Raw genomic sequence first — 576,716 nt, forward strand, 5'->3', positions numbered from 1 at the left:
TTGGAAAAAAAAGCGACTGATTACCAGCAATTAATTACAGGGAAAAGTCATTGAATTACCCGTAACGTTACCTTTCGAAATAACAATCGATGAATTACAAAATTTGAAGAAAATGTAATAGATTACAATTAATTGGTTCTTGGTTCTAGTGCTTAGTGTCCCAAAGCGACTCAGGCTATGAGGGACGCCTGTAGTGGAGGGCACCGGATAAATTCGACCACCTGGGTTTGTTTAACGCGCCCTGACGTCGCATGGTACACGGGCGTCCCTACACGTCACGACACGTCCCTACACGGGCGTCACGGTACACGGTACACGGGCCCGAGTCGCTTTGGGATGGTAAATACCCGTAAACAAATATATTATTCCCATTTAACGTGAACGTTTCGTTTATTTGGTACTTTTTCCCTTTTTGAACTTTCAATCCTGTTCTTTCTCTCCCAGGTAAGCGATTTTCTAATTTCTATGCGACATTATTTTAATATCTATGATGGTTCATGGAATTTTTCCATTTTGCTTTTATGCCACCAGTACTCTAGCCATATTGCTTGAATCAACTGTTTGATCTGTCAGTTTTGCTTTCGCTATCCCTAAAACCCAAAGCTAACGGAAGGATCACCCTGCCTTCTTTGATATCTGTATGTGTACTTTGCAGTCTACCAGAATGCGTTTAAAGTTTTCTGCACTGCTCCCGCATGCTGGACAAATATCAGCTCTTCGTTCATACTTGCCTGGTTCTGAGACAACCTGGTCTAGTCTGAAATAGAAGACCACGGCCTCTTGAATTATCCAACAGCTTTCATTTCTCATTTCACTCCTCTGTCGAATGCGTATTCACGCAGTGATTCTTTTGCCCTCATAGTTTGCCTTCAGACAGCAGTCTCGATTTCGCGTACTTCCTTTTTGATGTCAATGATAACTGCATTTTCCCTGTTGTTGCCTGTGCATCCTGGCGTAAGCTCTCTAGTCCTTTCCCTGCATCATGTGTCCTCGTTTTCACTGCACAAGACCTTGAAAACTTAGGCTGTCAACCTATCCTGACCCATTTTTCTTAGTCTCACCTCAAACGATATATTGACATGTTCTTCTTGCGCCTCAAAGGATGACCAACCCGCATTCCCCTGTATACAGCTTCGCTTGTTGTGTTTTTGTGAGCCCAAAACCCAAACACATCATAGCGGCAGTGGTGCAAACGAGCGTGAAAGGGCAAAATAGGCCTTCACTCTTGGGGCCGCACGCTTTGCGCCTACCTCCACTTATCATAGCGGTAGCGGCATCAAATAGCGAAAAAGGAATCAGTGGCGACCACCAGAATAAAAGGTGCCCGAATCCGAAGCCGTAGCATGGATACTGAGAATGCCCAGGAAGCGACAACCGCCCTCCAGTTGGATCGGCTGACAACGTATGCCATAATCGGACGTCTGCACGAGGCTATTGCTCGTGCTTTTAACCAGCAGTGATACACATGAACAATATCCATGTGTTCCGAAGTAGCAGTGCTACAGCCGCTTGATGGATCTGGATGATTCGAGAGCCAGCAATCGCCTTCGGAACCTGGGATTCGACGCGTCTTCAACGCACAAACAGACGAGCTCGACTGCTCCGTCAAGGCAGCATCGTGCGGCCGCACGCCATAACACGCGATGGCGAGAAGCGGACCGAACGCGTCTTTTACCCTTTCAGTCCCATATACCCATATACACACTACCCAGGAAGCTCAAATTTCTTCACGCAGTTATTGCTATCTATCACCAAACACTAGAAAACGAAATTCTTAATTTAGAGAATGAACCAAAACATATGGGTGGGTAGGGTTTTTGCTGACGAAACTGTCACCGCACCAAAGATTAAGGATACATCAATTTGCAGGAAACTTAAACTTTGGTATAAAAAAAAATGAAGACCAATTTCCTTCACATGGTCAAACACAAGTAAGCGCCACACTGCTCGCAGTGTGCAAGGGATCGTGAATCCCATCTGGGAAGTGTTCAAGTCTGCGCCATTTTTATGAATGCATGAGCGGCCCTCTATTGAGTGCTTTCCCGAACTATCTAAACAGGTTTATTTCATTAACCCTCAGAAATAATTGGGTTGGGCCGGAAGACGTGCAGCCCCCGTCAAAAGTACACAGCCCAAGAGGTTTGCTTCTTCAAGCAGTCCAAACCATGGGAGGATTGAGGATGCCAAGCCATTCCGCTTTCGAGAAATTACTGTCGCCGAGGATGCATAATGAGGCATACAGCAGACTTCACAAGCAAACCCCATGGGCCGTTTGCTTCTGACGGAGGGTATACATTTTTTACCTTTGGGTCCAAAACAGACTTTTTGCTACACCCATGCGTTTGTGTGGGCAGGTCCATAAATTATTACGATTAAAGAATAAAAGTGGCCGAACGCCGCGATAACCTGACCAGTTAAGTGAGTGTGGCTGCCAGGATATATGAACTATCTCAGAATGATTGATGGCCGCAATTAGAAGGCTGGGCCATCACAGAAGTTCTCACAGATAGCGCTGTCCAGCATCCTAAGTTTCACTCAGGGAGCAGACATTTTATGCGAAGCATACTACTTTAGCTACCACTTCAGCCCTTCACCGTGGTTATGCGCCTCCAAATCACGTGATACATGACGTCACACCACGTGACACGATGACGTCACGACAGTAGAGAAACGGGGGCCCACCTCGCGCCGTCGCTGTGGTTGTGCGCCTCCAAATCACGTGATACATGACGTCACACCACGTGACACGATGACGTCACGACAGTGGAGAAACGGGGGCCCACCTCGCGCCGTCGCTGTGGTTGTGCGCCTCCAAATCACGTGATACATGACGTCACACCACGTGACACGATGACGTCACGACAGTGGAGAAACTGGGGCCCACCTCGCGCCGTCGCTGTGGTTGTGCGCCTCCAAATTACGCGACACGATGATGCTTCGCATTCTCCAGGCTTAACCAAGTTAAGCCTCAGACTTTTTTTTTTCTTTCCCAGAAGAATTTTCGAAACTGCTGGCAGACCATAAGTAATGAGATGGCTATATCTAATTTTAGTGGTAACGTTTCAACCGCCATAGCCTGAACTGTATTTTTCATTATTCAAAGTTGTCCGTCAGAGAATGCGTGGGATTTTTCAGTTTGGGTTATTTTAATGCCGGCGCGTCAGGAGTCAAACGTTGTGCGCCGATTCCTTGGGTCGCACTTTTTTCCGCTCAAAAGCCTCTTAAAAAAGGAAGGGTTGGTGCATACTGCTGTGAACACCACGAGTAACCAGTTCTCGTGCCAAGTACCATGGAGCCCCTAACGGCTGAGCCACAGCCGATACAGCAACGTCGCTGACAAATCCGAGAATTGTGTGAGAGAGAGAGATGTGCGCCAGGAAAGAAGAGAGGCAAAGCGCGGAGCAAGCGGCCGACAGCGAGTGAGCAATGCCCGTTTTACAAGGAGCGCCGCCCTAGCTCGGCCCACCCGAGAGCTTGCCTTCAAAATAAAGACGCCGGTGCCGAAACCGACGTCACGACCGCGCGCGAAACGCATCGTATACGCGCTGCGAGGTGACAGCAAGGTAGCCCGAAGAAGTGATGGAGGTTAACGGCGCCGGAGGCCCGTGAAAGGAGGGTCGCCTGCTGGGATCCGCTTTGAATGGGAAAGCAGTTTCCATGGCGGCCGCAGCGCGCCACTAGCGGCGCGCTTAAGCGCCGGGCGGCGAAGCCCAACTCGGCCGCTGCTCTTTCAGAAACGGGCCGTCTCCTCTCGGGAGCAGCTGAGCGGAGCCGATTCTCTCCCGGTGCAGCGAGCCCGCTCCCCAGGCCCTGATTGCGTGGGAAGTTTGAAAAGTGCGCCGGTTCGCCCGCCCGACGGAGTCGCTCTGCTCGAACTCCCGCACAAAGGAAGCCTTCTGCCGCGCTGCCTGTCTCGAAAAACAGGTACCTAGAGGGCTGTTTGCTCGACGAGTGAGTTTCTCAGGTTTTGAGACAGGCGCGTAAATATTTTCTTGTTGTTCGCGTCACCCCTAAAGTTAATATATGTAACGCACCGTGTGCTGCCGAACTGCGGGTCGACAGCCCGCCTCGTAGTGACGATGCGGCTACTTTGCTTCAGGCTCGGCTTTGGCGCGTGAACATTCTGGAACTGTGAACACTGCGCGGTGGACCGTACCAGTTTTTGGTGGAATGGCACCGCGCGCTTCGGTGACTCTTGCACAATGGACTTGTTTGCTACTGCTCGCCAATCTGGGAGGCGCCGGCCGTCGCTACGAAGGTAAGCATAGCCTGATTGAATGTCCTCTTCTGCAGCTGCGACAGCTGGCGCGCTCCTTTCTTCGGAAAACTTCTGGACTGTTTCCTTCACGGTCACAGTTTCAAACCAAGTTTTGGAGCTGTGACAGTGTTTTTTTTTTTCTTTTTCAGGAATGGTTTGCACTGAGTGGCGTACGGTCGTTCCACGAACCTTGAAAAAGAAATCAGACTTCCGTTTAAGTCGGAAAACAAAAGAAAAAGAACACTGGGGAGTAACCTTCGAAGGTTTGGTGCCTCCTTTCCAGGTTCACGTGGCTACATTGAACCCATCACGCTTTTCCGGGATAACGCAATGGCTGTGCGAAAAGATAACTTAACTTGGTTTCCACTTACTGTGTTAAACACTCTCGAGTGTGCGTACACTATTGTTGTCAGGAGCATTCCTTTGCTTCCTTGACAGCAGCTCCTAAAATTAAGGAGAGTTATTTGCCGATAGCATAAAGTTCGGCCAGTTGCGCTGGTCATTTAGCTTGACAATGCGCATTTAAGTCATCATTGAAACCGGCTCAACAAGCGTGAAAGCAAACTTCGTCAATCCGACGTTTGCCAACAGCTCGCCATACCAGAAGAAAACGCTAGTCTACTCCTGCACACATACCCAGATAAGTTGATCACGATGTGGTAGTACGCGTGCTTAGAGCATGAGGGAGGCTTTCAGCTTCAGATTTCTTTTATTTCTTCTCCTAGGTAAAGGCTCGAACGTACGCATTGGTAGACTGGCGTGCCAGATTAAATATGAGTGAACGGACCACAACACATGCAGGGCCGCTAAACAAAGGAGTACTAATCACAGACAACGACGGGCGCGGCGGATAGGCCGCTAAGTGGGTTGGAATGTGAGTAATTGGCTCCCAGCTTTGGTATCTCAGTCGTGCAGCGTGTGCTGTAATTGTTACTGGGACAATATTGTCGCTCTGTCGCGCAAGTTAGGTTCAACCATTCACAGTTTTCAGGTGTGTTCTCGCTAATTAACTCCCTGCAAAGAGCGCAGTTTTTGCAAAATGGTTAACCCTTTTACTGTAGCAAAAGGACGAGCCTCTGACGTTTAGCTATCGGTGTATTTGGGCACTAGTGTTCTTCAGTACAAAAAGAAGGTAAACAAAAAATAGTAACGCGACTGCGCTGACGTCGCTTATTTTCCTCAGCTTTAGCAACTCTACCACCAATCTTTTATTGGCGAGAAAAACGGAACGCTGCTTCATGCACAAGTAATGTTTGGCTACTCCTACATTGATTCCGGTCCCGACAGCGGCGCAAGCGGAATGAATAATGTATAAATATAAAACAAATACGAGTTGTCTCAAGTGTCAAAGGTACACAGCATGGTCATAGACAGCAGCAAATGATTTGTGGTAGTTTGAGACCTTCAATGATTAAGGTTACCCGATACGCTGTCTCATAACGAAGATGAAAGATTCGGGCTTGTTCAGAATTTACGGCAGTTATGCGAGTTAAAATGGCAGGCGAAAATCGCCGCGAAAGCAGCTTTTGATGATCGCAACCGCGCGGTGTTGAACACTTCGTACTGAAGCACCAAGAGTAGTTCGACGTAGCAGAGAAAGAAAAAAGGTACCTTTCATACACTGCGCGAGCAGGTGACGAACTAATACTAACCTTGTGAATAATACGGCGCTCTCCAGCGTGAATGATTTCTGGAGAATGGCGAAAGAACCTGAGCGAGTTACGAAACATTTAATACGATACCCCCCAAATGCTAACGACATTTTGTCTCGAACTTGTTTAAGCAAATGGAAGACAAAAACCTTTATGATATCGTAAGCATACCCTTTAAGAAACGAACAGTGAGTAGAAAAGGTGAACGTAGAGACAGTACTGAGTTATAGCTGGTTAGAGTGTCGCTTGGGCATTTGCTGGTTTTTTAATTATTTTTCTTTACATATTAGCAGAACTGGCTCTGGCTATAGAACTACGAAAATTTCGCACGAAAAAAAGGCCTGGATATCCTCCACACCAGCCCTTCTCTTAATGTGTTTCCCAAGAGGTCAGTTAGCCGAAGATTTCGACACTCAAGACGGGACTGTGAAATGAAGCATGGGAATATCCGTCGATGCAAGAAAGATGGCCAACGTGAAGGGCGTGAAAATAGCTCAATTTCTCAAAGGGAAGTATGGGAATAATAACGTTGCTGTAAAGCAGCAGGCTTGGGGCTATTATATTTGCTGGACAGCTGAAAATGAAATTACTTGCATTTGCGTTTGGAACTGGAAACGGTGATGAAGGGAAACAAGTCAAGACTCGAAACAGATGTCTCAGCCCCCACCCCACGAAGCGCGACTTAACTACTTCAAAAAATGGGAGCTTTTATTATAGGTGGTTCCTGGAAAGGGGCGTTTAAGATATTGTTAATAAATTTACAGCGAAGTTATTGTTACTGAAATTGTTCTCATTTTCTTGGAAGAACAATAACAAAGAGTACACTGTGCATCAGAGATGCTAATTTTTGGCTTTCTATGTAAACTTTGCCACAAGAAGTGCTTTACTGTGTTTATGGTCTGTTCTTACCGGGAGCATAGAAATTGCTCAAGCCAACGCAAGTAGAATAATTTGGCAGTAGTTTGTGAAAAGTCATTTTCGTAATGCTACACTTCTTTGGGGCTAAAAATGCGTGGCATCCTTTCATGCTTTGGCTGTTGGTAAAGGGCTCGGTACATAGGTATGTTTTATAGCGATTTCAATTCGACTCATTCTAATTAAGTTCACTTTGTTTCGCATGTTTCCAGCAGCGACCAAAGCATGTCAGCGGGGCGCGCTCTTTTAACGTTTCCACATTGTAAGCAGTAAAAAAAAAAGCGGGGGCCGTCTGCGTATGAGTGCTCCTCGTATGAGTACGTCTCACTCAAGTCGAGTAGCCCGAAAGCCCTTTTCCTCCGCGCATACTTGAATAAAAGGCGACGAGAAAGAAATGACAGCAGTGAAAAAAATGTGGCAGCAGGGTACGCTGTCACCTTTTAATTTTTAAGGCTGGCACATTTCCAGACGACCTTAAGAAAGGCAAGATAATTCCCATCTACAAAAAGGGTGACAGATTACGGCCACGCAACTACCGACCCGTTTGCTTATTACCTTTCTTCAGCAAAATTACTGAAAAATTAATTGAAAAACGTTTAACTAACGACCTCAACAAGTTTAGCATCCTCTCGCCCATCAATTTAGTTTTCGTGAAGGTTTCTCTTCAGAGCTTTCCCTTATTACACTTACTGACTAACTAAAGAAATGCATCGATGAAGGGTTTTACGCGGCGTCCGTTTTTGTTCATCTAACAAAAGTCTTTGTCACAATTAATCCCAATATTATTTTTGCTAAACTAGAGGAAATAGGCATCTGTGGACCAACCGCTATTCTGCTAAAAAGCGACTTACATGATAGAAGCCCAACTATTTTCACCTTAAACACCTTTCTAAGCCACAGATTACTAATATAGGCGTGCCTCAAGGATCTATCCTCGGTCCACTTTTATTTCTCATATATATTAATGTTCTACCCAAGTATCTGTAATCATCAAGGTGCATTTTATATGCTGACGACACTACCATCTTTTGATCCCATACTGGCATTTCATGTCTCATTTCTGAACTTAACTGTGATCTTCAAAATGTCCATCGATAGTGTAACAACAATATGGTTCCTATTAACCCCTCTAAAACAAAATTCATGTTATTCAGCTCACATCAGCGAAAGTTATCCTCTATTCCGTATATACTATTGCAAGACAAAGCATAATACCATCTGACAGTTCTACATTCCTTGGTGTTCATTTATATAATCATTCGAAGTATCATGACCATATTGCTTATGTAAATAAGGAGATGACACCTGGCATACTTATTCTTATCAAAGCACGCCCTATACTTTAGCATTGACACATTGATCGCGCTGTATAATTAATTTAACCACAACCACATAACATACGGCTTAACATGTTGGCGAAATACGTACCGCTCTCGCCTTGCTTCCACACAGGGAACTCAGAAGAAAGCCGCAAGAATTATAACGTTCAGTCCGCGCATTGTTGATGCTATATCTCTACCCTATATGAATAATATCCTAACTGTTTGACAGCTCATTCAATTTCATTTGGGTATTAATTTTCTTCTTCAAGCTCATGAACAACCAATTACCACCTGTTCAGTTCTTGTCATCTAACCTCAACAATTCAAACATTACCCGGTTCACTTCTTAAAACAATTTACTCCTATCCAAAGTTCGTACTAACTATCGTAAGCAGACTGTTCCGTTTTCATCAGTAGCATTATGTAACACCTTACCTCTGAACATTAAAAATTCCCGTACACTACCTAATTTAAAAAAAAAATACACTAAAACAACACCTAAGAGCCATTAGTTAACCATTAGCTTCCTCCATTTTTGAAAGTTCATGTTCAATGTGTCCGATTGTGTGTATTCTGTTCCAAACTCACCTTTCATTCCTAAACAATGCTGCGCATCGTTTTAGTCACCACAAGGTTATTCTGTAGAGGAAGTCCCCTTTCAGTCGTCCACTATGGGACCTCCTTCAGCATATCAATCTGTACTCATAAACTGAATGACTAGTAAAAGAATTCTGATACTGATTCCGAGATGCAAGTTGGGACCCGATTCTGGAACAGTTTTCTGCGACATTCAGCGCAGCGGGTCCCTTGCTTGAACCGTATTTGTCTGCGTTAAAACCGGCACTGAGGCCGGTTTATGAAACAGTGCGGCCGCGGAAAGTGCATACACCCTGATTGCATCTTGGAGGAGAGGACAGCGTATACGCCTCGCCAGATTCCGTCTCGGGTTACGCTCTCGCATGTAATCAGGCGCAGTGGAGCGGTGACTATCGAGTATCTTGCTACCGTCCCTGAGATGAGATCGCGAGCTTGATTGCTTCGCGCGACGATGTCATTACATTGCAAAACAGGGACCGAAGGGGTATTGTGATATCTGTCAGCACATTACAAAACTCTTTGGGGTTATAAACAGTCCGTAGGAGGATTTCCTTAACGGACCCGTGCTTAAAGGGTCAGTCTACTCACCGAGATGAGTGTATAAATAATGGCATATTCTGGTAGTTGGCACCCTATAACATCAATAACGAGGGGTCTGCGCCCGGTTTAGGCAGGAATTTATATTTTATTTCGGCGTTAAAAGTCGCGTAAAAAAGCATGGTGGCGACCCCAAACGTTCATTTTGTTCAAGAAAGTGGTAGTCTTTTTTTGTAGAAGCATAAGTGAATATACTACGTACCATTTGTATGCCCCAATGTCAGAGAAACGCACGTTTTGTTCTAGTAAACTGTAGAGGGCGTACCGCTCGCTTTTTCTGTAAATCACATGAATATTTATAGTTACACGTACGCAAAACGCAGGCACATTCCCACTTTTAGTTCAGCGTATGCTAGCAGAGACGCAAAAATAAACAGCCTATAGTGGCGCCATCTGGTCGTCAGGACGGGAACCATTGCTGTAAACAAACCGACTCTCCACTTAAGCCTAGGAACGGCAGAATCGTCACTCTAATTATTAAAATAAAGCAAATTTATCTCTTATATGTTTTCTTATAGGCGAGATGAGACGAAGCGAAAGACAGGCGCCCCATTTATGGCCAGTGAACGCACTGAAAAAGGCAGCAACAACGAGAATTCAGTCCGAAGCGAGAGGTCCGGCTTCGACGGGCGCCGCCATGTTTGTCGCCGCGCGGCGGAAATCCAGATGGTTGCCAGATGAGACTACCATCTCATACAGATGTGTTCCCACATTAATAAATTCTATTTTAAAATGTTCTACCGCACTTCTTGGCACCACAGCTGGCTAAACGGTAATTTGAGTAAAGAGCTATCGGTTGCCGCAAAGAAAATATGGTCGATAAAATTCAGTAGACTGACCCTTTAAAGCACTGATCAGCTTGACAGGTCCTTGTTGTATAGGCTAGTGAGCTCAAAGTAAGCGGCGGAATTGATTTCTAAGGCAGGACATATTCGTTTTCATGTCGTTCGCGTTTCATTCATTTTCACTTAGCTGTCCTCCCTTGTACTTCTAACACCCGGACTGTTCGGACGCGGAGCGGTGGCTTTACCTAAAACCGATGTGGAATGGACTTCCCGCACAAGTCAACAATGAAGCGCAAATTTCACGCTCGGAGGTGCACCATGCTTTGCAATGGTCACGCACACCGTGAGAATTCGCCAATGTACAGTAACGTCACAGAGACCTGTCACATCGTTCGCCGCGAAATCTTTAACGATGATAACTTAGGCTTAACGATATACGCAACGGGACGCAACGCAACGCATGTTTAGGGAACGAAGGCTGTTCGTGGGTGGGTTCCTACTAGTGAAATCGATAGCCAGTCTTGATATATACGGATCCGGAGGCAAAACATGGTGGCTGCGTCGTACTTGCGAGTCACGCAATTCGTCGATCCACTTGTGTGGTCATCACATAAGCCTACCCGCAAATGTCGAATTTATTTGTTTATTTACGTACCATGAAGGCCCTCGGAGAGCATTACACAAGATGGGGGGGGGGGGGGGGGGGGGGGGGGACCAGCTTACATGAATGTGGCATCACAAGAAAGAACAGTCAACAGTCTACATGTAATAACACTGAGAATCAATATTTTTCACAACGAATACTCAGTTGTTAATATGGGAATGTTTCAATGGCGTTAACGACGGAGGAATGGTCAGAGATCGTAGCTAGCAAGCTGTTCCAGTCTGAAATAGCAAGAAGAAGTAGCGAATATTTAAACGTTGGTGCGTGCAATGATAGAGTTTATCTAGAAAGCATTATCCACATGTGATGATATATGGTATGCCGGGCGCAGAAAAGGTCCACGAAAGGAAGAGGAACCATAATACAGTTTATGCATTACAGAGAGGCGCGCATAGCGCCGTCTGGTATGAAGGGGTAATAAATTTAAACGTTCTGTCATGCTTGTGACGCTAGACAGAAATGAGTAGTTGTGGGCGTGGAATCTAACTGCCTTGTTTTGCTGTGATTTAATGGAATCGGTTAAACAAGTTTGATAGCGATATCAAATGATGGATGTATACTTCAGTTGAGACCTTACAAGCGTAGTGTAAGCGAGAAGTTTAGTTTCGGTGTTAGCTTGGTGGAGAGTTCTTTTAAGGAAATCAACAGTTAAGATGCTTTATTAATAATGTGCTGAAAGTGGGTGTTTTCCCCTCATGGCATTAAATTACCTTAGAGGCTTTCAAATGGCTTGCACCGTTAAAAACCAATCTGCTGGCAGATTTTCTGGAAAAAATGCACGAAATTTATCTTGTGTACATGCTTCATGATTAAATCAGCGCCCGTCTAGTTGCCCGTTACAAGTAACCAGTACTCATGAGCTGGTCAGTCACGAAATGTCTAGGTTATCTTACGCTTTTATGTGATGGCATTTCGAAGAGCACGAACTACTTCATATTTATCATGCTGTCTTTCCTCTTTTTGTAAATTTCTGGGACACCATTCTACTGGGAACTGTGCAAGCACCATGACAACCCCGTCGAAGAATCTCGAAAACGCTAATAGAAAACAACCTGGTGACAACAGGAATGTGAAGCGCATAGTCTAGAAAGCAGTGACTGGCTTGCTGCTCATTCACAAAAAGAAATCCATAGATATGGATAGAATTCTTCATGTATATGACCTCCCTCACCACAAGTGTGACTTTGCAGTCTTTCGGAGGCGTTATTGTGCTGTCACGTTTGAGAGGCAGGAGCTATCTTTCTCACATTTATCGCGTGCTTATTTATCTCATTCCCACTCGCCAGCAAACGTCGTAGCGCTCAAGCAAAAATCACTTCTTTTACATGTTAATCACACGAAACAAGCGGACTGAGAATTTTAGACGCATGCTTCTTACAAGTTGATTAGTTACGCCAAGCCACCAGCACAAATGGGCCACTCCGCCAAATGGTCATATAACGTGCACAGACGCCACCCTAGCAGATGTTTACTGCCTAGGGGAACCTAGAAGTGATACTAAATTTAAGGGGCTTCGTTCTTAGAAGAGCCAAGCACTGTGAATGAGCACGGCCAGCATTATTTTGTTGACTTCTGCTAAAACCCATTCGATTTTTCTACCCCGCGCCGCCGATGTCCGCTTAAGGCGTCTCTTGTCGTGTGCTGCCTTTATTTTCTTGCTGGGCTGCCTTGTTTATTGCCCAAAACGTTCCTGTCTTTGCAGTCACTCGAAAAGAACCGCCATTTAACGCGCAAAGCGTGGTAGCCATTTTCGCTTGCACAACTCACACAGCTTCTTAACCATTGAATGTGAAACTCGCACTCTTTGCATGATACCAAGACTACATTCTGCCATTTACCGGTGATATTTTTACACCACACGGAGACTGCTATTTCTATCTTGCAATATTTTGTGATGGACCAAACGTGTTAGGTACGATAATTTCTGCCAAGCATTTTGCTTAGCCGTTTAATACTACAGAAGTTGCGGAAGTTTCCTAGGTGGTCTACTGTTGTGGCCTCCCCTTGTTGAGGGAGCGTGTGTGACTGGGAATAAAATGAGTCGTGTATAATGACAGCACATAACTGTGACATCTGGGGATATTAAGGCGAGAGCCTTCAATGGCTCATATTGTCGTCCGTTAACAAAGCGTGTCACATGCGTTTAACTCGGGAACTAAAAAAGGTAGAAACCAATGGTTGCTTCAGATAGAGGAGGAAAAAATGAACCTAGAAGCCAAGTTTGATGATTTTAGGTTAATTAGTTAATTAATTATAGGCAAAAATGTCCAAATTGTGTCGAAATAGCGTGAACGTCGATATAGCCACGGGAACGGTGTGAGGTCACATCCAACGAAAGTCGTCACGGCATAGTGAAAATTGTCACAGAATGGTCGGGAAAACGTCGGATTTGTGTCAAATTAGATGTAGAAATGTGTAATTAAACGTAATTAACACTTAAGATTCCCAAAAGATGTACAATTCGAGTATCAATATAGCCACGGGAACAGTGTGACGTCACATCGACCGGAAGTCGTCACGGCATAGTGTCCTCAGCTGTCGACTCTCAACACTTTAGTTGCCAAAGTGTCCGCGATATTTTTGGGGAAATGATTGGCGCTGCGCAGCTGCGACACGCGAACATAGAGTTTCGCGTGTAGTAGGGGTTATCACTAGAGCCTCCATGCCGGAAAAATCTTTCTGAGCGTCTGTCCCTCCGTCCAGTTTCAGAGAAGAGGGGAGGGGGGGGGGGATGGAAGACGAAGAGAGGGTGGGAAGCATAGTTTGGCGGACGGCGGAGAGTGAAGAGCGGGTACCGCATGTCACACTGTGACTGCTGGATTGAATCGGGAGAGTAGAGCGGTGGTGTGGCGTGTCACACGCTGACTGACGTACTGGACCACGTCACCCGCTTGCAAGGTTTGAAGCTGTCACTTGCAGCGGCTGCTGCGTCCTTGTGGAATTTGAATGCTAACGCATACCCTATCGCATCAGTCGTATTGATCGTCTATAATTTTTTAAATGTGCGGTGCCCGATATCTATCTTGATCGATATGTTTCTCAATATCTTGATCAAGCTTGAGGCGCTCGATGTGCTCCCCCTGTGGAAGACAAAACAGTCAAAGTGCTGGATCCTTACGACTCCGATGTCACGTGCTAATAAAGTCTTCGTAAAACTAACTGTTGTGCGATAGACTCCAACACTGTAGCACGTTCTCTGGCTAAAAACTATCAAAGAAACATGCGCTGAATTCGAAATGTACGCACCATATTTGCCGAATCGAAAGCAGCACCAGAGTTTTAAACTGGCACAACAGTATTGTTAAACGGCATTCTGGTTTCAATAACTGCTCGTACATGCATACTTACGTGTGATTAGCGCCGTAGCCCACGCGTGCTATTAGTTCAGTCCAGACCATGTGGCACGAACACCATCAGTGAAATATGCATCCGGAATGCACTTTATAATCCATTTCTTTTGTACGATGATGGCGATGACTTGATTTTTAATGGCGCAAGGGCAACTTTGGCCAAATATCGCCATGTCAAAAGGCGTTTTTGTCGACTCAAGGTTAGGTCAAGATTACTTTTTTTTTTGTAAATAACTCCCCCTAGAGAAGCCCATACAGCATCAGACCAGGGGAAAGCCACAGTGAAAGGCAGGGGAGAGCGGAAAACCGATGAATCCCGGAGGCACTGGGGTTCGAGCCCTCCACCTGCTCCATACGAGGTAGATTTTCACATGACCGAGCTATCTCTGCGCCTTTGTTTTTAAAATACGAATTGTTATGTTGCAATCTTTCCTTCCGTATTGCTGGAGCCCTACAATCGGCAATGTTGCCTATACGCTGTCTTTCCAAAGCTTGGCAGCATTATGAGAGGCACAGCCGACGTCAGCAGATCAGGCGCCGAATTTTCAAAAGTAGTTTTACAGAATAACCGTTCACGCCCATGAGTGAGCAAATGCGGCGGTCACGATAACCGCGGGGTACCACGGTGGAAGTAACGACCAGCCATGGACCATCCTGAAGTGGAATGAGTTCTAAAAATTCGGCCCCTGATGTGCTGACGCCAGCTGTATAGTTTCTACAACATTGACAGAGTAATATAATAAGGTGTGGTGTCCGGAAGGTTAGCACTGTGAATTTCACGGTACGTGCATTACATAAAATGTTTTCGAAGTTGGGCAACGTACAGGGGCCGGTAAGATGAATGCGCTGTCTAATATAACACTATAAAGGCCACATCCGCTCTTCGAGGGCGCGGAGAGGTGGTGCGCGTGAGAAATCTTTTCATTTGGGAGCGAGCCATATGTTCGGTAGGCAGTTTCGTAACAGCGTTTGCTTGTGGTGACAGAGCAGGACATCGCGCACAAGAATGTCCCAACATTGCTGACATCTTGCGTCCCCAGAGCGCGCACACACACGCGTGCGTTGTTTTAGGTTGCGCCAATACGTGACGAGTGCTGCAGCTTGGGTAACCCGTCTATATGCGTCTTATGAAACGGCGTTCTTCAAGCTAAACGTTAGAGCAAAGTATATTCGTATCGATATCCTTTCTTTCGGTTGCTGACCCAGTACTGTCGGGCGTTGCTGGCGCAGATAAACAAACCAGCGTGAGGCTAACCATTTCCAACGCAACAGCAAGAGTGAACTCTCTATAGAGACAAGTTTGTATCCACCTTGACACGAGGAGGCCTTGCTATTGTTGCCAACGACATGTAGTGAGTGAGAGGGAAAGAAAAGCTGCGCTTTTTGTAAAGTCAGACGAGTCCGCACACACCCGCATCGCTTGCACCTCTGCCGCTTTTTTTTTTTTTAAGCCGCCACTTTTTCACCGCGCAGCCGTCCACCCTAGCGCCTACAGCTTCAAGTGATCGGCTGGAGCGCGAAACGTATGTCTCCGCGATTCAAAAAATACACACCAAGAGGAAGCATACAAAGAAAGCGAGCGACGCGTTCTCTTTTCTCGTCGGGGGCGCTTTTTCTTCTGCTGGGCTCAGTGGCGTCATTTATCAGGGTCCTCCCCCTCCAAGTCGGGAGGCGGTGGGGAGGGGCGTTTTGATCAGCGACCGCATGTAGACGCATGGCCAGTGCGCGCCATTAGCTTTCGCCGCGGCGACGTTGGCAAAGATAAGCGGCGCGGCTCGAAAAACTCGATGGGCCTTATGGTCTCTTAAAGCCGTAGACCGTCCCGTTATCTCGCGCGCTCGCTAATTGAGGCCACTTGTCACTGCGGACATTACGGTCAAGATCGCGCGTTAAAGCACGGCGCGGAGGCACCACCGGCGGGGGCTTTGTGTAGTTAAGCAGCACGCCATGGGAAATACTCTCCGCACAAGCGGGACGATTCGAGACGAGCGCAGTTTGCACGAAAGCAGGAAGGAAAGCAAGCTGTCCTTCCGTAATTGAGATGTGGACACTTTCGGGCGAAGAGGGCAAGACATGCAACGCTTGCTGCCACTGTGCGTAGGTATGCGATGCTTTGAGTAGCACGTTGCTGTAAGCCTCTCAAGACGGATCGGACAGCATTTCCCTACTTTATCTCTGGGGCAAAAAATTCGGACGAATTTTGCAATTAATGCGCCTTGTCAGCCGGCTTGACAGGCAATAGGTGTAATATTAAACAAAAAAAAGTGCTCTGCAAATTTACCGTGGCTGGAATTAGAGCGTGCTTTCATATTGCTCGGAAATTTCACGGATTGTAGTTTCGCGCATATGCGACGTAAAGGACCTACTGGGTGCAACTCATGGCCAACAGCTGGTTTAAAGGGATATTGAAGATGAATTAAAGTTGCCCTGTATTGATAGATTAACACGTTCTGATAACAAAGATGCTGTAGTTGTCCCGAAAACGGAGCTTTTATAAGCCAGAAAGGGTAAAAAAATAAATAAATACCGGTATCGTCACCGGGATCACACACAGGGGAAAGCAGAGAGCTGGTGAGAAGGCGAGAAAGGTGGAAGAGAGGTGGCGCGACGGGGAGCGGCTGCAGATGGACAGCAAAAACATCATGGTATCCGGGCCAAACCCATACAACCGCTTACTGCGCTAGCACTTATAATATCATTCCTTAGTGGCTCATCTAAGCCATGACCGCGCTGTACTAAGACAGGGAGCCCTACAACTAACGTTGACTGTGCACTATGGTACAAGGCAGTTATTGTTCACTGATGACAGAGGTTTCGGTTTATAAAACCAGCACTGTCGAGAACAAACGGCCAACATTACAAAGTTCTTCGGCACGAATATGAAAAGGCCCTGTCGTGTGAAAGGCAGAAACCCGACTGCAAACGGGACGTGGAAATTTCTTAGCTGCCGGTACTTTTACAGCGCAGCTGTTATGGACAGTTTTTTAGATGAGTGGCGATCATCGTTGAAGCCTCGAAGCAGATGAGGGGGAAAGCAGAGGCGGAGTTAAGTGGGGAGAGGAGGATCGTTAAATAGTGAGGAGGGGGGGGGGGGGGGGAGTGTGTCTCCGAGTGGATGAGATGGCACCCTGCCAGTGGCGTTCCACCCAGCTGAATTTGGTACTATCGTAATCGTTGCCATTTCCTTTAAATCTAATTTTCTTGGCAGTATATGCGTATTGTACTGCCAGAAAAACATCAGCATAGTCAGAAAGAGGCATAGAATAAATTTTTACGCTGCTGAGAAATTGAATGGGGGTGCCCTCAATGTCCCTACTTAGGCACTTTCTGTTTTTCTAGAGCACAGCTATTGCATATTGAGCGACTTGTTGATAAAATTAATGATAAGATGTTTCAATAAGAACAAAAATAGGCACTGTCGTGTTCTTGTTTCTTTCTGGAGAGTGCGGGGAGGGGTGGGTGGGGAGAAGAGGCGGGGATTGGTTCATTAAAAAATTAACGATGATCCAGTGCTCAGTGCACCGGGTAAAACTTATCATGCTGCGTTTCTGAAAAGAGTGTTATGGCACTTGCAAGAGTGATATCCGTTACCCTATAACTATTAGCGCGCCCTCGTCTGCCCGGGGCAGAGAGAAAAGTCCTAGTTCTTTAAGAGATGTAGTGCAGAAATTATGGTGCACTTTTTTATTTATTCTTCGTGCAACCAATAATAAAGCCTGTACGAAGGCGAAAAGCAAGTGTCCGACGTACGGGATCACTACCGTACAAGTTTAGGCGAGTCGCCATGGCTTATATGGCATGGCATGAAGGTTCCGAGGCGCACCCCATTTGGTCTAAAAAAAAAAAAAGAGAGAGAGCAGCGAAATAAATTAATAACGTTAAAAGGAGCAACCTTCATGAGCGAAATTCAGCAGTGATGTGACAAAATGTACGAAAAAAAATTGTTCCTGCTTCGCATATACTTTTGTAACCACTGTAACGTGCAGCGTAGCTATCACGTGAGCTCAGACTTCTTTTCTTCGCTTCCATGCATCTGAATCTCATGCCTTTTTTTTCTTTTTTTTTTCTCAAGCTGTCGAAACGGGCAGGAAGAAAAGCACTAACAAACGTAATACCCGAAGATGCCGTGTATGCCGCCTTCTGCGGTGCCGAATCGTTCCGCGTGGCCGGCAGGGTTACATTAGCTCCATTACTGGACGCACTGTTGTATCCATCGCGGATGGAGCACTGCGGCTAATGCCTTTCGCTTTCCAGTATATTTAGCCCGAAAGACGAGGGACGGTGCTCTCAGGAGGCGTAATCATTCCGCCTGGCATGTGCAAGCTCGTGAAACGCGGCGTTTGGTTAAGAGGAGGCACGCTCTCTTTAGGCTAGGTTTAATGGCTGATCTAAGGAACCTTTGCGAGCGTCTGTTGCATTGGACCAGCGCTTGAACTCAAGCACCCTATTGTTCACAGCCGCGTTGGAATTTTGCGAGAAATCTTCTCTATTAATACTAATAAAAACTTAACAACACTCTGAGTGCTCCTTTACCTCCAGGTTCAGCCACTTGGTTCACATATCTTATGCGTTGCAGCAAAAGACCACTGGATGCCTTGCCTGAAGGCTAGGGGAATTTACAGCCCACTTGAGTTAAGTTGTTTTGTTCTCCCGCAACCTGTTGCGCTTGTGAAAGGTCATTGTCCCCGTGGTGTTTATAATATTTGCTATAGAACGACGACGACGCTCCTGCAGGTGCACGAAAATAGAATAAGAGTTTAGAAAGCGCCTGAGAATAGAAACCCGGTTTGTCGCAACTATAATGTAGTGGCGTCATTATTTATTTAGCTGCGTGATAAACAAGGATTATTGTGTTTATATAAGTTATGCTGTACTAATGACAGGTATAATATACCCGAAGCCGCCACTGCCGGCTCTGCTTTGCCAGTGCCTTGGCTGCGTTTCATTTACTACCCATAATGCATCGCACTACAAGGACTCGCGATTACGTCTGGATTCACCTGCATCTTTCTATTGAAAAGTGTCTGCGGCATTACCGAGAGCTTTCAAGCTGCAAATAAAGTTTCATCAGAACCATTCCAGGCGCAAATGAACACATGTATGTTGCTTGTCTGCGGAGAGCCTAAATAAATCCCGCGTCTGGCGTTGAAGTGGAGCTTTATTTCTAAGAGTATACTTTCCCAAGTGCTCGCTGCGAAGCCTCCGTTCGCCTACTCAAAATTTTTCGCAGAATTTTTTCGTAGTAGCAGCTGTTTTTATCGGCTTGAGTGTTTATTAAGCTTTTCTTTTCTCGAAGTTTCTTTTTTCTTCCTTCTTTCTTCCTCCTAGCAGCGCTGTCTCTCTTTTCCTGGAGCCGAATCGAAGTCCTCAAAGAAGTTTAATGACTTGGCGCTTGAGGAAGAGCTGTTGATTTCGTTCGCTGTTATTACGCTCGCCCGCCAAGTCTCGAGCGAATCGAGACGGCAGAAGGGACAGTGCTCTTTGAACTCACGGTAGATTTCTCTCTTTTGCAGGTAATTGGGGGACATGGGAATTCGAATGGCTAAGACGACGTGAGAAGCTACTCCGGAAATTCTCGATTTTATTTTCTCGTTCGCCGGATCCGATGTCGCTACCTTTCGATCGCTCCTTGCAAGCACCGTAATGATGGAGAAAGACAAGTGAGCGAAAAAAAAAAGAAATCAGCAGCGAACAGTAAAGGAGCAGCATAAAAATGCGTCCTTCTAAGGTTGCTTAAAATTTGGAGGCTGAGATATGCAGTTTCTTATCTAACGTTCAAAAAGACAAGCGGAGGTGCAATGCATTCTTGAAGAAAGAAGTTATTCGCGTTGGACGTTGCATTAAAACGCGGCAGAAAATTACTGAGTACGTACGGTAACGCAGCTATAGGTTGTGTTTCACAAGTGCCCTCATTAGGCGCCACAGTGAAGCAGGCACAATGTACACGGAAAGTCAACAGTGAGCGTCACTCTGCAGTTAAAACTTGTAACGTGGCAGTGTGGCAGCCGCTGTTGGTGCTTCTAAATTATTAGCAAAAATTTTTAAATAGTGTGGAATGTTGAGGTCCAACATGCTCGTAGCGTGCTCGCGGCATTTCCAGTCATACAACTAAAAACACAGCCAAAAGCCACAGTGTGACGGCCACAACTCAATGAACCAGAAAACCCGATAAACCGACACTGCAACCTCAAGAAGCCTCTACATGGGTAGTAAGGCCGACCACATAATCCTTGTTACAAGCCACAACTTTTCACTTGTATGTTAAAAAAAAGAACTGAAATGGGCTTAGCACTTACAGGCCGTAATGGTGCAACAGTGCACGGCGCAGGAACCTGTTTATAGGGCGCTACTTTAAAGTGCACATGCGATACTGTTGTCGTGAAGTTTTCACTCAAACGTTGCGTGCGTGAAGCCTTCATGGAATCCACTGGGAACGAATACAGTGAGAGATAATGGGGAGATACAAAGGCGGGGATGTTAGCCACCCCCTACGGATGCAGTACGGAAGGCTGCTTGGAGGGAAGCGGACGCTAAGAAGTGATGGATAGAAGGATGAATTTGCGCTCAAAACGCAAAAGGCTTTTTGAAAAGCGTTATGCGCGCTTGCACGCCAGGAAGGGGCCTGCGTTGTCAAAACAGTGTGAACGCACGCTGCGAAGTGAATATTCATTTCCCTTGGTCACTGAGTTCGGCTTCATCGAAAATTTGAGGTGCTGGACTGTGGAACATTGAAATAACATAGTTTCTGAAGAACTTTTTTTTTCTAGTACATACTCTTAAACGTTAGTCTTAACTGTTTGTTGTAAAAGAAAAAAGAGACGCAGAGGGTTACTTGCAGTGTTTTTAGAATCCGACGAGCTTAAGGGTTCGAATGTATGAAGCCGGTAAGGCTTATCCACACAGCTTAGTTCCAAGTCGGAGGACGGCAGTTGCGAACGGCAGGTAGTGATGATGTCGACGACAAGAGCGAAGACCCGCGTTGCGTGTCTGTCGTTAAAAATGTACACTTTGCACTACAAAGGTAACCACATCGACAGCCCAAAGGAAACCGAAGCTAAACGACTCCACCCCCCCCCCCAAAAAAAAAAAAATAATAAAAGATTTAGTATTTGCAGTTTACGGCCCCCTGAACTCGAATAAAACTCTAAACTTGGTCACAAATAACCTTAAACCTCTATTGTAACAAAGAAACGTACTCCAAGGCTATCTGTAGCGGTAGCTCAGTGTTTAAAGCGCTCGGCTACTCAGCCTCATTCCCCGATTTCGAACCCGACCGCGGCGGCCGTGTTTCGATGGAGACAAAACGCAAAAGGCGCCAGTGTGCTGTGCGATGTCAGTGCACATTAAAGATCCCCAGGCGGTCAAAATTTTGCCGGAGCCTTCTACTACAGCACCTCTTTCTCTCTTTCTTCGTTCACTCCCTCCTTCCTCCCTTCCCTTACGGCGTGGTTGAAGTGTCCACCGAGATATGTGAGACAGATAATGCGCCATTTTCCTTCCTGAAAAACCAATTTTCAGCTTTTACTCCAAAGCTGTGCGACGATGTTAAACGAGCCATGCTACGTGTTGCGAAGTGCGATCGCCTTCGTTTTGCTAAATGTTGAATTACAACAGCGGAAAGGCTTGCAGAAAAGCGCTAAGTCTGAATACGAAGAAAGCGAACGCAAGCTAATGTTGGGGCCCACGCTGTGTTGCTTGGCGTCTTTTAGCAAGACACATCAGTGTGCGGACGGAAACAGCGAAGCTCCTGGTGTTGACGTCATCACCGGCGGTGTGCTGTGCAGAGAAGCCGGAACAGCGTTATCGGCGATTATGTCGCTGTTTCCAATGCTCGAGCAAAAAAAGAAAAAAAAGTCTGGCATGATTTACTTGCAAGCTTCGTACGTTTCAACCTCTGAACCTCATAAAATTCTCCAAAATTCGGTCGGCTGTAATTTACATGAAGAGAGAGGCAGCGCTGAATGTATGGAAAGTTCAGAGAAGCTCTAAGGCGGAAGGAACCCGAAGGAACAGGTTGCCAGCTGGCTCAGACACGAGTAGAATGGCCAGAAAAGCTTAGGAAAGCATTCAATTAACTGTTGACCTCTCTTTTTTCTTTAGGACAAAAAACTGCCGTATTTACTCGCGTAAAGAACGCGCTCGCATAATGAACGCACCCGCTACTTTTGTTCTAAAAAAGGCACAGTTTTTTTCCGCTCGTGTAATCAACGCCTCCTTCCTTTTAACATTCCCCTTTGATCATGATAGTGAATGCTAGCATGCACACTTTTCTGAACGCCTAAACAACTGCAATACTAAGCACCATCTGCTGAATGTTAATGCTACAATACCGCACCTTAGGACGAACAGCTAATAAGAATGTTCAGCGAGGAATCCGGAAACCGATAAAAATCACGCCAGGTCACTAAGGGCTTCTCTCTTCGTTGTATCATATTAAGGGTCGTAGTGAACTTGTTGCTGTTAGGCTTCGCGCTGAACACTGAATTGTGCTAGAGTGAATAGTGGTGCTCTCTTTGGATTGCATTATGGTTCGCTATCCGAGTTAGACATGTGAATTTGAGATAAAGGTTGATGACTGTGCTCTCTAGCATGAAAACCGTTTTGAAGAGTGCGTTTTGTTTTATTTAGAACGTTAGCCGTAGCTGATAAAGTACTGTATATGCATACATTCTACCAGCCTACTTTTTGTCCTGTTTTTACCGGTTCAAATTTTTTCTAAATATTTCACCACGCGAAATGAACGCACTCGCAGGTTTTCACGTATATTTTGCGAAAGAAATAAATTTGTCCATTATACGAGTAGATACGCTATCTTGCCATTATTATACACAGAATAAGGCAGCTGTATTAGACAAGAAATGTACATTTTTTGTAATGCATAAAGTTCGGAAAGTTTGAGGAGGAAAGAAACAACACTACAAACGATAAATAAATAAGCAGACACAAAAATTCACTTATAAATTTTACGCTTCTGCGACGGTGGGTGCGGAGTGTAGAAACCGATGTAGAACCGACTTTCAGCACAATGGCAGCACTGTGACGAAGTATGGAGAAAAAATAAAGATAACAAGTTTCATGACGAGACAACTCTATCAGTTTTTAGCAAATCGGAAACATTTTTCTTTTACCAGCTCAGGGAGAGGAGATCAAGATAGCCAAAGTATTTATAAATAACGCGCTTGTGTTTCTCTAAGAAGCGCCTTCAACTTTCCAATGTATACGTTAACAGCGGCCAAGGATACGTCTCTCCTCCCAAGCTCTCTCTCTCTTTATATATGCAAGGTGTTTCCCTTAACACTTTCTGGCGTTTTTAAAAACAACCTTTTTGAGTTTGAAGAGTGCTTTTTTCGGCACAACATTGTCTGCGGTGTAATGCATAAGAATACGGCTAAGATGTGCTGCCTAGCATGCTGGTTAACTAATATTGAATAGTTAACTTCAAATATTACTTTAGAACTCCTTAATCATTGAGAGGTGTGAAGCCCACAGGAAGTAATATCCATGTGAGCTTTGAAAATTTCGAAAACGCGGTTACCCTCTGCGATGTGGCGGCGCAACAAATTTGATCGATATTGATGAGTTACTTGCACTAATAAGATTCCTTTTCCAGCAAGCTTCTCGAAAGCCCATGTATTTTGGCGCGGTGTAGCCAAAATTTGTTGGGCCACAGCGCCGAGGGTAACCGCGTTTTATAAATGCTAAGAACTCATATGTATATTACTTACGCCGAGCTACACGCCTCTCAATAATTGAGGAGGCTAACAGCAATAGTTAAATAGTCGACTAATTAATCAGCCAGCTAATTAACACGTCTTAGCTGTACTTTGATGCATTATACGGCTGACAATGCTATGCCGAAAAAGCGCCCTTCTAACTCAAAAAGCCTATTTTTAAAGATTGCAGAAATTCATAGGTGAAACGCCCTGTATATACGTACAGTATATACACACACGGTTTCATGAAAAAGTATACAGCTGGGTTCTGAATCTGTGTCTCCAAAGCAAAAGAGAAAAAGAAAATAATATGCAGAGTCCTTACATTCGAGAAGAGAAGGATCGAAGTTTACAATTACGCAGAGCTTGTGAGAATTCCCGTCGAGTGCTCACGGAAGACATGAGGCGGCATGAGGTCGCCCGTTTGCGTGCACCGACCCGCGCACGGGGTACAATACTTAACGGGACCGGCTTTAAGTCCGCGTTAACCATGAAGACGTTTACGTCCGTTCACGCAGACGCCTCGTTCTGGTTATTGCTTCGCGTGCTTGCACGCTAGCCTGCAGCCTTATTCGTAAAGTCGTTTCCAAAATTGAAGTTTTTTTTTATAACCAACTTCCAGTCATAATTCCGTCTGCCTCAATACTTTTCTTCTACATAAAGACGGTCTGGAAAGCTTTACGAGCTATATATATAGATTTGGCAGGCGACACTCTTCGGAGACAGGCGTCGATTCCCCCGTTTTTCGGTGCGCTAACCGGCTCTAAACGAACAGTGAATATTTCCTAGTCATTCCATTTCTCAAAGGCGTACCACGAGCTACAACTAGCGAAATCAAACACAATCCGCTCCAGACTATCCACGCCTGCTGCTTCAGTTGCATGCGAATTGCACATGCCGGAACGCTAGCAGCATCTGCATTGGCTGTTTAAGCCTTTCGCGCAGCCAGCAATGTCTTGTTCAGCAGCAGTGCTCTTCGGGAAGAAGCAGGCCATTCCCGAATCTTGTGTCCTTTTCCGCGGAACGCCGCTGTTATCTGAATAGCATTGTTTCTAAAATCAGCCATTGTATCTCCTGTTTATACTGCTGGGGCGCTCGATGGTGCACGCCTGGCTGCAAACCATTCCTGCAGGTAGTTCTATTTTGTGCACTTGTGTTTTTTTCTGAATCCTATTTGAAAATGAAAAAAAAAAAATTTGATGGTGAAGCGCAGGCATTCGAAGACACCATCATTTTAGGGATAATTCTGCCTAATTTCAAGCTTTGAGGAATAATATCGAACAACGTAGTACTCAATGCAACCACGTTACAAAAAAGTACTAAGTCGTACAGGGCCACAAAATAACACGAAATGCATAACCTGGTGACTCGCTCTTCATTCACGCTGCACATATATGCGCATGTTCGTTAACGCATCTTCCTGATGGGGCAGTGCAGCAACAGCCACGTTACTACGTGATGTGATATGACATTGCCTGCGCACATGATGGATGCATCATATGAGTAGCCTGGCACATGATCTTCAGCTAACAGTTCAAACGGAAATGTACGGGGTTGGTCAAATTTTCCAGGCCACAGGGTCTGCTTTTCATTAGTACATTCTGGCAGTTAAGACGCCTATGAAGCTACCATGGTTTTTAGAGGTGAGAATGATCCTTCTCCTACCTCCTACAGAAATTTTGTGGTTCGGGGGTGTCGTCAATGCCCCACTCTATGGCTCAAAACCAGACCCTGTGGCCTGGGAACATTTGACCAACCCTGTGCCGTCTTCACGAGACAAAGGTTACGAACACTGCGCTTATTCGAGATCTTGAGACTCACAAAACACCTGAAAAACTATACTCTACCAGGGGCCGTAATTTGTAGCGATCCATTTTCCCGATTTGCCCTTTTGCATTCGTAGTTGCGGTATGTGACGTCGTGTTTGAGAGAGAGGGAAGAAGGAAAGGCGGGGAGGTTGACCAGAAGGAGGTACTGATTTGCTACCCTGCAGTGGGGGAAAGGGGTAAAGAGGGGAAGATGAGCTTGATATCATGACTGACAGCTAAACGAATGATGTCATTCACCAGGCTATGATATCAAAGGCGGAGCTGACCAATGGCCAGGAAGCGAAGAAATAAATTGAATCAAGAAAAGAACTGTTACGGAATGATCGATGTTTCAGGGTTCGTACCCTTGAAAGCGCCAACGCGCAGGGGAGCTGGAACCGGAATGCAGGCTCTCGGAGGAGTGCATATGATAAATGTAAAGGCAGCACCGTTATAACGCCTTGTCTTGACTCGATATTTATAGCCATAAAGAGGTTTCCAAACTAGATTTCTAAGAAAACGCCTTTCTAGCCGTCATGATTGCAAGGTCTTGCCATGCGTTTGATCGGTAAGCATAGAGGACACCGCGCGGCCTTTGTTACGGCGTGGATGGGGGCATGGGGCGCATAAGTTTTCCTCGTCCTGGTTTTGTTTTCTCGGGGCTCGCTTCGTCCTCCGCCTTTTTCCGCCGCCTCCCTCCTTTTCCTTCGTCTAATTGCCGAGGCAGGGCTCGTCGGGGGTGGCGCTTTTCGTTAGCCGAGCGCGCGTCCCACAGCTAGCGCGATGAAAAACGAGCGGGCGGCGGCGGCGGCGGCGGTGGCGCGTTTGTTTGGCGACAGCGATCACGCCGACGCCGGGTTCTGAGCGGAGGGGAGGTGTGTGCCTGAAAGAGCCGTCTCATCGACAAACTGGATCTCTCCGAAGAAGCTGTCTCAGCGGAACGCCTCCACCTCGTCTGGCGACGGGAGTCATCGGCGGGTCCCTCAGTGTCCCTGCGCCTGTAAGCGGCGCCCAAATATTCTGGTCTCGCCGGGCCCCGCGCACAGACGCCGGCAGCCTAAGCGGGTGCGCGCGGCGTTCCTCCGGCGTGCCGAACGGAGCGATAAGGTGCGGGTCGACTCTCTGAGCGGCCCGGCCGAGGTGACGGGAGGAAATTTGAATAGAACCCAATCGGTGTCCTGGGAAGGATCCATCAGCGCGCCGCGGGTCGTTGGTTGCTGTTTATGCATCGGCTGGCGTCTGCCGATTTGGCCTCCTTGCATCCCGCGAAGCAGGGAGGCCCCGGATGCTCAGCCGGCCGACGTGGCTCACCAGTCGCCAGGAGAGAAGAGCAGGAGGAAGAGCAAAAGAAGCAAAAAGGTTTTTTCCCGCTATCTCTTCTCCTTTTCTCCTCTCTGGGAAGGGGGAGAATGGCGCGCGTCGCAGGTGGCGACCACGCGTTAGGTCACCCCGCCGTGCATATTCTGTCTTTCCTTACGGCGAGGTTCATCTCCCAGCGAACGCGCGCTCTTACCGTGGGGCTCACGACGAGCTCTAGGGTGAGTGAATCCGCCCTCAAGGTTGCTTGCTGTCTACGCGCTTGCAGCGAGCTTTCCACACTCCCAGAAAAATAAAAATAAAACCCGCTTGTTACAGAGAAACGCGGGTACGGAGCTGCAAGAGCGCTTTCATAAAACAGACTTCGAAAAACGTAGGCGTTTTATTGCGGATTCCGGGCCTGCCTTCTTTTTCTTTTCCCTCGAAACAAATCATATGTCCCGTTAGCGGCCGATATTAACCCCACCATGTCAGAGAAAAATGGAAAAAAAGTTAAATGCTCAAGATGCTGCTGTGTGCTTGCAACAAGCTTGCTACCCAGAATAACAGTGAGCCAAGTGCGGTTAAGTGAAGCACGAAGAGGGAAAGAAGATAGTGTAAAACGTAAAAAACAAGCGATTTACGCACACATTTACCGAAAATAATAGGTCAGCGCGATCCGAGAATTCCACGCAGTGCCTGAACTGAGAACTCCAGGACGGCTTCGATCGATTTCAGATGATATGAATCTGTGGTGAGCGCCACACAATATTGTTTTATTGTGGCTGGCTGTGACGTATGACACTACATTCATCGAAATTTCTCCGGATGTGCTCAACGGTGGAGCTTGAAATACTGACTGAGGTCCGTGAATACTGCTCTCTGACGGTCCGCAGCTCATGGTTTCCCGGTCAACAGGTTGATCGATGATTGTCTGCACGCATAAAACGCCCGTGCGTGCTCAAACGTGTTCAGACAATAGTGTTATACGATATATTCGAATGTTAAAAATGAAAGAAAACGCGTCAGTGTTGTCAGTTTCTTGCGTATTCCTGGGTATTCCTGGGACGGCAGTGGGCAACCACAGTGGGGATAGCTTTCTCCAGAGAATGGAAAGAAAAGGGCACTTGAAAGTTTGGGGGAGTGGGAGAAAATACCTTGATTGTGATCGCCTTTAACCGGAAGGTATGTTGCTTGTGAAACCGAGTGGTACTTCATGAAGCCAGTTTTATGATAGCATCGGGTTCCCTGCCGTGTGTAAGGGGATCACCGAAAGGTAACAAGAGCAGTAAACTAAGGCACCAAAGAACAAGGGTTTTTATATTAAAAATTCTCTTTATTCGCAGCTACTCGCACGCTCACCAATGCTGCCGTAAAAAGTAAGAGCCTGCAGTTTTCACCCAGTTTAACGTTCGGGGTTCGAAGTGTTCTTATGATGGCCCATTGTTTGTGTTTTTCTGAACACCTACATCCTTTCTCTGTTCGTATTTTGGGATTTAGAGGGCCTTCGGGCATTTCCAACCCCCCACCAAGGTGAGCGCTTAGTTATTGCTCTGGCTTTGCTGATTACTATGGAGTAAATTAAAAAACAGCGAGCGTGTTACATAGTAGAAACGAAGGCATATGTTGTTTTTTTTTGCGTCGCTAGCTTTAAGGCCTGAATAATAGCAAAATTCATTTCTGCTTCGCGAATCACTTCCGGCCATTAATCAGACCTTTTGCGCCAATTGTTCGAGCTTCATGCATTGATCGAACGCCTTTCACCCAGCCCCAACATTCTGCACCAAGCACCACTTAAAAAACGCGCGCCTTCCCTTTCGGGCATCCAGGACAGAATTCTTAATTGGCGCCAGCTGAAGCGAAAGGCTCGTGAGATACACCGACAGGGACAAAACGAAGGCCATAGGTCGTCCGCTTTCTTCTCCCCCCCCCCCCCCCCCCCCCTATTTGTTTTTTCTTTAAGCGAGTGCGCTGTGCTGTTTCGCACGACGCGAAGGGTAAGGTGGGAGAAAAATCGGCGCAAACGCTAGGAGGCCGAGGACGGGTAGGAAAGGTGTCTCGGAAGCAGCAGGCATCCAAGAATTCCTCTCAATCTCGGCTCACAGCCTAATGACCGGTCGTGCGCCGGTGGGGAAGACGAATAAGGAGTGGTCACGTGCAAAGCTGTTAATTGTGGCTGAAGGAATTGACGGCTGATAAGAGGGACGGCGGCAATTTAGGGACCGCAGGACGCGATTCATGGCCGGTTTGTTCACGTAAAAGAAAATCGCTTTAAGTCAAACATTCCTCGCCGCTTGTGCTGCTGATGGAAGCTTCTGCAGGTTTCGACGAGGAGGCTGAATTCGGCAAGAAAGTTGTCACGTTCTAGATATGAGCGAAAGAAGGGTGAAATAGCCATGTTCTGATCATGAGATTAGCGCTTTTGGTGATCAGGAAGCACTTTGCACCCCGCTTAACAGTTTGTTTACAGTGGCGGAAAGTCCGCTGTCTTAACGGCAAAAAAAGTACACGAGCGTCTGGAGGTGCATATGCTTCGTAGGATGCACCCCTAGCTAGGGGTTCGGAGAATAATCACGTGATTTTGTCATTATGCCATCACCTCAGATGGGGATACATAATAATGTTACTGCCATCATACAGAAGGGTCTTCTTCTTCTTTGATGATGCCTCCGCTTTGCAGTGACATATACAAGCCTATGTTCTCATAAAGCACTCGTTTAACCTTGTCTGCAACGCGTTAAGATTGCACGGCACCTTCCTAGTAAACGCTGCACCAAGCTGAAAAAAATGCGAAAAAAAGGTGCCAGGTTTATCTTTGATATATGCTAGCCTCCTCCCCCTCCTCCTTTCGCCCGCCTAATCATGTTCCAAATTTCTGAATAAAGCAGGAAGGCCAATTTCACAAGACCCGGACCGAGTTTCAGGAATAAAATTCATGCTACTAGCACATCGTCTGAAAGAAACGATGCCCCGAAGTTCATTTTTGCGCAAACCAGAGATGCATGATCACATTGATTCAAACTCATTCATTTTTATTTCCTGCTGCCAATTACAATTGCAATTGCAATTGAAATGTCAATTGCAGTTTTTATCACTATTAATTGTGGCTGATAGTTTTATCACCATTAGCAGACGGAGTCCAAGCTCTGGCGTCGAAAATTCGAATAACATTGGCTTCCGAAGAATGTTAAAATTTAAGTCACCAGTGATGACAAGCGACAAGTTTTCGAACCATACAAGCCCGTCGTTCGTCTGTCTGCATCGCACGTCGCTGCCACTGGTCTCCTTCCGACTTACAGTGCACGAACACGCTTCGCCCGAGGCAGTCCACGAACTGAAATTTTCCCTCGACGCGAGCAGTCGGTTTTTTAGAATTAAGTCTATTTTACTTAGTCAAGTTATTTTACTTTTGCAGCGCATCGACTAGTGTGCCGTGCCTGTGCGCGTGCCCGTGCTGACTTTACCGACCGACTTCTTTCATTCCGGTTAAAATCCGTATAACGCTGTCGCAGAAAAAGAGTTCCGAGCCCCCCCCCCCCCCCTCCCCCCCCCCCCCCCCCCCCCCCCCCTCGCATGCAATCCCTGCCCTTTTTGTATTCCTCTTCACATCCGTGTTTCGTATTGTCAACTGCAGGGTTGGTTTTTCATCACATGAGATATAAGTTTCTACCCGTTATCGTCCACTATAAATCTGAAAAAAAAAGTAGTTGAAGTGCGAAGAAGTTCGACCTCTCCACAAAATGCGCAGCAAAAAAACGCAGAAAGCAGAAACCGTACCCTTGACGAGTGGTTACGCTTTTACTAGTCCATTTTGTCTGTGAAAGCCTGTTTCTTTTTCCCGGGTGAGTGAGTGAGTGAGTGAGTGAGTGAGTGAGTGAGTGAGTGAGTGAGTGAGTGAGTGAATGAGCGAGCGAGAGAGTGAGTGAGTGAGTGAGTGAGTGAGTGAGTGAGTGAGTGAGTGAGTGAGTGAGTGAGTGAGTGAGTGAGTGAGTGAGTGAGTGAGTGAGTGAGTGAGTGAGTGAGTGAGTGAGTGAGCGAGTGAGTGAGTGAGTGAGTGAGTGAGTGAGTGAGTGAGTGAGTGAGCGAGCGAGCGAGCGAGCGATGGAGCGAGGGAGCGCAATCAAGCCAGAGCTCACTGGTGTTAGCCACAGGTTTCTGGTATTCCATTAAGTCCGTGATTTCAAAGTTCAGATGATTTCTGTGAGCCCAACTTAGTACAAGCCCGAGGGAGTGTAAATTTTTTTACCTTGCCATATCACCAGTGGCCGCACACTGCCAGGCGTGCAGACAAGTTGCAACATGTCCGAATGACGCGAGCACGGTAAATAATGCAACGATGCTTTAAGGATGACAGTACATAATCTCTGTGGCCCAGTTGGCAACACCATCGTGCACGCACCGATAGTTGGTTGCGTCGAATTTACGCGAAGTAAAACTATGTCAGCTGGAAACGGCGAAACTACTTAAACACGTAGAGAGTGACAGCAAGCGAGTTTTGTGCAGCCTGAAAGAAACATTACCACTCCACAATAAAGCGCCTCCTATACCTTTCTTTTCATCACCGCCCAACCACCATTGAACTGCCAATTTTGGATTTTCTGCCGGGAAGAGACTCAAGGAGCTTACCCGAAAATGAATTCGCCACTTAAGTATTTGCCCTGCTTGCACCGGTTGTTAGTCGACGGTGGCACAAAAAGGCCAACAGCAGACACGCTAGCTCGTCATGTTGAGCGAGAAATAAATTATATGAGAGTTCTGAAATCTCCAAGAACTATAAGCCACGGAATCGAATTGCATGAAGTACAAACTAAATGTCGCGAACCTCCTTCGGAGACAGTTCGCGTCTTGCTGAGGTGATTGCTTGCGCGTTAAACGAGAAAAATAAAATAAAACGTGTCATAAATGCGCGTGGAGAAACAATAAACAAAAATCCAACAGAAAGCAAATTCCAAAGAAATGTTGGGAAGCGTGGAACAAACAAAAACTGCAAAAAACGCGAGCGAAATACAAAATAAACAACCAAACAGGACGGGGTCCGTCTCGTGGTTATGGCCGAGATGAAGTAACATGCGCGGAGAAGGCCATGGCTGCTGCGGCCATTTTAAGCGGCGAGGCGGACGACGTCGCCGCCGTCGTCTGCCCGACCGGAGTCCGGGCGCTGCTTCTCGTTACCGGCGGCCGCTGAGCCGAGACCGAGTCCTACAGTGTCGACTGACAGACGCTGGGCGTAATCGCGCGCTCGGCTGGATCCCCTTCAACAGTACTCTGATCCGCTTGGGCTGGCGTAATCCATACGTTTCTGTCCGAGTTCCACGCCGCTTTATATAATTGGTTCACTCGTACGTGTTCCGCACAAGGGAAAAGGAGGGGGGGGGGGGGGGGGGGTTGCTCTGGTGCTCCGGCGAAACCAAAAGAGGGGTGTCGTCTGGTCTTCGTTTCTTTTTTTCTATTATTTCACGAGCGGCGGCCGACCGCTATTGTCGTGCGGGGAACGAGGACTCTGCGAAGGACTTAAGCTGGGCTGAACAGGGAAATCGAGGAGCGAAGCAGTGAAAAGAAAGCACAGAAGGCCGCTCGAAAGGCTGGGATTCCTATTCTTATTAGCTGGCTGCGCACTGCTCAACCGCAACAGAACGAAGAGAAAATGCGGCAACGTCGATAGGTGGCGCAAGCAAGATGCGCTACGGCCTGGCTAGCTAGTGTCCTGTCCCGTAAGCTTCTTGGGACGGATACTGTGTATTAACTTGCAAGTTTCGTGGAAAGCAGTCATTATTTTTTACGCGCGTATTTCAACCCGGCCTCGCCTTTTTTTTATTTAAGAGGCAGGTTCTGAAATTCGCACGCGACATCCTTCAACCAGACTGGCTCTCTCTGCAATTTTTTTTTTCGGTATATGTTTGACCCAGCGTCGTGTGATGTGTATCCCCTGAATACCACGTGTGAATGCTGACAAAAGTGCTTCAAGAGTGTTTATATCGGCGCATTTCGAAAAATTTTATACCAACAATTAAAGCCGCAGTCCCGCACCTCGAACAGCACAGTGAGCGTTGAAGAGAATTTGAAGTTAGGTCGTAGGTCTCTGACCCTTCCTGCATCAATGGCCATTATGGAGGCGGCGGCATGTGACGCATTCGTTGACATTCGTAGTGCGCTGAAGGCGGCCCGTCAGCGGTACATGGAATACCGCCTTTCTGGCAACGACTGCATTCATTAAAACTAAATAAAGAAGCCAACCAACCAGTTGAGCTTGCCATGCCTGCTGGTTTTATTCATATGTAAATCTGAATGGCATCAAAATTTCCGACAAACAAATCTCAGATCCATTTCTCTAGCCAGCATTGAATGCGGCTCCATTGAATTCGCCAGAGCAATTTTCCTACCTGGAAAACGCGGGTGCTCCATTGCGTCATCCTCGTCTTTGCAGCACCTGTTGCCGTGGGAGCGCTGCCCGCTGATATATCGAAGCATACAATTTGGAGCGCATATTGAATGACGCGCATATTCGGGGACATTGCTTCCATTTGCGACGTTCACCCGAAACCAAGTTGGCGCAACATTGGCGCTTTCTTTCTTTCTTTCTTTCTTTCTTTCTTTCTTTCTTTCTTTCTTTCTTTCTTTCTTTCTTTCTTTCTTTCTTTCTTTCTTTCTTTCTTTCTTTCTTTCTTTCTTTCTTTCTTTCTTTCTTTCTTTCTTTCTTTCTCTCTTTCTTTCTTTCTTTCCTTCTTTCCTTCTTTCCTTCTTTCTTTCTTTCTTTCCTTCTTTCCTTCTTTCTTTCTTTCTTTCCTTCTTTCCTTCTTTCTTTCATTCTTTCTTTCCTTCTCTCTTTCTTTCTTTCTTTCTTCCTTTCTTCCTTTCTCTCTTTCTTTCTTTCTTTCTTTGTTTGTTTCTTTCTTTGTTTCCTTCTTTCTTTCTGTCTTTCTTTCTTTCTTTCTTTCTTTCTTCTGATGACCACGAAATTTCGATCACTCTTGAGCAGCGTTCTATTCACGTGCGCTTCCATAGTAGGCCCGAAGGGCCATTGTTTCGCCGCCTCTTTGCCTCTGATCACTGGCGCTTTCGCGGAGCGGTGTTACGTTTCCCTTTGTGCATCCAGGTGCGTCGGGGACGCACCTGGTTGTATTGCAGAGTTGCTTAACCTGCTGAGGAACTCTACGCACTAGGTAGGCATGTGTGTACAAAAAGGGCGGGAAAGTGGGTGAGGGTTCGGCTCCTTTTCAGGTGCAGAAGTACAAAGCACCAGTGATGGATGCACATGCTACGAGTCCGACGTGATGGAGGGATTCGTGTAATTGACGGACATTACGTGCAAGATGCTGCGCGCTGTCGCCCGGATGATGACAAAATGGCCAGATTTGTGGAAAAATAGGAGCCAATAATGCCCGTCGGTTTCGATCTGTCAGCAAATGGGCGTCGATAGCGGCCGAGTCGTGTTCTGTCAAACTAAACAGGATAAACGTGAAAAGCCAGACATCGATCGCAAAAAAAAAGGAACACAAAAACAGGACGTTCCGGTTCCCGCAAATGGAACAGGCAGCGATAAGCGTTTACATACTTTTGAACAGAGGGCGCAAGGAGTGCGCGTAGACAAGGGTTAGATTTCAATAGTTGCGATTTAGAGTGTGACTTGTAGCTGGTATGATTAATGACTCGAGGTGAGGGTGAAGAAATAATTTCGTTTAGGTGGCCAGCACGTACGCCCTGCTCCTTTCGATGTCATGGCTTGTCGACACGCAGTGTTCGGCGATAGCATTGGAGTATACTTTTTTTTGTTTCTGACATCGTTAGAATGTTGTTTTAGGCGCCTCTCAAAGTTGCCTGCCTCGCCAATGTGGATACAGTCGCAGCTGGAACATGGGATTCTGTAAACGACGCCACGGTATTTGAAGAGTTTTTTTTTTCTTCGAAATCAGCAGACCCACCTAAACAGGAACGGAGAAAAACGCGAAAGTTTACTATTCGCATAAACAGCTGTGCTATTCAAGCTTTAATGTGATATCCTTTACGAGTAAGTTTGAGCGACTCTACTGAAAATTTTACTGAAAAATTAGGCAAATAATTTGGTCAATGTCAGGATGTCAATTTTGGATTTGGCTCTATTCGATTTGAAACTCTGGATCTGATCCTGTTTTCTTGCGAAAACGTAATTCCTACTGTAATATTTTTGCTCAGTTCATGAAAATAATGTCTAAAAATGATAATAGTCTCAAATCATTCAAAAAACAATGATAACATTGATTGTGCGCAATAGGGGCACTGTTGTGCTTTAGAAACAGAATCAAGTAATTGTGAACAGCAGACTGCCTTCAAAAGCACTGACGTTACAGCCTTCTTTTCTCGTGCTGCCACTTCGGGAACGGCAGATAAACTGACTAGAATTTTTGGGATCAAGAATTAATTCTACTTCACTGTAGCAGCCTAAATTCACGACAAGTAGCGAAATGTTAGACGCAGGCAGGACACAAAACTGCAGGATAACCGCTAGCCCTGTCGTTGCTTGTCTGCGTCTGCAATTTCACCAGTAATAATGAGTTTAGTAAGTCAATACCGACTACCCCACTAAACACATAAAGTTCAATGTTGCAGAGGCTCATCCTTGGGTCCATGGTGGCGGGGCTAATGATCCCTTCGTTGTTGTCGTCTTTTGGGTTCAGATCTTCCGCCAGTCTCTTCAGATCCTGCGCAGTCGATTGTAAAGTAATGCCGGAGAAGGAATAAATGAGACCACGCTCGAAGCAGCCCAAACTGTAGGGTTGAAGCTGACAAAGAAGTTTCTCCCGAGTGGATCAGCTCATTTTGATCCGCACATGCGCAGGATCTGTAGCTCATTGCTTTTTTTAAATTCATATAGGATTTTGTGCTCAGGTTATCTATAGGAGTTGCGGGGCAACTTTCGTTGTCATGGCTTTTCTGAAGAAGACGTGCATGGATTCGCTTGCCATTAAAGTATTTTACTTAGTTTTTGTTTCAGGATGTGGCTCGTTCCGAAAACAAGCTACAAATTTAAAATGAGTCATTTTTCGGGGGAAGGGGGGGGGGGGGGGGGCTTCTTTTGCATTCACCGGCGCATATCATGATCTAATTGCAGGAACATGGACAACATGCACTTTGAATGTGCACAGAATGCGAGACAGGTCCTCGATTACGATATCGCGGCATGTTTTAGGGGAGTAGGACGTGTTGGTCGAGATAACTGTTTCTCTACAGATGCCACAAAAGGTGCGGGGTACGCATTACGTGCCAGCTCTTGCCGCACAGTCTCAAAGTCAGATGCCCGGTCTTCGGGAGAGCTGCAAATCCTTTCTGCTCACTGGACCCAGGTTGTTGCGAAATGTTTCTTTTGTGTAGCTGGATGAATAGATTTGAGATAAAGCAATTTTTAGTGTCTGCTTACTTCATTATTAAGGCTGAACGAAAGGTTTCTGCCATCGCGTTTTACTAGGATGTCCAGAAGGGCAACGCACCATTCGCTTCCTCTTCAGTGATGAAGCCAACTGTTTCTTCTGTGAAGTTCAAATGGACCAGAAAGGCAACTAAAGCCTTTGCGGGTTAGGCAACAGCAGTTGTCCACATATCTGAGAAAAATTAAAGTTCCTGTTACAGAACTTGCAGGAGCAAGGCGTTCGACCGATTCCATAGTAAGGTTCGCGACGGTCACATAGGTGGAGCCACCGATTGAAGTGCCGTGAAGTTGCCTGTTTATGATTGTCCCCCACTAGACAAGGTTTCGTCCGCTGCTATACTAACACTAAGCGAGAGTTCAAACTTCCGATTGTGTACAAAAATTAACAGCCTGTTTACAAGGAATGTGGAGCAAGGCCCATATGTGTGCTCCTGAAGCACAAACGTTGCCGTTTCATTACAATAAGGCATATAAAAGCACAAAATAGGATTAATATTCTGCTTTCATTATGCACTGTCACTTTCATTATGCACAGTCATTATGCCCTGTCAAAGCATTATCACTCTCACATATCAAAGTGAACGTGCAATAATTATCCGGTTATGCACACGGATTGTAGGGGCAGATAGACGGAACCACACTCAAAACAGTGCGGCAGCGGACAAGAACACCTCACGGATCCCATTTGAATGCCAGCAAAGTTTTCAATTCTCCAAAAGAGCGCCGCAAATTTCCGCTTTTGAGGCTTGCAGTTAACGGGCAGCTAAGGTAGGCATTGCCACCTACTGTTAAAAAAAAAATCGTAATAATAGAGGGTTACCTGAAGGGGATCTAATCAAGCAACATTAGCAATACAAACACAGCAGTGGCCGACAGGCAGCTCATCTGCTGTGTTACTGCAATAGAAGGTTATTTTGATGACTGATTTCGTTCAAGAAATAGCACATGGCAGCGAACGACAGCAAAAACGGCGCCACTGCAGGCTACTTACATTTAAGAAGGTTGAAAATGGCAGAGAAATTTCCCCTTTTTTAATGCTATTAAAAACAACCAAGATCAAAATACTGCAAATATTGCACAGTGCTCCTGCGCGCTAAGACACCCGGCCTCGTTTTGTAAGCTCCACGAAGGCCAAGCCCTACACATTAGAGCGTTCAGCCAGGGCCCAAACTGTTTCCCACGCCAAGACAATGAAGTACTAATCTATTAAAATTCCCGCGTAGGACCTGGGCGCGCTTGTTGTCGCACGCTGCTTCGAACGCTCCGACGGCTTAACAGCGCAGTGGCCGGCTTAAGTGCGCCTCTCCAGAGCCGCTTCTTTCGTCAGCGTGATTACAGAGGGCCCTGAGAGGCGACCTATCAAGAAAGACTGCTGCCCGGGCAGACGCTTGACGCCTCTCCCGCTCAACTGCGGGCACGACAAGGGCCGGCCAAGGACCCGAGTTAAATAAATAAAAAAAAAATAGAGAGAGGAAAGTACTCGGCGCTTCTTCTGCTCCAGCGGAGATATGAAAACTTCTGACGTCACTCGCGTCGGCTGGCCAGGCCGCATGCTTCCACTGTAAGCCCCGGTCTAGTCCTCACCGAGCGCACGTAATCTCTCTCTTAAGCGCACGCGCGCGCACGCACCGCTCTCGCCGTAATTACTGCAGTGTGCGCTGCATTTGCTTCTGCGAGCTTGCCACGGCATGGTGACCGTATTAACAGGGCAATTAGCTGCGTAATGAATGTGAACCCGAAGACGCGCTAGCCGCCTTGTTTCGTCCGGCACAGCGGCTGGCCCCGTGAGCACGCAGGCGAAGCCGACTTTCCCTGCCTGGACGCGTAGGCGGCCGCAGGCGTTGCAACATTTTTTTGAAATCAATGGATGGGCCCGCGGCGCAAGATTTACGCCCCCTGTTTTCAGCGGTGATGCGCCTTCTGTTTTAGGGTTTCGCAACGCTCCTGACAAACCGGTCCCCTGCGTCGAACGTTAGCGCGCCGATTAGAATGTATGTTTCCCTTTTCGCTCTTCTTTTGCGCAAGTTCCAGAGATTAACCCTTTCGTTGGAGCGATTTGTCTTGCCCTAAGCGACTCATTACGAATTCTTTCTCGACTTCACGCTTTGCTCGACTTCGATCTGTGATTCCATTTTTTTTTTTTATTTTATGAGCCCGGACAGCGAATCGCGGCAGTGAAGGGAACGAAAAGCGGGTCGCGTGCGAAATACCGGTCACGTTTATTCGCGAAATCGGGAACTTGAAAACGCCAAAACTCGGGCCTTCTTCATCGCCGACACAATTCTTGTTTTTGTCGCCCCTCTATCCTTGGCTGTACTCTCTACTTTCTCCGTTGCATGCATATGTGAGTAGTCTCTCTCGTTGCCTTTTTTTTTTTTTCGCAAGGTGGGGTTGCTTTTTTTTACAGCGAGAATTCCTTCGAATGGCACAGGTTTGCCAATCTCCGTTGAGAATCTTTTTATCCGCTGTTCGCTACGAAATATATGGGCGACAAATGACTACATTATTCAGCGCGCATTAGAACGCTTCAGTTGACGAGAATCAATTAAATTGACCTACATCCTTGTTGTTATTTAAAATATGCAGCTTGCTGTCATGCTGGCGCATGCGTCATCACGCCAGGGGTGGTGATTACTCTGCGATACTCTATAGGGACAACGCTTCTAGCACATGGTTCTAGCAAATCACAGTGCGAATGCACCACTCTCATTACGGACAGCAATACAGCCTTTTCCTAGGTTTGCTAAACCAATGCGAATATTCGCTTCTTCACCTGCGGCCCGTTGTGCGTGCTCGCTATGTTACCACAACTGTATTCCTTCGGTGCGTATACCACCCACGAAGAACAGTTCAGAACCCGGTAAAGAGTTCGGGAGAAAGAAATTACTGACGACTGCGGCTGTTAAAAAGTGGTGACTCGTATAGAGTCATCTTCCCGACAGGGAAACGTGTCAACGTGCTGGCTAAACCAATGCATTTATAGTTCATATCAGCGAAGAAAGACGCGTATAAGTAGTGACTTATGAAACATTTGTTGGCAGTAAGCTTGAATATGCATCCACCCTTTGGAACGCACATCAGTCTTATTTTGAGCGCCTTTGTTTATTCCAAAAGGTTTATTACAATTTCGCCTACCTGCGCTGCTCACTTATAACCCCTTCCATTTGTGCATCACACCGCCTGTTTAATTAGTTGCACTAATAGTTTTAATAGTCTTTTTTCCCAACTGCTATTGAGAAGTGGAATCTGCTGTCTGAATTACTCTCAAATGAGTGTGACGCTTTGAGGTTTAGGGCAGTGTTGATGAGCCATCTCCTAGAATGACACGTTGTCTGCCTCGATTTATATTTATGTTTACGTATTCTTTTTATAATTGACCTCTTGTTGGGTATGAATTTGTAATCACCATGAGATATTCTTTTCTTCATTCGTTTTGTGCTGATATAAAGTCGTTCTTTTAAACTGCCCTTATGTTCTGTATTCATGTTGTAGTCCCCCTCCTCCTTATGTAATACACTGACACGGGCCCTTAATTGTTAATAAACGATGGTGATGATGATGAACTATGCAGCCCATGGTATCACTAGCCTCGCTTTTCACTGGGGCACAGATCTTGCGATTGGCTGCACGGCTTAAACTGCGTCAAATTGCCCAAGGTGCCTATCACAGGCTGGCGTTTCTTGCACCCATTCGAGGCTCTGCAGACCGTACTGAGGACTACTCGACACAGGAACGGCGAAACTGCATGTGGCAAAAATAGAAAAGCGCAACAAGCGGCCCTTGGCACGGAACAAGTTATCCCGCGCTCTTCTTGTCTGGTCTTAGGAAGGGGTTTCCCAAAGCTTACTGATGTTAATGACCCGAGACGTACTCGTTACTGGAGCAGCGCATCCGGAAAAAAAGGAGTAGAAAGTGCAGAAACTCGTTTTATGCCTTGGCTTGCGCAAGGAGGTGGAGAGGGGGGGGCAACTGGTCATGGCTTTCCGTGACCCCTGTTTCTGCCGTTTCTCCTAATCACCAAAATTTAAAAAAGGCGGCAAGGGCAGGGCAGCAATGTTTACTAAGCTTCCGCAGCTCTTTATTGCTGACCCTTAAATGCCTAAGTGCCCAATGAAAACAAGGAACTAAACAAAGAAGGACTGCCCGAAGGGGGGGGGGGGGGGGGGATGCTCTAAACACATTGGATTAACCGCAGTGTAAATTTTGCGCTAAAATTCATGCCGATTTAACTCATGAAACGGTAATCAACGCCAGCGCCAAAAAGTTGATTCCAACAACTGGATTAGCTAGCGCAGTTGGCACAGGACAAGGTTAACTGAAGGGATATGGAAGAGACCTCTGTCCCGCAGTCGACCTAGCTGATGGTGACGATAATTTTTGACCATCCTCCAAGTGACAGCATGACCATGACACCGAGAAGAATTTGAAGATTGATGTGCAGCCTTGTGATTGCGTTTAGTCGAGCTAAAGCTGAAGAGCGCTTATCAATGATCGCGTGCTCACAGACACGCGCAATCGTGTTATGTAGGGTGCTTGCCGACTCACGCGTGTTTATGGGGAATGATCAGCTCGCTCCTTCGCTGCACGTGCAAGACAAAGCCACGCGCCGAGCCGAGCCGTCTTGCTGATGCACTACTTGTCAGCACGCTTTTTACAGGGAGTTTCAACTTCGGCTATCGTCAAAATTTGAGAAAAAGAATTTTCAATTTGAAGAGCGCTTCTTTGCACATAGGATTTCCAGGGGCGTAGTGCATCAGAATACGGCTAACAAGTATATTCAGTGTGGTTAATTAATATTCAATAGTTAACTTTTATTTATTACTGTTAGGCTCCATTTTTTAGATGCTTGTAGCCCACCCTAAGCAATATTCATACCATTTTTGAGAATTGTGGAAATGCTGTTCTTGTCGTCGGTGCAGCGCTATAAATTCTGGGCCGCACAAGTCGGAAACCGCGCGAGCAGAAAGAGCGTTAGCCACGCCTGCGCACATGCGTCACAGAGTGATGCGACGGTCACGTGCTCATTTCGCAGCACATATGGAGCAATGACAGCGCCCGACTAGGGCCCCTAGAAACACTTGCAAGTATTTCTAGGGACCCTACCCCGACTGGGAGCAGCGAGCGGGCGGAGAGCACGTGACAGGCGCATCGATTTGTTACGCACCCTGGTAGGCGCGGTTAGCACTCTTCCTGGCCGCGTGGTTTCGGTTTCGGCCATGTGCAGCCCTAAAATTTATTTCGCTCTGAAATTCTAAAATCTGATATTGATATTATTTATGGTGGGTTACAAGCCCATCAATAGATAAGAAGCCTGACAGTAATAGTTATGGTGGGCTAAAAGCCTGTAAAAAATAAGGAGCCTAACGGTAATAGTTAAAAAGTTAAATGTGCAATGTTAGTAAACCGCCCAGCTAGTGAGCACGTCTCTTAGCTGTATTCTGATGCATTGCACCCCTTACAATGCTAAGCCAAAAATAGCACCCTTGTAATTGAAAAAGCCCGTTTTTAAATACTGACTTCAGTCTTAAGTGAAGCACCCTGTATTTAAGCACGGGGGATACAATGCGCCTCAGGACGCGTGTGGGCGGACGAAGACAGCCTAAATACATTTAAAACAAATTCTATCGAGTAATAAGTGCATACAATCCTGAATAGTTGGTAGTAGGAGAGATTTGCTACAATAAACATAAAAAAATCAGGGGGGCGCTTTGTTGACCTAAAGCGCGGAGAGGCGAAAGCCTTAAGCGCGGTGTTGCTGCTAGTGTCACTGATGTGTGGTTACGATGTTAAGCTTCGCATCTGAGTATGGAACGCGATAGCTTCTTGCAACGCTGTCAGGGAGTCCACAGAACGCCATCGCCCGTTCGGCTCTACATCTTGCTTGTCGGTAAATTAGTTTTTGAGGAAAGGAAATGTATCTCTCTCGCATATCTCGGTGGACACCTGAACCTCGCCTTAAGGGAAGGGAGGAAGATGGGAGTGAACGAAGACGACGTATTCACTAGACGCGCCTTTGTTCATCCCAAACCATCGAGCTGGCATGGCGGAGTGGTTACCGTGCTTGTCAGACACTCCGGATACCGGGGTTCGATTCCCGAACTCGACCGAATTTCATCTTGGTTTTATTTATCTGGTCTGATTAGAAAGGTTAATTAGGCTAATTGGATAATTAAGCGATTAACTAAACTCAGTCCCACTTGAAACATCACTATACGATCCCTTTAATTGGTTGCATGGTTACTAGCCAAAGTACAATTGGCCCATTTGAAATTCGCGCACTGGGACGTCACGACCGTTTCGACCAATTGAAAAGCGTAACATTTCTGTGGGCAACTTCTGCTTACAACGATGAGGAATTAAAGGCTTCCGCCTTAAAAATAAAAAAAAAATATGGGCGCTGACCATAGATATTGCTGCATTTACCTCGAGCACCTTATCCGCGTTCTATAGAAATAAAGGCATTGGTTGAAAGGTAGGTAGTGCTGAAATAGAGATGGAAGGGAAGGCAGAAAGGACAACGGAGAGTAAATATATACAGCTACATGCAACTAGCTCTGAATAGTTTGTTCGGATATGTGTTTGTTAACGGGCAGCACCTGTTATCCACCACGCGCGACATTTCCAGTTACATGTCCTGCAAAAGTTCATACTTATTTTGACTATGCCAGGGCTGAAGCTCACGGCCTGCACAAGCTTGCTTTTATCCCTTTGTTTACGGCACCTCGTGCTGAAAAAAATAACGCCGGGCTTCCTCGGATAAAAATAGTGAGCGGAAAGAAAAAGCCGATATATCGGGCATCCACGAACACGAAGTAATGCGCAGCTCGGGGCAACGGTGCCGTTATTTTTCTCGGCATGCGCTTGCCTTTTCAAAACTTCCCGTGGCCCTAGCGTTGCCGGCTGGGCTCACGCGCCCACGCGAGGGAACCCGCGAACGAGCGAAGCGGGCCCTGGCGCTGAAAGCAGGCAAAGCTGTCCGCCCTTTTTGAGGAAGTGAGAGCAGCGCGCGCAATTCTGCCTGCGCCCCCGCCTGCCGGGCGTGGGAAACCGCATGCGTTCACTGAACTGAGTGACATTTCGTGTTTTCCAACCCAGTATGCGCCGCTACCGCGTCGAAATGCCCAAGGCGTCAGCGCTGACAGGAATGGAGCGTCGCGCTTCACCTCTTGAAAGCTGATGGCTCGGTAACATGCTCTTCATATTTCTTGGATAACTGCGGTGGCGTGCGTCATATCGTCATAAAAGAGTCGCTACAAGAATCACGCTGTCGCAACTCGGATATTAGGTTGTGAAATGTCCTGTTCCACGTTTCGTGAAGCTATTTGCTTGTTTGCTGGTTCACGAATGCGACACTTGGAAGGGCCATTGCAGGAGTGGGCTCGCAATTACGCGAAAATACAAGGGAAAAAAAATACGGGGATTCTCATACACATGACGTTCTCCCGTCATATTAAACAAGAGTTAACAAGACAGAGTACTTTGTGGGTGACCAAGACATTGCAAAAGTATTATGCAGTTAATAGAACAAATACCCTCTTTTTAGGCGCTACGTAGAGCAAGAAAATGTCAGTTATAACACTACATATCACCATAAACAAAACGACCGCCTCGGTGGCTAAGCTGTTATGGCGCTCGGCTGCTGACCCGAAAGACGCGGGTTCGATCCCGGCCGCGGCGGTCGAATTTAGATGGAGTTGAAATTCTAGAGGCCCGTATACTGTGCGATGTCAGTGCACGTTAAAGAACCCCAGGTGGTCGAAATTTCCGGAGCCCTTCACTACGGCGTCCCTGAGAGCCTGAGTTGCTCTGGGGCGTTAAACCCCATAAACCAACCACACCATAAACAAAAAAAAAAGCGATCCTCTAGATCTTTTAGGAAAAGTAATTGACTCAGAAATAAACGATCGCATTCGTCGTTTCTGTTTGCCTCTTTTTCAACTAATGTACTGAATTTATCTATCCGTTTACAGAGCAACCTGCTGCGCCAAAACATCACTTCGGTTAGAGATAAGATTCTACATGGCAGTGAAGTAAGCAGCATGTACGCCAGCTTCGACGAGGCCCTTCCTCAGTATGGAACTACTCCCCTCCGAAAGAAACATTTTGCATCCAATTCAGCCATGGTTAGAGCGGAGGCGCTGGTAGAGCGCAATGTCTGAGAACTTTCGCGCGGCAAAGATTGTACAGAAAGCACAAAGAAACCTGCTTCTGCAGAGACCAATACAAGTTGTTTTCAGAAACAAGCCAGTTGCACTGCTATGCAGCGAAAGGAAATCATACTACAGTCGAATTGTTTTGAATAATCACTAAAACTCAGGAGTGCAATGGCAGATATAATTAACTCGGTCATTATGGGAATAAGGAAAAACTGCACCTACAGAAACTCCCAGATTGTTCCCTGTATGCATATCTAAAGTCAAAGCTGGCAAAGGAATTTAATGACTATTTTATTAATATTGGCAGTAATCTTGCCCCACAAATTTCTCCAATTAGTCATTTTCGACTACCTGTCAGTGCTCTGAAATCATTAATATTTTTTGATACCATTTGCCCTAAATTACTTATTTGGTGCTCTTATTCCCCACTGGTAAAGCAGCCGGTTGTGACGCTGTAACAGCAAAATTTCTAAAATCGAATATAGACATGTTTTGTCCATTTATAGAAAAGATATTTGACACTGCCCATCACTCCAGCACGTACCCTGATTTTCTTTAATAGGCAAGAGTGTCTCCTGTACTTAAGAGTGGAAATCCAGCTCCCTTAGAAAATTACCGGCATATATCAATCCTACTGACAATTAGTGCATTATTTGAGAAACTTCTAGCAAAACTAATGTTAAGTTGCTTTTTAAAACACAAAGTCATAGTACCTAATCGGCACGGATTCCGGCACCACAAATCAACAAGCACAGCTGTTACACCTATTCTAAATAAGATATATAATGCTTAACATCTCCCTGACATCGTGCGTTGGTAAGACCCTTGAGCGAATGGCCTTGACTCGCCTCTCTAATTTTCTCGAGGCGAGGGAGTTCTTCCCCCATTCTCTCATCGGCTTCCGACGCCGCGTCTGTGCACAAGACATGTTTCTGATTCTCCAGCACACCTTTCTGTCACCTACCCCCACTCAAATTCACGCTCTTGTGACCGTCGATGTTCGCAAGGCCTTCGACAGTGTTTGCCACGACCACATCCTTTCCCAACTCGACTCCCTGGACTGTGGCCCCCGCATGTACTCTTATATTCGTTCATTTCTCTCTGAACGTGTGGCTCGCTTTCGAGTAGACACCCATCTGTCCGACCCCCACCACCTCATCCGTGGCACTCCTCAAGGTGCTGTCCTCTCTCCTACCCTTTTCAATCTTACTATGGCCCCTATCGCCTCCCAGCTAGCTGAAATTCCCGACCTGCATCATATATTTTACGCCGATGACATCACTCTGTGGTGTTCGTCGGGCTCTCCCGGTCACGTACAGGACACCCTGCAACGTGGCCTAGATCTCATTGACTCCTTTCTCACCACCGCTGGCCTCTCTCCTGCTCCTGAAAAATCCGAGCTTCTCCTTCTCAACCATTCCGCATACCAGCGCTCACACAACCACTTCGTCTCTCTCCACCTTTCTGGCTCTCCCATTCCTGTCGTCACGCAGTGCAAAGTTCTTGGCTTTCCTTTGCATGCGGCCAAGAACGTGCAAGCCCTCCACCACGCTGTCACCACCTGCCACTCCGTAACTCACCTACTCCGGCGCGTGGTCACTCGGAGCTCAGGTCTCCACGAGGCTCACGCGTGCCGAGTCGCCCACGCGCTGGCCCTCAACAAGGTCTTGTACTTTGCACCTTACATTTCCTTCAATCAGACTCAACTTAACACTCTCGAGACTGCCCTTGTAGGCCTCTACAAGGCAGCTCTCAACCTCCCTATCACTACCTCTACCGCTAAGATCTTTGCCACAGGCATCTTTCATCCTCTCCGTTCTCTTCTCTCTCTCCATCGTGACTCGCAGCTTGCCCGCCTTTCCCTTACCCGTCAGGGTCAGTGGTTACTGACTCAAGCGGGTATCTCGCCCATTCCCATCGCCCCTTTTACCTCTCCTATTCCAACCCCTGCTCCCAATCTTCGTATCCTCCCCCTCCCGACCAACATGTCCCCCGTCCTGCACGCCGGCCGTCGTCATGCGGCCGCGCAGCACCATTGCCCTCTCTTTGATACCCAGGGTGTAGCCTACACGGATGCCTCCTTCGTGGCTCCTCGAGGTTCCTGCGGCTACGCCCTGTACCATCCCCACCTCCCCGCTCCTGAAACCCACACCAGCGGGCCGTATTTACACCCTCCGGATGCACTGTCCCTCGAGGTCCTCGCCATTGCACATGCCCTTCAGACATTTGCTCTCCTTTCCTCTCTTCAAGAGTACACAGTCTATTCAGACTCACAAGCCGCTATACACCACATACAGAAACGCACCCTAACCCCTTCTCTCCAACAGGAGGTCGAACGAGCGGTCTCCGCATTGCAGCCTTCCATCGTTTTCCTCCGCTGGGTCCCTGGGCATTCAGCGATTGACGGCAATGAGCTGGCCCATCAGCTCGCCCGAGACACACTTTTCCGGGCACCCTTGATCCCCTGGCCCAAGCCCTCGGAGGACGGTGGGAGACTCACCCTTCGCCGCACCATAAAGGAGGTCTACCTCGAGCTCCGCCTAGACAAACGCCTTTACCCTCCCCCTCATCCATCGCTCACGGTGCCGGAGGCTCGCCTTCTTCGGCACATCCAAATGAATGCAGTTATCACCCCGTCTCGCCTCTTTCTCTATCGCTATCGATCAGACCCTTCCTGTCCCAACTGCCCCTGTATCTATGCGGACCTGGCCCATAGCCTCTTTTATTGCCCGGCTGCTCAGCAGTCGGGTTCCTACCCCCCACCTTCTTTATCCATCACCACCTGGCTCGACTGGCCTGGCGCTGAAGGGGAGGAAGAACAGCGACTTCTGGTCGCCCAGGCGGTCGACATGCTCGGCCTGTAAATTATGGCCGAATAAAGGTCTCTTACTACTACTACTACCAAAGAAACAGTGTTTGGCATATTTTTAGACTTAAAGAAAGCCTTTGATACAGTTGACCATCAATTATCATTAACGAAGTTAGCTGGCTAACGACTTCGTGACATAAAATTAAACTTTTTCTGAATCTATCGCACAAACAGACAACGAAGAGTACATATAGAAACCGACACTTCTGATTTTTTCCAGTTTCACATGGGGTGCCACAAGGATCGGTGATAGGGCCAATTTTGTTTTCCTAGCACATAAATGATTTCCCGAACTTCATTCAAGAGGTCGACGCCATTTATATGCTTATGATACAGCGGTACTCATTCCCGGTTAAAAATAATGAAGAAATAGAAGCTGCTAAAAAAACTAAATAATATAGCTAAATGGTTTAGAGCCAATGAATTGACGTTAAACTGCACCAAAACAATGACATAATCTTTACACCCTCAGGCAGAAAAAATAAATCAAGTAAAACTTTAAGAATCGGTAACGAAGAAATAGGCTTACACTAGACTCGTCATTACACTTCGAAGAGTAACTCCTGCTAACAACTAAGTCATGCATGTTTTCTACTGTATCAGGCATATGAGCACTTTCCTCCAAAAACACTAAGATTGATATACTTCGCAATTTCTCACTGTCATCTTACATACTCCGTCGACTCGTGGGGCTATACCTATCCTTCATATCTAGAACCATTCATCCTTCTGCAGAAACGCACATTGCGCATTTTAACCTTTTCATACTACGGAGAACATACCGCACATCTTTTCACCAACTTGAGATTATGCCATTCAGAGTCGCATGTGATCACAAAGTAGCACGTGCTGTGCCTACAATTCTGTAAAATAATAACCCACTTCCCTCTACCATCTTCATACACCCCAAAAGGCACACACAAAATGAAGATAACAATTATTTTAACATTTCGTCCGTTCAGATTTATGCACCAGCCGATTCTTAGCATATACAGGCATATAATATGAAACAGTCTCCAGTCGCAGTAAAAAGGAGCCACAATTTTTCTCGCTCAGTAAACGACATTATTAACAAAAATAACTTTTAGTTTTTGCCGAAATGTAGTGCTATGCTAAAACTGTGGTATTTGGTTGTGCATACTAGAATGTTGCGTTAACTTTTATTACTCTTGGCATTATATTTATGTTTTTTTTTGAAACAACGTCCCCTGTTGTTTTTCGTTTGTTTTGTTGGTTGCCTGTCAGGTAATGCTTATTCCACCTGATTACTACTTTTATGTAACATATCTAGAATATATCTTGAATACTTGCCACGGTATTTATGCAAAGCTACGCACACTTTGTAGAAGCTCTATACACCTTACATTACGTTACTTGTAAATTGCTGAGTGATGAAACGTTGCAGAATGACTATGATCATGAGTCACGACTATAAAACTGCAAGTCGTGACTTTCATAGGTCATATTGCGTTACGTTTCGTCATTCATGAATATACATGTTCGCTTACATGTTGTGTCATCACACACCGGCATTCTGACATCATTCGAATTTCGTGCCATAGACGGCGACAGACTGCAGGGGGTGGCTTTTGTGCTAATGAAACATATAATGGTTTCGTAATAATAAGTCACCCGTGAAAACGTTTATGGAACGAGAATGCTATTCGGTAAATCCTTAATACAGATTATAAATACAAGCGGCTCCTTGGCTCTGGAAGGCAGGGAAGAATTTAAAGGGGGCCTTTTGCAGAGGCGTGCACTGCTCGGAGGTGCTGTAGAAAAATTAGCGAGAAGGTACTGTCACTGTAATGAAAATATAGTACACAACTGACCTCTCAATGTTTTGCAAAGTGCATTTAGTGGATTAAAACCGTTTGAACAAAGCAACGGCTGTTAAATAATTTGTTGCAACACTCCAGGCCATAGTCAAGCGTCAAAGCACAATTTTTACCCGGTCGTCTTCGGCTGGTAAGTAACGAAACAAAAATCAACCGTATGAGGAACACTGGACGAATGGGGTAAACAAGGCAGTGATTTCTGAATTTTGTAGCGAAAGCTACACAAGGGTACAATGTCTGGGTACAGTACACCACAGTCCTCAAGTGGTGCGGTTCGAAAACATACCGCCCAAAGCGGGAACCCGCAAATAACTTACCTAGGGAAATTTTTGTGTGCGTTCCAGAACCAGAGAAGACAAATTAATACAAAGCTCTTCCCTACACGGCTCAGGTGCAGCTTCCTGTCGTATAAATTTTTTGTGCTCATAGGTGATAGTCCTAGCTAAATTTATTTCGTTACCTATCCTTCTATCTGTGTTAGGTCTTGGTAGATGCCAACAGGGCAACTACGTCACTTCGAGGTGCCTGCCAAAGGCCACTACTGCGCATGCGCCGTTACCAAGGCAACCATTACCATGGCAACCATGGGGCTGCAAGCCACCGCGCTGCACCGCGCATGCGCAGAGTCGCGCCGCGCAGCTGGGATATAAGCCGGAAGCGATGCGCTCGCTCCTCAGACGCGCACCATGGAAGGAGGAGAGCGGTCGCGCTCGTCACGGCAGCAGTACAGGATGCGTGAAATTCAGTCTTCTAATACAGAAGTCGTCGCGTGGTACATGGACGGCCGATAGCGTGAAAACGAAGCGAGAAAGGCTGTGCGGGTGGCCTAGGCGCCCGAAGAACGAGAGGAACGTCTCACGAAGAGACGCCGCCAAGCTGCTGAAAGACAGCGACGGCGTGTCGCTACCGAAATGACAGTAGACGAAACTGCCTTCGCTACTTATATCCTGGCCTAGCTGAGCTAAGCCACTGCCAATTTTTTAATGTTCCATTACTTTTTAGTCACTGCTTTGAGAGGAAGACTTTATCGAAACTTATTACATGAAATACTGTGCCACAGCTTAAAGGGCCAGTGACCAGGGTCCGGACATTTTTGAAAAACAAGCCCACTGCATAGATGAGGCATCGAAGATAACCTCTGCAAAATACTAGAGCCATGCGCGCCCCGAAAAGCTGCGAAAATTCAAATCAAAGCCCGTTCGTTCTTTCCTTCCTTCAAAAACGGGCCCGGCCCACTACTCTGCACCCCGCTGACGTCAGGGGGGGCTACTTTCGCTAAAGGCACTCCATTGGTGCATCGTTCTGACTGACGGGAGAAGGTTGGGCGTAGCCTTGGCGTCGCGTCGTCTGCACAACGCTTTCCGCAGCGCCTTCTGTTCTGGCTCATGCCTACAAACCCGCATGAAGGAACAAAAAAAAAAAAAAACTGCGGAGGGAGCGTGCGGCGACAGCCTTGAACCCTAGCCATAAAAAGTAAAAAAACAGTAAAACTGAGGGAGTTGGCTCGCCCCCCCCCCCCCCCCCCCCCCCCCCCCCCCCCGCCGTGATCCCGTCACGAGACGCTCTGCGTGCGCGCTCCCTTCTCAGTTTCTTTTCTTCTATGCGAGCCCCCCAAAACAAGGTTTTAATTAGTAGTGCAGCAGAGCCTTTCCCTCGCTCGCCCACTTTACCGCTCCGCACACATACCGCTTATCTTTCGTGCATCTTGCGTACGCCTTGACTCCAATGAATGACATATGCTTTGGAGCGGAGAAAAGACACAAACACACAGAACACAAACACGCATGGAGAAAAGCAAACGGGCGGTTGCCGGGTCCGCGCTTCGCCGTGTGTTTCGAACACAACCGACTTCCGCCCCTCCGCTCGTGAAACGGTGGGGAGGCCTAAAAGAAAATGAAAAGGTGGCTCGTTAACTGGGAATGACAAACAGATGTATGAAAGGATGCGCTCGCTAACAAGTCTAGGTGGTCGAGCCGATCGCGCCTCTCGATCGTTCAGTGTGCGGAGAAAATGCAAAAACCAAGAAAAGAATTCTATTGAAGGCGGGGCCATGACGTCGCCCTGTGACGCACTCCACAGACACCACGCCTCCGGCTTACACCGGAGAAGGAAGGGGTGATTTTGCCTTGCCGAGCCTACTCGACGAGGAGCGGGAGAGAAAAATTTCGAGGAGGGAGTGGAAGGAGAGGAGGCTCGCTGAAAGAGAGGTAGAGAGTGTCTGCTGAGCTGGGGTGGTCCGTGGCCCTTTAGCCTTCCATCTTAGAGAGCCTTCTATACGAAGTGACGTAGTTGCCCTGTTGGCATCTACCAAACCTAACACGGATAGAAGGATAGGTAACGAAATAAATTTAGCTAGGACTAGCACCTATGAGCACAAAAAATTTATACGACAGGAAGCTGCACCTGAGCCGTGTAGGGAAGAGCTTTGTATTAATTTGTCTTCTCTGGTTCTGGAACGCACACAAAAATTTCCCTAGGTAAGTTATTTGCGGGTTGCCGCTTTGGGCGGTATGTTTTCGAACCGCACCACTTGAGGACTGTGGTGCACTGTACCCAGACATTTTACAAAAAGCCACCAAATTTGGCGGTTCTGCACATTAGTGAAACTGAATGAGCCCTTAATGCGACACTTTTCTCTATGAAGGTTTTCTCGTGGCTGTTTAGGTGAATTTAAACAGCGCACGGGCTAAGTGAACTAGTTTAGGGGCCAGAAATTCGGCGCGCGCAATAGCCTGTGTATTCAAACCGAGACGAAAAATCAAGCAGTCTTATTACAGATACCGTGTGTCGGCGCTATGTCCGCGATAGAAATTGTGGCGCTGTGCGTGGTAATCAGATTGAGGTATAACCGCCTCACTGCTTCGTCGGTGATGCCGGATTGCCTGTTTCCTCGGCTCTAGCTAGTCCACGGGATTGCACTGTTAATATAAACCGTGGTTCCGTGTCCCCCGCAAACTAATGAGGAGCGCATACGCAGACAAAACTCTAATATGCGGAGTGTTCCGCAACAAACGCGAAATTTCGGGGAACTGAGAGATTCGCTGAGCGCAAAGCAGCAGCCGGAAGCCGGCAGAAACCGGAAGTTGTCAAGCCGAGCAGGGCATACACCCGCACGAATGCAGTCGAACGAATACAGCCATACAAATACGGGCTATCAGAACGCCGTGGGCGAGAATATAGACCACATTATAGATGAGCTGAACTTATTCGGTGCGTCCACCAGGGGCAGACGATAATTTGCTTACAGCCTGGGTCGTTGCCGGTCGGAGAACCCGACCAGCAGTCCGCCAGGTTTTCATGTGGAATCAATCCGTGGCTTCGTTTTCGTTGACGCGTAGCAATACGAAGAAAACGTTCGTTCGTTATTTTTGAGGTTAACTACTGAAGTTTCTCGCGCAAGTTTTAAATTATGGGGGCCCACAGGACATGCTCGCTCCTCATCTCGAGCACCGAAAACAAGTCACCGCTGAAGTGTTGAGAAACGCTGGTTCAGGCGTCGGCGGCCTCCAACGAGCGAAGGGAAGGCCGCTGAACAGCGGCGACGAAAGCCGCCGGTTGCCGGGCGCCCTCCTGTTGGCGTGCCGGGTCACATCGCGTGGCTGACTTTGGGGCGTTTGTTCTGATGCGTCCGTGTTCACGTTTCGTTGCGTGGCTGGCGCGCCGGCGTCCGGTATGCCCGCAATTCCGGCTACGCAAATTGGAGCTTCTCGCGTTATTGAGCACGGGCTCACGGCCCTATAGTAAAAGCAGGTCAGAAAAATAAGTATTAAAATCAGCTTACTGTTGCTGAAGAAAGGACCGCTTTCAATTAAAAAAAAAAAAGGGCCTTCAAGACAGCATCATAAAGTGCGTAATTCTTGTATTGTTTCTTGTTTATTATACTGATAAAGTAAGGACTGCGAGGATTAGAGGTAAAAATCTTTCATTGTTGGGAAATTCTTTGGCCTGAGTTCAGAAGACGCGACGTAACGCAATCCTGTCAACGTAATGACGATAGGGGGCATGTGCAGTGCTGCATACCTTTGAAAAAGAGAGTTTAAGAATGATCGACACTATAGCGGATTGGTATTACAGCTCACTTTGGAGAGGCTTTATTCAGCCCCCCCCCCCCCCCCCCCCCCCTTCCTTTCTTTTTTTGCCATGCAACGAGAATTAAGTTTTCTTTCGGCGGACAACCAGAAACAAAAAAAGTTAGAGCCGATGTTCTCGGCTCTTCACTGCATCTTTCATGGCTCTTGTAGTGTTCAGTTGTATTGAGCCCGCACTGACAGCGACCCTGGCCGTCATATGCGATTTTCTTTTATTCTCCGAATAAGAATCAAAGAGAATATACAAAGAATGGAGCTGGCTGATGCGTGTTCCAGCTCTCCTATTTAATGAACCGTCTGGAACCTCTGAGACTGTCACTGAAATTCGCGAACGAAGAGAACAAGAAAACGGCCCCCGAAGCTACAAACCGCAGCACGCTCTTTTAAAGAGCACTTCCGAGGAACAATGAATCTGTCACGTGCAGCATATTTTCACGTTCGCGCCGTCTCTTTCGTGACTGTTGATCCGTGCGCGCGGGGAATAATGGCAAAAAGAGAAAGAGACAGAGAGGGAGAGATACAGAAAGGAATAACAGTGGCACTGAAATACAAAACGCTTCCAGCGCTCTTCTCCAGCATTGCGCACACTGCACTGCGGGTCAAAAGCCATTTGTGTGTCGAGAGGGTCGGTCGTCCGGCGCGACAGGGAAAGAGAGTAAAACAAAAGGAGAGCGAGAGGTACAAACGGATGGCATTCCACTCATGTTAATGACGAAGACTGGGACGTCCCAATTATAATGCAGCGGCAGGCGCGCTGTTCCTGGAGATGACAAAGGAGCGGCGGTTCTTTCGGATCGCGTGACTTGGGCGTGAAGGCAGCGAGCGCGATGGGGTAAAAGTGAGTAACTAGGCGTTCGAAGCACCGCTGTACGTCCATGCGTAGCTTTCAAACAGGCTGCCCTCCTAATGGTGAAATTAGAGCGCGGCTTACTATACAACGGCGGAATGAAGTCTAAAATGTACGCCGGGTCTCCGTCCACTCCGGTTTCACAATTCCTGATGTTCTGATTTTACCGATACAGGTGGTAACGGGTGTTTCGCTTTTATTTCTTCTTCACTGTCAGTGAAGAGGGTAAATTGGTATGCTCCAGCCGCACAAGCGGAGCAGAAAAGGGAGTTTGAGAAAGGTAAGGCGTGGTAAGTGTCACACTCAGGGTGAACACGGGAATCGCGCCATGAGGGAAGCAATGAGTCATCGGGAATGAGTCAGCGTGAAATGAAACCCATAATGTACGGATGAAGAACGCGCACGGCCTACGTCCGGTGGGTGATCCTCCCTCATGGGCCCTCGCCCGCCAAAAGCCTTTACACTAAGGCTTTCGTGCCTGTGTAGGAAGCCGCACGTACGTCGAAGTTCAAAGCTGGCTTCGGTCGGGGTTAGCTGAGTGGGATGACGAAAACTACTAGTTGCCGAAAGAACTAACCATCGTATTTCGGTCTGATAATGTCCTCAGTCACACCGGCACAACTTCCTTGCATGCCTCTACAAGTGAGATTATAGGACAGGTAGAAATACAGCTGCCTAAAACATGAAACTTCTAAATGGGCCTAGAGCCATGAAAACGGGTATTTAGACTCTTTAATATCATGTCTGATGTTATGATGAGGAGACATATCGGCTATTTAGCGGGAATATACAGGATGCTGTAGTTTAGCCTTTGTAATTTTTATTTTAAAAACTGTGAGAGATACGTCGGTGCGGTTTGAGCTCGATCGTATAGTAGGGCGGACATTATGTGCCTCATATGAATCAATGATTAGTCGAATAATTAACTGAAATTAACTAATAAACTTTTTTAGTTCTTATTTTGGGGGCTAGGTTATATTGCGAAATTAATATCCGTCAAGAATGCAGCTGAGACCTGTTTTTAAGTTTTCTTAATCGGCAGTGCGGTTCGAAATATCGAACGTCAAAAATACGCGTTTGAAAGCTCGTTCATTTGGCTTTCCTGCATTGCATGTTTATAAAACAGTTCCTCTCGCGTCTCTCGCAGTTCTCATGCGTAAGATACAGGCGCAATCGGTACATATTATGATGTACAGGAAGTGAAATTCATTTCGGAGACGATACCACGCGCAGCGACGCCATTCCGTCCTTGCTGGGAACATTTTCTTAGCGGTTTAAAAACACAGACACTACATCTACGACAAACACAAAACGGACACACAAGGGACACACAAGGGACATCCGCTAGGGTGTCGCTTGTGTGTTTGTCGTTGATGTAGTGTCTGTGTTTTTAAACCGCTAAGAGAACGATTCCAGCGAGCAAATCCCAACTAGCCCAACAGACTGTTTTAGCCATTCCACCCATACTGCGATCGAAGGTATACTCTCTCTCAGTACACGCGTCTCCCCGCTCCTTTAATCTTTTTTTTTTTTTATCTCCTACCACACCCAGCCATCTTTCTTCCCTTGGGCGCGAAAGCAGTGCCCCCCAGCCTCCGAGGGTTAGTAACCGCAAGCCTTTAGGCACACCTGGGACGGACAACAAACATCAAAACAGGGATGTAGGCTCGTCTCCAAGGCACGCAACCCGGGCGGCGTCTCCCGATCGTCCGCGAGTTCAGGAGTGGGGTCACCTAATGACGGCTGAAGATGCTGGCTCCTGACGGATCGCCGTGACGTCCTCTCCCCTCCCCCCTTCCCCTCCCCTCCTGCTGCGCCCACTTAGCGCCCAGCCGTCGACCGGGCAGCCGTTATCTGGGCTCGCTTTTCCCTCGGATGCGAGCGATCATGGGACTCTGGGGGAGCCGACTTCCGACGGCGCAGGGCGCGCATCATTTCGTTTCTTCTTCTTTATCCTTTTGCCATAAGGTAGCTGGTGAGACGTAGGCGCAGTCGGCGGAATTAGTGCGAAAGCACTATTCCGTTGGGTAAACCCCGAGCAAGACCTTGCCATGTTTGGATACTTGCGGTGTTTGTCGGCTTGTGCCAGGTGAAAAAAAAATAATTAAGAATGAATCAAATAAATATCCGCGATTGGGATTCGAACAGCGTGAACAGGTCAGCTTCGCTGGCCACTGCGCGAGAGCACTAGGCTATCGCCGCAGCCGAAGACGCCTCGTGTTAAACTGCAACACACTCGCGCGCTGTGCAAAGCACATTTCATTTCATTTCATTGATTTACGTTAAAGGCCCCTTTCGGGGTATTACATAAGGGGTGGGCGAATAAAAAATTTTGTTACATTTTGTCATGATGATATATGAATTTCAATGTTGGCGTTGAAGGATGATGGGTAGGTGATAGCGACAACACAGTGGGAGAGGCCGTTCCAGTCTGACGCGGCTCGTGGAAAGAAGGTGGAAAAGGTTACGGTACGGGCGCATGGACGAGTAACTTGAAAGGGGTGACCAGTGCGATGGGATATGCGCGGCGGAGGTGCGCAAATGTGCAGTTCTTGGCCCAGTGAGTTGTTTGGTTTGGTTTATGGGGTTTAACGTCCCAAAGCGACTAAGGCTATGAGAGACGCCGTAGTGGAGGGCTCCGGAAATTTCGACCACCTAGGGTTCTTTAACGTGCACTGATATCGCACAGTACACGGGCCTCTAGAATTTCTCCTCCAAAGAAAATCAACCGCCGCGGTCGGGATCGAACCCGCGTCTTTTGGGTCAGCAGCCGAGCACCATAACCACTGAGCCACCGCGGCGGCGCCCAGTGAGTTGTAATAAAATTTATATAAAAAAAATTAGGCAGTGGCTTAGCTCTGGTTAAGCGCGGATATACAAGCGAAAAGCTGCAATTGTGCTTGGTTTGACGTCATGGCTGTCGCAGTGGGCGCACAATGCACTGGGAGCACCCCGATAACGGTGGAGGCGTTCGGCTGTCCACACACTGCATGTACGGAGGCGGAGGAGGAGAAGCGCGTGTAGTGAATACGGTGCTGTCTTAGAAGGTTGCTTTAGAGACATGTATACTGTGGTGTCCATTCCTTTCGGGTGTACACCAAGATATGAGAAACAGGCATTTCCAGTCCTTAAAACCAATTTTCAGTTCATTTCATTTTCTTTAAGGCCCTTACGGCGCGGTTCAGGTATGCACTGAGGTATGAGAGTGACAGGCGTCGTTTCCTTTACTTAAAACCAATTTTCTTTTCATTTCCCTCCCCTTACGGCGTGGTTCGGGTGTCCACCGAGATATGAGAGTTTCCTGGCGCACTGTTTGCCTTTTATTTATTTTTTATTTGTGCCTCATGTGACGTCAGCCGCTTTCACGCATGTGCAGCTGTGGCAAATCTTGGCTCCGACGGCTGACGCGAAGCGCGGCTGTGGTGCGGGTAGTGAAGCTGTTCGCTTCAAAAATTGGCAGTGGCTTAGCTCTGCTATGCCAGGATATACGTAGCGTGAGGTGAGGGCGAGGTGTCCACATCTCGGTGGACACCTGAACCAGAGGGAATGCGCATCACTGCCCTCTTTGGAACAGTGGGCACCTCAACCGTGCTTTAAGCTAAGTGGCGGTAGTGACAGGTGTGCGCTGCATGCGTCGGCAGTGACAACGTTGTGCTAGAAACGCCGCGCTGAAGCCATAGGCCGTCGGCGTTCGTTGTGTTCATTGGCGTTGGCGTTGTCAACGTTTTACACTGCGATCATTTTAAGGAAAAGAAGGCGAGCGCGCGCGGCGAGGCACACCAGCTGTGCGTAGTGACGTCAATTCTCGCGCATGCGCAGCACGGCTCTCCAGGAGACACGCAAAACTGCACAACCTCGGCCAGTGTAGCTCACGCTACAAAAGATATAAGGTTCGATGCGATGACGGCAAGAAAGACTTCGCAAGTTGGGCTGTGATTTCAAAGATGACACACTGAGTTCGAATGACTATTGGGAGTGAATAAAACGGGCGGCGTGATTTTGGACGGCTTCAAGTTCATCGATTAGATAGGCTTGTGGGGGGGGGACTCCAAATGAGGATACATATTCTAATTTTGGCCATACCAACGAGTAATTTCAGCTCTTTTGTTGCGTGACGTAAATGGCGTTTCAGATATTCAAGGGTTTTGTTTGCAGATCAAATAACGTTAGTAATATGTTCACGCCAAGTTTAATCAGGAATTACAGTGATACCTAAGTATCTATATGAAGGCATGTGCCCTACTGGATTGTTAGCAATTCTGCAAGGGAACGACAACGGGGTTGTCTGCGGTGAAACGAAGTAAGCTTGCATTTGTTAGGAATAAGAGTCAATAGCCAATCATCACATTATTTTTCAGTCCGGTTAAGGTGATTATGCAGAGCTTTTTGGTTAGAAATATTAGCTATTGAGCGGTAGATAACGCAGTCGTCGGCAAATAAACAGGTATTGCATGTAAGATGTTCTGGCAAGTCATTTATGTATATTATGAAGAAAAGAGGACCGAGGACCGAGCCCTGAGGTACACCTGAAGTTACGAGGGCAGGATGAGATGACTGGCTGTTAACAGACACAGACTGAAAGAGACACGTTAGAAATTCTTCAATCCATTTTATGATGTTAGGGTGCAAGTTCAGCTGCGAAAGTTTTACATCAAACGTCGATGGGAAACTTTGTCGAATGCCTTAGCAAAGTCTAAAAAACTGGCGTCAGTCTGGATATTCAAGTCGAGGTTGGCATGCAGATCGTGAAGGAAGACTGCTAACTGTGTGTTAAATAGTTCTTGCGAAATCCATGTTGTGCAGGATGAAAAAATTTGTTATCATCCAGGAACTGCATGATTTTAGAGTAGAAGATATGCTCCATGATTTTACAGGGCACACTTGATCTTGCACAACTCATACTAATCTACCAGACTAATATTCACGCTTTCAGCTATGTGGTGGCAGTGACAGAGAGATGTGCGCTCTATGCGTTGGCGCGGACAACGCTGTAGCAGAAACACACCACTAGAGCAATACGCGCTGGCGTTGATAACATTGCTACAGAAACGTGGCACTGGAACAGAGGCCAGCGGAGTGCATTGGGTAAATTGGCATTGACGATGAAAAAGTTGAAGACACGCATTACTGGCTCCTTGGGTTAGTGGACACCTCAACCGCGCTTTCAGGTACGTGGTGGTGGTGGTGTCCTACTGCAAAAAACTGCTTTCGCCAAATATTTCGTGCTTAGCAATTCCAAACCGCCAGACAATTTCCTCTGGCTACAATATCCGCAACAGCTTCCCACGCGATGTTATGAATCCAGACAGAGTCTGCAAGCGCAGTCCTTTTGCTGAAAGGGAATCAAAGGACAGTAAATGCATATGCTGAACTTTAGGCGATCGGAGGATTAGGAATGCGGGCCCTTGCATTTATTATTGACAACGAGTTACTACGGTATCATTTGACATGCGTTTGATTTCTTTTCAAAAGTGTTTGGCTCATGTGAGAGGACACCTCCTTCGCGCTGAAGGCATCGTAAACCAAGATCCTGCAAAACTCACATCCCAGCGTTCCAGCGTCTAAGGCGAACGTGAGGAACCCATCGAACTAATAATAAATGAATGGGGCGTTTTCCATCTATTAGCTCTCGTACCCTTTTATGTAGGCTCTCAGACAGCTCAAGAACCGAGGCCCAATTTTTACGCTTTCCTCAAGAAGCTCCCTAAAGAGCCCTGCAATCGTACGGCTTTGGCTCTCGAAAGTGATTTTGGCGTGCGCTGGTCAGAGGGCTACGCTGAAGAGAAATATGAGAAGCTGATGCGTCGTCTCGCAAACGAAGAAACTGTGCCGTTAGCTAACCCTCTGCAGTGAACCCTCTGCTTCCTGCTGGCTTGAACAGGCTGATAATGGAGCGCCTCCTGAAAGGCAAGCTCCGGTATATGTAGTTCGGTATTTGAGCGTCACGCTGCTTGGGTTCGGGTTCGACTCGCACGAGTCGGTACTGCTTATCACGATGATTGGGCATCGTACGCAAGCGTCGCGTGCTGATTTTTGTGAGAATACAACGCATGACAAGTTGCCTGCGGAGAAGTCCCTGCATAAAAAAAAACAAAAAAACAGTGGTCGCATTAATAGATGGTCGGCGCGCGTTATTTCGAACGTGAGGTGTGCAAAGTGTCGAGCAGTCACTCGCGATCGTGCATCGAGCCGCCATGCAGTACCGTGCGCGCTTTCACACTCGAGAGAGAGCGCCGCTTCCCAGCTGGAGGAATTACCCTGTTCGCCAGGGAACGTGCTCCAAAGCCACCAACGGAAGCTGCTTCTAAGCGAGTAAATTAGAATGAACGTGTTTACGATCTCTTGGGACGCGCTCCATAGTTGCTCTCGGCGCTGCTTTCGACAAGGGTTCGCTTGTCAGACGACGACCACGCGGTGTGCAGCGCGCCCTATACTCCGCCGCGGAAAGCAGCGGCGCGCGTCTAGCGGCCTCGCTTCCAGCCTGGCGGGCCGGAGGTGCGCCGCCGCCTCTTCTCCAAATAAGGCCGATAAGGCAGGGAAGCGCCGGGTGCAAATTAAGGATGAGGCAGCCCGCTCGGAAGAAAACGGCGCTCGCGCGGGCACCCGCTCCTAACGAGCTTCGAGTGACGGATTTGCGCAATTTAATCCGGCCTTCTCCGAGTACCGCTGACCAATCCTCTCTCTGTTGACGGTGCCTGGCGCCCGAATTTCGCGATCGGAGAGGCGCCGCCCACTCTCGCGCGTGCTCTTTTCGCGCCGTCGGGGCCGCTTCGTTGCAGAGGCTTAAAAGACGAACATAAGTCAGGTGAATTGACTCGGCGCGTCTATTTGCCCAGAGTTTTCCAAACATATAAATCCTGCCACGTGAATGGCTAAGCTTGTTTTCCCCGCGCGAACGAGAGCGCCAGAAAAGAGGCGATGGGAAGGAGAGGGAGAGAGAGTCTCGAGCGCAGGAAGTTGGCGCAAGAGCGTTTTTAACGCTTCCAGTTGGGCGCGCGCCCGTTCGAGCAGTTTAGAGCAGGCGAGAAAGACCAGCTAATCTCCATACGAGATAATTAGCCGCTTTAACGTCAATCGTAGCGCTTGGTTTTAGGGGAGGCGACGTTTATGACCGTTTTCCGTGAAGTTCCGGCGGACGCTTAACTGCTAATGGTGTCGTTCGCGGAGACCGTTAAACGCCGGCGCTCTTGTAACTACGCGCCGCTGCGAGAAGGAAGAAAGAGAAACGAAAGAGGCTCGTGGATTACTGCTGCGGGGAAGTATACGAACGTCGACCGCGTCGATCCGTCCGAGACGAAAAAGAGAAAAAGATGAGCACGCTCTCTTCTTCTCAAGACCCCCCTCCTCTCCGCCTCCCTTGCTTTCTTTTCCACCCCAAAATCCACGCGTTCTGTCGTGTCCAAGTTCTGGCCGTGTTTGTCTGCTAGGTATCTCTCTCACCTCACGTGACGACAGCTGCTAATTTTTGTTTATTTTTTTTCCAACCGAGTTTCTTCTTTCACGCGCCCGCAGTCCATTTTTATATGCTCCTGCTCGTGCCAATTAAGTTTATGCCTTTGATTTCTGTTGCAAGAAGATGCACGTACGCCGCAATAATATATTTGAAATTTACTACATAGATCAGCGAAACCTCGTGAGCTCGAGGCAAGCCGCTTCGCGCGGGTGTTTTGGTCTGTTTCGCTCTTTCTCGCACTGTACCAGAAGCTCGCTTCCATTCCCCGTTTACCTCCGAATATATATATATATATATATATATATATATATATATATATATATATATATATATATATATATATATATATATATATATATCACGATGCGTTGCGCGCCGCGTGAGTGCTTTATTTATCTGTCGACGCATGCAGAAAAGCCTGTTTTGTTGACGGAGCGAAGTCCCTGGCAGCCGCCGCAGGGGGCGTGCCTCTGCGCTGCCGTCTCCCGAGAACAGCGCCGAAGAAATATTGAAGTCGGCCGTTGGCAGATGCGCGATATATTTCAATTCCAATTGCCCGCCGAGCATCTCCGGGACGCGTGCAGGGCTCTGCGGCGTAGGTGGTGGTCGAAATTGACGGAAAATCTTGTTCGATGTGGTAATGCTCCCGGCGCTCCCTACGTGCCAGGTGTAGCGATAGGCGCAGCCAACCGAGAGCACTCCCGCAGCCACGGAAGCGTTACTCTCAGCGAGCGCGCATTTCCTGTCTCTGTTTTTCTCCAGTCTAATGTGTGATCACACGCGCGTGCCTGCCCACCGTGGAGAGGTAGGGCGCAAAACGCAGGTATCCACTTTGAAGCTTGAAAGACAAGGAGAGCGAAGTGGAGAAGAGAAGCCGCGCGTCTCTGGAATATATCTCGGAAAGTGCGCCTTCTTCGAACGAATGTCTCGGCACATGTTTTTTTTAGCGGCCTCTCGACAGTTCACTCCGTCGCTGAAAGTGCGTTCACGAAAAGGGCTCTATAGGTTTAGAAGCACCGCCTGGCTAATTTGAGCTGGAGTGGATAGAGGGCGTGCTTTCCGCGGCCGCAGAGTTGGACGCCGAATTTTTTGTCATGTCAGAAGCAAATAAAGTTATGGGTGCTGTATGGGCGAACGATTATCAAGCGAGATATCAGAACGGGGACTCTGCAGCATATCTGGTGTAAGTTGTCACTGTTCACGTGTTCACGTTCTTCACGCGCTTCTCCCATCTGCACATTGAACGCCTTACACTAAGCGGTAAGCCCGTGCACGCGCATCATTTTATACAGAACAAGAAGGCGAATAATCTCACATGCCAAAAAGTAAACACCTCCTGACACCTTGAAAATAATTGTCAATTACGACTGTATATGCCTGCTCGGTAAAAGGGGACAAAAGCAGGGCATAGAGAGGTGTGGGGGTAATTGTTTTTTTTTTTGTGTGTGTGTTGCCTCTAAAGAGAAATCGTTTTAGTTCAAATGACGGTAGCTAAGAAATGCAGTATAAGCCTAATAACGTTAGCCTAATGGTCGCGGTCACCACGATGGTGTGTTTGTATGGAGCCAACTTTCCCCGTTCGCCAACGGAAGGTGAACTGTGTTCGTCTTTCGATAACAGCGCAGTTACCAACAACCGATTATGAAGGGTGCATGACTGCCCATAGCGGATGATGAATTAGCTGACGCCAATTTACCGCTGTCATGGCAACAAGATCGAAAGGGAGATCGCATGTCGGTCGTCTTGCATGCTTTAAAGACATCATTTTTTGTCTCCAATTCATTTCAAGCGGTATGACGGTACGCGTGCTCAGAAGCGCATATGTATTTTCTTACTAGCTCCTCGGCTCGTGCTGGATGGTAGCCACGCTCCAAGTTTTTCCCTGCTGACAAAAATGGGAAATGAGACGAGCACCAAATTCTCCACACCTCTGTTCCTGGCGCGCATCCACAGATCGGGGAAAAAAAATGCTTGTGCTATCCCAAGCAGCGCGAATTACTGACCCAGTATTTTAAATGGTTCGCTTCACTCTCGTCATGTGTAGGACTGGCCTTTGCTTATACATTTCGAATATTGGGCCCGTGAGCTGTGCTGCCGGGGATACGACAGGAAGCGTATGCTGCCAGCACGCTAGAGATTACGCAGTAGTCTGAATTCATAGACGACGGCCGCCTGCTCTTTGGCGCATAGAATATATCGAATACGAAATATGGAAGTCTAGAAAGGTGCATCAACTTTAGCGCTGCGCGTGCTTAGTACTTGCTGCTGTCCTTGGCTCGCAACCTGCTTACTTCAACAGCGCATGGCATCGTTTCTGGCATCGTTTACAACAAAAAAAAAAATAGTTTATGATTCAGTTTTGCACCTTATTTTAGAATATGCCTTTTTTAGCGTAATCCGGGAGTGCTGCAATTTTAACCTACGCATAATTAAAAAATTTACAATAAAAACTCTGAATTATGAATTCCATGCGGTGACGACTGAGAGTTGCCACCGTTGTGTTATGGTCTCGTAATGAACTAAACTGTATGCATGGTTAAGCCTGCTTTGTAGTTTTTTTTTTTTTAAAGATATGTGCTTTACAGGACTTCGTGCGACTATCTACCGGCCGCAATGTTTGCCCTGCATATGAAACCTGCAGGTGGCGGCTGTGGGAATTTTACTTCCTCCTTTAATTAGTCTAAAACATTTCTAGTGCTTGACTGTGCTTCAGTTCTAAGCCACACCAAAGCCAAATAACATCGCTATTTAACTTGTAGGGCTGAGCAGCGTACTAGAAAACGAACAACGAGAAAAAAAGCTGAAAGAGCCTCACGACACCAGTAACTAAATGTGTAAGTTTATTTGGCCAGTACATTTTCGCAATCAATTAATTGTTAATTTCAATTAATAAAAACGTCAGAATTTCTCGCCGCACGGAATTTACTGCGCACTTTGTGTTCACTCAACAGCAGCTGCAGTACATGAAGGCCGTGGCCTCCTTTATGAGTATGAGCACAAGTGACCACGGCGCTTTACTCTACATCCCCACTGAAACGTTCCATATGAACCGCTCTTATGGAATTATGGAGTCTATATAGAGGGAAAAAATATGCGGGAATCCATATTTTGTCTGCACGGAGTCCATAAGCAATCCACATAATTTCTAGACAATTTCCATAGTGTACAGGGTACATGTGGAGCCCGTAAGACTCCATACATGCTTCCATATAGCCCATACCGATTATATATGCTCTAAACTGACTCTGAAAATTTCTTATGGAAACGTATGGAATTATGGAACTCGTCATACAGAAACCTTTAGTAGGAAAGCAAATAAACATACTGGTGTGAACGAACCAATATCTAACTCAAATATTTTCCAAAAACAATATTAGAAGGAAAATTTATATCCGCGGCATTCTAGGACATTAAGCGCCACCCCTACACAAACACACGCACAATGACCTCGAAGCAGGAATAAGAAGCGTGTGGAAGAAGAGCGTTTGTTTAAAATAGCCAATCTTGCTTCCTTTCTTTTTTTGCGGTTACTATGGCGCATTAGGCAGGAAGTAACACCCGCAGGGAACGGAATGCGAAAACGACGTTCCCACCAAGGGGGAAGTCAAGTCAAGCAATTTCAGTCGCGACGAGGGCAGCTACCCGGCCAAGTCTCCTCGAGTAGTGCAGAGGCACGCGCACATACAGGGAAACAGGTGCCGGAGGTGGAGGACCGGTGGAGTATACTGGATATTAGGTGTATAAGAACACTCCAGTAAGAAATCGGCCAAACATGCAAAGAGCTCACGTGGCGAGGACATGAGGAGAGCGCGCGCAAGACGGCGAAATGATATCAGCAGCGCTCTCTGAGCGCAAAAAGAAGAAGAAAAAAAAAGAAGGAAGGAGAGAAAAAAAAGGGGGCAGCCACGATCTGCCGGAGAGACGAACAACGAACGTTGTTAGGCCCCCAAAACAACTTTCTGCTTTTCCAGGCACGTGAATGTTGCCGCCGCCTTCGATGCCGGCCGGGGACGGGGAAGCTGCGGGTGCCGGATGATTCGCGTGGAAACCGTATGCCCCAAACAGACACGACTTAGCGCGTGTTTCACAAACAGCGCGCACACTGGGGAGAGGCAAAAACAAACGCACGGGTAAACAAACAGAGAGTGGCAGGGCGAAAGGGAGCCCTGGGGAGTGGACGGCTGCGCTCCCCGTGGCAATCTGCTTTAGGACCGTGACAGGCGACACAACGAAGCGCGTCGCCAGCATGCAGCCTCTGGCTGCGGCAGTTATTGATGCAGTTCACCCGACGCGGCTTTATTGCCTTTTACGGTCAGCCATTTCTCTAATGGCCTGCTTTCTTGCATTCCCGGCCTCCCCCGACGCTCTTTTTTCCCTTCTTCTTTTCCTCCCTCGTTACAACCTCCGCGCATGTATCCCCGCTGCTGCTGCTGCTGCTTTTATTTCTTTCTTTTCCTTCGGTTCCCTTTCCACTCTTCCCCCGACGCTCTTCTGCCAAATGGTTCTTTGGTTTCAGCACTTGGACGCTGCTCTCCGTTTTCTGCTTCATTGCACGGAGTCCTGAAACATTGCTGATATTTGGCGAGTAGAAGGAAGTCGCGCAGTGATCAAAAATATATTTACGGGGTGTTTGCGGCGCGGCTGAAGGCGCTGAAATGCGCGGATGGCGTCAGTAAGAGCAGTATGCCGCGGGCCTCATTTCTCGCGCTGGTATCTCTTTCCAACTTTTGATATTAGGCCCCCTTTTTTTTCCTGCTTGGTTTGCTTATTTCAGTGCACTTCACCGGCGAAGGCTGTCCTAGACATGCGCGTTCGTACTCGGAACAATTTGTATAGTTTGAGCAGCATCAATTCTGCCGAAGTGAAGTGGGGTATATACAGCGCTGACACTATTCAGCAACCAAAATTTGCTGCCTGTCACCAGTATGCTTGATTGTTTATAAGTGCTCCAGGCAGCTTTGTCGTTGCACTCTGTTTTTGTTAATATATAATGCATTATTTGCATCGTACAGAAAACAAAGCCTCTGCGACGACGTCGACAGGATGCACAATAGAACATTACTTCAGTTCCCTGTTGTTGTTGTTTTGAGACGCAGAGGCTCGAAGTGCGCTTAATGGCCACTCTAGCCTACCATTTGAAAAGTTAAGGAAATAGGTGTATTCGTACACCACAGAAATAATGCCCACTATAGGGCGGGGTGTCCACGGCGTCGATTCAGCAGACCAGTGAAACAGAAAAGCTGCGCAAAGGACGAGGACACACAATGAAGGACAGCACGACACGAGTCTTATGCGATACATCAATATTGAATCTAATCAAACTAGCCCAGCTTTCCACCTCACTGCAGCAAATTGCTTCAATTACCTTGCGCGCAAATTAACCGCACGTGAAATCAAGCATGTGTTCAGCATTGAAGTTGTCATTTGTCTCAAGAATAATTTTTCCTGTGTAGTTGTCACAAAGACAGTGTAAAAATGGCCACGATAGGTTGGCAGGCCGTTGAAGTCTGTCAGGCAGACTTCGCATTACAAAAATGTCACCCGTGGCCCAAAAACAAACAAAAAAATTATCTATGATTATGCTTACCGTCGCGGATGTTCATGCTTTTGCGATCTGTGATTAAAAGAACAGGTTCCGCTAAATATCAAAACGAAACGCGCTCGAAAGGCTCGGTCGTGACGTCATCGGTCATGTGAGCCGCGCTGGTCACGTGATCTGTTGCGCCAAAGCTCAATGCCATCGCCGACGCCGTTCACGCCACGAGTAAGACACAACAGCTTCGCGGTAAAAACTTTGTCTTTAGTACGTGTTCGCAAGTTTTTATGACAAAAAGTAGCTTCCCCGCATTTTTTTTTCTTTGCAGAAATAGATTGAAATAATGGTGGCGCTCCTGTGTCCTGTAATAAGCGGAGCCAATAGCACGGCTGCACTGCTGTTTGAAGAGCTACTCGGCAAAAGGAAGTTCGCAGCCGACACGCGAGATGGTTTGGCGTGACCCAGGGAGAGCCCTGTAGTCAAGCACCAGCTACGTGCTGTTGGTGCTCAAGAGATAAGTTCGGCGTTGGGACCGGTGTAGAGAGCGAGGCGGCCTCCTCTGCCGCGGGCTCCCCACTAGCAACGCTGCGAAGTCATCGAACGGCTGTCAGTTGGCTGAGTACGGCAAGAGCTGAGCCGAGCTCAGCAAGACACTCTCCTTTGGCGCTCGCGATAGGCGGTGAACAAAGGAGCCGGAGGCCGCGTAGGCATAAGCGGAAAGGGTCCAGGAAGTGCGCAGTGCAGATAATCTCCGGAGACCGCATCTTCATTAAAGCGGCGCGGGTTTCGCATCCGGCACTCCCTGCGAGGCACTGCAGCCCAGATTTAAGCGGTGCTGGCGCGATGTTTCCGCCGGGCGGGTTGTATGGCGAGCGATATGAGAAGTGAGACGTTGCTTTGAAAGCTGCGTCAAGTTAGACGTATTCCTCTTGGCCCTCAGGCGTTCGTTTGGAATAAGGCCAGCAGGAAACCGAAACTCACTAGTTTCCATGTAGAGAGTATAGCGGCCATGTCGCTGCCAAAATTCAAGAAATGGACAACACAAGTAAACATCGGGATGTTCAAAATATGTATTTAAAACGATTTCATGAAGCTTCCTCTGGGATCAGAAGCAGCTTAGCATTCTAAATAGGCTCTAGAGACGCGTTCTGTGCTCCATTTGTTAAACACCACACAGATACATACATACTTACACAGGCACGCATGCATACGCACATTCTCAGTAGTGTGAACGACGTAACAAAAGTCCAACATGCCAGAAAAGGAACCACAGCCCATAAGAGGCAAAAAGAGTCGAGCGGCAGCTGCGCGTCGTTTCTCGAACGACGAGCTCAGCGCGCGAAGAAACGCTGCGAATGAAAACAGCGACAAAAGAAATTAAAAGCGCTCGTTCCGGGCTCCCTTTGTCTCTCTCGCTTTCGCCCCAAACGCTACAAAAGGACGTTTTAATGGGCGGCTAAGAAGCCGGATGCGAGTCTCTATTTGTTATGCCGGAGTGACGCTTCGGAGGAGAAAAGCGGCGCGGGAGTCGTACGTCGCAGCTCGCGGGAGACGGGCTCCCGAAAGGGGCCCTTTAAAGGAAGGAGATGAAAAAAAGAGGAAAGGAGGGGGTGGCAGGCAGCGGAGGCTCGTGCCGTGGCTGGCGTCCAGCACTCGTCCTGATTCGTGGCCGCATCTCTCGGCCCTCAGGCTGGCGCCGTGCCAGCGTGTTCGCATCGCCTGTTTGACAAGAAGCGGCCACTTTGGGGCGGTCCCTCCCCGCCTCAGCTGTTGCGGATTTGAAAAGGGCGACTGATAGGGGGGCTCAGCTTCGCCCTCCTTTCGTCTCTCTCTTTTTCTCCAGCACAGACTTCTCCGTTTCGGCGCTCTTATCCAAGGCCCGGTAGACCGGTGTGCTGGGCCGCGGCGGTCTGCCTTTGTACTGCTCTTTCCTTTCTTGCGTTCCCCTCTATCCGCTCTCATCCGTCTCCACGGTCGCCCGCCGCTCAAGTTTGCCGGCCCACGCTGGACTCGGCGTAATGCGTTTAAGGTCCAATCTCTGCTATGGGTCCCGCCTATCGCGGCGCCCGAGTGACTGAACCACGTGAAAAACTATGGTTCCGACGGACGGCCTTCTTTCGTGCCGCTCCTGCAATGCCCGTTATTCGGGCCCACGCTCAAGTGTTGGCTGCGCTCATACGCACCTGTCTTTTTGTTGGTTTGATCCATACAGCATATCACGATAGGGAAGAAATGATAGCAAAAAAACGCCCATAAAAAAAAAGGGGGAGGAGGGTACAGGATTGAGGGGCAGGCCTTTCATGAACTTCACGTGAGGGATAAATTAAGCTCGCTTAGAGCTTCCGTTTAGAGCTTCTGTTTATAGCTACAGCTGTCTTGAGAGTGCTACCGCAAAAGAGGGCGTTCCACAACTATGATAGCCTTCAAGGGATAGTGGCTGCTCGGAGCGGTTCAGTGCCTTTGTTAAGTGTGATGTGCTGTTGCGTCTTTAGTGGATCTGATAAAAATAAATGTCCTCACACTTACATCCCCTGCTGGCGATACAACATGCTTATCGAATCGCGGAAATGAAAGCATATAAAAGGAAACTTAACAATTTTGTTGCGCATCGAATTATGTGGGTATCGTTTGGTTTATGGTTTAGGGGGGTTTAACGTCCCGATGTGACTCAGGCTATGAGGAACGCCATAGTGAAGGGCTCCGGAAATTTCAACCACCTGGGGCTCTTTAATGTGCACTGAAACCTCACAGTACACGGACCTCTAGAATTTCGCCTCCATCGAAATTCGACCGCCGGGGCCGGGATTGAACCCGCGTCCTCCGGTTCTATGTGTGTGCGATTATTTCCGTAACATATGATATTGGCTCCGCACATCTGTACACATCGTTTGCACATTTTTTTTTGTCTTCACACTGCGTGTGTGCCATATGATGCATCATAATGGAGACGTTACGAGAATACTTCAGACGCTTCTCTGTTTTTTCTTGGACGCTCCTAATCGGCTGAGCCTAGGCAGGTGAAAACCCGCACATTGAGCGATTGAAGGGATGAAATAGCACCTTTGCACCTTTTTTTTTTTGTAGTTCGTCAGAACCTGTGGGCTATACCTGCCGGAGAGATTATATTAAGGCGGAAGCCTTTAATGCCTCATCGTTGTAAGCAGGAGTTGTCGACAGAAATGTCACGCTTTTCAATTGGCCGAAATGTTCGTGACGTCAGAGTGCGCGAATTTCAAACGGTGCCAATTGTACTTTGGCTAGTAACCATGCAACCAATTAAAGCGATGGTATAGTGATGCTCCACGTAAGTGGACTGAGTTTAGTTAATTAGTTAATTAACCAATAAGCCTAATTAACCTTTCTAGTCAGACAAGATAAATAAATAAAACTGGGTAGAAAATTGGTGGAGTTGGGGAATTGAACCAGGGTCTCCGGAGCACGCTAACCACTCCGCCATGCCAACTCGATGGTTTGGAATGAACAAAGGCGCGTCTAGCGAATACGGTGTCCTCGTTAACTCCCATCCTCCTCCCTTCTCTTACGGCGAGGTTCAAGTGTCCACCGAGATGTGCGAGACAGATACATTTCCTTTCCTCAAATCCCGAGGCGTACAGCCGAACGGGCGATGGCGTTCTGTGGACTCCCTGGCAGCGTTGCAAGACGCTGTCGCGTTCCACTCTTAGAGGCGAAGCTTAACATCTTAACCACACATCAGTGACACGAGCAGCAACACCGCGCTTGAGGCTTCCGCCTCACCGCAGTTTAGGCCAACAAAGTGCCCCCCTGAATTTTTTGTGCTTTGAGTGACGTCTCGAGGAAGGCTAAAATGATGCAGACAACACGTTTAACGCGACAGCGTTAAGAAGCCCGTGTCGCGGAAAAGGCGGCGTCATCGTCATCTTCGTTGACCGTGAGCGAAAAATACATTAGAAATCCCCAGAGAAGCAACCTAGGCAGGTCACCTAGGTCACGTGACCTGGTGGCCTCATCACAACCTGCCCACCGGATTGTGAGCAAACTATTCATCGTGGCAGCTGGTGGCAGTTAAATTGGTGGCAGGTTGCTGGGGAAGAGCAACATGTGTCGCATAAGCCCCACCAGTGGCAGCGCCTGCCAACGCACGGCAGTGGCGCACCGCTGAACGTGTGTGCGTGTGTGCGCGTGTGTTGCGTGTGTGTGTTTGTGGGGGGGGGGGGGGGTCATGAACCCATTAATGCTACCGCGCCATACCCTTAAGGCGGAGATTGTGTCCCCCCCCCCCCCCAATCTTCTCATGGGTCTGCTTCTTACACTACGCTCTGCATTGTAATTACTTTGCGATCTTTCTAACACCAGATGGTGCAGTACACCGTGCCACCATGCTCGAGACACCAAAGCCGGCACAAAGCCGCCAACAAGAGACGATTATAACGATAAAATCCGAACATAATGTTCTGTGTGCTATGAGGACACACCGCGCAGCACGGATGAGTCTCAGGATTACGATTGTCGTAGAGTGGCTTAACGAACGCAGACAATTGTAGCAAATGTACGGAATGAAAGGACTACCAGGCAACTCGCTGGGGAAGTTGCACCATGCATTCAGTAAATGAGATTTACACGTGTGCAGTTCTTGCGAGATAACATATGGTAACTGCGTTTCACGGACTAAACCGACGGGCTAAACTAACAAAGCACCCTCTGATATGCACTCCCATTGAGTAATACGGTACAAGGGGGGAAGTGGACAAGCAGAACTTGGGCTGAATGTTCTGAGTCCTCCTTCAGCTGCTGAGCTTCTGACTGTTTCCAGATAAGTGATACACGTAGGAACGCTGCAATTATTAAAAATCGCGCCACAAATTTGTTTTCACTGCCTTAAAGAAAGCACATCTAATGGTACAAACACACCACTGGCTTGTCCCTGTGCGACTCCATTGCAGCCAGCCTCCTATCAGTGTTTCGTTATTTCTCCAATTAAAAAAAGGAGGACGGGGGGGGGGGGGGGGGGAGAGCTGCTCCGCGCGCCGTCGTGAGTGTTCAAGTGATAGCGCGGAATCCCGAGTGTTACATCAGCGTTGAGCCCCAGCCTCGCGGGACACAAACAAGCGTGCCTCGCTCATCAGCGGCGCCTGAATTAAAGCTTTTATCGCGCCCTCCTCGGGCGGGCGCTAAGCACCACCAGACACGCGGATGGGTCGTCGCCACGTTGCCAACTCGGAGCCGTGGCGCGAAGGCACTTTAGGAAAATAGAACACGGACGCCGGAGCGCGCGAGGAAAGAGAGCGCGGCCGGAGAAAGTGATAATAATCAGCTCTTTGGAATAAATGGCCGTCTCGTTATTCAAGGGCCTCGCTCCGTGCACCCTCCGCCGCCATCGTCTCTGGCACTCTTCGCGTGCCCGCGCGCGTTTACGCTGTTTCGCGGTAACACGTCATCTTGTGCGCTTGGGGGGCCCCACTAACCCTCCCTCCGCCGCCTCTCGCCACTCTAGCGTCTAGATTAGGGAACGGGCTGTAAATAAGGCTGCCGGAAATGCGTTTAAGGGGGGATGCGGCTCTCGGGCTGCCGTTGTCAATGTTGTTGCCAGCCTGCCGCCGTCTCCCGAAGCATTTTAACGCCCTCTCGCGCATCCTCGACGCGGGCTGCGCGAAAGAGAAAAGTGGCCCGCTCGGGCTTCCGCCGAAAGCGGCGCAAAGTGCGCTCGTGGGGGCCGCCCCGTTGTTTCCCGCGATCTAGTGGATTTTTGAGCGCCCTAATGAATCGAGTCCTCCTCTGGAGGCCCGGTCTTCACAGGGGGGACAGATGCACGGCAAGGGAAGCGAGAGGGTTACTGGGAATCGATGGGGGCGGCGACAGTTCCTGCAGTGCACCGCCCCCTTCAAAGCTCCCCCACCGCCAAACTGCGCTCTCTCCCTTTGCTGCGGGGCTCCTTTTGATTTTAGGCCGGCGCTGATAAACGAAACGCCAGAGTTTTCCCGTCCAGCCGCGCTTCGCTTTTTCTAGGCGCGAAAACAGAGAAGCGGGCGGGCCATCCGTGTGTGGGCGTGCGTGCGCGTGTGTGTTTGCCGTTCAGCAGCCGCAGCCGGCGGCTGTTTGTATTGTCGCTTCCTAAGCTGCAGCTCATCCGTGGGTGCGCATTTTACAGTCCGCGACTCAGATAAATGGACGCCCAGAGCAATATGAGGCGGCGGTGGCTCGGCGCTCCTCGCGTCCCCCTTTTTTGTTTCCCCGCCTCGGCTACGGGCTGCTTCTCTTCCGCGTGTGTAACGTGCCACGTGGGAACCTTAATAGAGAGAAATGCGCGGCTTTAGTTTACCACACTCGCATCCGGTATTGCGTGGCGCTGTGCTGATATCGTACATCTTTTTTTTCTTTCTTAAAACTCGCTGTTGTTTAGTTGTTCGTTTGCTTATTGTTTTTCTTTTTCGACTGGGCATAACATATGCCTTTCACGCTTCCGAAACATAAAACAAAAGACGAATACATTCAACCGCGAAAAGAAGATAAAAGTCGGAATAAGAAGGCGGTTGTAGCCATCTTGTTCGACTCAAGTGCGCGCGTGCTTTATGCCTTTGTCCTACAGGCTGCTTGCGTGCTGTGGTTACGTGCTGTAGGCTAATACAAGGCGCCTTTATTTATTTGTTGTACCCACAAGCATCGTGGATTCACAGCGGGAAGTGCGTTAAAACGAGGTAACAAAAGTTAGATAAAAGCGGCAAAGACAATGCATAAAATTAAGTTCAACGAGAAAAATAATGAAAAAAAAAACATTTAAATAGTGAAATAAACTGTTTGAAGATGGCTGAAACAATCCATGAAAAATCAAGGGCCGTTAGATTTTTAAACACTAAAGTGGCGTTCTCGCAACTAAAGTAACTGAACAAAAGCGAATTGGAAATCTGAGCCGTTTGGTGCATAGCGACGAAGTGAGAACAGAACAGCTCAGGGACGGGTCAGAGAGAGCGGACAGAAACGAAGCGCTTCGTTTGTGTCTGTTCTGTTTGCAGTTTATTACTGAACAAAGGCTGACGAATAAGAGTGTAGTCAGGGGTGCAAGCTACGTCTGTGGGACGGCAATTGCACTGAGTAGACGTGTGGGGGATAAAATTATAGAAGAAGGTGCCATAGCGCGCGCAACACGCTATGGGAGATAGTTAGGTGCGATAATGAAATGACCGCGTAAAGAACAATGATGGTAGATTTTGTGGAACACAGACGGGCAAGTTTTGTCCGCGCTGATAAGGTGGGTAAGGATAAACTCTGATTCACTGACGGAATGCTTGCGAATCGGTTATAATTTAAGAGAAACGGACCGAGTTGTTCTAATTCTATAGTTCGAAAATGTAAGATGATTGGTGTGGGTTCCAAATGGAGAAATTATATTCTAACTTAATGCGAACAGGAGTTTGGCCGCCGCGGTGCCTCTGTGGTTATGGCGCTCGGCTACTAACCTGAAAGACGCGGGTTCGATCCCGGCCGCGGCGGTCGAATTTCGATGGAGACGAAATTCTAGAGGCCCATGTACTGTGCGATGTCAGTGCACGTTAAAGAACCTCAGGTGGTAGAACTTTCCCGAGCCCTTCACTACGGCGCGCCCCTCATAGCCTGAGTCGCTTTGGGGCGTTAAACCCCTATAAAAAAAACAAAAAAAACAAACAAACAGGAGTCTCATAAAGAAGTAGTATTAATGATGACAGGTTTTACTGAAATTACGACGCAAATAACATAATGTGCGACTAGAATGGTTAATTATTGTTTTAATGTACACTGTCCAAGTTAGTGTCGAGGTTATGAACGCGCCTAGGCATCGATATGATGAAACAGTCGTAAGTGAAGCGTGAAAGGAAGAAATGTTAATTAGATGGTACTTATTAGGACTAAGTTCCGATTGCCATTTCCGACACCAGCGAAGAATATTGCTCCAATCAGATCGCAAGGACACTTAGTCACTGTTGGTGTTAATTTCGCGATAAAGTACACAATCATCAGCATATGTATGTGTACGAGGTGATATAAAATTAGGAAAATCATTAATATAAGTTAGAAAAAGTATTGGGCTTAGAACTGAACCTATAGGGGACACTTGATGGTACTTCAGTTAAGAGAGAGTCATAGCCGTTAAGACTGACTAGTTGAGAGCTATTGCTAAGAAAACATTCAACCTTGGTTTTTACTTTAGAATTTAGGTTGGTTGCTGAAAGCTTAAGCAGTAATAGAGCACGATTAACCGTATCAAAGCTTTGGAGAAATCGAGAAAAATGAGGTCAGTGTTTGGGTTTTTATTTGGGGCAGTACTTTATTTAGTGCAACATAGTTTGGCATGAAAATGAGCGTCGAAAGCCATGTTGAGCAGGTGTGAAGAATTAACTATATTCTAAGAAATCAAATATGTGAGAATACAAAGTGTGCTCCATGAGTTTGCAGGGAATGCTTGTTAATAAAATCGGTTGAGAATTCAGTGGGTAACGCTTATTTCCTGATATATGTTATTAAACCGCCTTCTTATTTTACGTTTAAAGGAATCCCGTTCCTCACGATCTGGACAGCGTAAAGAAAATCGATTAGAATTATGTAAAGTTAACGACATTTTGCAACGGCTGCTAGTTACGTACGCAAACTGTTCTTTTCCTTTTTTTGTGTTTGTGATCTCTCCTTGAGATGTCAAGACCGGTCGAAGAAAAAATTACTAAAAAATTCTGAATGCGCTTTTATAAATTATCTTTTGTGACCTGGTTAGTATTCCACACTCAAACTGCGGTGCAGCGCGCTTTAGCCAGCTTGACATTTTATGTGGACCAACGCATTCTGAAGTATTTGTAGCAAATACCTGCGATATACCGTACATATACTGTGTATATATACAGGCCTGAGTAGAAAATGAGACTGAGTAGAAGTTGCAGTCGCTGGAGTAACTAACTTCCGGACTTCAGACAAAACGGGAACAAATAGCATTTAAATTTCATTTCAAAAAGAAGATTTCATAATACTACATGCGTAGTTCCAGCCATGTTCGCGCCGGTCTTATAAATAGGAAACATATCTGTTGTTCTCTTTTGCGAGAAATAAATGGCAGGAAACTTCATCCAGTTGACTGCAGTCCAGAAAACTTTAATGCAACCGCAATCGTTTCAACCTCTCAGTTTTAAACTTGGCAGGATTTTTTTTTTTTTTTTGACGTGGACTAGAGGTCACTGTAAAGGTTATACGATGAAACGTCTAAATTTTCGGCTGTTCATTCATCATTATTGCACTTGACATGATGTTAAATAATAATTCTGGTTTATTTTATAGAACCATAATAACCATAACCAAGCATAACTTATCTAGGAAAAAAAAAACATGAATGAATGACTGTTTATAGGCCAGCCGACAAGGACCGAGCTCGTGATTCCTGGCTTTGAGTACAAAACCACAGAAAAAAAAAATCCACTCTCATTGAAATCCACCGCTCCTCATTTCTACGAGGATGACCTTTGAATTCTATTTTGTGCATATTTAATTAGGCAATTTAGCGATCTCGAAATGTTTTCTGTCACGAGTTGCCGATAATGTTTCCTTTTGCTTGCGTGTATTGAGAACAGAGCCATCGGTTTGCCGCAGTATTTAACCGTTGCAGAAAAATGCAAGTTCCTCTTAACTTGGAACTGCACAACTGTTCGACCGGCGCTGGCGCTTGTAAAACACTTCCCTTTAACTGAATCGCAGCTTCCTGGTGTTTTTCGTGCGGCCGCAGCTGTGCTCGGTGCAGTGCAGCAGTGTCTCCGAAGCCCTGTAGTCGGGGACCGCAGCTGGGCGGACTGCTTGCCTCAAGTGTCAAAGCAGCGGATCGCTAGCGCGCTTGTTTGAACTGGGTCCGCGGCGCGCACCTTGGGCAGAGTTCGACGCGCACGCCGGCCCCGCAGCCAGTCTCGGTGACCGTTAACAAAGTTTAAGCCACTCGCGCGCCCACTTTTAAAAACGACCACCTTCCGCCGCGTCGTCGCCGAGCAGCTCGCGTTCCAGTGTGGATCGTAGCAATTAGAGACGCGCCCGTCGGCTCAGCTCGGAAGTGTCGTGCGCTGTAACGAACGTCCAAATATTTTAATCAAATAACAGCGCGCGTGCACACTCAGCCCCCGCCGCCCTTCACATCTCCCCCTCCTCTTCCTCTTGCAATTTTTTTTTTAACTCGATTAATTGCGCCAACATGCCGAGTGGTTTTCATAATTCTTGCTCCGGGTCGTGGCGCGCGGGCTTCTTGCGCGTAATCGTCTTAAGAAACCATGCGCTAATCAAATAAGCGCTCGCGAGCTGGTCCGCTGGGCGGCCGTTGGCGCTGCTTCCGGGCGCGGCTGGCCCGAAGCCGCCGCTCATGTGTGCTGTCGATAACCTGGTTAACGGGCAAATCTATTTTCGGGCTCGTCGAAGGCCCCGCGGCGCTGCGGGGCTCGGTGCATCCTGCCCGGCATGGGCGTCACGCGCCGGCTGCCTCGGCGGTCAGGACGTCGGGGAGGAGGAGGAGGGGAAGGACCAGGTGACACTGCCAGCCACACCAGCCAAGAGTCCTCTGTGCGCGCGCGATCGCCGTGACGGTGGCCCCGCGGGCAGCGAGCAGCGCACTCGCGTCGACAACTCTTCCCCGGCTCTGGCTTCCGCAGTCGCGCGAGGTGAAGCCGGAAATAAATTTGCCAGGCTCGCTTGCAGTGTCATGGAGGCACAGTGGGCGTATAGATGGCTGGAGCTGCTCGACTGGTACCAAAAAAAAAAAAAAGAAGAACGTAGCACGATTGTAGTATCGAGCCTCTGCGACAATAATTGCGCCTGATCTAGTTCAAGCAAAGAAGGATGGCCTCAAAGACATGAGCAACGTATGCCCCGAAATCCTTTGCAGCGGGTAAGTTTGGCTTTCTTTGTTCCGCAGCACACCACCCTGGTTCTCGAGAGAAGTTCCCTCTGTGCACATCACGGCACCCCTCAGCCATCCACTCCGTCGAGTCTGCTCGCTGCTCCCTAAGACTTTTCATGAAAAGGCTTTGTCAACATTTTCCTTTCCTTTATTTTTTTTGCCTTTGAATTTTGAACCCAGAAGAACAATAGTACCCAGCATGGCAAACAAAACCTTCACATCCTTCTCGATTCTTTACTTTTCGTTCCCGCTCCCGCCACACTGATGCCGACTAAAAGGGGTATGCGTTCCTGGGTGACTCTTAGCTAACTTGCCGAAATTGGAATTCAGCGCGTCGCCTGTTTGTACAACTATCGCATCTGCAGAACCAGCGTGTGTATATATAGTCGTTGGCGGCTCAGTGGTTTGTCTGCAAAAGCATTTTAAAGAACACCGATGACTGAACTCGAAATCACCCGCTCACCCCCTTAAAGGGAAGCTGCATAGGTTTTAGAAATCAACGAGCTTAAGATGGTCGAATGTGTGAAACTTGCAGGTAGAGCATGCGAAGTCTTTTTGGGGTAGCGCTTGAAATAGTGAAGTAATCACCGATTAAAATTCGGACGCCCTTCAAGCTTCTCCGCAGCGTACAGTGCCAAATGGGGGGCGCATGATGACGTCATCGAAGGTATCGGTACATTTCCAACGCACAAACGCCTGCTTTGAAGGGAAAAAAACCAACGCCACTGAAGGCAAACCCTGCCGAGAGCTGTTTGGCAGTGTCGAACGAGTCAGGGCAGGGTATGGCTGACGACAGCGGTAATTTGAAATCATACCTTCCCTGACGTCACGCTGAATTTTCTTGCACTGCTTTGGTGCATTGAGGACAAGCGTAAAATTCAATCGTCGATTACGTCACTATTTTAAATGCTAGTGCAAAAACACTTGGCATGCTTTACCTACAGCCTATATAGATTTGAATCCTTCAATATTGCGAAATTCTCAAAAAAGTGCTGCAGTTGCCCTTTAACGCGTCCACATATCCCGAAATATGGGGCTGTATGACATACGGCATATGGTTTCTGTTTTGCGCAGCTGAGCTTGATCGTGAAATTTAATCACCGAAGAACGAGATAAAAAGTTTAGTAGTCAGACGCGCACGGTACCAGGCAGGGAAGTAAGGATGTAGGGTGAGGGAATGCTGCTTGACAGGCCCAACTCTGAAGTCAGGTGCACGCGTCTGCCGGCTTCTAGAAGATGACTGTGTTCTTGTAAAGTTCTTAATTACAGGACGTTGAAATTTTCGAGAGCTTTCACATTATGTCTGAAACAAACTTCCCAATGGAAACTCGTAGAGAATGATGCCAGGAACACCTTCATTTCTGCAACGCAACAAGGGGCAGGCGCCTTGTGTCCATGGGTGTCAGATGCTGTGCGAGGATGTGATGGTCCAGTCGGAGTAATTTTATGCTGTATCCCTTCAATAGTAACAACGATTATTCTTCTAATGGGGATTTTGAAATCCTATGATGAATATGAAGGGAACAGTTCTTCGCATAATATTCTTTAATCACGGAGAATAATTTTCAGCCACCGATGAGAAGAGCAAAACTGACAACTTAATCAAGCCTCACACAAAGCGCTTTGGCTATTCCTTCTCTTTCAAGTAGGGCTGAACATAGCGTGTTTGTTAGAATATCTAACCTAATCATTTCCCAGTTACGAGAGGCTTGATATGGTAGCGGATTATCTCAGAATTCGTTTTTCTTCCATAACAAAATCCATGCGAATAATTTATTATATTACTATACTAGATTAGCGCGCTGGCCGTGTTCGTGTAACAAGAACAACTGAACGTTTATTCCTCCTTTTTAAGTCCAGGTACACGACAAACAAAACTTATCTGTAATAGCTAGAATCACAGAGTTCCACTGGGCGTTTAGCTCTCGGAAGTTCTCACTTGAGGCACTTTTGCCGAGCTCCTGGATATCAGCGGCAGACGTACGTGGCAGTCAGGTGAAAGTCCGTACCCGTCTCAGCTGATTTGTACCCCGCCGTCGACCATGCTCACCAGGCATGCCACCGGGCTCTTCACAGCGATAACCATGGCTGCCGGCTCGTGGTGTTCGTCTCTCGTCTCTTGTGTCCTCGTCTTTGGCTGCGCTACAGTGTATTGGAAGAATGTACCAACAAGCCCAAAAAGACACGCTACTGCCGGCTCCAGGCACGAAACTTCTATCGTACACGCAATCACCGATCGCGTACCCTTTCGCCAAGGGACGAGGAAAAGCTGGTTCTCGCAGACGGTCCGGGTGTAACTTGTCTAGCGCCGAACTCAGTCTTCGCGCCATTGCGAACTCTACAGGGCTTTTGCCCGTTACCGAATACGGCGTCAAGGGTTGTTTCCACAACAAACGCGATATTTTTCACTGTGTGTATTTCCCTGGTTGTTTCTTGAGCTCTTCCTTTACTTCTCTCACTATGCGCTCGGCTATACCATTACTATGCATACTGAAAAAATTGCGCAGAAACACGAGGACCAAACAGAGACAAGACAAGGACGAGTGCCAACTTTCTAGCCCAACTTTCTGCTCTCCTAAGTATACCATTACCAGCTGGATCATAAGATGCGCTGCACACCGGTCTCACGCCGTTAAGATGCAAGCAATTTTTCAATTATTACGATTATTGCAATTTTTTCTTGCAAGCTCGGCGCACATGATGAGGGCTTAAGTACGCAGTGTTCTCAATGTCCTGAAATAAACTTGTCCTCTGAGAAACAAAAAAAAACAATCGTTAGTGTCATACCTGATATTGCTGCTGTGTTCTTTAAAGAAGGCAGACAAAGTGAGATCGCTAAAGAAACAAGAAATGTCTTGCCCCGCTCCCTAGTATGCAATAAATAGAAATGAGCCCAATTTATGGATCATGTGATATATGCCGCTTTTCTTTTTTATATCATACGTCCTAGTGCATGAGTTTACTTCATTCCGTCGCGAAGATTGACTTCTCCCGGCTCCTGCGCACTCTCGAAATAATTAAAAGTTTCTTGAACTTGTTGAACCGCGTATCCATTCGCAGACGAATTGGATATATCGATAACGAATTTGATATTCTGAGCTTTTGATTCTTCGCCGAATTCCAGTAATAAGTACTTAAACGGGCGCAGGCATTACGTGAGGTCCCTAGCCTAATAAATCTACCGTAAACATCCTAGAGGTACCTACCCATGCATTCTACCGAGCTCTTACTGAGCCAGCGCTTAAACGTTTTCGCCAGACCTTGCATTATTCAACGTGATTCATTAGATGTCAGCGGGAAAAACTTTCGCAGACGCTCACTCATTGAGAAACTGAGAGTACTTTTCCCTGCGCCCTAAATCTGGGATAGGCGGTTAAGAGGATGACGTGTTCCTTAGTTCTCGACAACATCCGAATGTCTATACATGGAGAAACCAGGCAAAACATGAAAAAAAAAAAAAAACCGAGCGCGTCTATAAACCCTTTCGCATCAGGGCGTAGCGGCGCGGCCGTACAGAGCCAGAGCTGCGGGGTTCGCCGTCGGATAGAGCGCAGGAGCCCTCGCCGTGGTCTTTAATGCTTTCCAAGGGGCCCCTTTTCTGCGGCGGCAGCGAAAGTGCGCGCGAACGGCGAGCGCCAGTGTTTCCGCCTAAGGGCATAGCGGCCGCGTCCCCAAACAAATCGCGCGCGTAAGACCGGAAGGGAACCGGATGCCCCTTTTTCTTGTGCCTCTCGACTGGCGTCAGCGGACGACTCGCGTTCGTCCCGTGCCTCTTAATTAGGACTGATTTGCGAGAGGGCTGGGAGCTGCGCGCGGGGGGGACGCCGCTTTAAGACTTTGGGAGAGGGCAGGCGGGAGAGGGAAAGCCGAGCGAGAGCGGCACAAGAGTAGACGCTTTCAAGTCGCATTTGTCTTAGTTAGGGATTCATTAGTTTTGCGGTTTCGCGCCAGACAGGTGCCGCTGTAATGCGTCCTGGCGCGTGTACCGCGTACGCACGAAAACAATCTGCAGCCGGGGGCTTCTTCGGAAGGCGGCGAGATTAATGGAGAAGATGGGAGAAACATATGGCAGGCCCCTCTCCGGTTGGATTTTTTGACACGCGCGCTTAGTTCTCGAACTAAACGAGAGCGCCTGAAAAAACAGTTCCGGTCGGCGTTTATGCGCGAAAGACTACTGGGTTTCTCCGAAGGCGCTCGAATATCGTCGTCGCTAGCACTCTTGGCAGAGCTTGCACTGACGGAAGAGAAGTAGTAGTAACGCAGCAGAGATTGCGCGCTTAGGTTTGAGCTCAATTTTTTTTCGTTCATTAATATGTAACCTAATTATAAAATGCAGCTTTACCGAAGTGTACTATTCGTTTCTTTCGTTCCAGCGTCACTAGAGGTAAAATTAATGGGTCGTTTGATCCGATGTATACCTCACGTTCTCCAGAGAATACACGCGTCCCTGATGCATTTCACTTTCGTTATCACCCGCCGCGTGCAAACATTGTTTTCATTCCTGCGTGACCGTGCACGAGGCACAACTCGCCCATCGTTATTGGTTTCCCGAGGAAAGAGCGAGGGGCGCCAATCAGACACGCGGGCGCTCAGTCGGCTCACGTAGCCAACCGTCCAGGCGTACACCTCGAGCGTTTGGCCCAGAAGGCGGAGACAAGACGCGAGGCGGAGGAGGCGAAGAAGAGAGAGGGCGGCCAAGACGCAGTGGCCGACGTGAGCAGTCCTCGGTGCCGGGAGACGTAGCCGGTGCCATCTCGCGCGCGGCTAAACGGTGCGTACCCCCATTGCGGGGACGCGCGTTCCCAGGAGGGGCTCTCTGGCGCGAGAGGCCACGTGCCGCGGAACCCTTGACCCGCTCCCGCGGCGCTCTTCTTCGGCCCGTGCCGGCGGGTTCCCGGCCGCGATTAGGGACAACTGCTCCGCGGGGGGATGCTCTCGGGCCGGCCCCCCGCGGCCACCGCGCGCAAGACGCCGGTGCGCGAGATACCCCCTCACCTCCGCCGCACGCCCCATTCCCCCCGCGGGCGTCCCGGGCCGCCTGGAGTCGCGGACTTCCCGTCGCGGTCTGCTGGCCGCGATCGATACCGGTTACGCGGCTGATGCCGGCCCCGTGGCTCGCCTCGATTACGCGCCGTCGACAACGCCGCCAGGAACAAAAATTCTGGTCAAACTTGGGTGAAACAACGTTCACGGGGAAAAAAAAAAGAATAAGGGGGAGAGAGAGACAGCAAGCGCTAGCTTTACTGTCCAGCAAATTTAATTTGATTTACATAACCGGTAAGTGAACACGGAGAAGATGAGAGCCTGCGATCGGGGCGCATGTCTTTGGACTCTGCTTGTGGCGTGTCGGTGCGCCTTATGGTGTAAGTCGCGTTTATGCACAATCGTATAGAATAAAATACTTCACCACTATTATACCGTTATATAGTTCTCATGTGCCTGCCTTAGGTCCAAACGTTAGTGTCATATGTGCCATATTGATATGATTATCTTCAAGTTCTCCCGGTTCTTTACTATCCCTGCTGGGAACACCCGTAAAGTATTGGAATAATTACTTGCAGTGTCTCAATAGATAGAGAAGGTCAAGAGAGAAGACCTTCGGAACGCATTTGACAAAAATTCAATTCGTGAAAAAAAAGCAAATTAAAGGAAGCGTGGCGTTCTCAGTCATCCCCCTTCCCAAGCCTTTATCGCTCTGTCTTTAGATTGCTACATCCTCATTCAATGCTGCGTAGTGTTACTAACTATATGTTACTAACGTCTGGATGATTCGCGTAACCAGCCTCTTGTGGGGAGCGAAGAGCGACTAATTAGAGTTGCCAATTTTACCAACGACCGCGAGAGTAGGTCGTGTGCACTCTCTCGGCTTCATTGGCGCCCCTATACTTGAGATCTTTGGCCAATGTTTCTTTTGCCTTGCGTTAGCCAAGTCATCTATTTCCAGCTCAGAAACGCCTGCAAATAGTTACGCAAAGACGAAAAAAAAAACGACTCTCTCTAAGGTTTAGACGGTAGCAGCAATCACTGTTTCGAGGACCCGAGTATCTGATACGCATTACCGGCAGTAGCTTTCCCACACTCATAGACAAAAATGAACCTATATATAGGCACACTATCAATGTTGGGATTAGCTAAAAATGTTTGCTATGGAAATGTGAGTGGTAAATGCTGAACATACTGTACGAAGCGCGTAAAAGACTGCTGTTGCACACTGGCTAATCAAGCCAATTGCTACTGTCCTTGTCCCTGTCACATCTTGCGATCCATCTGCAGTGTATGGGTTGCTTTCTTTGGGTTACCCGGATTTTCATTTGACTGATCGTCCAGCACCCTGTTTCTTGGGGCAGGCAGCCAAAGACGCCATACGAGAACAGATCAGACAGACGGGACAACTGCTGACTGCCAAATGCGCATGTTTTTTCACTACATCGCTGATACGGCCATTCGGCGGCGCTCTCACGTATACCCCCTTTTTTTTTCAGCGACGGAAGCCCTGCAGAGATGCTTATGGGTAGTAAATAAATTGTTTTTAGTTTTAGATATACGACTTCTCAGCTGCGGCGACTAAAAAAAAAAAAAGCTGCGCAACAGGTAACTGAAGAACGACTTTACAAACGCAGAACTAAGGCAGCAAACTGTCGGTGAGAGGGAAATGAGTACTGGCTATACGCAGGGGCCGATTTATGGACCGCTAATGGAGGGTATGTGGAAGGGGAGGCTTATGACTTTAACTACGTGTTTCTCGTCGATAAATTGGGGTGTGCATGGTTTTTATACGTAAAATTTCTCGGTTGCCCATAAATCCGCCCTTGCTATGCCTATGACGGACTATAACAGCAGAAACAGTAACGGCAAGGCGGGGCGTTTTCCTTTGTGTCCCGAAATCGCGCCGCCCATTCTGAAACCCTAGCGGGTTCTGTGGTGCGGGGTAGCTGCTGCGAAAAACGTGCCGTCAGAGTGCGCTACTTTGCTTGAGTTGCTGTCCTAATTTCTTCGCCATTACCGAGGCAATCAAGCTCACTAGGAAAAGGTGAAAAATGATGAAGGCTAGCGCTTCAGCACTGGGGCGTTTTTCTAGACCGACTAGGGCGAACGAGCAGGTCGTCTCTCTGGCGTCTTTAATAACCGAACACCTGTGCACGAAAGCAGTGTGACGAAAAAATTGGTTTTAGCGAAGATTAATAGTGTTTCAAAGGCGCTTAATCATCCCAAGCCGCTTGAACAAGTTGGAGAAAAAAATGCAACTTTATGTAGTTCAAGGTATTTTAAAGATCATAGTAATTGTTTACACTGAGCTTAATTATTCACGATTGAATAATGATCTGAGGGTAGAGCCTGCATGGCGAATAAATGTGATGAAATGCATGTTTCTTGGCCGACATAATTAGCTTTTTTTTTTTTGCTATGCTTACCTTAGGAGGGCTCAATGAATGCCGTAAGATATCATCAAGAAATCTGAGAGAAACTGCTTATGATCTCCCTATTTCCGTTTGAAATTAGCTCAATAAATGTAATGCACATTTTCGAATATTAAAAAGAACATTGTTTTCGGCATCCCTAGACCGTGAGGTCCCGGGCAGTTGAACCTCTTTCTCTTCGTTGAATGCATTTATGAAAGGGGGAAAATTTTGGTAGATGGCAGTTACCCTGTTTATTATTGCGAAAGCAATACTACTTTCGGCACTCGTCGTGTCTTATTCGTTCTCGTGTCGGGTGTCGCGCTGAAGCGTCGCGGCGTTCAGCAGTTCATTTTTCCCGCCAAGCAGCACGTGACGTTGACGTCACGAATATGACGTCACTAAAACACGTGACTTTAACGTCGCGTTTTTGTTTTAATTATGACGTCACTTTTTAGTTGTCCACGCATTTCGAAGACGGCGCTGGCTGCGCACCATGAGCCGCCATGTTTTGAACGTATGGGCTTCTATGCAGCCTACGCTACCATAGTACATCTACCTTGGCTCAGCTCTTCGGCGTGACGTCACAACACCTGTTGCGCTCCTAGCGGAGAGCGCGGGAGTTAGGCGCCGGTAGTGGCCACCGCCGCTTCTTTCGACGGCGCGAGATGGTCGCGCAGCTCTTCGGCGTTTCGTCACGCATGACGTCACACAGGGTTCAGCTAAAGGTCAGTGGTGGTCACCGCCGCGGCACGGCAAAGAAGTGAAATTGTCGGTAGTCGTATCCGTTTTTGGTAGTCCGCCATGGCCTGTATTGCATTGGTTAAAGTCGATTTTCACGGCCTTGAGAGGTCTGTTAGGACTCGTCTTCCATTCCACCGCTGGCCGCCAGAAGTTACAGCTCGCCTTGCTAGTAGCATGCTTCACCAAGCATCGGTTCCAGGCAAACCGCCACTGTGCCGATAGAGGAAGGAACGTGGGCCGGTGACGGGGAGTAGAAGCAAGGGACAAGTGTATTCACATAGTTAAGCGAAAAACCACACAACGACGACTGGTCGTCGTTGTGAGCTATCTATCCTCCTTGTTCCTAGTCTCTTTTTTTTACTGGTTTTTCGCCTATGTACCAACTGGCCCAGACCTCAACTATTCTGCAAAATGTATTAATATATTTCCAACATGAGTTACGTTCATAACCACACAAATTAAAAGCCGAGTAGAGGCTCAGGGAATCAATGCGAGCGTGTAAAGAAGCTTTTAATAGGCTCTCCCGTCATCTTCTCGCCTTCTTTTGTCCAATCACAGGGACTTCGTCTAGTGCGCCGCCTTCGGGTGGAGTCAACGACGCTCATTAGCTGGCTTTTCCCGCTTCCCAAAGCCTGGCATTCATTGACGGCGCTCCACTCTCCATCTTCCTTGGTTGAGTCAAAGGGATAAATCTCCCGAAAGTGTCCTTTCCTCAGGTCACCCCCTCACCGGCAAGCGGGCGCGCAGTTAACCAAACGCAACTGGAATTTACTTAATTAGCAGCAGATTGACCCTACACGAAGCCGGCCAGGGTGGTACGGCAGGGTGGTCCCGTACCTTGGTCCAAGGGCCGCCCGAAGGCGAACATCTTCCCCGGCAGCGCCCGCGCCGCCAACGAAAGAGCGAAGCGCGGATGAATGACAGCAACTCGTCTCCGTGCGTGGCGGCAGACGGTGAGCGATGCCTCTCTGGCGGCGGTACGTTGTTGAAGGGTCGTTTCTGTTGCACTGGGTGCTGCCTAATGGAAACCACTTAGGTGGGGAACACATATGGAGGCAGTTACGCCGGAGCGGAGGCGTGTGGAAGAAAAGGAGTTGGATAGTCTCTATCTGGGCGTTTACATGAGCCCGACAAAAGTCGGGTTAAGCAGGCTGTCGGGCCGAGAACCGGTTGTCGGCGCCTTTTTTCCCCCGGTGGTCTCATGCATGGGAGCGCGTACTCGGAGACACCCCATTGCAGCAGGACCCTGCACTGCCTTGGAGGTAATAAACAGGAGAGGGGTGTTGGGGGGGGGGGGGGGGGGGAGGGTGTAACAGGGCGCCTCAATTGATTCTATGATGGCGTCACGGAGGACTGCTTCCAGTTTAGTAAGCCCCGCCGCGGTGGCTCAGTGGTTACGGCGCTCGGCTGCTGACCCGAAAGACGCGGGTTCGATCCCGGCCGCGGCGGCTGAGGCCCGTGTACTGTGCGATGTCAGTGCACGTTAAAGAACCCCAGGTGGTCGAAATTTTCGGAGCCCTTCACTACGGCGTCCCTCATAGCCTGAGTTGCTTTGGGACGTTAAACACCAATAAATCTAAACCAAACCGCTTCCAGGTTAGCTTATCGGTAATCGCGTCTTCTTTTCAAATTATAACTCATGCGTTTTTGTGGCTGGTTGCATCCTCGTCTGAGCCAACTGGCCTCTTTTCTCGAGTGTGCAAAGAAGTAAACGAGCAACAAGGAAGAAATCGCCGTCGGGAGTTTGAAAATGGCCGACGTGAATGCGTAGTAGACGGTCGATTCACGCTTTGGAACGAATTTAAAATATACGACAACGACGATGAGAATTTCTGTTCAACGCGTGAATGGCAGAAACAAAAATTCAGGGAAGCAAAACCAAGCGATTGTCAGTTTGTCATGCCACTTCACAAAAAAACGAGCTAGAATTTTTTTTTTTCAGATATTATCGGTCGACTTCTAGCTGATAAAGCTACGTTTTTCCCGTTGTTTAGTCATCAACCTAATTTACCATGTGCTAATTTAAATGACTATAGATTGCTGATCGTGTGTCCATGTGGAAATCTAGAACAATGAGGTCGCCTTTTTCCGCGCACTGTCTTCTCGGATAAATTAACTGCGCCTTGTGCTTACAGTTTGCTCGCATGGAAGGGATCTAAGGCACGTAATAAATCTAAGACCGCAGTGATGCAATTCTTTACGTAAGATTCCATTCGACTATTTCTGTCCGCCCGTCTGTCTTTATGATTCCAGCGACAGTGAGTGTATGGGGTGACCGAAGCGCGAAAAGAATCATAGTGGAAATGCATTCGAATGATGTAACTTTATCACCTTTATCACCGGCCCCTTTCTTTCTGTCGGCAACAAAGCAGCATATTGCGATACATGCACGCTATAATAACGCCTGCAATGACAGAGACCATTGCGCAGAGAAACCTTCGCGCTTGAAATCTATCTTTTAGTCATATGCGCTCAGCTGTGTTTCACGCGCCTTTCCAGTCCCGCAAATCATTTTTTTTTTAATATGGACTGGGCGCCTGATAAGAACTGTGCCGTCATGATCTCGCAAGTTTTCCACTAGCGGCGAAACCTCCTGCTAACATGCTCTCTCGGTATTGCAGGCACCGGTGGAATCATGCAGTTGAAAACAGCTGCGTGTAGTGCCAGTTGTAGTGCGTGTAGTGCCAGATGTAACATAACAGGGTGTCGGAACACTGCTGCGTAATCTAAATGCGCATTCCGCACCAGGCCCCTACGGCATTTCTAACCATATGCTGAAGCGTTGTGCAAATCATATGAGTCCTTTCTTGGTAAAGTTTATTTAAGAAGTCACTACAGTCCAAGAAACTGCCTGTAGATCGAAAAATGGCCAATGTCACACCCGTTTACAAACACGATGGTCGTAGCCAGATGTGCAATTACCGACCCATATATTTGACTTCGAGCACATAACCTACTCTGGTATTATAAAGCAGCTTCAAGAAAACAGTTTTTTCACATAAGCGCAGCCCGGTTTCGAGCAGGGCTGACGTGTGCAACGGAACTAACACAGTTCATTCATGACATTGCACTCGGTACTTACAATTATTTCCAAATAGTAACAATTTTTCTAAATTTTAAGGAGGAAGGCTTTTGATGTTGTGCCGCACCACCTACGGCAAAAATTAGCATGCCTTGGTCTTCCAGACTACCTGTATGGTTGGTTAAAAGATTATTTAAGCGCACATCAGCAGCAGGTGGTTATGCATTTTGCGGTATCCTCGCCTGTTTGCGTTTTATCTGAAGTGCCACAGGGTTCTGTGCTCGAACCGTTGTTGTTTCTCATATTCATCAATGATTTACCTGTCGGCTTCAGATCTACTGTCAGAGTATATGCGGACGATTGCGTTTTGTATTCCCTTGTGACGAGTCTTAATGATTTGAGTGCGTTACAACCCGACCTTGACAATGTTTCTGACTGCTTCTTGAAGTGGGGCATGGCAGTGAATGTATCTAAGTGTTACCACGTGTAATTTATTAACAAAATAAAACATTATTAGATCCTACCTGTTAAACCATCACACTGTCCAAACTGTAGAAAGGGATAACTATCTTGGTGTGACAGCCGCAGCAAACCTAGACTAGACAGCCCACAATAGCCTAATAACTGTCAAAGCCTCTCGACTTTTGTATTGTTTCCAATGGAATTTTAAAAGTGCTCCCCAGGTACTGAAGGAAACCCTGTATTTTAAAAATGTCAGGCCAGTGTTGGAATACGCTTGCGTAGCATAAGACCCTTTCAGAGGTAATCTCATAGACAACTAGGAAAGGGTGCAGAAACGCACCGCAAGGTTTGTGAAAGAGAGTTATAACTTCTGTATAAAGAATGCAGAAATTCGCGACAGTACTGGGTGGAATGCTTTGTCTATCCGGAGAAAAATCTGCAGGCTGAAATTCTTACACAACATGTATAATCAACGCACCGGTATTAATAAAAACACTTATAAAAACACATATATGCGGAATTGGTCATTCTCAACTTTATATTCATATGTCCCTGGGAGTCCGCATACCACTCCTCCTTCAAGAGTGCAGCGATTAAGGGATGCGCCACTGTCCCGCGATGGAAATGCTGTCACCGGCGAGTCTTGTGCGACCCAAGTTGCTCTTCCCGAGCACCCTCTCGCGGTCAACCATTAATTTAACTGCCAGTGTGGTTCGTTTTCTCACAATCCGGTGGGTAGGTTGTGATGACCCCACAAGGTCACGTGACCTAGGTTGCTCACCTTGGTTGCTTCTCCGGGGGTGGCTGCTTGTGCCACCCTGCGCCACCCTATTTATCGCTCACAGCACCGACAACGCCAACGCTGGATTTTCTGCATAACGAGGCCTTTAACGCGATAGCGTTAAAAAGGCGGCGCTTAAATTGCATTTAACCGCGGGCCAAGCGTGCCCTCATCAGCTACAGGGTCACTAACTGAGTGACTTTGTGAGGCTCAGAAAAGCGTGCTAAGTGGAATCAGAAGCGTAGTGGGCGTGAGACTAGGGCAGCGTTCAACGCGTAACTACTGCACGTGGTCGGTTATCAACCAATGGCAACGATTTGAGAAGTCTGAATAACAATCAGTTGGTATATATATTGCTGACCAACCCTGTCACGCCGCGTGCTTCACCTGCGCATCGGCTTTCGGCCACTTCATGATTTGCTCCCACGTGCAGACTGCGCGCACAGAGGATACATACTAATCTAGTTTTGCCGCGGAATCTTGACCATTTTGCCGCGCATGGTGATGACGAGACGTCACTGCAGAGAGGGGTGGAGACCACACCGGGTGCGGCACTGACAGGGGATGAAGATCCAGGAGAAGAGTGGTGGGGAGAGACCTGCCGGCCACCGCACTGTGCACCTCTGGCTCTATCACGCCTCTGCGAGGAAGTCGACCTACAACCAGCTACCAACAACGCTTCAACAGAGACAAGTTATTCGCGTCCCTAAAGCACCTCGCAGAGAGCAAGGGCGTCGTTGAGGAGCACATAAACGCGCTGGAGAGCTTGGAAAGCGCCATGATAGGGCTCTCTTTGAAGTAAAAGACATCCATAACGAAATTTAAAAAAAAAATAATCGCCAGTTGTTCTAGCTTGGCATGTTTGGCTTCAACGTGAAAAGTCCACTTGTTGTGAACTTCGGATACAGTGAACTAAATCCGTGCCACCGTCAGGTTCGTTATAAGTGGGCTCGATTGTACGCGTATTTCAGCGCTCGCTGCATTATTTCCAGACTGAAGCCCGAAACCCACTTCTTATTTGACTGCTTCTATTGATCGCACAGCCTGTGTACCTGCTTCTTTGAATCGGATATGGCGTTTCCTTTAACCTATTATAGTTTCCTTCCTCAATTGTTCTTTGTATTTGTTGTCTGCTGCCCTTGGGACTCTGTTTTCGTGTGTCTTTGTATATACTGTCTTATTTTCGTGGTATTCTTGTTTAGTGTGCTTTTTTATATATGGCCACTAACTCTTTGTCGTAATTCCTTTACCCAATATTGTGACCTGCTATTTAATGCGCCTAGTTGTCTGCTGTGACTCTCAGCACTGTATTTCTGCTGTTCATGCTATGTACACTTTAAGCAAGAATACGCCTATATGGCAGTTAAAAGGGAGTAAACCGTCCTCTAACGCACTCGCTTTTATAAAAGGGAGTGCGTTAGAGGACGATTTACACCCTTTTAACTCCTTTCTGCTTAAGAGTGTGTCCTTATGTATATGCATGTACTATGCTTGCGCTGTATTACTAATGCTTTTTTTTCTTCCTTCGAAAGTACGTGCACATAAAGGCTCTCGCTGTTCTTGAGCCCTACAAATATCGATTGATTGATTGACTGATTATTTTTGCTGCTGTTACTGCGCTGTTTGAGAGAAACAAGTGAGAAAAATAAAGAACACGTGTGAAGCGAAAGAGTAAAAGATCGAGCCAGTTCAAGCAGCAAGAGAATTTCAGCCTTGAACATCGCATTATATCGTTGATACCTTTAGAGGTAATATGAGCGTCCTGAAAAGCAATGTAATAAAGGGCAGGCGGCTATGTTAGTGTTAATACAGTCAGCGCTATACTCATTAATGCCTTGCGAAATCGTACACTCTTTCGGTTTAAAGCTTACGGACTCCATTCCCTCTTTTTTTTTTTACTTTCCTTGCATCATCAAGAAAGCAGTAACATTATTCGCTGCTCCCAAATACCTTCAAGAAGTTGCCCTCTTTGAGGTAGAAGCACGTGCAACTCATTAGCGCTACTTCCTGCGCAGAACCGCCACGAACTCATTCGATATCAATTTTTCTGGCAGTCTCTGAAAGGAATCTTGTTTTCGGTACACACGCGCAAAAGTTGTTACTGATTCAAAGTAAAACCAAAGCATCAATTTCATTGCAAGATTGCCTTCCTAAGGCAGTTTTAAAAAAAATTTAATTCATTCGGGCGATCAGCTCCGATATAGCGGAAAATTTTGCCTGTGAAAGAGTGAGCTGCAGAGTATTAATAGTGTACAAAAGCAGAACTGTTTTTGTATCGCCTTTTGCTGTGCCGCGCACGCGCCGCCACGTTGTGAAAACAAGACGTGTTTGCGAAACCCTTATTGTGAAATCCATTAACGAATCATCTCAGGTTACATATAGACTTCCTGCTTATGTGCTAATGAATAGTTGCTAAGTGAAGCTACTGCGTCCGTACGTATCAGTTACTCATTGCTGGCTCAGAAATGTGACATAAATAGCCTTGCCAAACACACTGAAAGGATTCTTTCATAGAACCTTATAAAATTAATTAGCAGCCCCACAACCCACGAATTTCAGGAAAAATTTAATTAACTTTATTAGCCTCCCTCTGTCGTGTGTGGTGGTAAAACTGCTGTTGCAAGTGTGGGTTGCTATAGCTCTCGTCCGGCCTATTCTTTTCTGTTCTGCATCCATGCTAAGAATGAATTTCGGGTGCTCTCAAGCGAAAGCATCAACAGTGATGAAGTTAGCGCCGATGGCTTCTCACCTCAGTTATTCCCACTTACGACTCGGCATTTTCAGCTGCAAGGAAATTTAAGGCATTAAATGCCTAAAATATCGGCGGCGCTCAAAAACGAGCGGCCTGTCACTCGAGGTGTTGCGTCTTAAAGCGCCAGCAGTCGCTTCGCTGGAAGATGGGCTTTAGGTGGCTTGTTTTTTGTAGGTGCGCTTCAGGCGCTTCCTTTACAGGATTCACTTTTTCAAGATTAGTTTCTTCAGTGAAAAACCATTTGCGGGTGCGTGGTTTTGCGGAATGGTTTCAGGAGATACGTGCGAGCTCAACGATGTCGTGCAAGTCGTATCGCTTATGCCACTTTACGTTAAGCTCTCGCCGCTCGTAGTCTTCAGCCCACCGGAGACGCTTTAACTGTGCCTCCGGGTTTCGACATCGTTGGTGCATGCGCGCTCCCTCTGTGTTAAGCAGTCGGGCTCTGCTCCCTTTGTTGTTCTCGTTCCGCTGCAGCCCTTCGGCTGCTCTGATTAGCGTGGCGCACTTAGCGTTCGGCACACCTCAGGAGTGAGTGACTGTGGCGTCCGGTTGCTGAGGCCAAGGACGCAGGATGTAATCCTGGCTGCGGCGACAATTAGATCACCCGTGTGCTGTGTGATGTCACGGCGCATTACATAACCCCAGGTGGTCAAACTTAATTCGGAGCCTTCCGGACTTTCAGTAAGTTGAACCACACTTGCCATGGCTTAACTACGTGTCATTCCTCTCCTCGGACGGAGGGCGACTCTTGCGCTGTCTGGCCGTGTCTGGTAGCGGGTGGTTTAAATGAGCATACGTCGCTCGGGACCACACCTATATACGCGCCGGAGAGCCTTCCAAGGCCCCCAATAGGCGGCAGTGATGTCGGAGCTGATGCTGTTGCGATGGTGACAAGGGGCTGGGGCGAGGAAAACACCGAAAGCGACTTTTGTCATAGATCACGTGGTCGTGCGAACGCCAAGCGGAGAGAGCCGCACCGATCATGCAAATTTGTGCCTCCAAACGCTACTGCATTGCAGGTGTAGAGAGTTGCAGGTGTAGAGAGTTGCAGGTGTAGAGAGTTGCAGGTGTAGAGAGTTGCAGGTGTAGAGAGCCCGTGCTTCGTTAAGATTTTCGACTACAGCCTCGCTAGTTGTACAAACACGTGCTGCTCGACGTACGTTATACACTGACGTCAGTTCCATGGTACAGGAAACGTGCGTGCCAAACCTAAGGCTGACTTTGAAAGCAGCTATAGAGCATGCGCAACCACTGCCTCCGCTTCGCTCTCGATGGAATGTTCCGAGAGAGTAAATAAAGGGTTTGTCGGGATTTAATGCCCCAAAGCGACTCAGGCTATGAGGGACGCCGTAGTGAAGGGCGCCTGAAATTTCCACCACCTGAGGCTTTTTAACGTGCACTGACATCGCACGGTACACGCGTGACTCTAAACTTTCGCCTTCGTCGAAAAAATTCCACCGCCGCGGCCGGGATCGAGCCCGCATCTTTCGGGTCATCAGCCGAGCGCCATAACCACTGAGCCATCACGGCGGCGTAAATAAAAGGAAGAGCGGCACTTTGCATGGATAGAGCAGTCTTACCATTTCATTTTATACAACCAAAGAAGAAAAAAAAGTTTATCAAATAGTTGCGGCGTAATGGAAGACCCTACGTCCATGGTCCGATATTTCGTGGCGTTTTATGTAAATAAACACACATAAGCGGCTAAAGAGCGACGGAAATGGCAGACCACAAGAGTTCAACCGATCTGTGTCGTAGGGCGGAGCGTTCGTGTTCTCAAACGCGTGTTGTGCAAGTGGACGTCGTGCTGAGAAGGCACAGCGTCTTGTCGGTTCGCGCTCGTAGTCAAGTCTTGTCGAGTCGGGCCCAATTAATAAGCTCCGGCACCCGAATGGTCTGAACAAGGGGTGCCCCTCGCAGGCCCGACGACCGGCAGCCGACCCGCTGCAGCTGCCGTCCAGCCGCGGCTGCTGCTACTTTTCTCCTACGACGACCCGGGCGGCGCGGGGGGCGCAACACTGGTTTTAATTATCAGGCGACCTGGGGCGCGTTCCGCCGAAGGCGCCACGTCCTTTTGAAATTGGCCGCCTGGTTGGGCTGGCCTTTCATCTGCCTGGCTGGTTCCCCGGCCGAGCGGCGGGGACCGATGCTCGCTTCACCCCCCCTTCCTGGCGTTAATCGAAGCGCATTCCGTTTTGGTGGGCGCGTGTTTGTCGTTGCCAAGTCCGCAATTAACATTCCTCGTGCTCACTTTCGCGGACGGCTCTGTCCCTCTTCTCTCTCGCGGGCCGGAAAGCCGCGAGGTGTTTCCAGCTGCAGCAAAGCGCTAAACCTCGCCCCCCCCCCCCCCCCACACACACACACACACACACTCTCACTTCCTTCCTCTCTGCCCCCCTTCCGATGCTCTCGCTCGTACCACGAAGTTTTCCGCGTGGTGATTATCAGCTCGATTCCCTTGCGTGTGGGGAGGGCCACCTCGCCAGCTTCCCGAAGCCGCGAACGCCAATGGCGCGACCCTGGGTGCACCGGACTCGGTCCCTGGGTCCGCCGGTCGCTGGGCCATTACGCTGGAACACCGTGGCGGACGCGGTTTTTCCAACGCACGGCGACGTGTTCTTGCCGTGGTGACCGATTCTGGGAAGCGGAAAGCTTTTCTTCACTTCGACGTGCGAAAAATAGATGAAGTGGCAGTCAAAAATAAGAAAACCATTAATAATATGTGCACTTTATGCAGACGGTAATGATGATGACAATGCTTTTTTTAGAAAAGGTTGCCTCTTTGGCGCAAAAAATAGGGTTGGGAACTAGGCGTCTCAGGCATGATCATTCTTTTATGCTAATATACTGACAGGAGCTCATTGCCTGCTTCATGAGTGGATGCTCTATCTTAATACATACGAGGGCTCATAGCTTTCTGAGGGTTTTTTTTACAAATATTCTGCATATATTGTAGCTTTGATACCCACAGCTAACGCCTCGTTTTTATCTGGTTTGTGGTAGCACAGCTTCTTTTGAAGAAGTATTTCCTAGTTAGAAAAAAAAAAGATGAAAACGATCTAAACAAACAGAGCAGTGCGAGCGACGCTTTGGAATGAATGTTAAATAACTCTCGGGGCAGTAAGCGTGAAACGTTTGAATTAAAACTGACTTTTTTGCCACACTCCAGCAACCAAATCCCGGAAAGACTCGAAGTGCCCAAGGTAGCTTCCCTCACTTAAAATGTGATCATAGAAGACTGACTGATCAGTGCAACTTACATAAAAACCGAAAGTAAACGTAGAAAGTGCGGTTTTAAGCATCTTTATGCCCAACAACATCACGGTCATGCAGAAGATCTCTTACATGAGTACTCGATAAAATCAACACGGCTTCCAGCAGTATTTCCCAGGGAAATATGGTGACAAAAGTCATTCAAAGCGGTATACGCTGGCAAAACACGGCGCTGTATCGCGTGTGGATGCGCAGATAACATGTGCCACAACTAGAAGGCAGGGAAGTTTCAGAGAAGTAAAATATTCCACAAGGAAAGCTTTGTCTCCTTGAAGTAGCTGCTCAAAACGAGCGAACATACACGATGACCGCAGGGTAAACAAATGGCGGAAAATAAAAGAAACATGCAGGGGAACTGTCACACGCGGGTATGCCACTACGAACGCCCTCGCCGTACACTTAAAGGTTCTGCGAAATAAAAGAGGTAAGAACTGGCCTACAGACAACAGGAACACTAACGCCGTATTTAACGTGCCCATTATAACCCCTGCCTGCCCGGAAAGCATCGTACGACAGAGGAAGGTAGTCCTTGATATCTGCACTACCCATTGAACCAGGTTTCAGAGATACAGATACCGTCACAGTCACACTCAAATACTTAGGCAAAAAAAAAAAAATAGAAAGGCACCGGAATTTGGGCGAAGTGCCCTAGTATTCTTATAGCACAAACGACATTGACGAATTGTACTGGTTATAAACCAAGTGGGCGTTATAGTACAGAGGCATGGCTTAGGTGGACGAAAGAATATAGGTGGACGAAAGAATATAGGTGGACGAAAGAACTCGTTTTAGGTTAGACAAAAGAAATTAAAAATGTGCAGTAGAATGCGCTTTATTTAATGGTATTGTCCGCCAGATTCCAACGACTATTTAATGAGAGTTGAATATGGTGTTGTTCAGCAGAACGGTTTTGCTTGCAGTGGGGAGGAACCAAATGTTTAGCACAGTTAAGGAGCTTGAATGGCCTACGTCACGCAGTGCAAATAAAAACGAACAATATATGCCGGCCGCGGTGGTGGCATTCCCACTGAAGTAAATTACAACAATTACAACAATTCCAACAATTACAATTTCTAATTTTAATATTCCTTGCTTTCCATCTGTTGGCAGTTGGAAAGCCAAAAGTGGTCTGTGCCAGATATGTACAACGACACAAGCAAGCACTCCGTCAGCGTCCATATTACGCTCAAAAAGAAAAAAGAAAGAAAGGTCGCATTAAAACTTAACGCCTCTCTCAAGCCGAAGTCTATAGCGAAGCTCACACTGACGAGCCTGTGCCAGAAGTGGCTTCCACACGTAGTCGTGTAGGACTCCTTGAACAGCGGTCTTAATTACAGCCCTCCCTGTAGCGCACTCGCCAATCGACACCGAACGCGGGCGCGACTGCTGGCCCTAGCTAGAGATGCAACTGCTCTCCTTTCCGGCCACTGTTGAGCCCGCCCGGGGACTCGCCGTCCTGCCCCGCATGTTCTACCGGCGCATTCGCTGCGGACTTGGCATGCCGGACGCAGGATCCGACAGCACCGGCGCGCTGGTGCCGGCAAGCTCCGCTGTCGCAGCGTTGAGTGCTCATTTGCCTGCTGGTGAGCAGATAAGGGCGCGCGACGGAGATTCCCCGCGGAGAGTGGACCACCGCTGTATCAGGCTACAACCCCTGTCGAGGGCGCGCTTATTAATGGGCAGCGCTCTTTTCCCAACGCGCGTGCAGCGCTGAAATGCGTCGACGAAGTGCGAGGGAGGAGGCCTAAAAGAAGATTGCGGCGGACGAAATGATTAACTTCCTCGGCTCCAGCCGTACCCGGCCCCGAAAGTGGGACGCCGTGGCCTCTCGGTTAAGCGGCTGCGCTCCTTTCTCTTGCTCCCGACAGATTCGTCTCCAGTTTGCACGGCGTTGAAACTAGCCCTCTAAGCCGTCGAGACTGAATAGCCGAGATATGAATTCCGAGTGGGTTTAGACTCGGAAGGAGCTTGTCGGGAAGCAGCCTTTCGGAAAACAAGCGCCCAGGGCATAGCGGTGCTCCCTCGGAGACGCTTTCACCGGCGGCGGTAGGAAAAGGGGGCTGTGGAGATACGACTGCTGGTTGCAGGAGCCTTAGAATAGACGGACATTACTTCCCGGAAATGAATAAGCGCTGTTGAATAAGTGCCAAAACGCAAGAATATAGCTATCATGGTAATTAAGTAAACGTTTAGGGTAGCATAATGTCTAGATATAGTAGTCGAAGTTTAAGTACAGAACATTGCACGACGCCTAAGCTGGTGTGTGTGCGTGTGCGTGTGCGTGCGTGTGTGTGTGTGCGTGCGCGCGCGCGTGTGTGTGTGTGTGTGTGTGCGTGCGTGCGTGCGTGCGTTCGTGCGTGCGTGCGTGCGTGCGTGCGTGCGTGTGTGTGTGTGTGTGTGTGTGTGTGTGTGTGTGTGTGTGTGTGTGTGTGTGTGTGTGTGTACGTGTGTGTGCGTGCGTGTGTGTGTGTGGGGTGAAACTAATGTATGGCTGAGTTACGGCTGAGAAGGAACTCCTGTGAAGCCTGCAAGTGTTGACGCAGTTTTTTTTTGCGTGCGCACTTTTGCTATATACCCAACTTTTCGCATGAACTTTGCTCATTCTCCTCCCTGTATGCTATCTTGCAGCGACCAATGTTCGATGTTTATTGCAGCAATACGTCCATCTGGATTCCTCCTTAACACAAACACCGTAGGATTGTCTAAAAATGCCGCCTGCTTTTCCTACAAAGGCTTAGTTTTATACTTTATTTAACCTGTGAACTTAAAGCATGGTACGTAGTGCTGCCTTACATGTATGTTCAAATGCTAGGGATATTTCCCATAATATTGAGTGCTTGCGACGTTACCCCAGTGGGCTCTACCTCACAATGTGTAGTAATGAGGCAGAGCACGCTTTACAAGAGTCGGGGATATCTTTGCTTTCGTTGCGCGCTCGTCGCTGAACGTGCTGTCAGCGTTCTTCGTGATATTGCGGAGCCAGTAACCGCTCTACAATACATGGCTCCATGCACGCATTGTGCACTTTTTCTTCGTGGGGTGCATATTTGTGTGTGTGTGTGTGTGTGTGCGTGCGTGCGTGCGTGCGTGCGTGCGTGTGTGCGTGTGCGTGTGCGTGCGTGCGTGCGTGTGTGTGTGTGTGTGTGTGTGTGTGTGTGTGTGTGTGTGTGTGTGTGTGTGTGTGTGTGTGTGTGTGTGTGTGTGTGTGTGTGTGTGTGTGTGTGTGTGTTTCGTGGGGGGGGGGGGTAGTTGATTCCTAGAGTCCCCTAAAGTACAGATCTGTTTGTTCATCCGACAGCGGGCTTTCAGTGCACCATTTGACGGAAATGCTAAAAAGTTATTTCCACGTGACTACCTTGCAAGTACAATTCAAGAATTCCAAACTTTTCCCAGAAACAGAGGTGCAATACAAGTGGAGCGCCCTGTAATGGTTTTTTGCGACCCTCTCGACAATTCGACATTCGGTTAATTCGGAAATTTTCTCCAGTCCCTTGAAATCCAAATTAACGGAGTTTAACTGCATTTAAAAGCACTAAGCCGGCTAGCAATGTGTTAAGTAAGTACTATCATTTTATATGCTGTCCACCAGAACTCACTACACGCTGGTAATGGGGCTACTGGAGCTGATGCCAGGGCCCGGAGTTAAAGAAATTGACTCACTCTAGGATTATTCAACTACTGCACGGTTAGGCAGTCGTCCTTACCGGGCCAGACTGTTATTCAAATGCGCCTAATTTGCTAGTTAACAAATATAAACTAACAATGTTTTTCCGGCAACTTTAGCGCAAAATTTTCAATGAAGGTGATGCAGAGTGTGTTTAAGGATCTCCATTAGAACTGTTTTCTTTAAAATGCTGAACTCGATTACATTAAGCCGCACTGAATAAGCAGGCCACAGGTCACGGCGACGATGCCGCGATTAGTGCGAGCACGTTGTTTTGTTAAAATTATAATGCTGCAACAGAGCCACGATACATTGGAGCGCAAGATATAATCTGTGCTGTGCCGTAAAAGGGCGACGGTGTGATCACGCTCTTGCTAAAATGTAAAGAATAAAAATAAAACGAAATAAGGTCCCACATGTACAGGAAATAAATATGCTCCAGCGTATTGAAAGATTCCCAGCAGCAGATGCGTGTCTGCGTTTGAGCGCAAAAGGTGAAAGTTGTGGCAGAAATAGCGCAGAGAATCAGTGAATGAAGCTCGAAATGAGGAAACTCAGAATACAATTGAAAGAAAGGGCCGACTTCAATGTTACAGGGGAATTCCTGACGCTGCTACGCAAATATAACCGCAGAAGCACCCCACCCAGAAGAGCGTGGCGAACCGAAACCTTTCGCATACTCTGCGAGGAATCCGAAACTTATTTATCCGCTCCAAAGGCCCTAATGACAGAACTGAAGTCGCTGCAACCGCGCAATGTCTTTCGAAACGTAAGCACAGGAAACAGCCTTAAGCGTGCTCGGAAGCACGGAAGCATAAAACGCGGCTTTTCGCGAGCGACCATAGAGCGGGTACCGGAAAAGATTAGTGATGTTTTGCTTTCCTTCCCCGACTTCTACAGCGCCATCCGCCAGAATAAACCAACGGCCGGAGATTCGAGAAAGGACTGATCACACACAAGTGCTCTTGTATGTGCCAGGCCGCGGTGGAAATTGAGAAAACGCTCCCCGGGGCGTTAAGTTATTCGGCGTTTATGCCGGCACGCTTCGAGGCAGCGAGGTGCGTAAAGGAAGGAAGGCCAGGCTGCTCCTTCAGCCCGGCTTCAGTCGACATGGCAGGGAAAGCGCGCGGCGTCCACAGCCCAGAAGAGCAGAAGCCCGCAATCCGGGCAGGTGGCGGGCGCGCCAGAACCATTTGTAAGGATTGCGTGGAGGGACGGCAGCGCGTTTGTTTACTTGCGGCCAGGGTGGCGAAGAAAAGGCGGGATTTTGTTGTCGCACCGCACCGAAAGCCGAGTGCGCGCATGTTTGTTCCGCCCTGACAAAGACACATTGCGCGGCGCCGCCTTCCCCGACGTACGGCCGGAAAAACTTCAATGGGGAGACAGATTCCCTGTGGAGCTCGATGCACTCGGCGGGACGGGCCCCGAGATCGGTGCCTCCCGTGCGCGGCCCGGAAGTCGTTCGTCTGCTCTAAGAGACTCGCCGCCTTTTCGGCGATCAGCTCGCCGGGGACGTCCCCACCCCTTCTGCGTGGCCGAAATTGTATTGGTCGATACTTTAGTTAGGCGGCCGGCTTGTCTCCGGTCCCCGTCTCAGTTAGACGCCGCGTCCCAGAGAAGTCGGGAGGGACCCGTCGGTGATTTATCATTTCCCGATATAGGTTGCGGAAGCCCCAAGGGCCCGTGCGGAGAGCGCGCTGCTGTCGGGCGCCGCTGGGGTATTGTCTCCAAACTTCTAATTAATTGCCGTTAAGTGCGCTGCGAATATACTAAACCCGAGCATGACTTCAGTATTGTCATTACAGCCGCTAGTTGGTTGTTAAGTAAAGAGCAAGGATAGATTCATCACTTGCTTCAAGCAGCTCACGACTAAAACGCTTCCAGTTGCGAGAGAGAAGCAGAAAGGGCCCCAAAGGACCACTGCGGTTCTTTATTTGCAAACATCGAAGACTGGTTGTTTTGCGGTGATTATATTACACAGAGCTAACTGCGCAGAGCGAGAAATCGCAACGGCAACGGCGCCGCATGCTCTTTATGGTTTGACTATCTCTTCGTTCTTCATGTGCTTGATTATTTTTTTTCTATTACGTATATTGTTGCCCTAAATGCTTCACTCGGTCCGTCGTTATTGAAGGATCTCGGTTATAAATGATTCAAAAATACAGGTGCAAACAACAAATATTGCATATATACATGCTTAAAAGGATACATAATAGAAGTACTAATAGATAAATCTCGCGTATTGACATGCAACAATAAAATAATAAAACAAATCTCGCTAAACGTAAGTTGCAATACTTCGGGGGCCGTAATTTGTAACGATTCTTCTCGGTTCTCTTTCGTCAGTTCTTCTGTCAGTGGCGTCCGCTACGGTACAGTGAACTAGAATAGACAGCGCAGCTGGCGGGGGACTCCGCGTAACCGCAGTGGCATCGCCTGTAGCGGCCCTCTTTCTAAAGTCTTCGATCGCAGCGCCGCAAGTTACGCGTGGATCACCACGGCGTTCGAGGGTTTTCGAACGGTCGCATTTTTCGCCACAACCGCTCTCGACCCACTGGCTGCGCAACCAAAAAAATACGTATTTCGTCGTTTTTATGCACCAGGCGCGCGGCGCAACTCAAGCTACCTGTTCTGTTTGCAGACGACCTCGGCAACGCCGTAGCAACGCGTCGCGTTCAAGGATGGACTACTACAGCGCCGTCAAAACAGTCGCCAGTGGCGGTGTCAGGCGCCCAAATGCAGTGCCTAGAATATGCGCTATATTCTAGGCACTGTAGCCCAATTCGCAATCCCCGACGCGCGCTACACTGCCTCTTCTATAGTACACTGTAGCCACCGGCTAAGTCACCGGAAAGCCGAGACCAATGAGATACGAACAAAAGAAAATAAATTGAAAAGTTACTAAACATGACCCCGTGTTTACATGATAATATAAATTCTGACTGAGCATAAGTGCGCAGAACACATCTTTAATATCGTACGTTGAAGAAATCAACTACAAAATGAGCTATCACGATAAAAAAGCGAAGGATTTTGTGGGGATCATCTAGGCGCGGTGAAATTAACGTGGAGCAGATGAGAGGCTCTTGGTGAAAGTTGTCGGTGTAGTCAGGTAAATGCTGATTAAGCCTTGAAGTTAAAGGCGGGGTGAATGTTATGTTCAGACGGTAACAACGGATGTGTTTTTAGCAATTGGCCAGAACAACTGTGCGTCAAGAAGAGGGCGCTGCGGAGTACAATAAGCGTTGCGGCTCATTCCCGAGAGACAATACCTGGGTCCGAACTTTGTACCGATTCTTTTCAGATTGACTTTTTTTTATCTCTGTACCACTTGCTGTTACCATTTGTAAAGAAAGCACTAGTAAGTAGCAAGCAATATCATTTACAGACTGCGGTGGCAAAAGCGCGTCTAACCGGAGGTAAAAAACCAATGGAAGGCATCGGGCAAAAATAGTTGCAATGACGGCACCCATTTTTCGTTCTCTTCTTTAAACTTGGAAAAGTGAGAAACACGCCCCCCGTCTATTAATTGAATGGCAGAGTGAACGCCATTCGGACCACACGAGATTGAAGTTTTTCAGCGCTGAAGTACATCAGAAACACCACATCAGCTGGTAGGTACAGCGCAAAGGATAAAACAGAAGAGGAAAATAGCTCTTTATGAGTGGCCCACTGCTACTTCTGAACACACTGAATTGTAACGCTCACGAGAGGCGCTAGAAGCCCCGGGTACGACGCTTTCGCCGTTGCGCCACATATTGAAAAATTCTACCATATAATAATAAAAGAGCAATATTTACAAAAAAAAAAAAACGAAGAACGTAGGGATGAGAAAGACATAATGGTGGTTAGAAATAAACCAACGCCTCCTTCAGTCAGATCAGCCGTCTTCAGCAGATCAAGCCCTCTCCTTCCTTCCTCTGTCCCTTTCGCTAGCCTTCGAGTCTGCGCCGCCCGTGGCTCTAGATAACATCCCATAAAAACAATTCACCAATGCTAATTGGTGAACCAATTTTTGTTGTGTTCTTGTTCGCGATGCGGCGCTTCACAGAGGAGTCATCGCCGGTCATGCCAGCAGCTTGCTTCACCCAACATCGTCACGATACGTGGACTCCAGGCCACGAGGGCCTCGAGGGGAACGAGAGTATTAACGCTCTAGCTCTCGATCTTGCCGACTGAGCGTAGCTCCCTATCCTCCGCGTATTCAATACGCCTTGAGACCCAGCGGCTGGACTACGGAGTTATCCAGCCCCACACATAACCTCATCACCTGAGAGGAAGCCTACCGCTGGCGTAAAATTCAAACGAATACGTTTCCAGACCTTTCAAGACTTGACAAATCCATCCCACCTGCTACCAAAACGCCTTCCCTTGATGCAGCGTTAATCCTACGCTCTTTTATATACCATGGGGGTGCCAAGCTAAATCGCAACATTTACACATACCAGCGAGTTTTCCAGACCAGAGAGCCTTCGAAAGAGATTAAAGAAAGACGTGATATCCCCGTCTCCCTACGCCATGTAACTTGCCTGGTGGAGGACACACGATTCACTCATCGCTGCGTGGTCAGGACGGAGAGCAGCACGAATGACGTCTCGCTCATGGTCAGTGAGATTCGGTGATAACAGCAAGTGCAACACATCAATAACAGCAAGTTCAGCACAAAAACAGTGCAGCGCAGATAGCAGCACACAGAATTTCACAAAATTTCACCGAATAATTTCACAGAAGTGCAGCACAAATAAGAGCAAGTGCAGCACAGAAAGCGAGGCGCGGCGACGCAGCTAGGAATGTTCCCTGTGAAATTATGGTATCCTCAGGTTTCATAATTCCGTGACCAGGCAATAAAGAAGTTCTCCCGTGCTCTGGACGCAGTAACTTTTACCACGAAATGAGCGCGGTGCCGCAGCGGTGGCTCAGCGGTTATGGTGCTCGGCTGCTGACCCAAAAGACGCGGGTTCGATCCCGGCCGCGGCGGCTAGAATTTCTTTGGAGGAGAAATTCTAGAGGCCCGTGTACTGTGCGATGTCAGTGCACGTTAAAGAACCCCAGGTGGTCGAAATTTCCGGAGCCCTCCACTACGGCGTCTCTCATAGCCTTAGTCGCTTTGGGACGTTAAACCCCACAAACCAAACCAAACCAAACCAAACCGAAATGAGCGCGGTGGTTGCAATAGTACGAAGCGCACGTTTTCCTATTTTGTTAAATTTATTTTTAAAACCAGTTTAATGCTTTCTGCGCTTTTGGACTATTATCAGCCTTCAGTACCCCCTGGCAAATGAAAGAATTACAATTTTAGTGGCGCCGTTGGGAATGCTTGTATTCTACAGGCCGTCCGGAGAATGTGTCGTTTTCTTACCAAAGCGGTTGAAACTGCTGGTCGATGGGATAGAGGATATCTGGAAGATCGCAGTGAAGGTTAGCACACTGCGGACCGAGAGCGCACTATGGACTGCTGACAGAGGGCGTCAAGACGTGCGAAGCACAAGCCGCGGGCGTAGCGTTGCCTCAAAGCGAATTATACACATTGCGCAAGGATCCGCCTCAGCGAGGTCTTTTTTCGGCCCGGCAAACCACGGCTGCTGCACAAACGATTGCCTTTTTCGCAGCAGTTGACGCCAGCCGACGTCAACAGCCGTCGCTTGCGCGGTGCTGCGCTGGTTGCGATTCTGCTGTTTCCGAACATCAGCATCAGTCTTCATGAGGGGAGTTTATCGACCTGCATCTTGCGACATATCGAACTCGACCGAAATATCGGTTGTTGAGCAGCGTCCACGCAATCCACACTATTGTTGCCGACAAGAAGCCCCCCTCCCCCCTCCACTCTGTTTCTTTGCCTTAAAGAAAAAAAAAAGAGGTGACGAGCAGACCAGAACACGTCGTGTCTCTCTACCATGAAACTCAGGTATTTTGCAAGCGCAAGCCTCAAAAGCTAGTTCAACCGCGTGGATTACTTTTTGTTGCACTTAATGACAAGGGACAGAAGCCAACAGCCACAGAAACCAAGGGGCACAGGGGAATTTTTTTTAAACTAATTTATTTATTTTGTGGGTTTGATCAATTTAGAATATTACTGAATATGTTATCGCTTAAAGCTAATTCATTAGAAAAGCAGAAGAAAAAACAACCACGTGCCGCCGGTGGGATCCGAACCCACGATCTCCGAATTACACGTCCGGTGCTCTACCTCTGAGCTACGGCGACGGCTGTCAATTGTTCTGCTTTCGGGGGTATTTATATTTACAAGTAACCTAACCTTGAGAGTGTTCATCAGCGCCACCCACGTTCATAAGCGGCGGACGTAGAACGTCCTCAGTTACCGCAGGTGTGACGTAGAACGTCATCGAACGGAGAGGGTGGAAGCTGCGTGAGAACCCTCTTATGCTTCCTATGGCGTCAAGGCTGCCAGAATCGAGTCCCTCGCTAAGCAATTAAGCAAACAAGGGAAGGGGAATGAGGGGCTCGTTATAATTATGACAGAAGCCAACAGCCACAGAAACCAAGGGCCACAGGGGATTTTTTTTTATTATTATTTATTTATTTTGTGGTGTTGATCAATTTAGAATATTACTGAATATGTTATCGCTTAAAGATAATTGTTTAGAAAAGCAGAAGAAAAAACAACCACATGCCGCCGGTGGGATCCGAACCCACGACCTCCGAATTACGCGTCCGGTGCTCTACCTCTGAGCTACGGCGACGGCTGTCAATTGTTCTGCTTTCAGGGGTATTTATATTTACAAGTAACCTAACCTTGAGAGTGTTCATCAGCGCCACCCACGTTCATAAGCGGCGGACGTAGAACGTCCTCAGTTACCGCAGGTGTGACGTAGAACGTCATCGAACGGAGAGGGTGGAAGCTGCGTGAGAACCCTCTTATGCTTCCTAAGGTGTCAAGGCTGCCAGAATCGAGGCCCTCGCTAAGCAATTAAGCAAACAAGGGAAGGGGAATGAGGGGCTCGTTATAATTATGACAGAAGCCAACAGCCACAGAAACCAAGGGCCACAGGGGATTTTTTTTAATTATTATTTATTTATTTTGTGGTGTTGATCAATTGAGAATATTACTGAATATGTTATCGCTTAAAGATAATTGTTTAGAAAAGCAGAAGAAAAAACAACCACATGCCGCCGGTGGGATCCGAACCCACGACCTCCGAATTACGCGTCCGGTGCTCTACCTCTGAGCTACGGCGACGGCTGTCAAACCTTCTTCTTTCGGGGGTATTTATGTTTACAAGTAACCTAACCTTGAGAGTGTTCATCAACGCCACCCACGTTCATAAGCGGCGGACGTAGAACGTCCTGAGTAACCGCAGGTGTGACGTAGAACGTCATCGAACGGAGAGGGTGGAAGCTGCGTGAGAACCCTCTTATGCTTCCTATGGCATCAAGGCTGCCAGAACCGAGGCCCTCGCTAAGCAATTAAGCAAACAAGGGAAGGGGAATGAGGGGCTCGTTATAAATATGACAGAATCCAACAGCCACAGAAACCAAGGGGCACAGGGGAATTTTTTTTAACTAATTTATTTTTTTTGTGGGTTTGATCAATTTAGAATATTACTGAATATGTTATCGCTTAAAGCTAATTGATTAGAAAAGCAGAAGAAAAAACAACCACGTGCCGCCGGTGGGATCCGAACCCACGATCTCCGAATTACGCGTCCGGTGCTCTACCTCTGAGCTACGGCGACGGCTGTGCGAAATTAGAATTTTTGGCCAAAAATTCACCTTTAGGTTTTCTGAATGTGAGCTGTGATCTGTGAACCTTCAAATTAAAAGAACGTTACGAGAAACACAACAACAGAGGTATATAGGCGAGTTGGTTCTTTATTACAAGCGTGGTAGCAGGACGAAAATAATTGTCGTTGTTATTGTGGAGGTACGCCAATTAAGAGTAATCAAAATTGTGTGTTTCTTTTTTTTTGCAGAGCCGGATAGTTAGAACTGTATTGTGGGAATTTAAAACTAAATGCAGCGCCGCCACGTTGGTTCAGTGGTTATGGCGCTCGGCTGCTGACCCGAAAGACACGGGTTCGATCCCGGCCACGGCGGTCGAATTTTGATGGAGGCGAAATTCTAGAGGCCCATGTACTGTGCGATGTCAGTGCACGTTAAATAATCCCACGTGGTAGAAATTTCCGGAGCCCTTCCCTACGGCGTCCCTCAGAGCCGGAGTCGCTTCGGGACATTAAAACCTTATAAACCATGAAACTAACTGTGTGAAGTTTCTCAAAGTCTCTCGCGGCGCAGGGTTCTCATGTTGAGCAAAGGCTGTCTTTCATGTTTAAGAAAAATCCAAACGTTTTCGCAAGCGGTAAGCGCCCTGCTACCAACGCGTCTAATCTCATATCACTCATCATTAAGGAATAAATGAGAGGCGTAGCGTGAAATATTTTTAGTCAGGGTCGTTCTTAACATTCTCTCGAAGAAAGAGCTAGATCATTGATGGGAACGAGCAAACTGCCTTTAATGTGTTGTCGACCAGATTTCTAGGGGTTCCAGGTTTTTAGTAACCACTTTTCACGCCAACGGGCCCATTAAGCAGGGAAGTTAAGAACCTGCAGAATGTCACATGCATGGATTTCTCGCCATCTTGGCAATAGCGTTGCATTTTGTGTGCCCTAATTTTATGGTGTCTTATATGCTGTGTAAATAACTGCAATGCTATGTGCAACTCACCTCAGTTGTTCCGATCCTATCCCGCCTCTCCTAAACAATCACGAACTAATACTGCGCAAGATATATTTTAGCGGTTCGGACTTGCTTTTGTAAGGTGTAATTGTAAGGAGTAGCGATTCGCGCAGGCATAAAAACTTACTCAGTCTGTACAGTCGCCCCAAACATTCCCCATGTAATGCTCTCAGAAAGACGACCAGCCGGAAGTTTTAATCGTGTTTCGGTTATGACGGCACAATCGCTGCATTATGAACAGCTGCGACACTAGTAGTCTGCTATCCTTTCAGCCCTTTCCGCACTTTTCCGGAATTACAGTTGCCAGTTCTGGGGACCGAGCTAGTTGACAGGCCTGGGAGGAAAAAAAAAAAAAAACTTTGTTGCGCTTGAAGGAGAGGGCCTAAACTTAGTTTATTTATTGTTCTTTACGAATGATGTTTTTATTGTCTTTCTACAGAAACAAAACACCTTTATTATCCCCGTCATGTACTCTCGTGCTTTCTTTGTGCCTTCACTGGCAAAGTATGCATGCGGTTACACGCGCAAGCTCTTTGTCAACTTATTTCCGCGTGTCGCGCACGCAGCGTTCAAGCGAGAACTCCGGCCTTGCACGGCGATCGTGCCAGCTCGTTTCAGGCAGCTATTGAAACCACTCGCGTGCAAAATCTCCCGCACGGCCCCTCGGAACGGGACGCTCACGTTCCCTGCAACGAGGCAAGCAGTATAAGCTCTAATATGCACGCGCCCAGCGGAGTTCACGATAGGCGACAAGGCGTCACAAGCTTATGTTTTCAAAGCGGCTTCTGCAACCAGAATGAAAATCCACAGAGCCAAAGGAAGCGAACATGGAGAAATCTCGACAAACTTCAGCTACGTTCCCTTGCGCTTCGAACGGAGGCTGCCGTTGCCGTCCGGCTTCGGAAGAAATAAAACGATACAACAAGAGCCATCTCTTCCTGTCTGGTGACAAACGATTCGTAGGGTAATAAGAGTTTTTTTGCATGCACTGGGAAATAAAAAAAGAAAACTTGAGACTTCAGTGCATGTTTTCGTTTTTCTTCCTGAACGCTGGCGCATAGGAGAACCTTGTTAAAAGCTGGAGGCGAGGGAGAGAAACGTCTGGAACAAAGTATCTCCCGGCCAACTAAAAAGCGCCTATGACGCAACCTTCTGGCCTCGCAACAATAAAAGAACCCATTTTCCGGCTCTAATTGCACCGTTACAAACTTTTGCTATGTGTCTTTCCTCGTTGAGCATTCATAAATAAAACGAGGACCATGTTTCCGGAAAATAAAACGTGGTAAAGCTAGCAGGACCACATTGTAGTTAAAGGGTTAATGTCACCACATGACAGTGGCATCTGGAAGGGCGGCGAAAGCAAAACAAGAAAATATTTGAAGAAAAATAGAAACGTGTCTCGCAGGGAGCCAAGAACGATTCTGTTAATGCCTACTCACATGGCTGACATAGAGACAAGGTCTCCGCTGTTGAAACTAGCCCCGCCAAGCCAGCGAAAAAAAAAAACAGAAAACAAATCCGTAAAGAGTCGGACGAAAAGGGAGACACAAAGAAGAGGCAATCACAAGCGTTACACAACTCTGTGAAACGAATCTTCGGGCATACTTTGAGCGCGACAATTTACGGCGGCGTTTTGTGCCTTGCGATCATCTGTTTTGCTACGGGTGGCACAAATGGATGTGGAAATCTCGTTTGCAGCTTAGTGTTCCGATCCTCTTTCTTGTGCCCCCCCCCCTCCCCCTTCCTCTTTGGAAGGAGCCGGCGGCGCCTTCGCCGTCTCACCTCGGGCAGGCCCAGGCGAGCGGGTGAGGGGAGGCGTGAGACGAGCAGGGGGGATGATCTCACTCGCTCGTAATAGCCTTTCCGTCGCAGCAATCGTTTCGCACCGCGTGCGCCAGGATTGAAGGGACGTGCTTTCAATCCGAGGCTCTTTCAAAAACTTTCGATCTCTGCTCTCCTTTTTATCTTCATTCTTTCATTCTCTCTTCTATTTCACGGCCCCGTGAAAGGCGACGAGTGAAATCCGCGTGGTGTTGTTGTACGTTCCCCTTTGAGATCTCGCGGTTAACAGCTGGCAATGCTTCTTCTACTCGGCTGCATATGCATAATGCTGCTCAATAGACAGACAAAAATAAGAGATAAGCAATACAGAAGGTTTCTTTAGGTTTCAAATCCGAATCTTCAAAACCTCGTCCTACGCTGCTCACGGCGTTCGTATTTACACTGTTCTGTGTGTCAAAATCAGCATTCGGGAAAATTGCCTACCTCTACCTAAACATGAATGAATTGTTTTCGTTTCATTACTAGAAGCTAGACATAACGCTGGCACATAATTGAGAATGGGGCCGCTAGCAACAGTTTCGACGGCTGTTAAAAGCATGGCTGTGCGCATAGATTTCTTCGAGTCCGCTTCTGAAAGAAAAAAAATAAGCAAGTACAGTCGTATTCAATTTTTCTTTTCCGCCGTAGTAACGATGACGAGAATTAGCACAAACAGACGTGCAGAAACATCAAAGCTGCGACAATGGACACCCTTTTATTCAGGCCACATATGCACATAATTGTGTATTGAAAAGAAATGGCTCCATTAAAAAAAAAGTAACAGGTGCACAATCACAGAAAGAGTAAGAATACAGCTTTCGATTGGCTCTGCGGCTATAACAGTTTTGTTTGATGTAGAAAAGGTCTTACATTTCGCAAGCAGCAGCTGCAGAACAGGGGATTTGTGACACGAAAACAATGAAGGACGACACGCAGCCGTCTCCTTTCCTTAGCTGTTGTTGTTTCTTGCATTTTTCCTTGCTAAGGTGTAACAATTATTCGCAGTTTACGAACCAATTTCAAGATGTTTTTGTGCCGCTTTTTTTAGGAAGCTTACAGATTCATGTTTAATCCGTTACATACTTAAATTTTGTGTGCCTTTAACTGAGCTTTTCTCAGGGTGGAAGTTGGGTGCACCGCACCAGCTCTGAGGCGTGCTTACCTTCCAACAGCCTCCATGATCCACACACAGGCGCCCTTGATTTGCACATGGGTCAGACTAGTTTCCAGAGTTTAAATAGGAATGCAACGCGTTGTGAACAAATTGTTAAGACTCTTCCAGCGGAGCCGTAATGACTAAATGACCGCTAGCATTACACCATGCACATTTGGATTTGCTGATTCATTCATTCATCGCCGAAGGCAGCTAAGAAAGACACCTCATAACAATGCCAATAAACAGTTACTTACCCAGAACGCTAATCTGACTGCAGTAATTCTTGCACGAATGCAATCGTAGTGATAATAGCGTAATGTAAACTAGTAGCAACCAGTACGGAACGCAACTGTAGTCTTTGTCAAAAGAATACAGCCCAAGGGGTCTGATTCTGAGTCCTGCAGCGCGGTTCCTCTTGCATGCTCAGGAACCTTAATCTGACGAAGGCGGGAGGAACTTGAGTCTTCAATCCTCCGAAATTTAGGACTGTGAAATACACTTAAGAGCACACAGCTACATGGCTTGGAAGCAAACCCTTTGGGCTGTATATTTTTGTTAAAGACTGTATTGGCTGATGTTAATGCCTTGTGCTCCATACAAATAATTTTGCCAGCTCCGAAAAAGGAAAACCGAAGAGATAAATTTATGAAGTAAGTACATGGAACGGCACGTGCCACGATGAGGGCTCAAGAAACTCATCTCTGCTTGTTACTTTCTCAGCAACAAACGGTATACAAGCAACATGAATAAGAACGCAGCAATGTGATGGTACATGAGTGGTCATTACGTAAGGTTAGGCTTTCAGAAAACAGATCGCCTCAAGAAAGCGCATATATTTTTATCCTTTTACATGAAACCCAGTGCTACCATATATAAGATCCCGAATGAGAGAGGAAAACATGGTGTACAAAAACAATAATTATCGATTGGCGTAATGCTCGCGTAGAAACTTCAGCAATCATATCGCAACTCTCGCTTACAGGTCATATTGCTCTTCCCGTCATCATCTTCCCGTCAGCTTTCCCGTCATCCTGCTTTTTTTTTTTCATGTCTTCTTTCAGTGTACACCGACGTAATAAGGCTTTTACGCCAAATGTTCTTTTTTTTTTTTTTTCAAAAGTGCCAGCACATGATATCCGTTCCCCAGACTCATGCATGGGTTTTTTAAACCTCCCTGCAGACTACTGGACACCGGCACCTATTCTCATGCTATGACCATCTCCACGCATTAATCTTCTCCGCTAAAAATGCATCCTGTCGGACGATGAGAAGCGGCACTGATATGCATGGGAAACACAGAAGGCGCGTTGCTGTCCCCCCGCCATTCCTCGTGGGGGGAAAGATCGAGGGCGTCCCACGTGAGAGTGCCAAGAAATGCCTGCTGGTGAAAGCCTTCCAGAATCCGTTCACACCTCTCTCCTCACGCTCTCCCGGAGCAGCAATGCCGCTCAATTAAGCACGCTAATCGCTCCTTCCCCTTTTAAGGTACCGATACCTTGGAGCGTTAACCCCTCCTGCCACGTGGATGCTCGCTGGACGGCTCATTCCGCGCGGTTGCCGCAAGGGTAAAGCGACGGCTCAGTCGCGGCAGCGCAGGGCGCGCTTGAAGCTTGCGAACTGTCATCGGCCTTCCCTGTGGCGGAGCAGAATCTTTAGCGATTAATTGTCGCTTCTTTCTTCTGCTGTCACTATTCTTTTTTTTTCGTTTGCGCATTTGTGTGTGTGTGCTATGCGCAGCGGCACATTCGTGAGCGTAATTTGGGCCGTTCATTTTATTTATTTTTACTGCACTTGCGTTCTACCCAGCCAGTGCTTTTCGGCGACGAATCTTATGACGTGACAAGATGCCAGCGGCAACACAATGCCAAAACACACCAGAGAAGCCATCTAATTAAAGGGGAGAGGAGCATGATGAAAACGACTCTGCTGTCATGATTTTCACAATGAAGTAACCATTCAACGGGAGGTCAGCGCTCTTGCTATATTCCTCTAATGCTATCGCTATATTTCTTGCGGCATTTTTCTTTGTTAAAGCGCGCGCTCACGCACGCATGCACAGACACACACACACACCCGCGCACGCACGCGCGCACGCAAGCACGCGCACACGCGCACACGCACGCACGCACACACAGGCGTACGACGTTTAGTGCAGGAAAGCTTTATAATTTTCAAGCTGATCTTCCCGGTGCCTATGAGCAGAAATCATTGTCTGAGAAGCAATGACAGCCAATATTGTTCTTTTAGTTCCACCTTACCAACTTGGGTCTACATGCATGAGAGTGTGCATGCCTCGCTGTATTCTGACGGTTCAATTGACAAGAAAGCAAATTCCTGATCCTCTGCCACAGTATCTCTACCTTTAAGGCCATCATGACCAGACAGGCTGGCCTGGAGTTCTCGGTGCGATCCTAACCGAAGTCAAGTATTTCGCAGCGGCGTCCAGAAAATTCAAACGATTTCTTCGGTGTCACCAACAGTCAATCATGGCGTCAACAAAATGCTGATCTCTCTTCTGAAACTCTCTTGTAACCCTCCGTTAGATGTAACCCTGAGGCAGGTTTGCTTGTTATACGCTTTCACGAAGAGGAATTTCAGCTAAGGAAAGACATCACTTCATACCACAGAGAAAGGAAGCGAGTCAGGTGATATCGATTTCTCCTCCGTGTTCGGCTTTACGTTACTACATGCGAAACAACAGAGTTTGCGATTCTTGCTCACCTATCCGGACACTGAGCAGCCAGTCTTTCGTGATAAACATTCCTGCAGAAGACGCCATAGGCCTTAACTGCAAGGCGGTCCGCGTGACGCGGTATATCGATCATGAAATATCGGTGCAGAAACCGGTCCATGGAACTTTTATAAAGGTAGCTAGCAGTCCTTCTTGTTTGAGCAGCGAACCAGAGGGGACTGCAGTTTCCCAATATCATCTAATGAATTTAACGTTCGCGCTCGGCAAATCTTTAATTAAAAGACGTGAAACTACGGGTAAATTTGTGGCTGGACGTAATGCATGCGCGACTACAGAGATCAAAATGAGATGACGCGCTGATAGGTCACTGCGTGAAGAGCAATACGGGATGTCATCTCGCATCTCTAGTTGATATTGTCTGCTTCGAGCAGTCGCGACACGCGTCTGCTTGGTTGCAAGGCGCGCAACGAGCCGAGTTTGTATTATCGGGCATGCTTGCAGCTAACGCGACAGACGTTGTCGTTCGATGCTTGCCACAATGTTAAGCTGAGATCAGTTATGCAATTTATTCGGCTAAGCCTATGAGCGAGTCTGTATGGATCCACCTGAACGTCTGCGGCACAGTCTGGCCTCCTCTATACCCCCCGCCTCCCCAAAGGAACCGAGATATCCGCGCCCTTCTGGTCTCAGCCGGCCCTAACGCAGCACATTTGTCAGGGCAGGGTCTACGGCCGCACGGTACGATGGCCGCGCAGTGAGTCATGAGCGGCGGCAGCAGGAACGGCCCGCGACCAGCGTGGTGCGCGCGAGGTGGCGCCATGTGGGAGCAGGGTCGCCGTTCGGCGCCGACCGCGCATTGATTGAGCGGGACGCCCTTAAAGGAGAGCCTTAATTAGGCGGTTTCCTCAGAGTGACACGCGGCGACGAACCCGAGCGCACGGCACCCGCCAGGCCCCGCTCGGACCCCCGTTCTCCTCCGCAGCCAGCGCCATTGAAACTGCGCCAGCCGCGTCTTTATGATCCTTATCGCGCGCTCCGGCGCACTTAATTTAGCATACACGCTTTTTCGGCTCACAGCGCCCGGCCGTGCCTCCTGAAAGATGGCTTTTCTATGGGGCGCCTCTCTCGCCAGCACCCTCCGCGTGCGCGCGCCTGGACAAAGTGCGAGATCGATGGGGAAGGGGACGCGCAACAAAACGGAAAAGTAGACGGCACCGCCAAGAAAAAGTTACGCGAGCGACCGAATGCTTCTCAGGTCGACGGTCGCTTTTGTTCTGGCGGAGCCGGAGGTGCGATGGCACCCCTCCGCGCGCCGAGCACTTTGACGGGGAGAGAGCCCCAAGGAGATGCGATAAGCGAGGGCCACTCATAAACAAAAGGTTACAGCCTATATGGGCTCGCTGCTGGCGAGATGGCGATAGCGCGCTCCCACGGCTACGCGCGGCAGGCAATGAGAGCCGCGCTAATGTGGCGAAATTTTATGCGCCCAGTCAACGGGAAGCGGGCGGATGCAGAGAGAAAAAGAGGGCGAGCTCACGCACAGCGAGCAGTTTCTGCTTATATTGTCTTATTTTATTTCGCCCGTTTACTTAAATATGCGGCGTCTTTATTAGGTGCAGCGAAGTGTCTGCTCTATGTGCGACTATAGCATCTGCGTGTTTTCACGTTATGACCTTACAAAAGCTTTTGTCTCTCGAGGCGAGGAAATTTTCTTATATTTATTAACTTTGCGCACCTCACTTGCTTCCATTGAAGCATTTAGACCTTCTCATGAATGCTGTTCTATATCCATTTTTTCTTCGCCTTTTCCTCGTGGCCATGCTTAGTTGCTTACCAAATACCCCGATTAAGCAAGCAGGTTAGCAGTTCTTTTTTTTTGTTATGATTTTACTTGAGTTGTAGAAGGCTTGAAGTTTTTAGTATGTGCTCGCACCGAAGACGTAAATGGCGGCTACTCAGAAATAAAGCTCTAGAGAAGCTAATACTGGCGTCATTATTTTGCGTAGTACACTTGCAACGAGAGTTACGCTCCACCAATTATTGTCACCCCCATTAAAATTATTTGTCTGGCGGGCACACAGATGTTAGTACATGGGACATCGCACTTGTTTTTCACTACCGTAGCCGAGATGCAGTCCACTACAGGGGGCTTAGACTCCGAACTCTATAGCCAATAGGCCACCGCGGGGGGTAACCCGGGTAAATATTGCTTCATCGCACAGGATAAAGACTTGCGCATATGGCCCGGGTTGAGACGCAACCGTTTTACCAGCGATTAGTAAACTGTGGCAGTTCTTGAGTATTTTTCTCTCAAAGACGTTCATAAATCCCCACTCTGAGCTAATTATTTCACTGAACACGCATGAGGAGAGCTTTAAGTCATTACTATTGATCCCGGGCTATGCTTATTCTTATCATGTGTGTGCATGTGTGTTATTGAAATTTAAAAACAATAAAGGTTAATAATTTCTGAGCCCGAGATACGGAGAGATCAGGGGCCGGGAGAATGCATACTTAATACGCGCACGCCTAACATACACGATACAGTTCTCAGGATGAGTCCAGGGCACATTGACCAGCATGTCAACAACCATGGGCGACGTCATCAAACTCACGTTGCTGTCCTCTAAGAGGGCTGTGAGTGTGGTATTTTATGTCTATGCCATGTGTACTTGCTGATTAGCATCTCTTTGTTATGTTCTGCCACTTTCTATGCGCAACAGCTAGTTTATCATTTAGCTTTCGTCAACGTGTGGCATGTTGGAAGCAGTCTAAAAGGAAAGGCTAAAAATCCATTCTGCTGATTCTCTGCAGAAGTGTGTTGCAAAGTCTGTTCTAATTTGTAGAGAGAACACGATGTGTAATTAACACCAAGATTGATCTGTGCAATTTACAATGTTTTGTATTCTGCAACAGCAACAACAAAAGGGTATGGAGAGATTAAGGCAGTGTCCACGTTGCCTTGTGTTGAAATGGCAATGTCTTCTTTCGCTAGCTGCGAATGTAACCTAATGCCCCTAAGGAGGAGCTTTAAGTGGTTTCACCATACTATCCAGTCGTCGTCTTTTCTTAAATCGTGTTGGGTAACCTTTATCCATTTTCCCGCTGAATCAAAGCCTACATCGACCTTACAAATGTCGCTTTGGCCTTGGAGAGTCAGGACTCTCCTGAAAATAGCAAAGCAGAACGGACTGACGGCAGCAGCCAAAAGGTACAGTAGCCCCTGTTTGCCATCGGCAAACTAACAAGACGGTTAAAATATACTCGAAAACAGCGCCCTGGACTTACTTCGGTGGATTTATTGCTTTTAAAAGTTCTAAACAAGATAGTCAACTTACTGTCTCGACTTCCAAACAGGCAGAAGCTGTGTTGTTACTCTGTTATATTAGATTTCCGAATGTTTTTTTTTCGTTAATGATGAAAACCAGAGAAAACTAACAGAAAAGAAAGGACTGAGCTCGGTGACCCCCCCTGGTTCTACTGCTCTTGTTGCGCGTAAGTGCAGACCTTCTTAGATAAAGCCCCTTGTCCTTCCTTACTTTCTCTGCAACCCAAGCTAATCTGAACGCCACCGTGCCGTGCTTGATTGTTAAGGGGCTTCGCGTTGCGCAAACCCACGTTGGCCCTCGATCTGTACTGCTTTATTTGTAAAGATTTATGAAAGCGCTCCGAACTGAGCAAAAACTGGAAACACGTGTCTTCTTCCTCACCCCCTCCCCTCTCCTCCCCTCCCTCAACCACTCCCTATCCCACCTCTTTTTTTTCGGGCTGCAAAGTTCAGGTCTATCGATTTATAGAGCGAAAACAAAACAGTCAGTGTGGCACCCTTGTGTCTCGCATAGACGTGAAACGTAGAATGAGCGCGTGTACTTTATAATTGAATCTGCCCTTCTTATATGAATGTGCGATGATTAATATATTACCTAGCTGGAAATCATTACCCAAGTGTTGCAAGGATAATAGCCTCTCAAGAATCACGGAGGCAAATAAACAATGTGGGGCTCACATTTGGCGCTATTTAAGACTGTTTGAATGAATTTGTTGTCTTTTATACATTTCTAAGGTTACTCGATGCGCAACTAACGTTAAAAGAGAAACTTCCCTGCGGAAAACTTTAGGCTAATTCCATCGAGGCATTGATTGTCAGTTTAAATTGTACATTTTGCCAGAAGAGAATAAGGCGATGCTGAAGAAAAAACGTCGTCAGGCCACGCTGGTTTGATGCTTATTGCACAAAGAAAAGCGAGTGAATGTTGGGCTTGAGCGGGAGATCTTTTCTTTCAAAGCTAGCTCTTCATGGTAGCACTTGGCACATCCGTACTTCTAAAGCCATCCACGTCTCTCAGCAGGAGCCTTGTTACTAGCTGTACAAGTCGTTTGGTGACTATGTGCCGGACACAGAAGGTTTTTCGTTTCATCGAAGCATTTCTTTAATCTTTTTTTTTAAAATAGACAATTTCATAAAAGCGAGCGAATCACTTCCTTCAAACCTTACGCGTTGTTGCTGGAATCTGGGAGACCCGTATTATATTTTTCATTACCGCGATCTTCTAAGCTGAAAGTTAGGGGGGAAGAGTAGTTTTTTCTTGCTCTCGCGTAAGAAACCATGAGTGAATAAATCAGTTTTTAAACGAAAGCGTGTTTGAACGACCATTTGGCGAGAGTTTTTTTTTTCTTTTCTTGTGCTGCATCCGGCGCTGCGTTGCGGAGGTAAAATATCCGCCAGGTTTTCAGGATAAAGTAACGATACCTTTTTATCGCACTGGCATGCACCTCCTCGTAGTATTATAAGGGGTCGTATCCCCGTTCTTTTCTCTTCATTTTGGAAAGGGCGTTGACCTGAGCAGTGGCAGTTAAGGCAGGCGTTCGGATGAAATAAAGGTGACCATTCGCATTCTAATGACGGTCATTACGCTGCTGGCAGAGATGATGGATGGAGAGCTTCAAGTTTCTGTCAAGAAAAAGGAAGGACGGATGAGTGAATACTTCAGTTGTTAAGGAGCTCTCAGGCATTCTCTCGCCACTGCAGCCTCGTTATACTGCAGGCTCGCAAATTGCAATTTTTAGAGATCTTGCTGCGTTTGAGGTGTCGGAAATATTCGGCAACACGCATTTCAAGACACCTTAATGCATCTGCCAAACATCAGCTCCAATAAGATTGCTGCGTTTTTTCCCACTGACTTCAGCCGAAATATCTGCGCATTGTATCAGCATCACACGTAACCGTTATGGTCAAGACAGGCGGCAGCAGTCGCAACCAGTTCGCCTATACAGCGAGACAAAATCACTAAACAGAGGATCACAGAACGCCAAAATTTTTACTCGTGATTTGCTGCGCACGGACATTATACTGCTCGGTAAGTTTCATTGAGTAAATGCCACTGGCGCAGTGCTCCTACGTGGTGAGCTTAATACCATGTGTTTCAGGGGAGCCTGCCGCTAATTTTTGAAGTTAGGTTTTTTTGAGGTAAAGAGATGCTTTTAACAGAATAGTAATACGAGTTTTGGTGGACACTAGAAAACAGGCGAACCAAGTTAACTAGTAAAGTGAATAAATATATTCTATAAGAGCTACCTTTCTAACTATCACGGATAGGCGCCTGGTTGCACTTGGAGATTTGTAGCTGGTCGTTACTAATTAGAATTTCAAAAATGTGGTTACCCTCGAGACTCTAGCTCAACAAATTGTGCGAGAAAGGGTTAATATTTGATGATGATGGCAATGGTAATGACGATTTTTTGTGGCCCAAGGGCAGCTGTGTCCAAAGAGCACCATGACACAAGGCATTTTTCTTCAAAGTGGGGCCGAAGGTCCATTTTCCATTTTAATCTCACATAAGCCAGGCACCTTGCCGGGGTCATTTGCAGGTCATTTGCATGACCTGCGGGTACACGGCAGCACTGGGGATCGAAACCCGCATTTCCCGCATGCGAGGCGGATGCTCAAACCACTAGGCCATCGTGCGGTACAAAATTTGTTAAGCCACGGCGTCGAAAGTAATCACGTTTTCAAAATTCTAAAAACTAATATGGCTATTACTGATGACCAGCTACAAATCTCTAATGGCAACCAAGCGCCTATTCATAATAGCTAAAAGGTTAACTTTAGAATTTAATTAATCACATTAGTCGTCGACGTGATTCGCCTTTTCTGGTGCCGGCCAGCGCATGGTATTACTACGCCGCAAAAATCGTCTCCTAACCTCCAAAAACCTATTTTAAAAAATTAGTGGCGGGTTTATTTTAAACACGCGGTATGTCATAAAAAAAAAAAACTGTTCGTATTTCTCGACTGCGACGCAGTGAAGATAATCTACTACAGTTCAATATAACAACACATTCCTCATCGTTTGACTCCACTGTTATCCGCTGCGCCCACTGGGCGGCCCTTACGGCAACGAGGCCGTTCGGCACCTCATCTAGTTACAAAGGGCGAAAAACAATAGTACACGAATAGTAGAAATGCTACATTTTCTAATTCCTGGATGCATTTTATTTCCTTCGTTGCAGTTCTCCCTTGACGCTGTAGCACAGATTAATATACGAATAAACCCATAAGCGACAGCACTTTGTAGCTTTACTTTTCTGATTAAATATTTCTATTTCCAGTATTTACAATATTCCCAGAAAATATGACGACTGAAATTGCTCGCTGTCTATAACTTTGATGTCACAGTAGACAGCTACCAATGAAAAGAGGATAAAATAGTGACTGCAGAAAAACCTTAATCAAATACTGCTCCAGGTCAACTTTTTCACATATACAGAACTCGAGTGACATCGGACAGGTGGACTTCGCATTGGGAATACAGCGAATTTAGTGCCTGGCGGTGCAGAATGAATCTTACTTGTGATTCTAAAGCGTGAGTACGGTGCAAACGATATCATAGCAGCAAGCACATTCACGTGAACAGTGAACCAATCGAATTCAGATTCCTCTGCCCCAAATAAACGAAGACCTCTAATCAATGCGGCTTGACTGCGGCATGCAGGTGATTAACGTGCTCTGAGAGCAGCAGCGATTACAAAAAAAAAGTTAAGCCCCAAGTTTTGATAGGAAATTATAAATAAAACATGCTGCTTCTGAGCACTTTCAAGCGGAGTTCTCGGCGCACCTTTTATCTTAGATCCGCTCGCGTTTTAGTGCGAAGTATACCACCGCATGGAAGAACAACAGCAAGGCGTACGCCGGCTGTCTTGTTGGCTGGGAACAACATTAACTTCGTTATTAGCGGCTGCTAAAAATGCGCAGAATCCTATATCGTAGCATGAACTGAAAAATATTTAGTGACTGCGCAAAGACTTCATTAGCTCTGGCGTTGAAACAATTCGCGTAATTTATGCGCTTTCTTCCAGCGCTTTCTTAAAGGAATTTGCAAGTGTTCCTTGGAGCAGGGCTGGTGAATATTCATAAGCCCGACCTTTCTCCTAGACTTTGCCATTAACGAAAACATAGTGTCCCAAGTATTTGTTGATGCTTTCTTTAATGGGCTTCTCCGGCGTCATTTCTAATACTCTCACAAGAATGGACGATGATGAACAGCTGCGTACGCGCCGCGTGTTTCAACAGACTACGAGCAAGGAACTTGTTCTTCTGCAATTTTTGGCGTTGAACTATAGAAGAACATGGCAGAAAGTTGGTATTCGTCGTCAAATGGAACGTCTGTCTTATTAAGTTAGCGCCTCCGTTTTTCAATAAGTCTTCGTAAGAGGATTGGTTAAACATTAGACACCTTTAGCATACCGTGTAGCGTGTTACTGTTAGCGTTACCGGAACACCAGGAGCCCGCGAACCGCCAGTGCGTATGTGCAGATAACCTCGGGGGCGCCTTGACAACACCAGGTACCCGGCAGCTGCACGCATGCCTCCCGCATCGGGACCAATCAGCTTGAGCTCACTGGCAGTGGGCGGGATCCCGGTACTCCGGTATAGCTAACCGTACCACGCTGCACGGTATTCTAACGGTGTCTACTGATGATTGAAGTTCGCTCTGTCTGGTGCTGCACCCAAATCGAAATGCAAGCACGTTGTATGCCTGCATTGGCACCCCACCAAATACCGTCGCTATGAGGTTTCTGAAGTCAAAACTTGCCAACTGAAGGATGTGCGGTGCTTTCACCAGACTCAGTTCGGTGCAGTGGTAACAGAAGGAGCAACGCAAGATCGTGTGCTTCTAAGAGTTGGTAGGAAATAACACGGCTACAGCTCGTGCGGGAAAAGCCAGGAGCGCACAGACGGCGGAACTTTGCCTCGTCGTCGCGGGCACAATAATCCAGTCCGGGAAGATGAATCGACAAGAGAAAGAGGCGGGTGCACTCCATTGCTCTCCATACAGAAGCTGGAAGCAGCAGACAGACAGGGAGAGAGAGGGAAAAAAAGGGCTAAAAATGACACGAAGAAAAGTTGGCCTGCAGCAATGCAAGCTACGACACAAATGAATCCGAGGGGGTGGACACAAATGAGTCGGGCGTCTGGCGGCCATATGTCAGCGTTTCTCTCCTCCGCCACGCGTGTCAGCATGTCACGAAGTTCTCTGTGCGGAGTCTCGTCGCCAGCGGGGTTAGCGGTGTGTGTTGATGCGTGCCGCTTTCACAGACGTCCCTTTCAACGCCTTTCATCGCGACAATTCGGCGTAACTCTTTAAGTTCCTGGTTTCAGTTATGTACTGGGAAAGATCCGGAATAGCTCATCGCAGCGCCACTGGGGCGACTGTTACAAAGTGCTACAGCATTTGCTGCTGAAAAAAAAAAAAGAAAACTATGTTGTTCTTTTGGTTTGGTTGGCGCGCTTACTTTAGTCTCGGTCGTAATGGGCTCTTCAGCCCAGAAAGGCGACCTAATTAGCAGCATCTGAAGGGTTTGAAAAACAATCGAGTTTTCCAGCTCGTCTTTAAGGAATTTTTCTTCACAGGTAGCCTTCATTCTCTACTGTAGCCTTTAGGACAGGGGTCCTTGAAGGTAAAAGGTGGGTGCTCGCTACTATATGTCAAATATTTTGGAAAATCAGAATTAGAACAAGAGCACCTTGTTATTTTGTTTTACAAAGACTGTACGTATCACACGACTAAAAAACTCCCAATGGTCATCTTCAACCGATCTCATATCAATATAGTTGTTTTATATCAACGACGCTATATAAGAAGTCATTCTGTTGTACAGCACTTTGCAAATGAAAGTTTTTCTCACCATTCCGTTAAGTTGTATCCTCGTTTCCTTAGAAGAAACACTTGAGTTTCATTTTATTTCGGTCCTTATTTGAAGCCATTGTAGAACGAGTCCCCCTTAATAAACTAAACTGAATGCTCAGGAGAAGACGAAGCAGAGAGTTCGATCCTTTAGCCTTCGTACTGAGCACACAAGTAAAGATTTCTTCCATCTGTGCTAGGTATCAGGTATTTTATCCTGCACGCAAGAGAGAAAAACTTGAAAACCATGTAATGCGAAAAAAACTTCCTTATCAAACAATCCACCTATTATGAACGTGTCGACATTGCCTATTTTGATTAAAGCATTATGGCACTGACGACTCTAAAACAAAGCGATGCGTCTTGCCTCTTTTCATTCGGCGTATTTAAAAGTCTAACGTAGCACGCCCGTCAGCAGCCCTCAGATCAAAATGTAAGTTCTATATTCCGAGGAGGGCACATATGGGCGAGTTTCTAAGCGCCCACATCCCGGTCATTGGCAAAGCGAAATACAGGGTCATAACGCAGACTCGCGCTCCAAATGGGCGCCGGCGGTGCGCGGAGCGAGCAGGGCGAGAACAGCGCAGCGGACTGTGATTGGTTGCCGCGAGGCGTTTATTCGAGGATGCATGCGAAGCCGCCCCGTGCCGAGAGGCGCAGCGTCACTGCTCGACACCGGCACCGGTGGCACAGAAATGCGCGCAAATAGGCTATGCCGTGGAAAACTTTGTTAGCGCCGACGACGACGAGTATCACGTCCTCGCCGCCTCTTCAGCCGGCGAGGATCCGCTCCGAATGGAGCCTCGGTCTTATGAATTTTGCTTGGCAGCGCCTCTTCTTGCCAGTGGGCTGCTTTTCGTCGGCGGGAAGTTCCGTAAATATTTCAACAGTGTCTCTCTCCTGCGGGGCCATGCCACAGCGAGTGGCCCATTTCGAGAGCGGTGTAATTTCCGGTCGGCTCGGGGACTCAGATGGAAGCGCAAAGCGCGACACACTCGCCAAGAATGCAAACAAAACATGCGCCTCCGGGCGGCGGCGCGCCACGCAGTCATCCCGTGCGGATTACACGGCGCCGCGACTGTAATCAAGGTAGCGCCAACGGCTCTGATGAAAGGAAAGAGAATCCCGCGTCTTCCGGGTTCGACGACGGGTGGTGCAACGCGAAGGAAGCGCTGCAGCGGAAACTCGGCTGCGCTGCGAGTCTACGCGTCAATGCTGACTTGCCTCCGCAATAGTTGAAATCCAATGCGTTCAGCACTTCTCGGGAGCAGCCCTCCTGGGTCCCATCGATACTCGATAGGCATTCAAGTTAGACACGCGGTGATAGGGTGATTCCTTGGAAGAGCACCCTGGTTTCGGTGGAGAAGCTACGCCATTTTCAAAGCTAAGCAATAGTGTCTAGAACTAAGAGAATGGATACAATTTTAGTAGGCAGGGTAGATGCCGGTATACGTAGATGCTGGTTCGTGCTTTTGACAGTGCTCAGTGCCGACAAGGAAACTGAGAATAGAGAACCTACGAAACACGCTATGTGAATGCGAAGCACTAAGATACAAATGCAATGCTCAAAACAGCAGTGGAATGGAAATCGTTCACTATAAGGCGAATTCACACCTGTGCTAGTCGATATAGGTTTTGTAAAGGCGGTCATTATTAACAGGGCTGACCGAGGACTACGTTATTCGCGAAATGTGAACGAACAGTAGTAAGCCACGAAAGCACTCTGTCCGATAGGAACCACAAAATGGACTCCCTAGTTTCCTCTATTACTCATCATCATCATCATCATCATCAGCCTGACTACACCCACTGCAGGGCAAAGGCCTCTCCCATGTCTCTCCAATTAACCCTGTCCTTTGTCAGTTGCCGCCACTGTATCCCCGCAAACTTCTTAATCTCATCCGCCCACCTAACTTTCTGCCGTCCCCTGCTTCGTTTGCTTTCTCTTGGAATCCACTCCGTTACCCTTAAGGACCAGCGGTTATCTTGCCTTCGCATTACATGCCCTGCCCAAGCCCATTTCTTCCTCTTGATTTCAACTAAGATGTCATTAACCCGCGTTTGTTCCCTCACCCACTCCGCCCGCTTTCGATCTCTTAACGTTACACCTATCATTTTCCTTTCCATAGCTCGCTGCGTTGTTCTTAACTTAAGCTGGACCCTCTTTGTTAGCCTCCACGTTTCTGCCCCATAGGTGAGTACCGTTAGGATACAGCTGTTGTATACTTTTCTCTTCAGGGATATTGGTAAGCTACCATTCATGATCTGAGAGAACCTGCCATATGCGCTCCACCCCATTCTTATTCTTCTAGTTATTTCCGTCTCATGATCCGGATCTGCGGTCACTACCTGCCCTAAGTAGACATATTCTCTCACTACTTCCAGCACCTCGCTACCAATGGCGAACTGCTGTTCCCTTGCTAGGCTGTTGAACATTACTTTGGTTTTCTGCATGTTAATTCTTAGCCCCACCGTTCTGCTCTGCCTGTCTAACTGATTGATCATGCTTTGCAGTTCTTGTCCTGAGTGGCTTAGCAAGGCAATGTCATCAGCGAATCGCAAATTACTCAGGTATTCTCCATTAACTCTTATCCCCAACTGTTCCCATTCCAGTCCCCGGAATACCTCCTGTAAGCAGGCAGTGAAGAGCATTGGCGAGATCGTGTCTCCCTGCCTGACACCTTTCCGTATTGGAATTTTATTGCTGACTTTATGGAGAACTATAGTAGCTGTGCAATCGTTATAAATATCTTCCAATATTTTCACATAGCACTCTTCTACACCCTGATTCCGCAATGCCTGCATGACAGCTGAGGTTTCCACTGAATCAAATGCTTTCTTGTAATCAATGAAGGCTATATATAGGGGTTGGTTATATTCTGCGCATTTCTCTATCACCTGATTGATAGTGTGAATGTGATCTATTGTTGAGTATCCTTTACGAAAGCCTGCCTGATCATTTGGTTGACTAAAGTCCAAGGTTGTCCTGACTCTATTAGCGATTACCTTAGTAAATACCTTGTAGGCAACGGACAATAAGCTGATTGGTCTGTAATTCTTCAAGTCCTTGACGTCACCTTTCTTATGAATTAAGATAATGTTAGCGTTCTTCCAAGCTTCTGGTACTCTCGAGGTCACAAGGCATTGCGTGTACAGGGTGGCTAGTTTTTGTAGCACAATCTCTCCTCCGTCCTTCAACAAATCTGCTGTTACCTGATCCTCACCAGCTGCTTTCCCTCTTTGCATTGCTCCTAAGGCTTTCTTTACTTCCTCCTTCGTTACTGGCAGGATGTCCCATTGCTGTGCTCGGCTGCCTCCCTCAGTAACTTGATGATTAGATTCGCTACTGTATAGATTTTTGTAGAACTCTATTACTGTAATAGCGCAAAGAAAGTTTTATGCTTATGTTTATAGCTCAGCGATCATGTTTCCAGGTGGTAGATGCGCCTGTTCCTGGTATAGCGTGACCATACAGTGCTCAAAACGATGAATATTGCTTTTAAGTTCAAATATTAACGCCTCATATGAACTGAGCCTAAATTAATTTTTAGCCTGAGGCAATAATTTAGCTTATGTTGCCTATTCTGTACTTTATGGGTGGTCTAAGTATGCATGAACCACCTTTTTTTTATCTTTCGTGGCTTTATTATTCGACTGTACTCATCTTCACGTTTCACTGAATTTCACTCTCAGGGCCAAGAACTGTGCAAGTCTAACAAACCAAGAGATCAGACTAAACACAAAAGTTTTGTTTAACGGTTCTGTAGGAATAAGTACACAGTAAACACGCGGGTAATATAGTGCAAAACGTAGTTTTTAGAAAAGCAACTTTGCTTTTTGGGGCAGGATCAGCACGGGGAATTATTGCCTGTCTCGTTTTTGTTTCCAGCTCGCTTCATACGAATGTAGTACGAAAATGACATGTTTTATACACAGAGGACGAAACGCCACTACCAGATGGTTTACGTTAAAAGTTTCACATGACACGAAATGGAAGGGAAGTTGAGAATTAAAAAGAAAGCAAAGAAAAACTTTCAACAGCTGCCGCAGCACTGTGCCATGCATCAACATTTGGAGTGCCGTCTATAGCTGGCCTGTTATGAGGTTTACCTCCACTTTTGCCAATGCTACTGAGGCACGCTGGCTTCCACAGGCTGTTGCGACCGTATTTGATTCTCGTAAGCATATGCCTGCTTTGTTCTTGAACCTCACTACGATATCCGCCCTTTAGAACGTGAAAGCCCATCTCCACAGATAAGGTGCAATGTTCGGTTGTTGCTGCGCTGATATTTCAAGCACACATTCCAGCGTTGCTTCACTTTTCTGGCCTCGCATCTGCTACTGTTGACCGGTTCTCTCGCACGACCACAAAAGTGAGTGATTTCACAAGCGATACCGCAGAAAACAGAGCAGAGAGATGCTAGAGCATGACGGAACCTTACTGGCCGCGTATCGCGTGCGTTGCCGGTAGACTACGCTGGGATTTTGCCATCGTACTTTGCTGGACGCTATCCGTGGCCAGCGATTAAAGGGAAAGAAACGAGGACCTTCTACGAAAGATACTTCAGGGCCACTCCAACGAAAAGACTGGGCGCAGTGGACACGATCAGCAGTGCATGCCCAGAGGTGACGCGTGGGGTGACTAGAAGCGACCGGAGCGTACAGGGTACTGCTGAGAGAGGGGCAGGAGAGCGGCCAGAGGGACACAGTTCCGGAGGAAGAAGGGCACTGAGGCAAGAACAAGATTAACGCTTGTCACCAGAAATGTGCGCCGCCGTGCGCCGCAATTGGATTCGTGCGGCCGCCCCCCACCTGGGCAGTCCGGCAGCCGCCGCTCTCCATCCGCCCTCTCGACGGCGTCGCCGAACAGAAGCGCCACGTCCGGCCCGGGCGTCCGGGGCTCAGTGCGCTCGCAATGTGCCGGAAACGGCTTTGGCTCCAGACGGGAGGGCTTCCTCCGCCCCAGGAAGTCCTTGGCACGCTCTAATGGATCGATGCCGCCAAAGTGAGAGTAATTGTATTGGTTCTTAAGATTTAGTGAACCGTCACTAGGGATTAGGCCGGTCGTTGTGGTCGTCTGTTCCCCGCCGCGGAGGAACAAAGCGTGCGGCCGGCTTCGCCTTGTAGACAACGCCCTAAAGCATATATACGAGCCACGGATGGCCCGCCGGGCTTTGCCCGGGTGCATTGCGCACGCCGCCCGCAGGAGAGATCGCGCGGATTTGGCTTCCTTCCTTTGCGGCTTGGCGGCGCTGGGCGGCGCGGCCGTGCACGCAATTTCTTCGTGCCATGACGAATCGCTTACGCCGTACAAAACTCGATCACAAGCGAACGCATCGCGCGTTCGTGCGCTCCTCGGAGCTGACGGTGAATCATCGCTCGCGTGCGCGCCTTATTTTTTGCCAGTCGATACTGGCCGTTTGTTCCCTTATCTTGCGGCTAGCCTTCGCTCCGAATAAGTCAGGCGTTGCGCGTGGGGCCAGCCTCAACTATAAACTTCCCCGCTGCTGTGTCTGCGCTCTGCTGAAAAAAAAAATCAGTTAAGGCTTTCGCGAGTCATGCTATAAGTGCACGAAGGTGGCGAAAATAATGGGAACATCAACTTGTTAAGAATCTAAATGTTCCTGGGGCATTTCTTAGTCGTAACTGTCCGAACTAGGCTGCTCATGCAGATGGTTAGTTACTAAAGGAAAAGCGTGAAAATAACAGCTTAGTGAAGAGAAAGTAGGAAATAAGAGCAAGACAATGTTCCGGGCCGCTAAATTATTGGTTATGTTTTCTTAAGTGTCCACCTGCGAATCATTGCGTGCCAGGTCTGACTTGCTCTAAATTTCTTTTAACGTTCTCAAATAGAAATGAAAATGATTATTTAGTTGATTGATAGCTTTGCAACTTCTGTGGACTAAACCCTGTAATCTAGGAAACGCTGTAGCAAAGTAGATCATCCGCATTAATTACGCCCACTGCGGTTCTTCGACGCGCGCCCCCATTTCATGATTTCAGTTTGTGTTCTGCGGCCTGATATTTACATACTTAATATTTATATAACTAATATTTATATACAACCAACAAAACGGGTTATGCGTCGGTTCCAGGGAGAGCCAGTGGGAAGGCAGGTTTTTTTAAAAAAGTGGAAAGCGGCTCACCTCAGACGGCGTTTAAAAACTCACTTCCGCGCTCACCTTAACGCTCTGAGCGCATTGCGACATCGCATAATTCGCAGAACTGCACGAAACTTTGTCTTAAGCGCCTAACTCACCACGCCCACATGAACGGGCAACTCGAATTAAAGCAGTAACTCCCGGGATTGGATGTGAAACCGTGTGGCGCGGCGGCTGATGGAATGGCGCCAGAATGCGGCCCAAAACGGCCGGGCCACAGCAAGAGCCCACAGCGGATTCACCGACGGCCGGAGCGTTTCCAGTAGAGTACGGGACGAGAGGAGGCTCCGGGCGAACTGATTGCTTCCGGCCCGAGCCGCCGTGTTTCCGCAGTGATTTCGGTGTTTCCTACAATGGAGGCGCTGGTGGCGCAGCGGACCAAGCAGTCGAAGAGTGGCTGACGCAGCCCCGCGCATTGTTTGTTGTCGTTCCTAAGGGGCCGCGGCGCATTTTGTTTGGCTATAGATCGCAGCCGCGCGGACCACCGAGTCAGGTATACGCTAAACTACACCGGCCTGCGCCGGCTTGTGTGAAAAGAGCTTGTTTCGGGAAGCCCTGCGTCGATATTTGCCTCGACTGTATAGCGGAACGGCGCGGGGAAACTTTTTGAAAGATAAGCCTATGGAAGAAATCGACCCTTCCCGAAACAAAGAAGCCGCCGTTCAAAAGAACGACAAGCAGCATTTAGTGTGCGGGGCGCACGTTCGAGTCTATGCGTGCACAACGATTCGCCTATGTGGGCGCGGATTGTGTGGGGGTATATTACGACAAAACGTATTTAAAATTCACGTCGATTTTAATGAACATTGGTACTTACGGACTTTAATTATCATACTGGTATTGCCACTTGTCAAAAAGTATGAACAGCTGGCGGGCAATGCGCCATCCAGCTTTCTAAAAGAATTCAAACTGTTGACATTTGCCGGCACTGGCACACAACTGTACCCGTCCAGCCGCGGCAGCCGCGAGTATGCAGTATTTGCTGTGGTGACAGTTGTGCTCTTTGCTTTTAAGTGGGAGGAGTAAATTTTTGGGCCAACCATAGCACTTTTGTGATGTCAGGTATAGCCTCGATGGTGCACGATGTTATGCGGGGATACATGGGCTGTTGTGGGAGTTCTGCAAGACATTTCTTTAACGCGTGGTTGTACTGTAAGGTGCCGCTCCGCGTGTGACGGAACTCCTTAAAAATGATAAACAAATAAACGAAGAAACAAAGAAAGCACACTGAACAGTATTCATGGGCTTCTATGTAGAAGCCCAGAAACTGAAAGCGCAGAACCTCAGTAAGAAGCACGTCGCCAAGTGATCACAATTGACTGGTAAGACTTGAGTGGACTTTTACCTCACGCTGGTATGCATTTTTCTCTATTTTTCTCGTGTTCCTCGACACCGTCGTAGGCGGCGGAGAGGAACAGACAGTTACTACTTGCGCTTGGTTGTCTGTACTTCGTCTTTTCCTTTATACAGTTTTGCGAATTACTAATTAGCTCACAAACTCCCTGAGAAATTTTCTATGGGAGTTCCGGCTCTAATTAATTTATGCATCCTCAGGCACGCTCAGAGTACTTTTGTAGGCTAACACCCATTGCACATATTTCTTTCTAGGAATTCACCTGCCGATGGCCCTATAAATACTAGGCTTACAGAACGCCTTTGGAACATTCCAACGCTAGAGCCAGTTTATTTACTCGGTTTTGTAATTGTGCGAAATCGCGAAATCGGTAATTGTGCGAAATCGCTCACCTTGTAAGCCTTCCGCCATTCGAAAATAATTCTTTTGCTTACTGCGTAGTATCTTGTCTTATTGTTATCATTTTGTGCTGTTTTAATAGCAGAACTGCATAGATCAGTGCTCTTCACCATGCGTCTTGAAGGTGCACTAAAGAGGAATCTGAGCTCGTCTTTTTACCGCGGGAACTCGATCTACACGTTACGAGCATTCTTAGAAACTTCGAACTAATGTCCTGTACGGCCGATTTCTCTAACTCAGTTCGGATTAAACGTCCCGGCTCCCGCCTTTTTTAGAACTCACCGCTAACGGTAGAAAGGAGTCAACCAACCTTTCAGCCAGTCCCGTGGCGGCTTGCCACTCTGCCATTGGGAGAGTGATACGTAGCGATCGACGAAAGCAAAGATCCCACGTGTATTTTAGTTCCGTGAGCATAATTTGTGGCTATGTGGTCTTTGACTGGATTTATTTATTCACAGAAGCCTAAAAAACGAAAAAAAGCGAGAGCAAAGCCGCTACGCGATTTCCTGAAAGGCACTCCACGCGTTAGTTGACTCCTCCTGCTTTCAGCGGCAAGTTCAAAAAAAGGCTGGAGCTGGGACGTTTAATCCGATTTAAATTACAGATATCGGCCGCACAGGAAAATAATTTGAAGGTTTTAAGAATGCTCGGAACGTGCAGATCGAGTTCCCGCGGTAGAAAGTCGAATTCAGATTCCGCTTTAGGGCAACTTCAATACCGTGCCTGAGTTTTTGCTTCATAAAACAAAAAAAAAAGCGATAGCATATACACATTAATCGGAGCAGGTTGTTTGGAATGACTGGTGGGCTTCTCATAGACGTATCTGACGACGGTGGTTTAAGCTGAAGCTCATAAAGTCAAGCCTGGCTCACCTTGGTTTCATATAAGATCCGTGAAGCTTGTAAATTAAGACTGAAGGTCTGCGAATCTAGCTGAACGGAAAGTTTTGCGCCTCCTTCCTTGCGTATAGCGATACGATCACCGCGCACGTAATCACAAAGAAGACTGGCGCAGAGACCGCGACCGGAAGTACCAAAGCACCCATGCCGACAACTGTTCTCCTAGCACTCGTGCGATCGCATTTAAAGGAGTCGAGCCAAAGAGCGCGTCTCGGAGGTCGAGCCTGTTTACGCGGCGCTCTTTTTTTCCCCGGGGAGGCAGGCGAAACGGCCCCGAGACGTTTGCCGGCGCTGCCGCCTTGGGATCCCCGTGCCGTGTACACTGCGCGTCTCGGTTGGCCGGACCTTCTTATTGCGCGGCTCGAAGCCCCGGAGCCACTTGGCCGGGACGCGTCCCCGGTCCGGCTCTTCGTAATTGCAGCTTTTAAATGTATCGCTGACAGCTGGAAGCGCTCGGTGGGCGGCCGTCGCCGGCCGTGAGCAAATCTCGGCTTGACACCTCCGTCAACAGCTGGAGGACTCCGGGCGCTTTGATCGCGACCCTGTCACGGTCGTCCTTCCCGTTCTTTCGCCCCGGCGCGCGACCGCCTCTTGCTCTTGTGAGAGGACCCAATTATTACTGACGAGCAGCCGACGGCTGGCAGTCGACCCCTGTACTTCTTCTCGCGAGTTCTTCTGTTTGCGCAGCTCTCGGCCATTCGATTGACGCCATCTATTTAATTTCCCGCCTTCGTATCTGCGCTCTCTCCGCTGGGCAAACTTTGATGCCCACTTCCGCGGCCCACTCTGTAATATATGCGGCCCCGGCGCCTCTCCAGGAGGTGGCCGCGTCAGGACCTGACCGAGCGCACTTAATCAGCGACTCCGGCGGCCGGTCCCGGAGTGGCGCCCCGCTGCTCCCGTCCACAAGGCGCACCACCACCGTTCGGCACGTGAGCTCCCGTGCACCCCAAGAAACGCCTTGTGCACGTTCGTGGACCCGCCGATGTTCGATCCTGTCCTCCTGCTCGCCCACACCAGTGGCTCTGTTTGCTGTCTTTCAGTTGGGCCACCGGGGCACCGGCCCAGGCTGGGCAAGAGTTAGGCAGCAAGGATCGTTGCGATGGAATGGAAAAAGGGCAGGGTGGCTCTAAGGTGAGCGCCTTGGCGGGAAGTTGGAGGCAGGGAGGGAATGATAAATATGACGTTGGAAACATGCGTAATTTCTACACGCACATTCTTGAAAGGAAAATATCGAGTGTGCAGGATTTAACGTTTTGCACTGATCTCGGTTTCCAAGAATAGGAGCTAACCTACCAGGTCCAGGCGAGCTTACGAATTCAGATCAGCCAGCCCGCATTGCAGGTCGTTAGAGTCGAGCAGAACGTACCACTCAGGAAAAGTTATATAAAACTTTGGCAATTTCCAATTGCGAACATTTTTCGGACGTTCTGTGGTGTAATGTCTTTACAAACGCGTTCTTTTTTTTTTTTTCTGTAAGAGAGAATGAGCCCAGCTTGCAACAGTGGACGAACTCTGTGTTGGGAACACCAGAAGAAACAGCTGAAAAGGCACACATGGACTTCCAATGTGACAGCCTTTCTTACCTGACCCCAGATAATACATCTTAGCCCCTGATAGGCAGGTAAAGATTGTGCGCGTTTATTCCCTGCTGGTTCGCCTCGCTGTAGCATGACCGTCTATTTTTCCTCGTAAAAAGCTGTACGGCTGGCAGCCGCACGCACTGCGGTTCCAATGGGCCGAAATCACGGACTAAGAAGAATGCGGTATCTTCGGTGGCAACGCAAAAAAAAAAAAAGAGTGAGACACAGATACGCAGGCTTTTCGTTTCCCAGACATAAGCTAGATGAAGTCAAAATAATTACACTGCAAAGAATTCAATGAATGAATGAATGAATGAATGAATGAATGAATGAATGAATGAATGAATGAATGAATGAATGAATGAATGAATGAATGAATGAATGAATGGTTCGAAAAAGCTCACAATACAAAACACTTCCTTACAGGTGTATTGCACCATGCTGTCGGGTAAATGACAGATGTTAGCTGTTTTTCTTCAGGAATGTTACTTTTATCGCCATTAAACCTGCCGCGAAACTGTTGACAGGCGCCATCTAGTCATTGAATCATTGCAACCAAACTTCACTCGATGACTACGATATGCGTTTTTCCTTCCTCTGTCCTAGTAGTGCAACGAATGAACGTCCGAGTAGTCCACTTTTCCAAGAAGTCATGCATATGGCTCTTCCCAATGTCAATCCTTAGGCCTTTATACCTGAGCTAAAAAAGTTGCGCTCCTGCGGATGCCCCGAAAGTACGATAAATGCGAAACTGCGTTCATGCGCTCTCAACGAACGGCGTTCAAACAGATGTTATAAAACTAAAAACAAAGCAAAAAAACTGATGTCCTTCCGCAGCCCGCCAGTCAATCCAAGCTGGCGTAGTGGGCAACTAAATGGCGACCTCAGGCTCAAGCCACCCAGTCCTAAATTAAGACTTTATTGGCTTATTACGGGCCAACTATTCCACGACGTCAAGCATAAGCCCTTAACGGCGCTTCTGCAGATGCATTGACACTGCAAGCTGAGGGCACGCTATCCAGTGATCCTTTGCTCCCTTTGAGGAGCCATTCGCCTCTCTACATTCGATCGGTCGATGCGGCGATAGCAGGGGCGTGGAGCGGAAAAAGTCAATCTCTGCATGGAGAAGAGCAGTGCTCCCTTGAAGGAACCGACAGATGTCTTGCCAAGCACTACGGTTGCATTCGCGCGAAGCACTGAAAGCAAAGAACGCATAATCACTCAGGTCTGGCCTATGGAAGATAATTTCAACTCAATTTGATTAATTTTCACCCTAGCACTTAATGCACAGCTGAGTACTGACGTCCTTTTGTGAGTATAACCAAAGGACACCACCGAGCCCTTCCTCCATTGTCCCATCAATATAGAGATTTACATGTCATTCAAGCACGCTTATTATGCTGTTTTGTGTTAAACATGTTGTTTGGGAATTGAATTGAAGCCCGAAACAACGAGTATCATTAGCGGCACCGTTAGATGCGCCAAAAATGCATCTTTGAAAGGAAAGCCCCGTTAAATTTGTTCTGGGTGAGTATAATTACTTTCATATGTCCTTAATCTATAATATAAACTGCAATCTTGTGTCATAAGATGGCATAACCGCGCGAACTCCGGCATTTTGTTTTGTTTACGGCTTTTTTTGTGTAGTCAGAAGTGACGTGCAGCAAACTCCAGCCCCTCTGAGAATGTCATGAAACTTACCGCAGGCAACAGCAGGCAGCACTTTCATCGCATGGAGCTGCCGTGGTGGCTCAGTGAGTATGGTGCTCGGCTGCTCACCCGAAAGACGCGGGTTTGATCCCGGCCGCGGTGGTCGCATTTCTATGGGGGTGAAATGCAAGAGGCCCGTGTACTGTGCTGTCAGTGCACTTAAAGAACCCGAGGTGGTCGAAATTGTCCGGAGCCCTACAATAGGGCGTCCCTCATAGCCTGAGTCTCTTTGGGACTTTAAATCCCAATTAACCAGACCAGTTTCGCTGCATGGAGCAAGTAACAGTATATCTGGTTAATGAAATGATTTCGCTCTAGATAGATGGAACATACTGGTGCCGAAATCCTCAAAATTATTACAACGCATAGCTTCATCATTTTACTCCACTAACCTGGTGAAAAAAAGAGCGGCTTTATATTGACACAATTATTGCATCTGGTACATTAGCGACAAAATGTTAGTCCACGCAAGCTGCTCGCTAGCGGCAGGGTTTACTGAAGTTCTGCACAAGTGCTTGAGCAATTCTGGACGTATGAAAGCGTTCATGGCTTTGATTCAAACCATTTTTGGAATTGATTCTACATTTTTGTTATTTTGGCCGCTTTACTTTCATCGATCTGTAATGCTCTCGCGAACGCCTGCTAGCTAAATTCCACTTGTGTCTTTTGGCAGTCTCTTTACACTGGACTAACTTAATTCCAGCTCCCACAAAGATAACTAGCTTAGGAATAACATGCAAGGGTGTCATAAATGGCAAAATTTTGTTTTATTTTCGCAACGTAAGGCTTTTTCGAATAGAGTTTACGTAATTAAAAGCCTTCGGCATAGTCTTCTGTTCTACACAGGACTCGACAGAAGTTGATCGGGCTTTTGCTGCTGCTGCTGATGACGATGACTTGATAAAATTTTACACCCTTATGAACTTGCGCAGAAAAATGTACCGCACTTGAGCTCAGTAATACTAGGGACGTACTTGCGCAAGGAAAACGATGGCAAACGAAGTAGCACGTAATACATGTACAGAACGTGCTACTTCGTTTGTCCCCGTCTTCTTTGCGTAAGCACCTACCCTTGAAGAAATGGGCCAACCCGACCAAACTAAAGCATTAATTAGTAATACTGATGCACTAAGTACGTGGGGCGTATATGGTGGAGCCGACCGATGAGAGTAAATACAGAAAATTACCGGAAATAACCAGCTGAACTAAAGAGTTCATACTGCCACATACCTTACACCAAATAAATCTACAGCTCCTGCTTCGCACAACGCCTGATATTTTTTTATTACTCTTTATTGTAACGAACCATTTTTGATGTGGTGTGTAACAATGGAACCAATCTATTCAGTTTTAGAGTTAGCTGCACCTAACTCAAATAGTTACCAGAAAAAACTGCTTATTATATGTGGAAACAGCGAAAAATGAACGGCTGCGCTAAACTGACACTAATCTATAAAATAAACTACGCGGGAACAGGGCCAAAGGTACTTTGGCACGACAGCATAAGTTAATGAACAGGAAATTATTTTTAAGGTTTTTGTCCTCAGATTCTAGTGCGATAGGTCACGCACTCACCGGACGGAGGGTTGATCTCAAGAACCAAGCCTGCGGGCGGGCGCCAATAATTTTCAAGGAAAACTGTTAGCAGAATTTGAAGAAAATTGAGGAACAGTATGGTTATCATAACTTTCGTGAACACGCAAACAAAATTCGGGACGGAAAACGGAAAATCAAGGGACGTAAAAAAAAAATATATTAGTTTTTGCAGCAACCCCAGCAATGTATCTGAATATTGGAAAGTTAGCCAAAATAAAGTGTCACAGAAAAAAGACTCAAGCCCAGAATAGTAAGGATAAAATTAGCTTATGTTGAGAAAGATAACTAGAGAACGTTCTCACGAACCAATAGATAAAAGAGTTGGCAGTTAAGGTAAACTTGAACGTTTGAGGACCTTGGAATAACGGCATAATCTCTGTAACCTCCAATTTTCTGGCATTGCTGTGTTGGTAAGCAACTCAAGGGATGTACTGAGGGAAATGAGGGGGGATATAGAAGCACAAGCGTATCGGTAAGCCTAAAAAACTAATCCAAATGAAACTAAAGTAATTATGAACAGTCCGGGAAAAGGGCAACACTTCTCCAATACGCAGTAAAATACTGCAGGCAGTGTAGCAGTACAGACCCGATCACACTTGTCTATAGAGCGCTCTAGCGGTGTGCTGCGCAGGAAATGAAGTAAAATCTTTTTTCGCATCGCAGATGCTTTTCAAGAGGGAAGGCGCTTGTTCCAGGGCGGTTCTGATTAGTATTCGGCTACGCTCGAGCGCAAGTATTATCACAGAAAGTCAAGATCTGCTTTACACTTTCGCTTTATTGCCTCCGCACAGCACCGCTCGAACTCTATATCTAGGTAAGTGTGATCGATAACGTAAGAGTAGCGCAAAACCAGGACGACGGACACAAGGGGAGAGAACACACACCAACAACACAGGCGCTAACTTCCGACTGACGAAGAAAACCAAACCCAACTAAGTGAACGGAACCTGAGCAAAAGTAACGCATGCGCTGACCTAAGATAAAAAATCAAAAAAAGGTGCGAAAAATGCGATAAAAAATGTGAGATCACGGATGTTTTGAACCCAAGAAGGCCAGCTCTCGTTTAGACAAGGAAATGGACGGAGTACTAACGCCGTTATCTTGTAAGGCAGCAATCTGTGCAGCTTCCACAATTTCGCGAGTTAGCTTATCTCTACTCTTAGCAACGACTGAGCATTTGTCCAAAAAAGGCACGCACTTGCAATCTTTGCAGTGCAAAGCTAGATTGCTGCCGGTATAAGTCTTCATGTTATTATTGTGCTCTCGAAGCCTATCGTTCAGGCACCTACCGGATTGCCCAATATACTGCTTGCCACAGGAGAGCGGAATGTTGTACACAATGCCCTCAGTACATTTAACAAATCTTTTCCTGTGGCGGATGGTACACTGCTGCTTTTGGGAGCTATGTGCGGAGGGCACGGACCTTTTGCATAACACACTGAGCTTTTGTGGAGCTGAAAACACCACACGAACGTTTGCCTTTTTCCCTATTTTCCCTTTTTCCCTTTTTCCCGCCACAGGAAAAGATTTGTTAAATGTACTGAGGGCATTGTGTACAACATTCCGCTCTCCTGTGGCAAGCAGTATATTGGGCAATCCGGTAGGTGCCTGAACGATAGGCTTCGAGAGCACAATAATAACATGAAGACTTATACCGGCAGCAATCTAGCTTTGCACTGCAAAGATTGCAAGTGCGTGCCTTTTTTGGACAAATGCTCAGTCGTTGCTAAGAGTAGAGATAAGCTAACTCGCGAAATTGTGGAAGCTGCACAGATTGCTGCCTTACAAGATAACTGCGTTAGTACTCCGTTCATTTCCTTGTCTAAACGAGAGCTGGCCTTCTTGGGTTCAAAACATCCGTGATCTCACATTTTTTATCGCATTTTTCGCACCTTTTTTCGATTTTTTATCTTAGGTCAGCGCATGCGCTACTTTTGCTCAGGTTCCGTTCACTTAGTTGGGTTTGGTTTTCTTCGTCAGTCGGAAGTTAGCGCCTGTGTTGTTGGTGTGTGTTCTCTCCCCTTGTGTCCGTCGTCCTGGTTTTGCGCTACTCTTACGTTATGGATCAATACCGACTTGCCCAAATTTCCACCCTGGTGAAGTGTGATCGAGTCTGCACATCCGTCAAATCCCAGTAGTGGGACACGTTTTCGCAGGTATTCGCAGGCGAGTAAGAGGGAGGGAGGGGGGAATGGGGGGGGGGGGGGGGGTAGTGCACATTGTTGTCGATCCCAAATTGGGAACAGTCCCTGAGCAGGTGGGCATATAGCCGATGCATCGTGCCAGTGCTCTCCTATGGGGACGAAACACGAGGTGAACAAGAATCTAGAAACCTTACCAACGGCAGTGCAATGAAAGATTGAGTGAAAAATGGCGGGGATAACGTAAGGAGACAGAGAGAAAGCAGCGTGGATTAGGAAAGAAACGCGAGTTGAGCATATTTCAGGTGAAATAAAGAGAGGAAACGGATATGGGAGGCACGTGTAACCGGTGGCCTATCAGCGTGACAAAGTGGGCACTAAGAGAATAAAAACGCAGTCAAGGGCGCGGCCGAGAGCCAGATGGATTGACAAACTTGGGAAAGTTTGCCGGAATCTCCAGAGAGTGAGCCCGCGCCTGAGCGAAAAAACAGAATAAGCAGAGTGTAGGCCATTGGGCTAAGCTTTAGTCCTGCAGTAGACTTCCCTCGGATGATGATGATGATGATTATGATGGTGATCGTGGCGGTGAGTTCTAAGCCGCACGCGCTAAGAAAACCGTTTAAACCTCAAGAGAAAGACGACAGCACCCCTACGCGCTGCTTGGTTTCTTCGTTCACCTCTACACGCTGAACGCTCTTCTCCGGGAGTTAACATCCGGACACTCCTCGTTTCGTCGTCCCCGGATTGTCCCGGAACACCAGCGATAGGCTCGCTACGAGGGAGCGGCGCCACTGCATGTAAGCCATGTGTAAGCCGTGCATAATTAAACACGAAAACAAACGCGTTAAGTAGCCGCGTGAGCGGCCAACCCGGCCAGAAAGTAGCGCACACGGGGTCTCCAAACAGTGCTAATAACAGCGCGGCCGCTGTACACAGCGCCACTTCGCCCCAGCAAAACCAGCGCAGAGGCTGTGGATTCATGCAAAATTTATTCCGATTGCAAACCAGCGCAGCTTCCGAATCATGCCCGGGAAATCCCAACAATCCTGAGTGATTTTTAACGCCGCTGTTTGCGCGTTTAATTGCAGCGCGGGTCGACTCCGGCGTGTGTTTCGAGACTGTTTGCCCACGGCGTTACGTGCGGCCGCCCTGCGTGGCGAGTGCGCCCGGCGCAGCGGCATAATCTCATTCGCGCCAGCCTCGTGCATCAGGTAAGCGTGCCTCGATTACCGCCTGTCGCGCTCGCTGCCTCCTCCCTCTCATCTCGGCGCGCTTGTTTGGACCAGGCGTACTTGCTCTGCACGCCACCCGAGAGCGCGCGCGGGATCCTTTTATTCCGCTATATATTTTTTCTCGCTCTCTCTCTTTGTCGCGCACTCATCTAGTGGGCTCATTCCACAAGCTGAGTCGTGTATACTCGCCGCGCTTCCCTTGGCAGAGGGTTGCTCCCGGGCGTCTTGCCTCTGGATCCGCAAGCTTTTGGTTTGGGATAAGCAGCCTAAATGGGGTTCTAACACCCAGATGGCATTACAAGAGGACGGAGGCTTCTTTTGGCGACGCTTGATGTGAGCGCTTCTTACTCAAGAACTTTGTTTGGACACATCTACGTAACAACGTGCACGCAATCACGTAGGTCCATATGCACCATAAGTGCACCACTATTTCTTGTGAAAACCTTGTAAATAATGTAATCTTTGGCATTCGTTTTCAGCGAATTATAATAAGTGTCGTACTCTAATGCAATGACAGACATACGCGTATTTCCGAACTGTCAAAGCTTAAATTGCGTAAGACATATAACTGTTATCCTCGTGTTTGTATTAGGGTGATGAAAAGTGTCGCCTAGCCATTAATTCCTAGCGTGCTCAACATCTTCGGAATAACTGCCAAGTTTATTCCCATTTCCAGGCTACTCTCCTGACCTTCTCCACCAATCCTCTATTCGTCTCTTACTTGTTTCTACGTCTTGAAAATTGAGCATGTCCTGGCTATTCCGAAACCCTAGTGCTTCGCATATTCTTACGGCGGCATCGGGAACTGAGGATTGGTGGGTCTTATACAAGGTAAGCATATGTTCGGTCGTTTTCCTCTCTTGTATGCATCAACAACAAACATCATCCGTGGTGTCATATTTTTGCCAGTAACACTGCATCCTCATCCACTCAGCCCTGTCCTCGAAAAGTAAACCACTCGCTTGGGAATTGTCAAAAATTTTTTCCCTTTTGATCTTCGATTTTGACGTCCTATAGAGCTCTAACGTCGGCTTAGCCACATTTTCTTTTGCCAGTGAGTATTTTCTGAGGATCATAGTTCGTGTTCCAAGGTTGTCTTTCAATCTGTTTCTTCTTCTTGACATTTTTATTAATTAGCAAGCCATCTAGTTATTCGCCTTCATGTAGTATAGATACTGCATCGGTATAAGTACCTAAAAAATTTCGCCACCGATCGTTGCTCGTTTATATGCCTCAGTCGTTCTTCATACTGCACCTTACTTTTAGCCTCACGCGTTGCGGTCATTGACCACCACGTATCACCGTTAATTGCTTCATTCGTAGTGTTTCCGTGTGCCCGCAAGGCAAGCCTACCGACTGCCCTCTGCTTTATTTCAAGTGCCGAATTTGTGGCAGATCCCAAGCGCACCACAGCGCTTGCAAACGTCAAGCCTTGCACGATAGCGCCTTTCCAATTCCACGAATAACTTCATATTTGTTATATCCTAAAAGCGCGCGATTCTTCATGACAGCTGCGTTTCTTTTCGTTTCTTTGTAATTTCCTCCATTGGCCTGGCATGTTGACTCTGCAAACATTTATCCATATATAAAAATACTTGTACGATTAAACTACAGGTAACCCTAAATTTAGTAGCGTGATCGTACCAGGCTGATTATTATAAATCGTGACTCCCGATATTTCAGCGATAAATCTTAGACCCAAAGCCACCGCCTCTTTTCCGCAGATCTGTCCGCGGTCTTGAAGGCCACTTGCGACGTCTGCTAGAAGAACGATGTCATCGACATATATCAATCCCGGTATGAGACCAGTCTTCAATTTTACCTCTTTGCCGCCACGGCACAGTTAACCCTAATCCTCTCGTTTCTATCTTCCTTTCAGTCTCCCTGATGTAGAGCATAAATAGGAGTGGCGAAAAGGACATCCTTGCCTAAGCCCGCTTTTAACCACAACTCTTTCTGCACCTTCCATTTCCTGCCAATTCGCAGCTACGTTGTTCTCATTGTAATCCTATTTTAATAAACGCATTGTTGCACAGGCCACATCCTCTTTTTCCAAAATTTATCACAACAATGGCGGTTTACATTGTGGTAAGCCCCTTTTATGTCTAAACACGCCATCCACAGTGGTCGTTCTTCGTTTGCCGCAATTTCGATGCATTCGATGACTGCGAACAACTTGTCGTCTAATTAACGCCCTTGTCTGAATCAGTTCTCCTAGAACCTCCGCCTCTTCAGTCCAACCTTGTAGTTGATCGTTGATGGCTTGAATTGCTATTCGCAGTGACAAGTAGCGGAAAATTGGAGAATATTTTTTGACAATATTTGCTTGATGGAACAGTGCACAGTTAAAAGCCTTCATTCCCGTTGCTTCTGCGGTTCAATAGATTAGCGCTTTGATCTTGAACGCGTATTCTCCCGGTTTGAACTCGTTTTGTACTCGTAGACTTTTGCTCGTTAAAAAAGACAACAGGCATTAATGGTAAGCAAAATAATCTATGATTTTGCCGTTTGGGTATGTTGCCTTTTAGGTTGCATTTTGAGAAGCATTTGAGCCAAAAGCGCTGTTAGAAATCAGTTTTCATCGTCGTTCTCTTTACCAGCTCGCAAATTCTTTTACTATTTCCTGCATGGTGTGCTGCCTTTTAGGAGGCATCATGAGGTACTTTAGGGACAAAACCATATTTTAAAAAGCTTTGAAGTCAGCCGGGCACGGTATTTTTTGCGGAATGGAAATACTCGCCATAATGGGCTGAATAAGCAGTACTTTTTATGAGCGACTCGTTCCTCTACAAGGATCTGGACCCAAAAAGCTTTTGCTAATCTGAGGCGAATCTGAACGGAGTCCGGGGAATCTTCACTGTCTATGTGCAGTTTCTCCAACCTTCCTCAGCGCTTCTTTTCACCGAATCACCTCTGCCTTTTTTTGGCTCTCATTAAGAGCGACGGCGGCTTTGCGATGGACTTTCGCCAGAATAAGCGGCCTGTGTGCTGTAGGGAGTCGTAAACTAGAACGTTCGCGTTCCCGTGCTGGCCAAACAGAAGAGCATCCAGGCAAGGTTGAACCGTGAGGAACAGGTGGCCACTCGTGAGAGTGCGCCATCTGTCGTCTTGTGAGTCACATGGGCCCTGCAGGGGGTGTACAGCTGCGAGACGTAGGGAAGATAACTGCCTGCGCGCACTCAAGAAGTGCTATTAGTTTTACTACCGCGTTGAAATTGAGCAGGCTTTTAATTGATCATGTATCGAGAGGAAAACTGTTTGGAAAGAGAATTTAGGGGCGATCAGTTGGATTGATGCGGATGAAATGTGATACCATTCTTCCTTCACTCGCCTATCTATTCCAATTCTGAGTCTATTGTCTTTCGCTGTCCAATCTATTTCATAAACTGCTTTCTATGAGCCGTATACTGCTTTCAAATGAAAATAATTAGGTGAATGAGTGAAATCTGTAAAATAAAATGTTGGGCCCTGGGTCTCTCAGTACAGAGTACCGAATGTGAGGACGCGCATCATTCCCTGCAGCCTAGGCTCAGAGTTAAGGAGCTGCAGCGCGATAGCCAATACTCTGCCTTGTGGAGAAGGAACGATCGAATAGAGCCCAGTTTTCCAGGTAGCCAACACTGAAAACACTTGGCTACTTCAGCCGCTGAAAAAAAAAGGATCGTGATCTTCATACCCACTGGTCGGCGTATTTTCTTTCGCCCGTTGCAAAACAAGGCTGTCCTACAGCCTCGCGCGATCACAGCGGTCAACGCGAACGCGCGCGTAAAATGGCGCTTCTCGAGTGGTGAGCACCAACTGAGCGCAGCGCCATGTAGCAGCGGCTGTAGCTGAGCGGTTCCTTCAGGAGCAGTCGGCAGCCGACGAGCCTGAAATATAATTTATGTTTTAACAGCGGCCCAAAGCGATCTGGAACTCAAGTGCTCGCAAAGCTCGAAAGAAGCCTGTACAAACACTACGTTCCTCTCGGTTTGTCGTCTAGTGTACCTCGCCGGCCATACCTACACCTTCGTGTTCAACAAAAAAAAAGTGTTTCCGAGACTCGGAGGCGCCATGGCGGTGAATGAGGCCACGTTCGTCGAATCCATGTGTGCGTGCGCGCGTGTGTGTTTGTGTTTATCTACGCGAATCGCAGCCCTGCGGGCTTCGTCGCGTCACAGCTCGCTGCGTCGGCGCCGCCGTGATACCGGGTTGAGAGCGCAGACTGCCGAGTGGTAAGCGTTGCGCTGAACAAACAGCGCAGACCCGGAAGGCAGGGTCGCAAGGGGAGGCGAGTCGGCTCCTATCTGCTCGAAGCTGACGGCGTGAGCGTCGTCTCCGGCAGAATTAGGAGTGCTCCCCAAAGAACCCTGGCGCCATTTTTGTAGGCTGCTCGAGGCGCGGGTTATTCAATGCAGATAGCCGAATAAATATCCCCAGAATGATGCTTAAAGCCCCAAAATCTATCCATCGCGCACCCGTGTTTCGGCACGCGCAACACCGTTCACTTTAACTAGGCTGTTTACGTTGTCGAAATGCAGAAACTATTCATGTCGAAGCGAGTTCGCGCGTGGACAACACGATTCGCAGGTTGCGATTCGCGTGACGTGGCACCCGGACAGCACAATCTAATGCGCTGCTTTCCTTTGCCGCTTTGTTTGTTCCTTCCCTTACTCGAGAGAGGGAGGATGAAGTGGAGAGGGCGAACAAACTAGGGCGCTGAATTAATGAAATATGGGAGAAGAAACAATGTGCCTGGCTGCAGCGGCATACACTTGACAAGTCAGGGGAGTTAGGGAGGAGGAAGCATATGGCGCATCATGGTGCTGCAGATTATTTACACGTACGCTGGCCAACAGTGCCACGAAAACAATAAAGGAGCTGCGGCTGGAAGGCTGTTTGAGCGTAGCCCGATGCTGTGATCGAAGAAAGTTACCATTTGGAAAAGATACTGGCTTTCACATAAACCACGCACCCAAATTTCAGCTCTGTGTCTCATTGTATGCTGCGTCTGACGAGAAATGCAACAGACCGCCCGCTCTCTTCTTCCCTGTCATTGACTGTATTCTCCGGCAGTATTTGCCGTATTTGAATCTAGAACGACGGTTGCATGCAGAGTAAATCAGGCAGCCATCGGCGTAGTTTGTCGTCTCGCTCTGTTCTTGCCCGTCGGGAATGATATTCAGGCGGTCTATTTCATAACCAATCTTTCCTCGGCAGTCCTTTTCACCCGTTCTCATTGTCAGTTGTAGCCTCTCATGTCACGGCTGAAGGCCTGGAAGCAATGTCGTTCGATAGCTCTGGTACAGAATTCAGGACGGACCAATGGCGAGCCGGCAAGAAAACATGGAAGCCTAAAAGAATGCTTACAAAATCAGGCCCCAGGTATCCAAAAGAGCCACAGGCATAAGTGCCATTGAGAACGAGTAGCCCGTTTGTGGTGGTATCACTGATAATACTTCACGTAGGCAGGTTTAGGAGGCCGCGAAGATCTTGTGGGGGAGTGAGGGCGGAAAGGCACGGCATGTTTTTTATCAATATTATTTGCCGCTTCTTATTAATTTTTTTTTCAGCTTCCTTATTCTTCTCCTACGTTTTTTTTTTTTTTTTTTGCTCACCCTTAACGTTCCCTTCTCCATCGTAAGCTACGACTTTATCATTTTGTCGCAAGGACTTTAACCGTTCGACACGCGTTCAATGTTTCCAAGATTGAAAAGCGATACCAAAGGTGCCGACCAAGCGCAAAGCAATAAATTTCGCAGGCCACACCGCGTGTGCAAACCCACTTCCCTGACGCAGCCGTCGTGACAAATAAGTCGTATAGCTTACGGTGCGTGAACACAGCCCTTGATCCCGAGAGAGGATCCAGAGAAAGGAAAGTGAACGCCGTTCGTATAGGGGGCAGCGCATTCCAATTGAGTGCTTCTCCCACATCCTCGAACTTGGCGTGCCGTTCACTTGTACGAAGAAAGAGAAGTTGCAGAGGACGAAGGGTCCGTCCTGCACGCAGAGTGTATCGTTTCAAATGCAAATGAGCCGACCCCAACCCCGCCGCTGGGGCATTCGCTATTCCTTCAAGGGCGCACGTTCTGTGCGGCAGATGAAAGCTGCGATTTCTCCTTTTTTCACTCGTATCATTTCTTTCCCCGCGATGCTTCGTTCTCCGAGGGCCAGCTCGATCCCGCGCGTCAACAATGCGACGGCGGCGCCGGAGTCGCCCGAGGCGGTCCACTTCCGAAGACTTATCTCTCGGCGGCCGCCAAAGTAATGGAGGAGCCGAGGTTAAAAGGCCCGCGCGCGCGATGGGCCGCTGTTCCGGCGGCGAGCGACGCTCGCTGGCGTCGCCCTTTGTCGGCAATTCTGGTGTGGTTTACTGCGAGGAAATCACGTAATGCAGGTAGGAAGGCGGCCGTTTGGCAGCCGGCCGGCCGGCCGGCTCGCTGGCCCTGCGCGGTCCCCGGGGCTCGGTCCAGCGCTGGCATGTGCTGCAGGGCAGGGGGGGTAAGGGGGAGGCCCGCGGGCGAAAATCAATTTCCGGCGCCGCGGTCCGCTGGAGCGCGTCTTTCTACAGCGTGTTAATTATTAACGCGAGTCCTTCTCGCGGGAAACCCGGTCACCGAGTTAGCGACCCATCATAACGCTTCCTAGTGCCTCCGCATCTGATGAAACTGCCGGCTGTGCTTCGCTGGCGCGCGAAGAGCACTCGCCTTCTTCGTCGTCTTTCTCTACGTCTTTGTAATTTGCTGCTTCCTCTTCCTCTGGTCTGTGGCCATAAGGCCAAGGAAGTCATGGGCTATAAGGCTCACGTTCTGGTGGTTAATTATGCATCGTATACGGTGCAATATACTTTCGCTTGTCCCTGGACACGCAGTTTCGATCAAGTTTTGCGTATAGAATTCCGGAACATTTGGGGTCTGCACGGTACGCGGGAACTTTTCGTGTATTGTTGTTAAAGCGGCAAACTGCTTTTTTCGTGTGCGCTGGTAAAACTAGTCAGTCGCCGGCCGTTGGAGTCTGTACGTATGGCACATAATTCATATATAGAGCCCACTTAGGCTTAATGCGTGTCTTTGCCTAACCAGTTCTGGCACTCTGCACAGCTGAGAGGTAGGTCGCTTCGTAAAGAAGAGTTGAAAACAGCAACATCGTGGTTTCCGTTATTATGCTCACAGATATTTTTTCGGGCGTTATTAATAACCAGTCGTGCTATACAATTCTCAAAAAGATATCTCGCTGCTCATTAATTGTCGTACAAAATCGCGCCAGCCGTGTGGAAGCACGGAAAGACAGTATAACGGTGGCAGTCGCAATAGCGCTGCGTACGATAGCCAAGACACTAGCCAATCACCGGCCGCTCTAACCTACTTTCGTCAGGTGCAACTTCCGCAATTGAGAAACATTTTTTACACACATGAAGAGCTGTTTGGAAATGATGGCAGCGATGATGAGAACTGTGGCATACTTGGCAAAAATGCATTCCTTTGAATAATCGAATATTTATTTGCGAGAACTAGTTTTGTTGAGAAACGCATATTAGGCTCATGGTAAAATTTACTGCTGCAGTAGGACAAGTTGTAACGAAAATGCCGCCAAGACCCGAGGAAGAAGGGAAGTCGACACGAGCTCGGAGGAAGACGAACACCGTGATGCATCTCATGAATATGGTAAAGAAATGGCGCCGACACCCGATGCTGAAGAGTAGAAGCGAATTCTCAGCAAAAAAGAAACGAAAAGGATAAAAAGAGGATACACAATTACGGGGACAATCAAGCTCCGCATTAACGGTATGACGCGATGGCGTTAATTGGTCCTTTCAGCGGCTTGCGCTCCTTTTCGCGTATCTTGCACATCACTTCGTAGAGACGAACATCGTTCTTTACGTTATTTTAATTTTATTGTACTTTGTTTTTATTTGTATTTTTAATTTGTACAAACGAAGTCAAATGAATGGTCTTCAGTCGTCGAGGAGTAGCGCGCCCACCTCACGAACCAAGGTGCAGCGGTTCGAGTCCCGGCTCGACCATTTTTCTTTCAGTTGCTGTGGGATGTTTGAATTACCCGCAAGATGTCACGTGGTTGTGACGTCACAACTTTCTGCACCAATACCGACTTTCTCGACAGCCCAACGCCAACTACGGCGTCGCGTTCTCACTCAACGGGGCCTAGCGTAAGGCGCCCCGCTATTCCCCTATCCCCCAATCGATAGGGTCCCCCCATTTAGATCTCCATAACGTCTTTTTTTGTCCCGATGCCACCACGTTTTTCATGCTGAAGTAGAAAAGGGGGCGTAGTAGGCTCGTTGCCGCAAAGCATCTGCTGGCCGTCGGAAGGGAGCGTCGTATAATACTTTTGAGAATAAAGTTAAGTGCTGACACTGTGTCCGGGCGGTTATTTTCGGCATACTGAAATCAGTGTTCACCGAATAAAATTTCTAAATCATTCATTTAGCCGCCACGGTGGCTCAGTGGTTTTGGCGCTGGGCTGCTAACCCGAAGGACGCAGGTTCGATCCCGGCCGCGGCGGTCGAATTTCGATGGAGGCGAACTTCTAGAGGCCCGTGTACTGTGCGATGTCAGTGCATGTTAAAGTACCCCATGTGGTCGAAAGTTCCGGAAACCTTCACTACGGTGTCCCATCGCCTGAGTCGCCTTGGGACGCTATACCCTTGTAAACCGAACTAAACCAAACTAAACCATTCATTTGCAATCGAATTCTATATTTTCGTGTAACGGTTAAGTTTTGCCGCTCAAAATGAATGCGTAATAGCTGTTCAAACGTATTTCATCACGAAGCTAGCTTTCATGATATCGAATACATTTTCCCGCGTTATAGCGAACGCTAAGCGCGTAAGTCATTGATTAGAAATAGGTTTGCCGTTTAACAGGCGCATCTGTATACCTATGGATTGCTATTCACTTCTTCAGAGCTATAAAACCCTTATGGAGTTCCGAACTGTTGTCACAAAGCAGGGCGTCAACTTTTCACTCCTGTCAAGAATTATACTTACAAGTATCTCTGCGTAGACTGGTTTCACCACTCCAGAGTCTTTCAGCCAGATAAAGTATCCTTCAAATGAACTGGCAAGTTATACTTTCCTTCACTTTTTCGTTTGCGCTGAATAACAATTAAGTAGCTAGCAGGCGGTATAGTGACGCTCCAGACACACGAAGGCCGCTGCATTCCCCCCCCCCCCCCCCCCCCTCCCCCGCGCAAGCTTTTGAACGACTACGTACCCTTACTGTTTCGTGCTCGCACCCTCACTCCTGCTACCGGAAGGCGCCTCGGCTCCGGTCTCTCAGCGCTTCCCGGAAGACAAGTGGCGCCCTTTAAAACTCGGGAAGATCGGCATTGTTGAACAGAATTCGTTGCGCTAATGTTTCAGCGCTTGGTTCAGGTTTTTTGTCCTTAGGTGCTTTGGAAGCGGCCGGGTTAGGCGAGTTCCGCCCTTTTCAGCAGCCGTTTGTTCCATCCGTTGTAAGCTGGCGTCCCTTAGTAACAGACGACAGCACACTATACCGCCCTCCTTGGAGGTGGCCGGCGGCTGCAAGGATTCGTCTTCTAAACCATAAGAACCTTGACACCATATGGTTCTTTTCTCGTTTCCTTCTTTCCTTACCGCAGCTTTTGCCTTAGCGAGAATAATCGTGTCCACTTTTCACGAAGTACACAACTGAAGTCTACCTTATTTATTTGAATTTAACCCGAGTGTTTTTTCTTCTTTTTTTTACAGCGAAAGTTGTAATGGCTTCGGTTTAGCCGTATAGCAATGCATTCTGACGTGGAATATACAGCGGCAGCAATAACACCCTAATTACTTAGTTAGTTATTTTAATCTAATGTAATTAATAACAGTTAATTTAATTTAACTGCCACCTGCCAAGCGTGGCGGATAGCCGCCACCTGCCACGGTTGGCAAATGAAAAAGGGGAGAGGGTGAAATCTCTTTCTCCTCGTTTAAAGGAAAAAGGGAGGGAGAGGGCAAGTCAGAGAAAGAAGAGAGAGAGGGCGGGAGGCGGCGGGTGGCCAGATCAGATTACGCTGACTCGTATGAGAACGGCTAGGCTTTCTCTTACGGCTGACGACAAAGAATCCACGGCAAAATACAGGGCTAAATGGTTATAACAGCTTTCGCGCTGATCAATGTGCTGATGCGGTAGGCTTAACTCTACAGTTTTGTTCTACTTATAGAGGAGGGAAAAGTGATCACCGACAATATAAACCAATAAATATCATCGATAAATTTGATACTATTTCACGTTGTACACTAGAACAAGCGACCCTCTAGTTACAACAGTGGTCGCGCTACATTGGGGTAAATACAACAACCAAGCATAACATAAAGGGTTTCGCTTTCATGTCACAGGTGACCAGAGAAGAATCGGAACACAGTGAAAAGCTACTAGACATTCGGCCGTCGCTCTCGATGAACGATGAACGAATGGCAACGAATGTTGCACCGCCGCCTCTACACGCTCACAGGGCTCTTTCTTCAGCAAACTTCGAGATTTTTGAGAAAAGCTGTGCCTATCGCGTGAAGCGGCTTCTCCGCAGCTTAGTTATTAGGAAAGGCGGCATTTGTGTCGAAGAGCATGAGTCATGTTCAAGTGCCTTAGTGGCCAAAGGGCGTTGATTACTCCTATGGGCATGCATCTCAGCGCAACTGTTCGCGTCTCAAAGAGAATAGAATTGTTTTAAAAGGCGTGCTTTTGCTCCTATATCTGCACGAAAAAATCACTTCTTGTTAACTACACACTTCCTAACGGTCTTGTTAACGGCATGCTTGCCCAATATTTTGAGGCCAATTTAAGGCTCATTTGATCAGAGACTGCATGACTTAGCCCATTCGATTACTTTTTTCAGTTTTTTACCCAATATATGGTCCTTTAGCTTAATTAGAATTTTTGTTTTTCGGCAAACATCTACGGTTTTCTCACTTTTTACCGAAAAAGTGATTTATTTTTCTCCTAAAATAAAACTCTCCCAGAACTTGTATTCATACACTTGTATCTCTCCCGCTGTTACAAGTTCTAATTGCATTGCACTGGAGTGTCTGTATGATTGTATTTCATTTCTTGGACCCATGACTAGCCTGCGGCTACGGGTCCAGACAGTATTGGACACATCTTTGTGTACCTTTAAATGTAAATAAAGAATTTGAATTTGAATTTGAAAAAGAGCCACTTCTTAGACGACAACCATTCCAGTTCGGTAGCTTTGCACCTGTATGCTGATTATGCTGTTGTTAGGATGAGCTTCATTTCCTATCTTGTATTTCTAATAATAGGTCAAATAAAACAAATAATTGGCATTTTGGCATATTCTCGGTCCAAGATAAAAAAAACATATTTACTTCAAATCTTTCACAGAAACAAGCTGCACAGGATCTTCTTTTTAGTAGCCAATGGCTCTGTTGAGTACGAGAACCAATTTTAAGCATCTATAATTGTCAGTTCACTTCTGTATCTCCTTTGTGACCTGTTTTGCAGCTCACTCATTAAAGTACTCGCGACACAACGGTCCTCTTCACGCCACGATATCACAATTTAGCACCCCACTGATGTCCCTAAGCCTTGGGTTGCCAGTGGGAATGCCACAGAACGTAAATTGGAGTCATGTCGCGATCACTCGTTGGAACGCTGCGTTGAAGATATGCATTCCAAGGAGTGTTTTTTTTTTTTGTGCGCTACCAGATTAAACGAGTGGCGTACATTTTGTGCTTCAGTGTGAAGAAACTTTTTGAGCAGCTCTGGCTATGCAGTTGCAGGAAAGCAGGCTTTTTGGCGCCAATAATTCATCTGGGCAAGTGTTTATGCACGCATGGCTCATTACTCATCTCGCTCTTGCCAGCGCATCAAGTGTAGAAGCCTTCCGAATAAAGCAGGCTACAGGCTTCGTCGTCGGTATACCAAACATGTGGAAATGCGGGGTCTAGACAGCCTTACACTAGTTTTCTAAGCCTTAACCTCAAGTGAAAGGCAACATTCAAAATAACCACCCGACAGTTAAACAATCGCGCACCTCAAACGAGGTAAGAAATGCACAGAAAAGACGCGATTTCGTTCAATAGAACCTACATTGTACCATTTCTGCTTTGCCTCACAGTTGTTAATGAATCACCTCAACTTAGGAAAATTATAATTTTTGCTTTTCACATCATAATTTATAGCATGAATGAGAATGAGATTAAGTCTAGACGTAATCGGGCACGCCCGCTCACCGCGCCATTTCGAAAACCAGGCTGTTCTGGCTCTACTAAGGGGCGTTTTAAAAGCAGGGAAGTCACTGAATTTTAATTCGGGAAGGTTTCGGCATTCTATATACGTGGAAAACCAAAAACAAAGCTTTTTTCCCATTTCAGTAATTGCGGAGGAGCGGGATAGTTGGTTTGCCATAATTATGGAGCATTTTAATCTTCGCTGTGCCTTTAAACGAAACTTGCGCCTCAGTATGTCTTAATTGAAAAATACAAAAGCTGCCCGCGTTCGCGCGCCGCCCAATGATAGTTTTTCCCAGGTTTCCCTGAGCCATAAGTGTCATATTTCTTTAATCAGTATGCCATCATCATCACCATCAGCCTGACTACGCCCACTGCAGGGCAAAGGCCTCTCCCGTGTCTATCTAATTAATCCTGTCCTTTGCCAGCTGTGGCCGCCGTATCCCTGCAAACTTCTTAATCTCATCCACCCACCTAAGTTTCTGCCACCCCCTTCTACGTTTGCCTTCTCTTGGAATCTACCCCGTTACCCTCAAGGACCAGCGGTTATCTTGGCTTCGCATTACACGCCCTGCCAAGCCCATTTCTTCCTCTTGATTTCGACTAGGATGTCATTAACCAGCGTTTGTTCCCTCACCTACTTTGCCCGCTTGCAGTCTCTTAACATTACACCTATTATTTTTCTTTATATAGCTCGCTGCGTTGTCCTTAACTTAAGCTGAACCCTTTTCGTTAGCCTGCACGTTTCTGCCTCGTATGTGAGCACCGGTAAGATAAATCTGTTGTATACTTTTCTCTTGAGGGATATTGGTAAACTGCCATTCATGATCTGAGAGAACCTGCCATACGCGCTCCACCCCATTCTTATCCTTCTAGTTATTTCTATCTCATGATCAGCGGCCACTACCATTTACCACTTCCAGCACCTCACTACCAGTTGTGAACGGCTGTTTCCTTGCGAGACTGTTGAACATTACTTTCGTTTTCTGCATGTTAATTTTAAAACCTACCGGGCTCCTCTGCCTGTAACTCATTGATCTTACTTTGCAGCTCATATTCTGAGTGACTTAGTAAGGCAATGTCATCAGCGAATTGCGAATTACTTAGGTATTCCCCATTAACTGTTAACCCCAACCGTTCCCAATCCGGGAACCGGAACACCTCCTGCACACAGGCGGCGATTACCATTGGCGAGATCGTGTCTCCCTGCCTGACACCCTTGCTTATTGCCGCCGCGGTGGCTCAGCGGTTATGGTGCTCGGCTGCTGACCCGAAAGACGCGGGTTCGATCCCGGCCGCGGCGGCTGGAATTTCTTTGGAGGAGAAATTCTAGAGGCCCGTGTACTGTGCGATGTCAGTGCACGTTAAAGAACCCCAGGTGGTCGAAATTTCCGGAGCCCTCCACTACGGCGTCTCTCATAGCCTCAGTCGCTTTGGGACGTTAAACCCCATAAACCAAACCAAACCAAACCCTTGCTTATTGTAATTTTATTACTGACTTTATGAAGTACTATGGTATGGTGGTCTTCGAATGGCTCGTTTGTTCATTCCGGCGACCTGCGTGCCGCAGCTTCTAAGAGAAATAGAGGAATAAGAGTGAAAGGCGGGAGGTGAAAGGTGGACAGAGGAAGGCAAAGTTAGAAAGGAGGGTGATAAAGGAGTACCACACATACAGCATGCGCTCATCAATGCACATTACCTTGGTACACACACACGTCGGCTGCAATGGGCCTCGAGGGATGCTTCACAGGGACCGCATTTTGTAAGGATTTTGTTTCCTTTCCATTCTTCCGCTTCCTCGTCATTGGCCAGCCCCGTCTTTGATACCTGAGCTGGCGAACAGCAGTGCACCCTGGGCATCAATTCCGACGTCACAAGTGGTAGCTGTTAATAGTAAAGGGGCAAAGGAATCATTCGGGAGATATTTACAAAATGTGGCACTTAGTTTGTTTCTCGACTGTTTCTGCATGTCCTAAAAATAGTTCGCAGTCCCTGCCTCTGCTTTTCATTTTCTTTACATCGTTAGCGTCTTCCTTGACCGCACACTTTAGCTTCCCACAGCTTCGTCCTCTCCTCAGAAGTGTCCTCCTCTTGTACTCTTGAATGCGACTGGCGTCAAATTTTCAATGTAAAGGTATGCGTGAGTACTTCAAAGTGTTATTCTACTCACGGACAATGTGCCTGTGTTTTGGCAACTCTGTGTTGGCCTACACTTAATCATAATGCAGAGGTGAAATCTCCAAGATATGGGCTAAATTAACGAATGTAAAAAATTCAGGGGGCACTTTGACTGTCTAAAGTGGGTAGAGGCGGAAGCGTTTTCCGCACCACCTTCGCTGTTTCTGTGGCACTGGTGGCGTCACATATAATCGAGTACTAATTACTAAGTGATGACAAATCACTAATTAATGGTTAATTACTGATTAATGCCTGAATACTAATTAACTGCTAATTAATGACGCTTAAGCTTCGCCTTTAGGAGTGGAACACGACAGCGCGTTGTAGCGCTGCCAGGGAGTCCACGGAACGCCAGCACCCGTTCGGCGCGATGCCTTGCCCTTTGAACGCAACGCTTTTTGAGGAAAGGAAATGGCGCAGTAATTCTCTGTCATCTCGGTGGACACCTGAACCGCACCGTAGAGGAAGGGAGGAAGTGGAAGTGAAAGAAGATAGATAAAGAGGAGCCGTAATGAAGAAAATGAAAATTGTATTTGAGGAAAGGAAATTACGCAGTAACTGTCTCACAAAATTCAGGGGGGCACTTTTATGACCTAAAGTGTGGTCACTGATGTGTGGTTAAGATGTTAAGCTTCGCCCCTAAGAGTGGAACGCGACAGTGTATTGCAACGCTGTCAAGGAGTCCATAGAACGCCATCGCCCATTCGGTTCTACGCCTCGCTCGTCGGTAAATTGGTTTTTGAGGAAAGGAAATGTATCTGTCTCTCATTTGTCGGTGGACACCTAAACCTCGCCGGAAGGGAATGGAGGAGGATGAGAGTGAGTGAAGACACCGTATTCACTAGACGCGCCTTCGTTCATTCCAAACCATCGAGCTGGCATGGCGGAGTGGATAGCGTGATCGTCTCTCACGCCGAAGACCGGGGTTCGATTCCTGAGCTCGACCATTTTCTTAATCGGTTTTATTTATTTATATGGCCTGACTAGTAAAGCTAATTAGGCTAATTGGGTAATTAAGGAATTAACTAAGCTCAGTACCACTTGGAGCATCACTATACGATCCCTTCAATTGGTTGCATGGTTACTAGCCAAAGTACAATTGGCCCCGTTTGAAATTCGCGCACTGTGACGTCACGACCGTTTCCACCAATTGAAAAGCGTGACATTTTCTGTCGACAACTGCTGCTTACAACGATGAGACATTAAAGGCTTCCGCCTTAAATATTCCGATGAGTATATTGTTTCAAGCTAATATTTATTCGGTGCATATAAAGTGAATCTAAAGGATCTAGGGACCCCGATCTACACTCATATGTCTTGATGTATTTCTTGCAAAGCGATTTGGGAGAGTTATTAAGAAGTGCAATGAAACCTGGAAAAAAAAGAAATAAAGTGCAGGACGCGTTTGTGGTAAAAAAAAAGAAGAAATTACTGGCCGAAAAAGTTACCAGTATCCTTTCTAATTGTGCACCGGGCGCGCCAAGACCCGGAACGCACCGACGGCCACAAGGCGACCAAACCGTATAATGTGAGTGGAGGCCGAGGAGCGGGCGGATATTAGCGCCACAGCGCGGGCGCCTGCATTGTCATGGTGATTGCCTCCACGCAGCCGCCGGTGAACGGTGGGGAGTTTTCTCAACTGTAAAGCCTCCGCCCAGTAATAAGAAACCGCGCATCTCTTCCCGTTTCTCTGCCTCCTTCTAAATTTCATCCTCAAACAAAAGAATCAACACTGATGCAAAGAAAAAAGAAAGATGTGAAAGAGAAGGTTGAGGTAATACAGCGCTTTGTTTTTCGCTTGTTCTTTCATTTTGTTTTTTTACTTTCTTTGCTGTTGTCGCTGCTCGTAATTCCTGTATGCAAGGATTGTCCGGTCCGCATTCCGATAAGCTGGAGACCAGGCTGGCTGAAGAAAGAAAGCACGATGAAATGCTCGAGCAAATAAATCGTAAAAAGCAGTCGAAGGGGAAGGACGGAAGTGAGGGCGAAAGAGAGAGAGAGAGAGGCAGCGCAGCGCCGGAGGAGGAAGATGCGGCAGCCGTGGCTCATGAAACCGGCAGACATTAATCAGGCGCTCCGTGGAGCGTGCCGAGCGCTTTTTGTTTCTCTCGCCGCGCCGCGCGACTGACTGCGCGCGCGAATCGCACGCGGCTCGGCGGGCGTTTTGTTTTACGAGCGCGCTGGGAAATAAGCGAGGGCAATAAAGCTGGGCGAAGTGGTGCAGGGAGGGGGAGTGGCAGCTTTTATTTCGTCGCCTCTTGATGATGCCTCGTTACGAGTAATTATGGTGTAATGGGCACATGGTCGCGTTGGCGGGGGGGGGGGGGGGGGGGGGGACGCTCCTCGCACTCCCTCTCTTCCTTGACTGATTAGCGGGCGATGCGGCGACTCTTCGAGGGCCCGCGCCTATCGCTCGCTCTATCTCGACGACGCCAACACTCGCGGCGCGCGCCCTGGGCTCGGGCGCGCCCGATAACGACTCGCCGACGCCAGTGTACTCCCGGGGACGGCGAGCGGCGGATTTTTGGGTTTCCGGTCGAGCTCGGCAGCGTCGCGAACTGGGCGACGTTGTGCCGTCTGGTTGTTGGAGTCGTTCGCAGAGAGACGAAGCACATGCTAACGCCTGCGGCAGCGAATAACGTTCCCCGAGCTCGCTTGCCGGCTTTTGAGCGCAAGCAAACCGGAAGCGTGACGATGCAGTCGATTGAGTGAAGTGCCCAGGGAGAAAGGAGTTCACTTCGAAAGAGCAGCCCTCGCGTCAAAATAAGGAAAAGCGGATCGCAACAAAACGAAAACATGGACACGAGATGCAATTTTCTGCAGTTCGTTTAGACCGCCAGGCATGATCTTGCTTAGCGAAAGCCTATCACTATGGATATTTTTGTACCTCGGATAATGTTCTTTGACGCGCATTCCGCGGTAAACTTTTGCGTGTGCCAACCACAAAACTCTAGTCGCTGCAAGGAAGGTCAGGTCGGTTTGCAGCTTCATGTGTTTTCGTACCTACAGTCAGCTATTGGCATGACACACTGACATACCACAGCAACTACAGGCTGCTCAGAGGTGGACCTTTCTAAACTTGCATCACAGCACTAGAGACATAGTTAGTTTTTTTATTTTTCACATTTTTTTTTTTTGCAACTTTCTCCTCTCATCAATCTTCCAAAGTAAGTTTTACGACCTCCAGCGTTCACAAAAAACTCAGAAGAGCATAGAGTGTTGTGCAGTGTCCCGAGATGGCCAGCAACTTTATAGATTTCGACATGTATATAAAAAAAATCTGCTAAAATTTTTACATGAGCCATGACAGCCTTTGGCCAAGCCGACCTTGCGCCCATAATGTCAATTATTGATCATCAATCAAACTGTTCAATTAACACCGCTGCTCGCTGTTATCCACGTGGCTTACGACAATCACAGTGTTCTCCAATGACCTTCAATAATAGCACTTGAAAAACGCTAATGAGTTAGCTATGCAGCTTTTTTTCGTGTCTTAATTTCAAACTCAGAAGAAATTTTCTTGCATGCGCATATATGCCGAGTGAGGCTCTTCTCCGCCACCACATACCCTGAATTGTATTTGCGTGAGATGCACCCCGATGCAATAAAAATCGGCACCGATTTTATGGCGGCGCGCAACAGCCGGCGTGGGCCGCTGCTTTTGTGAGCAAGCGCCGAATTATCCGCCTGGTGGCGCTTAATTAACGCGGCGAAATCAACTGTTCAGGCTTCGCTTCCCAGTGCTTGGTGTATCGCATTTGCGTGGTCCTTGTTTGCTCGGCTCCAAGGTCTTCTCAGGCATGGACTCTCCTGGTGGAAGAGATCTGTTTGTGTCAAAGAGCTCCCAGGCCCATCCACATTTGAATGAACATTCCGGGGAAGCTGTTCGCCTTCGGAACCGTCAGGAGGAAATGAGAAGCAGCTTGAGCTACTTCCCAGCGGCATCGGAAAATTGAGATATAGGGCGTTTGTGTACACCTGTACAAAGGAGAAAACTGAACGCGTTCACACGTAAAAAATTACTCACATGACAAATATGTTTCATTCAGGGCGATGCTACTTGGAAAAAAAAAAATCCTTTCTTCTGTTCGCGCAATCAACCTTTCGTGCGGGCCTTTATCGATACAACTCTCCAATTTTCTTTTGCTAGTGCCGTGCCTTCGTTTAAAACCACGTTTAAAACTATGGATGGCTTCAAACACAAGCTGTGAAGAGTCCGCATTTGGTATCTGTTTTCCTTAATGCTTTTTTCCTCCATGGAAAGTCCAATGAACTAAAAAAAACAAAACAAACTCTGAGGCTGCGAAGTGTAATCTTTAACGCATCTACATTTCTGACCCTAGTTTTGTGAAAAGAAAAAGAAGAAAATTTATTTGGTCATAAATACTGCACTCCGATGAATATACTGAAGGATGTCCCAGAAGCATGATGACTGTATTAGAGCCTCCTATAAGCAGTTATGAGCATTGAAATGCAAAGCTAGTTAGAAGCGCTACTGATTGTGTAGAGAATTTTGGATATACACACGCACACACATGTATATAAATTTTGTATAACTTTAGTGCCCGCCAATGACTAAAAACATTATTCTCCAAATCCAGACGGAGCGTTCTTTCTTTTTTTTTTTTCTACACTTGCGCGCAGGCAATGACGAACAGAGCCCTGCAGTCCTGATCGCGCACTGTCCTCGGAAACCGCAGGCGTCATTGTATACAGTGGAAGGGCAGACAGTCCCACACGGGCGCGTACCTTCCGTAGCAACACGTCAACAGCACCCGTCCCTCGCGGGAAGGTATAGCTTGTACTCGGGTGCCCAAAGCAAAAGCAACCGGGATGCGTCTGGCAACACGCCCCGCACGCGGAGAAGGGGGCCACACGGCGCCACTCGGCATGCTCTGCCCGGCATCCCATTTCCATACCGGCCGCCTCCGCACCAAACACGACAAGACCGGGCTCTCCCCTTCTTCCGAGCAGCGGCGGCGCTTCGATTACAGATCGGAGGAGCCCATGTTGCTGTCACGCGGCCCCCTAATCCGCTCCCTGGCCGTCCAAACAATCCGCCGCAGATGACGGCTGCGCGGGCTTAAAATTCCAGCCGCTTGCCGCATTAGCATCGTCTGCTGCTTGCTGAACTGCTGTCCGCGCCCGCAAAAGCTGTCCTCCTACACGAGGCGCCGCGCCGTCTTCGCCGTGGGAGGCCCGTGTCCCGCGTACAATGCCGCGGCGGTGTTCGCGTCCCTGGGAGCGCTCCCGGAAGCGAAGCCCTCGTGGTGCGGCCCCATTTCCTTCATCTTCGCTGCCCCGCGGCCGTTGTACGTAGGCGCAGGACAGGCAGCAATAGAAATCCGCCCACGTTTATTGGAGGGCCTTTATAAGGTGCGCATCCAGGAACGAGGGTGGTGGCGCGTGACGACCTGGACATTCACGCCATCCCTTAATTTCATAGCGCATATCTCGCTCATTGCAGCCAATTCCGCACTAAAGCACCCGCCCCTGCCACGTCTGCTCGGGTGCTTCTGCCACTGCACTCTGAACAGAAAGGGGTAAAAAAAGGAGTAAGCTCTACTCTAACGCTCTCCTTTTTATAAAAGCGAGTACACTAGAGGACAGCTTATAAACTTTTTACTCCCATATAGGCGTATTTGTGTTTAGAATGCGGTGGCTGATGTCTGTGACGACAGGGTTTATATATGGCAAGCAATGTAGCTCGCTCGCTCTGTCATCTAGGACGCGGCAGACTAATGCCACGGAGGTAAGAGAACGAATACTAAAAACAAAAAATACGGCCCCGGACCTCTCCCTTCACATTTTCTCCCATTCGCATCTCCGATATCTCTATACCCAGCTTCATGAGTCATCGTGTAGTTGTTTTCAACGAAATACTCGGTTGTTACCCTCTCGGCTACGGAGTCGAGGGCAGCCAGGACGCCGAAATCGAAGGGGCCAGACATATAGAGAGCGAGCGTATACTTGCCATCGGGTTCTGGAAACTTCATTTAATGTTCTACTGAGAAGATTGCGACATTACGCACCAGCCAGTTTCACGAAAGGTGCCCCCTTTTTTAGAGTCAGACTTCGCAATGCGGTGCAATGAACGAGACGTTACTGTGGATAAGAGAAGCCCATAATATCCACTCTTATGGATCGCTCTTCTTTTTTTCGGAGGAGGAGGGGGGGGGGGGGGGGGGGGGGGCGAAAGGAATGTCCTTCGGCGAACCTGGCTGCCGCGCGGATTGTGGCTTTGTGGGGGGTCGAAGAGCGCTGAAATCCCGACCCATCAGCCTCATAGGACATCGCGAAGGACGCAGGTGGCGAATTGCTCGATCGGTGCTGCATTCCCAACAGCCGCGGCGCCTAAAACAGACATGTCAACAAGGAAGTAAACAAAAGGTGCCACATCAATAAGAATTTTTAGGCACGAAAAAACTTACGGACAAGGAGTTCTTCCATTCGTTCCATTCGCTTTTTAACAACATCCTGCGGTATGCTAATATTGGTGCCGGGGCTCTTCCGATAGGCCTAATACTTGCACGCGTACGAACTACGATGTTCACACTTCCTCTCCATACTTTAGTTAAATTCTGCAGTTAGTGGAAGCTGACAAGAGGCAAAAAATACAGCCGTGCGCGTGAACAAAGACACTCTAACGCAGTGCAATCACTTGTAATGCAAACTTCGCGCACGTACCATCCTTAATGCGCAATTTTTTTGCATGGAAATTACACTTCTTGAATATGTGTCACATAGTTTTCGCATGCCTGACAAATCAGCAAAACAAGCCACTAGACGGAGGCCGTGGCGCAAGGGAGAAGGAGCTATCGCCCAATTTCGAAACACCTATAGATTGCGCTGGACCCTGGAGCTTTTTCTTTCTCTTTTTTATTGTGATGAATTAAAGGCGATATAACCTTCCGTTTTGCCTTCGTATGCGTCTTCCTCTAAGCCCGCGCACTTTGCTGCCGTCTTTGCCCAGTTCTCTGTGCGGAAAATCTCGTCTCCTTTGTTTTCAGGGAAATAAACAGTCTGCTGACTTTGCTATTCCTATGAGTAGCTTCCTTTATTTTGGCGATGCTGCGTTAACTCTCCGAAGCCTCCTGCATATCAAGAAAACCTTTCTTTTTGTTTCTTTGAAAGCTGCCGAGCTCGAAACGTATTTATTATGCTAGTCAGATTACAGCTCGCTGCTGCTAAAGCTGTCAGCGCGTAGAAGAGTCGAACGAAGAGTATTATGCGACATACACAGCTAATGAAATTCGAAGCCTGGACCAAACCGGGCCAAGGACTATCTAGCGTAAGAACGGCGTACACAAAAGCAGCCGCATTCATGCGACTGTCTTCCAACGTTAACTGAAGCGAGGTTCATCGCATGTGTATTTTTCTAGGGAGTGAGTGAGGGATCGTCGTCGTTGTAGTATAGTTGCACAGTAGTAGTCAGTGTGTCGCAATACAAAACTAAACGACTTCACCAAAATTTAGAGTCGCGTGATTAGTTTTTCCTCGAGGAAAATGCAGCAATGCCAAGTTTACCTGCGTCGGCGTCTGCATTTGTTATGTGCCGTTCTCGTCCTTGTTTGTATGTGTGCAGTATCCTTTGTTGATTATGATGTTGATTTACGTGATGGCCATGAAGAATGTGCTTCTGCCATAGGGAAAGGGGGAAGAGGAAGAGCAGCAGTAAAGTTATCAATCTCGGTTCGCTGGCCCCGGGAGTGGGGTGATAGTCCTAGGTGCTATTTCTTAGAAGTGATTTCGATTTCGTCTACCAACTTCTAGAGACCTTCTCCTCACGGTCCAACTCCCTGCATACCGTATGTCGGGGATTGCACGGTGGCAAAACACAAGCCTGAATCTTTCGCTGTTTATTTTCTATTCCTTCCTGTCTGTCCAGTTAATCTAATCCACTTGCAACTCAAGTAAGAGACAAACGGAGTTCATCTCAAGAACAAATTCGCGTAGCCCAATTTTATGCACGGTTGCTTGAAAGACAAAACGTGAATTTCGCAATGCACACAACGCGACAACACAAGGAACGTACTGTCGTCTGTAACATGTGTAGTCGACTCGTTTGGTTCTGTAATGAAAGTAAAGGTGCCTCTTTTGAGTCCCTTGCTGCAGAATACTCGGGTACCATGCTTTGATTCTCGAACTGCAAACCTTAATATTACAAGTGAATAAAACTGTCTTGTACTGGACGACAAGGGCAAGAAACGAGTAGATATACAGGGTGTGTCAGCTCAGTATAGAACCAAACAATAATAAAATAATAATTAAACCATAGCAGGGTTGCAGGCAGTTGCATTGATCAAATATTTTGCAACTTCGCCTTACTTGTTTATTAGCAAGAATAAATGAACAAACCTTCTTATTCTTAACTACAGTGTAAAGTTTCAATAGAGAAGGCGTTGACAGCGCTGAAAGTGCCATTTCAGCTGTTTTTTTTTTTCAATCAAATTTTGCGTAGTGCCTTTCTTTTTTTAGCTTTAAATAAAGCTTGCTAGACTTAAAAACTACAACACGGTTATGCACTCACCCGCGTCCTGATGTTATTTTCCTCAAACGCACCTTGGTTTGGTTATTCAAAGCGGCACTGATGCGCTCTCACAGATTTCCTGGTTTCTATTGATCGTCAGTCGAAGACCGACGTCACCGGGCTTCTGCTGCATCATCATCATTATTCTAACAAAACCAAGTGCCTGCGCTCATCGAGGAACCATCGCTGTTATCGGTGGCCCGTACACTGCGACCTTCGCAATGGATTCCAATCTCGATCAGTGTTCGTAAATTTTTGCTTCTACGACATTGTTTGCTGCGAAATACTTTTTCTCCTAATCCAAACTTCGGGAAAGACGCATGCGCCAATGTTTAACGCAATGACGTCCGGTTAGAAGCAATGAACGGCCACAAAGGAAGGCTCGACCAGCAATCAACGTTTGTACATGCGCAGTCACACCTCCTCTTCTGCACACAGAGGGTTTAACCTTGGAGCTCAGAGTAAATGCAGCAAAAAGTAAAGCAAATCAAGAAAAGAAGGAAGAGAATGCAGCGGGAAGAAACATTAATGCTTGGCGCACTGAAGTACTTCATGTAGAAAAACTCTGACGGCCAACTGGCCGGCGGACTGACATGTTTGCTCGTATTTTAGAGTAGTAATACGGCCACGTCTTTTCTCGTCTCCTTTAACTCAGGATCACTTCCGCGAACTTATGGGTTAGAAAATGTTTTCATCACTCCGTTCTAAATTTTATCGTCCTGCGTTTAAATGCTCAGAAAATAAAGTCATTGTGTAGCGGCCGAATCAAGCCCCCCCCCCCCCCCCTTGGTTTTCACTGCAGTCTCGACCTCTCCCTCCGCCAGCACCTAACAGGTTCATCCATGGAGCGAGCGTACGCTATTACGCCGCCGTTAGTACCGGCATCTCAATGGTTGATGAGCTCCGCTTAGCGAGCCGGGGTCCATCCGTCTGTGCGGGGAGAATACTAGGAGAACTTCATGACATGGTTCATTTTTCGTTAAAGCCAACAATTCGAATAAGGCAGCAGCTAGATAATGACGCGCCTCGTAGTAGGACAACGTGACCTCGATATGCTCAGGGGCGGCGATACACTCAACGACCAAGAAAACAGCGTATACGCCAAGACCGACCTCCTACCCAAGAGCAACGACAAGGGCATGCCTGCATTTAAGTCTGCACTTTGTCTCGCGTGAGCAAGTCTCTCAGTGCCAGACGATCTCCCAGGCGATGTATAGCCACGCTGCGCTCGTATATAGGCTCCATTTGACGCCTCACGAAAAACGGCTTCCCCGCCCCTCACCTGCAGCGCAGAGCAGCCGACGACGTAGGCTGCACTGCACTATAGGTGTCGCTCTGTGCGGCCCCGTATCTCCACCGGCTCACCAAGGTCCTGCCATGTTCCGGAGCCCGTTACTGTTCTCTTGGGCGTTTCATCTTCGATCCCAAACTATTAATTTGCCTCGCTTTGCTTGTATTCCTTTTACTTTCTTTTCGTGCGAGCCTTCCATTAGGCTAATATGCCTCGGCTGCTTAGTTCCTTTAATGTGGCACCGCCAAGAAAGCGGCGATTCTCCAATATTTCGGGGCTCCGCTTGTGTCTCGTGTAGTGCGCGCCTTCCAGGAGAAGCAAAACCTCGTACAAGGCAAGATTTCGGTGCACTCTAGCGTAATTACCCGTTGAGAACGGCGGGGAGGGGCGGAGGTATTATTTGTTCGAACGATAACTTTTTTTTTTCTTTTTCTTCTCACTTGTTCTCACTCCCTTCTCGTCGACTAGAAAGAGTGCCTTCATTATTGCGTCTTTCGGCATCTATCAAAACCGCCTAGATATTTCCTTCTTTCTTTTTTCGGGGCTTTCTAAATTGGCCTTCTTGCCTGACCGTGGAAAGCTGGAAAAGGAGGGGGCGTTTGAGTAATGAACAGACGCAACGTTATAGTGGCTCTCTAATGTTTTGTATAATTAATGCTTTTCATGCTTCTCATTAGCGCCGGGTAATAAGATAACACAGCAAAAAAAAGCCCCACCATGTTAAGTGCGTTAGGGCCGGGGTTCAAATTGGAGGCTCCTGACTTGATATGCTTCCTTATGCTCGCGCCTCTTGTCTCTCCTCTTAGCGAACCGACCTTCCCGAACCCTTCTTCGAGTTCGCTACGCTCGCTGCGGGGAGAGGGGGGAAGCCCAGGCGAGTGCCACGAGCGCGAGGCCAAAGGCACTGTGGGCGTAATCGACCGCTCTAAATGATCGTTTACTTTGAAGTGTGCGCTCATATTATCCGCCATTGCTTTTGGTATAGCAGCGGACCATGTTCTCCATGCGCCCGCGTGGAATAATCCTATGTGCAAGCGAGGTACATAAAGCAAGTTGTAAAGCAACAAATAAGATTGCAGCCACAGAACTCACTCCTTTGGCGGCAAACGTCTCGGCAGACTCGCCAAGCAACAACGGCACGAGAGACACCGTCTCAGGAAGTTTGCTTGTGCACTAGATCACTCTCGTGCCACGGGCCGCATTCCCTCTCCATTAGATTCCCCGTCGTCTTTCTGATTCTGTTCAGCTAATCATACGTCACTAATAGCAAATAAACGCCGCCATATTGGTAGCAAGTAAACGCTCCCAACAGGCTTTCTTTGATATGCATGCACGTTTCGTGGCGTCCTTGCCCAAATGCAGGAAGCATGACGTAATTCGCAATGCAGGGCTAAGTTTGATTACTGTAGAAGATGCACTCGACAGTAATATCTGAAGGAACTGCCGATGATATCTCGTTTTAATTGTGGCAGCTATCTTCGAAAATTAACGCCATTATCTGACATTCATAACAAAGTCGTTTGAAGAACGATGCCAGTAACCACGGACTAAAAATGTTAACAAAAAGGACAAATACGCTAAATAAACGTATGACGCTAATAAAGCAAGACCGGGAGCTTGTCGGGAGCTTTTGTCTATGAAAGGAGGATGCTTTCGTAACCAAATATCCGAATGAACTGCTCGCAGCGTGTAGTAATGGAACTGTCTATGTCAAAAATAATATTAACGCTAAAAGAAGAGATGGCGCTCAATAAATTACACTGCTCTGCTCGCGTCTGTTGAGGCCAGCATAGTTTATTTAATACTACAAGGAGCCAAAAACGACGGCGTCTGATTGTGCCCAGTGAGGCGCTAACGTCGTTGTGCGGCGCATATTCTGATGCCAGCAGTGATGAAGTGGAACTCGAAGTCACTCGCTCGAAGGTTTTGCGCTGCGAAACAGGCCCGAAAGAAATATAGATACGTCCGTGCCTATTCGTTTTACGCATATTGACACTGGTAGGTCTGCACGAAAATCCAAACCGTCTGGACGAGTAAGTCACTACTCCACACACAAAAATGCCACTCTTACTAAATTCAGGCACCAAAAACTAACGCCTTCCTAAGCTGGAACATCAGGTTTTTTCCATTCAGAGCTGTTCAAAACGCGATTTATTCTTGCGTTACGACATGCAGCTGCCTTTTTTATTGCTCAAGATTACATAGCATACTTTAGAGAAGGCTGAAGAAGAAAGAAAGAAGTGCCCGTCCCACATCTTTACCTTTATATCTTTTTTTTTTCAGCCCCATCTAACGTATGTCACAATGTCGAATAGTGAAAAAAGGATTACATGACAGAAGAAGATTTACTCGGCGGCTGCTTTTCTTGACAGTGCACTTCTTGACACGACAGTAGTCATTCTGGCAAAGGTTTTCTAGTTGGCAGTAATCGCAGAGGACAGTTTACTGGCCTTTGTATTTTACTGGCCCCCTGCAGCTTACTGGCCCTGTATCTACAAATGTTGCAGACTGGAAGACAGTTTCTTTTGTCCTTTACCCCTCTTGCGATTTAACACATGGCTAACCGCAGCTGGTATTAGGTCTAGAACGTCAGTGGTGTCCATTATCGGCGTAAGAATTTCTAGCCGATATGAACAACTTGTCATTCTTACATTCGTAATCAAGGGCAATACCACAACTAGTAGGAGGGATCCGGCTTTCATCCGATATGATTATATTTGGGCCGTGTCTGTTTTTTTTTTCTTTTCCTGCATAGTTTTCGAAATTGCTTCGTATGCATTGCTTCAAGAATACGCTTCAAATCCGCTGCTTGAAACTGTACGATGAAAACTGAATGGAAAACTTACGATGAACTTGATAATAGAATGCCTACCGACGAGCCATCAACTTTTTATAGGGAAGTTCATGCTATAATGCCCCTCAGCGTATATTCGTAGACGTTAAGGGGATGCAGTGCTTTCGTTAGTCCTCTTTTTATTCAACCTCTCGAGTGGCCCTTCTTTCAGTAGGCGAAGTGGGTTAGCTATATTTGTGCTTTTGACTACTGCTTTGGCAGCGGCTGTTCTATAAGATCGGGTGAAGAGTCTTGAAATGAGCTCCAGTGAGTAAATAGTATTACATGGTAAAAGTTGGCGAAAGCAACCGAAGTTCAGTCAAAATAGTAGAAATTCTATAAAAATTGCGTCAGAGTCGAGAGCGTTCACGCAGTGGGCGTCGTGTTCTACTGCATTAGCAGACCAAGCCTTCTGTTGACGCAAGCTCCGTTCGAACGTAGGTCGTGGTCCCACTTTCAGCGCCTTCCGCGAGGCAATCGCTTGACGTCCTAAATGCGGCTCCCGCTGCACTGGTGTGCGCGAGAGGAAGCCCCAGGAAGAATCCTCACGCCACGTTCCCGCCGTTTCACCGCTTCAGCAAGAGGCTGATTCTGAGTGACGCCCCACGGTTTTTTCCTTTGCACTTCCCTGATGCACCGTGCATTTCAGCCACAGCAAAGTCCTTCTTTTCAACAACTGCCGCATAGCACCAGCGCGCTGTTGGCGTCTCTAAGGATGAGCCCCTTTCCCAACCCCCTCCCCGGCGCGTCGCTCGGCGCGCAAAACTGTGCGTTGAATAATTGCTCCGTTGCCGTTTTCTTGTTTCTTTTTTTTTGTGTGTGTATGTGTGTCTCGGCTCTGGCTTTTCCAGCGCATCGTTTCACCGCGAGCAGGGCCGCCTCTAGGCAGCACCCCCCAAAACGAGGACGCCCGCATTTTCCGGCGGTGAACACGAACAAAGGAAAGGGGAAAACTAAAGGACACACAGAGATAACGGAGCTCTGGCTTTGAAGACGTTCTCCGCGCTCGGTCCTCAGGGAGCCGGGACTTCGTTGACTGCACTGAAGCCCCGACCGGAGCTGGGAGGAGCCGCGCAGGAGCGGCGGCGGTGCAATTAAAAGTAAACCGGCCTCCGTGCGACGATGGCAACTCGCGCGCCGGGGTCTCAAGTTTCGAGATTGTCCATTTTCTGGGCCAGCGCCACAAAATTCTGGGATCAGGCGTCGCGGCTGCTCCGCTGGATGATTAGTATTTTCAGCGCCGCAGGCTGTTCGCCGCGTGCTCAATTATTCACGCGGCGGCCATTGTTCGGGAAGTTTCAGCCGAGGCCCCCGCGTAAGTCGCCTGCCAGGTCAGCGAGCGTGAAGCACCCGCATCGGTGCCGTGTCGCGTGGCGGTTTATTTATCCCCGACGATAAAGGATTCACGGCGAGGACAGGTGAGCGCGCTCTGCGACCGCTTCGTCCTCCGGGGGCTTGAACTGGAGGAGGAAAAAAAATGTACCCGCATATATGCTTAATGCCGCTGATTGGCTATGCAAAAGAAATGAGGACAACCTTAGAGTTTCAGCATGGGGCTGCATATTCTTCATCTATTCTCGCTTCGACGCGCAAGTTTCTTAAACTCCCCGACTTGTCCTCGCGGATGTCCAGCCGGCAAGATAATAAATCTTGATTGCACCATTGTGGTCCTACGCGAGCAGTGCAAAATGTTGGAGAGAACTACTTACACCTGAATAATCGAACGCCTTTTCTCGAGTGTGCAAAGCTAAGCGTGTTTATTTTCTATATTACCGTTGAGAAATAAAGTATGGGCATGGCACTGTGAGTCACGTAAGGCCAGTGTGCACACCTGCCAAAATCTAAAGGTGACCTAGTCGCTTATAAGATGTGAGATCCAAAGCAACCAGATCCAATTATCGAAGTCATGATCAAAGTGCTAGTTCTTCTTCCCAATGCACGTTGATAATTACACTTCACCTCGCCAATACTTGAACTGTGTGGCCATTGCGTGGTAACGACACTATCGCGAGCAGTCGGGGGCAATAAATCCGCATGCTGTAGGACCGAGAATGGTGCACCCACAAGAGAAAAACTAGAGCGAACGTCGGCCTTCGGTGAAGAAGACACTGCTCCAAAGGAGAAGATTGAACTTAGAGGCAAAATCTGTGACACTGTTCATAACAAGTTAAAGTTCACTGCACACTTTTTGAAGTTCACTGAAAATTCTCCCAATTGATGCATCTCGCCTCGTCCGACTGCGGTGTCTCGGGGGCACGGCAAAGATTATTTATGGGATGTTATTGAACTGCCCGCACATTCATCCATTCCACTGCAACTTTTCATTTGGCATGAGCCATCTTTGATTCTCAAATCTTTGGGGTGGTTAATAAAAATTGCTGGTCTTAATGTTTTCAGTTTATGGGCCCATAGCTACATAGTCTATCCTTAAGGTTCAACGAAGATTATCATCTGGTAAAAAAAAAAATCAAGCTTCACATTTACTATATATTAACTGTACCGAAAACAGACCTGGATGATGTAAACGGACAACGATCTGCTTTGGAATCGCGACTGGCGAAGAATTGCCTCAGATATCTGTTCGGCTATAGGACACTTCGAAAACACGAGGAAAATGGTAGAGTAGCCTATTGTTTCCTCTGAGCAGCTTTTTTTTTGTTGAATTTTGTTAATTGCGTTGTGCACATTTACTAAAAGAGGGCTTACTAACTACAGCGTTTACCTTTGGGACCACCTCCTGTATAGAATACCCTAGTGCACTGTATTCTTGTCCTTACGAGCAAAGAGAAACTACGAAGTATATGTTCAGCCTGGGATGTACACGGCTATGGCGTCTTTTGAGTGTATAATACCCACTTCTCACTCTACTCTAGACGAGCTCATATAACAGAACGGGCGAAATACCTTTGACAAGAGCTGTATTTTCCTTGTCGAAGCCGATAATCCTTTCTGACGTTTTTGCATGTGAAAGCATTGTACGGTCTGCTCTCTTCGTGATGCGCAAAGCACGAGGGCGGCCTAGAGGAAAAATACGCGCAAGCGGCAAGGCGCTATACCAGGACCTTGACTTCTACGCTTGGAGGTGTGTCAGAAAACTTTAGACTCGATTTGATCCCATGCGAGCACCCGCTGAGGCTGCAGGTTCAATGCGGCTGAGATTAGAAGGACGGCCATATTTTGTAACGGCAGTTTTCCTTCTCGCTGTGGGTCAGCGCCGTCGTCCACATCGGAGCCGGTGGCTGGCAGTGTTCTCAACCCTGAAGTCACAGGGATTAGGAACAGGTGGCACAAGATTAAAGACTTAACAGAGAAGAGAACTAAGAAGAATTATTTTTGCATGTCGCGATTTCTAGAGCTCTTTTTTTTTTTTTTGTCAATGAACACCCCGTTTTTAATTCAGCCATAATGTGTGTTTCCTCGTCTTGTGTCCTTGTGTAGCATGCGCTGTTCAAAAAGTTATTATGAATAACCAACTAGCCCGTGGGCTCACCCTGTTCAGCCATAATCAGTGGACTGTGAAGAGGATATCGCCTTATATTCTGGAGGCAGCAAATACTATTAGTTGGAATTCCACTTTTCAAAAATTTTACATTTCTCAGGTTGCCTTTTGTGTGCTCTTTGTGCTCCAGCACGTTCGTCTGAGCCAATGGGCGATTGCATAGGTTACAGGAATCAAAGTTATTCCAATCATTCGGCTCCTATTTTTAAGGCGAAAGCCTTTAATGTCTCATCGTTGAAAGCAGGAGTTGTCGACAGAAATGTCACGCTTTTCAATTGGTCGAAACGGTCGTGACGTCACTGCAGTGCGCGAATTTCAAACGGGGCCAATTGTACCTTGGATAGTAACCATCCAACCAATTGAAGGGATGTAGTGATGCTCCAACTAAGTAGGTCTGAGCTTAGTTAATCGCTTAATTACCCAATTAGCCTAATTAACTTTTCTAGTCAGGCCATATAAATAAATAAAACCGAGTAGGAAATTGGTCGAGCTCGGGAATCGAACCCCGGTCTTCGGAGTGCAAGACGAGCATGCTATCCACTCCGCCATGCCAGCTTGATGGTTCGGAATGAACAAAGGCGCGTCTAGTGAATACGGTGCCTTCGCTCACTCCCATCCTCCTCCCTTCCCTTCCGGCGAGGTTTAGGTGTCCACCGAGATGTGAGAGACAGATACATTTCCTTTCCTCAAAAACCAATTTACCGACCAGCGAGGCGTAGAACCGAATGGGCGATGGCTTTCTATGGACTCCCTGGCAGCGTTGCAAGTCGCTGTCGCGTTCCACTTAGAGGCGAAGCTTAACATCTTAACCACACATCAGTGACCGCACCTTAGGTAAAAAAAGTGCCCCCCCCCCCCCCCCATGAATTTTGACGGGTGTCCACCGAGATATGTGAGACCGTTACTGCGTAATTTCCTTTCCTCAAATACAATTTCCATTTTCTTCATCACGGCCCCTCTTTCTTCTTTCACTCCCACTTCCTCCCTTCCTCTACGGTGCGGTTCAGGTGTCCACCGAGATGACAGAGTATTACTGTGCCATTTCCTTTCCTCAAAAAGCGTTGCGTTCAAAGGGAAACGCATCGCGCCGAACGGGTGGTCGCGTTCTGTGGACTCCTGGAAGCGCTAGAACACGCTGTCGCGTTCCACTCCTAAAAGCGAAGCTTAAGCGTCAAAAATTAGCAGTTAATTAGTATTCAGGCATTAATCAGTAGTTAACAATTAATTGGTGATTTGACATAACTTAGTAATTAGTACTCAATTACATGTGACGCCACCAGTGCCACAGATGCAGTCAAAGTGGTGCGGAAAACGCTTTCGCCTCTACGCACTTTAGACAGTCAAAGTGCCCCCTCAATTTTTTCCACATGAATGTCGTTTCAGATTATTTCCTCTTCCCGTGCTTACATGGACGCATTGTCTGTACGCGCCTAGCGTCGTTGATCAAGCTTGGGGTTCCTGGACGGTCCGTGCGACAAAGCACTGCGTTTTAGGTGTCACCTTTAAAACTAAGCCCCATTGGGCGAACGATGGGCACGTATAACGCCATGGCAGCATGCGGTCCTGATATATTTCATCAGGATTTTAATTATTTCCGGCGAAACCCGCCATGCACAATGGGACTCTGACGGCTTTTGACTGTTAACTCTTTCTCTCATTCATTGCCATCGTCTCCACCGTTTCCATTGCTCCTTTATTATTCTTTTCTTAATCTCTTCTTTGTTTTTTTTTATCTTCCTCTTCTCTGAGGTCACCACTGTGAAAGGCCTATGACTATCAGTGGGCACCTCCCGATAAATAAATTGGTAAGAAAGAACGCGCTGGCTTCTGTGAGGTTCACATGCCTGTCGAGAACCGGCCCAGGGCAATCGGCGCCGCAGAATACGGACAGGAAATCCCCCAGTGCGTTGCACTCTTTGGCCATGTGTTGAATGCGTAGACTTTTTCCTTTATTGCAGTTCGACTCCGCTTTGCTGTAGCAGCGTTCAGACTAGTCTGTAAAAAGGGGGGGGGGGGGGGGGCGATACAGGTGCGTGCAAACTCATTTCTGAATTCGCTCATCGTTTACAACGAGCAGCTTTTTTTTTCTTGGTACCCCGACTCACCCGTTTTTAATTAGTGCCTCGTAAAAATCGCTGAAAACTCTCCAGCTTAACCGCATTGCTAACTTCGTAACTACTAGCGAACTTTGTCGCCGTATCTCGAAAAGAACTGATTTTCACTGGATCCTATAAAACGAGCGACTGCGCTGGACAAGCTGGTGTTCGAGAACACTCTACATGTATGACGATTAAAGAAGCCAATCTTCGTGGTTAGGCTAGTGCTTAGGCTTGGCAGCGACTGGCCCAACTATGCACGCTTGACACAACCATTTGATGAGCCTCAAAAAGTAAAATAATTGCTTTCATGTTACGATCCTGCGTAGGTAGACCGTACAATACGTCATAAGTAGTATTACTGACTTCGATTTCTCTTTTCTGGCCTCGAACTTGAATGGTATGAATGTTCGAAGGGCATTCAAGGGTAACTGATAACCTGTATGAAACTCTTCTTTAAAGGGCCCCTGCCCACCCCATAATCCCAAACACTCTCTACCTCACTTTGAGCGAGCCTCCTCTCCTTCCATTCCCTCCTCGAAATTTTTCTCTCCCGCTCCTCGTCGAGTAGGCTCGGCAAGGCAAAATCACCCCTTCGTTCTCCGGTGTAAGCCGGAGGCGTGGTGTCTGTGGAGTGCGTCACAGGGTGACGTCATGGCCCCGCCTTCAATAGAATTCTTTTCTTGGTTTTTGCATTTTCTCCGCACACTGAACGATCGAGAGGCGCGATCGGCTCGACCACCTAGACATGTTAGCGAGCGCATCCTTTCATACATCTGCTTGTCATTCCCAGTTAACGAGCCACCTTTTCATTTTCTTTTAGGCCTCCCCACCGTTTCACGAGCGGAGGGGCGGAAGTCGGTTGTGTTCGAAACACACGGCGAAGCGCGGACCCGGCAACCGCCCGTTTGCTTTTCTCCATGCGTGTTTGTGTTCTGTGTGTTGGTGTCTTTTCTCCGCTCCAAAGCATATGTCATTCATTGGAGTCAAGGCGTACGCAAGATGCACGAAAGATAAGCGGTGTGTGTGCGGAGCGGTCAAGTGGGCGAGCGAGGGAAAGGCTCTGCTGCACTAGTAATTAAAACCTTGTTTTGGAGGGCTTGCATAGAAGAAAAAAATCTGAGAAGGGAGCGCTTACGCAGAGCGTCTCGTGAGGTGATCACGGCGGGGGGAGGGGGGGGGGGGCGAACCAACTCCCTCAGTTTTACTATTTTTTACTTTTTATGGCTAGGGTTCAAGGCTGTCGCCGCACGCTCCCTCCGCAGTTTTTTTTTTTGTTCCTTCATGCGGGTTTGTAGGCATGAGCCAGAACAGAAGGCGCTGCGGAAAGCCTTGTGCAGACGACGCGACGCCAAGGCTACGCCCAACCTTCTCCCGTCAGTCAGAACGATGCACCAATGGAGTGCCTTTAGCGAAAGTAGCCCCCCTTGACGTCAGCGGGGTTCAGAGTAGTGGGCCGGGCCCGTTTTTGTTGAAGGAAAGAACGAGCGGGCTTTGATTTGAATTTTCGCAGCTTTTCGGGGCGCGCATGGCTCTAGTATTTTGCAGAGGTTATCTTCGATGCCTCATCTATGCAGTGGGCTTGTTTTTCAAAAATGTCCGGACCCTGGGCAGTAGCCCTTTAAAAAGGCAATAAGTGTATCACTATAAATTGGTAAATATGAAGCACGTTTCCTTGCATTTTATACTGAACTGTACATTCAATGTATAGCATAGTCAAAAACCTTTGTAGTTTCACCGCGCCAGTTCAAAAAGGAAAAAAGCAGATCATGTTGCTCACCCGTGTACCTTGTGATTTTTCTGCACAAGTTCAGACAAATTCAAACGGACTGCGCACTTTTAACTTTACTCATATAAAGACGCCTATTGTGCAGAATTTCATGCCTGAATGGCACGTGTAAAAATAGCTGCTACGAAACGCGCTCAAACTTTGCTACATAAGAGCGTCTATTGTGTAGAATATAATACTGTCAAGGCTTGAATAAAGAATGACTGCTACAAAACGAATGCGGAGTCAGTGAATTTTTATTTTAAAAATTTGTTCTTTTCACCAATGAAACCATGGCAGTTACAAAATTTTTATGATCAGACTTCGATAGCGCGCACTGCTCTGCTTTATTTTTTTTTTTGTTCATTCACAAGGGCGGACAGAGAGACCGCGTTTACCTGTCGCGCCATCTAAGCGTACTGCGTTGAAGCTGCGCCGCAAACGACGTTTCTTCCACATTTGATTCCCAAAGGTAGCGCGACACAGCAAACGAACAAAATTTCTCCCATCAAAACATAAAAAAGAAGTTCACTCTATCCCGAGGCAAATATATTGTTCCGCTAAGCGTATTCTTGCAACGCGATTTTGTTCTGCGCCAACTTTTACTGTCCCCCTTTTTTTTTACTTCTGCTACACTCATCGGCTTACCTAATAGTGCGGTCAGCTTGAGGGCACGCGGTTTGATTTGCAAAGCAGCAGCCTCGCCAAATCCCTTGGGCCAGTAGGATTAATCCTATTTGCATACATTACTTTCTTTTCCCCGAACATGACTGTTCTGAAGGCACGCGGGACAGTGCGCCGTAACCCGCAGCTTCTACACTAAATTGAAGCCGGTGAGGCGCAAAACGGCATCGTTAATTGAATCAAACAGGAGATTGCCGGCGCTTCGTTACTTTCCGTTTTTCTTTTCGCTCCCCCTATGAGCGCCAGCGACGCAAGAGAGCGGAACGCTATGCACGCGTGGTTGCATTACCAAACTTTGCGGCCTGCCATCCCTATTCGTTGCGCTTTTCTTGTTGTTCTCGACGGGCCGCTCATTACGTAATGAGATCACAATAAAAAAGGGGCAGAAAAGAAGGTCAGCGCAAAGGTTGTTTTGCGCTCAGTTTCGGTGTCGCTTCTCTGACCTGAATTATTCCCCGCGGGTAACGTGCCAGTGATCTACTGCGACGCATCCATAAAACAGCGCCGCATTCCTGCTCAAAAGCCAGAGCGTTCCTCTCCCTTCGGTTTTCTTTGTTGAACATTTTTCGCGTACCGCGGATCGCGCTCTCTCCGCTTATGCGCAAACGCTACACAAGCGGCGTGGCTGCAGCGCGGCGCTTACTCGAAAGCAAGCAAGCGGCGCTCTACAATCACTGTTCGGGGAATTCCGCGAATGCGAGCCGCCGCGACAGCGCTTCACGCACGGACAGTAACGAGCTGTCGCGCTCATCCTCCGCACGTCGCGCGGCTGCTTCGCTGTTCGCCATGGAGAGCCTCCAAGTTGTCGCTCCGTCTCACCGGCTCGGGACCAAATGCTGTCAGTTTCTCGTGTATTAACGAGGTTTTATGAAGTCCGTATTCGGAAAGCGGAGAAAGCGGGGGGGCTGGAAGGCAGGGAGGAGTGCGCAATCGTGGGCGCCCACGTAGCGGTGGAGGGGCATGCGTCGTCTCCGGAATGGCTCCCCCGGCGCCTATAGACACGCCGTGTCCCTCTGCGACACGCTGCTTCCTCCGCCGCGAGGCGCGCGCATGAGAGCGGCGCGAGATTTCAGATTTGCGCGGTCGTCAAACTGGCCAGATGACCCTTCGGGGACCCCTGCGGCTCGTAGCGGCTTGTAATGATCCTTCCCTCTTCGTTTAAACTATAGAAAGCGCGCCTTCTCCTCTGGAGGCTCCTCCGAGTGGCGTGCTGCTCCGGGCGCCGCCGCCGCTGGCGTGGGGCGAGGCAGGCCGCGCGATCGCCAACTTTGTTGTCTCGCCGGCCCCCGAACGGCCTCGTAACTTTTCGGTATCTCGGCCACGCAGCGCCGCCCGGCGAGCCCGGTGTCCGCGCTTCGCCGCGGGCGTTTGGGGGCCGCCGCCGTATATAGCACCGCACGCGCGCTCTTCTACGCCCGCCATTGTCTCGCGCCGCGTGACACGGCCAGCTGTCTCTTTTGAGGGGCCCGATCTTGCCTGGCACGCGGCTACCCTGCTGATTTGTTGATCCCGAGGCCGAGAGAACTCTGCGGCGCGCCCACTTTGTGTTCGCGCGGGAACAGTTTGGGCCGAAACGATTGCGCTTTGCTCCGCGCTCTCTTCGGTCGTACCGCCGCCGCGCGAGGCTTCTCCGTCCGGGGCCTTGCGTGCCGCGCAAATTACGCAAGGCGCACTTTCCTCCGTTTTCTGTTCTTTTCGTTGCGTTCCCCGATGTCAAGCGACGAATTTCTAGTAAACATGAAGAAGGGAGTATAGAATTCGTTGGAGCAGTCGCATTTCACTGTGCGAGCAATTGAACAAAATAGGAACGTTTCATTATTTTCTGTGCCGAGTTCTTTCCAGCTGGTCCCTCTTTTTAGAACGCAAATTCCCTTAGACCGACTTATCCCACTGCATTCCGGTCAATCTTCACGGAGATGTGTCTACACGTTTCTGAGTAGCACGCGTAGAGCAGCAATATGCCGCTTCGTGTCAAGAACTACGGGAAACCTGAACCAACTAAGTTTAAGATTAATCCCACGTTTGTGGCTGGAATACCTGGAAAGGTTGATATAAATTGCAAAACGAAACTTAGACTATCGTTTTTAATGGCCAAGACCTACCCATGACCACGGTCACGTCCCACAGACACGATAGGCTCTAATTTCCCCTCTCTGTCATTGCTTTCACTCCTTTTATGCCCTTCCCCATGTGGAGGATACCTACCGGGAATTATGCTTGGTTATCTGTTGAGTCTTTCGGTTCTTTTCTCTCTCTTACTCTGATCATCATTCGTCTTAACTGTTGTGAAAAAAGTTGCAAAACTAATATTTTAAGAACAGCGTTTAAGCACATAATTACACTGCACAGTGCGAGTAACTTAACCTCCAAGACTAATCTTTTACGTCTTCTTTTGCGAAGTAGACCCTACTAGTTGTCATCCTTATTACATGGTAATGCTCACCGCATGCCCCCGAGGCTGTACTGGGCAGCAGATCGACGGACAGGCGTTAATGCAGGAAAAGTGGACAACTGACCGGCTACTCAGCGTATAGGGGAGTGAACATGGTGAACGACAAACACAAACGGATGGCGATGACACTGATATTGGGGCTGCAAACAGAAAGAATAGGACTAATAAATATATTATATGCCCTACAATCTATTCACAGGCTTGGGACACAATTCAAAGGTAAAGACAGTGAAAAACCGAGCGGAAAACAATGGTGTGTGCAAGACATAATAAGCTTAGCATTCGTATTCTAACTGTTATCCAAGTGAACTAACTTGTGACAGTAATAGCTTGGAAGGATGTCGGAATGTTGCAGAAGTTTTAAGGTGCGGACGTGAGAGTCGCACGTTGTTAATTAAAAATAGTACAAAAGGATCGGACAAAGAACATGGAAAATACGAATACAGTAAGCGCTGACCTCCTGCCCTCAGGCCTGCGAATGGTATTTTATATGAAGAACACCTTTATATCAAATCGATCGGCTTCGCCTCGGTTTCGGAAGCAGACGGCGCTTCAGTGAGTTCAGCGGTGGTCACTGGAATAATCAACAACTACCGGAGATATAATGTAATATGTTCATCGCGATTAAACTTTGTTTGATTTAGGCGGAAAATAAGAGCGCATTGCCCATAAACCTGTAATTTTAATAGTAGTTGTACCCTTAACTAGGTATTATAAGCAACGAATGAATCATTCATTACTCATTAGCCGCTGCGATGGCTCACCGATTATGGTGCTCGGCTGCTGGCCCAAAAAGACGCGGCTTCGATCCCGACCGCGGTGGTCCAATTCCGATGGAGGCGAAATGCTAGACGCCCGTGTACTGTGCGATGTCAGTACACGTTAAAGAACTTCAGGCGGTAAAAATTATCTGAAGCCCTCCAGTACGGTCTCAATCATAGCTTGAGTTGCTTTGTGACGTTAAACCTTATGAACAAACAAACAAAATTCGTTACTCAATATTAAGGTTCGTCGCCTCATGGCATTGCGCATTTATCCTTCACCGCTGCTCCAGCGAATTTCTATATTCAGCTATGGTCATCGTCGTAATCGTGCACTACAGGCGACCCTGGTGAAGCGTGCTTGCATCGATATAATACAAGCAAATGAAAACATTAGAGTATTACACGCACCCTCACACGTCTGTCCTTCAAGAGCCGATGGAGTAAAGGCCTGCAGTGCTCCTTCATGCAACCCAGAAAGCTTGTGAGGCTGCGGGCTCTCATTACCGCATTTCATTCGCTGTCGACAGCTAACAAACCACTATGCTGGCTTAGGACGAACGAAAAGCTGTCTAAGGGAGCCTAACAGACTACTGTACAGGACCGGCCGCAGGCTGAGCGCGAATTATGTTGCATAACTTAGCCACAGGTATCCCGGGCCGCTACGAGACCGCGTCTCGGGCTAAAGCACCGCGCAGACCAACCCAGCCAGCTCACGCGAAAACAAACAGAGGAGTGGACGCTGACTCGGGGGCGTGTCCGCCATTAAGAGAACCGCGGCGGCCGCTAATCGCCCATGTCCGCGCTCGTCACGCGCGTGGTTCGAGAATACGCCGTCGCGGTGGGCGCACACGTGCGGGCGGGCTTCGCGGTGTCGTCCACCCCGGCTGCCGTAACCCGACGGCAATTTGGCAGCCGCCGGAGCGAATATTGCCGCCGCACGTTCTTCGACTGTCCCCCCGCGTCGCTCTTTACGTCCGTCCACCGCGGCGGCGCCGGTCAGGTGATTGCCGCCCGGACTCGTGCCAAAATTGCATCATTAATTATTCACTTCCCCATCTCGCGCGCGTTCCGCCCGCACCGACTACCTTAAGTTTATAGTTTCCTTGCTTTATCTTCTGTCTGCAACACTGCGCTATAATTAACTGGCGCCTGCGCCATAGGAAGCCATTTATGCATTTTTTAACCGACACCGGCTGGGCATTCTTTCCGAGCCATCCCCCCTTCCCACTTCTTTCCCGCTGAAGGCCCCGTGCAGTCTCAGATTCTCTCCTGTCGGCGCTGCTTCTTGGTTCCTTTGTTTCGCGCCCGGTTCGGCACTGATTTTCCTTCGGTTCGTTCGTGTCGCGGCTCGGATACGCTCCTCGCTCGCTCGGGGGACGTGTCGTCCTCCGTTAAACGCGCGGTGTGCGGGGCTTCGCGCGGCGCGAGCGAGTGGCGCTCGAGAAAGCGGCTGTAACAGAAATCTTGATTGCAAGCGAGAGGCTAACGAGGACCTGCTTCCATTGTTGCGACACTCGCGCGGCGTCGGGCTTGCTCAACCCGTTACCGCGACTGCAATGAGGTTGTTAGGCGCGGGCTTTGTTTGTTGGCCGGCCGCGCACGGCGGCCCTGAATGGAAGCCGCGCGGGCGCCCAGAAGTGATATTGCAACAGGCTTCGCTGCTGAACAAAATGTCCTTTGTGACGTCCTTTATATTCAGTGGAGTGCCACGGGTGGCGCTTGTTTCTTTTTTGGTTTGTTTTTTGCCCCTCTCGGTTTACTGCAGTGTTTTTGCGCGTTGAGTTAGTTGACGCGAGTCATTCTTCGTCGAGAACAAAAATAACTTTCCCCATAGTAGACGCCGGAAGTCGTTCCTGGTTTCGGAGTATGAGCTGACAGAAAAGCGGCTCCTTAAGCGCGGGTATCCACGCCCCTGCTCCGCTACTATTATTAATGTTTAAAGAGGATAAATTTCAGCTTCCAAGCAACATACTTTCTCAGTGAAAGCAACATACTTTCTCGGCAGTACAATAACATTTGCTGGACGCGTGACGGCGGCATTAAAAGACTGATGATTTTACTTGTGTGTGTTGAAGCTAAGGTACGAGAAAAAGATAATAAAAAAATAGGCAGGAAAGTTAACCGAGTTAGGACCTCGCATGATAACCTAAAGCAGTGCAGAGCTAAGAGATTACGAAAAGTGAGAAAAAAAAGGAGGACATATTGTGCGCAGGACTGTGCAGGAGTGTCTTCACAGAAGCTGTCAGGCAATAATAACAGTCATATTGTAGCATAGCTTGCTAAGCCATTTGCCGGTAGCTCACGTGTGCCAGTCTGTTGCGGCGAGCAGCCGTTTTTCTCAGTAGAAACGGGGGCAGTCGCAAAGAACGTGGCCGACAGTGTCTTCGCAATCGCAGGAGTCATAGGTACGAGCGCTGACAATCCCGATGCAAAAAGAATAAGCTTTGTAGAAGCCACTACGAGCCAGAACATAGAGAGGAAAGTAGCGGTGCGCCGGGACAATCGGTAGGAAGCCCAAGAGGTTCAAGTGATAAATAGAAGAGCGCCGCCACTGAGTACGCTTCAAAGTTGGTGGGTACCAGTCCGATAATAAGAGCATGCCTGCGAGGCTCTGATGCTGTCTGGCAGCGTTTGTCGTGGAGAGAACAATAGACGCACAGTGATAAACTCAGTGCGCTGATCGAACAGCTTTGTCAACGTGGCCATTAGCAGTTATAACCCAGTAGCCTCGTAGCCACTGAAAAGTTACTGCCGATGAACACTGATGGTTCGTGTTCTTCGTGGTGTAAGGCTGATGGCACGTACTGTATGGCCGCCTTTGAATGAAAGAAGCTTACTCGACAGGATGGTCTTGGGCAGAGCACCACTGGTGATCGCAATCTGTGGAACAATAGACGATAATCTCCTCAAGTACTGTATACGTGGCATCGACACCGTAATGACCCCAGTGTCAATACAGGTAGGGGATGTAATCGACCCGTGGCTTATATATCGATGCAGTGCTTCCATTTCCCGTACAATAAAAACTGGGATATCTGCTGGAGAGTAGCCGGTGATGTTAGATTTCAGTGTCGGTAAAACCTGACTTGTCTTCGACAAATTGAGTGAAATTTGAGCGAAACAGCAATAAGGCAGTGCCATTTGAACTTGACTTTATAAGAACTGGTATGTTTTAGTTCGGTGACGTCAATATCATATATGACTCCCGTTGTGCAGTCGCAATCTGTTGCGACGACTGGACGGATCATGATGTTCCCAGTTCCGCAATGCCCAACAGCGACTCCAACGCGCTGCGATAGAGTGCGTCAACCGGCCGCACATTTTTTTCGCGAGACTACAGTGAGAGAAGGAGAACATGCCTTCTTGCCCAGCCTAAGTTGTCGGTAGCTCAGCGCACAGTTTCGGGCGCGTTGCTAGGCCAGTTGCCGGATTTCCACTGGTGCAACTCAGTGCCTCCCTTTTCGTGTCAATTAATCGGCTTCTAAGCATAAAAACTCTGCCCATTTGATGGTGCTTGACCTGGGAAACCTGTGGAGGTCTCCACCTCCATCGCCTTAAGCAAGGCTCGCAGTGTTCCAGGTACCAAGATAAAAATCTTTGTGCATTACAGTAGGAAAGAAACGTTATGTACTTCGTCATCGTTCGATTCCTACGCTACCAAAGGCGTTTGGATGGTGGTTTGTGCTATTAGCAATGTTCTATCAGCGCTACACATCTGTTGATGCCAAGTGAGAGAAAGAGATCGAAACACAAAGTAGCAGTTTAGCACATGGCCCGTCACTCGCAAGCGCTTTCAGTGGAATGTACAATGTGCCAAACTACTCAGTTGCCGCAGTCATGTGTGTAATTAACGTCGGCTTCAACCTCCACTGTGTGGCTGTTTTGAAGGCGGCACCGAATTTTTTCAACAGAGCCGCCCAGAAAATTTAATTATAAGTGCACTTTTGGTTGCTGGTGTCACTCCTTGCTAAGTAGGGGCGTGGTAATTAATGAAACTCTCATTCAGTTTGCTCTTGCCTGACGTGTCAAAAGTTTCACTTGCCTCGTGTCTGTTTTTCTCTACGCTGCAGACGAGCCGGTGTCCCTCGCCGTGCACGTGGGCAGCCAGATCGACCTGCCGTGCAAGTCACTGCTGTCTAACGACCTGCCCCTGCGCATCAACTGGTTCAAGGACGACTCACCGATGCCCGTGTACAGCGTGACGTACGCGAGCAACCAGAGCTTCCACAGGACCAACATCATGCAAGGCCGGCACGCGGCGCGCTCCGACTGGAGCCAGCGGGCCTACTTCAGTGTACTCGGCTCTCCGGCCACCCTGAAGGTGAACGACCTGTCCTTCCAGGACACCGGCACCTACGTCTGCCAGGTGGTCATCAGCCGCGGTACACAGCGAAACGCCACCGTGCACCTGGTCGTGGTCGGTGAGTACAGGCTCGTGCATCATATTTCCGCGCGCATTGTAGTGCTCAGAAAACACTTTTCCGAGTACTACAAGAGAAATGCAAACGTCTTTTAATGCGGATACGAACAGCTGGCCACTCCGATGGTGATGAAGGCAACGGGACGACTCTGCATAAGCGGGATGGGTAAATACGATATGCAGTGAGTTGGTGACGCAGAGTAACTTACATAGGAAGCTGTGCATGAAGTCGGAGCTAGCACGGAGAGCACCCTGGCTAGCAAGGATTGTCTTCCACTGCGTAAAATGAAGCCGCAGGCGTTTTTCGGTAATCTCGGAGTAAAGTTTCACGCTGCTATTGCGACAGAAAGAAATTGGATCGCAGCAGGCGAATTCGATTCCAGATGCAGTCTGTAGTTGGGCTAGTTGGTGGTAGCAGAACATGGTGAAAAACAGCGCCCATTGCGCTATGTCTACGCGCTGTTTTAGTGCGTGATCACTAAGATTCCCAATCTCAGATCTCTTCGATGTTTTTCTGTCCGAAGCCTCTCTCCGTGACCTTGAGGTTGCTCGGGAAGAGCAACCTGGGTCTCAAACGCCCCACCGGCGGCAGCACCTGCCATCGCAGTAGGGCAGTGGCGCACCGCTGAACCACTGCGCCACGAGTGGTATGAGAACTCCGAGCGATCTGTGAATGTGAAGTACAGAATGACCAGTTCCGCATATGTGGGCATTAGCCAATTAACGCTATGGCGTCATGCTCTTAAGGCGGAGCGTAAACCCGATTTCGCCGGACTTCGGTTGAAGCTTGCTTGACATTTAAAACCGAGCCGCGAACCGAAACAGAAGAGAAAATCCAAGTGTTAGCCCGTCTGATTCACATTTGGCTGAACCACGTTAAATCGTCCGCCATATTTCATCATGTCTTTCCAGAGGTCTCAAGCATCCCGAGCTACCCAGACTTGGTTCCCAGCTTCCTATAATCGTGTTTAAAAATTCATCTTCAGCGTTCATCAGACGGATCTGTTCTTCTCAAAACATTTTAGTGAGATGGTACTTTTACTGCGTGGAGAAATTACGAAGTTAGCGTATTCATGTTAGCTCAGGCCATAGAAACCCCTGTGATTTTATCAACGTTGCAAAATATGCTTAGTGAGAAGCGGCAGCGCTTGTGAAATTTCATGACTCGAGATTTTCTCGAAGGCATTGTTTCAACGATCAAAAATTCAACAACGTAGACTGATGGTCGAACTGGTATTACATAATAAGGCTAAAACAGCAGGCGCACTTGCGCAACTACGAAGGAAGTTGACACAAGACACAGCGCAGTGTCTTGTCTTATCTACCCTCGTCCTTGGGCAGGTGCGCTGTTTTAGCCTTATGATCAAAAACTGTTATTTCTGGACATCTGAGGCCTCTTGTCTCTCGCTTTTTACTACGTCGGTAACTACGCATCTGCACAGGCACAGGGAGACGCTCGCGATACGCTAATGACTGCGGTTAAATTTCCTATACTCCTCTTGCCCTGCAACCGATTATTGTTCATTTAAGTGTGCCACTCTCCGTGCCTGTCTTGGCGCTGCTTTTAAGAACATAATTTTTTGCCAACTAGCCCAACTTAAAGCTCAAAACTATTTGTGACAATGAAGGAATTTGGCTGATAGGTGTCTGATCGGCCCACCGCGATGTGACACAAATAGAAATGGTGTGTAAGGTGTACAATAATGGCGGGTATTTGGAGCAGGTAATGGCAAAAATATCAGTTACCACATTGTAGGTCGTCTCTCAAGCGTAGAGCACCTATATTTAAGCTCAGTTGATCATCAACCCGAAATCTAGCTACTTGGTAGGTATGTTTACCACGTTCGAAAGCTTCTCGGGGCTTCCTTAATGGTCACATTCATTAACGCCTTAAAAGAGTACTTGGCTAAACAAAATCAAAACACTTTGTACCCATTTCACATTCTGCTTGTCTAACTGAAGAAAGCGGAGCCTTCAAATTGCACAGACGAAATGCGCTGCCTGAGTACACCTGTGTGTTTTTCTTGATTTTGTTGTTGCAAGTTGGCGTGTTAATTTCCTTCCTCATGCGTTCGCGCTCGTGCTACTGAAATTATGCCCCTAACAGGGCAAAGATTCGTTAAGGTGAAAACAATATGGCTGTCTGCCCTACCCTGGCTGAAGCGGATGAAAGCAGGTAGGCAATGAAGAAGAAGAGGGAGCATTCGCAATCGCACGAAAACAGACTTTCCTTTCTCGGATGGCACCCTAACTTTTTTCACCGTATAGGAAACTTGAGGAGAGCCTTCGGGGCATTGAGCGGCGATGCCGTGTTAGCCCAGCGACTGAGAATAATTTGTTGAGACAACAGGCAGTCGCACTGCGTTCATAGCGTGATGCAGGAAGGTTGTATTTGAGGACTTCAAGAAGGCCCGAGGCAAACATGATGGTCGACTGTTTCATGCTGTTTTTGACGTCGCAAGCAACGCTGTGGTCACGTCGGGGGCAACAAAGGATATGCTTTCTGGAAAGTCACTTCATACCCGCGGGCGCCAGAAAAATGTGATGTTTCGGGTCAAAATGAAAAAAAAAAATGCAGGTGGAAAACGACACGTAAGCTTAGTAAACAGTTGCAGTCCAGTCCTTGAGTCATAGAGAAACAGGCTATCCTCCAGTACAAAACAATGGAAGCCTTTTCTGTCTTACACCATTGCGATGAGTGTGATGAGAACTTGCGCAAGAACATGGCAAAGTTGTTCGCCCTCTAATTTGTTCTCATGATGCCACAAGGGGCCGAAGGAGAGTGAGAAGTTATAAATGGTGTATTCATAGCGCCGCGCCTTTTAGAGTTTTTATCGCCTTCAGCACAAAAAGTTAGAGATATCTGTGAGGAAAGGACGACTGCGGTGTATATTTGTTATCGGAGATTGCCTCCCACCTATGTTATGTTCATCGGCCAGCAAGTGCAAGAGTGCTTCAGAGGCACGCCATGACGATGCTATCGTGAACCTGTCACCGTGAGGAGAAAGACAGTGCAAAGTTCACAGTTAATGCCTTTCCACTGACAGCCATTGATCCGACTAGACCAATGGATGTCACCAAGTTATCTTGGGAAAACATGCCTGTGGTCATAACGTCGATCGAGCGTTCGTACGCAAACAAAGCCATGTTGACGGGGTTGATGCGTATATCTGGTAGAAAGAGCACACGCTTAGAGCAGCTTCACAAGCACTGAGCTTACTTTTAATTTTTCTGCAGGTTAGTAGAGGTACAGGGTCAGTCAAAAGTTCCCAGGCCACAGGGTCTGCTTTCAAGTGGCGTATACTGCCACTTACGATAGCATCACAGACATCAAGGTTCTCAGAGGTGAGAATAGTACTTCTACTATCCTCTACAGAGATTTTTGGCTCCAGGGGTGTCGTAGCTGCCCAACTATAGCGCTCTAAAGCAGACCCTGCGGCCTGGGAACTTTTGGACGACCCTGTACCTTTTGGTTTGATTAGCCCTATTAGCACCTCGTATATCGTGCCATCGTTTCTCTGTTCGGGCACGAGTCTTTCCTTTTCTGCTACGAGCAGCAACGTTGACGAAGGACTAACAATGCGAACAGCTTGGGAAACTTGTCTTCGCCCCGCACTCCCACTCTGCGGATGCAGCGTTTCCCCTCGCTAACCGCGGAGGGGTTCGTGCTCGAGGGAACGAAAGGGGGGGAGGTTTCCCACAGCCTATACTTCGTCAGCCTTCAAGTGCCTTCAGAGCTCCCGTGCGATTTATTGCTACTTCTCATTATATTCACAGAACATATTAAGGCGGAAGCCTTTAATGTCTCATCGTTGTAAGCAGCAGTTGTCGACAGAAAATGTCACGCTTTTCAATTGGTGGAAACGGTCGTGACGTCACAGTGCGCGAATTTCAAACCGGGCCAATTGCACTTTGGCTAGTAACCATGCAACCAATTGAAGGGATCGTATAGTGATGCTCCAAGTAAGTGGGACTGAGCTTAGTTAATTGCTTAATTACCCAATTAGCCTAATTAGCTTTACTAGTCAGGCCATATAAATAAATAAAACCGATTAGGAAATTGGTCGAGCTCAGGAATCGAACGCCGGTCTTCGGCGTGAGAGACGAGCATGCTATCCACTCCGCCATGCCAGCTCAATGGTTTGCAATGAACGAAGGCGCGTCTAGTGAATACGGTGCCTTCATTCACTCTCATCCTCCTCTATTCCCTTCCGGCGAGGTTTAGGTGTCCGCCGACAAATGAGAGACAGGTACATTTCCTTTCCTCAAAAACCAATTTACCGACGAGGGAGGCGTAGAACCGAATGGGCGATGGCGTTCTATGGACTCCTTGGCAGCGTTGCAAGACGCAGTCGCGTTCCACTCTTAGGGGCGAAGCTTAACATCTTAACCACACATCAGTGACCACACTTTAGGTCAAAACAGTGCCCCCCCTGAATTTTGACGGGTGTCCACCGAGATAAGTGAGACAGTTACTGCGTAATTTCCTTTCCTCAAATACAATTTTCATTTTCTTCATTACGGCTCCTCTTTATCTATCTTCTTTCACTCCCACCTCCCTTCCTCTACGGAGCGGTTCAGGTGTCCACCGAGATGACAGAGAATTACTGCGCCATTTCCTTTCCTCAAAAAGCGTTGCGTCCAAAGGGCAAGGCATCGCGCCGAACGGGTGGTGGCGCTCCGTGGACTCCCTGGCAGCGCTACAACGCGCTGTCGCGTTCCACTCCTAAAAGCGAAGCTTAAGCGTCATTAATTAGCAGTTAATTAGTATTCATGCATTAATCAGTAATTAAGCAAAAATTAGTGATTTGCCATCACTTAGTAATTAGTACTCATTTATATGTGACGCCACCAGTGCCACAGAAACAGCGAAGGTGGTGCGGAAAACGCTTCCGCCTCTACCCACTTTAGACAGTCAAAGTGCCCCCTGAATTTTTTGCACAACTACGGGCGTAATCACACACGACATCGCGATTTGAGGCTTGTTATTTGGAAGATATGAGCCATGAAGAAAGTAGCCCACGAATGCCCTGAACCGGAAAAGCCTTAAACCGCTGTTTAAATTTGTGGCTATAGCGTTCGGCCGCTGGGCTCAAGTACGCGGGATCGAGCCCTGGCCTCAGCGGCCGCATTTCAGTGAAGGCGAAATGCAAAATGGCCTTGTGCTGCACGATATGAGTTGCACGTTGAGAACCCCAATTGGTCGAAATTAATCCGGAGATCTCCGCTACAGCGTCTCTCAATAACCCACGTGCAGCATAGGGCCGGCAAATGCCATATACCGTACCGTACCGTACCGTACCGTACCGTACCGTACCGTACCGTACCGTACGAAGTTCCAGCCTCAGTAGGCCTGTACAACAAATATTGTTTGTATTCGCGTCCACAGGTTTAGCCAACTGCTACGAATGTCAGTTCTGTCCGGATGGTACCTAAAAGGTTGGACCTTGTGGGTTTCTACGTTGACACAGGCCACCACCCACCGCGGGTTCGAGCTTCGCGCGAGCCAAGGGCCCCGATCAGCCGTCACCACACACACACTGGGACACCGCGGCGGCGCACTCAACCTCCGCTGGGAGGAGAGCGATTCGCCGCAAAGAAATAGGCCTCCAAGTTCACAAAGGAGACGTTTATTCACGTCGTCCTCCAGCTGATACACACACACTCAATAGTCACCCCGTCCCGGGGGCGCGCGAGGAGCAAGGCTCCGCTGCGCGCACGAAGCGACTCGAGCAATGCGCGCCGCTAGCACGCCGCTGCAGGAGAATGTCCCCGCGGCAGTGCTGTGATCTCTCTCTCGTGTCGACCGTTGGGCCGGTTGCGAGAGATAGTGGGCAATCAACGCAAGGTACGCCTGTCGGAGGTCGCTGGACCCCGCTAGACAGGCTCGAGCCGCTGCAGGTCAGAGGACACGTGCGGGCGAGCTCGAGTATGCACTGGTCCGAACGGCAGAGGCCGGCACGGAAAAACACAGTAACGTACGCACCTTACGCTGTCTCGGAGGGATCTCTCTCTGGGCCCCGCTCGGACGGTCGCGCGGTGCGCGGCCGCCCAAAGCGGGTCCCGAATTCCCGCCAAAAGGCGCCAATGGCAAAGGCCGTTGGGGAGCCGGGGCGGAGCTGTGGCCAAATGACAGTGATTAGTCACCTAGCCGCCTCTCCACCGCCTGAGGCGGGAGCAAGGGAAAGAGGAGAAACAACGCGGGAAGTCGGCAACAGCCGCGCAAAGGCAACGGCGAAAAGCCAGGATTCCCACGACCTAAAGCGACACTAAGGACGAACTAAAGTTCACCTGCATTTAGCAAACGTGCCGGCGGCAGCGCCGGGCCAGAACCAACGCAGGCAAGCAGTCGGGCCAAAAGGACCATGTTTATTCGGTGGCTTGGGATTTAATAGCCAAGACAAAGAAGGAAGGGGAAAGAAAGGGGGGTTGCCGAGAGGCGGGCGTTGCTCTTTGCGAAAAACGATTCGTAGAGCGACAAAGGGCACACGTGATCCTAAAAAATTAGTTCAGAAGCTCGTAGCGATGCATCTACAGATTACCGTTTTGTAACGACAAAGAGGCTGCCTTCACGAAAAACGGAGATTGCGTAAGCCAGAAAATGTCAAAAAGTGAATACAGGGGCTACCACTACCAGTCGTTTTCGCAAGAAATATGCAATGCCAAGAAAGTTTCTTTGCGCGCAGATGCCTGAAGCTTGGCTACATCACCATTAGCTTCCAAACGGTGAACACGGAGGTGTCTTTCTCGGTCCTGACGTCAACAGTTCGAATTGAGTGGCAGGAAGAAACATTACCGTTTTTTTTTTTAATTCAGTTTTCTCATCAATAGTATCCGTCGAAAAAACATAATGTAGACACAAAGAGCCATAAACTCGATTTTCACAAAGAACAGAAACTATATTGAGTTGTTCTGTCTCTCTCACCCCCATTCGCTTTCTGTCGAATAGACACGGACGTTGAACGTCAATAAAAACTAACTAAAAAAATAATGCCAGTGGTTCGTGGCAGTTCAACCGCAAGAAGAACTGTTCGCAAACCTATGAATGCCAGTGCATTCCTTCCCGACATAGCAAGCAGGAACTACCATAATGCACCGTGATTTACGAAACGTGAATAAATTCATTGATCTTTTGTCTAAATCATCATCAAAGACGAGTTATTTAGAATCACTCATAGGCGGACAACGAGCAGCACCAAATCGAGATGTGGACAGATGGTACGATGCCTCGATTCCAGCTGCCCCATTCAGAGTGAAGATGCTCTTTGTTCGGCCGGGATACTTTATTTTAGTGCGGCAGCACTAGTACGCTCACCAACCCAGACCATGAATCTTGTCAACCGAACTTAGTCTTCAGCCGTTGCCTAGCAACAGCGACGCCTCGTTACGCTTCTTGTGTGTGGAATGAATAAATAGATAAATAATAAAATAAATATTGTCGCGGCTAAGATTCGAACCCATGGCGGCGCGAACAGACCAGCTTCGCCGGCCAGTGCACTAGAGCACTATGGTATCACTGCAGAAATTTTTTATTGCATGGAAATAGTGCCGAAAAGGAAAATCTGAGCATGCTTATGCCACAAAATAGCAGGCTGTGTAACACGAGCCCCCCATACTTCTGCACGAGCCCACCTTCCCAAATATCAAAAGTCTGAGAGGCACACACATGCATCTAGATAGGGGGACCAGCTAGGCGGCTCTTCCATGGCAGCATATATACTCCCCGCACCAAAGCGTACTGCTCACGGAACAAAGATTTCGACGACCGCGGTGATTCGGCATGGCGGTCCATCATACAGCTCTTCCAGAGACTAAATAGTCCCATTAACATAAATAGATCACATGGCAAAACGCAGTTTTTCTCCTCAGGCAAAAAATGAAGGGTGTGATTTCATTGTCGTTCTGAAGTGTTCGCTGTAATATGTACCAGAAGAGCACAGCTTCATTGCACAGAATAAAACAATGGTCAATGGTCTCTGGCGCATTGCAGAGGCGGCACTTCACCGTCACTGGCACAAGCATCTCCTAAGCGTGAAGTCATGTATCACAGGCAGCATCGATATGTTCAGTTTAAAGAAGAACGTTTTTGCAGCAGAAAAAATGCACATTCGCTTAACACGTTTTAAAAGACTGGTGCCGAGGAACTCCTGAAAAGGTTGCCGATACAACGGTACAGGAAACAAGTACTCTGTAAGTACCTGAGTCATCTGCCTTCTGGAGGGCTGTACAGGTAGTCTAAAGAAAAGCACATAGTCAGGAAATTGAAGGTGTCAGCAACTCTCTTAAGGCATCCCCATAAAGGCCCCTCACGAGTGTGTCCAGTCGGTGAAAATAGGAAAGGCAAATGAGCACTAAGACGCCTAATAAGCACATCAACTAAAAAGAAATGGTTTGCCTATTTGAAAAAAAAAAACGCGAAACACGCTGATTCACGAATAAGTGAACAAGGCTTATTCCACCAGATTCCAGGAAAAGAAGCAGGTCTCGCATCTGGTCTGCGGTAAAAGAGGTTGCAAAGAAAATTCATGACCCACTACATATCGTGGTAGCCAATTAAAAGCAGTTTTCAGAGGACTCGCTGTAAAGAATATTAAACCCACTGTCAGACACAATGCCGGAGAAGCAATTTCGACAGAGGAGCAGCGCCCGTAGCAAACCTCGCCGCCTCTGCGACTTATCGCACCGGCGTGAAAAAGCGCGCGTCACGGTAGCCGCCATTGCGGTGTATTGCGCCGTCTTGCCTAAACTCGAGCAGCGGTGGACACAGGTGACAGGCACTAATATGCATCATGATACGAACATAAATTGTCCACAAAAAGCAGAACGGGTCCTCGTTCCTTCGCAGCGCCGCGGTTTGATGCCCTGCGGCCGTCCGCTACTGCGCGAGAGCGCCATGTGCTCGATTAACGGCGATGCACGTTTCCCTTCGTTCCGAACGTATGCAGCAGAGAAACCGAACGCTGCTCTGGAAATTCATAAAGTGTAACAAGCACCCGCGCGAGAGTGAGTGCGAAGGTTGGCGTCACTCGGGGCAATCTCGATGTGGGCGCGTGGAGCGAGATAGCAGTCTGACCCGCGGTACGTTTACTTCGTTGGCCCATAGTAGACATGTGGCAAACTTATATCATGTGTGTGTTTTACTGTAGGCGAAGTCTGACCGAGAACACGGGGTCATTTTTTTTTTCCCCAGACCTCGTCAACATTGCACAAAAGCATTTTATTTCATATACTTGTTCGGAATTCTAAAGCATTTAGAAGCTCTTGAATACACGTCATTTGTGATAGGTTTTACCCAGCCAGGTTGTGTGCATTCAACTTGACTCATGAAAACCTACCTCCAGTAACTCAATTTACAAAGCCAACTACGAAAGACGACACTAAAGGGTCTTCACAATACAAGCGCAGCGCTGTCTAGTTTCGAAGTTGGCGCTTTAAGTAAGTCAAGTCTAACCAGCTAGCCCGCAACAGTTCCTTGGCTCTCTTAAGTCGTTTTGCCAAAGGCGTCTCTCTACGGTCGCTTCGTTTTAGTGGGGTACGGCTTTATCTTCTGCTACCCTCAAAAGAACATGTGCCATTCACTCTTTTCCACTCCTGATTGCAACAAAAAAATAAAAAAGTACTTCAGTATAAAACGCGTTCATTTAGCAAATTTAATCACATAGGTGGGAGAGACAACATCCCAAGGGCTATGTCGCCACGCTTGAAAAGCGCTTCATACCCCTCTATCGCATCAGTCGGGAAGACGCGAGTGAAAACTTTCCCTAACTCCCTTTTTATGGACTACCCCTCAGGCACAAGTTGCGCTGATGGAAGTTGCGGGCATTCCGTGACGACACTTTCAGCCTCGCGAAAGCCTCTTGTGCAAGAAGAACGAGATTTTCTTATGACAGCAGCTTCACCGCATTTTCGTTGCGTCACACCATAACGTTTGTGTACGTGCATTTTCTATGTCTGCTACGATAAACTATGTCCATGTCAGATGGCATGCAGCAACGTTTACGGTGCCAGCCCTGACTCGCAAGGTAGCGGCATAGGGAATGAACGAAAGGCTTTGTGGAGTACAGACGACAACGTTCTTCAGCCACAAATGAGTGACTGCGCATGGGGAAAGTCCCCGCCAGTGGGGAATGAAGCGGTGGCGCTGCTATCGCTCACTCTTGAAGGCGTTTCAATGGCGTTCCGAGTTCGTCTGCAAACATAACTGGCGACTTGCGTTGTGTCGCGTGCCTAGTATATAAAACAACGAAATAATTCTTTTTGGTTGCACAGCCAATGCTTCGACAGTCCTTTCGGTGACAAAAATGCGACTACTCGAACGCTGTGGCGACCGATCTGTTTCTGGCCGCGCTGCAATCGGACTTCCTTTAAGCAGGCCGCAACTGGCGACACGGCTGGGGACACGCGGGGACCTCCGCCTATTACTGCCTATTCTTGTTCACTACAGTTGCGTCCAGCATGTTCTGAAAGGCTAAATAGAGATCGGAAGCTATTTAAATCTCCTGGTAAAGCACAGTATACAAAGTGTTGCTATTATTTATGCGAGTGAGGAAAATATTTACATTGGCTATCTCAAACAAAATAAAGCCACAAACCAACTTACAGAAAAGATGAAACATCTAAGGCGCGTGCTGAATCTTGAAATAGAGATAAAATTTTGATTATGACTATATACCGCAGAATAAATTATATAAGATGCTGTTACAACTTTCAGATATTCACAACAGCTCTCGTTTATTCATGAATGCATTGTCGCGTAAGTTGCATAAAACAATATTTCACCCTCTGACTATGCACCAGACCCCTCCTCCGTGTGTTAACGCGCGCATTTAGAGAGAACCCCGAGCTACTCGGCCAGGACTCGTGGGAATTACCGCACGTGAAGTAGTAGTAATCAGGCGCATGCTGTCATGGTTAACTAAGTTTTAGTGTGCTCGTTAAGCCAGTCGCTCATGCCGCTAGCTAACCGCATGACCAAGTCGAGCCAAGCAGATGGTTTGCATCATAAATGTCACCAAAAAAGTGGTAGGGTTTTAAAGTAGTTAAAGTGAGTAGACGTGTGAAAGCTTGTGTTTAACCTGGTTGGCTCATCGATGGGTCGTCGGGTACGTCTGGCGACGATATAGACTCAGGTTAAGCTCTGATCGAGGTTAAGCTGAACTGATCTGTTCGCAGCGCAGATGGAAGTTGACGAAGACAACGATCTGCAATGCACAGCGCGAGAGTGAGAGGCATGATCGGCTTCGGCGACAGCATAGTGCCCTCGTGCAGTGGTCAGCGAAGCTGATCTGTTCGCAACGCCGCGGGTTCGAAGCCCAGTCGTGGCAATATTTATTTTATTTCTGCATAGGCTATTGTTATGCTAGGTTTGGCCAAGGTCATCCTCAAGGGCTCGCCCCCATTGGCTACACATGGCGCGACGTTCCTCTCAACTTACCCGCTCGTCCTCCCAGTGGCTGCAGATTGCGCGACGCTTCTCCGAACTAAATCGAGCTTACCCGAGTTACTCCGAGGCTTCACACAAGCTTCTTGGTTGCGACCGTGTTAAGTAGTGTTTGCGCACTAGAAACTCGGTTATCAGGGCTTTTAAAACGAAGCTGCGGAAAATACCTATCATCAGGTAAGTTGAAACCGCTCGATATATAAATAATTCCAATCAATGCAGTGCTCTCGCCCGAAAATAAACGCATAAAGACTCGCATAAAACGGACTAAATGTGAACAGAAGACGCTTAGTTCCAGCCTACCAATGATGCTAGTAGACGTTGGACAAAATTATCTGGGAATTTCATTATCAAGACGACGAGGTAGTGCCTGTAAAGCGTGGACTGTTCCAATGCTCTACTTTGTTGGGCAGAGCGCACCTACAGGAGAAAATTATATATCTTAGAGCAACGGAAGTTTGGGCAAGTTGGTACTGCTTTATAATTTTGCAACAGCGCAACACAGCGAGGACATGAGCGAGAAGTAACCCAAAGAGGGCACTGAGCTTACAACTAAGTTTTATTAGAAAAACACGCGTGTTTTTTCAATAAAACTTAGTTGTAAGCTCAGTGCCCTCTTTGGGTCTCTTCTCGCTCTTGTCCTCGTTATGTTGCGCAGTTGCAAAATTATGAAAAATATATTAATCAGCAAAATAAGCGCGTGCACCTATACGCACACACAAATGCGCACAAATACCGGGCAGCTCTGCAGAAGTCAAAACTGGCGTCAGTAAATTAGAGTCCAAGTTTTTAAATGTGTTCGCACGCTGGAACTAAACGGCAACTGAGTTCAGTATGTGTATGATATAAACACTAATTTCTGAAAGCAAATGAGTGATTTGTGAAATAACTTTTACTTCAGGGGGAGGAGAAGAAAGCAACAACTTCATTGAAAAAAATAGAGAAGTGGTATCTTCGAAATATCGGACGGAGGTAGTTTCACTCAAGATAAAAACAACTGGCGCTAATGAACGGATTTGCCGACTTTGGACCAATCGCCATGTGCCCGCCGCTTGAAGCAGGCCAGATGTAGAGAGTTAAAACTGTGCTCGCGAGTCTTAAGGCCACGTTTATTGCCAGTCTTGTGACCAGCCTCCGTTGACTCAAAGGGCGCGCCGTGCTGCATTTCGACCGGCGCCTGGGCACACACCGAACAGTGCGGTAGCCTCGTCGCGTCCACTGAAGCTCCGTGCCACAGACTAAAACACTGGCGCTTCAAATCGAAAAAAAATCTCATCCGCGAAAGGCCGCGCGACTTTCTCGGAGAATCTGCCTCTGACTAATGTGACACCCTAACGGCGGACAGCTGACCGGGCCTTCTAACGTCGTCCCGAGTCGCGAGAAACAATTAGGCTTATTGAACGCAGGCGCGTGGGCGACAACGAGGAACGCGCCATTCCATCTTTCGGTCTTGACGCCCGTACGCTCGCAACAAAATTTGGTTGGCAGCAGCCGGGCGGTCCGTGCCGTAATCTCGATAAGGGCGACCGCGCTGCTGCCGTAGCCCACAACGCTATTCGAAAGAAACGTTTCGGGCACCTCTCCTTGGGAGAAGCGCCGTCCTTCACGCGTACACTGCTGGCATTCTCTCTCACCTTCTCTCATTTCCTTTTGAGCCCCGCTCTCAGCCAAAATATCTTCAAGCGTTTGCATGGCGGCGACTGTTTGGGGACGGTCGGCGGCTTTTTAGGCAAATTGTCGGGTTCTCCATGGCGGCGGGTTTTGTCATTAGGGCGAAGTGCTCACGAATGCTCTGGGTGAGCTTGCCGCGTGGCTCCCTGAAGCCAAGGGTAGCGCTTCAATCAATGATTGTCGGTGACGAAAGCACAGGGTGGCGCGAAAATGTATTCAGAGCGCTTCATTCTGCACAATGACGCCCCACGACAAGCAAAGCCTCCTATCTTTATTCGGTGCTGAGGAGATTGCCTTCTGTGTTTATAGACTGCATAGAAGGTTTCTGTCGTGTGCGCTATTTGTCACGAAGGCTTCAAAGCTGCCCTACCCCCTCCTTTTTTTTTCGGTGATTACCCACAATTTCAGTATTTCGGGTTATGCCATGCTGATGCTCTTTTTGCATAAACCATTATATTAGATATACTTCGTGGGGTTCCTTGCTGAAGCTATCATACAGCGTCTGTCTCCACCTGGCCCATCTTTTACAGCTTAAGCTTCTCCGCAAATACTGTGCCAACAATTGTTATAGTCTTCCTTAGTATGGTCCTTCAGCGAGCCCTTACGCTTCAAGTTTTGGGAAAGCCCTTCAGAAAAGTCGCCTTCGCAGAAGTCTGGCTAGGCCGGCAATTTCATTTCGCCGAAAACTCCCTTATTCCTGCAAAGTTCGCCGTTTCCTTCTTTTTTTTTTTTACTTAGTCCGCTTCCGCAGTTGACGCGAAGTAGGTATTCGCACCGAAAGAGCAGCGCAATAGCGCACTCCTTACCGGAACTGCCCGCTCTCGACGTCAGCCTCTCCACTCTCGCAATCTCTCCCCCAGCGCGTATAAAGCTAGAAGCGAATTCATTTCGCGCCGATTGCGACAGGCGAGCGGGGCGTCGTCTTTTTGTACGCGTTTTGGCCATCTGGCCACGTAGCGAGCATTGCGAGAGCTCGGACGACGAGGGAGACAAGAATACGGCAATTTATAATGCCTTTACAAGGTTAGGCGGCGGGCCACGTCGGCGGAAGTTGTTGTTTTCTGTCCACGCCGAGCGTCCGCGGTCTCGCTCTCTCCGAGCCCGTTCCCGACAGCCCCGCCGCCTATAGCTGCGCGCTCCGTTTTCCGGGAGCTCTCTCTCTCGGCTTGTTTTCTCTTCGCTAACGCACGTCGTTGGGGACAGTCGGGGCCGCGATGCTGGGCACGCAAGTCCAAGATTACGAGTTTTCTAAAGCGGACCGCGGCGAAAGCAAGACTGCTCGTCGCAACCGGCTGCTTTGTGCCCCACGCCATGGCGGCGGCTACGCGCGCGCGCGCGCGCGGGTCGCAGTCGTCGCTGGGCGCTGGGCTCCTCCGCCGCAAAACGCCTCGGCAACTTTGCATATTTGATTACGCGCGAAGCGACGCAAGCGTGAACGAGCAAACGGTACGCTGCTGCGGAAAGAAGGAAAGGGGAGGGGGGGGGGGGGGGGGGGGGCGACCCGACGAGACGCCCTCGTTTTCTCGCAAAAAAAGAGCGGCCCCCAAAAGAAGAGTGTGCGGCGAGAATCAAGAAACAAACGTGCAGTGGCGGAGGAGCGCGCTTGCATGTGCACGCCGCCACTCCTGCTGCTGTACGGAACGACCACCCTTGCCTCGCGAAAAGGGACTCGTCGCGAGGACATAACTTGATGAGTCCCTTCGTTCAGAGCAAAAGCCTCGTCGAGACACCCCCGCGCGCGATGGCATAGCGGGAGCAGCAGCAGCAGCGCCAGCAAGCGCAGCGGTGCGTTCCCAGCGCGCCGGATCGCACGCTGGGGCTGGTTTCAGTATATCGAAGGCTACGTGAGGAGGGGAGCGTCTTGCGTGCAGCTGATCCGCTTGCGAATTCAGGGAACTGGTCCACGCTGGCGCGTTTCTCGCGACTGCTCTCCAGTCACAGCGCGCAAACAAGGCCGAGGCCTTCCGGTTTCGTTTCTAAGATGTATGCTCCTCGTCTTTGGTTCGTTTGTTCTTTTGCTCCTCGTCCCATGTGTGGTGGTTCGTTTTGTTCATTTTTTTGGTTTGCACCGACACAGTACGCACGCACACGGCGCACAGACAACCTAGGCGACAGAAAGGGAACCCTGAGCAGGTGTCGGCTTGTTTGTTTCGTGAGTCCCCCTCGCGGACGTGTTTTATGCTTTTGTCGCCTCCGCTGCTTCTTCTCTGCTTAGGATTCAAAAGCGCCTCTGTGTGGGGTTTGTTTTTCCTGAGCAAAAATTTGATTGAGGATTGCGGGGTTGCTCGCGTGCGCTGAATTCATACTTGGATCGCGTGCTGGAATCTCGGGAAGCCCCGTGCTTTTGTTTACCCCCGGCGCCTTTCCTCCACCGTGCGCCTTTCGCCTTTATCTCGGGAACCGGTGTTGAGGAACTTGCGGTTTTTGCGCTACACGGACGTTTGAAAAATGAAATAGTTGCCCGAAAGCGGGGCTTCCAGTGCATACATTTCTCAGCGCACATAGCGACGCGTTTGTTTTCCGCCCCAGTGAAAGGCAAGGGAAGGAAAGAATGGGCAAAGCGCGTGCTTTCGGTCCATAAAAAATACGGTGGCCGCACCTCGCAAATTTTGAAGCGCGGTCAGCATCGTTAGTTAGGACGCCGTCCTCCTTTTTGCTTTTGATTTTCCGCAAAGAGCGACCATTTTGTGGATGACAGGCGGCACACTACATCGCACGAATGCGCGCTGTTTCGTTTTACTTTGTTCAATCCACATCTCACTTAAGCAAAACGCAGTTTGAAAGAAAGCTACGACAATTTTGAAAGATAGCCTTCATATTTGTTCTGCACGTCATTGACGGTCACAAACACAAAATACTCCAGGCTCCTTTTGGAGCAACGTATGTTCATTGTGTTGCCTGTCCCAAAACGGCAGTCACTTTTTTTTTTTTTTTGATTTTCAAGAAAAATAACCTGCCATAGTTTTTCTTATTCGCTCTCAAAAATCCCTTTTAAGTCCGTCGTCTCAATATGCACCTCAGTACTCGCGATAGTTAACAGATAACTAGCCTTACGCTAGCAACCCCCCCCCCCCCCCCCTCCCCCTTGTCTCCCTTCTGTAGCTGCTTCTCTTTCCATCTAAACATGAGCCAAGTCAGCCCCTATATGGTGCTTTCGTTTCATTCTGTCCGTTCCTCATCCAGCTGATTTCTGTGTGCGATGAATTTTCATAAACATTAAATTTTCCTATTAAGACTCGCACAACGCTACCGACAGACAGCCTGCTGTTCACGCAAAAACCAGCGAAAGCAACTTCTTTTTCAGCGAGCGTCTGGCCGCCTGCACAAGAAAAAGAAACGCTTCCTACGCTGTCATTTAGCGTGGAGCCAGGTCGGACGTCCGTGGGGTCACGAATGTTTTCCGCAGGCACGGGAGCATCGAACGGGAAAACAATGCATTAAGAATTATATAAAACCCCTGATGCAGCTATACTGACTTCTTCTCGAAACAAACCTGAGGACAGGCACTTTTTTTTTTTCTTCTATATAGGGTCTCGTTCCTAGTGAACGGTGGACGTGGCTGAAAGGGTGACTGAACCATTTAGACTTGACAAGCCGCAATGCATTTCTGCCCAGGGAACCTTCCGCTGGATGGCAAACGCTTCTTCCTTGGGCACTCGCATCGAGGTCCTTCCTTAGATGAGGGTACCGAAATTGTTTGAAATTGTTTATTTATTCATATGTGCGCTCAGAAACTCAACGATTATGGTGGTAGTTGCAACTGTAAACCCCGACACTGTAGAGAAGTCAGTTGTGTATTAGCGCGCAGTCTTACACAAGTTGAGCTCTCGCCCACAACTTCAGTAGCAAGACTACCGTCCTGCTTGCAAGTGAAGAAGCGCTTTACTTTGGATCATGACAGCTGATCTTCTAGTTATCTGATGCATTTATATCACGCGTGCACTAAAGTACCGCGGCTAAGCTTTCGGGCACATAAAGAATGAATTGCGTCTCGGCTGAAGCACGAAATTTTGAAATTGCTTGAACATTTGCTACCACAATACGGGAGAATTCGCGTAGATGTCACTCAGTTTATTTCTGAGCTGCCCGATATGATTTTGCCAAGTACCTAATCCACTTTAAGATCACCCATTTAAGCAAGCTGGTGCCCGGTATATCTTACATTCTCGACCACAGCTATGTATTTTTCTTACCAAGTAAAAAATAGCTTAAGCTTTACGCGCGCCCCTTCTAGAGACATTGTAATTCAGCCAAGTCTGGTGCCGACCAGTTCGTGTAACGCTCTCTGCAAAGTACTCGTACGCGTTCATACATGCCCACGACTTGACCGGTTGAACCTGTGCCTTGTGAATCTCACACATTTATAGCTGCGTTTTCATGCCGCTAGCTAGAAGCACTACCAGCCTTTCTCGTCAGTATGTCCACGTTTTATATTTTCACCTGACCAGCTTGGCCAAGTAGGGCTTTAGATATGGGATGCTGATAAATATGATCCCAGATGACGAGGTCCGAAGCCACAAGCTTTTATGGCGTAGTATAGAAACCAGGGCTAGTTGGCAAATGCTGGCCAGAATAAAAAAAAAACGCAAAATGATGAAACACGAAAGGCTATAAAGACGCAAACTAAAACTTTTAATATAAACAAATTACAAAAACATTAACTATGTCGCCTGCAGGGAGGATTAAGAACGCACCCCACTACAGTATAGAGATGGACGGACGACTGGCAGACACAGCTGTCACGGCATTTATCAATGATAGGAGTCTTCCGCAATCTCCCTTGTGGTTTTATCCCTGGGCTTATAGATATTCTCCCGCCTCATCAAAAAACGGCTTTTACCCACAACTAGCATAATTAATAGCCATATGTGACGCAGGAGCGTCTTTTATTGAATGACAATGATCGCGTAACCTTTTCTTAACAGCCGCTACTAAAGCCCCTGTGCCGCCACAAGTTTGCGCCGTATACTGTCGGCGGGTTAAAAATAGCACAAGCAGAGACAAAGATTACAAAGCTTCGTGGCATTATACTCTTGGTCGCACGCAAACAGTATCCGGTAAACAACTTTGCGCTAAAGAAGAACGAAATTGTTGACGTGTTCTCTTTGTTCGTCATTCCAAGCTTGCATGTATCTCTGGCGACAGCAGAACAAACAGAAGACAACCTACTCGTCACTGAAAACGATACCTGAAGGTCATACCTAGAGACCACTTTTTTAGCTTTTGAGAGAAACTGTGCACTTAAGTAAACACCATTTTGAGCTTTTTACCTTTTTTTCACTTGTTCAGTTCATGTGCATCTTTTTTATTGCTCATGTTTCGTGCCTTTGCATACCGTCGCCCGAGCCAATGCGATGGCAGTCGTCGGAAAGTCTGCTTCTGAAGGCCGCTTAATCTCCCCGGGAACACTCGAGTTAAGCCTGTGAATGCAAGATTTTGCTAAAGCCATCAGCAAGCAAGACACCTCTATGTCGTCTTCAGTCAGCTTATAATGGCCGGATCGATAGTTAATTTTTGCTTATATGGCGGAGTGGAACTAACAAACGTAATCATTCGGAAACGTGAACTTAAAGTCCAAGAACTGAATTTCACTGGCGTTCGCTAATTCAAAAATTGAATCTAGGCAAATCCCACATTACTTAAGACCCCTTACAGCCGTCATTTTCTAACGCGCCTTTTCTACAAGAACGAGAAATAACCAGCAAAGGGGAAGACCACAGTTATTGTCCCTTCAAGCCATCCAGCAAGAGTTTTATCAACCTTACCACGAAAAATATAACTGAGAGCCAGTGCCACTCTAGGCCCGATGCATACTATTTCCTTTTTTATCTTTTTGTTTTTTGGAATTCGTAAATTGTAATGCGTTCTTTGACGTGTTCGAGCACGCGTTCGTTGCCTCCCTCGCACGTACTCTTGTCAGCGCTCGCACGCGCTTGTATAGTGTCCACGTTCGTTCTCATTGGGTTCGGTGGCTCGTCGCGTACGTAAAATGTCTGTCTAACACCATTAGAAAGTAAATGCAGTTAAATCAAATGCTTCTGCCGAAACGCCGAGAACAGGCGAGGATTCTAGGTAGACATGTCCTACACGCTACGCCATCGCTGCTGGCATGTGGGTACCTACAAGTGGGGTAACTAAAAAAAGGCATAAAGATATCTTTCGTGACCACCTTCCTTGTGTTGTTGCTTGTGCATGCATGAGCTCAAAACAGAATTTGCCCTACTGAGACTAAACGAATATATTTTAACGCATTTTGGGCAAGGTAATTCCTTGCTTAGAACATGTGTAGACTTTTCAAACTCGTTCGACCTTATCAATAATACCTTATCGAAAATTTGAGCGGTATGGTTTTCATGGCAAAGCTGTAAGTTTAATACAATCTTATTTGGAACGTCAAAAACAAATGGTAAGAATAGCGGACTTCGTCTCGAAACAATTGCAGGTGTACAGCGGTGTACCTCAGGGCAGTATTTTAGGACCATTCCTGTTCAACATATGTGTAAATGATATTACAAACATTGCCCCTTCTGCACGATTTATTATATATGACAACGACACGAGCATCGTCTCAACAGGAAAAGATATTGGAGAATTATTTGACTCCACAGAATCCACACTGCTTGCTCTGGAGGAATGGACCAAAAAAAAAAACTGTCTGACAGTCAATGTGTCCAAGAATAGATGCATATTGTTTAGAGCAAAAGGGAGAAATATAAGCATAAACAGAAATATAACTTTACACTCCATCCCGATCGAAATTGTTTCTAGTTTTAAAAGTTTAGGAGGTATTTTTTTTTTAACTTTATCTTGGGATCACCATATCAACCACCTCGCAACAAAACCCTCTCAAGTTATAGGCCTCACATATCTCAATCGCAAAATCCTGCCACGAAAGGTTATGCTGGTGATCTATAACACCCTGCATTCCTCAAGGTTAAGCTGCTGTCAGTTAATCTGGGCGTTTATAACAAAGAAAAATGTACAAAAGCTCCACATACTCCAAAAAATGTTTCTGCGCGCAGTGGAAAATGTACATAGTCGTTTTCACTCACGTGAACTATTTTTAAGATACAACGTGACGCCTATTATGACCGTATATGACTACCGATTAAGTAAGCATTATACACAAGAAATAAAGAATGGCGGTAAATTCTTAAGACAGTTAGCGAATCTTCGAAACGACGCCCCCAGCCATGTCACCCGTTACAACAAACTCTGGAATGTAAAAACATACCGCACAACATACGGTCTACAAACACTGCAAAATCAGTTGCCTAAGAACAGAGAAAACATGCAGCTAGAAATATATACATTTAAAGAACTCGGAAAATATTACATGTCCAAATGAATGTTTTCGGCTTTATCGCTGACAACTTGCAATTAGACTCTTTGTTTTTCTGTCCGTTACTGCTTGATTTTGCCCTCAGCCTACTTCCCTTTCCGTTAAGTACTTTCTCTTTGTGCCCATGTTTGCTTTACCTGTTTTAATTGTTTATGTACTGAAGTCATTCCCACCGGACTAATGAATTTTAATTATGATTATTCTCTCTTGCCTGACTCAACTATAATTGTGTATGCATTTTTGTAACTTGTATTGTTTCAGTGAATTTGTTTTGTGATTTTCTCCTGTCTTATATCATGCTAATTCCATGTTCTATCCACTCTCGAACAGTAGAATTACACTCATCAGGCTGGCTGTATTGTGTACTATTGTATAGTATTTTTTTTAATAAGCTATGCCGCTGTGCCACTGTCTAGTGCTAGGGGGACTGCGGCTCGACCAAGTTGTCATTTATGACAGCATTTACCGCCGGCCTCCAGTGTCATGTACCCTATATGACACGAATAGAGACATTATTACTATTATCACTGAATAGCGCGCATGAATTCCTGCAGTGGGGCAATCTTGGCGCAGCATGAATTAGACCGCAAATTTTAGCATGACTGCATGCGCGGCTTTCTTCGCAGCTTTTGAAGCTTTGTGTGCCGCCGCGTTCAGCTACTTCAGCTTCTCATGATTGGTAGCACGCTCAGCGTCCCTCACTGCTTTCGCTGTTTGACACGCCATAGGGCTCGTCCACTCTTCATCGGCCTTAGTGACATGTTTAACCACCCAGGCTGCTTTCTCACCTTCATGTGCGGCCACACAAAGCTGCCACTGGTGACAGCGGAGGCTTTCTACATCTTCACTCAACCGGCTCCATTACAGAGCTACGGCAGCAGCACTACTGCCACCGAGCATCTGGAAGCGGATCGAACGGATGAAAGATGACGAAGACGACTAGACAAAACACAACGCAAGAAGCTACGAATTAAAACACACAGCCTGGGAGACTGGGACAGTGGCCGAGTAGTCTAAGACACCGGGAAACGAAGGTGCTCTGTTTGCACCGGCACTGGTTCTAATGCTGTGCGAGCCTATTAGGGTGGCGTGGCTATTTATACTGGCTACAATTCTCACAGAAGAGTTAGGTTTCGAGGCGATGCTCCCCAGCATTCGCCGAGAATAAGAACTCAATGCATTTTATGCTTGCAAGTTGATAAGCACCCCGGAATTCCTATCCTCCGAGGTCTTGCATGCCTTCGGACTTCACCAAGCTGTCCACACAGTCTACAATACAGTGTGATCGTTCCTTTTCCAGAACACGTCCCGAAATTACTCTTGAGAGGGCAAAATTCCCCATAGGCTTGAAGGGTCAGAGCAAAACTTGAGGCCTACACTCTTAGAACTGAAGGAGTGCTGGGAAAGCCTTTCGGTGGAGTATACGCTTGTTCCATATTTCCCTCCTTTTTCCAGAATCGCCGCACTCCTGCAGAGCGCACGTCCTCTGAAGTAGTGGATATACTCCTTCTATTAGGAAACTTCTGGAGAAAAGAAAAACTGCAGCCGAGCAAGGATTAGAACCGCAGTACTATGCGTTGTGAGTCGGGCGCGCTACTTCTTCACTAGCGCGGAATTTTTTTTTTTCCTTTGGTGCATAGAAAAACCGCCGAAAAGAAAAATCTGAATATGCTCATGCCGCAAAACACCGGGCTGCATAATACGAGCCCGCTATACCACCGGTCGTCCCCACTTCGCAAACATCAGAATTCTGGGAGGCACACACATGCATCCAGATAGAGGAGCCAGCTAGGCGGCTAGGCGGCTCTTCCAGGGCAGCATACACTGCCCGCACCAAAGCGCACTGCTCACGGAACAAATACTTCGATGACCGCGGTGATTCGGCATGGCGGTCCATTATACGGCCCTTCCAGTGACTGGTTAGTCCCATTAACATAAAGAGATCACAAGGCACAACGTAGTTTTTCTCAACAGGCAAGAAGCGGATACTGTAGGGTGTCATTTGAATGTCTTTCTTAAGCGTTCGTTGCAATATATCCCAAAGAACATTGCATCACTGCACAGAATGAAAAATGGCCAATGGTCTCTGGCGTATAGCACAGGCGCCAATTCACCGTCAATGGCGCACGCATCTCCTTAGCGTGAAGCCATGCCTTGAGAGACAGCGTCGATGCCTGCACTTTAAAAAAGAAAGTTTTTGCAGCAGATAAAAAACCCATTTTAGCACGCTTTAAAACAATAGTGTCATGAAACTCTAGATAAGGCTCCCGATACAAGGGTATAGGAGACAAATACTCAGTAAGTACCTGAGTCATCTGTCTTCTGGAGAGGCTATACAGGTAATCTAAAGAAAAGCGCTCAGTGAGAAAATTGAAGGCGTCAGCAACTTCCTTACGGAATCCCCATAAGGGCCCCTCACGAGTCTTGTCAAGTCGGTGCGAAAAGGAAAGGGAAATGATCACTAAAACGCCAAATAAGCACAGCTACTAAAAAAGAGTGGTTTGCAGATTTGAAAAAGAAAAAAACGAGAAACAGGTGGATCCACGAATAAGTGAATAAGGCCTATTCCACCAGATTCTAGAGAAAGAAACAGGTCCCACATATGGTATGCGGTATCAGAAATTGCAGTATCCAAACCCATATCCATATTGCACGTTCGGTGTTGGAGATCGTATCAGGTGAGACTGGAAAAGTAGGTTTTATTCAGACTGATCTTGTGAAGGAATTTGATAAAGTTCGTCAGGATTTCTTGTTTGCGGTCTTGCAACATCGAAATATTGGTTACGTTTTGCTCACAAGGTATTGTGATCTCGAAAGTATACCAGAAGCTTGGAAGAACGCTAACATTATCTTAATTCATAAGAAAGGAGACGCCAAGGACTTGAAGGATTACAGACCGATCAGCATACTGCACGTTGCCTACAAGATATTTACTAAGGTAATCGCAAATAGAGTCAGGAGAACCTTAGACTTCAATCAACCAAATGATCAGGCAGGCTTTCGTTAAGGATACTCAACAATACACCATGTTCACACTATAAATCAGGTGATAGAGAAATGCGCAGAATATGACCAACCCCTATATATAGCCTTCATTGATTAGGAGAAAGCATTTGACTCAGTGGAAACCTCAGCTGTCACGCAGGCATTGCGGAATCAGGGTGTGGAAGAGTGTTATGTGAAAATATTGTAAGATATTTATAACGATTGCATAGCTACTATAGTCCTTCATAAAGTCAGCAATGAAATTCCAATACGGAAAAGTGCCAGGCAAGGAGACACGATCTAGCCAATGCTATTCACCGCCTGCTTACAGGAGGTATTCCGGGGCCTGGAATGGGAAGAGTTGGGGATAAGAATTAACGGAGAATACCTGAGTAATTTGCGATTCGCCGATGACATTGGCTTGATTAGCCACTCAGAACATGAAATGCAAAGCATGATCAATGAGTTAGACAGGCAGAGCGGAACAGTGTGGCTAAAAATTAACATGCAGGAAACCAAAGCAATGTTCAACAGCCTAGCAAGAGAACGGCAGTTCGCGATTGGTAGCGAGGCGCTGGAAGTAGTAACAGAATACGTCTACTTAGGGCAGGTAGTTACCGCTGATCCAGACCATGAGAGGGAAATAATTAGAAGGATAAAAATGGGGTGGAGCGCATATGGCAGGTTCTTTCAGATCATGAATGGCAGCTTACCAATATCCCTCAGGAGGAAAGTATACAACAGCTGTATCTTACCGGTACTCACTTATGGGGCAGAAACGTGGAGGCTAACAAAGAGGGTTCAGCTTAAGTTAAAGGCCTACTTGACCGAAATTTTTCAAACCGTAAAAAGGTTGTTTTTTCATAGTACACCCCCGTATTATGCTACCCACAAAACATTACGCTCCAGTTTCAAGCAGTTACGGTGAAAAAGGCACGCAAAAATCGGAGTTTTCAATACCGAAACTGGAAAAACGGGCGCCATTGCCGCCCGCCGGAAGTGACGCATGTTTGAGACTGTACTCCGGACGGGTTCGGAGCGTCTGCTCGTTGCGGCTCGAGCAAGGCGCTAGTAGCGGTAGCGCGTGCAGCACTTTGTGCGATAAATACTGGTTATATGTGAAAACACACATCTTGAAACGGATGAAACGCCCTAGAAAAAGTTTTAAACGTGTTTTATTTGCTGTAGTAGACTAGAAAAGTCCTGGCTCAACCTCAGTGAAGATGATCGCGCCGCAATGCTTGTAAGCGCTGTTTGCCTGGCAGTATTCGATTACAGCTTGTGCAAAGTTCGGATATAGCGGAGGAAGGAAGCATATTCAAATGGAGGCCAAGTAGAAGTGCTTGTATTATAAAGTCGGCTTTTTTGAGCGGGCACGCGCGTGCCAACAGCACATGTGCGCTCTGCTGTGCGTGCAATATGGTTGTTGTCTTGATAAAAAAAATGACCTGCCTTCTCCTTTTCCTTCTCATTTTTCTCCCCCGTCGAAAGGTATTCCTGCCTGTGCACAGAAATTTGGAACAGGTGCTGTGAACGCCAGTTAAACCAATAAAAACAGATGGATGTGTAAAAAGAGAGCTGAAGAGAATTAAGTGCTGCGTTAAGCGAAAGAATATGCCAGAAGCAAAATTTGTGTTGCAAAATAAATATATATTTTTCTCTTCGAAGACCGTGGCATCAGTGCGGTGCCGATGGTGGGCTGGTTCATCTTTGCGCGCCTCGGTCGGGCATGCCACGGCGCGTTGCGAAATACATGTCGATTCAAATGAACAAAAACTTATGCGTTGCGTTCATTACAGTATTTACCTAGAACCACTTAAAGCCCGTGTACTGCAGGGACGGGAAGAAGCGCTCTCCCCATTCTTGTTTGTTAGAGCCCGACTCTGACTGCTTCGCTCAGTTCCACCAAGGAGTTGTGGACTCCTATTTACAGGAGCTTGTCCGTTGCTGCATGCAGTGCAAGCCCCAATGCTGTATTTACCGCCGTCCGTATCGCGCCATATAGTTTGCGCGTTTCGGCCTAGGTGAAGTTGTGATGTAAGCCACCGCGGTGGCTCAGTGGTTATGATGCTTGGCTGCTGAGCCGAAAGACGCGAGTTGAATCCCGTCCGCGGCGGTCGCATTTCGATGGAGGCGAAATGCCAGAGGCCCGTGTACTGTGCGATGTCAGTGCACGTTAAAGAAACCCAAGGTGGTCGAAATTTCCGGATCCCTCCACTACGGTGTCCCTTATAGCCTGAGTCGCTTCGGGACGTTCAAACCCATGAACCAACCAACCGAAGTTTTGATATGGGAATGTTGTGTTAAGCATCAGGTGATGAATGCATGTGGTACAATACATCCATCTCTTTCATGCCTCCTCGACGGTTGGTGATCCTCCGGATCATTCCCAAGATTTTAGCTACTTGTGTGAGGTGGATTTTGGTGGTATAGTTGGCTTTTTCATTCTCCTGGAAAGGGATGCCAAGGATCTTGATCCTGTCCACTCTGTCGATATATGTTCTCGTGTTCAATCGATCCATCTCTTCCGTCCGCTTGTTAAGGTCCGTGCTCTCAGCCGGACCCCCAGGAACTCGGATTTTTCTGGCGCGCAGCTGAGCCCGCATTCTCTCGCGTACTTGGCAAAGACATCGACGGCCGGCTGCAAGTGTCTTCTATCTCTCCGCCCTTTCCCCTGGTGGCCCATATATAGTATCATCAGCATATAGCGTGTGTGATATACCCGGGGTGGCATTGGGTCTTGCCGGGAGGCCCGCCATTGCAATCTTGAAGAGTGTGGGGGAGATCACAGAACCCTGCGGCACTGTTGTGTCCGTCAGTGTTATCTTGTCCGATCGTGCGTCTCCTACACCTTTGGCTGCCGTTCGATTATTGACAAATGCATGGGCATAGTTTAGGCCCCTTCACCGCAGCGGGACGCCGCCAAAATTGCCAGGATGTTGTCGTGATTCGCGTTATCGAACGCGTTGTTAAAGGTGCACTAAAGAGGATTCTGAGCTCTTCTTTTTACAGCGAGAGCTCGATCTACACGCTCCGAGCATTCTTAGAAACCTTGGACTATTGTCCTGTGCGGCCGATTTGCCTATTAAATCGGAATCCTCTTTAGTGCACCTTCAAGGTCTGGAGCAAGTATGGTCCTTCTCTGTGCCCTGCTACAGAAGCAGCACCGGTAAACGGCCCGATATTGTAAATGTATTGACAAAGGTCGTTCCTACAAAGGACCAGAGTGAAACCGTTCATTCCCGATACTGTGCCGATTATCTGTGCTGCTTGGGTAGGAGCATCTGCGACCTCCACTTTAAGCTTTTTCAGGATGTCGTGTGTCGATAGCAGGGTGTCGAAACCGAGTCGAACCTGAACTCGAAACCGGAACCAAACCCGTATTTCTGCCCGGAACCGGAACCATACCAAACCCCAATTTTTTCGCCACCTTGGAACTAAACCCGAGCCGGAGCGAGTCAAGGTAACCATTGCGAACAGTTTGGGACTCGGTTCAGCCCCACTTTTCTTGCAACACAGAATACCATTTCTTTTTTTTTTTTTTACAGACAAAATGAGATGTGCTACCACTTAGATTTAGCCACTCGAAGCTGTCTACGCTAGGCAGCGCAACAATGCCTCCCAGTGCGCGAAAACAAAACTATGCAACTCTGGTGTCTAAGAAAGTAACCTAACTGGCACTTCTGTATTGTTCTTTCGGCAATTGTAAAAGATTTTACTCCAGACTCATGCGAAATCTTGCGAGTTTCTTACATTCACATGTTTGAAGGCAGTTTCAATCAAATCGTTAGCACTGCTTTAAGTCATAAAGCACTGAGTGAGAATAGCTTCCCTTTATTTGTGTTACGTAGCATAAAAGTGTGCAACGAAGGTGCAACGGCTCAACTACGCTGTGCAACATATTTACTTTCGGAGGCACTCCTTGTCTCAGACAGCAGATACAAAATTAGACCCGCCTCGATTGCTCGGCTGCTTATTTGAAGGCCGCGGGTATCGACCCCAGCCGCGGCGGCCCCATTTCCGCTGTGGAGAAATACCAGGAACGCCTGTGGGCTGTGCGAGGTCATCGCACCTTCAAGAACCCCAGGTGGTCTAAGTTAATCTATAGTCTTCCAGTGCAGCACCTCTCATAACCCATATGTCGCTTCGACACGTTGAAGCCCAGATAATATTACTTTTATTAGAAAATGAAGGCTGCATAAACTGCTGCAGTTTATTTTATCACAACCCAGATCTTCTTTGTTGCACGCCACGGAAATAAGCAAAGGAAGGTGGGCTTGTGGCTGCGGTAGGCGATTATACAAATGGGTAAGGCGGAAATGTGTGCGTTCACTGGTACTTGCGATAATGATTAAGTACAGAAAGAGGCATTTGCAATTAAGTGTAACTGTGATGAAGTGATTTTGTGTTAAGCCGACACGCTCAAATGGTTCGGCCTATAAAAAGAATAGATTCCAATCGCTTGAGGGCCGCTTCGTCACGCTGTTCTCGAACTGCTGAATATTGAATTCTCTGTCGGGCGGCTTATCTCTGCCTCTCGCTTTCGCACTTCTGGTTCTTGTTATCTGATACGAACGGCTTATGCTTACTGGCGCTCTTTTCTAGAATGGATGGGCGACGGCACACGTGAGGATTCGCAGCCCGCCCCGGCTGCATTGGATGAAATGTTTTTATTCCCAATTCTCGGCAAACAATGGAAGAATTGTCTGGAAACCATGGGGAACTTGAGGCAACATAATGGGAAAAAAAGCTGAACACGAAGCAGATTTTTTTCCCGCAATTTTCTAAAAAACTTTGGAATGGTATCCGCACACACATGCACAAAAAAAAAAACGATGTGACGTGATGCGACAAATCTGCGCTAGCAGTATTGGTTGTACATACAGTTCTATTTTACACTTTATCACCTCCCATTTCGTCTTCGAATTGAATTTTACCGTTGATTCTGTGTAGGAGAAGGCTTCTGGAGGGCGGAGGCCTCCTTGAGGTTTTAGGTGGGTGGAAGAGCGCAGGTTGGACATGTATATTTACCGGTGGGTGCCCGAAAGTGTACCCACAGGGCAGTGCTTCCGGGGGGTTGTGTGTGAAGGCCTTGTAGAGAATGGAGGTGGGTATGCTGTGGGGTCAGGCTCGTTGGTGGGAGATGCATTTTTGCCAGTCGGTGCCTGAATGTGCATCCATCGGGAGGTGTTTCCGAGGAGTGGTGGTTGGTAGTTGGTGTAGACCTTCTGGGGAATGAAGTTTTCTGGAAGGGTGGTTTTGGGTGGCCTTTCTAGAGAGAAGGCCTCCAAAAACCTATGCTGGAGGCGCGTGGGTGACGAGTGGGCTTCTTTAACAGTGGGCGCCCGGAAGGGGACCAATCGGAGGCTGCTTCCGGAAGCTGGAGAGTGATGACGAGTAATTGGTGGCTTTCTAAAGGCTAGAGGAGGTGGCTGTTGAAGGCTAGTGGTGGGTGCAGCTTCTGGAGGGTTGAGGTTTTGGGGGTGGGGATTTGGGTGGACGATGATTGAAAGCTTGTAGTTGGAATATGCATTCTTACCAGTGCGTGCCCGGATATGCGCTCACAGGAACGTGCAGTGTGCTTCAATGGCAGAGGGATAACACACACCCGCGCACACACCACAGATTGTCTTCGGAAAGGAGGCTATACTACTAACGCAGTAAAAGAACAACAGCAGCATACTCTAACCCCATGTGGTATCCGAACCAGTCACGTCGCAAACACAGAAGCTTCGTTTACCGGTGCCGTAGGCTATTCGGCTCATTTTTTTCTTCATTTTTAGCCTAATTCTATCGTTGTTGCGGTAGTTTCCCTAACCATCCCCGTGCCTACCGCTACCGTCACTCCATTACTCCGCCCGCACATAAAAATTTCGCAAGGCGCACACGTCAAGAAAGGGAAACCAGCCAGACGATTGGACTTGCGCAGCGCGTTTATTCATCATGCGGCTTTTCTACCCGCTAAACAGTCCCATGAACACCAAAAGTTCGCGCATAATCGCGAAGTCTTCATTACTGGCAGAAATCTTATAATGTGAGACGTGATCCCAGCGTCCTTTTTAAGAATCTGCTAAACTATGCCCTAAAAGAACACAGCATCAGGACACAACACAAAGCTCGTTGCTCGCACAGGTAGCCGTTCACTGATCACGGCACAAATGTCCCCTTAGCGCGAAAGTACGTCTTAACGCTTAATGTCCACACGTGGAGTCTCAGAAAGGTTTCTGCTACGGATTTAATCTACATCCGCTGAACTCGCTTTAATAAATGGGCGTGAAGAAAGGCTAGGTACGGTAAGGCTGCATATGTTTATGGGCAGCGAAAGTAATGACCGATCAGAACCTTTGCCTTCTGCCATCTGGAGAGGCCGTGCAGGTACTGTGAGGAAGAATGAGAAAACTATGTATCAACACAAAGCTCTCTCATGACCATGTCCAGAAAAGACAGATGAGCACTTAGTCGCCTATTAAGCACAGGTGCCATAAAAGTGGTCGTTTATAGTTTTCAAAAAATAAAAACATCAAAGCGATTTGTTGGACAAAAAGTGCACAACAGATTCACCAGAGTCTATCAAGGAAGCGAGAAATTCTGTTGACGCATATAGGCTGCCTTTGAGAGCGCCCCAGAAAAATCACAAAAATTTTATGCAGCGCATGTATCTTTTCCTTGCAGAATGCAGCACTTGCAGCAGTATCGCAACGAAGATGGTGAAAATTTGTGCCCGCGCAGACTAAGTGTTCCCAACCCATCCAAGCCTGCTTTTTTGTAATCACACATTTTTTTATCAGAAAAAAACAGGTCGGCGTTGTCAGCAAGGCCCAGATCTTAATTTCACAATGAACTGGCGAGAAGCCATTATTTGCTGTGTTTTTAAACATATCAAGCTACAGGAGGTTGAGATACATAAAGCGAATTAGAAAGGCGATGTCGAACAGGTGATTTAAGGGAACTATGTTTAGTAAGCTCTTGGTTGCTAGGGGGAGCCCGTTTTCCCACGAGGCTTTATGGTAGAAGATCGAGGGGAAGGGGGTAGGGAGGTGTGCCGGTGGGGCGACTGGTAAGTTGGTCTTGGGGCGGCGAGGTGCCTGTCGCTAGCTGCCGATAGGGGACAGCTTCCTCTCTCAGTAGTGTGCGGTAAGGTGGAGTACGCGTGCGGCGGTCTTGACGATGCCGGCCTATGTACTCGGCGTAGGAGAAATTCCCGACTGACTCAAGCCTCAGGAATGACCTTCTACTCGCGCGACGGAGTCTCCGAAACTGCTGAAGCTGGACAGTTTTGTAGATGTGAATTCCACCAGCGTTTCATTCGATCTTCGTCATCAGATGGATTCTAGCGTATACATAGCTGATTTCGCCGCCTCGGTGGCTCAGCGGTTATGGTGCTCGGCTGCTGACCCAAAAGACGCGGGTTCGATCCCGGCCGCGGCGGCTAGAATTTCTTTGGAGGAGAAATTCTAGAGGCCCGTGTACTGTGCGATGTCAGTGCACGTTAAAGAACCCCAGGTGGTCGAAATTTCCGGAGCCCTCCACTACGGCGTCTCTCATAGCCTTAGTCGCTTTGGGACGTTAAACCCAATGAACCAAACCAAACCAGACATAGCTGATTTAGATTAGTTTCGAGTTCATTTGATTTTGAGTCTTAAAACAAATTTTTGCATTTTTTATTTTGTCTTCTGTGCCACACAGAAAAGTAAACAGCATAACAAAGCCGACTAAAAACCCATCTACGTTCAGAACATTTTTTATCCTGAACCGTTTGAACCGGAACCAAATGCCACTCCGAGACCGAACCCGGAACTGAGGCCAAAAGACGTGTCCCGAACCTGAACCAAATGCGTAAAAGTTCCGGTTCGACACCCTAGTCTTGTGCACTGCGCGAGCTCGGGCCGGACCGGGACATGATTTATTTTGGCGGGCCTGGGCCTGGGCCCGAGCCCGGGCCGGGCTCGGGCTTAAAGCTGAGGACCCGAGTCGGGCTTGGGTCTTTACAGAAACGGCTGGTGTCCGACTATTCATTCACTATTGCAGAGTTAAGTACACAACTGCGGCATTGGAGCAGCGACACGGATGAGCTACGGGTTATAGTATACGCGCTGAGAAAAAAACTAAGGCATATTCATCGGAGTGTCTAGCGTTCCGTCCAGACGGAACATTTGCTGCTGCTGCAGTTCCGTCCAGACGGAATATTTACTGCAGCTAGAGTTCCGTCCATACAATAGACAGTTTTAGTTTCACGTACGTAGAAGCTTCACGTAAGTAGAGCACTTACGGGTCACCAGTGCACATGCGCAGAACGTAAAGTGTCTGCATGGGTCGCACGGACTTTCGTGAGATTCGGATCTTTGCGTTGCGGCCTTCACGTTGCTTGCTTGCGTACGCGGCGTTGGCAAGATGGCGGCGCCCTGCCCGACCGCTTCACAACGATAACAGCTTCGTCGCTAATTCCTCGACGTGGTATAGTGCTGTAAACTGCTGTATTTGCCTTCAGTTGGTCCATTCTTGCTCTCGCATGAAGTTTTAGGTGAGAACTAGCTTTCTTTTCCCCATAGAAATCCGTTTCAGCAGCTTCTAAGCCTGACAAAGAAGCGTTTGTGGTCGTCATAGCAACGAGTGTGCCGACGGCCTCGCGAGACCACGCGAAGCTCAAAACCTCGCGGGGTATCGCGAGACCCTCGGCACAGTCGGCGGGAAAAGCAAAACGGTGCACGTTTTGACTCCATACGCAGACGTCGTCAAAATGAGTGGGACACCAGCGCGCCTTCGCTTCTCGAAAAGCGACGATTTAAATATGATGCGGGACGTGAAGGAATGCAATCCCTTTGAAGATAACATGCAACATACAGTTTGGTGGAATGAAATCGCTCAACGTTTGTCAGAAGAAAGGGGGAAAGTTTACCGCCCGCACTGTGGGTTGGCCTGGCTCCGCTCCAAGCAGCTCAACTAAGCAAAATTAGTTTTCTTTATCTGTACTAGATGGCACGGCACAACATGCTAGCGCATTTTTTGCGTTCTATTGCAGATCTACACAGTTTGCGTCCCGTACGTGTAGCTAAAACTGTACGAAGGGACATGAGCGTACGCTACGTAGACTGCTCACGTTTACGTGCGTGAAGGTTCTACGTACGTAAAACTAAAACTGTCTAATGTCCTTACGGTCCATACTGTACAAAATAGGTGATTTCTACCCGCACAAAGTATTTCTTTGCCTCTGGAATAACCAGTTGACAAAGCTGTGTCCAGATGTTCTCTCTACGCATGTATACGGCACCAAAATATGGGTCCGCGTACGGCGTTTAGTTACATCCTCGAAGGTATAACTTCCGTGCATGCATGCAGGATCGGGAAAATGACACTGTTAGAAGCAGAGTGCAGAAATTCTTCGCGAGGTGATGTGAAGCCCTGTCGCTATTTGTGCTGCAAGGGGACGTAGCGAGAAAAAGACAGACGTACACAAACGGTCAACAAGCATTATGCAAACGCGCCAACAAACCCAAGCCAAAACTCGATCTATTGCCATTTCTCACTGACTGCTTGGAAAATAAAATGATGCAGCAGAATATCGTGTCACACATTAGGCGGAACAGGATTGCCACTTCTTTAAATGGGCATGCAAAAGTCAGCAAGCAAACTGGTTTCCAAATCCCTAACGCCAGCTTTAATTCCGTCTTGACATAACTCTTGTGGCAGATAATGCTGGACGGAACTGTATGGTGTCAGATACAGTTCCGTCTGGACGGAACCCCATCGCTACATGCAGTTCCGTCTGGACGGAACTCTAGCGCAAATTGTAGTTCCGTCCGGACGGAACTCTAGCGCAAATTGTAGTTCCGTCTGGACGGAACTCTAGCCACAGCCTATATTCATTGACCTATTTATTTACTTATTTCCACGCCGCGGTAGCTTAGTGGTCAAGGCGCTTGATTACTGAGCCGGGGAACCAGGGTTTGCTCCTAGCCTCAGCGGTCGCATTTCTATTTAGGCGGCAAGCACGACAGCCATGTACTTTGTAGTATTGTTGCTCGTTGAAGAAACCCAGGTGGTCGAAATGATCCGGAGCCCTCTGCTTCGGTGTCTGTCACATCCTGACTCCCCTTGGGCCCTTAATCCCCAAAAACATAGCTTTTATTTTATAGCTATAGTTTTCTCATGTCAGAAAATTCACAAACAAAAGCGCGTTTGCTTTTCTTTTTGATCAGCAGACCGGAACGTCTTGTAAAAGAAATAGCCACAAAAGCTCGAGAGAGTTTGTGAATCTCATCTCATAACCACATCTATCCCTCCTCGCTTCTTCAGCTTGGTTGTCATGACAAGTGTTTTGCCCTGTAAGTTATCACGTGGTTCGCGCGTTATCTTCTGCTCCACCAGTAAGAGTAAAATTCAACCGGTCTTAATTAGCCATTGATCGTTCGTCATCCCAAAACATACCTTACACTATTAGAAATGCATTCGGGAAGAACATATTATTTTAGGACGCTTATAGTCTTCAAAACGCACACCGTGAAATACTCAAGCCTTTTAGCCTTTCTGCTGAAAGGCGACCAGTTCGGCTTTGAGTTCAACCTGTGAGATCGCGTTCACTAAAAAAAATGTCATCCCACTGCTTGCTAGGCAGCATTAATGTTTATACTTCGCGGGCGGCAAAATATAAGTGATTAAAATCATGGCGAAATGCAAAGTAGTATATTACGCACGTATGCAGCCCTTTTTACTTGGCTCTCGAAACTTCCGAGTTTATCTTTGCGCACCTACACGAGATCTCTGTCCAAAAGATGGGCCTGGCGAGCACTACTCTTAATCACTTCCTTCTGGGTTAAAAAGAACCAACTTTCTGTAAGCCAAACCGTGGTTTCAGAACCTTTGTCGGCCAGTTTCTTATCGGTCTAGTAGCAGTATACTTGCTCAAAGTGAGCAGCATACCTGAATCGTTACTGTGAAACGGGCCGGGCCGGGCCCGGGCTGGGCTTCACTCCGGGATTCACGGGCCGGGCCGGGCTCGCTAGAGCAATAATTTAGCGGGCCTGGCGCCGGGCCCGGGCTTGAAGCCGCGGGCCCGGGCCGGGTTCGTGCTTCAGGTCTCGGGCTCGGGCCAAGCTTGGGCCTCAGAGTGAGGCCCGTGCAGTGTTTTACCCTAGTCGACAGATGTGCGATGATCCCGACTGGGTATCCGATAGATACCGGGCCCGCTATAGCAGAGGTGTTAGTGGGCGAAGAATCACGTGCTCAAATAACTAGCCTACCCATGGTATCAGGTAGATTGGGCAGATATTTTCTGTCGCTAGTGGCTTGCCCAGTTTAGGGAGCAATGTAATTTCCGCGTGTTTCTATTCCGCCGGTAGTATGCCGGTTTGCCAAGTGCCGTTATATATATTTCTGAAGTCGTCCAGGTTTCTCAGCACTCAGTACTGAATTCAGTCTTCCCCGGTCACAGTGTTCCGGGTCAGATCTTGGAGGACTGCATAGTCTGCATACTGCGGTTTTGGTCCCATACTGTTGCATCTGGTCGGCAACCTTCTGAGAAGTTCGTTGGTGTCCAGATTATAATTAAGGACGAGCTTCGTTATTGACTTGGTAGTCTCCGATTTTGCCTAGGAGGAATCTAGGAGTACTCTAAGCAGCGACCATGTTTTGGCCCTGCCCAGGGTCTCCCCTGTAAGGCATCGCACAATGAGTGCCAGTTGTTCGAGAATTTCATAGCGTAACTCTTGATTTCCGTATTGAGCTGCGCTATGCGTTTCTTTAGCGTCCTGCTGTGTTTTTAACGTTTCCAGCGCTGGCTCCAACTACGACGCGCTTCCCTAGTTGAAGAGGATCGACGTCGGGAGCTTATTCAGTTGTCTCGATCCGTTTAGTCACTTTGAATACGTCTGCCTGAAGCTACTTAATCCAATCTTAGAGGGGTGTCTCCTCTTTCATCTGTTCTATTGATCTGGTCATCCGGTCTCTCCTGAAGGTGTGCCATTTGATTATGCCGACCATGCGTCTCGTGTGCCCAAGCCTTTGCGCCACTATTTCCGTCTTCAGGATATAGTGGTCGCTTCTCAGGTGTTATGCCGTGTTGCGCCATATTGTTTCCCCAGAAATCCGTACCATCGTCAAATCCAAACACGTGCCGCGGATTACGCTGCTACCTTAACGCGTAAGGTAGATAGGGCACTTTTTTTTTCGCTCGGAAGATCACACATCGGGAAAGACCGGACTTGCCCAAGACCACAGTGATACTCTAAAGTTTCCTCTTCGAACCGTCGAAGGATCGCTTACAGTAGAGACAATTGAACCTCTACGTCTGTTGAGATACGCTGGTTGAAGCGTACGAGCTTGGACTCTTCAGTTCTTCGCCCTGAGAACTCCGTGTACAAACACGGTTAGTAGGGCAAGTTGGCGCTGTTCTATGAGATCTATTATTTTCCTGCCTTTGGGAGTGACTCCCAAGCCGTATGTTCTGCATTAGCCTCCCATGATAACAAGAGTAACGCCACTTCTCTTGCAGAGATCCGCAGATTCCTAGAGGAGAACGTGCAGCCTTGACCGAGTCTCTTCGAGATTGCTATATACGTTGAGGACCACAACACATCTGTGTTTTAGTGTTCTTGGGTAGGACCTCTAGCAGGACGTACACGTACGGAAGGTGTTTGGTCTTAGGTTGACTGCTTGTATGGTTGAAAGCCTGCAATATGTTTCTGCACAAACATGGTTAATTTGGGATGTAGGCCCGTGGGCGTTGCTGTATCGGTGTTTTCCGTGAATTCTTCGTAACACGTTAGAATAGGCTTGTAGTGGAGGCTTGCTTGGAGATGATGGGTTTATGGGCTCGCGTTTCTAGGAGCTGCGTCAACACAGCCTTCTTTCTCCAGAATCTCGACAGTTCTTTTGCTATGCTTTGAGGGTCTCCATGCCCTTACGTTGTCAGCTCTGGTTGTCCGCCATGATGATATTGGTGTGTGTGGCCGTTGGGAGATTGGAGTGTAGATGGGAATAGGACTTCGTGCGACTGTCTCGTGTTTTCACCGCCGGGCTTCTTGCTTTATGGGTGTTCTCGTCGGACATCGAGGTGATCCCTCGCGCCGTGCACGCCAGTGGGTGTGCTGCTACTTGGGCGCGGTCGTTGCAGTGCTGGTTCACCTCGGTTCTCTTGTTCAATCAGTTGCTCAACCCTTTCGAGAATCATGTGATAGCTTGATGTTCTTTTGAACGATTATTTGCTCTTCTCTCACTGCTCTGCCAACTATTTAGTGTAATATTTTTCTTAATGCGTTGCTAAAACTCTTGCAGCCTGGCCTCCACCACAGACTGGGGTAGTTTTCTTCCGTGTCAGCAGTCAAAACCTGGCGAAGGCTAGCTGTCGTGACCTCTTGCGGTCTCTGCGCTTGCGATTTATGTAATGGTGCGTTCGAATGTGGTGGGTGGGGGTGAGGGGACGGGATGAGGGCAGGCCGCCCTGCCCAGCTCAGCTCACCGTAAGTGTCACAAGGAAGTCAGCTTTGGGTGTTCCTTGACTCCCACTGTGTCCCCGGCTCCGGTCCTTGTCGACTCCTCGGCTGCTTCTCTTGGTTCGTGCTCAGTCATTGTGCTGTTTCATAGTTTTGCTCCTTGTGGGGCTCCGTGACCACCCGGTGGCGGTAGTTGGTTCCTGATCCTGGTTGAGCCCCGTTCTCCTGTTTTTTTACGGGGTTCAGTGGAGGCCGGCTGGCGGTGGTCATCGGTGGCGGTTTGAGGTGTTGTTATTGTGCGCGTAGCTGTCGCAGCACCTTGCCTTTATTGTATGGCATGCGCTGCCTCGATGGGGTCAGTGCTTGCATGTTCTTCGTTGCGGTTGACACAGGGGGGGGGGGGGGACAGGGTTGGTGTGCAGCGTGCTCTGTCTGGCCGCGCCTTTCGCATATCACCGGGTCTGGGTACGGACATACGTTGGCTCATTAGTCTAGCCCGAGGCACACCGTGCAGACCTCTCTGCGTGCAGCGGGATTCGCAGCCATAGAAGTAGTAAATGTACGGTGGGACCAGAAGTCCTTCGAAGGTGATCCATGCAGTGCGTGACTCGCTCATGATCTCTGCATACAGCACCAATGCTTCTGGGGAATGCAGGTTGGCCGTCAGCTCGGGAACATTGGGAGTGCCGGTGATTCCCGTGATAACTCCCCTGGTCGAGTTATCCGGCGAGGCTTTGTATGCGGTGACTTCGTAGGCGTGATCCCCTAGGCTGAGTGATCCCCTAGACTGCTATCCTTGCTCGCCTGTCTGACATGTTGTTTTCCGGAGTGCTCACCACCGCAATGTTTTGATCCATGCGGTGGCTGAAGACAATGCTGTTTCTGCCCGCCTGCGTGAGCTGGGCCGCTAGCACTGCTGCCATAAATACGTCCTCACCTCCCCACTTTCTCAGGTTAAGCCCGTCTAGCGGCTGTATGAAGCGAACAAGAAAGACAGCGACCATCTCCGCTGCCCGAAATACTTTCACGCACTTTCTTTACGACAGATTCGAGCTCACTTCTTTGCTGCAGAAGCCGAAATCTACCAAATATCATCATGGCAACTATGAAGCCTCACGTTCGCACAGTTGAAAATGGTGAAGAAGCGCAGCGTTAGCGAGCGACGGAAGCTCAAGATTAGCTGCAGTTCAATTCGTTTCTACGCACCGAACAGTGCCACTATAAGCATCGCGCTCTTTCAGTCAAATACAAGGTGCATGTTGAGTACTTGTACAGTGCCTCCTTGACTGAGCAAACAGCAAGATGTGATCACAGTTAGTTTTGCTGCTGTTGATAATAAAAAGGACTGTCCCTCAAAGTGTGCTAAAAATATATTTGTTCTCACTTCCAAATCTCCGGGAAGCAAATTCCTGCAAAAGCTGAAAGACGACCTACATAGTAGTTAGGGCTAATGGACATCAGAAAATGGACTAATGGACACCACAAAAGAGGGCTAATGGACATCACGACGTTAGCACCCCAGAAAAGAAAAAAATACGGAGACATTCATGAGATCAACCACTGCACGGGAAGAGCACTGGTTATAGCTTCATGTTTACTGGTGCAGACAGAAAAACTATGCAAGCAGAGACACCGGTCGCGACGGAGGAGTCGAACAAAACAGAAAAAAAAGTGATTTTAAAAGTAGCATATACAAAAGGCGACACTAGAGGTAACTTGCGAGGTCAGCATGGCGTACGCGTCATGATGCCGTTCAATGCTCGTCTCTTCATTGCTTGCTTCTTTTCCTTCTGTCTCGCGTTTCCTCTCTCTCATGATTGTTTTTTTCTTTTGATGCTTGGACAATGTGTCCATTAGCCCAGGGAAACTACTTTGGTGATCATTCCCCTTAAGTAGACTGAAGGCAACTGTTGCTTCAGTATGTATACAAGCCCTCAACTGTTGCTTTTGTCTGAGAACACCCGCCCACACGAGCATGCAGCACTGCTCTGCATGGCGCTTTCGTGCCGCTCTGTTCTCGCGTCGCGCGCAGACGAGCAAGAACGGGTGCGCGCACCGAGTGCCGCGGCGGGAGCGGCCGCAGACGACACGAGCCAGTGGAGCGCCCTGCGGGCAGCCGTTGCTCCTCTTCAAGCAGCAGCAGCAGCAGCACTGGCGGCTGCACAGTCTGCGGAGCTTCAGGGATGTGCGTGTTTGCCTCGTCGGGAAGGTCGGCAAACACGTGTTCATCCGCCTCCGGAATGAAATTTCGCAGCTTGGCGGTGACTAGCGGAAGGCGGGCCAGCCGCGTGTTCCTCACGCTCCGTCGCCCCGCGGGCTTTGACGGCATCACGCTGTTCCGGAGCCCGACGGCGCCGTGCTTAGCCTGCAACCGCTGCGGGGCGCTCGGAACGGCCATTTTTACGCACTCTTCGCACTTCGTAATGCGCGTGGACACGAGATAGCGAATGGGTAGCTGTCCGCCCCTCCAGCCGGCAGGTTTGTCTCGGTTTCCTCCTAACGAAGAATTCTATTTGCAGCCAACTCTGACCAGGTTATATGAACGCCAACTTCTGATCCTGTTGCGTACACTTGCGAAAGTAAGAAAACTTCGTACAAGGCTTGTCGGTTCATGTTGGCATAGAAGGATCTTTTTTTAGCGCTACATCACAGAAAGACAGCAAGACAGCGCTAACTTTCAACAATGGTCTATTTCAATGATTTGCACAGAATATGTGCTTGTTGGGGGCAAAGCATTCTATTGGCCCGTGCTAGATCCTTTCGTATTGTTTGAGAAAGGCGAACGTGCGGTGCCGGAAGCTGTGTAAGAACCCACGTAACTATCCTCCTAAGGCCAGGGCAGCAAAAGTGGTATGTAATAAGGGAGTAATTACTCATTGACGTCCACCCGAGCGCGGTGGACGCGCTCGGGTTACACTGTTCTCACTTAGAGTTATTGATCAATTCGCTCTCGCCCTACCATAAGCTTGCCGTCCCGGTTAGCTCAATTGGTAGATCGACTGCTCCGGTGAAGCGGTGGTCCCGGGTTCGAACCCCGGACCAGGACGAATTTTTCTTTAACTACGAAGTTTCTGAGAAAGCTGTGTAGCTTTCCTTTGTAGCCGTATGGCTGCGGTCGGGTGGACGTCAATGAGTAATTACTCCCTTATTACAAATCTACTCCACCTTGGGGGATTCCCCTAAACATTTGGTCAAAAGTGTTATGTCTTAATCTGAAAATCACAGAAAAAACCTAACACATAGACACGCGCCTTCTCATTTCTTGCACAGATAATCCGAAATCTTCGGGTTTCATCTGATTAGATAGGCCCGTACAGAATTAATATAGATTAAATGTAAACTTTATTCTAAGATAATGTAAAGAGGTTAACATGTGCATTCGACGGACGCAGGTAAGGGTTGTTCTGTAGAACTCCTGACTGGCTAGACAACGTCTATCACAATTCATAAACTGGTCAGGGAATGGATTTAACAGGCTTATAGTAAGGATGATTCAGCATATTGCCGCGTCACAGAGATTAGTTGGCAGGTGGCACTGTAGGCGGAAAACTAACTTTAGTGTCCATACCTGTGCCCATGAAAGAAATATGCGATGCGGCGACTACGACGTACTCGATTAGGCTCTCTATGGAAAAAGCTATGTCCGCCTATGGCCTTTTATGATCGTCTATACACGCCGAAAGAGGTGCTTATTGCCAGCTGTTCAAAAATCTATGCCACTAGAGCTATAGCTTCAGAAGCATACAAATGTTTTTAGCTGTCTATAGTAAAGTATATCCCCCTGATCTACAGCTATAGACGGCCATAGAAAAGCTTTATAGCTATTTGGGCCAAATAAATATAGCCAGCCATAGGATATTTTTTGTATAGCGTTACTGCCATCAACCTAGAGCTGCCCCCGCTTTCGTCGTTCGGTATTTAAGCAGCACTCGAGCATTTCACACGAGCTACGTGCATGGCCGGGAACATTCGTAAACATTGTAGAATTACGACCGCGCACAGAGATCTTTGACCAACAAGCTCTTTACTCACCTGACATGCATCACGGGAGGTAGTCAGCGTTGGATGAAGGAGCTAGTGATTAACGCAGGATTTTACAGTAAAAATTACAGGAGAAAAAGGTGAACTGTTTAATACACAATACCACGGCAACACGCCGCCGTCTAGACTGTTCTGATTGCTAACAAGCATGACAAAAGAGTAATAAGCCGTGACGGTGTAGAATTATATAGGTGCTTTAAGGTCAAGTGAGATTAGTACTAAAAGTGGAAGACTACTTTTTAGCGAAACACAATAAAACAACATAATGAGATCGCAACTAGATCGCGCAGTTACCAAAGGAAACTTTCTTACAATCAAGAATAAAGCCTTGAGCGTTGCAACTAAATTCATTTCATCCAACCGCCGAACGGTGCCAACACACAGTTAATTTTTTCATTGCTTTAACAGTTTCGAATCACGTTGATCGGGCATCCAGCAGCTCAACTATACGCTTTCTTTCGCTTCTTAAAGACGATCTCTTACTCAGTCAGGGCCCCTCACAAGAACACTTGTAAAACGTCTTCAAAGTGTCCTGTCGTTTAGTTTAAATAAGATGCGAATAGCAGCGACAATGCTGGAGGAAGTAGCAGTAAAACTCACCACGTTCTACGGAAAGGGTTCACGTCCTGCGCTAAAAAAAAAGGGGGGGGGGGGGGGGGGGGTGAATGTGTAGGACAACAAGAACGTCGGCCGCGAAAGCACGGAAAGAAGCGGGAAAAAACCTGTCAGCGCTCCAGCCATTCAAGGATGACTGCACATGTCGGTAGGCCCTGAGGAACACGCCAGAGTTCTCTCGCAGTGCGAGCGATGTCTGAGGCCCCGAGACAACGGTCTCTGACAGTGGACGATTGTCCAACTTTGCTCGGCGGCGGAGAGATCCTGCCTTTGCACACTGAGGCGGCCGAGGAAGCAAAGTAGGCACTCAATCGTCTTCTGTCATCCGCAGACATCGCAGCTGGACACCGGTGCCAGCCATTTTTATGGCGAAAGCGTGGGACTCAGTGAAGCCAATGCCTCGCCTTTGGTGAAAAAGGACATTTTTGTCCAGTAAGTGCCCGCAGTTGCCACACTTTGGGCTAAAGAAGCCGCTAGCGTAACGTGTCTATAATTTGAGAAATGCCGGAGGTTTCTAGTATCGTTTAGTGACATGGCCCGTAGTGAGTTAAAAAAGAAAAAAAAAACATGCAACTCACCTTCTCGCGGCATCTGCTCTCGACAAGCGAATTAGAAATCGTCCCGGCTGTTCGAGGATCGGTTTGAGCAGCTCTGTTTCAGTTTTCGAATAGCTCAGGATCTGCCAGCCTAACGATCCCCGCCGTCTCTTTTCGCAGGCGTATGTGCCCTGAGTCACTAATAAATTATGCTTCAAATATGACTCGTCAGGCTTTACGTTGGAGCCTCCCGTGATTTCGCCTCCAGCTCAAAGCGTGCAGTGAAACTCTGGTTTCACTGCTTGGACGGCTGCGACATCCCGCGAAGATGTGAGTTCGCGTGACCCCAGATGCTTCCTCCCCAGCGAGTGCCGCGCGAAAACGCTGCGGCAGTAGCCGCCAGCAACCATAGTGAGATCTCACGGTTTCACTTCGTTTTTGCGTGGCAACGTTTTGCTCATTTCATCCCGACCATGCCCAAAAAAAGCTACGTAGTACTCTAAAAGGACATATCATTTCTTTGTAAAACTGAATTAAACAAGAATAAATAAAGAGTGAATTCGACGAGAAGAAATCCAGCCAAACTTAGAGAGAAGCTTTCTCGGTATTGACACTTAATCCGACAGAAATAGACAGCAACAAAAAAACTGTGCAGGCAGCATCTTAGCGAAAGTGTTGCGAAAAGTGGCAGGGTTGCTGGTAGGACCGCAGAGTGCGCAGAGTATGTTTTCTATTCCTTAGGTCAGGTGGATTGCCCATGTTGTTGGCTCTGTCTAGCACCTGATCTAAATGTAGTCTTAGCAGTTCGCATGTAAGAGACAATCTTCCGATGCATCTTGTGGATATAGGCTGTTTCGAAGGCAGGAAATCAAAGTGGCTTGTCGAAGATATGTAAAATAATTTGGGTGGACTTGCTTCCTTTCGAGAGAGCATAAAGTTGTCATTTCCTGCCAATTTATGCAACCTATTATAGCCGCCATTGCGAAAACTTGCAACATCGCTCTTTACGTATCATCACAAACACCACAGGATGTCGCAACACCGAGTTCAGGTAACCAACCAGTCAAAAGGACGCTTTGGTCTAGATTTAAATTGATTCGGATATTTTGGTTGTATTACTTTTCCCCGCTCCGACCAGATGATCCAGCAGTGACAGCGGCGTGGCAAGCACTCCGGGCAATGTGGCTAATAGGGACAGAAAATATTATGGCGTTTTAGCATCACGTAAGGGAACCAACCACCTCGCAAGACTGTCCTAGCGTAGCACGGCGTATACCGCTACCGCATACTGCATACTGCTAGCCTCCGATGCGCGTGCGCACATGACCTCGAGAGGCCAGCTAAGTGCGCATGCGGTAGCGGCAGGGGTATACGCCATGCTAAAAACGTGTCCTAGAGAGTTATAGCATAGCCCAATCTATCTACCGACCCCGCTTACCGCAGCCTCCCACCATACAAAAGTTCGTTTAAGCCATTGCGGTGGCTCAGTGGTTATGGCGCTCGGCTGCTGACCCGAAAGACGCGGGTTCGATCCCGGCGCTGGCGGTCGAATTTCGATGGAGGCCAAATTTTAGAGGCCCGTGTACTGTGCGATGAACCCCAGGTGGTCGAATTTTTCGAAGCCCGTCACTACGGCGTCCGTCATAGCCTGAGTCGAGTCACTTTGGGACGTTAAACCTCCATAAACCATAAACCAAAAGTTCATTTAGTGATCAACAAAGAAGCAGTTTAAATACGCAGCATCAGTTTATGCTACAACATCATAGACGCCGTCGACGACTTCCTAAAATTGTTACATATTTTTATGCTGTTACGAAAATGGGTTGCTGGCTCATTCGTCTTCGCTTCTTTTTTTCCCCGCGGGTGAAGATGGTGGTTGTACAAATGCACTGAAATGTCCGCAGAACTGTATCCCAGAAAACGCAAAAAAAAAAACGCTGCAGTCGCGGGTCGGCATGTATAGAATTATAATACTTTTCGTTGATCCATTGATCCTGTCCCATTCTTATCGCTTACCGCGCTAAACTGGCAGATCTTGGCAACAGTGGCCGCGTGGTGTCTCTCCATCCAATCACTTAAGGCGAAAATGAAAAAAAAAAGACTAGTATTGGAGTACAATCATTATATTACCCTTGCCATCCCCTCGGATAATATTAACGTTGCCAGCCTTCCTTCACTGTCATCTCATCGAACTTTCGAAGCCTTTTCCGGCCTCTCTCCTAATTCACGTCCATTTACGTTAATACGCCTGCTCTATGCAGTTCCAGTGCACGGCGTCGCGCAGCAACACCCTATCCATCGTTACCATTTCCCTCCTAACTGAACCATGGCCGTTTTGCTCCGGCGACGTCTTACTATCTCCAACCCTGTTAACGCTATTGTAACCGCGAGTTACTTTCAGCGTACGTTTCCCTTGCGGAACGCAAAAGAAACGTGCGCTGTGTTTGTCCGCTCAGAGAGGGGCGTTCCATCACGGAGCACGCCAATCGAGCTCCACAACAGACACTCGAAGAGAGCGCGCTGATAATAGCGGCGGCTGTGTTGTAGTGATCTCGGCCACGCACCGTTCCCTAAGGACTATGCGGCTGCCATCCGCACCTCCCCCCTCTCTCCCCCCTGCACTCTCCTTGAGGGAGCCCAAATCAGTGCGACACAGGAGCGTACACCTGCTGGCACGCACAACAAATGGGCGTTTCCCGAGGTGATTGGCCTTGCGGGCAGCCAGGACGGCACGTGCGAGCCTAATCAGATTTGCGCCAGGATAAATGGCAGCGTGCGGAAATCCCAAATTGGCTGCCGGGACCTTCTTCGGTCGCTTGGCGAGGCCTTCCTTTCCGCACGCCCTTCACGTATAGTGCTGCGGCCCCAGCTGGCAGGCGACAAGTGATGTGTGCCCGTTACCGAGGTACTTGCCGCGAATGCTCTTCACGACGACATCGATAGTTTTTTTTCTTCGCTCTCTTTTTTTTTCTCCCCTGGTGAAAGGAAGATGAGGCTTACCTAAGAGCGGAAACCATGAATAGTAGTTTAAGATCGATTAAACGGGAATATCATGTTCCAAATGGTGGAATTCATTTCAAGGTCCCGCTCGAATACGAACACTTGGTGCAATAGAAAGAAATCGATAGTCGCCCCCCCCCCCCCCCCCCCCATCTGTTTATACGTGATGGACCCCATAAAACGGCAGTTTCCTCACCACTCCTGTTCCGTTCGTCGACACGAAGGCAAACATTAAGTAAGGCTGCTACGGAATATATAATAGCCCTAGACATTCGGCAAACTGGCATAGCGTACCTGCGGCACCAGTATTGCTCAATAAAATTGTTTTTGGCGTACTTAACTTGCACTGGACTTCTCCGGTCGTTCTGCTGCAAGCGGCCGCACTTTTCAAGATGGTAGCCTCGTGAACGAGTGGGCGCATGTACATAACTTGAAAGACGCCAAGAAAACGACGCCAGACACCATTAGCGCGCTAGTCTTGCGTCTTTCGGCTTCTGTCGTTTTCTTTGCGCCTTTCATGTAACGGTCCACATTTTCGTCTCTGTCAACGTTATCGTTGTATTTCTCAACCCCGATAGCAAATTCATCATTCTCGTACAATTTCTTTTTGGACACGCTTCATCACAGTTCACGTTCTCGTCTTCCGAGGCAGTGACGTCAGAGTTCCACACGTGGGTCTTTCTTGCTCCATCGTTGCCTTCTACGTCTGGCCAGCTGAAAGTACAGGGTGCGTCAAAAATTTCCAGGCCACAGCGTCTGCTTTTCATCGGTGAATGAGGGCACTTAATACGCCTCTGGAGCTATTGAAGTTCCCTGAGATGATAATGATATTTCTCCTACACCCTGCGCCGCCGCAATGTCTCATTGTGTCACTCCGCCTCAAGAAGATTGGTCAGCATAGTGAGGTTAACGTCGTATTTTCGGTCCCTATTAAATTAGGCACTCTGTGCGCACGTGTTAACAAGGGAGATGGCGAGCGTCGGCGGTGCAACGCGGCGCATCAGAACCCCTTCGTCGACTGTGTGGAGGGTGCGGTGTACTCCATTCCCCTTTCATGCGGCAAGGTTTATGTCGGCCAGACGGATCGTTGCCTGAATGAGCGGCTGAAAGAACATCGGTACAGGACATTCGAGACAGGTACAGGCAGTCTGGCGCTGCACCGGCGAAAATGCATCGTCAAAGACCGAACTACAGGGAAAGAAGAGCAGTGCACTCCGGACTTAGTCAGCTGCTCGGTAATCAGCAGGTACTCGGACCAGATTGTGTGGGAGATCAAGGAGGCTGCTGAGATAACCGGGCTGCAAGATAATTGTGTTAGCGCGCCTTCAATCACTCTGTCAGGTGCGGAGTTGCTCCTTTTGAAGAAGTGACAAGCAAAGATATTTTCTTTTTGTTGTTTAGAAATCAGTATTTAAGCACAATTTTCACCCATTAAACGTGAGTTGGAAGTCAGCGTTTGTGGGTCCTCGTTCTTCGTCGTGTGTCTTGCTGGTTTCCGCTGGTATCTATATGTAATGGGTCACCAACTAGCCCGCACTCTTACGCTACTCAGTGGTTATGGCGCTCGGCTGCGGACCCGAAAGACGCGGGTTGGATCCAGGCCGCGGCAGTCGCATTTCGATGGAGGCGAAATGTTAAAGGCCCGTGTAGTGTGCCATGTCAGTGCAGGTTAAAGAACCCCAGGTGGTCGAAATTTCCGGAGCTCTTCACTACGGCGTCCCTCATAGCCTGATCCGCTTTGGGACGTTAAACCCCCATAAACCAAACCAAACCCACCCCTGCAGTGATATTGAACTTCGGTGGTGAAGTAAAATCAACACTACATGGCTAAAAAGCAGACCCTGTGGCCTGGGAACTTTCTATGAGGGTGTACAGCACCTTTCTTTGACTTCTGCCCGGGAACATTACACTAGGGATGATAAGCAATGCTGTCGTTTGTCCGCCTCGCTTGGTGAATTTCGGGAATATTCTGGCTAGAAAAGTGCGGAACGATGCAGAAATGCAGAAATGTAATGCAATATCGAGGTTTCTTCTGCTAAAACGCTGAATATCAACAATGTAAAACACCATTATACCTATTGAGGCAGACATACGTCTGCCTATACCTGTACTGCTTGAAGCGCTTTGCCTGCTCTTAAAGGACTCAAACTTTCATACCCGCCTATTTTTCCCAGCTACATTCTTTTTAAGTTATCGCAACAGAGGTGAGTAGTTAGAACTGGAGCAGGAACAAAGATCGTAGTTTGAAATTGCGCTTTTATGAAGCGGTCCCTTTACACTGACATGACGGAACATACGAAACCAATTTTCGCTGCTCGAGACGCCAGAAGACTGATCCGACCGACGTGTTCGTCGCACGGGTGTGGGAGCATGGTGGGCTGTGTATGCAGCCAAACTTTCTGAACAGATGATAAGACGCAGGGCTCGTATATACTACTTCGATTTTCGCCTTTCAGTTATAGTCATTTAATATCATCGAACGCGTCAACCGGCTGGTATCGGTGGTAGCGGGCGTGCCGTCACTTCAGCCAAAAGATTTTGTTCATTATACTAGCCCGGGCCTGATGTCTGGCATCCTAATTTAAACATTAAGTATGAATAGTAGCAGTCTCATGTTGCGAACTGTCGGAAAAGCGCCACATTCACGGCAATATGGGCCTTGACAATTATTCACCATAAGATTCCAACTTTCGAATCCAAGCCACGTCGCCGGGTGAGGACGTTTCAAGCTCTAAAATAACCAAGAAATAAAGCAGGGGCTTGTTCTTCAAATTATGACAATGCATTACGGTGCGGCTTTGTTGTCTATGTTATGGACAATAGATTGAAAAAGAAGCTGTTAGGAAGAAGAAGGTAGGACATTATCGGCTCAGAAAATTGTTACGCCGTGAAAGAGAGCACAAAAACATGGAAGCCCTAAATTACTAATGCCATTTCCTTTGAGAGGCAGGGCTAAAAAAGATCACGTCATCGTCACGATGGCGCAAATTGTAATAAAGTGCTTAAAATTATTAATGATGACCAAAAAATGTAAAAGCTTGCGCTTAACTTCTCCTGTTTTCGAAAGTACCATAATTATAACTCCTACTGCAACATTTTAGTTTCACTGAAAGAAATTATTTCTGTAGGTCAATTGATTGAAACTTTTTCAGAGTCGAGGCTATGTTAGCATTTGTATTCCAAATATATGTTATTCCTTCTATCCCTCGTTATTGGCTCAGGTAAAAGCCGAACCCTCGCTAACGCCTGGTCCGGTATGTCATCACAGAGAATTATAACCATAAAAAAAAAAAACAGAATAAAAAACCTAATTCTTGTTTTATGCTGGCTCAGCTGTTAATTAGTGCGCCACTGCACACGGTTAGTTTTATGGAGCTCAAGTTAATTAAATTACAATGCCAGGCCCCCACGCTACATCGATTAGTCTTTAAAACCATCCATGCTTTTTTTTTTTGCAGCCTACATTTGTTTGGAACGTACCTTTCAAACGTGCTTTGATAATTCGACTTATATATGGTGACAGTTGCACAGCCAGCCGGGGAAGCGAGGTGCATGTTTCCCGTGCACTGAGATTTCGGTGCATATTATAGAACCCCAGGCGTTTGAAGTTAATCCGTAACCCTCCACTACGGCATGCCTTACTGCACACAGCGTCGGTTTCCCGCGTAAAAGTGCTCTCACCATAACCATAACCGATTGCACCAGACTTCAGCATATTAAACGGGATAATGCGAACTCATTGCCCTCGGTGAGTTGTCGTCGGCCATGATCTGGCGCACATGCTTTCGGAGACGCTTAATAAGATGATCTGAGTGGCTCAAGCGATCCCAAAGTTATTATTTGATGGACTCTTTTCGATAAAAGCGCTCCCGACAAGCATCTCATATTGACAAATATACCTGAGGGCAGGCGCGCGAATACCGTGATTCATTTTTTGACGAAGCTTTAAGCTGAAAGGGAGGCTAATGCTGGTTAAATTAAAAATACGGTTAGCCGCGGCGGTGGCTCAGCGGTTATGGTGCTCGGCTGCTAACCCGAAAGACGCGGGTTCGATCCCGGCCGCGGCGGCTGGAATTTCTTTGGAGGAGAAATTCTAGAGGCCCGTGTACTGTGCGATGTCAGTGCACGTTAAAGAACCCCAGGTGGTCGAAATTTCCGGAGCCCTCCACTACGGCGTCTCTCATAGCCTTAGTCGCTTTGGGACGTTAAACCCCATAAACCAACCAACCAAAAATACGGTTAACGTTGGGCTGCTAGTTCGTTCGTTTGTTACTGTTTTATTGTCCTCTTTTTTTTTTTTTTTGTTCTGACGTTTTTTCACTCCTCATGGCGCATTGTGTAGCTAAGAAGGCTACGGCGCCTTCCATATCCAGTTTGTTATAAGCGAATATTGCTTCGAGGAAAAAAGCCTTGGGCGCTACCCAGACTTAGCGAATTTGTTTTGCTTCACGCGCAGATATATAAGCATTAAAGTATTTTTTTGCATTTGTTTTTTTGTGCTGTCTTCCTAATAATTTTTACGAGGCCGAGAAGCTGCACCACACTCGTTTCCTTGCACTTTCGCGGCAGCGAGATAAACTCCGCAGGGCACGCATCCAGAGCTCGAAATCTTCCCTAACTGCAAGGTCCCAAGAAGTGCGCGTGCTAGCACGTAGTCGAGGCTCGGATTCAGGTTCTCTTTTAATAGGTTTGAATTTGCCGCATAATTCGCGAAAGGTATGAAAACACCCGTATACTGTCACCTCTTTCCTCGCAATACGCGAGACGTCTTCGCGATGTGAAGAAAAGAAGAAAAAAAAGGAGAAAGAAAAGGAGAAAGTTGCAAGTGGCGAGAGGACGGGCAGATTGCGTAAAACGTATTCTGACGCCACCTGGAGATAAAAAATACAGTGTTTCGCGTCAAAATCTCGGCACAGAAAAGCGAACGCCGAACAAAAGCGCGCGAACCGTGCAAACACGAATGGAAGGGGTTTCGTAGAACGATCGCAATCTTTTTCGCCCCTTTTTTTTTTGTCCCTGCGGCAAGAAGAAAGCTACAGAAATAAAGTCGAATACTGAATTTCTTGCGGAGGCCGCGACAAAAAAAAAAAAAATAAAACGAGAGATCTAAGCGGAAAAAGAGAAAGAGAGAGAGAGAGAGAGATCCTTGGCCTCTGTGGCGTGAAACGATTAAATTCTCCGATCGCCTGCGGGCGCCTGTAAGCAGCGTGTCGTGTGCCACGAAGAACCGTAGCGCTGGCATTCGTCGACGCGACGCCGCCTGTATCGAGACGTCGGCGACAACATCGCACTTCTCCGGGGGCGGAGGCGATGCTGCCTCCTGGCAATGCGAGGCAAGCCCTACCTGGGCGCGTTTCACGTTTTTTTTTTCTGTCTCTCGCGACTTTTCCGCATATATCTGTATACATATCGATTCCATCGGTAATAATTTCCACCGCAAGATGACACTCGTGTCTAGCCTGGCTGCTGCGACGCGGGAGGAAAGAGGGAACGTGTGGGTGAGGGTTGTTGTGGAAGAGGGGCGGGGGCACGAGCCCGGAACGAGTAGGCAGCGGCGCGCGTGCTCTTGGTGGTTCAGGCTGCTGCCTACCCCTCCTTCCACGTGAAGCGTCTGTGCTTCTACTTGGGCTCTCTTTCCCGCTTTACTTTAGGAACCGGCGCCCGAGTTGACAAGGTTTCACGGCGCAAAATTGAATTTCCCAATACGTCGGTCATTTTTCATTTCTGGCTTTCAACTCATCCCTTTCCGACTCTAACAGCGAAAAAAAAACAAGCTACAGTAAGCGCGAAAACAGTAGAGAATGGATCGAATAAAAATAGGAGTTAGTAAGCAGTATGCGCGTTAATACACCCGTCTAATATGAAAAAAAAAAAAAAAGGTGCGCCGAACAGAGAGGATTGCTAGTATAGAATCGGAATAAAAAGCCTCCTGAGTCAAGCAAGTGTGAAAAAAGCGAACCTAAACCAACCACCTCAACGAGAAAGAAAGTGCTAGACAGGGGAGGAAAAAAAGTTCCCGCTGGTCGTTCCTCCTTCCGGATTCCTTTCGTTGTCTCATTCACGCCAGTTTACTTTACGCGGAGTATGCGCGACTATTGATCTGGGCCCGGGGAAAGCCCGGAGGAGAAAAGGAGCACGATGAAAAGGATGGAGGTGGCGCGGGAGGTCCAAAGAAAAGCAGGCTTTGTGTGTGTGCATGCAGATTTGTATCCCATTGTGCGGAAAGCCCTGTAAACGTGTCTCCGTGGAAATGTATCTGCGTCCGCTGAAATGAGGGAGGGGCGAGTCGATCTAGGAGCGATTACCGTCTGCCCGGCAGATCAATCACCGAAAGCTGAGACGTTGAAAGGCAAACACTGGCCAGATGAACGCCGGGGCCCCCCGAAATGCACTGGCCGGCAGAAGGAGCCGGGGCCCGGTTAAGAAGCGTCTGCGAGCCCGGGTTTGAGCCCAGGAGTGAGATTCGTCGGCAGCGCTCACTGTTAGCCGTCGCGGGAAAGAGGCGTGTTGAATGTGAGAGAGAAATGTTTGAGAAACAAAAAAAAAGAAAGAGCACCGGTTGCTAAGCGCGTTTCTGGGGGTGCTTTGAGGAGAAATTTTGATTAAGCGGGGCTCAAAGAAACAGCTCAGCGAATCTCTGAGATTATAAGTGCAAACGTCGGTGCCCCAGCTGCGCTGTCGCATTTTCTGGAACGCTGTGTTTCCAGTAACTTTCGCTGAAAAATTTTCATCCCCACCGGGGTATGCATCGGGCTGGGTATACCGTTTCGTTTTCAACAGTTTTTTATTAAACACTCAATGATGGTTCAGATCAAAATCGACGAAATAAGAATCCAGAATAGCAGCACCTATAGTAGAAAGCTTGCAGGTTGATCCGTGCTACGCCTGGCTTGTTCCTTTGTGCAGCTCAGTACTTTTTCGCTGAGTTTCTTTTCATTACGGGAGATCCCAAAGACGCCCATTTATTCTTCGAGGCTATCAGCGCCGTCTACAACTCCATCGCTTTTCCCCCCTCTTCTTCCAAGCGCATAGGGGAAACATGGATAAACGGGCCTCCTACACCCTGGCGCCCACGTGTACATACGCCTCTAAAGACGTAGTTGCAGTTTGTTGCTGTTCAGCTCTGCTCTTCATTGCCATCACGGAAAGGTCAGACGCCGGGAAAACGGGCCCGAAAAAATGAAAATACAGCCGTGTAATCCATTTCGTGCATCAGTATGCAAGTTTTTTCTCTTGCTTGTTGCGGTTTAGTCTAAAACTCGAAGTGGCACGTCATCTTCGGAAGCGCTGCAGTCAACACGGCCGCAGGGAGAGGCAAGACGATGACGAGACCGTCCTTGTCTGTACCTGTCTCTGTTCGTGTCGATTGCAGCGTTTCCGAAAATGACGTATATGCACCAACTAGCCCGATGCGTCACCCTTACGAAGTGGCACAGTTAGGCTTGAGTTGACACCAACGATATTTTGGGTTATTTGGTGTATTCATATAGGAGTCTGTGGCCATGTATAGTGTTGGTTGTGGTCGCCGAGATGGGGCCGCACCACAGACCTGGATGTCCAATTCCATCAACCCGCCTATTTTTTTCTTTATCCGGCAGAAAATTGCGCGGCAACTGAGAGGTTCCAACTCCAGTCCTCTTGCATGCAAGGCGGATGCTTTACCTCTACAATAGTTTACGATTGTTAGCGAGGCGCTGGAAGTGGTAAGGAAATATAGTTTTACCCCGTTACTACTACCCCTGTTAAATAGACAACTCGAATTATGGACAGTTTTTCTGGGGACCAAACTTTTTCATTATATTTATGTCTCCTTGATGTGGAAACTCACTGGCCGGACAACGGATAGGGCGGAAATGTATAGCCCATTGGGGACCATGTATATTTGCTCCGTTAATATGTGCAGCGATAAAAACAAAATCCCCAGTGCCTCTGCCAAATATTCCGCCCTTGGTATTTTGAGTGCAGAACACCAAAGAAAGGCAGTGCGAAAGTGCAGATGCCATAGTAATAGCCTTTTTGTGTGTGTATAGTTTCGTGCTTTACACAATGACACAGTGGCAAGGTGACCAAGTCGACACGCCTCACCATTTACCAGAAGTACTTGTATTTGGGCGTGTTGGTTCATAACTTTTCAGGAGGACACAGGGGCGCAATAAAAGACACGGACGTAGAAGTAGACCATTTACCGCACTGCATGAATGGCTGCAAAAAAAAATTAAAAAATGTGTGTGCTATGTTGAAAACAACATTCAGCAGCTGTCAGCAGAGTGAGAACAGAGTTCTTGGAATGGGAACAGTCATTGTAGGATATGCTTCATCATACCAAAAAGGCACCGTCAAGCATTTCTTGGACCACAAGGCGCTCCAAACGTGCTAAAATTTTCACCGCGTGATTTTAAAGATGATCGCGACACGAATAGCGCACCTGGAGCTTCCAAGATTGCCTAATTTCCACTTCACAGCCCGCCACTAGGCAGAGAAGCAGACCGTAATGACGAAGAGCTTTTACTTTTGTTTTCAGAATATTTCTTTTCGTTTCTACATTTATTTATTTTATTTTTATTTATTTGAACATACTGCTAGCCTCACATTTGAGGCCGTTGCAGGAAAGGCACACATTACACATTGAAAGCAACAAACTTGAAGTAGGCACGGTCATAAGCAATTTGAACTGATGAGGCAGTAGATATACATTCTATCTTGGTTTATACAGACGCTGAAAATTGCAATAAGAGGAGTAAATGATAAGTTAGAATATTTAGCACACGGAAACAGAAACAAAAAGCTAGAAAGTGAGTACATATTCAAGAAGCAAATGATAAGACGCATCATCTTTTGACAAATATCAAACAAACAAACAGACAACGAAATCAAGAAGCAACATAGTGCGCATGCGTCTACTATACAGCATTGCTTGATATGTAAGCGATGAAAGTTTCGAGTGATGCGCAATTGACAGCATCGCTAGCCAAGCTGTTACACTCACGGATCGCTTGTGGGAAAAATGAGTATCGGAATATGTCGTTGTGGAATCTGTGTTCAGTTAAATGTTTAGCATGTTTTGTTCTGGTGCTACGTGTATTTGATTCCAGTAAGTACTTACTTCTATCGATTTTCATGCAGCCATTAAAAAGAAGGAAAAGAAACTTGAGGCGCAGTAGTCTGGCTCGACTTTGTATGGTAGGAAGGTTGGCTTGCCTTAATAGTTCTGTAGGTGAGTCGTGACGGCGATACTTGTTAAAAATGAATCTAACCGCTTTCCTTTGAACACGCTCCAGTTTTATTATGTTCTCTTTGCGGAACGGGAACCAACATATTATTCCATACTCCAGTATAGAGCGGACAAGTGACGTGTATGCTAGGCGCTTAGTATCGACTGATGCAGATCTAAGAGAGCGCTTGAGCGAGTAGAGAGCTGCCATTGCTTTATTAGCGACATATGTTACCTGTTTGTTCCATTTTAAGTCTGATGAAATTATGATACCTAGGTATTTATACTCTTGCACGTTCCTTAGCATCTGTCCTTGTAGATAATATGGGAAGTTCATGGGTACTTTCTTATTCGTCACTGTCATACAAACCGTTTTTTCTACGTTAATTCCCATCTGCCATGTTTGACACCATTGTGTTATATTATCAAGCGCATTGTTTAAAGTTGTCTGGTCGTCACGGCAGGTTATTTCTTTGTAGATGATGCAGTCGTCTGCAAACATTCTTATTGTCACATCAGTGCTATCGTGCAGATCATTGATGAAAAGAAGGAATAGGATTGGTGCTAGAACGGCACCCTGTGGGACGCCAGACAACACATCGCCGCAGTTCGAAGAATGTTCTTTGTAATGTACATATTGCCGTCTACCTGTAAGATAACTTTTCAACCATTTGGTGATCATGTTGTCCCCGAGGTAATGGATAAGTTTCTGGAGGAGCTTAGGATGGGAAACTCGATCGAAGGCTTTGGACAGGTCTAAAAATATGATATCGGTCTGGCCATTTTTATCCATTGTTAGCGCTAGGTCGTGAACTGTCTCAATCAGTTGAGTGATGGTAGACAAACCTTTTCTAAATCCATGCTGGTTAGGAACAATTAAGTTATTTTTTTCAACAAATGATACAATGTGCTTGAGAATTAGATGCTCGAGGATTTTGCAGGCCGTACAAGTAAGGGAGATTGGTCGGTAATTTGATGAACTGTTGGGGTCACCTGCTTTATGTATAGGAATAACTTTAGCAAATTTCCATTTCTCCGGAAATTCGCCTGTTAGCAATGATTTTGCAAAAATCAGAAGCAAGAACTTTGACATCCATTCCGCGTAACCCCTGAAAAACGCATTTGGTATGTTGTCAGGGCCACTAGATTTTTTAGGATCTATTTCAAGTACGAGGGAAAAAATGCCTGATTCTGTTAAGATTAAATCGTCCAGTTTTGGTGAGTTGCTCGGAAAAGATTTCAGGTTCGGTTTTTTTCCGTTGTCGTGTGTAAATACCGAGATAAAGTAATCATTGAATGCTGTAGCCTTAGCGATAGCTTCAGTCGGGGGTGGATTACTGGTTTGACGGGGCTTAGAATTAAGGTATCTCCAGAACTTAGAAGGAGATTCTTTGATAAATTTGCTTAAAGTAACATTCATGTATTCGTCTTTGGCCTTTTTTACAGCTGACTTTAGCGCACGGGAGAGTTCGCGCATTTTAACAATGTAGCCAGCTAGCGACATTTTATTTCTCAGTTTCCTAAGTCTTGCAGTCTTCCGTTTTAAATGTATTATTTTTCTTGTTATCCACGGATTTTTCTTGTGTACTGGTTTGATCTTTGTGGGGATATATCTTGATAAGCAGTGCTTGATGATTCTTTCAAAGGTTGACCATAATCTATCTACTGAAACTGTAGAATCATTGGCGTTACAACTAAATGTGGAATAAGATTCGTCCAGGTAATCGAGAACGCTCACATCGTCGGCATTTTCCCAGTCTAAAATTCGTACACTCTGTTTTTCGGTGGGCGGTGGCGCGCCCAACAGTAATGAACATTTAGTCGCTCTGTGGTCCGATATGCCGTCGACAACTTCCCAGGAAACGCTGCCCTCTGGGATATTATCACTCACAAACACCAAGTCCAGTACATTCCTGCTTTTTGCAGTAACACGTGTTGGCTCCCGAATGAGCTGTCTAAGGCCGAAATTAAAACTTAGGTCAAGTAGCGTATCTGCATGAGCGGTACCAGCAATTTCATTATCAGGGGAGTCCCAAGCTATGCTGGCAAGGTTAAAATCTCCCGTAAGGATTATTTTTGTTGTGTGCGTGAAGTGGTTTTCCATATATTTTGCTATCGCATATAAGGTGTCGTGGGTAGCATTAGGGGGTCGATACATTGTTCCTAAATAGAGGAAGGATTTTCCGGTAATGATTTTGCACCAAAGTGCTTCTGCGCCAACTATTTCCGGCATAGGTGTGACGAAAATGCTTTCCCTGATCAAAATTGCTACGCCACCACCACGAGAGCATCTATCTTTGCGCAGGACAGTATAACCAGGAGGGAAGATATGGCTACTTGAAATGTCAGAGGACAGCCATGTTTCGGTGATTGTTATAATATCAGAAGAATGTTCGAGGAAGAGTGCTTCAAGTTCCGTGCTTTTGTTGACAACACTTCTAGCGTTTATGTTCAGTATGACTATGGCCGGAGGCGTTTCATGGTTACTCAGTTTTTTCCCCTTCGGATGGCAGGTTTCTTTCCTACGGCTACTCTGGCTTCTTTATCATCATCCCAGATGTAAACGGGATCGTTGATCTTGATCTTGTCAAACAGAAGTGCAACTTTTTCACCATTATCTCGATTTACCTTGCTGCTGTCCCAAAGTTTTTTTCTTATGTTCCGTACGCGTAAAAAAAATCTTCGCCGACAGATACTTTGGTATTCGTAAGCTTGGAGCAGTTCTTCATTATATTCGCCTTGTCCCTGAAACTTTGAAGCTTAAGAATAACAGGTCGTGTTTTGTTTTCGGTTTTAGTGCCTAGGCGGTGCATTCTCTCGATTCCCGAGACCGTGACACCTAGGGTACCTTTAATAATTTCTTCTGTGATTTTTGTTTCGAGGTCGTCAGCATTTTCGTTCTCAGCTTCTGGAACGCCGAAAAAAAGTAAGTTTGACCTTCTGCTTCTATTTTCGAGGTCATCAACCTGGAGTGAAAGCCGACTAATGGTGTTTTCAAATGCCGCTATTTTGTCCTCAACGCCTGCAATTCTGTCTTCAAGGTGCGCCAAAGTATCCAGCTTAGCATGAATGGCTTCCAGGGATTCGTTTATAGCCTTGTTGTCATCTTTTAAACTATTCATATCGGCAGCCAACTTGCGAATTTCGTTCAAGACTTCCTGATTGCTAGGGCCAGGGTTGCTCTCCACGTCCCCAGCAAGCATCAGCAAGTACCTCAGGGACGCTACAGTATCACACAGAATTGAATACACTTGGCCTGGGCAAGGCAGCACCACAAGGAAAATGTCGTCACTTTTGTGACATTTGCCAAAACGTTTTCTCACCTGGATCAAAAAGACGAATGGGTTACTTGACGTGCTCATTGTGGTGCCACCATGGCCAATGCCGTTGCTCGGTGAGTCGCGCTCTTTATAGGTGCACGATGTCGATAGCGCTTCGGTGGCGGATGTGCCCCTGAGGGGGGCGTAGGCCAGTCGGTCCAGCTGTCCCAGAAATGCGCCGTAGCCTAGCGTGCCCAGAGAGGCCGTGCAGCCCCCGGAACACAGCGGAGCAGGCAGTACTGTTGCGATGTCGTTGGTCGTTCGGGTGCCGTTCCCAAGATGGTTGCAAGAGAGCAGGAGGCCAAGCGCCTGGATCAAAAAGACGAATGGGTTACTTGACGTGCTCATTGAGGTGCCACCATGCCCAATGATTCGTTGGTACAGACGATTCACTTTATGGGCATTTTCGCTCGGGAACCGAAGTTTCCATGTTGACGAGGCACGAAAGTATGTCTGTTTAGTGCGTAGGTTGTGACCGCAGATACGGTTCACGAGAGTCAAATAAGTATAAGAATGGGGTGGAGCGCATTTGTCAGGTTTTCTGAGATCATGAAGGGCAGTTTACCAGTATTCCTCAGGAGAGAAATATATGACAGCTGTATCTTACCCGTACTCACCCAAAGGGCTGAAACGTGGAGGCTAACGAAAAGCATTGAACTTAAACTGAGGACAACGGAGCGAGCTATATGGAAAAGAGAACGATAGGTGTAACGTATAAAGAAAGAGGGCAGAGGGAGTGAAGGAAAAAACGCGGGTTAATGACATCCTAGTTAAAATTAAGAAAAAGAAATAGACTTCGGCAGGGCATGTAATCTGAAGGCAATATAACTGATGGTCGTTAAGGATAACGGGCTGGATTCCAAGAGAAGGCAAGTGTAGCAGAGTGCGGCAAAAAAATTATGACGGTGGATGTTAGCGCGGACAAGGTGGTCGCAACTAGCACAGGACCGAGTTAATTGGGGAGATATGGGAGAGGTCCTTAACATGCAGTGGGTGTAGTCAGACTGATGATGATAACGAAACTTTGGAGTTTTTTTGAGAGCGTCAGTACCTAGGATCACTAGGCTCACTTAGTCTTTATTTTTTTTTATTTGACCGGTCCTCATAAATTCACCACGAACCCAAGCTTCGTTCTTCGGATCATAAGGTGGCAAATGAGAGCCTTTGATGCCCTACTGCGCGGCTCTAATATTCATAGGGATGCCAACTTCAGTAAAATCAGAATCAGACTAAGGTTTTATTTTCCAGCAATCAACCACTCGATGGATTCTTGGGCTAAAAGCCAGATATGTGGCTTGACAACCGCCCAGGAACCATTTACATGGCCGCAGACGGAACTGGTTGCAGCAAAACAAAAAAAAAAGAGAGAAAAGAAAATGGAGCAAACACTTCATGGTGAAAACAATACACAAAGCACATATGGAATTCCTATGTATATGTGCATATGGAAATCATACGCAATCACATATTGCAAATAGGTTTGGTTTGGTTTATGGGGTTTAACGTCCCAAAGCGACTAAGGCTATGAGAGACGCCGTAGTGAAGGGCTCCGGAAATTTCGACCACCTGGGGTTCTTTAACGTGCACTGACATCGCACAGTACACGGGCCTCTAGAATTTCTCCTCCAAAGAAATTCCAGCCGCCGCGGCCGGGATCGAACCCGCGTCTTTTGGGTCAGCAGCCGAGCACCATAGCCACTGAGCCACCGCGGCGGCACATATTGCAAATAAAAAGCACAAATCAAACATTCGATAATCTCTAATGTGGCAGTTTGAATTTATGCAGACCATAGGAAGGTTATCATATTTTTCCAACATAGTTTCGCCGTATTATAACCGACAATGTTTCTATATTTATTCAAATTGGCGGGGACGTTGTGGGCTAAAGAATGCAGCTTGTATTTTATGCAAAAGTGAGGTACTGCCCATTTATCGGTGTTTCGTGTCTGCACATTGCTGCTGCGCTGTTCCAGTGATGCAAGTGATTTTAAATGTCTACAAATTTCAGGGGATGCAAAATACAATGTGTGCAATAAAAGAAACTCGTACAGATGATCTGCTCTAATAAAGGACACAAATGCATCCCGTGTTGTCGACATGCCTTCAAGATTGGCATTATAAGGAATCATTTTATTCTGTAAGATAAGTGTACTGGTTATGTTACTTTTCGTGGTAGTAGCATAGACTATGTTGCAATATGTTAACTGAGAAATGAAAGGAGTGAAATATATTTGCACTTTTGCTTTCAAGGGTAGGAAGGACCGCCATCGAGAGAATACGCCGGTTACTGATTTAAGTTTTTTACACAGATAATGATCATGAGTGTCCCAGTTTACGTGAAAATAGTAGTACACCCTAAGTATCTTAAGTTCATTCACAATTTGTATCTGGTAGCATCCCAAGTACAGAGTACCAGTCATTTGCACGACTTTATTTCTGGCTCGGAATACGATCGCTATTGTCCTGGCGGAATTTATTTTTATGCCGTTTATTTTTTACCAAGATGACAAACAAAATACAACTATTCCCTCTCCGAATAGCCGCTGGAAAAACGGAGGCTGTACTGTGGACGAAGTAAAGCCTTCACGCGAGTGGCGAGCTCCTCTGCATACGCGAAAATCAGGTGCAGGTGCCGTCGTCGGGATTATTTCAAATTCGGGAGAGGAATGTATTAGAGCACAAATGGGGCAGTGAAACGCCCACATTAAGAAACAGTATATCTTCTAAACTGCACTAGGTCATGCGCCACTGGGCTCCTACGTTATAATTGCGTTCTGTTCACTTCTGGCTCCCTCCCCGGGTAGGGGAACCAGAAGGCATCGCATCGGCTGCATTACCTGGCTTAAAGGGGAACAATGGAACGCACTCAACAGTCGAAAAAAAGTATACGGAGAGCCTGCATACACCCGGCTTAAGCAATCGAAAATGCGGAAACGGTGTTTCCATCCCACGCATCCCGAGGATTTGCATAAGCCATTTCTGTAGCTTGTTTGCATGCAGCGGCTTGATTGTGCAAGCGAATGTATACACTCCGCCTCCTTAAAATGTGGCCCAGTTGCGTAAGCTGTAGCCGGCTTTAGCAAATGGCAAGCCGAATCTTCAAACCTGCTTGGTGGCTCGACCTGCTCCTAATTGGCCACCGCCTTGGTTACTCCACAGTCGGGAATCATGGGTGGCGAAGTTCAGGGCGCGAGCAAGTTAGGTACCGCTCCTGGGCTCGAGAAGCTTTGAAAATCCTGTTCGCTAACATGGTCGGGTCATGTTTGATGGTAACAATCCCCCAAGCTGTCAGCGTGCTGTGCTTTGTGATCGGAAAGCATCCTACGATGGCCCTAATTTAGCATCTTAAGTAACAAAACAAAATTTTCAACAGCGGTCGCGTACAATTATGACTTTTAGTGGTATCACATGCATGACTACACCGCATTGTCATACGCAATGGTAGAGTTTTAGCATAGCTGAGACGTATTACGTGGATGTATGCCGGATTAACATAAGCCTCTTGCACAGGCGCAGTTGAAGGATATGGAGCCAGGGCCCAGGTGGAGAGCGCGCAAGCCTCGGCGCATGCGCCGCAGGCATTCGTTAACTCAGTTTTTTCAACTGTCTAGTATTGACTCACACTGGAACATGTATCACTCTGAATGAGCGTTGTTACATGTTTTTTTTTTTGTGACACGGGGGTCTGATCGGAAAGGTGACTTGCTATGTGCTTGTACTACGGCTGCCTCTATTGATATAGTTGTAGTACAGCGGGTTGGGTTTTATTTAAAGGACTCACACATGTTGTATTTTCTCTCTTCATAACTGACAACGTTATGTTTCAACAACAGAAAGTTCACCATGATCACCGCTAGATCAGCTCTCATTTGCCGGAAAGCTTACCTCAGCTGTAGATGTTCCACGGCTTTGTTTGTTTTGTTTCCCCGCTTTGCTGATTTAAAAAAATAATATGCCTACACTACTAATCATTTTCACAACCTAGACGGGTGCCTCAATTGGTCCAGTATAGCGGCTTTAAGGAGAGCCACTTCCGGGGTTAATATATGTAGAATTGCTCCTTGTTTTAAGCTATCTCAATAACTTTGGCTTGTTTGTTGATGGTGACAACCTCGTGCGATCAAAAGTGTCTTTTCTCGTGGTTGTGAAAGAAATAAACGAGAGAAGGAAATAAAAACACTCTCTCAAACAGTTTGAAAATGGCCTGCCTGAAAGCGGAGCGGTAGGTGATCGAGCGCGCTTTGGAAAGAATTTAGAATCCATGACATCGACAACGAAGCATCTTGTGCAGAGGGTGAATGACAAATCCGGAAGGTTAGGTAAGCAAGACCCAGTGGTTGCCAACTTCTCATGCTGCTTCGCAAAGAAAAAAAAAAGAAAAGTTTTTCAGTAGGTGTCGTTTGAGTATTAACTTAAAAAGCTGCGCCTTTTCGCGTTTTTTCGTTGCCATTAATTTTATTAACCACGTGCAACTTTAAATATAACATAGATTTTTAACCGTGCGTACAATTGGAAAGTGAGGTTGCCTTTTAAACGCGCTTTGTGGTCAGCGTGCTCGTAAGCTGTGGACACTGACTTAAACATAATGCAGCGCTAATATGCTCTGTGGCAACAGTGGGTTAAGAAAAGTACAGCAAATACTTCAGGGTATACCGCACAGCGGTAAGCCCAAATGAACGCTTTTGCAAACAAAAATAAGGAAGAATAAAGAAGAACAGCCATGAAACAATTCTTTTCGCCCAATTCTATTCTATTTTTGCCATCCGCCGTTTGTGACTGATTCCAAAGACAGCGAGTGCAAGCGGCAAATAAAGCGCAAAAAAAAATCGCGATGAAATAAATTCGAAAGAAATTATTATGTCACCCTCCCTCGCTCTCCGTGTTTAACAAACAACCATATCACCGTAACGCATAAAGTAATAAGGCGAGCAATTACTGAGGCAATCAGGCACAAAACTTTTTCATTTGAAGTGATAAGAACTGCGCCATCGTGGTCCTGGAAGCGTTCCACTAGAGCGTATATAAACATACAGTTCCCAAGCTCTCTCTGTGTGCTGCTGGCGCCAGAAAGCTCACGCAATGAATTCAGTGGTTATTTTATCTCGGCGTGCAAACATTCATGTAACAGCGCTCTTGAGGTGCATTTTTGGAAGAAAGCTCTTGTAAACGCGTCTGAATATGCAGGCGTACCCCTCAGGAAACGGAGCGAACGAAGCTCTTCCGCGCGCGCCTATCCTCCTTGAACTGGTTTGGTTTGGTGTATGGGGTTTAACGTCCCAAAGCGACTAAGGCTTTAGTTGCTAGTTACTAGCGTACTAGTTTAGTACGCCACCGCAGCGCAGCGTCGAATTCGTGGAAATCGCCACTGAAGTGGTACGATACGTGACCAAGACATAACCGTACTGAATCAGCTCCACTTCAGTCGAGGGTAAAGAGGGCCACACTTTCTTTGCAATTTTCAGAAGAGACGTACTATCGCGCTCAGATGACTTGCAACACGCATCAGGTGGTACGGGCTGATGCCACGAAGCAATGCGCGGGCGCTTCTGCGAAGTTTTGTATATAGCTGCCGAGCAGCATGCCCGCGTGCCTGGTACTGTGCAGCACAGCCTATCAAACGCAAGCCAGGAGAATGTGGCCGCGAGAGCGTTGCAGGTCATTCTGATTGCGACTGCACGTGGGACGAAATTGATACCTTTGTTACTCGGACATTTTCAACGGCAGTTTAGTTGACCATCAGTTGAACTGAACGGCAGTTAGTGGTGTTACTGTCGTTGTGATCTGATTGGCAGTACAATTCGACTAAGGTTATCGGGCGCAGTTGAACTGGTCAACTGACAAGATGGCAGTCAGCGGACCCGCTGTATCGACCGATTCGGTGGTAGGTATTTCCCACTGTCATATGTTTTCAAATCACTCGAAAGGGTGTTGTCCTGGTCAGTATAAGATATAATCTACAACTTTCACTAATGTGATGAATGTAAACACGCAAACGAGAAAATCAGTGGTGTATGATTCATAGAGCTAGTATGCGGTGAAGGCAGTCGTAGCCGGATGTTCCTCTACTGATTGTTTTTGCTCTGTATGGTGTTCAGTTGCGGCGTTCTCAAAGCACGAAGTTGTGGAGAAGTCAGCGCGAAAAACAGAAGACAAGAAAGGACCAAGAAGACATTCACCGGCGCTGGTGAACACGCAATACCAACTAGCCTGGCAGCGTATGCTCTCTTCAAGGCACAAAACTTGCTCAGAAATTTCAGTTCAATGATATGAATATGAAATCATTGATTAAAGTTGTAAATAAAGAAAAACTTTTGCATTTATAAAAACCAGCCCATGTCGTGATTATGTGATTCTGAATGCGAAGTGATTTTCGCGAAACCTGGCGTGTAACTGCAGCCGACTGCCGTTCAGTTCACCGCCAGCTCGAAAGCTGAACTTCCGTTCAACTGAGCGGCAGTTGAATCTGCCTGCGCAAGAAGGGTATTAAACATGTTGCGATGAGCAGATCGGCCATAAATGTTTGACAGCCGTCAGCATTGCGCGATTGCCATGTCGTACTATGCGAGCATAGAATGAAATAAACGAGCGCAATTTTTTTCCGCTATTCCGCTTTGAAGGGTAAGAAAACCTGCTCAGTGGAGCTCCTCCATAAACAATTAGGTGCGAAGAAAAGGCGCCGTTGCCTGTACAATTGTGCTGTGAAGTGAAGAACGATAAACGTGAAATACATCATGCTTGTCTTGTATCTAACGCCATGTTACGCAGACACTTTTGCGCATTGAACAATCCTCAAATGCTCTGCAATAAATCACAACTCTGAGTCTATACTCTTCGCTTCTTTGGAACTTCACCAGTGACGCGACCTCTGTAACTAACATGAAGTTAAAATTGTTGGTCACACTGGAACAGTCGCATCAAAAGTAACCAACAGAAAATTCCGCGAATGCTTTGGCCGGGCGTCCGAGGCATTACATACACAGGGGCGTAGCATGTTGGCGAACAAATCTGACACTGGAATCGTCTCACATATGGCCGGTATGTCTCGCACATTCCACAGGATCTCGTGTCAGTGCACTTAGACCTCTGGGTTTTATTATGTTTACTTTTGCGGTGCATGTATGCGGTGAGCGTAGCATCTAGACGCAAACTTCTTTGCGGTTACTGAGGTGTCAGTGTCCTGCCCAATTCGGTAGTTACGTCCATGTAAACAAAAATATCCAAACCTCGCTCATTTTCCCAAAAATTCCTAAAATATTGTACTTCGGCGCACGCACTTGGCGTAGTTCTTCCAAGTGTTATTATATTTTTAAGAGTAATCAAGGTATTCATTGGACTTGCAAAGTTGGCTGGTTCTTCCGCCGAGTTATATGCATATAACGTCACATTTTTCATACGCCCTTTATACCAGTACTTCCTCTTTTCTTTCTTCCATTCGTCGAAGAGCACCCACAAGAATAAGTTATTTCCGGTAACAAGGAGGCTTAAGTAAAATGACACTGCAATTACTCATATGACTCATGCTTCCACACCCACCTACATACGCAGCAAAGAACGTTTTTTTAATGAGAAAAGCTGTTTCTGTGCTGTCATGCAGAACTTGTATTCCGTTGAACTTATATGTTCTAACCAAGCTCTGGCCAATCCCCCTCCGTGGGTACGTGCCATCGTTTTTGAGGCAACAACAACAACTTCTTTCTCTTGAAAGACACCACTTTTTCGCGTCATGAATAGCGGTTAAGGCTTTAACAATATAACTGCCGTAGCCGACAATTCTATTTTGCAGTAAGCTTAACGGTTACAAGGATATTTTTTGCTTTTGCATCAACACCGTCGTACGGTCATTAAAATCAGATGTGGCTTTGTGTTTTAGCACGCAGGAAAGTGCGCAAGAGGTAGGTGCTGCTGAGCAGCTCTTCTGATTTTTCGGAGTCTCCTTGAGCCGAGCGGGGAACAAGTGGTAATAAACAAGGTTGGAGATAAACATCACCGATCTGTTCTCCAGCGTCTGGGCAATACTTCACGTTCCGCGCGATCGCTGGACAAGAAATCAATAGTGCCTGGAATTTTAAACATTCGCTCATAAATGCTAAACATGCTGTAGCCCACAATATGGCATTTTCCTGACTTTCCTTGCATTCATATAAAAAAAACACTTCTTCGCTTAACTTCAAACCAAAACGTGCATTTAACATTGAGAAAAGTGTGTTTTTTCGCAAAAGCTTTAGATCATGCTTTGCACCAAAATGCTGACCGTAGGAGGCTACTTTACTGAACCATTTTATGAGAGAAGCCAACAGCCACAGAAACCAAGGAGCACAGGGGATTTTTTTTGTTTAATCAATTTATTATTTATTTATTTATTTTTTGTGGTGTTGATCAAGTAAGAATATTACTGTCGCTTAAAGCTAATTGATTAGAAAAGCAGAAGAAAAAACAACCACATGCCGCCGGTGGGATCCGAACCCACAACCTCCAAATTACGCGTCCGGTGCTCTACCTCTGAGCTACGGCGACGGCTGTCAAACCTTCTGCTTTCGGGGGTATTTATGTTTACATGTAACCTAACCTTGAGAGTGTTCATCAGCGCCACCCACGTTCGTAAGCGGCGGACGTGGAACGTCCTGAGTTACCGCTGGTGTGACGTAGAACGCCATCGAACGGCGAGGGTGGAAGCTGTGTGAGAACCCTCTTATGCTTCCTATGGCATCAAGGCTGCCAGAACCGAGGCCCTCGCTAAGCAATTAAGCACACAAGGGAAGGGGTATGAGGGGCTCGTTATAAATATGAGAGAAGCCAACAGCCACAGAAACCAAGGAGCACAGGGGAATTTTTTTTTGTTTAATCAATTTATTATTTATTTATTTTTTGTGGTGTTGATCAAGTAAGAATATTACTGTCGCTTAAAGCTAATTGATTAGAAAAACAGAAGAAAAAACAACCACATGCCGCCGGTGGGATCCGAACCCACGACCTCCGAATTACGCGTCCGGTGCTCTACCTCTGAGCTACGGCGACGGCTGTCAAACCTTCTGCTTTCGGGGGTATTTATGTTTACATGTAACCTAACCTTGAGAGTGTTCATCAGCGCCACCCACGTTCGTAAGCGGCGGACGTGGAACGTCCTGAGTTACCGCTGGTGTGACGTAGAACGCCATCGAACGGCGAGGGTGGAAGCTGTGTGAGAACCCTCTTATGCTTCCTATGGCATCAAGGCTGCCAGAACCGAGGCCCTCGATAAGCAATTAAGCACACAAGGGAAGGGGAATGAGGGGCTCGTTATAAATATGAGAGAAGCCAACAGCCACAGAAACCAAGGAGCACAGGGGATTTTTTTTTGTTTAATCAATTTATTATTTATTTATTTATTTTTTGTGGTGTTGATCAAGTAAGAATATTACTGTCGCTTAAAGCTAATTGATTAGAAAAGCAGAAGAAAAAACAACCACATGCCGCCGGTGGGAGGTCGTGGGTTCGGATCCCACCGGCGGCATGTGGTTGTCGTTTCTTCTGCTTTTCTAATCAATTAGCTTTAAGCGACAGTAATATTCTTACTTGATCAACACCACAAAAAAATAAATAAATAAATAAATAATTGATTAAAGAAAAAAAAATCCCCTGTGCTCCTTGGTTTCTGTGGCTGTTGGCTTCTCTCATATTTATAACGAGCCCCTCATTCCCCTTCCCTTGTGTGAACCATTTTATATTATTTTAAGTGAATTATTTTGCTTTCACTTGACCTGTGAGCAGTCAGGACAAAACAGAAAGGTCCGTTCATCCTCTTCAGCATGTAGCGGTCTGTAAAAAATGTTCCAAATGTGCACGAAATACTTAATAACATGCTGTCGAATTTGCTTCTTTTATTCTGTCGAGGTCAAAGTAGCTTGCGTAGGCCACATTCTTTCTGGGAAGCTGGTGATTCTATTTCATTTGTGCACACAAACCATTTACTGCGGCCTTTAAAAAAATTCAGCTTCCTCTCAGGAAAACTTTTCGTAAGCAACCTGTTGATATTTTGTAGTATATGTCTCTTCCCTGAAAAGCGTAGTGCTACCAGAAATTGCATTCTAATGTTGTTGTTATTTTTTTTTTATGAGGGCAGGGGGAGGGCGATAGGTCTGCAGACTGACTATGCTAAAAACCAAAGGACACCGTCTTCTCGTTTCTGCTTTCGACGCTGTAAGTTTTTTTTTTTTTTGCTAGTTTAAAGCTGCTCCGTTAAAGGAAGGCGGTCAGAAATCATTACCTTCTCAGCAGCGAGCCAAATTTAAAAATTCCTGGATGGAGACTGCACTGCAGGAGATTAAGGGTGGTCGATATTCCTCGCGAGAGATGCGGATTCCCCTCAGAATTAGCAGTTATAGTAATGTCAGACAAGTTTATTGTTCTTGCTTCGTGATGATTGATGCTAACAACTGTTAATTGCCGCTTGCAAGAAAGCACCCCTACCTCTCAATTTTTCATGGCCAGGGTTCCAAGTTTCTCAAAGGTAAGACGAACGGTCACCCTGACCCCTTCACAGCATAGATATCCCAAGGGGCTAAAGAGCCTATTAAGTGGTCCGGCAGCAGATCAAGTCGTCCACATAATTCTGACATAAGGTGCGCCAGCTTATCATGTAGCTTGTTATTGTACATAAGCTTGTACGGCGCACTGGACTGTAGGTGTGCATATTTTTATTCATGGTGCCTTTGGTGCCAAAATTTCGCCGCTCTATACTCTACATCTATACTATAGAATCTAGACTCTACGTCGAAGCCCACATTTTTAATTTCTGGAATGTATGCGCCGTTTTTGTGATCTTGTGAGTATGTACGCATGTCATTTTTATGAGACACCCTGCATAACAAAAACAGAAATGATTGGTGTATCAAAATTAGTGCAAGCAAACTGCCGGTATGTTAGAGCGTTCGAGGTCAGTCAAACGAGATCAGTGGTCGAGAAACATGTGTCTCCGAACTGCTCTCACATAAATAAACCGTCAGCTACTGAATGAATGCTCAGCCACGTAGCACTCACGAGCCGAAGTCGTCAGCGTGCCGTGTCAGTGCGGCCAGAGGCAGCTATAGCCCGTTCTCGCACTCAAGGTAAGCTAAAAAATCCGAGCACACGGTTGTCAACGTCGCCTGAAAACGTATTGCTTTAAGGAACCAGCAGCTCATTCAGGCTCTTTACTGTCGTTGTAAGACTACCGGCCTTGATCACGATGCGTGACCAAGGCCACCGCGTGCGTATTTCGCGCCGACGACGTGTGCGTTCGCAGCATTCTTCTGAAGGAGGGAAGGTTTCTTTCCACCCGCGTGCACTGTAGAAGCCTCGTCCATTTCCCCAAAAGCAAGAGCGGCTTTCGGAATCCTGCCTCCGGCGGCGACCATTGGCCCCGGCGCCGTTACCCGGGGCGCAGGGTTCAAGCGGTGCCAACAAGAACGCGGCGCCGTCGATCGAGGGCCCTCGAAGACGGCGCAGTGCAGCGGGAAGGGCCCTATCGGTGACGCGCAAGAACCGCGGCCACCTCTCGGCGCGATCGAAGTTTCGCCGGCAGGCACAGATAGCTGAAGAGCCATGGCACCGTGGGGACTTGAAATTCGAGCGCAGCGGCGGAGGGGGACCGCCCCGGGAGGAACCGTGCACGGGTCCGTCCGGGGAACGAAGACGATATTGATGAATACGGGCCACATTTATTCGGGTCTGCAAGGCGAGCGGCGGTGCGCCGCGGCAGCGGCACGCACGCGGAACACCCTAAATAAGAAGCCGGAATTGGCCCCCACGTATGCATCATTCAAGGGCACCCGAGCCCGCCGCCGGCCCCTTTATCTCCGGCCTCGGCCATCACGCACGCTTCCCGGCCGCCGCCGCCGCTCGGGGCCTTATCGGGCGCGCCGACTGCAGCCCTGGGGAACCGGCGCCCGTCGATGAATTTCGCGGCCGGGTGTCAGGGACGCGGTCGGCAGCTTCTTGGCGCTCCGCTCCGGTTCCGCCGTCCGCGCTCGATGTTTGTCATGGGCTTCAAGCACCGGGGTGTCGGAGAGAGAAGGGAAAAAGGGATGGGGGAAGAGGGGGGGGGGGAGTTGGTAGTGCAGAGGAAGGGGGAGTGCCCCGGTGCTGTCTTCTCCAATTCTTGCTGTTTAAGTGAAATTGGAAGTGACCGACCTGGGTGTAGATCAGTGGACTTCTTTGCTGCTGGCTTTAAGTGTTCTTAGCCGATCTCGCGAGTGTTGTACGCAAAACGACGCTCTCATTCCACGTAACTCACTTGAGTGAGCGGGTTTGAACTATATTCCCGCTTCACCACACTGTCGACAGCAGTATGAGAAGGGCGAATTTTTTTGTTGTTGTTGCTTCTTCCTGCTGGAGAAACGAAGATTCATGTTCAGACAAGGTGCATGCGAAACCGGAATTTTATCTTTGTAGCTGCACCATTTGGAAAGGCGGGAAACAGCCGCATAGCGAAATGCTGAGGAGACAATGGAAACTAATCAAAGTGAATAAACCTACCTTCTAACAGCCAACTTTAAGGTATGGCGGTATATCTAGAATCTAAAGGCGTTAATTACGCAAGGCGTAAGTAATTTTATGAAATGCTCGCAACGGGCACTAGTTCTGAAGTATTATTTACCAACGATGTGCCTCAGTACACCGGAACGGTTCGCCACAAACGTCGGTGAAGTGGAGGACGTCGCTTGCGGTCACTATGCGCTCAATATGCCGCAGTAAAGCAAGGCTAAGGGTAAATACCACGATGCGAGCGTGAAATTTGAATTTGCCGCAGGGCTTTCACAATATCGTTCCGTATTTGACCTCTCTCGGCCCAATTTTTCTGTTTAACAATATCAATCCAGTAACTAATGATCAGTAAATTTCAACTTACAGCCAATATCTCCGTAAGAATTATCAGCGCAGTGACTGCCTGCAGTATGACTGCAAAGATAAAATTCTCTTGATAGCTGTACGCTTTCCTAATAAAAAAAACTTCGGACCTCTGATTAACATGATTTGTCAGCCTAACACTTCGCAGCATAGCGCAGATGGAACCTACGCGACAGGACAGGCTTCGAGCTATCCGAAATAAATAATGAGCGCGAGCTGCAGTTACGCCACTCATCCGATGAATGCGGTCCCGACCAGACCCCGCCGTCAGCGCAACCTCAAACGTAATTAAAGAAAACAGCGCCCCGTGCCGGACAGTGGCATGTAGCGCGGACAAGGAAGGCCCTCCCGGCTTACGAAAGAGCTTTGTGCGCGTAATGGGCGCGGCGTCAGGCAAGCTCGGGCTGAATAATTGTGCGCCATGACAATCCGCGCTGGTCGTAAAGCAACGAGTCGGGGAACGTCTCACTAGACGTGGTCAGCGTAGTTTTCGGCCGGCGAAGAGGGAGAGGGGGTGGCGCATTTAGCGCTGAAGTGCTGCCGAGGGGAGGCCAAGGAAGGGGCGGACAATCTGCTCGGGCCGCGCGTCTGTTCCGGGCAGGAGTCGTCATCAGCGCACGTGGCTGGAAACGACAGATAAGACGGAGCACCGTATTATCGGCTCCCTTCACCTCCGCTCCGCTCCGCTGACCGGCAGCCGGCGAGGGAGGGCACCGGGACCCGCCCGTCAGTTTGCCCGAGGGCCGATCCGGCCGGCTGCTATCTGAGCCGCTCCTTTGTGGCCACCTTTCTTGCGCCGTTGAAACCGGGTTTCGCCGGAACGGCCGGCGCTGGACAGGAGCGAGCGAGAGAACGACTACGAAGAGCGAGGGGGAGACCTCCCTCCTGACTCGCGCAATATTCCTTTTGGCTAAACGCGTCCCGCGAAGAAAGCGAAGCGCGGGAACTGTCGGTATCGTTGGCGGTGCCCTCGCGTGACGCGATGGGCACGCGAAGCGCTCGTAAGCGAGCTACTCTGGCCAGCCCGCGGCAACGGCGCGCAAATAAGCCCGCGTTCATGCCGGCGGGCTTATTTGCGCGAACAAAGCGGACGCCCGCGGTCCTCCCCCTTGCACTGTTTGCTGCCATTAATGCGCGCTTCCGCCCGAGCGTTCCACCCTTGTCGCCGCACGCGGGGCGCGAGTGGAGGAGCAATTTTGCCGGCGAGCTCTCAAGAGCGTCCCCGTCCAACATCTCCGCGGCGCGTCTGAATGTTCCGAGCCCATAGAGTTCGCGCAGGTAACAGAGCGCGGCCCTTACGGGAAGCACGCTTGTTTGTGAAAGAGATGAGCTTCGATCCGGTGGTCTCTTGTTAGCAAACACAAGCTAAGCTCGCATGGCTCGCCTCTGAGTGCGGCCTACCAGAATGCACTTTGTCGCTGGGCCTATCTGAGGCCCCGGCCGCACGCGCACGTGCGGCTCTTTCTTCTCCGCCGCAGAGCTTCACGTCGCTTCCTTTTTTTTTTTTTCAGCACGACCGTCGCGTCTTCTTTCTCTGTGCTTGTACGCAAGGCAGCACAGACTGCTACGGCAGTAATGTCCGCACCGCACAAATGCGAGTTACCTGCTCGTCGGACACGTGTGATTTCGCGAGGAAAAATATGGCAACCTCATTAACGAATAACAGGCAGCAATACACGACAGATCGTGCAGAAATGTACTGGGAAGCAAACTCGACATTTCGCAGGGGGCTGGCTGCGCGCTCTGTGTGTGCTTTCATTTACGTAAATTTCTGCAGGCCTCTATAATGAGCATGGGCTCACGCTCAAACGCTGTTAGCAGAGTTGTAAAACAAAAAAAAAAGTAAAAACTGAGCGTCTAGAGAGTCCTCGTTATTGTAATTAGGGCGTTCACCTTGCTGTGTTTAGCAACCGAGAAAGGATTACCTCAGTAGTAGCTCCCATCTGTCCCGCAGGAATCACAATGCTATAAAGATAAAACCACAAAACAGGAAAAATAAGTAGATAGGCAGAGAACTTAAGGGTGATTCGTTGCGCGGCTTCTAGGGCCATAGGAAAGGGACTTAAAGGCCGGTGAACCAAGACTCGATGCACAGCGCCCCGTCTTCCGCTCTGCAAAAAGGTATAATTTGAGCAGGAAAGCAGCAGTCGGTGGGGCCGTGGGAGAGTGAGGGTGGGCACTAAAGATATGCGCCTGGGGAATATCTTGCAAGCCCTCTGCTTCCCCAATCTGTTTCTCTCCTCTTTAAGTTCATCGACGAGCTGACAGCGGCGCAACGTGCGTCCGTTCTCAATCAATCATTTCAAGGAAAGAACACTTTGCACACTGTGTTGAGAAATCACTTGTACCCCTGCGCTAGTCGGGGCGCTAACTTTATCCAAAGAAACTTTATTCACGTACTCAACTTCTCCCTATTTTTTCTCGTATTTTCAAGGCAACTTTTACTTTTTTGCTGACTTTTCGGTTCTTTATTTTTGAATGGCGGTAGTGGAAAGTAATGAGGACTTCATTAGTAAAGTAACCAGTGCTACTAGTAATGTATGCGAGAGGCCTATAGTGCCTCCGGTTCGAAGCGTGGCTTCCAATGTCGTTTCTTATGGCTGGCATCAAACGAGAATTCTCCTTTGTTCGCTGAAAGAACGAACAAACCCGAAGAAGTTTCTACGACACTGGAAGGCGCAATCGCTCAGTAAGAGGAGCTGCTCAATGGTCGGTGCTCTAAAAAAACAACTATTTGAGGCATGTATCAGCCCCGCCGTCCTTTAGGAAATATGTGCGTATAGGAGTGAGCAACAAGCGTTAATAGACATATACGCAAGCTGACTCAAGAACGGTCGTCAGTTTAAATGTTCGCCTACTCAAATGGCTGCGATCAGTTTTTATGACAAGAAGTGGCACCAAACCTACTCTCAAAAAGTGCTTCTATCATAAAGAATAAGAGTGAGTAATTATATTTCATTATTAATTCTTTCGCTCGTTCTCGGATTAATATTTATCAAAGAACTGATTATCTTACGGCAAGATGAATTTGTTTTAATTGACAAGTTTTTATAGACGTTGTAGCTAGAGGTAATGCACAAACAGGCGTGGTAACGACATGTCGCGCTATGAGAAACTGCCCGTGTGCTACGGGAGGCGCCGTATTAGTGGGCTCCGCATTAATATAGACCACGTGGTGTCTTTAACATGCACTGACGTTGCACAGCACATGAGCTTTTTCGCATTGCGCCTCCTCTTGAAATGCGGTCGCTGCCGGGATGCGATCGCGCAAACTTGGGTTAAGCAACCGAAAGACGTATTCACTGAGCAGCCGCGGTGGGTCGCGCAAACAAATAATTTGTTTAATATGGGTATACTACCTATACCTACTTCTATGCAGCCGATATCTCAATATAGAGACATATTCATGGAAATGAGCTATCGCTTAGCGTTCGATATTTCACGCGGGTAGAATTTTTTGGCGGCCACTGTCTCACTGTTTTAGTTATTAGCTGCATTGTGCCAATGCAGCGCCATCGTCAACACACGGCATTGAAATCGTGTTTAGAGTTCCGATTTATTCTGCACGTATTCTACTTGTTTGTTCGCAAAGATTCCTCTACGCGCATGCCTTATACGGACTGCTGACACACCTTCTTTCGGCATTCAGTGGGGTCGAGCCAGTTTTCCGGTCATGTGGAGGAACGGAGATGTCGAAACAAAAAAGTGGTAGGGTTTTAACGTAGTTAAATGGAGTAGACGTGTGAAAGCATGCATTTAGCCTGGTTGGCTCATGGTTTTGCTTTGCTTGGGTCGTCAGCACGTCTGGCGACTATATTAGTTCGATAGTAGTGAAGGGTTTGTTTATTGGGACGTGGGAAGCGCCGGCGACGATGTCTCTTGCACAAATAATCGATGAAACAGCGGGGCGAGAGGCAGGCTCACAGGGAGCAGTTCTCCAGCACGTGCGTCAGTCGGCCGCCTCAAGAGCTTTGTCGTTGTTGGCGATGATCATCTTCTTCATTCCAGGAGTATTAGTTGATGAAGACGACAGTGTGCAATGCACAGCGGCAGAGTGTGTTGCAGTTTAACAAAAGGCCTGATCTGTTGCGGCGATAGCATATATCGTTCTCGTGCAGAAGCCAGCGAAGCTGATCTGTTCGCGCATCCGCGGGTTAGAATCCCAGTCGCGGGAGTGTTTAATTAATTAATTAATTAATTAATTAATTAATAATCTCTTAATTTCTAATCTCTTCTTTCATTCGCCTCTCCTCCTTGCCATTCGTCAATGGAATCTAGTCCCTGGCACCATTGCGTCTGCCAATGATTACGAAGCGTTTGTAACCGCCCTAAAACGCCACTTTGAGCTGTAACCTTCATATTTTTTGCATTCTTGTTCAAGCACTGCTTTTGAAGGAAACCTGAATTTCCTTTGTCATGTGCCTTTATATTTTGAGTGTTTGATGCTCCTCAACAATGTGTTCCCGGCCAACGAATTTTGTACTCATCGAAAATTTTTGTTGCTTTGTTTTTACTGTTGTTCTTCCCTATGTAATGCCCGCTCGGGACTTTAGGGTATTTGAATAAATAAATAAATTTGTGTGTGTGTATGTCGTTCTGTCAAGGTCCCCCTGATCAAGCTAAGGCTTCACACAAACTAGGTGAGCTCTTGTTTGATCGCGTTAAGGGCTTTCGTCCTAAAATTGGGACATAGTAATATAACAACTCTTTTAAATCCTCACTAATAATCGTTCTTTTCGATATTGATCCTTGGCTAACAGGACGCTTCGGCTCAGTGATCAGCGTGATTTGCCATTCGAAGCGTTGGACAATCAGAGTGAAATGGAATACGAGAATAAGAACTGCTGTCTCCTGATCGCTTCTGCGACTTAACTTGGCGGGAAAAGGGGGGCGTTTCATTGAATGAAACAAAAATTACAGGATTTTGTCACTGGTCCCTCTCTCTTTGCGGGAGTAACGGTGACAGTTTCTACCCGCTCACCGTGCATCTTCGCACGCAAGGATGGAAAACCTGCACTCTGAGAGCGTATGTAATGGCGGATCGTTGCGTATTCCTGACACGTTGCCTCCCGAAAAGTTCTGCGGCACCTTCCGCGAAGACCGCCGTAAGGAAACACGCTCCCTTGCGCAGTCGGCGACAAATGTTTGCAGACCACGAGAACCGCGTAGAGGCCGGCATAACATAACAATTCAATTCTGATTTCATCTTAATTTAATTTTTTAACCTCACCGTCATTAGTTCATCAACGCAGCGCTCTGTATTAGCTCTAAATCAGTGGCACGAGCTCACTGGGACCGCGGGCAGGGCGCCGCTTCAACCAGTGACCGAAAATAATAAATATTTACTCGGTCCTGGCCGCGCTTTGTGGGAATGAGAACCACCGTGAAGCCTTCGTGATCGCCTACGTGGTATACGTATTGTATATTTCAATTTTCTGCGGCCTACCTGTGCCGGGAAAATTTTTACTTTCACGCGCTAAACCATGATTTCCCAAAATTTTACAGCTGGAACGCCGTTAAAATTCATGGAACGCTCGTTTAGCCAGCCAGCTGTGCAATTCGTTCTGATGCAAGCCTTTCAGGCATATTTGTGATTTACAATTTTCTGCTTATCTGGCTCACAAGCAATCCCATGAGGACCTTTTCAATAATAACTTTCCTAGTCTGTGCTTAATTCGCGTATGTGGTCGCAAAACTGCATGTCAAAGCACAAGCAATCATTAATCAGCGTATTGCCGATATTATCTGAGCCCATTATAACGCTGTTAATGCTGTTAATATCTTTTTGCCTTCGTATTACGAACAGACAAAACTTCACCCTTTTTTCTGCACCCGAGCAGCTGCACTCCTCACGAGGCGACAAAACTTGTTTTCAGCAATGTTTATTGCAGATAACCGGCCTGGTGTCCATTAGAAGCTGTTTAACTGAATGGAGTTGGCTTTGTTGCTGCACATGCCTCACGTTCAGTTCACCGACTATATAATTGATTACTTTACCTCGTTCTTTGTGTTTTCGAGTGTAAGCCCATGTAACGCATTTAATCAAATAACTCTTATGTCTTTTTGCTAACTCGTTTTTGTTTCACTAACCTTCATGTTATTTTGTTATTTTAGACTTGGATTTACATTGTCCTGGTCTTACTGTATGCCTGCAGTTCTGATATGCGCCCGTGATATATATATATATATTTTTATTGCTGTTAAAAAGCTTGCTTTCCTTGAAAGCGTTTATATTTTTATGAATGTTCTATAATAGTATCGCTGCTACTTTGCTAGCTCTGACGCAAAGTTTTGTAAATGCTAGGAAAATTTAACGATGCAACGAGAGATTGCCGAAGCTAAGCGGATATTTCGATGCGTCTGGTATTCTAGACAGCGTTGCGTTATTCCTAGTCTGGGCTCCACACAGCCCGCAGGTAATGTGCTATCGGTGCATATTCGCGATATATGCGACGCATTCGGGGTGGTGATGTTGACACTCTCATTGGCAGGTGCTTATTTCTACGCTGTCTCGGCTTAAAACTGATGAATTTTCGAAGAAAAAAAAATGCTTTACAACGCTTCTTCTACATCCAGCTTGTAACGACTGGTTAAATCAATCGGTGTGGGTATTTCTATCGGAGCAGGTGCTGGTACGAAGCAATTTCTCTTTTTTTTCTATTTGTGTAGTTCATCGCGTCGCTACTAAAGATCTCCATAAAGTTCACCACAGCCGCTCATCCATGTGTTTCATCCGGACAATTCTAATTAGGAAACACTGTTACTCGTCGTTTTTTTCAAAGTGCCCCGGCCACCAATTTCATCCCGGAAGTGTACGCCTTTCTTTTTACTGCCCACTCGTCACCAATGCCTTCGGGAGCGGGGAACACAAATGCTTTCTTCCTCTTCTTCCTGGAGCGAATCGATGCCGGATTTACTCCGTCCCTTTCCACGGACGGAAACAATTCCAAAAATCCCCCTTCCCCGACCGGAAGAAAAAGATTCCAACGCGGTGCTGCAGCCACAAAACGGCAACCTAATAAAATACACGACGCCCCCTGGCGTATATAAAGCTCCTACGCAGCTCGCCTGCTTATATATATATAAATATATCCAAATAAATAAACACGTATATATTTATTCTTTGCCTCCTTTCTCCGGAGGGTGACTTTAATCCCCTCTCGGCCTCCTCAGCCTCACCTTCTCCGTGCTGCTCCTTCTCCGTTTCCGATTATCCTTTTTTTGCTTCTTTTCTCCCTTTCGCTCCCGTCCAGCGCTGACGCGGTGCGCAGCCGCGGTCTGCGCAGCAAGGGTCGCACTGGTGCCGCCATGGTGTACAGATAAATCGTCAGTCAGGGTCATACTTCAATCTGAGCAATCCGGCTGCATCGATCTGCGTTAGTCTCCAGAGGAAGGATTGTATCTCATTAAAGAAGGTACGCCGGCTCGTCGGGACGGCTGCGGCGTTTTTGTCGAAAGAAAAGAAGAAACGGAAAATAATGACGGGCAAGGATGTCGGACGGGGCCGTCGACCACGGGAAAGAGGAGGACACAAAACGGCTGCTGCTGCGGCCGAGGTCGAAGCCGAGACAAACGACCGGCGCGACGCGGCATCGCTCATCCGGGGCCTGGCCGAGATAGGGAGCTTAGCCCCGCACTTAGGCGCTGCTATGATCGCAATCCCCCGGTGCCTTCCTCGCCCCGCCACTCGAGAGCTGTCGCCGCCGCGGGGCTCGGGGTAAGGGCGCGTCCCTCCCTGCCGCTCCTCCTCATTAATAAGGGGTTACGACGTTTGTGTACGCCGCTTAGCATTAATTGGCGCCCGCACTTGTGGCACTGGCGCGCCGACGCGTGCCGTCGTCCCTTTCGCGCCTCACGTCCGGCGCTGCCCGCTACGTCGCGGTGGCCGCCGGGAACAGTTTCCGTGTGCGCCCAGTGCGGGCCGCATTCCGGAACCGCGCCGCTAGCGCGAAAGAGAGGGGGGGGGGGGGGGGGGGGGATTCCACCCCGACGATCAAAGCGCTATGGTCGTGTTTACTTAGAGAGAGAGAGCTCCTCTGGTTCCCCCCGTTCGCCCGCTGAGAGATGCGGGGACGAATTGCGTGGGGAGCATTTTCGGAGACTAAAATGAAGCTGTTGAAAACTGCAGGTGCGCGTGTGAAGTGTTAAGGAAGCAGTTAATCCCTTCTGGAAAGCCTGAGTGATCTTTCATTGCAAGTATTGGGATACATATTATTTATGCCTGACGCGTGCAGTCGGTAACCTGGAGCGAGGCCTGTGCATTTGCAGCTGTTATAGGTGCACTCTTTTACGCACAACAAATGGCGCTGTGCTTTGTCTCTTCAGTTGTTTCTTTTTTAGTGTACTCCCGCGGTGCGGCTGCCCAACGCAGGTGCGAAAACGAGCGTGCTATGAGGGGGCGTGCGTAAGGTAACTCCCGGACATGTGGCTGAATGCAGTGAAAACCGTATACCGCGCGTGGAGAGATAAGTTTAACAAAATCATTCCAATAAAGCTATATGACAGGAAAACACCGCCTAATGAACTCGACCTTAGCATTGTTTAGTCACTGAGTGCTCTTTTTACTGTTGCGTGTATTTCGTTACTTGACTAACCTGTAGCAATTGAGCTTTAAAAAATTTAATTCAGGCCTTATGTTCGTGCTGAAAAATCAAACCTAGCCATTGTGCAATGTTAGCGAATGGTCGTTACTGATTTCTTTTTTTTACCATCTCGAAGCAAGCACGTGACAAGATGTGTTTTCCGAGAAATCGGCCTAATGCGCAGCGTTACACGCGCAGCTCCGCCTTGGTGTGACAACCGTGCCGCACCGAACAGGGATTCAACAAAGAAATGAACAATATCTAATCATTAGACAGATTCTAAGACAAGCTGAAGCAGAGAACTGAGATATGTGAGCACTGAGCAGCCGCTGCCAGCCACAATGCGTTGCAGCATGTGTCTCTGGTGAAACGCAGTTATTTGCGCGCAACCCGCCAACGCCAAGACCGGTGGGGCAATGAGATGCGCACTTCGAGACTTCAGAGTGAGTAATCCGGTCGAACCTGAGGCTACTTTGCTGAAAAGTGTCCGAATCATGCGACTGTTTTCACAAATTGAAAAACCTTGCTATTGCTAGGCGACAGTGTAAGGAGAGGAAGCTGAAGTGCTCCCGTAGGATTGACAAACGTAAGTGGTCTCCCGAACCACCTGCCTGATTTTCCTTGGTAAACTACGCCTTGTGAAGTATGCTCAAGTACGATGCACTGTTATTTCACTCAAAACGAAAGTTTATAATTTTATATGGAAATGGGTGGCAGCGCTAACTGTGTTATGGAGATTCTTGGGGGGGGGGGGGGGGGGGGTTAATGCTGCTTCCGCGCGTTCAGGCTTAAAGAAGTCGAAGAACAGAAAGTAATCGTTTGTTGTCGGTACTCAGTTTAAATAGATAACTCGAATAAAAGAGAAGCTTATCGGGAAGCACGGCAATTCAGCCAAGACACTCGAAAGGCAACTCTTTCATACTTAGCGCCCACCGCTGCACCTAAGTGCCCGTGGCGGTTGCTGAAGCTGAGTTCGTAGGTTCGATCTCAGTGACTGCGTCCGCATTTGAGGAAAGGAATTTGGGCGTTCTTGTACAAAATAGCAAAAAAAAGAAAACCTTTGTTCAGAGAATTTCATTCACGTTAAAGGGCAACTTCAGCACTTTTTTGAGAATTTCGCGATATTCAAGGATTCAAATCTATATAGGCTGTAGGTAAAGCATGCCAAGTGTTTTTGCACTAGCATATGAAATAGTGTCGTAATCGACGATTAAATATTGCGCTTCTGCTCAATGCACTGGAGGTGTGCAAGAATGTTCAGCGTGACGTCACGGAAGGTATGATTTCCAATTACCGCTGTCGTCAGCCACACCCTGCCCTGACTCGTTAGACGCTGCCAAACAACTCTCGGCAGGGTTTGCCTTCGGTGGCATTGCTTTTTTCCTTCAAAGCAGGCGTTTGCGCGATGGAAATGTATACCGATACCTTCGATGACGTCATCATGCCCCCCCCTACACACACTTGGCGTTGTGCGCGGCAGAGAAGCTTGAAGGGCGTCCGGATTTTAATCAGCGACTACTTCACTATTTAAAGTGCTAGCCCAAAAAGACTTCGCATGCTTTACCGGTAAGTTTCACACATTCGACCCTCTTAAGCTCGTTGATTTCTAAAACCTATGCAGTTTCCCTTTAAGAGCCAGGTAGTCGAAGTTGACCCGAAGTCATCCTCAACTGCTTTCCTCATAGCCCGGTGGGTTCTATGTTTGACCGGTAAATAAATTATGTAATTATTCGTTAACCTATTCCCGAATAAATTTACTAGATCAGCTAATACCTGGTGAAAAGATAATTTGCATGTCCAGAAGTTCATTCTTTCTTTGAGTGCACGCAAGCTTTGGTACCCTCTCTGAAGTATTTATAATCAGCGAGAATATGTATATATTTTTCCACGAAGGTGAAAAACAAGAAAAGAAAAAAGCAGGTTATAATAACAATGTTCCCAAGCTTATCAATAAACATAGCGCGAATAGGCTTCTCTCTGCGCAAATGTCGATCCTTTCACTCGCTTTTTCTCTTATGAAGTACATCTTACTTCGGAAAATCCTTTTTCGGGCAAAATTGAGCCAGCAGAAGAGTATAATCTTTGACCTGATTTTCACCCGCTGTCATTCTTAAACTGGTGTCAGAAGACGTCACACCATGTATTTGCATTCGGCTGTCTTAAGCCGGTGACAGCTCGGCAAGAAAATTCAATTGGTGACGCGAACGAAGAGCCCTTGAAACGTCATTTCTGTGTGCAATGCTTACAAAAAAAAAAAAGCTCTTCCTGTCACATGTGAAACTCGCGTGCCGGCAGCGGTTTGCAGTGACGGTTGCCTACTTTCTTTTAAGCTCCACTTCTTCGGGAAAGCCCTTGACGCGCTAAACCTTTTTATCCTGAAATTGGGACACTCCAGAACCGCTATTGGCAGTTTAAAGAATTCATCTTTCTGCATACTTTATTTCTCCGGCTACTCTAGCCCCTGACGAGCTCTAGCAGAATCACCCACCGCACAACTTGCGCGCGAAATTGATCGTTCGCATGACTTGATCCCTCTCCGCGTTAGTCGTTGACGCTTTTTCATACCGCATCCGCCGTGCTTTTCTGCCTGCCTTGCGCTAGTGAAGGAGTCGGATCCCACGAAAGTCCGAACTCCGTACTTTCATTAGAATCGCTCAAAAAGTAGCTCCAGTTTAATTTTGGATCCTTCTCTTTTGCAAGGATCCCTTCTGCGCTTTCACTCTGTTCCTAAACTTCCTGAAATGAAATACATAAATGCGGACGCGATTACTCTTCGCTGTAATGACTTGTCAAGCGCCACCTGCTTGCAGAGTGCATGCATTGTTGGGATTCAAGTAGCGGGGTCGGGTCGGAGAAGGGACGAGAAACCACAGATACGGGGTTAGGGTGAGGAAACGAGAAAACGTTTAACTATTCACTTGATGGTTAGGTTACAAGTCAAAATGAGAGGAGAGAGATGAGCTAGACAAGAGAGCTCCGAGAAGAACTGTTTAGCACACAAAACATTGCTCTCTTTAAAGCCTACCTCATCCCTAGGTCCCTAGATCGGGACAACAGTTTCTGCACAATTGTCGAATGGGCTGGACTACGTGGTGTCCTGGGGGTTAAGGTGCCTACAGCAGATGCGACACCGGTCCTCTCTCGCCGCGGTCCTCTCTCGCCGCAATGACGATTAGGCCACCATATAGCAGCACTTTTTACGGTGGTGGATATTCGCCACCAGGTTAAGCAGCCCCGCTGGGATCAGCTGATCAACCCGGGTCAGCCTGGAGCCTCCTTTCCGGGAAGGTTGCCTGGCCCTGAGGAGTTCATTGGGTTCTGTATGCAGTGACGCGTGGGAAAGAATTTCTTTCTCTCACTGCCGCCTCCGGTGCTAGCACAGGGAAATGAAGGTCTTTGGCTATCCCCGGCGTTGTCTGGCTGTTGCAGTCGACGGGTGATTGTCGAGCCTCGCCGATGAGGCTTGCTGGCGAGAAGGGGTAAGATTCCCTCCTTCCCGTTACAAAACGCGAGGCGCCGCCGCAGCCGCCGTCCTCTATGTGGCGCTGGCTTCGCACAGTCGCGTTTGTTGACGGCATTGCTGGAAGCTCTCGGATCTCCTGCGTTCCTGCCAGCGCTACTCAGAGGGTGATCACAAAACGCAGTGTTTCCAGGAGCCCTGGCATAACAGTATGCTCTCCAGGTATCCGCGCAATGCGCCCGCAAACTTCAGCGCTGTTGTTTCATGGTGCGTTTGCCATTCTCGGTAATTTTCAGTTTCGTCAGTGCTATTTCTGCCGATACTGTTCGTACTTGGAGCACAGCCGGAGACGCTTCACTTGGGGGCCTTTGTTCGAAAGAGTACACACCATTTGGAGCGGTAAGAGGAATGATACAGATTTTGTCCACGTTGCAGCTTCCCGGAAGGAGCTCTTTTCCTCGTGCCGCAAGAATTGCGGTACGTATACATACACACACGAACGCACAGCCAGGAGACGTGATAAATGCCCGAAACGCAATTTTCCCCGTTAAAAAGGCAAGAAAGAAGCCTCGCAGAATCTCGCCTTGATTAACGGTCGACCGGAATGGTTCCCCCGCACAGCTCCCTTTGAACGAACGCTTGTGCACACACAAAAACCCCTAGACGGCGGAACAAAATTTTGGCTTAGTCGACTGTTAAAAAAAAGGACTCTAGGGGCCGATGCGGCTGAAAACGTCGAAAGAAAAAAAAGGCAAGCTGCAAGGCTAAAACGCCTGCTGGGTACGTTTAGGTGCGTACTTCCGAGTTTTCGTTTATTTCGCTTATATTTTCGCGTATGCAGACGCCGAAGATGTTTCTGACATGAAATAACCTGAGGGTGTTCTGTCTTGCGCTGACCTTCGAGAACGAAAAGAAGGAAAATTTAACTCGGCTCCTCGCGCTTTGTGCAACCACGTGTCGGAGTCATCGAGCAACAGCTGAGTAAAGAGACTCTCGGTTCAATTCTTTCCTGCGAAAGGTCAGTGAAATCAGGAACCGTCCTACTCTGCCGGTTTCACTTGCTCCTTTCTGATGCACGGCAGCTCGCAGAGACATTTCAATGCGCATTTACAATTAGGGACAGGTTGGCCCACAATAAATAAGCCGAATTAAGCACGAAACACACATAGGCACGCTCACACCGGTCCTCGCGGAAAGCTCGGCACTGTGACTCTTCGACAAATTGCGCTGACAGTCACGCGATTAAAAAGACCTCGCCGATACCGGCCTCTTTGGCAGCTTATTCTGGGCTACTGTTCTTTCTACGCGCGACTCCTAGAGGCTCTATGGGACCATCATCATCATCAACAAAACAACAACAAAAATGACAACGATAATCATCACCACCGCATAGATTTTTAGTGTTTGGTCCAAAAATACTTGAAAAGTACTAATCTGCCCACCCTACGATTACGCAGTCAATCCAGCACTAAACGCATCTACGCCAGAACTAAATCCTTTAGCGCATCTGTGCTGCCCCGCGCCATCGTTTATACGGAAGGGTCTTTCTTCTTGCTCACTTCCAATCTTGCTCCGTTCCGTAGAGACTTGTCCAAGCATTTTTCACGCACTATTTTCTTTTAAGTAGCCCTTTACACGACGCCCTGTCTGTAAAGCTTCTAAGGTACTATTAATAAATAACATCTGATTATCACCTCCAAGAAATACTTAGCGTAAATCATGTGGAAGCTGCTAGTCGAATTTCCTCAGCATATTTATGAAAGTGTGCCTAGATCCGCAAATTAGCGCGCAAAACCATTAGCATAGGTAGTCTGAACATGCACCTTTGAGAACTTTGCCAGTGGGTAATACCTAAGTTGTGTGCATATTTCTCTAATTTACTTACAACGTGTGGTCACTTTAAGTAAACGAAAAAAAAAACAGTGAACCTGCTTCAACAAACAACCCATTTCATAAAACGCAGTTATACACAAAAATAGAGCATTCACTTTGAAGGCTATTTAAAACGCTCTTTGCCCTTTTCCATAGTGAGCAAAGCGTTAATGCGTACGATAACATAGGGCTGGCAAGTCTTAATGTTTTTTTTTTTTTATCGCGTTGTAAATGAATAGGATAAGTAATATTTTGAAGCATAACTTAAAGGGCTCTATAATGTTAAATACACAATAATAAGTCATAATACAACAATGCTATCTCAGTTCATCTTGTCCCGTATTCAGTGTTAGCCTACGGTCAATTTATACTATGGTCCTTAACCGTAAAATGCGACTCAATATCTCAGCACTGATTTCCTTGCTGCTTTGTAGATTACTTTCCCTAGGGCCCCGTCACCGCCAATCTCACTTTTTGAATAGTATCATAAGCCCCCCTGAGCAGGCGAGCTAGGTAGAGTACCTCTGTATGACGTATTGTGTATGGTGCATGGCAGGATCTGTGGTCACTGAAGCGGTGCATGAACGCCGCTTTCTGGGCAAACGGTAGCTCGTTGTGATCCTAGTTACAGCGTGTCTAGTGCGCGTTTTTCTCGGACAGCATTAGTATTCGACCTCTACTCTGGCCCAAAAAAGCTTCGTCTTAGAGGATTTGCCATATGCTACCAACGGATGCCCTCTCACGCCTCGAAGTCACCGCTAATACCTCAGCGGATTGCTTTGCGCAAGAAGCCCGGTCACGCCCGCCGTCACTGGACGTTGGGAAAAGCGCTTGCAACTTTCGCAACGCAACTCGTGGCGCACCACGTCTCGTCGCTTCTGCCACCTTCACATCTCCTGTGTACTACAAGAAGTCTCCCGAGGGAAAAAAGCTACTTTCGACAGGCCGGGACCCTGTGGGGCGTAGCTCCACACGCCAGCTTGGTTGCGCAAGATTCAACGCACGCCGTCACCTACGTGCACGAATTGTGACATCGTGGCAAAATGTACAGCGATTTCTTCTAGATTGTACACGCTCTGACGACGAACGCCGAACCTTGCTGTGCAACCTGAAAAGGTGAGATGAGCCACCGGGCAAAGTTTCGGGGGTTGTTTTCCCTGAGGGATCCCGAAGTGGGAGGCGCGCGGTAGATTTTCTACTTCTGAAGTTTTTAAAGTAGTCTGGCCTGGAAGATAGGGCATTCCTGTTTGGATACGGCGAATAGGCGGAGCGACTTCCGAGAATATTCTCGTAAGCCTAGCACCACCAGCATAAATGCTAACGCCATCAGCACTACTGAAGCACCAACCATGAGAACTATGTTTTGATGTTGCGTTTCTGGTGACGCCGATCACAACGGCTCGTCAGAATTAGACAACTGTTTCTGGCGCTATTTATCATATCAGAAAACGAATATTTTTCCGCGCAAATAGCAGAGTCACGCCTTAAGAAAGTCAATTCGTTAGTTTTGCAACAGAACACACCAATAGTTAATTTATAAAACGCGTGTACAAAATTGCCCCAATACTGTCAAAGTAGACGGTGAGCGCAATAACAAAATACCGGGACCTGTGAAATTCACACCCTACGGGTAGTGGAATCATTTCATCTTTCCAAGATGCGCATGACGCTAGAAAGTCCAGGGGAAAGAAAATCATATTAGTACTGGTAACAAAATCTATCTGCAAGAAAATGCCGGAAGAAGAGCTACCACGTTCAGAGTTTCGAGAAATCTTATTTGCTGCGTTATTTGCTGCTAGTTGACATAAAAGAGCATCCTATTGGCAATATGAAGGATGCTGAATTCGTGTGAAAGAAACAAACCACTGTTCGGTACAGAACACACTAAGAAAAAGCTGGGACTTGGCGTATACACAAAAGCGTACAAAGCTCCTGAAAAGGTTAAGCTATCGTGAGCGATGCGATGATTTCTCTCATCTGCAACTGAGATGCAGCGATGCTGAGTCGGATATACAGCAATACTGAGATACTGCTGCATATAAACAGCAGCAAACAACTATATGATAAACTGAATGTTGTGCACGATCGTACACCATCTGTGACTGCGCTTATCAAGACGTAGAACGTAGTTTAATGCTCAGGACAAGACGACTTTCTGACACCCTTGCTAACGGTGAAGTGCTTATTAGTCCCATTGTGAGCGATTTCAAAGTTGGCCATTCACCATCCAGAAGAAGCCATTCTAGCGTTACAGATGTCATTAGAATCCAAGACCTGACGTCATTCCTCCATCACCAAGTCGCATCTCTACGCAGATTGGTTTCCAGCCGCACTTATAAGACTCCCTGTTTCGAAACTTCCCTTGTGGACGTTCTCACACATGACACGCAAATAGTTGTCAAAAATAGTTACCGAAAACAGGCGTCTTTATTTTGTTTATACGGAAGAAAATAACGGAGTGTTTTTCGCAATTCATTCATCTTCAATTGTAGTCTCTTGTCTAGCCATGTCTGTGGTCATTCTCGGGGAAAGTAAGCGGCACAAAGCAAATGAAGGGAAATGTAGAAAAGGAGTAGCTAGAAGCAGAATTCTGTACGAATATGTGAAGAGTGAAAGGCCAGTGTTTTTGACCCCGTCGTCCCACTTTTTGAAGAGTACTTTCATGTAGTGGAACAGTAACTTGAAGACAAAGATGCAAGACACGGGAGGTATTGAGCTCATTCAGTGGCAACGCACAAACAATGATCATGCTGACGACATCGACGCGTGTCGCCTACAAGTAAACGCCGCAAAATACAGTTGACAGAGTAGCGTTCGATGCCTCAACATTTCTTTGCCAGTGCCGCTGCCGGTGTTTAGACAGGACTTATCAAAATCGTAATGCTTTCTATGGCTACCTCGAAGCTCTTCCTGTGAGGAAATTTTCAGTGGTTAGTGAAAGTGTTCAAAAATTCTTCTGGCTCTAGTTCAATTAGGTTAGCAAACCATGGATTGACAGTGTTCCCAAATAGTAAAACTTCTCTGTTCATTTACAATTCTAACCCCTTTCGCGACAAAAGGTTGCTCTGATCGATGGAACTGTCAATTTTGCCTAAGTTAAGAAAACAAAATGGCACGGTGACCTGCAACCAGACGTTATCAAATGTAAGACCCTCCAGCTAGCACGCAGAGTGCTCGCTGAAGGATAACAGCGGTCTGTTGCTCAAGAAGCGAAGGTCCTCGAAATGAACGAATGGATTTATTCAGAAAGGAAAGACCAGGTAACTGGGCGGGAAGGGGAACAGACGCTCGTCGAAGCGCCGCTGGGGAGGCTTGGGGGCGAACACGCCCATAATAAAGTGCGGCTACCGGCTCGTTTGATCGCCTGCTCACGAATAATTCATCTGGAAACGAGTGTGGTGTGCACGATAACTATTTAAATCAGCGCAACAAGTTGACAAGTCTATTAGCAAAGTCATGATGGTCCACGCATCGCAGTCTAGGAACTGCAGCTCGACGGAGATTACATTTCCACGGTTTAATGGTTTAATACGGCACTATAAAGGCGTACTGACACTATATTCTGTCGAGGAAGTTGTATACAGCTATACCTCAAACGTAAAGCATTTCATATTTCGGTCTTTCGAGAGCTGCCTCGTCTGGAAAAGATTCTTTTCTTTTTATTTGTTTCGATCGCTACAGACTTTTGCTATGTACCAACCAAAGAGCCCCAGACAAGAGAACCAGCGAAATAACTGGAATCTCCGGAATGTTGTTATGCGGGGTTGAACGTCCCAAAGCTGCGCATGGGCTGAGAGACGCTGTTGCCGATGTAGTCGTCCACTGACATCGCAAATATCTATAGTCTCCTTACCTGACCGCGCTCTTTGGCGAGCTGGTACATTTTTAAGAACAGCTGAAAGACGGGAACGGGTGCACTTTTTCTTTGTGGGGTGCATATTTGCGTGCGTGCGCGCGCGCGCGTGTGCGTATGTGTGTGTGTTTGTGTGTGTACGTTCGTGCGTTCGTGCGTGTGTGCGTGTGCGTGCGTGTGTGCGTGCGTGTGTGCGTGCGTGTGTGTGTGTGTGTGTGTGTGTGTGTGTGTGTGTGTGTGTGTGTGTGTGTGTGTGTGTGTGTGTGTGTGTGTGTGTGTGTGTGTGTGTGTGTGTGTGCGCGCGTGTGTGTGTGTGTGTGCGTGCGTGTGTGTGTGCGTGCGTGTGTGTGTGCGTGCGTGTGTGTGTGCGTGTGTGTGGGGGGGAGGGGGGTCGTTTTTCAACTGCTGAAAAAAAAGGCATTCTCTGTAGCCCAACACACTTATTACCCATTAAAGAGTTACGCTTAACAGCCGTATCGTAGGTCTTCTGTACAGTGTGTCGGCTTTCAGCCTCAGGGGTTTTTGTTACAACAAGGTAATTGTTTTCAGCGCTCACTCTTAATATTTTTTTTTTTTCATTCATTCACGGCTGGTCGCACAGGCAAGGCTTTCTTTACGCATACATATTGGCAGCGATTTCTCTGGGGAACCAAAACACGTGCTCTTTAGGCTGTCGCCTACACGCGCAGAACGCTCGCGCAACCATTTGCTCCATGCTTGCGGCACACGCACGGGACCGTTTACTGAACAAAAGCGCGCTTTTTAAAATGTCATTATACGTTCTCGTTTTGTTTGTAATACAACAGTGGTGAAACAGCCAGAGATCTCCTTCGTCCAATTATCAATAGATAATTGAACTCATATAATCCGTGTTCGGGGTGTAAAAAGGGTGTTGAATAAAACCGCACAATAGCGTATGGCAAACCTCTTTCTGCCTTTCACATCTGCGCTTGCGAAACAGAGACAACCAACGAGCAAGCCCAGTGGCGAAACAGGCGCTTTTTATCCGATCTCCTTGATGGGTGCCGTGAGAAGCAATGCTTTCAGGTGCAGAAAGGGAGGAATAAAAGCGAAGTAAAAGTAATAAGCGAAAATAAAATCGGCGAGGATAAACTGGCTGCGTACGCAAGAGAGAGGTCTGTATGGGAGAAAAAAAAAGTTTTCATGCCTTCGTGACTCCGGCCACTCAGTAATTCTTTTTCGAACAAAAAGCCTGGCAACCGTCATTGCTAAACAAATATCGCCGTTTGCACAAGCTTCGGGATGAACAAAAAGAGCGTAGCTAAGCGAATCCTGGAAACGCTTTATGCAGAGCCGAAAAGCGGATCGATTGCATCTGACTTTCACGGCTGCCTCTTCGAGGATGTCACAAAAGCGGCCTCGCAGAGAGCGGCAGAAAAGAAGGGGGCCGCGGAAAAGAGATATTGCGCCGGGGGAAAGTGCAGCGCGCACAAACAGACTGCATAAAGAAGATAATAGAGGACGTAACGACGGCGGCCAGAATCGCATCTCTTTCCGTGTGAATAGGCCTGGCGTCTAACTGGACTTGTCAAGGCATAACATTTAGCGCTCTCGATCTGCCTCTCGTGCTTCCTTTCGTTTGACACACGCTGGGGAGGAGAGGCGAATGAAGCAAAAAGAAGACGCCGAAGCGGCCAAGAACTGCAGATGCCGAAGAAATGAAAAAAAAAAAGAACAGGAGAGGAGAGGGGTTGCGATGTGGTGGTCGCCCGTCTCGGAATCGGATACGCGTGACGGGGTTTGAGGCTTCGATTCCAAAGTAGTCGCATATAAAGAAAAGCATAGGGTTGGGGTAGGAAGGACAAAAAAAATATGACAGCCAACGAGTATTCTTTTTCTCTGAGGCCACGCGGCCGGATATATATGCAACGTTTTATGTACGTGAGAGTGTATCACGTCAGGAGCGCTGTTTTATTTTTTTTTTCGACGCTCCCGGAGAAGCAATCTGTCCCTCCCAAGAACGCGGCGTCCATTTGTGCGAGCTGACACGGTGCATCTCTCAGGCAGTCGCTTAAGGGGAGCGGGTGACGTTTGGGAGCGAAATAAGGGGGCGTCGTGTCGCGACTTTGAACAAATAAAAACGTAATGAAACTTTATAGCTTTGACGCAATGAAAGCGTGTTCTTTACGACTTTCTGCCTTGTGAAAATGCAAGGCGGATTCAGAATGCCTGCAGTTTTACTCCCAAGGGTTCTTCCCATTGCTGATGCCACATTAGGCTACTTCCTGCATATATGCGCTGATAAGTTGCAGTTTGTAATGAAAAATGACTTAACCTTGCGAAATAACTGTACTTCTTATTTATTTATTTCTCAAAGGGGACAGAACAGGGGACAGGGGGGATTTATCAAGGTTTCGCCCTCCGTAGACTCTTTTTCTTTCACCTGCTTTTCTCCTAATCACCGATGGGTTGTTCCATCACCTCACCATCCCCAAAACATATGAAAGTGTCTTCACTGATTTCGTACCACAATTACAGTAACCGTCCAAGTATGCTGTACAAATCCCGCTCGTTTGTTCTAATTTGTTTCTGTTCATTTGTTTCGTAGTTCATTCTAACGATAAATACCCCCATGAGATGATTTTATTCCTTGGAAAAGTGAGTAACATAGGGAAGTTTTATTACGAAAAAAAAAAATCGCAGAGTGAAGCACGTGGAGTCGACTTCAGCGACAAAGAGATTTAGTATAACGCGATCTGCTTGCACGGGGAGCTATGTGCGCATGCGCAGATGACCGCAGGGGGCGCATACCTGCCACAGCTCCGGGGCAGCAGGGTCCCCCGCGTAAGCGGACCACTGTAGCGGAACGCCGATCGCGCTATGCCGAATCTCCCTAATGTCTTGCAGCGAAAAAATATAGTGCTAATTTGCTTTTAGGCGCTTGCAGCAAATAAACATTGTAGGCTGGAAATTTCTACGCGCACGACATAACTTTAATCAATGGTGCAGGCTTTCGGCTTGGCTATCAACAAGGGGGAGACTGATTACGGCTCTTGACTTTTGTCGCAAAAGTGGAAGCCTGTTGAAATTTCATTCAGCGCCTCACTTCAGTCCAGACGCCTGCTGTGCTAGTTATTCAACTCGCTGCTCAGGGCTTAGTTTCCGGGTGCAACTTTCAAGATCACCGGGCTCTGCAGCTTTAAGAGGAAAGTTTTCAGCGCGCCTGAGTAATCCCGGGCAGGCTTCAGCACTCGCTAAGGAGAGTTAAATCCTCATGTTGAGCCAACAAACGAGTGTGCGCCGCAGGGCAGCACGGCGCGGTGCCGGTCCGGAGATGCGCCTCACGCATCCCACAAAAGTTGTTACGTGCCCGATTTAAAACGAGACTTAGCCACGCCAACCGAGCGCCGTGGGCGCCTAACCTACACTCGCCGGCAACGTCGCCTTTTCCTTGGCCGTAATTGATATGAATGCGTATTCTTAACTACGTGGCTCTCGGATACCACTTCACTGCGAGCCGGAACGAGCGCGTTACTCGCATTTGTTATTTTTTCCCTCTCTGCGCAAAGGATATATCTTTATTTTGCTGGGAATGGCACTGCTGAGAAAAGAACATAGTTCTAACATGTGCGGATGGAGTTAGTTAGAAAGCTCTTTACCACTTTTATATTTTGACAATCGGGATATGTAAATTTACCGGCTGACGTAACTTTATGAATATAGCCGGATACAAGAACAGCATCGCCTGGCGACTACGGGGCTTCACTGGCAGTAGTTTGGTTTCACCCGGCAGCAAATAATTGAAATCCAAGAAAAATAAAATGTTTTTTGGCAATGTTCTTGTTGAGGTGGTTCTGCTCTTTTCAATCAGTCTAGTAACTTGAGACATCACAAAAGGGACGTTTGTAACTTCTGGTTGCGATGTTCTCGAAGTTAACGCATCAAAAAAGACATTCTTTATTCTTTATTCAAGAGTTACCCCGCATTTGCCCGAAGGCGTTATAGCAGGGGGGTTACAGAGTGGCAAAAAATACATCTTCACTTGCAGAGCACACTTGCATTTCGGAAAGCCGGTTCCACTGTTGCACTGTTTTAACAAAAAATGAATTTGCAAACAAGTTCCTCCTGGTACGGTACTCTCTAATTTTACGGGAATTGTCATGTCGTTGAGAAACGTAAAAGAGCTGTTTTAAGTAACTTTCAAAATCAATCCCCGTTTTTCCGTGAACTATTAATACAGCAATTTTAGCCTCAATTTTCTTCTACGGGAAGCGAGTGATTCCCATTGCAATTCTTTTTTCATTGCTGTACAACTATCCCTTCGCCGTACCTGCCCAAGACGAACCTTGCTGCTCTGTTATGAATTTTTTCAAGTTTTTCAATTAACACCCGATGTGCAGGGTCCCATACAATACAGGCATATTCAATGATAGGTGGAACACAAGAGAGAAAAGCAGTTTTCTTGAGGTTTGGCTGCGAATACCTTAAACTCCGCTGTATGAAATTTAGTGCCCTACCGGCTTCGGTAACCACATGATCCACGTGAGCATTCCAGGAACAGTCATCTGTTAGTATAACACCTAAGTATCTGTAAGTACATTTCTGTGTGATCAATTCATTACTTATGCGATACTGAGCTTGGACTTTGATTTTTTTTCGTGAAAAAAAAATGAGCGCATTTCTCCGTATTCAAAGACATTTTCCATTTCAGACACCAATCGTGGATAAGTGTTAAGTCAGTTTGGAGTTGAACGACATCATTGGCGTTGTTAATTTTCCTGTACAAAACGCAGTCATCTGCAAACAGACGTATACTTGAGGAGATACCGAGTGAAATATCATTTATATAAATTAAGAACAGGAGTGGCCCCAGGACCGACCCCTGTGGGACCCCTGATGTCACATCAACGTAATCTGAACATACACCGTTTAAGACTACACGTTGGCGGCGGCCGAGCAAGTAATTCTGAATCCATATTATAACAGCTGTGTCCAGATTCAACATTTTTAGTTTATAGAGAAGGAGTGGGTGTGACACAGTGTCAAACGCTTTCCGAAAATCCAGAAATATGCAGTCTGTTTGGCCCCGCGGTCAACTTCAGATACAAGTTCGTGATAAAATTAAACAAGTTGAGTAGTACATGATAAACCTTTCCGGAACCCATGTTGTTCCTTCATCAGCAAATCATTCTTTACCAGGTGGTTCATTATTTCTGTGTATAAGATGTGCTCAAAGATTTTGCTTGTTGCTTAGCGTAGGAACGCCCGAGAATAATTATGAGGTAGATAACGGCCGACTTCTTGGTAATGTTCTAGAGTGTTGAATGGTTATAGGGTCGAGTGCTACTTTGCATGTATTCGTTTGCCCCAATCACAATAAAAAAAATCGCATTTGAACGAGGTTGCAGGTGCGGAATACTGCGCGCAACGTCGAGCCTGATCGCTTTCAGCGGGGTAAGCAACGACATTCAACGCTGCTGTGGCCGGAAAGCGTAGTGTGTATTCTGGAAAGCGCCCCTCTTTCGAAATCGAAGATTGTGGTCAGAAAATCGCTTCCAACAGAAGCTTCAAAATATTTTTATAAAGTCACTCCAGCCGCACCCGAGACCACAGCTGCCATCCTGCGCCTCAGGACTTGCCTGAAAACCTGCTCTGTCCTCATGGATTCGCAAGTTGCGCGCCAATAATAAATGCCGGAAAAAAAAAATTCCCGCAAATGGCTCCACTGCACGGTCACAACATGATTCTTGGACAAATAAGTGACGGAAAAATTAAAAGCAGGTCATTTAAAATCTAATTAGGGATCATTTATCTTTCTTTTTTGTGAGTTAGCCCCGGTAATCAGGCTGGTACAGCTTTCAAACGACTTGCGGCAACTTAAGTACTGAATAAATAACTCGTTCGTGGGGCTTAGAGTATGCGTAATTTCCATCAAAATATGGGGCAAGGAAGTGGACTTTTGTTTCAATGCGAGCGTGCAAACTCAGTCTTTCCTCTTTATTTAGCACTCAGAGGTAACGGTTTAATTACCCTTGCGCGGCCGCTGTGCGCCACTAGTGTCATGTTACTATGCAAATGAAATGAGTTGGTGCAAGGTACTGAATGTGCTCGAAAATGAGCCTCTAGGAGCTGTTTCTTTTCGCAACAATAAAATACTCTAACTGCGAACTCGTTATCCGTTGGGCGTTGCAGTGGATTCGGAATATGAAGCAGCGTCAGTCCCGCACACAGCAGTGTGGTGAAGCGACAAAAAATTCGAGATCACTGCAGTAACCCGCATTTGAGTAATGCGAAAGCAGTGACGCCTCCTTATTTCAAGTTGCTTTTTGTTTTTATTCGTTCCTTAATTACCCACTTAATTCGCAATAAATTCATTTTAATTCACCTTCATTTGCAATTACTTTGTAATTAATTCACAGTTAATTCACCCTTAATCCACCTTAATGTACCATTAATTCACATTTAAATCACACTAATTCATAATTAGTCACCTTTATTCAAAATTAATGCACCTTAATTTATTCTGGACATTTTCTATAATTATTAATTATTGATTAGATTTCGATTAACTGTACATCTTCCCCCGTTTCATCTCAGTATTCATTCCAGATTTTCAAATTTGGTGCCACGCGTTGCTCCGCCCACACTTCCGGTCACGTGATCCCACAATTCCGTCATTTTCAAATTTGGCGCCACTTTTGCTCTGGCCCCGCCCACTATTTGAACATTTTCGGCTCTAATTAATTAACCAATCCTCCGATTTCGATTTTTTTTTCGCGCAGCATCCCCGCATCGTCCTCTTTCGATCACAACCACTCGTTTGATGCTACCTCTTCTGAGTTGCCCACGACTGCTGCCGACACATTTTGCGGACACGACCCCGTCAACATAGCCTAGTAATGCTTTCGCATAAATAAAGGCCAAAAGCCGCCGCCACAATCGCTTGGGAAAAATGCTGAGTCCAGTTGAAGGTGCTTGGTGCCTTTCGATGGAAGTCCCATTAGTCAGAAGAGTGTGGACAGTTCAGCAAGCCACATTAGATTGAACGCTAGAACCAAGCGCGCCTTGTATGCAGAATACGATAACCTGTGACTCTTGTAGCGGTTTCTCGAAGCAAAATATTTGGGCGTAGAATATCTGCTTGAAAGCGATGGTGCCTTCAAGAGCATTGATCAATAAGGAACCTAGTGTTCAGCTGTAATGAAAATGGTCGCTACAAAACCCTATATAAATAGATGCTTTTTACTATTTAGCTTTACATGTCTATGTGACAGAGGTAAAGACCACTATGTTATGAATACTTAGAAAAGAGTGCCATTTAACCAACTGTGTCTAAACGACTGCGGGACTTGGCAGAAAATTCGAATTTTAAAAGTACCTGGTAGACAATGACATATAGAAACAAGCTGACGATGTCGGGCATGTTTTTCCTGTGTTGGCTGTCACAAAGAACATCTCTTGTTTTTTGTTGTTTTTTGCACTTGATGTTTCTACCGGTACGTGTTGTGACAATAAATTATTTTTCAGGACAGAAGCAACGGGGCTTTAGTCTAAAGAGCGCAACGGTAAATCGAGACGCTGTTGCATCTTACCGTTGGTTTACGCGACCAAGCCACCAAGCTCCGCTACAAAATACGCTCGCACTTCCAGCTCTATTGTTGCGCTTTCTCACTGACAGCAGCGCCTTGAGTTTTGTAGTGTCCTAGGTTCCGCATTGCTGGAGCTGAATGCATACACTCCACTGCTGCCATCTACAATGAAAAACTATGCTACTTTCTCGAGAGACCTTTTTTTGTGATTAAACCAAATATTAAGGCGAAAGCCTTTAATGTCTCATCGTTGTAAGCAGCAGTCGTCGACAGAGAATGTCACGCTTTTCAGTTGGTGGAAACGGTCGTGACGTCACAGTGCGCCAATTTCAAACGGGGCCAATTGTACTTTGGCTAGTAACCATGCAACCAATTGAAGGGACCATATAGTGATGCTCCAAGTAAGTGGGACTGAGCTTAGTTAATTGCTTAATTACCGAATTAGCCTAATTATCTTCTCTAGTCAGGCCATATAAATAAATAAAACCTAGTAAGAAATTGGTCGAGCTCGGGAATCGAACCCCGGTCTTCGGAGTGCGAGACGAGCTTGCTATCCACTCCGCCATGCCAGCTCAATGGTTTGGAATGAACAAAGGCACGTCTAGTGAATACGGTGTCCTCACTCACTGCCATCCTCCTCCCTTCCCTTCCGGCGAAGTTTAGGTGTCCACCGAGATATGAGAGAGAAATACATTTCCTTTCCTCAAAAACCAATTTACCGACGAGCGAGGCGTAGAACCGAATGGGCGATGGCGTTCTATGGACTCCCTGGCAGCGTTGGAAGACGCTCTCGCGTTCCACTCTTAGAGGCGAAGCTTAACATCTTAACCAGACATCAGTGACCACACTTTAGGTCAAATAAGTGCACCCCCCCCCCCCCCCCCTGAATTTTGACGGGTGTCCACCGAGATATGTGAGACAGTTACTGCGTAATTTTCTTTCCTCAAATACAATTTTCATTTTCTTCATTACGGGCCATCTTCGTCTTTCTTCTTTCACTCCCACTTCCTCCGTTCCTCTACGGTGCGGTTCAGGTGTCCACCGAGATGACAGAGATTTACTGCGCCTTTTCCTTTCCTCAAAAACCGTTGCGTTGAAACGGCAAGGCATCGCGCCGAACGGGTGGTGGCGTTCCGTGGACTCCCTGGCAGCGCTACAACACGCTGTCGCGTTCCACTCCTAAACGCGAAGCTTAAGCTTAAGCTTAAATAGCAGTTAATTAGTATTCAGGCATTAATCAGTAATTAACCATTAATTAGTGATTTGTCATCACTTAGTAATTAGTACTCATTTGCATGTGACGCCACCAGTGCCACAGAAGCACTGAAAGTGGTGCGGAAAACGCTTTCGCCTCTACGCACTTTAGACAGTCAAAGTGCCCCCTGAATTTTTTTTCCAAAGCTTTCAGCCTCTTAGTCGTCAGTATTGCAGGGTGAGAGGGGTTTTGCCGGTTAGTAGCTCAAAACAAAGAGCTCACTGTGATAGGGTCGACAGAAATTATAGAGACTGAAGGAAAAGAGTGAGAAAGATAATTTTCGGTGACGACAAAGCCCGAACGAGGCGGCGTGTGCCCCTGCGAACACCTTCTTCACGGCTATTTTCTAAGAGCTTTCATGTCATCATATATTTCTTCTGCTATGAATATTTACCCCTGAAGAAGCATGGTTTTATACGTGTGGAGTTTGCATTGCGAAAAAATGTGCACATTCGCGTATGTTACTACTATTTCTTTAGGTCATTTGCGTGTTCTATTTCGCGAACATTGACATAGCGGCCAGTTTTCTTATGCACGACTTAACACAGGTTGCAGGGATTTCCACCACGGCTACATCAGCACACTGCAGATAACGATAGTATTGTTTCACCAGGCAATTTGCAGCTTAGTTTTACTCTCTTCCTGAAGCGAAAGACAAAGCTAGTCCTTGTTACTTAGAGAAGAGAAGACTCCACATGTTCTGTAGCTTATCGCCGGTGTCTTGTCGCTTTGACTTAGTTGGGTATAAAAGGCACCACTACAATATTTGTACCCCTCTTCAGCCCTGTACAGGTAGTCAATGTGAGCAATTCCGCTTGCTGCTTCAAGTATCTAAATGCCAAGCGCTCTGTAGAAGCCCCACTGCCCGACCAAGCAACAAACTGTGCATAGTATGCAGTGGACGGCATATACTGACGAAGGCGGCTCGTGTTCCACCCGCCGCCTCTCAAGACGCCAAATTGAGAACACTTAGCTCAAAGAAAAGAGTCTTTGGCGTAAATATTCCGTGTAGCTAAATGTATCCACATTTCATAGCTATCAGTAACCTCCTATACATTTTATATTAAGTGACGCCAAGAGGAAAAATTTCGACTTAAAGTTCCGATAACAAGGTTTGGCCTGGGCGCTGGAAAATTAAGCACAAATTTTTTAGTCAGTTTTACTGCAGTCGCCCGAGAAATAGCGTCATCATCATTGCCTCCGCCCCCATCATCATCATCAGCCTGACTACAACCACTGAATGACAAAGGCATCTCCCATACCTCTCCAATCAACCCTGTCCTGCGCCAGCTGCGGCCACAATATCCCCGAAAACTTGTTAATCTCATTCACGCACAGAACTTTCTACCGCATCTTGCTACACTTGCCTTCTCCTGGAATCCAGCCCGTTACCCTTAACGACCATCAGTTATATTGCCTTCGCATTACACGCCATGCATTCTTAATTTTGACTAAGATGTCATTAACCCGCGTTTTTTCCTTCACTCCCTCTGCCCTCTTTCTTTATACGTTACACCTATCGTTCTCTTTTCCATAGCTCGCTCCGTTGTCCTCAGTTTAAGTTCAATGCTTTTCGTTAGCCTCCACGTTTCAGCCCTTTAGGTGAATACAGGTAAGATACAGCTGTCATATATTTTCTCTTGGGAAATACTGGTAAACTGCCATTCATGATCTGAGATGACCTGCCACTCCACCCCATTATGATTCTTTTAGCTATTTCACTCTCGCGATCCAGATCGGCGGTCATTACCTGTTCTAAGTAGACGTATGCCCTTACCACTTCCAGCGCCTCGCTAGCAGTTGTGAACTGCTCTTCAATAGCAGTAGTCGGTAATGTAAGCGTGCGTCAAAAAAAAATGTGCAGCGCTGAATGAAGCGCGTCCAGCCATTATACCTGGCTGGCCTGTCATATTAAGCACAACACGCTTTTAGCTATTATTCTCGGCAAACTCAGGCGAACATCCTAACGAAACTTCAGCGAAACTCGCGCCGAGAGCGAAAACGGAACTTTTCGCAACGTTACAAAATTTTCCCTCCGGAAGGTTTCGAGCAGAAAAGTACTTTTTCGCCTCAGCTTTCCGAGCGGGACTCTAAAAGACGCCGGCGCAAACAGAGTGGCCTTGTTTCTGTACGCCTCCAGGCACTCGGCCATTGCCGCAAGGCCTCGCGCTATGAGCTGTAATTGGGATGCTGCTCCTGCTAGCGACTAAACCGGCGTGCGCGTAAAAGCTGACGCTACATGGAGTACGGTTGTAGTTTCTGCGTGAAGGAGCAGGTGGTGTGCGCAATCACATTGACACCGGCGTAGATGATCAAAAACATTGTCGTCATCTTTCATCCGTTGGCTCTCCGCTTCTGAATGCTCGGCCTATAGTTTCGCTTCTCTCTCGCTCCGCCGGCGATTCAAAGGAGTGAGAGGACAAACGCGCCACGTGCACTGAACTTTTTTTTAAAGGAATTTTTCACCAGTAACGTGTGGCTCTTTTCAACTTATTGCGAGAACATATTTGTATTCGGTACTTTCTTCGGTGCAATAGAGCTGGATGAATCAATAGACAGGAACGCTCGCCTATATGACAGGAAGGCTCGCCTATAGCCGCACATGAAGCTGAGAAGGCGACCTAGGCTACCTAACTCGTCGCTAAAGGCGGGGAAGAGCGGGAGAGTGCCACAGCGCGTTAAGCTAAAAAAGCAACGATGTACGCTGCGCTTCTCAGCACGGAATAGGTAAGCTGTTGTTTGCGGCTCCTCAAGCCACGATAGCAGCACGGCAGGCCAAGGGCGCTATCCAGCTCGAAGAACAGGAGCAGGCGAAGGCGAAGGGCCACCATCTAATTTTTCTTACTTTTTATTCACTGCGGTTCACTGCATCGCGTCCTGCAAACAACGAACGCCGCAAACCCCGCAAGTGCCACTCATGCGGTTGCCGCTGTGAAAGACAAAACTGGAAATATTTGCCATAGTGGTGGTATTGCGCGAAGGCAAGTGCTTCCAGTTATGATGTCAGCGCCGACGGGACGCAAACGAGACAGTCATTCCCATCGTTTGCCAAAGCGGCTTGTCCCTCTCAGTATTGCATCACTACCACAAACGACCTGCCTTTATCCTTTAAAAGTCCCCCCCCCCCCCCCCCCATTTTCTTTTCTTTTTATTTGCCGCGGAGCTAAGAGCTGTCTCGCGAAGCTCGAGAGCGAACTGCTAAACACGCCTGCGAAGAGTGGCGTGCAATACAGTAAAAGGAATGCGAACGTGTATAGATATTGCAAGCGGGCCGGGAGCAGTCGAGGAGAGTGGTCTTGAAAATCTTTACCAGTGAATCCAATACCGAAAACGGCATAAACAGCTCGTTGGGAAAGACAACAGTGGCGCTCACTGCCTGTGCGTGTGTGCGTAACTCAAGGGCCTACGGTCGTAATACTTAGTCCCTTTCCCTTCTCTCTTTGCATCGCCTTTCTACGATCGCGTTTCTAAAGATGGTGTCACGCAGGCGGAGAAGAGGCGGAGCAATTTCTATCAATTCCTTTTCCTCTTCTTTTTTTCGATCATCAACCTCTGCGCTCCTTCTCGCGCAACGCAGTGCGTTTCTTTATCATTTTGTTCAACCCTGCCGTTGGAATCCCAGGGAATGTAATGACATTCCTGATCGGGATTGTCGTATCGAGAGCAGTGGAAGCAAATCCAGGGAAGAGAGGGGGGCGAGCAGTTTGGCTCCAGGTTTTGTTGTCTCTGCCGAAACAACTTTGGGCCTGCTCTCGACTTCTTTCCTCTCCCTCCGCTCAGGAGCGACAATAAGGAAAAACAAAAATGGGGAAAGGCAGGGTTGAAAAAGAAGTGCAAGTGCGGCAATAGCGATCGCGAGAAAAAGCGGAAAAGAAAAGCGGACACAAAAAAAAAGCGTCGCCCGAGAGCCGCATTCTTCACATGGGGAGCGAGAAAATGAGCGTTTCCACTATAGAAACCCGTTCTACATTACTTCGGCAGGAGCGGCGCCTCGGTGTAATCTTTTGTTTTGAGAGCTCGTGCTTTTAACTCCCGCCCAGTACCTAGGGCCTCCTCCCGCTCCTCGTCTTGCCCTAGCCGCTTCTTTTTCTTCGTGTATAGTGACGCGGTTTTCAGCGCGTGAGTTTCCTGGCCCGGCCGTGTCGACTGCCTTTTCCTTTCTTACTGGCGTCCCGTTGACCATCACTGACTCCTTGCGATTTCATTAAAGCTAACCGAGTCAGAAAACAACCAGTGCGAGATAAACAATATAACTTTATTGTTTTTTTATTGAGTCTCTTTCCATACTCGCTTTCCCTATCTCTAACTTTCCTGCACCCCCCCCCCCCCCCCCCCCCCTAGGATTTTATTTTTTATGTTGTCACTTACGTCTGTAAGCGCGCTCGCGTTTTCAGGGCGCTGCCTGTGTTGCTCGGCGTTCTTGGATGCGACATTTCCTGTCTGTTGTTCCGTCTGCCTCGCTTTTTTGGCTTCCAACCGGACTGAAAAGGAAAATAGAAAGAAGAGGGACAGTAGGCGACAAGGGCCACGGCGGCGGGGTTTCAGACGGAGAAGATGCGATATACACTTCGCCACGCTCGGTCCATCTCTGTTTGCTCGGGGGGCGTCGCGCTGCAATGCTGCCGGCGCGGGAGACAGCGACGTTGTCCTATTCTCCGGGGAAGTTTCGGGGGCCTCCTCCTTGGAGAAGCGCGCGGAATGGAGCGTGCCTTGAATTCCCGCGCCCTTGCGAGCGCGCGCGGGCCGGGCCGCCCGAGGCCTGCGCTCATGCTGCCCGTAGCCGCCGCTTTTCCCTTCTCTGCTCGAATTGTCCTCGCGGGGGGGCGGCCGGGGATCTGAACTCCCGAGAGTTCTCTCATGGCTGGGATGCACTCCTCCCTCAACCGCTGTTTTCCCTTTCTCCTCTCCCTCCCTCTGCGGTATTAATTGGGATATGTTTAGAGCGCAGAACGCAATGTCGGCTTAGCGTGCGCGGTTTATTGCGGCCGGTTTTAAGTCAGCACCGCCTTTTGCCGACAGGAGCAGCCGGCCTTTTTCGGAAATTTATGCTTTTCTTTAGGTACTACAGTTCGTTCCAAAAGGAAAAAGAAAAGTTGCCTGAAACTCTATCTGCGTCCGAACAACGTATTCAACTGAGAGGTGGGCATAAAAATCATAATTGCTGTCAATTTAAATGCGTTTTTTAAGTTCCGGCTGAAGAGGCGCACGCGTGCTGTTGTGATCTACGATATAGCGTATCTTGAGAGATATTGTAGAACATGAACTGGTGGGCGAGTTGGTCAGAGATAGTAACAAGCGAAGCGGCGCAACTACACGAGGCCAAGAGGAGACAAAGGGGCAAACACAGCGCTGAACTGATAACAGCGGATGCATCGCCATGAACACTCCAGCATCGCTAAAAAAAAAAGAGAGAAGAGTGAAAAGTAAGTCTATCTATATCAGTCTGACATTTCGTCAGCACAGCCGTGCGTCAATTATGACAATGCAGGTAGTTATGATATTTCATCATCTAGATGGCGACAGACGGTGTGCTGACTCATTTAGAACCCGGCTTCGTGATTTCTGATGACTCGATTATCTCTCTAGAAAGCTGACCTTTGTGATTGGCGACAACTCGGGTGTTTTTAAACAATGGGAAGCAAGAGCAATCGCGGCAGTGAATACCGATGTTACGAGCAGCATTCTTAACATTTATGCAATGCTTCCTAAGCCTGTCAGTCTGGCATCGACTGGTTTGGATGATGTATGAGCCACCACAGGACAAAGGCATTGAGTACATCAGATTATCTTTGCAAGGCGCATACTTTTTCTCGTGGTTTTTCACGCACTTCGGACCAAGAAAGTAATATAGCACTTATAGCCTATAATTTGAAAACAATATGAACGAGAGCTGGAGTGGATGATGGGGTTCTTGGCTCCTGTGAGATTTAGTGGCTTATACGCGCGTATAAATTGCCCAGAAAAAACTGTGAAAGCTGTTCCCAAGTGCAAGAAAAACCTTGACTGAGAAGGGACAGACAGAGAACCTAGACAGAGAAGGCATTTGTTGCCTTTGTCTCCTCCAACTTCCCCCTTCACCCCTCCGCACCCCAAGCCCGAACAACGAACAACTCACTCCCCTATGCGCACTACGCGCAGTTCAGTCGTTCAGTCACTAGCAAGCATGTGGCTATCGGTTTATGTCGTCACGAACCACGACCACCAACCAGTGTTGCCTGATTGCCACGCGATTCAGGAGAACTTTTCAAAATTCAATTACAAGTTACTCGCTGCACCAAATGAGCTCGTATTTTGTCCAGTTGTTCCGATATACAGGGTGTTTCACCTAAGACTTTCTGCAATTTTTAAAAATAAGCTATTTGAATTAGATGCGCGCTTTTTCTGGCTTAGCATTGTCAGTGGTGTAGTACATCATAATTCAACTAAGACGTGCTAACTATCAGGCTTGTTAACCAATATTTAATAGTTAACTTTTAAACTTTTACCATTGGGCTCCTTAATTATTGAAAGGCATGGAGCCCACCGTAAGTAATGTCCATATCCGTTTTTAGAATTTCGAGAACGCGATTATCCTCGGCGCTTTGGCCCAACAAATTTCGCCTACATCGCGCCAAAATACATGCGGTTTGAGAAGCTTGCAGGCAAAGCAACCTCTTCAGTGAACCTAACTCGTCGAAATAGCCAAAATTTGTTGGGCCACAGCGCCGAGGATAATTCCGTTCTCGAAATTCTAAAAATGGATATGGGCATTGCTTACGGTGGGCTACATGCCTCTCAATAATTAAGGAGCCCAACAGTAATAGTTTAAAAGTTAACTATTAAATATTGGTTAACAATCCTGCTAGTTAGCACGTCTTAGCTGCATTATGATGTACTACACCACTGACAATGCTATGCCAGAAAAAGCGCGCATCTAATTCAAATAGCTTATTTTTAAAAATTGCAGAAAGTCTTAAGTGAAACACCCTGTATACAGCGAACAACAATCAATAAACACCTTGAGCCTGAGAAATGATGTCATGACCCCTCTAATCACTTTACTAGTTGATACGATTCGCCTGTTTTTTGAAGCCCGCCAACAATGGTATTACTATGCCACAGAAAGCTTCTCTTTACCTCAAAAACCCTATTTTTGAACATTTGTGGCGGGCTTTCCTGAAACAACTGGTATAAAGGTTGCATCCGTGAGCAGAGCATCAGTTTAGAGAAAAGGCCGAAGGGTCGTGAATTTCAAAGCAAGGTTCTCGTGCTTTTGCACGGAGCCCCTCACGTAACACCGAAGGAAATCCTTATGTGAGGGCTCTTTATTTAGTAGAAGCACACCTTCACTGCGCCGCAAGCCGCTTGAGTACATATACTTTCGCCAAATTTGTAGTCAAAAGAATTCGCCGGGAAACTTGCGCTAAAGTGCTCTTTATACCCGTGACCTCTTGCCCTCTCGACAAGTTGGCGATGTGAGAAAAACATAACAAAAATGAGGGCATAAAACTTCTGGCACTTGGGAATCTTTTTTTTTTTTTTACTCTTCCCTCTGTTCGGAACCTTTGATTATCTATGACATCAGGTGCAAGGTTTTGACTTTACGTTGAACGGTCTGACAGCTTATCATCCAGGCGCAGAGAGTTATGTTTTGCAGGTTAGTTTAGCAGCGCTTGTTGAATAATGACTAAATCTTAAAAAGTGCGCTGCTCATATGTACGAAACAACAACAGCAGAAGGCGTGCCTTCCCTAGACGTCATGCCCTCTGCAAAATGGCATCATTAAGTGTTAGTGCCCGAGCTTTTATTTCACGACAGTTTTGAGCTGACGATGTGGCAGAGCCTCAAGAGGACACGACAGGAGCTCTGTCAGTTATACTGAAACCGTAATATTTAGACTGATAGCGTGATTTCCTTGAATATAAGAAAAGCAAGCCCGGGGAGAGACACGCACACACACAAAGGAGACGTGCCCATGAACAACTACCTTTCTCCTTTCGGCACGCTTATGTTCAACGGTTTCCTTTTATTGCACTAATGCATCAGCTGACCTCGTTTGCCCATTTCTCGCATCCCGCCGCAGACGTTTCCGCCGTTTTTACATTTCTTCAATTCTCTTCGCGATCATATACATGAAAAACTAACATCCTTCAACGATGCAATTACTTTCAGTAAAATTTCGCTGTCATTTATAATCCCGATAACGTCAAGCTTTTCAAGGGCGTGCTCTTCTGCTAAAAACTCGTTCATGTTCGTACCGTTTCGGAAAATCTACGGAGCTACGTGCCCCTGTGGGTATTGCGATCAAAGTCTAATGGGCACACGATAAAACACGCCTTTTTTATTTATGGCACAGAACAGTCGAGCGGTGATCATTTACAGATGAAACTTCTTTATTCTTGCTTAGAGCTTCTTCAGGTTTACTGAGGAAGTGGCTTGCAACGGATGCAAGCTGTTTTAAGGCAGTGCTCAATTACGCAGTTCATTGTAGCCCACTGCTTGATGCAACGTCTTTTTTCTTCTTTGCTGATTGTCCCTTTTCCTTCGACGGTGAGCAAAGAGACACTGAGAACAAATTGAAGCTGCTCCAGATTGGAGGATTACCGCATTCTAATGAGAAAGAGGCTGCTTTCATTAGCTTCTCCCCCTCCCTCCCCCCCCTCCCCCCCCCCCCCCAAAAAAAAAAACAGAACGAAAAAGGTAAGAAATAAGCCGCCTGCACAGCCTTCTTCTTTAAGTACACTGCAGCGCAGTCAGCTGGGATTTATAGATTTGAAAAACAGAAACAGAACAGCTATGCTCTCGAATATTAAACTCAGCTCCCATCTCTACCACTAGCACACTTTTATAGCGGAAGGAAGGCTAAATCAAAAGTTAAACGGGGGAAATTAGTCCAGTAAGTGTCAGTCTGGGTGACTTCGACACATGACTTCGATAACAGCACAACACCACACAAGAAAATACGCGAGCGCTATTGTTAGTTCTTCTTTGTCGTGTTTGTGTGGTGTTACGTTGTTGTTGAAGTCGGGACAAATTTAACGAGACAAACTCGTGACACTGAAAGTCATCACGAACGTCACAGGTTGACATAGAAGTCACGGAAAATATATTCCTGCTTACTCAACTCCGCATTTCTCAGCAAAAAAAAAAAGTATATTTGCTAAAAAATACGCTAAAAATTGTGCACGAAGAGCCCAGCTGACCGGTTTTGCTGAAAACTAAATCTTAAAAATTTGTCTCCAGTGCTCCTTTAATATTGTGAATATTACTGAAAACTAGGCAGCTCTACAAGCAGAGCCGCTAGCCGAGGGGATAATTTACTCACCAGACCGCCAGCCGCCTGACACGGCAAGCTTGCTTCTCTGTACAAAGAGAGGGCACGGAAGAAAGCGGTGCTGGGAAGTGCAGGCGGAGGATGAGCTAGCTATAGCGAAAGAAAACAAAACAGGACATGGACCGGAATTTCTCGCTTCTGTGCGGCGGGTTTAAATGGGGAAACATTCGAAACCGCGTTGACGGCGTGCTGATTAACTACCTTTTCCTCGCGCGGGAGAGGAGGTGGTAGCAGTTAAATTGTCGTGAAGCCACGGTCAACACCACGACCACGGACGAGGAAAGGAAGGAGGGAGGAGAGCTCGCGGAGATTCCCAAGTTCATCCATCCCAAAGGCAACGTGAAACTACGCGATTGCGCCCGGAACAGACCCGCGCTGGATTTGAGGCCGCGTGGCTCTGACGACTTTGTCGAGTACAATCGACGGCCACGTCGAAGAATCCTGGGCGCATTTCGGGATGAATGGCTGTGAAGACTTTTATTGGTTGTAAGCATGAAATGATTTTAGTTTCTATTCTCTGCAAAATTAATCACACGTCGTCCCGAAACCGTGGTGTTGAAGTCGACGCTGAAACTAACACCCAAACCAGCAACCTCTGAAGCCGAGTTTTCTTTCTAAATGGTATCCCGTAGAAAAGAAACCTTACGTGCAGCCAATGCACACTGCCATTGCAGGCATCAGCTAACAGCTCGCAGTACCAGGAGTGACACCAGACTGGACAGATGCATGGGGCAGTATGTCTTGGAGAAATGTGGAAGCACATGGGTGAAGTATTCCGGCAAGCGGTGCCGCAATCCTCTTCTCGTGCGACGGAATAAAGCCCTACTACCGACAGGTGCTGAAATCATACTCACAGGCTGAGAAAAAAAATTATTTGTATTAGCAACGAGGCTCTGCGAACTGCGCGTTTTGTGGGAAGAGGAGCAGGCGACAATCCTGTGCACCTCAAAATTTCCGCAATGCTTCTAGCCGATGGCATGAGAGTGGGCGTCGTGCTTTAAGTGCGGTTTTTGCTGCTAACAAAAAGCAACAAATTTCTTCGCAACAAAATTATGACTCGCTGTCAATTTCTGGACGTTGAAAGTTCACAGCAGTTGTTCGACGTGTACGCTTCGCATATGCGTGCTTCCGGACGGACTGATATCGGCAGAAAATTTGTAATCTGCAGTTTTAAGTGTCAAATGCGTACGTGTACAGCAGCGCATGTGCCGCAGTATTTTTGCCCGAAATCAGTCACCAGAGGGAAACTTCCTTCTAGCTGCCCATGCCACTAAGGGGTGGGAGGATGAGATTTCTTTTAACGTACTTTTCTATTAACGCAGGGTAGTATGTGTAATACGTGAATAACTGCGAAATATGATCTGATTCTTTTAGATTTTCCTTGCTTTATTGTTTCTTTTTTGATTGATTGGGATCTCGTTCTTCAGGAATAGAATGGATGCCCTAATGTTCGACGAACATTGCCAAGAATTACCGGTAGGAGTGCTAGTGCAAGCTGCAGGGGAAATGTATTCCAAGCCACTGAATTTACACGACCCCCCCCCCCCCCCCCCAAAAAAAAAAAAAAAAAGAACTTCGTTTTGTTAGGGTAATGCCGTGATAAAATTGGCAAATGCAGTAACACAAGACATATGCAAAAACAGTTGGAGCACTTCCTTTCTAGCTCCAAATGCACTTCGTGAGTCCGCGTCTATAGCACTTCCTGCCGCAATAGTATCCTGCCTTTTATTTGTTTGTTTGTTTTCCTCCGGGGAAAAGCCCGCGCCACCGCTTCTTCGTAGGCGCACGCTCACGCCGAAAGCGAAGCACCGAAGAGGCAGCTTGCTCGACAGCCCTCGAGTATACGGGAGACGATTCTGGAAATTTTTGACAGCCGCTGCAGCGATCTCGCGCCTTCCTTTCCCTGCCGTTTGTTCTTTATCGGCATCCGTTGTTTATGTTTTGAGTTTTTTTAGTTTTTTCGTCTGTTGACGGCCCCCCTTCGGAGTCTCGGAAGCTTTTCTCTCTGCCTGCTTTCCGGCGCCATTTAAGTTAAAAAGGAACATTCTAGGAGTAGGTGCTCCCTGAAATTTGCGACAGCGACTCGCACTCGGCTTCCATTGTTTCGACGAGTTTTCTTTATAGTGCGCAGGCGCTGCTCTTAGAGTTTAGCTTTTGGGCGTTAGTGTAGGCGTAAGGTTTTTCCTGAAAGGTCGCTGTGAAAACACTTTTATTTAATCGCTGCTATTTGGTGCACTGTAGAAGAACGCACACTGCGGTGTGTGCGTATTACTCTGATGCGCATGGCCTTTTGTGCCCAAGTGTGAAAAGAAAATAAAACAGCATGAATTTGAGCGCTTGTACGGCTATGTAAACCGTTTGTTTTGAGCCCACCCTCTCAGGCAATTCTTCTGGCACGAAGCGGCTGTGTGTACCGCTGCTTGTGGCCCTGTTTGCTTTCTTGATTAGCGGTACGTTCTAATCCATGACAAGCGCGTTTTAACGAAGCGAGCGTAACTCGCATCGTTAGGACCAGTCACAGTGAAGCTTATTAAAATGACGTTGTTTCCATTCTGCTGGAAGACGAGCTTGCTGCTAGAAAGCTTGATTTTTTTTCTGCCATGCACGAAACAAAATGGAAGTGAGCAACTGTGTTGCGAATTTACCGTTTCTACAGTGCCGGTTAAAGTCTGTAAAGCCGGTCTTCCAGGTCATATTTGTTTCTCTAAGACGGAAAGATAGGAACAAAGTCGTTAAGAGGCTGTCACATACGAGTGTTCATTCCACTCATACTGCCAAGGAACGGCAGCTCGTTTGCAACCGTGCTTGTCGACGTACGTGAAAAAAAAAAAAAAAAAAAAAGAAGGGAGAGGACAGCATGAGTTCCTGTCGCGGCGAGTGTGGGCTGAGGAAATACGCAGCTGGGCTTCGGGCGGTGCGTCGTTCGTTCGCGGGGCACAGCGGTGGGAGACCGCGGAACAAGAGAAAGCCGGCGGAGGACGTTTCGCGGCGTCTTCTTCCCGCCGAGCGAGCAGCGCGTTTCCAGCGGTGGCGCGTGCGCGGAATCCGCGGCATTCCGGCTCGGCGCGACCGACTTGCGTCGAGAGTGACCCGCGCGACCCGGCCGGCTTTTATGCGGCCGCGCGGCGCTCCAGTTCTCCTCGCAAGCGGCGCAGTGTATACGTAGCAGCGGCGGCAAGAAGAGGCGCATGTATTACCGCCGCCGCGGGCCCCGAGAGATGGAGTCCGCTGGGCGTATAATAAAACCCATCTTCTAAGCCAGATATGCAGCACACATAGGTGTACTCCTTCAATTCGTCGAGCTCTCTCTTGCCGCCGAATATTCCGGCTCACGGAGGAGCGCTTCTGTCTGCCGTTATTTTTCTTCTCTCTCTCTCTCTCTCCAGAACAGAGCAGCCTCTCGTGGGAGAGCATCGTCCCCGATGCGCGCGCTTTGCCGCCTTTCCTTTTTGTTTTTCCCTCCTCCTCCCTCCCCGTCTGTGTACCCATGGTCGCCGCCGGTGCGGCCGCCCGCCCGCGCACGCACGCACGCACGCACACTACACTCGGGCGGCGTCCTGAATTGAGAGATGCGCGCGCCTATATTGCGGTGGGGGAGGAAAGCCCGAAGGGCTTCCGAAAGCAGCGGCGATAGATATGTCATCTCCTCGGGCCGCGAGATGGATGGCTCGGGCGAGGGGGACAGCCGCCGGCCGGCCGGACAGCGCGCGTCGCTGCGGCTTCCGCTGCCGCCGGATCCGCGCTGTCCCCTCTTCACCGGGGCAGTCTGGCTCGCGCCTCGGCAGCCGCCGGCTCGCCCTGCTCCCTGATTGGTTTTATTGTCGCTCCTAGCCAAGGTGACCGCGCGAGGCAGCCGGCGCCCGGTGACGCAGGTGAATTATGAGTGCTTCAGCGTGCGCGCGAGTGGGTCCGCGCCGGGCTTCGTGAGAGCGCAGTAAAGCAACCGCACAAGTGCACTGTCAATGTAGAAGCTCTTCCCGTTAACGCAGTCTGCCTACATATGCCTACTTTTACCCACTGATGTCTCATACTGCAGGCTGAGAGGGAAAAAACCGACAGCACGCAGGCAACGACTTTTTATGTACGGCCATGGTATAAATTTGCGATGAACAGGCTCGTTTACCATCTCATCCGATCGTGTTTGCATGAAGTGGGGAAACGGTAGGCTCCATTTGGTTCACAAACTTGGGCGTTCGGGGAAGGTAAAGAACGTTTTATCGCCTGAGAGGGAAATTCATTTCATTTTTTGAAGCTAACAACGTACCGTCGCACAATATGACTTTTCTTTTGTAGTATTTTTTTTTCTCAGAGGAGGCAAATAGGTAGCAAAAAATCTGTTTTGCTTCTTCGTGTTTTTCCTTTTTTTCGTGCGTTCTTACCCGCCAACATCCACGGCTCTGTGTCAATGTGTCTTGTAATAAAAAATAATTTTGATAGCTCACATTTCTTGCGCTGCATGGTGCTTTATGGCTGTCTCGATCTCGTCCTTCAGGTCCTTGTCATTTTCATTAACATATTCATATAAAACGTCCTATCATGCTCGTTCGCTCAAGGTTAGAAAGAGAGAAATGCTTCTTGTTGGAATTATACACTTACGCAGCTGGGAACCATACTGTGCCAAATCGCCGTTACGAGTTATCGCTGAAAAAAATAGCACCTAGCTCACTTCTGAAGCATTCTACACTATATCTTGAATGCCTGATCCGGGCCATAAGAAGCAAAGCTATGTGTCATATAAAATTTGTCTGGGATGCAAGATAAAATAAATAGGTATGTATTTCTGGTGTTGGTTCACAACCCAAAGCTTTTTTTGAATTCGAATATCAGCTGTAAGCGCAAATAAATGCTGTAGTGCGGCCGTGCCGAAAACCACCCCTAATAAATTTGTATTGTTAGAGTCTATACCTTTGCCTCGTTCGTAGACGCGTCCTTCTCCAAGCTTCCCAAGAGAAATACCCATCTGCATTTCAAACTGTAAGTCATCTCTCTCCGGCATGCGGTGCTGCAGAGATGTTGCACGACTCGGACGAAGAAGAAAAAAAAAAAGGCGCTACGCTCACAGATGACCGCAAGACTAAGTACGCGTGTCACGTTTTATTCCACCGTTCATCGTCCGAGTCCCCAAACGTCTTCGCTACTTGGCTTGTCCAAGATGAGCATAAGCCAAGCAGCCGACGACAGAGCTCGGCTGATTCCATCCCCCTTTAGATGCAGCATATCTCCCGGCCCAAAATGTTTCCATTTCTGACTGTTAGCGTCCGGCTCGAGTTCGTACCAGACCCAGCCAGGGGAAAAAGCTAAAATAACAAAACTCTCTGCTAACTACGGCTGGAACAAGACCAACATCTACTGCAAAGGGAAGCAGGCAAATGTGGTAATGAAGTAAAACAAAGAAAAAGAAGGCGTGCGGCCGGTGAAGCAAACAGAGGCGCACATGAACACGCGCACACTTATGGCGAGTCTTGAAACACTGCCGGCAGGTTTCTCGCGGTCTGAGAACCGATGAGAGACTTAGTTTCAGCGCTGGCCAGACTTGCACTTGTGCTCCTCCCGCGTCTCCCGGGTTCCGACAGATGTGTTCTCAAGTTCCCGCAACAGACGGTGGTCCCCGGAGGCGCGAGGCTGCAGCGAGCACAGCTTGCGGACCCCGCACCACGGCGCGGTTCCCGAAGCACGCTCCCCGTTCTCCACCACGGCTCCCATGTTAAGTGTATACACCGGCTTCCTGGTCTCATTGCTGGGAGTTCATAAATCGCCAAGCAGGCTACGCGGCGGCTGCTCTTGTGGGCCAGAGGCAAGACAGACAAGCACGCACAGCCGGGGCGAATAAAGATTAATACCCCCTAAAACGCAATCACGTACAGTCGAGAGAAATTCTCGAGAGTCGGCCCGGAAGATTTGTTCCAGTTGCCTTGGCCGCGTCTCGGGCGGCGCAATTTTCCCCAGTGGCATGATGGACGGCGCCGCCAGTGGGAACGGCCGCGCGATGGGGCGCAATTGCGGCAGGGAGGGGGAGGAAAGGCGCTCTTGCGCTTCGCCGCTGGAGATCATTACGGACCCAAGTGACTCCAAATCGCGCTGCGGCCGCCCACACGCCGCCACGCCTAAGAGATTTTCAGCTATTTGTGATCGAAAACAAATGCCGCGTGATGCATGCGCTGGGCTTCGATGTGCCCCAGCAGCAGAGCGGAGGAAGCCGGCCTTTGAATAATGGCTTCGTGCGTTTCTCTCCCCCCCCCCCCCCCCCCCATCAGCTCCGTGCATTTTCTGCTTGAGCCGGTTACCTTCTGCTCAGGTTCATTCGCCAAAACCATTATTGCCGTTCTTGGGACCAACAAGGCTGCTGCCCGAGTCAGTTTTATTTCCATGCGGTCCTATCCGAGCGGCCAACCAGTTGAGCCTGCGGAGAGCCAGATCACTCTGCCTCTGGCGTCCGCGCTCTGCGATCGAGGGGCAAAGGATTGAAACGTCAGCTGCTCAGATGGAGACGAACCAAGCAAAACGAGGAGCGCTGCAATGCACGGCCGATATTTCGCCTTATCCAGAGCGATTTTATTCTTGCCTCATGTCATATACCGTGGGCGCGCGTCTGTTTCTGAATTCAAAGCCGCCGATTTTCCGCCTTTGTTTGCCTTAAACGCGCGGCCAAAAGCGAGGGTACTATTTCTCATTGATCGATGCGAGTTTAATAGAGCACGATGAAGCAAGGCACCGGAGCCGCGTAGTCCTTCGCGAACTGAGGGCATGTAATGATGCAGACAATACGTTTGAATACGTATGAAATATCGCTTGCTATGGTTCTCCTTTATATAACCCCTAAAGCCAGGTTTAGAGGCTGCTTCAGCATTAAGCTGCAGCAACTTAAGCCGAAGTAATCTTTTGTACCGCGTTTGAAGGATGACACAATCGCAATGTCTGACTTAAATCCAATAGATGTATACAATACCGAACTTACAGCGTTTGAAGGATGACATAATCGCAATGTCTGACTTCAATCCAATAGCTGCATACAATATCGTACTGCCTTCAGAAAAGTTGCCTAGGTTCTCTCATTTTGTAAAGATTTAATAAAGAGTAATGCTACATTTGTCTCCAGAAAAAAACTAAAGGGACTTGCTTTTCAGCAGACAAATAAGAGTGGGCGATCAGCAGGGTGTCTGTCTGTCTGAAGTCGGTGCAGGCTCAACAAAAGATCCTTCTCTTCAGCATTTTTTTTTAATTTCGATTACGAAGGATGAAAATGTGATGTCCCAGGACGTAATACTTTCGGCCTGAGCACTAGCGGCATTCAACCGTCCTATTTCACTTCGTAGCGGACATTCGCGCTTACGTAAACAATCTCCCTCGCCTCCTGGCAGTGCCTCTGACGGAGGCAATTAGAAATGGTCAGTAATCTTAGAACGAATGCGATTTCTGGCTAGAAAAACTGCAAACAAGAGCATAGCCAGAAGCCACACAGCAAAGCGTAACTCATTAATTGTTGGAGATAGAAACGACGAAAAAAAAAAGAGGAAATTGTAAGGAACGCACGAAGCCTTTGTGTAATGAGCCCACACTCTTGCGGCCCCTATACCGGTTCTATGAAAGTTGCACATCCTATTTCATGATAATAAGCACCGTTACGCGATACACCGACCCAGCGCTGCGAAATACGAGCACGGGCCCGCTTCATGCATATTGATGACGCCGGGGCCGAACGGCAAGAGCGACACCGACAGCTGTGTGCGGTGCTCGCCTGTCGGCCGCCTTTCGCGCTGCCACGCCCACGGTTTTCGCTGCTGCCGCTTGGCTCTGTCGGTTGGGAGACAGCCACCCTGCTAAGCATAGCTGCGACAACCATCTCGCCATGTAGAGGAGAACGCTGCATTAGGACGCTACCCCTTCCCGGGGGGGAGCCGGATAAGTTGTCACACTCCCGCCCCTCACAAGAACCTGGCAACAGCAGCCGGGCCCCAGCAGCAGTTGCAGCAGCGACAGCGCTGAAACGTCTCAGCTTCTGACCCGCTGGGCACAGAAGGTGCACAGTGAGCGCTTGTGACCGCAGGGCTCTCGAATGGAGCTAAGCGCGCGAATGAGTCGCTGTTCCGCTTATTAGTCAAGGAGTAAACGAGGTTTGGATAATGGAGGTCCAAACGTAACTGGCAGTAGCGCATTCCGTGGAAATAGCGCCTTCTTGTAGAGCTTTTCCTTGTGTTATTCTTGTCGTAAAAGGCAAATAAGGCCGGTCGAGAATAACGATTGCTTGCTGCGGCGACTGGCAGATCCCGTGGTCAGATACCGAGGCGGGGGAGCGATGGTGGTGGCTGGTGTTGTGGAAAGGACACTGCTATGCTGCTTCGCGCTGGTGGTGGAGTACTGTTGTGCGGTTCCCTCGCCTGTGTGGATATGGGTGGGACGTTTTATATGCCTACAATTGTAGATTGAAGAAAATATGCTGTAGTGTTGCTGACTTCGCGCATTTCGCTCAGTGCCGCATAACCAAATATGTCGCGGGCGCCTTAATACGGATTAGTCGTCCCTTGCGCAGAACACACGCTTCCGCGCGCTCAATTGATGGTTGCTTGATTGTTTTTTTTGCGACGCTTCAACATTTCGTGAAAGGGGTTGGAGGCTACGTTGAAAGGAGGTACTTTTTTCTCGCCGTAGTGCAGGATGCACGGCCGCATTGTGTACTCTTCCACGTGGTTTTTCCGCTTGAGGCATCGTTCTTGTGCTTTCTGGACGCATGTGCGCCTTAAATTTTCGAGCAGTTCCAAAAAGCTAATAGTACGGCAAAACAGCGCTGACGGACGGGACGGAAGAAGAAGAGACAGACACAGCGCATGTGTCTGTGTCTTCTTCCGTCCCGTCCGTCAGCGGTGTTTTGCCGTACTATTCAACATGAACCAACCAGCCCGACTCAGCCCTCTCCTAAGCTAAGAGTATTCGGTTAACCAAGAAGTGAGTAACATGTGGCCTGTCTGGAAGTTAGACCTGTTGTAAAAAAAAAAGCGTTTTTAAGGCTTTCTACATGAGTTGATCCTGGTCCCGGGGGCTACCTAGAAATCGCAGCGAAATGCGAAGAAAGCGAGGAAACGTTCGATGACCGAAACATGTCAGGAACCCCAATGTGCAGACTTATCATCGGTTCTCTGGAGCGCTCGAGTGATGCTGATCAGCGGAGAAAGGAGCGTTAGAAAGTACCTGCTGGGTTCGAGAAAATTAACAGCGCTTTCGCTGCACAGACGCGCAGAGAGAGCGGGAAAGGCGCTTCGAAGCGCTTGTCCTGCCGGATGACAACGATGGTTGCACGATGTGCGAGGCACGGTCTACGTACATTGGGTGGTCCCATTACCACCAATGAGCGCGCGGCCCATGCGATGACGTCACAGGTAACGTGAGGCACGTTCAGGGTGTGGTCACGTGATCGCGCACGAAGTTTCGCGTCAGTTCTGGGAGACGTCGCATATACAGCTCTTGCTGTGAAACTGTATTCGTGTACATGCTTACTGTATGCCCTTATAAGACCACTTACGCCTGCGCGAGCTTTGACCCTAGTATCAAGCTGTTGCTGAAAAATTTGGCTTTAGTTGCTGGAAGGGGCACCACTAAAGAACTCCATGCAAGCCTGGCAATGTCTAAACAATCGTAGCTCATTCGGCGCATAAGCGAGATATGTGAGAGCATATGCTGTAAATGAAAATGGTATGACTTCGGACTTCGAAACACTGTAGGCCACCAAGTAGGTCATAACTTCTTGTTTATTTGTTTCTTTATTTAAATATTTGCCGCTCTGCAAAGTGCAACTGATTTTGGTCTCGCACCCGAGCATTCTCCGTCGGCGATGGCGAAACGATTTACAGGTTACACTGAAAAGGAGAGGCCAAATTCTCCGCTCTTTGGTTTTATCCGGGGTAGTAACAAGAGAATTTAAGCAAGCGGAAGGCTCCAGGCTGATTTGGTGTCCGCTGCAGTTGGGCACATGGCCGCAGTTGTCTTCTGTTTAAAACTGTAAGCGCACGGGCAGGAGGCAACGACATACAGGCCTTTCTCAGGGGGAAAAAAAAAAACACCTTCAAGTATCTCGTTTGCACATCTCTTAGCTGTTTTGATCAAGCGAGCACATAGAAGTTCCTCGTTTCGCCACCAATGCTCGTCATAAGTAGCTTATAAAGAGAAGCGCCCCTCAATTATCGGCAGTGGGTTGCGTCAAAGCTTGGCCAGTGCAAAAAGCGACGCCAGTCATGACGCTAGCGGCGCGCACGCTGTAGAGCAGGAAGGCATGAAGTGGATCCCCGAAGCTTGAGTAAAAAGTCTCTGAGGTATCGCGCATGCTTGCCAATCGCTCTGCACACTGCGTCAATGTATGCCTCTCTCGAGGGCTACGCGTGTGTCGGATGTGTAAACAAGAATATTTAGTGATGCGTGCACACTGTCACGCCAATATTTTTGCTGCAATGTCATTTCCTTTTACTGCCATATTGCTGTCACTTTTTCGAATCGTGGAAGCACAAAGAGCTTAGGAGTTTTTGCGTTTTTTCTTTAATTTTCAAGTTGAAGTGCTGCATATCAATCCAGTATTATGTGGTATCTCAGAGTATACTTACGGATGGACAGCGTGCCTAGCTCTCTGCTCCGAAAAGTGTCATGAATGAGGTGGCGGGTTCGGAACTTCCTTAAAAGCTTAATCTTAAATTTTTTCTCCCTAGAAAGAAATCCGGTAATAACAGAATTTGTTCTCACTAGAAAAGTTTTTCTTTTTAAGTAGCAATTCTTTTTTTTTGTTTTTTTTCTGACTTCATGTCATTTTCTTAAGGAGTTGCGCGCACAAAAAGACGAGCACAGGAAAAAGAAACAATGAAGACGGAGAGAGCGCTCTTCGCGCCTTCGTAGAGAGCGCCTTCGTAGCTTTTTTCTAGTGTTTGTCTTTTTCGTGTGCGCAACTCGTTGTTAACAATATCCATGCACTAACTCGCCGAGCAAGAAGTTCTTCTAAACTGCCACTTTATTTTTGCGCAAAAGAATACGCATTCACTCAAATGACAAGGTGGCGAAAAATGCGAAACAGCTTATGCTGTAACGACTTCCTCAAAAAATAATGCAGCAAAAGTGGTATTTAGATCATTGGTTTTATTGGTTTAATGGGGTTTTCACGTCCCAAAGCGACTCAGGCTATTAGGAACGCCGTAGCGGAGGGCTCCGGAAATTTCAACCACCGGGGGTTCTTTAACGTGCACTGACATCGCACAGTATACGTGCCTCTAGAATTTCGCCTCCATCAAAATTCGGCCGCCGCAGCCAGAATCGAACCCGCGTCTTTCGGGACAGCAGCCGAGCGCCGTAACCACTGAGCCACCGCGACGGGCTGTATTTAGATCAATATGTAAGAGTTTGAGAAAAAAGGGTGTCATACAGTGAGGATAATACTCTTGGCGTGTAGGTAACGACACGCAGCGAGCAGAAACGCAAATCTGTAAACGCACTTTCTGCTTATTGCGAACTGCTTCTCACTGAATTAAGGATGAGCGTGATGCAGGCGCACCTGACTATCACGGTGGACGCTCGTCAAAATGATTCACTCGGCTTTTGGGCGATCACCGCGTGCGCTCGTAAAAAGTCAAGTGGCGCCGAAAGCAAACGAACCGCGGCCACGAACGAGCGCCAAAAGTTTTCACCAACATAGTAAATCCCCGAATTTTCAGCATCCAGGACGCGGCACCAGCTAGATCCGAATCACGGAACCACGCCGCTTTCACTTTTAACATCGCTTGAAAGGTATTTGGCTGGTTGGTTGGTTTATGGGGTTTAACGTCCCAAAGCGACTGAGGCTATGAGAGACGCCGTAGTGGAGGGCTCCGGAAATTGAAAGGTATTTGAGCTCAATATGAGGATATCACAATACATCAAGACAAGGTTGAAAGAGTCTTGCTGCATGAGTAATGTGAGACCGCGACCATGCTCGACGACTAAACAAAGTTTTGCCTTGGGCTGGTTGGTACATGACGGAAAGAGTGAAAGAGAAATACAGAACGGGAGAAAGAAGTGACACGCGTAGGCACTGACTATCAACCAGTTTTATTGCTTTTGGCGAAGCTATATAAAGGGTGAGCAGAGGGGGGCACAAAACGGTAACCGAAACTTCAAGAACACCTCTTCGGAGACGCAAGCCGGTATGAAAGATATGTTACTTCTTTACCGAAGAGCTCGATAGATCTTTGGTTGATGCATGTATTTTATTATTACTATTATATGTTGCGCTTAGCAACACGCGACACCATGGCCGTCGCTCTGCCCTGGGCAAAGCTCGGGGAATTTGAGGCAGAAGGCCCGAGCAACAAGTTTTACGGCAGTCGTCGGTGACCGAATTGCCATCCGCCTCAGCCGCCGGGACAACAGCGATGCCACACGCCAGCACTGATGCCCCTAGCAGCTTGACACGAAGGGCCTTCAATTATGAACGTGTTTTCATCAATCAAACGATCGCAAATTTCGCCAGTGCGCAAGTTTTTGTGGCCTTTGATGATGCGACATCCTTCGAAGCGTGGAGCGCAACCGCAATTTTCGCAGTATATCGCCAAGTTACTATCACGGCTCGTCTTCACAGAATAGGAGTGTTTACTCAAGCGCTCATGGAGGCATCTATAGTCTGGCCTGCATACGAACTGCTACAAGTGAACAAGTGAGAAGTATGTCATAAACAACACTGCTGTGGCATTTCATTCCTGCAGCATACTTTCGAGCATGGATCTTGTTACAGGCAGATATTTCGTCGTTTACTACATTGCAAAGACGGCCGAGCTGGTTAGGGGCAGTGAACACAACAGTGGCTCCTGCCTCTCCCGTCGTTAACTTGAGGTTCTGCGAAAGATAATGAATCTGTGGCGTAGCAGCAAATCTTTATGGATGCGGTCTGAATTCCTGTTTTTCGGCCTTGTGGATGTCAAAAAACAGTGATTCGGCTACAGTGTTAAGTACGTTTGATAGGAAGCCAACATTCATTAGTGTCATTAACTGAGACTACAAGCTCTACTGGACGTCATGTTCACAGGACCTAGTCAAGGCGACCTTAAAGCCTGATTTAGAAATTCCTCTCTTGACGATTTTTGTATGTGATGAGTTGCATGGCACAATGCGTTTGCATGATCTAGAGGGATATCACCAGCAGACATTGGAAGGTCAAAAGCTTATTTCTAGATCAAAAATATTTTGCTTCAAGTCAACAGTGGGGTAGCACACTAAAAAATTGACAACAAATCGAGGAACCTTAGAACTAAGCTTTTCACCCTGCCATGTCAGCTGGCGATAGGCGCCGAGATCATTCAAAAGCAATCTAGCGTTAAACACATGTCATTAAAAGGTCATAAAGAGGGGAACTGCTAAATAAGGCCTCAAGTCTGCCTTGACGAGGTCCTAAGAACTTGAAGTCCTGAAGAACTTGAATTCTAAGTTAATGAGACCAAACGACACTGGCTTTACTATCAAACCTACTCGTCAGTGTAGCCGAGTCGCTGTTGTCTGACATCCAGAAGGTCAAAAAACGGAAACCTCGACCACAGCAATAAAAATTCGCTGCTATGCCGCAGATTCATTGATTTTCGCATAACCCCCCAAAAAACGAAGAGACAGGTAGGAGTGACTGCTGTATTCCCTGCTAGTGAACAACGATTTCTAGGAAAAATCTGTCTGCGACAAGAACCAAGCACGGAAGTATGTTGAACGCCGCAGCAGTGTTATGACATCGCCCTCACTTGTAAAAGTTCGATTCAGGCTGAACTCGTCTGAGCATTCGCATCGCATGCCGGAGGTGCGGGGTTCAATCCCCAGTGCCGCCGGGTATCCGCCGGTGATACAATGGGTACAAGCTTTCCCCTGTCTGGTGTTCTTTAGGGTGAAATACCTGAGAAATGGGTATTTGACCCCACGTGGAGCAGAACCAAAAAACCTTGTGCCATGGCGCTGTTCGGCCACAGATTTCCTTGCGCCATAAAAATTCATCGTTATCATCATCATAGATTCACTCCAAACTGGTAGATGCCTCATTTACCGCTTATGTGAACATGACTATTCTGTGAAAACAAGGCATGACAGTCATTTAGCGATGTATAGCAAAATTGTAGCTGTGCTCCATGTGTCGAGCGATGTCGCATCATTAAACAGTACAAAAACCAGCGAACTTGCTATATTTGGGAAGCATACCTTATAACCAAAATTTTTGGGCAGAGAACTGAGGCGGAGGAGATGCGCAGGCATAATTCTTTTACTCGCCAATGTATTGAAATTCTGATTTCATTCCAATTCTGATTCTGTTCTAGTTATAATTTTGATTCTATTTTAATTCTGATTCTATTCCAATTCTGATATTGCTCTAGTTAAATTTCTATTCGTAACCACTTCTTTTATTCATTTTTGGTGAGTAATTCTTAGCCGTTTTCATTTTTCCCAAGTCAATTTTGGTCCGTCCTCTCGCTGCTCTCCCCTGCAAGTGCAGAGGAAAACATCACCTCTCTAAACATCACCGCTATAAACATCACCTGCCGCCTGCCATGGTTAGCTGGTGGAGGCTTCACATAGACTCCGACGCTGGACTGTTTGCGCCTTCGTAGCCCTCTTAATGGTGTCGCAATTAAAAGGCGAATAGTACATCAGCCATCCTTCAACAAACTCTTGGATAAGAACTGGGATATCTTTCACAGTGTATTGTGTCCGAACACGTGTTCTTGAATTTTCGCGTTCTGCAAAATTATTTTTACCCCCCCCCCCCCCCCCCTTCACTCCTCCATATATGTAGCTTCGCCGAAAGGCAATAAAGTTGGTTGATAGTCAGCGCCTACGGGTGACACTTCCTTCCCTCGTCCTGTATTCGCGCTGTTTCTGTCTTTCCGACAAAACAAATGTCCTTGTAGCGTGGTGCCCCCCGCCGAAGAAAAAAAAAATAAAAAACAGAAATCCTGAAAATGAAACAGTGACGCGACCTTCAGTGCGACTGCCCAAAGTTTGAGCTCTGAAGGCAACCTACATAAGCCGGTAAACTCCGGGTGTCGTGTGAGACAGCGTGCATCTGGAACAACGATACACTCGAACACGCCTCTGTAGAACGTGGTCTGCAATGGAGTGTGCAGAGCCTAAAACGCTGCAAAAGTGCTGCGCAGAATCGTGGCTGTATCTCCTTTTTTTTCTAGTTCATCTGGGTGTATGTTTGATGCCGCAGTTTCCTTGTTGCCGCGTAGTTATCAGCGAAGCTGGCGTGCACAGCTGATGTTTCCATCACTGTTCGCAGTAAAACTACTGCCAGTATTTTTGAGGCGCGAATCATAATTCCTTTTTTTTCTCCGAATGCAGGTCCTCTGAAACCTCCAATCATCCGAGACGCGAGAGGAAGAGTGAAAAAGGACACTGTGGGACCTTACTATGAAGGTGACGAGCTTCGCCTCACCTGTGAGACCCCTGGAGGTGAGAGACGGTTTTTTTTCACTAATATTGTTTGCGCCCGGACAACACTGCGTGGTATCCTTTTCAATCAGGTGCAAACCATCGGCCCAACGAGAACTTGATAGTTATCTCCCTAAGGTATTTGTGCTCGTGCTCATAGTTCGGAGCAGCTGGATGCTACATAATTTCTTACATGCGTGAGAAAAAAAAAACAGATACTGTCGTTTACTTGCTGTGCCACTATAAGGTGGGCTCAGTAGCAACCGCTTAAAATTTTTGAAAACTTTGGGCTCTCGGAGCCCGCATGCGAAGACATTTCAGGTAGGTAGAAAGCGCTGTAAATGACACAAGAAATACAGCCAGCCGCTCGCCGAAATGTGCTGTAATCCATAGCCAGGAATCTAGAGGGTTGGTGAATAATGATGGACAGGCCCTACGAACCACTTAGCAGTGCTCGATCTTCAATTACAAAGGAATGTGACAGGCAGCAAAGGCCATAGCCCCGAGGGGACCGAGCTCACCATCCCGAAGGCCACGTACCAATGCGAGGGGCCTATAGAACGAAAAGGGCCTGTTTTGTACGTCTTATCTTTATTTTGCATCCTCTTGAAAAACGTTAATAAACGCACCGAAACAGATATTAGCAACAGCATGGTCATGTACGAGGGTCATCCCAGAATTAAGGTCTCCAGTTCGAAAGAAATGTTTATTTTAAGCAATCTACAAATCACTTAAAAGGCAGACCATTCTTCTACTTTTCCACATAATCGATGTTGCGGTCTATGCATTTTTGCAGATGCTGGGGCAGTTTTTGTATGGCCATGTCATACCAGCTCACCGCCATGCCATTGAGGAAGCGTTTGACCGGCAGACTGTGTTCGCTTGAATTTTCGCGGCTTGGGCGAAGAGGAGTGCCGCTACTCACGTGATTCTTGTTTGGTCTCAGGTGTGGAGTGGAATGAACAGGTTTCGTCACCCGTAACAATGGAATCTAAAAAGGTCTCCTTTTCATCTCCATAACGCCGAAGAAATTCGCGGGAGGAGTCAACGCGCTGCCGTTGACGGTCGTCTGTGAGCATTCGCGGAGCCCATCTTGCACACGCCTTCTGATATTTCAACTTTACTGCCAAAATCCTATGAATAGTGCTTCTAGAAACGCCAGGAACCAAAATTCAGAGCTCATCGAGTGTGATCCGCCAATCTTGCCGCATCATTTCTTCGATCTCCGCGACTGTCTCTTGAGAAATTGACGTACTCCCGGTTCTTTCTTCCTCGTGAATTTCAGTACCAGCTGCGAACTCCCTGCACCACTTGCGGACGTTTTTAACATGCATGCACGACTCTCCCTACACTTCTGTCAGCTGGCGATGAATTTCGATTGGTGTAACGCCTTTTGCGTTCAAAAATCGAATAACTGCTCGAACTTCGCACCTGGCGGTAGCGACCAACGGGAGCTCCATTTCAAACAGCTGTCGTGCCAAGACTGACAATCCCTTTCGCGCTCAGTCATGGCTTGTTTGGAAGACGGGGAACAATGAACACAGCAGTATGGTGAGCAGCCGCGCAAACAGTTTCCCTGCGGCCGCCGCCCTTTGGAGACCTTGCTTTTGGGATTACCCTCGTAATTATTATGTATATATTCCTCAACTCCAACTATAAATTAGCAGAAGGATAGGGAATTTAGGGGCTCGTGACGACACTGATATGAAGAAAGCCAACAACCGCTGAAACCGAGGAAAGCGTAGGGGAATGTTACCAGTTTTTTATTTGTGCTGTTGATCAATGGGAAATTAGTATCGTAAGATAATTTAAATTAACCGTAATTGATTAGAAAGTAGACATTAAAAACTGAAGGGGACACTTAAGCTCCGCCATAAGGGTATGACGCGAGAGCGTTAATGGTTTAATGCAGATATATGCGCAATTGGTAATTCTGGCCTTTACATTCATAGATCGCTGGAACTCCTTATATGCCACTCCTGGCCCAGCGGTGCAGTGGTTAAGCGATGCGCCACTGCCCTGCGATACTGAGGTAGATTTTCATGCTGTTCCTGCGATGGCTGGTGAGGCCAGCGGTAGTGCTTGTGAGACCCACGTTGCTCTTTCCGAGCAACTTTGCGAGACCAGTCATTAATTTAACAGCCACCTGCCACGGTGATCAGTTTGCCCAAAACCTGGTGCGCAGGCTGTGATGACGCCACAAGGTCACGTGACCAAGGTGGCCCACCTAGGCTGCCGGAGCCGCTCCGGCTTCGAGGTTTCAAACGGTCGCGAACACCGACGGCGGACAATTTTTTTCCGACATGGGGTACTAACGTCCTGCTCTAAAACAACAGCATGCTACCAATGGTATCGGAATCCACGACCTCCGCATGTCGAGTGCGGTGTTCCACCAACTGAGCTACGACAGCCGCTTCCAATCTTCTACTTTCGAGGGTATTTATGTTCCATCGAGCCTAACCTCTAGAGTGTTCACCAGCGCCACCCTCGAACATAGCGGCGCACATAGGACGCCATATTATACCGCAAGTGCCACGTTGAACATGATGCAAAGGTGCGGGAGGCAGCTGTGCTAGAACCCTGCTATGCTCCCTATGGCATCAAGAGTGCCATAAACGAGGCCCTCGTTAAGTAAACTAGCAAAGGGATAAGGAACTGAAGAGCTCCTGACGGCACAAATATGAAGAAAGCCAAGGGTCACTGAAACTAAGGGAAATCAAAGGAAAATGTGGACATTCTGCTATTACCCTCTGCCTCCCTTTGTTTCAGTGGTTGTTGGATGTGCAAATATATGATCATCAATGGTAGTCAATGGTAATTATCTCAAACTTTGGACTAACCATTAATAGTGGATCGTTTTGTCTCTGATCTCACTGAAGAACTGCAGGCTAAACAAAGCAGAGTAAATAATCGAATGCGAACGTTGAACAGCTTTCGAGTTAGGTGGCGATAATGTATGGCAACTACTCTTGCAACGAGCTCAAGCGAAGAGACGAAAAGATGCACAAAATGTGTCAACACCGAACGGTTTGAAAGCGGTCAAAGAAGAAGAGGGGTGATATCATAGCAAGAGCTTCCGAGAGGCCTGCCTGCGCCATTACCATCTTGACGGCTATTCTATGGAAAGAAGAGGAAAATAAATGGGAACAGGACGCAAATGGACGACAGCGTCTACCGGGTGAAGGTGCGAACATATACAACCGCATTACAGTCGGCCTCATCATAGCCGCGAGTCGACATGCGCGTTGAGTGAAAAATGAAGTACAGAACCTTGGAAAGACTTGGAAAAAATTTTCATGCTGTTTTGAAAATGCAGAGCTCAGCACACCACTAAATAGCTGATGCAGCAGCGACGTGATGGTCGTAGGTTTAAGGCCATCATTTTCCACACAATACAGGCACTCAGGGCTCATGCTTCATCGCATTCCATACTGCTCCGACGGCGTCAGTTCTTCCTCCCTGGCACTTTGTTCAACTGCGACAACAAACCAACAAACATTCCTAGGCCCAACATCAATTCATACGGTATCGTTTCTTCGCAACCGAATTATTGAACCAGATGTCCACCTGCCCCATTGTCTCCATCGTGATCTATGTAGATGCAAGCACTGAGGCCTGCGAAACAACATCTGCAATTTGCGGTCCTTGCAAGCTTTCCCTTATTAAGGCGTCCAGATTTGGATTCACGGCGCCTCCTGCCTCATTCTGGGCTAAGCTGGTTGCTGTCCAAGAGGTGTTTTTCTCTGTGGCCGCCATTACCATGCTGCCTACAGCCCGCGTTGTCACCCGTACCGGTACCCTTCAAGTAGCATGGCTGCTCCGACGTGTCGGTCACAGCTCAGACACCTGCCAAAACACCCACCGTCTGGCGGCTCGTATCTCGCAGCCAATTCGTACTGAGTGGGTCTCTAGTGACCTCCTGAGTTCCCAAAGACGCGCACATTCTGCGACCGACCTGGCGGCTCCAACCTCGTCACTGGCTCGGCTCCTCAATCTGTTTGACTCCACCCTCCTTTTAAGAAAAAAGGAGCGCCTCTGGTGTTGCACACGTGCTCTCGTCCCTCCATGTGCCGTATCCCTACCCCACAGCCCTACCCGTGCAGAGGAGGTTGCGCTTCGAAGGGTACGGGTCGGAGTTGCACTCACTCCTATACCGTAACTCGAATGTGACCGCAACTTCGAGACCTGTATCCCTGCCCATGGTGTCCAATTTGCAAGTCCCGGACAAATACTAATGGCGATATCCACCACCTGCCGTGGGTTTGGCCGGCACTTAATCCGACGAGAATCCGGGTCGTGGCCGCAGCGGGTCACTCGACGAACTTTTCTGTTTTCGATTAAGCGGCGCGAAATGCGCACGAGCACCTAGCCAAGCGCCCGGTATCAGGACCTCCTATCAAGATCAGTCGTGGTAGCAGCCAACGCCAGCCGTTCACGCGCATTGTAAACTTTGCAATTCAGACAGCATCAAGGGGACATGCTCAGGCCACTTTCACTAATGTGGTTCTTAGAACTGACACGTGTCCTATAGTGAGCTGAATCCTTATCCTGAATAAAACGATTTTTTTTTGTGCCTAGAGGATTTTTCAAGACGATAAATCAAACTTTTCGCCACTTTTCACAGAAATTTTATCCCGAGTGGTTATTCGCATCATTTGTGCGGCAACTTCATTTTTTTTTTGTCCTGCTTACCGTAGTCACCGCTGTTGCCATAGAAGCACAGGGATCAATAAAAGACAAGACAGACACAGATTTGGTGGAGTGTATTCCTTGCATCCTTCCTTATTAGCTGCACTGGACCAACGACGCCAAGCGCAACGGTAATCGAAAGGGCTTGAAGGTGCCAAGAAAGTCGTGAAATTTGTTGAGAAAGCGCCGCCGGAAAGCGGTGAGCCGATTAATGGGGTGGCAGGTTGGCCCATTCATAGAGAAAAATGAGGCCGAAATGCTGAAGGGAATAAATGACGGGCAGAAAGGGGACAGCGGGCTCTCCGTGTAGCTCTCGAAGAGTTATGGGCAGCGCCACGCCATGTCTTGCACAAAGCGCTCGAGCTCGCGTCTTCCTCATCCCTTTCCGCTTTCGGGACACGCTCTCGTCAGAAGAAAATAATAAATACGTTCGCTTACCCGACACTGAGAAAAATAAAGAGCGCGTCTAACTGTTTTCAAGGCACAAAAAAAAAAAAAGGTGCCAGCTGCGAGAAACACCGTTCACTTCTAAAACAAAAAAAGATAAGCCCCTTTTCGCGGAGACTGCAAAATCTCGGGATCACGGCTCCGGGTTTGAACAAATTAAGCGACTGAAATGGTCGGCAAAAGACGTCGGGCTGTTTTGGCCGGCCCGGGCGGCTTCGGAATGAAAAAGAAGCAAGCCGGCCAGCGGCGGCGGCGGCGGTGGAGTCCCAATACGGAATTAAGCTGACCGAACGCGGCGCCGAAGCTCCAAGGAAAACAGAGGCCGGGATTTATGGCAGTGACGTCGCATGCTTCCCCTCCTCCCTTCCCCCTGGCCGCTCTTCGGCGTGTCCCCCCTCCTTATTCTTCGAAGCCGGTCGTGACCCGCCTACGTGTTGTTGTTCAATTATACTCTAGGCTATCGGGAATAGGGGAAGCACGTGGAAGAAAAATGAACGACTTGTATTATAGCCGCGACAGCTTTTTGGCTCTTGGCTTTTCGCTCCTCTTGTTATCTCTGCTTTGTGTCCGCCGGATGCCCTTTGGTGCGCCTCTAATAGGCGGCCCGATTGTTCATGTACGCATCCATCGATCGCGCCTCCGTGCTTCCTCCCCCTGCTCCCCCTCGCTCTCCGTGCACACTCGAGGAGGCAGGGCCTTTGACTCGCCCGCGAAGCTTCGGAGAGCGTTTTCGAAGCATTTAGCTCACTGGCTTTACGGGATTTAACGAAAAGAGGGCGGGGGCAGATTTTCTTTCGCTCTGCTCTTCGCTCCCAACGTGGAACGCCGCTGCTAATCTACATGCATCGCGGCTGTCTTAGAAGGGCTGCGCCTGCACCCTTCCGTTCGATTCCTTAATCACCGCGCTGTCAATTCAAGCAGGCAGCTTTCTACTGGCTCTTCTTTTATCTTCATCACTCCGCCCCGAGACGAAAGACGCCAAAGTCAAGCGCATGGAGCAGAAGACAAGCTGACGGTTTAAGGTGTCGTTCTCACTTTCCCGTTTTTATTTTTGCTGCCATAAGAATCAATGTTAGAAACATGAGGAATTTTGGTCTGCTTTGTCTCTCTGGATCTGTCAAAAAGGAACAGTTCACGCTCTGAAGTACTATATTTTACTTACCTTCCGCCCGACTTCCTGACTGATATCGTAGGCACAACCGAGGCATAGTGCATGCAAGGATTAGCGCTGAGGGCCGTGACATTATGTAAACAAGTCGGCTGGCTAGCCTAACTTGAAACGATGCAACTCCAGGAGTTTTTATGCACATTCCAGATTCCCAGCTTTTTTTTTTCTTGGTACCCATGTTTTTTGCGGTTCCGTATAGAAAAAGTAAGAAATAAAGCTTTCTAGATCCATTCAGGCCTAAAAGTCTTATTGTCTGCGCACTGGAATTGAAGCCGTGCATAGGCAGTTGGCTTTCTTGGTACAGAGAAGGAAACAGAGAAAGAGAGAGAAACGTTAGATGCAGCACACCCCTCAGGTGCCGATGACGATGTGCTGCAAGAGAAGGCGCATCATGAAACAGCCCGCTTTTGCAGGTACTGTTTCTAGCTCTGCTGAGAAAGCAATGCATGAAGTTTTCAACCAAAGACGACATAAAATTTACACCGGAGATAGTAAAAAAATCATCACCAAATTTAATGTAAATTAGAGTAAAAAACGTGAAACATAAAGAACGAGAAACAGGACACATATACGGCGCTGACTAAGAACTTAAGGCTTTATTTAAAGGCGATGAAATGGATACAAAAAGTGAATAAAAATTCTGCACGTATGCAGGAGGGTGCGGATATGAAGAAGTCATTTACAGATAAAGCTAGCACTTGAAAAATTTACGAAGAAAATTGTGTTTTTTTTTTTTTTGTCTGAAAGCGCCACTAACGTTAGGCTGGCGCACTGGTTCCTTCCTTCAGAGGCGTGGTAGATTTTAAAACCACTCGTTTCCTTTTTTTCGTGGCATTTTGCACCACTTTTGTTGTTATTAAATAGGTTGAAAGTAGGTTCACTTGTCTCTCAGTGGTACACGGTATCACAGGGAGAAAGGGAACGCAGGGAATAAAACTGCCTAAATGCAGCTTTTCAAGGCAGCGAAATCGAATTTTTCTGTTGCAGTGGACGGATATATTAGCGTGTTCATTCTTCACACGCGAAATCCTGTGTTCACCTTATTGGGCATTCGCACATCTTCTAGTCTGTCCTACATATTTAGCACCACATGATAACAGCACATCGTAAACAGCCAAAATGGAAAGTTGCACTTGGTATGCTTGATCGAGAATTCGCTGCTTCTGTACTTGCTTCCCAAAGAAAGGGATACGCGTGGGTTTAGAAGCCTGTTGTATGTGTAAACGAACAAATCAATGTGTAAGCCAACCACCAGTGGCGCTTTAGGACAAAGAAATTCACTTTCCTTATAAATTTATCTCCTATTCGCTTTTGTGAAGGTTTTTTTTCTTCTGTGCCCTCTAGCACATGTCCGACTGATTCGAATTTTATATTCATTTTATCCCCCTTTTAATACAGTTTCAGTTGTTTCAGCCCTGTGCTTATGTCGCTTCTCGCTATCTAAGTTTCGTGTGTTTTGCGCTGCTTTCTAAATCAAAATGAATCCTTACCAACAAGATAAACTTTCCATCCTGTTTCGGCATCAAAGTTGGCCCTGCTTCTCAGCCAGTTCCGGCTTGTACCACGTGTCACCTCTGCACCTCTGCTTTCAGAAATATTTTCGCGCTGCAGAATGCATTCTGATCTTGTTTTTGTTCCGCACGCAGGAAAACCGAGTCCGTCCATCACGTGGTTCAAGAATGGCAAGATGATCACCAACCTGACCCGTGCGTCGACACGTGGCAACATCCGGAGCGACGCCATTATTCCGAGGCTGGAGCGCTCTGATCTCCTCTCCGTCTTCACCTGTCAAGTGTCCAACAACATCTCGGCCCCGGTTGCAACGTCCGTCAAGCTCGAAATGATATGTGAGTTAGAGTGCTCACTGTCTGTTCTCGACTTTTGTCACCTCTCTCAAACAACGCTACTTTTTATGCCAACAAGGCTTGGAATCATTTGGCGCATAGAACCATTTTTTTTTTCTCCTGTGAGTCACGTTCTGTAAAAAAAAAAAAATTCTAGTTGCACTTTGCCACTTTCCTGAGCTGTAACTTTACGTCATAATGCTTACCGATGTATCGAACGACTACGTAGCGAATACTAACGATCTTATGTTCAATAAGCTGTAAATGCATGTTAGTGAGTTTGCTTAGGTCAAAATATTTTGAGAACTTTCACGCACTGTCGTCAAAGTCACATTTTTTACCGGAAAAGTCCTTATGAACTGGAACGAAGAAGGCGGGACAGGTATCATTTTTGCCTTCTCAAAAAATTCGGGGGACACTTGACCTCCGCCCTAAGGGTACGATGCTATAGTTTTAATGGGTCTCTTCAGTGGCCTGTGGTCCTCTTTGCATATCACTCCACAGACACGGACACTATTCTCTATTTTATTTTATGTTATTTTTATTGTATTCTTGATTTTTTGCCTCAAGACACACAAGGCCTCCCTTTAACCCACCCAGCGAACGTTCCTTAGTGGTCGAGAAGTTGTGCTCCCGGCTCATGACCCAAGGGGCAGTGGTTCGAGTCCCGGGTCGAACATTTTGTATTTTTAATGCAATTGCTTGTCTTTCTTCAGATGCACTGGGTAATGGTGGTGGAATGATGTCGCGACCCTCCTGACCAGTGAGGAATTGTGTAGTTGCATTATCACGATTGTACTGCGTGAACGTTGTGGGGCGTTTGAATTACCCGAGCGAGGTCGTGTAGTTATGACGTCATGACCATCTCGACCAATCCAACGGGACCCTTGACGCTATCGCGTTAAATCTTCGAATGCTTAAATACAGGTGCGTCTAAACAAACGGAAAATATACGGTGCACATTCGCTAGGATAACAACAAATAAATGCTCCGTGAGACTCTACCGAGTGGCTACACTCATGCTGTTTGGAAAACAACAACGAGCCTACAGAAACAGGGACATAGAGAGTACACGAGATACCGCAGACGGATTGCAACTGATTGCAACTTTCTAGAAACTATACATTATTCACAGCGTCCCCCGCAGCATGAGCCAAGGGTTTCAGAAAGTTGGTGTATGTTGTCGAAATGAAGCAGATACTATTTGGTTGGTGGTGGCATAAAGCACGCTGGAGCCTGTTCTTTCTCATACGAATCTAGTTCACCAAATGGTAGGAATTTCAGCACAGCACAGACGAAGGCGCAAGAGAGGCGCGAGAAACGGTACAGACGTTTGCTGACTTCTAAATGTTCATTCATGGAAACGCCAAACCAGTTTATGCCAGCCAGATCATAAAAACGAACAGCAGCAGCTAGGTCAAGTCATGGCCTTCGAGGCTTGGCTAACTATACTCATGCCATTTCAATGGAAGGTAATATAGTGCTATTATGCACGACGTTCGCAACACACGCTGTCCTGCCACGTAAATTTAGGTCGTCGCGCGCATTTTCTAAGCGCGAAGAGTACTTTGAGAATAGAGGTGCCGTCACAGAATTCTGGAGTTTATTTCAACATGTTGCAACTTTTGCATATCTCCAGCGGTTATAGTCTTTTATTTTTAATAACTGATTAATCAACTCAACACTGAAGCACACTCCTGAGTATTCTATGCGAACACAAACCATGTCACTTCTCTCTGCCTTCAAACTTGTGACACGAACGAGCTTCCTATTTCTAACATCCGCAAATGGGACAGCTTTTATAAGTACCGTTCTGTAACTCTGCCTCGCTCATAAGTAGAGGCCGGATTTTTAGGCACTAAAAAGCATGTTTTAGGCGCCATAAATAGGCGGCTAAAATTGCATTTTAGGCACCTAATGGAGAAAAATAGGCACTATAAACTTTATCAAAAGTGCACACAGTTCCGAACTTCATCGCGCAATATCTGCCGTAAAATAAAACAAAAACACAGCAGGAATGATTTGGGACCTTAAGCAAGGTGCAAACATTAGAAGCCGTTTTTTTTAAGGCTGCCTTGCAATTTTTCGTACAATACACATGCTTCAGCCGAGCAAAAGGGACGGTTACCAACCTTCAAACACTTTGGTATACCTCGAAACAAACACTTCGCTTGTCGTGTACAAAAGTAGAAACAATGAACTCCTTAACAGGAGGCCATGCATTTAGAAATTGATAGAAACATTGTCAATTCAAAGCATCTGACCAATGAGTTCAGTCTTCGCTCACACAGAAATTGAACTTATTTATTGCAGGCATATACACGATGCTTCAACATTAATAAATATGTTGTCATTTGTGTAAACAGTGTTTTATAGTTTGTGGCTTCACGTGTCTGGAGCCACGCGACTATCAAATGATGCTTGCCATTAGAAGGGTCTGGAAACCATAAATACGAGATGCTAGAAAATGTTACACACAGTGCTGCTTGATGCGCAAAATGCCGAAAAGAATCATAGTTCTGCACGGGCCTACGTACATTCACGAGGATCCATGGTAAAATAAACCTCACCCATCTAGAAATCACTGTTAAAGCTATGGAAGCAGTAGCAGACAAGCACCATCTGGGGCACAAGGAACGAAAATAAGGCAGGTTACCCAGGTGGAAATTTTAATCATTTAAACTGTTTCCAGCAGGTTTGTGGAACATTTTAGAATTGGTTTCAGCTGGAACCAACTGGGAATTATTTGGACGAACCTATAACTTACTCCGTATATTTTCCGAAATGTAGTGTCATCTGGTCAACTACCACTTTAACAGCCAAAGTCATCAACAAGCTGCCACGATAAAATGGCAGAAAATAGAAAAAAGGTTGCTTCGATATTTTCGGCTGACGTGGTTGGTATTGTGTACACAGCCGGCGTAGGTGCAGTGTTCACCACAGCCAACTGACGAGGTCATCTAATGTTGCCACGTGTGTGTTCTACTCAAAACCGAAATGGATTCGAAAGCAAACAGAATCTGAAAGCAATACCACAGCGTATTTCAGGCCCCTTTTCTGTAAAATAGAGCATTTTTAGGCACCGATGTCGGAAATAGCCATTTATAGGCACTGACACCCAAAATAGGCATTTATAGGCACTATAAAAAGAGTATTAAACATATTGTCAACACCTAATTCGTGCTCATATGTAAAAATGGTGCGCCTACGAAGCGTTGAAAAAAATAGGCATTTGCCTAAAATCCGGTCTCTACTCATAAGCATCGAATGTCAACCCTATCAGTCTCGTTCTTCGTTGTCTTTGGGCTGTAACTGTTGCCGCTCAGCCGGGAGTGCTCAACATGGCCCACTATTTCGTACTCAAGTTTCACTCGTTCGAACTGTGACGGCTAATTAGGTAGAGCTGATGCCCCAGAAGCTAGCTGTTTCGGCACTTGTCTCGTAGCCTCAGCGCGGACCCCATCGATTTAGTTTCCCATTCAGGTGGTGCGCCTGTCGTGATGATGAGACAATGTGTTATTCACACAGTGCGCCCCCTGGAGGCTGTGGTGCGGCGCGGCGACACGCCCCTGTCGGCCAAGATTCCGGTGGAGATCGTGTGCGAGGCGATGGGCTCGCGGCCGCCGGCGACCATCAGCTGGTGGCGCAACGGCGTGCAGCTCAACCAGACCTTCAACCACGTGTCGGCGGATGGCAACGTCACCACCTCGGTCGTCAACTTCACGCCCACGAGCGCTGACAATGGCCTCCAGCTCATGTGCCGGGCCCAGAACCCGCTGCTTCCCGGCGCTGTGGCCGAAGATGTCTGGGTCATGCGCATCTACTGTAAGTCTCCGAACGAAAGGGAGCGGTGGCTTGGCTCTCGCGGATTGCAGGAAACCAGCGCAAGAGCTGGTTGAAGAATATTCTGCTCTCGAGCTACCAATGCGACATTTTTTCATTGCATTATATACAAACAGTGTTTTGTGCCCCACATTTAAGCATTGGCCTGTTACACTTTACTGCAAACAGCATTCATACTAGTCATCCACACGTGCATATTTTGATGCATCTATTTACGTTTATTTACCCACGAAAAAAAAAAAACAGGCACCAGGAGCTATTGCCGCACGCAAAACCATACGTCCAAGAAAGCCTTAGGGAATCGTCGTGACTTCAAGCGAAGTCTTCAGTGCTGGTTAAGTCCTTTACTGAGCAGGAAAAATCCAGGCAAGGTAAAAGGGAAGGAAAGGCACTACGTGTGGAGACCGAACCGTTGGCCCTAAACACCCACCACAGCTGAAGGTAAGGCTGCGCTCCCATGGGAGCCATGGCGTGAGGCATATTAACGTGCGGCTTTTTCACGGAAAAAAATAATTACCTGTCAGTTCACCAAAAGCCACTACATTTGTCTACTCCGTTCGCGCCTCCCCGCCGCGGCTACGTCGCCTCTGTGACGTCAGGGAGACGTGGGAAGGAGAAGCGGCTAGGTAGAAGGAGGCTTACCGGCTGCTGACGCCATGTCGCTCTCCACGGAGATAACTCCCTTAAGTGAATACTGCTTAAAGTACCGCATGTGGTGTGCGAAACACAGGAATTTGATCCCTTGGCGTCATACTGTCGTCTTTCTTTTGTTTTTTCTCTTTCTTATAGTTTATTCCTCTAAATTCATTAAAACTTATTTTCATCTTGAGAATGCTATTGTGTGTTTGTGCTTTCTGCAGTGTGGCTAAATGTTTAGCTTCTTTAGGTTATAAATGCGACAAACCAAAATTGTACCATGCCTTTCAGTACGGACTATGGAATAGAACTCCACATGCTGAACATTATTATCTCGTATGTTTGGTGTTATTTTTATTCGAAACGAACAGCTGTTTACAGCACCAGTAATATGAAAATAGTATAGTAAGAGGTAAGAGTGGGTGTTTCCTTTTATACTACCTAATACTGATTAGGGATTCAGCGTTAGCTTGGCCTCACCGAAGCGTCTTTGTCGTCTTGCTTGGCACATTGCAATCCACATGATTTAAACACCTGTCAACTTTCACACAACAGGCACTCTTATCACAGAATTTTAGAGCACGCGCCTTCGCTCTGCATTTATGCAGTCCCGTCACCCGTTGCAATACACAGCACAGACTTATACTGGATGTAATAAATTACAATGTATTTGTAATTTTTTACGTATGCTTCTGGATCTGTAAAAATTCCGCCTACGCCAAAGACAGCATATTCAAGAACTGAGCTAACACATTTCCATTGCCTTCACTAAGCAGTGGACATAACCTAGCCACAATACTCACGAAGCTTGTATATGGCCTTTTGTTGAGAGTACAAAGCGGTGAGCATGCCAGTGTAAGGACGTACATTGTGATATTTCTACTGTCGACATGGGGCAACTAAGTCGAGTTCTCTTAATGCCTATAGTCCTAAGTTACACAAGATCTGTATATTCTTTAGCATAAGACGTGACGCCAATCGCTTATATATGCGGATGTGAGAAAACACATTTTTTAAAAATAACTTTAACATGTTTAGACCCAATAACCTCCTCAATTGCGCGGTAATGGATAGCACTTATCTCCGACAAGCTACGTCCGCGAAGACCGCTTGCTCAGCTACCCGAGAAAAATTAAAAGAACCAAAACATCGCATGTAAAAAAAATACTCTCAAATATGTCGTTGCTAAACTCACCGAGAACCTCCACTAAAGGAAGTAAACGGTATAAAGCTTCAAACGAAGCGTTCAGGTTGAGCCACTGCCATTGCGCATCGTAAAGCACAGGTCAGTTTCATCGCTGTCGACAGGTAGACTCGAAGTTCGACCGTTTGTCGGTGCTCTTAACTCGGCTTCATGTTTCGTCCTTGTCGATGACTTCGTCCCCCCTCCTCCCAAGGTGCCACAATCTCAGAAAGAGTTCTTCATGCTTGCGCTGCTCCTCCTCCTTCTCACAGGCCCCACTTTCTTCGCACTAAGACCACCAAGTGGTTTCTGAAAATTTCCTCATTACAGTGTAATACAGCTGTACCGAGTGTAGTAATTATAGTGAGTGTACTGAGTGTGTAGTAAGTGTATTGCGTCTATCAATTGTGATGCTTTGTAACTTTATCTCATCTATGCATCACGCCATTGTTATTCAAATCAAATCAAAGCAAATAAGTTTATTCGGGCATGAAACCCAGTACATGCCCACAGGATTAGGCAACAGGAAGCTAAAAGCATACTTATAGCTAATAGCAGCTAATAGCAAAAGGAAGCTAATAGGCATCTAAAAACATATTGTACTGGCGCGTTAAGCCATTGAAAGCTTTCGGTAGGATTTTCAAGCGTAATTTCAGCCCATAGTCAACCTGAGAACCTGCCAGGGAGCCAAGCCACCTATATCGACAATGCCCTCGCCTTATAAGTTTACCCTGCAAACACACGAGCCTTACAGGCAAAGCACGCTCTACAGGGGCTGGCAGTAAATGATGAACAGCTGGCTTCCCCAAAACTAATTTATCCCGCTGTACTCCGTACCAGCTGTCGTTCTTCGTGGCATAAATTCCTTTTCGTATTTTTTCGCAGCCTAAAAATAATTTTGGCTTGCAAAGAAGCGTGCACCTTTCCCCTTCACCGGAAAGAAAATTTGCAGTTTTCGGCCATCACAGACGGCGGCAGCCGCTTTACCTCAGCTTTTGTTGATTGCGCCCCGGCTTTGCATATTTTTGATCAAAGAACTTTTCAATACATGAATGACCTATTTTTTTCGGGAAAAAAACTTGCTTTAGAGTTACAGTAAAGGTAAACACCTAGTAGGGGTCTCTCTGCGGAAAGAAAAATTATTGTGTCTCGCCTGAAGCTCAACCGCTTCTGGTTTCTCGCGGCCGAGTTGAAGGAAGGCATATAATTTTTATGCCCGCAGAAACGCGCGCGGTGAGACGGATGGTGGCGCACCTGACTTCCTAGTGAGTTGCCTCTCTCAGGGCCGGCTTGTTAGCGGAGCCCGACTCGCGGCAGACGGCGGCGTCTCTCGAGGACCGAGGGGCTCTCCTCCGGCGGCGGGCTATCTTACCTGGGACTGAAGGGGGGAGCCTCTTGGTGCCGCTATCTGCGAGCAGCGAGCAGTTCAGCGCGGCCCGGAGATTCCTCGCGGCCTCCTGAAGAGGCTCCCTCGCTCGGAGCAGCCGGCAGAGCAGCAGTCCCCCTTTGATACACCGGCCGCGCTTCTCTAACGACGCTAAATCGTTTTTCACCGAGACGGAAGGAGAAAAGAGCGCCAATGTCGCAGCGGCCTCCCGCTTCGCGAAGATTAATCTCTGTCAGCGTCGTTTAAGGCGAGTGGGCGATTCCTCCTTCGCCGTTTTTGTGTGTGTGTGCGCGCGCACGCGTTGTCGCTGTTTCCTTTCCTGCCGCGTTGTACCCCGTTTGGCCGGAGCCTCGGTCGCACTGAGCGGGCGTGCGTGAATTCAATCGCGGAGTCCTGGGTGCCCTGATTGCGCGTCGCTCTCATGAAATGCGGCCGCCGCCGCCGCGCCGAGTCCGCACATTGTTGAGGTCGGACCGAGCCGGTCCTCTATCTTTCGCACCCCATTGCGCCGCGCGAGAGGACAGGTTCGACCCCGGGCTCACGTTCTGCTTAGCTCTGGGCCGCGCTGGCTCAAAAGTCCGCCGCCGATCGATGGCTCACGCGTGCCGACCTATTGGCTCGTGACCGGACCGTTCGCCGGCTAGCATCGGCCGCCAGGTGCGGGTCTCGGGAATGCAGGGGGAGATTTAAAACTCTTCTGTCGAGTGCCGTGGGTGCGACAATCGCCGTGTCACTGCTCTCGCTGCTTTCGGCTGCCTGGCATCCCTTTTGCAATCGACGAAAAAAGTCAATGTGCCCGTGGTATAGCCTGCTCTGGAGCTGCGTACCTCTGGTAATTTGACACATTCTCCATTTTCTCGATTTCTTCGGCCGTTTTCTGCGCCTAACGGAAGCGAGCTCGTGAAGTTGACTGTGTAACTGCAAAAGGTGAGTGCCTACCAAGAAATAGTTTCTAGTCAAAGCAGTCTACACTTTGTGTAAATCTGCAATGCTCCAGAAAATTTTACAGTAAGCCCTATTTGTGAGCACCTAACGGCTGATAAAGACTGCTGCAGAATGGCTTAAGAATTGAATACTTTGTTACCAGCCTTAGTTTTGGTCATATAGGTACTGTACGATTTTTTTTATGCCGTACTTGTGTTATGGAATTTCTGTACGAGCAAAGCTGGGGCAAAAGTTTTTTGTTTGAATTGCTTCAAGTTTTTTACTGGCATTTACAAAGCCGCCACTGTATATTAAACACATAGAAGCCATGCCGACTGGATAACTGCGACAGCGCAAAGTGAACATTTCTTCAGTGCACTATCCCATTCCTAAATGGTTTGGTTTGGTTTTATAGAGTTAAGATCCCAAACCGACTCAGGCTATAAGGGACGCCGTAGTGAAAGGCTCCGGATAATTTCTATCACCTGGGGTTCTTTAGCTTGAACTGACATCGCACAGTACACGGGCCTCTAGCATTTCGCCTCCATCGAAAAGCGATCGCCGTGGCCGGGATCGAACTAGCGTATTTCGAGTCAGCAGCCGAGCACCATAACCACTGAGCCACCGCGGTGGCTTCTTCCTAAATGCACTTACCATACTGAGCTGGTAAAAACGGCCCCACTTGCAACCGGTGCTAATGTCAATCATTTACGTCTAATGTGCTCTACAACTATCATTTGCACTACTATATGAGAATGCACACCAAGCGCAAACACTTAGGTTACAAGACGTTTGTCGTGAAGACTATGCTTCTCTCTTTGTTAACCTACTCAGTCAAGTGAATTGAAGTCTTGAAGCCAAGCCTGCATGCACGCGTAATAAAGCAGATGGATTATTAAATAAAAACTAATGCCTTTCCTTCGCACTACCTCTAGGGCAGAAACGTAGCGTAGCATTCCTGAGTGGTTACAATGCTGGGGCTGCCAGCAAGTCCGTTCCGCGTATTAACATCATCAGCTTACGAAAATCGAGAATTAGGAAAGGGCAATCATTATACGAAATGTTTTGTTAGCTTGCTGAGGCACGGAAAGAAGTAGCAGGAAGGAGCGATGCTTCACGATGTCGACAGCCGGTCCGCCCGCTTCAGTGGTAGCAGCCGAGTGCACCTGCCAGCGCCGAGCAGTTTCACACGCAGCATATGCGTGCGGCTATTTCAGCTGCCTAATCAACACGCAGTAGTGCTGTTGTTCTTTTGGTCTGCATTCGACTGTGCTATGTCGTCAAAGACTAGAAATACTACACGACCACCTAGCAGCACGGTGCGCCTTACACACCCGCGAGGTAGAACCCTGAGGTGGCCCTCTGCCGACCTTTCTCCATTCAGTCACGTCACGAAGGATGATGTCAGCATCAGCGGTTTCTTCTAAGTCCCATACGCCATGATTGTTTTCGTGCTAACGCTCCATGCATCTGTTTCTGGGCGGAGTTCGTGAAAGCGTAATTCATATTCGCCTTGTCCCGAGGTTTCCATCGATAGTGTATACGTTTGTGCCTTTTCCGCGTGCGTCAACATTGCACACTGAAAGTTTATTCATCCAGCAGTACTTGCTTCATATTGGATCGCAGTTGTTTGCTGGATAACCTTCGGCTGTCGCATTATGTTGTATTACACCTTATCGTGTTTTGCAGCCAGCCCCACTGACGAGCTCAGTACTGCTGCACGTTCATGCACAAGTACTATCGCGATAAAAAGTTTACAGCACGCCAGTCGCCTGAAATGTGTCAAGGTATGAGGGAATGTGCATGCTCTGTACGCCGGTAACAACACCATGCGACTGGGTCGCGTGGCAGAGCTACAGTAAACCTTTTTTTTTTCCCAGAAACAGGTGTTCCGTAATTCTGGTTTGGTTTCGTTTATGGGGTTTAACGGCCCAAAGCGACTAAGGCCATGAGAGACGCTGTAGTGAAGGGCTCCGGAAATTTCGACCACCTGGGGTTCTTTAACGTGCACTGACATCGCACAGTACACGGGCCTCTAGAATTTCTCCTCCAAAGAAATTCTAGCCGCCGCGGCCGGGATCGAACCCGCGTCTTTCGGGTCAGCAGCCGACTGCCATAACCGCTGAGCCACCGCGGCGGCCTGTTCCGTAATTCTTTCATTGCGATAGTACATGCGGCCTAGCTGGGGTGCGTCTCTTCCTCAGACGTACAAAAATCAGACTGACATAACACTTCATAATGCATTGATGCATTGTTGAGATCCTACTTAGAGATTACGTTGCAGTAAAGGCAGGAAAAAAGACGAAACTGAATTGAGTCATTTCAATGACCGCAGCCGATCCAACATGGCCGAAGGTGGCGCCCTTTGCTGGAGAGGATAGGAGGAAATAGAGTTATGTTAGCACTGGTGAAAACGACCCCAGGAGTTATTCTTGAACAACTCAGGGATGTCTAGAGTTCACCATTGAGACTTTCGGCTGAATGGCCGCTGACTTTATTGATATATGATTTGCTGCGCAAAAGTAAAAATCATTCAAAAGTGTGCGATATACGCCTCGTAACCCAGCTTCCATTAACGAGCGCCACGAATTAACACTTTATTGCCGAGTGTCACTAATTCGTGATTGCAATTTGCCCGCCATGTACTCAATACTACACAGAGCTTGGATACTAAGTTGAATATCAACATGTTTTCAGCAGCCACCGCTTTCTTATCAAAATGTTTGGCGTCACTATGAGCAAACTGCGTGAAGAAAAAGAGAGTGCAAATGTGCGACTTCCAGCCAGCGTCCAACAAATCCTCGTCACTCATTTTCTGACAAACGCTGCAGGGAAGATAGGAAGATATTTGTTGTACAAATGATCGTTTACTGTATCTGGGCCTTCGAGTTGGTTCGAGACCTTCGATTTTGTTTTTCATACAACTTGCACTTGCTGCGTAAAAGGGCCAGATATTAATTGTTGGTAATTAATGGCATGTTCATTTCTCAAATTTTCTCACCTACATTGGCTTACAAATGCGAGACCATGAGCTATCATAACGTGAAAGTAATAATTTCTTACTTTGACTGCTTCCTAGTTTGGCCATTAAAGGATTACTAATGTACTGAAAAACAATGCAGCAACAATAACTCTGTTAGCAGTGGTGTGCCAAGAGTAAAGGACTCACTTTCTGAGAGGTTCGATGGACTGAGCAGATCAAGTTAAGCCATCTATCCAGAGCGTTGAGCGAAATATATTTAGCCTTTTTGAATAGCTTTCGTTGCAGTTGCGTACATATGGTGTAGTGTTTGTTTATTTTTTCTCTGACGTGCATTGTTTCGAGCGCCGTGCGAGCCTATCTGGTTTTTCGTGCTCCTATTGTCAGACAAGACAGTTGAGGTCCGACAGCGCGTTGCCCTGTCTAGTTCCTTCTCTCCGTGTGCGTTTTTATGCAGCGAATATCCTCGCTGTTGCGCCAGAGTCGAAAAGGTAACTTTTGCGCGTTTCGAGAAAAAAAAAATCGTGAAATGACGTGACGCGACGAAAAGAGAATACACAGCACAAACTCTGAACTCACAAAAACGAGATTTGATGGCAAGGAATGAATATGAAGCTAGAGTGCTCAGGGAGCTAGTTGAGGTGCGTTTAAGGAACCGAAATTCGCTTGTCTTTCAGAATATTCGTAAACCGTTTCATGGCCCTAGGTAGCCGTTATGGCGTAAACTATGGCCTTATCGCCCACGAAAGTTAGGTGATGTTTTCTAGGCCGTTTAAAGGGAAGCAGCTGACATTTTGGGGATACACACTCTTGTGCGAAGCTTGCCAACCGGTGTTTTTACGTTAACGGCCCCGTTCTCCAGGAAATCCGGTGTCGGCGTCGTCGGCGTCGGCGTTATGAGCGAGAAATGATGGGCATGGCTCTGGCAGGTGGTCCCCAGAGAGAAACCTAGGAGGCAGGGTGGCCACCTAGGTCACGTGACCTTGTGACGTCACTACAACGTGCCCACCGGATAGCGAGCGAACTGCCCACCGTGTCAGGTAGCAGGTAAATAAATTATTGGTCGCTCAGGTAGAGCGACGTAGGTCGCGCAAGGCCCACCGCTGGGAGCATCTCCTACCGCAGGGCAGTGGCGCTTCGCTTAACCGCTGCACCACTGTGCCAGGAGAGGTATTAGGACTCTCAGGTGTACACGAATGTAAAGTACAGAGCGACCTTTTGCACATATGGCAATCAACCCATTACGCTATCGCGTGATACCGTTAGAGCAGTGCTTCAGTGCCCCCGAACGGGCGATGGCGTTCTGTGGACTCCCTGGCAGTGCTGCAAGACGCTGTCGCGTTCCACTCTTAGAGGCGAAGCTTAACATCTTAACCACACATCAATGACACAAGCAGCAACACCACGCTTAAGGCTTTCGCCTCACCGCACTTTATTTTCTTTGTGCGTGTGTAAGACCAACATCGGTTACTGCCTTCTAGTGTTCCGCGGCAGTATGTACCCGTGCATGGACTAGAACCAGTTGCTGAGCGAATGTCAGACCCAGTAGAGCGTGCGCTTTCATTAAACAAGTCTGGTTTTTCACACCTGTACACGTAATGGTGCCTACTCACCTGCTTCTACTCTGTAATGGCAGCAAGACTGTTCTTTGCATGAGGATCAGGTAACGTGCTGGAAAATAGAGGCCTACCATTTTTGTACGGAGACGTCATTTGTGTATCAATACATCGATGGTCCTCTGCAATGTGTACGGGCCATAATTATATACTGGGTTACATGCATTTTATAGGGAACAAATGCCTCCAAGATACCCAAGCAACAACGGAAACACATAGTTTTGGTCAAGTATTTAGGGAAATCACCCAAGGTGGAGTGGATTTGTAATAGTTACTCCGTTATTAAACACACACTTTTGTTATCTTCCGGTAGCTCGAGACACCACTTATGAGGGTGACATTCGTTCTCGGCTTGTCTAACGTGCCATAATTAAATAATACGTCCATTGCCACACATTGCACTTCTACGCCTTAATCGCCAGTCACAGTCACGCGTTTTAGTTTTGGAAACAGTACACGCGCGCGCACGCACACGCGCGTCACACGTCACATCTGAACTCTTTCCAGCGCTAAGCGCGGAGAAGAATCGTCTGCAAACGCCACCGGCTACGCCGTGCAACGCCAGCTCTTTCTGGAAAGAATCCGCGCCCCCAAAAGAAGAGAGCAATGTTTAAAGCAAAGTTTGGAGGCCCAAGTGATCACTGAAGATCTAGCCACCTACAAGCAATTAGGTTTAGGAAAGGTCGAGTAAAAGGAGTGATAAAGAACGATGATTAGAGACCTGGTGTTCGTATCGCATATCCATCTAAACCCTTGCGCGCTATTGCCCCGTCCGAACGTCACAGCGCCAAGGTAGTGCCCCCCCGTGACTTGGCTGGCGCGAGCCCGAAGTGACGGGAGGCCGGCAGCCGACGCAAGAGGTATAGGCGAGCGCAGCGGCTCCTTCGGCGTCGCCGGCCGTGGCCAGCCCCATAGGTCGAAGCAAGCCGTCGGCTCAGTGTTGCTCAACTACGTGATTTTCAATCAATAGAGCTGTGATTAGAAGCAGCCAGGACGCCGCGCGTCGCTTTAATTGTGTTACGCGCGAAGCCTGACGGCGAGGAGATTGAAAGGGGCTCGCTGGCGCGCGGCCACCGGATCCGGCGAATTGTGTTCCCTCCCGGGCCGACCTGCTTTATTTTTTCTCCCTCCCTCTCTGCCTTGCCGGACGAAGGAAGATAAATTCGCGCTTTGTACTTCTTATGGGCTGCCTCGAAGCTGCGCTGTCGCTCCGGCTGGCAACAGCTTCAAAGAGCCCCACGTTGCATTGTTAGTCGCGCTCCCTACTCCCGGCGCCTGCATTTCCTCCATTCGCTTGCTTGTCTTACTTTGCTCGCTCCCCTCTCTAACTGTACTGTGGCCGTCGTGGCCGGCTTACGTTACTCACCTAGACAGTGCACGCACAAAGCTTGCCGTTCCTCGTTTATGAAACGAGGCAGCAAAAGGAAAGCAGCGCAGAAGAGGAAGGAATCTGCCTCAATAAGCTTTTATTTCGCCAAACTCAATTAGAAATGAGCTCGTTTTCGAAGTCAATAGAGGCACCGGACACGGCAGAAAGAAAGACGAGGCTATGACAGTAACAAGCAAAACAAAATACTTTCCTTAATTACAGCATTCAGCCCTTAGTCCGACACCGAAGCGAAAAATGTGCAAAGAACGCCCTGTAGCTCAGCGGCAGCGAAATGTGTTTTAGGAATACATTCCGGATAATATGAACGCTTGTATTATACTGCGTGTATCGTTCTATCGGGCCGCCTCTGTAGTTTCCGCACTTTTCCCTCTTTACTGTATGGCCGTGTGCCACGTTCCGTTCGAGAGTGCCCAGCTTAGGGTCCACTGCGGGGCTGACCGAAATCAATAAAAGGTCTCCTCTATTGCGCCCGGGACAACCGAACGAAGGCCGAAAGGGCAGTCGCAAGACCGATGGGTTTTCGCCGCTTCTATTATTGTTCGCACGGCCCCGGGATCGGTTTCCGAGAAATCTTGCCTGGAACCAATGAATGCGTAATTAAATGTGTCTTCTCTGCCAGCCTTCACGCCCCCTCTTACTTAATGAACATAAATTGCTTCGTTATAGAATGGCCCAGAGAAAAGAAAACCACAGGCGTCAGAGAAATTAAACATGGCAAGGGGATTCTCTTTCGTAGATTATTGGATTTGGAGACACTTGCCTAACGTGTTTCAAGACATTGGTGCCACAGAACCCTACCGTTGTCACTCGCGTGTTCCTTTCGTCTCTTTCCTTGTCCAGAATACGAGGTTCGCAATACCGTGGCGCGAGTGGCGTTCAGTGAAAGCTTGCGTTTTCTGATTACTAATGTTTTTTCTCACATTGCGCTTGTTGTTGATTTGAATTAACGCATTCATTTAACGCATGCTTTATTAATATATTTTTATTCAATTATTGCATTTTTTACCTTCTTTGGCTTGTTCCTAGTTTTAAAGTAAAAAGATAAAGCGGCGTCCACAAGCAATTAGACGCCTTTTTATCTTGCACCGGGAAATATGGTGATCTTTCAGAGAGAATTGTCTACTACTTTCCGTAAAGCTGCGTTAGTATTTATTTTTTGCGTGGCTTATAATCAAGTTTAACGCTCAGTGAAGTCTCATGCTGCCTTGTTCATATTCGTGAGTGTTTATTTCTGCGCTATTAATTCATTCCAAAAAGTTACACACTATCTAGTCATCTACAAGCTTGCTCAAAAATTACCGCGTACTTTCACTAATTCACTGCAGAATTTTTTTTTTCTGTTCACCTATCTCACAACTCCAGCTCGAGTATCATACGATGGAAAAGGGATTTATTTAGAAACTGAGAATAACAGAGGCAAATCCTCGTTTTAAGCTACTTAACTATACAACCAACGCCTGAAGTTCTGGAACAATATTTCAGAACAATATAATACAGATTCATTCTTTAAGAATAACGGGGTCACTGAAGTCACTGATATTGTTGAGAATGCATTAGTATAGTCGATAATTATGCAGCATATGTGAATATTTTGAAAACCCATGTGAAAACCCATGTTGCTTTGAAAAAATAAACTGCTGACTTCCAAGTATATGGTCTTGTTAAATGCAATAATGAGTTCGAGATGTTTGCATGAGATACATGTCATCGGTACTGCTCGATAGATGGCAACTTTCATTTTGTCACTGGATTGAGAAATTGTAATCACACAACCAAATTCCACCCGTGTGAATTCTCACCTGTAAAAAGCGACCGTTAAAAAATGTGACAGACTGAATCACTATGTGTCAGTTGAACCACAGTGTGTTTTAAAATTTCTGAGTATAAGCCACTGACATCGCATGACGTAGCTATACTTCGGTCGCCAATCGTTGATGTATTATCATCGGCCGTAATATCTGTGAGGCTCTTATTGCGATAGCCATGACCTGGTGCCGAAGCATCACATATTCAAGCAGCCTTCATTCGTGAACGTAAGTGAAAAATTTGTTGTAACTCTTCGCTTGTTCATCTTTTCATCTCAGGAACACCAGAATCACCGAGAAGGGAAACGTTTGCAGAAGTTTGAGATGTTCAAATAGTTGTCCGGTACATTTTCGGGTTGTGTTTCAAGATGTACTCAAGATCATGTGATATGAACTTATATTTTGCTTTTCGGAGGACAGTGCAGTAATCCTTTTCAGCGACTGTGCTTTGCCCATGATGCCTTGTTTTTCCAGCCGTTCAGGAGTTTTGAAAAATGCCTTCTTCTTGGGCATAAGCGTACAGAGCTATATCTGATAGCACGTATGACACGAAAAATTTTACGAGGTGCATAAGTGTTTATCAATTGAGTTGTTTTTTATTTAACAAGCGCCAGTTTTTGTAAAACTTATCCCTCAGAAAATTATGACAAAATGAATCACAGAATAATTGAAAACTAAAGTTAACTTCATCGTAGCCTTCATTACTAAACTCGGGGATGTGTTATTAGGTTATGTGTTTGGTTATGCATTGTTGTTTAGTGAAATGGAGCAGCTTGTAACCACTGAATCCCATAAGAGGCCGATGTTTCCACTCGCGGGAGCCGATATAAAAACAAGATTTAATGTAGTAAGGAAACGGATAGGATGAAAAACACGTTTAGCTCATTGTAGAGGGAAATGTATTCACTTTTCAGTGATATGCGATGGATACCAATTTCAGTTGGTGCGTACGGAGTCAGAAAATACGAAGTTACCAAAAAAACAGATCTGTTCGGTTTCCATTTTGAGTGAAGCCTTTGGGAAAATGTTGCAGAAACCACGACGCTTGTTGTCTACGAAGAGCATTCCGCGTGATACTCACGGCGCCTTTCAGTTTGAATACCACTCTAGAGTGACTTTTGCCTAAGCCTATGTCTGGCCGTTTTATCTGCAATTCGAGCAGTATCCTGTGGAGGTTAGGGATGCCTCTATTAAATTCGCAGTCAACGACGTACGTTGCGCAAGAATATGCGTAAACTATAAGCTGGAAATTCATATTAGATTTGAGGTAAGTAGACACCCATGAGTTGAGTGCGTTCAGTAACTTCTGGTCGGGTATTCTCTTGGGGAACACGGTGGGACGGTTGATGCCCGCCTTCACGATGTCTTGTACATGCGTGGTATCCGACGTGAGCCACACTCTATCGCATCGTCCAGGCGGATCGTCCAGTTCGTTTCGTATCGGCGTCGATCAGCAGCTCCGAGTCTACGTTTTCTTTTTTTCCTGTAGCTCCTCCTACAGTCTGTACTCCTCCTCTGTGGGTGGTGGTCACTAGCGAGCCCTCATCTCGTCTTTCTCTTCTTTTGTCTTCGAGGGTTTATTTATTTTTTTGCTCCCCATCTTCTGCTTCTTTGGCGAGCGCGTGCCGGCACTCCCTCTGGCCGCCCGCTCGGCGTATAAGACAGTACTGGAGATGAACACTTCGCAAAATTTGGTTGAGGTAGCTAAAGAATGCTTCGCATTAAACTAGTTGGTTTAAGGAATAGTCTAAGGTTGGTGCTACGACACTGACTGAAACGTGCGCCTGAGCAGTCAAGTTACCCTGTAGCGTGTCATCGTGGTCCGGCCGCAGAAGACGACGACAGTCCCAGTACGCCTGCCAAGCACGCGCAGACTGGATTTCGTGGCTGCTTAACTGCAAGGCCGGCGGAGCGCTGGTCCGTTCCAGCTAACCCCATTTGATATTTGAATAAATGAAATCACGAGCAAAAAAGATGCCAACTTTTCGGAACTGTAGCGTGGTTTCAATGCGGTTGGCATGCAGATTAAATACGAAAAAATCGCAACTATCAAGTTGCCTGAATATATTCTACGAAGGCATTTAAAGAACGAAGACGTGATACCAATCCATGAACTTTCTAAAGGAGATGAAATGCTTACAAGAAAGGAAAAAAATATTTCTAATTACAAACATGGCCGCGCCGCCTTTTCAGTTTAGCCTGTCATCCCGCTGAACAACAAAATCGCGGGAAATCGGGCAAGGTTTTATCATCAGTAATATAGAGGTGCAGCCAGGTTTCTGTGAACACTTTAGGATGTCAGAGACATTTCTTTCTTGTTCCCAAACCATTAAATTTTTTACGCAACCATGCAGAAATTATGTTTCCTTTAAGTTCGTGCTTGCATCGAAGTGCCTTCTGAGCCAGAAAATGTTTCCTTTTTGTTATGTTTTTTTTTTTTTTGTACAGCGCGTTTCTGCATTCTCGCGCTAAAAGCATGTCAGATCACTTCCACCAACATCGTCACGAATAGTGCGCTGCCGTTCCTCGGATCTCATGCTCGGGTTCACCCTCACTCTGTTTCAGTGTAAAAATACACCGACACAGAGGGCCGGTGGACCGGAGAAACAGACATGGCGCCGATCGCCATGTCACTCACAAAGCTAAGTACAAGCAAGGATATTTATCTCGTGAAGGAAGTTCACTGACGCATGAATTGGTGCGCGAAAGACAGAAGAAGCCTTGAATCACCCCTTGGTATGATCGCCATGCATTCTCTAATAAGGTCGCCGTGGTTCTACCACAGCATCCATGACTACCTAATCCACGTCGATTATACCACGTACCAGACTGCTTATACCACGTCGCAAGATGAGGGTCGCTTGTACAATGGCATGAAAGCACCGAGGTTGGTTTTAACCGCAATTTTTATTCGTCCGAAGCACTCTACACCTAGTAGGATTACCCTAAACACATTGGGCTAGGACAGCTTCCGTTCCGAATGGTCGACCGATTTCACCTTGCTTTGGCATCTGACAGCCACCCCGATTAGCTGAGATGTCGGAGCAACTGCTTCAGCGACGTTGGACTTCGCAGACTCAAACGAAAGCCGGTGCTTTCTTACTTCTGCGTTTATTCGCACCGCTGGAACTGCTTTCTATGCGCTGCATATCTTTACATAACGCTTCAAGCACTACGCGGTGCGGCTGACTAAGTGTGTTTTGATTCAGGAGACGTGGTTGGAAGACCAAAGGCAGTGCACTGCAAAAGAGCGTAATGCCCTCCAAAATACGCTGTGACCTTCGGTACCCGAAAGAACTCTCTCAAAATACGAATGCGACGTCACTTGAGATTTTTCGCGGATATTTTCTTGCAAATCTTCTAATGACGCACTACGAGGACTGTCGTTACATATACACAATTCTGTTTCAAAATAATTCATTCGTTCACTGTGTAAGAAAGCAAGGTTTCAATCGATAATTCGAAACAACAGACTTGCTAAACGGCAACTTGTTAGGCGAACATCCGCTTCGCGCTGTCAGCGTCGCTTTAATTAGCATCGGTGAACGGCAGCAAACACTCATTAAGAGAGTTGCCGGCTGTAAGCACGAAAACCTCCTCTGCTTTTGTTTTACAGCGGCAGCTGTATTTCGCGCGTTAGTTAAAATCATGTCGTCGTCAGCGGCGATGTCATCCGCGTTTTGGCCTTTTTTGTTCTCCCTACATTTCTGTCTCTCCCTTATCTCCCTCCCCTTTCTTTCTTACGCCCTCTATATCTCGCTCGTATTTATCGCTGCGCCTGCCTTGTGTGACCGTGTGCAGCGCATGGTCATACACGTGACGCACGCCTATCTATACACCCCCCCCCCCCCCCCCCTCTTAAAGTTACTAAACGCTTCGAGTGGCATCTGCATTTCGCACCACCTCACTTCACCTGTCGCTGAAGTTCTTATTGCCGCAAGCTTAAAGGTCTAGTGAATCTTTCATCTCATATGTTGGTCGCTCGGCTCCTCGACCTCGTAAGCGGCACCTGTACATGAACCACTTTGGCAGAGGCCATTTTTTTTTTATTGCCCGGAGACTGTGCTCCGGCGAAAGGCGTTGCTGCATATGCATATCGCGATCGCATCAGATCAACAACCGCGGCGGCGCCTTCTCCGTTCGCAGACAAGCCCATCCTGAGCGTGGAGCTGGGGCCGCCGTACCGCAACTCGAGCCTGGTCGAGGGCTCGGACGTCTTCCTCGAGTGCAAGGCCCGCGCCAACCCGCAGGTGACCGACGTGGGCTGGCGGCGCGACGGCAGCGTGCTCGTTCCGTCCGCCGGGCCCCAGGAGCTGGTGGTCAACGACAACTTCCTGGCCATCCAGAAGCTGAGCCGCCACGACTCTGGGAACTACTCGTGCTTTGCGGGCAACTCGGAGGGTGTCTCCGAGAGTGCTTGGTTCAGCCTGCGCGTCCAGCGTGAGTCCGCTTTCCTTCTCTACTGGCAGTTTTTACAGCTCTACGGCAGCTTCTTTCAGCGCTGTGTTACGATACATTAAATTGCACTACTTTACGGAGTGGATACCAAGAGAAGGCAGACGTAGCAGGGGGTGGCAGAGAGCCACGTAAACGAATGTGGTTACGAAGTTTGCGAGGATAAGGTGACCAAAGCTGGCACATGAAAGGGTTATAATTGGAGAGAAGTGGGAAAGGAATTAGTCTTGCAGTACGTACGATTGGGCTAATGATGGCGATGATGATGAAGATGGCGGCATTGCAGTTGAAATAGTTTCGCCTACAATTTATTGACTGCCTGTTGCTTTTTGAGTGTCTGCAGGCACTCAATTCATCGCCAAGAAAGGTTTCCGTAAATGCAGATTACGTTAGTTTTGTGCACCGTTTTTTTACCCAAGGCCTAGAATATCGAAGACAAACATCACTGAAGTAAATAAAAAAAATGCTAGGGTTTTAACGTAGTTAAACCGAGTAGCCGTGCGAAAGCATGTGTTTAGCCCGGTTGGAACACCGTTTCGCTTTGCTGAGGCGTCGGCACGATTGGCGACGATATTAGACTCAGGTTAAGCTCTGATCGAGGTTAAGCTGATCTGATCTCTTCCCGCCACAGATGGAAGATGACGATGTGCAATGCACAGCGTGAGAGTGAGTTGCAGTTGAACACTGGGCGTGACCGGCTCCGGCGATAGCCTAGTGCTCTTGCGCAGCGGCATCTACGATGCTGATCTGTTCTCACCGTCGCGGGTTTGACTCCCAGCAGTATTTATTTGATTTATTTTCATTTACGTACATACACGTACGTACTTAGGTGACAAGATTCTTGTTCGGAGTTGGTGAGATTATGAGTGTTTTCGCACTAAAACCACATCCAAGCTTTCGGCCGAGTAGGCGTCGCAGATGTTGGCTCCCTAAGTACCGCTTTTGCCTTCGCAGGTGCAAACGAGAATGGAAGAGCTCTGCAGCAGTACGGCGCGTAGAACTTATCATGAGTGCCTTTTTTTCCTTACTTCTGAGCCTCTTCCGTGTACATAGATAACGGAAGGAAAACATAAAAAGCACGCTACACCCAAGGAACCGGCCAATGCGGCATTGCCGTGTTTGACGGCCAGTCTCCAGGTTAGGCGATGTTTTATGCGGAAGTGAAAAGTTGGTGAGCTCACAGGCATGGGATCGTAGCAGCTGCTTCTTTGTAGCTGAACACTTTGACGGTGCTGGAAAACCAGGTATCAGGATTAAAGCAAAAACAGAAGTAATAATATACTGTTCTCGAGACCTAGGAAGAATGTACGATACACAATTTAGTGTAGTCATTGCTCCCAGGTTGTACGCATATGATTAAAAGGAGACTACTTGTAAATTCTCACATATTTCAAGAGCTCGCATCAAAAGTCTGAAATGGATTCTGTGCTCCTCAGTCAACTCTAGAACCGGTTTTTGGAGCTGATTAAATCAAAAAGCGAAGCAAAAGTATGCTTTATTGACAACACGTTGTTTTTGCGAACGCTTAAAAAGAAAATTGCATTTATAATTGTTTTCTGATGAACAAAGTCTTAGGATGACTCACTGTTCAGTGAAAAGTACACGTGGACTGGGTAAGCAAAACAGTTTTTCTTTCGCTACCGTAAGATATTTGATACCAATGACACCAATTTTTGACGCCAAGAAAAGTACGGGAAAGAAGTCTCAGGTGACCGAGAAAATTTCTTTCTTCTGTAATGGAAATAAAACAGCGCAAGAAAGTTTTCGCTAATACAGATCAAACGACAGATAGTAAGAGAGAAACCAACTCACCATGGGGGAAACCTAGAAGACCTGAGGATAGCTGGAGTGGTACATGCACTAAAAATGAAGCTGCGGCGTAGTTTGTCTACTTGGATAAAAATGCATTTGAATATATGTGGAAAGTATAAATGCCTGAGCTGCGTGCAAAAATAATCGGTCTAACCAGCGCAACTTTTCTTCTAACCACTTCACATATTCGTTCCATAGAAATAGTAGCAACCATGTCATTACTTGAACGATTCCGTCTTTATTTAAGCCCTTCTCTTTCGACGTAGACAGTGCGCGGCACCGGTATTTTTAAAGCAACAGTTAGCTTCCTTCTCCGCTTTCTTTTTACTGCAGCATGCGCTTTGATTGTGAAAACCTTCTTCATTACGAGCCAGAATGACGAAGGTATTCTGTGATCACAACCTTCGTCTTCATGACCAGCAAGTTCTCCCGACTCCCCTCCTAAGCCCCAAAAGACATGCATGGCCTGTCAAATAACCGTGCACCTGGTTCGCCAAACCTGCAAGGATGCATTGCTCTTCGGTGGTAATAATCTTTGAGCGTATGAAAGATTTAGTAGCGTGACAAGCAGGTTGATCAGGAGGAAGACCGCGCATCGTTTAGGGTAATAAAGACAGAGTATCCGAACCGACCGCATTTTATCATCTGTAACTCTCTCTGCACAAGCATCTTCATTATTCTCCAATTAGAGTGATTAACCAGAGCCTGTTTCCGGTCCAGTAACACCCTTTCTGTCTGTTTTTGTTTCTATTTCTGACACTCGGAATGATAATTACGGTGTTTCTGCTAATTACCAGGAAATTACTAATGGCACATCTAGAGCAAACAAAAAAGCAACTCCTCCTGCTGGGCAGATAAGTTATTACCTATAATTACCGTGTTGTTGCAGAGCGGTAAGCTTCTTAGCTCAACGAAGCGCCTGCTCTCTGTCCGAGTGAATGGAGCATAGAGGGGAGCACGACCGTCGGTTGGCCTGCGCCTGAACTGTGCAGCGGTTAGCCTTCGCGCACCCTTCGCACTGGGGTGCGGTCTCTCCATCAAAGGCAGCGAACCAAACCAAAAATAGGTTGTTATTCGTGGGCGTTTCCTTGTGTACTATGCAGTGGGATACCGGTGTGCTCCAGCAATAAATCGCCATTCTCGCCGTTTTTTCATTAACGCAAGAACGATAGGGTTAGCGGCTGCCCCGAAACTGCAGCATCATCGACAACGACTGTGCGAACTGATCTGCCTGGACAACCCACGAAAAAGCCGAAACTGTTTAGACATCTGTATTTAAATGGACGTAGTGGCGCCTTAAACGTGTATGAGGTGTCCCATTAAAGATTTGCTCAACGTTTAAACTCATCACCTAACCTGCTACCGACATCTGCACTTGCGAAGAAACTTTGCTATGTTGGCTGCACTGTTATCGGCGGTGTCCAAGGGGATATCTTAAGCGTGTTGTCGCCTCATGTTAAGCGTGCCGTGATCTTCAGGTGTTTAACGTGTCGTTAAAAAACCGTGAGTCATGATGAGTCGATCGCGTATGACGACGCCACTGCGGCCTTTTTGTTCGCAGTTTTGGTGTGTTGTTGTGCTTTTCGCTTTGTTATTTTTGAACTATTTTTTCTCAAGCCGCTCGAAGACACAAACTCGCAAAGGAACTGGCTTTATCCCACTGTGAGCGTTGTTCTTTCTCAGAAAAAGCACGTGAGATGCAGCCCATGACCTCGCTTGCGTAGAAATCGCCCTCACTGTTAGCAGTGCACTGAAGTCAGCAATCGTACTGGACGCTCACAGCTATCTGATATTACCAATAGCGTAAGTTCCCATAGGGTCCACCTATAAAAAAAACAGCAGTCCGAGGTGGCCGAAATTTGGGTGTTTACGAAATACCGCGCCGCTCGCGATCAATAACTTAAACCGTGTTCAAGTTGCAAAGTTTGACACTGTTGATAAACGTACAACCACCTGGCAGCTCAATCAGTGAAACAGATGCATAAAAAAATTCATTAATATAACAGCTCCAAACAAAAAGTAAGAGGTAAAAGAAGAAAAAAAAACTTTTCGAAGAAAATGGCGACACAGAGAAATAGATTTTATTGGTCACTTCCAGATGGCGGCGCCATCCGTAAGCACCGAGAAAATGGTGGCGACTGGGAGTAGCCACTTTATGAAGCGGAATTTTCTTTTATAAATATTTTCGCCACCACGACCACCGCACCCAACTGGTATGATATAGCAGCACTGCTGGAAGCGTACGCGTCTTTGTCTCCTAACTCTGTTTTCAGTATTTGAAAGTTGTGAAGGGTAATCTGTTGAATTATATTCACTCTGCATGGTGGCTTGTACCCTTCCTAAAGCGTCATTACTCACTTTGGAATCGAATAAGAATAATGCAGTTAAAAATCGAATTGAATAATAGTCGAATATTTGTGGGATTGTTCGCTAGGTGTACGAATATGCGTACACACCGAATAATTTATTATTTATTTATTTATTTGAACATACTGCTAGCCTCACATTTGAGGCCGTCGCAGGAGAGGGACACTATACACTAAAATCATGGGAAGGAGCGAAGTGCTAGCTGCGCCACCGTAAGTTATTGAATTGTTTTTGTTGTCAAAAGATGCAGCACTGATCTTTATTAGTGGACACTCTGCACGATGTCAGTATACCAGCTCTACGAGCATCATGTCACACGCATAGGAAAACTACATTTTCCTACTGCTGACGAAAGCAAACAAAATGCGCTAAATCTCATTTGAGGAGACGGAACAGAGTTTGAGCCGTGGTCTTTGATGCCTAATATGAAGGCAGAGTTTGCCAAACCTGGCTGAACCCCGTCTTGTCGGCCAGTCTAGGAGCCCTTATGTGCGATCATTATGAACGCTGCCACACAAGAGGACCGCGTCGCGCCGCTGAGACCTCCTCCCCACACACACCGATCTCGGCAGCACGCTGTGCGGCGCCGGAGTGGGCTCTGTTTTTGGAACAATCGACGAAAAAGTAAGAACCGATTTGATTCGTTTGATAACTTTGAACACGCCCTATTTGATTAATTCAGCGAATCGAATGACGGACCCGCCGCGGTGGCTCAGTGGTTATGGTGCTCGGCTGCTGACCCGAAAGACGCGGGTTCGATCCCGGCCGCGGCGGTTGAATTTCTTTGGAGGAGAAATTCTAGAGGCCCATGTACTGTGCGCTGTCAGTGCACGCTAAAGAACCCCAGGTGGTCGAAATTTCCGGAGCCCTCCACTACGGCGTCTCTCATAGCCTTAGTCGCTTTGGGACGTTAAACCCCATAAACCAACCAAACCGAATGACGGATATTAGTTTCGCTATTCGAGAATTCCGAATATTCCCACATCACTATAGTCGACAAGGTGATAATACTGGACATAATAAAGGATTTTTAGCGCAACGACACAACACAAGAAAGACGACAACACGGGCGCGTCTTTCTTGTGTTGTGTCGTTGCGCTAAAAATCCTTTATTATGTCTGAAAACCAACTAGCTCAGCAGTTAACCCTCTTAAACGATAATACTGGAGTCGCTGGAATTATGCTTTGGTGACACAGCGCCACAACGTGCATTCAGAACTCTAAACGTACGCAGCACTTGGTCCGTGCAACATTGATATAAACGCCCGTGGGCCCCGCTAAGCCAAAACTCTTTATTTTGATTACAACCGTAGAGAAAAAGATCCCCTTTAATGGCGTCCTCCTAAGCCGCACTGATTCAGTGCTAGTGATAGTAGCTATAGTCTTAGGTGACGACAGCAACTTATTTTGACCACATGCTCGCAGATGACACAAAGTACAAGAATTTCTTATATACAATAAAAGACAGTTATTTGGGAGCCCTCAGTTATGAAGCGAAGGAAATGTAGGAGCAATAATGAATTTAAAAGCAGCTGAGTGTCGAGTGCCATTCCACTAACACAGCGAATTGTGCCCTTCGGATAAAGTACTGAGCAATTCTGCCGCCAGGACGTTCTGGCACAAAACTTGATTATCCCCAGGACAGCGGCTCTTCGCTAGAAGTGCCGGTGCCGAGCAATCGCTTTCTTGTGCGCGCGCGCTTCCCTCGGCCGAGAGATCGGAAAGCGCGAAGCCGCCGATGAAACAAAGGGGGCCGCCGCTCACCGGTGAGCACCGGCGACAATGGAAAGAGCGGCCATTCCGCCCGGCTTCTCCGCCACCCCCCAAACAACGTGCACGTGTGACGTCTCGCCGAATGAACTGCCTCCATCAAGCGCTCTCGCCGAGAACGCAGTAATGCTCGTGGATCTCCCCGCCCTCGCCGCGCCGCCATTCAGGCCGGGAGGTATTTGCTCTGCTCTCGGTCAGAGAACTTTAGCGAGCGGCCGCCAACGGGCCGGCCGTTTGGATTTGTTTGCGCCGGACAACACAAATAGCTCGGGTCGGCGTGCGTGCGTGCGCGCCGCGGCGGCCGCCAGGAGATCCCGTGTGCCGGCTCAGCCAGATTCCTGTTTTCCTTGGCTGCGAGGAAGAGCGGTCTTCTTCGGCCGCCCTCTGCGCAAATTGCACCCCGGCGGCGGGCTGGCCCAGCCGCCGCTGGCCGCCGGCAGCTGCTGGCGGATCCCGCGCGCCCACAACTTGGCGCTCGGCTCGATGACTGACCGGCAGAATTGCCCCTCGTTTCAGAGAATGCGCGCGGGTCGGCCCCGCGCTTGTCCCGTCGTCTTGATCTCGCCAACTTGATCAGGGGACCCAAAAGTGCCGCCCCCCTTACCTTCTCTGTACCGTTTCCTTTTTTTTATTTTTCACTCCTTGGCTCGCTGTAATTTCTCAAAGGAATGGCCAGGCGGGGCAGCCGGTGAGGTTTTCTTCTTGTTTTTTGCCTTTACTTCGCGACGTTGAATTTGCGCTGATGGCGCTATATAGATCCTCATGTGAGCTCCTTGCGACCAGGAGTTCGTGGCCGCAAGACATTTCAAAAGGAACAAGATACTCTTCTTTGCCTGCTTTTCTCTCGAAGCTCAGCGGATGCTTTTGAAGTACGTAGGAAGCTTAAATCCGCAAAGTAAGGGCTTAACTGTGTTCATGCAACGACTACTTTGGGTATGATGTGGCATTTATTCTACTGCTATAGACATGCTGTTATTCCAGAGTGTTTTCGCAATTGAAAATGCATCTCGTATTCTGTGCTGCTAGCTGTACCGGGCTGCAGTTATCGGAGTTTGTAACGTTTGGTATTGCACTAATTGTTAGCTTTGTTTGAGTTGCAGCTAATAAGAACTGGAACACTGCGTTCACAAGGCCCAATTCTCGAGTCCACAAGTTATAAATATCTTAAGAAGCAATGGCAATCCGATGAGGTAAAGAAATAAGGCCAATAAACCAGCATAGTTGGCAGGCTCGTAATAAGGAACGTAGCCGAGTTGGATATGTATTTCTTAGCTTTATTCAGCCGGCGGCGCTTCTAAGTCATCGTCTCAAAACCTGCTGCTGCCGATCTCATTAGTAAGCACTTTCACCAAGCCTCGTGCGTTTGCTTTCACCGACGAACATTACAGAGAGAATAAAATTAATTCCGAAACCTGCCCGCGCCGTGCACACGAGGTGACGGGCGACAGCTGGCTTATCGTCCTTTCATATGCGTAGTTTCTACGGATATGCTACAGAATCACAATGTACATTCATGCCAAGTATAACTTCGAACACGCCGTATGCTCGGGGCATTATTCACGAAGTAGTCGGATCCCTGTGCTGATGAAGAGTTATGCACATGGCTGCCAGTTGAACTAGCAACGCTCGCTGCTGTGCTCATCACGGCGCATTTAACTGTCATGAAGCGCAAACCGCTCCACATTAGCGGCGTGTTGGTTGCAGATAGTACTGAGCATGGCTATACCTTCAGATCAACCAGCCTTTATATGGTATTGATGTCGCCTGGTATTGATGCCAGTGTATAGAGCATAAAGTCCCCTCATATTTTTAGGCACGTTAGGCAATTGGCTTGCTTCACAGCACCGAAAGAAATATTTTTCTGAACATTCGCATCCCGTAGACTTTCGCTGCCGACAGTACGTCTCGTACGCGCTCAAGACACGGGCCCAGGGCAAAGGATCGTTGCAAGAGGCAGTACTCCGTGTTAACTCCCTGCCCTTTGATGTAACATAAAGTTCATCAGTCCAGTAGTTCGCATACTCTGAGAGGGCGCAAAGTGAAGAATCATTATCATTACTTCTGTACATGAATTACCTGCTCCGCAATATATATATATACAGGTATTCAGACGAAGGCTCCCTAGTAGGGGACTAAATTCGAACCTCCTGCACACATTGGATATGAGTTAGTTTAAAACAAAGGCCAGCAATGAGGAAACGAATTGAAAGTTGTAGCGGGAAAAAATCTTTGCCAATGGGCAAAGCAAACAAGGTTTCAGTGTATTGTCTAAACCCGCTGCGGAGGCTTCGTGCTTACGGCACTGCGATACTAAGCACGAGTCGGCCAACTCTGTCTTGCTCACACTATAATGGAAACACAATGGACAGCGTCCCGTGAAGAGAGACTTCGGATCGCGTTAAAGAAGCCCTGGTAATCTAAACCGAGTCCTCCATTACGGCGCGCTTCAACGCACGATGCAGTTGGGCACGCGAGGCCTAAGGGTTATTCTAGCTTCCGCTTTCACTTATCCCTTTCTTCCACATCGTGCGATGCAAGAGAAACGCTGCGAGAAGACTTCAGATCAGGATAATATTCACTGAGCTAAATGCTGTGCAAGTCCATGCCTGAAGACCGTAGTATTTAATATTTCTTTAATATGAAGCACAGTTTGACGCCACCCTTCATTAGAGCACACCCTTCTGAATGATCTTCCATCGCCTCTAGCGTTTTCATTCAAAACCTTTAGCAAACTATCGACAGTACAGGTTAAAATACTCAAACGGTTTATTTTCTGAAGCCATTTAACAAAAGTTTTCCCTTCAGTGTCTGCCGGATGCCGCCAAAAAAAAAGAAACACAGCGTAACGATTTATTCTATGCTATACTTGATGGCGCTACATGGAACCATCCTGTTTACCTAAAAAATTTTCCCCTAGGTTATGAGGCTAAAACATCATCACTGACTGATTATTTCCAAATTATTGACCTGCCGTACACCCGGCTTCAACAGCTATAATTTATAGTTGTGAGGCTATCCGAATATCCGACTATCCGGATACCGATTAAGGAGCATATTTTACTTGGTATCAAGTGTTCATAACCATGCAGGTGCTTCGTACAGTATTTTAGGCAGGAGTTCGCAATGTAGTGGAAACTGTCCACTACACAGATGGGCAAATTTTGTAGCCCGACAAACTTTAAGAAAATAATTCAAATTTTCGCAACGTGTGCGCTCCATGACATCTCACGTGGCTTGAAAAATAATTGTTTCAAATTTTGACTGATAAGTTCTATTTGCCACGTCCTTAGCCATGCTTACGTGGGGTCTTTCCATCACATCTCCAGTTCCTAAATTCGCTCAAACAGTGAAACCTTAATTACAGCCACTCTTTTCATGAAGATTCCGAACTGTGCGTAGCGTAACAGTGATCACTGGCATACCCTATGGTATGGTTTCGATTGATTGATTGATTGATTGATTGATTGATTGATTGATTGATTGATTGATTGATTGATTGATTGATTGATTGATTGATTGATTGATTGATTGATTGATTGATTGATTGATTGATTGATTGATTGATTGATTGATTGATTGATTGATTGATTGATTGATTGATTGATTTTCATCTTCTTGTGCGCCTCATTGTGGTATTCAGGTGCCAAGTGCCTGACATACATGGCAGTCCTATATAAGGGTACGGATCAAATAGGTTGCAGTAGTCGCCAAGCGTACGTCACCTAAGGAAAAGAAAGAAAAACCGCGAGGCACGCAAAGTGCATTTGGCTGGCGACATGAGAAATGCGCTGCGGGTTATCCCATCTCCAACAGATGTTTGATCTAGACGTCGTAAATCGATTCTTATTTCGCGCTAAACCCCTAGCCCTCCGGAGATGCCATTTCCAGCCCGCTTCTCTCCTGGCTTTGCACAGCGGCAAAGGCGGCTTAGGCGAGAGCTGTTCCGCACAGGCGAGCGCCAGATATCAATAGAACGCTGGGGGGACATAATTTAAATGGCGAAAAGCCCCGCTGCGACAATTGGGTCCCCTACTCGCGTTCCCTACGTCGATGTTTAAAAGTTGTCCGACAACGCTATTTGCGAGAAGCCTCCTTTTCTTTTTTTTTTTCCTCTGGGTGGTTTCCGCGCAATTCATTTCGCTAAAAACGAGAAATGCTTTCGAATGTAGCTAAATATCTCTGCGGCTTTGGGACCGCACCTAAATGCATGGAGGCGTTCGATACCGACATTTGACTGTTAGTGAAAGACTTGGCTTTTCAATAAGTAATGCTTTTCAGAGCAACGCATTGCTCAGAGACAATGCACAAATGGACATTTTAGTTGGAAAGATGACAAGGAGAACAATGACTACATGTTTCTTCGGAACGGCGCTTCATCTTTAATGCGGCCTCGAATTCTCCAACCATGAATAAGCAGCAGTCGGGAAAAGTACCTTTGCTACGCGAACTGCATTGCGCAGATTAGTCAGCCCCCGATTCTCGGCCGTGTACTACTGCAGCATAGTATTGTCTATTCGGATACGAAAGTAATTGTGGACCTTTTTACACTTAGCACTAAGCAATGATGAATTGTCGGTTATTTGTTTTGACATTTTCCGTAAGCTGAAACTCGGGCAACTAGCCACTGCATGACCACATCCCTACGGCGCGTGACTCGGGCTCCGTAATGCGCTATTTAGGCCGCCAAGGGCGAAAGCCACACACGTCGTACTCGTCTTTCTCGAGTCCCTTCGCTTCAGTACACGCACTAGGAGCGTTTGAGTCAGGCGGCGCAAAGTGGCATCGAACCGGGCGCAGGGGGTCTTTTCTTTGATTCAGGAGTCGCGCCAAGCGAAAAACACAAGCCCGTAATACGGGAGGCGACGAGAAGCCAGGGGCAAATAATGAGTAAGAGATCCAGCGAAAGGCCAATAAAAAGTGACAGTGAGCGCATGGGCCCACGGAGAAGACGTTCTAGAAATAAATAAGAAAAGAGGGCGAGAGAGGAGTGAACCGAGGAAAACTTGATGAGTCTTGCACCGTATCCTCCACGTCTTCAGTTGATCGTCGAGCGCTCAACTCGGGGAGCGTTCAAGGGAGGACACTTTGAGCAAGCTGTTTCTGAGACGCTGGCTGCGTTTCGCTTCTCCTCCGCTTTTCTATCTTTTGCACTCGGCCCTTGGCGCAGAACGCGTGTCTTTATTTATTTTCCTTGGAAGTTCCAGTTTTGTTCTCACCGGTGCGATTCAGTGAAGTCGTGCGAAGTTATTGCAAGCAAGGGGAACATCATTTCAGACCTGGGAGGTGATATCAAGTTCGCGGATCCTTTTCTTTCTTGTTTCGCTTGCTTTCGTAAATAGTTGGCCGCACATTTCGGTCGGACTGAAGCGCTCTTATATGCGCCTCTTGCTTTTCTTATTTTGGAAACGTAAGTTTCAGGGACACGTGTTCTATATTTATTGGGAGCACAGCAGTCTGCAACATTTCTCTCCGGTAGCGAAAGAGTATAGGAAACTGCTTTTGCAGAGGCGGTGGCTGCGAGGAATTTTGATCCGGACTTAGCCTGGGGGTTCTTACAGTCCCTGGCTCATTTTGTCGGAGGTGAACGCAAGGAGTCACTTCGTTCATTAAATATCAGCCGTATGCGCTCTAGTATTCTAGAAGTTTCGCTCAGTATCGCATTACAGTGAAGTCTGAGCTGGCCAAATAGAGCGCCTACGTCGTTTTTGCTTTACTTTAGAGAGGGTAAGTTTTCTTTGAAAAATAATATGGCGGATCGTGGTCACATAGACACTACTGATGCAGCGTCAGCAATGAGTTTCTTGCTTCACGCATCTTCCGTAAACAACTGCAGCGCACAAGCAAGCACTGATAGCAGGTTGTTGTGCTTTAATAAAATGTCTTTTTTTTTTTAAGGAAAAACCACTTCATACATTTAAATATTACGCGCATTTTCTTTCAGAACAACTTTAGTACGACAGTCTGCATTTATTCTGTCGTTTGTGCTCTAAGTGCAAGCAAATTGGCGTTGCAGGTAAACGTGTTGCCTAAGATGATATCGACCACCCGAACACTTCACGTTTAAACTGGATATAGTGCATTTTTCATTTTACTTACTTATTACTACCTCAAAGGCCCCACTGAAGGGCTATAGCATGAGGGACTGGGTTACAGAGCACAACATTCCTTCAATTCATGATTTGAATTGTGATGGGTCAGTATGGAGTACGACGTGGCCGGGCAAGTCATTCCAGTCTTTTGCAGTGCGTACATAAAATGAAGACAGAAGTGCAGGTGTGCGGGCAGGCGGAGAATAGGTGGTATTTTCATAGTTCATGTGCCTGGAGGAGCGTTGAACTTGAACTTAGCAAGTTGAATTAGCAAGACGTTGACATGCGACCGTAAGAATAAACCTAGGGTGGAGTTTTCACTTATTTCAAAAGGAGTAGCTAGCGCCGCTGAAAAGCACCAACGTCTCGTTTCAGGTAAATAAATGCATCATTTGACTTTTTTAATGTCCTGTGCATCTAATGATGACTGACTAAAGTTGTGCAGACTTAACTACACAATTGTAATTTCTCTGTATGTCGAATACTGGGGCTGTTCACATTGTTGCTTGACAAGAAAACTCATAACAGGCGTGACAGCCAATATCTCTGGATGCTTCATTATTCGTGGCACTTCTAGCCATGCCTACGCGAAGCTACTATGAACGAATAGTTACTTGTAATGGAAGCAGAAATCCCGGAGCTCACACAAGTAGTGAAGATACATTGCTGAAAACGGCGGCAAAAAGGCAATGAACGGAAATCAGGAGGAGTCTCAGGTTGTTATAATGCAACTAGTAGGCTAGTAAAAGTTGTAAACACAGCTTTATATTGACTACGTGCCGTGCACACTACACAAGCAGGCTGTTTAGAAATTTTTTAACGTCGTAATCACACTTGTTCCAAGAAGCGTGAACGATAAAGCGTCTGTGGCTTTGGTTTTTGACTCTCTGGAAAGTAGGATGAGTGTAACGGATATTTATGCGAAACGAAGCATGAATAGCGGCAAGTGCATCAAACTTGCGAAATTCGCCGAAAAACTCGCACATCATAGAGTTCAATCAACTGCTACTTCGCAAGAAAGTTCGTCCTTAAGCCAGTCCCTTTCTTAGGGAACAAAAAAATTCTAAAGTTAAATCTGGCGCATGCCCTGGAAGTGCGCAATCCCAAACTCACCTTTTCCCTGAAGGCTAAAGAAGGCATCAGTGCTCGTTCGGCGCTTTTCTAGAATACCGGAGATGAATAAAAAGCACAGGGTCGTTTTTACTTTAAGGCTAAGAACGCATTGCTAGCCCGCACTACTACGACTTAGCCGTTTTAATTAGAGTGACGTATAATATCGCCGTTTTTGGACCCCACAAAACAGTGCCAGAAAATGGCACGGCTCGACATTGTCATCGTCAGTTGCGTCGTTCTGCGCGACACTTTTTGGGATTTTATTTTCGACACCGACTTCCTGCGGCACTATCAGAATCAGAATATATTTATTTAACATCATGGCGATGTTGGGTGCACCGGCAAAAAGCCAGTGGCAAGGCTTGACGAGGCCGGCGCACCCTACAGAAGCTTGGCAGTGATACACTTGTTCACGTTAACAAAACAAACGAAAGAAACAATACGAGGGCACTTTCAGAGAAACAAAAAATACAAAATACAATACTACGATACAATTAGCGACTATCTCAAACGAATGATCACTTTTTCAACAGCTGGTCAGCCCCAGACAGCGCAGCGCCGCACTTCACATTTCTACCGATAAAAGACCACCGTCTTGGTTGACGTCGCCTGTGACGACTTACGTGACTGTGGCACAGTGGAAAAAGATAGCCTTCGGCTAACCACAGCCGCCTGTTGAAACAAGGCATCTGTGACACTAAAGGCTTTCTCACGCTCGTGGTGACCGGTCTGTGACCCTTGCCATCAATTTTTGTGACGACCACCAGCACGTTTTCCCAGGCACTGCCGTCGCTTCTGCCGACTCAGTGATCGATGTTCAGGAATGTTTTGTGTCCGAGGCCGAGGACAATAACAAGCCATCGCTTGCAAACTTCAGCGTCGATTGCAAGCTCCCAGCTTCTTCATCTAAGGCGCATCAATTGCCCATTAACCTAACCTCGTTCGATGATGTTCCACGTCACACCAGCGGTAACTCAGGACGTACTACGTCCGCCGCTTACGAACGTGGGTGGCGCTGATGAACACTCTCAAGGTTAGGTTACTTGTAAACATAAATACCCCCAAAAGAAGAAGATTTGACAGCCGTCGCCGTAGCTCAGAGGTAGAGCACCGGACGCGTGATTCGGAGGTCGTGGGTTCGGTTCCCATCGGCGGCATGTGGTTGTTTTTTCTTCTGCTGTTCTAATCAATTAGCTCTAAGCGATAAAATATTCAGTAATATTCTAAATTGATTAACACCACAAAATAAATAAATAAATTTAAAAAAATCTCCTGTGTCTCTTGGTTTCTGTGGCTGTTGGCTTCTCTCTCATATATATATATATATATATATATATATATATATATATATATATATATATATATATATATATATATACTTATGCTGCTACAATGCGCCCCAGTTAACTTCCCTCCCTCAACCAAATGAAAAAAACGACACCTAAGTGCTTTGCGCGTGAATTACAGTCCAGAAGGGTGTCCAGTGTCCATACTGTGTGCATAGCACAAAATGCCGGAACACACACACGCATTCCATTCCAGTGGAATTTCCGATAAATTCATTGTCCGTAACGCGTGGTGCTGTGCTACCAAGAGGGATAAAGAGAGATAGAGAGTGCATTTGAACAACTCTTTCTGTCAGCAAAAAAATCATCATAATCATACGTCATTTTGTAATCATACGTCAAGAATATATTGGCACAGTTCCTCCCTCTCCCAGAGCGTCGGTTTATGTAGCGAGGCTATTTCGAGCCCAAGCTCAGCTCTCATTACTCATTCTCCACGCGAGTGCCCCCGAGGATGTGTTCCAGTCGTTGGTGCGTTGAAGTTAAATCATGCTCATCCTCTATGCGTATGGGTAATCCGCTAACCTAGCATACAGAGCAATAATTACCGCTGTTTGTAAAACGCATGCAAATATGTTCCATATAATTCATTCTGCTAATCCGGGGAAATATGCTACTGCGCAAAACAGCATTAACGCTTGCTCGCTGCACCAAATCTAAAATGAATTGCTGCATGTTTCTTAGCTAACAGTAACCTATAACGACTCAAAATTTAATTAAGCTGAATACGTTACACGCTTTAAGTTTCTGAATCAATGTTCATTTCGCATTTTGATTGCTTCGCGGAAGACTCCTGAAGGTGCGGCAGAATCACTATCACACTCACTAGGCATGTACAGGGTTGGTCAAAAGTTCCCAGGCCACAGGGTCTGCTTCCGAGCACTATATTCGAACAGTTACGGCACCCCCGTAGCCCAAAATCTCTACGGCGGGTAGCAGAAGCATCATCCCCACCTCTGTAAACCTTGGTAGCTTTACTGCCATCATAGGGGACGAGATACAGCTGAAAAGCGGAGCCTGTGGCCTGGGAACTTTTGACCAACACTGTACGTGATGCGACTGCCTGCACCGAACATGTGACCTCGCTCAGCGACATGTACCACCCACACTTGAGTACGCTTCGCGGACCACTTGCACCATGAGGTCCTCAGTCGCTCAGTTGACTGAAGAATAGAGGCTCGAAGCAAAAAAAAAAAAAAAGGCGACTACAGCATCAGCGAACACGCTCTCCGCAACCGACCGACATATGCCCCGCATCTATTGGATAACCATCGGAGGGATCCTTCTAAATTCTATTTTTGTTTCGTCTGCCGTTTAAATTGGTTCGCGCAATAAATGAGAAGTAACAGGTTCATAGGAGGCGGGAATGTTTGCCTTTGAAATTAATCATTAATCACCAGAGATTCTTTCAGCAAATTACTAATGATTCATTGGGGCCGAAACCTTTCGGCAGCTGACAGCGCGTATATATAATGAACGCTTAGCCGAAGAAGCTGCAGACGCCACCGGTGAATTTGGGTTTCAATGATGTCATGAACGAAAATGGAACAATTGTAAGGATCGCTTATTAAAAGACAGGGTAAGGAAGCGTAAAACTACTGTGGTAATTTCCATGCGTCAAAGGGAAACAACGATTGCACAACTACAGCGAACAATATAAATTTGAAGTCATGCAGTTATACTGCTTATGCAACACGGCACGAGAACACAATTATTTTTCACCGTTTGGCTGATATACTACTTAGTATTCCGATATCCTGTCACTGCGGAAATTGAAAGCTGCATGCCTTCTCCTCAGCCAAGATGCAAGGTTCGTCAGCTTGTGTGCTTCGGCCTGGATGCGATGTTACTTAAAGCGCATCGGTAAGAGAAACAACCATACGTGAGAGTAAAATACTCTTCGTGTTGAAAGCTTGTAGCATGCAACTACTGCAATGACGCACTGTAGCGTGTTCACTGATACCCTTACGGAACGCAGCGGAATGCCTTGTGCTAGATAAATACTCACAGCTGCATGGAACAGAAAGTTAATAGCCATAATGACTACATCCAGCCGATTAATTCAACTCATCGAATACCAAACCACGGCCGCCATAGGAACAGGCCTAACAGGCGATGGCCTGTGGTTCCAATGAAAACACTCGTCGCTGAAACACGTCGGTATAGCGAAATTTCAAGACTTTTTCAGTTCCTTTAAAAAAAAGAAAGCAGAAGAAATACTGAGCACACTTGGCAACGGCGGCCAAAGGCTGAATGCTGGTCCGGCTAGCCGTGTTAGCAGAAACGAGCACAGTTCACTGTTTGCGATGGCCAGGACATTACAGTGAGCACTTCATTTTTCTGAATTGTCTGCGACCCCATCATCGTCCTCCTTGACCCTCGTCGCCGTCGCCATGGCGCGGGAATTGCCACATTGTCCAGAGGCACAAGTAGACTATCATCATTGTATCGACTGCACTGTTTCGACATCCAACAAATGTGGCGCTATCGTCTCGTAGGCGACCGTCACCGTGCAGTTTCGAACGCCGATGTTCTCTTCTAATTCAGTTCGATCCTCTCAGCCCTAAAAGACGCATCACGCTGTCGCCGTACCCTTCAAACGAGAAGTCATTGGCTTAAATTAAGTGCCAAAGACGCTGCCTTATTGCCAATTTCTTCGCTTAAATTTTTCTTAAGCACGGACATCGCGGATTTTTTTCTTACGTCCATGACATTTGAACGACAGTTCCATTGTGGTGAAATCTTAGCGGAGCACGGCTTTAGTAAGTGGCTGCTGTAAGCAGTGTTTATAAATTTCTGCCCAATAAGGTTTCTCGCCGAATCATCTTCTCTCAGTGTCTCGACAAAGAAGGGCCATCGTGAGCACAGAACCGGAGCCCTAGGCAGACGACAACAGAAAGTCATTCGTCACATAACTGGTCATAAAAATAGCAGTGCTATAAGCAGAAACTGAGCCGTCTAATAAAGACATGCAGCCTACGCGCTGGCTAATAATGCTCACCTAGAAAATGCTGAAGAAAACTCAGCATAAGAATACTCAGTGCAAGTAAGTTCTGGAAAACCCGTGCAGAGTAAACCAAGTGGTAAGCGCGAATTCTCTCTTAACGTCGTGCTACTGCTTTTGTTTTTGACATTTTCAGTTGTAACTGTTTATATGTCTACTATATTAAGTTGTTGCTATTAGAGTTTTTCAAAGCGATAGCTGTGCGGCGGACACTTGGAGAGGTTTGTAGCAGTTATTTTCCGTTTTTGAACGCACACCGAGACGAGGTGTTGGAGCGGAAGGAACGACAGACCAGGCAATCGGCGACGCAGATTCACCTACGTTTGACCTGCTCTTCCAGAAACTTCGCTTTCGCGGCCTAGGAGACCTATACACTAAAAAACAGTACTCCTTAAGAGTCATCAAAGGCAGCCGTTCAAGGCAAAGACGGCAATCCTTTAATTTTTTTGAAAGGCGACACAGCTGTTTTACAGCGACGGCTGTTAGTTTATTACTTTCGACCCTTTCCTACGGTACGGCGTCGTAGTTGATGACGTCATCACAGCTGGAGCGCTGACCCGCGCACAGCGCGCGCGAGCGACCGTCGGCAGAAGTGCGCAGAGCTTCGCTCAACTGCCACCGCGAGCGCGCTATAGTGTAGCTACGAGGGGGGAAAAAGGAATGCGCAAAGCTTTGTATGGTTGCATTGCGTGCGCTGGTGTCGCTGAACCACTTGACACTCGGATGTATTAGAGTGAGTGCACGACGTAAGGCTTTCACCATTCTGCTCTTCGACATGGAAGGAAAGGAAGCGGTTATCGCGCGCGAATCGTGAAAGAGCGCGCCACGAAGAATGCGCGGAAAAGGCAAGGGCGAGCGACGGATAGCGGTGCTGTGCGACGAGCTATTTACTACTGCCTAATTTCGCGAGTTATGTAACTGTAGCGTGAATGTTGTCAAGATTTTTGCGTGCGACAGCAGCACCCCTCTTTCTTTTAAAAAACGACAAGTGGGAGGCATTTTCGTTAAGCCCCCGGCTTCAGACTAGCGATTTAACAAGAAGTCTAAATGCAGACACTATCAGCATTATCAAATTATCGCCATTACGCAGCTGAAACGAAAGGGCTTAGCACGCTGCCCCGTGGCACTCCATGCATGAGGTCACGTCGTGCGCTTTTCTTTCACTCGTCTGAATGTTTTCCTGTCACTTCGAAATCCAACGTAGCGGTGTTCCACTCTCACCAGGTTTCAGCAAATTGCGTAGGACATGGATATGGGCTGACAGTACTGAATGCCCGCTTAATGTGCAAAAATGCTGCCGCTGTCATGCTACCGCGGCTATGCTCGTAGTCAACACGTCACGATGTTTATAATCATCTCCACGACGCATCAGCGCCTGCGGAAGACTGTCATCAATTCTAAAAACACTCCAGTCTCATTACATCACCACTGAGGTGTCAATAATAAACTCCATCACTTTGCATAAGCAGCTTGTTAAGCTCACTGGCCAAAGCAGTCCAGAAGCAGGAGGATTCGCACGGCTTTGAAACAGGGACGACGCGACCTATCTTGGGGCGGGCCAACGTTGTCTCTGTTCAAAATTCAGAATGTGCTCATGTTTTTAAGAACTGTGCGTTCTATATCGATAATGTACGGCCTGTTTGTTGCCACAGAGGGAACGGATAAACTGAAAGATTGCGAGACTACGACATTACGAGGCTATGAAACTACGGGAAAGAGTCCTTCGCGTATGTTTAGGTGTTTTGCAAGCGACTTCGAGCCCTCTGGTTATTGCAGAAGCACGGCAGCCCCTCTTTCAAGCATTGCGAGCAACTGAGACTTGGTGGTACATTTTCAGCCCTGTGTTCCAGCATGATGGGTAGACTTTAGTTTCTGCGCTGCAGGAACGGGATGGAAGCCATGTGCAAACGTGTTTAAAAGCACAGCCAACATCTCCGCAGTTAAGAATTTTGCGAAGGAGCAAATGCGTATTCCCCATGCCTTCTGATGATCACTGAGATCGAGCTGCCTGTCGCAGGAATGCTTCGAAAGCACAACACGGTCATACTTGGCGCTCCGTAGTTTGCACTACACCAGATACGCATGCGGTGGCCCTTCCCAGTCTTTGTGTATATTGATGGCTCTAGTGTAGGAAATTTTTCTAGATTCACATCTCTGACCTTAGAGTTGAAGAAACGAACTGCATTTTAATTGGTTGAGACAACATCACGAATGCTGAGATTTATCTTTTTTTGTTCGCACTACAATTCATATCATCAGTACAAGGTCCACGGAAGTCGGTACTCTTCAACGACTCGCTGGTCGCTACAAATATCTCGACAATGCTAGCTCAAAATCATAGAATACTACGTTGGTGTATGAAGCACATAAATAATTCAGCAAGGCTACTGATGAACAACATACTGTTGTCTTCGAATGAATATCGGGGCCCCTACTCCAGGAAGCACCAAGGCTGAAACGGCGGTAACCTCGTAACAATACTAGCATTTGTTGCCTTCCTGTCCTGCGACGCGAAATGCGTCGTTGCGCGAACGTTAGTGCTAATTAAAGTGCGCGGTTCAATCACAGTCATAAATGTGCTTAAGCCTATTGCACTGATTCACTGGTTCAGTTTGCATTCCTGTATCTCTAAGCAGAAGTCAGAAAACTTATTCACTGTTTGCGGTTGAGAATCGCCTACAAAAAGAACTTCCTTCGCAGAACTTGCTACCTAGACAGCCCACGACATGTGTGCGGTCTAGGTGATGATGAAGCATATCACGCTTGGAATGCCCACAACACAGTAGTTTGACACGGTTAATTAGTGACTAGCACCCTTTGATTGAGTGATTAAAGCCTTCAAAAGACAGCTAGGTTCATGGCCGACGTGTGCACAACAAAAACGAGCAATTATTGTGCAGAAAATTGCTGTCGAGGTTACCAACATTCCCGGTAAACGACATATACTAGAGTCATTTGTGCACCCTAAATTAATATCGAATCCAACAGTGTTGTCTTTATTATGCTTGTTTTTCATCTTAATAGCGGTTAACATACATCAACTATGACGCGGTCCAAGTGCATTTTTTTTAATTGTCTTTACATCACTGTGATTGGTTTTGCTTCCTTCTATTACTTCCTGCAATTCAGTGTTACCATTACTGAGGAGTTGTGTTGCGAACTCTGTTGCGTATAGCGTGCTGCAGCTATGTTGTGTATTATGTTGTCCTCTGCGAAAACGACCTGATGGTGCCACTGTCAGGCATCAACATCTCCTTACAGGTTAATTCAAATGCAAAAAAATAAAAGAAAAGAAAAACGGGAGACCAGCCGCGAATCAGCCTCCCGTGTTCTTTGTCGGGATGAGGGTGCGCATCTTCCCGCGCAGTGCCTCGTGAATGCATTTTTTACGCATACGTAAACAACTTTTAACCCGTCAACAGCTCAGGTATGTACAAATCGTTGTATGACTTGGGGCACGATAAACTCAACAAATTATATTCAGTTCAGGTGCTTCAAACAGTTCGCAACGAATTTTCTGCGGGCGTGAATGACGATTTTGTAAATGGGGTTACTCGCTAAAAAAACATGGAGAACACAAGAAGTGGGCAGCACGCGCACGGGCTCACATTTGAATTTTTTTAATTAAAGATGACATATACACTGTGAACAAAAAACATCATGCTCAGAAGCTATCCAAAATCACTGCCGTCACACTCTCGCGTTAAGAAGTCGCACCTCACAATCAGCAACTGCAACTGATGGATGGCTAGCACATACACGTGTTTTTTCTTTATAACGTACCCCTCGAACAGTTCCCAAGTACGACGGTCCCTATGCCTGTATAAAAATGTCAATTTTATCTAGAAGCGGATTTTTAGCGGTTTTATCTGGAAGCGGTCTAGCTCTTCTCCATGACCAAAGCTGCAATGCGTTCTCATCGCTGAAGCCTGACCTTGAATAAATAAATGAATAAAATAAATATTTCCGCTACTGAGTTTCCAACCTACGGTGGTGCTACCAGATAATTATCGCTGGCCTACGCACGAGAGCACTATGCGGTCACCGCAGCCGAATCACGCCTCGTGTTGAACTGCGACACACTCTCGCGCTGTGCGCTGCATGCCATCGTCTTTATCGACTAATACTACTATCGAACTAGTATCGCATCCAGACGTGCCGACGACCTAGTAAATCAAAACCATGAGCCTACCGGTCTAGACAAATGCTTTCCCACGTCTACTCGGTTTAATATTGTTAAAATCCCACCACTCATTTCAAAGGCCCTGCGGTATTTTTCAACTTGGGAATACTCATCAGAGGACCTATTCTTAAAATGTTCCTTCAAACGGATTATAACGCAGCGATCCGTCTGTCCGACATTAACGCAGCCGCACGAAAAAATTCTGAGGACGATCGCAATACTCCCTAATGCGAAATTTGAGCGCAGCTCTGTAGGTGTCTCAGGATCTGTAGGCTCATTGTTTTGCTTTGCTGGATCGTGGGCACGTCTGTCTGCGATATTAGTTCCATTGTAGTGTTAGTTTATGAAGACAACGATGCGCAATTCACAGCGCGCGTGAATGTGTATATTAGTTCGATAGCAGGATTAATAGAAGAACACGACGATGTGCAACGCACGTGTAACGCACAGCGCAGAAGGGTGTAGCGAATTTTCTGCAAGCTGCTGCAATCACGAAGCTCGGGAAGCCAGCTGTATTCAATCTAATCACTTGATAAACACTTTCCTCCACTGCATGGACGCAAGATTTCATTAGGGCAGCACCAATGTTGGACAGAACAATGTCATTCTTTACCGTTTTTTTAGTGTCCGGAAGAAAAACTTAAGGGTGCTTAGATGGATCTCGGATGTATTATATAGAAAAAAAAAACACGTGTATGTATTCGCAATCCACCGGCTATGCTTGCTGATTGTGGGGTGTGATTTCTAGACGCGAGCGTGTTACGGCAGCGATTTTGGGTAGCCTCTGAGCATGTGGTTTTTGAAACGAAAGGTCTGCTTCACGACCAAAGCTGCAAAAGCCAGTTCACCGCTGAAACCTGACCTTGTGAGCCTAGCTAAAGTAAATAAATAAAATAAATACTGTCGCCACTGGGTTTCGAACCCGCGGAGGCGCGAACAGATTCGCTTCGCTGGCCTGCGCACGAGAGCCCTAAGCTATCGCCGCACCCGATCACCGTGTTAAACAGCAATACACTCTCTCCCTGTGCATTGCACGTCGTCTTCATCAACTAATACCACTGTAGAACTAATATCGTCACCAGGCGTGCCTACGACCAAGCAAAACAAAACAATCAGCCAACCAGGCTAAACACATGCTTTCTCACGTCTACTCGGTTTAACTACGTTAAAACCCTAACACTTTTTTGTTCACAGTACATATATATGTCATATTTCATCCAATAAAACTGAGTTGCGAGTCTGCGCGCGTCCTGTCTATTTCTTTATCTGTTGTCCGTGTTTTTTAACGCAGTAATCCAATTTACGAGATGAACATCCACCAACTAGCCCAGCTTGCTAGCTTGCTGCTCTACTATGGCGTGAATAATGTTGATGCAGTCGCACCAGCCTTATAGCGAACGCCCCATTTTTGGGATCTACCCTGCCGTTCAGCCTCTCGTCTCCTGACTACGAGGCGGGGAGGAGAGTGTACTGCCACTGCCGAATTCTTCTAAAACTTTTGTCTCCGTTAAGGTTTAATACAAGAACACAAATGAAAACTAGGACTATAGAACGCTTAAACTCGTTATTAAGCAGGCCAGAGGAAACGTACTGCAGTAAGTTTTGTCTCTCGGTGCTACACAGAATTCTGAGAACGTCAAATGTCGGCGACAGGTTCTCGTTTCTCCTTCCGCCTAGCAAGGACAAGCTTGAGAGGCTGTTAGAGCAAGCCAGTAAATTCAGTGAAAAATAGATAGGTCCTCTACTATAACGGCGCCTCCGCTGCCTACATCTGAGGCGCGGACGATTTGTGAACAAGTTTTCATGTTTCTGAATGACTTCGAATTTCTACGCTCGCAGCTTCGCCGGGGCCGCGGGCTCAAATGAGGGCACAAATTTTAAGCGAGTCGACGCCCGTCTCATTAGAAAAGTTTCCTTCGGCGTCTTCGCGGCAGTTCGAGCGCTCTTTGCCATGCTCAATGGTGTTCCAATTGAGGAAGGGCGTTGAGACGATGTTCGAGCGTCAGGCGAGTGTCCTAGATTGCTGCACCTCCGGAGATGCCAGTTCGCGCCACCACCTACTGTTTTACTCTTATGCGCTAAGAAAAATTTCGATTTATACCTTTACCCCGTACGTCCCCCCGTCCCCTTACACGCGCTTTATTTTTGACGTGTTGCAAACAACGCGCTTCACGGCGTTGTTTTTATTATCATTATTTTCCCTTCCGCGTTGACTTGGCAGCAATAAAAATTCATTACACTCGGGGGACTCTCTCCTGTGACGGCTGAGCGAAAAGTCGACCAGGCCAGCTCGCTGCGCCAACATAAAAGCCAACGCTCCGTGGACTATTGTTTCGATCGAGAACGCGACGCCCGAACAGCTTTGAATAGAACGCAAAACCAAAATTTCATCTCGAAAATATGCGCTTTGAAGGGAACACAGCCGGCCGCGCAGGCAGAGGCTTCCGGCTTTTCTTCCTCGTACTCCCTCTCCTCGGCCGGCACTTGTTTAAAACTGCGTTCTTAACGCCGTAAACCGAGTCGACCATGTCTCCCCGTCCGTACACACTTCGCACCGCCCAAGACTTTCGCTTTCTTGGGCTCTGTTTTTTTTCCTCTTTTTCCCTGCTCAATACACCTTTTATTTTGCGGCGTTTCGCGGGCGCGGCTGTATTTGGCAGCTAGCAGCCTGGACCGCTAAGACTCGCCGGTGGTGTAACGGTGAAAGTTCCGGTGGGCTCTTTCCCAGTTCCTCGGTTTATGGTCTTTATTGCGAGATCGGAACAGCGGTAAAAAATTTTGCCTGCCTATGAAAATAAAAAAGAGGGCAGCTCCTTCCCCGACAACGTGGCAGTGGCGACAAGGTTTACGTTCCCGCCGGACTTTGCTTTTCTTTTCCCGACCTCTCCCCCTCTCGGGGCTACACACTTGTTTCCGGTTCAGTGCGCTTGTGAATGCGCGCGGCGCCAGCGCGGTAAATCTGCAGAGCACCCGCTTTCATTTCTGCTGACGCACGGACTCGCCGCACTTTGACCTCCCCCGTGCGGTGCGTTTCGGGAACCGTCGGGTTTCGTTTTGCATCGCCTCTCGCTGTGTGTGCGCACAAAAGATAGAGATGGGGAAAAGCTCCGACCGCTTGCCAGTTTGCTGAACAATACACATTGCCGGTGCAGTGGTTTCCCCACCTGTAACACGCGCAATCAGGGCTTCCGCAGCTCCGGCGCACTTGAAGCAGGCAGCCTGGCATGTATACTTGCGTCGTTTATTTTTCTTTTCCCCGCCTCTATTCCAGACAGCCATTGCGGACTGGTGGTTTCTGTTGTTGCCATCGTTTCTGTTGTTGTGACGCTACGTTGCAAATTCCGCTAGAGACCTGTAAAATTTTCTACGGGCATGATTCTTCCCAATTCTCCTTCTGCAGCTCTTCTGTTTTTGTAGTTTACCTGTAACGATTTTGTTGAGCACTGCCAGAACTCTTAGTGACCGTAGAATACGACTTTACCAGTTGAAAGCTTGCTGTTATTTTGTTTGCTCTCTGTTTCGAAATCTCGTATTCTGTGGTAGAAGCTTACACAATTTGAAGACGTTCTCTTTATCACGCGAACAGCGTCGTTGGGTTTCTTCTTCTGCCTCTCAAGAAGGGGTCATTCGTCCAGTTATTAGTGCAACAGTTAAGAGTGAACAGTATGGACGTAAACTGCGTTTAGTTTGCTACTGCCGCCCAGGCATCCTACATTAAATCTCTCCGTAAGAGCATAAAATCGCGTCTCATTAACTGCGTTTAAAAGTAGACAGAAAGTACTCAGAGAAAATTTAGCACTCACAACATAGCAAACCGAAGCACTTACCCTGGTAAAAGGGCGCATTGTATTGTAACCAAGCATAACCTTGTTTTGTGACTTCTGGAGACTTAATACGGCAGTCCAATTTACAGCGGCGTCACTAGGGAGGTGCGGGGAGATGCGATTCGCACCGAGTGCAGAGGCTCAAAAGGGTTCAACTGCCGCAGAGTAAGAATGGGGGGGGGGGGGGGGGAAGCAGTGACCGTGGATGTGAGCCGGCGCTTGTCGAAGCGTATTATTCCACTCGGAACGAACTCAATGTTTCAATTCTAAAACTTAGTCTTCTTTGACTAGTCTGAAAGCGCACTTTCCGTCTAAATACCTTGGCTAAGGAGATATCTCACAACGTCAGGCACTGATCTCGAAGACAACAAGCATTGGTCAACATGCACTTTGTCACATTCATCACTCAGTGGGATTTTATTCCCTAGTGCAACCTTTCACTATACCTGCAAATAATCCTGAGGATACACCTGTGGCATCACAAGCATTAGGGGGAGGGTCTAATTTGAAACCGATCAGAAACTGCTTGACACCTGGAACAGCTAGTGAGTGAATGCATTCACCAAATGCCTGCACAGTGTACACATTCGTTAGTTCTATGACCAAGGTAACGCGATGCGCGTTCAGTAGGTTGTCTACCTGAATAATACGGAAACAAAATTATCGGAAAAAAATTTTACTTACTCCTTATCAGCGTAGTCCCCCTTGACAATTTTAAGATACTAATTTCACTTCGCCTTCTATCGTTTCCCTCACAACAGAAGTATACTTCCTTCCGTTACGTTTCTTTGACTGCATTATCTGCATTATCATCATGAAACTGTTGCCCATACAGAAATGTCTTCAGCTCACGAAAGAAAAAGTAATCACTGGAACCAAGGTCTTAACTGTAGGCAGAATGGCTAAGCTCCATGAAGCTGCATTCCCAGATAGCAGCTCGAGGTCTGCGAGACTTGTGATTTCGCGCATTGTCGTCAAGCAGCAACAACACTTGCCGATAACTCCCCGCGGCGTTTCGCTTTGATTTAAGCATACTTAACTCCAGTCATTCTCTTGTGTGGCATGAATTTAAGTAATAAAACTCTCGCTGTATCCTAAGGATCTGTATCCACAATTTTCCAGCTGACTTTTTCACACGATCTTTCTTTGGAGTCGGTGACCTTTGTGCTGCTTTCATTGCATGGGCCCTTGTTAAGACTCCGGATCATGGCGGTGGACCCACGTTTCATCACACGTAACATTTCGAGAAAAGCAGTCCCCAGGAATTTTTCGCAGCATGTCTAAACTCTCTTAACTATATTTCTGGCGACATACATGCCTTCTGCTCAGGCGTCAGCACTTGTGCCACCCACCGGGATCTTAGCTTTGACACCATCGATACATCATGAATGATACTGAAAAACGCACCTATTGAAATGCCTGATTCATAAGCTATCGCCGCCGATCTTCCAAAATCGTGGCCTGCACATTACGGCACCGCTCCTTTGAAGATGCTTCGACATGCAGGTCATCCTTAACGGTGGTCATATTCAATTCATTCCCAACCGCATTTTAGACTGCTTGATCCAAAGCACTACTCGATGGCAGGAAGGTGTACCATGACTATGCACAGAAATCATCCTTTCCTTGATTTATTTACGTTTCTTTTACTCCTTTGTAAAGAAATTAATCATGAAATGATACTCGAAATAACTTGCGTTCTTTCTAACCGACGTTTCGCAACACTTGCCATACCGTCACTTCCAGTGCTTTCATCTGACTGAAGTGGGTTCATGTCGGACCTGCACAATCACAACATCACCTATCTTATACTGGCATAACATACTGGACCAGACAAATTACTGGAGACCCCTTGTTTATGTATGAAGTAACATTCTGAAAGTCTTTCGCAATATTAAATATCTTACTTTGCCGTTTCTGCAAAGCAGTTAGCTGATTTTCAATATCTGTGCAACCTTCTTAACTGGTTGCTTATTTGTGCTTAGTCATTTCTACGGATATAAGTTCAGTTGCTTTCTGTACGGTCGAGTGCACCTTGTGCCGTTACCCGTCGTTTCAGTTCCTGCGCAATCAGTACGCACGAACGTTTTCACATGCTAAGATAATGACTGCATCGGTTCAATATTGGTTTGTTCCTAGTTATCCCTGCGGATATCATTTCAGGTTTCCTGTATATTTTCAAATCGTGTACGGCCGGTTGCCATTGTAACTCTTCCTGCTTATTCCTGCTCATATCATTGATGATGGTGATGATGAATTTTTATGGCGCAAGGGCATCTGTGGCCAAAGTGCGCCATGGCACAAGGTTGTGTCTTCAACTCAAGGTGGGGTCAAAAACCCACTTCCCAAGCATTTCATCCTAAACAAGCCGAGCACAAGGAAGGGAAACCTTGTACCCATTGTATCACCGGTGGTTACCCGGCGGCACTGGGGACCGAACCCCGCACCTCTCGCATGCGAAGCGGATGCTCCTGCTCATATCGTTGTAAAAGGTATAAATTCCGAAACAATATTTGCAATTCCTGACTATTTATTTATTTCTAACATTTATTTATTCCTAGCTATACTAATTTTAACGCTGTCAATCACCTCATTCCTCCATGCCCAGAGACATTGTTTTATCTCTTCATTAAAGCTTTTTTGTTCACAAAGCAAATTTAATGTGTTTGTTTTTCTTTTTGTAATATGAACATGCAAACGTAATCAATAAGTGGGTTTTTTATTTAGTTCTTTACTGCATTATCTGCCGTACGATATATATAAAACTTCACATCGAAGCGGATCACGGCGATAGGGTTGGGGGCGACGCGCTAGCCACCGCACCGGGGGCAGTTGACCTTAGCGACGCCACTGAGCCCAAATTACTGGTGTTTTCTTAGCTTGTTCATCAATCTCTTCGAGGTACTTCGAGGTACAAGTTAACTTGCTTTTATTGCGAAGTACCAGACTCGGTAAAGCTCTGAAATGCTCTATTAAGTGAAAACAAAGCTAATGCTTTTATACACATGAAACTTTTCCACAACCTCTCATTCTACAGTAATCAGGCATGTGAAAGTCAGAAAGCTTGACGCCAAAGCTGCATACCTAATGCCATTTTAGGTTCGTCCAACTGCGCTGCAACTTAAATCAGCGTCTCATCGCCGAGGGCAGGTGTCAGCATGAAGTGCTTTGCAGGACTGGCGTAGCATATTTTAAGACAGCTCAGAAAGGGTTCTAACTGCCCTTTTTGAATCGGTCTCGGCCAGGCGTTCGGTGCGGTGTTCGCCTAGCTTTCTTCTTCAGTTGCCTGCAGCCGCCATCTCTCGTTTGCGTGCGTCCGTAGAATGATGCTGTTGCTGCTCAGTCGCCCGTCTCACTGCTACAGCGTGAAAATCGCAGAGAATTCCGGATTCTGCAGACGCTTGCTGGCTTCCGAATCATCCGGCCCCATCCACAGCTACTGTCGCCAAGCGCATGGACGCTGAGGTCATCGTGCAACACTTGGGTCATCGAACGAGATGAAGGGCGGCCCGTCACAATGACTTATCCCCTTCCCCTTTGTGCCATTGTAGTATAGGTGCCGCTTATCAGTCTTTTAAAATAGTCTCGGCCTTGAAAACAGCGGCACCTCTCGCGAGTGCGGTTTTTGCGCAGAAATACCGGTTAAACGTGCTGTCCACATCATGCATTTACACGCCAGCTCAAGTAGCGCTGCCGTTTTTAGACGTAACAAAATTTGCAAGGTGTCTTCTATATTCTGTGGCCTTATGCACATGTAGTTGTCCACCAGTTCGAGCAGGCAATAAAAGAGGCATGGCTTCACACTGAGGAGATGTTTGTGTCATGGCCGGTGCATTCCCGTCCGTATAATCAGCCAGAGAGCACTGATCATTGTTTCATTGTGTCGTGACGTCATGTTTTTCTGAGACACACACTCTACAGTGTGATTTCAGTAATAAGATTTTTGCCTGTTTAGAAAAACTGCGTTGTGCCTTAAGAGCTCTGCGTTGATGAGACTATTCAGTCTGGGGAAGAGCCATATGATGGACCGACATGCTGGACCACCACGGTCATCGAAATACATGCTCTGAAAGCAGTGCGCTTTGGTGCACGGTGTGTATGCTGCGCAAAAAGAACCTCTTACCTGGCTACCCTATCTTGATGCGTGTGTGCGCCTCCCAGAAGTTAGATGTTTGTGATGGGGGTGGAGTGCGGGGGTATGGCAGGCTCGTATTATGCAGCCCGGTGATTTGAAACACGAGTTTGTTTGTTTCTTCTTTTTTTAGAGTGCAGCTCTTAAGCGCCTGTTCGTGGGTTGAGCCGCGTCACCGACGTCCGTGTAACCGAGACAAACTATAAATAAATAAATAAAAACATTTCCCCACCTGAGATTCGAACCCACGGCGCCGCGAACAGATCAGCTTCGCCATCCACTGCGCAAGAGCGCTAGTCATCACCGTAGCCGATCACGCCTAGTGTTAAACTGCAACATGCTCTCGCGCTGTGCATTGCACATCGTTGTCTTCTTCTAGTAATGCTGCTATCGAGCTCATATACACATTTTCCCGTGCTGTGCACTGCACATCGTCGTCTTCTTCAAATGATACTAACTATTAGAGTCACCTGAAGTGCCACCGGCCCAGCTGAGCAAAATAATGAGCCGCCAGAGCCTGAGACACGGACAGAGCTGCACTCAAATTTCGCATTGGGAGAATCGTAATCGTGCTTAGTTTTTTTTTTTAGTATTTTCTCATGCACTAAAGAACAAAAAAGAAAGTGATGGCGAAGTGTTTTAAAGTGTGTCATCCATGCTGCATGCTCCACGCCGGCGTGGGTTCTTTTTTTTTTCTCTCTCGTCTGATATGAAGGCTCTTGGACAAATTCGCGTTGATCTCGGCTTCTGTTCGGGCTTCACTTGGGTGTGATTTCGCGTTGATGCTCGACTGAGACTTCCACGTATGGGAGCTAGAAACATTTCACACTTTAGAAGTAGTACTGAACATGCCATAAATGACGGCACTTAAGCAAAACATCGAGATGAAAAGCATGACGGCAATAAGTCGTCTTTAGCGCTGGATAAGAGAGCTTCTTTTTTTTCTCCCTCTCATTCTTAGCCAAGCCACAGCTGTGTTCCTCCGGTCAACGAATCTACCTTTGCTCACATTAAGGTTTCATTCTCTCCTTCTCGCTTAGTTGACGAAAATCTCAGTCACAAGAAGCCTTGCCGGCCCACAAACACATGGTTGCAGCAGGAGGTTAGGATCCTAGGCCAGCGATCAAAACCAAGTAAAATTAGCTTGTAAACCGAGCAGAATTAGCGCGCATCATTATTATGATTCCAAGTAAAAAGCTTTCCCGTACTGCGAATATGTTAACACAGGAAATTTCATGGGTCATCCATAATGAGAGCATGTGGGAACAGTGATTTTCCGCTTGCTAATGTTTCTTGCGGGAAAGTCCTAAATTGCGTTGAAGCATTCAAGAGTGCGTAAGGCGCTACTTATCGACTTCCTGTGCTACAAGGCTACAACACAAAAGAGATAACCCAAGGAGGCGCAGGCCTGCGCGTTACAGTTTCATCTGCCGTCAGGAACTCACCTTGATTCGAGGTTGTAAGTTCCAAAATAAGAGCCGTGGTCGCTGAGCCCACCCGTTCCCGGGAAATGTCGCGAGCAAAAGTATGGAGACTGCAGAACCAGCGGCCGAAATGTGCGGAAGTTTGTCGAATGGTGCTGCCCAGGTGTCTAGCGTAAGCGCTTGTGTTCTTATCTACTGACCGGCTCGTTCGCACGATACTAGCCAGCACGCGAATGCTCGGCGGAAGACACGCGTGACGAGCGCCCAGCCAAACTGCCCAAGGAGAGCGGCTCGCAATGCTTTGCCGCAGTACTACCGCGTCATTCGCCGAAAATACTCGGCGGAAAACGCGACAACTGCCCTCACGGTCGAAACGGCTCGCGCCTCTTCTGCCGATCAGTTGAGCGTCTTTTCGAAGGGAGCGAACGAGCCGGCCGCCAGATAAAAACGGACGGGCTTGCGCACCGACCGAGTCGGGACACCGTGTCGCGCCGTATGATAGCGCTGCCGTGCGTTTCGGCCACCGGTCCAGCTCCTTACAAACTTTGGCTGGCGATACTACACCTGTTGGCAGAACTACACCTGGCAGAACTACACCTGTTGAGAAAAAACCTATTTGGCTGTTGTGTTGAACCAAGCTACAATGTGTTAAGTCTTTACGGTGTAGGTCACTTTCTGAAAGGCACCAAAGAGCAAGCAGCGGCGTCCTCTAAGCAGATGTTTGCCGTGTGCCTCTTGGTCGGCAGCAGTTAGCGTTAGGGCTGTCAGTGCTGCTAATGGTGCTGCTTACATCCATACTTGTCAGTGCATACTACACGTTCATATATGAAGCACCATCGCGATCGCGAAAAGCGATCGCGCTCACTTGTGAATATTCTTGATATTTTTTTTTATGAGCGCTTCATTTCGGACGAACATACAAAAGCCCCCTTCACTGCATACATCAAAAATTCTCTATATGATAGCGCCAGAAACTGGACGGGACGAAAAAGAACAAGCCGTCTGTCGATCTAACGAGGTCATTTGCAGGAAAGCGCTGACGTAATGTAAAGGCAGTCTCCTTCGTACATTCTGCTAGCACCCGGCTCGTCTGTACTTTCTAATGCTCCGAACGTAGCACTACAGCACCTTGTCAAAAGCGTTTGACGGGCACAAGTGCAAAAAATGCAGCTGCCAAAAAACGCTCACTCGTCACTTCTTGCCGCTATTAGCTTAGCATGGAAAATGAGATTTCTTTTTCGCTCACTTGAAAAAAAAAAACGCGAGAAATAAGATTTGCACCTCTATACGCCAGGTGCACATTGCGTGCCATGGACCTGAGCGGCATGGATTATCCGGAATTTTAGTTCGTCTCAAATGGCAGGTAACGTAATAAAGTGCCAGTGGACAGCTCATTTGGGGATGGCTGGAGACGAAAAAGAATATGATCTCATTATGAGTATAAGTTATAGGCTCAACTTTGAGGAAGTGGAAAAATTAGCCAGCCCTATCATTACGTGTGCAGTACACATACACAAAAAAAGTCAGATTTCGCAACCATTAGGTAGAAAAAAAAATCCCTAGTGCAATCAAGTAAGTGAATAATGTATTTAATTTATTCAGATTCCCTCTTGTGCAAACTATGCAACGCTGCTGTTGAGTGAAAATAAGTGACGCTTTTAAATACCGGGTGTTTCAGGAAAGACTCAATTTTTTTTTTTATTTCAAAAAGAGGCTTTTTGAGGTAAAAATATGGCTTTCGTGGCGTAGTATTACCGGTGTTGGCGGACATCAGAAAACTGGTGAATCGTTTTAAGTAGTAAGCTGGTTCACTAATTTTCAATAATTAACTTTTTACCTTTTTTAACTTTTTAACTCTGCAAAACACTAGAACACATCATCGCTCACTACATAACGAATTTTCTTGAAACTAACAACTTACTCTCTATATTTCAGCATGGATTTCGGAAGGGTTTGTCGAATGTACGGAACTGTTAACAACTGTTCACGAAATCGCTCTAACACTTGGTTATTCTGGGCAAGCTGATCTTATCTTCCTTGATTTCAGCAAAACGTTTGATCGCATTCCTTACGGCAAACTTCTTGAAAAACTTACTAATCTTGGTCTTCCTACATTTATCATAAACTGGTTAAGAGCGTACCTTCCAAACCGCACTCAGTTTGTGGATGTTATTGGCCATGCCGCCACTGTATTACCGGTTTCATCCGGAGTGCCTCAAGGAAGCGCACTGGGACCGGTTATTTTTTTTTTAAATCTTAATGATATAACTAGTACCGTTCATCCTCCTGTTAAAATAAGACTGTTCGCGGACGATTTCCTGCTCTTTAAACAGGTTACAGGCCGTAACGATCAACTACAGTTAAACAATAGTTTAACCAAACTTAATGAATGGTGCACGGCTTGGTCTATGACCATTAACACTGAAAAAACGGTCTTACTTCGCGTCACGAACAAAAAGCAGTCAGTTTCATTTTCATATTGTATCAATGATACTCAAATAAAGGTAGTCACAGAATACAAGTATCTATGCGTGACGTTTACAAACACTCTTTCTTGGTCCAAACACACTCAGAACATTTGCGCATATGCCTCTCAAAAACTCGGCTTTCTGCGTAATAAACTGAAAATAGCACCTCCTGATTTGAAGCTTCTAACCTACAGAACTTACATATTGCCAAAATTAGAATACGCAGCAATATTATGGGATCCCTTTCATCTAAAGGATAAACATAAACTTGAAATGGTTCAGAGGCGTGCAGTTAGGTACATTTTGAACAAGTTCAGGTCCACTGATTTCCCGTCACAACTCATGGCTGACAATCATATCCCTAACTTAGAATCGCGAAGAACTGTAACCCGACTTAAATTTCTTTCCGCGATGTATGACAAGTCGCTGGAATTCAACGGACGGCCATACATTCAGTCATACCTGCCACGCACGTCAAGGCACCGTCACGCTTCGTGCTTCACATGTCAAACACAAGAGAATATGTATCACTTGGTGGTAATGGAAAGAAACTGTTGTATACACATGTCCACCTGCTTGGTCTCCTTGAGACCGCAGTGCCTGTAAATAAATAAATAAATAAATGTTAGAGTTAGACGCCTAGTTGCAATCAGAGATTTCTAGCCGGCCGTTAGAAATAGCCATACCAGTTTTTAGAATTTCGAAAACGCGATTATCCTCGGCGCTGTAGCCCAACAAAATCCGGCTACATCGTCCCAAAATACATGCGCTTTCGAAAAGCATGCAGGCAAAAGCAACCTTTCCAGTGCCCTTAACAAGTCAAAAAAGCCAAATTTTGTCGAGCCACAGCGACAAGGGTAATCGCGTTTTCAAAATTATGAAAACTGATATCCCTTAGCAAAAACTAATGCGTTTGGAATATACGGTGTAGGCTATTTAAATTGTATTTTAAAGATATTTTGTATTCGTGAATGCACTAAAAATATGTAGGAAATACGTTCCTGAAATTTCATGCTTGGTATTGGAAATATATTTTTAAAATGTGCCAAAAATACCTGACTTAAAGCATACTTCGAGCACTTTCCAAATACGTGAAAAAAAAATGTCTGCAGTTTTAGCATCTTGTCAGTGTATTAAAAGTGTATTTTCGGAAATATGAAAATAATTCATCCAAAGCATACTTCAATTCTAAAAAACGGGCAGTCCTTGTAAACGTATATGTATGTAGTTTTAGAATCTTGTCAATGTATTAAAAGTGTACTTTCGTAAATATAAAATTAATTCATCCGAAGTATACTGCAATTCTAACAAACAGGCAGTTTTTTTAAACGTATTTGCACCACACTTCTAGCTGCCATTTAACAGTCGAGTGCTCGAAATGGCGTTTCGGGAAATGGCAATTGCGTGTTGTCAATGTATTTGAAATGTACTTCCGTAAATACGCAATTAATTCGTCCAAAGAATACTGAAATTATAGCAAATTGGCAGTCCGGATTAGCATGTTTGCAGCGCACTACAAGCTGTCGTTGAACAATCTAATGCTCGAAATCGAGTTTCGGGAAATCGCATTTTGGTGTTGGTCATGTATTTAAAGTGTACTTTCGTAAATACGCAATTAATCCGCCTGAAGTATACTTAAATTCTAACAAATGGGTAGTCCGCGTAAACATATTTGCATTACACTTCAAGCTACCGTGGAACAATCTAGGGCTCGAAATGACGTTTCAGCGAAGAGTGAAAACTTTCCCTTTCTTGTCATCCTTTCGTTTATGGTAACCACTAGCAGGAAGGTGATCACCACTTATATCACTGCTACACGGGCGCTTCGAATGCCTTCCAACCGAATGTCATCTAACGCTGCTACACGTGTTGTGTCTAAGGGAGTGCTTGAAGATAATATTACGCCAATGAATATTAACCGCGTCAGCATGAAATTTCCCCAGGAGTGCGCCGATGAGGACGACTGCACTCATACTGTTGTTTACATAGCTGCGTACGAACAGCTAGTGCTCTTTTCATAACATAAAACGCAATCTGCGCTTTAGTTCTATTAAACAATCTGGTTTCTTTTTTACTGGTTGTACTCGTGCTTGTTTACGCAGTGCGACAGTATGTGGGAAGCGATGATGCGATCGCACGCCTGAGGAACACTTGGCAGCCGGGTTGTTGGCATCGCGCAGGATCGGCCCTTCTCGCTTCTTGCTCCGGGTTTCTCCGACGTGACCAGTACTTTATTTAAACTACTTTATCCAGAAGTATGTTTGGCGACTGTTCGCTTTAACTGAAACGGCCTAACTTGTTATCCACAAGCTAGCGACGGCGACGACTGCTGCTGGCCGTAAAACACGGCTCGGCAGTCTGGGTCACACCGGCGTTTCCCGTTCATCGTACGCGTGCCCTGCGATGTACGCAATAGTTGATTTCAGGTCACTGTTGCCAAAACTACACCCGGTGACCATTTGCATTCGCTAAAGCTTTTGATTCGCTCTTCACAACCGCCGCAATCACTGATCCAACCCTGCGGACTCGCTGGGCCTAGTCGTCGCTGAAGGAAAGAGAGCCGTCGTCGACTGAAATTGATTTGGCAAGCGCTTATCGCTGGTGAGTGTTCAGGTGTGCACATGTGAAATATAGCCGTTCGTTTCGCTCATTTAGAAGCGCGAGCATATTCACACCGCCGCCTCAACACCGTGCTCTCGCTCAGCCGCCGACAAGGCTGGCCGTCCGCCGACCGGATTCGTCGGTGTCGTTGGCCTGAAAAACATGTCCCTCTGCAATCATATTAGAGTAAACTAGATAGTTCACTATAATCACATGCTGTTGTTGAGCGTGATATATACTGTCGTTGTCGGACTAGTGTGACCGCCGCCGTCGTCGTCGCTGTACACTAAAAACGAGCTGATCGAGGCTTTCGAATGCGTTTGGAAAGTGTCGTGTAGCACCGCGGGAGTCCGTCGATTCCGAATGTCATTCCAATTCTCGAATGACATTCGACTCAGATGTCATTTCAACATTTCCGTGTGAGAACGTGGTAGCATTATACCAGCAAAAGCGCCTTGGGTACTTCTGGGCCCGAATACGCCAGCGGAAAGGATCCCGACTGGCAAGACCGACCGGCTCCTGAGACGTGCATGTACCTTTTGGTTGACAGTTCGACTCCTGACCTATGCCTGACGAAAGTTTCAACTAGCAATTCCGTTCTCGATTAGCCGCAGATTCGAACGCAATCAGTAGGGTACTACTGCGATAATTTGGCAGCCCACAGTATTTGCGCAAAAAAAGGCCTCATCGGGCTATATATGCGTCGCTTTCGGTGGGTATATACAGGGTGTTTCACCTAAGACTTTCTGCAATTTTTAAAAATAAGCTGTTTCAATTAGATGCGCCCTTTTTCTGGCATAGCATTGTCAGCGGTGTAGTACATGATAATGCAGCTAAGACGTGCTAACAAGCAGGCTTGTTAACCAATATTTAATAGTTAACTTTTAAACTATTACCGTTGGGCTCCTTAATTATTGAGAGGCATGTAGCACACCGTAAGTAATGTCCATATCCGTTTTTGGAATTTCAAGAACGCGATTATCCTCGGCGCTGTGGCCCAACAAATTTTGGCTATCTCGACGAATTAGGTTCACTGGAGAGGTTGCTTTGCCTGCAAGCTTCTCAAACCGCGTGTATTTTGGCGCGATGTAGGCGAAATTTGTTGGGCCACAGCGCCGAGGATAATCGCGTTCTCGAAATTCTAAAAACGAATATGGACATTACTTACGGTGGGCTACATGCCTCTCAATAATTAAGGGGCCCAACGGTAATAGTTTAAAAGTTAACTATTAAATATTGGTTAACAAGCCTGCTGGTTAGCACGTCTTAGCTGCATTATGATGTACTACACCACTGACAATGCTATGCCAGAAAAAGCGCGCATCTAATTCAAATAACTTATTTTTAAAAATCGCAGAAAGTCTTAGGTGAAACACTCTGTATAAGGCAAGCCAAGCATAGCGCTTGTCGTAGGATTTCTAGTTTGCCGCATCACTGTCGTCTTGGTATGGTGTGTGTAATTATCTGCCGTTCCCATTCAGTCACGTGACCTTATAATTTCAGACTCCTGTTAATTGATGATAAATACTCGTGTACAATTTCTTCTCCAGTTGAAGCATTAACCCGTCTCATTTCATGGAGCCGCCCAGTAGACAATTTTTTAAGCCCGATTAAATATATTTTAATATATTAAATGTATATTTTAGTCTATTTCTAATGTATATTTTTAGTATATTTTTAATGCATTATAAATATGCTAAGCGGGCAAAAATGTATTTTTCACGTATTTTTAAGAACGTTCAAAATAGTATTCCTAGTATACTTAGAAAGCATTCGTATTGCAGTTTAAGCATAGGGACAAAAAAATGCGAAATAAATATGAAATTAATACAATACGTTTGAATTGCATTTTTAGCACATCCTCTTTTTCGCTAAGGGATGGCTATAACTATCGGCCAGCTACAAGTCTCAGATTGCAACTAGTCGCCTAATTCTTATAGTTAAATAGTTAATTATTAAAAATTAGTTAACCAGCTTACTACTTAACACGATTCACCGGTTTTCTGGTGTCCGTCAACACTGGCAATACTATGCCGTTTCAATTGTTCCTGTGTCGGCCACATTTCCCGGCACTGCCGCAATAGATGGTTTCCGACTCCTCGCACCGAGCTTTCCTATGCCAACCGTTCAGATATGCCCCCCCGTTTTCCGCCCCGACCACCTCATGACCAATCAGATTCGGCCAATGATCTCGCCAGCTCCCGACCACGTCGTTCTTCCCGCTCTCCATCTCCCCGAGGCCGGCGTTTCCGATCCCCGCAGCACCTTCGATCCTCGGCAGCCTCATACGACCGCTCTGACTTGGAAAACTAGCTGATGCAGCTCCCGGAGGTGACGCTGCATCCACGACCAGGCCCACAAATCCTCTACAGACCTCCCACTTGAACCAACTAGACGTTTGTGTTGATGGTGTCCCCGTGCGTGCGCTTATCGACACTGGTGCGCATATCTCTGTCATGAGTGCACAACTTCGTCGTCGTTTACGTAAAGTTCTCACGCCGGCTCGGTCTCGAGTGCGTGTCGCGGACGGTGGAACAGTTAGTGTTGACGGACTCTGCACTGCACGCGTTAGTGTTGCTGGCCATGACCTTCCGGTGCAGTTCACTGTTTTGAACCCTTGTGCTCATGACCTCATCCTCGGCCTCGATTTCCTGTCAGAACACTCCGCCCTGATCGACTGCTCGCAAGGCGTCCTACACCTCGATCTCCCAACCATCGATCCTGAACCCTTGCATTCTCCCCGACTGTATTCGCCCGACCAAGTTTCTCTGCCCTCACTAGCCGCCTTATTCGTTACCCTACGTCCTACCTCATCAGTGGCCGATGGTGACTACTTAGTCGCCCCTATTTCAGATGTCTTGCTGCACCGCAACGTTGCACTGCCCCATACTGTCGCTACAATCAGGGGAAACAGCGTGTCACTACCGTTAATTAATTTCAGCTATTCAGCCCAAGTCCTTCCACCTGGCATATGCGTGGCAACGTTCTCCCCTATTGGCTCCTGCCCAGTTGCCCCATTGGACCCTGCCCATGCATCAGCTCCTGCAGACCCTGTTCACGCTCCTACTTCGACTGAGGGCCGTTTCACATGCATGCGATTCTCGCCTGCGACGCTGCGAATTCGGTCGGTCTGCGACTGGGGAGGGCCGTCGGTCTAGCCGCAGACGGCCTGCGACCAAGTTCCGTCCGGTTGGAATCCAGTCGCAGCGTCGGTGTGGTCGCTCTGCGACTGACCAATGGGCAGCGCCGAGTCGGCACGTGACGTGACGTCACGCGGGAGCAGCTGCCGCGGCCACGACCGGTCTCCAGGCGCGCGAGCGAGAGCGCACGTGCGTCGAGACCTGCCGCGGCAACAACTCGCACGTGACGTGACGTCACGCGCCGTCTCGGCGTGGAGTCACGTGGGAGCTGTTCCCGCGTCGTAAGCAAAACTGTTTATTCTAATCAAAACATACGAAATATTGCCTTGCATCTAAAAACAAGCTGGTCATTACATCATCAACACATTCCGTGCAGTGTTTCTGTCGGGTTTAATCGTGGGTTGCCTATGCGAACATCGAGCAACCTTGCGTGTCCCTCCGACCGAATTCGCTGGGTACGCGTTGCATGTGAAAGCACTGTGCGAAAATCGCACTGCGGCGTCACCGACTAGGCCGACTATTTTCGTTCTAGTCGCAGCATGTGAAACGGCCCTGACGCGATCACGGCAATGATGCCCTCCGATTTGCTCCCTGCTCAATCTTGTCAGTTGCGTGCGCTTCTCGAGTCCTATTCCGACATCTTCGACCTCCATAACAGCGCCCTTGGCCAAGCTCTTACCGTTACGCACCGCATCGACACCGGCGACGCTCCTCCGATCCGCCGCCGACCATACCGGGTCTCCCATGCAGAACGACAGGTAATCCAGGCGGAAGTGGCAAAAATGCTGGAGAAGAACATCATTGAGCCCTCTCACAGTCCTTGGGCTTCGCCCGTCGTCTTGGTCAAGAAGAAAGATGGCTCGTGGCGCTTCTGTGTGGATTACCGTCACCTGAATAAGATCACTAAAAAAGATGTCTATCCGCTTCCTCGAATCGACGATGCCTTAGACTGCCTCTACGGAGCCAAATTCTTCTCCTCCATAGACCTACGCTCTGGCTATTGGCAAATTGCTGTGGATGACCAGGATCGGGAGAAGACTGCTTTTGTTACTCCTGATGGATTATATCAGTTTAAGGTTATGCCTTTCGGCTTATGTAACGCCCCAGCCACTTTCGAGCGCATGATGGACTCCTTGCTGCAAGGATTTAAGTGGTCCACTTGCCTCTGCTATTTAGACGATGTAATTGTGTTTTCTCCCTCGTTTTCGTCCCACATGGACCACCTCTCACAAGTTCTTTCCCTCTTCCGTCATGCCGGGCTGCAGCTCAACTCTTCAAAATGCCGTTTCGCGCGTCGTCAGCTCACTATACTAGGCCATGTCGTCGATGCTACAGGGGTTCGTCCCGATCCAGACAAGATCCGAGCAGTAAAGGACTTCCCAGTACCCCGTACGAGCAACGACGTTCGAAGTTTTTTGGGTCTTTGTTCTTACTTTCGTAGATTTATTCAAGATTTTGCCGACATTGCTCAGCCGCTCACCGATCTTCTTAAAAAGGATGTCAGTTTTTCCTGGGGGTCCTCTCAAGACCACGCCTTTGCCCACCTTATAAGGAAGCTTACCACTGCACCGGTCTTGGCACACTTTGATGTGTCAGCTCCTACGGAAGTCCGTACTGATGCTAGTGGCCATGGAATCGGGGCAATCCTTTCCCAGCGTCAATCCGGCACACATCGCGTAATTGCCTATGCTAGCCGCCTCCTATCCCCTTCCGAGAAGAACTACTCCATTACCGAAAGAGAGTGCTTGGCCCTCGTCTGGGCTGTTGGCAAATTTCGACCCTACCTATATGGCAGGCCATTCACAGTTGTTACAGATCATCACGCACTGTGCTGGCTCTCTTCTCTGAAGGATCCTATCGGTCGCCTCGGTCGTTGGGCGCTACGACTCCAAGAATATGACTACGTTGTGATCTACAAGTCCGGACGGTTGCACAAAGATGCCGACTGCCTCTCTCGTTACCCTGTTGCCCACACTAATACTGTGACGAGCGCAAGCGCTATTGACCTGTTCTCTCTATCGCCGTTTACAACTATCGGCGAAGAACAGCGTCGGGATGCGGAGCTTCTCTCCATCATCGATCGCCTAACGTCCGCCCACACCGACCCTTCACTGAACCGCTTTGCTCTCGTTGATGGTATTTTATACCGCCGGAATCTTCAACCAACTGGTCCTGACCTTCTCCTCGTCGTCCCGAAGCACTTACGAACAGTCGTTCTCCACGAACTCCATGACCTCCCGACTGCTGGCCATCTAGGCGTTACTCGCACGTACGACCGAATCCGCCGTCGGTTCTTCTGGCCTGGCCTCTACCGCTCAGTGCGCCGTTACGTTGGTTCTTGCAATGAGTGTCAGCGTCGCAAGCGCCCTGCATCTGCTCCCGCTGGCTATCTTCAGCCCATTGACATCCCTCCGGAGCCGTTCTACCGTGTCGGCTTGGATCTTCTCGGCCCCTTTCCTGAGTCCACTTCTGGGAACAGATGGGTTGCAGTAGCCACAGACTATGCCACTCGGTACGCGATAACACGTGCGCTCCCCACGAGTACTGCCGCTGATGTCGCCGACTTTCTTCTTCAGGATGTCATTCTTCATCATGGAGCACCCCACCAACTGCTCACCGACCGAGGCCGCACCTTCCTTTCAGCAGTGGTAAACGACATTCTTCGCGCGTGCTCAACTAAGCACAAGTTGACGACCGCTTACCACCCCCAAACTAATGGCCTCACTGAGCGACTCAATCGCACGCTTACCGACATGCTCGCCATGTACGTCTCCTCTGATCACCGAGACTGGGACGTCGCACTCCCATACGTTACATTTGCATATAATTCATCCCGCCACGACACTGCCGACTACTCTCCGTTTTACCTCCTGTACGGCCGCGAGCCTCAACTGCCGCTTGACACGTTGTATCGAACATCTCGTCCCCCACATTCTGAATACGCCCGTGAAGCCATTGCCCATGCCGACCATGCTCGCCAAGTCGCCCGTTCCCGCTTGCAAGCCTCCCAAGCTTCTCAGCAACAGCACTATAACCGCCGCCACCTGGACAGTGCCTTCTTGCCTGGGTCCCTTGTATTGCTCTGGGTGCCTTCTCGCCGTGTAGGGCTCTCGGAAAAGCTTCTTTCTCGATATGTGGGCCCGTATCGTGTGCTGCGCCAAGTCACAGCCGTCACATACGAGATTGAGCCTGCCTTCCCCGAGTGCACTTCCCGTACTCCACCCTCCGATATTGTGCACGTGTCGCGCCTCAAGCCCTACCACCTACCTTCTTCTGACACTCGCTAAGCAGCACCGCGACGGTGCTTTTGCGCCCGGGGGTCATGCTACGGGTCGACTCAGAGAAGATGAGGCCGACGAAGTGAGAGGGCGCTTGGCGCGTGCTCGGGCTCCGAATCCTGGACGGTGGCCTGTGTTTTGGCATCCGGTGCGCCCTGTGCTTGTGTTCTGTTCAGCGTGAGTGCACCAGTGTTCTTCGTGGCGTGAACGCCTCCTGCCACGTAACAATATTGTTACCCCGAAAAGCCTATATTTGAAAAAAAAAAAAGGAACGTCTTCCCTGAAACACCTGGAATAGCACAAAGAAAAAAGCCCGCTGGAAGTCTGTCACTAGACGAGTACTTTACAGTCCTCTTCTCACACTCGTCTGTTTTATGATGCCACTTCGTTTGGTTCGACTAAACAGCCCGTCACAAAAGCAGTGCCGCTTTAAATTACGGCCAAATCAACGGTCCCCTTTCTGCACCTAAGTTCACCGAGTTGAGGAAAGAAGTCCAGCGCTCAGCAAAAATGCCGACGCAATTGCATGAATGGATTAGTCTATCGCGCATTAAAGCACGTTACTATCATGGTGCCAGTCCGTACTCTTGAGCTAGTGAGCGATTCGACGACATGATGAAAACTGCTCTATGGGTGCCTCTTTCTGCATCTTTTCCTTCGTTCTTAAGCGCAGTTTTCATCACGACGGCGCCGCGCTACATTTCCAGTAGAGCACCGGCTCCCTTTAACTTCGTCGTGCCCCTCACCTGATTTCTCACGCTTTCCGGCCGTGGAGCTGGAGACCATTTTTTTCCCCCGAGAAGAGCTGAAATCAGACCGCTTCGCACTTTACTCTTCGAAAGTATCCAGCAGACGACTGCACTCGCTTCGCTGACGCTGGTGCATCGACACCCTTTCAGGGCCTTTGAAGTCCTTTGAAGTCTGCGCGCCGTCAGATGTGGCATTCTGGCGGGGTAAAGTTTGATATGCGATGGCATATTCCTAACTCCTCCTGCGCTCTTGGCGAAGTGTCGCGTAGCGCTTATTTTGCTAGTGGTGGGGATTGCCCAACTAGGCCACGTAGAAGGTCCCGGCACACTGACTCAGCGAGCTGTCCTCACCTCATGGCGTCTACATTTATACGGGTACACTGAAGCACAAGTGCATGTTCTCGGCATTTTTCGTTGTCGCCCGCTGACGCTCGTGAAAACTGACGCGGTTTTATAAAAGTTACTTACCCGCATGAACTGAACACAGAAGGGGAAAGGGGAAAAAAAGGGGAGGGGGCATACTGTCGAAACAAACGCTATTTGATTTATTTGTTTCTTTCTACAGAAATAGGACCAAGGGCAAAAGGCGAAATGCCTGACGATGGCTCTTGCCCCTTACATAGTTTGGAACAACAGTGATTTAACGTTGATTTACGTAACAGTTATTCACGTTAGCAGCTTCCGGCAAAATAAGAAAATGTTACACCGCGCTGAAAGAAAAAGTGATAAGCCATGGGACTTGAGAAAAGGGGGCGTATCACATCAGTCCTCCTATAGCGAAGTCAAATCAAATGAAATCAAATGGAATCTTTATTGCCGCCGCGGTGGCTCAGCGGCTATGGTGCTCGGCTGCTGACCCGAAAGACGCGGGTTCGATCCCGGCCGCGGCGGCTAGAATTTCTTTGGAGGAGAAATTCTGGAGGCCCGTGTGCTGTACGATGTCAGTGCACGTTAAAGAACCCCAGGTGGTCGAAATTTCCGGAGCCCTCCACTACGGCGTCTCTCATAGCCTTAGTCGCTTTGGGACGTTAAACCCCATAAACCAAACCAATCTTTATTCACAGAACTAGGTGCAGTTAGTTTCCTAGGGGCTGGCAAAAAGGCATAGGTATGCCTGACAAGTGTCAACCCGCCACCTCCCTCTCCACATTAGGCGCAGCACTTGCTATATCAGCGTACAGTAAGGTCAAAAAGAGAACGAAAAACCGAAGTGCAGAAGCTAATGGACAACCTGAGTGCGAAGACAAACACCAAGCAACAAAGTTTATAAAACCTCACTCATGCAGAAAAGAATCAGGATGGAAGCGGTGATTAAAATTGCAAGCAGAAAAAGCTCGCAGTGTAGGGCTCCAAATTGTCTTGCAGCGACAATAAATATGCAAAAACATTCGTTTTAACAGCTTGAATTGAAACAGTTTCCTTGAGTACAATGATTGCATAGGAAGTCAGAGATGTAATATGTCAGTTTCTGTGTACCGCAGTTTGTGCGTACCTTTTCTTTTGTGCAAGTTTCGTATCGGATGTTGTACTGATGTTCCTCGTAGAGGTATGCCCGAAAAAAGGCAGCAGAATTATACTGAATTTGTTTAAAAGTGGTTAACACCAATTTATTTTTGATAATATTCAATATAGTTAGTACTCGATGCCTGTTGAAAAGTGGTGCAGAGTCGCATAGATAATGTGAGTTCTCAATAAGGCGCGCAACTTTATTTTGTAGGTTGTGTAGATTTTCTATATTTGTTTCTGTTTTTCCGTAAATTACCAATTTTTTATTCTTCAGTTCGGACTGTAACTCCGGTCTGCAGCCGCATGAGAAATCTTGAACCTGGTGGTCTTAAACAGCAGATATCCTTTCTCTGCTACGAACTTTGCAAAGCTATTACTCACGAACGCCAAAGGAATAAAAAAAAGGGACTTGAAGCATCTTTAACAGATTTCCTGGCGTGAATTCTGCGGTACTTAGGTGCGCCTCCCTGAACATATATAAGCTAAGCCTCCAAGTCCCCATTCTTTTGAATAAACAAGCGGTGTTAACTAGGCCTTCCGATCTTAGCAGTGTAGTGAATGACACGTTATTAGCCGCCGTAAGTAAATTTCTTCATCGGAGCAGATATTGTTCTCTGTGGATGCCCTTTCTGTTCTGTTTTCAATACCGCCCTAGAAGACAGTAGGTCTCTTTTTGAGAGAACCCGACTCAGGTAGTGCATATTGCGCGAAAAAAACAAAAAACAAACGAAAATGTGATGTCGTTTCAAGAGTAAAGTAAACAAAAGAATGCGGTACGGAGAGAGAGAGAGAGCATGACGAAACCACACGTTCTCTACATGCACTGTGCGCCTCGGTCGCAGCGGTGTCACAACGCGTCGCTCACTGCAGCCCCGGCGGTGGCTCCCACCCGTGCCCACTGTGGTTCAGGTGTCGTGGCAGCAGCGGCATCTGCGTACCGGCCCTGCCATTTGCTTTCCTGCGCGGCGCGACCACAGTGGGCCCTGGCCCCTCTCAGAGCTCTCTGCGTGCGGCAAAGTTTTTCCGCAGTTTCAGCGGCGCTACACACACACGCGTGCGCTCGCGCGCCGAGAGCGAGACGCTGAGCTTGGGTCCTTTTTTTTTTTTTTTTTGCCGCTACTTCTTGGCTGCTTCGTTCGCTCCCGTACGCCTTTCATATACCTTTCTTTCTTTTTTTTCATTTTCTGCTTCTTCTCTTCTGCGCGCGCGTTCTCTTTCGGACCTCCGTCTTCCTCCCGTCCCGGCCTCGGGGGCGGACCTTTATTGTTGCTCTTTTCTTTCTCTCTTCCTTTTCACAGCTGCCGTTTCCCTGCACACTTAGCGGTCGCGGCGTTGTCATTTGCGTATTTGTTCTACCGTGCCTTTTTAACAGCCCGACGTGATCGAAATATTCCCCACGGATATGCCGCTGTAATATTGATTTCCCGGGCACAGCTTCGCCGATGCCGTCTCCGGCGACGCGCGCGCTCGCGGTGCTGCTCTTGTGTTTTTCCCCCTCTTCTTCTTAAACGTCTCTGTCGTTGATGTAAGCTCGGCGGCGGCAGCGGCCCTGTTTGTTTCTCTTTCCCAGCCCCTTCTCCCTGCATAAAGAGTTGTGCGCCGGGTGAAAGCAAACAAGGCTGCGAGGAGGGCTGCCCGTGGAAACATAACCAGAAGCCGCAGGGCCCCCCCCCCCCCCCCCTCCCGCGGCCCCTTGTTTCGCTCGCTGGGCGGAACAAATAGACGACCGCGAGGTCACACTCGGCGGCGGCCGAGGTGGGCCGCGCGCGTGCTTCTTTGTTTTTCCGGCTCCCCGCTGTCGACCGTCTGCTTTTGTCTTTCATCGGCTCGTTAGCAAATAAAGCAGACCCAATAAGGGGGACGATGTCCAATCGGTCCTCGGCGACGGCGCCTGCTCGCGAAGCGCGGCAGAGGTTCGCCAATCGATGGCTCCGACGATATGCTTTCATTAATCTCAACGAGTGGTGGTTCACTCGCCCCCCTCCTCGCCCTCGACTCCTTTTCATCCGCGGCTCACTTTCCCTCAATGTCCGTCGCTCCCTCTCTTATTTTTCGCCCCCTGCTCTCGTCGCTGAGTCTTGATCGTTCGGCCTGTCTGGCCTTTAGCCCACTCTGCCGTGTGGCGGCCCCCTCCTGTCGTCCGCAGGCACTCCCTGACGTCGCCTGTTGTTGTTGTTGTTTCTTATTATGCGCCGTTGTCATGGCCGTCTGAGCGTTAAACGCTGGATGCCGGAGGGCTCCTCAATGGAATCAGCGCGGCAAAGGGAACGCTCACGTGTGCTGATAAAGGCGCGGTTAAATAACATTAGCAAGGCTCGCCGCATTCATTGGGGACACCGGCGAAGGAAGACGGGTCAGCCGCCTGGCTGAATGATCATCTTTTAGAAACTTGGCTTTAGGTCCCGGGAATACGCACTTCGACTCTCGATCTTGTTCAATGGGTAGAACGAGTCACTGGATCCGTCGCTTAACTTCCCTTTCGTTGTTTGTTTCTTCATGCCATGTTGCGTGTGAATTCTGCCCCTGACGCCGCGAAGAGAGTTAGATTACCGTACTTTCTAAATAAATGAAGCGACGTCTCCCAATAGGTTCGGATTTTCTTTGTTTAATACTTAGTCATTGTTAATTCCTGGATCACTTCTCACGAATTCTTCCTTCTATCACTCTTTTTACACGATCGCTCCCGGAAGTCGGTTCGGTAAGACTAGCTCTACTGAAGGGGAAGCAAAGTATTAAATGCATGCATAATTACTCCAGCGCGTTTTATTGATGCGGCTGTAACACCGATAACAGCTAGCTTAGTGTAATTGCAAACTGTTCATCTGCATCCCTCTTTCCATTTCCCCAGAACAGGGTGGATAAATTGAACCCCCTTCTGATCAGCATTTCCTTTTTCTCTTTCTCTCTCTCTCTCTTTGTGTACCTCGTCGCACGTACCGTTGCACAGCGCATGTAACTTTTAGTTTCGAAGCAGACATTGATAACGATATTAGGAGATAGTTCAGATAGATATACACAAAAGAAGCCAACGGTCACTGACACCAAGAAGAGCTTAGGGGAGTGCTACTTTTTAATGGTGGTGTTAAAAGAGTGGCAAATTATTTGAGCAATCATTATGTAAAGGAGATAATTTTACAGAAACTACAAGAAAACGTTACTAGATGCCGTCGATGAGAGTACACCTATTCAGAGAGCAGACCCCTGACAAGATTTTTCTCTACTTTTTCTGCTGAGAGCGAATGTAGCTGTCATAACGTGTTAGAAACAACACACGAACTGCTTCGGGCCATTTCACTCGTCTCCTCTATTTTGGTCGACCACAGCTTTAACTTGAAACTCCCCCCCCATCTTTGTTCACTGGTCGCTTGTTGTACATCTCAAGGCCGACTGGTGCGGGCTTTTTGGCGAGACCGTGAGCAGGCACTGCTGGTCGACCCGCAACTCCCCATCGAAATCACTAGCGAAAATTTTTTTCTTCTTTGATACTTATTGCACTCCCATTTTTCATTTACTTAGATGTCATATGGAAGACCACGGCGTCTGACACCAATTTTGTCCTTGTCTTTTCCTTTTCGGGTCAGCTGACGGAATCTCGCTGGTATAAAGTGTTCGCACATGTAACATTTTCCCGAACAGCCAGAGAAATCAGGCCTGGGGCGCTATGCTGGAAGGCCCGAGTTTGCTGAAACTCGGAATCTTCCCGAGCTCTGGCGACGCCCTCAGATGAGTGAACTAATGGTAGCCAGACAAAATCCCACCCTCGTCACGCCTCCAACTTCATTGGGTTATCTGGATATATTCCGTGCATTATCATCACACCGGCGGCACCTCATGGGCTTCTTGGGCGTTCTACAAAGAACCGGTCACGTGAGCCAACCGCCGGTGCACTTTTCATTTGTGTGTCGCTCCACCAAGTGCACTGCGTGTGCAATTAGACAAACGAGGTTTGTTGAATTTTATAGTGCACTTAATACACCTTTATAAGCATTTTATAGTGTGCAAGATTTGGATTTAAAGCGGTTTGGAGTGATTTATGCATAATTAAATTTTGCTTTGTACCGCGAGGGAACGCTACCAACGCCCGTCATCAGCTGACCGCCAATGGCGATGAGGTACATGTGCAACGCTACGGAAGTAGTCCGCAAAAAAAAAATAAAGAGAGGTGTATCACTCCGCGCTGTTCTGTGGCCGTGTGGTCTAACACGTCGCTCCGGATAGTCGACAGGCAATGGGAGCGCGTGGGTTCAAATCCCGCATGGTGAAACTTTTTTTATCACACATTTTTTTTTCATCGCAAGTTGAATTTCGAGTGACTTGAATGAGAAAACTCGGTTTGTTCAGAATCGCTTGAATATTATGCCGTGTTCTGAAATGAACTGCATGCATCTGTTCATTTCATGCATACCGCGTTAATGTGACCTGTCCGAAATTCGTTGTCAATGAGCTCGCACCGGCTTTTTGTCAGCAGTGGCGGTTATCTTCCCGATTCTGCAGCATTGTGACTATACTTTTTAGATGCAAGTGAGAGGTGTGTGCGAAAGATGACATTCATTCATCGGATTTAATTAATTAGCACAGTGGTGAGTGCTCTGCAGTGGCCCGATTAACAAGTGGCCATCTGCAACTTTCGATTTCGCCGTTGCCGAGGAGCCCACTTTTTTTTTGTGGGCCTCTCTTAAGGTACCTGGCATGTTATTAATTGTTCTGTGGAACCGGTTAGCGGCTGATCCAGTCTTCGCCAAAAGAGTCTGGGACCGACTTTGGCACTGTGCTGTAGAGTAGCCCAAATGACTTGGCGAGAACAATTATTTTTTTACTGATTGCAATGTTCAATGCATAATGTGCCTTCCTCGTGAAATAGTTGGCCTTCACCATGTCAGGGCTGGACTTAGAAGGGGCCTTTACGCCAATGTAGGTCCCGTGGACGCATCCCACGACGTCTGTGATGCCGCCGCGCAGAAGGAAACGCTCCTCAACATACGCACGCTCGGCCGCAGTCGTGGGCAAAGCGAGCCACCGCTTCTGCACAGCTGCGTCGATAAGCGCGTTGGAGACGTCCATCACACAGCGGCTCACAGTGCTTTATTGGCGTCCAATAAAGCGGTCTGCGCCGACGCTCCCCTGGAAGCTCCCGGTCGCGAAGAACCGGAGGGCGCAGAGGATTTTCTCTTCGACCGAAAGCGAATGAAGCCCGGTACGCACTCTCCGCAGGCGTGGGTCGTCGCCCAACTATTTACACAACCATCGTACCGATTTTTTGGAGAGGCGAAAATGTCGCTAGAATTCGTCGTCGGCCAAGGCAGTAAACGGGTCCAGCCGGCCGTACTGACATTCGCCGTCAGAGGAAGCGATTACCAAGGCTGCTGCTGCTGCCGCCATGAGTCCCGAGATGAATTCGGGGCACTTCACCGTTCACGAGTTTAGCTCCGAGTTCACCTGTCAATCAAAACCATTGGTCACGCCCGCGGCGTGCCGTACATAAATTATAGGCGTACGCGCTATGGGTGGGCCACTCCCAACATCCCTGCCGGCTACAGGTATGCTGCGCGGCTGTGCTGATTGCTGACAGACATCGACGATGTTGACCATCGAAATATAACAGGCAAAACGGACGTCATCGCTGATAAATCTAAGCACCTCTGCGAAGGACACGCAACGCGGCGAAAGCCGCCGATTTCTTCGCTCGCATACCAAGATTGCACAACCACGTAAGACACAGCACAACGCTGAAGGCGCGTGACACCTGCTTGCAAGGCATCAAACACGGAGCACGACGACGAACCGGTGCTTGGAGCACGTCCTACTCCAACAATATCGCATCACAGGTGTTTGGCTTGGCCGTCCTTTCATCGGTGATAAAGCTCAGCATCAATGTGTCAAACACATCTGGGATCGACAAACGATCGCTGTTCCAGACCCAGTGCAATAAAGTGTTTGTAATTTCTAGCACGCAAGCACTGCGTACTTCACAACCGTAACACCTTTCTCTGTTATAAGTCCGATTCCATTATTACAAACAGGATCCCTCACCTGCACGAATGATATTAATGCGATGTCCCTGCGGTGTACAACGGCGATCGACGTTAGTGACCAAACCAGTCCGCAAAACCTTGAAGTGCGCGACGTTAACAAATACTACGCAGATACGCGCGCCCCCCCTTCACAGCTTTTAGTCAGCGTCTGATGACATAGGATGAGTTGTGTCGCTGGGTAGCACGCTCTTCGCATCCGCAGTGCACTGAAGAGGCGTCACACGCAACAGGCATACGTAATGTTAGAGATGGGGCTCACATAATCCACCGCTGGAACCAGAGTTGAAGACGGAGGGGTCCTGGAGATGACTAACTCGTTTAGCCTCGCAGGTACCGGCTCCGAATGACGATGTCGGACTGCGATATCGAGGAAACTGTACACAAGGGTTTATTCTACATATTTACAGATGAGAATCGAATGCAATGCGAAAGCGAATCTCCGATCACACAACAACATCCCGTTAAATACGGTTCGCGTTCCCCAGATCCTTGACTGGGGAACTTGGTTCGAATAACGTTGTCCAATCGGATGGGCCATTGATGACGCTGGCGGTACCACCCACGGCAGGGCGGTGCTGATGCCCTCTCGCTCTCTCACAGCTCGGGGGATGAGAAGGGGAAGACAGTCATCAAACACAGATGCGTCACCTTGACCACTGCCGCAAGTGTTCTGTGCGTTGCCTCCGTGGGAAAGCAGAATCCCGCAGTCTCCTCGCAGGTGGTTGAACCTTCTCGAACTCCCCCGCCGGATGGCCGAAGCACGAGACTCCTTTGACACAGCGTCTTTCAATTAGCAGCCTCGCTCAGCGTGACCTTGCGTAGCATCATCCCGTTCGGTGACCCGAAGGCCGACTCGGCCAACGTATACCGCTGCTTCCGCCGTGCTTCATGTGCATCTCTGCTTCCAGCGTTGCTGCTGCTGTCCCAAGTTCTCGCCGCATCTTTGCCTAACGACGACACTCGTTTGACAGTAATTTCTCCCAGGCCCGTGGGAGACAGCGTCCTTCGATCGGTTAGGAGGTTCGGTGATTTGGAGTGGAACAACCCCGTCCGTCGTCGTCAATGCTTCTGCCGCCGGCGCCAGGCCTCGTCATATCCCTTGCTTTGCGATGAGACACACCCGGCTCTCAGGACCACGTTGTCCACTCTTAACAGCTCGTCCGCGGCCCGAAAAATCTCGAATGGCCAGCGTTCACGACCGCTGGGCAGGAAGAGATGAGGCCGGAGTCGGGTGGAAGGGCTGGTTTCCAGAAATGGCATCCAAGCTCGAACATTCAACAAAGAATGGCATCAGTGGACTGTTCCACGAGACAGGGCACTGACCCACAAGCAAGCGCTCGGAATTTGCCAAAGACCCACCAGGCTTCCCACAATGACAACAAATGTTTACTAAATCATGACAGAATTTTGGCGTAATTTTGGTGCCAAGAAAGCGCAAAATATCCCCTTTGAAATCGCCAAAGACGGACTGCTTGGACCAACGTTAAAAACAAAAACCCACACACAGTAGGTGGTCCTACCAAGTACTCCTGTCTACAACAATCGGCTGAATCCATCAGCATTTCCGTGCGGTTTTCCGTTCCTGAAACGCATCGAGAAATAGTTTTTGGAGAGCAGGACTCCGTCTAAGCAAGCGACCATTTTTGGGGGGGACAAAACTGTCATAAGCACGTTTGAGACGATGGTCAGTCTCAAATATGAACTTTGCGCCGTTCAAGTAATTCTGGTAACCCGACAACATCTGTGCCGCCTAAACCAAACGCGCGCTCTTTGTCTAAAGCGCTTAACGCTTCTCTACATGTCAGCCTGCGGCTGATGTACTGAACATGGTGCTCTTCGTGGCCGTCGCCAACTTGACTTAAAATAGCACCCAGTCCTCTATCACTGGCGTCACACTGAGCTTCTTTAACAAAATAAGTGGCCCGAATCAAAGGTCTGGACACGAGCGCTTCCCCCAGACGAGTTTTCTTTTCGGTCATTTCAGTGTACGTCAGTGAGGCTCCCTTTTCGTAAGGTGTCAGTCAATCAAGGGATCAACGCTCCGCCTACGCGACGCTAAGCGTAGTTCTACTCGAGCTGCACTCCTGTGAGTGCCCTTATCTCTTGGTAGCATGGGAAATCAACACCTGTGATTTCTAACTCAGTGACGCCATATCCTTTCTAAGGTAAGGAAAAAAAAACAGTAACCTCCGATCAACTTGTTTTAACTCAAAAGTAGCCTTTCCCTGCCTGATTTCATAAACACACACAGAAAAAAAAGAGGAATAAAAAAAAACGAAACAGCTACTTCGAGTCGCCACGCGGGGGGGAAAGCTGACTCCCCGCCGCCGAGTTGAAAGGATTAGTCTTTCAGACGTGCCCGCCGGGGTCGCGCTTTGACTGATTGTACTGCGGTCAACTCGTGACAAAAGGCTGCAGAAAAAAACCATCCCCTACTCTCACCGTCGTTTCCGCGCCCCCTCGAGGCTCTCCGAAAACCTTGGACGCGCCTACAATGCCGATAACCGACTCTGGCTCTGGACAACGAGCAGTGACCAGCGCGAGAAGGTGCCTCTTTCTCTCGCCCCAAGCAGGAAGCTCGGCTCAAAAGAAAACATTCGACAGAAGTCTGTCTGGTTGGGAAATTTAATGTTAGGAGAAGGTAAGTGACGCCAACCAAGTAAAATACAGGAAAAACACGACGTTTCGGGACCGGCTCGGCCCCTTCTTCACGGTGTGACTACGGGCGAGCGCAGCTTGGCTTTTTAAGCCCCTGTGTGGAGGACCTGCGGGTCAATGGCCGCAGCCCATGGACGTAGGATGAGGGGAGAGTCCCCAGGGAACGATTAACATTCTCTCGTGTTTGCTGTATGTGCCACGACTCGAGTAGAAGCCTCCTGCGTGGGTTAGCTTCCGTTTCCAATACAATGGTGCTGTCGAAGTCAATTGGGTGGTCACACCCTTCACAGTGTTCGGCCACGGCGCTGCGTTGACGATTCATGTGACGGACGTCCGCTTTGTGTTGGTTCATCCTCGGCTACCCATTCGCCATGCACGCTTCCTAGAATGCGGTGCCAAATGTGAAGGACGAATCCTTTCCAGGTGCGCCCGCCGAACACGCCTGCATATGTCGTCTCGATTGTTCGACGCCTGCGTTCGCATGCGCTGAGTGCCGTGCAACCTGTCGCCATCTGATCTCTTGGGCCGCTTTGCCTTTTTCCTAACTGGCTTTTTGTCCGGACGGCGCGGTCTAGTCTTTCTTACAGGCCGATGCCCCTTTATGCACTTCGCGCCTGTTCTGGTCGGAAAACGCACACTTCCTTTTCCGTTGTTGCGGTCAACCTTCGAACGAGCTGCACATGTCGCCAGATCATCAACTGCAGCTGCAAGTTTACGAGGCGCAACGCGGGAAGGCTTCGCCTTTCCTTCCACCGCATTTCTTTTTTCCGCACCTGTCCGCGCAACCGAATTTAGGGCATTGAATTTGATCCGTTTCCTCTTGGTTCTTGCCCTTTTCCTTTTTCTGCGCCTAGACTGTGCCGCGTGCGTCTCCTGATCGCAACTAGCTCTCTCTAGTTTCTCAGTCGCACCTCGGAAATTGTCTTGAAATTCCAAACTGGCCTCTGTGCCTTCGCAGCACAGTGCCAGCTCCACGCAGCTGACAGACGGACTTGAAACTGCGCCTGAGATCCCCAGCTCATTCCTTTGGGGTTTGTCCTCTCCAGCTTGTCTGTCGCTTTGCGCTCCATTCTCTGCATTGCAGTGCTCAGCTACAACTGAGCCCGCCTGGCTGTCGCTCTGTGAGTCATGCTCTACATCGCAGTGCTCAGCCACTACTGAGCCCGCTTGCCTGTCGCTCTGTGCGTATTTCTCTGCATTGCAGTGCTCAGCTACAACTGAGCCCGCCTGGCTGTCGCTCTGCGCGCCATTTTCTACTCTGCAGTGCTCAGCTACAACTGAGCCCGCCTGGCTGTCGCTCTGCGCGCCATTCTCTCTACTGCAGTGCTCAGCCACAACTGAGCCCGCCTGGCTGTCGCTCTGCGCGCCATTCTCTCTACTGCGGTTGTTACTCTCAAAGGGGGTTTCCGCTGTTTCTACCTCGAAACCTTTTCCGATATTAAAATCTCCCTTTTCGCGGTCCTGCCGGTTTGACGCCTGTATCAGCTCTACTGAAAGTGTCGCGCTCGCAACTGTCCCGACAAAGTTGTCCGTTGCCACTCCTACCTCACTTGGAGGAGAATCCTCGCACTCGTGTAGTTTAGACGCTATCTCGGAATGCTCTCTCTTAGCATTACGTCCAACTTCTCCGGACACGGTCTCGGATTCTGCGGCTTCTCTTGGACCACCGCACCGGTTGAACGCGTTCTCTGCCACTTCCCTCGTGGTGTCGCGATTTACCAACGCGGCTACGGTCACAGACTTTTCGGGTCTTATCTGCGGACCTATTTCATAAGCATCGCTTGCTCTTTCAGGACTTCCGGCTCTCACACTACCGCCCTTTCTTCGTATTTCGTTTTGAACTTCTAATATCTTTAGTTTCGTTGTTTCAATTTCAACCTTCCACTGTTGCCGTTGCCGTTCCTTCTCTTTTTCCCACTCTCGATCAGCTTGCTCCTTACGTGCTTTTTTCTCCCGATCCTCCTGGTCGGCTTTCTCTTTAGCCTCCTGGTCGGCTTTTACTTTGCGGGCTTTTTCTTTTTCCCCTTGTACCAAATTCCACGTATCTACCAGCAACTGATCGTTATGCTTGACTTGTTTAAGAATGAATTCGCCCAATTCAATTTTGGTTAGTTTGCTAGGCACTTCAACTGACAGTTCCTCGCATATCAACAGCAAGTCCGACTTGTACAACCTCATTAGGTCCATGACAACGCTTTCTCCGCTTTGGCTCTGCTAACACAACAATGCCTTGAGAATAACCCCTCTCAAACGACAAAGCCCTGATTCCCAGTCAAGATTATTCTCTGAATCTTAAAGCCTGGCGAATCCCATAGCAAAAGCCAAAACGCTCACCCGTGGAGAAAGTACGATGTCGCACGGTCCATCCCAGCTGCTGCCAACCAGTGTTGGGAACGGGGCCCACAGCCCACCGCTGAGTCCAGTGTTAAAGATGGGGCTTCTATCCCACCGCTGCCACCAGTGTTAGAGATGGGGCTCACATAATCCACCGCTGGAACCAGAGTTGAAGACGGAGGGGTCCTGGAGATGACTAACTCGTTTAGCCTCGCAGGTACCGGCTCCGAATGACGATGTCGGACTGCGATATCGAGGAAACTGTACACAAGGGTTTATTCTACATATTTACAGATGAGAATCGAATGCAATGCGAAAGCGAATCTCCGATCACACAACAACATCCCGTTAAATACGGTTCGCGTTCCCCAGATCCTTGACTGGGGAACTTGGTTCGAATAACGTTGTCCAATCGGATGGGCCATTGATGACGCTGGCGGTACCACCCACGGCAGGGCGGTGCTGATGCCCTCTCGCTCTCTCACAGCTCGGGGGATGAGAAGGGGAAGACAGTCATCAAACACAGATGCGTCACCTTGACCACTGCCGCAAGTGTTCTGTGCGTTGCCTCCGTGGGAAAGCAGAATCCCGCAGTCTCCTCGCAGGTGGTTGAACCTTCTCGAACTCCCCCGCCGGATGGCCGAAGCACGAGACTCCTTTGACACAGCGTCTTTCAATTAGCAGCCTCGCTCAGCGTGACCTTGCGTAGCATCATCCCGTTCGGTGACCCGAAGGCCGACTCGGCCAACGTATACCGCTGCTTCCGCCGTGCTTCATGTGCATCTCTGCTTCCAGCGTTGCTGCTGCTGTCCCAAGTTCTCGCCGCATCTTTGCCTAACGACGACACTCGTTTGACAGTAATTTCTCCCAGGCCCGTGGGAGACAGCGTCCTTCGATCGGTTAGGAGGTTCGGTGATTTGGAGTGGAACAACCCCGTCCGTCGTCGTCAATGCTTCTGCCGCCGGCGCCAGGCCTCGTCATATCCCTTGCTTTGCGATGAGACACACCCGGCTCTCAGGACCACGTTGTCCACTCTTAACAGTAATGAATCATTGAATACAGCCAAACAGCAATTTTTTTTCTCACACCGCATCAGAGCCGCTCGCACGGCCAATTTTTCTACCGCTGAGGTTCGCCAAGAGCGTACTAAAAGCAATGGTTGGCCATAGCGGGGTGCGGCAGCGGCCGTACCAGCGGAGAGCTCCACCTGAGTTCACTGCAGAGAGCAGCAGTGACGCGGGGGTGCAGTGAAGTTCAGTTTTTTGCTTTTGTTTATTATGCAAGCCAGAAGATGCATGACTGTCATATTTTGATATACGACACAATAAAATATATTATCGCAATGGCCGAAAAATAAGACAGATTCAGCGTGTAGTAGTTGCCCAGTCTTTCCAGTCGAAGGCAGCGCTACCGGCGGCATGTCAGCGCAGGAGCTCTCGTTTTCGACACGGTGGGCTGCCGCTCTAGTTCGTATGCAAGCCACGCTGCAAGCCATGCTGCAAGCAATTGCCTCACTATCGCCTCTAGCGGCAGAAAGTGTCAAATCTTTGTTAATTTCCTAAAGCTATGCTTTTCAACAACGCTTCATTGGATTCAGATTTTAAAATACATTTGGAAATGAACAAAATGCTCATAATATTATCTGTTGCCTTTTAACGTATTCGAGAGAAGAGAACGGGTTGATACAAGAGTGCACCTAGTGCGCACTGTTCGTCTACGGAAATGGAGAGACAGATAGAGCTGAAAGAGAAGACACGCCTTTGACGCGCCCGAAAAGGCGTGTCAAACAGCTAGCGGCGGGTGTGCAGATAGATAGCAGGAAAGTCACGATTTCGCGATTGCTGATATGGCGCTGATAACTTCAGGCAGCGCTGCGGCCTGGTATTGCGCAGTGTATTGTGTTTGAAGTGTGAAACAGGCGCGCAGGGTGCGCTTGTATCGCCTTTACGTGGCTTTATCTCTACATTTTATTGTCCGCTGCCTGCGCACGTTCCGCGCTATCTTCGTTCACTGACTGCCGTCATCGCAAACTCGGATGAAACTCGGGCGAGCGCCAAACTCGGGCCTTCCGGCATAGCGCCCCTGAAGTGTGGGCACTCGCTGATTTGCGTATACGCCGGCTTGTGCACGAAACGTTACGGGATCATCGCCGGCTCAATAACGCACCGTAAAATCGACCTACCAATGAAATGACTAGCAAACTTTCTCGCTCCGTGTAGCGCACGGAAGTTCTGACCGCTGAGGCTCATGAACGTGGTTCAGAAGAAAGAATACTGATGATCGTTTGACAGCTGGCGTCACAAATTATGTGCGTGTGCTCACGCAGTGTACAATGCGTTAAATACAGCCTCTGCATTAGTGATAGTATCACGTCACAGGCGCTGCTCCATCTCATTCTCCGTTTTTATCACCGAGCTTGACCTGCTTTTTTTTTGCTTGTTTTCAGTTAATTTCGTATTCGTGGTCGTTCCGAATGACCGAGTGTACTACTCGAAGCATTTCAGTGGTCGCGAGTGCCGCACATCCGATGATGTCTTTTGATCCTGTCCACACATTAGACGGCGGCTCGCGTAGAAAATATTTTCTCCCACTCGGTCGGCTGAATTCTAACAACGTTTACTACTTTACGTGGGGGAGCAGTGGACAGCGTGCAGCCACCTTCTGTTTTCTCGTCCTTGCTTCGGGTGCGCGTAAGCATGCGGATCAACTGCGAAAGCTGCTGGCCCGCGCTTGCATTGCGTATAGACGCCATTCGTGTAGTGTATTTATGCGTGACATGCACCCACATCGAGGTCCGCCACACTGTAAGGGCGCGTCCTGTAGAACGACCCTTTACGAAAAACGTACGCTTGCCGGACGCGTGGAAATAATAAAAGGAGATGGTGATGTTTCGGAGCCCTTTCGCATCGCTTTTTCGATATGTAGGTGAAAAGTGACGCGTTGAAAAAAGAACCGCGAGGGCCCAGAGCCGTAGACACCTGCTTTAATCATTCCTGAGGTTCTGGCAAGCCGACATTTTATGCGAAAAATATTCTACCTCTCCACAAAGCTTTTTGTAGACAGCTCCGCTCCGTGTAGTCCGAGCAGCGCGTTTTTACTGTGTCGCTCGCCTCCGAGCGAGCATTCTGTCGCTGGCAGGTGCTAGCACTAGAGAGACACTGAATAGGACTCCGTCGATTTTTTGTTCTTAGTGAAAATCGATTCCGTAGATCTTTCTGGCTAGAATGATGTTTGATCGGTAGCAAAATACGCATTTATTGCTGAAAAAAAAATGAATTTAGAAACAATATGTTTTTTCTCGGCGCAACTCAATACATACTCATGAATTCATGACCGAAAATAAGTCCATAATCACCGCGTAGAAGTGAACTCCGATGTACATTAGCCTCAGAGATGCGACGTAGAATCGGTCTCGTCGTCCCCGCAGACAGCTTGCGAAAACGGTGGGTGGTGGCGATACCTGTATTTCATTTTTTTTTTACCATTACTAGCTTACAACAGTCAGAGAAGTGCAAACCATTTTTCGGTGACAGTTCCATCTTTATCATTAAAAGGCGCTAGTCTATCGATACGGGCCAACGTCAATTTGTAATCAGTGTTCCTGATCCCGATCTGGAGGAAATTAATCCGGGGCCCTTCGCTATATGGCCTTTCTCATAGCCCATGTGCAAGTTTGGGACATTGCACCCAACAGAGCAACTGCGCTCCAATCATTGCAAATAAGAATGAAAAAGGCTGAGGCTTAACTTGGTTAAGCCTGGAGAATGCGAAGCATCATCGTGTCGCGTAATTTGGAGGCGCACAACCACAGCGACGGCGCGAGGTGGGCCCCCGTTTCTCCACTGTCGTGACGTCATGTATCACGTGGTGTGACGTCATGTATCACGTGATTTGGAGGCGCACAACCACAGCGACGGCGCGAGGTGGGCCCCCGTTTCTCCACTGTCGTGACGTCATCGTGTCACGTGGTGTGACGTCATGTATCACGTGATTTGGAGGCGCACAACCACAGCGACGGCGCGAGGTGGGCCCCCGTTTCTCCACTGTCGTGACGTCATCGTGTCACGTGGTGTGACGTCATGTATCACGTGATTTGGAGGCGCACAACCACAGCGACGGCGCGAGGTGGGCCCCCGTTTCTCTACTGTCGTGACGTCATCGTGTCACGTGGTGTGACGTCATGTATCACGTGATTTGGAGGCGCATAACTACAGTGAAGGGCTGAAGTGGTAGCTAGAGTAGTATGCTTCGCATAAAAAAAACCATGCGTGATGATCGCACTTGACGGCCGCTCTGTCCCTCCGACTGCAGACGCCCCGGTGTGCAAGCAGGACTCGGCCGTGGTGTATGTGGGCTCCCGCGGTGACGAGGTGCAGGTGGTGTGCGAGGTGCTGGCGCACCCGGACCTGGTGTCCTTCCAGTGGAGCTTCGACGGTGGCGGGGACAGCGGAAGCCGCGAGCTGCATTCTGGCTTCAGCGGCGACCGCGCCACGCTGTCGAGCGTGATGCGCTACACGCCGCTCACGGACGCCGACTTTGGCACGCTGTACTGCCGCGCCAACAACAGCGCCGGACACCAGCGCCGCCCATGCGTCTTCCACATCGTGCAAGCCAGTGAGTGCAATTGCGCTTATTCTCTTTCATCTTCTTCTTCTTCTTCTCCCCATGAGAAGAAGAAGAAGAAGACGATATTCTTCTTTTTCTTCTTCGTTTTCTGCATTCCTTTCTACATTTCCCTCTTCGTCGTCTTCTCAGGCACGCCCATACCGTGCGCAGAAAAAGTGAGGGAATGATTATAGCTAGATATTCATGGGGGCTACATCTTGCAGTTAAACCAGTTCCCTAACTCCTTTATTGTTGATAGCGACGGTGTCAAGGTAGCTTCGTTATTTGCAACGCATTCACACCATGCAGTTGCCCACTGATATAGCCGCTGCAATGCTGTGTTCGAGATTATGTAGCGGAGTATGAGCAATCCCATCAGCCTAACAGCACCGCCCTAAACTAAGAAAGAAAAAATTGAGCTACATACCAGTGATCGCCCACGTCGCTTGTGGTAAATTCTGTACTATGTGGGACGACTTGTTTTCAGAGTTTTGATCGTACCGCCTACCTCGCTTACAGCCTGCCATAAAAGATATGCGGAACTACTGGGTGGTCTGGCAACGCCGTGCCCGCAGCTTCGGTCGCCATCTTGGTCAAGTCGAGCTGAAGCATAGTTTGGTGTGAAGCTTTCATAAATCTCGCGAATGGAATTTCAAAATTGAAGCTTCAGCCGCGGCGCTTCTTGTACTGCTAATCTTTTACCATAGGTAGGCCATTTTTAGTGCAATAGCACTACTAGGCGCATTTTCAGGTTTCGGGCATACATACGAAGGTTGGTGCCTCCTTTGCCAAAAGTAACCGAGCAGCAGGTTATTGCTTCTCAACCGTATAACGAAGCCTTTACGGCACCCTTAAACACCGAAAGGGGTTAAAGCGTTAGGACAATGGTACGCCTCACTTTACACAGATTCAGATCTTAAGGGCTCCGATAAGATCTTATCTACGCGGCTAAGAAACAAACCACCATTGTCCGGGTACTCTTGGTAAAGACGGTACGTCCCTGAAGCCTGCTTTGCGCCAGGCAGCCCACCTGCCCAGCTTGTTGTGGACAACCTGCTACGCCTGGCAGGCCTTCACCTGGGGGCCCCACCTGGTTGAAGGCCTGGGTAAAAGGCACACCTGGGTGAAGGCTTTCATCCTAAAGGCCTTTACTACGAGGCTTTCGCCCTAAAGGCCTTTAACACAAAGCCTACGCCCTGAAGGCATTTCACATAAAGGAATTTGACCTAAAGGTCTTTACCACGAACGCCTTTGACCAAAAGTCTTTTACCTTGTAGGCATTTGCTTTGCCTTCCGAGTAAAGGCCTTTGGGAAAAATCTCACGACTTGAAGAATTTTCAGCACACTGTCGTCCTTTGTAGCTTTGAAAAATGCATTTCTCCGTCGTCATAAACTAGCTACATCATCCATTTTTTTTAACACACTTGCGTCGCACAGATATCGTTTGTAGGAAGCCTGAAAAAAAAATAGAACATTCACACAGCAGTTTTTATACATAGTGCACATTACGTCACGATAACACGCTTACCACGCATAACCTGCAGACGCGGTCAAACGGCGTTAGAGAAAAACATCTCGTGGCACCTTGCGACAAATACAATCAAACAAACCTCGCTAGCGCTTCTAAATATAACTGAAAACGGGAAAACCTCAGCAACTGAACATGTAGTGAACTCAAACAGTAGTTAGCGCACGGTTCTTTGAGTGCACTGCAGTGCGTACGTCACGGCTCGACCGATCGAGGTTTGTAGCTCGAGCGCACAGAGTGCGCGTGGCCGCTAGTTGCCGGTAAATTAATGAAATAATGAAAGCTCTTTGCGGCGGGACTGTGAGTAACACCAGCGTATGCCGATTCAAAAAATTTTCCCGTTCTCTTTCGCCGTTCAAGTACGTGTCGATAGGTTTGCGTTCGACCAACTACGCGCCACCGAAGATCGAGTTCATAAATACACGAAATTTGCTCATCCTTTTGATCACAGACAACGGAGTATGATTCGTATTATAGTTTGAGCAGAAGGCGCCTGAAAAATTAGCACAAAACATACTTTACTATAGGCGCGGACAACTATTTGGGCAATGCAGCAGAGGCTAGGCAGGAAGGGGAGAGATATGAGCCTTTGTCCTCATGCAGTGGGGAGTAAGTTGGGTGCTAGCCACCCAACAACCTCTCTCCAACCTCCCCCTTTTCACCCCTTCGCACCCCTAGCCCGAACATCAAAACGCCCTCCCTCCTCCCACTCTACACGCTGACAAACACCCGTCTCTCTCCCTTTCTTGCCTAGCCTCTGCTGCACTGCCAAAAAAAAGTTGTCCCCGAGTACAGAATGTAGCAGCATCTATCCAGATCTCGATACAGGCACAGTCACTTTCCCTCAGGGTCTAGAGTTTAGAGATAATAAAGAAAATGTGAATGAATCTGCGGTAGAAGTTAGCAAAAAGCGGCTTGATGTTTGGTTGTTGAAAAGCAGGGCAATCATGTAAGGATACACGTTTAAGATTAAAAATTGGTCAAACCTAAAAGTCAATAAAATCTGTATTTAAATAAAAATGGCGAATTTCAACATAATACCCTTTGGATTGGCAGACTCCTGCTACCGTCCTCTTTCAAAGGGGAGACTCCTAACATCCATCTAGCTATCCATCTGTCCATCCGTCATCCACTCCCCGTACTTCGACTTCATTCGTAGTGCGGGGCTTTTTCCTTCTCTTAAAACCCGAATTTTAACTGGGGCTATTTCGACGAGTTACGTGCACTGGAGAGGTTGCTTTGCCTGCGAGCTTCTCGAAAGCGCATGTATTTTGTCGCGATGTACGCATAATTTGTTGGGCCACAGCGCCGAGGGTAACCGCGTTTTCGAAATCCTAAAAACTGATATTGATATTATTTACGGTGGGCTGCACGCCTCTCACTAATTAAGAAGCTGAACAGTAACAGTTAAAAAGTTAAATGTTCAATATTAGTTAACCAGCCTGCTAGTTAGCATGCCTTAGCTGTAATCTGATGAAGTTAACCGCTGACCCTATCGCGTCATACCCTTAAGTGTCCCCCAAATTTATTACTGAAAATATCACCCTCGCCAGCAGTATTTTTACTAAACTATTTTTTAACGAGTAAACATAGAACCTATGTCATATAGTGTCTGACGTTAAAGTTAACGTTCTCAATTATCGCATTTTGATGAGCAGTCATCAGACGTTACAAGAGATATATTTTAGACGTCTTCCCTCTGGCTACTGCTGCAGACAAGTAACATGTTGTAGGAGCATGAAGCATACAGCGCTACAGGAGACACACAGTCATGATGCTTCCGAAACAGCTAGCCCGCCAAAGCATCTTAGTGCGGCAGCAGCCTTTGCGTTGTAGGAATATCTCGCATCATTCTGCCGTGTCCGTAGCTACCTCATCCCCGAAGTCGACAAGCATTTAAGGATATCGCACCTACGAGCCATTTGTTACACCGAAAACTTATATCGCGTGATCCTAACCTTATCAATTCACCCCCCCCCCCCCCCCCCCAACTCCTCAATCCCCGTTCTTATGTGTCGACGCTAATAGCAAGTTCGTTAAGGAAATCATTTTTTTTATTACTTTGGCTAGCATGCTTTCGTGACACAAAAACAAACGGAAGGCAGCAACTCGTAGTCTTCACCAAGGCGACTCGTCTTCGGCCGCGTTTTCGATCTAACTTAGCCGTCTTATTTGCGCACGTATCGCTTGTGAGGCTGCTATAGCTGTCAAACCGCCATATTAGTTGAAGGACATCTCAGCAGCTTGCTTCTTCGCCTATACAAACACCTATGAAGGCGCAGACTTTCTGCATGACTAATTAATTTTGCCCCGTATGAAAGTAGGAAGCGCACAGTCCGCGATAACCGCGTTGACTTACAACAGCATGAATCAAATCTAAAACAGATAAATGTATCGAGTCAAATGGAGGCACGAAACGCAAGACGGACGTTCATTAGGAACTTCTCAAGAAGACGGGGTAACTGGGTATAAAAAAGGATAAAAATGGAGTCAGGAGCCGGACAGGGGAAAGAAGCGCCAACAATATTCACCTCACGGGCTAAACCTTCGTTTGACGTCTAAGTGTCTAAGGTTACCTCTCTTGCATGGTTGGATGAAGCACAAGGAATTTATGCTCCTGTAAAGAAAAAAGAAAGAGGCAAGGAAAATAAGAGCAAGCGCCGGCAGTTCGGCGTCTCGGCAGTCAAGTCGACGCGGAGATGTTAGGCAATTTGGTATAATGAAGAACAGACTTATCTGAATCTCAGACTAACGGATAGAAATGGAAGAAAAAGAAAACAGGCAACTTCACCCACTCCCGGCTGCCATTAGGGACGAAGATTTTATTCAAACTGGGGCCCCTAGAATAAACGATAGAGCGTCGTGGTGAAAGCCACACATGGCATTTTTAATGGGAGGAATCACCTGACCCCTAATTCGAAATGAAGCACAGTGCATATCTGGCTTATGCGTCTGCACTGCTGGGTGTAATTGATCTATTTTTGCCACATTACTATGGTCGATCCGCTGAACGCGTGGGCATAAAAAGCACAACACAAAGCCCAACCCGCAACTGAAGGTTGTCTTCCGAGCCTGGAAGAGATGTACAGGATGGTAAAAAAAAAAAAGGAGCAACTTTGTGGTTGTGGCAGCATTGTGGCTCAGGCGTCCACGGAGCCAGGGAGCCAGTTATGCGCACTTCCTTTCCTTAAAATGGCACAACGTTGTACATGCCAACGCATGCAGCGTACATCTGTCACTACCGCCACGTAGCTTAAAACACGATTGAGGTGTCCGCTGTTCAAACAGAGCAGTTATGCGCCTTTCCTTTCCAAGCTCCTGCTCCATTGGTTTCGCAGCTTAAAGCGCGACTAAGGTGTCCACTGCTGGTTACAACGCACAACGGCGACGGCGACGCCGCGAAACGCAGAAACGGGCGCCAAAGAGCTGCGCTCTTAAAAAATCTCAAAGAGCCCTATATTTTAGCACGCTTTTGGCACACCTTGCCACAGGAGACAAGCGCCGAACAACATTTGCATAGAATGTAGGTAAATTACTCTCTGAGTACTATGATTAATTTTCTTTCCTTGTGTCAGGGAGGCGTTGACTTTTCTTCATTTCTTTTCTCCTGATGGAGGTTATTTTTACTACCAACGCTAACGACGCCTAACTCGGTTTCGAAGAAAAGTGGTCATTTGCCTGGGCGAAGTAGCTATAACCTGTAGCGGGCTATCAATAAAATCCGAGAGCGAGGGAGAGATTGATGGGAAAAGAACAGAAAAGAGGCACACACCAGCGTCTACCACTATAGATCGCGTTATAGTCACCGAAAGAAAGTAAAGAAGGAAAGTATAGACAGTGTGTGCGCGTGACGAGAAGGGAAAGAGACAGGGCTCTATCGCTAAGCTGGAAAACGATGGCCAAGCGCCCGTAAAGCTTTTCGTCTATCCATTCAACGGGTCCGAGGCAGAGTAATGCTGCCGCCGTACACCTACCCCGTGACGCCCGGCATGGTGAGAATCCATGTTTTAATACCTTCTTTTCTTCTCCACACTTGCTCAAGCTATTGCCGGTCTTTCCCTTCGCTCCTGAGCCGTTATACCGCTGAGCACCCCTCTGCTTGAGGAATAGCTACAAGACTGCCGGCTCCCCACCTCGCTCCTTCGTCTTTTCACAGCTGCTTCTGCTACCTCTGGCGCTCTTGCTATTGGCTTGAAACTTCCTTGACGCAGTATTTTATATGTGATACCAGATAAATCACTAAGCCACTAAATTGCCAATTTTCAAGTGTGAACTACTTCGTTACAGAATAAATTAATTAAAAAAGAGCATAAAAGTGGGCTGTTTCTATGTGAAAGCGAATTCGTCTATAAGATTATGGACCGATCTTTTAGCTCAGGTAATTCCCTTGTTGCAGTCGCCAAACAAATGCAGTCTATATGTTTTCAGCGTGTTTACGCCGTGGCCTCTATTACGCTCGTAATGCAAGGTATTAATGATAATCTGTTTAGCTTTTGCAGGTGTATATGTTACTTGCGAATCATTCGCTGTCGTCTTGATGCTCTCTAGCGGTGTCCGCGATGAACTCCTTCCCTCCACCGGCAGCCATACAAAGTCCATTCTAAGCGAGGATAAAGCTCGTCCCGCTATTCTTTCCGTCCGCATTTCAATGTAAAAGGCATCTTCGCTACTCGAGTAGTTTTTCCGTCGCCTAACACACTGACGCCGCCATCTGTAAATGGCTGTCGAGGGCAATGTATTCAGCACTGGCCTTTTTTCTCCCCAAAAAAACAGCGTGCGTTGCCATAGGTCGCCGTTTGACACTCCGACGACCATTGTGGCTGAATGAAAGCGCCGAGAGGCGGAACAAGGCTGCGCTGAACGGCGGCAGCTGTCCGGTCCGCAGGAGCGGAGGCATTTTATTGACACCGCAGCGGGCCCCTCGTGTGACAACAGCCCGAAGCCCGATCACGCATTCGCAAGCGACGCACCGCCGGCGCGAACAAGCGGGGCCCGAGCCAAGTGGAGAGCGCTCGCAAAGTCCTCTCGGATGTGCTGCTCCAAATCGCTGCCACGCTGTCCTTCAACTCGAGGGCGCCGCGCACTCGACAGCCCCCCCTCCCCCCCATCTCCTGTCAGCGGGAGATGATAAAGCCTGGCTCAAGGGCTCCTGAAAAATGCTCCATCGTTCCCGAGAAAAGTATTATGAATTACAAACGCCGTCTGCGAGGTGTAGGCGGTTTTGTTTGTTTTCCGTCTCGGTGACTTGGAGGGTTTTCTTTCCTGCTTTTCTGCCCGCGCGTGCGTGCGTGCGTGTGAGTGAGTGCACCCGGCGTTGGCTGCGGCGGGAGCGTGCGCTGTTCTCGCGGGGATTTATCAGGGCGCGATGAGCGATGACTGCGCGCGGCGCGCAGATTGTCGCGCTCGGACGCCAGCCACGGCTGCGGCCGAGGTGGGCGCGAAGCGCTTTTGCGGACGGACCACGCTCGTCGCCGGACAATGCGCGCGCTGCTGTGCCCGAGTGCTGCCGCTCGGGTTGAGGGACCTCGAACGCTCGCGTGTCACGCGCACTGGGTGTGGGCCTACGCAGTTATTCGCAGCAGATTAACTCGCCTACTGAAAGCGCGTGCAGCAGAGTGCGAGGAGGGGTTGGGAGGCGGAGAAAGGATGATGGGAGGATGGCTCCGATGTATAGTTTGGTGCACCGGCCAGCGGCTCTGCGAGGCCTGATGTAAATGCGCTGGCTGGAAGGGCCGTAGTGAATTAACTGCCTTTCCGTAGCATTTCTCTTTCCATTCTATTTCCGTCCTGAGGTGACGGTGGGTGACAGTGCAGCAAACACAAACACACGGTAGTCAGGTGGTATGACAACAGATAAATTATCGCACCCTAAACGATGGTTTCGAGGCGTAAATTCACACGCAGCGCATTGCAGCAATTTGAAACTGTTGTCAAAGATTCAGAAAGACCTGTCGCGCAGTTTCACTGGATATGCGCGTCGCCTCTTTTGCTCTTTACCAGAGCCAATCTCTGCATATTTAACAATGAAAGACTACACGCCTCTGCAGGCAACTTTACTTTTGCGCGCCATTTGGTTCGAGCACGGCTGCTTTCTGATTTGCAAGAACGCTGCTTCTTGGGTATTAACGCTAGGATTTTTGATAAGTTGGTAATGTTGTTAAGCCAGGAAAGCACACACACACACACAGAAACCAAAGAAAAAATCTCTTCACACTTACAACAACAGCAAACATTTTTATTCTGCATGTGGTGCACATACTATCTGAGCCCGCGGACGCGTCGAGCGCTTATGGGGCAAAATGTTTTTCAACAAAATGTACGTATTGTGGTGAACATCTGGCGAGGAATTGTCAGGTCAGCGCCTCTTCGATTTCAACGCCAGCCGGAAGAAGTGGTTTAAGCAGATCGAGCACATTTCTGTTATAGTTTCTAATTCTGTTCCAATCGCTAAATTCGCTCCTGATATGAGAGAATGCACCCGATAACTACAGCGACATACTGTGGAAGATGGGCGAACAGATTTTTGCATTCTCTTCATTTATTTAATTTTTTTTTGGCCTGAGGCAGCGCTTCATAAAGGAGGATTACCCGGCAATTTCAGCAGTTCCCGCTTTGACGTGAGCCGCCGCTCCCTATAAGTGTCGCCCCCTCGCGGCCAGTACACGAACATAAGAGGCCTAGTGAGTCCCATTGCGACGCGGGTGTTGCGAATGGCGCTGAAATCAAGGAATTGCTGGTCAGGTAAACTAGTAAGACATTTAGGAAACTACCTTACCCGCCCTTAGGCGCCTTATTGGTGCTGAATGGCGAAAACCTGAACAAACTGCTCGCATTAATTTCCTGTTGCTTCGAAGACAGCACTTTCCAGAAACCCAGTCAAACATCAACAGTGAAGTAACGACCTTCACTTGCACACTTCACTTGGACAGCTATCGCTATTACTCTGTCGCCCAAAAGTGAGCCGAATGTTTTCATGCGGTAGGTTTGTTTCCTGTCATCCAGTTTTCCAAGTCGCTATAAGTCATCCCTTCGGGACATGATAAATGACTGGGACAATAACTCCACCACTATAAATAGACGAGGCAGACAAAAATTTCAAGCCTGCTGTCCAGACCAAGACGGCTTTTGAATTTTTCCTTGCCGAGGTCGCGCTTTACCAAGCGGCCGGGACTGAATTAGCCTGCTTGACCTTGGACTCTGTACACGGTATTTGAACGCGCGGCTTTCAAGCGCTGCAACACGCAACTTCGTCAGAAAGCGTGCGGCCGTATAGTTTTTTTCCAGCAGCGCCTCTGCCAGAGAAAAGGAGGTGTTTTTCCGCTGATTTCACTCCGTTCTTTTTCTCTTTTTTTTTTTTCCGGGGGAGGGGGGGGGGGGGGTGCTGCCGGGGTCGAGCCTCCGGAGAGCACGGCGCCGTTACGATCCCAGCATTCCGGGGCTCGCCCTCGGCTCCCAGCGAACAACAAGGCAGGGGCGCTCGAGGGCGACCCCATCAGCCGCAGCCGTCCGGGGCCCTCGGGGCGTGCGCGGCGGGAGCTTTGCAATGCACCGGGCGCACAAAGCACCCGCGCGCTGCGGCGTCAGCGCTATGAGCCCGTCGCGGAGGAGATTGTCAACCTGCGAAGGGCCGTATATTTGAGCGTCGCGGCCACCCGCCGGCCGCCGGGCGAGGGCCACTCGCTGACGTCGGCGAACCCATAAAGAACTGGGCCGAGAAACCGGACCTGGGCGGGGTTGCAGCCGCAGCCCTTGTTAAGGGCGTCCCACGCCGCTCAGCGGAAGCGGAAACTTTAAACGCCACCCCCTCCGAGCTGCTGCTGCTGCGCTGTTTGCTTGCGTCTCCCCGCTGCCGCTTGTCCCGGTCGGGAGGTGGCGCTGGGTGCGGCGTCGCGCGAGGCCAAATAAATTATAACCTGCATCAAAACGACATCAACAGCTGGTGAAGGTATTGTTTTACTGATCACGTCTGCCGTCAACGCGCGTCGAGCTCGTTGCTGTCAACCGATTCTGAGCACGACCGATCGCGGCGGCTCGCCTGCCGTTCCGAGCTGCCCCTGGCTTTTTTTTTTTTTTGTCTTTGTCCGTCCTCTGCCGTTTTCCGTCTTGGGGCGTCGCCCATTTATTGCTTTATTTGTTGATCCATTGCTACGACGCCAGCCCCGTTTGTACCGAAGCGTGTTCGCTTGCGAGATAGCTCCTTTCTATTTCCTTTTCTCGCACATACATCTCTTCTTCGCGAGCCTGGTTGCGTGGTTAAATATGAAATGAATATTTTTTTATCACAGCACACCCTTAGTTATCAATTAATGCGCAGGTTATCAATTAATGCGGAGGTTTCATCTTAGCTTTCCATCCCGACAGATAGCGCGCGTCACTGTTATCGGCTGATCAGGCAAGGATACGGAGTTGAGGTGCTCGTTTAAAATATGTAAATACGAAGAAAGCGAGTACTAATTAAGACTGAGAAAAGTGACCCGCAGAAGTCGTCGGTTCGGATCCCAACAGCGACATGCAGTTGTCGTTTCTTCTACTTTTAGTAAAATTTTCTTGCATTTAAATTTCTCTCTACAATCAGCCACCACCGCAAAAGAAAAGTAACATTGCCCTCTGCTTTCCTCGACTCACTTCTTGTTCAAATGTGTTAAAGGGGAATATCTTGCGTGTCGCTTTTGTCGTGCGAAATGTCAGCAGTAATATCAAGCGGCAAGCGTGCGACTACAACACGCGAAAAAGCCTACGGCACAGACGTGCTGCGCCCAGCTACGGGAACGAAAGGAAACGCTGCCCAAGATGGCCAAACGCCACACACCGCTGAGTGACGTTTCTTACTAACGTGCCAGCCGCATGCACGTGCTCCCGCAAAGTCACGTCGACATCTGTGTCGACACAGAAGTCCAGCGTGTCGCTTACCTTCAAGCTTGAACCGAATACGCTGCTGAATAGTTTGTCCGCCCGAGTCGTGAACCCAGAAGCAGCTGCAGCCTGAAGTGTTGGTCATATGTTTAGGGGAAGCCCCCAAGGTGCAGTAGATTTGTAATAAGGGGGTAATTACTCACTGACATCCACCCAAGAGCAGCCATACGGCTACAAAGGAAAGCTGTACCGCTTTCCTTTGTAGCCGTATGGCTGCTCTTGGGTGGATGTCAATGAGTAATTACTCCCTTATTAGCAGCCTGAAGTCCGCTGGTGCTGTTCACGTGTGGCCTGAAAGTTCGGCACCGCGCGCAGCATCCCAGATACACTCAGGACGTCCAGCGTGGATCAAGGAAGAGAAGTCTCGGTGCAGACTGGAGCGTGCGATAAAACGGACCAACCAAGCTTGAATCGCGCTTCATAAAAATGAAAAGAAATGACGATCTCTCCGTACCAGTTACTGCTCTTGCGAGAGCGTTCGAGAACCGTGTAACAGTTTATAAACATCTTGATCGACGACTACTGCCACTCGGATGGAACATCACAGACGTAAATATGAGGCTATGTTTCGAACTCTGGCATAGGAGCAGCTAGCTTCAAACGCTCCCTCATACGAGTATTTAGAATAAATTACAATCTATCGGCTGGACGCAAGTAGATCTGCTGGACGCAAGCTGGACGAATGAAACGCCTAGAAAATGTAATGAGGTTCAGCATTCTTTCTGCACATTTAGAGCTTGCCCATTGCCACAGAAGTCCCATTTATTGTAGTGAGATAGTCTAAACCCCTTGTTCGTCTGCTAATGTGTAACACCCGAGTTCCGGCAGCGACATTAGTTTCAACGTTTATATGTGCCGCGTTGGCGCTAGCTAAGCAGTAAACGAAAGAGCGGGTGGAGGAATATCAGAGCTCTACCAACGGCGCAGAAATTGATGTTCTTTAAAACCTGTTCGCCGGTAATAGAGCACGTCCACGCGAGACAGCGTAAGACCTAGTGTACTTCGCTCAAGCGTATTTCATTCCTGCTCAAGAAACACAACTCGGGCCCTTCTAATATAAGGGGAAAAAAAAATTGGTAGTTTTAATGTGGTTAAACCGAGTAGAACGTGCGAAAGCTTTTGCGCTCAGATGGATGTTGATGGAGACGACGACGTGCAATCTAGAGCGCGACCGTATGTTTCAGTTTAACACTAGGCGTGGCTGGCTGCGGCGATAGCCCAGTGCTCTCGTGCAGTGGCCTGCGAAGCTGATATGTTCGCGCCGCCGCGGGTTCGGAACCAATTTGCGGCAATGCTTATTTTATTTCTGCAGGCTGGCCAAGATCAGCCTCAAATGCATGCAAGCCACAAGATTACTGGTTGGGTTTGAACGTGTTAAGTATAGAGCTCTCGCATTGAAACAGAAAATAAATATATGCGTAGCAAATCGGGCCTTCGACTGACTACACTTGCGTTAGCGGAGCTATCCCCAGTGATTTCCAGAATACTTTAATGAGTGCTGGTAACTGGGCACCCTCCCACCACAATGGAAAGAGGCGAAAGTCATCTTCATACCCAAACCTGACAAACCTCTCCTCACTTCTAACCTCAGACCCATCTCCCTCACATCTTCTGTTGGCAAACTCATGGAACATGTACTCCAGAGCAGGCTTTGCCAATAACTAGAAAGCAACAATCTCATGCCCACTAGCATGTTTGGATTTCAACCAGGGCTTTCCACGCAGGACGTTTTCTTGCAGCTAAAACATCACATTTTCGACTCACAGACCTCCGACACTAAAGCTATCCTAGGGGTGGATCTCACTAAGACATTTGATAACGTTACACACTCAGCTATCTTCGAAAACCTTACGACCCTGGTAGTCGGCGCCAGGATGTACAACTACATCCGAGACTTCCTCAGCCACCGCACAGCCACGCTTACCTTCGGCGACCACAGCCTACCAGGGATCACGCTGGGAGCACGAGGTACGCCCCCGGGAGCCGTCCTATCCCCTATTTTCTTCAACATAGCACTTCTTCACCTACCCCAACAGCTAGCTCAAATTCCCGACATCCATTTCAGCCTCTACGCCGACAACATCACTGTCTGGGCAAACCATGGCAGTGATGCCGAAATAGAAGAACACCTACAATTGGCTCTAACCACCATCGACGCATATGTACGGGAGCATGGCCTGACCTGCTTTCCTTCAAAATCGGAGCTCTTTCTCTACCGGTCCAAGCAACACGATTCAGTCAATGCACCCATCTCCCTCACCTACTCGTTCCATCCCACTAGTACACAAAATCCGCGTGCTAGGCCTAATTCTCCACTCCCACGGTGCGCACGGAATGATCCGCCGCATAGGGAACCGCAGGGCTGTCCTACGCGAGCGAAACACGACTCGCCTCCCCAGGCTTACATCATAAGCTGCACCACATATGCCCCTTCATACCTACCCCTCAAACAGAAGGAGAGAGACCGGGTAAATGCGCTCCTACGTAGTTGCTTGAGAACGGCTCTTCGTCTTCCCCCCCAGCACATCCAACGACCGACTCCTCAAACTCGGTGTACACAACACCTTTGAGGAGCTCAAAGAAGCTACCTTTACGGCACAAATATCCTGTCTATCCAACTCAGAAGCTGGTCGTATTTTATTGTCTCAGTTGAGCTTGGCCCCAATTACAGATCCTACCGAGGGGGTCCCCATCTCTGCTACCCGCCGCTCTAACCTCAACATAACCCCCATCCCCAAGAACATGCACCCTGAGCGAGACAGGAAACGCTGAGTAGCAAGGGCTCGGGCCCTCCACAAACAGTATAGCGAGGACCATGAGGTGGTCTATGTGGACGCAGCGGAATATACAAGAGGCTCCCGTATGGCCCTGGCGGTAGCCGACAAAAATTCAAGGGGCGCTTTGTTGACCTAAAGTGCGCTGAGTCGGAAGCCTTAAAGGTGCACTGAAGAGGAATCTGTCTTTTTGCCGCGGGAACTCGACCTGCACGTTCCGAGCATTCTTAGAAACTTCGATTTACTGCCCTGTGTGGCCGATTTCCCTAATTAAATCGAATTAACGCCCGGCTCCCGCCTTTTTTTTTTTTAATTCTGCCTCGTACGGTGGGCGGAGTCGACCAACGCGGGGAGTGCCTTTCACCCAGTCCCGTGGCGGCTTGCCGCTCTGCCATCGGCGGAGTAATACGTAGTAGTCCGTAGAAGCAAATAGTCCGCGCGTATTTTTATTTCTGCGGGCTTATTTTGCGGAACTGGCTGAAAGGCACTCCCCGCGTTGGTCGACTCCGCCCACCGTACGAGGCAGAATTAAAAAAAAAAGGCGGGAGCCGTGCTTTAATTCGATTTAATTAGGGAAATCGGCCACACAGGGCAATAAGTCGCAGTTTCTGAGAATGCTAGGAACGTGTAGATCGAGTTCCCGCGGCAAAAAGACGAGTTCAGATTCCTCTTCAGTGGACCTTTAAGCGCGATGGTGCTGCTCGTGTCACTGATGTGTGGTTAAGATGTTAAGCTTCGCCTCTAAGAGTGGAACGCGACAGCGTCTTGCAACGCTGCCAGGGAGTCCACAGAACGCCATCGACCGTTCGGTTCTACGCTTTAACTTGTCCGTAAATTGGTTTTTGAGGAAAGGAAATGTATCTGTCTCGCATATCTCGGTGGACACCTGAACCTCGCCGTAACGGGAAGGGAGGAAGATGGGAGTGAACGAAGACACCGTATTTGCTAGACGCGCCTTTGTTCATTCCAAACCATCGAGCTGGCATGGCGGAGTGGTAGCGTGCTCGTCTCGCACTCCGGAGGCCCTGGTTCGATTCCCCAACTCGACCAATTTCCTACTCGGTTGCATTTATTTATCTGGTCGGAGTGTAAAGGTTAATTAGGATACATGGTCAATTAAGCAATTAACTAACCTCAGTCCCATTTACTTGGAGCATCACTATACCATCCCTTTAATTGGTTGCATGGTTACTAGCCAAAGTACAATTGGCCCGTTTGAAATTCGCGCACTGTGACGTCACGACCATTTTGACCAATTGAAAAGGGTGACATTTCTGTCGACAACTCCTGCTTACAACGATGAGGCATTAAAGGCTTCCGCCTTAATAATGCAGAGCTTCTAACCTCCAGCTCAATAATTACCAATTCGTCCACAGAGGCAGAAGAGGCAGCCATCACGCTTGCTCTCATTTCTACCTCTGCCACAAAAATTATCTCCGCTTACAAGTCTGCCATTTTGAATTATGCCAAGGGCTACATATCCAGCACCGCTGCTCGTTTACTACGTTTCTGGCAGCCCCGGCGCCTCATAACCCTCATCTGGACGCCAGCACACGCTGGCCTCCCTGGCAACGAGGAGGCTCATTCCCTAGCCCGAGGTCTCACATTCCGGGCAGGAATCGAGCCCCCTCTACGAGCCTCGGAGCGCCTGCTCTCCTTCCGTGATATTCTCTCGTACTACCGAGACAAACGAAGGGAATACGCACCCCCAGCTCCATCCCTCACCATAGCGCAGGCTGCACATTGGCGACAGTTACAAACCCGGACTGCTCCATATCCAATACTGCTGCATGCCCGATACCCGACCAATTCCTGTCATCATGCAAACTTTGCGGCAAACCAGGAGACTTCTTACACACCCTCCTCACATGCCCCACTTTCCCTCATCCCCCATCACCAACCGCGGCGGAGTCTTACTGGGAGTCTCTTCTGACCAGCTCGTCCGCTCAAGACCAGCGCCGGATCATCTCCAGCGCTCACAGAAGGATTGCGCTCCAGGGGCTATCCTTCGCGTTGTAAGGGTGCCTCCTCCTCACATTGAGGAGGCATCCAAGTGTCATGTAGGGGGCTCCACCCCCCCGATTTACATCATTGGCAATAAACGTTTCCACCATCACCACCACCAGTGCTTTCCGGGACTCGAACGGGGTGCTTGAAAGCAAATGGTTGGTCCGTACTCGTTCCGCACTAGGAAGTGAACGTCGTGAGGAGCTGCGGCGAGCATGTGAAGCAAAAAGGGAGCGATCGAGTGAATACACACAAAAAAAGAAATCTATGGCGGTCGCAGACTGCCCGGTTCCTGCCCGGCAACGGCAGTCGGCCCACGGCCGCCGGAATTAGGCAAGGTCCGCCCGCAGACGGTGGAGACTTTTATCCGCCATTAATTATGCATATTCTCCCATGCGAGCGTGTTGGGCGCGCTCTACGGTGGCACTGCGCCGTCCACTTATTTCCCGGCTGCAGTGGCCGCCGCCGCCGACGGCGCACCTTATCGGCATCGGGACCGTCACTGGCACCGAATAAAGTTGCTTTTGTGCCCCGCGCCCGGTCTCTTTCGCGGCACGCTACGTGTCTGTGTACATTTCCGACCCCGCAATATCGAACCGATAAGGGACACTTTTAATTCTGCCATTCTCTTCTTGTTCTCCTGCTTTCCCACTTTTTTTTTGTCCCTTTCCTTCTCCCAGGCCGTCCTCTGGCCGCCGCTTCGCTCATCTGCCGGCGGGAGGCCATTGTGCGCGCAGCCAAGGAGAATGCAGACATCGGTTTCCGACTCGCCCTTTATCTGCTCCTTCTGCGTGTGTTCACTCCGTCGTGTCGCTTAACAAACCGTGCGGGGCGGAGACGGGAAAACCGTACACGCTACGCTCATTTCCGAACGACATTTTTTTGTGTGTGCACGCCTGTGTTCGCGTCCGTGATGTGGGGGCGGGAATTAAAAAGGATGGCTGTGACGATGGTGATACACTTTCGCCGGAAAGTGGGGTCATTTGTGGTGTCGTAATCTTGCCGTAGCCTTCTCGCCCTCACCCTCGCCGCCCCCTTTTCTTTTCCGCCCCTTTTAGCGCGCATTTGTCGGTCGCTGCTCTGCGCTGGCGCCCCACGCGGTATTTTCTGTTTATCTTTTTAATAAGTTTACGCCTTTCTGCTCTTCCTTTGCTCTTCTTTTTTCCTTTTTTTTTTTTTTGCTGCGAAACCTGCCACTCACTTGGTCATTTCTCTTTCACGCTTCCGACTTATCTTTTATGGCTTGGCCTTTTCGACGTACCGAGATTCGGTAGGAGCTTTCCGCACTTCCTGAGACCAATCTTGGGACGAAAAACAAAGCGATTTTGCTGATCTGGCTGTCCCATTTCACGCCGTCAAAATTTGGGTTAGGTGCGTGAGATTGACCAGGAAACAAGTTTATTTTCCCTCTCGTAGTGTGCGACATATCAGGTTCACGGGCAAAAAAAAAAAAACAAAAAAACACGCATACATTATTGCCTTCCCTCTGTTCCCCTGGGAGAGAAAGACGTAAAGAAAAATAAAAGAGGGCACAAAAACACCGAAAGGAGAAGAGACAGGCAGAGGCGCAGTCTCGCAAACGGACCTAGACTGCTGCTGCGCAGACATATCAGAGTCCCCGCCGTGCGAGCCCTTCCTGCCGGCGAAAACAGAACTGCTGCAATCTTGTTGGGATCCTTGCACCGTGCATTTCAGAGACAGAGATGTAATTCCACTGCACTGAATGCGGCAATGACAGTAGCGCGGGCTCGGTCGTTTCAGCGACAATGCCGGTACCTCAGGGCCTGAGATGAGGAAGAAAGTGTAGCCTAGGCGGGAAAGTGGCCGCACGTGCGAGGGAAGGGGTTTTGTTATTTCTTTATTCGTTCTCAAAGGTCCGAAGCGAAATCGCACGAGAGGTAAGTGGACAAGCAAGGCGTTAAAGCGATTGGAGATGGTCTTCACTCGCGGCTTTGAACAATCCAGAAAGATGACCTTGATGGAAAAGGGCAAAAGGCGCGGATGGTGACACCGTCAGTAAACCTATAGCGCCTGAACGGAGTGGTCGCACAATACCACAATTTTTGGCCCACGATTGATAGCGTACTCGCTAAAGATGGAGGTACTAGCCGCAGGAGCAACTTGCTGTGCATGGCAAGGTATAAGGCACTACTATAATCATGCGGCTGAGCTACATCGCGCGAATTAGGTCTCCCTGTTGAGAACGTAGATTTTAATTCCGACAAACGTTCGGTCATATAGGCCGTTATGGCAAGCTTTTGACGCACACACATTCAAAAGACGAATTTCCTATAGTGTGTGTGTATGTGTGCAGCATTGGTGAACTTTGGGATGAGTAACGCTATCTTTCCAAGGACACCAATGCCTCAAGTGAAGTCGTGAGCAGCCTGGCACTGATACTTTGCTTTCTGGTAGTAACTGCAAATGGATTCGGATGTATTGCCAACAGACGGCATACAACAAACTAACTATGGCACGCAGCGGGCATACAATATATCCTATGTATACAGCGCATAAGTGTTTTTCTACATATAAAAAATTTAACTAATAGAATGTGGTTTATTTGGTTAGTCAAAGAAAATCAGTGTAGCCGGTCCTACGCACGACTAAATTATCTCATCACCGCGAGGAATCTTCTCGGCTGCTTCTAGCATTGCGCACTTCTTAAGTGATGGAGAGGTTGCGGGATTTCGAACGCGACGTCTTTTAACTCGTCACTAATGGCCTGCTTGCATTCAGAGCCCCCGGAGCCGCTGCACAACTGTCAGATTTGCAACCTGACCGAGACGTCATTGGGAGTGACCTGCTGGACAGGCCACGGGTCGCCGGACTCGGCGCACGGCTCTGCCGGCCTGAACACGACGTACGTGCTCGAGCTGTACAGCAGCCAGCAGGCGTCGCAGGTGCTCAACGTGAGCAGCAGCCAACCCGTGTTCAGCGTGCGCAACCTGCAGCCGCGCACCGAGTACTTCATCGTCCTCTACGGCGTCAACAGCCTGGGACACAGCAACGCCGTCAAGCTGTACGCCAGCACACTCACCTCGGCCGAGGCGCTGCTCGACACAGGTGGGCCCACTTTAGCTCTCTGCTTATGCAGGCAAGCTCTTGCTTCCGAAGGCCGTTGCGGCTCTGTTTTCTCACGCGCCGGAGACTGGCTGCGCACGCGAGGCATCGTTGTGACACGGCGCGGACGTTTCAAAACGATGCCTCGCAGAGCCCTCCGAAAAATCATCGATTCCGCTCAGACGGCGGAACCAATAATCCCAGACAGGACGGGGAGGTTCTCCGAACGTGTGTCGCAGAACAACTCGGGCCGATATAGTGCAGCGTTTTGTTGCTACGGGCAATAGGAGCTCTCGAGCAACCGCTTCCATGGGTGTCAAACCGGAGACTGGGGAAGGGAGAGGACCGAGCAGAGTGAGGGAGTGCTTCGCTCTTCTTCTGCGGACAGCATCCCCGCCTATCAAGAACAGGAAACTTTGCTTTCCAGGAGATCAGCGTAGAGACGGCGCGCCGTCCGCGCGCGAGATCCAATTTGGGTTTGTCCTGTGCCGTATTTACCTTGTCTGGGGAAAAGTCCCCGGCGTGCCTCTCCCGCGAGCGGATTTATTGGTTCGTCGCTGGGTTGTCATTGAAGAAACCGTGATTACGATAGACCTTAACCGAATTACGGTCGCCGGCCTCTCAGTGAATACCTTGACAGCTGTTGGGACTTCCAGGCCGTTTGCCTCCGCTAGGGTTGCCTCATCACTGCCAGACGCTTCGCCGAAGGCACAGTCACCAAAATCTCGTAGTTGTGGGTACAACAAGATTTCAATTTATTTTTCTGTTTGCAATGTTATTATTCTTTATCGTTTCTGAATCGGTGCTGACTTTAATCTTTGAAGACGTGCAGAAGCCGGATAAGACAGTTGAGAGGAATAGTTGATTCTTAACGAGGCATCCTTAATTTAGTTTCTAAAGGCCTCGTAGATACAAGAATAATTAATCTGAAAACAGGAGCTGGCACTTGTACTTGGTACTTAAAAAGTGCTCATTATGGACTTGAGGAAATAAACAAGAGAGAACTCAGTAAGGAGCTAAGAATCATCTGGGCGGATGATAAAGTTGCTAAGCTATTTTTAATAAGAGGAAAATAAATCCTTCACTTTGCCACCAGGCCAGCTACAAAACGCAGGGCTAGAGAGACTTTCCATGTTAACCCTCTGGCGCCGCTACAAAAGAGGCAAATGAAAGGATCCAATTTCGTGCTTACAAGTTCCTCGTTAAAAAGCCTTACAAAAGAAAGCGAAACACAGAAAAGTGCAAAGCAGAGCCTTTTGTCACAGGTGTTACCTTTGAGCGAAAAACCTATGGGAAATAATACAAATCCCACTCAAAGATATAAGATGGCCGCCTAATCTAGTACCCCGAAAGCCCCACCGAACTACCGAAAATAAACGGCATGCTCTCTCTTAGGATCGAAAGGCATCGGAGGGAAAGAATTGCTGGAAAGCACTGGCCCAGGAGAGCAATGCAGCCCTCGGCGTTGAACGCGGTTTCGCTGTGCACGCACTCTGAGACTAGTGGCCGCCAAGTTTTCCGCGTGCTTTTCACCAGTATGCATCTGGGAATGCATATAACGTTTGAGACAGGAAACGTTGCCATTTGTAAGAATACGCTCGTCAACCTCTTTCGCTTTCGCTTTTTCCCCACAGCGCGTATCCACATCCGCGTTCCGATGGTTTGGGTAATACACCGTGGTTTCGTGTACTGCAGAGCACGCCTGGAACGTCCTGGGTCTCGGCGTCTACTCATCCATTCTCATCGTGGTGCTGGTCATTCTGTGCCTGGTGCTCCTGGTTCTCGCCTTCGTCGTGAACCGCTGGCGCAAGAAGCACACGCTCAGAGGTAAGCTGCGCGAAGACATGTGAAGCATCACCGCGTCCTGTGTGCTGTTTCCGCACTATGCTGCCTTTAAAGCGACCAGCCCCTCCGCTCATCCCTGGCAGAAAGTCGCACCTTTAACCAGACGTGTCCATTGCTGGATTTTTTTTTGTTTTGTTTCGTTTTGTTTGTTCGTTCACCGAATGGTTCCGGAGCAGCTCTAATGCTTGGCGTTGCCGCGGAGTGAAACAGCAAGATTTCGGCTTCGTTCACCGATGCGGTGGCGTAGAGTGCAGGGAAGAAACCAATGCGGCTCGCACACCCGCGTCCCTCCTTTCAACGAGCCCTGGGAAGCCTGCTCCGAGCCGGCGCCTGTCAGAAAATCATGACATATGACGGAGTCTCACACTGTCAACGTGTCAGCCGCGTGTTGAGAGAGCACCCCGGTCTTAAATCATGCCCAGACACACTGTTCGCCACCCACCCGCCTTTACTTGCTTTCTTTCATTTTATTTTTTTCCCGTCACTTCGCGATGCCTTCAACTTATTTGTTAGTGTATGTGGGCTCAAAACGAAAGAAAACAGCCGCTCGCAGTCGCTCTTTGTACCCATCTTTCGCTCTTCACAAATCTCTCCCGCTGAACTCAGCTGTCACGCTCTGTCACGAGCGCGGTATTATACACCATGCTCTATACGAAGAGTGAAACAATGGCAGACATTTTTGGACCGTATTTTGTTCGACGTCGAAAGCAAGGGACGCAGCTTCTTCGATGCGTGTCACCTTAATGTCCTGTCTGCCTCTCTGTTCTCTTGTTTTGTTGGGTTTTTTTTTCTCTCGAATTTTCTTTCACACCGTCGCTCTCCTTTACACTTCGGTCTTAGCGTCACGTTGAGGCACCGCCATTCGCGGGAAGTTTTTTTTTTTTTTTTCGGTCTGACATGCAACCGCTCTGTGAGAGGTAATGCGGTTTATCGAGGCCTCAAAACGGCCGCTCCGAAACTCTGCTGTAGGAACGGTTGCGCGCAGTCAGAGAGAAATAAGCCTATGTAATACGTGACTGGCTTTGTAAAACAGGCGCGGCGCGGATAGCGTCGGTGCAGCAGTATCGCGTGTCATCGCTGCAAGCGCGCCACCGCTACCCAGGGACGTATACCTTTCTACCAGCGCATCCTAGCGGCCTCTTGCGGAATCCTCGCGCCGTCTGCTCGACAGCCTGTTTGAGAATGCTCCTGCGGCAATCGGGTTGGAGATACGTCGCATAGTGTGTCAGTGGGATCCAAGCACACCCTCCTACGGCGGCTCTCTTGAATATATCAGCTCTAGACGTTTGGTCGCTCACATACCACTTTCCTTTAACCCGCCCGAAGCCACTACTGGCGCTGACTGCAGCTGACACTGTGACAATGTATCACTTCTTTTTCTTTTTTTTTTTCGTAGCACCTTTACACATCCACGGCACTCCAGAAAATGCACTATAGTGATCTCCTGTTTGTTTTTTCCCCCACGGCTTTTTCACTATTTATTTTTGCGCTGTGTTTTCCTCCCTGCGCATTTTCGTAAAGCGTTTACGTTATTTTCATTGTAGCTACAAAAGTTTATCCACAATTTTGCTCCTGGCAGCTGTGCATTTTGTCCCGGTGCTTTTCTCAGCCTTTTTTTGTCATATTTGAGAACATTTATTTTGAAAGTCATCTCCCTAGCAAACGCACTCTTATTCATTTTAGTTGAGCGCTAACATAGAGTCATTTTCAATGGGGCACGCACTTTATCGGATTTGCTAGCAATAAAGTTCAGAAGCCGTCGGTGCTTCAAGAGAAGAAATAAACGCGCGCGCTCCTAATCGCAGTAAAACGTATTTTAACTTTCTTTCTTTACTTAACAAGGCTTTTCTAAGCGCCGTCTCTTGCGATGAACTATAACCTCCCATGGCGCATTATCCTACGTCACACACACAGACACACTTTTTGCGCCTGTGTCGCGTTAGGTTACTGCGCTGTCGCGCTACCTTCCCTTCTTAATTTCTGGGCGAACTTCGTCCTTTGTCAATCTCGACGCCATCGTCGAAGAACGGCTCGCGTCATTTTCTTCCCGTCGCTTTCGCGCGCGTCTTGAAACAAGCAGCGCTTAACCCCCGTAGCTCTCAGCAGACTCGGTAGGTGGCGTGAAAAGCCGCCCTGCGCGTGCCTGGATACGGTCACGATTTGTGCAAACTTTTCTCCTCCTCCTTTTCCCGCCATAGCGGTCGTCTTCTTACCGCCACAAAAGCGTTGAAGTTGATGGATGACTTAATCGAGGTGGCGAGAAGAAACAGCGCCCGGTACCGAGAGAAAAAAAAACAAACACCCATTCGCTCTCGCCATTTCGTGCGATTGGCGGAGAGCGTTCTTTTCTTTTCTCTCTTTTTTTGCGTGTGCGTTCCCGCTTCACTCTGCGCCTATAAGCGCGAGGGCCCAGACAGCGCGAATAGTGCACGCTGATCATCCACTCAAGAGCACTCCTCTTGATAAACGGAAGCTTCAATGCTCTGTTCTCTTTTCTTTTCTTTTCTTCACGCCAAAGAAGCCGGAGATCACAAGAAAACGTGAGTATTCGGTCCCAATACATTCTTGCGACGTTCCTGCTAGATTTTTATTTTTTTTGATGGATTAACCTTCTGTGGCAGTTCTTCGGAAGCCTTAGCGCGCTCTAATTTTGACACGGCATTAGTACCCTCACCCCCCCCCCCCCCCCCCCTTTACCCTTAGCCTCTAGGCTTTCTTTTTTTTTTCCGAGCCTACGGCGAAATGTACCTCTCTCATCAAGATCCAACGATGCACACTTTCATGCGACCATGTCATCTACGTTCTACGTTCGCTCCATTGTATCGTTACATTGTGCGCAGAAGTCAAGCTTTTTAAGTGGCCAAACCTCTGCTTTATGTTGAAAGCATCTCGCTGTTTCTTCTTTCCTTTATGGTTAAAAGTGGTTGTTATGTCTCATCCTTGCTGCTGTTTTTCGTTGTTTATATGGCCTCGCTGCTGTAGCTGTAGGAATTTGAGGAAGGGCATGGGCTTCAGTCACTCTTCTTTTTTTTTTTAACTCCGCAGCAGATGAGCAACAAAACAGACGCATAGGCCTGACCGCTACAACAGGGACCATCAGCGCCAGTATGTGCCAATGTACCGAATTCTGCAAATACAATATCGGACAACAATGTAAATCACACGCTACGGCGTTCTACCCGGTAGTATTCCAGAACCTTACCATGGTAGCAATTTAATGGGCACCATTATGCCCACGGCCTCAGCGTAGGGTTCTCGACAAAAGCTGTTCCTACTAAACCGCTTCTTCCGCCACGTCTCTACGCTTTCTCAAAATTTAGCTTTCAGCTGCAATTTAAAGCGCTAATTTTCCAGCCGTGGACAAGGAGCGGTCTACTCGCGCTTTGCTGTCAACTCTCAATCGTTCCTTTTTTTTTTTTCATAATGTGCTGCTACGGTCCTATCTCACAGCAGAGACATAGCACCCATTTCTTAGTTTCTCTCATTATGCTGTTTATGTAAAGCTAAATGAGATTTTTTTTTTTTTCGAAATGAGCCTAATTCAGGAACAGACACTAAGTCAGATTTTGCTGCAATAGAAAGCCCATCCATATATCTTACTGCTGCGAAAGCTCTGAGAACGAAAGGCGCCCGTTAATACCTAGAAATCCTCGCTCAAATCCTATGTCAAATCAAAAATGAACCAGATCCTGCTAATGTACGGATCAAAATGAGTCAAATGCACTCGTGAGAGCCTTCTTTGTCAGATTGAGCCTCATAGGTCGGACCGCTTCGAGCGTGGTTTTATTTATCCCTTCCCTAACGCTACTTTCTCATCGACTGCAAAAGATATGAAGAGATCGGCGGAAGATCTGAACCCAGAAAACCACGATAAAGATGAGGTCATTAGCCCCGTCGACGATGAAGCAACGATGCCCCTCTGCTGCGGTGAACGTTAAAGCACTTAGTTGGGGTAGTTGGCAATGACTTTCTCAATTCATTATTACAAGCGAAATGGCAGTAGCAGAGGCAGACAGGAAACGACAACACTAGCCGTTGTCCTACCCGTTTTCCGTCCAGTACGCGTCTACTCATGAATTTAGAATGCTACGGTGAAGTAAAATATATTCTAGATGCCATATATTCTAGCTAGTGTGAAAAATAAAAAGAAGACGGTCACATCAGTGGTTGCAACAGAAGTCCGCTATTTGCCTGCTTGTGTCGAAGCACAGCAGTGCCCCTGATCGCAAACAATGAATGTTCGAATTGTTTTTCTGCTATATTCGCAGCATAATGATTTTTAAGTATTATTTTCATAAACAAAGCTTGTTCACAACTGTAGAAATAAAGTTTTCGGAACAAAACTGGGTCAAATCCAGTCTCATATCGACAAGAATGAAATCTAAAGTTCACATGCCGATATCCACAAAAAATTGCATAATTTTTCATTAAATCATGGTGTAGAGTTGCTGTAACTAAGATGTTTTAAGCATATTCTATAACAGCTTGGATAGCGCTATGGTTCGCGCGGATAACAAACTTTCGCGCTTTTCTCAGTTTGCGTTCAGGTGGATTTGGCTCATTTCGAAAAAAAAAACAACTTCTAATGCGCTTAAATATTGCAGCAAAAAAAAACCAAAACAAAAGCAAGTAATAGGTGCTTGCGCGTTGTTTGTGTTTGGGCATCTCTCTACTATTTGGCATGAGAGTCATTCATTCACGTCCAAGTCGAGCTACTCTGAATGGGACAGCCGTTTATAAAACGCACTCGTCGACTCCTGGAATTTTTAAGGAAGAGTCGCAGCAAACTTCAATACAACAACATAAACGAAAACAAAACTATGCAGACAAATCATTTTCTTTTTGGAAGAATATGGACACAGGCCAATTATTACTGGTTACGCTTTTCTGCATGCATGCCATGAAATTCTGCTAAAGAACCTGAAAATAATCCTGAACTCATAACGCCAGACTAGGCTAGCGCCTCGTGAATGCATGCTCATGAGTCAATCAACAGTTGGCGGTGTTAAACGCAATAGTAATGTGGGAAAAATAAACGAGAATTAATGATATCCAAGCAGAAATCAGGAAGAGGAAATGAACACGGGCAGGCCATACACAGGGTGTTCGAGGAAAAAGTAATTTTCAAAAATAGACTTTTTTGAAATAAAACGATGATTATTTCGCGATAACAGCAACGGCATTGACAGTCGTCATAAAATGCGGGAGACTAAGTTCGTAACTATTACATTTAACTAGTATCTGTTAAGTTTTAAATTTTATCACTTAGGTACTCGGTTGCAATGAGAGGTTGCAGGCCGTCGGGACATCCAATATCAATTATTTAATGTGCAGAAATGTAATTGCCCTTGGCGCAATGGGGTGAGGAATTTCGGTTGTCCAGACGCATCGAAGAGGCGCGCGCCGGCCGCAAAGCAAGCGTAGCCACGCCCCCTTCTCTCCCGCTTGCTCGAGCCAGAGGGAAAGAGCGAAAGGAGAATGATGCGCCCGCTACGAGCTTCGTCACTCCGTGAGCATGACTGCGAGCTGCGCAGCCGGTGCGCACACCTTCGGTGCGTCTGGACAGCCAACATTCCCAGCGTCGTAGCATCAAGGGTGATTGCATTTTTCCACATCTAATAATTGATGTTTGCTGCCCAGATGATTCGCTACAATTCTCTGATCGCAACCAAGCGCCTAGTTGCTAAAATTGAAATGGTGATTAGCGTATTTCGTTAATTACCCTAGTAAACAACTTCTCTCACAAGTTTTATGGTTGTGCGCCAATGCCTTGGCTATGATAGCGAAGAAATCATCATTTTATCTCAAACGCCTATTTTTGAAAACTGGTCTTCCCGCGAACACCCAGTGATGCGGACGGAAAACAGATTAGCGATAGCCCCTTGGGATAGCAGAGTGGACCTCAGCTGCCACGGGATAGGGTTACTGGAGATCAATGACAGCGGTCTCTCTACTGCTGCTTGCGGACGTAGGCTGATGATGATGATGAACGTGGGACGACGATTGCGAGGGCTGCTTATTCGGAAAAATGGGAGCAGTCTTATGCGCAAGGCGCAACACAGAAATCCCATCCGCTTCTATCAGTGCGCGTCCGTCTGTCCGCTCACAGGCCGCTGTTGTGGAGTGTCTCCGATAAGAAGCAGTCGCTACGTTTGCCGGCTTGTGCTCATTCCTTCTCTCTGGAGCTTTTATTTTCTTACCTTCATCTGTCACTCTGCGCACGGGAAGAAGACCGAACTGCGCAACGGCGGTGAGACTACAGGTGGATATCGGGCTCTCTGATCATTCTCTTTCCTACTCACGTAATCCGCCTCCGGCGTGTTCGCTTTGACCCGTGCATGCATGTATTTTTTCGTATACAAGACATAGCAGAAGTACTGAGACTTTTTGCATGCAACAAACTCATTCGTAAGCTCTTCGTCTAAGTTCCAATCGGAGTCTGCTCTTGTTTGTCCGTTCCCTTTTCTTAAGAGATTGGGGACTTTGCGCAACTCCTACAGCTTATCTCGGAAAAATGGAGCTCGCGCGAACGTTAATCTGACATATCACTGTTTCTAAAAAGCGCAAAATCGACAGTGTTTAACATACCACCGCTACTTCTTGTGTAGGTTTCTTGACTATTTTTGCTGTTTCGTCGAGGCCGCGCTCGACTGTAGAGAAGGACGCCAGCGTCTTTGTACGGGGTTCAGCAGAAAACAGCGCGTCTCACTGATTGTTCCAGGCGCATGGCAGCACTACGGACTGTAGCTCCTCAACGGACTCTTCGAAACCTGAATTAGCGGCTTGATTGCATTTTGGCGTCTTCGTGTCTTCTCGAAGAACCGAATTCTACAAGAGGGCAAATACGGGCTGGTTGGTACATGTTTTACGAATTGGGAAATCAGTTTTACGAATCGGGAAACAATAAACCATTTGGTTGTTAGTCAGCGCTGGTGTTTTGTTCTTCTCTTGTGTCGTCTTTCATTGCGCTGTTTTCCCAATTCATAAATCGTGTCTTCTCGTTCTCGCGTGACGTTTCATAGTGACTCAGCAGCTTGCACGTTTTAATGAGTGACATGTTTCCAGGCTACATCGACAACCATTTTGACCCTATTTTTCTTCCCCTCCGCAAAACTCTAGTCGCTGGTTAGAGTGGTCTGACTTTCCTTTAATCATATGATTATCTCTCTTTCTCCTCAATACGACGAGAATGCTTGAAACGAAAGTTAGTACTTGAATACTTAAAAGGATCGCTAAACCCTTCACGTTTTCTTTTTTGTTTGTTTTTGGCTTGCAGATGCCTCGCAACAATCGACAGAAACGCAACAGTACGAAAGGAAACCTACGACGCCGCTGAGGAGGAAGTTTCAGTACTAGACATTAAAGGTGAGCAGGTTTTATATTGCTTCTGTCTTGTTAAGAACACAAAAAGCCAGTGGTCTGGGACGTAGTCTTGCTGTGCTTCCCCGCATGCGGTATTATTTTTTATTCTGTGGTTTAGCGTAAGTCAAAACAAGGTCATGTCCGATAATATGAGTTTATGCTGTGCCAGTGGCATACCGGTTTTAAGAGCGTAGTAGCAGTCTGTTTTCAGCCGATTATTGTTGAACGGCATGTTCCCAGGCTAGTCGCTGCGATTCCCTTTATGTGGGCCAGCTTGCTCAAATATTCGGACACGGCTGTAGAGAGCAATGTGTCCTCTTTGCCTCTCTGCGTCCGTATTCAAATGTTCAAGACGGCACACCCAAACGATTATTGTCCCTGACGCTCAAGCTAGCTGTTTTTTTTTGTTTTTTTTTTTATGCGAGAGCATTAGACGGCCCATGGCGAGAAACCGTGGTGGGGCATAAACGGCATAAACGATTTCAAGTTACACTTATTGGCCAGGTGAGAACTTTCACCACTTCGACATGAACGAGCAGCTACTACGTAATGATGCATCTGTCTATGAGCGCAACAATACAACACGCAGTACTTCAGTCTACTATATTGATTTTCGGATGATAAAACAAATGCCTGCAACATCAAACAGAGTGCATTAACTGGAGTAACTGGAGACTACTGCGTATGCAAGGCTTACTGCTTCCGGGATTGGGATAACATTCACTTAACACGAGACCGCTTGCGGAAATCAAGAGCAGCCGGGCGGAACTGTGCTGCAAAGTGGCATCTATCTATGCGTAGCTCCGCGGTTCGTAATCATTTTCGTTGATGAACATTTGAGACTGTCCAAGACGTCCGTGATCGTTTGACACTAATGGCTCGTAATGCTTTTCTGTTTTCCTGATGTACCGATCTGCTTCTCTGCATTTTATTCTCTCGACCTAAATGCTTTAATGATTGCCGCTTAGAAAGGCTGTCATTAATTTAATGACACGGATTAATTTTCCACCATTTCAAATGAAGCTATTTTCCTCAATCTTCGGCTATGTTATTACATTCTTGTTACGTTTCGCGGAGTTTTCAAAGGGCTGATTACCTTGGTTGCGAATTCTACATCACGGTCACCGCCTGACACATGCACTGCAATCACCGTTTTCTGAAAGACATGGTATATATTCTAAAGAAGGAAAACTTTTTTGCGCTGCTGTAATGAAGGTTCAAAATGAGAATGAATCTTTATTTCCTTTCTCTGACACTAGTCTATTGCAGCCGCCGCGGTGGCTCAGTGGTTACGGCGCTCGGCTGCTGACCCGAAAGACGCGGGTTCGATCTCAGCCGCGGAGGTCGAATTTCGATGAGGCGAAATTATAGAGGCCCGTGTACTGTTCGATGTCAGCGCACGTTAAAGAACCCCAGGTGGTTGAAATAGCCTGAGCCTGTACGGCGTCCCTCATAGCCTGAGTCGCTTTGGGACATTAAACCCCATGAACCAACCAACCAACCAACCAACCAACTATTCTATTGCAAACTAGCAACGACAAAAAAAAAAGAGGCCATGCCAGGTGCACACCAGTTGTTTCAGAGAAGCCCGCCCACTAATTTTGAAAAATAGGGTTTTCTTAGGTAAAGAGAAGCTTTTGGAGTCATGGTAATATCAGAGTTGGCGGACTTCAGAAAACAGGCGAATCATGTTTACTGATAAAGTGACCAACTAAATTCTAATAGCGAACTTTTTAACTATTGCTGATAGGCGCACGATTCTAATTAGAGACTGGTAGCTGGCCATTAGGAATAGTCCTATCAGTTTAGAAGGTTTCCCTAGTCGCTGTGGCTCAAAAAATTTGGGCCCTTTCTTGCGCCATTCCAAAACCGCGCGCCTGCGGAGTGCGCTCAGCGTCGTCAATCAAATCGCGCAACTTCGTGGCGCACGTACCACGTGACATTCTCTGCGCCGCTCGCGCTGGAACAGCGAAGGGGCGCGGAGCGGGCAGCACCGCAGCGCGAACGGAGAAGAAATATTTGCATCACACGTGCGCCCCTGAGTGGTGCAATTTGATGGATGTCGCTAGAAATGACCCGAATTTGTTGAGCCACAGGGACGAGGGTAAACGCATTCTTGGAAATTGAAAAACTGACACGACTGTTGCTAATGGTTGGCTATCAATCTTTAACTGAAATCGTGCTCCTATCAGTAGCACCGTGTAACCTCGTGTGAGGGCGGCACCCGCGTATGGGTCGCACCCCCTGTTTTGGACTGGTTAATTGAGAAGAAAGTACGGTTATACGTTCTCTTTGTTCGCATATGGGCTGTACCTTGAAAACTCCCACCCGAACGTAAAAAAAAAAAATGCGGCCTTTGCACGAGTTGATACGATAGTCAAAAAGTGAACCATTTAAATTTTCTCAATCACTTTACTACTTCACAAGATTCACCTGTTTTCTGACGTCCGTCGACGCTGCTATTACTGTGCCATAGAAAGCTTCTCTTTTCCTGAAAAAAAACCTATTTAAATATTAGTGGCGGGCTTCCCTGAAACACCTGGTATAACTTGCAAAAAGGCTCCCTGTTCTTCGCATGTCTAAATCAAATATTTTGGTGCGTAGTTATTGCATGATAGCTCGCGAAGATCGTTTCATGTGGTTTAACGTCCCAGAGCGAATCAAGCAATGAGATACGCCGTAGTGGAGGGCTCCGGATAATTTCGACTACCTTGGGTTCTTTAACGTGCACTGACATCGCACAGTACACTGGTGTCTAGCATTTTACCTCCATCAAAATGCGACCCCCGCGGTCGGGTTCGAACCCGCGTCCTTCGGGTCGGCAGTGGAGCACTATAACCGCTGAGCTACAGCAGCGGCTGGTGGCTCGCGAAGCTCCGAATGGCTGAAATGCTGTGCTATAATCTTGTCTTGCACTCCGTTTCCTGCCTTAGTGGTGCGAGAGATGTCTACTCTCAGACCTCACTCTACTATCTATCCCTTATGCCTCATAGCCGTGCAGGCAGGTGCTTATTATTTTTCATTCCTTTTGTTTCCTCCAACATACTCTTTGTCCCTTGCGCCTATCATATCTTGCCCTTTTCTCAGTGTCGGTGGCGATCGGCTCTTCCTGCGCTCCTGGCCCTTGCCCTGTTTTCTCTGGCGGCTTGTGTTTACTGGGACGAAAACAAAAATAATTTTTTCTTAAGATCTCACATGGGTCATACTGTTTCATCCAGCAAGTGCAGGCACAGGGGCGAGGTTTTTTTTTTTTTTTAATCTGGTTTTAGTAAATGGTTAGGGTGGGCTTGGATGAAGTAATTGATTGAATGCTTTCATTTTAAATCAAATTTTTATTTCCTGTTCCTTGCGCGGTACTCAAAGGTACGCAAAACTTACTGGGCCTGCAGCCAGAGGTTACCTAGGGGTCCATTATATTGCTATGTGAGCGCAAGCAATAAAACTAAATAAAATAGAAAACTTCAAAGCTACCTTTGTTGCCTGCTTGTTAACACCAGCGCAAATGCATGCCAATTGTGCACGGTAATGTGAAGAAACACTACAGCCTAACAAAAAAATAACCTCCAAAGAGAGAAAAAAAAAAGGATGTATTGGATCACGGTAGAGGCTCGCACTAAAACAGCGAAGAAAAAAAGGAGCGCATGTAAACAGTAAAGAAGAGAAAGCCAAACGTACATATACAACACTGTGGCGCAAAGCAATTTCTAGAAACCTGTGCAATAGTTTACACGCTAAATATAATCCTATTTGACACAATTCTCGAGATTAGTTTTCTTATTACGTTGGATTTGGACGAGTCGACCCGGTTCTGAAAACTGAAAGCTTCGTTGTATCCAGTATGAAAAAAGTTATCCTTTTAGAAAACTCATCGAAGAATATTTCTGCGGCCAATCAAGTGGGAGTTTAAGAGCGATGCAGAGTAATCAACGTTCGTCTTGGAATGTTATTAATTTCAACAGGCATTCATTGCCTCTTCGCTCGTACGTCGGCTGCACTTCATTGTGACGCGCGTGACGGCGTAATTACTGTTACTCCTACGCCCCAGTCAATATTTCTGCGTTCCCTGTCTGAAGTTGGATGCGTGTGCCGCCTCCGTCCTCGTAGTTGCTTTGTTTGAGGTAGTTCGTGGTGTCTGCTAAGGAAGAACAAGCGAGTGTTCAGACGCAAGAATCAGCAGGGACCCAAATTATGCGAAGGCTGTGTACAGGCGCTACAAACATATCCACTGGAGCTTTCAGCCGAGCCAAAATAGAAGGGAACGAGTAAAACACGCAAGCCGCCTCTATCGGTGCGTTTTCGTGTCATACTCGTCCTCCGCGCAATTGTGCTCCAGCAAATTGTTTTCCTCCTTTCAGCGGGTACGATGATGTTAATTCCTCGCGACTACTGACATCCGGGTAAATGCGCAACCAATTTGTGTTTGCAGGCCTACCAACTGCAGCAAGCGCGCCCTTCGGCGCCAGCCTCGACGAAGGAGTGTCGTACGTTCGTGAGACTGCGTCGATCGCCGGACATCTGCCCTGCCACACGACTGACATGTACTACACGCTGCCGCAGCTGCACAGCCGCCACAACGGCATACGACTGCAGACCTTCTCGCGCGAGGTGATGTGAATGTGCAGTGAGAGAGGTCGACGCCGCCGAACTCTGAGCGGAGGGCGCTAGTTCGTCGACCGCCAGCGCGGTCGCGCGAGGGTCCCAACGCTGCGTCACTTGGATTCAGCGCGGCTATCGCCGTTGCCTGATGGTGACTGGAGTCGGCATATCTCGAACAAGTATTACGCGTACACACAGGCACACAAACATGAAGAAGAGCGCACACGTCACTGAGACGTCGTCATTGACAGATTGCTCACGTTAAGCCGCGCACTTATTCTGCACATGTGCTATTTGCAAGCACGCCCTGGTTGCGACCGCCGCCTCACGAACAGGCGCGTTCTCTGACGTGCCGGCGACATCCAGGAAGCCCGATTCGTCAGTGCTGGCGGTGTGCGCTGCACGGACAGCTCAACACAGTCGCAGTGCGGATGACGTCCCGCTGGACGGCGAAATAACACGGTTGATAGTTCAAGACGAAAACTTCCGAGCCGCCCAGATGTATCTCATTGCCACAGCGTCCCCTCTGCGGGGCGAACTGTGATGGGCGGTGCGCGTTGGGGGGGAAAAGTTATCTGAGGACCGACGAGAGGGACAAGGTGGTGTTATACTGTACGTTTGTTCTGTTTGCTTTGCTGCGCCGTGTAGCCATGCGTGTTTGTGTTTATCTGCTGTAAGCGTTGTTTCGCTGCTGTGAGGCGCAGAGCCATTGAAGTTGCGGTATTTCCGTTTTCGTTGACCGGAAGGCTGGCTTCAAAAGGTTTCACCTGCGCAGCCTTTTGTAGCCACCGGATGGTACAGCCGCTATAGGTCCACGCGCGAAGCTCATCATAGTATCACTGTTATTAGAATGGGGTCGACCACTGCAGTATTGTAATCAACTATATTTTATGTATGATAGTGCGTCTGTGATGTTGAGTGTGTGACGAGAGCATATACGGTACGTGCAATGACTCGTAGCATATACCATTCCATTGGTTTTCCTAGCGTACACCAGCACCCTTGCCACTTTAGTGCTTCGTAGTAGGTATAGAATGTCGTGTTATTTGTGGCTCAATGCGGCTTTTCCTAGCAGCGAGTTGCGCCGTTCTCAAAAGCGGCAAGCAAAATGTATACAGATGTGTGTGCACCATCGCCTCGGGTGTTTCAAGACAGCTAACGAGGCACGTAGAAACACTGCATCCAAAGAAAACGAAATACGCTACGAGACAGTGACAGACAGTATTTTCACTTCATTGTTTTAGTCCTGGCAACCCATCAAGCACCTGCGATATTTTATGACTCGTGGAGCCCCGCGTCGCGCCTTCAGTTTTACGGTCGCGAACCCGCTATGTGCAGCAACTTGAGCACGTTTGACGTCCATTAAGGCGTTGCCCGAAACGCATTGTTTCGCGTGGTCACCGGTGAGAGTGCTATTATCAGGCTGCACTACGTACCTCCTTGAATTTGGAGAGTGCTGCGTGACGACGGCTTTAGATGCATACGTAAAAAGAAAGTGCCTAGCATTTTTAGCGAGGACAATGTTCGAGGTACTCTCGCCGTTTCTACCAGCTCGAAACTGGAAATTCAACTTTGACTGGACAGAAGTTGGCAGTTGCGGACGGCTATCACCGCTCAAAGCTCTTCGCACTTGTAGGGTTCCGCGAAACCTATTTGGAACCAATCTACGATCGTCACTGTCCTCATACTGCATTTAGCGCAAGCAGCCAAAATCACGCCGACGAATCGTTTCAGTCTTTTTTTTTACCTTCTAGCCAAGTCACTGGCTTCCATTCGATCTGAAATGTCAGAATCCTCTGGCTGCGTTATCAGCGCGTAATCTTTCCCATTCCCGGAATACACGGGCCGCGGTTTCATTAGGTTCCACGAGATCTTTTTTTATTATTTTTGTTGTCGCTCTTGTTCTATCGCCATAGCGGAAAATTGCTCCGGCTTGCGGACAATTTCAGGTTGACCTGCTTCGATCATGTAAGGCCATCTACCGTGGTCCCTGAGAATGACTTTTGCTCATAGAGGATTTTCGATCCATGGTGTGAAAATAACGACTTCCCAGTCTCACTTTTCGGTTGCAAGCGAATAAGTTCGTGCGACTTGTCTGCGGAGGTTAGCCCCTTAATTTGCACCGTACGTGCGCTCAGCTACACCCATATTTCGTGAGCATTCTTGTAACATACTCCCTGCTACAAATAAAGCTCTCTATACATTTTCTTTGACTACGACAGCTGCTTATGGTGGGACTTTCACTGGAGTAAAAACAGGGTCGCGCTCGTAATTTGTTGTCTTAAAGCTCCTGCGTTTACCGGTTGGCCTATTACAATTATATGCAGGTGTCTATAGAGGTTTTACAAAGCCCGCTGGGATGCAGACGCTCTCAGGATGCGAGATTCAGCTCTCGCTGTTACCCTTTCACCCATTCGGATAGTGAAAAGTCTGAAAGTTTTTTTTTTTTTTTCGACAGCAGGCGACTGTACATAAATAGAGCCGTGTGTGCGTCCCTTCCACTTGTCTTTCTCTGCTACGCATGCATTTCCGAGCGCAGATGAACGACTCTCGAGGAGTGGATTTTATTGGAGTACACTATTCCTTTCATAGCAAAGATTATTTTACTGTATGAACAGAGGAAAATCGTAATAACGAATTGTTAACGTTTAGTAAGAATATATGCGGAAAAGAGACAAGGAACACAGGGGTGAAGGGATTGTGCTTCTTAATATGTGTATGTAAACAAACATACAGCACTCGTTTTTCGCCATGGAGAAGTTTAAACACAAAACAGGCGACATTTTTTTTATTATAAAATAGGTGTCCTTAATTGCCTGCCGCCTTTCAAGTCACGTCGAGCGCAGCGAGACCCTTCGTACATGACGTGAAGAACCTACTGAGCCGTAAAGGGCGTTGTCAGGCTAACCCGAAATTGTAGTTCTAATTAGCAAAATAACCAAGGGCCGCCGGGAGCTACAGCTGTTTTCGCTAAGTTCTCGCAAATAATCCTTCCTTGTTCCTATACTGTTGTTTGTTCTGCAAAGCTTTTAGAGGCTCAAATTATAACTTTAAAGAAGTCGTGTGAACGGGGGCACGGTTTAATTTTGTTTCATGGTTGACTGAAGAGATTCTGCGAACGCCGCTGCCAGGGCGTTGCGCCAGATGCGCTCACTGACGTTGTTGCGAACTTTGTATGCACGTGCGTCGGAAACGTACGTGGCACTGTTTCCGTGTGCGCCGACTGTGCAAGGTTCTGTCCCGTTCTGTTCGGCAATTCTCATTTGCAGCGATTTCAATTCAGCAGAGAGGCAGAAGACAATCCCGAGCGCACTTCATTCCTCCGTGTTACCTCATTTTCCTAAAAGACCACGTCGATTGATCTTCGAATAACCCGAGGGTGCGGGAAGCGTTCCCCTGTCATGGATCCTGCTGTGACGGGTCGCTGTCACTGTACTCACTTTTCGAGCTACGTTTCTTTCCGCACTCCCCGAATCGGCGCCTCTTCCCTTCCACCCTGGCGCTTTGGCAGGCCACCAACGAAAGGTGATAAAGTCTCCGAACGCCAAAGGGTGAAATAGAAACAAAGTGCGTCTTAGCAGTCCCTCTTTCCTCGTTTCCTACAAAAAGCGCTCCTCTCCCGAGCAAGGCGACAACTTTACCCTCGAGAATACTTTTCGTTTGATTGCCTGCTACTCTCTTCCCGTTTATGCCATTTATTTCTTTTTTTTTTCTCCCTCTCTAGTGGGTGTTGGCTGTGCGTCATGAGGCGCTGCTCGCACTTATTTGCGCATCAGTAGACTCTCCAAAAATGCACCGTTCATTCTTTCAGCACGCGTCTCTGTTCCACAGAGGCCTCTGGTGACGGGTGGAGATACGGCGCGTCAGACGGGAGAAGGCCGCCGCCAAAGGTGGGGCGCCCTGCGTTGGCCGCATGCACCAGGCCGCCGTCTAATGGTTGCAAGAAGGGGGGGGGGGGGGGCGGGGGGGGGGGACACCGAGGCAAGGCGTGTCCCGTCTTCTCATGACCCTTCCCTCAACCGCGCGCGCCGGTGCGCGCCGCGGGCAAAAGTTCCCCCTTCCGCGGCCGGCGAGCTCCGCATCGGAGGAGCAACGGCCACCCCGGTGATATCGAGCCGCGCTCCGGTAGAGGGCTGTTCCTAACGACTTTCGCGACGGAGCATCGCGAAAAGATAGAGCGCACCGCCATCTGCTGAGCTCCCGCGAGCAGATGGCGGCGCCCGCCGCCGTCCGTGCTGCCGCGCAACCCGTTTGAATGGAAACAGAGCGCGGCTCTCATTGTCGCCCGTGGGGGGAAGGGGCCAGGGCTTGGGGAAGAGGGGAATGGAGGAGCCGTTCTGCCCCCGGGCCAACGCCGCCACCCAGATTATTGGAAGCAAGGACATGCTGTGGCTCCATCTGCCGCCAGCGTCTGCTTTGACGCAGTACGTGAAATCACGTGCTGTACAATGTCTGCTTCAGAGCGGTGACTCGTGCTTCTCATTCCCTCATGCTGACACGCAGTTACGGTGCTTGTAGAACTGTTTTTCTTTCTCACAGCAGCAGGGCTTTCACTATGAATATGGATGTTTTGCACCGGGCTGCGCAAACTCCACTGCAGTTCTCTTAGCACTAATATGCATAATTTTGATCCCCGTGTTGTACCACTGACATTGCTACGAGAGCGTTCGAATGCGTTCTCATAACAATGGCAGGGTAGAGCGGTCGTTCGATGCAGTCATAAATGTGGGCCAATAATCGCAAAGCATGCAGTAAGTTTAAGCGGGGAACCGGAAGGTTGCAGGGAAATTTGGATGCTGAGTTGGCCAGCATAGAAAGTGGGATTCTGCATACAATATTTAGATATCTACTGCAATGTTTTTCGCACACAGCAGGTACATGGATGCTTTTTTTTTCGTTCCATCTAGGCTGGTAAAGTTTAAGCTGCTTAAAAAATTTTTGTTCCGTTTTTGTTCCGTTCGCCCTTGCATCATCACTGGTCACTAATGAGCGCTACTCAAATAATTAACTGATGTTTTCGTGAGCAAGGCCTGCTTTTACAAGCAACGAGAAGCAGAGCAAAAAGGTCGGCGCAGCCGTAAGAGTCAGCGCACCAGTTCATCTGTGACAAGTGCAGGCCTTGTTTACATCTCCTTCAACAATGCGAACTATCAGGTTAGCTCGATTGTGATCAAAACATCGTGTCAAAACAGCGAACGGAAAGAAGGGCACCTAACATGGAGGCTGCAATGCTTCTCACAAGCAATGATTGATCGTTGCGCTCTGTGAAGCAAACAAATTTTTGCATCGTTTTTTTTTTTATCGGATCACATGCGGAAAAGTACGCCACAGTACATCTTTAAATTAGCTAATACTAGCTATAGACTTCAGATCTCATTCTGAACACAGGTTATGAATGGCAAAAAAAGACCGCGAATAGGCAAAAAAACGTGGGAATGATTTCCGAAAAGGGAATATACACTCCAAACGGAAAGGAGTAATAAGGAAGTAAGCTTTAAGTAAAGGAGTGCGCTCGAGGACAGCTACTTCATTTTTACATGCATATAGACGTATTTGGGCTTGGAGTGTGGCTGACGCCGACTAAAAGAACGCATTGTCTTTTTTTTTAATTTTCCAGCATGACCCGTTCATTAATTGTAAGCAATTAGTGCTGTCTAATCTATGAACCCTCAGCGTGAAATGGGGAATAAAGTTTTAATGTCGCGCCATTAGGCTGTCCGGTGCCAGTGTATATCTCCTCCCACTGCGACGAAGTGGCGTCTCGTGATTCCTCATACTGCGACAAAAAGACAGCAGTGTAAGCGTCCCGAAAGGTGAATGGATTATCTAGTACATCATATGCGTTGGCCAATCAGTTTTCACTCAATAAGTGGTCAAAAAATTCAGGGGGCACTTTGACTGTATAAAGTGGGTAGAGGCGGAAGCATTTTCCGCACCACCTTCGCTGTTTCTGTGGCACTGGTGGCGTCACATATATTTGAGTACTAATTACTAAGTGATGGCAAATCACTAATTAGTTCTTAATTGCTGATTAATGCAGGAATACTAATTAACTGCTAATTAATGACGCTTAAGCTTCGCCTTTAGGAGTGGAACGCGACAGCGCGTTGTAGCGCTGCCAGGGAGTCCACGGAACGCCACCACCCGTTCGGCGCGATGCCTTGCCCTTTGAACGCAACGCTTTTTGAGGAAAGGAAATGGCGCAGTAATTCTCTGTCATCTCGGTGGACACCTGAACCGCACCGTAGAGGAAGGGAGGTGGGAGAGAAAGAAGATAGATAAAGAGGAGCCGTAATGAAGAAAATGAAAATTGTATTTGAGGAAAGGAAATTACGCAGTAACTGTCTCACATATCTCGGTGGACACCCGTCAAAATTCAGGGGGGCACTTTTTTGACCTAAAGTGTGGTCATTGATGTGTGGTTAAGATGTTAAGCTTCGCCCCTAAGAGTGGAACGCGACAGCGTCTTGCAACGCTGCCAAGGAGTCCACAGAACGCCATCGCCCATTCGGTTCTACGCCTCGCTCGTCGGTAAATTGGTTTTTGAGGAAAGGAAATGTATCTGTCTCTCATTTGTCGGTGGACACCTAAACCTCCCCGGAGGGGAATGGAGCAGGATGAGAGTGAGTGAAGACACCGTATTCACTAGACGCGCCTTTGTTCATTCCAAACCATCGAGCTGGCATGGCGGAGTGGATAGCGTGCTCGTCTCTCACGCCGAAGACCGGGGTTCGATTCCTGAGCTCGACCAATTTCTTAATCGCTTTTATTTATTTATATGGCCTGACTAGTAAAGCTAATTCGGCTAATTGGGTAATTAAGCAATTAACGAAGCTCAGTCCCACTTACTTGGAGCATCACTATACGATCCCTTCGATTGGTTGTATGGTTACTAGCCAAAGTGCAATTGGCCCCGTTTGAAATTCGCGCACTGTGACGTCACGACCGTTTCCACCAATTGAAAAGCGTGACATTTTCTGTCGACAACTGCTGCTTACAACGATGAGACATTAAAGGCTTCCGCCTTAAAAATGCAACTAAGTGCGAACGCAGCAAGCTGCAGCGAAAGACGGGGGACGTCTGTGCGCCAAGTCGCCCCCTGGCAGCGGCTGCTTGCTGCATACACTCTAGTTCTGATATGCCATGCGAGGGTCTCAAACTCAAGTGACCACGCGGGCCGTATTTTTAGATTTTTGTCTCCAACGTGCCAGAAGCCAGAAAAGGGAGAGGAGTAAGGAAGAATAAAAAAACAGCAAAAATTGGAAAAGTAAGAAAAAGCGCTAAAAAATGCAATAAAACAAAAAGGCAAGCCAAAGGGAATTTTAAGCTTTGCAGTAGGACACCCGTCAACCAAAACTTTTTCTTTTTTTTAATATATATATTTTTTTGTATTCAGTCTCTAAGCAATCCCCTCGAAAAGCCTAATTTTGACGTTAACAGGGACTACCGGTCACTCAGAAATTGCTTACGGCTATAGATTACCATAGTTCAGAAAAGGGGAACCAGTGAGGTTCCTCCGGAATAGCTAAAATCCTTACGGACAGCGGGCCGCACGTAATGGTCCGGTGGGCAGCGTGCTTTAGACCCCTTCGATATGGCGACCATCTGAGGCGACGCCTCGACCAACGCTTGCACTGAGGCAGGAAAGTCGACATCACGAAGCGGCGTGGCAGTGCGGTGAAATCGCCAGAGCGCGCAGGTAGGAACTACACCCTCGAGAAACTTGTCACTGCCTGGCATCGAAGAATCATGGGTGGATCCGTTATGAGAGCCTCGGCCTCCATACGCATTGGTTGCTGTGGTTCGTACTGTTTCCAAAGTCTATTTGATTCTTTTCTGCCACCGGAGACATCGCGAGAGAAAACTCTTGCAGAGTTTTTGCGTGCTGAAAGACAGTCCTGTGAAGCATTAGTCGCTTTCTGTCTAGAAATTTCCACGTTTAAATAGGCCATATTTAGCCGTTCATAGTCACTGTGTGCACTTATAGGTTTCTTTGAAGCGCTTATAAGAGTTCTCCACGTCCCTAAAAAAAAAAAAAATGTACTACTCGGAATGTTCAGAACTTCGTCCCTCCTCAAAGATCAGAGCATTACCGAACAACACCACAATCCAGTGCGCAGTGTTATCCGGTATCTAGAGCTATTCGGCACACTGTAAGCAGAAATCTCTCTCATCCGAGTGAAGATGGTGGCTGCAAATGGGCCAGCACGAAATGAAAAAGCAGATTGTCGACTTGATTTGCATCGACAGTATGAGCTACATTGCTCTCCTTCTTCTAATCTTTTATTTCTCTTCGACTATGTATTTTTGCACAGCGTCTTATTTGGCTATATTTTATACAAAACCCTTTTATATTACTAGACTTTGAAGGCACTAGCCAAACGTTCAGCATTATTAGCGAAATAACTGCAACGCTAGGACCGTACCCTATCAGCAACCCTCCTCTCTCTTTCTCTTCCTGAGATGAAATTGATGTGGAGTGATCTTTATATTGAATTCTTTTTTTCCCAACAAAGAGGCTTGTACGTTTAAAGCTGTTCTGGATTGTAAGAATAAAGTGTTAAAGTGGTTCTCTAGGCCCGATTACGCTATGCTAGCGATAACGCTAGAACATAACAGCGGCGACTACTCCCATTACTTCGCGTTTACTCATTGCTGCATTACTTTTTTTCTTATTGTGCCCGTTCACTTTTCTCGAGACAGATTACTTCCCTCCGCACACTAAATAAACCATCGCTTCCTGGGCAAAGCACAAAAATGAATAGACAGCACGCTTTATATCCGACCCCTGCATTATTCTTTACTGCTGCTTTCGTCATTTTCGCTTCGGAGCGAACGTCATGGAATGAAATATGAGATGCATTCAATCTGCTTCAGTGAAAGATCGCAACACGTGCAAAAACACGGCAGCAACAGCCTGCGCGGTGGCGCAACGCCCTCAAAGGGGCGGCCGAAAGTCGCTAGGGCCAAGTCCCAGGCCCGTTTCATTCTCGCTGGGAGTCCGACGGGAACGGCGGTATCTGCTACGCCTGTTACAAAACAAGCAACTTGTTGACGGCGATTCTTTCTGTTCATTAGTCAAGAAGGAATCCAATATGTGCAGATCTCTACGCCTTGTATCCGCACTGCGAAGCCACGCGTGTGGAGAAGGTGCGCCGCCCAAGCACATGGCCCGAAGAATTCGCTTCCATCTCACGCGACCACCCGGGGGTTCCTCACCTGATCTATGTCTTTGGCAGGCACTCTCGAACTTCGTTGCTTCTGGCCGAAAACAAATCTAAATACCGGCGTTCGGTCGGTGCAGATTCGCCAAAGTTTCCTTCCTGGAATTGTTCCGGCGGACCCAATCCCCTGTCTCTTTGTTTCTCTTTTGTCCGTCCCCCACCGTTCAGCCTCTTTGGTATCTTGGCTCTCAACGTAATTTCCCCAAGAGGCTCGAAGAAGACAGATTGAGAATCGTTCTCCGGGGAACCAAAGGAGCTGTGTGCCCCACTGCCATTGATTTTGTGCGGCTATTTCTGTACAACGTGTATTAGATTCTGTCGCCATGGTTCGCGTCTGCAGGCAATAACGCTGTTCATTGGCTGTCCTGCGACACACGTTTTGATCAAATGTAGCAATAAATTGCCTAATCTCTGCAGCATCTGAAGGATTCTTCGCCTTGCCAAATGTGGGCACCACTGTAAGGTTATGCGGGAGTGTAAATAAATCTGCTGAGTACCACACGCTGTTTTGTCTGGTTTCGATTTTCCGAAGCATTGTTGGCAACGTGGCAATCCTATTTGAATGAAAAATCACGCTTTGTGGCGTTGCGTAAGGGAACGCACTGTGCAGAGTAAGGGGCATTTCTCACGCTTCTGTGGAGGCTATATTCTCTGAACTTAACCCTTGCCGGGGTGACCCCGTTTACTTACTTTTCCCTGTGAGCAAAATATTGATGTCGGCAATGTTTTTTCTGCTTCGTCCATGTGATGCAATTTATTTGAAATGCCTGAATTTTTTTAAATGTCTAATTTGAAATGCCCAAAATACCTAAAGACGCCTGAAAGTACAAAGTCGATGTGCTCTGCATCGGATGCAAATTTTATTAAACGTATCTTGTTTTCTTCAGATGTTTTATTGAAGCGCCTGGCGGAGCTATAATGGGAAAACACATTCACATTCCAAGAAGAAACACAGCTTTTTTTGTTCCGGAGGCATAATTTTAATGCGGCTGTTGGCTGTTGTTGCGGCTGTTGTTTAATGCGACTTTAGGCTAGTGGGCGTTGGGGGCTGGAAGAAATAATACTGACCCCCGAGCTTCGGTGCTGCGCCCAAGACCTGTGCCACGGTGTAAAGGTCCTCTCATATCGCAGCGTTTCATGTACGCTGACAGAAGACAGTTCAATACACTATGAAGACCAAAGACCCTTCGTTTCTCCGCTAGTTTGCAAAGCGCGAGCTCACAAACGAATGACCAGCAATCAACATGGCAGAAATACATAAATTTGAAGAAAGTGGCGCAATAAAAACATATATCTACTCTCATGTGATAAGCTCAGCAAGCGTGTGAATCATATGTTGCTACCAGCACCATTTCCTCATTTCTCTAACCATTCGCAGTCTCACTTAGCGCAAGGTTTGCGTCTCCAACGCAAACCTGTGGCTGCTTGCTAGGTGTTGATGTCAGCCCGGAAGCACAAAAATTTCGTTCTGCGAATAACGATCGTCAACCTATTCATAAGGCCCTCTGCGTCTTGCTAGCGAGCATAAAGATAGCGTGATATAAACAGCAGAAGGCCACTGCGAAAAAAAAAAGTACTACAAAGCACAATAGCGCTTTTTTCCCATAATGTCCCCGCGAGAAGGGCTAGATTATCGAGCATGTGCTGTGAGGTTACTGCAGGAAGCAACCACGCGGGCGCAGGATTGCCTCGAGCAACAACTGCGTGCATGCGTTCGTGCGTGCGTGCGCGTGTATGTGTGCGTGCACACACAGACGGGCAGACCTAATAAAGACAATAAAGACGATCTCACACATTGCCCACTTGCTTTCACATACTAAGGTTCAGTTCCCTCAGGCCTCGACGCCTGTGCTTTAAGCTCGTTTGGTCGCATTTCTTGCTTTTCCCTAACAAAATTGCAAAATCTGCCAGTTTTCAGCCAGACACCGTGTAGCTTTTGCTGTTCACTCAGTGCATCATTGGTGCGCTCTGCCACACACTTAGTATTATTGAGGCAGTGCATCCTTTACAGGGGCTATGCTTTCCCCACGAAATCAGTCGCGTTTCTATGGAAGCAAAACGTAAAATGCGCCCGTGTGCTGTGCGATGTCAGCGCACGTTAAACATCCCCAGGTGGTCGAAATTATTCCAGAGCCCTCCACTACGCACTTATTTCTCTCTTTCTTCTGTTACTCCCACCTTTATCCTTTCCCTCACGGCGTGGTTGAGGTGTTCACCGAAAAGGGAGACAGCTACTGCGCCATTTCATTTCCTTAGGAGCCACTAATATAGAGATAGTTGTATTCATTAAAAAAAATCCGCTATAACTTATCGGCTTATTCACTCATGGCTAGCATCTGAACAGCGACAAGGGGAGAGGGGAATGGGCTATTCAGAAATTAGAAAATCATTTGCTTGCGAATAAATTTCTAAATGTATTTCAGAAAGCTAAACCCATAAATCAAGTTGCTCGTGTCAGTTCAATTATATTCAACAGAAATAAAGGGCACCAGGTCACTTTTTCTCTTTTTGTTGGACAGATCAATTTTTCAGGGGTTGGGCCAATGTTTTCAGGAGAATTCCCCAGCATGAAGTAAGGTTTGCAATGACGGAGTAATTACTGACTGGTATCCACCCAAGCGCAGCCATGCAGGTACAAAAGAAAGCTAATATACAGCTCTCACAGAAACTTCGTAGTTGAAGAACAATTCGACTTGGTTCGCGAATCGTACCTGGCATCACCGCTTGTTTGAGGGAGTCGCTGTACCAACTAAGCTAACCAAGACGGCTAGCAGATGGCAGGATGAGATCGAATGATCAACAACTCGAAGGGGGAATGGTGTTACTCCATTGTGTTTAGGGGAATCTCCCAAGATGGAGTAATATTTGAAATAAGGGCACAGTTACTCATTAGCATCCACTCAACTCGGCTGTCTTTTGTCCTTTAGCTAGCTCTTATTTATTTTGTAAGCTTCATTTAAAAACTTCCGCTGGGCATTTTATTAGAAAACTTTGAATAAACACCATGAAACTGTTCAAAACATACCAACTATTTAGCAAGACGTTCAACTGGGCTTGTTTGTAAATATTCATGGTGACAACACAGCGCAAAAGACGAGGAACCAGAGTAAGAAAGACACAGGACAGGCGCTGACTCGCAACTAAAGGCTTTATTCGCTAAAACCTTCTTGTATGAAGGAAACAGGCAGAAAGATACACCACAAAACACACAAAAGCAAAACTAAAAACTAAAAACACCCTAGAAAATGCACACGACAGTCGAGCGTTATGAAGAAAATCTATCTCCTTATCAATTAAGGAAACTGATGGCTTGCTGACACAATTTTGCTTGTCATTTTGAATGTGGAAAGCCTCAACCACTTTCCGTGTAGTCTGATCATTGCGTGTAGTCAAAATTGCGTCAGCAAACCATCAGTTTCCTTAATTGATATGGAGATGGATTTTCTTCATAACGCTTGACTGTCGTGCGCATTTTATAGGGTGTTTTTAGTTTTTAGTTTTGTTTTTGTGTGTTTTGTGGTGTACCTTTCTGCCTGTTTCCTTCATATAAGAAGGTTTTAGCAAATAAAGCCTTTAGTTGCGAGTCAGCGCCTGTCCTATTTCTTTCTTACTCTGGATCGTCGTCTTTTGCGCTTTGTCGTCACCATGAATATACCAACTACTTACTGAAAAATTGCATGCGTAGTGCACGAGTATTAAGCTTTAATGACATGTGTCTGACTGCCAAATTTTGTAGGAATTTTTGTGACGGAGTGAGGAAACATGAGATCGAAAATTACGTCATGTGAGGAGGAATTCTGCTACCTGTTTTTATTCAGTTATTTAAATTTCATATATAGAGCTTACAGCCAGAGGACCTAATATACAATATTTAACCTCAGAGTGCTTGGTTGTACAAACAGCATTACTCAGTTTTGCGATGGAAATGATGTCATTCACACCAAGTATAAATGAATGTCAGGTAAGTCGGTCATAGCGTAAATACCATGGACTGGATCCCTTTCGCGAATTTCAGACGTTTCCAGCAATCACAGCAGTGCCCCTACAAACCGCACTTTTTCAAGAATCACGAAAAGAAAAACGACGTGTGCTGCTTGTCTTCAGAAGCAATCACTGCGGCAGCCAAACGAATGAGGCGTCCTGAGCCGACGTAGCACGGACCATATGCTCCATTGCTTACTGCGGCGGCCGGGGTAGAAACGAAAAAAAAATTGAATATAAAATTACTTGCAGCGTTCCAATAAGATGAAAAGCCATATTATTTCCATTCGTTCTTTTTTTTTCGGAGTCATCCTATTTGAACTCTCCGATGCCCCTGGCGGGCAGTGCAGAAGAGAGGATAAGAAAGGAGGGGGGGGGGAGTTCAAATGAACAACAAATACAAAATTAGGGGTTACTTTTGTAGGTAATGTGCTGGGAAAGAAATCAGGGAGCTAGGAGAGCAACAATATGTCTCCCGTGGCGGATACAGCACCCCATCTGGGTGTTTCAACCGCCAGAACTGCGGTTCTGAATGATTTGAATGACACCATGTTGACTCACGCCTCTAAGTGACATATCTGTTACCTTTCGCCTTCTACCGCAGCGGTGGCCTAGCGGTTTGAGCATCCGTCTCGCATTAGGGCGGTGCAATGTGCGACCTCCAGTGCCACCAGATACACAGCGGTGATACAATGGGTACAAGCTTTTCTCTGGCATGGCGCTTGGCTTCTCCGGGATGAAATGCTTGGAAAATGGATCTTTGGCCCCGTCGTGTGTAAATAAAAATACCTTGCGCCATGGCGCTCTTTGGTCAACGCTGCCCTTGGGCATTAATATTCATCAGCATCAACAACAACAAGAACCTTTTACCTTCTAATCACGTCAGCAGCCTTTACAGAGCTCTTCATGACTAACTCAGCAGGCAAGATATTGAGACCAGTGAGCATTATCTCCGCCTGGAACATCGTTTTATAAGGTGTGTTTTACTATGACTTCGTTACACCCAACGAGATTTCGGCCACATAGCTTCTGTCTTACGCCTAGGATAGTCACACCTGCACAAAGGTTAGTCAAAGCTTTCGCTTCTGCCCCGAAAGACTACCTTAGTCAGGCTCACCGGTGCAGGAGAGAACTGGTCTTCAGTAAGTCGAGATAAAGACACTCACTGAGCCACCGGTCGCGGTAATGAGTTCAAGTATCAGTTCTATAAGATGCAGTATTAGTCCATTTGCACGACTAGGAAGAAGCGTTGGCGTGCCCAAGGCGCGCTGGCGTATACAATACACATCGATGCCGTCGCACATATCACGCTGTTAATGGCATACACCTGCCACAGGTTTCCACCGCAGCAGATGATACACTGTTACATGTTTCCTTTTCTCTCCTGGTGCATCGGTGCGCATTTCATGCGCGCATTGATTTTTCTTGCACACGCCCCCTTCATTTGACTTTACGCTACAAGGAGGCCTAAATAAAACGCACGTCAGCTACTCGCCATGCATTCACTGTGGAATACGTGCACTCTATACGTAATGCGCAAGAGCTGTGAGGCAGGTATAGTTTGTAGGGGCTTAACATGCCAAAGCGTCTCGGGCTATGAGGGAAGCCGTAGTGAAGGGCTCCAGAAATTTCGACCGCCTGGGGTTCTATTTAACGTGCACTGACATTGCACAGTACACGGGACTCTAGAATTTCGCCTCCATCAAAATTCGACCGCCGCGGCCGGGATCGAACCCGCGTCTTTCGGGTGAGCAGCCGAGTGCCGTAACCACTGAGCCACCGCGGCGGGTTGTGAGGCAGGTATGCTGGATGAGTTAAAAGCCTGATGGACAGCTCCGCCAAGCTCTCTGCAACCTGTCCCCTGCCCTCTCCTCGTCGCCCACATCCGGAAAATTTAAGGGACACGTGTTCCCACGCCGCTTCCACCCCTACACAAAGTCCATCAAACGGGCAACTAGGAAGACTCGTACTTGAGCCGGAAAATAAAAGTTTTCTTTCTCTCTTTGCCTCTGTGCGCCTTGAACCATGCAGTCGGATCTGAACCTTGCTGGAAACGAAACGTTTTCCTTTTCTCTATAGCAGACTTGTAGAATAGGCGAAACAGCTTGGAAGGGATGGTAGCACTCGCTCTGGTGACTGGCTCGAGAAGGATCAGAAAATGCCTTTATTTAAGCATAAGACCAGGAGGGCCCATTGGCGGTCCATTGAGCCTGAATGAGGCTAAGCAGTAAAGAAGGAAGGAGAGAGGTAATGGCAGCGCTTCATTGTGCGTAGGATGCGTTCTGTACCTGCACTGATCTTCAGATAGTTGGGACAGTGTCCTGTTCCACGACATCCGAGGTTGCGGAGCACTTGTTGGGTTAGGACAGGGAGAGTCTGAAAAAGGTTGGCTTTTTAATTCCTAAATTTCGCGACGAACTGCTGTAACAGGTTAGATGGTTATAAAGCATCTAAACCCTTATTCATTTGTTTATAAACCTCATCAAATGCAGCGATACTAACTGCGCTTCTGTGTGATGATTGGTAGATTTAACGCAGCAAAAGCTCGGGCAGAGCATGCAAGCAGGCACATGCCGATACATGAGTATTAAAGCACATACCGTAGGCGAAACGCACGAGAAGCATAGAGTGGCAAAGGTTCACCTGTCCACATGCAGGCCCTCCTTCCTCCCACCTGCTTCTAGTGTGTAGCTTGCTACTGCCGTTTCGTTTCCATTGTTTCTCAGAGGCAATAAGCCAAAGCCAGCGCTGCATTCGGAAATGAAAGCCCATACGCTTTTGCGCAAATGTGACACAGGGGTAAATAATTCTTCTCGGTGAAGAGCCGCCTTGCGCAACCGCATCGGTGCGGCCATTATGTTCGACGGACTCAGACTTGAATTGAGAGAGGTTGCGAAAGCATTTCTACAAATGCAATCTCGATTTCCAGTGAATCATGCGCCAACCACAGACAGAGGACAACAGGCGTCACTGAATTCAACACAAAGCACAAGATGTCACAGCATACAGCTGCGTCGTTACACACGATCGACTATATACGTTTCCACTGGGCGAAAGAGATGTCGAAACGCCCCCTCTCTGGGCTGTTGCAAACCGGTTCCGCTGCCGCTTCCACGGCGCTGGCGTCAGGTGCATACAATTTCCAAGCGAGCAATATGGCGACTTCCACGGAGCCCTCACTGGAAAGGTCACACTAGCAAATAGTAGCCAGGAACTATACTTCTTTCTGTCTTGCGTCATTGTACGTCAAATTGTCTGCTCTTGCGCTCAGTGCGGCTAAAAAGCATGGGCTTGATTTGGAAAGACACAGCGAAGACTCCTGTTCCTCAGTGCAAAGCGCCGGACTTTTTAAAATTGTGCGCTTTATTCGCTTCTCATTTCTCCCTCTTTAATACTAAATTTTCTGCCCTTTCATTGTAAAGCGGAGTAAAAGTTCGCACCTACATTATTATCAGGCAGTTAATCTGACCCGACTGTCGCACTGTGATTTTAATGCGTGAGATTTTTGTTTTGACTACGCATTTTTTTTTTTAATTGATGGGCATCAGGCATAGGAATGCTAATCAAAATTTCTCGTATTGAAGTCATTACTGTACGTCGCGTTCGTGCCAGTTTCGATAGCAAATAATTTCGTTAGCCCTGCTCAGAACACCCACAGCGAACTGCGAAAGCACAAAAAAAAAAATACTGACTGTCGTCGGCTCTCATTTTAAAGGATCTATCTTCAACAACGAGAAGAGGACCCCGAAAAGAGGTAAGACGTTCTTGCATACTTACTCTCTAGCGTATTGTTTACTGGGGAAGTTTTAACCTGGAGATACTCGGTCCTTGTTGCCATTGGTGCCATTTCATTGCAAGGGAATGTTAACGAAAGGTAAGCCTGGAGCAGTGTTCGCAAGGAATGCCAGTAAGCGGACAGCGACGTGTTTGCGTTCGCTGCCTGGCCACCTCTGTTCTGTTTGCAGGGACACTGAGAAAACAGCTTTGCGTAAACAATGGATTAGGAGCTCGGCACTTTAATATCTTCTCGCGTGTCTTTCTACAGTAACCGCAACGCGCACCAAAAAGCGACAACGTCTCGCGACTTCGACTAAAATAACCGAGTTCGCCGTCCTGTCCCAGCTCCGCCTGGCTCGCCCTTGTGGAAAGTGCTGCGTGGCTGACCCACTGAGGCCTCGGTTTCCAAGCTCCTGCCACACACGTTAAAGCAATATCTGAACATGGCCGCCAAATCACTTCCTCGCAGGTCTGATTAATCCGTCTTTTATGACCTGGACCTCGACCTTAAACGTTATTTCAATAATTTGACGTTTAAGTGCTCTTTTCTTTCTTTTTTCACCAGTCAAGCAGGGAGTGGCAGACCACTTAAAAACCTTTACGGCGCGGGAAGGAGTAGAGTGTCTGCCAAGATTACGTGGACGCTTTTGCGGATGCCTTTTATGGTGTAGCACGGAATATCATGCTAATAATACTAAGGAGCAGAAGCTCATTGCCAGGATGACTAATTGACAATTGATATTTCATGAATTTGATTGTCTGTTGATGACCTTATCCTTATGAATTTTAGTTCATAAGGAGGAATGCTCACCGAAAAGAGTCAAAGGTGCAAGAACTCTGCATCATGAATTAAGTAGGAACAGGCATTTTGTCATCAGAAATAATTCTCGACTGGAAAAGAGGGCTGCGCTCGTGACAGCTTTATTAGCTAGCGCTGCCACGGTTGATTTTTGCTGTCTGTGTGCTACTACCCCGAAGTAATCGTCACGAAACCTGGAATATCATAAAGGCACAGGCGATTCAGGGCAGCGCCTCTGGGGCTTACCGCCTCAAAATTTCGGACTCTCATTTGACAGACCCGCGTCTATCTGGGCTTCCGCAGCGGCTTTCTCGTCGTCTGGAAGCTCTCTACCATCGACTCTGGATGCCGCATTTGCGGACATCTATCCGCAGCGTTTGAGATACGATCTGACAACACAGTGACAATGGTGATCCAATCGAAACTGTGCCGCACATTAGTGGTGACGTCCAGCTTATGCAGAGGAGAAAGCGTGTTACGCATTTGAAATGAATGCGTGAACACACATTCCACTTGCAAATACGTGTATATTAGTATCCTTGCACTGGCCTTCGCGGCAGCGCCGTGGGTACTAATTTTTGCTTTCTTCACTGGAAGACATTGGCATCCTTGACAGACTTAAGAATTTTTTTGTATCACCACTTTAATAGCCGGAACCCTAACTGCATGAAAAGAATGTTTTTAGCGCAGTCTTCTCTTCTTTTACTATTATACTCACTGTTTGTACCACCCTTTTTCTCTCAAACCCCACCACCTACGCAGAATAGCAATGTGAACGGTTTTAGACACTTCGGCGAAGGCTCCTACTTTTTCATTTGAGATTTCTCTTTATTCTACAGCCCCCGAGTGATGGCTGCCACTTAGCTCTGCCTGTCCGATCATTTAACGACACCAGTCAACTAAAGCCTACCGCAACCTACCGCAGCGTACCAAAGCCTACCGACGCGGTGGAGATAATGCGAGTGAAATTTCTTCAAACGTTTGTACTGAAATATACCGCTAGCACCTGTAACTGCACCTTCACATGTCGTATAAATCTTCAGCCGCCGTCACTGCGCTTCACACTGTCGCATAATGAACCAAGGATGCTGCGAAATCTTTTTCCGTCCCCTTATTGTCCGCATAACTGGTTGTATCTAGCGCGTGTTCACCTGGGAGCCGAGCGCCAGCTACATCGTTTGGGCGACAACGGCGAGGACAATAAGCAAAACGTGCGTTTCGAACCGAAGCCGTGCTGGCGTATCCTACTTCGGTTCCCCCTGCACCTTGCTCTGCCTCTTGGAGAGGGGCGAGTTTCCGCACAAGAGGCACGCTGCCACCACTTCCGCCAGGAAACGCTCTATTGTGAAGGTAGGCTGGCCAGACTGGAGAGCCTATTGAGCTGGCCTCGCTCCGGCAATCCGTTTCCTTCGCCGGCGGGAGAAAGAGGAAAGAATAGACCGTTGCCCACGCGTCAGCGCGCGCACTCCAGCGGGCTTTTGCGTTGTCGTTGGTTCGGTCTCCGTGCTACGGGACCGAACCGACTATGCTTCACATAATCTGATGAAAACGCAAACATTGCTGCCGGGGGCCAGGCACAGCTTCGAATAAAAAGCGATTTCGTTGTTACGACGGTTGTGCTGCATTTTGTAGTCTGAAACAAAAATTTAAGGAATGTCTGCGTCCGTTCGCCGTAATCCTTCCGTAAAAGCATCCAGAGATGACATAGTATTAAAAAACAGAAGTCGCAGCATGCGTATGGGTTCACCATGGGTCTACATCAAAGCGTTCGTATTTTGGCGTAACAGACGAAACGAAGGAGTGAAATTTGAGGGATTGAACGATAGGTCCTTCGAAAAGGAGGTTCCGATGTGCAGTTAGCACGAGACGTGCATGCTGTACTGTTCCACGTTGCTCTGTCTTGGCTTGGAAGGTAGAAGGGCTCATATGACGAAAAAGAAGTGATTTTTTTTTTTTATGGCAGAATTGTTACGCCTTCACTGTGAATTTTTAGTTATTTACTACACATTAAACGGGCTGTGAAAGCGGGGTCTCGACAAAGATGCGATACGCCTAGGGTGCTAAAGGACGCAGCGTCCCAAATTTCCTCCAGCAAAAATTTTTTTGATGCGTTATGTGCAATGTGGAGGCTGAGTTATCAGTAGTCAAAATTTGAATTTCCGCGCCTTTCGCGCCTTTTCCTCTCCTCTCGTCACTTTTTGCACGCTGAAATGTCAGTCCATCCACCGGCTCCACGCACTCGGCCCCTCCACCGGCCACCGACGCGCGCGGGAATTCCCCAGGGGCGGGGCCAACGCCTCCTAAACTGGTTTGGCGTTGACGGAGCTGGCACGGCGAACCAATGATAGCAGTCCGCTGCTGACGAAAGCAGCGCTACACTGACGCTTTGCGCGCGGATTCGGCCAAAAGCTCGGCACCGCTGGTCACCGCGAGGCACGGAATCGCGAGTTTTTAAATTTGTATTGTAAATAATCGGCTCGCTTTTGGGGCCTTGTACGCGGCACGAACGCTCGGTGGCCTGTACTCTACATATTGCAAGCATTTCATAGCCAACTTAATAATAATAATAATAATAATAATAATAATAATAATAATAATAATAATAATAAAAATTTTATTCACATCATGCATACATGATGCCGGAGGCCTGCGGAAAAAGCTGTCACAACGGCAGCTTGACAAGGCCACAGGCCCCCGCACTGGCAACATCAGACAGTGGTCAGCAAAATATATAACTAAACACAGAAATTCGCACTAGTTATTTTGAGCACATAGAGGGGAAAAAACATAAAACGACGGCATTCAACGTTTCAGAAAACCGCGTTACAGGTCAGCAACTATAAGTTACATGCATTGAAATTCCACCATACATCGGGGGAAAAAAATGAATAGATAAATAATAGTCAGCATTCACAATCAACAAAACAAAAGTTATTGCATTGAGACAGATAACCTATACAAAGCATCATCAGTAAAGAGAGCATAAAATTCCGACAAGTGTTTATCGCCGGAATTGAAACTACAACGAGAGAACTAGGGATATTAAGTTTTTTTTTTTTTAATTACTAAAGTGATCACGAAGTTTCTTGAAAGTAATGTCCTCGGGTTCTATATTGTCCTTATGCAGTGCGTTTAACAATCTTGGAAGCCGGTTTTTTAGCATTTGCAAACCATACGTAGTCCTGCACGTGTCCACTTGCCATCGCTCCAACTTTCGCGCTCAAACTTCAAAGCCTTTCAACGATTTTTTTTTTAATTTTTAATGTTCCGGAAAACTGGGTGCCCGCTACGGTAACAATAAAAGAAGGCATAACATTTAAAAGACATGCTTTAGCACGTGATCCTAAAATTCTGGGTCACGCGCGTACTTTACACACACGTAATCAAAGCGTCCAAGCAGTTCTAACCTTGCTTTGAAAGCATCATGATTTCAAAGCATCATGAAGGCACCTAAGAAAACTGCTTTGGCAAAGTGTTTTAAAGATCTTCTTAATGAGCAGTTTTTTTTTCCTGTTGGATTAGAAATGTTTGACAAAGAAGAAAGTTACTTTCACGTTTGGAAGTAAATACGTTTTTCCAATTAATGCATTGTTAAACGAAAATACAGCATTCTGCGCGAGCAGCATACTGTCGCCGGCAAAAAGACATGCGTGCTTTAATTAGTTAAACGCGTTGGATCATCTTGTTTTTCGTTTTGTTTTTTCAACAGAATGTCCGGACTTCCGCATTGACTCTACCGGTAATGCGCTGTTGACAGTACCCCGGTCGAACAATTTTGTTGAACTCGTTTCTGTCCTCTTTTCTCTTACAAAGTGGCCCATGTCTGAGGAGCCGAAAGTTTAAAACAGGATGACTCGAATATGTTGTCGGTATGAAACTGAAGCAGTAATTCTGGCTGTCGCGTGAAGTGAAGCAAACGCATTTTTTTACTCCATACTAACCTACTAACTTAGAGATAGTTCATTATTCAGCTGTTCAACAGTCCAGTATGCGCAAAAAAAAAATATTTAATGCGAAAGCAGTGCAGTTACAGAAAAGAAAACCACATAGTTTTAATGTAAAAGTATTTGTTTCAGTGAACAGAGTGCGCAACTTCGCTATTTCCATGGCAGAAGCTGCGCAACGACAATATCCGCAGTCTTGTGCTCCCGAAAGTTATCGCACTCTCCTATTTTGTTTCCAGTGGAAAAAAAATGCTCAGTAAATGCTTCTTTTCCGAGAAAAATGCGCGTGTTCCGGCTTCTTTTGACGCTTTGCACCGTTTTGACTGAAACGTTCCCCTTTCTTCACTGGCTCAGGAGTTAAATAATTAAAACGAACTAATTTGTAAGGTTATAACACGAGCTGCAACACAGGCCTGCATATTCCGGGCGCCTGTCAAAAGTGCTGCTTAAGCCTCATTCTGTCTGCGCGTGCCAGCTTTTCTTAAACCTTTGGCACTGGTTGCGCGTTACATCCTGAATGCATTCATTATACATGGTGTCCAATGGTGTCTGCTAAACTACTGTCTGCAGTACTAGGCTTCCGTTAACTTTCTCGCCTGTTATAGAGAACCTGCGCTGCCCAAGAGGCACTGCAGTTATTCCACTAGGTGCCTAAAAACTGCTGCCGTCCGTCGCTTGGGCCGCTACAAACGCGAGAGCACATTCTGAACGATTAGAAGCTCGCGTTTGGTTGATAGCACTATTCGCCTCGCTTCTGTACATAACCCAGATAGCTGACAGGCACCACGTGTGACTTCGACAGAGCGCAGAAGCTCACGCCAATAAGCTCAAGAAGGTGGCGTGGTATAGCACCAACAGCGCCCCCAAAACTGCTTGCTCCTCTCGCTATGCTTTGTGTTACGGCGCTGCAATCGACACTGCAGACTTCAGCTTGGGTTCCCTATATTGCAAAAAACAGATTTAGAATCGTGTGAATCTGGCAGCTTGTCTGAAATTGCCACTGTGTCTTTTACGTAGCCGCAAATAAAGTTTTTGTGAGTGGAACCATGATAGATTTTTAATGCGTCAACCTCCCTTTGCTGTTAAGCCCGCAAAAATGACGCGCTTCATTGAACTTCACTGACTTTATTGAACTCAGCCAATCAAGCCGCACACGTGCCGGTAATGGACGGCAAACTGTGGTGGTCACCTGTCGTCGGCTGTACCCGTTGCGAGGGGGCCACTATCTGGTGGTATTTGCTCTCTGCAATATTGCTTCGCTGCTTCTGTGAGCGTCGCAGGACAGGCTAAGCTGCCACCATTTTTTTTCCTTTTTCGCTATTGTTTTGCTAAAAAAACAATGTCCGTCTCCAAAACGACTGCACTAATTATTGCGCTCTTTCTTGCCGTTCCTTCTTTCTGTTTCCCCAGAGGAAACCTGCGTGGCTAGGCTTTTTGATTAAGAGAGAGTAAATTCACTGCATGTATGTTGCACTTGTCTGTGCTGCGCCTCCTGCTGCGCTGCTCCTTTATCTTCCACCCTTTTTTCTTCCGACTGACTCTTTCATGAAGCGAGCCTGGCGCCCAAAAACAGTGCCGGCCTTAAAAAAAAAGAAAAAGAAAAGGCACTTTACTGATGAACACTGTAAAGTTGATCGGCGGGAAAAGCAAAGCAAGTTTCTCCAGTACAGGGAGGAAAAATAAAATGCCGGTTGTTTCGCAAAAGGTGTAATTCAGAGGTGCTGACGTGGGACTGCCACTCCGTAAAAGAAAAAAATATAAAATAACAAAAATAAAGCCGAACAAATCGGCGATATGAGCTTTTTTACAAGAAGAAAAGTATTTCACCTTCGGAATAAAAAAAAAAATAAACTGCTCGCCGCTGTAATGCTTCATTCATCTCTCTGGCCCTCTCATTTTACCGTCTTTGAGTTGTAAAACGTTTTTCTTTCGTTTTCCGCTTCTTAAACCGCACGTTGGATGAAACTTCAAAGTGAAGCGAGACACGTGCCGTCAGCGGAAGAAAAAAAAATGAAGACCTTGGCTGCAAACATTTGCCCAAATGAGAGGAGGGAAGGAATGAATAATGAGACTTGGGAAAATTTTTAATGAGATTTTTCCATTAAAAGAAATTCTTTTGCATAGATCAGCATAGTGAAGTCGCGGATTCTTCCAATCAAACGCCTCTGGTTCGCGGCAGCAAACTTTAAGCGAGACTGTGACTTGGCTTTTTCTTTACACATGCCGTAGCCGAGACTCCAGATATTTTAGGACTGTTTTTCGCTCCCTCGTCAGAGGAGAGGTAACGGTGCAGTAAGAAATTAAGCATTCGTTGCCTGGCGAGCACAAAACTTTTCCTTCTCCTTTCCACATTCGTGTTTGTCTGGACGCGACCTTCACAGGACACCTCATTTCGTGTTCCACGTCCCGGAAGGAATAAGGAACCGAGTGCAGAGGCGATAAATGTTTTTTTTTTCTCTGCTTTATTCTTTTGACGCACTTTACTGACGCAGTGCGACCTTGATATTTCTTTATTCCTCTCTATTCATTTCGCTCTCAACTTCTTCCCTCTCATAATTTTTTTTTTTCGTTCTGTGGTATGGTCTCTCTGCCGGCTAGTACAGAAGCAACCACCCAATTCCTGAGCGGTAGGAACTCTTGACTGTGCCTCAGAGGGGCCATGTCCGAACGCAAGGCAGTAATGAAGTGCGATGCAGGCCGTTCTGAGCATGCATCGCTTCCTCAGCAAGTTAACTCGGCGCCTCTCTTCGTTCCTGATACGCCAGTGTTTCGCACCCTCCGCTCCCGTTCTCCATTTCACCTTCCTCTCCACTTGGCAGTCACGTAGGCCACCATCATTTTTCTGTCCTCGACAGCCCGTCTTCTCAGCTGAAGTACTTACAGAAATTATTAGCTTCCTTGCGCGTACGTGCCTGCTTCGTCACCGATTAAAGGCGCAGGAAAATAGAATTCATGGGTAGCATTTTTTTTTTTTTCGCTGGAAACGTTGCATACGACGTCAATAGCTCTGGAACATGGTGTATTATTAACCTATGTGTGTCTTAGTAATATCGTCCAACTTCTGCCCCGCCGCGGTGGCTCAGTTGGTTACGGCGCTCGGCTGCTGACCCTAAAGACGCGGGTTCGATCCCGGCTGCGGCGGCTGAATTTCGATCAAGGCGATGTCAGTGCACGTTAAAGAACCCCAGGTGGTCGAAATTTCCGGAGCCCTTCACTACGGCGTCCCACATAGCCTGAGTCGCTTTGGGACGTTAAACCCCAATAAACGTTCAACTTCTACGGAGTGTTTCAGGTTTCTGTTTCTGTGAGTCAGCAGTCTCGGAACACGTCACAACATGGCAAGCACCATGCAATTGGTCACGAGGGTCCGAAAAAAATTGGAGGGGACACTTAGGGTTATGGTTTATGGGAGTTTAACACTCCAAAGCGACTCAGGCTATGAGGGCCCGCGTAGTGAAGGGCTCTGGAAATTTCGACCACCTGTGGTTCTTTAACGTGCGCTGACATCGCACAGTACACGGGCCTCTAGAATTTCGCCTCCATCGAAATTCGACCAACGCGGCCGAGATCGAGCCCGCGTCTTTCGGGTCAGCAGCCGAGCGCCAAAACCACTGAGCCACCGCGGCGGCCCACACCCACGTTTCACAGCGACGATTCTACGCAGAGCCCCAGTGTAGAATGCTACCGCTACGCCTGAGAGCGTGCGCAACCGACCGTTAACCTCAGAATTTTTTTGTCTGCGACACTCTGCCTTTACTTCCTCTCCTCGTTCACTGCGAACGAGCAGGCTGTCTTACATCAGATTATTTTGCGCATTTGTCATAAAAGCCTGCAAGCTTCACCACGTACACCTTTTGCTGTATGAACAGCGTGACGTTATCCTAGGGTGTAGCCTGAGACCATGTAGAGGAGGAGGAGGTAGAGGAGGTGAATAAAAGGTACGCGCCGTTAAAAGTTCCAGTTTTGGTCGCCTCACGTGTCTCGCGCACCTGCGAGGCACTTGAGACCTGCTGCTCCAAGTTGCCAAAGACCGAATTTTATCCATACCAAGTTGGTCATGCGTGCACTGGCGACGCAAGTCGGGAGAAAGATGCTACTTAACCGTCTTCCATGAGTTATGCTGAAGCTGTTCGCGATAACTTCTGAAAGTTAATCAAGCTCGGTTGTGCGTACATTAAAGCAAGAAAACGTGAAGTTTCCTGCATTGCCTGCTTTCGCTACCTGCCTACGCGCCTTCTTGTACACCAAAATTATTCCGGAAGCTTTCTGTGAGGTAAATTATTGAGGTACCTATTCCTATGCGGCCTATTGCGGCCTATTGAAATCAGGCGAGTTTTTACGCACGCCATAAGGGAAGTGTGTTACGCAGACGTTTTTTGAAACTTTTCCTTCGCTCCGCCTGTCGGCGCCATCAGCGAGGAATACTTACTTTTGTGCTTAATCCTGAACCCTCGTGGCGCTGTCATCGCAACCACCAGGGCAGCATGCGTGAAACACTACGCTAATATATGCTAACCCGAGTCACGGTTTGTAGCAATGTTTTGGGGAAGCCGTCAACGAGAACAGTATTTTTTAACAACTGCTCTTAGTTGCGTTACTCTGTAGAGGGCTTAACGTACCTGTTCTATCTACCCGTTCATCGAAAAAGAAGAAGCTCTCTACGTGGCCCCCTGAAACGAAATTACTTCCTAACTTTTAGTGTTGCAGGGTTCATCGGGCTTTCGCCCGTTCCTTGAAGGGCCGGCTGACTGAGAGCAGCGTCTCTAAAAGTGCATTCACGAGTAAAAAAATTCGGCAGAGACTGCTTACGTGTGGGAATATGAAAGCATTACTTTCCCTGGGTGCATTTACGCGTAATGTTTCTATACGCATCAAAGTTCTTTTCAACGAGTTTATGTCTACGGAACCACCCGGAATGCTGTACAGCGAACGGTTGCATCATGATTTTGATGCGAAAGCCTGGGAAGGCCTCTAATTGAAGTAGCATATGTCGTCGGTTCGAATCCCTGTCGCAAGCTAGCCTCTAACTTGACTAGCATATGCAAGCTGTATGCAACGAGAAATCGTGTGACAAGACTTGGAACCCTGTGCGGCAAACTGTTGCGTCACAGTTTTGGTACGAATGTCATCACATGAATGACGCCATATGGACGTCGGACTTGGATAGAAGAACGACATGTATAGGATTGTCTGAAGTGGCGGTGCTCGGCTTGCTTGCTGTATGCGTCATGCGGCTGCTTGATGATGTTACCCTATTTTTTTTTCCATCGCTGGGATCTTCTGTACCATGTGCGAGTACACACACGCGCGCGCGCGCGCGCGCGGGTTTTCTTGTAACGGGAGTAGTCGCGCTTCGATGTTCGTTCTTCGGGCTCTACCAGACGAGATAAGGCAACGCTTGACTTGAGGGAAGGTAAACTGAAGCTTTATACAGGAATCTACATATTTACAAAAGATTGAGCAGCGAGCACTACAACATGGAACTGGCTAAGGGAAATTCTTCCCTCCTTAGCATCGTCGAAGATGCAAGGGATCTAAATCTAGCTCAGAACAATTTTCCAGGCTCCGGGTCCCGGTTTTAGAGACCTAGGAACCTGGCCTACATTTTGCATCCCCCAATCACAACAAGCTCATCACGTGATTAGTTTACAAACTGCAAGGCGCGCCTTCCACTTTCCGCAAGGTGCAAAACCCTCTCTCTAAAGAAATAAAAAGGAAAACACATGACAAGACATCAAAAACTTTCTCACGTGTCTCCGGCTTCCTGAAGACGCGTGACCCTGGCGACCCCCTCCCTATCATGGCAATTATCGGCCCCCAAAAAGCAGCTACCGCCGGAGGAGAAAAAAAAAACTGAAGCGCTGAACCGCGTTTCTAGACGTCCCCCGAAATATGAGAAGCAGCAAAAACCCTGCTGTTGCTACCCTTGAATGTGCGCGAACATCCCTTTTGTCCGGCTGCGTTTCGTTAAAGGGCCTGTGCCCACCCCAGCGCAGCAGACACTCTCTACCTCTCTTTGAGCGAGCCTCCTCTCCTTCCATTCCCTCCTCGAAATTCTTCTCTCCCGCTCCTCGTCGAGTAGGCTCGGCAAGGCAAAATCACCCCTTCGCTCTCCGGTGTAAGCCGGAGGCGTGGTGTCTGTGGAGTGCGTCACAGGGCGACGTCATGGCCCCGCCTTCAATAGATTCTTTTCTTGGTTTTTGCATTTTCTCCGCACACTGAACGATCGAGAGGCGCGATCGGCTCGACCACCTAGACTTGTTAGCGAGCGCATCCTTTCATACATCTGTTTGTCATTCCCAGTTAACGAGCCACCTTTTTCATTTTCTTTTAGGCCTCCCCACCGTTTCACGAGCGGAGGGGCGGAAGTCGGTTGTGTTCGAAACACACGGCGAAGCGCGGACCCGGCAACCGCCCGTTTGCTTTTCTCCATGCGTGTTTGTGTTCTGTGTGTTTGTGTCTTTTCTCCGCTCCAAAGCATATGTCATTCATTGGAGTCAAGGCGTACGCAAGATGCACGAAAGATAAGGGGTGTGTGTGCGGAGCGGTCATGTGGGCGAGCGAGGGAAAGGCTCTGCTGCACTACTAATTAAAACCTTGTTTTGGGGGGCTCGCATAGAAGAAAAGAAACTGAGAAGGGAGCGCGCACGCAGAGCGTCTCGTGACGTGATCACGGCGGGGGGGGGGGGGGGGGGGGGGGGGGGGGGGGGGGGGGGCGAACCAACTCCCTCAGTTTTACTATTTTTTACTTTTTATGGCTAGGGTTCAAGGCTGTCGCCGCACGCTCCCTCCGCAGTTTTTTTTTTTTTGTTCCTTCATGCGGGTTTGTAGGCATGAGCCAGAACAGAAGGCGCTGCGGAAAGCCTTGTGCAGACGACGCGACGCCAAGGCTACGCCCAACCTTCTCCCGTCAGTCAGAACGATGCACCAATGGAGTGCCTTTAGCGAAAGTAGCCCCCCTTGACGTCAGCGGGGTGCAGAGTAGTGGGCCGGGCCCGTTTTTGAAGGAAGGAAAGAACGAACGGGCTTTGATTTGAATTTTCGCAGCTTTTCGGGGCGCGCATGGCTCTAATATTTTGCAGAGGTTATCTTCGATGCCTCATCTATGCAGTGGGCTTGTTTTTCAAAAATGTCCGGACCCTGGTCAGTGGCCCTTTAAGCCAGCCCGTTTCCCTAGATCTGTTGACATACAAGGTCACAGTGTCACGGAGCCTGCTAGCCGTTGCTCCCAGACGATCTTTGCTATGCCAGGACGAGGGGGCGGTCAGCGTATGGTGGCTCCTACGGGGCGACGTCCCCCACTATTCTTGCCGCCTCTGGCGCGGAGCAACTCCGCGGAAGGACCTCGGGTGGTTCCGAAAAAACGTACCCCTGTCCCTCCCCCTAACTCTATCGCGGCCTTGGCGGGTCAACACCCGCCTGCCTCGCATTGTACGCTTCTCGCCGACACACACGACGGAGGTTAACGAGGAGGTCACCGCTTCGAGGTGCCTAGAGAGCAACGAAAGGACGGATGGTCCTAGGCATCCACCGATCCCTTACAGGAGTAGTAATGCTTTGGTATTAAAATATTAGCACAATGACGTCACCAGAGCGGCGAAAATCCCACCGCCATGCTTTGCGAACACACCTGGCACATTTGTGATCGGCGTTTTCGTAACCGCAGCGCCGAGCGTTGCTGTCTGCTGCTCCGGTGGCGGCACGTCCCTAGTGATAATCATTGTTACTCGCATCTTTACCAAGTATGTAGTGATTGTGTTTGCGAAAGCCACTGTTGAAGCGCGTAGCCTTTACTTCCGTACCTTCTTTGACGCGATTAGCTTGGCGAGGCGCGCACCGCAACTTGCATAAGGATTGACCTCTCCGGTAAAACGCCCTACAACGTTCCATTAATCCACACGTGTCACAGTTAAACTCACATGTGATCACCGTGAGGTTGCTCCGTTCACTTCTTGGAGGCGCAACCGCCCTGTAACAGTCCAGCAGAAAAAAGCTGAGAAACAACAGAAAACGCGGAGCTCCAAACTTTACGCGATGTATCAAAGTAGCTATAGGCAAGAAACGTTTGCAAGTTGAGTGAAGTTTGAACGGTGGAACGACCCTAAAGCTACCTCATACAAAATAAACGTACCCCCCCCCCCCCCACCTCCCCACCTCGGTCAGAAGTATACAGCAGCCCAAGGGGTTCGCTTATGAAGCCTGCAGCGTGCTTGGTTATGCATACTCAGCAATCGCAATCTCTTGAACGATAAATGGCGTTGAGGCCTCAATCCTCCCAAGCTTTGGATTGCTAGATGTTCTAGGGATCCCCACTAAACAGCTTATAATAGAACCCCTTGGGCTGTATGCTTTGGACGGAGGCTGTACTTTTTGAGACATTTATTCGGAGTCTGAAGTTAAAACAAACTACTCTTGTGAATATAGCGGAAGCCAACAGTCACCGAAACCAAGGAGCATAGGGGATGTCTTTTTTTTTATTTTTGTGGTTTTCATCAATGGGACATTACTAGAGGCTTTTTATTAATGTCCCATTCACGAAAACCACTCTCATTAATCTCCCACTGATGAAAATCACAAAATTAGAAAAATAAGACATCCCCTATGATCCATGGCTTCGGTGACAGTTGGTTTCCGTCATGTATGCCATAACGAGCACCTCTTTCCATTCCCTTGACAGCCGCCGCGGTGGCTCGGTGGTTATGGCACTCGGCTGCTGACTCGAGAGTCGCGGGTTCGATCCCGGCCGCGGCGGTCGAATTTCGATGGAGATGAAATTCTAGAGGCCCGTATGCGCTGCGATGTCAGTGCACGACAAAGAATCCCAGGTGGTCGAAATTTCCGGAGCCTTTCATTACGGCGTCCCTCATAGCCTGAGTCTCAGAGCCATATCCGACAACGTTGGAAATCTCAATCTGGGCGGCCTCTTTCATCTTCAAATGGGATCACAATCGCTTCCACATGCGACGTCCGCTAGGCTTGTGTGGTCGGCCTCTCAGTAGACTTCCCCGATTCTGCGCTGTGTTTCAAGGACGTTCGTCCGGCTCCGCCAGAATCGACCGCCACTTTTAAATTGGTCCTCTTATCCCTTTCCCACACGCAGCGTTGCTGTTTCTCTCTGTGCGTGCGTGCGTGCGTGCGTGCGTGCGTGCGTGTGTGTGTGTGTGTGTGTGTGTGTGTGTGTGTGTGTGTGTGTGTGTGTGTGTGTGTGTGTGTGTGTGTGTGTGTGTGTGTGTGTGTGTGTGTGTGTGTGTGTGTGTGTGTGTGTGTGTGTGTGTGTGTGTGTGTGTGTGTGTGTGTGTGTGTGTGTGTGTGCGTGCGTGTGCGTGTGCGTGTGAAAGCTTTGAAGGGCTCGCGCCATGCCTACCATGCCTTCTTCGTCATTAGCTGGGGGCTTCGCTCATCCACTTCAGCGCCGTCGGCCGTCGATCAGTACACCGGCAAAGATACGTGCCGCTTTCGAAGCGCCTGAGCTTTCCAGTGCGTGATCGAACAAGACCTTCGCCAGCGGCGCGCATGCTATAGGCAACAAATGTTACCGGGGCATGACAAGAGTCCGCTAGATATCCCAAGCTCGGCCAGGCGGCGCTGAACTGCACGCCTAAAAACTGCTGCCGCTAAAAGCTAGGGTCGCGATAAACCGCCAGAGCCGTCGACCACATTCAGAAGGATTAGAGGTGCACATTTGGCTGATCACATTGCTCGCCTGGGTGCTCTCGACGTACCACGGTTAGCTAACGCACGCTCCATGTGCCTTCAACAGAGCGCGCAAGCCCATGCCTGTGAGCGCACGCAGGTGCCGTGAATAAGCACTACGGGACAGTCTCATAGAGTGCGTGCTCCTCTCGCTAGGCTGCGTTACGTGTCTGCGATCGAGACTTCAACTTGGGTTCCGCTCTTCCTGCTGTGGCTTCGGCTGCCGGCAGGCTTCGTAACCTTTTCAGAGAGCACCATGGAGGTGTCAGAGACGAACAGCGCACCCGATGCTCTAAGCAAAGGCGAAAATTCGAGATCGATTCCGAAGTGGCCGCAAGAACAAGGTCTCGCACAAGCTGTCGTTGCGCCCTTGAATATTGGTGTGTGTCCGCACAGGGAAGGCGTCGTTATTATTGGTACTTCTGACTTCGACTCTTCCAGCTTTCGATTCTTCTTCTAGCAGAGCTAGAACGTGCTCTCAATCGAGTGAGCGGCATCGGCAATGTGGTGCGCACAAACGCACTGTGATGCAGAAACATGAAAAATTACCATGCAGCGCAATATGATTCAGGGTCTTTCCGCTAGACTGTGCCGAGCTTTAATATAGAAGACAACGCGCTCTACTATACGATTCCACTAGTGCATTGTTATCGGCAGTCGTCTTGACCAGATCAGCATTTTTTTTAGAGTGACTGATTTGCTGATAAAGATCAATCAGCAAACATATCTTCCAGTATAGCTGAAAATTTTCAATATAAAAGTTAGAGCATATTGAGAAATGCCCATATAAGTTGCTTTCTTCAAATTATCTTTATCATGTTGGTTTTCCTTTTTTTAGCTTAAAATAAATTCGCGAGGTTTGAAATTTTCACGTGGCTACGCGCTCCCGCGTCGTGATTTATACAGGTTGTTTTACCTAAGACTGTAAGCAATTTTTAAAAATTGGAATTTTGTCACGAGCTCTTTTCACAGCGCCCAGGTGGGAGCGGCGAGAGTGCAGGAGACATGCTCGCGGCTGTGTGACGTGCGCTCGTAGACGTGGCTAGAACTCTCTCCATCCGCGCGGTTTAGATTTCGCCCATGTGCTGCCGCAAAATTTCTTGCGCTGCAACGGCGATGAGAATGGCACTTTCGAAAATATAAAAACTTAAATGGATATCACTTACGGAAACCCCGTGAACCAAACACCACCAGTGGCAATTCTATGCTGAAGAGAGCGCTCTTCTAACTGAAAAAGCCTATTTTTAGAAACTGCTAGGAATCCTAGGTGGAACATATAGTCCAAAGTAACGTTTAACAATCTCGGAAGGGAACATCCGTCCACGGTTGGTAGCGAGGCGCAGGAAGTAAGGCAATACCTGTACCTAGAGCAGGTAGTCACCGCAGATCCGGATCCCGAGAGTGAAATAATTAGAATATTAAGAATGGGGTGGAGCGCATTTGGCATGTTCTCTCAGATCATGAACGATAGTTTATCAATATCCCTCAAGAGAAAAGTATACAACAGCTGTATCTTACCGGTACTCACCTATGGGGCAGAAACGTTGAGGCTAACGAAAAGGGTTCAACTTAAGTTAAGGACTACGCAGCGAGTAATGGAAAGGAAAATTATAGATGTAACGTTAAGAGACAGGAAGACAGCAAAGTGGGTCAGGGAACAAACGCGGGTGAATGACATCCTAGTCGCAATGAAGAGGAAGAAATGGGCTTGGGCAGGGCATGTAATGCGAAGACAAGATAACCAAGAGCAAGCAAGCGTAGCAGGGGGCGGCAGAAAGTTAGGTGGCCGGATGAGATTAAGAAGTTTGCGGGAATAGGGTGGCCGCAGCTGGCTCAGTACAGGATTGATTGGAGAGAATGGGAGAAGCCTTTGTACTGCAGTGGGCGTAGTCAGGCTGCTGCTGATGATGATGATGACACGTTGAGGGTTTTTGATAGCTTCAGACTCTAGGTTCACTAGACTCACTTAGTCTTTGGGTATGGCCTTGGAGTGTGGCCCACAGCTTGGGGTATGGCCCTTAAGGGTGAATTTTTAAAAAAGTTAAGTAGTCTACTGATTTCACAGTGTACATTTGAGGTCGTCCTTTTGTTAGGAAAAGCCCGGTATATCCGAGAGGAGAGCGTGCAAATATGGAACGTCATATAGAAGTTTCGAAGCCTATGTATTTCTGAAACACTGGGCAAGAGTGTGGACCATAAAAGAGATGTAAACAAAATTTCAAATACTTTTTTTTTTCATTTCACGGTAAGCATATAAAGGCGCGCGTTCGTTAACCGCTGGCAAGTACGTTCAATGTGAGCGTAAAAAAGTACGCAACGTCTTTTTGAGGCAGATATGTTTTTAAACCGCCGCGATAAATGCGTGTAGTGATGCGGGACGTATGTCCTACAAGGTCTGGGGGCTCAACTATGTGGGTGTTTCTCTAAACCGCACAGGCTTCTCGTGTAGTCCGACATCCACGTGCACTACATTTGATATCAAGTACAGTCGTTCAAACTACACATCCTCGACAGCTCCACATGGCAGGCAGTTCTCAAACGGCATGATAGGCGAAAAGCACACCGCAGCAGATGACGGCGCAGGCGGTGGCCCCGGCCGGCTCCAGGATCTTTAGGCACCGGCTTCGGCGAGCGGCCCCTGTGTTTGTAAATATTACTTACGCACGAGGAACACAACACATTTCAAGAAGGTATAATATGAAATACAATCCAAGATTCGCATAGTAACAAGCATCAAAGTACTATCACGATGGAAAGAAACCCGAACAGAGCGGAGCTTAGGCGGAGCGCCTGCTCGCATTTCTTTTAAACACGCTTTTACTTCGGTGGCAGTAAAAAGATGCTAGACTTGTCCGTGGCGCATTCTAGGATGACTCCAAAGTCTTTTTCTTACCATCCAGGTAAAAGCGCCATCAAATAAAATTCGAACGGCGGAGCACGTAGGCGCCGCGCTGTTCGCGTTTCTTTGCATCGTGATAGCACATTGAAGCATGCACATGGCCAGGATGGTAAAGACTTGGATGATGATGATGCGCGTGCACGGTTGTTCGTGTACTGGCGGCAACAGAACTAACAAACCCACAGTCTGATGCTCCCTCGAGCTGGTCGTCAAATGAGCAATGTGTCTTTTTACGTCTCCACGTCACGACACCGAACGAAATTCCCTCCTAGCTACCATGCCTAACAACACTAACAGGGCTCAGGCTGTGGCCACTCTTTGCAGACGCGGTTGCCTTAGTTAGAAGCGTAAAGGTTTAGGCGAGTCGGTGACACATTTTAAGCGAAGAAAGGCGCGGCAGAAAAAGACCGAGGACGGGAGGGTAACAATCAGTCTCTTCAAGTCGAGGGCAATTCCTCGTGAATTTTAAAGTCTTTTTCCATCTATTTCGGATGTTCGGTGTTTTCTTCATGTCATCCTCGCAGTGTTGGGTTTCACTTGCTGCACTTTTTTTCCTTTCCTGCATGTTTAAAGTTCTTTCAGCTGGGCGTTTTCCATGTGCTGTAGTACAGCTCTGAGTGATTGCTTTCAGGTCAAGCGCATGCGCAATGTCATGACTTGCGCATCGTACCTAACGTCCAGGTGTTCTCCGTTTTTCGTAAATTTTTTATCGCGGGGCGTGCTGCCCTGTATATATTCAGTAGTTTGACAGTCATGCAATAAAGTTGACAGTGGCGCTTGTGTGTAAGTCACCTTCTCCTCCTCGTCTTTTTCTGCCGCGCTTTTCTTCGCTTAACATGTTGCCTTAGAGGCGCGTCTTTACAGCTTCCAAGTTTGTTGCGCTTCTCCTTGCGTCGTCCAGTGCGGATTCGTGCAGTCTTTTGTTGCGAAAGCAACACTACGCTAGTCGCCCAGCCATTTCGCGGAGCCGAGGAAAGGCCATACTGCGCATGCGCGAGGAGCAGTGACGGCTCACCGCTGCGCGGGTGACTCAGGTGCCGCCGCCGCTCTCGCCAGTTGCGCATGCGCAGTAGCGGCGCACAGCTAGCGTGCCGGGGCCGGCGGCACGCCAGCTGTGCCTAGTGACGTCACTTTCTCCTCGCGCATGCGCAGTATGTTCGTGCAAGATCACGCGAAATGGCGAGACTGTGGGCAATGTAGCTCATGCAACAATATACGGCTACGCGCAGATGTTCCTTTCGTAATCCTCCAGGTTTAACCAGAGCTAAACCACAGCCAATTTTTTACTTCATTAGCTTTTCCGCAGTGATTAGCTTGCCTTCTCGCGCATCGTTTCCTCGCAGGGCTCGTAGTATTCGCTATAAGGGCCCAGTACAGAAGCAGATGAAATGCAAGAGAAAAGTCGAATACAACTTCCCACGCCATACCAACACCGCTACAGGCAAAAAAAAAAGAAAAAAGCTACGAGGTTTATTGGAACTTGAACAGTTTCATACAGTTGCAACACCCAAATTCCAGGGAGCAGCGCTATTTTTAAAATGTTTATGCAGGCTTTGCAGATATCCACATGCAGCAAACAAATCTCGTGAAAATAAGCCGGCACCGTCACCTCCAGCACCAGCTGTAATATGGATCTAGTCTGTCCTTGTGGCCTTTAAATGAACCACAACAGCCTTCACGGACGTCGTACACATGACTCTCCTTGTCGGCACCTTCAGTGCCCTCCTTGATCCGCAACATAATTTCAAGTACGATCTTCTGACTAGCACCAGGCCCGGTTCCCCCTTACGACCAAGCCCTTATCCGACGCTGAAAGGGATCTTCCTGTTATACTCCTCCCAGATTATTGCACTGCCTTTTCCTTTAGCTCAAGGTGTTGGAGGGCTCCTAGCATGTCGTCCTCATTCTTCTTGGCCAGATTCAACCCCTCGTTCCTCGTCAGCTGTGGGCGCTCCACGTCCATCACAGTGTCGTCGGCTGCACCAGGACCAACTTCCTCTTCAGCGCAGTCTTCATGTATTGGTGAAAGAGGTCTTCGCAATCTCCTACACACTGCTCGTCGCGTTGCCATTTCCTTTCTGTCTAGGTGTTTACAGGCTCGAGCCAGCTCCAACTCCTTCTTCTTGGCCAGACTCAATGCCCCCTTCCTAGTCAGCCGCGGTACGCCCCCAGCCAGCGCAGTGCCTTCGGACGCTGGTGTGTATATCGGCAAAAACAATTGGGGGCTTCGGAGGGTGTTAAGGCGCTTGATCTTTCTAATGCGCGTTACATTTCGGCAGCACGAGCTCACAGGCGAGCTCACCTTCCGTGACCCGGGAGCTACACCGAGGAAATCGCCAGGTATGCGCGCAAGCGTCTGCGAGGCCATGGCTGATCTGCTGGACCGTTCAAGACTAGAAAGGGGGGCTTCACTAGAAGAGGGGGTTTCTTCAGGGGGGCTTTGGCTTCGTGGAGGCATCTGCGAGGCCATGGTTGGTAAACTGGCAACTGGTAAACTGATCCAGGGGAACGCCGTTCAAGGACTCCACTCCAAAAAAATAAAAACGGCGCGTTTCTTCGGCAGTTCTTTGCCTTCGCCGAAGATGCGTAGTATCTCCTGAGAGCACCGGGGAGGTGTAAAAAGGGAACAGGCTTCCCGGTTCCCTGGTGAGCCTGCCACTGGCGCCGCTTCTCAGTCGATGCTGATGCAATCACAAAGACGAGGCGTCGTAAAGCTTGCGTTCCGACGGGGTCATTAGCGAAGAGCTTTGTTTCTTTCGGCTCCGTTCTCTTCCACAATGCTAGCACTTTTCAGCAACGATGCATTGGCCGTGGAATGGAAACGTGCACGAACCCAGTGCGGCGCTGAAAAAAAAAAAAAACTTGTAATATACATCCTTAGACAATAGCTACTTACAGCGGCAGGAACATCTTAAAATAAAAATTTAGATAGATATAGATAGATATAGAAATATATGTAGATAGATACAGATAAAGATATTTAAATATATAGATATAGATAGACAGGTCCGAGACATGATTTCAAATTGTACTTTGTAAACAGTTTTATAAACTCTAAATACTGAAGTGTGCGTGCGCACCGTTTACCAGCAGCAAATGCTGAACATTTATTTGATATTATGCTGTGTCACAATTTTAAACAGGTAGTAGGTCAAGCTACACGTCTTCATGGCTCGTCTGCCTCCATTCTTGACTTAATTTTTGTGAGCCGCTCTTTTGAAACGTTTTCTGTTTGGATCGATCAAGGATTCTCTGATCATGAGTTGGTGTATTTAAGTTGTGATTTCGTCGCTCATAAACGTGCCGTACCGTCCAAAACCGTGCTTGTAAAAGATTTCTCGCGTGCCAGGGATGAAAGTGCATTACATTGTTTAGATCTGTGTCTCAGCAGCTTTGACGGAACTGACACGTCTGAAATCTGGTCTGAGTTCAAAGACATGCGCACACATTGTATCAATCAATTTATTCCAACAAGAGCAAAAAAAAACTGGCAAACCTAATCCCTGGATTACGCGAGAAATTTTCCATCTCAAAAGAAAACAAACGCCTAAGAAGAGCACGTGTCCCTCCCAGCATCATTCAAATGAAGCAGGCTTATTTGACAAAAGCGGTTGCTAAGCGACATTACTTTCAAAACGTTTTGATAAATTTCATTTGTAACGCCCCCCCCCCCCAGATAATTTGTAATTTTTTAAGCAATCAAAATAATCCCTGCCTGCGATGATGCATCAGGGCACGTTGCTCACCAACAAATAAAAGATATTGCTGACAAGTTCAATTCATATTTTCAGTGTGTTTTCCAGACCTAAAATAATTTTACAACTCGTGATTCTTGTTCCCAGCCTGTGGAAGATCTTGTATCAAAACCTGGTATTTTTGCAATACTATTGACTCTTAAAACAAAAGCAACTCCCGGGTCTGACGAAATACCTAACTCATTTTTACATCGTTATGCTTAGATGGTTTCGCACTTTCTTGCCATCATTTTTCGTGGTTCTCTTTTGTCTTCAAGCCTTTCACCCGATTGGAGGGTGGCCCGTGTCGTTCCCATACACAAAGCAGGTGATGCCGCATTGTTTAATAATTACTGTCCCATACCGTTAACCTCTTCATGCTGCAAACTTCTTGAATATATCAAGGCCAATTACATTAAAACATTTCTTGATGTGAACAACAAATTATCGGCTTTCCACCATGATTTTCGCAAGGCTTTTCTACGGTCACCGAACTCACATCCGTAATTCGCAATTTCGCTCAGGTTCTAAACAATTCCGGCCAAATAGATGTCATATTTCTAGATGTTAAGAAAGATTTTGATTTAGTTTCACACAGTAAACTTATCCATAAGATTGAAACTATTAGTCTTCTTTCTTTTACTGTTAACTGGGTTTCTGCTTATTTATCTAACCGATTTCAATGTGTTAGTATCGATGGTCACAGTTCTAAAAAACTTCCAGCCACTTCTGGTGTCCCGCAAGGCAGTGTACTTGGGCCACTACTGTTTCTTATGTATATTAATGGCATTACCGACATCATCACTGATCCTATTCAAATTAGGTTTTTTGCCGACGATTGTGTTTTGTAGCGTGAGATACACTGGCCGAGGCTGAGCAGTTTCGCGTGGCTCCTGGAGAGCCGTGCTGCGCATGCGCGAGGAGCAAGTGACGTCACTACGCACAGCTGGCGTGCCTCGCCGCGCGCGCTCGCCTTCCTTTCCTTAAAATGATCGGAGTGTAAAACGTTGTCAACGCCGACGCCAATGAACACAGTGAACGCCGACGGCCTATGGCTTATAGGGGGCGGTAGTGTGAAGGCTACGCTTTCCAGTTACCGTAATTACTCTCGTACAGGCAGACCTGTTTTTTTATTATTATTAATATGTTAGCATTAGGAGGGTATGTGCAAGAGGAAATGACGACCGCCATCACACGTGGCCACCTCGAATATAATGAAATTTCGACCCAGGTTGCTCTTCCCGAGCAACATCTCGGTACCGTAACACTAAAGAGCAGTCTTTAAGTATTCTTTTTATCGCGAGAGCGTTTTACCGCCATGTCGGAAAAACTTTTCCGTCGTCGGCGTTGGGCACCGTTTGAAGTCTCGCGGCCGGAGCACACAGATGAAATGCGGCGCCTGCCAAATAGATCACGTGGAATTTTGACGCCATCACAACTTGCGCACAGTGACAGGTGGCGACCTGCACATGGGACTATGAGAAAACTGCCCACTGCGGCAAAGGACGGTTAAATTAAAGATTTGTCGAGAGAGGTTGCTCGGGAAGAGCGACCTGGATCTCACAAGCACCACCGGTGGTTGTGTTTGAAACGCCACCTTCCCGGGCAGTGGCACATCGCTTAACTGCTGCACCACTGCGCCAGAGCGGTATGAGGACTCCCAGCGGTCTATGAATGTAAAATAGAGAATGACCATTTCCGCATATATGGGCATTAGCTGAAACAGAATCAGAATCAAAAGAAAACGGCAACGCATCGAAACAATCAACGAGGATAGCTTAAGATTTTTTTGGAGAGCGCTATAGCACTATAGATGTCTCGCTAACGAAAAACCCGCCATGACTGCGGGCAGCGCCTCCTCTATTTTTACAATGCCAGTCGCATCTCCCACTTCGCAATGGAAGCCGTCGGTACGCCTCATTTCAGTTAGTTGCCGCGTTGCGGCGCCACCCAGATGGCAGCGCTGCGTGCGTCACGCTTGGGCATGGGCGCGCGGTGGCGATAGCTCTGTCCTGCTCCAACCCCACACGTCTGTCAGATTCTTCCTTCCTACCCCTTCTTGTGTAGTTCTCGCTTCATCCGCGGCGCGGCGCTTTTTCAAACTTGGCTGAAGCGGCAGCTTTGCTCGTCGTTTGCAGAGGTGGGTTGAGGCGTTCACTCCGCTCATCACTTGAGGATCGCGGCTGGCATACTTGAGGCGCTGCTTGAGCTGTTTGCGCCACTAATTTCTGTTCCTTGCCAGACGAATAAAGCGTTGTAAGTTGTTACGTTCGTTCGTTTCGTGGCACCATGGTTAACGAAAATTGTTTTGAGCGGGTAAATGGCGTGGTCCGCGAAGCTGACGAGGTGTGCTCGCAACAGCAGTAAAATGGCACCGGTTAACATGTGCAGCAGAGCTGCTGCTTTCAGTTTTGCGTGAAGTCTGGGAGATTTTAGGCTTGTTTATGTGGAGCTGAGGAACTTCGCTGCACAGACTGTAGAAAAGAAGGGGACGTTTAGTGCATTTCTTTAAATATATTTACACCTATTTACAGGAATAGCACATATACGATACTTGACACGTATCTGAGGCTTTATACACTACAACTCTGTATTTATAGCCATTTAAATGTACAAACTTTTTGTTTATTTGCTTGTATTTACACATATATTTACAGTCATAAGAAACTGCATTGTAGCGCAACCACTTTTGCACGCGCGAGGAGGACAAAGCACCTCATGCGCGAGCTCAGCACAACAAACGAAATAAAACACCTAATGCCCGTGTGAAGACGCTAGTTCGTACGCCCTGATGTGTTTGATCGCCCTCTCCTGCGGCGGCGAGCGACAACGCCGGTAGAAGAGAAGCTGACGCGGCGCCGAAGAAACGCTGCCTTGTGGTTCGGCCTTTACGATGACTGCCCCTGATCACGTGCTGAAGCGAACTTGATTTCGGTTTTATCTTGCCTCCTTTTCTTCAAGCGCCTTTTTCAGTTTTGCATAATTTTATTAGCGCCTCGTTGTGCTCGGCGTAGCAGCTGATGCTGCTGCGCCGTGCATTTGCGAATGGAGTTCACTTACTTGCCTCTTCTTAAATCAATCGTACCTGCAGGCTGCCACGGACAGAGAAAAATCTTTACCTAGTTGTCGTAACGATGACAGCTTATTTTGCAATAAGTAGAGCTATGACTTGAAAGCTATTTCTACTTGGTAGTTTCAAAAAATGCCTTCTCGGTAAGACTTACCATGCCTTCGTTATTTCATTCTCCCATTTTCCTTACTGAACATGACTGAATCGCAAGCCACAAGAGCATAACTTATTACCGACTAGATTTGCCATCTGATTTCATATTTCCGCCAAGCGATTTCAGTGCCTCTCCCGTAATGTTTCAGCGTTGCAGCTAAAAGACCACCATGATTCGAACAAGCCGCCACAGCCTTTCGTCGCAATGCCAACGCCGCTGCGCCGCACTCTCTGTGGCTCCTTTTAAAGGGACAGAGCCTTGTTTGCATGGAGCCCGACGTTGCGGGTCGGGTCGGGGTGCGCCAGATGTCGGGCCACCGCGTTTACATGAACCGGTTTTCTGTCGGGCAGAGATCGTCGCCACCCCTAGCGTCGCGCAAGCAAACCATATCCACTCTAGAGGAGAAGGAACGCCCAGACAAAAGTTTCCTTTCCCGTCTACTGCTCTTTCCGGTCGGTTGGTTCGCCCGTGCACGTGCGCGCTCTCTTCGAGGCCGGCAGCAGCTCGCTATGATTTCTAGTGGGTGAGGAGGATGGAGAGGAACCAACCGTGTCGGGCAGAGTCAACCCACCCCCTGCAGTCGGGCTGGCCCAGCTCGACTCGACGGTCCCTTAGCTCGACCCCGTAACGTATACATGAGCCCGACAACCGGTTCTCGGCCCGACAGCCTACTTAACCCGACTTTTGTCGGGCTCATGTAAACGCCCAGAGTGAGGAGAATTCTATTAATATTTTTTTTTTTAACCAAAATCCGATAGTTCGGCATTTCATAACTTTGTTGCCACTTGGCCGGTAGCGAAAGATGAATTTATTTTTAAGAAATTTGGATTCGAAGTTGAAAAAGTTTTTCCCGCCGCTCTGATTCAAACTTGGGATTCTCTTATGACGTCACAGGACTAAGTGACCTGAAACATGACGTGTGCATGACGTAACGCAGACTCCGTGATTTCTGGCGGTCAGCAGTGCGGCCTAGCAGCAGCCGAAAAGAACGCTACCGCCGGCCGCACGTTGAAGGCATCTGTCGGCTATTGCGGCCGTCGCTACCGTCGCTTCGTTTACGTTAGCACCGGCGTTTTGCCAGCGTTACGATGGGAACCCGTTCTCGAAGTCGTCAACGAAGTTCTCGCAAATAGACACCTTTCGCATGCCGTGTATCTTGTTACCGTTAGCGGAATACCGGGAGCCCGCCTATCGCCGATGAGCAGGCGCTGATTGGTCCCGATGCTGCAGGCGCGCGCGTAGCTGCCGGGTACGTGGCGCCATCTGGCGACGTCAAGGAGATTTGCGCACGCATTGGCTGCGCCTCAGTGATTTGTGGCTCTCGTGTCCTAGTGTTGCTAGAACCAATGGTTCTAGCAACACTGTTTTGTCCTATGACGTCATCGCGCTTGTACTTGCGAGTTTGGCCTGTGGCGGCGATACCTGTATTTTGGTTCTTGCTCTTTTCTACGTTGCAAGAGCTTTGTTGTCAGTATGAGTGGCGTTTTTGTAATCAGGAGCTGGTAGTCTGTCGATACAAGCCAACTTCAATTTCACCTCAGTGTCCCTTGACAACCAGCGCCTGCCCCGGTTTCACGTTGAGCAGCGACGCGGTCAGCAGCGCCATGAACGGCGCGCCCTATGACGCGTCCATACCTGACAGGCACATAAATGCAGAGCGCCGCCTCACGAAGAAAGGGGGAAGGTTTAAAAAATTGTCTTCGTCCGCTTTCCGTCGTCAGGCGCCACTCAGATGGTACTTTCCCCAACAGGAGTAGAGCAGGCGCGAAGGCAAAGCCGATGGGGAAGAGTGGGAAAGGAGTACAGGAGAGGGCCTTCGACGGTCGGATCGGGCGTACACGGCAGGCTGCTGCGTGTGACAACTACCCCGGTTTGAAGGTGAACAGCGCTAGCGCTTGGTGGGTCACTGGCAAAAACCCGTTGCTCGTCCAGATGAAGCCACAACCTGCCACGGTTGGCAGGTTGCAATGTAGAGAGAGGGGAATCTCCTTTCCACTGCAATGCACTGGAAATGCATGTGGGAGAGGGAAGACGAAGCGAGGGTGACAAGCGACGGGTTGCATGTACAAAGTGGAGAGAGGAAAACCGTCCTTTCCTTTTCGTGGGTCACTGACGAAAAAGTCATGTGGCCTGGTGAAGCCTGCTGAAGCCTAGTGGAAAGGAGGCAAACCGGTTTCGCGGCAGCCAAGTGGAAAGGAAGAAAGCGGGTCGCGCCAGCTGCCGCTTACATTCCCTGTAAAGCCGTCATAAGTAACATGTGCGAACTGTCCATGTACTACAGGGTGTTTCACGTAATTTGAACCAAGGATTTAAAAAAAGCGGTAAACCGCAGCCGGCTGAAACCAACTATACATTGTTCGCCATCATGTGTCGCTCCTCAGAATATTTTTTCTTGCTCTTAATTAGTTAATTGACTAATATGAATTATGCAATTTTTCAAATATTCATTTTAGTGCCACAACCGTTACGTTAGGTTGTAGAGCAGGTTCATAAACAACCGATTTAGTTTATTGTAGCATCGTATCTCCTACCGGGTCCCTTTTTCCGGCATTAAAAAAAGCCCGCGAAATATGAAAAAATGCCCCGTGGCTGCGCTCGTGCGCTACCAAATTGCAGCGCTTTCAACGGCGCTTCGAGAAAACGGAGCGTGCCCGCTGACCGTGGCGAAGTGAGCGGCCGCCGCTCAAAGCAGCGGCTTGACAGTGCGTCAGCACTTTCCGCAGCGGCGCGGCGGCCATTCACTTCGCCGCGGTCAGGTACGTCAGGTGATACCACCATTACCATGCAGAGGTTTCAGGTGACCCTTTTTTTCAGAAGAGCCGCCCCAAAGATCCTCAGATAAGGCGATAATACCAACACTCAGAAAACTACGGAGGCCTGCGCCGCCATCACCGCGCCGGCCGTGCTCTAGTCGCAAAAATTCAGGGGGCACTTCGACTGTCTAAAGTGCGTAGAGGCGAAAGCGTTTTCCGCACCACTTTAACTGCCTCTGTGGCACTGGTGACGTCACCACTGGATGACGTCACACATAATGACTAATTACTAAGCAATGACAAGTTACTAATTAATGGCTAATTACTGATTAATAACTAAATAATAGTTAACTGCTAATTAATGACGCTTAAGCTTTGCCTCTATGAGTGGAATGCGACAGCGTGTTGTAGCGCGCTGCCAAGGAGTCCACGGAACGCCACCACCCGTTCTGCGCGATGCCTTGCCCTTTGAACGCAACGCTTTCTGAGGAAAGTAAATGGCGCAGTAATTCTCTGTCATCTCGGTGGACACCCGCACCGCACCATACAGGAAGGGAGGAAGTAGGAGTGAAAGAAGAAAGAGAAAGAGGGGCCGTAATGAAGACAATGAAAACTGTATTTGAGGAAAGGAAATTACGCAGTAACTGTCTCACATATCTCGGTGGACACCCACCGGCAATTTCCTCGCTGGCGTCCCAGAACCCTCCTCGCAGCGCCACCCCTCCTCCTCCTGTTTTTCTCCCTTCTCCTCTTTTTTTCTTTCACGGCTGTTGCGCTCTTCGGTCTATTCCTCCGGCGAGTCTGCCTCCGCGCACCGCCGCCGCGAATCTGCGCGTCTTCTGGACCGCGGCCTGGTCAGCGCGCCTCTCAATGTGCTGACGCATGAACACGTAGGTGGTGGCGGAAACGTTTATTGCCAATGATGTAAATCGTAGGGGCGCCTGGTTTGCCGCAAAAGTTTGCATGATGACGAGAATTGGTCTGGGTATCGGGCATGCAGCAGTATTGGGTATTAGAGCAGTCCGGGTTTGTAGTTGTCGCCAATGTGCAGCCTGCGCTATGGTGAGGGACGGAGCGGGGGGTGCGTATTCCCTTCGTTTGTCTCGGTAATACAAGAGAATATCACGGAAGAAGACCAGGTAGTGCGCGAGCCGGCCGCCCTAGAAGCTCGCCAGGAGCAGAACAGCTGTGAAAGAAAATACGAGCAGAATCGCTCTATTAAGGCGAAATCCTTTAATGCCTCATACTGTCGTGAGCAGGGAATGCTAGCAAGTGCGTTCGAGTTCCGGCGAAGAAAAAAAAACACTTTATTGAGACTGGGAATCGAACCAGGGCGTTTGGCACTTCAAAGGTAGTCGCTGCCATTGCGCAACGAACACGGTTTGAGCAAGAGTAAAGGCAGATCTAGTGAGCGCGCGGGTTTCGTGAGTGAAATAAAACAAATGAAAAAATTGCGAGTATGAAAAGAAACAAAAATATAAGAAATTAGATCATAAAACACGAAAAATATTAGAGAAAAGGCACATCTAGTGAACGCACGGGTTTCGTGAGTGAAAGAAAACAAATAAAAAAATGCAAATATGAAAAGAAACAAAATAATAAAGAAATTAAACTATAAAACATGAAAAATATTAAAGAACACAGACCGCGTGGTCCAGAAAACGCGCAGATTCGCGGCGGCGGTGCGCGGAGGCAGACTCGCCGGAGGAATAGACCGAAGAGCGCAACAGCCGTGAAAGAAAAAAAGAGGACAAGGGAGAAAACAGGAGGAGGAGGGGCGGCGCTGCGAGGAGGGTTCTGGGACGCCAGTGAGGAAATTGCCCACCCACCAACCGTTTCTAGAGGAAGGGAGGAAGTGGACGTGAAAGAAGAATGAGAAAGAGTGGCTGTAATGAAGAAACTGAAAATTGTATTTGAGGAAAGGAAATTACGCAGTAACTGTCTCACATATCTCGGTGGACACCCACCAACCGTTTCTAGAGGAAGGGAGGAAGTGGGAGTGAAAGAAGAAAGAGAAAGAGTGGCCGTACTGAAGAGAATGAAAATTGTATTTCAGGAAAGGAAATTACGCAGTAACTGTCTCACATATCTCGGTGGACACCTATCATCCGTTTCTAGAGGAAGGGAGGAAGTGGGAGTGAAAGAAGAAAGAGAAAGAGTGGCCGTAATGAAGAAAATGAAAATTGTATTTCAGGAAAGGAAGTTACGCAGTAACTGTCTCACATATCTCGGTGGACACCCACCAACCGTTTCTAGAGGAAGGGAGGAAGTGGGAGTGAAAGAAGAAAGAGAAAGAGCGGCCGTAATGAAGAAAATGAAAATTGTATTTGAGGAAAGGAAATTACGCAGTAACTGTCTCACATATCTCGGTGGACACCCGTCAAAAGCGTGACACCTCTGCTGACAAGCTTCTGCTAACAGCCTTCTGTCGACAACGATGAGGCATTAAAGGCTTTCACCTTAAAAATGAAACTTCTCCCAAGCCCACTCCCGCATGGCGAATCACGTCTCCCGAACGACAATCACTCGTCTTTGTAGCATTTAAGCACGCCACATGCAATCGACTGCGCAAATTCTACAATAATACGCGGCGATAAATTTCGAACTAGTTCGAACCTCGTCGCTCTGGTCCCACGAGCCACCGCGGAGACTGAAATAGCGAGCGTTAAGCCTGACCCCCATGGAGCGTTTCTCGCACGCGAAACGGGCCTCGTGTGAAAAGCACGCGACCGCGCCGCCCAATATGCACTATGCTTCTCGCGCCCGTGACGGCGCAAGCTCGGCAACGCGGCCGCGTGCGTATCACACATGGCCCGTCTTCGCCACTCGCAAAAGAGGATGGTGACACCGTATTCCAGGCGCAACAAAACGTTTCTCAGTTAAGACAGGCGGTGCTTTGGTCCCGGCTACGCAAAGAAAATGTGTTTCTGCAGTTCAAAATGTGCCAGCAATGGCCGCGGAGCGAGAAAAGCGTCGCGCTTGCTAAAGCCATCTCTTTGCGCGGTTCGTCAGTGTAGTACTCGAGTATATGCATGCCGCGGTTACTCACGTGAAGCCTTGGTTGTGCCTTCCAATGGGTCGTCGTCGCCAAGGGCCAATCAAGGGAGCAAGCGCGTCTATCCAAGCCTACGGCACTCGCTTAACCACGACGCCGCACCTCTACTCGCCACGCTGCATGGAGAAAACAGAAAACTGTGGAGGGAGCCTCCGGCGACAGCCTCGAAGCCCAGTCGTAAAAAAGTAAAAATACAGTAAAAAGGAGACAGTCGGACCGCCTTGGTCAGGTCACGTGATAGCGTGACGTTGTGTCACGTGATAGTAACTTCACGAGCACTTGGCTCGCGAAGGCTGGCCGCTTAGCGTCGCGCACCCTTCGTCAGTTCTTTTTTTTTTTTTCCTCCATACGACGACGCCACACCGCATACGGCCCCTGTGCTTCGTCACAGCGTTGTGCTGCCCACTGCCCACGCCCACGCCCGCGGCCCGCTCTGCTCATAAGCGCCTTCGGCTCGCTGTTATAGCCGCACTCGAACGTGGCGCGCGTCACAAACGTGCCAAACCTAAGAAAGTACGGGCCCCGGGTGCAAATTAAATCCTGCAGGAGTCGCACCCTACTCCATGAAAACGACTTGCTACACTGCAGTCTCTCATGGATCAGAAGTTATTCTGCCCTCAACACCAGAAGTGCTTCTAGTGGCGCTGGTCGGCCAAAGGGCCTTTTTATAGGCGTGATGAGCAAAAACCGGCGCGCGCGCGTGTGTATGTGTATGTGTATGCGTGCGTGCGTGGCGTCCTCATGCAACCTGGCAGGTGGCGGATAAAATAATGACTGGTCGCGCGAGGTTGCTTGCAAAGAGCGGCCTGGATCCCGCAGGTCCCACCAGTGGCAGCACCTGCCATTGCAGGGCACTGGCGCACCGCTCGTGCTTGGGAGAAGTGTGAGGACTCCCCGAGATCTATGAGTGTTAAGTAGAAACACACCTCTTCTGTAAACATTGCCATTAACCCATTAGCTATCGCGTCGTACACTTAAAGACGAAGCTGGCGCGCAGATCAGAACTGGTGCGGTGGCTATGTAGTGTCATGCATAGGCAGAATTGTCAGCAGCATGCCATCAGGTTAGTTTAGTTTAGTTAGTTCATGGGGCTTAACGTCCCAAAGCGACTCAGACTGTGAGAGACGCCGTGGTGAAGGGCTCCGGAGATTTCAACCACCTGGGGTTCTTAACGTGCACTGACATCACACAGTACACGGGCCTCTAGAATTCTACCTCCATCGAAATTCGACCGCCGCGTCCGGGATCGAATCCGCGTCTTTCGGGTCAGCAGCCGAGTGTCATAACCACTGAGCCACCGCGGCGGCCCTGGCGTCAGGTTACATCACGCCACGCGGCGACTGCGTTCATAAAGTGAGCGGGCGAGCTTATACCTTCAAACTAAGAAGTCTTAAATGTGTCTGCAGACTTTTTTTTTATTTCCCGTCCCTTGAATGGACAGCTTGTTCTGTGCCAGTTTCTTGACTTTCGCGCTTTACAGCGAGAGCTGTCAGTGCCACATCACCGGACTTCGTGGCGTGTCGTAGTTATGTGATGTCCACAAAGCGGAGGACTGCCGCGGCAACCGCATTTTCATGAAGGCGAAACGCAAAAGGCGCCCGCGTGCTGTGCAATGCCAATTCACGTTAAAGAACCCCAGGCAGTTTAAATTAATTAGGAGCCCTCTACTGCGGCGTTCTTCGATCATATATCCCGTGTGTCGGTTCAGGACGTTAAACCCCGCAATTTATTTTCATACAAAGCGGAGAAATGCGCAAGAGAAGGCGCGCGTGGGGGGAGGGCCAGGCGCATGCGAGCGCGAGCCTTTTCTTATTTGTCTCTCAACTGCGGAGAACCTTATTAAGCGATTCCTTTAGACGTCAAGAATTTACCATGCCCTCTGGAACGCACAAGCTTACAGCATTCATGAGACTGCGAATTCAAGCGCAGAGTTTGCGAGGACCTAACTCGTCGTTCATCCGAGGCCGAAAGTGAGTTCTTACGTCTGCGCTAGGCGGCCATAATTGCAACCGAGATGATGCGCTCAGGACGCTGCACGTTAGCGGGGGTCAGTGACCGCAAATGCGCTGCGTGATATGATACCGCGGTCTTTAAAATCTAAAGGTACAGCCTTTGTCAAAAGTAAATAGTCCAAAGAGTTTGCTTGTAAGCCTTGTAGCAGAGCTCTCCAGCATATTTGGCAATATTGGCAGCTTGGGAGGGTTGAGGGCGCGAGTTCCTCCCTCCTTCGAGAGATTGAGGGCGGTGAGGGTACAAAACGAGCCACGCTGTACTGTTCATAAGAAAACCCCTTGCGCTGTATATATTTAAAGACAAAGGTCACGTTCTGTAAAATCGAGGCAAAACGATTTTCAGCACTGCGTACTACCAAATCTGTCTCTGACATTCCCGCTGCAAGCAGTAACCTTATGTCCTGCGAGTTTTTTCTCCTCGGCTTCGGTACCTTGGAGTACCTGGGGAAGAAAGAAACCGACTTCGGCACTACTGGAAGCCTCAGTCTGGGCAACCTCTTTCACGTTCTGACGAACCACAACCGCTTTCCGCTTCCAGTGGCGACGTCCCGCTGAACTTGCGTCGTCTGCCCTTTAGCAGCCCTCCATCATTCTGCGCCGTGTTTCAAGGACGTTCGTCCGGTTCCACGAGGATCGACCGCCCCTTCAAGGCATCCTTCATCCACCGCCGAAAGTGGGCTTCTCCTCCTTTTCCTTCTCGCCACGTTGCCGTTTCCTTTTTCTGTACGTGTTGAAGGGCACGCGCAAGCTCGATCTTTTTTTGGGCGGCTTCTTTCATTCCTTCTTCTCCATTACCTCTCCTTATTTCCCTTACCCTCCCCCTCCTTCCCGGAGTGCTTGGCTTCACTCGGGCTCGGCAGATAATCAGCGGGCTTTAGCGTAGCAAGCGCTCTTCTCCACGGAGCCTTAGTGCTGGCCTTAAATGGTTTTTCCTCCTGCGGGCTTTCCGCATCCATCGCAGTGTTGTCGGCCACCGGTCTGTTCATCGGTAAAGACACATGACGCTTTCAGAAGCTACGAAGACGGTTGTTCTTTACAATGCATGGTACATTTTAGCAGCACAATCTCTGTGAGCTTCATGTGACTTACACAAATGAACTTAACGCGTGTGCGTGGAAGAATCTCCAAGGTCATGGCTGTTTTTCAGGTGTGCCGATCAGAGATTTGGTTGCAGAAAGCGCGTTTCTTCAACGGCAGCATACGCTGCCAATCAGGTGCATATCCTTTCTTGAGAGCCCCGTAATGGTGTGATGAGGGATTAGGGCACCCGTGGCGTCTGGCACTGACGAAACGTCGGAGTCTGCCGCACTGCAGCCACAAAAAAAAAAATTGACTGATGGTCGGGCATAGCCAATCACGGTTTAACATGCGTTAGCACTTTAGCGTAATTTTTTTTTCATGTTTGGGGTGGTTTTGCTTGTTTTAATGTATTGTTGCTTGATTTAACTTGGTTTCGGTTTAAGATCAATTTATTTGTGGATTGCCACTCCCGCTGTCGTTGTGCCCGTTGTTGTTTTCGTCGTCGAGTTCGAAAATACCCTTCCTCAGAGAACCCGGATGCCTCGGGTTAGCATGGAGAGAACCTCGGGTTAGCCTTCATGTTAACCCGCGTGTTAAAACACTCCTAGCTGCGAATGCGAAGCGAGGCGAACTCCCTCTCTACCCCCGGCGCGGCAGCAGCCGTGATGATGATGATGATGATGATGATGATGATGATGATGATGATGATAACTTTATTTTCCGCCAGATAAGGAAGCCCCCTACTCCCCGTCCCCGGCACGCAGGCCTTGGTGACGGGGGCCGGGACCTCCGCTGTGGAGCCGCCTGTGACGTCATCTGTGGCGCGAGCGCTCTGAGTGGCTGCACCACCTGTGACGTCACGTATGGCGCGCGCCTCTCATTGGCTCCTCCGCACCGCAAGTGTTCTCCTCTTACTCTTCCACGTCGGCGCTTCGAAAGGTCAAAGGTCAAATTGGCTTCACGAATCTGGTTGCCTCAGTTGAAATGGCCCATAACCACTGCGGGGGACGGGCCAAGCTGTGGTCTAGACCCAAACAAGAGATGGAATATCCACGCTAAGTTAGTTCAAACGTCACTGGATACGTGAATAAGGAAGCTGGGATGGTTTAAAATAATAATGCAAGGGATGGCGACACATTAGGAATGAGAATTGGAAAAAAATAGAGCACATTTGAAGCGGGGAGGTTGTCTTTTGTGAGTTAAGAAACTCAAGGTTGCAATGATATAACTGCAGAAAAACTTCCGCACTAGCTCTAGGTCATGTCCTTGGACGTTTGTAGCGAAGGAGAGGAGTAGTGGAATAGAAAGCGACAGCCCTAATCGAGCGAAGCGAATCTCGGCGCTTCTATTTCTCCTTCTCTTTTCTTCTTCTGATATACAGGTGATCTTTTTTTACCCATTTACCGCTTTTTATTTTTTGTAATGTGAGAAACATGTCTGCGTGGTGCGTGTAGGTGGATTGTACAGCAAGGCGGACCTTATGCGTGTGACAGAGCTCAATAATGATACTGAACAGTGGATTTATTAGTGGGTCACGGCGACCAACGCACGCAGCGATCAGGTCGTAGCAAGACGGCAGAACCAGCCGAAGGAAGCAGCTCCAGCACGAGCCTCGCGCCGGAACCACCAGCGATGACGACGAAGTGCGGCACCGCGGAGACGTCCTCTTCTTCTTCTTACAATGGCCCCGGCGAGAAGGAATAGCCATCCTGGCGATTTACGGCGAAGAAACGACAGGCGGGTTGTAATACGGTTTGAGGCGACTAACGTGGACGACCTCGAGACCACGACGGCGGTGGTCCGAGGAAGGTGTAACTGGCTCAGTGAGGTAGTTGACAGGAGACGTGCGTTGAATGACGCGATAAGGGCCATGGTACTTGATGGAGAACTTGATGTCGGCAGGAACCCAAAGCCAAACAAGAGAGTCAGTCGGAGCAGGCCTGGCATTGTCGTGCACGTCTTTGCGGTACCCTTGTGTGTCGGAAGTAAAGGTGCGGGCCAGCTGACGGCACTCTTCAGCCTTGTGAGCAAGATCGGAGAGAGTTGTGTATTCAGATGGATCTGGTCGGTAGGGTAAAATGGTGTCGATGGTACAGGGTGGTTCACGGCCATATAAGAGGAAGAAAGGGGAGAAACCTGTCGTCGCTTGATGGGCGGTATTATAGGCAAAAGTCACAAACGGAAGTACCTGATCCCAGTTGGAATGGTCAGACGAAACGTACATTGCGAGCATGTCGCCCAGAGTGCGATTGAAACGCTCCGTGAGGCCGTTTGTTTGCGGATGGTAGGCAGTAGTCGCACGGTGTATGATTTGACATGCTGAGAGGAGCTCTTGAACTACCTCGGACAAAAATACGCGGCCCCTGTCACTGAGGAGCTCCCGAGGTGCGCCGTGACGGAGGACGAAGTGGTGTAGAATAAAATAAGCGACGTCACGAGCTGTGGCCGTGGGAAGGGCGGCTGTCTCGGCATAACGGGTCAGGTGATCGACGGCGACGATTATCCATCGGTTACCTTCCGGAGTGCAGGGAAGTGGGCCATAAAGGTCGATGCCGATGCGGTCAAAGGGGCGAGCGGGGCATGGTAAAGGCTGCAGGGGTCCGGCCGAGCGACAAGGTGAATCCTTTCGTTGCTGACAGGCATCGCACGATCGAATGTAGCGGCGGACAAAATTGTACATTCCACGCCAGTAGTAGCGCTGACGAAGCCGGTGATATGTTTTGAGGACACCAGCGTGAGCACTTTGCGGGTCAGTGTGATGGTGGGCACAAACGTCGGAGCGGAGATGGCGTGGGATAACCAGTAAGCATTTTCTGCCGTCAGGGTTGTAGTTTCGGCGATAAAGGAGACCATCCCGGACGGAGAAATGAGAAGCTTGGCGGCGGAGAGCTCGCGGATATGCAGCCATGGTAGGGGCATTGATGACATTGAACAGGGCAGAAATCCAAGGATCTCGGCGCTGCTCGGAAGGCATATCTGAGACTGTGAGAGCGGTCAGGGGAGGGTCTGGTGTGGGAACAGAAGCAGGGACACCGGCGACCGAGAGAGAGCGTCGGCGTCAGAATGCTTGCGGCCCGAGCGGTACACAACACGGATATCATATTCCTGAAGGCGCAAGGCCCAGCGTCCGAGACGGCCCGACGGATCTTTGAGTGTAGCGAGCCAACAGAGGGCGTGGTGATCTGTTATAACGTCGAACCTGCGTCCGTACAGGTAAAGACGGAACTTGGTGATCGCCCAGATGATCGCCAAACACTCTTTTTCGGTAACGGAGAAGTTTAACTCTGCTGTCGTGAGGGCGCGGCTGGCATAAGCGACGACGTATTCAGAAAAACCATGCTTGCGCTGGGCGAGTACCGCACCGAGGCCGACACCACTGGCGTCAGTGTGGAGTTCCGTTGGAGCATCGGGATCGTAATGACGAAGTATGGGCGGTGATGTCAGAACTTTGCGGAGCTTTGCGAAGGCCTCGTCGCAGGCCGGTGTCCAAGAGGACAAGTTAGCGGGTCCATTCATGAGCTTTGTTAGTGGGGCGATGATTGTAGCAAAATTACGTACAAAACGACGAAAGTAGGAACATAGGCCCACGAAGCTGCGCAGCTGTTTGAGAGAGGCCGGTTTCGGGAAGTCAGCAACGGCGTGCAGCTTCTCAGGATCGGGGAGGACCCCATCTTTACACACGACGTGGCCGAGGATGGTGAGTTGGCGGGCTCCGAAGTGACATTTTTTAAGGTTCAGTTGAAGGCCGGCACGAGCAAGGCAGGTCAGCACCTGGCGGAGACGATGCAGATGAGTGGGAAAATCAGGAGAGAAAACCACGATGTCGTCCAGATAACAAAGACAGGTCTTCCATTTGAGGCCACGCAGCACGTTGTCCATCATTCGTTCAAATGTTGCTAGGGCGTTACAGAGGCCGAATGGCATAACGTTGAATTCGTAAAGCCCATCCGGAGTGATGAAAGCGGTCTTTGGGCGATCAGCTGGAGCCATGGGAACTTGCCAATATCCGGAGCGTAGGTCAAGCGAAGAAAAGAATTCGGCGCCTTGCAAACAGTCCAATGCATCGTTAATGCGTGGGAGTGGATACACATCCCGACGTGTGATTTTGTTAAGACGTCGATAATCCACGCAGAAGCGTATAGACCCATCCTTTTTCTTGACAAGGACAACGGGAGATGACCAGGGACTACTTGATTCTTGAACAACACCGCGGTGGAGCATGTCGTCGACTTGTTCGGCTATGACACGACGCTCTGTAGGTGACACACGGTATGGGCGCTGGTGCGGAGGCGGGTGAGTACCCGTGTCGATGGGGTGGGAGACAGCCGTCGTCCGGCCCAAAGAGGCTTGCGGCGTGTCAAATGAAGACGAAAAATGGTGCAACAGCTCAAGAAGCTGCTCGCGGTGGCGTGGCTTGAGGGCAGTATCAACAGAACAGGCGAGGAGATCACGCTGAAGCGGGTCAGAAGCCACATTAGTAGGGGTCAACGCATCAACTTCGCAAGCAGACGAACGGTCGGTAGCGTCGAGGTCAAATAGTAAGTCCACGGGCTCAAAATGGCCAACGCACTCTCCACGAAGCAAAGTAACGGCGTAAGAAAGTGTATTGAAGACCAGAAGTGTGCTGGCACCATTGCGCAAGTCAAGCACGGCGAAGGGCTGTGAGATACGGTGGCGGCAGAAAGCAATGTCGGAAGGTGAGAAGAGAACGGTGGTGTCGGAGGTAGAAGCAGCACAGAGAGGAACAAGGACAGCGCTAACGGGTGGGATAGTAGTGTCCTGAGCGACATGGAGTTTCGGAAGAGCACGAGGACCCACGTCATCAAACGCAGCGGCGGATGGCAGAGCGCATGGCACGGAAAGTTCGACGTGAGGGCGGGCGCAGTCAATCATGGCATGATGATGGGACAGAAAATCCCAGCCGAGAATGGCATCATGAGAACAAGTGGTGAGGACGATGAATTCAATAAAATACACTTCGTTCGCAATTACTACCCGGGCGGTGCAGAGAGCTGTGGGCTGGAGATACTGTGCGGTGGCGGTACGTAGCGACAAACCGGAAAGAGGCGTCGTCACCTTGCGAAGAGAGCGGCAGAGTTTTTGGCTTATAACAGATACGGCGGCACCAGTGTCTATGAGAGCAAGCGTCGAAACACCTTCCACAATAACGTCAATGACGTTCGCAGGGAAAAGAGGACTTTGACGGTCAGCGGAGTACGCAGTTCGTGCCTCGGGAACTGCGGCGGTTAGTTTCCCTGCTCGGCTGAGGAAAGTCGACGGCGCATGGGCGAAATGGAGCGGCGGCGGGGTGACGGTGAGCGACGAGACGAGGAAGCATGGTGGTCAGAAGGTTCAGGTGGCTGCCCCGGCGGAACTCTGAAGTAGGGCGCCGAATAGGACATGCCCGTATATTCAGGCCTCGACAGTGACATGCGGCGTCAACAATGGCGGGAGACGTGCCCGGGAATGCCGCAAGCAAAGCATATCGGACGGTTGTCCGATGTGCGCCATGGCGAGGTGGGCGGCGCAACTCTACCAGTAGTGCGTGGCGAGCGCATGATGGCCGAAGGATACGCATACGCCGTGGGAGGGGCTGGGCGAGCCACAACTTCGGCGTAGGTGCGAGGCGCCGCCGCAATGGGGTGCGGCGCGAAGGCGTCAGAATAACACAGCGGCGAAGCACTCGGGGTAGGTGGAGATAGGGCAGCCTCAGAAAGCGCCATCCGTTCAGCGACAGGAGCTGGAGGATGGCCGGAAGGAAGAGCTTCCGAGACCTGTCGCTGGATTTCATGTCTGAGCTGCGGCGCCAAAGAACATGATGGTTCGGGTAGAGATGGTAGGAGAGATAGCTGGCGGGCAACCTCCTCGCGGACAAATTTCTTGATTTCGGTGCTGAGGAAGGAGGAGTCGGGGTCCGCGGCCAGTCCAGCGAGCGACGCGTCAGCAGGGTGACGAACCGAAACGCGTTGCTTCCGTAGCTCGTCGAAACTTTGGCAAAGTTCGTATACCCTTGCGATGGTGGTCGGACTCCTAGCCACGAGCATGTTGAAGGCGCCATCATCGATGCCCTTCATGACGTGGCGAATTTTATCTTCCTCTGTCATAGATGGGTTCACTCGTTTACATAGATCGACTATGTCCTCGATGTAACTGGTGAAGCTTTCACCGGTCCTCTGCGCTCGCGAACGGAGACGCTGTTCAGCGCGAAGTTTGCGAACGGCAGGGCGGCCGAATACTTCGGCAAACGTAGTTTTGAACACGGACCAGGTGGTGATGTCCGACTCGTGGTTCCGATACCAGAGGTTTGCGACGTCAGTAAGATAGAATACGACGTTGTTAAGTTTCAGAGCGTCGTCCCACTTGTTGTGCCGGCTCACCCGTTCGTAGGCTGACAACCAGTCTTCCACATCTTGGTCGCAGCTGCCACTAAAGATAGCAGGGTCGCGTTGACGTGAGGGACCAGAACAGGTGATAGGTGGAAGCAGGTCGCAGGAAGCAGGAAGCAGGAAGCAGGGTCGGGGGCTGCTGGCTTCGGTCCTCCATGGGAACGGACACCGTGCGACTGTGGATTTCCAGGGCGACTTCGGGGGTTGGGATCGTTGCACCCTCCACCAAGTGAACAGTGGATTTATTAGTGGGTCACGGCGACCAACGCACGCAGCGGTCAGGTCGTAGCAAGACGGCAGAACCAGCCAAGGAAGCAGCTCCAGCACGAGCCTCGCGCCGGAACCACCAGCGATGACGACGAAGTGCGGCACCGCGGAGACGTCCTCTTCTTCTTACAATACGATTAATTAACTAACTGATCAACGTTCTCATTTTAAATTTTAGGAGGCAAGGTTGTATTGCGAAATTGAAGGAAGTCAACATCAACGGACACCCTGTTTGTAAATATTCTTATCTGGCGATGTGGTTCGAATGCCGAACGTCAAAAATACGCATTTCAAAAGCACGTTCAGTTGTCTTTCCCAGGTTGCATATTTATAAAATGGAGCCACTTAGCGTGGTATGGACGCCGAAATCAAAGTCCCTTCTTGTACATCAACAAATACAGAAATTTCGCCCCTATTTGATGCATTGCAAATGCAAGAGACATAATTCTGTAGCTTATGCAATGCGAGGAAACCAACGCAACGAGCTCTTGAATGCGTAATAAGGCTGAAACAGCGCACGTGCACAAGGACGAAGGAATATAAAGGGAAAATAAGGTTGAAACAGCGCAGGTGCGTTGTTTTAGCCTTATTAGCGCGACAGCGTTAAACAGCTCGTGTCGCAGGAAATCCGGCTTCGGCGTCGTTGACCACGAGCGAAAAATCAATAGAAAATCCCCAGATAAGCAACCATAGAAGCAGGTAGGCCACCTTGGTCACGTAACCTTGTGACGTCATCACAAACTGCCCACTGGATTGTGAGCAAACTGCGCATCATGGCAAGTGGAAGTAAAATTAATGATTGGTCGCTAGAGGTTGCTCGGCAAAAGCAACCTGGGTCGTTCAAGCCCAGCTGGGTGGCAGCACCTGCCACCGCAACCACTGCGCCAGGAGTGGTATGATGACTCCCGGGGATCGATGAATGCCAAGTAGAGAATGTCCAATTCTGCACATATTAGCATTAATTTAATAAGCTATCGCGTCATACCCTTAAAGGGTCCCTGAAAGGGTGGCCATGTAGGCAAAGAGAAGTCGAAATACTGATAGACATTGAACGATTCATCATCCTACCGCAAAAATTTTTCATGTACCTTGTGTGGAACCAGAGATAATGGCTATTAAAAATGACCACCAGCCCTTTCCCTCTCAACTCGTACACCGGAGCGAGCCATAAAAAAATAAAGATTACAGGCCGGGACCATGCTCCGCCCACAAATACGTCATCGACGGGATCGGTTTGTTTACTTCCGGTTGACGCGCTCTTTCGCTCGCTCGCTTTCCCGCTGTCTGCTGTGTTCACCTGTGTCTCGCAACCGTCGCTGCGGCTTCTCTCGAACTATGGACCCCGAGCTGAAGGAACGACTTTTGCGGATGAGTGCCGAAATGGGATTTCAGCCTTAAGGCTGGGACACATGTGAGAAATGTGTATGCGATTCGCTGCGGCTCACCGTTGCGAACGACGTCGCAATGACCGATCGCAGCTCGTCGCCTGCATCCAACCTGCTGGATGTCAACGACGAGCCGCGCGCAGCAAACGCAACGACGGGAAGCGGGAGCCGATACGAGCGCGGAGAGCGGCAGCGTCATGATGGCGTACAGCGCGCTGCTCAGGGCGCTCGGGGCCGAGCCACGCCGGGCCGGCCTGCCAGCCTTGATGCCGGCCGCTGGCGACTGAAAAACGCGCTAGTATTGTTTGTTCTCGTCCATAGCAAGCCCTGGGATAGATGCATGTCAAAAATTCATCATTTCTGACGATCGCTGGCCAATATCAAGTTGCTGGTAAAAGTGATGACTGCGATACAAGGAGATTTCATCACACAGCCACTTTGTTGCTGCTGCTACTTGGTGCGGTTCGCCTGCCGTCTGCTAGCTCCGTTGCTGAAGGCGTCGTGGAAATCGAACATATCTTTTATTATGGGACGAGTTCGCAGTAAAGCGATGTGAATAGTAGGCCGTTTATTATAGCGCAGGCGACTTCCAAAGCGCCGTCAGCTGCGGCTTCAATGCGAAACCAGATAGGCCTAGCGACGACTAGGGCAACCTGGGACCAGCGCGCAGTTCGTCGCGCGGTGTTGCCGCAGGCGGTGTCGTTGCCGAACGATCCACTTTTGCACAGGCATATTGTCGCTGCTCGAATCTAGGAAGCATCTTTTCTGGTATCATGGCTGTTTTGTATTTTCTTGTGCGAACGTGAGGTACGCCGAGCATGCCGGCCGGCCGGCCAGCCTGGATCCCGTCTGCCGGCGTCATAAAAACGAGCTAAAGTGTGTTCTGGACGTAAAAAATAAACCCTGGGATAAGAAATGTGAAAAATGTGTCATTTTTGAGGATCGCTGAACAATACTGAGCTGCTGGTGAAGGCAACGACTGTGCTGCGAGCAAACTTCTTGCCACAACCGCCTCGCACTTGCCGCTGGCCCGACGAAGGGGTCCGGCTCGCCTGGCGCCGCTCGCTTCTTTGCTGAAGGCGTCGCGGAAAGTGACCATACTATTATTTTATTGTGAGATGATGCTGTTGACTGTAAAGCGATGTGTAGAGCAAGCCTTTTATTATAGCTCAGGCGACTTCCGAAGCGCCGGCCGCTGCGGCTTCGATGCTAAAGAGGCTATAGGCCTAGCGACGACCACGGCAGCCAGGCAGCAGCAGAGCTCGTCGCCCGGAGCGCCCGCGGGCGGTGCCGTTGCCGAAAGCTCGCAACATAAGCAGGCATGCTTTCTCGCTGCTCGAGCAGTCTTTCTGATAACAAGGCGATCTTGTCTTTTCTTGTGATATTTGTACAACATCCCAAGCAGCACTCAGGCACTGCTGCACGGCGGCGAAGTGCGACACAGGTGCGCGTAGCTTGGGTAGATCGGCGCAGCGATGCTCACCGCTTAATGTGTGTCTGCTTGTAGTGGGGCGGCAGTTCGCAAGCGACGATCGGTGCGGCGCGTCGGCCAAGTTTATAAGGACACGCCGTTCAAAAATCCGGCGCTGAATCCTGACGACGACGACAGCTCGCTCGCTTCCATCTTTCGGCAGACAGTGCCGAAGGGCAACATCTTGCCGAACCCTGTGTTTGCCACCAACGACACAGCACGGCCGATCCATTTTGATTGCGCATGCGACGGAGGTCACTACAGAAATCAGTAGTGCAGTGACTCCAAATCGCACCTCGATTCTCGATTCGGTTCGACGGCGGCGCCGGCGGAGTCACACAAGCGGTACGAGCAGACGACCACATGGTAAACCGGAAGTGCAGTACTAATTTCTGACACCCAACACACAATAACCGTGTAAACATACATACAAACGATAACTCTCCTCGCTGAAATGCGAAATGTTCCCGAAAAGAGTAAGAATGTGAAGTATCTAGAGCTTTTAGTTTGTTAAATGCGTGATTTCATGTTGGCACCGCGAACCAATGATAGCCCTGCGCTGGTGACGTAAAGAGTACAAAAGTGACGTAATGAGTACGGATTCGGGCGGAAGTTCACCGCCGCTGGTCGCCGCGAGGCTCGGGAATGGTAGTTTTTGAAAATGTATTATAAATTATCTACTAGCTCTTGATGTATTGTACGCGGCGTGAACGTTCAGTGGCCTACGCTCTACATAATGCAAGTATTTTTTTGCCAACCTCAGACACCCCTTTCAGGGACCCTTTAAGGCGGAGCTTAAGTGTCCCCTCCAGTTTTTATGTCATACCAGCACACCCATCAGTCTGTGTTGTTGCGTCTTAAATGTGCATTTTTGACGTTCTATAATTCGAGCCAAAACGCCGATTAAGAAAACATAAAAGCAGGGCTCAATTTCAATGTTAACGGCCTTCAGTTTCGCACTATAACCTCAATTTTTCAATATAACGTTAAAAGACCCCAGGTATTCGAAGTTAATCCGTACCTCCCCACTACGGTGTTCCTCCTAGCCCATGCGTAGCTACGAGACGTTAAACTCACCTACCTGTACATGTGAAAGAAAAGTTTCGCCTTCTGTCCGTGAGTGTATGGTGACCTGTATGTTCGCACAACGTGGACAAGAATCCAGAACGTAGATAGAGAGAAGAAACTTTACTAGGAGCATATGGTAGGGCTTCTCTTGAGCTTTGTGCGTGGTTTCCTCATTTCGAGTCTCCGCTGGGCTTGGCAGCCCGGGGAACCTGCTAGATGAGGTCCTGCTGGCACTCCAGGGTATCGCTGGTCAGCTGTGCCTCATATCTGGCCACGTACATGCATATCTGGCCACGTAAAAGTGTTTGGATCTGGCGCTTGTGGACACGTCGAAACAAGCGCGGGTATCTGCGGACGAGCGCACTTGGGTCAACGCATCAACTCCTCTGCTCCGCGTTATCTCTGAGAGGGATGCGGGAACAGCACTTAAGTTCAGACTTTGTCCTTTATTCTTTATTTGTAGCGAAAGGCATGTCTCAGCCTCCAGTAATTCGTGCCATTTTTTTTTAATTATGTGCATTTTCTTTCTTACAATTTTGTACAACCTGAATTCCTTTTTAGGATAGCTGGAAACCTCTAAAACCTGTTCAAAGGAGGATAACGATACAAAGGAAAATGACCTGTTCATTTCTCGAAAAACCTCGTTGCGAAAGTGTATAATAACATTTTCATTTTCCGTTAGACACGAAATAACAGATCCAAGAACACGGTCAATAGTGCAGCCTACATTGCACCTTGGAGCTCAGCCTTTCCCTCTACAGCAATAGGACCGCCTAAGGCGAGAGAAATGTATAAATATTGCCCGCGTAAAAAGAAAGTCTGTATTCCACTATTGACTTCAGTGAAAAGAAACTATACCAAGCTATCATTTCAGTGCAGTTAGAAAATTACCATAGCCGAAACATTAAACTGGTATAAACATATTATAGAAACTACTATGCCCAAATATCGGAAACTTTCCAATAAGGAGAAAGAAATTGTTGCCGCTGAAATTTAATGCAGGTACACAATGCGGCGATAGCAAAGTGCAAAAATATTGTCTCGCCAAAGCTCGCTTACAAGGAGCTAGAGACGCTGTGCAAAAATAACGTCATCGCATGCATGTGAACTTCATGAAGAGTCCGTTAAACTCCACGTTCATGATGGATACTACGCCATTATTTGAGGCAGAAGCGTGCGTTTCCATCTCGATGTAAAAACAGTCACAGGTGAGCCAATTGCAAGAAAGTGCCGTTTTCAGCTCCATTCCAAGCGTAAATCTTCCGCGGTGTCTTTGACAGCTGATTACACTCGATTCGAAGCCACTCTTCCGTTACTGTCCCATGCGTCGGAAAGAAACGTTACCTGCACTCTCGGGACTTGAACGTACCAAGCAGGCAACGCGGGCTCACATAAGACGCGCGAATCCTTTCCACGAGCGCGATATCTGCCAATAGCGCGTGTATGCGGTTGCGGCTTTTGTTTCGTAACGCGCGGCAGAAGGCCGCCAACACAAGCGCACCAGCGAGGTCCTCTGGAGCTCAAAGCGGAGGAGCGTCATGCGAAATAAAGCTTCCTTACAGCTCCCAACAAAGGGTTTATGGTGGCAACTGAGCTAAACGTCTCTTCCATGTTGCGAGCAGCAGGCTCTCTTCGGGGTCCCGAGTCAAAGGTTAACTGCCCGGAACGAACCGGAGACTCTCCACGGTCGCCTGAGCGAATCGAGCGCTTAGACAGAGTCGCTTCCGCTATGGCTGCGTATTTTATTGAAAGGGAACATCAAGCGGGAATCTGCAGCTTTGCTCCCACTCGACTCAATCTCTCGGTCTCGGCGATGGCGCGCCGTTTGTATCATTCATGGGCCACCGCTGCACCTCACTTGTGTGGCTTCACTTCTGCGGCGAAATTACTTTTTTTTTTCCTTTTCTTTTCTTCCTCTCAGCTTATGTTTTCCCCAGGTAGTTTTTCTCCTGGTCGTCTGGCGTGATCTTGTGGGCGCATGCGCTCTCTGCTTTCTGTACAGTCAGGGCGCTGGGCAGCGAATAAATGCTATATGAGAAAAAAAAACGCATATTTTGCTCTATTCAACTCAATTTATAAGTCCAAACGCGCAAACTTATTCCTCGGTTATGTGCTCGCTGCTTTTCATTGTCGTAGAGATGAACACTGTAGCAGTACCGCCTCGCAAGCGAGAGGTGCGGGGTTCGATACCCAGTGCCGTCGGGTAGTGATACAATGGGTACAAGTTTTCCCCTGCCTAATGCTCGGCTCATTTAGGGTAAACTGCTTATGTGTCTTTGGCTCCACCTTGAGTAGAAGAAAAATACCTTGCGCCATGGCGCGCTTCGGCCACAGATGATCTTGCGCCATAAAAATTCATGATCATCGTCATAAAAATTGTAAAAGGACGCGTCCGAAAAAAAAATGAGCTTGTGTCCTGTAACTCTAGCTTCGTGCTACGTTAAATAAACATCACCTAAATCATTCGAATTGCCTCGATTAAATAAACAGCGCTGACAACCTCTCATAACGCCTCTCTTTTTTTTTTTTCAGTTTTCTTCTTGAAGTGCTAATGGCATTTGAGCTCCACCCCACCTGTGTGCAGGTGTCGTTCTGACGCTTTCTTTTTTTTTTCCCCAAAAAAACCTCATTGCCGTGCGGCAAGAAAAGACAGCGCTACTTCCTTTCTCTTCCTTCCTTCTTGCTCGCTTACTTATTTTCCAGGACTCGACACCATCAGCTAAGGCATGCAGGCAGTAGTGGGAGGATAAACAAACGAAAGAAAAGTTCTCATACTTAAGCTCTTTTTCCTCCTCCGGCTACTTTGTGATAAAAACCAAAGCCAGCATATCCCAGATATTCTCCACCGCCGCTAAGCACTCGTTTGCTCTTTTCACTTAAAGTGTAAATTTTCTCCCACGTCAGTCAAGAGCTGTGTGTGTTTGTGTGTGTGTGTGGGGGGGGGGGGGGGGAGGGGGGGGGGAGGCGGTCTGCGTCAAGGTGTAGCCTGCCATCTGCCGCGTCTCTACACACAACACCCCTCCAGGGTGCAACGTCGTTGATACTCTTTCTCCCGGTATCTTTGAACATTTGTATTCTGCAATATAAATTAGGCCCATCTCTCGCCTTATTTATAGAGGTTGTCGTGTGTCCCGCAAACAGATACACGGCCCACTCTGAAGAGGGCAGTCTGCATACGAGTATTGAGGGGGCGCGGCTTTTTGACTATGTCCGATCGTCCCTCTCCGCCCCCCCCCCCCCCACCCCCCCCCCCCCCCCCCCCCCCCCCCCCCCCCTCGCTTTTTCCCGCACTCCTTGTCCGCCGGCACAAAGCGCGCATATTGAAATAAATGTTCTCGTGTCGGCTGGCTGCGCAATAGTGATGGACAGGAGGATTACAAAGATTTCTTCCTCTATCATACCACGCTGTGTTCCTCTTCTCTCTCTTTTTTTGCCTCAGAGAGCCTGCTCCAGGGCTCCAATTTATTTCTCTGCAATCTTTTCGCTTCCTTTTTGTTTTCTTTCCCCTCACTCTGGAAAGAACATCCCGGTGCCTTGGAACGAGCAACTGGGGAGCCCTAAATTCAGCAGCGGAGGACCGGAAGTGGACGCGATAAGTTATACCGCGCGCCTCGAAATAAATGTCCTGAGCTGTTGGTTTACCCCGCTGATTCGATCTTGAAAGCGGCGACTCCGTGGCTTCCGACGCCGCGGTGATAGGGGGGGGGGGGGGGGGGGGGGGGGGGGGGCTACAACGGTGCAACCTTGTCTGCTGGCTCTGCGAAGCGCGGGCGGGTTTGAAGCTGCTCGAGAGACGTGTGGGCGTGCACTGAGCTTCAATTGCGCAAAACAGGACGCGGACGAAGGGAGAAGCCATGTGCAACGCAGACAGTTTTACTTTAGAGAATCGGGCAGTGCCACTACGTAGCAGTCGAGGCACATCGCACCAAGGAGAAATCTGATCGTCCGACGCCCTGGCACTGAAGGAAAAACCCAAGCCCTCAGAAAAAGTAAAAATTCTTGAAATTGAGCACCAGCTTTTGAAGCAGCTTCAGAGACAAGAAAAACAGACGTATCGAGAAGGTCCACGAAACATAACTATAGCTAACGTTAGGTTATCACCCAGCACATCAACGTGACTGCGACGGCTCACTCAAGGAAATGTGCCACACAGTGCATTAGCCCGCCCTTGACAGCCACACAAACAAATAAGCAAGCTCAGTCAAAGGAAGTGGTTTAACACGCGAATAAAAACTAATAAATCTGATGGACCTCACAAGTCACTGGCGCACATGTTTTTAGTGAAAATAGAGCAACTGAGAGCACGCACACAGTCGTGCATCAGCAAAAAAAAGGGATTACTCTAAAAAATTACAGCAGTAAACAGGCAAGGAGACACAAAAGCCTGTAAAGCAACCTATGTGACATTAAATACTAGACAAACAGCCCTCTATAAAAGGTGATGTCTTATGTGGACAAGGAAGTGCACGGTATGTTTATGCAAGCATCGTTGTTACGAATACGAAAGCTTCAGTGATAAATAGGCCCCAATTTATACATGAAATACTTTTACCTCCCATTCTAGACAAATCAAGGCGAACATTGTCCTGAAACCGCGGCGAACCTGTAGCCGAACATATTGTTACGGAGTGTGACGAAGACGAAGCTGGCAGTGGCGCGGGACGGAGCGCTCGCGCTAGGCCAGCGGCCATTAAATCATCTCTTGTTCATGGTTCACCACGCCTCATTCTTCGGCTGGTCGCCACGTTATATTTGGTGTGAGGTGCTAGGGTCCCTTCATCGCCATCCTGGTCCCGGAGCTTCGGTGTCCTGCGCCTGCCGTGGGCGTCGGCCGTGAGTGCCTGGTCCGCGTCGCCCGGTCATGCCCCAGCCCGCCCGACCTGAACCGACCTCGCCGCTCACCCCATCCCCGTCCCCCGCCCGGACCACAAGACACGATAACCCAAGACCCGACCGACCCGAGACCCGACCGACCCGAGACCCGACCGACCCGACCGACCCGAGACCCACACGTGAAGACACCGCCCCCCTGCCCCTGCTGTCCGGTGCGTCCAAGGACTTCGGCCGTCAGCTCCTGGCACCCTCCGGCCCGGATGCTTCGTGGACCGGGACTCATCCTTCGATCATCTCATCCACTGTGGCGGCCAGCACTGCACCATCTCGTATATACTGTTCAACCCTCCACTCAAGACCATCGCCATTTCGCGCGTCTGTTCGTCACCGATCGGGACGATCGCTCGGAGGCTCCGGGTAGTGTGACGAAGACGAAGCTGGCAGTGGCGCGGGACGGAGCGCTCGCGCTAGGCCAGCGGCCATTAAATCTCTTGTTCATGGTTCACCGCGCCTCATTCTTCGGCTGGCCGCCACGTTACAATATAAGCAAACCTCACGCCGGACATGGCGGCGAGCTTATCCGGAATAATCCGAAACTTTTCGTCCGATGGTATCCAGCAGAAAAACCTTCAGCCCCGAGCAGGATTGGAACCAGCGGCGGCGCAAACGGAGCTGCTTCATTTCAGCATGGCTGGAACAACTCGACCATCGCCGCTTTTTTTTCTTTATTGCCATCAATATGGTATAATATGCACAATGAAACCGTCATTCGCGCTATGCCTAGCGTAAAAAGGCCAAAATTTTTTTATTACTGATAATAATGAAATGAAAGGGAGCCAGCCTCTAGCGCTGAACTTTGGATATCATATTCTTTATCATCATCCGCCCGTTCATTCGACGCCGTGAATGTTTGCGAACGCCGCTGAAGACAAAAATTGGTGTAGAGGAAGAGAAAGGCGCAGAGCTGTCTCGCTTCAGTGGATCTTCGCCGTGGGTATGTGCCATTAAGCCTGAGGACATCATCATCTTCTTCTTCGGGGCAAGCGCCAAGGGTTATGCCCTGAAACCAGTGTGCGATTATATTCGCGACTATATAATTTCATCTTGTAGATTTCTGTGCTAGAATAAGAATTCCCTGCTTTTTCTTCCTGAGGAGGATAATTTTGTGTCTTAGACACAAAATTATTCTCATACTCCACTCCTTGCACACGAGTGCGTTTGTATCCGCTATGCAACCTAGCCAACCAATCCCTCACTGCGGGTATCTGCCATTAAGCCTGAGGACATCATCATCATCATCATCATCATCATCATCATCGCATCGCAATCGCGCAATGAGGAAAGGGATGAAGGAGGGAGAGATCGAAGGAAGAGAAAAAGAGACACCAGTCGCGCCGGTCACTACACACCGGCGAAGGAAGCCGAGCGAAGGAAGCCGAGCTCGTCTGTCCAGCTAAGAGCAATAACTGAGACTCCCCAAGACTCGGGCGGGGCTACTGTCATCTATGAGCCGTCCTAGAATGCACAACGCTTTTCTCGCGATGCATTTCATACTTACAGCCGCTCTCGACAACGAGATAGGCTCAACGTTTTATTTCACCCTTGCTGAGACGTTAGTCCTTTCGATGCTGGGTACACAATCACAGTTCTTCGGTTCCCATTGCTGCCGGGTACCCACCGGTACTACAAAGGGTGCAAGCTTTCCCCTGGCCTCGTGCTCGGCATATTTCCGGTTAAATTCTTGGGAAACAGGTCTCAGGCCCAACCGTGTGTAATAAGGGAGTAATTACTCATTGGCATCTACCCAAGCGCAGCCATACGGCTACAGAGGAAAACTACACAGATTTCTCTTAAACTTCGTAAAGAAAAATTCCTCCTGGTCCGGGGTTCGAACCCGGGACCAGGACGAATTTTTCTTCAACTACGAAGTTTATGTGAAAGCTGTATAGCTTTCCTTTGTAGCCGTATGGCTGCGCTTGGGTGGATGCCAATGAGTAATTACTCCCTTATTACAAATCTACTCCACCTTGGGGGATTCTCCTAAACATCTTACCAACCTCACCTTGTGCAGACGAAAAATAAGCCGTGGAGCTACATATACATAGGGCCCTTTGTTTTCGGAGGAGCCCGATTTTACCGGATTTTTGCACCCCGACCAGATTTAATAAAAATCGGTCTGAACCCGATTTCTATCCGAAGGTTCGCCTTCTAGACAAGATAGGTTTTCCAGCGTAGAACGCTGTAGACACCACACGAAAATTTGGGCACCTTTTATTCTTATTCCAGGGGTCTTCCGTAAACTGGGGACCTTAAGCCGCTTTTAACGCTCTACATTGACGAGGTGGCTTAATTTGAGGACAACTTGAAAAAGTGCGATTTAGAAGCGAGAGGACAAAACACAGGTACCGACAAGACGTCTTACTCGCATCATTTTATCGATTCTATCTGCGTTAACGACATCCTGCTTTAAGGCTCTTACGCGTTTACAGTGGTGTCTGTGATGTCCAATATTTTCACGCTCTACAAATAAAGGCAGGCAGGTCTTGCACAGACGCGGTAACGCTGCGTAGGAAATTTGTGAGGAACGCAATGATATATTTAATAGACGAGGAAACTAATTTTATTTCGCATACATGTTTTTAGTGCAACTTGTCATTTTCATGTTGTTTATAAATATTGAGCAACGAATAGGGACTCTTAAGACCTGCAGGAATACGAAAAGCTATAGTAAATTGTCTCTTGCTGCCAAAAAATTTACCCGAAGAAACTCGAAATGTGTAACTTTTTCTCAGTAACCCGATTTGTACCAGAATTCGAGCTCAAAAATATCGCCCCATTTTTTATCCACCGGATTCCGGGAAAAAAAATCAAGCCCTAAAACGAAGCGCCCTACATATACGCAATGCGTTTCAACGAAGCCCGCCAGTAATTTTTAAAAGTACGGTTTTTGAGGTAATAAGAAGCTTTTGTGTCATAGTAATAACAGTGTTGGCGGACGTCAAACAAAAGGCCAATCATCGTGGCATTCTCCGCCTCGTCCTGTCTGCGGTGCTCCTCGCCACTCCGCTGCTGCAGCGGGGGCGGGGCATATAATGTCACGTGGCCCGTGCGTCACGGAGTGTCACGTTTTGTGGGACGTCGTTCTGCGCTCCCCGCAGACGCGCGGATTTCGAATGACGCGTGAAATGGCCGAAATTTGTTGAGCCACAATAGCGAGGGTAATAGCATTTTTGAAATTTTAAAAACTGATATGGCTCTTACTAACGGCCAACTGCATGTCGCTAATTGTAATCATGCGCCTATCGGTAACAGTTGAAAAGTAAACCGTTATAATTAAGTTAATCAATTAAATACTTAACATGATTCGCCTCTATTTTGTTGCGAAAGCAACACTACGCTAGTCGCCGAGCCATTTCGCGGAGCCGAGGAAAGGCTATACTGCGCATGCGCGAGGAGCAGTGACGTCACACGGCGCACAGCTGGCGCACCGCCGCCGTCGCTGCGCGGGTGACTCAGAGGTGCCGCCGCCGCTCTCGCCAGTTGCGCATGAGCAGTAGCGGCGCACAGCTAGCGTGCCGGGGCCGCCACCGCTACCACGCGCTCTTCATCGCCTCTCTCTCTCCTCGTTGCTTTAGCAATCCCCCAGGTTTAACCAGAGCTAAACCGCTGCCAATTTTTTGACGTCCGCCAGAACTGGTATTACTATGCCGCAGACAGCTTTTCTTTAGCTCAAAAACCCTATTTTAAAAATTAGCGGCGGGTTTCCCTGAAATGCGGGATAAGATAGTGCGTGGGTTTATTCTGAAATCCGTTCCGTTATTGCTTGAGACAATATCAAAAGGCAGGCGGTGGCTGCAACTTGGTGGATGGATGATGTTGCCGTCAGGTGCTGTTCGAGCAAAAAACGAGGCTGAGGAACGCAGTGGTGTAGGAAACGGAGGTGTGAGACGGATGACCGGTACGTTGAGATATATGAGTGCGGCGTACAATGTAAGGCTCCTTTGCTGAGATTTATGGGAACAATTGTGAAAAACAAGGTGGCTAGCGATAAGAAAGAAGTGAAAAGTGACTTTATGTTTTCAAGGATGATACACTGACCCTGTGTGACTGCGAGGAATGAAAGAACCTAGCAGTGCGATTCTGAAGTTGTTCTAGATTACTCTTCAGATGATCTGAATGAGGAATGGTGCGTTAAATGGGGTTTAACACCCTGAATCTGCCCCTGAGCTATGGGAGACGCTGCAGTGGAGGCCTTGAGATAAATTTCGGCCACCGCGGATTGTTTTGTACTCCACCCCCACGGAAACGCAGCCGTCGCTGCTAGATTTGATGGCGCTACTTTGGGATCAACAGCCGAATTTCATAGCCGCTGACACACCACGGCGAGTCTTTCCTAATGTGGATTCATATAGGGGATGCATATTCGAGTTCGGGTCTGACGAGCGATTTCTGTGTTTGGCTCGGAGGTGGCATTTCAGGATTCGTAGTATGTTGACATCAGGTGAAATGATGCTGACGTCTGTATTCCACGACAAACAGTTTTGCACGGTGACGCCTAGGTACTTAGGTCACTGCTCAGATTCCACATGGACATTGTAAACATAAAACTAGGCTGCTTTTGACTGCGGCTGGAGGACGCGACTGTACCTTTGTTGGGGTTAGGGTGCATCAAACACTGATTGTATCGTCCTTGCGCATTGTCAAGTACTGTGTGAATAGACATTAATGACGGCGCGACGCGTGGCTCAATCGTCATCAAGAGCACGGATCGAAGAGGACACACGCAAAGGCAAGTCGTTGTTATATATTAAATAATAGAAGTGAACCTGCGACAGACCCTTAGAGTTACCCGTAGAGGAATAAAATGGAAAATGGTGTTTGTTAATAAGCACAGATTGGTAACAATTAGTAACAAACTGCTCTAACTGCCCTAGAATATAAAAATACAGATTAGAAAGCGAACGTTTTTGTAGCTAGGCCGATGTGATAAATTATCAAAAGTTTTGGCACGTTCTAAAAGGACACCTTTAGTTAGGACGTTGCAACAGAAGAGGAGGGCGGAAGAAGAAGGCAGGTGGGGATGTTAACCAGCAGGTGGTCCCGGCTTACTAGCCGCACTAGGGTTAGGGAAGAGAGAATTAAGAAATCATAGAATGCATCAATTAAGTACGGGTTTACGGCCAAGTGAAAGCCTGTCGCGCAAGCATGACGCTCGTAGAAAGTGGAGCAGTGCCCAGCAAGCCTTCACGGCTTACGATCGATGAGACCATTGTCCGAATGGTTCGCTCTCCATCAGCGGGCGAGGATCGAGGCGGTCGGGTGCAACAGTGCGTTTGTCTTTCGTCACTAAACAAAGGGCTTTACAGGGTACATGCTGTGTTGTATCAGCGTAGCCTCAAGTGTCACGGGCAGGGCTGTGGTCTATACCAATAAGGAATGAGGTAGTGTTTTGTGAGAGCAACGCAGAGACGCAGGTGACATTGCAAAACTGCTTCACATAGCAGTAGACAGGGTGGAAGCCTGAGCTGTACTTCAAGGTACGAGTTCCAAGCAGAAAGCGTGAGCCCCCCCTAGCGTGCGAAGCCTGCTCGCCGCGTCATCTTTCGACATACTTGCGAGGGATGGTTACAAAGACCTTCATTGTGGGCAGGTCGGGCGGCTTTGTCCGCGCGATCGTTTCTGTTATGTCGCTGTGTTCTGGCAGCCGTTGAAAAAGTGCATTGTGTCCTTTGATGATGGAACTGGGGCAAAGGTCTCGGATTTCCTAGACGTCATGGATTTGCTGCGAAGGAAAATGGTAGCCCTTGAAGGGCCGTTTTAGAGTCAGATATGAATACACCATCGATGACAGCTCTGTTGGCTAATAAATCCAATTACAGCACGAAGAGGAGTGAGCTCCAAGCCGAGCGAAGTCTGTTAAGATGTTTCCACCTCGATCAAGACAGGCCTTGCCGGGAGAAGAGACCCTGAAGAACTTGTGGAAATAACGGAGTCGTCTGTGCAGATATGCATTCGGCCTCTGTAGATAGCACAGAGAAATTCTATCTTGGCCTGTTTTAGAGTGGCCGACTGGAGTGCTCAGACGTTTGTTATTCTAATGATCCCACTTACGAGAAAGATTAACTGCAGGAAGCCAAAGAGTTATGCGTGCCCGAATTATGTACCCGATAATCTCCCCTCAAAAAAGGATCGAGAAAACATGGACAATCGCGACCAGACATTTTTTTGTGTGTGTGCGTGTGTGTGTGCGTGTTTGAGATACGAAGTCTCCAGGAGAGATTTCGGTTTATCATAACGCCGAGAAAGCGATTACATCACATCATTTATACGCATTGCGTAAGTTATCATTGTCTCATATGTTTTGCGTGGGCGTTCCCGTGCTGTCGCGCCGGGAGGCCGTGAGAAAGAAAGAGAGAGCCAGGCGACCACTCCGCTCCAGGACCAAACACAAAGTGATTTATTCCAAACCCCTAGCTGTGCTTCAGCTTAAGAGGGCGCCACTATTAAGTTCATAAGTGGCGACCCCAACATCTCCCCCCTTCAGTCACAAGTTCAAGCGGTCCGGTGGTACTACACGGCGGCCGCTACGGGTAAACACAACACCATCACCAGGACGTGAAGGCCCCGCTGTAACAGGCGGCGGATCAGGTGCTGCAGCCTCTTGAGTTAGGGGGTGAGGCTGGAGAAGTGCTGGATCTGCTGCCCTCAGCACAAAGGGAACAAGGTGTCGACGATTCCGCTGCAGAATCGTTCCTCGCTCCGTTTCGACGACGAAGGACCTTGGACGCTGTGTCTTGCTCAAAACTGTAGCACGCACCTGGTCAGGTCGAACCCAGACCTGCTCACCAGACTGAAGTGATGGCAGATCCCTGACGCGATGATGTCGGTTGAAGTCCTTTGCAGTCCTTTTCTTGTAAGAATCATCTCTGAGGGCTACCTCCTCCCTTTCGGGCCAGTGTGGACGAAACTTTTCATCCGGCTTTGGGACTCGAGTTCTCAGTTGCCTTCCCATTAGGAGCTGAGCCGGGCTGAAGCCACTCACACCTGGTGTATCCCTGTAGCTGAGAAGGGCCAAGTAAGGATCTTTTGCCTTACGGAAGGTATCTTTCACAGTCCGGATCATTCGCTCTGCCTCTCCGTTAGACTGTGGGTAATGGGGGCTACTGGTGATGTGGTCGAGACCATAAGATGCGGCGAATACGGTAAATTCACGTGAAGAAAATGGCGGACCGTTGTCTGACTTAACCTGTTGCGGTATCCCATGACGGGCGAACAGACTTTTTAGCGCCTCAATGACCACCGGAGCTGTTGTACTTTTCAGTGTCACCACCTCTGGGAACCGGGAGTGGTAGTCCACTACCATCAAGAAGGTTTGAGAATTGTGGTGAAAGAGGTCCATGCCCAGAACTTCCCAGGGACGACCAGGGAGATTTGTAGGAAGGAGTGGTTCCGCTGAATTCACTCGAGTAAGGGCGCACCTCTTACAGCCGGTCACGAGGGAGGTTATCTCCGCCGTTATGCCAGGCCACCACACAGATTCACGAGCGAGGGCCTTGGTGCGGCCGATGCCCTGATGTCCTTCATGCAGAAGCGTCAAGACTGCTGGCCTCATTGCTGCGGGGATCAAGAGGCGAGTGCCTTTGAGGAGAAGACCATCACAAACAGAAAGTTCATCCTTCACTGATTCATACTTTGAGACGTGAAGAGGTACCTTCGACTTCTTTGGCCAGCCGTGCTGGCAGAAAGAGATTAGCGTGGTGCATTCTCCATCACAACTTTGGGCATACCTGATATCCTGCATGTTCAGAGGAAGCACATCTGGAGCAGAAGCCACGACTTCGGTAGCAAAAAGTTCCACTGTGTCTACTGGACGCACTTTGGGAGGGATGCGAGACAATGCATCCGCTGTAGCCAACAGTTTTCCGGGCACGTACATGATCTGAAACTGGTAAGGCACTGTCTTAAGCCTGAGTCTTTGCACCCTCGGAGGAAGCACGTCAAGTTCCATTTTGCCAAACAATGACACGAGAGGAAGGTGATCAGTTTCTACGGTAAAGGTGATGCCCCTGATGAACTCGTCGAACTTCTGGATGGCCCACGCTGTAGCCAAGGCCTCTTTTTCTGTTTGATTATACCTTTGTTCTGTAGTCGTCATTGCCCTTGAGGCAAAGGCTACTGGCCTCCGCTCACCAGTCGGTTGTGCTTGTAGCAGGACTGCTCCGAGTCCAAAAGAGCTAGCGTCGGCAGAGGCTGTTGTGGCATACGATGGGTGGTACATGGCCAGGCAGCGTTCAGACGTCAGAAGTTCCTTGACTTTTTTGAATGCAGCTTCCTGTTCATGCTGCCAAGTCCAACTAGCATTCTTATTGAGAAGGGTGCGTATCGGAGCAGTGATTTCCGAAATATGAGTCAAGAACCTGGCAAGATGATTTACCATCCCGAGTAAACGTCTGATACCTGCAACGTCTGTGGGAGGTGGCATTGCATACACTGCATCGATCTTGCCTGGGTCTGGCTTGATGCCTTGTGCTGAGACGACGACACCTAGGAAGGAGACCTCGGAGACCCCAAAACAAGACTTGTCTTTGTTCAAGGTGACGCCTGCAGTTGCAAGACGGGTCAACACTTGCTCAAGTCTTGCATCGTGTTCCTGCTGGAACACGTCCAAAAACAAGAATATCGTCAATCATGTTGACCACACCCTCCTGACCTTCAAGGATTCTGGCCATTTGCTTTTGAAAATACTCCGGGGCGGAAGTGATGCCGAAGGGCAGTCGGCAAAAACAATAGCGACCGAAAGGAGTGATGAAAGTAGTCAATTCTTGCGAGTCTGCTGACAACTTGACTTGGTGGAAGCCTGCAGTTGCATTGAGCTTCGAAAAAACGGCTGCGTCACCGGTGATCCCAAGAACTTGTTCAACAGTAGGCAAAATGTGTCTTTCCCTGAGAACCACTTTGTTTAGTTGAGCCAGATCCACACACAAACGATACTTTCCATCCTTTTTTGGTACTACCACCAGTCCGGCGCACCACGGAGTTGGTTTATCAATACGGCGAATGACGCCGTCGCTTTCGAGTTTTTCAAGTTCTTGGCGAACAACTTCATGCAGCGGGATTGGTATCCGTCGAGGTGCACTGAGTGAGAACGGCACAACATCTTGTTTCAAGCGAATGGTGTACTCATCTCTGAGCGTGCCGAGGCCACGGAACAGTTCCGCATGAAGCGTTGGCTGAGGAGTGTTGACAGTACCCAAAAATTACACAACTTCAAGAGCTTGGATGGCTGGTAGACCCAGTAAAGGTACTGAAAGTGCCTCAATGACGTAAAGACGCTGGGAGCTGGTCTTCCCTTGCCAAGATAGCTGTGCCAAATACGAACCCCGTACACGCAGAGGTTGGCCACCGGGCCCTGTCAAAATAGCGTCTACCTTGGCGAGCTCCGCCGGGACTCCGGGGAAGTCACTTGGAACTGCGGAAACCTCGGCACCTGAGTCTACTTTGAACTGAGTTGTGTAGTTGTCGACTGTGATATCCACATACTTGGCTTTAGCTGGCGTCTCGAGAGCATGCATTTGGATAGCATTGAGTTTGGCTTGCCTCGACTTCCTGGAGCGGCAAACTTCAGCAAAATGACCTTTCTTACCGCAGCTCTTGCAGATAGAGCTCTTTGCCGGGCACTCTGAGCGTGCATGATATGCGCGGCCGCAGAAGAAACAGACCGGAGTGTCACGATAGCGTTCCGACTTCACGTCCATTGAGCGTGCTCTGTCATCGACCGGCCGTCGCGAAAACTTCTGAGTCGCAGCATCAATATTGACCATGCTTTGCGAGGTGGCCTGTGCGAGTGAATGTTCCTTGTCCGCGTCCTCGGACTGACGAGCTTGCGTCCAAGCTTCTTTTAGAGTTAGCTTCGGGGAGCAGCAAAGCTTATCAGAGAGACGCGTGTCGAGCAATCCAACGACAAACCTGTCCCGGACCAAGCGTTCTTCCACCGCCGGTGACGGGTAGTTGCAACGTTTGACTAACTTGAACAGTTCGGCGTAAAATGCGTCGACACTCTCGCCAGGTTGCTGAACGCGCTTGTGAAAGCGAGACGACTCATAGAGCTCATTACAGGGATGCACGAAGTGCTCCGTGAAGCGTTTGACAACTGCGTCGTAGGAGGCTAACTCGGCAGCGTCGAGTGAAAAGGTTTCTAGCAGCGAGCGAGCTTCCGGGCCCATACAGTACAGAAGCGTACGTACTTGCACGTCTTGCGGAGCGTTCCGCAGTCCGGAGACAGCGGCATAGTCCTCGAAGCGAGACTTCCATGAAGACCAACTTGCAGGGTTGCAGAAGTCGAACGCGTCTGGCGACTGCAGAGTGAGGCCTAGCCACTGGGCCTGCTGGGCGCTTTCCGGGAGCACCTGTTCGCCGTTGGCGGTCATTGAGAGCTGCTTTTAAGACTGGTTTTTCACGCTGCTGTCACTTCTAGCACCATGTTGCGTGGGCGTTCCCGTGCTGTCGCTCCAGGAGGCCGTGAGAAAGAAAGAGAGAGCCAGGCGACCACTCCGCTTCAGGACCAGACACAAAGTGATTTATTCCGAACCCCCTAGCTGTGCTTCAGCTTAAGAGGGCGCCACTATTAAGTTCATAGGTGGCGACCCCAACAATATGTACACGCAACAAGAGAACAATCTCACCGGAAATCTCCAAGCCTTGCCGTACAAGCAAGTTTGAAACGATCGCTGCCGCCTTTCAGGGTCTCGAACCGACATAGACGGCGTATAATGAGAGCTGGGCCTCAGTATACTCCGACGAGCTTGGAAAGCAAGTCGGAAAATCGACCAGCGCAAGGTTGAGCTTTGTGCTCAGCACTTCACCCAGGCAGAACACCGCGAGAGGTGTAATGCGAAGATGTTGGTCCGTCCTGAGTGTTCACGAAAAAGGACATGGGCTTGCGACCATTTAAGGAATTTCGTATCCAATTCTGAATTTTGCTACCTATACACGAAGTTGCCAGCTTAACTTAGTAATCGACATAACCTATGGGGCAGAAACGTGGAGGCTAACAAAGAGAGTTCAGCTTAAGTTAAGGACAACGCAGCGAGCTATGGAAATAAAAATGATAGGCGTTATGTTAAGAGATCGGAAGCGGGCAGAGTGGGCGAGAGAACAAACGCGGGTTAATGACATCTTAGTTTAAATTAAGAGGAAGAAGTGAGCTTGAGCAGGGCATGTAATGCGAAGGCAATATAACCGCTGGTCCTTAAGGGTAACGGAGTGGATTCCAAGAGAAGGCAAGCGTAGCAGGGGGCGGCAGAAAGTTAGGTGGGCGGATGGAATTAAGAAAGTTGCGGGAATACGGTGGCCGCAACTGGCGAAGGACAGGGTTAATTGGAGAGACATGGGAGAGGCCTTTGCCCTGCAGTGGGCGTGGTCAGGTTGACGATGATGATGATGATGACGTAGCGGTGAGGTACTGCGTTAAAACATTTTCTCAAAGTCGAGGGTTGCAATGCTTGTCCTTGCCAAGGGATCGAGTTAGCTCTGAAGTGTTAGAATTCTACTAATTGTGTGCTGCATGAGTGACCGTTGCGAAAGTGATGCTGTGGGGCAATAAAAACGCGTATAAACATTTGACTATGCTTCTATATGGTCAAAAAGCTAACAAGGAATTTACGTTAAGAATTCTGGACTGTAATTTTCTACGAGGTTCTTTTCACCTGATTTCAAGACCGGATTAACAACTGCAGCCCTCCAATCTTGTCGAACCAACAAGACTCTAAACTACTGACTGCATAGAACATTCATTCGATAAAGAAATACATCATCCCATTTGTTGCGAAGACTTCGATTATTTAAGCGAATAAGTGGAGAAACGCTAGCGATGGGCTGCAGAGAATAATTCACGTACGTGTTAAAAGACTTCATTTAAAAGCCCACTGTCATATAATGGAAACAGCACTACTTTACAAACAGAGATTACTGAATTTCCTCCAGGTCCCTTTCAAATGTGACGATGATAGCACAGTCGCCGCTTATCTTTCACGTGGAGGTATTTCCGTTTGTCTGCCAGGTAAACTCTCAGCCAAGTTTAGTTGCCTTTGTGAACGTGAGCCAAAGGAGTGGCTTATTGGCAGCAGAAAATTATCATACCAGCGACTATCAGTACTCTTATCTGTCACTTTTGCTTGTCATTGCTGTCGGTTTTCCAGTTCCTGAAACAAATAAGAGCGGGCGGTTCTTGTCATCTTCAGCAGAAAGCCGATGAATGACTTCAAAGCCGGTGGCACAAAACGGGCTTCAACCAAAAGGTGCAGCAAGCGCGTTCACCAAAGTCATCATATTTTCAGTGTCTTTCTTTTCAACACCTTGTATCTCCAAGTTTCGCCACCTGCAGTATAGTTCAAGATCATTCAGCTCCTTTATCAGTGCAGCTACCTCTGAGTTCTGATCGCAAGATTAAAAAGCGGACATGGCGCTTCTTCATGTTCTGAAATTCTGTGGCTAGTTTATTGTGGTAGGCAACGATGTCACCGTATTTAGCAGACCTCATTTGGACGGATTCTGCAAGCCTAATAGGGATCCTTTAAGCTAGCCAAGCAATCCCCTCGCGCCGTCATTTCCAAGAGTAGAGTTAATTTTGCATTTACCCCAGTCAGCTCAGCTACAAGGCCACATCTCTGCTCGTCAGTATGCTTTACAAATGATTAAGTCCCTCTCACTCGCTATTACCCGCCCACAAACGAGCACTCCCCCGGAATGTAGCAGCTTTACCCTTCACAGGCTTCTCGTAGTCTCCTGAGTAGGCACCAAGCGATAGTTTAATCGTCATTCAGTGCAGGTGGCGAATTGACGGCCGTCAGAGAGCTCTTACTTGCATGACACACAAACAGGTGTATCCGACATGTATGCAGCTACTAGAACAGAAACACAATTGCAAGCGAAGTTAGTGACATAATATATGGTAGCAGCAGCGACAGTATCAAGGTAAAAAACTACAAATGTGCGGAAAAAAGAATCAGTGCACCAACCTGCACAGCGAAAAAGAAGGGCCTTGCGTCTCTGAGGTCGCGAAGAGTCCACTTTGCGCGCCTGTATCTCCGTTGTTGCGCCAGGATCCCTGCATACATGTGGAGTGCAGCGGTAGGAAGAAGCCGATCGACGGCCGCACGAATCACGTGATAATGTATTGTCTGCGCGTGTCATATTTCCCTGGCGGTGCCAAATAAAGGGAGTCTTCTTTCCTCGTTGCCGCGGTAGTCGTTGGGTCTTGTCTCTACGCCGCGCACGACATGTACGGTTTCTGGTGGTGTCAGGTGAACGGCGCTTATAAGCGGCGCCGCAACTACGACATGGTGTAATAAGTGGAACTTGAACGATTGAGTCAGTACGCGTAACTGTTGTGAGTTTTGAAATCGACCACAAGACTTTGGTTTCGTTACTGGGTGAGGCGGCCATCTATGTCATGCCGCTGACATTGTATCGTTTTCGACTTCGTTTGATGTGTTACCAGTACAGTGTTATATATTTGCCACGAAAAGCTATAGTCACTGTCGACAAACTCTCACGAGCTTCCGTGTTATCGAAACATGACGGCAACTGCTTGACTCTATCCGAAGCAAGTGATATTCTGAAGCTTGTCTAAGGGGCATTAAAGGTGCACTGAAGAGGAATCTGAACTCGTCTTTTTGCAGCGGGAACTCGATCTACACGTTCCTAGCATTCTTAGAAACTGCGACTTATTGCCCTGTGTGGCCGATTTCCCTAATTAAATCGAATTAACGCCCGGCTCCCGCCTTTTTTTTTTTAATTCTCCCTCGTACGGTGGGCGGAGTCGACCAACGCGGGGAGTGCCTTTCAGCCAGCTCTGTGGAGGCTTTGCTTTCGCTTCATTTTGTTTTTTAGGTTTCCGCGAATAAATAGTTTCATTTGCAGATAATATAACCGCAAAATAAGCCCGCAGAAATAAAAATACGCGCGGACTACTTGCTTCTACGGACTACTACCTATTACTCCGCCGATGGCAGAGCGGCAAGCCGCTACGGGACTGGGTCAAAGGCACTCCCCGCGTTGGTCGACCCCGCCCACCGTACGAGGGAGAATTAAAAAAAAAATGGCGGGAGCCGGGCGTTAATTCGATTTAATCACGGAAATCGGCCACACAGGGCAATAAATCGAAGTTTCTAAGAATGCTCGGAACGTGTAGATTGAGTTCCCGCGGAAAAAAGACGAGTTCAGATTCCTCTTCAGTGCACCTTTAAGATTGGGGACGATCTGCTTACAATAGTGAGGGAGTGTCAAGCACGTGACGAAGTTTCTAAGGCGCTACGAAAACTGTCGAAAAGCGGGAGGCCTATTAAAAGCGAAACTTTCCCTGCTTTCTTGGTCGACAGTGCTGTGTCGCGAAATTCTCTTGCTTTTTTCTCCCAAAAGCAATTGTCGCTAGAAGTTGGAACTGTTGTCGCACGGCGATGCATGGTGTCGGGTGTAGAGATGTAATATTTCAAGAAATTTTGAATGGCATGAAAAAAACCGTTTTTTTTCAGGGTTTTTTTCATGAAAAATTGGAAATTTTGCAAAACGTGACAAAAACAGATTTATTTGCAGCAGCACAACAATCAATAATAATAATCCAAAGTTCAGTCGAATATGCAGTTATAGATGACATATTGTGAAACTAACATCTTGTTCTATTGCACCGAGAAGATAATGATTTCCACTTGAGGTGAATATGGAGATATAAATATATTTGTGGAATGAACTTCTTGCTCTATTGCACCGAAAAAGAGAACATGAAAACTGATCTATAAGTCATTCCATGTTGGACTCAGTGTCACTTTCGCTGGATGCGGCTCTACGTGCAATAGCATGGTTTGAAGCTGTGTCCGCAGCTAGGTTCGACTGCACATACACAAGCTTTCGAACGCGTTCCCCTAAAATCCTGTTGCGAATCCTTTTATGGACGTTTCCGAAACGTGACCAGTTCCGTTCGCAGCTGGCGGATGATGGTGGTATCTGCAGCAGTCGGCAAGCCAGACGAGTTAGCGGCTGGTTGGTGCAAAGGAATTTCCACCAGGTAGATGGGGCCACGAGCTTCGCTGAAGACCCCTGTCCTGGACCAAATTCCTGCAGATGTCTTGTACTCTGCTACGTTGAAAATCAAGAAGCTAGGCTTGTATTTGGCTAAAACCGCTTACGTGCACAGCAGCCTATGTTATTTATGCCATGTGTGGAGCGCTGTAGAATTTGCAGCCACTTTCTTCTACTTCAGCCGTGAGTTCAATTATTAGAGTGTTTTTAAATCAATCCTGGATCTTATATGTGACCTGGTCTTCAACCCACGTACTCGCACCCCGAACGGTTTACAAGCACTACCTGGCACCGGCGATGACGACTGCTCTCCAAGCGTTCAACGATGCACGCTGTAATGGTTTTGAAAGCAAAAACAAAACCTAAACTAAACGCAAGCAATTATGAAACCTTGCAATTGCATTGTGAAATTTTCGATGTTTTTTTCCATTTTTTCTCGCCTGAAAGAAACGAAAAAAACCGTTTTTTTCCAAAATTGCAGTGTTTTTTTCAGGCCTTCACATCTCTAGTCGGGTGGCGTCAGGTACACAGCGCCTAGGCTGCTGTGCCGCGCCTACGACAGTTGTGTCCACAGTCGAAGCGAACGAGGGCGCTATATAATTTCACGTCGAACTTTGTGTACGTTGGCACTGGCTTCAATCAGCACGTGGCGTCTTTCATCGTCTTTTTTTATCCTCCAGGTCTGCAGAAGACGCTGTTAAATGAACGCAACAGAAGGCAACTGCTTTCACTGACATCGCACCGACCTGTGTGCACTGACATCGCACAGCCCGTTAAAGATCCCCAGGTGGTCGAAATTAATCCGGAGACCTCCACTACGGCACCTCTTTCTCTCTTTCTTCTTTCACTCGCACCTTTCTCCCTTCCCTTACGGCGCGGTTCAGGTGTCCGCCGAGATATGTGAGACAGATACAGCGCCATTTCCTTTCCTCAAAAACCAATTTACCAATTTATTTTTTGCAAAGTGTGGTTGTGTACCTTCACGAACGGCTCACCTGCATGCTTTTGCATTATTACTGTACCAGTTCAGAGAAAGTTGCATTTATGCTGTTTAAATGTTTAAGCTTACGATAAGGTCACTGCACTGCTTGTTTGTTACGTTTCTGAAACTCTAGCAAAAAAAAAAGGACACTGCTATTAATATTATTGTGACGTTTCGGTGGTACCTAGGAAGTTGTCTGTTGCAAGCAGTTTTCTGCGCTGAAGAGGCCGCCGGGATACAAGAGATCCCGGCCAGCATCTGACGCGACTACCCCATGCGGCCGGATCTCTCCTGATCCTCCTCCCTCAACTGAGGGTATGGGACAGGGGAGGTCTGGGTGAGGTAGTCTCATTCTGTTGGACAATAAATGTTTTTCACTTCACTTCTGCGCTAACGAGACGGCTCTCAAGGTTGCATATAAGGGGGTTTGCACTGCATCACTTTTCAAGCTGTCAGTTTCTTTGCGCAGCATAATTTTTTTTTTTGATATTTTCGAATTAAATACACATTTTTTCCAATCAGGCATTGGTTATCTGTGCATACGAGTGATGCTCCAGTCTTGTATTTTCTTGCTTGCCAGCAAATAATTAGTAATCGCTACTAATTAGTAACTAATTAGTACTGTGCCAGTAGTGTCGGGGTAGGGATCAATCTCGATGTCTCCCTAAAATAGCAGCGAAGAAAATGTCCAGGAAGGAGGGGAGCTCGACAGTTACACTAAACTGTTATTATTTCAGTTTTCACCGAAAATACCATGTGTATTAAAATACCGTGGTTTATAGAACGTGTTTAAAGCTCCCGTTCAGCAGAGAACCTGGGGCGCCGGCGGCGTGCGAGAAAAGGCGGATTGGTCGAAAAGGCAGTGACGTCACATGTTGAGTGGCGGATTTGAACCGTTATTAAAACATTCCGTAAATTATGAATATAAGGTGCCCATCGAGGCCCGTTCGTTCAACGCGGTTGAAGGGAGGTCTTGTGTGTCTTGTGCGACAGTGTCCTGTCTGTGAAGTGATATGCAAAGAGGAACGTGGACCGCTGAAAGGAGCCATTAAAGCTCCACGTCATATCCTTAAGGCGGAGCTTAAATGTACCCTAATCTTTTTCATGCCGCAACCACTGATCCCACTGTTTTTCAGGACGTCACAACTCTTTTACAGCTGGCGGATGCTTGGCTGTCACTGTTGACTGGGCTATCCAATGGGTTTTAAGTTCCCAAGCTTCCGTTGATTGTGCCGCGCATGTGTTGAAGGATCGATGACTGTTAATCAGCCGACTTTCATACCAGCGCATGCTGTTATGATTCACAGCAGTAATTAGAGCACGCAGCAAACGGATGATGTCAGCGATGGACACCTACAAGCTGTAAACCATTGGGTGAGCTAGCAGCATCACGGCGCTGCCGCCGTGCTATTTAGCGCGTCACCCTCTTTGAGTGTTAATGCTATTTTTTTTTTTACCAGGGGAATGTACGGTAGTAACTAGCGAGATCTGTTGATTTCATTTATTGATTCGCGTGTAAGGCCACTTTCTTTGGGCTGTGTTTGCTTTCTTTATGTGTATAGTTACCACAAGATACTAATGGGCACCATAACACGGCTTTCCCGCAAGTGAGCCATTGTACCCAGGATGGTGAGCTAGCCTTTACCCAATTTTGTTATTTTGCTTGGGCTGGCCGTAGTTCAGTTATCTGTAATATTGATTCAAACCCATGGTATTCGATTTCAAGGTTTTTTGCTTCTGTTTCGCTTCTGTTTCTCTTCATTACATTTTGGTGCCGTTCCTTAGTTGTTCTTTTTTCTACGGTGCCAGAGTGTGGGATTACTATATTGATTGTTCTTTTGTGCGATATGTACAGTCGGGGACAAAATTCTCCGGACCACGTGTTCCTCAAACGAAGCTTATAGCTCTACAATCAGACAGCGGCTGGAGACCGCACTTGTGGAGATGAAAGAACAAAAATTTAACTTTTACCTCCACAATTGTGGTCTCCAGCCGCCGACAAATAGCAGAGCTATCGGCTTCGTTAGAGGAACATGTGGACCGGAGACTTTTGTCCCCGACTGTACAGACTACTAAATAATGGCATACTGTCTAACGTTGGAAGTCTACGCCTGCCACTATTGCAAGTGCTGCTTCCCTCGTCCATATTCGTTCTCGCGCAGTTTGAACTTAAGGCAACAATGACCCTACTGTCTGAGAAGTCTCACTCAAGTCTACGTGAGGGCGCTCTGGCACTTTTAGAAACGAGCTGCATGAAAAGCCAATAAAAAAAATATTCCAGATGGCCTCTCAATTTTCCAATGAATTTTCTTTTGTTTTCTGAAATTTATAGTTCCTTCTAGGCATTAGCGATTGCCAAAGAAACTAGGTGAAGGGAGGAGATGGGCCTCCGTGCCTGCAAATTAAAGACATTAGCATTGGGTCTAAAAAAAAAGAAATAAAAAGGCAGCAATATCCTGCTTTTGCGGAGCTCCCACCACCTTACCTTTTTTTTTTATTTCCTGCCTGAATGTGCGAATTATTTTCGGTCCCACCGCATAATGTTTCGCCGGATGTGATGGATTTCTGAAGGCAAACAAGAGTAGAGTAAGGTGGACAATGAACGGCTTTCTCTTGCGCTTGCGCTGGAAGAAAGTTTAGCGCGAATGACGCGCCATATGGTGCTGGCTTACGAGCTCCCTGAACACAGATTTGGCACGCGCAGTTAACACAACTGGCACTGGTTAAGAGAGAACCATAAAAATGTAGCAAAGCGAAAAAATATTTCAATACCGCCCCCCACCCCGTTTAACGGCCACTGCATTTGCTTAGCGCATTATTCGTGAGTGCTTAGCAAAGTTGATCGTTATTTGTTTTTTTTTTGGCTCGAAAACGTGAAGATTGACGCGGAAAAATGGAAACAGAAAAAGGACAACCAGCCAACTGGCCATACGAAGGGGAGCAACGCCTGACTGCTTCCTGAATAAGAGGAAGAGGAAGGATGCAGAAAGAGGGAGGGGAGAAGTACGGCTCTACTGAGCGGCAATCGCTGATAGTCAAACGCAGCAAAACAAGTGACTGGGAAAAAACTAAACGAGGTAAAGCGTTAAAAAAAAGACGCAAGTCACGCAGCCCAATTGAACAAAACAGCACGAAACAGGACGAAGCTAAAACAGGTTAAAAACGTAAAAGAAAGCAATACACTACGCACAAAGTTAAGTACACAGGAGGTGCACTAGTGGATGGCGATGCAAAAAAAAATGGAAACGAAAAAGCCGCTCACGACAGACTCAACCGTACCGTGCAGAAAGACAGTAGCGCCACAGTGCGGTCCCCAGCAAAAATACCTGAAGTGCTACCCATCCAGCCCTGCATCCAGCGGTGAAAGCAGTGTGTGAATCGCGAATCGCATATAGTGAGCTTTCGCGGTCCCCAAACTTCTTCGGCTTTGATTATTGATTTCTTTGTTTCTGTGTCTAATCCTCTAAATGTTTCGCGTGAATCGCCTTCCTGGAACTAAGCTTTCAGCTTCTCAGCCCGGTTGCGATTCCAACACCAGAAACACCTCGCAGTATATACAGCGCACGACGCATGAAACGAGTATTCAAGGACCTGTTTAGCACCGTTATGTTTATGTTCATTGTACGAGTGCTAATGGGCCAATTTTTCACCTTTATATGTGCCGACCGAATTGAACGGCTGCCGGCGAAGTCTTCGAAGATCTGCAGTGCTCACTTCGTTGGCAACAAGATGCGGGTTCGATCCTGGCCGCGGCGGCTGAATTTCGATGGAGGCAAAAATCTAGAGGCCCGTGTGCTGTGCGATGTCAGTGCACGTTAAAGAACCCCAGGTGGTCGAAATTTCCGGACCCCTTCTCTACGGCGTCCCTCATAGCCTTAGCCGCTTTGGGACGTTAAACCCCCATAAACCATAAACCTCATCTCCTTTCATTCACACCTTCCTCCCTCTCTTCAAGACACGGTTGAGGTGTCCAACTAGATGTGAGGCAGTTACTGCGCCTTTTATTTCCTCGAAAATTAATTTTAACCTGGCTTTACAAAACCAATCCCAAGAAAAAACGAAGAAAATAAACTACCCCGGCCACGACTGTCGCATTTCGCTGAGGCGGAATCCTAGAGGCCCGTGCACTATGCATGCGATATCAGTGCACTTTAAAGAACTCGACGCTGTCGAAATTATCTGGACCCTTCCACTAGGGCGTCCCTCATAGCCTGAGTCGCTTTGGGACGTTAAAGCCCATAAACCTAAACATAAACCCATAAACAAGTGTTTCGTTTACCGCCGCCGGAGCACAAAGTGAAACTGTCGGACTTCCACGAAGCTAGCACAGCCTGATTTGTTTTTCAATTTGGTAAAGCTAAAGATCAAAACCCGGTATTGCATAAAATAATTCTGACGACCAAATGTTATATCTGTGCGAAATTCGAACCCGAATAATCCACCCGTGTAGCTTAGAGAAGCATTCCACTGCGTGCGTTTATTTTCTCAATAGCCTGTATATGATACTCGCACAATTGACGCCCTTTTCAAATGCCGCTGCGCATTCTGGTTTCATTTTTGCCTACCCTGCTCTAATCATACTTGTGACACTATGGCGTTGCATTTCCTTACATGTGTATGCCATACAGAATGCGCAATGCAAGTATCTTTTACATCTAGCACAGCATTGCATATTAGTGGATAAATTTGTGGTTTTAAAAATTAATTAGTGGATTTTTAGCTGATTATGAAAGCAGTTCCAGCGGAATGCTTGGCAGCGTCGGGAGTCCCGCATCGCCGCTCTGTAAAAACCGATGTTATGCCGACGCCATGATTTTAAAACACACTACACCTTCAACACTACACCCTCAGACTCCACTGGACAGGGGGATTGACAGAAAACCACGAAAACCCTTCCGCAATCCGTAAGCAAACGCATATATCGTTTCGTTAGAAAGGGACCCCCCTCGGGGTGGCGGGGGATTCCTGTTTTTGCAGCTCGACAAGCTGTCCTCAATTCATTCGGCTAAACGAAGTTATAAGGGTGGAGCCCATCTCCTCGTTCTGGTTTTCTCGCTTCATGCGTGTCGCTCGAGGTTGCATTGACCGCGGTTCTAAGTGATAACTAAGCAGGTTAGAATTAATGGGTCCCTTCTCCTGCTGTCTGAGGTAAGGACCTGGGCTGCAGCTCCCCCCCCCCCCCCCCCCCTTAATTCAGCGCCGGAGCGCATTTCAACACATTAAAATTCTTCACAGGCACCGCCGCTTTACCACGCTGCAATGTGAGCTTGCGCGCACTGCAGCTTACTTCCGCATAGCCTTGCTCTTTCCTCTGTGCTAACATCACGAAAAATCCAGTGCAGATGACGCTTCGAAAACCAACAACGCGTGCTGCCATCGCGCGCCATTCGAAACAGGCACAACTGCCAGCGGTGGTCTGCAGGAAAGCAACCTTGCGAATGCAGACGCCGCCGTTGGTGGCGTTGCGCCCTCTTTTGGTGTTGCTAGGTTCTAACAGTAAAGATAGGTGTCAATCTTGTCTGTTGCTGGAATCTGGGCAGGTGATCAGCGTGAGCGTGAAGTAACACACGCCTGCTCAGTCATGGGTCGAACAATAGACATTACAGGTGCACTGAAGAGGAATCTGAACTCGTCTTTTTACTGCAGGAACTCGATCTACACGTTCCGAGCATTCTTATAAACTTCGACTTATTGCTCTGTGTGGCCGATTTCCCAAATTAAATCGAACTAACGTCCAGCTCCCGCCTTTATTTTTTGAATTCTCCCCGTACGGTGGGCAGAGTCGACAGACGCGTGGAGTGCCTTTCAGCCAGCTCCGTGGAGGCTTTGCTTTCGCTTTATTTTGTTTTTTAGGTTTCCATGAATAAATATTTTCATTCGCAGACAATATAGCCGCAAAATAAGCCCGCAGAAATAAAAATACGCGCGGACTATTTGCTTCTACGGATTACTACGTATTACTCCGCCGGTGGCAGAGCGTCAAGCTGCCACGGGACTGGGTGAAAGGCACTCCACGCGTTTGTCGACTCCGCCCACCGTACGGGGGGGGGGGGGGGGGGGGAATTAAAAAAAAAAAAAGGCGGGAGCAGGTCGTTAATTCGATTTTATTGGGGAAATCGGCCACACAGGGCAATAAATCGACGTTTCTAAGAATGCTCGGAACCTGTAGAATGAGTACCCGCGGCAAAAAGACGAGTTCAGATTCCTCTTCACTGCACCTTTAAGAGCGAATGTTTTGCGACAAGACGACTGAAACGACACCTGCCTTGTTTCATCGTTAAAAATAATGCGTTTAGGGTGAACATTGCTGCTAACAACCACCTGTAAGCTTTTTTTTTTTTCATTCAGAATTAAAGGGCCTCAAGGCGCATAATAATTGACCACTATATATCGTACTGTACTTTTGATAAACGCCGTTCTATGACTGTTCCTGCAATTATTTTGCGGGCAACGGGTTCTTTGATATTGAATAAGTGATCCAAACGGCCACTATTTTCCAGTTGTCACATAATATAGTTCTACTGTGTTAGACTTCATGTGCAATTTCTGCGAGGTATTGGTTACTTCACAAAGAATGTAGTTTTACTTTCCTCCCTGTTCAGGGCTTTCTTAATGGAGCCAGTATTAACCACGCCTTTCGTGCCTTAAATGGTTATTTGTCAGTGCCAAGCACGGATTTATGAAAAAGGAGGCAGCTCGATAAACGCCTAAGTGATGAGGGAAAAGCAAACAGCTGCTTCGGGGCGAGTTGAACCTACAGTGTTAGTCTCGCGTATAGTTTCAAAATCCACAAGTAATCATCAAAGACAATAATGTCGGCGATGAACTTCTGCTTCGTCGCTCGTATCAGAAATATAGCAGTCGAGCTTACTTGACTTTGACTAACCCGAGGCAACTTACGGAGTCGCGCGTTAACGGTGGAGCGCTTGCGCAAGATTTGCTGAAAAAAAAATAACCGCTGCTCCCCTCAGAGACCTGACGTAGTACATCGCCGGAGGGAGGTACGTGCATAACCTCTCTGCGGTTGCTCAAGCGGTTGACGAGAGCGCTTTCTGAGGCCCGAATTAGGTGCGGCGCCGGTTTTGCAACAACGCTCCGCGTTTGAAGCGTTCACACGGAGCGTGCCCATCAACGGCGAAGAAGCTTACCCCCGCCAACCAGGTCTTGTCGGACTGACCATGATCGATGCGCGGGAAGTTTTCTCGCAGATCCGGCTTAGGGAGTGTCCATATCTGGACGTCACCAACATCGAGTGCTTGTTTATACTTTGTCTGCAGGCTGTCATTTCTCCTTATTTTTTTGCCTGTTTTATACGCCAGCGAGTTATGAGGGATCGTGGTGGTATAATTGATGGCTGTCATATTTCTTCGTTAGACTCTTTGGGGCTGCCAGATGCTTCGTTTGGCCCCGGCTGCTTCCTTTAGAATGACACTTACTGCGACGCAAACTTCCTCTCATACTTCCAGGACGCTGGCGCGCCAACGCAGAACACCCGTTAGACTTCGTATTAGGTTCAGTGCAAAGTAAGGTTTCTACGACATTAAAAAAATTGTTCAGTTGCGCGTCTTCTGTGCTTTGTGGCGCCTGCAAGCCTTAATCACGTGTGTGGAGCATGTTTGTCTTCGCGTTTGTCCTCGGAGAGGATTATACTAGTTGGCTTCGCTTCGCTATCCTCATTTCTGCTTACTAGAACTCTCATCATAATCTGCATACCGAGAACTTGTATCATCGAATCCAGGCATGGGAAGTGATATGGTGAGTGCCTCACCCTGTCACGTATCCCAGAAGGCGAAAGGTCCCCCCCCCCCCCCCTTTGCTCAATACAGAAAATTATCTTAGGCCCCTCCCGGAAAAAATTCCTGACTACATGCATAGCGTCAGTATGGCTTGAATGTGGTCAGTGACAGCAGCCCAGAGTTTTTCAGACTTTCAGCCTCATACAGCGCACTCATCATTGCGTGTCATTCAAAACTCTGTCAGTGTCATGAACCGTGGTTGTTGATAAATGGTAGAGATCAGTACACAAGCTTCTTTTCTTTTGCTAGTCTCAAAATTGTGCATCAGGAGATGCGCACAGCCGCAAGCCGGGAGAGGCATCGTACTGAAGCATATAGTGCAACTCTCCGACGACCTATTTTTCGGCATAACGTGCTGCAGAATACTGGGAGAAAAAGTTTCGCCTTTCAGGCCAGTGCCCAAATCTGGACATGAAACTATCGTCAAACTAGTTGTCAGAGCTGCACTTAATCCTCTTAATCCCAACATCTCATTGCAGTGTTTCCGTTGATTTACCCTCCTATCTTCAAGAAATCGGTGACGGTCAACGCAGGTGTTTGAAATAGATGCAGTGGATCAGGTTGAAAAATACGACTTGCCTGCAAACTACAGGTGGTGGACGCGGCCGGTCGTATTCGCACTTGTTTCCGCGTGCCTTACGGTACCCTTTGTTTGCCGTTGTCATGCAACAGCAAAAGTAAAAAAAGAAAGAAAGCGCTCTGCAACTCGGCGAATGCCCGTGCATTGTCCTCCCTGTTTCGCGATCACACGTTGCTTCATGAAACAACGGCAAATGTCAGACGATGCCATGAAAAAACTTGGGGAGTCTTCTTAACCGCAATCTTAAAGAAAGTGCAATAGCATTTAAGTTGCCTGCAATGGTGTCTACAAAGAGCGTCTAATGTGCTTCTTGCGATTTTCCGGCCAGAACTCCTGTTGGAACCAGTTCCATTGCTCTTAAATCGTATTCATGAATCATCACCTTCCTGAATGTTCGAATACCTTCCATTGCATTTACGTGTGGGATAATACTAATCCGACCAGCTAATCCACCTGAATCCACACACTAATTCATTTTAATCCATTTTCTTGGGTGCGCATACTTCCAAAGTTTTGGGGGTCCTTTGAAATTTTAGGGGTCCTCAGATTTGTAAATCTAGTGGCGCCGTCGGTGACGTCATGACTCTATCAATCACATTCATACGAGTAGATCACGGGGAGTCCTTCAGGGCACAAAGATTCAAAGATATAAGGGCCAACATGCCCTACTTATGTTTCAACTTATATTATTATATAAGTGAAAGCATAAGTAGCGCGAAAGGCTGTTCCGTCTCAAAGAGGTCGATTCTAGTTCTTTTGAAATTACTTCATACAACCATATTACGTGGGAAAGTTTGAATCTTAGTTTTTTGGAAAAAAAGTTTATAAAAGAGTCGTATATTGATAGAAGAGTGGCAAACGGCGGCGGCTATGCATTTTGGCTTGGGAGAAATGGCGCCAGGAGCGCAGCGCGCTGCCCCGGCTGCGGAGCTGGTTGCGAGGGACAACGGCGACGCCGCGAAACGCAGGAACGGGCGCCAAAGAGCTGCGCTCTAAAATTTTACGGCAGGGCGCAAGTTGGGCCCTATAAATGTCATGTATTTTGAGGCGTATTCTGACCTATTTTCTTGGCTAACTGCTGTGCATAGCTCAGTCATATTTAGGTGAACGGAAAAACCTTGTTGTATTACCATATCTACACAAGATTTCCCACAATTTAAAAAGAATTGGTCAACGAGCGAATGCGACCGTCGTGTTCTCGGCGCCGAAAAAACTTGCAACGTTGTGCAAACTGGGAAAAACCAACACCAACAAAGCGCGCGGATGCGCAACTAGGCACCAGAAGCCCTACGTCACGTGCGATGAAGGTGTTGTATATCAAATTCCCTTGTCATGCGGGAAACACTATATCGGCCAGACGGGGAGATGTCTGAACGAGCGCCTAATGGAACACGCTCGCAACGTCAGAAACGGGCAAGGCGGATCGCTGGTTGACCACATTCTCGCATGCAAGTCAAAAACCTGTAAGCCTTTCTTTGATAAAAGTCTGGTAATAGGAAAAAGTGGAGAAAGGTTAACGCGCGAAATCATTGAAGCCGAAAAGATAAATAGGTCAGGATGCTCGTGTGTAAGCACACCTTCCATTCTCCTCTCAGATAAAGAGCTCGTTTTTCTAAGAAATTGATACTGTTCGCACGTGTGATTACTGTTTTCTGGTGTATAAATGTGATGCTTCAGGAGAATAAAATTTGTTGGAAGTTAGCGCTCGTGGTGTTCGTCTCTCGTCTCTTGTGTCCTTGTCTTTTGCTGCGCTACAGTGTATTGGAACTATATATCAACAAGCCCAAAAAGCCACGCTACTGAGAGGAGGTAGCAAAAACGCTGAAGTTGGCCTTAGGACAGTGCACATATGTGGACTGTTTTCTGCGAGCACTAGAATAGAAGCTGCACAGACAGTTGGTATTCCCCTTTACGGCTCCGCCAGTTGCGATCCTGTCTTGACTGCGCCAGTTGAGAGTCTTCTCTTAAGATCTCGTAGAGGGAAATTGGGTTAACGATAATTGTTGGAGGATGCTTGACGTCTTGCAGATTCGAATTGCTCAATCACATTGCTAGAGGACACTTCTGGAGAGGTTAACTTTTTATAACAATTAAAAGCACAAAGGAAGATACAAGCAAGGAGAAAACAAATTTACACTTGACTGGCTCGTAGTTCTACGTGAAGAAACCAGCCCTCGGTCCTGCCGAAACAGCTGGTTTTAAAACCTCTGTCCCCGCCCTCGGTGGGGAGAATAACTAATCAGGTAACTACAGAAGCATCCACCCAATAAATTATTGGGGAAAGGAAAACATCACCAATCAACAATTCGGAAAGAACAACACAACCAATCAATGATTGGGGAAAGAAGGTAACTCATCGTGACAAATTGTACACATATGTACACTTTCCACCATCACGATTTTGGAGAATTATACTTTCCTGCTGCGAGCTTCGCGAACACTCTCACTTTCCCAACGTCCGGTTGACCCAAGTTCAAGGAAAGTCACTTCAACCCATCTGTTCAGCATCGTCCCTCTTCGTGCCTGCAGCTAGAGTGGCAATATCTTGTTGACCGCGCTTCAAGTTGTCAACGCACGCCTCTGCAGACATGGGACAAAAGCCACGCACTGTGACGCGGCTCCGACTCGCCGCAAGCATATGCACAACAGGATGCGACCTAATGAATCCGTCCTTGAGGGGGGGGGGGGGGGGGTTGTCCTTTCCCGTAATCCTCCGCTATCCGGTGCACCCCCCCCCCCCCCCCCCCGTATCCCGCTGGGTTGAGCTCACCCCTTCTCTGCGGTTGTGCGGAGGGCCCAAGAGAAAGAACGTAATGGGCATTCCACTAACGCGAACCGGATGCGGCAAAACAACGTACAGCACCGCGAACTTCACTCAGACCTTGTGCCAAAAAATACTAGTCGACATTTTAATGAAGCGAAATCATCAAAAATGCCTTTGTACCTCAGTCACCAGTTACATTTTCAAAATTAGGCTATTTGGATCTGATGTTTTCCCGGATAATTATTTTTGCGCACACTTTTTTTAAAGTGCATCGCTGATATTTTACTGTATACGGACTCTATGAGCACACTATCACCGGACACCGCCAAAGGTAGCAAGAAGTTCTTTCAACCTGACCAGCCGCCGGCGAGAGGTTCATGGATCGTGCTCTGCGCTAGTGGCCTCCTTCCCGGATGCAGCCCAGCGGTCTGAACGCACCCAGCTTGAGTGGTTGCAACACCTCCAGCTCATCATTTGTGTAGCGCTGAGGCTGGAGTATCTTTACAAGGTTTGTTGTGACGGAGAGCATTCCTGTGTTTTACCTTACAGTCCTAGCATTGGACTGTTATTGGCAGAGCTGCCAAGCTCCCTCTGATCATTGTAGCGCATTTGTGTGAGTGCAGCTGTGTCGTTAGCAGTGTCTGTTGTACCGTGGCTAGAAAAGTGTAGCATGGCATTGCTGGAATCACCAGGATCTCCCTTCCGCTGTAGCGTTTTGAAGCTGAGACACTATCAAATTGTTGCGCTGTACTGTGTTTGAACTACAGCAAGGGTGCACAGATTTTTCACCTTTTAGTATTTTTATGTTAGCCCATAATAAACGATGTTGTGCGCCTCTTGTGGCGTGTTACTCGTCGGTCGATACCATATGGCTCGCGAATCCCCACGAAGAGGGAGATTCTCTCTGTGTGAACACACCATCACTGAAAACCAGGACCACCATTGCGAGAAGCACTGCAGACCCGCAAATACCTTTTCACAAGGTACAGACACTGCTGGCACCAGGTAGCCTTCTCACGCATTCAAATAAGCTGTTACCCTGTTAAACCAATGTGAGCGCAAGCGGCAACAGTACTGGGGGCACCTCTCACTCACGTACCACTCAGGCCAGTTAGTTCCACTGCCTGCTTAATATCAGAACGGTTACATTCTGTAGTGTCTACTTAGGGCAGGTAGCAGCTGCTGATCCGAATCACGAGAGGGAAATACTAGAATAAGAATGGGGTGGAGCACATATGGCAGGTTCTCTCAGAACATGAATGGCAGTTTACCAATACACCTCAAGAGAAAAGTACCTAACAGCTGTATCTTACCGGTACCCACCTATGGGGCAGAAACATGGAGGCTAACGAAAAGAGTTAAGTCTAAATTAAGGACATTTAGTGACGAAAGAAAAATTATAGGTGTAATGTTAGGAGACTGGAAGCAGGCACAGTGGGTGAGGAAGCAAATATAGCTTCCCTCCATCCTAGTCATCCTAGCCCTAGCATGAACCTAGCATCCTAGTCCATCCTAGTCAATGACATCCTAGTCCAAATCAAGAGGAAGAAATGGGCTTGGGCAGGGCATGTAATGCGAAGGCAAGATAAGCGCTGTTCCTTAACGGTAACGGAGTGAATTCTGAGAAGGCAAGCGTGGTAGGGGGCGGCAGAAAGTTAGGTGGGCGGATGAGATTATGAAGTTTGCAGGGATACGGTGGCCACAGCTGACAAAAGACGAGATTAATTGGAGAGACATGGGAAAAGCCCTGCAGTAGGTGTAGTCAGGCTGAAGAGGATGATGATGATGATGATGACCTTTACAGCACTTTTTGTCGTTTGTTGGCAGGAGGCGGCCTTGGCAGAGATAATTCCTCCTCTATGTCCCCACATTCCCTGATAATCTGCCCAAGCATGTCAATGTGTTCGTGACCAATGCTCCCACTTTTGGGTCAGCTGATGTCTTTTTACTGACTTCGCACGTAAGAGCTGCAAGCTCAACGTCATTACCTGCAAACACATTTGAGTCTTGGAAATGAATCATGTCACCTTAAGTGCTCTCTAATAGTGCCTCAGGCTCATTCACAAGGAATGAATTGTCACCGGCAGATGTTTCCAAACCGACTGACTTGTGACCAGGAGGTTCATCCAATGAGAATAAATAGTCATCTGCAGATTAAAAACAAAGATGGGTCCTCATTGACCGGCTCATGAACTGTTTCATCCCCTTTCCACAGCTCCCACTCCCCAACCGCATGTATATGGTGTCACAGTTTGATGCGCATGCATAAAAAAAATCCATATATGTGCACTGGAAGCTGTGAAAGCAAGTGTTACAATCAGGGCAGCTGTGCATGCACCATTTGCACTGCGTCCATGCTGACAACAGTGTAGTCGGTACATACTGCGAACTGGGACTGCACGGGTTACTTTCAATCAGAAAGTCTGGTCACTCCAGACTTGGAGATTTCCACTCCAGCAGCATGCTTCTTGAATCAGACTGCTGTACCATTGTTTGCCCTGCGCTTTCACTGCGGTAATCTCGTTTTTGGCTCGTTGCAAATAGAAGGCTGGCATGGCATCAAAAAGCAAAATAAAAGTGCCTGAAGTAACGCAAACTACGCGTTGATTTTTTTATACATATATATCACAACCCTTTCGCCAACTGCCTGCAAAATTGTCTTCTCGTCGGACCAAGTAGTACAACAATTGCACAGACTGTGCGGCTTCTCTACTACTGTACATTACTATATATATCCCATTGACACAAAACACTAAGGACCTTTTTGCACAAGATAAAAATTACATTTATAGCTTACCTGCTAAGGAAGAGAACTCGAGCTTGATGTATGTATACACCTCGGCACTAAGCCGTGGACTTGCTCGTGGTGCCGCAACAAGCCACCACGGTGCAGAAACGCTACATTAGAGCACCATATGCAAACAAAAGGCAACGTCAGGGTGCTATTTTCGCACGTACCGCCTCCGTGTACTTTTAAACGTGAACACAGCATTGCACACCGGACGGAAATAATTATCTTGTTCAGCGGACTTCGCAGCAGTGCAGCCCGCTTCCTGCCCTCTGTGCAATGCACAGAAGGCAAACATGACTCATATATACTCCTGGCCTGCCCGGCTTCGCCTCCACCCGGCGGGCTGGTGCCACTCCAAACATGGGAGGACTGGGAGACCTCGCTACGCTCCACGGATCCGGCAAGACGGACGATCGTCGCCAGCCGCGGTGCCAGTGTCATGGGCCTCATAGGCATGAACATTTGAGTGTGCTGTGGTCGTGCGGACACCCAGGGGTCTCAGGAGGCCCGAATTTCTCTGCAAGATAAAGTTTTTCTCTCTCTCCCGCGCTGCTTGAACTTTGGTTTTCTACCTCGGCGACAAAAACAGTAACAAAGACGATCAGCATCCTCCATATCAGCCAAAGAGTGTGGTCTCGAGGCCAACACATTACTACCTCGCCGATAGCAAATGGTTGGATATTTAAAATATATGATGCAAAAAAATAACTCGTTCTGAGATAAAATTAAAAATATTATCGTGAGGTACCTTTGTGGATGCTTATAATTAAGCAAAATACAGCAGGCAGAAAAACGCAGGGATGGCTAGGGCAGCGTAGGGATATCCCAGTCCGAGCCGAACATAGGTATTCTTCGGCAGTCGTGGGGAAAGAAGGCGGAGCCTCGCGGGTTGAGGTCGATTTTTACCACGGCCCCGCGCTGCGCTGCTGGCACCCTAAAGGCGTGGATTCGTGTTTTCATTTTCTCGAGTCTCGTGACGTGGACGGACGGATAAAAATCTGTGGACAGAGAGGTGAAAATATGTAGCCGTTAAATGCATTCCTACATCTATAGTCTATCAAAGGTACTGTAGGGGTTCCAAAACCCTTCGGAAACAACTACAGGGACGGCAGCTGTCCCTATAGCTAGCTAGAGACGGCAGAACTACAGCTGTAGTTGTCTGTAGTACGGTTCCAGTATCTAATTGTTCCCAGCTAAGGCATATGGCTTCCGTGGCCTACATTGCTGAGCATAGGGCCATTGTGTGAAATAGATCTAGTGAAATGAGCGGAAGCGAAAGGAAAAACAGGAAAGAACGCCAGTAAATTGCCCTTATATATGTGAAGCCTGGAGTGAGCGGACACGTGTTTCAACAAAAAACTTTTTAAAGGTAATTTTAAAGTACTTTAAAGCAACTAAAAATTATTAAAATTCCTATGGAGGCGAAATGCTGGAGGCTCGTATACTGTGCGATGTCAATGGATGTTAAAGAACCCCAGGTGGTCGCGACCTTCACTAGGGCATCCCTCGTAACCCGAGCCACGTTGAGACGTTAAACCCCATAAAACCTATAAATACAGGTTTTTGGGGCAAAAAGATGAATTTCTTCAGCGTATAGCAATGTATGTACGTCATAGTGGTAGTGGCGGAAGAATGCAGGCGAGACGTGAAAATGCGATTCTGCTGGTCTGTAACTCGTAACGGCGCGAAAAAACGTTAGAGATCACTGCGGCAACCCGCATTGGGAGAATGCGAAAGCACTGACGCCTCCAGGGCACTCGTTGTCTCTCTTTGCCTCTCTTTAATGCTCTTTGCCTCTCTTTGATACTCTTTGCTCTTATAGCATCGCATTGGCCTTCATTAGCACATTAATGAGCTATTTAATTGACGTTAATTGCTATCCATTAATCATCCTCATTGATTACGGTTATAGACTGCAATCACTTTGTTTTACATTTTTTCGTAGTTAATCACATTCACTCTGATTACACCCATTTCCACCTCAATCACGCATTTTGGTGTTTCAAATTTAGCGCCATTTCTGCTTCCCGTACACACCGTCCAGCTTATTCGACCATCCAACGACTTTTGCTTCTAATTAATTACCGAATTAATCTATGCCAATCACACTTTTTGCTTGATTAATTATCATTTACCAAACACAGTCCAATTCATTTCAAAATTTATTTTCACTCCTTTGCCTATTTTTCTACTATTCTGCCGTCCATGGTTGTTTTGCCGTAGACATTTTCGGCTCTAATTAATTTATTAATTATCCTACGGACAATTTTTTTTTGCGCATCATCCTCTATCGTTTACAACCATTCGTTGTAATCATGCAGGCTGTGTGCTACTCTTGACGCCGTTTCACCTAAGGCTTCAGCAACATTGATACAAACCTTGTCACGTGTCATTATGGCACTTTCTGTGCACAGTTTAGAAATGAGTGGCGATCCTATTTACAATATATCATCTGTGGCCGAAGCTGAAGCTATGCACAAACAGCTGTGCATAGAAGAGGTCAAGTATTGCATTTAATCTATAGGCACCTGCCGTTTCTAACGGAGACTGTTTTGTATTGGCGCCCGTGTGCATGCATGGATGCGAACCGACGAACGAAGTTTCGCATAGTTATAGTTTGTTAATTGTTTGTTAATTTTTACTTTTAGCCTTTTCGCAACGTTGACACCAGATAATGCACACATTTAGTTCTTAATTCTTTACGTGGTCACAGCAGTTGTCATGCACTGTTTTGTTTTGGACCCGGTGAATTTGTCTCCGTGCGAGTACGCGCTCTGCGCTTCGTTTTCTTCTTGGTGCTTTCCTCTTCACGTTCGAGTTATAACGGCAAAAAGGTTAAGCTTCAGGAGAGGTCCCGCAAGGGGCATCATAAAAGAGAAAGGTCGAACTGTATTGGAACGGACCCGTTGGCGTCAAATAAGTCTCCACAAGTTCTACGCGTTCTACGCGGTCCTGCATGCAAATGTGAATTCTACTTATCATTGAGTTTATTGATGCGATTTCATCTTGTGGTTGCTGGTGCGCTTGAGAAATATTTGTTGCACGTTATTTTCTGTCTTAGGAACAGGCAACCAAGACTCTTGATGGCTTGGTCTCGCAGAGAGCCGAGTTGGAGGCAAAGATCACCAACATTCACAAGATCTTGTAAGCTCAGTTGCTATGACTTTATGCCTACATTTACCTGAAAAACATTTGGGATACAGTGCATGTAGCCTAGAGACAAATGCACTTTGTGAAATGTTAGAGGAATCTATTGTTGGGTGTTTCTTTGACGTAACATTGTGTGCCCCGCCCCTTGGCAAGGCTTCCCTCTTACGTCTGTCGAACAAGCCTCTGATACATATTCTTATGTGTGCATGATGTGTGTGTACAAAGCCAGTCAGAGGTTACAAAGAAGATTTAACAAATTATCTGAAAATTGCTTCATGCTGGATTGGGTTAGGAATGTGACACCATACTGTGCCAATATAGTATGCTACATGTTGCTATAGGTTGAATATTCTTGGTGACATTGGGCCAAAGCTGTGCCTTAGTACTTTAATACATCTCCAACAACCAGATAGTCAACCTGCGCCTAGTAGCAAAGGCCTGCTGCAAAGGGCATGACAGATGCGTAATTTGCTTTAAGTGATGAAGAGGATGGCAAGGGTGATTGACGAAATCCAGTCCCACTTAGTTTTCATAAATTTTTCACCTGCTCTTAGTGCGCGCAGTAACTGGGTGTGTGCATATTTTGCATTTTTTGCTCGACAGCAGAGCCATTGCTGCAGCCAATGTTGTCTCGTCCCACACACTGCAGGGTATGTGTTCATGAAGCAGCCAGGGAATGCACGAGGAAAAAAAAAAGTTATATGGTGATTGCACTCCTTGTACTACAGAAGATCAGTGCCAGCGAGTCCACCTTGCACTTCTGCAGTTGAGGGAAATGTGAAATATGTGAACATCCCGAGAACATTTGTCTTCTGTTGAATACACCACATGTTTGTGGCTCTGGCCTCCCAGATACGTGCAGTGTTTATGGCATGACGCTCCACCTCACCTGTATCCATGGCCTTCCCACAGCGTGACTGATCTGCAACGTTGTCACTGGTGACTCTGTCATAACTGTCATGGCTACTACTGTTACGCCATGCGGTCATTTAACCCTTTCACTGCCACTCCCAAGATAACTCGGGCTACCACGTATGCACACCCCCTGCCTCTCCCGAGTAAACTCGTTTTGGCTTTTTAACTCACCCCCTGCCGCTCCCAATAATACTTGTGTAAAAAAAATTGATGCAAGCATGTCGTGCCATCTTTGGAAAGGCCCCATAAATTCATAGAACTTGTAGGGTAAATTTTAAACAGCATATGGAGTGCATGTTTCTACATCCGAATTGCTTCACTTTGGTCTCAGTACAGCAGCCATGGCAAGGCAGCGTACGCGCTTTGACGGATGAAGAAATTCAAGAGCTGCTTATGAATTCGGACTCCAATGATAGTGACAACGAGGAAGCAGCCCACCTAAGTGCCTTGTCGAGTGGTGACAGCTATGAAGAGCCCCTGCCACCAAAAAATCCACGTACGAAGAGGAAATCTGACGGGCGAGATTTCTGCTGGAATATTTCATTCAGTACAACTAATATCTATAAGGTTATCCTGAATAAAAATGTCTACATGTCCTGCAGAGCATCCCGGTGCGTTACTAGAATAAAATTTCCAGGGAACTAACATACAAAAAAAAAAGCCCAGCAGGGAGTGTGCAGCAGTGAGTAAAAATCCAGCAGTGAAAGGGTTAAGGATGTTATTGTCAGCAACATTTCAAGGCATTTGGTGTCTTGGGATCATGTGCCGCTCATGATAATGACTAAGCTAGCGCACGGCACCGACTGTATGCTGGGGGTGGGGTCCTAGACACTGGATGGTCATGGTGACTACTACTACTACTACTACTACTACTCTAGCACTCTAGTTTCATTCTGCTGTTGCTAAAATAAATTCTTGGATATCCACTTCTTTCCTGTTCTTTCCGAGCTTCATGAGCCAGTCACCACACATCGACTACTACATGTGGAAGTAAAAAAAATAACCTTAATATGGCAATAAAAATCATAATGATGTACAGAGTTTCACTCTAGATATGTTATTCCCTACCTCCATGTGGGCGAGCTCATTATGATTCATTGGCATCATGAGGAGGATGACATCACTGGAGCGTATTGAAAAAGACTGCAGCTTTGCAAGCGTGCATGAGAAAAGAGCAGTGTGTGGTAATTCGTTTGTCTACTGAGAGCGATAAACCTTTTGATTTTCATCGAAGAATCGAAGAGCAGTGTGAGGATGCCTTTCTGTCATTTCAGCTGGTTTGTAAAAGGCACAAAGTATAGAAGCATAGCTTCAGCACAGACTGCCACAACCCACCCTGAGTGACTGCACTCTAACTATGCATGATGTTATTCATCCTGTGGAATCAATTGTCCATGTAAATTGGCAAATAATTATCGACGAGGTGGTGCAGGGACTATGCAGGGACAGATTAGTCGTGGCTCTGCACATCCAATAATTTGCAATGACTTATACTGCCACAAAGTTTCCAGTTGGTGGGTGCCAAAATATCGTACTTCTGAGCTGAAGGAGCACTGAATGGACATCTGGAGATGCTGTTGTGGTACTTCAAGGTTCAAGTGGGTGTCTTCCTTTAGAGTAAATTTGAGCAGGTTAATGCTGGGTGCATTACTTCTGGCCATAAACTAAACAAGCAAGCTGTATGTCATGAGACTTGTTGTCACCAAAACCGAAGTTTAAAACAGCACGGTCAGCCATCAAATTGATGCTGACATTGCTCTGACTGTAAAGGGACAATTGCGGAGTATTACATGCCCATGTGACTCACTGTGGACAGTGATTCGTACTGTGATCTGCTCAAGAATCACCTGAGACACGCAGTCAAGTCAAAATGCCGCAACTTGCTGACTTATGCTATTACAGCGGGATAAAGCACTGCCACACACAGCTCATCCAGTTGAGCTGCGGCAGTCACCCAGTGTTATGGTGCTCAGCTGCTGGCCCGAAAGACACAGGTTAGATCCTGGCCGTGGCGGTTGAGTTTCAGTGGAGGCTAAATGCTAGAGGCCCATGTACTGTGCGATGGCAGTGCGCGTTAAAGAACCCCTGGTGGTTGAAATTTTCTGGAACCTCCACAGCGGCGTCCCTCATAGCCCGAGTTGCTTTGGGACTTAAATCCCATAAACCAAGCAGCTCATGAAATTGTGAAGATTGCAAATAGCCATCTGGGGTGTCCTCCATAACCGGCATATTTACCCAACCTAGCGCCTTGTGATTACTACTTTGGATCTCTTGAGGAAGTGCTTAGTGGCAAGAAGTTCAGCACGGATGATGTGAAAGAATTGCATTCGTAGCGGCACGGTGAACCTACGAGACTTTTTGTTCTTCCACAATTGAGGCATTAATGCAGTGCTGGCTCAGCTGCATTGAACATGCTGGGGACTATTTTGGGAAATAATGAAATGCCTTTCTGCCTGACTCATTCTTTTCAAATAAAAAAATATTAAGGTTACTCTTTGACTGCCCCTTGTATCTTTGGCTTTTGACATGTTTGCCACTTTTGTGCCACATCCCCTTGTCAAGTGTGACATTAATGCTGGACACCTTTGACATTCTTTGGCACCACCCACATTTCATAGCTCCCCTCTGTCTTCCCATACTTCTTTCTGCTCTGCTGTCAATGATTAGTTGACGGACTCCTCGGCGAAACCACCTTGCATGATTGGGTTTCCACACCTGAGCATTGAAAACATCCGTGTAGCACCGGATGCTTCACTCATGCTCGAAATCCTCAATGCAGATCAAATAAATTAGGATCAAAATTGCCCATGTGACAGGGGTGTAAGGGGGGGTTCAGTATGCACATGTGGGCAAATAATGTCATGTCAGCCAGTATAATTTTTCTTTTCAGGCCAACGTTCCAGCTAGTCTATGGAGATGCAGAGCAACTTGCAAACATGATATCGTTTACTTCTACACTTGCTGAGAACATTAGCAGCAAAGTTCGGCAGTTGGACCTAGCAAAGGTGAAAAATTTTGGCAGTATTTGTTGTAGTTCTGTAGTGCATTTTATTTTAATGATTGTAGGATTTATGTTGTATTTGTGACACAAGAGTACTGATGGAAGTGTAGTAAACATCAGAAGATATTTGCAAGACGTCCATAAAGCACAAGGAAATTATATATTTATTGGAGTTGTAGGCTGACCCCAACCATAATTTTTGTAATTGAGCTCACTTTTCCAAAGCCAGTCGTTTACCCAAATTCAGGTGCAAATGCTATTCTTTTCTCCACCGACCATGTAGGATTTATGTTGTATTTGTGACACAAGAGTACTGATGGAAGTGTAGTAAACATCAGAAGATATTTGCAAGACGTCCATAAAGCACAAGGAAATTATATATTTATTGGAGTTGTAGGCTGACCCCAACCTTAATTTTTGTAATTGAGCTCACTTTTCCAAAGCCAGTCGTTTACCCAAATTCAGGTGCAAATGCTATTCTTTTCTCCACCGACCATGTATGCAAAGGTTTGCAGAACATCCTGTTTTGCTTGTAGTGATGTTTATTTTAATGTATGACTATTTGTAGAATTTCCTGCCGGTTCATTGTGCGTTTGTAAATTTTCTTGCATTAGCAGGAACCTTCAGTTGGTAGAACGATACTTTTCTTGACCGCATTTCTCTTTGTTGCTATGAATGCTTGCACTGATGTCCAGTGTGCTGATGGGAGCGAAAGTGTTGCATACCATGCAAGGTTTGATTTAACCAAGCTCACTACCGCCATGTCAAGGTGGCACCTACTGTTGATATAGCCGAAGGCTGACTGTGTTCATCTGCATGCATGTCAGTTTCCTCATTCTGATCCGTCGTGCTCCTGCTTATTAAAAATTCTTGTAATTCGGGGCTGCATTTCAGTTTAATTGAAGCTTACATTGTGTACACCACTTTTTCTGCTGACCATACATCACTTTGAAATGAGCTTTCACATTGCCTATGAATTGAATCGCAAAAAACAGAAGTATCGTCTTGATTGTCTATTCTTGCCATGTTGTGAACAGCCTAGTCTAGGCAAGACTGTGCTAATGTTGTTTTACTTTATGAATCAATGTTGTGGTATTGATTATTAATGCAATAGTGTTAAGGGTCGCATGTTGCAAAAAAAGCCGGCATTGGCGTCGGTGTCATTGGCTGTGAACGAAAAATCTGCGAAAAATCTCCAGAGGAGCAACCTAGGTGGCAGGTGGGCCAGCTAGGTTACTTCCCTGGAGACTTTTCGTGGATTGTGAGCAAACTGCCCACCGTGGCAGGTGGTAGTTAAATTAATGATTGGTCACGAGAGGTTGCTCAGGAAGAACAACCCGAGTCTGATGAGCCCCACTGGCGGCAGCACCCGCCATCGCAGCAGTGGTGCATCGCTTAACCACTGCACTACTGTGCCAAAATTGTTATGAGGACTCCCAGGGATCTGTGAATGTGAAGTAGAGAGTGACCAATTTAACATAATATGGGCATTAACCTGTTAATGCTGTCACGTCATGCCCTTAAGACGAAGCTTAAGTGTTCCCTCCAGTTTTTAATGCTTCCAGTATACTTCAGTACAGTTAACTGACTCTAGGGTGTGATGAAACCTTGAACAGACTGTTGCAATGCTTAACGTGCACTATGCGAAAGCTGCTTATTATGGGTCTCCAACACTGCAGATGACACGGATTTATAATTAATTCTGATGAAATCAGGAAATTAGTATTAAAAAGCCAAAGCTGTTGTATGCCATCACTGCACTGAATTCCAGTGCTAATAAGTGAGCAGTTTAACCTAGAGAACCATTTTACGGTGTGCGTTTAGCGTTGCAAGTCTATGTATATTTTCAGCTTATCAGTAGTTCAGCCTTGCAAAGGTCCCTGAGATATATAGTTGTATAAGAGCTGCCACTGCTAATAAGTCAAGAATGATAATCAGAGTGAAGCAGTAGGTGGCAAAAAGAAAAATGAAAAAAAAAAAATTCTTGTATACTCTGAAGAAAAACATTTATAGAGAAATCTTGCATAGCACCTGCTCAGAACCATTTAGTTGTTGCAGGTCTCGGCTTTTTAACATTTGCCCTTTTTTTTCATGTAGGATGGCAACTGTCTTGTAATGCTAAACAGTGCTCTCAGCCCTCATGCTCTTGAAAAGCTGTTGTGTTCATAGACCAGAATTTCAAGTTGCTGCCCTCCTCATTGATTTTTTTTCTTTTAATATGCTATGTGTCAGTTGCATAAATTCATCAGCTACTTGGTGCTGTGGAATGCTAGTGAGCACAGTAGTGCAAAAGTTGTATTTACCAGTGTGTTTGTGATGGTTTGTTCTATTCATTTTTTTTTCATTGCATCAGTGGGGAACCATACACAGGTGCCTAAGTTGTTCAGCTTATGATATGAGTCAGTTGAAGAATTCATCCTAAAATGCTCACTGTACCCAAAAGGGGTTGGGTCCTTTACCCGTGTGACATTTCGAAGGCCCTCAAACCGATAGTCTATCGACTCAAAGGTCAATGGAGCACTTTTGCACGGGTGGCTCCGATGGCCATCGAGTCAATGGAGCACTGCGGAACCCTCTCTAAATCTTGAGGACCTTTGAGTGGGGATCTATGTGCATTCTCGAACGTGGAGTGCACACAGCAACGCACTGGGGTACAAATAACTGCATTATTTATCTATGAAAAACATGGGGCCCTAAAGTTATACAACTTACTTTGCCAAAAAAAAGACAGGCCGGGCCACAAAACACGGCAGCAAGCATAATACCGTTGTTGCCAGTGGTACAAAAACAACCAGCACTATCTTCTTCAAAAGTGCATGAATGCTACTACAGCTTGTCCAAGACAAGAAAGTTGATTTCAAGAGTGATTAATATCACTGTAGTGAGTAAACATTTTGTTTTTAACCCTTTAAACTTGTAAGCTGATTGCTAGCCATTGCTAGCATGCCTGCAAATTTATTGGCAGCGACGGCGGTACCACAACATCTTGGTATGAAATGATGGAAACTCACAACGGTGATCTAGTTTGTCGTGTAGCAGCAATACTACTCCTTCGAGTTTTGATAGTGGTGAGAATTTCTAAAGCTTTCGACTCGACAGCCTTTGAAAGTGCCCGTGTGGTGGGTGTTAGACATGTTCTTAGTGCAGATGGTAATCCATGCAGGCAGTTTGTAACACACAGAAAAGGCCACATGTGGTTGCCAGCTGCCTAATTGTGTTTTTCATGCTTTGCTGTGACTGAATTTTGAATGAAAAATTTAAAAAGTGTAGCAGACTGTTGGACGTATGTTTTGTCGATTTAAAATGACCCCATTTTGCACAGAGCCGAGTGACTGAATGTGTCCAAAGGGTTGAAGATATCTTAGACCTAAAGTTCTGCACTGATGGGGTCCAGACTGCGTTGCAGAATGAGGACTATGAACAGGTATTTTTTTTTAATTCACTGTTCATAATGAACAAGAGATTTGGCTCTGAAACTTCACGGTAATTTTTTTCATGTTTGGTGTATGTGACGTGCAGGCAGCAGCACACATTCATAGATTTTTGAGCCTGGATGAGTCTGTCTTGAAGAGATCCACAGCTGACATCCAAGAAGGTCAGTGTACATTTTTTTAGCATTAATGCCTAGTTCACAACCTCCATATAAAGCGAGTGTGGTTGTATAAACTACTACAGAAGGTGTCCAGTGCATCCTAAAACGTAACTTTCTAACAATGCGTAATATTTGGAGCCTGGATAAAAAACGAATAGCTTAGTGGTGACGATTTTCAGTTGCCGAGCTCCAGGTTGATCCTCAGCCATGGCAGTGGTATTTTGTTTGCGGCGATATGCAAAAGGGCCCTTCTGCTGTGTGATGTTAGTGCACATTAGAGAACCCCAGATGGTTGAAATTAATCTGGAGCCCTTCACTACACCATCTTTCATAACCATGTGCGGCTTTGGGAAGTTGAACTTCACATACCGTAGCAAAAAAATGAGCTCTTTCAGTACGGCCGCCGCGGTGGCTCAGCGGTTATGGTGCTCGGCTGCTGACCCGAAAGATGCGGGTTCGATCCCGGCCGCGGCGGCTGGAATTTCTTTGGAGGAGAAATTCTAGAGGCCCGTGTACTGTGCGATTTCAGTGCACGTTAAAGAACCCCAGGTGGTCGAAATTTCCGGAGCCCTTCACTACGGCGTCTCTCATAGCCTGAGTCACTTTGGGACGTTAAACCCCATAAACCAAACCAAACCTTTCAGTACGCACACTTTAGCGCAGTATCCTAAAAAAAACATAACTTGTTCAAATTTATCACCATCTGTAGGTTTGGCAGTATTATAGAGAGTTATAGCTAAGTAATCCATTTTGAATTGCAAAGCATTGGTTATTATGACAAATGCAATGTCTTTTAAACATTCTGTGGGAATGCATTACTAAATCATTACTAAATCAATTTGTTTGCAAGAGTGATTTTTTTTTTTTCTACCTATCAGGGTGGCTCAGTGGCTTTGGCGTTTGGTTGCCGATTCCAAGGTCACAGGTTCAATACCAGCCGCCTTGGCCGCATTTCAGTGGAGGCAAAATACAAAAACACCCATCTGCTGTGCATTGTCAGCACACCCTTCGAGACATTAAACCCCTTAATTTACATTTGACAATTGTCGGTTTCTTACTTTTCCAGGTAGCAGCTTGGAAGAGGCATTTTCATCACTCCGTGAAGCTGAAAACAGGCTTCGTGTGATAGTGATGAAGAAGTTTAAAGAGGCGGTCAATGAAGGAGATATCGCTTCTGTGGAGCGCTTCTTTAAAATTTTTCCTCTTCTCAACCAGCATGATGAAGGGCTTCACAAGTTCTCCCTTTACCTGAGTTCGCAGGTGAAAAAAAGCATCTTTTCTTTTGGCTTGTTTGGTGCAAAGTGGCTTTTTTGTTTTTTTTTTTTGTTTTTTTGCTGAGCAAGCTGAATGTAAAGAGACCATGAAACATCTCTTTGCCAATCACGAGAGATACCTTGGGAGTTTGTTGGGCATGTAACAATTGATGTCATCAAAGAAAATTTTCTTAAACATAACTCACTATGCTATTATTACCTTACCGTGCTTAATGGATAATTCAGGACCCCTTTGAAGAACGAATTTTTTGCTCATACCACTCACGGCTAAATTTGTGATGTTACATGTGACAGAGTCAGGTGTTTGGTTCATGGTTGCAAGGCATAGCAGTGCAGTTGGCGTTTTGGCTGAGGTTTGTTAACTGGGAGCTTGCTCACAAAATGAATGCGAAAGGTGAAGTGTTAATTCTGAAAAACAAAAACTTGCATTTGGTAGCGTGGTTTACACGACCCAGATAACAGCAGGAAAAGAAAGGTGGGTTCAGACCCACCTGAGCTACCCATATTTTAACTGCTAGAAGGGACCGAGATCTTCATGTGTGTGTGTTAATCACTTTGCAGGCCGGTGATTGGTTGGGTCCCTTTTTAGGCACAAGTTTCATGAAGTTGGGTAGCTAGGCAGGTCTTTCGTTGCGGTACCATTCAGCCATGTGTACCACCCACATGGTTAGTAAATAATAGAAAATTAGCAAAAACAATGGACTTCTCACTTTTGATACGATTACTTATGGAGAAGTTCATATGTGGTGAGGAAAGGTTTGAATGCCAGTGAAGTATTCAGAAGAATAGCATTGAAACTAGTTTCTTCATTGATGCTAACACTTGCTATATGCACACAAAAAAAGCATTGGTGGTGCCATCTTTCAAGCATTTCATGTCATGACGCCGTAGTTCAAGGGTATTGCAAATATGCCTTCGTTGGTTGATTGAGAAAAGGCTTTATTGTGGCACTTATAGTAGCAAGGTAGAAAAGGAAAAAACAAAAAAGAAACAGTGGGGTTGCTTCTTGAGAAGTGGAATGGTTTGTGCGTTCAGCCAGCCTTACAGGCACTTCTCATACCTCAAATTTTTCCAGTGGAGACAGCACTGTCTTTTTCCATGCACTTGAGCTGAACACACATATGCCAAAAAAAAAAAAAAGGCTCAGGGAGGTGGTGAACGAAGCTACGAGGTGTAGCCACATTGAATCTCCTGTGGCATCAGCCTTTAGCTTATCAATTTCAGCCTTTTGTTAATACATACCATATATACTGGTGTAATTTGTGTACTTTTTTAAAAATTAAGGCTTCAAAAAGGGGATGCGCAAATGACATGGAGATCTCGCGAACACGTCCTGGAAGAAAACTACAAAGGTCATAACGCACAATATATGCTGCATATTGCCACCTATATGTGGCAGTATACAGCATATATATCTTGCACCCCTTACTGGGCAAACAAATGGTACAGTTGCAAAGCCGGCAGTCAGGGGCTAATGGAGATAAAATGACACTTTTGAATATGGCTGGGCTGACTAGCGGCCAACCGAACAGTGAACAGTTTGTAGTTTCAGACTCCAGCACGTGCCGGTGGTTATCGGCAGTTCACAATGTTTTTCTGGGAAAGGGACTGCAAGCGCCCGGCTAAACGGAGCATAATTCAAAACTTTTGGGGCAGCCGTGGCAGCGTCCCCTCGTCACTGGCACCTTTCGCAGCTACATACAATGGCACGGCTGCATCGATCTTCCCAGCCCTCCCTTGTGCACACTCGCATGCATGCTGGTGGTTTGGCGCAGCAGGGAGCATGAAGTTTGCAGTTGAAGGTTTTTTTTTTTGTAAACCTGGGTAATAAGTGGTTGGTGCACAAATTACGCTAGTAAATACGGTAAATCATGCTCCATATGTAATACAGTTTTACAGACAGAACCCAGTGGTTTGTTATTCTTGATAAGAAAGAACAGGAAAAGGCCAACAATGTGCTATAGCATGTCGTTTAGGTGCTGGTGATATGACAAAGAACTGGAAGAAAGATTACTGTTAGATAACTCTTGCATCGCACCTATTGCACATTTTAATGACCTACCTGAGCCATCATCGCAGCCTGAAGCAAAACATATCAAACATTAGGCACGATGCTCACAATAACAATAGTTTATCTGGGAGTAACAATGCAGAATGTAGTGAAATTATTAAACATGAAATTTCCTGATTTGCACCACATGTCTGCAGTGACACTTTGTAGAGCTTACGTGGTCATTTTTACTCTTGTATCTGTTTTCGGGCCATTGCTCTTGAAAATGCATCATACTTTTTTCTTCAAGCAGCTTGCGAACCATATGGAATTTCTTTGTCTTGAATTTTGTTATTTTCCTTTGTACACAAAGCTGTCTGGTGGGTCAGCACCTGCACTGGATGTTTGCATAGTTTCCATGCCTAGCAAAGGTATTGTTCAAAGTGAAATATATATGTTACCTAAAATGGCCGCCATGGTGCTTAGTGGTTATGGCGCTCGGCTGCTGACCTAAAAGACGCGGGTTCGATCCCGGCCGCTGCGGTCAAATTTCGATGGAGGCGAAATTCTAGTGGCTCATGTACTGTGTGATGTCAGTGCACGTTAAGTACCCAAAGTGGTCGAAATTTCCGGAGCCCTTCACTACAGTGTCCCTCATAGCCTGAGCCTCTTTGGGACGTTAAATCCACATTAACCATATGTTACCTAAAATGCTGTTATTGAGTTTAGGTATACTTATTTTTAATATTGCAGTCCTTTTTGTTTATGGCTGTGTTGTAGTCAACAGAGCCTATGTTAGCTCTGAAAACTTGCCGTGGTGACTCAGTAGCTTTTGTATATTCAGCTGCTGAGAACAAGGTCACGAGATAGAATCCCAGCCACTGCGGCTGCATTTTTGATAGAAGCGATATGTATGCAATAGCGCCCACGTGCCATGTTATGTCAGTGCACGTTAAAAAGCCTCTGGTAGTTCAAACTAATTCCCAGCCCTTTTAACCCTTGTGGAGCTTCAGAACATTTAACATTGCATATCACATGTAACTCTGCAAATGCATTGCTTGAAGCTTAGCTCAAACTGTTGACTCCTAATTACCTGGCAACAAAATTTGTTTGCTCATGCAGTGCATTAGTTATGAAAGCTGCGGTATTTTTGTAGTTGCTTTGGCTGTCGATGCTTTGTGCACAATTTCTAATTATTAGTGGTAAGTGTTCATGTGATTGCAGATGGCTATTTTTTCCACCCTTCCTGCAGATCTCTGAAACAGCGCACAAGAACCTAAAGCAAGCTCAAGCAACAAGTTCCACAGACAAGCGGGCAAATGTTATTTATGCCGATACAGTGACCCTTCTGTTTGAGGGAATCGCCAGGACTATTGAGATTCATCAGCCCCTGGTAGAGACTTACTATGGTAATGTTTCTGTGAAAGTTAATTGTAATTATAAAGTGTCTAATTACTTCTATTATTGCTTAATGACATGCTGCCTATAATTCCTGCTAAGATGAAAAAGCACAAGTTAAAAGCTTGCCTTTGTAGTTGCAGTGCAACATTTTTAATGCCAACACTGAGCGATGAGGGCCTAGTTGGCATGACATAATTACAAAACATAAAACTGAGCAGGGGACAGGACACAGGAGAGAAGCAAACAGGAGAGAAGGAGAGAAGCTCGTCCTGTTTGCTTCTCTCCTTTGTCCTGTTCCCTGCTCTGTTTTATGTTTTGTAATCATTCTTAATGCTTTGCTTTTTAGATCCAGTTTTGTATTTGTTGCGAGATGGCCTTCTTTCTCAGTTTTTGCTGCTTAATACTAATAAACCACTCTTCTAATTAAAAAGTAACCTTATTTTTATTCCCTTGCAGGTCACGGGAGGCTCCATACTGTTGTAGAATTGTTACAAAAGGAATGTGACTGCCAAGTGAAGAAAATCTTGGAAGACTTCAAGAAAAATAGGCAGTTCAAGAAAAAGGTAAGTTTTCCTTGATTAATTCTTTCTTTATTCAAGAGCTATGACTTAACATTAAAGCACCATTTGTGACAGCATTGAATTATTTGATCATTCAAGTGGGGATAGCACTAAAGGGCTTACTTCTGATAGGTTTAGTTGGATGCAGAAATAAATGTGAATATGGGAATCATTCACTACAGGACATTGTATAAGCATGATGGGTTTTGGAAAAAAGAGATATTGGTAAAAATTTTTACGTTTCAGTCAGAAGACTTAAACTGAACAACTTTTTTACAGATAGTGTACAATGTTCATACGTTTTTGGCTGTAGAATGCATAAAAGAATCAAAATGCTTGAGATATATCTTCTTGTAGCCCTGTTTACTTTTATTTTACCCCACCTGAAAGTGTGTTATGGTCTTGTGGTGTGGTGTGTTTGTGTCTCCGAGCATTCTTTTTGTGTTAGTTTTTTAGTAAAGGTCACTGTTTATCCAGGCGCAGCAAGTGCAAATGCTCCTTCGAAGTTCTAAGCAGATGGACAAGTAAGTGCCTTTTTTGCATTAATTAGGGCTGCTTTTTTTTTCCTTCTTGCTAGCATTGAATTTTTTTTTTTTCCTTAGGTTAGATCCACGTGATTTGGATGTCCTGCTTGCTGAAGTGGCACTTTTGAACAGCCGTGCAGAACTCTACCTTCGGTTCATTCGGAGGAGAGTAGCGGTGGGTCTAATGTTTTTGTTAAGCCCCTTAACCTGTGCACATGCTCTTCGTGAATCGTAATTCCTATGTAACCACTGAAAAGAACTATTTTTTCATTTTGAAATGCTTCTGTAATTACAGCTGCACAGTCATGCCCTAGTCAACAGAATACATTTTAAATGTCTTATTGCAAGACATGTGCAGATGTTCATACCAGAAGCCTCATGGTCAGTGCTCTGGCTACCAATGTCACATGCACTAAAACTAAGTTATGCTGTGTGTCACGGGGAGTCTCTAGTAAAAAACTGAGTTTCTTGCGCTTCTTGTACTACATTAAAAGCTCATTAATTCAAACTTCAAGGGAGCAGTAAAAATGTTCTAATTATCAAATGACCTGAAAAAGACTGGCAAGAACCGCTTTCATCGTAGTACTATATATTTTTGGTGAAAGACTGCACAGTGGTCACCTGCTATTGAGATAGGTGCTTTATTGCATGCATACTGTTGGATGCATCGAAGCAGAACAGCTCCAAAGTGATAAGCGCTCTAACGACATCCTTCACGGGACAACGCGGTAACAGTGGAGCCCCCTCACAAGCGGCTGCATTGCGTGTGAGAAGGCTTCACCGCACAAACGGCGGATCGCACGGGATGAACGCACAGTTTTGGCGCCCTCATTGGAATGGAAGAATCATGTAACTGTGCTTGGTTGGCTGGCTGATGATGGTTGGCTGGCCACAGCCATCGATGCGGGCTGGTGTGAAGCTCAGAAAAGCAAAACTGAAACTACGTAACCATAATGAAATTAAGCAGTCAGACTATTCTCAGAAACTGGGCCGTCTGTTTTTCATCATGCCTGCCGCTGCGCACACATCAGAGGTGCATGGAACTATGCCGCATGCAATTCAAGTTTGAGTGGCATTATTTCGATGAATGCCTGCCATGCCGGTCTCACCTGGACACGGCCTACCTTCAGGGAGCCCGTTTGGATCAACCATTGCGAGGCCCATAGCGTCCAAATTAGCGAGCGTTTGCACCGTAGACTTACATGGGCAATGGCCGGGACCACACCAGGAATTAAAATGGTACAGTTTCCTGAGTTAACAGTGGTCGAATTAACGAGTTTTTACTGCTAACGCGGCTTCGCATGCAGATGATGAACAGCCCTTTTATTTTTAAAAAAAAGGTGTGCAGCTGCTACAAGAATTCCATCTGTGTTCTGTATAATTACTGCTCAGCAAACAAAGGGCCAGGAGGCCATCTCATTCTGTTAGTTTAGTAAAATTGGTCAACTTTTGAATCTTTAGCTCTGAGGCCCACTTTGTAGCAGTAGTATGGAAGGCAGTTGATGTAGCAGGATAATAAAATTTACGAATTAAAGAAGGTGTTTCTATTTTTGAGTTTGTTGTCCTACTGCACTGTGTTGTTTTTAAACTTCGTGCACAAACAGTGTTGGAAGTGCTTCTCACGCGATGCTTGTAAAAAGGATGCTTTCATGTTGCCAAAATCGTCACCGTCTCACCTGCCAGCGTAGCTCTTCAGCTGTCTTACTGCTGCCCTGGATAAATGCTTATTTCTTTGCAAAAGTGCTGATATGTATAATCAACTAGTATTGCATCTGGTGCTTCAAGGGAATGTCTGCTTTGATGTGCAACTGATAGACTGAGCCATTGTGAACATCTCAGCTAAGTCGCATAGCCCTACACAGCACATGCATGTCATCATGATGTAACATTGTATGTGTTGAGTCAGCATCTGTCACGACCTTGGCAAGGGGGTGATGCTTGCGGAGGCTTAAGTTGAGGGAAGGCAGAGGAGAAAAGCTGTGAGGGAAGTGGCTAAAACTGAATGTTGACATTTAATTTTCCCCCTCCGGTTAAGAAAAAAACTCTTTCGGATGACATTGCTTTTAAAGCATCTTGGAGTCTTCATGGTGCTTCTCATGATTGACAAGGAAAGATTCAGGGCCATTTTAAAGTAGCACTGAGGACAGCTCCATCCAGTTTTAGTGCGCAGCTCTTATGCGCCCGTTCCTGGCTTTCACGTAGGTGTTGTTGGTGTAGTCGTGGGCGTAACCGGTTGTCCAATTAGAAGAGATAAACGCCGCCTGGAAGGTGGCTGCCACGGGAAGGTCCCGCAGGGTGACGAGCAGCATGACACACCACCTGACAGGTGACAGGTGGCTGGTAGTAGCAGAGCGAAATCCCGCCTGCCAAGGCGAAAGTGGAGGAATGGACAGCTGGACGGTGACTGCCACAGGAAGATCCCGAAGGGTGGCAAAACGAAAATACGCGAAGAGCTATGCCCAATCTTCACATTACCAGCTATCGTAATCGTCTATCAATTTTTTTTAATAGCGGTTTAGTATAGCATCGGGCATCTGCGTATATAAACTGTTAGGTGTAACCAGAGGTTGCTTGCAAAAACAGCTGGCGTTGGGAGTATCAATATTTACTTTTTTAATCTTTTCTGTGCTGTGTAATGGTTATTAATGCTCCATTTTTAGGGAAAGTAGCCTCTTAAATCTCAAAAAACGCGGTAATCTTTCAGTACAGGCCAACTTCAGTTCTCCTCAGTGTCTCATTAAGACAGGTGCAAGCACGAGGGAAGACCGTCCACCAGTCTAAAGTAGCCAAGAACTGCTTCTTGCAGAATCACTTGAAAGCCCCAAGTGTAATGATGATTTAGATACATTGGCACTCTGGGCTACGCAGTGAGCCGCTTATCAATAATGGCTGTGATAAAAAGTGTTGGGTTCTCTGTGCGATATAAGTTTTTATTGCATAATTTTATGAGTCCAGGCATTCCCATTAACCTCCTGCTTTTCTTCATATTTGCAGAGTGATTTTGATGTTGCATATCAAGACCCAGCCATAAAGTCAGGTATGTGGCCATTTATGTGATTTATAGAAACTGCACTTTGCTGTCTTTGTTTGCTTTTTTTTTGGTTTTTGGTAATGCTGGAACCTAGTCATTTTTAAGGCTGAGTCTCATAGCACTCCCTCACACCATGGTTGACTATGGCATTTTACAGGCCCAAGTATCTAGTTCCTTTGTAGCAGCCATACAGATTTAAATGGTGGTAAAATATGATACCTTTTATGCCGCAAAATTAAATTTTCTTGGAATCTGTTAGAGACAATGCTGCACCTTTCCTTTTACTAGCTATTAAAAACTTCTCTTGCCGTGAACAAAATGAAAAAAAAAAAAACACACAAGAACAAAAAAAAACCTCCAAGTCAGCTTCTGTGCACAACACAGACCCCTTGACCATCAACATTACTAGAACAAACTCAGTTTCACAGCTCCGCCCAGAGAGGTGCACACGGTGGTGGTCGCGCAAACTACTGGGGCCTCGGTCAGGTTTTGCTCCTTCACCGCCGCTGGCTGGCCGCTGCTGCCCCTTGGTTAAACGTATTCTCACGACCGCTGCTGTGCGTTGTCCACTTCTCGGTTTTATTTTTTTTTGTATTTTTGTGACATCGGGCCTCTCCATGCTGACCTGCTCCGCACCGCGGTGCAATAGTGGGTATCGCAACGATGACTTGGAGGCTAGTCATTTCTTTGGGCTACCGAAAGACTCCATCTAGTTTAAAAGATGGGAGCATGCTCTTCGCAGGAAAGATTGAAAACTGACTTTTAAATGCAAATTTTGTGATCTGCATTTCGAAGAAGACCTGTTGAAGTACTATCGCCATATAGTTCAAGGTAAGGAAATACTTTTGGCGGAATGGAAATGAATGTTAGTACCAGGTGCTCTTCCGAGGCTGTTTACTTCAGTGCTGACACATATCTCAAAGCATAATTTAAACTGACTATGTCAAAGAGAAAGCCTCCAATGGATCATGCTGTTCAATGTCTGGCGACAACAGTGCCTAAAGAGAACTTGTGGGATTCCAAGAGCGTATTAGTGCAGTCTGAACCGACAGCTGACAACCGAGCTGAGCACCAGGCCAGGGGAAAGCTTGTACCCATTGTATCACTAGTAGGTACCTGGCGGCACTGGGGATCGAACATCGCACCTTTTGCATGCAAGGCGGATGCTCAACCACTTGGCCACCGCTGCGGTCTTGGGCTAAGTACTATAACCAGAAATCAGTGATGTAATATATTTTCATAATCAGAATTGCATGGCAAAAATTATGATAACTTAAAAAAAATTGGCGATATTGGTACGTTATTCGGGAGTTAAATTGGCGGTTAAAGGGTTAAATAACTCCACCCACATGACTTCCAGAAAACACAGCAGTAAAACTTTTTTATAATGATTTAGGGGAGGGCTGATGAAGGTATATTCTACGCTAGACGTCAGAAGCAGGACTCTTAAGAAAAGCACTTCCGATTAGACGACAATGGAGGCAGCTTGCTTGCATTCTGTGTTCGCTGTCCCGCTTCATGCGAGTGGCCCAACTTCAAGCACTTGGTGAGTAGACTGCTCAGGCTAGCCTTCCGCATGCAGTGCAGGCAATCTGCACAGCGCAGCAGTAAGCATGACATTCACTATGTTCCCTTCTAAGGTGCACCCATGCACTGAAACTGTGTCTGATCTGTTTACTTTATAAGAACTGTGCACTCAAGTATGCGCGACAAAACAAACAATATTGGGCAATGCAAGCAACGTGCTGGTGAGCAAGTCGACAGCATGAACAAATTAATTTCACATTATACAAGCATCTTCTTTAAGATAATGTGCAGCTTAGAAGCAAAAGCTGCCGTAATGTAATTATTATTTTACTGCAGCCATGTAGAGTGCAATGGCAGCTCGCAAAAATCGTGTGTGCCGACCGCACCACGCTTCCGCACCGTGTGTAGCAGACGATGCGCCCGGCAGGAAGCAAGACTCGACTGCAGCACCGTTAGTTCCTGCGACCGCCACTTGGGACACTCTCCTCTGCTGAAACTGAGTTTGTTCTAGTAATGTTGTTCACCATAGTGGCACGGCCTACCTTTGTGGCATAAGTTATGTTCAGTGCTTGGTTATTGTATGGGAAACATGTGCATGCAGTCACATGACATCTGGGGCATAGTGGCTTTCTAATTACCCAGTGCTGCCTGTGCAGTGCCCCTTTAGTGCTGCGGCTCACTCTAAGCCGGAGTGCCGAGTCTTGCAAAGAGTTCATTAAAAGGTTATGTCAGCCACAGATTTCAGCATCCAGGGCACGGTGGGCTGTGACAGGTAACTAAAACTGATGTGCAACTATGTAACATGGTTCGAAGCCTACTATAGTGCAAAAAGGCTGCATTTTATTCAGCCTGTGTTGTCATTTAAGCAGTATATTGAGTTCATTTGTGCCTTCTTACAGATAAAGTCCAGCAGTTTGACAGGAAAATCAAGGAAAGTGATCTGTGCAAATCAATGCAAGAAATTGTGAGCACATACATCATAATGGAAGAGTATTTCCTCATTGAATCTGTTAGAAAGGTGAGAACATTGAAGTGTGCATTTTTTTTTTAAATCTTATCTATAGTTAAGTTTTTCATGTGGAAATGTCTCCTTGTGAGTGCTCATTCATAATGCTTCAGTTATACCTTTTTCTTTTTATTCCTTCACAATAAGGCATGACTTTGCTTTTTTTTTTCTGTTCACAAGGCTATTGAAGTTGACACAATTGAGGAGAATTCCCAATGCTCCAGCATGCTTGACGACATCTTCTTCATCTTGAAAAAATGTCTGAAGTGAGTCCTGCTTTTTTGCTTGATTCATTTTTACATGCTGAAGTTCTCTTGAAGAACCTTTATCAGGAGTGGTAAGTTACATCTGTTCGGCCAAACGTTTTTTCTCCTTGATTGAGCAACTGGTTTTCATATGTTAAGAAAGCTTTTTCCCTCAAGTCTGAAATACTACACTACTGCTGCCTGAGCAGTAGCTCGGAGCCTTGGAAAGGAAGCCTAGCAGCAATAAATTCTGAATTCAAAAGTGAGATCAGGAAACACAGGAAGCCTTCTTTTGCGCCTTTCAGTTTACTGTCGTCATTATTTGTAAGGTCATAGTATGAACAGTTACATTGACAAGTTACCACACTAATGTACACAAAGTTCAGTCTAACCAAACGGTGGGTACAAGTGGGCCTGCGTGTGCCATTTTGCTTGCTAGTTTATATTTTGCAGTTTATTTATTTATTTGTTTATTCGTATCCTCAGTGTAAAATATTAGAGAAAGGAGTGGGGGCCAATCCAGTAACACTTCCAACGTTAAAAAAACAAAAACAAAACATAGTGTGTGATGGAACAGGAAACAAAACCAAGGAGAACATGGTCCTAATGACGTCTACTATGAGAGCATCCATACAATACAGCTTAAAGCACTCTTACTCACGGCATCACCAAATAGCATTGGACACTGGGGCTTGAAGCAATGATAACCGTCCAGTTGTTGCCAATGAAGAGGGAAGCTGGTTCCAGTCCACGGATGTTTGAGGTATAAATGAGTCAGAAAATGCTTTAGTGTGACATAAAATTAAGCCAACTTTGTGCACGTGATTGAGGCATGAGGATATATTTGGTTGGGGATGCAAGCAATTCGTCATGCAGTGTTTCGTGCTAAAATATTTTATCAAAAAGAGCAGGCACATATGTTTGCGGCGCGTTGCTAGCGGTGGTAAGTCAAGATTTGATTTTGTGGTTGATATGTAGGCAGTGCAATGAAAGTTTGACAAAATGAAATGTGCTGTTTTATTCTGGATCATTTCTATCTGGTTTTAGTTTGTAAGGACACCTGGCTCCCAAATTGTCGATGCGTATTCTAATTGCAAGCGGATGACAGTTTTGTAAAGAGCTAGCTTCATGTTAGTAGGGGCTAATTAAAAGTTGCATTTGAGGTACCCAATCATGCCATTGGCTTTGTTGACGACGATTCTGTGTGTGTTTTCCAAGTAAGAGTGGAAGTGATGTGAATGCTAAGATACTTATATGACTGGACTGTTTCTAAAGGGTTACTGTCGAAGTGATTAAGTAATAGGTTACTGGGTGAGTGGGAAGCACGCATGAGTTTACATTTTTTAGCTCTCCTTACAGCTGAAATGTACTCATCATTTGCATTATGGTACAATTCCCAACGGGTCTGATTATGAAATGATTCAGCCATTTGGTAAAAGTTTTTTACTGTTGGATAAACGTCTGATATGAGAGTTATACCATGTTGCATCCGGGTTTTATGATAAACTTTGAGTCGGAATAAAGCAATTTGTAAGTTCAGCAACTTTGTTTTTGAATAAATTCCAGTTCACTTCAACACAACATTCTTGAAGAGCATCTAAGAATGAGGTTACGAACAAGTGAGGGTGCATATTAATTTGGTCAAAATCAGCCCGCCTTTAGTTGCATAAATTTTTTGTCGTCTTGGTTTTTTTTTTTCATCGGAATATTGGTACTAAAATTTAATATAGCGTGGTCACTTAATTTTGGCAAGTAGGTCAGCTGAGAACATAGTTTGGGACATCTACACAAGACTAGGTCTGTTATGTTAGCTGTTGTTTGTGTGACCCGGGCAGGTTTAGTAACAGTTTGGCTGAAGCTGAAGAATGAACACAAATCGGAAAATTCATGTCCCGGTTGACAAATGTGCAGTTGAGATCCAGTCAGTCCCAGAATATTGGAGTCGCCTAGTAAAAACACGGGGCCAGAGGGATATCGCGATATGACGGCGTTAACATTGTCGGGAAGCTCATTGATAAATGTCGATGACTTGCTGGGAGGACAGTAGCAAGCACCTAGAATAATTTGACAATGGGCTAACGTAACTGATACCCTAAAGACTTCTATGTTTGCCGTAATATTGAGCACGAACGATTCCAAATGCTTTTTGATAGCTAGGAGAACACCACCACCTTTCCTTTCAACTCTATCAAATCTGTAAAAATGGAATCGGTTTCCAGGGTCAAGGATTTCACTGGACCTGATATTCCTATGCAGCCACATCTCTGTTAGTTCAACAATATCAGCGGAGCATGAATTGATAACAGAGGAAAGTTCTGTGCGTTTTTTTATGATGCTTCTAATGTTAATGAAAATGACTGACACATGCATTCAGGGATGACTATGGTCACTGCCGCTTGGTATTCCCTAATCGGATTACTCTTCGGTTAGCGCAGGACTGTTAGCATGACTCTTCGGTTAGCGCAGGACTGTTAGCCTGAAGGTGTGGGGCGAAAGTGGCGACTTCATAAACGTTGTCAGCAGCAGGACCAAACATGAAGCATTTGTTGGCAGTGAAGAGCTTATTGTATTTTAGCTGGTGAAATGGAAAGGCTGGCTGCAGTTTAACGAAATCAGTTAGTTTTTTCCAGGCAAAGTAAGTTACCGGTGAAAAGTCTTTCGTTACCCAAATGTTCTTTTCTTTTAGATTTGAGATACACTGCAAAAATTTTTTTTTTTGCTTTATAACTAGCGAATTTGACTGTGACAGGGCGGCAGCGCGAGAGTGAATACTTGCCTAATCTGTGAGCTCGGTCGACATCAGATGGTGACAAATGATGATCAAGACAGGTTGCTACTAATTTTTGAAACTTTGTCTTTGGTTTTCGCCCATGTTTCTATGTCTGATATTCCGTGAAAGGTTATGTCATCGCCACGGCTTCTGTCTTCAGGCTTGTCGATACGAGACTGTAACAGTTGGTTTTGCTTCCAAGTTTTGTCAAAAGTGCATGTCTAGTCCTGATTATCGCTTTCAAGCGTTTCCTACCTTCATAATGCGAAAGCATTTCTAGGCTATGTCAGCGGGGTCGTGTCCACAAAACGTGTCAGCAAAATGTGTCCGCAGCAGTTGTGTTGTTCAAACGGGTGGTTGTAATTGAAAGAGGATGATGTGAGGGTGCTGCGCAAAAAAATAAATTGTCGCTAGGATGATTAGTTAATTAGAGCCAAAAATGTCGAAAAAAAAAGTCATAATAGCATGGACGCTGATATAGTGAGTGGACAGGAAAACAGCCGTGAACAGCAAAATAGTGGGAAAATAGGCAAAGGAGTGAAAATTAAGTTTGAAATGAATTGAAATGTATTTGATGAGTGATAATTAATCAAACAGAAAAATTTGACATAGATTATTAGTTAGTTAATTATCAGCAAAAACCATTGGACAGTTGAATAGGCTGGGCGGGGATGTAGTAGTAAGTGGACGGGAAAGCAACCACGGTGCCCAATTTGAAAAACCAAAATGTTTGATTGAGATAAAAGAAGATATCAGAGTAAATGAATTTATCTTTAATTAAAGTTATTCCAGTAGTTAAATTAATTAACAAACAAAAATAAAATGATAAAGAGAGGCAACGAGTGCCAAGGAGGCGTCAATGCTTTCGCATTCTCCCAGTGTGGGTCGCCACAGGGGTCTCTAATTTTTTCCTCAGTTGCTAGTCTTCTGCCATTATTTGCAAGTGAGGCTTCACTGCTGTGTTGGCCAAGCAGAATATTATGCATGCCTCTTTTTAATTCCTTATTGCTAGCCTGAAGTTGCCTGAAGTGGCAGCAAAATATAGCAAGATATGACCTGATGAAGGTTAAAAGTCTTATATTATGTCAAGGAATAGTTCTGCTAGATTGGATGAGGTGTTGCTGAACACAAAGTAAAAGCCATTTTATGGTGGCCTTCTGTTCTTAATATGATATGTGCTTGCTACTCAATTGTACTTTTGCTGTCACATCCAGCCAGGGCATAGGTGGCTATAGTAGTAAAAATAATGTTAACAGCTTTTAGACACGTTGGCTATTGAACTTTTGCTATCACATCCAGCCGTGCCATAGGTGTCTATAGTAATGGTAAAAATAATGTTAACAGCTTTTAGACACGTTGGCTATGCTGCTTTTGCTATCACATCCAGCCATGATATAGGTACCTATAGTAGTGGTAAAAATAATGTTAACAGCTTTTAGTCATGTTGGCTATTGTACTTTTGCTATCACATCCAGCCATGATATAGGTGCCTATAGTAGTGGTAAAAATAATGTTAACAGCTTTTAGACATGTTGGCTATTGTACTTTTGCTATCACATCCAGCCATGATATAGGTGCCTATAGTAGTGGTAAAAATAATGTTAACAGCTTTTAGACATGTTGGCTATTGTACTTTTGCTATCACATCCAGCCACAGCATAGGTGGCTGAAGTAGTGGTGAAAATAATGTTAACATCTTTTAACACGTTGGCTATTGTACTTTTGCTATCACATCCAGCCATGGCATAGGTGCCTATAGTAGGGGTAAAAATAATGTTAACAGCTTTGACATGCAGCCTTGTGTAAGGGCAGATAAAGATTTCCTCATTGTCCACTTTGGTGTCCATTTATTGTTTGGAAAGCATATACCAGCGTAAGTGAATAACTTCTCAATGGAATTTTATCACCCTATACAGGAGAGCAATGGAGGTGAAAAAAAAAAAAAAAAAATTCACAAATTTTTATTACTTTTACCTTCCTAGATGACACTGCCATTCTTTGAAGTCTGAAAAATTCACTGAGTTGAAGCTCATTTCTATTCTCCTGGCCTTGTTGCAATTGATTTTTAGTTTATTCATAATGTTAAAGTGCCTGTCGGGAAAAATTTGTTCGGTAATGTCATAGCAATCTAGAAATAATAGGGTGCACTGAAAAAAGGCAGTTTTTACTTTTTCGGTAAACCTGTTATCTAAAGGGTTGCGCTGACGTTGATAACAGTTGTGTTGAAAAGTATTCAAAGGCTAAGCATTTAGATCAGAAAGAAATGAAACTTGTGCATAAATTATTTCTGTGGAACTAAACATTTTGGAGGTCCCTTCATATTTGCTGCCTGCATCTAGCCCTGGGCATTGGCAGTCGAAAGCTCTTTGTGCAACTGCAGCTTTGGACACACCCAAGCCAACTGCATTGTAACGAATACAGTGGCATCTCTTTGTTTGGTGGTGAATGTGTAGGAAGGACACTTCACTGTTGCATCAAGGAGGAGGGCTGTGCTTCCAGCTTCACACATCACTCTCTGCTTTTTCTTTTGAGGATAATATGGACTGAGAGAAAAGTAGTAGTGCTATGTCATTCAGATTTTTTGCGCAGCACATAACTTTGTTCAGCTTACAGAAACAGCAGCGGAGCAGCCTGTTCAGAATGCTGTTATTCTTTGTTGGAAGCTAGAGCAGGATGCTTTTTGTTGAAAGTGCAGAAGCAGAGACACCTGAAAAATATTGTGTATCAGGACTGATCTTTTAGCTGCAAATCATCACTTTTGTTACAAGAGAGTTACTCCCTAGGCAAGAAATACAACATGGTGTTGGATGCTTCAACTCCAGGTGACAGCCCATCAACATCATTGTCATGCTTGTGACTGAAGTCATTTGGCTGCTTTGTGAGTGACCTAGGAGTACTTCTGACACTTCCCTTTAGGCTTTATTAATAATGATAGTGATGGTCTGACTTTTATTGCGTAAGAGTATTCAGTGTAAACTTTTTTTTTTTCTTTTCAGGCGAGCTTTTTCAAGTGCTAGCGTGGATGGGGCATGTGCCATGCTGAACCATAGTTGTTCACTTTTGGAGACTGACTTTGCCGATGAGCTTTCGGAGCGCTTGAAACTAGGATTCCCACCATCAGGGATCTTGGATCTGAGTCAGGCCTACTCCATGATCCAGAGTAGCTTTCAGCAAGGGAGAATCCAGCCAGCAGAGACTGTGGAAAAAGCCAGAGCTGTTTTTGTGGTAAGCATAAGTGACACTTGTCAAAGTTGTGTTCAGTTAAAGCAGCCAAGTAAAGTTTCATTGTGATTCAGTAGAGCCGAGTGCTTTACTGCTTGTGCGCCAGTTCCCAAGTTGACTTGGCTTTGCCAGTTAACAAAACCTGATATATTAGGCTAATGTCTGTCACGTTGACTCAGCAGCGATGACATTTGGCTGTTGGGCGGGAGTTCATGGGTTTGATCCTGACCACAGCAGCTATATTTTGATGGAGAAAAATGTAAAAATGCTTTTCTACAGAGTTTTCAGTGTGCATTGAAGAATTTCAGTAATTCAGAATTGATTGAGAGCTCTCCACTACCCTGTACCCACCGGCGGTACAATGGGTGCAAGGTTTTCCCTGGCCTGGTGCTCGGCTTCATTGGGGTGCAATGCTTGGAAAATAGGTCTCTGACCCCACCTTGAGTAGATGAAAGCACCGTGTGCCATGGCACTCTTTGGTCACAGATGCCCTCGCACCATAAAAAAAATCATCATCACCCACTACCCCGTGGTGCACAGTATTATTTTGGCACATAAAAATCCATCGCTATTTTAGACTCCCTTTCAAATGAATATGACTGAACCCTGAAAATCAGTTTAGCTCATATGAGATTCAACTAAACAGGAGTGCCCAAAATGAAATGTGTTCAGGCACATGGGAACTGTTTGTAAGCCATGAAAGAGGCAAGCATTAATGAGCAGGAGTTTGCTAGGAAATGTTTGTAAAATACTTTGAAAGAAATATGAGGTCAGCAATCTCACATAGCACTTGCATTCAACCATTCATTTCTTCTGCAACAGTGGCTCTTCTGTCAAGTAGGAGGAAATATACCATATGTTTGCTAATAGTGCTCACAACCCTTTTGCTCCTGAAAAAACAGTGTGCTTAAAGGCATAGAATGTGCCTAATTATGTGCTACATGAAAAGCCACCCATTTAATGCTGCTGCTTTACCGCCCACCGCAGTGGCTCGGGGGTTGTGGTGTTCAGCTGCTTAGCCCAAGATCATGGGATCAAATACCAGCCATGGCGACCGCATTTTGATTGAGGCAAAATACAAACATGCCTTTGTACTGCAATGTCAGTGAACTGTTGTAGACCCTGGTGATCGTCAGTACAGTATGCTCAAAGGGAATTTTGTGTGGTGTGTCGATGTAAGTGCATACCTGGCCAAGAAGGTAGGATAGGTTTTCCTTGCTATCCAGATGGGCTTGGAAGAGGAAGGGGCTGTGAATGTAGAGATAGCCTCCACATAGAGACTGCATGGGCATCTGTGGTAGCTCTAATGAGAAGACCCATGAGGCTGTGCTGAGAAGCTCAACGCAGTAGCCACTGAGCAGGTCATGATGGAAGCAGGAGTAAGAGGAAGTTATGAGCAGAAGAAAAGCGTATGCATTCCTGTAGTTGGTTTATCGAGCACATGAAGATGCGACTGCGAATTTTTTTTGGTGCCTGTTCACGTATGCTCATGGAGCACTGCAAGGGTTTGTGTTAATGAATGTGCACAAATTGAGTGGTTCACATTTTAATCAGGTTCATTCTTGCATATTGTCAACTAAGCAACAGCTCCTAAACTAGATACTAAGAATTCTGCTTTCTGAAGTTTGTCTTAATGTTTTTATTGGTGTCTTCATCTTTATCCTTCACTGTGGATTGCTCTTCAAACATAGACGTATATTGTGTTGCTCAAAGCCTGTCCTGAAATACCAAAAGTGTAGCACACACATTTGCTACTCTGTGTAACTCTTATCTTTGAATGCCTTTTCTGTCATGGCTTAAGGAGCTCATGACCATCATAGAGAGGTTTTGTGATGAGTGTAGCAATCGGTTACCGGCATGTTTTTTATTTTTAGAGGCAGTTGAAAACACCCTCATTTACAGGCCACAGTAACTGTAATTAATGTCGGAGATCATTGTACTGTAAAATGATTTACTTGACGACTTGCCTTCTTGTAAACTGGTGGGTTTCTTGCAACACTAACTCCTCTGTATATTGTGAACAATTAATAGATGCTTCTTGAACTAAATGTTAAAAAGTTGCACAGATAGGTGGAGTTGTCTAAATGTCAGCATTTGAAAACTATCACAAACAGCATCCTTGGTTTTCTAGCAATACTGAGCAGACTTGGATGCTTGACACAAGCTCTTAGCACCCTGGCATTGTTTCAGCTAAAAGGCATTTGAGATTAAAGAGGAGATAAATCTCTTTAGGTGGCATTTTAGTGCCCTTGTACAAAGGCAGATTTGTAGAGTATCTAACGTGAGAGTGACAGAATACAGATTTATTTTGGTCACTTTTATGTTGTCTTTGCCACATTGGCAATGATAATGAATGGGTGCATGCCACATTGGAGGACTTCAGATCGGTTTCAATCATTTAAGGTTCTTAAATCTGCGCCAGCATCTAAATATGCACACTTTTGCATTTTGCCTCTTTTAAATCTGGTAACTGCAGCCAGTATTGGTATTAGTATTTGTACACTACATATGTTATACTTCATCTTGCAAATCGTTTGCAGCACTGTGAAGGGTAGAGCTCTCTCATCCAATCAGGACCAAGGATGACAAGAAATAGTCCCTCAAATATTTGAGCAGTGTTGTGGTTATTTTTCTACCAATTATTGCAGTAATTGAAAAAGTAGTTCAGGATGTGTTTTGAAAGTACAGCGACCATTTCGTTTGCTGGTTAAATTAGCAGAGGAAGTCCACATGAATACAGTACTGTGGAGTCCTGATGCTATGAAAAATGATGTTTTGCCCTACCATTCAACATGAACCAACCAGCCCGACTCAGCCCTCTCCTTGAGTCCTGATGCGAAGTGATGCGTGCGATTCGTAAACATGGAGCTTGCTGAGTCAGCCAAGTCTCCTGCTTGCAGCAGCTGGACACTAGTGTTCTTTCCTTCCTAGGGATGGAGCCACCAGTCAGGGGGTCAGGGGCATGGAGGATGCACACTGTTCTGATTGGCTCAGATCGTCGCAGCGTTCACAGTATCGCAAATGACTTGTGATATAAAGTATAGACAGTAGCAGTCAACTTGAATAATTTAGTTCTAACGGTAACTTTGCAGTCACCTTTTGGAGGTATACAGTTTGGAATCCTTTATTAAGGGAAACTGCCCACATGTCTTTCTGCAGTCATGGGTTCTGAAACTGGGTTCCGTTGGTTGTTTTTGTGGGTGCCACGAGCACCCACAGTGGCAAGTCCCCCATTTCCGGTAACCTTCTGGTGCAGACAGTACCTGGTATGTTAAAAATAATTTCAGAGTGTTAGCTGTTCTTACCTTGTTTCTCAGTTTCATGCCGTCGGTGCCATCCTCGACACAGGCCTTGGCAGCACACCAAGACGTTGCATGCCAGTGACAGCCCCACATGTTTTTTTTTTTTGGCGGAAGCGCTGCCAATGTTGGCTCGCCCAGTGAACTTGGCAGTGTACCAAGAGACTGCTGCGCCCAGCTGCGCCAGTGCACGTATGTTTAGATCGCTGGTAAGATGGTGTGGAAGGGTAATGGCGCACAAGGCAATGCATGTTACATGCGCTCGTGCACGTAGCGACTGAAAGTGTGGGGCGCACTGCCGAGCTAGTGGAGGCCAGCCTAGATTAAAAAAAAAAAAACTGTGTCTCTTCGGGCGTTTTACCGGGCGAATCGGTGGCGCTGGGGCGAAGTTTTGCTGCCAGTGAGCGCCCATTTGCACCAGAAAGCCAGTATCTTTCAAAATTAGAAAAAAAAAAAAAGTAACATAGACGTCGCATTGATGCCACAGTGAAGAGCAGCAGATAGCCAGTGAAAACCAAATGAGGCAACATGTGATTTTGTGCTCAGCCCAGCCAGTTGAGTGTGCGAATATGGAGGAACGTTTGTCTTGTATAAATTTTTAGATAAATACAACTTGCTCACACCATATCAGTTCGGATTCCGGAAAAACAAGTCTACTGAACTAGCACTCTTAGAGCAAAAAGAATATATTCTGACACAGTTTGAACACAAAGAGCTCGTAATAGGAATATTCATAGACTTCTCAAAGGCATTTGACTTGGTTAATCATAAGTTACTTCTAGAGAAGCTATGGCACTACGGAATTCGGGGCCAGGCTGCAGAACTAATAAAATCTTACCTGTCAAAAAGGAAACAAACTGTCAACATAGATAATACATATTCAGAAATAAAAGAAATTTATTCTGGTGTCCCACAGGGAAGCATACTTGGGCCCCTACTTTTCAACATTTACCTTAATGATATTGTGAACATTAACCCAAATGTCAGGTTTATCATATATGCCGATGATACTAGCATTTTTTTTCTCCGGAAGTAACATTCATGACCTGATACAAATGTGCAACACAACAATGATCACACTGGAAAGATGGTCACAATCAAACTATATGCGCGTGAATGAAAAAAAGACTAAAGCTGTAATATTTCGACCAAGAAACAAACCGATCACCCCACACGATAGTATTATCTTTAACTCGAGAGAAATAGAAATAGTTGATCACTTCAAATGCCTAGGTGTAGCATTTTCTTCGCACATGTCTTGGGAAGATCACACAAATCATGTTGTCCGGCAGTTAGCCAGGGTAACAGGCACGATTGGCTGCATTAGATACATTCTTCCTAAATCAATTAAACTACTTCTCTATAACACACTGTTCTGTGCCCACATTAACTACTGCCAGCTTGTATGGGGCACTGCAACGTATTCTTCATTACAAAAAATTCATGTTCTGCAAAAAAAGTTTCTTCGCTACGTCTTTAATGCGGACTATGGAGCACCCAGCAAAGCGTTCTTTCGTGAAACGGGCATAATCAAAATCTTTGATTTATATCAATATCGACTGAGTGTGCGTTTTAAACTAGAAACCAAAAATAACATAAATTATATTCGACGTCTGGCAAATTTGAAAGAAAAAGAAGCGAGTTACCCTTTTAGAGAGCCTGAAACCTGGTTGGTGCCTACACCACGCATAAATACCGGTAAACAGCGCCTGCAATATAGACTTCCTTCTCTTCTAAACACATACAAATCTGCCAATTTCAACTTGTCTACCTGTACTAATCGTGAGCTGCGTTGCTTATACATAGACTGTGTTACAAAATGATTTTTTTTTTCTTTAAACTGCACTAAGAGGTGTTTTTGTTTTGTTTAATTTGTATTGTTTGATTCATTGTGCTTTTGTTGTACTGCTGAAAGATACTTATGCAATGATGTTTGGATGAACATGTAAATTGCCCACATGTACAATCTAGTGGTAAGATTTTTTTTTTGGTGTTAATGTGTTTTTCTCTGAATTGTTTTCTTTTGTTTGTTTTGTTATTTTTTCTCGTTGCCTGTCACTGCTGCCCGGTATAATGGGGGCTGCGGCTCAGTCAAGCTGTCTATGACAGCTTTTTCTGCAGCTCCTCTGTCACTTTTTTGAGGCAGAAATAAAATTGATTGATTGATTGTTACTATTATCTTGTGCGTTCTTGTTTTGGGGTTAGAGGGGTGATGAAAGCACGAAAACTAACAGATACTTACAAAAATGAATGAAACGGCAAAAAAAACAAAAAAACTTAGGGTTCATTCACAAGCAACACTGACTGATTGTGACACTTGTTATGACCGATTGTGACGACGGGGGGTGAGGGGTTCCTTGTGTAAGGAAGACGACGGCCGAGTCCACTTATATGGCTTGGTGGTTGCATCCGAAGGCATCGTGGTAGGGGGTAGCGTTCGGCTACAGAGTTCCAGGGCGAGAGGTTATTACCCGGCAGCTGCACCATATGTAAGGTGAGGTTTATTTGCAGAAGCTTCTTACGGGAGCAGGGCCAACAGCAGTCCGAGATCAGCTAGTCCAGCCAAGAGTGAGCACCAGGAGATGGCCATGCTGCTCGCGCGTATGCCCGTCGTCTTCCTTACACTTGGAAGATCTTGAAAGCTCTTGGGGATTTCTTGAGGCAAAAAAGTTTGAGAACCCGTGGCAGGCTGTTTTATAATAAGTGATGTATTGCTTGAGTCGGCTACTGTTCGGTTTGATATCTGCTGATATGCATACTTTTACGCTGGAGGAGACTTTTTGCCTCCATTGTAAGCCAAAGCATCTGTAGTGTGCTTGTGTATTTGACCTCGATTTGAGTGAAGTATTTGTTTTTGGCAGACGACATTGAACAACGTGGAAATGGCACGGGAATACACTAAAACACTAGCCAGCTCTCTTCAGGTGAGCAAGTTATGCTTTATTACATTGTTATTCATATGAATTGCCAGTTTGATCTAATTTTCTGTTTTCTTTTTTTACAGGAAGACCTTTGCAAATCCTTTTCTTCAGCCACTGAACAAGAGACAGCTAAACTGGAGGTGAGTTTTGAGTTTGGTTACTCATGTCTGTTCCTATATTGGTTGGCTGGCTTTTTTATCTGCTGTAACAAATGATGAGGAAGCAAGTTTATTTTAGTTCGTATTTACAAATGCTGTCTCAAGTTTGCCATCAAGCATTAAGATCTTTACTGAGTATAGCCGCCAAATTTCGATTCTGTATTGTTTCGTTGCAATGATGTGCTGGACATTGGTAAGCATAATTCTGCATGTGCTATTTGTCCATGCCCTGTAAATAATTTATGATTGAATTACTTCTCACAAATTTTTGTTTTGGTTTCAGTTCAAACAGTTGAACGATGACTAGGACGTCAAAGTTTATTTCAGGTCGCATGAGGCATATGAAAACAGTGATATTATAGCTGTTTCTTTTTTTGTTGTCATTCCGGCTCTTGGGGCAGGCTGGCATAAGAGTTTTAGTGGATTAAAATGACAAAGCAGAATTTATATCATAGTTCTTGTATGCCTCATGTTACCTTAATTGAACTTTGATCTCATAGCCACCATTTAGCTGTTGAAACCAAAATAATGTGAGATAAATTCAATTACATATAAATTATTTACTGGCCACCGGAAATTTCCATGTAGTGGTTCATGTTTGCTAATGTCTTACGCATCATTGCAGAGAATAAAATATGCAACCACAAAACTTATGTTCATACTCCTTTCAAGTTTTATTGTAGTGATATTGAACACTGCCTTGTGCAAAGCCTCAAATTTTTCAAATGTAAGCAAGGTGCTGATGAATTACGTGACGTGCTGCTTTTTTTCTTTTTTTTTTGAAGTATGAACTCTTTACATGTCTAGTGGTGTATGCACAAAGTGTGTCAGAAAACTGTTTACAACTAGCAGAAAATGAGAAACTAGCACTTCTTTGTTGAAGCTGGTCCAGACAACGATAGACATGCACCTAGGTACATATGAAAGACGCGCCATTCGTGCATCATTTTGTGACCTCCTCTTTATACAGTCGTGTGTGCATGCTTGATTATGTACACTTAATGGAACAAAAGAAACAACTTTCTTCAAATTCTAGTGCTTTCTCCCCCCACCCTTCTGTGCACACATATTTTTTTGTCTATGAAGAAATCTGGATTTGTTCCAGCTGATTTTGGCTTGGTTTGGTTAAGTTTTGATGCATTTCCTTGAGAGCGCTGCCAGGAAGCCAAGTATATTAGACGGTTGGTAGAGCTCTGCAGGTGCCATCGCTAGGAATATTTTTGGCCACAGTATCACAGTAGCAGCTTTTTCTCTTTTGGCTTGGTCTTTATTGCCAGCGCATGTGGTAGGCCTTTAGCGTGTTAGTTTTTATTAGGGCACTATCACAATGTTTACTGCTTGAAGTCGTCTTTACACATTGGTTCCTACCATTGTGCTTGTGAGTTGTTTGCTGTGATCGCTACTTTTTTGGAATGACAGTAACTGTGCAGCTTTACTGTCTTTTAGAGTTGCCTGACTGACCTGAACAACTCTGCACTGAAGTTTCAATCTCTTCTAAGCCATGGTGTGGCAGAGCTTTGCAATGCTGCAGTCAAGCCACACATCAAGTCATGGGCTGATACATTCCAGTCAACTGACCACTCTTTGACAGAAGTGAGTACATGATGCAAGGCAGCTTTTTGAGGATTGGAACATAACTTTGTGCTCATTTTTATAGGATGACTTCACTTCATATGAGGCCAATGATGGAATCAGACCATTTTTACAAACATTCATTGTCACACTCGATGGAGCACTAAAAGCTTTCAAGGTGAGTGCTATGAGTGCATCTTCTTTGCATTCGTTATTGTAAGAAGTTGCATGCCATTATTATTTTTTTGCAGTGATAGCGTCATTATGCAGTGGAAACCCACTTGAGTAAACTCACATATAGTAAAAACATTGATGTAGTAAACTGAAACTGCAGTTTCGCCATGCTGGAAGAATGGAAATACACACAGATAGAAGCGAGGGAACCCCATATTGGCACCGGGGCGGCAAGACGCCTTTGGAAAACAAACAAAAAAAGATCCGCAACAAGGCGGTCATCATTCCAAATGGTGTATGGCTTGGCTGGCTCGCTGATATGCGCAGCCAATAGCCACTGTCTCCACGAACTGGTGATAAAGCTCCGAAAATGAGACTATGCGGCCGGACTCTTTCACAGCCTATCGGCGGGAGCCTGCCAACCGGCAACATGCCTGCCTTTGCACGCAAATCAGACAGAGGAACGCGGGAGAAAATGTAATAAGCAATTCAGGCCTGTGGGCGAATATCTGGACGATCGCCTGTCGAGCACATCACATGGGGCCCATCCGAATTGACCGATGCGAGCCCCGTGGTGTTTAACTCTTTCGCTACCGCGCCATAGGCGATCGTTCGCATATGATCGATTCAAATCGCCCGCGCAAAAAAGCTAATTTTGGAGCGTTGTGGACGTGCTCCGCCATCTAGTTAGCGAGCTCAACAACTGCTCTTTCGATTGCAGCCTTGGTTTTAGTGTTTTGACATGAGGGGGCGCCGTGAAAAATAAAACTTTTAACGGCCGCAGCACCGTCAGCCGGAGAAAATGGCGTCCGCGTCGCCGCGCGCTCCTCGGAAGCGAAAGCTGACACCGAGCACGTCGGCCGGTTTCGGTTTCGTTTTTTGCGACGAAAGCAGTGGTTATTAGTCGGGCAACAATGTACAAACGTTGGATTTCGGTTTCGGCAGCGAGACTTCGCCTCGGGAGCCCGGAACGTCAGCGCGTACTTGCATGTAAGTTCTGTTTTCGTTCGCTGTGTGTTTTCTGCGGTGCATACGGTTTGTAATTGATGACAGTGGTTTATTTTTGTGCTTCAGGGTCTTGACAACGTATGGCGAAGACAGTTTGCCAAATGCTCAAGGTCGCGTCGCGTTTTTCAACCAAGACGACAGCTAGGTGTCCATATCGGCACATCGCTGCGGAGCGGGGCTCGGAGATTCGCTCGAGTTCTAGACTTTTTTTTGATGCTCTTCACGGCGGAAATGATGAAGATCGTGTGCGGAAACACTAATAAGTATGCATGGATGAAGATTTTCAGCAAATTCGGCGTGACGGCTCATGGGAAGACGTGAATCTGTTGGAGATTCTGATGTTCATTGGAATCATCATATACATTGGAATTGTTGACTTGCCACGACTGTATCTCTACTGAAATACCAGAATAATCTATTCTGGCCCTCTGCCATCAAAAATAATTTCTCAAAATTGGTTTTTCACTTTTTTCGTTTTTGTTTTTTTTTGCACGTAACGGACCCGGATGATTCAGTGGCGGCAGCTTCTATTGGCAACACTTGAAGAGTGGCCTGGCTTTTGAACCACATCGATAAAACTTATTTCATCGATCCTGATGTTTTAGAGCTTGCCTAAAATGCCAAATTTTATCAGCTGGCTTTCAGGGAGCAGCTCATTCAAGAAATCTTCGGGTATGATGAGGGAAAAGAAGTCCACGCCCCCAATCCTCTCATAGAATCCATTCAACACCAACCGAAAAGAATGAAAAAAAGAAGAAACTACAAGCTCGGCTATCAGAGAACAAGGGAGGAACAAAGATAAAACCTTATGTGAAGCACTTGTCAGTCTACCTCTACTTCACATCTTCACCTCTGACTGCTCTTCACAGTGGCACCACAGTCATGACCCCTGACTTGACAAGCCATGGAAAGTGCAGTAAATTTTTCTCATAGTTGAAACTGTGAATAATGACAGCTATAAACATGTGCAACAGTTTGTATATTCCAGTTTTCCTCTAATCAAGTTCGGGCTTAGTGCAGCCGGTAATTTTTGTTTTTGCTATTTACTTTTTTGTGTTTCTAGTAAATTTCACAAATAAATGTTCATTTACTTTTGCACACACAACTCTGGTGTTTGTTTCATTCAGAAGTGTAACTAATAAGCTACAATTTCATGCATTGCAATATGTGCTGGGTGTATTAGTTCTTGAGAAAAAAAATTTTCTTTCAGTGCGCTCCAAATCGTGCATTTTTCCGCGGTAGCGAAAGAGTTAAATGAACAAGCTTCCAACGCCATAGACTTGCATGGCCGTTTGGCGGGACTCCGGCAGCAGTCCGAATTTCTAAATTGACGGGGCTGAATAAACGAGGTTTTACTATAGCAGCGCTGCCCCTTGTACGTTTTTTGTTTCGGAATGGAGGGTGGTTTTCAGCCCAGCAATGGTTTCCGGATGATGACAGTAGTGATGCATATCTCGAAAACTGACTTCAGCACCATTCCTGGCATGTCTTCAGTGTAAATCAACCGATGCGCGCGCGAATTCACTCCGAATTAACGAATGCAGGGTGTCATTGACTTAAATACATTTTTGATGGAAGGGAGCAGGGAGGCCGAATTACCTGAGTTTCCGAATAACGGGGGCCGAATTAAGGAGGTTTGACTGTATTTATTAATAAAACACAGTAAAGAGCATTTGCAATGGTGACATACCTCCGCGGAATGATGATGTTGTGACACACACTCGGTCTAGAACATTTCAGAGAAACAGACGTGTAACGGTGTAATCACAGGGTGAACAGTCAGAGGCAAATGGATATTGAAAACGATAAAGTGGCATTCTTTGAAACTGCTTAACCACCAGGCCCGTGAGCTGCGAGAAGTCAATGTTTCGAAGGTCTCAGCGCTGTGAGGCAAAGCGCACAGTGCACTAAACGCTGGCAATGAACATTGAAAATAGGCAGATGAGGCCGATGAGTAAAGGAAGGGGAAAAGAAGGGGACGAAAGGTGGCAATAAGCGGAGGCATGGTAGCACTGTGTGGGGGGTTTTGCCACACTTGGGAGACAGTGCCACATTCACACAAAGATTGCGTTTCCACATAGACTTTAACTTCCTCCTCATGTTATATTCATGGCCGCATTATATTTGTGCTAATATGGTACTTCCACAAGACTTGGACGAAATCGAAAACCTGGTAAGATAAAATGTGATAATTAAAAATAAACAGCAGCATATAATGGGACGATGAGAGCAAGAAGAAAGTTATTTTCAAGTGTTTCTTTTCTAAACCAATGCTATTTGTTTAGTAAGTAGCCAAATTACCAGGCACCTCATGGGGGGAAGGGGACAGGAGAAGCAGTTGGTGTAGCTCAGTTTAAGTTGCATACTAGCATCTGTTGGGAAGTTGATTGTGTTTGTTTCTGTGTTTTTTCAAAGTAGCCCTAATACCCTTATTGGGTGGGTAATACATCTGGTCAAAAGTGTACTCATTGAAAATCTCAGTGCTTGTGCAAAACTGCTAGGCCAAAGTAGCACAATTCATCTTAGGTTAATTTTAGGTTTGCTTTGTGTTCAATTCCTTTCTTTCTTCCTTTCTTTCTTATTTTCTTTCTTTCTTGCTTTCTTCCTGTCTTTCTTCCTTTCTCCTTTTTTTTTTCTGCCTCCCTACCTTCCTTCCTTTTCTACAACTCTCAGAAGTCTGGCTTGACTGGCTGCTTTGTTTTACAACAAGGAATTTTTTTTTCCTAAGAGTTAGGGTATAGGGTATAGGTTAGGTTCCTTATCACTGCAGCTGCCTTTCAAAGGATCCACCGTGACATCCACAGCTTACTACATCCTGTAGTTGGCGGCTGTAAGTAAATGTAGTTCTTATTGTTATATTTTGTGTCTGTTTTCAAGGCTGACCTCATTCCTGCCAACTATGACAGCCTGGTGAATCTCACTGCTGCGGAGACCACATTTCAACTTGAAAAAGCACTCTTCAAGTGTTCTTTCAATCGGGTGAGAGTAACTTCACATAATCTCAATGTGAAGAGCTTGAAGCACTGACCAGTAGAAAGTAATTTTTGATCACTGTTAGCTCCAACGATGCTGATTAGATTTGAAAAATTTTTGCGTTAGTTTACAACATAAGGGATGCACATATGCTGCATGCTGCATATATTTTGCAACTTTGATATAGTGTTTCAGTGCCCCTTTAAGACAAACAGTGTTCATCGAATGTGTGCAGTAATGCAAGTTAATCTCATTGGGTAGGTTCTACACCATGGTATGGCGTACCTGCTTCGGGAGACACTCCCTGCAGGCACCATACAGCACCAAGTAGACCTGAGGCTACGCACCCCTTATATTAACTGCTCTATGTGCAGTTGTATGCATCCAGTGTATAGATATATTAGCAATGTGTGTTTGAGTGCAACATTTTCAGTGTTGCTCTAAATATCTACTGCCAGCAGTGCTCAGTAAGTTTCCTTACTGCCGTGACTGTCGGCTAGGCTTTGCTGTGGTAAATACATAAGTAGTTTTAACGCAATGGCATTAAGGAGCTTGTGCCACAGAAATTCCGGCATCAGTGTTGTCTGCGTGGCTGACCATGAGAAAAAAATCCTCAAAAAATCCCCTGACCAGCTAAGAGGCAGGTGGGCCACTTAGGCCACATAACCCTGTGGTGTCAACACAACCTGCCCTCCGGATTGTGAGCAAACTGCACACCATGGCAGGGGGTGGTTAAATTAATGATTGGTTTGCTCGGGAAGAGCAACCTGGGTCGCACAAGCCCCACTGGTGATAGCACCTGCCATTGCAGAGTATGCAGGAGTGGATGCCATTGCAGGAGTGTAATGAGGATTTTTAGGGATCTATGAATGTTAAGCAGAGAATGACCAATTCTGCATATGTGGGCGTTAACCCACTAAAGCTATCATGTCATACCCTTAAGGCGGAGCTTAAGTGTCCCCTCCAACTTTTCTTCTTTTTTTTTTAGATCTTTGTGGCATTGTGCATTTTTTTTAATTCTTCTGGTAGAAGTACCAGTAGTCAGTGAAGAGAAATGCTAGAATATATTTGCCAGACTTTTAGTCGTTTAATTCTGGTGACACAGTTCTGATATTGGAGCCCAGATGTCATGGTATTGCTCAATGATGGTGTTGCATGTAGTCAGCGAGCTGTGAAAATACCTGTGGTGGGTGAAATGCTTATGCTACTAGCTATGCGGTGATAAAGCTTTAACAGAGTGCAGCATCTACTCATTTACTAACGTTGCTAAGGCTTCAATGTAGACTGTTGCACTGCATGTTCATTGTTCCAGTCAACCAATTTATGTGTCAACCAATGGGGTCTTAACCACCCAAGGTTGAACAGTAATATATGAACATATTCTGCAAAAAGGTAACACATTGTGCAGTTGCTTACAAAGCCTCCAGCAGTTGCACATTACAAATGTTTGCTTTGCACATGACCTTATTTTTCTTGCCAGTACAACCTTAAACTCATTGCACACTTCTATTGAACGGTATAGCTTTACGGTACGCAGTGATCTTTTGTTCATTCTGTATTTTGTGCTTGCATTTAGTCTTTTAGATGACCATTATCATGTAGGCTCGAATTTATTGTTAAATATTATTTGCAGCTTGGGGGCCTTCAGTTTGACAAGGAACTGCGGTACCTGATTAGCTACATGACGTCTGTCACAACATGGTCAATTAGAGACAAATTTTCCAGGGTATCACAGATTTCTACTCTCTTGAACATGGAAATGGTGAGTAGACTGCACAAGTTTTTGTGTTGATTCACTCAGCTCACTTACCTTAAAGCCTGTAGAAAAACTGTCATTCAGATTTTGTTCTGTCAGCTTTCTGACAATAGATTTTTACTTACCATATACAGGGTGTTTCACCTAAGACTTCGCATAATTTTTAAAAACAGGCTTTTTGAGTCTGAAGAGTGTTTTTTTTTGCCATAGCATTGTCAGCAGCATAGTACATCAAAATAAAGCTAAGACGTGCTAACTAGCAGGCTAGTTAATTAATATTGAATAGTTAACATTTTGACTATTACTGTTAGGCTCCTTAATTATTGAGAAGCGCCTAGCCCACTGCAAATAATATCCATATCAGTTCTTAGATTTTCAAAAACGCGGGTAACCTTGGCGCTGTGACAAAACAAATTTTGGCTGTTTTGGCAAGCTACATGCACTGGAGGAGTTGCTTTGCCTGCAGGCTTCTCGAGAGCTCATGTATTTTGGTGCGATGTAGCCAAAATTTGATGGGCCACAGCACTGAGGGTAACCGCGTTTTTGAAATTCCAGAAACTGATATGGATATTAGCTGCGGTGGGCTACACGCCTCCCTGTAATTCAAGAGCCTAACAGCAATAGTTAAAAAGTTAACTATTCAATATTAGTTATCCAGCCTACCAGTTAGCACATCTTAGTTGTGTTCTGATGTACTACACCGCTGACAATGCTATGCCAAAAAAAGCATCTTCAGAAAGCCTGTTTTTAAAAATTATGCAAAGTCTTAGGTTAGGTGAAACACACTGTGTACACATGAGCTATGAGGCATGCCCGAGTGGAGGGCTCTGGATTAGCCTAAATCACATGGCGCTTTTTAGCAGGAACTTAAATATAAGTAAAGGAATGTTTTTACAACTTATCTCCATGAAAATACAGCTACAGCAATGGGGATCAAATGTGAAACCTAATGTCTGAATTATGCTTTGTGCCATGGTGACCATGAGCAACTTGTAGCAGAGATAAGACATCTACACCACTAGGCACTTGGAGAGGGTCATGACATCATCTAGTGGCTACCAGGACACAGTGGCATTGTTCGAAACGTCAAAGCTGATGCTGGAAACTCGGCGTGCTGTTTACACCGCCTCGACCCTTTACTTCAACCCAATCCATCATCTGGCCTCTCTCGCTGCGATGCTACACTCTTGTGTTGCCTGTGTCTGGTCCCACTTAGTCGCAATGGCACTCTCTCCGGCATTTGAGAACTGCGGGTGCGATGAGGCAATTAAGCACCTACTTTGTGATTGCCCTCTGTTTGAGCGTGAGCGTGTCTTCCTGGCTGCAATGCTCTGCCGCTTAGATCTAGATCCTCATCCCCTTACAGCCAAGATTCTGGGTCCTTGGACTAAACCTTCATCGCAGAGGACAGCTGTGAAGGCACTTTTGAAATTCTTGAAAGACTCGGGATTGGGTTCAAGGCTGTAAACTTTCAGAGTATGCCCGATGTACCCGGTTAGTTACGGACTACGAACATGTGAAAAAGTGATCTACCTTCCTCGCTCCCATTTTATCTTTCCCTTTGTTTCCTTTCCATGTGTAGGGTAGCATACTGGGCGTCACCTAGTTAACCTCCCTGCCTTTCCATTCTTCTTTCTCTCTCTTTTTCATGCTCAGAAGCAGAGTACCCGCTGTAGCAGGCATTGATCAGCTTCTTGCAGAACTTTTAGGCATTACTTGCAGTTATTATATCAGGTTATCACCTCACGACAGCTCTTATGTAATCACTGTCTGTTTTCTGTTTGCCACAGTTTAGCTTTAAGTTTAGCTTCAGTGTTGCTACAAGCAGAAGTGTCTGTGTGGTCAATTCATTACTGCTTCTCTTTCATCGCTCAAGTAGGAGGCATAGCTTAATGCCACTGCTACCATTGAATACAGTCCAATAAAATTTTGCTGTTAATCTGTTAGTCCAGTGTCCGATATATGCCATCATTGAGTGAGTGATAGATAGGAATTGGCTGTTTAAATGTATCTGTGAGAAAAAAAAATGCAGCTTCATGTGTTTTAAATTTTATATTTAGCACTGTCTTAGAACTGTACTGGAATTTTTGTAAGTGAATTAATGGGTTTTCAATCTGTAACCCTTTTTCTTTCAAGTTTATATTCATTTTACATATTAAATGTTAAAGGTATACTAGATTCTTTAACACGGAGGCTATCGTAAGCATGCAGGAGACATTCATGTCAGAGTGTGAAACCTACTGTCAGAAATGCAGCTCCCTATACCACATTCAAAGGTTTCATTTGAAGACTGAATAACAAAAGGGATCGTAAATGCTGCATGGGAATGCTGCATAGCTTTGTGTACTCGATCAGCTCATGTTGTGCTGAGCAGAGCATCTATTTTCTTCAAGTTTCTTTGTTTTTTTTTTGTGCAGAATCAAGCTTAGAGATAGCTACTGTGGACCAGCAGCTGAGTATTTTCCTACTAAATTTAGAAATTTGTTTAGTACCTGGCTGCTGTGAGTGTGTGTTGATAAGAACAAAGCATAATAATGTGCATAGTGTGAGAATTTCTTGTTTGTTAAAAAAATCAGTAAATCAGTAAGATATGAATAGAGCCCTCTGTTATTGCACCACTCTTAGACTGCTTGGTCATTTGAAAACTGAAAAAAAGTGCACCTGTCATGTCACGCATTGTCGTAGACTATCTGTGCATGGAATAGTAGCAGAAACTAAAAACCTTGAATCAGTGTGATTGCACGAAGGATCATCAGTCAGCTTGGTGCAGTGCTTAGTGAAACGCTTTTCTTATGTCTTTTTGCACCTTTCATTTGTTTCCTTATGTTTTACTACACTCCCGGAAAACATTTTCAAAATATGGCGATTGCTGTTGGAGGGCTGGACTGTTTATTTAAAAACTTCTCAACATAAATGGGATTATGTAGTATATATGCATTGATCACGTTGTGAAATCCTTACTTCAGACTTTTTACTCAAGGACATTTTATATATTCTGCTGCGAATTTCAGGTTTCTGAAATCCTGGATATTTGGGGAACCAATGCTGGACCAATGACTTGGAGGCTTACCCCCACAGAAGTGAGACAGGTCTTGAGTCTGAGGTAAACCGGCACTCCTTATTTTTTCATTCTGTTGAAACTGGTGCAGCATGTGAGTCACGTTTTGAGATCAGAAGAGATGTCATGAGGATCCTGATTGAGAGTGTTGCCACTTCTGCAGAAGTACCACATGAGCTCGGGATGCTGCTGCCTGTTCCTTGCTGAAAACTTGCTCAGTCATCCCTTAACTACTCGAGTCTGTGGCGTTAAATATGATGTCTTCACAGAAAATGTCTGACTTTTTTTTCAAAAAGTTGGCAAACTAGACTAATGACATGTTTACGCAAAAGGCGTACTGGCGCAAAAAAAATGGAGACAACACACACAACAAGACAGGACTGGCGCCAACTTCCGAGTTTATTCACAGAAAAACCACTTAATAACCACAATGATTGCAAGTGGTTTTTCTGTGAATAAACTCAGTTGGAAGTTGGCGCCAGTCCTGTCTGGTTGTGTGTGTTTTCTCCGTTTTTTTAGCGCTAGTACGCCTTTTGCGTAAACATGTCATGCTACAACCAACTAGCTCAAATCAAAGTATTGCTAGACTAATGACATCTGACCCACTTCAGAGTGCCCCCCCTTTTAAGCTCGCGGTGTTGAGAGGTGAAATTTATTTTTTCATGTAGAGCAATGAAATTTGGAATGCTTTTTGAGAAGTAGTTGGATGCTTAAATTCAGTATTTCACTAAAAGTCTTGACTAGTATTGACATTATAAATTTTTAAGGGCTTCATTGCTATACCAAATGCACAGAAAGCCTGGCGTGGCAACAAAGCATGGCAGGAGCGTAGTATTTTTAGCAGCCTGGCTTTTTTTCTACACAAAATGCTATATCACTGTATGCATAATGCACTCATCATCGTGTCAAATTAGTGACAAAGTGAAAAAATGAGAAAGCAATTGAAAAATATAGGAATGTCACTGCAGAAATAATTTATCAAGGAACACAATAAAAAGTGCATAAAAATCTGTAGAGCCATTGTCATGCTATGCTTTCTGCAAGCGGGGCAGTCAGGTAAAAAAAAAAAAACACTGTAGAGAAAACTGCATTTTCACGGGAGATTTCAGCCAGTTTCTTGCTACCTATGGTTACAAAAACATTGTTTAAAGAAACTTCTGGGCTGTTTTCAGTGAAAATTTTTTGGGATATAATTAAAAATCCTTAGATACAAAATATGGTGGTTTCGAAAATCTGAATTCTGTTGGAGATTTTTACAATTTGATCCCCACGTCCCTTCTTAAATGAGCATCCTCTTACTTCTTGAAGTTGATTTCAAATACCTGTTTTGAGATTGTCACCTACTGCTGTAGTGTTTTTGTTTTGTTTGTTTTTCTAAATCACTTTGATAGTCGGAAATTTTATGCCTTTGAAATTAAACTATGCTACTTCTTGCTATCTAAAAGCTGAAGGTGTGTCTGGGCTGTAGTGCACAGCAGATGCCAGAAGCAGAACGAGATTCAGTTGTGCTGACCAAGTCCCTCTGTCATTGCGAATGCGACACTCGCTCTACACATTACCTCATTCAAAGTGATGCCTTACTGCCAATCAAGCAGACAAAAATGCTTACATACACGCTGTGGGGCCCTTCAGTAGTTGTCCATGTGAGGTGCTAGTGGAGCCATAGGTTTTGAGGATCATAAACCTGGTCAGATACTTCCCAGACAGTCCTCATATGTAAAATTTACTTACTTCTGTTACTTTGTTCTAACATATATTTTGACAGCAGTTACAGGCAGCTTTAGTATGTTCATACTCAATTAAAGGACGGCATTACTATAGTCGGATACAGCTCAAAAAAAAAACAAAGCAGAAAACACCCATCAAAGAAGATACTCCAGCCAATGGCTTCAACTGATTGTCATGACTTCACAGTTAATTCTTTGGAGGCGTCTGGCCTTCACCTGCAATGTCACACTAAGGGATTAACCACGACATCATGATGAACTGTCAATGTCAATGAAGAACAATGTGCCACTTGTTCTTCATTTGCTTCTTTTACTGTCACTATGCAATAGTGCAGCTCCTGTTTCATTTGCAATTACAGGAATGATTTCCGTCAAGAGGACATAAGAAGACTGAAGCTTTAGTTGTATCTAACACTGAGCCTATAGTTGTACGGTGTATCATAAAAAAGGAAAGGCCAGCATTGCCTTGGCCAGTGCAGGTGACATTTAATTTTTTGGGACAGATGGTGCATAGACCAAAGTCATGCAGTGTATGCACTTATTGTGCACAATATGGAAGTGCTAAGTACCGGTTAACTTTATTTAAAATGGAAATAAAAAGATCACCTTGTGGTATTGAACACAAGTCTCTTTTTATTTGATCCTCTTACATTGCAGCAATTGTATGTAGTTGATTTTTTAGGAGCAAAGGATGTGAATGAAAGCCCATGAGGAGACCTTTGAAAGGGGCTCAAATGTATTGAAATAATTACTCCATCAGAAAATGTGTTGCCGCCGCGGTGGCTCAGCGGTTATGGTGCTCGGCTGCTGACCCAAAAGACGCGGGTTCTATCCCGGCCGCGGCGGCTAGAATTTCTTTGGAGGAGAAATTCTAGAGGCCCGTGTACTGTGCGATGTCAGTGCACGCTAAAGAACCCCAGGTGGTCAAAATTTCCGGAGCCCTCCACTACGGCGTCTCTCATAGCCTCAGTCGCTTTGGGACGTTAAACCACATAAACCATAAACCATAGAAAATGTGTTGTGCACCTGCTGCCTCTTGAAACACAAAGAAGCTTCACAGAAAACGTGATGCTCTAATGGATTTAGTGAATACACGCATCTTTTCTAGCTTTCAGGGGCATCAAAATATGTTTCATGAGCGTAGGTAGTTGATGATAACAAGGATTGGCTTTTAATTATTAAAAAAATATGTCAGACCTGCTTAATGCAAAAAATGATTTTTGACAATGTAAGTATTTCATCTATGGGCTCTCATTGAAAGAAATTGAACCACAAGAGACCAGAAAAATATTTTCATTTATCAGGAAAGAGAATGAGCACAATGGTGCACTATCACCGCAAACTTTCTTGCAAAATAGTGTGCAGTGGATGAGAATGTTTTTTACAAAGTACTGTCAATGAAATATGATAAAAATTATCAATAGGGGATATTCAAAATTCCGCAAGCGCGCTTTCTCGCATAACAATGTTGTCCCAAACAAGATGGCTGACCATGAGTTTCCAGCTGAAACAAAGCAAGAAAGACTGGTTTTTTGTTTTATTATTCCAAAATACGTTTCTTACATTCCATCCACACCTTTAGCGCCTGTCCTGTAGCCCACGTAGTTCCTTTACAGCGAAGTCGGCCATCTTGTTAAGGGCAACATAGTTATGTGGGAAAGCGCACTTACGGAATTTTGAATATCCCCTATTGTACAGGCATTCTTCCACTTGCAAATAAAGTAGAAATGGCCACCACGTACAGTGAAAAAAGATTTTACAATTACTTTAGCTCTTGCTGTCCTTTTTTCCGACTGGTATCACCCATACTAGAGCGGTTGTGCAAAAACAGTTTTGGGCCTTGCTCTTGCTGAAAGAAGCTTTTCAGCAGAGGTGTGCAAATATTGAAATTCCTGAGTGCAAATCGAATACGAATATGAAGCGAAAATGCCTTAGAATGTCAAATACCATATTTACTCTCTTAGCACTGACACATTTGCATGCCCCCCACATTTTACCCGGATATTTTATTTTATTTTTTTTTCAACTTTTATTCGCATGTTCTGCATTCTCTGCTGCGCCAGACCACTAGTGTGTACACGGGTGCGCTTAAGGTAGGCTTGAGAAAATCGTTGCGCCTGCATCGCCATTGCAGTCGCGAAAGGTGCGAGTGGCGAGGGCATGAATTGTGCGCCGTTTACATGGCTCGATCGCGCTGGTGGTCACTTTCCCAGACGATCATTTGCGCGAATGCCCAAATCCGAAACTACTATACCAGAACTACCGAACTGTTTACTGTTCGGTTTGTCGCTAGTCAGCCAGACCGCACGCAAGGGCGCTGTTTTATCACCCGCTAACTCCTTTGCCTCCCACTGCTGGCTTTGCGATTGTATCGTTGTTTATTGCTTTGAGCTGCACACGTGCCATCTTGCCATCCACAGGAAACTACAAAACGTTGGGCAGGGCAGGAGAGGGAATGCATGCTATATTTGGAGCCAACTTTTTTTGGGGGGGCCCACGAGGGATACATACAAGGTAGGGGCCCGGTCTTTGTATAGGCGGTAATATACAGTATATGTTGCATGTAATTACCTTTGTGGAGTTTTTAGGATATGCTCAGAAAATTTTCGCTTAATTTACATACCTCCTTATTGCAGCCTTAATTCAAAGAAAAAAAAGTGCGCAAGTTACGCAAGTAACAGCAATATGTTCAATATGAAAGAAACAATGTCAAAGCTAAATTGACAAGCGTTGCTGTCCTTACTTTTGTCAAAGTAGTGTGCGCTCTTTACAACTGAAATTAAACTAACTGCACTGACACAGTACCAGACACATAACTTCGACAGAAATGTGTACTACTTGATTAGACAGCATAACAATGTGCAGCCTGTAATGGGGTCACGCAAATTAAGTGATAAAATGAAGTCCATCAATTGACATATGAGTGGAAACTAAAAATAATGAGATGAGTAGTAAAACTTTATTAATTCAGACTTCAAGGGACCAGAGGAGATGCATATTGGAAGATTGAATTATCAAGTGCACCCCCCGAAAAATATATATACTGCCGAAAATGCAGTGAAGCCTTGTCAGGAGGGGTCGCGACTTGTGGGGTGGACTTCTAGATGGCAGTACTATACCATATACTTTGCACACCCCCTTTTTGAAACATTAATTTTAGGAAAGTGCAAATTATGCGAACAAATACGGGATTTTGGCCTGGAGACAGGGCCCCTGCTATCATCGTTGTGCCTGCCATTACGGGCATTTCAGATGTACGTGGGCTACAGACTGCCATGCAGTAGACAGGATTTTTACAGAATTACTTCCAGTCATACCTAGACTCGGCCCCTCTTTGGGAGCCCCCATTCGAAATTTTGCAAATGGGTTTTCCCACATATCACAGTTGACCAAACCAACATGGTAGAGCTCACACCTGATGTGTTGTGAAAACAACAGGGCAAGTGCCACGGGTGTGGCCGTTCAGTATAGAACACAATACAGAAGGATCAAACAAAAAAAATGCGCACTTTCACATTGTGTTTGTTCGAAGTGAGTGGTCGACCATCTTGTTTTCAAGCATTGTATGTGGGGAAGCCCTCTTGCCGAATTTCGTGTGCGGGCGAAACCAAGCAACAACTGAATGTTAGTGGTCCACGCGGTAAACCATGGAGAAGAAAGCGAAGAGGACACCTTTTTACTGCTTTCCTGACACTGTAGACTCAACTTTTGGATAATTTGCCTATATAGGTATTGTAGCTTTACCACATCCAGATTTAGGAAGTCGACAGTGTTTGTTCTGTGCTGAATATTCAGAAATTTTCAAACATCCATTTTTGGAATTTGATATAACCCAAGTAAAAGATACATTCAATTCATATTCGAAATTCCAAATATTCATGCACTCCTACAGTCTTCAGCATTTGCACTGCCTATACCAGCAGTGGAAAGGGAAACCGGAGAGAAACTGGAAACGGAACCAGGGAACAATGATAGCCCTGAGCTTGCCCAACTAGTTGCTGTTTCGGTTTTGTTTGTGGTTACTTTAACCCACTGGCGGGAAAATTTTGGTTCCGATTGACCAGATTTTTTTTACACTGCCTTATTACAAAGCCAACTAACCCTGAGGCTTGGTGTTCTGTTTAAGCAGTGGTTCTGTTTAACCGATTTTCGTTTGTTTTTCGATATTGTGATTTATTCATATTCAGTGTTGGAAAATGTTACACTTAAGCCAGTATTTCATGGTCGCTGCTTCATCTGTGTTATTATGGTTCGGTCACATGCTCACTGGCCTATGGAGGGCATGGAGATGCAATTAATGGCACCATAAGTTTACAGAAACATGTTATGGTACACTGAAGGTTGGTTGAGTAGGACTATCCTTTAGTGGATGTTCAAGAGCTATTCATGAAACATGTACCGGGCTGCATGTTCCATGAAGAGTTATAGCATTGTGCAATGCACTTCTGCATGCCACCAGTGCGCACGCCCCGACTGTTTCAGACACAGCAGGTGTGCGTGCAACTGGCCGGCGCCTGGTGCTTCTGGTGCCCGCAGGGCTATCGGTGCGTGCACAGTAGCGCCCTATGGAAGCTGATCGCGGTAGAGAATCGGGCTGTACTATAACTCGAATATTGCATTGAGTCAAAAACATATTGTGCTCTGGCCCCAATGAACACAAGTACAAGGAAACTATCAAGCTTCTTTTATTATGTTAGCCATCAGGTTTTATTATGTTAACCATCCAAGGGGCTGCCCCCCCCCCCTCCAATTTTTTTACCAGTGCTCTTGTGCTTACATCATACAGCACACCCACTCCCATGCGAGAATTTACTTCTGGCCCCTCCTGAGAAAAAAAAAAATCCTTTCTACGTGCCTGCTAACCATTTTGCAGTGCAGCTATCACAGTCAGTTTATCGTAATTGGAATTCTGGTGTTCTCAAGGAACTCATTGAGGACCTTCTTGGCTTCTTCCTCCAGTTTCTGGCGCAGTCTGTCAGCGTGATATTCCAGTATCAGGTTCATGATGGCAACTCCAAGCCAGTTGAATGGTGGCGTCACTCCTGTCAGCCGTGTAACTTGCACTTTGCCAATGCTGCTGAACTGCACCAGGCAGAGAAAGTATTGTTAACTGTCGCGCTAAACCAAAAAAGTTTGATGGAGGGAAAACGGCGGCATACAAACATTGTAGGCTGTCAGGGTGCCTGATGCTGTAATGCATTTATGGTGTATCTTGAAGCAAGGTCACATACAGGTTGAAAACATCGTTGTAAACTTTAAAATGAACATATTTGCCTTGTGTATATCATAGAAAAAGATAGGACCATCCCAGACTACACAAAGAAACTGTGAACGCTGAGCCTGCAGTGAATACAAGGCATACTAGTACTCCACCTGTTTGTGCACTGGGGCAGCAGACTCCTAACACTGCTGTCAAATTTCCAGGTTGTCTTGTTCAGATGAGAGTGGTAAAGATGGTGACAGTTTTTGTACTCAACTGATCATGTAAGGAAAGAAACAAATTGTATGCACAGAGGAGTCAACCTTGTTTTTGGAATAAGCTGTATGGTTGTGTATTTCATATCATTTTATTTACATCTCAAAGCTGTGGGTAGGCTGCCCGAGGAAAAAACACTTTACAGATTCATTCTTTATAAGCTTTATAAATGAATATAAATTCATTCTGTGAAAGCTGTATTCAAGCAACAAGAGGCAGGAAAGAAATAAATTTGTCTTCACTCCTGTATGGGTTATAAAAGAAGCAGCATTGGATAGGAAGCATGCTGCTTGTACATTGCTGGTAGGTATATTTAAAAGTCATGGTAAAAGTATAACACAACATCTAGCTAGTGGGTTGAGTTCCACAACTTGGAACAAGCCAAAATTATTGCTTTTGAAGTAAGTGACTGAAAACAATGACTTTTAAATTGGCTAATGACAAAAACAGATAGTGATTACAATAAAGGGACTTCTTATACTTATCATACATATCATTAAGGAGCAGTGAGATTGTTTCGTCTATAAAATGGATTTTTAGATTTTGCAGCCTTCTGATTGAGCGTTTCTTAGCTTTAAGAAAGCGCAACGCACTTAGGTAGACGAGAATCCAAAATGCTTTTTTAATAATTTTTCATGATGACGTCGAGCACAAAGGTAAGAGTTTTTAGAGGCACTATTTGAATTTTTCTCATTCCATTTTGTTTTGGAAAGAGATTTTTAGATTTTGCGACATTCCTATAGAGCATGTCTATAGCTTTCAGATAATATATTACACTTGGGTATTCGAGACTTAAAAACTTTTTTGCGTCCTTTTTCATGGTCAGATTGAGTGGAAAGGTTTGAGTTTTCTGAGGCTTTATCTGCATTTTTCTCACAACAGCATTTTTGGAGGTCGATGACTCTCTTTCTCAGGAACTATCATCATCATCAGGCTGACTACACCCACTACAGGACAAAGGCCTCTCCCATATCTCTCTCTCCAATTAACTCTGTCCTGTGCCAGCTATGGACACCCTATCCCCCAAACTTTTTAATCTCATCCACCAACCTAACTTTCTGCTGCCCTTTGCTTCGCTTCTCTCCCTTTAAGGACCATCGGTTATCTTGCCTTCGCATTACATGCCCTTTTTAAGCCCATTTTTTCCTCTTGATTTCGACTAGGATGTCGTTAACCCGCGTTTTTTGAAGAAGCGTAGCTTGTTGGGCCAGTTGGTGCATGGTATGTAGAAAACCAGCGAAAAAGACGCATTCACAAGGAGGAGAAGTACACAGGACAACGCTGGAACACAGGACAACGCGTTTTTTCTCTCGGCGTTACACCTACCATTTTTCTTTCCATAACTCGCTGTGTTGTCCTTAACTTAAGCTGAACCCTTTTCGTTAGTCTCTACGTTTCTGACCCATAGGTAAGTTTCAGTAAAATATAGCTGTTATATACTGTACTCTTGAGGGATATTGCTAAACTGCCAATCATGATCTGAGAGAATCTTCCGTATGCGCTCCACCCCATTCTTAATATTCTAGTTATTTCACTTTCGTGATCTGGATCTGCAGTCACTACCTGCTTTAAGTAGACGTATTCCCTTACCATTTCCAGCACCTCACTACCTTTCGTAAACTGCTGTTCCCTTCTGAGACTGTTGAACATTACTTTGGTTTTCTGCATATTAATTTTTAGACCCACAGTTCTGCTCTGCCTGTGTAACTCGTTGATCATGTTTTGCGTTTCATCTCCTGAGTGACATAGCAAAGCAATGTCATCAGCGAATCGCAGATTACTAAGGTATTCTCCATTATCTCTTGTCCCCAACTGTTCTCAATCCAGGACTCTGGATACCTCCTCTTAACAGGCAGTGAATAGCTTTGGCGAGATCGTGTCTTCCTGCTGACACCATTTCTTATTGTAATTTTGTATAGGAACTGTAAGGCGTAAAGAAACAAATTTTCCGCAGATTCGAATCGATGCCTTTTGCATGACTGGAGCTAGAATCAGTTACATAAGTCAGTTTGTATTTTTATATAAAAAAAAAACATTCATGGGTGGCAATTTTACAGCACAAACAATTTGTCCTGTTGTGCAACAAACATTTCTAATCTCATACAAAATTTCAGGACTCTGCATCCATTAGATTTTAAGAAAAAGGAACACAAGTGGAAAGAATTAGTCTTACTAGATAGAATTTTAATCTAGTTTCGAGCTCTGTGCAAGCTGCATTACTGGCAAATTTCATGGCCATGGCTTTTATTACGACTAGCTTACAGCCAGTCCTTGAAAACAATTTTAAAGTCTCGCCGCACCTTAAATTGACTACTGCAACAAAGCATTTCACTTAGTAAACGAGGTGTTTTACCCACTGATCTCCAACAGGTGGTTGGATGCTGCATTCCCGCTCACCGAGGTGAATGCAAGTGAAGCCACCGGAAGTTAGAAGGCTTGTCCCGAAGTAGGGTGGCTGCTATGTACTTCAATGCAATAAGTCGTTTTGTTCCATTCGCAGTTTTTTGCATTTTCATGTATATTATCTGTTGTTGCATCAAAGGAATAAGCAAGCTGAACACGAGAAATGTGACCATCGTTGGATGACATTATTTTCCTACTGGGCATGCTTTTGACCTAACTCCACAGCACAGTTTCTAGGTTGCCTCGATGACTACCGTCAAGGTACCCCAACAGTCACGATTGTACAGCGGCACCTACAGGAAGCACGCGAAATAATTTTCAGGCTATGGTCATTAGCATATATTTAGAGGCGCACAACGCGCGAGAGACGATTGACGAGAATGACAAATGCTGCGGCG

At 47.4% G+C, this 576,716-nt stretch overlaps 5 protein-coding genes across 6 annotated transcripts in view; 2 read left to right on the forward strand and 3 right to left on the reverse strand.

Moving 5' to 3' along the window:
• Nucleotides 1-4,129: 4,129 nt before the first annotated feature.
• On the forward strand, nt 4,130-429,951 carry LOC149350471 (neural cell adhesion molecule 2-like). Of its 2 annotated transcripts, XM_089576882.1 has the most exons (12): nt 4,130-4,258; nt 183,088-183,438; nt 305,093-305,203; nt 313,133-313,333; nt 316,859-317,155; nt 333,241-333,534; nt 393,691-393,993; nt 411,946-412,272; nt 413,965-414,096; nt 416,633-416,654; nt 421,391-421,479; nt 425,903-429,951. In XM_089576882.1, exons 1-12 carry the CDS (start codon nt 4,171-4,173, stop codon nt 426,088-426,090), a joined length of 2,403 nt encoding a protein of 800 aa, XP_089433008.1. In that variant the 5' UTR covers nt 4,130-4,170; the 3' UTR covers nt 426,091-429,951. The 2 variants fall into 2 exon arrangements, with proteins under 2 accessions (XP_089433008.1, XP_089433009.1); XM_089576883.1 differs by lacking the exon at nt 416,633-416,654 and having other exon boundaries at nt 425,903-426,039.
• A 68,189-nt stretch (nt 429,952-498,140) lies between these two features.
• LOC149350472 (uncharacterized) lies at nt 498,141-499,144 on the reverse strand. Its single transcript, XM_089576884.1, has one exon. It carries the CDS (start codon nt 498,994-498,996, stop codon nt 498,142-498,144), a length of 855 nt encoding a protein of 284 aa, XP_089433010.1. The 5' UTR covers nt 498,997-499,144; the 3' UTR covers nt 498,141.
• Nucleotides 499,145-500,564: 1,420 nt separating this feature from the next.
• On the reverse strand, nt 500,565-502,063 carry LOC149350473 (uncharacterized). The gene has a single exon (XM_089576885.1). The coding sequence runs from the start codon at nt 502,022-502,024 to the stop codon at nt 500,855-500,857; it is 1,170 nt and encodes a 389-aa protein (XP_089433011.1). The 5' UTR covers nt 502,025-502,063; the 3' UTR covers nt 500,565-500,854.
• A 21,869-nt stretch (nt 502,064-523,932) lies between these two features.
• On the forward strand, nt 523,933-569,076 carry Cog4 (conserved oligomeric Golgi complex subunit 4). Its single transcript, XM_089579503.1, has 22 exons — nt 523,933-524,084; nt 524,647-524,729; nt 528,541-528,655; nt 531,974-532,075; nt 532,171-532,246; nt 533,310-533,503; nt 536,760-536,916; nt 537,365-537,471; nt 537,946-537,992; nt 538,071-538,167; nt 540,987-541,029; nt 543,450-543,568; nt 543,737-543,822; nt 549,568-549,796; nt 555,954-556,016; nt 556,097-556,153; nt 557,618-557,764; nt 557,829-557,921; nt 561,803-561,904; nt 563,532-563,660; nt 566,666-566,757; nt 568,799-569,076. Exons 1-22 carry the CDS (start codon nt 523,980-523,982, stop codon nt 568,839-568,841), a joined length of 2,286 nt encoding a protein of 761 aa, XP_089435629.1. The 5' UTR covers nt 523,933-523,979; the 3' UTR covers nt 568,842-569,076.
• Nucleotides 569,077-573,304: 4,228 nt separating this feature from the next.
• Nucleotides 573,305-576,716, reverse strand: part of LOC149350475 (uncharacterized) — an 11,649-nt gene continuing 8,237 nt past the window's right edge. The window contains exon 3 of the mRNA XM_089575541.1: nt 573,305-573,521. Coding sequence (XP_089431667.1) covers nt 573,327-573,521 — 195 coding nt within the window. The 3' untranslated portion in view covers nt 573,305-573,326. The remainder of the gene's footprint in view (nt 573,522-576,716) is intronic.

Source organism: Amblyomma mixtum, chromosome 3, assembly GCF_055824585.1.
Source record: "Amblyomma mixtum isolate Tamu chromosome 3, ASM5582458v1, whole genome shotgun sequence".
NCBI classification, from domain to species: Eukaryota; Metazoa; Arthropoda; class Arachnida; order Ixodida; family Ixodidae; genus Amblyomma; species Amblyomma mixtum.

Excerpts from the sequence above, each read along its gene's own strand:
- LOC149350471 (XM_089576882.1), top strand. The coding sequence starts at position 4,171 with ATGGCACCGCGCGCTTCGGTGACTCTTGCACAATGGACTTGTTTGCTA. Across the intron at positions 333,535-393,690 it reads GTTCAGCCTGCGCGTCCAGC|ACGCCCCGGTGTGCAAGCAG; the intron begins GTGAGTCCGCTT and ends CTCCGACTGCAG. Across the intron at positions 416,655-421,390 it reads GCCGGAGATCACAAGAAAAC|ATGCCTCGCAACAATCGACA; the intron begins GTGAGTATTCGG and ends TTTGGCTTGCAG.
- LOC149350472 (XM_089576884.1), bottom strand. The coding sequence starts at position 498,996 with ATGGACCTCTTTCACCACAATTCTCAAACCTTCTTGATGGTAGTGGAC.
- LOC149350473 (XM_089576885.1), bottom strand. The coding sequence starts at position 502,024 with ATGACCGCCAACGGCGAACAGGTGCTCCCGGAAAGCGCCCAGCAGGCC.
- Cog4 (XM_089579503.1), top strand. The coding sequence starts at position 523,980 with ATGGCACTTTCTGTGCACAGTTTAGAAATGAGTGGCGATCCTATTTAC. Across the intron at positions 556,017-556,096 it reads CACTAGCCAGCTCTCTTCAG|GAAGACCTTTGCAAATCCTT; the intron begins GTGAGCAAGTTA and ends CTTTTTTTACAG. Across the intron at positions 557,765-557,828 it reads CTGACCACTCTTTGACAGAA|GATGACTTCACTTCATATGA; the intron begins GTGAGTACATGA and ends TCATTTTTATAG.